Source organism: Podarcis bocagei (genome assembly GCF_964188305.1).
Source record: "Podarcis bocagei genome assembly, chromosome: 12".
NCBI lineage: Eukaryota > Metazoa > Chordata > Lepidosauria > Squamata > Lacertidae > Podarcis > Podarcis bocagei.
The window spans coordinates 59,261,224-59,806,777 of record NC_138137.1 but is presented as its reverse complement, the minus strand read 5'-3'; the positions used below and the strand labels follow the sequence as shown (position 1 = coordinate 59,806,777).

Here is a 545,554-nt window from a genome sequence, read left to right as displayed (position 1 = left end):
GGATACAGCCCCTTCTTCCAGTGACACAGCTACCAGGAAGGGGCGCTCTATGATCCTAGAGAGCTTGATTTTCCAAATAATTTGTTTTCAGAAAGACCTTCTATTTAGAAATAATTTAGAAAGGCATTTATTTCTTTAGAAAACAGAAGCTGGCTGGCTTAAGCCCTGCAGTTCTCTTCATGACTTCCATGGATGATCTCGGGGGAAACCTCACCGGCTTCATACGTCCCTGAAAGGCAAACAGCTGAGTGGGATGGCTACTATCTGACAGCATCCTCCCAGACGCCTCCACTGGCTTCTGCCCAGCAACTTTGTCCTTGGTGTGGACCATGTCAAATTCACCTCAAGAGAGGTGAATTGTCAACCAGCTTGCATCCACAAATATCAGCCGGTTTCAGCCTTGCGGCAGCCACTGTCACCTAAACACCTCCACTGGCTGCATCGGACAACTTCCCTCCTCACTTTGCCCTGTCAACTTCTATCAATGGGATTCCAATTGTAAGGCCTTGTAAGGGAGCAGGCCCTGCAGACCTCACCACAGCAGATGGTCAACTGGAGTGCCACACAGGAGCAGGAAGGTACCTGTTCAAGCCATGTAATGCAAAGCCATCACTCAATAAGGAGGTTCCTGATGTTTGTCTACCAGCGTCCAAATTCCTGCTGGTGTGTCAAGTACTAATCCATCCACTCTGCTGTTCTCTATCTGGCAACTTCTGGATTCTGCCTTCTCACTGTCTTCCGGACAAAAACAGGAGTTGACCATGCTGCTAGCTCCCAAGGTTTGCAGCAAACAGGGAATGTGCTATTCAAGGGTCAGTGTGAACCTTGGGAGAAGCCTCCTGCTCGCATAGAACACAACCAAAGCAATGACACTCATCACTAACTGACGTCTATAACTCCCTGTGATGTCACAAGTGGATACTGCCCCTTCTTCCTGTGACACGATGAAATAAACAAAAAAAAGGTTCTGTTAAGGGGTTCAGCTTCTTAAGGAACACTGGACCTTTGGAAAGAGCGCGTCTTGTAGGCTCAAGCCGGTCAGGAAATAAACAGAGACCAGACCAGGATATACGGAAAACAAAGATTCTCTTACAACACACGGCTACCAGGGAGGGGCGCCCTATGATCCTAGAGAGCTTGATTTCCCATATAATTTGTTTTCAGAAAGACCTTGTATTTAGAAATAATTTAGGAAAGGCATTTGTTTCTTTAGAAAACAGAAGCTGGCTGGCTTAAACCCTGCAGTTCTCTTCATGACTTCTATGGATGGTCTTGCGGAAAACCTCACCGGCTTCGGACGTCCCTGAAAGGCAAACAGCTGAGTGGGATGGCTACTATCTGACAGCATCCTCCCAGACACCTCGACTGGCTTCTGCCCAGCAACTTTGCCCTTGGCTTCAGCCTGCTAGCTTCTGTCAATGGGCTTCCAAAGGTGAATGTCAACCAGTTTGCATCCACAAATATCCATCTGCTTCAACCTTGTGGCATCCACTGTCGTCCAAATGATCCTGCAGATGATGAAGATGATGATGATGACTTTGAAAAATGGCAAATGTATGATGGGAAAGCACAGGCAAGTATTACTTTGGGAGTTGAGGCTTCACAGATCTCAATTATCCGGTTTCAAACAACAACCAAAACAATATAGAAAGACTTGCAGAATGTTTATCTTAGTGTGACCCCGGGCAGTAAAGTTTTACTGACTCACAAATTATACCAGCAACATTTAAAGCCAGGGGGTGTCTTTGCCCGACCACTTGCAGACACTTGGAGATCTTTTGGGGCATAGATTCAGCTTCACACCCATATCCCCAATATACATAATCCTGTCAAGCTTTGATGAAAATTGATCACCTCCTTGGCCCAGTCATTGATCACCTCCTTGGCCCAGTCAGCTCTTCCCTCCCTGCTGGTTTTATCAGCCAAGAGGGGCCAGGGTCCAGAGCGCAAGTGGCCGCCCTGACTGATCCAAGCACCTTGTCCACATCCTCAAGACTTAGTAACGGAAACTCTTCCAACACAACAGAACTAGACTGTGCTCTGGACACCCCATGAGATGCATCTGCTATAACAGCAGAGTCAAGGTCTTGGTGGATGCAAGCGATATTACTTGGAAAATCAGTACAACCCAGGTGGTTAAGACTCCATCTCCTCATAGTATTGCGAAAGAACGATGTCAAATCAACATTTGATGATCTACTACTGGTCCACAATAGAAAGTGTCCTTTCATACTGCATCACAGTGTGGGACGCTGGTTTGACATCATCTGATAGGAAGTGCCTACAGAGGGTGGTGAATACAGCACAAGATATTATGGGCTGTCCTGCAAGTCCACTGGATGACATCACGGAAGAATGTTGCCTCAGGAGAGTGAGGAAAATTCTCAGGGATGATTCACACCCTGGTTGGCACTTACTTGATCTCCTGCCCTCGGGCAGAAGATATAGAAGCACAGGGTGAAGAACAGCTATCTGTGGGCTGTTAGGCTGCTGAATGAAAAGATAACAACAAGGCAACTGACTTTCGGGTTTGGTGGGTGGGTGTCAGTAAACGAGGGGAATTAAGACTAAGAGAGCTGAGTGGGGGGTGCTTGTGTAATCTCACTGTACAGTATACAAGTTGTACAAGTGACAATAAAGTATTTCAATTTCAATGATCCTCAAAATGCTTTGCAAACAAGTCACAGTTGGTTCTATCACCTCCTTTGGGCCAGCCTGTAAAAGGCCCCATACAACCCAGAAAAGCTCTGCTGGATGACATAATGGGGATGCAATGGAGGCAGCAAAGTAGGCTTTCTATGCTGCCTTCGCTGCCACTGGGTAGGCTCGATAATGAGTCTTTACCAGTGTTCAGTTGCATTCATTCAGATCTTTCCTCCCCTTGCGTTCAAGCCGTCTCACAGCTTGTTTCCTCGTCTTAAGCTCTGGAGTATACCAGGGGGCCAATTGGGCTCCACAAGGGGGGAGAGGACACTCACAGGCAATCATATCAATAGCCCAAGCCATTCAGGTGTTCCAGAGGTCGGCCAGAGCTTTGACAAGGACCACCAGTCATATCAGCCAGAAAACCCCCCTGAGCCGTTTGGAACCCCACTGGATCCATCAATCTCCGAGGACGGACCTTCCTAATAGGTCCCCCGCCTCTGCGGAGGGGAAAAGGTGCTGACATCCTAAATCTCAACAGGAAGTGATCAGAACATGACAAGGGACTGATGTCAATGTCCCCCACCTTCAGATTACCCTCTTCCTGCTCAGCTGAGAAAACAAGGTCCAGAGTGTGGCCTGCCATGTGGTGCTGGGCCGATGACATGTTGGGACAGCCCCATGGTCTTCATGGCAGCCATGAAGTCCTGAGCCGCCCCAGAGCAAGATGCCTTGGCATGGATGTTGAAGTCTCCCAGATCCAGCAGTCTGGGAGTCTTCAACACCACCTCCGAGACCAGCTGTGTCATCTCAGGCAGGGAGACTGCTGGGCAGTAAACCAACAGAATCCCTAATCTGTCCCATTTGCCCAATGCGAGGAACACACACTCTAGATTCCCACCCTCAACTGGACCAAAAGCCTGGAGGTAGAGAGTCTCTATAGACCACAGTGAGACGTGGGTGGCGCTGTGGTCTAAACCACAGAGCCTAGGACTTGCCGATCAGAAGGTCGGCGGTTTGAATCCCCGCGACGGGGTGAGCTCCCGTTGCTCGGTCCCAGCTCCTGGCAACCTAGCAGTTTGAAAGCACGTCAAAGTGCAAGTAGATGAATAGGTACCACTCTGGCAGGAAGGTAAACGGCATTTCCGTGCACTGCTCTGGTTTGCCAGAAACGGCTTAGTCATGCTGGCCACATGACCCAGAAGCTGTATGCTGGCTCCCTCGGCCAATAAAGCGAGATGAGCGCCACAACCCCAGAGTCGGCCAAGACTGGACCTAATAGTCAGGGGTCCCTTTACCTTACTGTCACCCTCCATGTGCCTACCTGCCCCTCAAGTCTGGCCTGATGGTGCACTGAGTACCCAGGTGAGCACAGCTGGGTGAGACCACCTCCACCCTATTGACCAACCCAGGTCTGTGTGATACAAGCCAGACCAGTCTCCGCATCCATAATCAGGTAATGGATGAGGGAGATTTTATTCTGGGCCAACCTGGCATTCAAAAGCAGCAGTTGTGGATCCAAGGAATGGCTGATATGACAACCACAATTCCCCAGGTTGGAGGAGGGGCTGGCACACGGAACGGTCACTAACTGCCTGTGCCATGTGCCTCCTGCCCGGCCTGCCCCTCCTCCCACGCCATCCCTCCCCCCCCCCCGAACTACTGAAATTGGGCCATTGGCTGCTGTGAAATTTAAAATGCCGACTACGGAATTGGGCCGTACCAAGTAAAGAAATAAAATGAAATTACCAGGTGTCCATGGCAGTATTTCAAGTTGGGGAGGGGGCTGTTGGAATATTCTAGATTAGAATAAACCTGGCTTTGAACAGTTGCTAGGCAACAGAAAATTCCCCCAGTAACAGGGGTCCTTATAAGGGCATGTGATCAGTTGAGTCTGGGTCAGTTTAAATGAGCGTGTGAATAAGTCAGCATCAGGTCTCTGGCCGGATGGCTAAAAGGAGAAAGAGATTGTGTTTGTTTATTTGCTTTGGGGTTTTTTCCTTTATTAATGACCAGTGTAAAGTTTTGTAAATAATAAAGACTGAGAAACAGAACCAAATGGTGTTTATTCCTGCAATGGGAATTTCACTAAAGAGATAGCCGGAGTGCTGCTGCTGCTGTTGCTGCTGCTGATGTAAAGAAGTAAAAAATGCAGCAAAACTTTTCTGCAGAAACTGCCACAAAAAGAAAAGAAAACCCACGAGCAGATGATGCTTACGTATCAACAACATAGAGGGGGAAGGAGGCAAAAAGGAGCAGGAAATGCAAATGGTATCCTGGTACAGGGGGCTCCTTTCCGGATATGGCCACATCACCTTCTCTCCATCAAGTTAAGCGAGAAGCAGAATTCACAGTTCAAGGAAGCATCTCAATCGGTCAAATGCACTCAAACGGCGAGAGGACCAGAGAGAGAGAGTGGCCTGGCATGTAGCCCGCAGGCTACAGAATTCGCACTCCGGCCATAAAACAATTATAAAAAAGCAATGGTGCTGCCATCATCAGTTGTTGTTGGCATGCACCTGTCTAGAGAGACAAGGAAGTGGGCTTTGGGGTGAAGTTAAACCACTGGGTTAAAAGCACCGAAGGGACCTTCCCCAGGGCGCAAGCCTGTGTAGTGTGTCTGGAGGTGCTGGGCTGCCCAGATGACAAGACCCTCCTCTTGGCTTCGCTGGTGTGATCCCAAGGAAAGCAGAGCAAGACTTTTGGCACCAGCTTGGCTGTTGGAATTAATAATAATAACAACAATAATTTATTTGTATCCTGCCCATCTGGCTGGGTTTCCCCAGCCACTCTGGGCAGCTCCCAACAGAATATAAAAACATGATAAAACACCAAACATGAAAAACGTCCCTCAACAGGGTTGCCTTCAGATGTCTTCTAAAAGTCAGCTGGTTGTTTATTTCCTTGACATCTGGTGGGAGGGCGTTCCACAGGGCGGGCGCCACTACCGAGAAGGCCCTCTGCCTGGTTCCTTGTAGCTTTGCTTCTCGCAGTGAGGGAACCGCCAGAAGGCCCTCAGCGCTGGACCTCAGTGTCCGGGCAGAACGATGGGGGTGGAGACGCTCCTTCAGGTATACTGGACCTTTGCAAGGTGGCTTATAAGGTACCATCCAACCATCGTAGGGACTCCAGATTTATGTAGGGTCTACTCGTTAGCCTTTTCTTCTTTTCCTTTTCCTAGATGAGCCATTTCCCCAGGACTAGTCCCACCTGCCCCTCACTTCCCTCCACAATAAATGCAGAAACCGCCTTCTTGACTATTCAACCTACTGCTGGATGTAGTGATCAGGTGGGGTTGCTATGAGGAATTATAAAAAATATGGAGCAAGCCATTTGTGTCCACGATGAAAGAATTGCACTGACTGGGTTTGAGGCATTTTGATATGAGTTCTGATCAATCCACGCCTCTGCATCTGTCATATTTCTCTGCCTGACAGGCACGTATAAGCATTCTGAAACACAGGCCAGTTGCTTCATCAGGCGTCCTCAGTACATAAAGCTAATAGGTTTATGCCACAGGGTTCTGTCTTGGGCCCGGTCTTATTCAACATCTTTATCAACGACTTGGATGATGGACTCAAGGGCATCCTGATCAAATTTGCAGATGACACCAAACTTGGGCCCGGTCTTATTCAACATCTTTATCAACGACTTGGATGATGGACTCAAGGGCATCCTGATCAAATTTGCAGATGACACCAAACTGGGAGGGGTGGCTAACACCCCAGAGGACAGGATCACACTTCAAAACGACCTTGACAGATTAGAGAACTGGGCCAGAACAAACAAGATGAATTTTAACAGGGAGAAATGTAAAGTATTGCACTTGGGCAAAAAAAATGAGAGGCACAAATACAAGATGGGTGACACCTGGCTTGAGAGCAGTACATGTGAAAAGGATCTAGGAGTCTTGGTTGACCACAAACTTGACATGAGCCAACAGTGTGACGCAGCAGCTAAAAAAGCCGATGCAATTCTGGGCTGCATCAATAGGAGTATAGCATCTAGATCAAGGGAAGTAATAGTGCCACTGTATTCTGCTCTGGTCAGACCTCACCTGGAGTACTGTGTCCAGTTCTGGGCACCACAATTCAAGAAGGACACTGACAAACTGGAACATGTCCAGAGGAGGGCAACCAAAATGGTCAAAGGCCTGGGAACGATGCCTTATGAGGAACGGCTAAGGGAGCTGGGCATGTTTAGCCTGGAGAAGAGGAGGTTAAGGGGTGATATGATAGCCATGTTCAAATATAGAAAAGGATGTCACATAGAGGAGGGAGAAAGGTTGTTTTCTGCTGCTCCAGAGAAGCGGACACGGAGCAATGGATCCAAACTACAAGAAAGAAGATTCCACCTAAACATTAGGAAGAACTTCCTGACAGTAAGAGCTGTTTGACAGTGGAATTTGCTGCCAAGGAGTGTGGTGGAGTCTCCTGCTTTGGAGGTCTTTAAGCAGAGGCTTGACAACCATATGTCAGGAGTGCTCTGATGGTGTTTCCTGCTTGGCAGGGGGTTGGACTCGATGGCCCTTGTGGTCTCTTCCAACTCTATGATTCTATGATTCTAGGTTACTTTGATGTAGTTTGTTAATCTTGAGATAGATCTTAGGGCCAGGAAGAGAGTTCAGAGAGATGGCAAACACTACCCATCCTTCCTCTCATGTTTACTGCTTGTTTATGACCTTCGGGGTTGCTGAATGCATTCCTCCTTTTTAGTCCTGTTTTAATTACCCCAGAAGTATGCATGCTTAAATTAGCTTTTTGTAGTTTAACTCTGTCCCCACGTGGGGTTTTTGAAATGCTCAGAGGAAATATGATTGGTTCTTTTCAACACTGTGTAAAAAGTTCTTTTGTGAATAAAACGACCTGGGCCAGGGGGTGGAGAGGAATTATTATTATACGTACCCCTCCCAGAGTCTTGCTGGTCAAGCCTCATGTGTATTTTATTAATCAGAGTCCAATCCTTGCCTTGGGAACACTACACTGGTCTCATATGCTCATCCTGTCTTTGCACGCAGGGCAAGTCCCTAACTCACTGAGAGTTTGAGACCCATCAGCTCCCCTCGTTTGGTTTAGTCGGCCAGTTGTTCCTGGGATTGTGGCCGCTGTCACCTGTTAACAGCTTCTAGGAGCCACAGGTGAGAGCCCCAGGAGGAGCACAGCGGGTCCCCTGCCAGAGGCGTTTCCCCCTTCCCTAATACTCGGTGCACTCGAGTAGTCCCATAGCCTGGAACTGAAGAGGAGGTAAGTGACAGGCACAGGCACCCCCTGGACCAGGGGTCTGCAACCTTTAAGACAAAAAGAGCCACTTGGACCCGTTTCCGAAGGAAAAAAAACCTGGGAGCCGCAAAACCACTGTGACATTTAAAACAAATATATCTCCGGAGCTGCGATCTGACAGCGGGCGGGAAGGTGACGTCGGGACGGTGCGTGACTAATGCACGCACCGCCCCCATGCGACGTCACAGCCAGTACAGCGCCTGCTACAGTGGGGAGTGTCGGGGCGCACAATGCGCCTCCTCCCCTCGCTAGTATCCGCCCCGGAGCCGCGGCAAAGGTGTAAAAGAGCCACATGCGGCTCCGGAGCCGCGGGTTGCAGACCCCTGGGTTAGAGTGTTGGTAAGAAGCCAGGCAGCTGAGAGACTAGCTAAGGGCAGACTGGGCTTGGTGAGGCACTGTTTCCATCTCTCGAATGGACCAGTCTCCTCTGATTTCCAAACTGGTGCCCAAGTTGATTAGCAGCAATAAAAAGTCACACAGTATATGGGTGAGAGAATGCCTGTGCAATTCATGTCTAATTTCATTCATGCAACAGTGATAGACTCACATCCTCTGTGACTCTATTACATACTTTCCATTTAAGAATTCTGTTTAAGAATTCCTAAGCTTGGAGCTTCTATTATCACACCGTTACAGGATTGTGACTGTTGAAAGGCTTGTTTGCCTCTGTGGTATTTGACTACTTGTTGGTTCACGCACTTTTGATTGAATTGTACTATTTGTAACTCCATCATATATTTTCTGTTTAAGAATTGTAAAAAAATGTACATGCTACTAATATTCTTGTTAGCCACGTGTTGCCTGTCACTGTTTATGAAGTTTGTGTAATTTATAATCCTGTGGACTCCACTTTTTGGGGTTCCCCAGCACTCACCACCATGAACAACTAAACTTACCTTAAATATCACAATGGTGCGGCTATTGGGGAAAAATCCCTTACTATAGCTATACAGAACAATGGACCCCACACATATCCTAGTGAGTTAAAGTTACTTGAGCTTGTCCCAGAATTTTGCAGTTACTCTTTTATGTCTGTTCAACATAAATAATAAAATAAAATAAAATAAAATAAAATATTATTTATAACCGCCCATCTGGCTGGGTTTCCCCAGCCACTCTGGGCAGCTCCCAACAGAATATTAAAAATACGATAAAGCATCAAACATTAACAACTTCCCTAAACAGGGCTGCCTTCAAAGGCACTCCAAAATGAAAAAGTTACGCACTAGGTTGTTTTTTTGAATTTTTATTTTCATAATTCCAGCAACGTTTTAAACTCGTGTATCGGCTCCACAGCAAAGAGGTTACAGGAGATTCCTGGAGTGGGAATTAATCCCAAACCGGGGATAGGGGAACAGCGCCTTTAAGTCCACCCAGAATCTGGCAGAGAAGCTTCCTTCCAGCGCCAAAGCGGATGTCGAGATGGCCCCAGAAGGACTCTCAACCAACATCAACCAGCCCCACCCAAGGGATGGCTTGCTATATGAACTTTACGCTTCTCCAATGGGGAAGGAGCCCTCGACGCAGCTTTAAGGGCGGCAAAAGCAATGGTCCCAGAGTCAGTCCTGACCACAGGCCATGGGGACTGGGCTGATAGGAGCGGCAGGTCAACCTGCGGGGAAAGTAACTCGCAGGAAAGAATTTCAGCTGGTGGCAAATTCCCTCCTCTTCCATGTGAGCAGGATTCACAACTCCAAGGGGACAGGGGAAGACGCCACAGCCACAAACGGAGCTTAAGGAAGCGAGCCAAGTTCCTATTTATAAAAGGCAGGTGCATAAGGAAATCTTCCAGAGGTTGAATATCCCGCAATACGATGGGGACGACAGGAAGGGCTCAGCAGCCAACCTGTTTCAACCGAACTGCGGCAAAACAACTCCTTGGACCCCTGCTTTGGAAAGGCAGTAGCAACCGCGAGAGTCCTGTGGAAGGACAGAACCAGAACCTCTGAAGTCCGGGATGAAGCCCTACAGAGGGATCCAGAAAACTGGAGAGCGGGCAGCTTAAGGCTGGCACACATCGCAGATCCGCAGGGGATCACCTTTGTCAGAGCGGCTGCCCCTTTAAGGAGTCCCCGATCCACCTCTATGGGGCAGGGGGCAGCGGCAAGCACCTAATGAGGAGCTCTGGGGCCTTCAGTAGCCCAGAGGCAGCGGGCATGGAGGAAATGGGGTCGCTGGGGGGTTGAGGAGGCAAAGCGAGCCATCCGTTTTGGAGCCTCTTCCCTTGGCAGATGGTGGAAGAAGTGGCACTGCCAAGGTATTTCCTTGCCCCTGCCCTACACCCACTGTACTGGGTTCATGGCTGGACCCCACAAACCACCGGGCATTCAACGTGCCTCTCTAGGGGGCTTCAGCAGCTGTCTTTGAGGAGAGGACCCCAGAACTGGCCGCTGCAGACGTCATTGGAAAGGTCTTTTCCCCGTTTGGGGGTATTTTGCGGGGATTTGTGCCTGTGGCCCCCGGGGAGGGGAGAGGAGGCTGTGCCAAGGGCCAGACCTTCCACAGAGCTGGAGCTGCTGCTATCAAGAGGGGTTCATGTCTCAGCGCTGTTGCCTTCCCAGCCCCACTGATCCCTGGGCATTCAGCGCGTGCCACCCCCCTGCAGGACGGGCAGAAATCAGGCAGGTGTGTCCCTCAGGCGGACAGAGCCTGGGAGAAAAGAGAGAAGTTTACCAAAGGAAAAGGAACTGGGGCTTATTGAGGCTGCAGAAACGGAGAAGAACTGCAGGGGGAAAGTTAACAAGGCCCTCTCCGCCTGCATCCACGGGTGGCGTGTAGCCACAGCTGTGCCACACCGCAAAATCCTAGCTGGGCCCATCTTGGCCAGGGAGAGGGACCCCCTTCCTTCATAACTAGAGGTTTGGCCATCCCAGGAACGCTGCTCCACTTTCTGACCCATGTGAGGACTCAAAAGAGAGCGGTGCAGCAGGCCTGCAGTTTAGGCCCTGGGGATTACCGTATTTTTCGCTCTGTAAGACACACTTTTTCCCTCCTAAAAAGTAAGAGGAAATGTGTTTGCATCTTATGGAGTGAATGCAGGCTGCGCAGCGATCCCTCTTGCTGTTCTGGCTTCTGGGATTCAGAATATTTTTCCCCTTGTTTTCCTCCTCCAAAAACTAGGTGCGTCTTATGGTCTGGTGCGTCTTACAGAGCGAAAAATACAGTACGTCCTGGAGGTTTGCACGCAAAGGCAGGAAAACACACACACTCAACCTGAGTGACTATCCCCACCTTACTGGGCTCTGCGAGGCCTCGCAAAGGCTGTTGCGAGGTTCCCGGGAGGCGCAAGACTTAAACCCCAGCACAGAGAACCGGGCCAGGGAAACCCAGCAGGGAAAGCGCTTTCTCGTCCCGCTGCTACCTCGCTTGCCAGGCTCAGAGAAAGTCGCGCCAAATCTTAGGCGGCCCTTTCTGCTCGCTTCTCACCCCCAGCCTGGCTCTCCATTGGCCGGTCTGCCTTCCTGCCACCTGCACAAAGCAACAAGCAAAGTTGTGCGGGTCTTGGGGGAGAACGCCCCGTTTTCTCCCGAGAGAGGGGTCCCCGGCTGCCTTGCTGAGCTCAAAGGGTCTGCCCGGAGAACGCTCTCTGTGCCTGTTTGAGGGCCTCCCCCTCAACGACGGCGGGTCGAATTCTCCCGCCTCAGGCCCTCAAGTCCCCTGGGACTCGTCCGGCGGTGTTGCACCTCTTGCAGTGGAACAGGCGGGCCCCGCTGGGCATCAGGGTCCCTTTGTAGGACAGCCACGACCCGCAGGTGTGGCAGCGCCGGCTCTGCATGCGGCTGTGGTTTTCCAGGTGTTCCAGCAACAGCCCCTGGTGCACGAAAGTCCGGTCGCACTGCGGGCAGCGGAAAGGCCAGTCGTCCGAGTGCATCCGCCGGTGGGCGGCCAGGGCGGCTGGGTCAGTGAAGTAGACGCTGCACTCCAGGCAGGGGGCTGGCCGGCCGGGCGCTGGAGACTGCTGGTTCTGGTCAAAGGTGGGCGGGCCGGCCTTGCTGCAGACGGAGCAGGGCAGGGCCCAGTCGGCCGAGTGGACGCGCTCGTGGACGGCCAGCGACTTCTGGCTGGAGAAGCACAGGTTGCACTGGGCGCACGGGAACTGGGCGCCGGGCGCATGCGTCAGAAGGTGCTGCGAGAGCTGGCCCTGGAACGCAAAGCTGCGGTTGCAGCCCGTGCACTGGAACTTCCGCTTGCGGCTGTAGGGGTGGTCGGCGGAGGCCGTCCGTGGAGAGCCATCCGCGGCACACATCTCGCACTGGAAGAGGTTGCCTTCGACCGCTTTCTGCTCGAGGTCCTCCGTCGCGCTGGGTTGGGTGGCTGACTTCTTGTCGGTTTCCTCCTCCTCTTCTGCGGCCCTGCACGGCGTCCTGAGTCCAGCTGGGGCAAAAAGCAAACCATCTTTAGGAAAAGGGGGCTGGGCAGGGGCAAGGAAAAGTCTCCTGAGGCTCACAGGAAACTGTTAGATCGTTGGGTCCATCCTGCTCAGTATTGTCTACACTGGCAGGCAGCCGTTGGGGATTTCAGATGAGGACATTCCCAGCCCTATCTAGAGAGGTCACTGGGAGCCGAATCTGGGACCTCCTGCACGGCAAGCAGAGGCTCTACTGCTGAGCTCCCCTAAAAATAGAAGCAAGATTCTAGTCCTCAATATTCTAAATCCAGGGCTGATTGAACAAAGGAGTCAGAGTGTTGCTCCATGTAGCTCTGTATTGCCTACACTGACTGGCAGCAGCTCTCCAGGGTTCCCCCCACTTTGCCGACAGATGCGACTGCGGATTGAGCCCGGAACTTCCTCAAATGTTTTAATTTGTTTTTGCTAATAATCTTACTGACTTATTCTTTTTGCAGACCACTTTGAAGTTTCAACTTTTGAATGGAAGAGGTAAAGGTTTTGGATTATCACAAAAGATGTGGGAGGAAAGGATTAATAATAATAGGAGCCACAAAAGGGAGGATGGAAATCCAGGAGAGTCCTTGGAATCTTGCTTTTATTATTTATGTGTGATATATTCTCTGCAAAAATATTATTTGAAAAACAAAAAAAATATTTATTATATAAAAAAAGTTTTTACTTTTGAAAAGTTAAAGTAAGAATACAGTCATACCTTGGATTACAGACGCTTCGGGTTGCGCGATTTCGGGTTGTGCACCACGCCAAACCCAGAAGTACTGGAACAGGTTACTTCCGGGTTTCGGCAATTGTGCATGCACAGAAGCACTAAATCACACTTTGCACATGCGCAGAAGCGCCAAATCGCGACCCGTGTGTGTGCAGATGCGACGGTGCGGGTTGCGGACGTGCCTCCCACACGGATCACATTCGCAACCCGAGCATCCACTGTAAGACTAAAAACAGATTAAAACTACAAGGCACTTTCTAAACATCTGGGAAAGCTTTCCTAAGCAAGAAAGTTTTTAGCAGGTACCGAAAAGAGTATATAATGAAGGCTGATATCAATAAGCAAGGAGTTCCACAGTTTAGGTGCCGCTACATCGAAAGATTGAGTAAAGATCTTGCAGTTTGGCCTGGATGTGGGTCTGCCTGAAGAATGCTATGGATCTTTAGGTAGCCACAACATCTACCCAGCAGTCTATTCTATGCCAAAAACTAAAAGGCCTTCCTCCTCTTTGCAGGGGGTTGGACTAGATGACCCTCGGAACCCCTTCTGACTCAACGGATTCTATGATTTTATGATTCTTCCCAAGCCAGCCCTCACCTGCTGGAACCAAGACCTGCTGATCCTCAATGGGCTGTTCTTCTTCCTCTTCCTCCTCTTCTTCCTCCTCCTCCTCCTGTTTAATCCAGGCAGGAACAAGGGGCCCTGTGGATGAGAGAGAGGAGACCGAAACTGGTCATCATTCCCCAGCAATCTTTTACTGCCCCCCCCCCAAAGAACCCAACCGTCATTTTACTGCCGGGAAAAGGCTGACATGCAAAAAAGTCCAACGACAGCAGAGGCTGCGGACAAATGTCATCGCACACGGAGATGCTTTTTTGTTTATCAAATCACTTTGAAATATGTATATTGCTGCATCATTAAAAATATATTTCAAAGCGGCTTACGGAAACAAAAGCATAAGATCATGGGTAGGCAAACTAAGGCCCGGGGGCCAGATCCGGCCCAATCGCCTTCTACTGTAAATCCGGCCCACAGACAGTCCAGGAATCAGCATGTTTTTTACATGAGTAGAATGTGTCCTCTTATTTAAAATGCACCTCTGGGTTATTTGTGGGGCATAGGAATTTGTTCAATTTTTTTTCAAAATATAGTCTGGCCCCCCACAAGGTCTGACGGACAGTGGACTGGCCCCCTGCTGAAAAAATCTGCTGACCCCTGCATAAGACCATTTAAAAGCGGAGCCCAATTAACCGCGGTGGAAGGAGGTGTTCTTAACTGCCTGCCTAGGACTGGCGGAGTACGGTAGGCATTTAAAAATTGGGCACAGAAGGCGCCTGCTGAATCTCTAGTGGCAGGGAGTTCCGCAGGACCAGGCCGATGACGCTCAAGGCTCCGTTTTCTCATTGTCGTCAGACAAGCTTCACCAACCCGGAGAACAGTCAAGGGCACTGCTGGCCTGTTCTTGGTGCTCATCCCGGGGCCCCGATCCAAGAAGGGCTCCTGGTTCTGTGCCCAAGGGGACTCAACACTCACCGCTGCCAGGGCTCATGGGAGACGCAGGTTCTTCCTTGATGTGGATTTCCTCCTGCTCTTCCTTAATCTGCGGCCCCGTCTCGTCTTGAACAATCTGGAGTTCTTTGGGAAATAAAGAGGAAATTTCTGTATACTCCAAATGATTTTTTATGGGAATCAAACCTCAACCCCCCCTTTTTTTTTGCTATGGCATTTGGGGAACTTCTGACCCCAAGTGCTGCTAAGAAGCAGTGTCGATAAAAATCAATGATTGGAAAAAAATCCAAATTGGATTTTTAAAATAAAATGTTTTCAGAGGAAAGATCTTTCTAAAGAGAGGACTCACCCAAGTCGGGATCGATGGCGAGGTTCATTTCTTGACTCTCTTCTGGGACATCAAAGGGCCTCGCCTCCTCCTTGACCTCTTCCCCGTCCCAGGAAGAAGCGTCCGTTGCAGCAATCGGGGATCCTGAGCCCAGGGAATGAATGAATTTTATTATTACGGTCACAGACCAGTCGTCCGGGTCACTTACACTATCAGGAAAATCATAAAACACAACAGGGATACATTGAATTGCAATTGGGTAGAACAGAGACAATTCAGATTTAGCGGTAGTTAAAATATATATATATATTAAATGTTGAACACTACAATATAACCTAAAATTATCATTTAAAACCTTAATCATTTTGGTAGTACAGCTTGTTCCCTACGTTTTATGGCAGTCGCACAGAATTTGGCCACCCTTAGCGTGATTTCAGGATCCTTGTCCTCTACCAGGAGTTTTAGACATTGAAGTTTGGACCCATTTGGAGATTTCTGTATAACAGGAGTGATAAATGCCGAGCGTATATCCCCGTAGAAACGGCAGTGTAACAAGAATTTGGATGAGCCCAGGGGAAACGAGGCCACACATGACCTCTTGCTCTTCACTTAGCACATCTCCCATGCCCAAGAGCATCCCTGCGCAGACACTCGCTGCAGGCTCAGGAGGGCAAGACAACCAGAACCGCCACTCAGAGCGGCTGGGACTTGTGTCTGTGCTTGCTTTTTTCCTCCTCCAGACCGTTCCCTTTTCCCCGTGTGCCACGTCCCAATTCTGAGATTCCTTAACGGCAGTACAGTGGTACCTCAGTTTAAGAACAGCCTTGTTTACGAACTACTGGGTTTATGAACTCTGCAAAACCGGAAGTAGTGTCCTGGTGTGCGAACTTTCCCTCGGTTTCAGAACAGAAGCCAAACAGTGGAAGGGCACCGGCGGTGGGAGGCCTCGTTAGGGAAAGCGCGCCTCGGTTTAAGAACGGTTTCGGTTTAAGAACAGACTTCCGGAACGGATTAAGTTCGTAAACTGAGGTACCACTGTACATAAAAAAATATGATGAGTCTTCCTTACTGGATCAGACCCATCTAGGCAAACATCCTGCCATTCAGCTGCCCCAACGTGAAGCCCAAAGCAAGACCTGACATTTTATCACATGTGGTGGGAATGTAAGAAAGTAAAGAACTTCTGGGAAATGATATATAATGAGATGAAAAAGATGTTGAAATATACATTCTTAAAAAAACCAGAAGCATTTTTACTTGGTATTATAGGCCAAGACATTAATAGACAAGATGTCAAACTGTTCTTATATGCAACAACAGCGGCAAGAGTATTGTTAGCCCAGAAGTGGAAGCAAGAAGAAATTCCGACGAAAGAAGAATGGCAGACGAAATTAATGGGCTATGCAGAATTGGACAAAATGACAGGAAGGATTCAAAACCGCTGCGCTCCCGCTGTACTCCGGAGGCTTCAGGCAACTATCCTTGAAGCCAAGGAGCCTGCATTCGCTCCATAAGATGCACACACATTTCCCCTTAATTTTTGGAGGGGAAAATGTGTGTCTTATAGAACGAAAAATACGGTAGTTTGGATCGGGGGATGGTCTGCGCCTACAGATCTGTACACAGAATCTGGTGACCATCCGGGTCATCTTATGAGCTTTGCCTAACAGAAAAAGGTCGAATTTTTGCTTTTCCGGGAGGTCAGTGAGCCTCACCAGCAGGGGATCAATGGTCTCACTACGTACCTCTTCCTAAAAGGGACATCTAAAGAACAACTGCTCTGGGCTTCCTATCTCCCCCAATGAACAGGTGCAAAGTCTCTGAGCATATGGGACTTTTTAAAAGGCTCCTTCCAGGACCGGCGAGGGCAGAGCCGAGCTTCTGGCGAGTGTAAAGGCCCTTCTTGCATTTTTGGATATGAGAAAGAAGAGATTTGCTGCCGGTGCGGCGATATATCTCTCGATTTCTCCAATTTTATAGTGGGGGCACCTTGAGCAGTCCTGTTATCTCTCGGTGTCTGTGGTTCTTTGCCTGACCGTAGCTTCTGCCTGGCCCAACATCTTGCTCATGTGTTTTCATGTCCAAATAGTAACATTGCCGCCGGGAAAGTGGAGAGGGCCATTTAAGGGAGAAGGGGCCCCACCCACCTACCTGGTTCCACAGGTAGCTCCTCCGCCTCCGAGTCTCCTGGGTCTTCCACACGGGGTTCCTCCCCTCGCTCAATCTGGGACAGGATCCTGGGCTTGGAAATGGCATAGTCTGGCCACGGGAAAAGGAGAGGCAGTCAGTCTCATTCAGAACAGGGTGGTGGGGAATGCACAATGGGCAGAAATGCCAGGGGGGCACAAGGAAGAGGATGGAGGGGGGGAGAGAGAATGCACATTAATTGGAATATAGAAGCAGCCTGCCCAAAAGCAGGTGTGGCACAGATATATTTTAACATCCTTTATTGTTGAAAAGATCACCACGACTCCTGCACACTGGAGGAACTTAGCCCTTTCAGCATATACTAAAAGTTATGGCTCTCATGAACAAATCCAAATAAAATATACACACAATGACAGAAGGGATGTTATGTGATCTTCTAAACCGCGATTTGTTGGTTCTGGATGACACAAGCTGCGCTCAGTCAAAAAATGGAAGTCAAAACATTTGAAAGTGTGTGGCACAGATTTGATTTATTATATTCCTACGCCACTTTTAATTCAAACATCTACTTCCTTTTAAATGTTGGTTTGCTTTGTTCTTGTTCTTACTGTCTACTTTGCAGTTCCGTTCTGCATTTTCACAGCGTGAACCGAGACCTTCGGACGAAGGACGGTACACAAATTCGATAAATAACAATTGAAAAACAGCATTTGATTGACGTTGGAGTGAGACTGAGTTGAGAAATAAGACTAAGAGCACATTTTGATATAGGAATGTATTAGATAATATGTAAAGAAATATACTATAATAAGAGTACATTCATTTGTAAAAAAGGAATATACAACGGAAAAGACAGGAAGTCTAGTGTGTTGGTATGTATATGATTTTTGGGGGGGAAATTGTTTTTGTTCTTTCTTTCGTTTTGTTTCATTTTCTTTCTAGGTATATAGAATCTGTATATAATTTTTGTATACATGTTGGAAATTATATTATAGTAAGTCCTGTGATGTAGTATGACAATGTTTACCAATGTAATATAAGAATGTTAGCAAATAAATAAAATGCAAATTCAAAAAAGAAGAAGATAACAATTGAAAAATAGAATGGCCTTCAAAGCGGCTTACAAGCAACAGGCAGCAATAACGCAATCACACGTAACGGAACAGCACAAAGACGCCGTAAATCGTTTGGGAGATTTAAGAGAGAAAGAGAGGCACAGATCCCGCCTGGGGGTCAAAGCTCTTACCCAGCGAAACCAGCATCTCGTAGTTGCTCCTCATGACCCCTTTGTACAGCTCCTTCTGCCCCTCATCCAGGTTGGCCCACTCCTGAGCATCAAAATGGACCGAGATGTCTCCAAAGGTCACTGGCACCTGGGGTGGAAAGAGTCCCACACGTCAGAGCTCCCGCCTCCGTCCGTCACGTCCAGAGATCTTTCCCCCCCTGCCCACTTTTGATGTCTTATTCAACAAAATGCAGCTCAGGCCTAGGGGGTCTCAACAAATCCTCCCAAGAGGTCTTGCCCCAAGGAAGCAGCTGCGACAACTGAAAAATTCTTGCCCAGCTCCTTCCCCAGCAGCCGAAGGTTCAGTTGTCTTGGCGCTCTTTGCTCCACCCTCTTCAGACCTCTACTGCTTCTGGGAGACAGGAGAGAGGCAAGGTGGTCCCTGTCTTCTTCCACAGGCTGCCGACACGCAGCTTCCTATTTGGGGCTGACCTCTGCCACAGCCTCTTCCTGCTCACCAAACCTCACCAAACTCCCAACACTGCTCCCTCCTTTCCTCTGACCACTGGGCTCTGAGCCTTCATGCCCTGGGGGTTCCCTTGGGGATTCCCTGCGTCCAGCCAGGGCATGTCAGGTCAGGACTCTGCACCATTTCAAACAACACAGCGAGAATACCAAAAGCTAAAAACAAAGAAGGGATCATTGTTAAAAAGTAAATTAAACTCCGATAGGATGTTTGATAATCCATAACACAGATGGTAAATAAGGCCCGGCATAATAATAATAATAATAGTAACAATAATAATAGTAAATTTTATTTATACCCCGCCCTCCCTGGCCAGAGCCAGGCTCAGGGTGGCTAACACCAGTAAAATTACAGGAAAAACATAATAGGAAAAAGAAACCAATTTAAAATACAGGTTAAAATGCAATTTAAAATGCAGCCTCATTTTAAAAGTAGCCCATCGATCAAAACCATAAGGGGAGGGAAACAGAAGGGTCAGACAGAGTCCAAACCAAAGACCAGGCGGAACAGCTCTGTCTTGCAGGCCCTGCGGAAAGATGTCAAGTCCCGCAGGGCCCTAGTCTCTTGGGACAGAGCGTTCCACCAAGTCGGGGCCAGTACTGAAAAGGCCCTGGCGCTAGCTGAGAACAATCTAACCACCTTGCGACCTGGGACCTCCAAAATGTTGTCATTTGTGGACCTTAAGGTCCTCCACGGGGCAGACCAGGAGAGGCGGTCCTTTTCTTCCAAAGCAGACCGTTCCCAAAGGCCTCTCGGAATAAAGGTGCCTTCACTTGCAGGTGGAAGAACAAGGAGGGACTCCAGAGGTCATCTAGTCCAACCCCGCGCAAGGCAAGAATCACAGCTAAAGAAATCCTGACAAATGGCCAACCAATCTCTGCTTAAAAAAACCTTACGCTATGTTGGAGGCGATGACAGGAAACCGGGAATTATGTTCACGTGTGGTAGGGGTGTACAATTTTTCTGGCAAAGGGTGTTAAAGGAGATAACAGAAATCACTGGGTTAAAGCTGACCAAAAGTCCAGAGACGGCATTATTATCAATTTAAGACAGGGCGGAAGGTTCACAAGCTATGAAGGAATTGGAGGATGGATGGCAGCTAACGGATTGAGGTTGAATCCTGACAAAACAGAAGTACTGTACTTGGGGGACAGGGGGTGGGCTGGTGTGGAGGACTCCCTGGTCCTGAATGGGGTAACTGTGCCCCTGAAGGACCAGGTGCGCAGCCTGGGAGTCATTCTGGACTCACAGCTGTCCATGGAGGCGCAGGTCAGTTCTGTGTCCAGGGCAGCTGTCCACCACTCCATCTGGTACGCAGGATGAGACCCTACCTGCCTGCGGACTGTCTCGCCAGAGTGGTGCATGCTCTGGTTATCTCCCGCTTGGACTACTGCAATGCGCTCTATGTGGGGCTACCTTTGAAGGTGACTCAGAAACTGCAATTAATCCAGAATACGGAAGCCAGACTGGTGACTGGGAGCGGCTGCCGAGACCACATAACACCAGTCTTGAAAGACCCACATTGGCTCCCAGTACGTTTCCGAGCACAATTCAAAGTGTTGGTGCTGACCTTTAAAGCCCTAAACGGCCTCGGTCCAGTATACCTGAAGGAGCGTCTCCACCCCCATGATTCTGCCCGGACACTGAAGTCCAGCTCCAAGGGGCTTCTGGCAGTTCCCTCACTGCGAGAAGTGAGGTTACAGGGAACCACACAGAGGGCCTTCTCGGTGGTGGCACCTGCCCTGTGGAACGCCCTCCCACCAGATGTCAAGACAATAAACAACTATTTTACTTTTAAAAGACAACTGTTCCCTGTTCAGGGAAGTTTTAAATGTCTGATGCTGTATTGTTTTTAATACAGTTGGAAGCCGCCCAGAGTGGCTGGGGAAACCCAGCCAGATGGACGGGGTATAAATAATAATAATAATAATAATAATAATAATAATAATAATAATTCACAAATTTATTGACAGCTGCATGAGTTATGATAGCTAGGAAGTGGAAGCGGCAAGCAGAATATAAAATAAAAGAATGGTCTAAAGAGGTGTGGGATATAGCTATTAATGATACATTAACATATGCCTTTAAGGTAAGACTGGGAATACACAGGAGAAATGATTTTGGGGAGATATGGAGAATGTTTGTAGAATTTGAACTGTTAAAACAGAAAGGGGTCAAACCATCACAAGAGGTGTTGAAATTTTGGGAGGTTGGATAGTTACAATGGAATGGTCTCAGTGGTGGGGTGCACATTTTTATTCTTATTTATTTATGATTATTATTTTGTCCAAAAATAAGTGAGAATAAAACTTCCGTGAAGGACAGCCCACCACCTCCCGATGGGAGTCCATTCCTCTTCCCGTCAGAAAGTTCTTCTTGACGTTTATTTTGGAACCGCTAGGCCCTGCCTACCTCACAGGGCTGTTGTGAGGATAAGATGGGAATTGTCATGTAAGCCGCCTTGAACTCCGTGGAGAAAAGGCGGGATGCAAAAGTAATGAAGAAGAAGAAGAATCGCAGCGAAAGAAAGAGTCCCTGTATACAACTTGCACCTTAATATCAGCAAGACAAAGGAGATGGTGTTGGACTTTGGGAGGAAGAGAAGAGAACTAGCCCCGCTGTGTGGAGAGAGTCTCTTCCTTTAAATTCCTCAGAGTTTATCTCAGTGAAGACCTTAGTTGGAAAATCAATACAACCCAGGTGGTTAAGAAAGCCCAACAGAGACTCCATCTCCTCAGAGTCTTGCGGAAGAACGATGTCAATCAACATCTGATGATCTCCTTCTACTAGTCCACAACAGAAAGTGTCCTTTCCTACTGCATCACGGTGTGGGACGCTGGTTTGACATCAACTGATGGGAAGTGCCTACAGAGGGTGGGGAATACAGCACAAGATATTATGGGCTGTCCCGTGAATCCGCTGGATGAAATAGCGGAAAAACATTGCCTCAGGAGGGTGAGGAAAATTCTCAGGGATGATTATTCACACCCTGGCTGGCTCTTTCTTGATCTCCTGTCCTCGGGCAGAAGATATAGAAGCAGGATTAGTCGCACCAACAGGGTAAAGAACAGCTTCTATCCGTGGGCTGTTAGGCTGCTGAATGAAAAGAGAACAACAGGGCAACTGACTTTTGGGTTTGGTGGGTAAACGAGGGGAATTAAGACCAAGAGAGCTGAGTGGGGGGTGCTTGTGTAATCTCACCGTATACAAGTTGTACAAGTGACAATAAAGTATTTCAATAAAAACCTCCACGGAAGGAGCATTCAACACATATAGTTTGTATAATTTGCATATAATTTGTATACTGTACATATAATTTGTAGTGTAAATTAAGCCAGCCGGGGCAAGGTTACCTGAGGGATTTCTCCTTTAATGCCCGGAGGAAGCCTCAGGATCCAGAAGTTGCGGTTCTTCAGCAGGTTCTCCAAGTTGTCCAGCCTCCTCTGGAGTAGGCTGTTCTCCCGGATCAGGGTCCCGAGCGCGGACAGCTTGCTCTCCAGCTCCTGCCCCATCTCTGCCACCACCCTCTCGCAGACAACCCACTTCTCCTCCGCAGCCACCATCCTCCTCTCCAGGCCCTGAAGCCGGGCACCGTGAGAAGGAAGCGCCATGTCCGTGGCTTCCACGGCGGACCACGAAGACACCTCCGGGACGGGCACCTTCCCCTCCCCGTTAAACGTGGCCTTGCAGGGCACCGCAGGGCGTGACGGCCGCTGGCGGTCGGATTCTGAAACCTCGAACTCCATGGCTTGCTCTGCAAGGGTGGAGGAAATGGAATCAGGAAATTGTCGAGTCGGAAGGGACCGCCAAAGGTCATCCAGACCAACCCCGTGCGATTCAAGCGCTGGATGAGAATTGAGCCTCCAACACAATTAGAGAGCAGGAAAAGAGGCCGCTTACCGGAAGCTGTGAAATTTCACCGCTGGGGACAGCGTCCTGGGTAAGAGTCGCTTGCCAGGTTTTGATGCCCCTTATCGGAACCAAAACACCAAAGTTGGAGAGAGATGTGCGCCGCGTTGGGGATGCCCTTCACCCTAGGAAAGGGGGCCTTGGGGAAAAGTTGGCAAGCTGCCAAGAGGGAAGAAAGCCAAAAGCTTAGATGCCATCCTCCCTTAAGTCCCCTACCCAAAAGCAAAGGTGTACTCCCCCCCCTTTTCAAGCCAGAGTAGGGCTCCTGCAGCACCCCCAGAAACATCTTTCGAAAGCAGCAGTACCCTCAGCACCTTCGCTGCGCCTCCAAAATAATCAGCAGGAATCTTCCCTGCCTCTCTTCTGCTTTATCCGACCTAAGGCGTCCTCAAGGAACCCCCAAAGTGCTTTGCTGCACCCCAAGGCACCCTGAAATGCAGCTGCCTAGCTCTTCTACACACAAGGCACCCTGAAATACAGATGACCAGCCCTTCTGCACCCCAAGGCACCCTGAAATGCAGAAGATCGGCCCTTTTGCACCCCAAGGCACCATGATATGCAACTGCCTAGCCCTTCTGCACCCAAGGCACCCTGAAATACAGATGATCAGCCCTTCTGTACCCAAGGCACCCTGAAATGCAAATGACCAACCCTTCTGCACCCCAAGGCACCCTGAAATGCAGAAGATCAGCCCTTTTGCACCCCAAGGCACCATGAAATGCAACTGCCTAGCCCTTCTGCACCCAAGGCACCCTGAAATACAGATGATCAGCCCTTCTGTACCCAAGGCACCCTGAAATGCAAATGACCAACCCTTCTGCACCCCAAGGCACCCTGAAATGCAGAAGATCGGCCCTTTTGCACCCCAAGGCACCATGAAATGCAACTGCCTAGCCCTTCTGCACCCTGAAATGCGGCTGCCTAGCCCTTCTGCACCCAAGGCACCCTGAAATGAAACTGACCGCCCCCTCCGCGCTCACCCCCACCCCTTTGCAATACCCTCAGCCCGCCCAGCCGCTTCTCTCCCGCTTTTGTCTCCCGCGCACAGCCCCACACTTGCCTTGGGTCCGTGGGGCCGGCACTGCGCATGCTCGCGAAGACCAGGCCTGGGCGACGAAGAGCGACTCCGCACCGCCACCTGCAGGGCAGGAGGAGAAGCGCAGGGAGCCGGCCGCCGGAGGGCTACGCAAGCTCCCCGCTTCACCGGATTGGCGCACAGGGGGGAATAATTTGCATAGACACGCCCCCTTCCATGTACGGCGCGGAGATCCCTGCTCTACCGGGCGCCGTCGAACTACAACTCCCATCATCCCTTTCCATGGGGCGCGTTTGCTGGGGCTGATCGTTGCTTATCTATGGTTGCATTTATTTGTTGCAGACTTTTTATTTTATTTTATTTCATTTTTGGTTACATTTGCTGCAGACTTTTTATTTTATTTCATTTCATTTCATTTTTGGTTGCATTTGTTGCAGACTTTTTATTTTATTTTATTTTATTTCATTTCATTTTTGGTTGCATTTGTTGCAGACTTTTTATTTTATTTTATTTTATTTATGGTTGCACTTGTTGCAGACTTTTAGAAGACATCTGAAGGCAGCCCTGTTTAGGGAAGCTTTTAATGTTTAATAGACTATTGTATTTTAATATTCTGTTGGAAGCCACCCAGAGTGGCTGGGGAAACAAATTATTATTATTATTAGCCTCCGTGGTTTGTTGCCTTTAATGACATCTGACCAGCTTCAATGGTCAGAAACGACAAGTGGCAAGAGAAGTTGATGAACTATGTAGAACTGGCAAAAATGACAGACAGACTAAGAGAAAAAGACAACAGAGACTTCGAAAAAGATTGGGAACCATTCATATTATGTTTGCAGAAACAAAGAAAGTCAACAGACGTGATGGCAGGATTTAAATAGACATTCACATTATTAGCATTAGAAAATGTTTAGAAGATAGTGAAAGATGATGGTGTATTTACTGTTATTTTTAAGTCTTTAGGTTCGATGTTATGTTATTAATAACTTTTTACATGAAGAGATAGCAAAATGGGTGAAAAGAGAAACAAACCAGAAGCGGAAGTTGGGGGAAGCCTTGAAGGGGAGGGAGGGAGGAATATATAGTAAATGTTAAGAATTTGAGATGTATGTAATGAATGAAAAGGAAAAATGAATAAATTTAAAAAAAAGAAACGACAAGTGCAGTCTGGAAAGTCCTCAACCCCTTATGGGTTAGACAGGTGAATAATTTTGCTCAAAACACACCTCCCCCACTAATTATTACCTAATTGTGGCTTAAGACTCAGGCTTAACCCTCTCATGGTACCGTAGAGTTGAAAGGGATCCGAGGGTCATCTAGTCCAACCCGCTGCACTCACAGCTAAAGATCCCCTGACAGATGGCCATTCAACGTCTCTTAAACAGCCTCCACCGCTGTTATCGAGGGCCCACCGCTTTCTGAGCTGGTCTGTTGAACGGCTCTTGCAGCCAGAACGATCTTCCTCAAGCTGGGTCAAAATCTCCTTTCCTTATAATTGACTCTGCTGGTTCGGGTCCTTGCTCCATCTTCCACACAACAGCCCTAAAGATACCTGCAGATGCCTATCATGATGTCTCACCTGTCAGCCCTCCACTGGAGTCAAAAGATCTGTAACTCCATTCACACATTATTTTATTCAGTTGGTTAGAGTGTGGCGCTAATAATAATAATAATAATAATTTATTTGTACCCCGCCCATCTGGCTGGGTTTCCCCAGCCACTCTGGGCGGCTTCCAACAAAGATTAAAAACACATTAAAATGTCACACATTAAAAACTTCCCTGAACAGGGCTGCCTTCAGATGTCTTCCAAATGTCAGGTAGTTGTTTATGTCTTTGAAATCTGGTGGGAGGGTGTTCCACAGGGAGGGCGCCACCACCAAGAAGGCCCTCTGCCTGGTTCCCTGTAGCTTCACTTCTCGCAGGGAGGGAACTGCCAGAAAGCCCTCGGAGCTGGACCTCAGTGTCTGGGGGGCTGAACGATGGGGGTGGAGACGCTCCTTCAGGTCTACTGGGCCTTTGAGGCCATTTAGGGCTTTAAAGGTCAGCACCAACACTTTGAATTGTGCTCAGAAACATACTGGGAGCCAATGAAGGTCTTTCAAGACTGGTGTTATATGGTTTTGGCGGCCGCCCCCAGTCACCAGTCTAGCTGCCGCATTCTGGATAACTCTTCAGAAGTCAGGTTCAAGGTTCTTTGAGCAGATATGCTAAAACCAGAATATTTGGCGAGGTACGCAGCACATAACAGGATGGGGCAGCATACCCCCATTCTGCTACGCTCAATGAAATCCAAATATTTTTCAAGCAGATGTTGCAAACCAGCAAAGCACTGCCAAAGCCTGAGAGATCTGCCTGTCCAAAGTGGCTGCGCTCAACACATGAAGGGCGCATGGACGCAAAACTTGTCACTCCAGTGTGCCTGGCGACACCAAAAGACTTCTTTGTTTGGATCCCAAGGGCAAAAGTGAAAGGCCAAAATAATGAAAGGGGCTATTTGGGAGCTACTCAGTCCCTGATTTCTACCAGCCACAACCCCACATCCCCATCAAACGCATCTTCGGTGCCTTGCATGGTGCAAAGCCTGCTGATGGAAAGTTTTGAGAGGAGGGAGATTCATGCTCAGGTATCGGGTTCGAAACAGCACGGAATGTGGGCCCAAATGTCTTCGCCAACCTGGTACCCTCCGGCTGCTATGGACTGCAACTCCCAAGTTGGGGCAAATGTGAACTGTACTTCCATGCACCCGGAAAGTGCCACCGATTGGCCAAGGCTGTCTCTACCTATACAGAATGGAATTATTTCAGTGCTTCCTTGCAAGAGCGGGACGGACGGGGATGGACAGATTGTAAAAAGACAGAAAAGCAAAAGTTCTTTCTAATACCTTTAAAACAGGAAAATGTGGAACAGAGGAGGAGAGGAGAGAGAAAAACCACACGACGCTCCCGTTTGCATTTCCAGTGTGTATCTTTCCCCCCAGGTAAGCCTTTACAGCAGGATTACAAAATCAGGAAAAAATATATCTATCCAAAACCACAACACAGAATGTCCAGCTCCTAAAGGACAAAAGTTTGGGATTTTAAAGAAACAAAAATCTATTGATGCAGGAAAAGTATTTCAGAAAAGAATGGAAGTTCCACAGTCCCAACGGCCACGCGTTGTAGGTGGTGTCGTTATAGTCCCATTGGGTGAGGTTTCAGGCAAGGTGGGTGCCCCCACCTGGGTCCTATCCTTTCCAGACTCCCCAAATGCTTGGTTCCAACTCTGCAGCAAGGCATCAGCTGAATAAGAGCCCCGTGGCCCAGTCACATGGGGAACCTCTTGGACATCTGGAAAAGAGATGAAGGAGCTTCGCTTCACTGGGGTTGTGTGTGGCTTCAGAGGTCACCTGGCCATTCCAGCTGCGATTAAGAGCTTGAAACCACGAAGACGCTGGATAGGGCTCTTTTAAACGCAGCAAGACACAAACCGAGTCCTATTCTCCACTGTTCCAGGCTTACGTAACCAGGCTTACTTCTTCACCATTTTAATATTTTACACCAAATTTCCCCAGATCTAAATCCCCCTCCCTCTTTCGGACGACCACCCTAACCCTGAAAAGGCACCTGAGCTATATCAGGGCCTAGTCCAGGGTTTGCCAAACTTGGATCTCCAGCTGATTTTTTGGACTACAGTTCCCATCATCCCTGACCACTGGGGTCTTGCCAGTTACGGATGATGGGAGTTGTAGTCCAACAACAGCAATTGCCTTGGAAACAAAAGAAAAGATGGCGCTGGCGGCCACCTTTAAGACTTCTTAATACTTACATTCATGCTCAACCCCCTTCTAAGCACACGTTAGCACCACAACGACCAAAGTCCCCATCGGGGAAACGCCACCCTTATGTGATTTACCATTTACACTGAAGGCGCAGAGGAGCTGCTGTCCTACAAGGCGCTCGCCTTGCCATGGCAGCTCAGGCTCTGCAACGCACCCTCTGCCGCCAAGGCTCGCAGGGGAGAGCTGAGGTCCGGTGAGGGATCTCTCGAGCAAACTGGCGGCATTGAGGGCGCTGCTCCCCACGCCCCTTCTGAAGACGGGAGACCGGAAGATCGGCCCGGTGAACGGCGCAGGAGGTACATCAATGTTTTGAGAGGAGGGCGGTGGCGGCCGCCACCGAGCCGCCTCCTCCCGCAGCCTCCTCCGCCGCCGCCACCTGCGTCGGGGCGCAGCAGTGCAACAGCAGTCGCTGCTGGGAGGAGAAGGCCTTGGGGCACTGGCTGCAGCGGTAGGGCTTCTCTCCTGTGTGCGTGCGAATGTGCTTCTGCAGGTGGTGCTTCTGCATGAAGCCCTTCAGGCAGACGTGGCACTGGTGCGGCCTCTCGCGGGTGTGGGTGCGCTGGTGCTTGGCCAGGTGGTGGCGCCGGATGAAGTTCTTACCGCAGGCGGCGCAGCGGAAGGGGCGCTCCCCGGTGTGTGTGCGGTAGTGGTTGGTCAGCTTGCTCTTGTCCGTGAAGCTCTTCTCGCACGAGGGGCACTGGTAGGGCCGGGCGCCCGTGTGGCTCATCTGGTGGCGCAGGAGGTGGTCCGAGCGCCCGAAGCGGCGCGGGCAGAAGCGGCACGCCAGGCGGTCCTGCCCGCCCAGCTCGCCTCCGGCCTCCAGGTGGCTGCTCTGGTGGATGAGAAGGTTCACCTGCAACCGGAAGCGCTGCTGGCACCAGGGGCACGCCCAGCCCTTCTCCCCAGGTGGCGCAGGAAGAGGAGAAAGGGGCTTGGCACTCCCCGCCTCTCCCTGGCAGCCCAGCCCAGGCCTCGGGAGGCTCCCATCGCCCGAGGGCGACAGTGGGAGGCATCCCGGAGAGGGGGCGAGGCTGCAGCGACTGCGCCGGTGGTCCTCCAAGACCCCTGGGAAGCCGTAGCTCTTCCCGCAGTCTGGGCATGGGTGAGACTTGGCTTCGCCGCTGTGTTTCGGCCACTCGGCCAGGGCAAGTCCAACGGGGCTGAACCGCTTGTGCTCCCCCGGGAGGCTCCCCAGCCACACGGCTGGGCGATGAGGACCCTTCTCCCCGAAGGCGCTCTCCCCAGACGTCTCGGGCCCCCATGGCTCAGGGACTCGGGGATCTCGCTTGGCTTCAATCGGCGCCTTCTCCGTCGGGGGGTCTGCAAGGGAAGGGGAGAGTGGAAGACAAAAATGAAGACGTTGAAAATCTGGAATGCCTACGGAACGAAGATGTTGTTAGCCGCTCTGAGCCCAGCTTCGGCTGGGGAGGGCGGGATATAAATTATTTATTATTATTATTATTATTATTATTATTATTATTATTATTATTATTATTATTATTATTATTATGTACTCTCCTCCCAAGCCCATGTTCCCAGGGTGTTTGCGTCCCCATCTCAGTGACGTCTACGCTGGATTGGTCATGTATACAGAATGGAAGACAGCAGGACCCCCAAGGATGTTCTCCACAGGAAGCTGGCTTCCCACTAGCAGACCAAAGATGTCTGTATACACGACGTGAAGGCTGGCAACGTCAACCCTGCTGTGTGGGAATCCCTTGCAGACAACCCCAGTGCTTGGAGACAGATGGTCAGGTCGTGCATCCAGAGCAGTGACCAGAGGAGGAATGACCGCTGGGAGGAGCGCAGAGACAAAACCCTGGTGCAGCTGCAGCAGCACAACCGGACGCCTTCATCTGCCCCGGCTACAACAAAACATGTCTCTCCTGCATCGGTCTCTGCAGGCACGGCAGGTGCTGCTACCTTCCAACAGCTTGAGCTCACCCGCAAAGGAGCACTCCTCCACTGTCTCCCAAGACAGATAATAATAATAATAATAATAATAATAATAATAATAATAATAATAATAATATATAAATACATTTTATTTATACCCCGCCCTCCCCGGCCAAAGCTGGGCTCAGGGTGGCTAACACCAGTAAAATTACAGTAAAAACATAATGTGTGTGTGGGGGGGGGGGGGATGACCCAATTTAAAATACTGGTTAAAATGCAATTTAAAATGCAGCCTCATTTTAAAAGTAGCCCATAGATCAAGACCATAAGGGGAGGGAAACATAAGAGTCAGACCAAAGGCCAGGAAGAACAGCTCTGTCTTGCAGGCCCTGCGGAAAGATGTCAAGTCCCGCAGGGCCCTAGTCTCTTGGGACAGAGCGTTCCACCAAGTTGGGGCCAGTACTGAAAAGGACCTGGCCCTAGTTGAGACCACCTTGCGACTTGGGACCTCTCAGATGGATGCCAACCACCTCCAACTGCTCCAATCCACATGCAGCAGCCTTCCCCACAGCCTGGTAACCCCCACGCCCCAATGGGGGGGATATTGCCCATCCGATGCAGGATTCTATACCCTTGAGTGCTGGGGCTGATGTGAGTCCAAAACATTGGGACGGCTGTATAGGAAGGACTGCAGGGCACACTGTGTCCCCAAGGGGGCACCGTTTGGAGACTCTTCTTCAGACACACACCTCTCTCTGGCTATTAAGAACATAGGAAGAGCCGTGCAGGATCGGTCCAGTGCCCCATCTAGTCCAGCATCCTCTTCTCACACTGGCCAACCAGATGCCTATTATGGGAAACCTGTAAGCAGGATGTGAGCACACAAGCAGCCCTCTCTCCTCCTGTGGTTTCCAACAACCAGCATTCACAAGCATTGCTGCCTCGGACCATAGAGGCAGGGCAGAGCCATCGAGGCTATAAGCCATCGATAACCCTCTCCTCCTCCATGAATTCGTCCAATCCTCTACTAAAGCCATCTAGGCTAGTGGCCATCACTGCCTCCTGTGGGAGGGAGTCCCACAGATTAACTGCACTGCCTGAAGTAACGTATTTTCCGCTCCATAAGACTGTGCGTCTTATGGAGTGAATGCGTGGTCCCTGGAGCCGAATTGCCCAGGGGCAAAAAGCAGATTGTGCTTTTTTTTTAGAAAGAGGGAAGTGGGTGTTGAAACAAAGCCGCTGAGCAGCTGATTGGCAAGCGATCAGGGAGGGAGATAAGGGACTCTAGCGATGAAGGAGGCTGCCTGGGAGAGGGTAGGTGAAGACAGCAACCTTGCAAAAGGGGGAAACAGGAAGACTAAAGCAATAAGGAGAGAAATTAGAAGAAAAGGAGGAGCAAAAAACTGCTCCAGCTCAGGAAAAGACACTAAGGTAAACAAGAGGGAAGGGAGTGTTGAAAGGAAGCAGCTGATCGGTGGGATCGGGAGAGAGATAAGGGATGCTAGAGTTAAAGGAGGCTGCCAGGGGGGGGGGAGGTAAAAGCCCATGGATCCTCTGTATTTTTGCATTGGCTCACCCCAAATTCACCATCAGATCACATAGCATGTCCATGGCTAGAGCCTGCACCAAAAAAATCACGCATCCACTGTTTCGTGGGGCCGCAATGGCACAAAAGCGTGGTTGCAAAGCACGGTTCCACATGGATTCTCAAGATTTTTGAATTGGGCTACCCCAAACTCACTGCCAAATCACATATCATGTCTGTGATCACAGCATGAACCACAGAAATCATACATCCACTGTTCCGTTCAGTAGATATATTTTCTTGTTTTCCTCCTCTAAAAACTAGGTGCGTCTTATGGAGCGAATGCATCATCATCGTTTTATTATTATTTACACCCCACCCATCTGGCTGGCTTTCCCCAGCCACTTTAAGCAGCTTCCAGCAAAATATAAAAAATAATAAAATGCCAAACATTAAAAAAAACTTCCTGATACAGGGATGCCTTTATGCATGACTTCTTAGCAATTTATTCTGTTATATCCACAGCAAGCAGGGATTTGAGAACCTAGTCTTGCCCCATCCCAGCCCTAAAACCTGACATTTTGCCCCAGTGAAATCTGTGCCTGGCTAGCAAACAGAGACTAGGGTTGTATGGGGGAAAGTGCAAATGCTTCTGAATCAGAGCATCCCTAACCACTCAATTGCGGCACCAATTTGTAGGCTTCATTCCGACTGCAAAATGTGAGCCTCCAGAGAGCCCGTTGACACTGGTGAAGTTTTTCAATGCCATTTCCTCTATCATAAGGCGAGAATCTTGCTTCCCCCACCCTTCCTTCTCTTTCTTAAAAGTTTGACTTTTCCGGATGCTGACTTAGACCGCAGGAGACTGAGCACGAGACCTTCTACCTGCCAAGCAGGTGTCCCATCACTAAGCCAAGATCCTTTCCCCAACTTGCAACCCGTTTTTCAGATGCAGGATATTGAAACCTCCGGTGGCAGTGCAGACACTTTCCTTTCACTCCCCAAGCCTGACACACGGATGTGAAAAGGATCGAGGGGGTCTTAGGAGACCGCAAGTTTCACATGAGCCAGCAGTGTGATGCAGCAGCAAAAACAGCTAATGTTATTATTCTAAGCTGAATCAACAGAAGTCAGGTGTCTCGGCCAAGGGAAGTGATAACTGCTCTGTTGTGCCTGAACCAGACCAATCCTTGAGTTCTGTGTCCTGTTCTGGGTACCACAATTTAAGGATATTGATAATCTGGAGAGAAGGGTGACCAAAACAATAAAAGGGTCTGGAAACCAAGACTCATGAGTTGGGGGTGCAGAGCCTGGATAAGACAAGACTTGAGGTGTGACATGATAGACACCTTCAAGTAGTAGTAGTAGTAGTAGTAGTAATAATAATAATAATAATAATAATAATAATAATAATAATAATAATAATAATAATAATAATATTTATACCTCACCCATCTGGCTGAGTTTCCCCAGCCACTCTGGGCGTCTTCCAATTGAATGTTAAAAACAATACAGCATTAAATATTAAAAGCTTCCCTAAACAGGGCTGCCTTCAGATGTCTTCTAAATGTCAGGTAGTTGTTTATCTCTTTGACATCTGGTGGGAGGGTGTTCCACAGGGCGGGGGCCACCACAGAGAAGGCCCTCTGCCTGGTTCCCTGTAGCTTTATTTCTCGCAATGAGGGAACCACCAGAAGGCCCTCAAAGCTGGATCTCAGTGTCTGGGCTGAATGATGGGTATCAAATGGAAGTATCAAATGGAAGGTGTAGCAAGCTTGTTTTCTATTGCTCCAGAGGACAGGACCTGAATCAACAGATTCAAATGACAAGGAAGGATATTCCGACTCAACATTAGGAAGAACTTTTCTGGTGGCAAGAGCCGTTTGACAATAGAATGGACTCCCTCAGAAGGTGGTAGACTCTTCCTCTTTGGAGGTTTTGAAACAAGAGGCTGGGTGGCCATCTGTCAGATTCTTTAGCTGTGAATCCTGTACTGCAGGGAGCTGGGCAATATGACCCTCCTTGGGAGTTCTTTGAGAGAAGCTGAATCCCCCATTAACAAAAATTCCAGTGTCAAAATCTAGCAAGAACGGTTCCCTGCGCGGAGGAGTTCATGGTCTGATTTTCAAAGAAGAGCATTTCCCAATGCAAGATCAGAAATATCTGGAGAAACCTATGGAAATACTGCGCTGAGGAAAGGGCTGTCTGGGAGACAAGAGTGTCTTTAAGCCTTTCCTTCTGCCTTACCTTTTGACTGGAGAGGGCCTCGCCATGTTTAATTACAAAGAAAGATGCGTTTGCATGGTCTCGACTGATATTGGTTGTTAGCGATAGTAATTTCCCTTCTGTCTCAAGTTACAGAAGCCACTCTGGAGACAGCCTCTTAACGTTTCAGATTGAAGTAGACCGTCTGGATGTGAGCACAATCTGCACTGCAAAATATTCTCCAAGTCTGTTTTGATGCCATGCGAGTGACTTGCATACAAGACGTAACACAGGTACATTTCTTGGAAGACAACTTTCTGCTTGGAAACTGCTTTAAAGGTTTTCGAGAAAGTTTGCAAAATAATGATTTTAAAAGCTGCAATCATTAGGTGCAATTCCCAGTGCCTTAGGGGCCAGCAAGTGTGCCCTCCTTACTCTGATCCCACAGGCCTGAACATGTGTAAGGGGAGCCTGCTCTGGGGCGGGGGCTTCCCTCTCCCAGGGTTCCAGATGGTATGAGACCCCCAACATGGGTGGATGGTGGCAGGAGAAGTGAGGATCTCACAGAACAGATAGCAGTGCCAGGGAAGACGCCCTCACTCATTGCCGCTGTCACCCCACAATGTCACGAAACACAAGTGGTGCCCGTGTGTTTCCGTTTTCCCCAGGGGAAAAAAAAACATTCACTAACCAGAACGCTGAGCTAATTTCTTTTTCCACATTTCTAGTTTATTTTTTAAGTTTCCACAGACCAAAAGAAAGAAAGAAAAAAGAAAAATCCAGGGGGAAAGTATATAAAAGTGTTCAGTTCTGAGAAATCGGTGTTTACAGAAAAGGTGAACGGGTGCGCTGTCTCTGGGCCAACAGTCGTCCGTCTTGAGTTATTCTGAAGTGAAAATGTCCCTCTGGCAACCGGGGGGGGGCGGGGGGGAGGAGATAGTGGGAAGGGGCAGCTACAGTATGGTACACTCCGAACGAGACAGAAAAGACAATCCCAGAAGCATTTTTTTGTTACTACCAACGCCACTGTTTTTTCTTCTTCAGCAACTCTGAACAATCTCTAGTCACCCTTAAAATAAAAAGGTCCTATCGAGTACCCGAGAGTCTACAGGATCCTAAACTCCAGGCTAGGAGGGAGGTCGCGGAGAAGCCCCCTCGCAGCCCTGGGGGCCCAATTTCTGAGGTAACAGTCTTATTTCTCCACCCCTCCCCCCTGCCTCTCTCCCCCCCTCCCTGCAGAGCCGTAGCCCCGGCGCTGGCGGGAGGGGGCCGCTAGATGAAGATGGCGTCCAGCAGGGCCTCCCGGACGGCCGTCCCCATCAGCCGGTTCTGCTCCCGCAGGTGGATCTTCTGGTGTTGCAGCAAATGTTGCTTCTGGGTGAAGCTCTTCTCGCACTCGCCGCACCGGTAGGGCCTCTCCCCGGTGTGGATGCGCTGGTGCCGCACCAGATCCGAGGGGTGGCTGAAGTTCTTGCCGCAGTACAGGCAGGCCAGGGAGCTGCCGCTGCCCCGCCCCGAGTGCAGCCGCTGGTGGGTCACCAGGCTCTTCTTCTGCGAGAAGCTCTCGGGGCAGCGGCTGCACTTGTAGGGCCTCTCGCGCCCGTGGCCCTTCGGGTGCTGCCGGTAGGACGACTTGAGGTTGAAGGTCTTCACGCACTTGGCGCTGCCGTACGGCTTCTCCCCGGCCGGCACCCTGGGCAGGGCTTTCAGGTTGTGGCTCTGCTTGAAGGTCTCCTCGCAGGCCACCGACGTGTAGGCGCCGCCCCCGGTGTGGATGCGCTGGTGGAGGGTGAACTGCTGCTTGTAGGTGAAGCTCTTCTCGCACTGCGGCCGGTAGCCTCCGCCCGCCGCGTGGCTCTGCTGGTGGATCAGCAAGCTCTTGTGCAGCCGGAAGCTTTTCCCGCACTCGGGGCACACAAACAGTTTCTCCCCCGGCCTCTCGCGCTGGAAGCCCGCCATGGAGCTGTGGCTGCCGCCGCCAAAGCTGGCCTCTCCGGGAAGGGCCTCGTCCGCCTGGCTCTCCGGGTGCCTCCGCTGGTGCATCAGGGTGCTGTAGCGGCTCCCGAGGGAGGCAGCCCCTGGGTGGGGGCTGTGGAGGACGGCATCTTCGGTGCACTGCAGCCCCAAGCTCTCGCACAGCGCTTTCTGGGCCTGCAGGACCTCTGCTTTGAAGGCCAGCCCGTCATCTGGTGGGTTGAAAGAAAACAGCGTTGGTGCAATGCTTCTTCTCCAAAGCAGCAAACGCGCGCAACATCCGTTTCTTAAAAAGTGAGCCAGAAACCTACAACATTCTGCCCAGCTACCTTCTCCTGCCTGTTCAGAGGGAGGATGCTTAAAGAATCACAGCACCCTTCTGGTTCTGCAGAAGGACGGGGGCAGGACCCAGAGTGGCTCTGCAGGAACCCGCTTTGCTCAGTCGTCAGCGCACTCCTGCCTGACCACTGCACAAGGCGGCCGCGGCCAGCGTGGCCTCTCTGCCGCACCACGTCACGAGGACAGAGTCCCTTTTCCATCAGGCAATGTGTACAAAGAGCAACAAGGCAACTCTCTGGTTGGTGCAGCCTGACTGGGCATTTGCACACATTATTAAAAGTCTTATTGGCACTTACTTTAAACTAAGAAACCAGGTCTGTAAGCTGACAAGCCCCATTATGCCTTGCTCTCCATTCTCCCAAAAAACGTAAGAATCATAGAATTGCAGAGTTGGAAGAGACCCAAAGAGTTATCTAGTCTTACCCCCTGCAATGTTCATGAGCTGTTCTCCATTGCTCACGTCAACCCTGCCTGGGAAGTCCTCTCTGCTCTGGAGAGCCACAGAAGGCCTGCTCTCACCTGTACGCACTTTCAGCTCCAAGTCCCTGGACTCCTTTGTCTAGCAGGCTACAGACTACAGGGCTTGAGCTTATAAAATGTGCTTCTCTAGTGTGCACTCAAAAGGATCTTTCTGACCCTTGCTCAGTTTATGCATTGCAGGTGCTCAACCCCTGAAATTACTATATTCTTAAGTCAAAGGACAAGAAAGCACTTGCCTTCTCCCCCCCCCCCATACCCTAGAAGAAAGCCACATTCGGGGTACATTTATACAAGCGACTGACAGTTCGAAAGAGCAAAGGAAAGCATGGAAACGTGATCAGCGCTCGCCCCCGCCTAGCAGCAAACGGCCGCCAGGTGAGAGCAGGAGACAAGTCAGAAAGGGGGACAGGCAGTAGCTGTGTTCTTACATGAAGGGCTCGTGCTCATTCTCTCTCTTTCTCTCCCTCTTTCAGCGTCTCCTCTCAGCCTCGCCAGCCAGCCAGCTCTGCTCATCCTTCCAGCAGCCCATTTCTTTGTCCAGGTGGGCTCTAAACCAGCCTCTCCCCCTCTCCACGTTCAGAGCCTCAGTGCCCCTCCAAGTCTCCTTGCCATTCTCGGGTGAGGGGGGCAGGGGGGCACTCAAGGCCAGCGCCAGAATGACCCAGGGCTGGCAACGCGCGGGCTTGGATTGCCTCCACTACAAAAACGGCTCCTGAAAGCAGGTCTTGGCTCTCCTTCGTCCTTTGCTAGTCAAACAGGACAAGCGCATTTGCCCTCCTCAAGGCTGCTGGATCAGTAGACTGAAGGCAGCACACAGGTGGCCAAGATGAGACCATCCAAACCTTTCTGAGATGTTGCTGCTTTGTATTTTTCTTTTAATGGTACCGGCGCATTCTGGTTCTTTGTACTTTTATCGCTCTGTCATGGATGTAAGCTACCATGAGGGCCCAGAATACCACGAGGCAGGAGTTAGGCTTTAACAGGAGCAGACCATTTTGCTTGCACACCATACAAGAAGTGGTGGAGGGTGGGAGGCCACACGGGTGATGTGGAGAGGGCCAACATCACCGCTAGGAGGGGCGGTGGCTAAATATCACTGTGAATACTGCAAGTGTGATTTGTTGCATAAAAGAGAAGGTGGGGAGGAAGCACTCAGAATATTTTAGCCAGCAATACAGAAGACACAAGTTCATCCTGAACATTACAACAGAATTCACAGAAAGGGGGCTTGCTGGGTGGGTGGGAAACAGAAGGAGGAAGACTCTGTACTGGTGGGACGTGGCTCAGAGGTACAACCAATGGGCTGAAGAAGCAGAGAAACGTATAGAGTTTTCCTGTGCTACTCTCTTCCCTGGCCCTTAGCATGGTGTGTCTTACATCGTGGAATCACAGCAGTTGGAAGGGATGCCAAAGGTCATCTATCCCAACCCTTTGCAACACAGGAATCACAGCAAAGGAATCCCCGGCAAACGGCCACACAAACTCTGTCTAAAAACCTCCAAACAAGCAAAGTCCACCACCTTCCAAGGATGTCTGTCTCACTGCCGAGCAGCTCTTTAATATCAGAAAAGTCCTTTCTAATGTTTGGTTGGAATCTCCTTTGAATCCCCTGGTTTGCGTCCTCCCCTCCAGAGCAGCAGAAAACCTAGGCTGCCCCATCTTCAGTCTTATGTTAAGGTCGAGAGTAATTTGACTCAGGGGCTAGGAAGCTCCCCTTGCCTGGGAGGTGGGCCGTGAAGCAGCAGCAAGAATAAACGCTTTCTGTGAGGCCATAGGGCCATGGGAAGCTGCCCAACAGGACAGAGTTCTACCAAGAAGGCAGCTCCTCACACAGAGGTTGCAAACTTGATACCGAGGTGGGGAGAATAACACGAAACAGTAGGTGTAGCTCAGTGACATTTTCATCCTGCTTTACACAAAGAGACCCTTTTTACGCCATAAAAGATCATCACAAACAGAGCCTTGAAGCAGAAGGCCCTTTTCCCCAGTGGGCCAATGGTACCCAAACACCCCATAAAACACAGCCCCCTCAAGATACAAGAAGGGAGCACCAGAGGCACTTGGCTTGCTCCAGGTTCTGACTTCAACACCATGCACTGCAAATGCAGATTCGCTCAGCTGCAGCCATTTCGACACAGGGCCCACAGCCGCGGCACTAAATGGGCTGGGGAGAACAACATTCTGCTTGGACATGTTCCTCAGGCTCAAGTGTAGCAGCTGGAAGGGTTGGCAGCCTGATCCGCTCCAAACGCAAAGCGCCTCTGCAACGTCACCACCCCTCCTGCACCCAGGTGCGCCAGGTGCAACACTCACCAGCGCGAGGCTTGATGCGCAGCTCGCCTTCCTCCGTGCCCTCCGGGCCCTCGAGGTTCACCTCTTGCTCCCGCTTCCCTGGAGAGCCAAAGGAGGATCCGGCAGCCCCATAGTCTGTGCCAACGAAAAGAGCAGTTAGGAGAAAGCTCAACTTGGGGCAATTTAGTCTCTCTCCCCTCCCCCGACTCGCTTTAGGGCAGCAACATGGGCATCACCTGGCTGAGTCTCTGCAGGACTTCAGAAAGCACCTTGGCAGGATACAGGGTGCACAGATCCTGCCAGGGGGTTGGCACTGCCCTCCAACTGTGCGGTGGCATGAACAGGGCCCTTGGCAGACCAAAGGAAGGCATTTTTACCCCTCTGTTTTTTATTGTTATTAATTTATGAATTATGTGTGTCAAGGCAATTTGCAGGTGTGTGGTAATATAATAATAATAATAATAATAATAATAATAATAATAATAATAATAATAATAATAATAATAATAATTTACTATTTATACCCTGCCCATCTGGCTGGGTTTTCCCAGCCACTCTGGGCGGCTCCCAATCAAGTGTAAAAAACAGTACAGCGTTAAATATTAAAATATTAAAAACTTCCCTGAACAGGGCTGCCTTCAGATGTCTTTTAAAGATAGGATAGCTGCTTATTTCCTTCACATCTGAAGGGAGGGTGTTCCACAGGGTGGGCGCCACTACCGAGAAGGCCCTCTGCCTGGTTCCCTGTAACTTCACTTCTCATTGGGAGGGAACTGCCAGAAGGCCCCTGGTGTTGGACCTCTGTGTCTGGGCAGAATGATGGGGGTGAAGACGCTCCTTCAGATACACAGAACGGAGGCCATTTAAGGCCTTAAAGCACCAACACTTTGAATTGTACCCGGAAACGTACTGGGAGCCAATGCAGGTCTCTCAGGACCGGTGTTATATGGTCTCAGCGGCCACTCCCAGTCACCATAAAATAAGCTATAGTTTTAAAAGGAATACAACCCCCCCCCAAAAAAAAACCTATCCAATAGGGCTTTTCATTCAGCTGGAAAACTCTGTTGCCTCTTTATTCTGCAGAACCACATTGAAAGTCAATGTAGTAATGAACCTGTACTTTCAGGAGAGTGAGAAAAATTCTCAGGGATGATTCACACCCTGGCCGGCACTTTCTTGATCTCCTGCCCTCGAGCAGAAGATATAGAAGCAGGATTAGTCGCGCCAACAGGGTAAAGAATAGCTTCTATCCGTGGGCTGTTAGGCTGCTGAATGAAAAGATAACAACAGGGCAAATGACTTTTGGGTTTGGTGGGTAAACAAGGGGAATTAAGACCAAGAGAGCTGAGTGGGGGGTGCTCGTGTAATCTCACTGCATACAAGTTGTACAAGCAACAATAAAGTATTTCAATTCCATTTCCATTTCAACCTCAGAAGAGGCCTGCTGGGATAAAAGGGCGAACTTCCCGTCTAGCCCAGCATCCTGTTCTCACAGCGGCCTACCAGACACCCACCATGGGAAGCCAGCAAGCAGGAGCCAAGCACAAGAGCAGTGGCGTAGCATGGGTTGTCAGCACCCGGGGCAAGGCAAGTAATTTGCGCCCCCTAACCCATGGATTTGCGCCCCCTAACCCTAACCCCCAGGTGTTGCGCCCGGTGCGGCCGGCCCCCCCTGCACCCCCCACACTACGCCACTGCACAAGAGGCCTCTGCCCTCTTGCAGACGACAGCAACTGGTATGTGGCCTGTGGAGGCAGGGCAGGGCCGTCGGGGCTAGTAGTTCCTCCCCACGATGTTTCAGACCAACTATTCAAACCCTATTTTAAATTCCAGCTGAAAATATTTAGCATTCATGTTTGGGGGGGGGTGCGGAGGGGATGTTTTCTTAGACCCTGCTGCAAGAGCTGCGTCCCTCTAGGTTTTACTTTTCAACATTTTTTTCCATTGCAAAAACCGTGAGGAGAATCCAGTCAAGATTCTTTTCCCAGCGGATTTTGTATTTTCTGAAACCCTGAAATACTCTGGACAAAAGCGGCCTAACCTACAGGTTCCACTCACCAACACTGTGGTCGCTTGGAGCTGTCCTTCCTTCTGCTTTCTCCTGGTCTCCAATGACATGTGCATTTTCTCTCCCTTCCATTTGGCAGGCCAGGCCAGGCCTAAAAACCAAGGCTTCTGTTTCGGGAGACACGAACGAGAGGGTGTTTGTTCCGTCAGCCACTTTGGACCAGGCTGCAACTATTTGCTAAGCCTGTTTCAATTTAACTCGATCGCAAACCCCAAAGGAGCACAAAGAGGGCCTTCATTCCGCTCTGCTGTAACAGGAAGAATGCCCGATGCACAAGACTTCCCTGTCCTGGGCCACAGGTCTTGCGGCCCACACCACCAAGGTGAACCTCAGACATGGGAGGCCTGGTAGACCCCTCTTGAAGAGAGAGGAAAATCTCCTGCACATTTTGAAGTTAGTGGGTGGGAGGGGAGAATCCCAGTTGTAAGAAGAAGAAGAGTAGAAGAAGAAGAGTTTGGATTTGATATCCCACTTTATCACTATCCGAAGGAGTCTCAAAGCAGCTAACATTCTCCTTTCCCTTCCTCCCCCACAACAAACACTCTGTGAGGTGAGTGGGGCTGAGAGACTTCAAAGAAGTGTGACTGGCCCAAGGTCACCCAGCAGCTGCATGTGGAGGAGAAGAGACGCGAACCCGGTTCACCAGATTACAAGACTACCGCTCTTAATCACTACACCACACTGGCTCTCACTGGAGATGGAAGGGTCAGTTAAGACAGCCTCGTACATCCTATTCATCCACCCAAACCCTTCTGGGATTCCAGATGCTTACCTGGGCTGGGCTCTGAAGAAATCTCTTTCTCCTTAGGGACCTCCTCTTCCTCCACACAGGGACGTTCGCCTTGCTCAATCCGGGACAGAAGGTCAGGTTTTGCAATTGCATAGTCTGTTGGAAAAAGAGAAAACACAGAACACCCCTTCAGCCCACTTGCTGCACTGAACAGGATTAAGGGGGATGCTGGCAGCACTACCATACCCACTGAAAATTCACCGCAGGGGACACGCTAGATGACAGGTGCATCATAGAAGTTACATGAGCAGGTCCTGAGGTGCTTCAGAGCACAAAGGAAGGGCAAAGTGGTGAGGTGAGGAGAGACTGAGAATGTATCCCTGAACAGGCAGTAGTCCTGGAGGTCGTGGAGTTCAGCTACTTCCCCACAGTCTCACCCCTGCTTTGTATTGGCTGTTTCCAAGGTCCTGGACACTGCAGAGCATTCCAGCACAGTCCCCACACCATCACACAGCTTATCACGTGCAGAAAATCAAGCAGTGATCCCCAAACGTGGTTAACAGCAACTGTGTGTTTACACCAGCCCACCGTTCGGCCCATCTAGTCCAACAGCCCATCTAGTCCAACAGCCCATCTAGTCCAACATTCTGTTCTTACACTGGCCAATCGGATGCCTGTTGGAAACCCGAAAGCAGGACCTGTATGCAATTGCACTTTCCCCTTCTGCAGTTTTCAGCAACAGGGATTAATAATGTTATTATTTGCACCCCATGACGGAGTAGATGGCAAACACTTAGATAACAGATGAGATTGATATTTTAAAAAACCACTTGAGACAGCCTCATGACTTGCATCAGCCGCTAATAAAAAGAGCAATAACCAGTTCTTTACCCAGTGAGACCAACGACTCATAGTTGCTCTTCATCATGTTTTTGTAGAGGTCCTTCTGCCATTCATCCAGGTTCCCCCATTCCTGCTCTGAGAAGTAGACGGAGTTGTCCTCAAAGGTCACTGGCACCTGGAATCACAACAGTCGCAGACTTAGACCTTCTAGGGTGAGTGCCTGGCACTTACCTGGACCCCCTTTTCTCTCCAAATCCATCAGCTTCTGCAGGGCCAGAATATTACTACTCTGGTCTAGAGAAGCTGAAAGGGTGCACAGCTTATCGCTTCTCAGCAAGAAGACTCACCAGCTATTCCTATGCTCCCCTCCCCAACCAACATTTAGAGATTTGAAGAAAAAAACAGTATGAAGCGAACTCTTATTATTTATTTAACATACGTATAGAGTTCCCATGAAACGTCTCAAAGTGATTTCACAATACAATAACACCATATGCAATACATCTGCATGTATAAAAGCAATTTCAAATCCAATCCAGATACGGACAGATAAATATCTCCACCTAGAAACTTTGTTGAGTTTAGCTTTTAAGAAGCAATCTAGCAACTACCAGATTCAATGCAATAGCTCAATTTCCACTGCCTGTCTGTTACTCTGTAAAGCTCTGAGCAAAAAGGTGGCACTTCAATATATAATAATTTAAGTAGTGCCTAAGAACCTTTTACCGTCCGGCCCAAAGGTAGTGACAGAACTGATGGTAGCTCGCTGTGGCTTATTTGCAAATCATTTTGAGAATAAAATCACTTGCATCCGCTGGGACCCTGACTCCACTGTTACAGCAGATGAATCTCAAGAGTTACCCAGAGCACTGTCTAGTCCTATTATATTGGATGAGTTTCAGTTAGTAAGGCCCAAGGACGTGGGCAAAGTGCTCGGATCCGTCAGGGCGACCACCTGTGCTCTGGACCCTTGCCCCTCTTGGCTGAAGACTAGCAGGGAGGGACAGCTGACTGGGCCAGGGAGGTGATTAATGCAAGAGGGGGTAGTCCCTGCCTGCTTGAAGGAGGCACTGGCAAAACCACTCCTCATTTATGCTGATGACACAAAGCTCTACTCCTTTCCATCTGCAGGTGTGGCAGTCTTGCCTCAGTAACTAAATGGACGAGAGCCTACAAACTGAAGCTCAACCTAGATAAGACTGAAGCACTGTTGATGGGCGGTTCCCTAGACCGAATGGATGGGAGGTCACCTGCTCTTGATGGGGTTACACACCTTCTGAAGGAGCAGGTATGCAGCTTGGGGGTACTTCTGAATCCATTACTGTTGCTTGAGGCTCAGGTGGTCTCAGTGGCACAGAGCGCCATCAGCTGTACCTCAATATGAAAAGGTACAGCCTAACTTCTGTTGCCTATGCTCTGGTAGACTCTAGGATAGATTACTGCAACGCGTAATACATGGGGCTGCCTCTGAAGATGGTTCAGTTGGTACAAAATTCAGCAGCCAGGGCAAGATGGTGTGAGCATATAACACCGATCCTGAACCGACTGCACTGGCTACCAATTAGTTTCTGGGCCCAATTCAAAAGTGCTGGTCTTGACCTATAAAGCCTTAAGAAGCTGAGGACCACATTACCGCAAGTTCCGCCTCTCCCCATATGAACCTACCCAGACCATGAGCTCATTATCTGAGGCCCTTCTTCGTGTGCCTCCTCTGCAAGAGGTCTGGAAGGTGGCAACATAAGAGCGGGGCCTTTTCTGCAGTAGCTCCATTTGTGGAATGCCCTTCCTAGGCTCACCTGGCATCTTTGTCACATACATTTAGGTGTGAGGCAAAAACATTCCTCTTCTCCCAGGCCTTTGGATAATTAACCTATCTATGGTCTTTTAAACTGCGTGAGGGGTAACTGTTTTTGTTTGTTACTATGGTATGTATTTTTGTGCTTTTACGTTGTAAACTGCCCTGTGATCCTAAGATGAAGGGAAGTATAGAAGCTGAAGAAACAACAACAGGAGCCCCCCCCCCAAAAAAAAAGCCAAGGGGGAGCAGAGTTGAAAGCGTGTTTCACAGCTGACACATACAATGTTGCCTGGGTCTCTCTCTTGTCATCATGCCCTATGTAGTACACATGGAACCTAATTATCCTGAGTAGAACCTGAATTACCAGGCTGTACTTTTCAGGTGAAGTTTCTAGTCCTCATAGTTATGGACATTATGCTTGGTAATAATCATTGGCAAAAGGTTCAGGTCTTCACAGGGCAGGTATGTTATGACCTACCTGCTGACCCCACATTGCTCCCTGACAAACATTTCAAAGTTCTACACAAAACCAAATTCAAAGCACAACCTATAAGCAAATTTGCACCACTGATACCGAGAGAAGAAGCTGGGTTCTCTTGGGGTGATCAACCCAGAAGCATCCCGCCCAAAGCAGATCCCCTCCTGCCCAAATCCAAACCCTGATCCACCAGGCTTTCAAGAAGGGAAATGGAACATTTCCAGGAACAGCAACTATCTCCAGTCAGGGCAGTGATCCTATCTAATGAAGTATCATTGTTTCAGGTGGCAAACCATTGCCTGTACTGTAGTGGATGTCAGAGGAATGGCCGACCAGGAACATGAGGGCAATTCCATTCTGCATTCTGCCCAGAGCCACTGAAAGTTGTGCCCCCAGTGCAATTGAAGCAATAGAGCTTAAGACACCTCTTTGCTACCTCCTTTTAGAGATTTGGCTGGTTAGTCTTAATCAGTCTGTTAAGTCTTAATTGATGTGAAAGTCCGCTGGCAACTCAACTTCATCAGTGCCTCCAAACCCATCATTTCCCTCGAAAGGAAACTGCACTGTACTAACACATTTCCCATGCATAGGTATTTTTTCTTTTTTTTAACCATTGGTTTATATTTTAAAAATTTAAGATGTTGTTTTCGCAATATAAATGTAGGCGGAAGGCAATCTGAGTTTCCGGAGTATAAAAGGAGTATCTTTTATCTATCACACTGGACCAGTCCATAAGAGTCCGACGTGTGGGTGGTGGATTCCAAAGACCACCTTGTCTATTAGCTCATGGAATAAAACTATACCACTGAACTGCAAAGTCACCCTCACATTCAGGCAACCTTGAAGCTCAGATCTGTTTAGTTGGTTTCTCTGCCAAAGCATTTTGCCAAATGTAACAATACTATTCTTGTGCTGAACCTCCATCTTTACTTTTCCAATATTTTGCAATTACCTGTTTTGCAGCCACAAATAAAAAGGCAGCATATCTTTAAATGGCACCATCTCATTCTTTCCATCAAAAGTTATTAAGAATGCCCACGAAGGTCATTTGTCAACTTGTCAACTGCTTCAGCACGTTCCAAGAATACTTCAAACTCTTTTAATTTCCTTACAACCCCCATCACATATGGATACATGTACCTAGTCCTGAACAATCTTTCCGCCAACATTTGGATTGACGCTTCTGGGGTGCAAGGTACCAAGAATATTATGCATTTTTAGGCATTCTCATATATCTTTGCAGTCTTAAATAGCTTCTTGTTCCAAAGGGCTTTCCATTTTTTGCTGAGATAACCCTGCACCCAGATCTGTCTCCCAGATCCCCAAAGCTGGTTTCCACTTATATTCAGTATTGTATATATTGCAGCGATTAACCCCTTGCTTCATGAAGATTAAGGGTAAGATATTCATAAAGCTCATTTGACATTATAGCATCTTACTCTAGAAGTTTGGGTGGGAAGGGGGCATGTCCAGAGGCAGGCATCAGCCTTTTATCCTCTTTGGTGAGCTACTGCAGTTACTTAAGCACTCTCTATGCTATTTAACAGATCTCACAACAATTCTCTAGGGTACCTGAGAATCCCAACAGGCATAGCTGGACCACACTACTCTATTCGTCCGTGGAGGTTATGGGAAAAGGACAATAAGAAAATATGTGTCCATAATTTCCAGAGCTTGGGGAACGCACTAGCTGAACAGAAAACAAGTTTCTCCACTAGTTTAGAAGAGCAAATAAGGCATTTCTCAACTATTCCAATAATGTCAGGCAAACAGCATCTAAGCATGCAAGATGAGCTAAGGAAACACTCAAACTATGTTGGTGTCTCCCCCCCAAAAAAAAGCCCTCCACAAATCCTCCCACCTAACACTCAACAGTAATGGAGTTTTGCCTGAAGTTATCTAGAATAAGGTAAATTAAAAACAAGAACTCAAAACGGCAACCTAAAAAATAATGCAAGGATCGAAGCCGCAAAGTAGTGAGAATCAAGGCCTAGCAAACCTCAATGCTCTGCTGTCACACAAGGCAAGCCTTAAAAATAAATACAGACGTCTTACTAGCCTCCCTGTGGTGGGCATAACTATAAACTCGTGCAGATTTTGACACTGTTCGCTTCTTTACTGTGGACTGCATATTGGGGGCCATCCACAGAACCACACACTTCTCTTCTCTCGGGTGAGAATTCCTCCATCCTTTGACAGCCTTCAAACACAGTTCACCATCTCCACCAAAGCCAAGTATAGTTCTTATCTTAACCAAGTTTTCAAGACTTTGGGCTCATGAGCTAGTTGTTTGTGGCACACCGACAGCCTGAAAGACCTTTCTACTTAACAGAAGTTTTGCTGGCTGATGATCTGGAAGGCAGCCTTTAATAATAACACATCTCCACGTCTGCGGAACTTTTCACAATGCTGTAAAAGGGGGGAGATAGAGAGTGTGTTCCCCAAGTGTCCTTACCTTGGGGGTTTCCCCTTTGGAGCCTGGAGGGAGCCTCAGGATCCAGAAGTTCTGATTCTTCAGCAGGTTCTCCATGTTCTCCAGCCTCCTCTGCAGCAGCCCGTACTCCTGGATCAGCGTCCCCAGAGCCGTCAACTTGCACTCCATCTGGTTGCCAAAGTCCACCACGGCATTCTCACAGTCCACGTATTTCTTTTCGTTGGTCACCATCCGCCGCTCCAGGTTCAGCAGCCGTGTGGCGTGCGAATCCACCTTCCTCTCCACGGCTTGGATCGCAGCCACCACCGTCCACAGAGAGAGCTCGGCCATGTTCTGCTTGGCATCTCGGACAAAATTCTGTTCGGGCTGCGAAGGCACCGGCTGCCGGGGCTCCATGTTGAAACACTGAAGCTGGTTACAAAAGGAGAGAAGAACGATCAATATAGTCCATCTATTTTGGCTTGCTATCTGCTCCGCCCCAAAAGCACAAGCAAGTTAGAAATGCAGGAAACCGCATTATACAGCGTCAGCCCATATAGGTCCATCTAACTCAGGATCACCTTCAACAACCAGCGGAGTTTTAGGCAGCAGTCTCTCCTTGCCCTACCTGCAGGTGCTGAGGGTTGAACTGCAACCTTCTGCATGCAGATCAGATGCTTGGTCACTGAGATACAAGTTCCTGTGAGATACCAAATTATTATATCAATATTACAGGTTTTACATTTGAGTTTGTGCTTATAAGCCACCTCAAAAGTGCATCTTAGGGCTGCATTAATGCAGGTTTTGCCAAACTGGATGCTGACTGGGGCAGACAGGAGTTGTGGTCCAAAACATATGGAGGGCACCAGGTTGGCAAATGCTTCGTTTGTGGGATCCTTAGGACTGGTTCTCACATACACACTCACCGCCCTTAGTTTTCTATACACTACTAACTACATTTTACACCAGAATGCTTTTAGTGCCCACTAGGAATTTAGTTTGCATTCTAATTTTGTTTATTTATGTGCCGCTTTATCACAGTGGTTTACAATAGTAAAAAAAAAGGAATAAAACTATGCAAGAAAAGAATAAAATGTTAGGAAGTGAAAAACGGAAAAGTTAAAAGCAAAGATCAATAGCCCATTGCGGGGGATGTACTCCTATTTGCCTGCGTAGGCCTGGTGAAACAGAAAAGGTTCCAGCAGGCTTTAAAAACCTGGCACAGAAGGCGCCTGCTTTTTTAAAAGCCACCTGATCTAATTCTCACCTCTGAGACTAGCACACTGATGTAAAAGCTATTATCTTCTGGGTTTGCCCTTCTCCCAATTTTGCAATAGTCTTTAGCTCAAAAAAAATAACAACACCAAAATGCATTTTAAAAGTACTATTTTAAGGTAAAATGTTTAGAAATGCATGCAGAGAAATAAACTAAGTATTTAAAGATGAGCTTTTACATAGATTCTTAAAAACAAAACAAAAACCTGCAGATGGATGAAGTTTGAGAACCCCTGAGCTAGAGCAATGGCTCACCCAGTCTTGTACTGTCTATTCCACTGCTCTTCACCTGGTGTGTCTGGACACCGAAGCACGTAGCGTCCTGGCCTAAGAGGGATCTTACTAAAAACATCCCATTTTCCTTTGTTACTCTTGCTGTTCAGGGGTTTCGGTTCTTGAAAAGCAGGAATACAGAGAGGAAGAAAACAGAGAAGTAACCATGTGCATAGACAACAAAACTTGTTTACCTGGAATACTTGGTAAAAGAGATAATTTCAGTAGGTGCAGATTTCTTCCTTATTACATGACAGCTGCACCAGCCACAACTCTCTTTTCTATGCAACTTGGCTGCATCTGTGGAAGAGAAGAGACACCAAGGCCCGCTCCATCATTTCAGCTCAAGTCATTTGCCATCTCTCAACCCCATGCACATCCCTGCGGTGGCTATTCCATATGTGACTGTAGAAAATGTGTAACATTGCCTAAGGATTTGTAAGTGAATTAATTTTCCCCTCCTCCCCCAAATCCCATTTTTAATAGTATTTTGTCTATTAGGATGAATGTATTTGCTGTGAACTTTTTTTTTTTGGGGGGGGGGAGAACCATTAAGCATATTGGCAGAAAAGTGTTATATAAATTATTTTAAAGAATTCTAAGCCACTCTGCATTCACATGGATGGATCCCAAACTAATTCACTTAAATAAGTCAACAAGCAAGCAAATAAATAAATAACTACAAAATCCAGGTCTTGCTTTCCATCTGGTCAACCTAAAACAACTTTCCCCAACCTGGTGCCCTTGATATATTATGAACTAAAACTCTAATCAGCCCCAACCAGAATGTTCATATGTACTCTAAAATACTTCGGAGGGCACCAAGGTGAGGAAGGCTGTCCTGGGAGAAGACAAATTGTTCAAAGGGGATTCCATCTTGATGGTTATTTAAGGGTGGCTCCTTGGTACAGAAAAAAACTCTGTATTAGTGACAGTTTTCAAATTAAGAGGCTATTTATTCCCAGCCTTGAGATCCTGCCTCTGCATCAGAAACCCTGCACTAAGCCGCAGCCTGTCTCAAAAAGGGATGTTAGCTGCAACTCCTCAGGCCTGCACATCTGGGCAACGTGCACTTCCGCAAGAACGGTCCCAAGAGATGAGTCTCCCATCAAAGCAGAACACTGAGGACATAACCACCCTTTCCTTGTGTCCTTCAGAACCCCCATTATACAAAAAATAAGCACATCCTTCTGGACGTGGAAGCTGCATGGAGAAAGAATCCCTCCTCCACTGCAAACTCCCCCCCCCAAAAGCACACTGACCAAGAACCCCCCACCCCCTCTGTGCCCTGCAGAAACAAGCAGTATTTCTAAGCACACAGGGCAGCATTTCTCTCTCTCTCTCTCTCTCTCTCTCTCTCACATACACACACACACACACCAGGGATGCTCCTAACCAACCTTCCCCCCTCCCTTGCCAGGCAGAAGCAAGCAGTCATCCTACACACACACACACACACACACACACACAGAAACCCTCCAAGGCCAACAACACTAAGCTCTCTCTCTTTCTCATGCACGCACACACCCCACCCCCTTCCCTGCCTCCCCACCTCCCTCTCCCTGCAGAAACAGTCATCTTGTTGTAAGCTATTTTCTGGCTTACAACAATCTTGCACACTTACATTTACTTACACAAGCCAGTCCCTCTTAGGCCAACAGCACTAAGCTCCCTTTCTCTCTCTCTCTCTCTCTCTCTCTCTCTCTCTCTCTCCCTCTCTCCCTCCCTCCCTCTCTCATTCACCCCCACCCCCTCCCTGGCTCCCCACCTCCCTCTCCCTGCAGAAACAGTCATCTTGTTGTAAGCTATTTTCTGGCTTACAACAATCTTGCACACTTACATTTACTTACACACACACACACACAAGCCAGGCCCTCTTAGGCCAACAGCACTAAGCTCCCTTTCTCTCTCTCTCTCTCTCTCTCCCTCTCTCTCTCCCTCTCTCCCTCCCTCCCTCTCTCTTTCACCCCACCCCCTCCCTGGCTCCCCACCTCCCTCTCCCTGCACGAACAGTCATCTTGCACACACACACACACACACACACACTCTCTCTCTCTCTCTCTCTCCAAGGCCTACAACGTCGCTCCCTCTCTCTCTCTCCCTCCCTCCCCTCCCCCTGGATGCTCCCCTCCCCCCTCCGAGGAGCCCCGCCCCAGCTGACAGAAAAAACCAAGGCGGCGCTTCCATATCTCCCCTCGGGGGAAAAACACACACACACCACCAGCCTCCCTCCCCCCCCCCAATATTCACACCCAGCAACGCCCCCCCCCCACTCTGTCGAGGGGGCCCCTCCCCAGAAGGCCCCTTCAAGGGGCTGCCTTTCCCTTTCTCCCCTGGGGGGGAGACCAGCCCAGCCTCACCTCAGGCGGCGGCGGCGCCCCCTCCCTCGACGACACCCCCCCCCCGCCGGGGCCTTTTGTCTCCCCTCCCCCTCCCCAGGAGGAAAGGGGGCGGGGCAGCCGAGAGCGGCCCAATCAGGCTCCGTCTATCGCAAGGGGGGAGGGGAGGGCAAGACGAGGCGGCCTTCTGAGGGGACGCGCGGCGGGGCTGGGGGGGGGCTTCTGTCGGGGCGGGGGGGCGCAGTTGGAATGAGGGGGGTGAGGAAGAGACGGGGAGAGAGGAGGAGGAGGAGGTACCCACCAGAGCCGTCTCACTAACACGGCTGCCGCGCATGCGCGCTTCTGTTTTTAAAAAAGTGGGGAAACAGCAGCACGCATGCGCGCGGCGGCCAGGAGGAAGCGGAGGGGGGGGAAGGAGGAAAGAGATACCCGGTTTCCTGTGCGCTGGAGGCGCCGCAGCGCCACCTGCGGAGGGAGGAGTTCGTGGCAAGGGGGAGACAGTTCGCTTTCTGCTCTTCTGCTGACACAGATAGGTAGCCGTGTTGGTCTGCCATAGTCAAAATGAAATAAAATTCCTTCCAGTAGCACCTTAAAGACCAACTAAGTTAGTTCTTGGTATGAGCTCTCGTGTGCATGCACACTTCTTCAGATACACTGAAACAGAAGTTGCCAGACCCTTCTATATAGTGAGAAGGTGGGGAGGGGTGTTACTCAGAAGGGTGGTGGGAATGGGAGATTGGCAGGTAGCTGAGATGAGCCTGTTGATGACTCTTAACGACTCTAAAGGCTCATCTCAGCTATCTGCCAATCTCCCATTCCCACCACCCTTCTGAGTAATACCCCTCCCCACCTTCTCACTATATAGAAGGATCTGGCAACTTCTGTTTCAGTGTATCTGAAGAAGTGTGCATGCACACGAAAGCTCATACCAAGAACTAACTTAGTTGGTCTTTAAGGTGCTACTGGAAGGAATTTTTTTATTTTGCTCTTCTGCTGGTTGCTGTCCCCTGGAGCGGGTGCGATGAGAGGAAGGCCCTCCCCGCTGCTCTGGGAAGATGAAACATAAGCAGAGGCCAGCTGGATCATCTAGTTCTCACGCTGGCTAAATATCCCCAGGAACCAAAAACTCTAAATCAGTGTTTCCCCAACCTTGGGACTCCAGCTGTTTTTGGACTACAGTTCCCATCACCCCAGACTACTGGTCTTGCTAGCTAGGGATGATGGGAATGGTAGTCCAAAAACAGATGGAGTCCCAAGGTTGGGAAACTCTGCTCTAAATAGACTGCCTCTGGAACTGGAATCCATAAAAGCCTAAGAAGAGCCTAGAGACAGCACCATGCCAACAGCCTGGCCAGGCCAGCCCCCTGTTCTCACGGTGGCCAACCGGGTGCCCCTAAGGGAAACCAGCAAGCAGGATCCACGCCCAAGAGCCCACCCTCCCCCCTGTGGCTTCCAGCAGCTGAGATTCAGAAGCATTGTAGTAGTTATCAAGAGCCCTCTTCTCTTCCATGAGTTTTCCCAATCTGCTTTTAAAGCCATCCAAGTTGGTGGCCTCACTGCCTCCTGTGGGAAGGAGTTCCACAGATTAACTATGCACTGTGAAGTAAGACCTCCTTCCCAAAATGAGACTCCTGCAGCAGCAGAGGGGTTCTGGGTAGCTTTCTTGAGCCAGCTACCTGTCAACACAAGTCCCAGTGACCCTGCCCCACTGGCAGCCTCTGGCCTTGCACCGGGTGGCTTTGAAAGGGGTCTTCCCTGCCACATCTAGGTTGGTGGCCATTGCTGCCTCCTGTGTCACCCCCACTTGTGATTCCCGGCAGTTGGTATTCAGAGACATGCTGCCTCCGGCTGCAGAGGCAGAACATAAATCATTCACTGCTAAACCCTGGCCAAGAGAAGCTATACATCCTTGCTGTCTCCCATCAACACTCCAGAGGACTAAGGAACTGGAGTTAAGGAAGTATGAAGCCACCACGAAGCTCCTCACTCCTTTATTTCACCCTCAGGGGATCCAGGGAAGAACTGGTTGGCAACCTTTTCAGTATCTGGAACCTCATAGCACCACCATAGCAGTATATGCTGTCTTATAACATCCCAGTTTCTAGCCAACTTGATCACAAGTTTTAAAATGCCCCTCAATAAAGGCATATGGCCTACAGCTATGGGGCAGAATATTCAGTTTGCATTGCAAAAGCCCCAGGTTCAGTAAGAAGGGGACTCGGGGGGGGAGGTCTAGAAGGAGCCCTGAGATTTCCTGCAGTCAAAGCAGGCTAGGAGGACTCGCCATTTGACTCCGGGTGGCACTGTGGGTTAAACCACAGAGCCTAGGACTTGCCGATCAGAAGGTTGGCGGTTCGAATCCCCGCAACGGGGCGAGCTCCCGTTGCTTGGTCCCTGCTCCTGCCAACCTAGCAGTTCGAAAGCACGTCAAAGTACAAGTAGATAAATAGGTACCACTCTGGCGGGAAGGTAAATGGCGTTTCCGCGTGCTGCTCTGGTTCGCCAGAAGCGGCTTAGTCATGCTGGCCACATGACCCGGAAGCTATATGCCGGCTCCCTCGGCCAATAAAGCGAGATGAGCGCTGCAACCCGAGTCGGTCACGACTGGACCTAATGGTCAGGGGTCCCTTTACCTTTAAGGATGCTTCATATGTACCAGGGGGGAGAAAACCAATGGGGACTTCCTGAAATAACCACAAGCGGCTTCTTCACCCAGCATGTTTCTCCCCTCTCCTGAGTAATTACAAATCCAAACTTCTCTCCCATAGGGGAAACAAATAATATGTCAAATTCTGCCCAGTGTCCAAGAAGACCAAAACTTTGCAACAACAGTGCAAGGTACACACAAGGATGCCACCCCTTCTCCTCCAAATTGCACAACGCATCTTAAGGCAAATGTGGCTGGGGGTTCCTCCTGTCCCTGCTGAACAGGCTCCTTTGGGGCTTTCTCTCCTCGGGTCTAAACATGCCCATACACACACTCAGGACTAGCACCTTCTGTTCACCCGGGCTTTCCCGAAGATACAGCGTTCCCAGACACTCGTGAAACAAACCCAAAACCTGAAGGCATTTGCTTACCAAAGAAAAATCAGACTCCACATTTATTATAAAAAAAAGAGCAGAACAGGGCAGGGAAGGCAGAAGCAAGGCGGAGAGTTCAGGGCTGGCAGGTGGCGCGGTGCCAACACAGGTATGGTTAGTTTGGTTCTGAAACCCGTTATTTACTTGAAGGACGAGACCATGAGTCTGTGCTCCCAGGGCACGGGGCGGGGGAGAGGACAGAGGGGTGCGCTGGGAGGATTCTCCCCCCAACCCCCAGCTCCCCACCCCGTCAGTTCCCCGATCCCCGGGCTTTAGTGCGATGGGAGAGAGCAAGGGGGCGAAGCAGTCCTCATTCCCCCATGTGTGTCCGCAAGTGGTACTTGAGGGACTGCTTGTAGCGGAAGCACTTGGCGCACTCTGTGCAGGGGTAGGGCCTCTCGCCAGTGTGCGCCCGCTGGTGCTCCAGGAGGTGGTGCTTCTGGGTGAAGTTCTTCCCGCACTCGGTGCAGTGGTAGGGCCGCTCGCCGGTGTGGATGCGCTGGTGCTCCAGCAGGTGGTGCTTGCGGATGAAGCCCTTGCCGCACTCGCCGCAGGCGTGGGGCCGCTCCCGCGTGTGCACCCGGTAGTGGTTGGTCAGCTTGGACTTCTCGCTGAAGGTCTTGTCGCACTGGCTGCACTTGTAGGGCCGCTCGCCCGTGTGAGTCCGCTGGTGCCGCAGGAGGTGCGAGGGGCGGCTGAAGGCCTTGCCGCACTGCGGGCAGATGAAGGACAGCTCGTTCTTGCCGGCGTGCACCCGCTGGTGCATGGCCAGCGAGATCTGCAGCCGGAAGCTCTTGCGGCACTCGCCGCACGAGTACGGCCGCTCGCCCACGTGCGTGATCTGGTGCTTGCTCAGGCTCGACTTGTGGCTGAAGCTGCTCTCGCACTCGCCGCACTTGTAGGGCTTCCCCGGGGCTGGCGGGGGCCTGGGCTGCGGCTTGAGGCTGCGCTTGTCGGGGTAGGCCTGGCCCCGCCGGGGCGGGGGAGCCACCCCGCGCCGCGCGGTGTGCAGCCGTTGGTGCAGCAGGAACTGCTGCTTGATGCGGAAGCTGAGGTCGCAGGCGTGGCACTCGTAGGGGCCTTCCTTGAGGTGGTTGCGCTGGTGGATGATGTAGTTGATGCGCAGCATGAAGCTCTTGCCGCACTCCGGGCAGATGTACGGCCTCTCGCGCGTCCGGTTCCTCTGCTGGAGGGTGACCGGCCGCGACTCGACGCCACTGTCCCTTTCGCACAGAGGGGCGCAGATGCCCACCGTGGCCCTGGAGGGCTTCACCGCCCGCTTCTCTTCCCGCATCACTTCCACGTTGCAATTCAGCGAGCAGGGGGGCTCTGCTCTCGAGGAGAACAGCCCACGCGGCTCCAAGTTGACAGGGTCTTCTTCTTCTTCCTCCTCCTCCTCCTCTTCCTCTTCTTCCTCCTCCTCCTCCTCCTCCATTTTGATCACAATGCCGCCATCTTGGAGGGAAACAAAAGGAAAGGTCAGGGCGTCACTTGATCGGCAGGGGAAACATTTCAGGGTTAAAGTTTCTCCAGGATTTCCTGAAAATGGCCTGCCAGTTTGTTGACAATCATGAGTCCCTGCAACCCTCTCAATGCTAAAGAGTTGGAATTACTTTTCTTTTTTTAAAAAAATGGCAACTTTCGCAATCCACACAGACTACCCTAAGGAAGTCAGATTAGCCTCAACCAGAGCCAGGTCCTTTTCAGTGATGGCTCCGGCCTGGTGGAACGCTCTGTCTCATGAGACCAGGGCCCTGCAGGATCTGATTTCTTTCCGCAGGGCTTGTAAGACGGAGCTGTTCCACCTGGCCTTTGGTTTGGAATCAATTTGATTCCCCCCCTCTTCTTTTTTCCTTTCTCCTTCTGTGATGGAACTCCTATTTGGGGACTTCCCTGGTTTTTTTCTGGCCCATGTAGGACCAGTCTGGATAGTTAGCCTTGTTGAAGACTTGAAGTTTTCATCCCCAAAAAGTTTTAGATTTGCGTTTCCATTGAAATGAGGCTGTATTTTAATTTTTTTAATCTTGTTTTCAAGTTGTGCTTCAATCAATTTGCTTTTATATCGGGTGTTAGCCGCCCTGAGCCCGGTCTTGGCTGGGGAGGGCGGGGTATAAATAAAATTATTATTATTATTATTACCTTGATCAGAGTGGCTATATGGCTTTAGGGAATGGCTGAATTTGTTCTATCAGCAGGGCTGGAGTGAGGAGAGGAGAAGAGAGGTAACCACGCACCCCTCCGGGAACACCACTGATCAAGGGGGAGTGGTAGGGGGAAAGGAATTTTGCACTGCAAGATTGTGAGGTGCTGCTCTCCCCAGCCTCAGAGCTACCCTCAGTTCATACTCATGCACCAAGAGGTGGATGGCAAGAGCCAGAATATAAGCTGGGAAACCTTTATGCAAACCCCAGCTCAGCCCAAGACTCCCTTGATGGCTCCCTGGCCCACTTCACTCAGAGAATCAAAGGACGCCTGTGCTGCTCTACTGCCAGCAGCACAGATGGAAATACAGTCATACCTCGGGTTAAAGACGCTTCAAGCTGAGCATTTTCAGGTTGCGTTCTGCGGCGACACGGAAGTAACAGAACGGGTTACTTCCGGGTTTCGCTGACTGCGCATGTGAAGATGCTCAAAATGACGTCACACGCATGCACAGAAGCGGCAAATTGCAGCCCACGGATGCGCAGGTTGCGTTCTGCTCAGGATGAGAATGGGGCTCTGGAACGGATCCCGTTCGCATTGAGAGGTACCACTATATCTAAATGCTTGAAATCAGGCCAGGGTCTGACACCTGACTCATGGTGTGCACAGGTATGCATTAGAAAAACTGACACATCAACTGCATGCTGCCAGAGGGAGATTGGACCCATTGCTGTTCCGTGCAACCTGGCCAACAACTCGAAGACCCCCACAATCGCGTGCAAGAGAGAGAGACTTACTAGAGCGAAATAGTCCATTGGCTATGCTATTTGTCTTAAGGCTCCTTTGGAACACTGGGGCTGTTTGCAGTATTGATGGAACAACCATCAAGTTGTATTTGGTTAAGTTGATTGATTTCTCAGAAATTTAATAAACCTTGTTTTGCAAGCTCTTACCTGTGCATGTGCCGTGCTGGACAGTTACTCTCTTGATTTCCCCGAAGCCCATGTCGTAGTCGCCCACTTCCTCGAGGTTATTCCCTGCAAAGTTCCCCAGAGGTGTGGCTGCGCTGTAAGGACTTCTGCAGGGGGCTTCTTGATCCAGGCCCTGGAAATCCCCCTCTGAGCTCCCGGACATTTGGTGCGGCTCCAGGTCTTCCGGGCAGTCGTCGGAATGGGGCTCCTCTGTTTTGATCACCACCCTGATGCCAGCTGCGGGAGGAAGGATTCAGAAAGGAAGAGATTTTTTTAAAAAATTTTTTTACAAAAATGTAAAATTGCAGTAGGATCAGCGAAAGCCTGCAGCGACAACATAGCAAGGAAGGGCCTGGCAACGGCTCTTGCTGTTCTCAAGAAACCACCTTCAACCCCCAGCACCTGCATGTTCTGCGACTGGACTAGGATGCACCAGGAACGCAGCAACATCATTCCACGCAGACTCCAGACTAGGTAGCTTATTTATATATTTATCGCTTTTATATCCCACCTAGACAGCATCTTAAAAAGCAGAGACATCACCTTGTCAACAAAGGCCCGTATAGTTCAAGCTATGGTTTTCCCAGTAGTGATGTATGGAAGAGAGAGCTGGACCATAAAGAAGGCTGATCGCCGAAGAATGGATGCTTTTGAATTCTGGTGCTGGAGGAGACTCTTGAGAGTCCCATGGACTGCAAGAAGATCAGACCTCTCCATTCTGAAGGAAATCAGCCCTGAGTGCTCACTGGAAGGACAGATCCTGAAGCTGAGGCTCCAAGACTTTGGCCACCTCATGAGAAGAGAAGACTCCCTGGAAAAGACCCTGATGTTGGGAAAGATGGAGGGCGCAAGGAGAAGGGGATGACAGAGGACGAGATGGTTGTGCAGTGTTCTCGAAGCTAACAGCATGAGTTTGACCAAACTGCGGGAGGCAGTGGAAGACAGGAGTTCCTGGCGTGCTCTGGTCCAGGGCGTCACGAAGAGTCGGACACGACTAAACAACAACAAATATCCCACCCTTTTGCCGGGACTGCTGCAATGCCCTCTACATGGGGCTGCCCCTAAAGCTGCAGCTGGCACAAAGTGCAGGAGCTGTTGATATTTTCACCCCCTCGCATTGCAAGTATCTCCTGATCTGATGTTTTGAGAAAGGAGTGGGCGGAAACTGCTCTTCTCCTCTTCCACTCCTGACTGAATGCCTTACTCTGTTTGTAGAGAGAATCTTATCTATGTTGTGACTAGGTGGCTGAGTGGGAGATGTAACACTCATGCAAGCCAGTAGTTCGTTAGTTTGTAGTAGCTATTATAAATAAAAGGAGTTATGCTTCACGGCTAGCTTCCGCGTTATTTATATTCTGCATGAGTCTAGTGCTCACAATGCACAGTTGTGGGTCCAGAGCACTGGGACCTGTTTCCCAGGATTGCAAGGTCTCTAAAAGTGCTCCAGTTACCTAGCCCAGTCGGGGCAGAACCAGCTATTGAGCCCAGTCACTGCACATTGGTTGAAAGGCGTACGGACAGGTGCTAGGTTGCTCTTAGCATGCGAAACCTGCAAGCAGGATTTGAGCGCAACAACAGCACCTCTCCCCTCCTGTGGTTTCCAGCAGCTGGGATTCAAAAGCACCCCCGCCTCAAATTCTGGAGGCCCAGCACAGCCATCATGGCTACGATTTGCATAAAACGAGTTTTGTGACAGTGGGGTTTGTTTGTAAAAAGAAGAGAGAAATAAATACTGAAGCAGGACTAAACAGTTCTGTCTGAACTTAAAGCAGTGCCTTTTGCTGCAGGACACACACACACACACACCCCCACACACAGAGACAGACCTGCAGCACAAATCCTACAGACCCTTTGCTCACCTGCAGTAGGATCTGGAAGACTGCCTTGCTCTTCGGAGTCCTGCTCATCTCCAAGACACGAGTCGGTACCAGGCTCTGCCTGTGCCAAAACGCCCGGCTTAGAAATTGCATAGTCTGTTGGAGACAAAGAACAAGACGGTCACCTGTTTAGGAGACGGGTGAGAGGCAGTTAAGTCAGCATTTTAAATGACCATTTTACATGGTTTTATGTGTAAACCGCTTACAGATTTCTGTTGATTAAGCGGCAAATAAATTTTGACAAATAAATAAATGTATCTTGATTGCGTTGCGATTTTAAATTGTTGTAAGCCACCCCGAGTGGCGCATGGGCACTAGACGGGCAGGGGAGAAATTCTGCACATGAACAAACAAATAAATATAAACATAAAAATATTAATAAATTTTATTTATATCCCGCCCTCCCTGGCCAGAGCCGGGCTCAGAGCGGCCAACACCAATAAAATCACAGTAAAAAACATAATGTGGGGGGACCCAATTTAAAACACAGGTTAAAATGCAATTTAAAATGCAGCCTCATTTTAAAGTAGCTGATAAATCAAGACCATAAGGGGAGGGAAACATAAGGGTCAGGCTGAGTCCAAACCAAAGGCCAGGCGGAACAGCTCTGTCTTGCAGGCCCTGCGGAAAGATGTCAAGTCCCGCAGGGCCCTGGTCTCTTGGGACAGAGCATTCCACCAAGTCGGGGCCAGTGCTGAAAAGGCCCTGGCCCTAACCCTAACATGAGACAAAAGGAGAAGAAAGAGGTGAACTACTTTCATGAACAGGTCCAAAAACACCCAGCATCAAAGTGTTGCATGAACAGGCAGCCAATAGATTCAGGTAGGGAGCTGTGTTGGTCTGCCGTATTCGAAATAAATAAATAAAAACCTAGAAAAAGATTATTTAAAAAACTCTTCCCCAAAAAATCCTTTAAAAGAATCAAGTCCTTAAAAAAACTTTTCCGCCCTAAAAAAGTATTTAAAAGAATCCTTCCCAAAAAAATTTAAAAAAATGTCCAGTAGCACCTTAGAGACCAACTAAGTTTGTTCTGGGTATAAGCTTTTGTGTGCATGCACACTTCTTCAGATACTCTGAAACAGAAGTCACCAGACCCTTCTATATAGTGAGAGGGTGGGGAGGGGTATTTCTCAGAAGGGTAGTGGGAATGGGTGATTGGCTAATAGGTATGGTAAACCTGTTGACTACTGTTAACGAAAGGCATGAATCTTATCTTTCATTCCCCAACATCTACCCGTATTTTTCGCTCTATAAGACGCACCAAACCATAAGACGCACCTAGTTTTTGGAGCAGGAAAACAAGGAAAAAAATATTCTGAATCCCAGAAGCCAGAACAGCAAGAGGGATCGCTGTGCAGAGAAAGCAGCAATCCCTCTTGCTGTTCTGGCTTCTGGGATAGCAGCGCAGCCTGCATTCGCTCCGTAAGACGCACACACATTTCCCCTTACTTTTTAGGAGGGAAAAAGTGAGTCTTATAGAGCAAAAAATACGGTAATTTGATGCGAAGACACAGTTTCTGCCTGTAAATCATACTCTTTACATGAAGAGAGGGGTGTGGAGGTAGGGACATATTTTATTTTGTTGCCTCCTTTACATTTCATAGAATCACAGAATCATAGAATTTTAGAGTTGGAAGGCACCCCAAAGGTCATCTAGCCCAACCCACTGCTACGCAGGAATCACAGCTAACGCATCCCTGACAGATGGCCATGCAACCTCTGCTGAACAACCTCTAAGGCAGCGGTTCTCAAGCTGTGGGTCCCCAGATGTTGTTGGACTACAACTCCCATCATCCCAGAGCTCTGGCCTTGCTAGCTAGGGGTGATAGGAGTTGTAATTCAAAGGCTGCTCTAAGGAAGGAGAGTCCACAACCTCCCAAGGGAGACCGTTCCCCTGTCAAACAGCTCTTCCTCTTGGGGGAATTCATGGCATGTTCCAAAATGCAGGCTGCTTTTGCCAGGGACCCTTCTTTACTCTTTAGATCAAGGTGTGTATCTCGCACGAGTTGCTTCCTGCTTATAACTTCGCTGCCTGAGGCACAGTTGATATACCCTCTCGCTTTCAGTCCATGCAATAAACCCGATTTATTCCTCTTGTGCATGAACTTCCTGGGGCATAAGGTTAAGAGTAAACACATACAGTATTTGTAATGAACACGTGTTATAACTCTGGCCAAAGGTCTGAAACCTCTTGGCAATGTGTGTAGGGAGACACAGGAATGCTGGGTTCAGACACAAGCGTGTAACAACGTCAATCGCAATTCCAGGCTGGTTATCAACGTGACAAGATCAACCATGCAAATTCCGATTTGGAAGGTGGGGATGCCCATTCCCCAATCAATCAATCAATCAATCAAAGAATCAGCTGAACAAACAATGGTCCAGAGTGCCGGACGTAATGAGAGTGGAAATGGCTTCCAGCAGATTAAGCAAATGATCTGGCTTAAGTAGGGACGGCATAAGCAGAGTGCCCCATGATTATCTGGCCCCAGAGACAAATAGCTTGGCACTCAAATTCAGCCCTTCCCCGGAAGGATGCATGGAGTTCCCTGTCCAGGCCAGCTGGAGTCCACAACTGCCTTGCGCAACATTACCCAGAGAGATCAAGGATTCGTGGTTCCCCTTCATTAAGTTCTTGTACAGCTCCTTCTGCCACTCCTCCAGCTTCTCCCACTCCTTTTCGTTGAAATAGACGGACACGTCGTCAAACGTCACGGGCACCTGCAACCACAAGAGCTGTCAGTATTCTCCAAGCTTCTCATCCAACCAACATTTCACACCTGCTTTTGTAAGAGCAAGGATCCCAGCTGGAAACCACTGGGCCAAAATCAGTCACTGTAAGTTCTCTTATTGGAAACATTATGGAAAAGTACGCCAATCTTTTCCCCTTAACATCTGGTTCACAAAGGCCTTGCGTATCATAGTTTCAGATAAATTGACCCATTTGATATGTGTTTTGCAAGGCACTGCTAAGCCAATGGACTACGTGGTGGAGGTATATTAAAAAACAAATGCGTGGATTGCAGGTTCTCTCCAAATTTGCTTCTGTTTGGCACTGATCACATGTGACTAGTAGCTCTTCTCGCTTCTACAATTATTATTATTATTATTATTATTATTATTATTATTATTATTATTATATGTATATCCCGCCTTCCCCAGCCAAAGCCCGGCTCAGAGCGGCTAACAACAGTAAAATAATACAGCATTCTAAAATCAATTCATTATAAAATCAGTTCAAATCAAATTGATGGCAACCATTGGGCTCGAGTTCTGTGAAGAATTACCAAAGGAGGGGGTCAGGCTGTGCCTTGGCCAAAGGCCTGGTGGAACAGCTCTGTCTTGCAGGCCCTGCGGAAAGATGTCAAGTCCCGCATGGCCCTAGTCTCTTGGGACAGAGCGTTCCACCAGATCGGGGCCACGGCCGAAAAAGCCCTGGCTCTAGCTGAGGCCATCCTAACCTCTCTGTGGCCTGGGACCTCCAAGATGTTTTGGTTTGAAGACAGTTAATAATGTTTCCATTCTCTTGACTGATCTTGGATTGAACATTTTTATTTTCTAAACTAGTATCTAACCATGCATGTATATCTTTACCATGACTGTATGGTGAACTAACTACAATATCACCATGGTTGTCCTCCTAAGCATCAAATGAGTGAGCACACCCCCTAACTCTCCTGGTCCCCCACCTCCTAGCCCTTATTCAAAACATCCCCAACAGCTCAATCCTTTGCAGTAAGTTCCCATGAACTCAGTATCCCTTATTCCCAAGGAATGTGCCAGATGATGTCAACTGCAATTCCCATCTGCCCCAGCCAGCATAGGCAATAGCCGGGAATGATGGGAGTTGTAGTCCAACAGCGTCTCTGCCTTAGAAGAACTCTCCTCCCTCTGTCAGCTTTGCCACCAAACAAAAGACATAGATTAAGCAGAACCGATTTCACCGTCGCAAATTATTTCAAACTGCAGAAATTGGGCGTCTGAATTGTGCAGAAATCTAGACTCCATCTCTATGTAAATTATAGCTTCTTCTGGACAGCTGTCTCACTTCATCTTCTTTAAATAAAAAAGAAGAAATTTAGATTCCCTCTTCTGAGCTCTCTATTTCTGCAAACCTTTCCTCTCAGCGTGAGTTAACTAAATGCAACCAAGATGAAACAAAATAAAGCTCAAGAGTGTTTTTTTTAATCTTTCAATCTCAACACTGACTCGCCCTGCCCAGGGACATTAGACAGGGCCTTATTTTCCCAAGTCCCAGTTTTCCCTAGATCAGATCAAAGGTCCATCTACTCAAAGATCCTGTTTTCCAACCATAGTCAACCAAAGGAGGCCTGAAGGCAATAACTTGATCCTGCTGTTGCTCCCCACTAACTGGCACTCAGTGATAGACTGCTCTTGCACATGGAGGTTCCATAAAGCTTGCTTGACCATGCAGTCCTGCACATGCCTACTCAGAAGTTGGCTTCAATGAGTGCATATGATTGCAACCTCATAGACTTGTCAACCACCATGTATTTGTTTAATTTCCTTTTAAAGCTTCACAGCAATAATAATAATAATAATAATAATAATAATAATAATAATAATAATAGATTATTATTATTATTAATACCCTGCCCATCTGGCTGGGTTTCCCCAGCCACTCTGGGCAGCTCCCAACAGAATACTAAAAACACGATAAAACATCAAACATTAAAATCGTCCCTTGACAGGGCGGCCTTCAGATGTCTCCTAAAAGTCAGATAGTTGTTTATTTCCTTGACATCTGATGGGAGGGCGGGCACTACTACCGAGAAGGCCCTCTGCCTGGTTCCCTGTAACCTTACTTGTCACAATGAGGGAACCGCCAGAAGGCCCTCGGCGCTGGACCTCAGCGTACGGGCCGAACGATGGGGGTGGAGACGCTCCTTCAGATATACTGGACTGAGGCCGTTTAGGGCTTTAAAGGTCAGCACTAACACTTTGAATTGTGCCTGGAAACATACTGGGAGCCAATGTAGGTCTTTCAGGACCGGTGTTATGTGGTCTCAGTGGCCGCTCCCAGTCACCATTCTAGATTAGTAGTTTTCATGCTCAGGTTTTCATGCTCAGATCACGGATCTAGGTGGAAGATACAACATTATCCTGCAGCACCAATGAGGCCCTTACCTTGGGGGTTTCTCCCTTGGAGCCCGGGGGGAACCTGAGGATCCAGAAATTACGGTTCTTCAGGAGGTTCTCCATGTTCTCTAGCCTCCTTTGCAGCAGCCCGTACTCCTGGATCAGAGTCCCCAAAGCAGCCCACTTGCTCTCCAGTTGGTTCCCAATTTCCACAGCTGTTTTCTCGCAGTCTATTATCTTCTTCTCCGCCATCCCTGTCCTGCCCTCCAAATCCAGCAACCGCGTGGCGTGAGACTCCACCTTCTTCTCCATCGCTTGGAAGGACGCCACCAAGGTGAGAGAGATCTCGGCGGTCTGCGTTTCCCTTTCGAACATTTGGTCGGGGTCGGTGGGGAGCCGAGGAGGAAACCGTCGCCGAGGCTCCCGGTCCAGTTCTGATGCCTGGTTGAAGAAAAAGACAGGGGTTAGGGGAAACAGCCACAGCAACTGGTTTGCACGCAGGAGGTCCAAGGCTCAATTGCAGGCATCTCCAGCAAGGGCTGGCAAAAATCTCTCTCTGAAAACCTGGAGAGGCACTGACAGTGTAGAGCAGTGGTGGTAGACCTGTTGGTCTCTAAACATCGACTCCCAGCTCCCATCTGTTCCAGCAGCCAACATGACCAAGTCAGGGACGATGGGAGTTGTAGTCCCATGACATCTAGAGGCCCACAGGTCCCCCAAGACTGGTGAAGGTGCTAGTGAGCTGGATGGACCATCGGTCTGATCCAGGATAAGCAGCTTCCAGTGCTCACTGTCCTGCAATGAAAATATGAATGCACTGCTCCACACTTGAGAACATAAGAAGAGACTGCAGGATCAGGCCAATGGCTCTTATACCCAGCATCCTGTTCTCACAGTGGCCAGCCAGCAGGAGGGGAAGAGGACTCTCCCCTCCTGTGGTCTCCAGCCACAATAATTCGGGAGCATTGCTGTCTCTGCCTGTGGATGCAAAACACAGCCATTGTGGCTGGTAGCCGTTGACAGCTCTCTCCCCCTCCATGAATTTGTCTAATCCTCTTTGAAAGCCATCCATGTTGGTGGCCATTGCTGCCTCCTGTGGCATTGAGTTCCACAGTTTAACTATGCATTGCATGAAAGAGAACTTTCGTTTATCTATCCTAGATCTTCCAACATTCAGCTTCACTGGGATGCCCACAGGTACGAAGGAGAAAAACCTTTCTCCACCCACTTTCTAGATGCCATGCACCGTTTTATAAACTTCTCTCATGTTGCTTCTTACCTTTTCTCTAAACTAAAAAGTCCCAAACGCTGCAACCTTCCTCCACAGGGGAGTCATTCCATCCCCTTAGTCATTTTGGATACCCAACATTAACTCGGTGTGGATCATTGGGGTTTTTTTACTAGAATGTTTCTTACAACTATTTTTGTATCACCCAAGGAGCCTACCAAGGGCATAACATATTGCATATGATATGATTGTTGCTGGGCAGTTGTTGTTTCACAACTTTATTTGCAGCTCACTTTCTAAAGCAGTTAGATGTCCCTTTTTCCCATGTCCCTTTTTCTGTTGTTCGTCTGGCTTCTTCAGTGGCGAATGGGGCTGCGCTGCTAACCCCATTCACCTGGGAGGAAACCCTATTAAATTCAACGGACCTGAGTACAAATGAGTAGGCATTGTTAGGATGGATGCCTACTACCTCCACTGTGTCTGGAAACCCGTGTTAGAAACTCAGATATAGAAGCTAGTTGCCAAATTGCTCCTTAAACCAAGGTTACAGTCGCCAAAACGGAATGCCTAGTTGCCATTTGGGGCTCGAAAGTTGTATTTTTCAGTGTGACTTTTTGGTTCCCAAAATCCATTCCGATTGCGCCAACAAAATACAACGGATAGAATTCTACAGGATGTGTCGCTAGTGTGTGAAAACAGTCCAGATCCAAGGATCTCCAGGCAGGCACCTCCAGTTGGTGGTGATGTCAAGCGCCATATTGTCTCCCAGGCATCTCCACTTGGTTGCAAGCAGCCGATAGCCAGGTGCAAAATGCGCCTGGTGAATTTTGAACGCTGCTGAATACCACATGCTGGGAACTGAAAGTGCCATTGCACTGGGTTCCTGCCCCTGGGCTTCGCTTTGGACATTCAGGTTGGCCACTGCAAGGACAAGATACTGAGCTAGATGAACCCCCTTTGGCCTCATCCAGCAACTGGGCTTTTCTCAGCTTGTGCTGTAGGCCGATATTGCTGTTCTTGGCTTTGTGGCCTACCAAGCCCCAAAGGAGAGCACTGGCTATCCGTATTCCCTTGCACTGACTCATGGGAAGATAGGCAGCCTTGGAAAAGGGAAGTCTTAGCCAATGCTCTCTGCCCAGGAGGACAGAAATAATTGCTCATTGTCCTCATTTCCAGAGGAGCAGCCGTCAAATCCTCCTGACCTCACTTTTTATAATCCCACCACTACCACCAAGTATATATGTACTTGCAGGTCAGGATAAGACTTCAGACGAAGCAGACTCTGGTCCACAAAAGCTTATGCCATAATAAGTTTGAGGTGCCACTCTTAAAAGACTTTTTGTTGTTGTTGCAGCCCACATTTTCAGTGGGCTCTCTTGGGATGCTTGAAACTACAACTGGCTGGGGAGGGGGGATGTTCCAGCCCTGTGAGCCAGCAAGAAGAAACCTGTGATTCTCCAATGCTGCTGAACTTAAGCTTGTTTCGTTTCGCTGTGCCCAACCTTGGGGTTGCTTGACAATGAAGGTGACACTGTTTTAAACAAATGAATCCCTGTCATCCCTAATTGTTGGCCATTTGGATGGCTGATGGCATTTGGAAGATCCAAAAGCACCTGGAGGGCAAACGATTCCTCACCACCACCCTTGCCAAGGACGCTAATCCAAAAGAGCAAGTCCCACTGACGGCAATGAGGCTTACTTCAGGGGAGAAGCCTGAAAGACAGAGCAGTAAGAATGTGAACTGGGCGCTCCCAATTCAAGCCCCCACTCTCAATTTGCTAGGCAAGTAGCCACAACAAAACCAGATCACTGAGATAATGTGTTTGATGGAAAACCCGAGCGCAGCTGGTCAAGAGCAAACGGGGCACACCCAGGGATATATCCAGTGCTAAAAGGCCAGGGCAAACAGGTTTCATTCTCATTAGCAGCTCCCCTTGTTGGGTAAACATGCAAGCAATTGTGTGCGAATGTACAGGAGCTGTTATTTTAATGGGCTGGGGTTTTGTTTGAGGGGTCTTGTCGGGGGCAGTTGTTGCTGTTAATTTTTTATATCTTTATTTTGGCTCTTACGATTCATGTGGAAATTGTTCAGTTTGGTTGTGTGCTTCCTTATTGTTCATGGCTACTTTTGCTATGTCTGCAGTTACCAAAGGTTTTTTTTATGTTGCAAGCCGCCTTGAGCGTGGTTTTGTCTTTGGAAAGGTGGCGTCCAAATAGCATGATGGAATGATAATTTGGAATTTATTGGATCTGTGGGCTAACCAACAGGGAAGGCAAGTGCATTGCCCATAGACCTGAACACACACATTTGCAGCAACACCTGCCTATACGAGAGGAAGGGCGTAACTACACGAGGCAAGTGTTTTCAAAGCAGGTGCCCTCCAGCTGTTTTGGATGAAAACTCCCATCATCAGCTCTCCCGTATGATGCTGGGGCTGATGGACATTGTAGTCCCTAAACATCTAGAGAGCATCTGGTTGGGAAAGGCTAGCATAAAGATCACCTTGCACCATTAGCTCAAAGCTCCAGTTTGTCTAACATCCTGGCTGACAGCCAAATGCCCTTCAGTCCTCACACACAGGGCATGGCAACAGGGCATGGCCCTTCCCTGTTGTTATCCCCAGAATCTAGCAATCAGAGGTATACTGCCTCTGAGCTGTGAGGCTCCCTCAGAGTAGCATGGTCAGTAGAGCATGAGACTCTTAATCTCATGGGTCATGGGTTCAGTTCAAGCCCCCCATTGGGCAAAAGATTTCTGCACTGCAGGGAGCTGGACTAGATGACCCTCACGGTCCCTTCCAACTCTACAATTCTATGATTCCACTTGGCTCCTGTGCTTAGCCCAGAGGCAGGAGAGCTACAGCAGGAGTGTAGGCTACCTGGCTTGGCTCTGTTAAAAGAAAGATCTGGAAGAGAACTGAGCTAGCAAAATGCTCCCTGTCATCACAGGTGCCCACGCTGCTCATATTGATTGGTGTTTTAGAACTGATTTTGTGCATGCGAGTTATTCAATATTGATGGTTTTAGAATTTTCCATAGAGCTGCTTTTTGCAGAAAGGCAGCATACAAATAAATAAAAATGGTGCAACTTTGTGCATGTGTGTGTGTGTAATTCAACATCTCGCTGAACTTCTAACAGAAGCTAAAGCTCTAATGACACTCATCTAGACCTGATGTCTTCAGATCTAGAGGGCACCAGGTTGATGGGGGAAAGCCAATTTATGTTGGCATGGATGCTTCCAAAACCAGGACAGTTGAAATTTAAGCTTCGCTCCCCAAATTTGGAAGTAAGGATTGTGGGTCCTAGAAAAAAAATCCACAGAAACATATACCCTCAGTTACCACAAGTGACACATATGTATCTTAATATGCGCACAACTTGTATTTTAGAAGATACTCTGTATGTATCAAAGACAGGGTGGTTGTTTAAAATAAAATTAAAAACCCAGTAAGGAGTAAAAGAAAAAGTGCCCTGTTGTTCCCCAAGACATTCAATATCTGCAAAGCTAAGCGCAACCTTCTGCCTGGTGGGGCAGCCCCATTTGCACTACAGACATGAACCAGCTTAACCACCGGGAATCTCCAGCTGGGGAAAGGCCCTAATAACTGCCTGACAAATAACAAAACCGTGGCAGAAGCCAGCTTGAGTCAGTCTCTCTTCCTTCTACCTCCAGCCGGGCTTGTGGTTCTTCAGAGAGGCTTTAGGTTGCTGCAGTTCCCCCATCAACTCTCAAAACCCCACTTCCTGGCTAACACCTTAGCGCTTCCTGTGTGAGCCCTGCCCAGGGGAGCTCTAAATTAAGAAGCAGAATGTCTATGCACTCCTTTCGTAGGGCCGCAATCGTAATCCCACTTCACTGGGAGTGAGCTTTGCTGAACTCGGCAGGGCTTGCTTCTGAGTAGACTGCAGCCTTAGCCAATAACTTTATACTGAACAGGGGGAAATCCTATACCAGGAGCATCCTTGCCTCAGGTGCATCAGAAGACAGTCCCGTGGCCACGCCTCCTTCCTCATTACCATTTTTTTAGGAGGGGAGGCTATGCTGAGAGCTTGCCATGCATTTACAAGGCCCTGGCCATGGTACTGTTTTTAGGGTCAATTCTACCACAGGGCAAGCTGAACTCAACACACACACACAAACACACACACGCTTCCCAGTTGCTGCAGAATGGTCCCTGTACCCGGCCTTCACCTGAGATTTCAGACACAGTTTAAGAGCAAGACCCAGAAAACTGGAGATTGTTCAGAGGAGATCTAATCTTGAGATAACAAGGGCGGCTGCTGAGGAACCCCACCATTTTCTAATGGAATATCTCTCCCCACACAAAGAAGAAATGACATCCTGTTCTCCAAACTGGTCTATAGAACGAAGAGCAGGGAACCCCCTCGTTCCTGTCCAAAGACAGATCTGTTTTGGCTTCAGCTTAATATTAACAACAACATCCCATCTCTCTCTCTATCTCTCTCCCTGCACTCAAGGCTACTGACAGCTGGTTAGAAACACGCAGGACAGGAGACAGAATTGGTGTCTGTGTCAGGCTCCGGAAGAAAGAAATGAAAGGTTGAAAGAGATCAGGGGGTTTCTCACAGATGCCGGTGTGGACCAAGGCTTGAAATCAACGCCTTGGGTGAAATCTGTGTGAGCAAGGAGGGCCGGAGGATTAAACGCTTACGCTTTCTTCTTCTTCGCCCCTCTTCCTAAAAGATCAGCACCACCTGGCTGGAGAGGGGTATTCCCAACAGGAATGGGGGTTTAGGGATAAGGGAGAGCAGGCAGGAGAGCAGGGTTATGGGATGGGGGGGGGGGCTAGCCCTCTTTGGAAAGGCAAATGCCCCAAGCCCCAATGATGGCCGAAAACAAAGCCTGATGTAAACAAATCTCTCTTTCTTCCCTCCCTCCCCCCTCCTCCCCCCCTTCTCATTCTACTGCACAGGCCACAAATGACCAGCTGGCTGTGCCATTTGCATGGTAGCAATAAGGTTCAGGGAAGGAAGGCGGGGTGTAATCTGCCAAACTGTGGCAGGAGAAGCCCAGGGAAAATCGGAAAGTGGGGGGGGGGGGCAGAAAACACACGCAGAGAGAGGGAGCAACGCTTGTCCCCCCCCACCCCTTTTTGCATAGATTTCAAGAGCTACGACAGAGGAGGCAGCCTCCAAGGACTGCAGCAAGCAGCTGTCTGGGCCGGCTTTTGACAGGCCCACCGGGTGGGGGACCCCTCAAACTCAGCACCCCTCCAAAAGGCAGCTAACTGGGGAGGGGGAGGCACAAGCTATACCCCCACCCCCCAGAAAAAAACACATTTCCCTTCCCCCACCACCCCCACTGTACAGAGTTCACCCCTCTCCCTACCAAACGCAGCTTTCGTAAGACTCGCAGATGAAAGACCCCCCCAAAAAAGACACACATTTTCTTCCCTCCCCCCCCAGAGTATAGATTATCCCTCTCCCTACAAAAACGCAGCTTTCATAAGACTCGCAGATTAAGGACCCCAAAAAAGACACATATTTTCCTCTCCCCCCCAAAAAAGACACACAATTTCCTCTCTCCCAGATTAAGGACCCCCCCAAAAAAAGACACACATTTCCCTCTCTCCCCCCCCCCCAGAGTATAGATTATCCCTCTCCCCACAAAACGCAGCTTTCATAAGACTCGCAGATTAAGGAGCCCCCCCAAAAAGAAGACACACATTTTCCTCCCCCCCCAAAAGAAGACACACATTTTCCTCCCCCCCCAAAATACTGACATTTTCCTCTCCCCCCCCCCAGAGTATAGATGATCCCTTTCCCTACCAAACGCAGCTGCCCCCCCCAGGACCCCCGAAGCCAAGCGTGCGCATGTCCCCCTCCCCACCAACCCCCCTCCTCCTGGGAAGGGTCCCCCCCTCTGACACCCCCCTCCGGGCAGGACAGGGTTAACCCCCTCCCTCCCTCCCTCCCCCCCCCGCCTCACCTGTGCGGGCGGCGCCCCCCCCTCCATGGCCCTTTGTTGCCCCCCTCAGCCGGGGCTCGGCGCCGCAACGAGGTTCCAGCCGGGCGGGGCGGGCTGGCTGGCTGCTGGGTCCGCCCGCCGCCCGGCGGAGGAGGCGGAGGCGGAGGCCGGACGGAGCGAGGGGAGGCAGGAAGGAGGGAGGGAGGGAGGGAAGGAGGCGGCCGCCGCCGCCGAGCGCAGCTCCTCACGCAGCAGCCCCACAGGCTTGCCCAGCGCCGCTCTGCGCTAGGGGGCGCGCATGCGCGCACGGGAGGCGGCGCGCAGGCGCACCGGGGGAGGCGCGCTCCGAGGCGCGACGCCGTCGCTTGACGCGCTGCTGCTGCTGCTGCTGCTGCGTCTCCTGTCGCCGCCGGCGCCGCAAGGGGTAAAGAGGAGCACCCTGCGCCGCCAGCCAGCCGCGCCCGAGAACTTCCGGCTCCCGTTCGGCGCCCTCTGCGGGGGGGGGGCAAATAAACACACACACGAAATAAGGGGCGACGGCTTTATTTATTTATTTATTTGCTTGCCTGCTTTTATTAAACAGCTTGGAGGGTTATTTTCGCCTATGCCATGCGGATTTCATGAAATTAAATGAACGGAATGAATAGCCCCAGGAAGGTGCATCCAGCAAATCTAAGGCAGCCGTGCTGATTTTTTATTTTTTTATTTCTTGCAAGTGCTATTATTATTATTATTATTATTATTATTATTATTATTATTATTATTATTATTATTATTATTATTATCTCATTTACACCTGTCGGCTGCGTCCAGCAGATCTAAGGCGGCCGTGCTGATTTTTTATTATTATTTCTTGCACGTGCTTTATTATTATTATTATTATTATTATTATTATTATTATTATTATTATTATTATCATCTCATTTACACCTGTCAGCTGCGTCCAGCAGTTCTAAGGCGGCCGTGCTGATTTTTTATTATTATTTCTTGCACGTGCTTTATTATTATTATTATTATTATTAGTATTAGTATTATCTCATTTACACCTGTCGGCTGCGTCCAGCAGATCTAAGGCAGCCGTGCTGATATTTTTTTTTTATTTCTTGCACGTGCTTTATTATTATTATTATTATTATTATTATCTCATTTACCTGTCGGCTGCGTCCAGCAGATCTAAGGCGGCCGTGCTGATTTTTTTATTTCTTGCACGTGGTTGTTGTTGTTACAGTATTATTATTATTAGTTCATTTACATCCGTCGCCTGCGTCCAGCAGATCTAAGGCGGTTTTTCTGCCTTTTTAAATTTTTATGCATTTTTATGCCGCCAGCCGTACCAATTTTATTTATTTATTTCTTGCTTGCTGCGTTCATATCCCACCCTTCCTCTTCTCCTCCTCTTCGGCATCTTCATTTTACCCTCGCTAACAACCACCCTGTGAGGTAGGTTAAGGCTGAGAGAAGCCAGTGAGACTGCTCCCCCCCTCCCCGCAAGGCCACGCCCCCAGTGAGCCTAGTGCATGGGGTGGGATTCGAACCCGGGTCTCTCCCAAGCCCTAGTCCGACACTGACCATTGCACTACCTCTGGAGACTACTGCGAGTTTTGGGGAGGAGGAGGGGTTGCATGCATGCATGCCAGTGGGGCAGAGTGGTGAGAAGTGGGTTCAAATCCCACACTCAGCTCCCTGGGCTGGGGGGCCAGTCACTCACTGCCTTTCAGCCTGGCCCACCTCGCAGGGTTGGTGCGATGATAAAACAGGGAGGAGCAGGAGAACCACGTGAATCATCTTCAGCACCTTGGAAGAAAAAGTGGCATGTTGTTGTTGTTTAGTTGTTTAGTTGTGTCCGCCTCTTCATGACCCCCTGGACCAGAGCACACCAGGCACTCCTGTCTTCCACTGCCTCCCGCAGTTTGGTCAAACTCATACTGGTAGCTTCGAGAACACCATCCAACCATCTCATCCTCTGCCGTCCCCTTCTCCTTGTGCCCTCCATCTTTCCCAACATCAGGGTCTTTTCCAGGGAGTCTTCTCTTCTCCTGAGGTGGCCAAAGTATTGGAGCCTCAGCTTCAGGATCTGTCCTTCCATTGAGCACTCAGGGCTGATTTCCTTCAGAATGGAGAGGTTGGATCTTCTTGCAGTCCATGGGACTCTCAAGAGTCTCCTCCAGCACCAGAATTCAAAAGCATCCATTCTTCGGCGATCAGCCTTCTTGATGGTCCAGCTCTCACTTCCATACGTCACTACTGGGAAAACCATGGCTTTTACTGTACGGACCTTTGTTGGCAAGGTGATGTCTCTGCTTTTTAAGATGCTGTCTAGGTTTGCCATTGCCTTTCTCCCAAGAAGCAGGCGTCTTTTAATTTTGTGGCTGCTGTCTCCATCTGCAGTGATCATGGAGCCCAAGAAAGTAAAATCTCTCACTGCCTCCATTTCTTCCCTTCTATTTGCCAGGAGGTGATGGGACCAGTGGCCATGATCTTCGTTTTTTGATGTTGCGCTTCAGACCATATTTTGCGCTCTCCTCTTTCACCCTCATTAAAAGGTTCTTTAATTCCTCCTCACTTTTGCCATCAAGGTTGTGTCATCTGCATATCTGAGGTTGTTGATATTTCTTCTGGCAATCTTACAAATGTAATAAATAAAGGGAGCTACAGAGCTGCAGCCTTGGGGAAATTGTAGTTGCGTTTATTTATTTATATCATTAAGTGCACTGCAACATCTGTGTTCCAGGCTCCCTGAAGGCGCCTCCCATATGTTATGGAGCTACGGATGAAGGGTGGTATTCAGATATAATAATAATAATAATAATAATAATAATAATAATAATAATAATAATAATAAATTATACATATTTATTTGCCCCATGCAATCCCGGCTCCAGGTTCGGTTCCCCAAAGAAAAGGGACTCAAGCTGCTCGTCTCCGCCCCACTCCATCTATGGCTGCCCCCTCTTAAGTCTTGATTTACTTCATTTAGCCCCCACCCCATACACACACACTCAGGGTCAACTGAAAGCCGGAAGTGCAGCTTCTACCCCCGCAGAGTCCTTGACCCATCCTCTTGGTGCTGAGCGAATTTCCTCGTGACCAGAGTCGGCGGATTGCGCAAGGGAAGCCGGGCGGCTCTTTTCGGCGCAGCGACCCCTACAGGGTGGAGGGGGAACATGTCGCTGTTATTGTTCCAAGAAGCACAGAATGTGTAGGGACCTCGAGGGTCATCTAGTCCAACCCCCTGCAATGCGGGAATCCCAATGATAAAACCCTATACAGCTTAGGTCCAGGCTATCTGAAAGAACTCTCCTACAAACCTACCCAAGATCTGAAATCTCTGGGGAAGGCCCTTCTCTCCCTGGCTTCTCTGTGGTGGCTGCTCCAAGACAACTTTGGAACTCCCTGCCACAAGAAACCAGGCTGCCTTCCTCCATGTCCTTCCGACAACAGGCGAAGGCCTTATTCCAACAGGCTTTTAGGAACAGACTGTTTTCAAGGAAAAGGCATGCACTGCAATGTTTTTATTGTTGTTCATATATATCCCTTCCATATATATAGATCACTTCCAATTCTGCGATGGGGAAGGGCACTTGAGGGGTGAATCAGACTTTGGGTAGCTGATAACCACTGGACTGAAGTCATCCGTTCTGTGGGATTAATAATAATAGTAATAATTTATTATTTATACCGCACCCATCTGGCTGGGTCTCCCCAGCCACCCTGGGCGGCTTCCAACAAAATATTAAAATACAGTAATACATAAAAAGGGACGCGGGTGGCGCTGTGGGTAAAACCTCAGCACCTAGGACTTGCCGATCGCATGGTCGGCGGTTCGAATCCCCGCGGCGGGGTGCGCTCCCGTCGTTCAGTCCCAGCGCCTGCCAACCTAGCAGTTCGAAAGCACCTTCTGGTGCAAGTAGATAAATAGGTACCGCTTACCAGCGGGAAGGTAAACGGCGTTCCGTGTGCTGCGCTGGCTCGCCAGATGCAGCTTGTCACGCTGGCCACGTGACCCGGAAGTGTCTGCGGACAGCGCTGGCTCCCGGCCTCTAGAGTGAGATGAGCGCACAACCCTAGAGTCTGGCAAGACTGGCCCGAACGGGCAGGGGTACCTTTACCTTTAATGCATCAAACATTAAAAGCTTCCCTAAACAGGGCTGCCTTCAGATGTCTTCTAAAAGTCAGATAGTTGTTTATTTCCTTGACATCCGATGGGAGGGCGTTCCACAGGGTGGGTGCCACCACCGAGAAGCCCCTCTGCCTGGTTCCCTGTAACTTGGCTTCTCACAGGGAGGGAACCGGCAGAAGGCCCTCGGCGCTGGACCTCAGTGTCCGTGCAGAATGATGGGGGTGGAGACGCTCCTTCAGATATACTTCAGATATACTTAATGGAACTAAATAATTTTAATTAGATTTTGAAGCGATGCAGAGTTTTGCATGTGTTATTGTTTTCCCGAGTGAGTCGTGCAAACCAAGGGGAACCAAGGGGGCAGAGGGCCAAATAGTCTTGGAAATCACTTAAGAAATGGGGGGGGGTCCCTGATCAGCTCCTGAAACACCAGCAAGGGGGGTGGGCCGTATCCAGGCAGAGGCATCTCCCTGCCCTTGCCGGGGCCAGAAGGCCTTGTGGGTGGCGCTTGAGGCATCGTTCCCCCCCACTGAATCTCCTCCTCTTCCTGAACAAGGATGTCATTGAGTCAGCTGGAAAGTCCCTTGGATGAAGGCCGTTCTCACAAAAGAGCTGTTTATTCTGAGATGAGCTCAGCCGCCCACAACAAACGGGGTGACAAGTGTCTCAGATTCTGCAGGGCGTTAAGGAGAGAGCCCAAGGTCTCACTGAGGCGAAGCGAGCCGGATTCTGCATCAAAAAGAGCGGAGTTCGCCATTGCAGAGTTGGAAGGGACCCCCAAGTTCATCGAGTCCAGCCCGCTGCAAGGCAGCTAAATTATGCAGACAAACACACATGTATTAAGTCAGTCAAATAGCCATGTGCTAGGGACGCGGGTGGCGCTGTGGTCTAAACCACAGAGCCTAGGGCTTGCCAATCAGAAGGTTGGCCGTTCGAATCCCCGTGACGGGGTGAGCTCCCGTTGCTTGGTCCCTGCTCCTGCCAACCTAGCAGTTCAAAAGCACATCAAAGTGCAAGTAGATAAATAGGTACCACTCCGGCGGGAAGGTAAACGGCGTTTCCGTGCGCTGCTTTGGTTTGCCAGAAGTGGCTTTGTCATGCTGGCCACATGACCCGGAAGCTGTCTGCAGACAAATGCCAGCTCCCTCAGCCTATACAGCGAGATGAGCGCGCAACCCTAGAGTCGTCCACAACTGGACCTAATGGTCAGGGGTACCTTTGCCTTTAGGGGCTTCTGCCCCCTGCCCACCAACCCCACCAATCCCTTTGCCAACCCCCTTTCCCCCACACTTTATCCACTCCCTCAGCCATCCCCTCCCAGCTCGCCCAAACCTCCCCTCCTGCTCCCTTCACAGTTTTGCCCCGTTGCTCTCTGAAGTGGATCCCACCCTCCTTTAAACAGGTCACCTGGGCTGCCCGTACAACTTGCTCACTCGCCCACGCGCCTAGCTGCCATTCTGCTATGCTGGAGTTGGTGCTGCCACCTATTGGTGACTAGGGGAACTGCAGTGTGACAGCAGTCTTGTCATTTTGTTGTATGGTAAGATCTACAGTCACGAAGAGACGGACATGACTAAACGACTAAACAACAACAACCGTATTGGCCCGAATATAAGCCACACCTTTTTTCCAATTTCGGACCCTGAAAAGTTAAAGTGCAGTTTATATTCGCAACTTTTTACCATATGCTGCTGAAAACAGCTGGGGAGCTTATATTCGGGCCAATATGGTACTACCTAATTGGGTTTCTGAAGCCTTACTGCTAATAGCTTTGAAACTGGCTTATTGTTTTCGTATTTCATAAATCGCTTTTTAAAGTAATTTCTCAGTAACATGGGCAGCTGCCTGATATAGTCATACCTTGGGTTGAAGTAGCTTCAGGATAAGTATTTTTCGGTTGCGCGCTGCAGCGATCAGGAAGTAACGGAGCGTGTTACTTCCGGGTTTCGCCGCTCGCGCATGCGCAGACGGTCAAAATGACATCACGCGTGTGCGCAGAAGCGGCGAATCGCAACCCGCGCGCACACAGACGCGCGGGCGCGGGTTGCGTTTGCTCCTGGATGCGAATGGGGCTCCGGAACGGATCCCATTCGCATCCAGAGGTACCACTGTACAGGGTCAGACTACTGGTCCACACTGACCAACAGCAACAATCCAAGGATTGAGATGGGGTCCTTTGTAAATAAACCTGGCGAATCCACCGCAGACTCAACCGGGGACCTTCCACAACGAAAGCAGAAGCTCTACTGCTGAGCAACGACCTGTGTTACATTTTATTGTCTCAAGTTGCTAGCCATTATGAATTTAAAAATTAAATTAAAAGTGAGGCATTACCTCCACCCACCCACCCACCACAATGAAACAATCCTCCCTGGCAGATTCGTTAACTACGAACTGCTACAGAAGAGGGAGCAAGCTTGTCTTTCCTGCTCTGGAGGGTAGGACTCGAACCCATGGCTTCCCGTTTTTGCTGCGAAACAACCGCAAAACTTTTGAGGGGATCCCAGATTTTGGGGTTCGTCATTAACGAAGCTCTCCCCAGCCCCCTTTGCAGCTGCAGAGTTGGGAGAAAGATCAAGGATTCAGAGCCGAGGCCCACAAAACCTTTTTAGAAAAGGCACAGTGCTGAAGGCGCCAACCCTCTAAGGAATTGTTTTAAGCAAGACACCGAGACGGCCGTCAAGTGGGTTTGAGAACGACACTTTAACATCAAGACTTAGCAAATGAAACAAGGAGGACCAGTTTCGTTTTTTCGGCCTCGGCCAACGTCGAGAAAGTCGGCAGAAATCTCAATTTCCCCCCCTTTCGAAGAAACAAAATTGGTAACAGAACCCTCTCCGAGCCGCAGGCTTCGTTTTCCGTCTCCAGCTCTGGCAACCGCAACGGTTCAGTCCACAACTGCTTCCCCAGCCTGCATCCCACTAAGTCCCAGCACCGGGCGCCCTGGCAGTGCCCAAAGCGGGCATTTAAGGGGGGAACCGCTCCTGCCTGAGGCGAGGGGCACCGCCGGCCTCTGCCCGCATCTTCGCCCTGCCCCACTGGCTCCGGAGAGGCCTCTGTCTCGAAGGGCCGTCCAGCCAGGGATCTCCGCCTTCGTGGAGCCGCTGGTGCCCGACGAGGTGTTGCTTGCGGGTGAAGCTCTTCTGGCAAAGCGGGCACTGGTACGGCCGCTCGCCGGTGTGCAGCCGCCCGTGAGTGGCGAGGTGCTCCTTGCGGATGAAGGTCTTGCCGCACTCGCCGCAGGCGTACGGCCGCTCGCCTGTGTGGATCATCTGGTGGCGCAGGAAATTGGAGTGGTGGTTGAAGCTGCGCCCGCACTCGCCGCAGATATAGGAGCCCGCCTTCGCCGCCAGGCCTGCCGCGGCCGCCGCGTGGCTCCGCTGGTGCAGACGGAGATTTATCTTCAGGCGGAAGCTTCTGTTGCACTCGGAGCATGTGTGGGGCCGCTCGCCCGAGTGCCACAGCCGGTGCTTGCTGAGGCTTGCCTGGTGAGGGAAACAGCGCCCGCACTCGGGGCAAGGGTACGCCTCGCTCCCTGGGTGCAGGCTCGAGGCGGGGCTCCCTTCAGGGGAGGCTCGAGGGTGCGTCCGCTGGTGAAGGGCGCGCTGCTCCTCGTACAGGAAGCTCTTCCCGCAGTCGGCGCAGACGTACGGGGCCTCGCCGGGGAGGGCCCCCTCGGGCACGATGATGGTGGTGAAGTCCGCAAAGTCGCTCCCGCACGTGGCTGGCTCCTCCAGGCCGCCGCCGGAAGTCTGCCCGTCCACGCACGCCAGGCCCTCCTCGGGGAAGTGGAAGACAGCCTGGTCCAAGGCCTCTGGCAATGCGCTGTACTGCGCCGGGTCCCCGGGCCTCACCTCTGGCCTGGCAGGCACCTGGGCAAAGAGGGTGGCATCTGTGGGGAGAGGGAAAGTAGGTCAGAGGCGGAACGAGTTTGGAAAAACAAATTTTCCAGCTGTTACTAGGATGGTGATGACGGGGTGTGGGGTGAATTCATTTACCCCAACTTTGCAGCAACAAAAGAATGTAAGAACCTATGGCCTGCCTAGTCCAGCGTTCTGTTCTCGCAGTAGCCAACCAGATGCAAGCAGGATTCGAACACAAGACCCGTCTCATCCTGCGGTTTCCAGCCACTTGGATTCAGACGCAATGCCACCTCTGACTGTGGAGGCAGAGCAAAGTGATCCTGGCTAGTAGCCATCGATAGCATTCTATACAAGTTAATCAAAGCGGTTTCCCGCACTCCTTGGTCAATGTTTTTTGTCCAGGTCTTACATGGCTGCGGTCCATATTTTTAATTAGCATCTATTTGCTCCTGCCGCCTCTAGGCAGCTGATGCACTAAGCCTGCACAGGACGTTGATCAGCCACAGGGATATTTTGCCAAGAGGGGACAAGGTGGGTCTGGATTCCCCTCTTCAGAGGCACACTGGCCCCCATTGGGAACTCACCTGGGCTTTCATCCGGGGGTGCCCCGCTTTCTTCCGAATCCCACTCGCCCACTACCGAAGGAACAATTTCCCGCTGGACAAGAGAGACAGTGTCATTTCTGGGTGCAGGGAATTCTGCATGCGAAGAGGGGGAAAGGGCATTAATTGATTTCCCCATCCCCATACGTCGCGTTTTGTTTTGTTTTGTTTTGTTTTGTTTTGTTCAAAGCAACTTACAATATTTTAAACCAGGCTTCCTCGGCCCTCCAGATGTTTTGAGACTACAATTCCCATCATCCCTGACCACTGGTCCTGCTAGTTAGGGATCATGGGAGTTGTAGGCCAAAAACATCTGGAGGGCCGATTTGAGGAAGCCTGTATTAAACGAAAAACAAAAAGAGCCAACATTTTTTTTAAAAAAAATATAAACTAGAATTCTGCTTTAAAATAGATTAAACATCCCACACACAAAAAAAAGACAATAGATAATTGAAAGCCAATGACCTGATGAAAAAGGAATGTTTTTGCCTGGAGCCTAAAGATCTGTAATGATGGCGCTAGGCGACACTCCCTGGGAGAGCATTTCACAAATGGGGAGCTACCACTGAAAAGGCCCCGTTCTTGTTTTTCCACCCCGCAGACCTCTCATTGAGCTATCACAGGAAGTAGGGTCTCAGATGACAATGAACTTTATCCCAGGATAAATCTTCCTTGAAGCATGGGAAGTCCTATTAAAATTTGGCAGACTATTCAGATTACAGTGGTGCCTCGCAAGACGAAATTAATTCGTTCTGTGAGCTTTTTTTGCCTTGCGAATTTTTCATCTTGCGAAGCACGGTCAAGTCACAACTGCACCTCTTCAAGCGGTTTTAAGAAAAAGGAAACAAACTTGCAAGACGTTTTCATCTTGCGAAGCAAGCCCATAGGGAAATTCGTCTTGCGAAGCAACTCAAAAACCGAAAAACTCTTTCGTCTTGCGAGTTTTTCGTCTTCCGAGGCATTCGTCTTGCGAGGTACCACTGTATTTGATATGTATATGTATAATGTATATGTATATGTATAATCTGGAATAGCCAAATGCAATTCTGGTTTTAAACACAGTATAAGGAGTCTCTATAGGAGTACATTGTATTTTAAAATGGGGTTTCAGAGTTTTTAGGGGTTTTTGAATGTCTTATGTAGATTTTTCAATTTCATTGTTCTGTATGGGACAATGACAATAAAGATATCGTATCGTAATGTGATTTGATTGCATTGTTAAAGTGAAAAATTTAATAAAAACGATTAAAAAAACAACAACCCAAAAACAAAATCCAGTAGGAATACAAACATTCCAAGAAAGACACTATATTTTATCCAGAGCATAAAGGTAAAGGTAAAGGTAAAGGGACCCCTGGCCATTAGGTCCAGTCATGGCCAACTCGGGGGTTGTGACGCTCATCTCGCTTTACTGGCTGAGGGAGCCGCCGTACAGCTTCTGAGTCATGTGTCCAGCATGACTAAGGTGCTTCTGGCGAACCAGAGCAACGCACGGAAACTTCGTTTACCTTCCCGCTGGAGCGGTACCTATTTATCTACTTGCACTTTGACGTGCTTTCGAACTGCTAGGTTGGCAGGAGCAGGGACCGAGCAGCGGGAGCTCACCCCGTCGCGGGGATTCGAACCGCCGACCTTCTGATCGGCAAGTCCTAGGCTCTGTAGTTTAACCCACAGCACCACCCGCGTCCCTTAGAGCATATTGGTTTCTAATTCTTATTACCTCCAAAAGAAATTCTGCCACAGCCAGGGAAATATCATTTGTCTTATCTTCAAGAAGATAGTTGAGATAGGAAGCTCCAGAACCGCCAGGTAAATTGACCAATAAGGGTTTAATCAATTGGTTCTATGATTTCTCCCCCTTCCCAGCTCACGGAGGGAAGGAATCCCAACTCTCTTAACCCACCTGGGCCGATGCTCCTAGGAGCCTCTTCGTCCTCAGCTACCTGCTCCTGCCCACCTTCGATCCGGGTCAGCAGGTCAGGCTTGGCAATGGCGTAATCTGAGAAGAAGAAGAAGAGTTTGGATTTGATATCCCGCCTTTCACTCCCCTTCAGGAGTCTCAAAGCGGCTCACATTCTCCTTTCCCTTCCTCCCCCACAACAAACACTCTGTGAGGTGAGTGGGGCTGAGAGACTTCAGAGAAGTGTGACTGGCCCAAGGTCACCCAGCAGCTGCATGTGGAGGAGCAGGGAATCTAATCCGGTTCACCAGATTACGAGTCCACCACTCTTAATCACTACACCACACTGGCTCTTCCTCTCATACTGGAGGAAGGGAAGAAAGGCAAGACCAAAGAATTACCATATTTTTCGCTCCATAAGACGCACCTGACTATAAGATGCACCTAGTTTTTAGAGGAGGAAAGGGGGAAAGCCCTGTTTTTTGGGCGATCAGCTCACAGTTGCGCGACTTCTTTTGCAAAGGGGGGGGGGGAATCCTGTTTTTATGGGGTTCAACTCACAGTTCTGCAGCTTCTTTAGATAAGGAAACGGAGCCATTTCTAGTTTCCAGACAGATAATCTAACCAGCCAGTCACATGTCATTGGGGAAATAAACAGCCTCCGCCTGCAGAACATTCAACAATGGAGGCCTGGGCAAGGGAGCCAGCGACCGACCACACATTCACTCCATAAGACGCACAGACATTTCCCCTTACTTTTTAGGAGGAAAAAAGTGTGTCTTATGGAACGAAAAATACAGTACTTATCCCATGACGATCCTCAGAGAGAACCGGGCACCCTAAGGTTTCTAAGGGTTATGTATTCCTTCTCAAATCAAGATTCTAGCCCTCATGTTTACCGACAAAACCTGGCAGGATCCGGAGGATTTGCAGTGACCCAAGCAAGGGCTAGTGTTGGCTACCAGCTGTAATGGCTCCGCTCTGCTGCTGCAGTCTGTGGGAAACCCGCAAGCAGGATTCAAACACAAGACCTCTCTCACCTCCTGCGGTTCCCAGCAACTGATATTCAGGAGGATTTCTGCCTACAGCCGTGCAAGAAGAGCGTAGCCATCATGGATGGGAGCCATTGACAGCCTGCGCCGCCTCCGCGAATTTGTCAAATCCCAACTTTGGAAAAATATATATTAACAAAGCTGTATTCGACGGATGAAAGCACATGATGTTTGACATGGCTGAGAATAGTGGATCCAGGGACAAAGAATTATGAAGCGTTTAAATCGAGATGTGGAATATATGGAAACAACGAGGAGAAGCAGGACTATGATGTGGAGATATGCTTCAGAGATCCAGACCGTGGGGAGCTCTGAAAAATTAATAAATATAATTTGGACTATAATTTGGTCTTTTTTATTTTAGTTTTTTATTTTAATTGAAGTATTATGGTTGGATATATTCATTGGAATTTTTTTAATTGGAAAATCAATAAAAATTATTTTTAAAAAAGAGAACTTGTCAAATCCTCTTCTACAGCCCTCCCAAGTTGGTGGCCATCTCTGACTCCTGTGGCAGGGAGTTCCAAAGTTTAACTAGGTGCTGCGTGAAGAAGGAATTCTTCTTTTTTTCCTGCCCTGAATCTTACAACAACTGGCTTTGTTGTTTTAGGGTTCTCTTTACCCAGTGAGACCAGAGACTCGTAGTTCCCCTTCATGACGTTCTTGTAGAGTTCCCTCTGGTCTTCATCCAGGTTCCCCCATTCTTCCTCCGAGAAGCAGACAGAAACCTCGTCGAAGGTCACCGGCACCTGGGAGGGCATGTAAAACGAACGAATGAATAAATAAATAAATGGGGGCGTCTTCATTATACACCTTTAGGCGCCTGGCAAATACGTTCCTTTTTAACCAGGCCTTTGGTTGATCTGATGGACATTCTATGCCCTTTTAAAATGTGGGTTTTTTTGTGAGGGGGGGGGGACTATTGGGTTGTTGTTTTTATTTTTATTATGTATTTTGTGGTTTTATCTTGATTTTATTCTGTGAACCCCAGGTATAGGGCAGTATATAAATTTAAGAAATAAAACAAATGCTAACCAGGTAAGCCTCCCTGAGGAGAGCTGAGTTGTGAGTGCTCAGCGAAGATAAGAGTCCGGGAATCCAGCCATATTTACAAAGGATTTATTGCCTCTTTGAAGCTATTTACAGAGCAGTTCAAAAGTACAACTCAATCATGGTCGGATAGTTGTCCCGACTGTTTTGCTTTCGTTTTTGGCCAGCAGAGCCACCTCCAAAGCCCAGCCCCCCTCCTTCCTCTCTGACAAGAGGTACTTGGCCCCCGAAGTTCCTCCTCCCTCTCAGATTCACTCCCCTCTGACCCCCCATCTTCTCCTCTCTTGTCCGAAGACCAACAGCTGCTTATTAAAGGAACTTTCTCCCCACCCCCCCCCTTCTCTGGCTCCAGTTCCCTGACAAGAGCATTTTCCAAACAGGGAGCCACTGCAGAAAAGGCCCTGTTCTTGTGTTGCCCCCCTCTGGACCTCTCAGGGAGAGGGCCTCTGATGACAATCACAGGGTCCAGTTCAGTTCAAATGGAGCAGGTTCACTCGAACCACACTGGCTCTCTTGTGCTAACCCAATAAGGCAGTTTACTTGGGGAACTCCCCGCAGCAGGAAACACTGACGTCCAGCTCTGAGGGCCTTGTGGCGGTTCCCTCGCTGTGAGAAGCAAGGTTACAGGGAACCAGGCATAGGGCCTTCTCGGTAGTGGCGCCCGCCCTGTGGAACGCCCTCCCAGCAGATGTCAGAGAGAACAACAACTACCTGACTTTTAAAAGACATCTGAAGGCAGCCCTCTTTAGGGATGTTTTTAATATTTGATGTTTTATTCTGCTTTTAATCTGTTGGGAGCTGCCCAGAGTGGCTGGGTAAGCCCAGCAGAATAGGTGGGGTATTGTAATGTGTATGGGTTGCTCGTGCGTAAGTTGCCGCCTCTCCCGGCTTTGTTGCCTTGCTAAACCTTTCAGTCTGGACAGCCCTTCACTTCGTGGCTGCCTCAGTCACTAGCAGAATCCGTCAGTGGGCGTTTCTTAAATCTTTTCCAACATAAAAGTTGTTTGACACCCAGTCTCTTCCTACTCTCTCTGCGCGGAAGTCTTCTGTGCAGGGTGGGCGTGGGTAGCGGAGGACCCGTGCTCTCCCTGCTGGTGTCCGGTGAAGAGTCCTGGAGCCCTCTCTCCGATTCCCCCATCTGCCCCCCTTTATCCCTGGTGTTGCGCTGATTTGCTTCCCCATCTGCGGAGCTGCCTCTCTCCCTGCTGGGCCCTTCTCCAGCATCATTTGAGAGCCTTCCCTCCACCTCTAGCTCCGATGTCAGTTCCCTGACAGGTATAATAATAATAATAATAATAATAATAATAATAATAATAATAATTATTATTATTATTATTATTATTATTATTATTATTATTATTATCATCATCATCATCATCCCTGTAATAACCTGGCAATAACCACTGCAATCTTATTCCACCAGTGGACGCTCGGATTGCGAACGTGATCTGTGCAGGATGCACGTTCGCAACCCGCAGCTGCGCGTCTGAGCACGCTCGGGTTGCAATTTGGCGCTTCTGCGCATGCGCGACCGCCAAAACCCGGAAGTAACCCGTTCCGGTACTTCCAGGTTTCAGAGCGTCCGTAACCTGAAAAAACGCAACCTGAAGCGTCTGTAACCCGAGGTATGACTGTACAGTGGTACCTCGGGTTACATACTTAATTCATTCTGGAGGTCCATTCTTAACCTGAAACTGTTCTTAACCTGAAGCACCACTTTAGCTAATGGGGCCTCCTGCTGCTGCTGTGCCGCCAGAGCACGATTTCTGTTCTCATCCTGAAGCAAAGTTCTTAACGTGAGGTACTATTTCTGGGTTAGCGGAGTCTGTAACCTGAAGTGTATGTAACCCGAGGTACCACTGTATTCGGATGGGAGCCGCTCAGGGTGGCTGGGGAGACCCAGCCAGATGGGCGGGGTACAAATAATAAATTATTATTATTATATCAGCAGAAGCCTCTGGCTATACATAGCTCTTCCCCTGGATAAAGCTCTACCTCTGCGCGAACCCCCCCTGCTTACCTTGGGGGTTTCCCCCCTGGACCCTGGGGGCAGACGAAGGATCCAGAAGTTTCGGTTCTTGAGCAGGTTCTCCATGTTCTCCAGCCTCCTCTGGAGCTGCCCGTATTCCTGGATGAGGGTCCCCAGCGCATCCAGGTGGTGGCTGAACTCCGCCATGGCTTTCTCCGTCCCGGAGAGCTTCTTTTCGGCCAGACCCGCCCTCCGCTCCAGCGCCAGCAGCCGCCCAGCGTGGACGTCCACCTTCCTCTCCACCGCTTGCATGGCGGCCACCACCGTCCAGAGGGAGATCTCAGCGGCCGGCCTGCCGGCGGAATCGCCGCAGCTCCGCTTGGGGAGGAAGCAAGGGTGCACTGGGGTGGGCTGTAGGGGTCCCCTGCCCCACTCCAAGCCCTGCTGGCAAAGACAGGAAGGGAAGATACTCAGAGGCAGCAGCAGGATCATAGCTGTCAACCGTCCCTTATTTGGCGGGAAACTCCCTTATCCCAGCGCCGTTTCCCCCTGCTGTCCCAGATTTATGATTTCCCGGGTTTCATGCTCGCCCGGCTCGGGAGGGAAGCAACGGCTCGGGGTCTTCCGCCGCGAGACAGAGCGGGCGCACGGGCTGCTGCGTCTCCATCTCTCCCTTTCCCCCCACAGGGGCGTGTCGTGAGGAGACGGGTGGCGGCGGGCGGGCAGGCAGCCCCTCTCTTGCGAGACTTCCGCCGCGCTGCCAGGGGAAGCAGGAGGCGGCAGCGGTGGCGGTGGCTGAGGAGGCGGCCTGAGGGAGGAGGAAGAGGAGGGGATGGGGAGGGACGCAGAAGGGCGGTACTTCAGCGGCCACCGCGGCGCCACAACCGCCTCATGCTGGGCTCGCAGGCTGTGTGGGCGAGAGTCTGTCTCTCTCTCGGGCGGGGAAGGGCCGATGGAACTCCTCGCACCAGGACGACAGCAGCCCCAACGTCCTGCTTAGCATCCCCTCCAACCAGCGCAGCATCTTAATGTAGTGATTTCCCCCTCTGCATCCCTTTCATAACTCTGTTTTTAGAAATCATTTGTCCATCCATTGTTCAAATTTTTACTACAAGTTTTCTGTCAATCCTACCAATGTATGTAACTCTTTACAACAGCTTTTCAACTAAATTATAAACTTTTCCCATTCTTTATTAAAGAGGTCCTCTTCCTGGTTTCTAATTCTGCCTGTAAGCTTTGCCATCTTGACGTCGTTCATCAGTTTTGTCTGCCCCTCTTCTTTGGTTGGAGCTGTAGACCCTTAGGATCATCTAGCCCAACCCCCTGCAAAACACAGTCAGTCGCAGCAAAAGCAGCCTGGCTCCATCAGTGCCGGATTTCCGCTTAAGCTAAGCAAAATCCCTTATTTTGGCTTCTGATCCCTTATTTTCGAGGCTGCTGGTCCCTTATTTTCAAATCTGTAAGTTGACAGCTATGGACAGAATCAAACGACAGTTACGTAATGGAGGAAAAAACTGAATAATATTATAATTTCAGAATACCTAACTGTGAAGATACGTAGAATGAAAGGTCAGAGAGAAAGAGGAGGATTGGTTTGAGAAGATATTGACTAATTTGAGTAGGTTTGAAAAATTTGGGGCAATTAAAATGTTAAAAGTTATGAAGACTGGAAGAAAATTTAAGGAATATTTAGCCAAATATTATAATACAACCTAAGCTGAAATACTTGCAAGTACCAAACTGGCCTAGGATTAAAATATGTTGAATTGCATAATACTATGGACTGAGAAACTATGAAAAGGAAGGAAGATAGTAATTTGAATAAGTTAATTTTATTAGAAAGTGGATATTGGAAAATTGCTACAATGAGACTGAATGAAACTCTGTTAGGGAGGATTCGAGGAAGTCGCTTAACAATGGAAATCAAATTGGATTTTTAATAGTAAGATGTTTTATATGTTTGTTTCTTATTCTTTTTTAATATGCTTTTTATTTTTTGTGTGTTTGTCATAAATTTGGAAAATAAAAAAGGGAAAAAAATGTTAAAAGTTAAATAAACCTTGCGGAAGGAGGAGTGTTAAGGTATATAGAAGTGTACATATGGTTGATTTGAATATATTATTGAATATTATTGAGTATATATTATGTATATTATTGAATATTGTATACCCAATGTATCACTCGCCTGGGGGGTTTCACTGTTTGTGTTTTGGTGGTTGGTAAAAAATAACTTTTACACACACACACAAAACGACAGTTACGAAAAGGGCACCAAGGGTGTCAGAAGTGTTCTATATCTTCTTAACTTTCCCCTCTGTTTTAAATCTTTTTCTATTCCATTTTCTCTATCTCTTCCTTCCCTTTTTCCTCTCTCTTTTTCGCCTTTAAATTAATGCTTTATTTTGGACAAAAGAAAAGATGTTTGATAATAATCTTAGTATTTTTCTTTACAAACCCTAATTAAAAATATATATATATATTTTTTAAAAAAAGAAGAGTTCAGCCTTTTAAGAATTTGAATATCTGAAGGGCTGTCACGTGGAAGAAGGAGCAAGCTGGTTTTCTTCTGCTTTGTGTGGGGGACCTAGACCAGTGAAGCCAAATCCAAATCTTTAAGGTCCCACAAGGAACTGTGGAACTCCCTGCCCATTGAAATCAGGCTGGTGCCTTTTCAGCAGCTGTTTGGTCTAGGCAGGCCTATCCAGACATGTGCAATGTTGACAGTGCCTATAATCTACTTTTTAGCTTTTTGCTGATTTTCATTATCATTCGTTTGAATGTTTCAAATAGGTGTTTCTTAAAACTGTTATTCACTGAAATGTCAACGTTTTATTGTTTCTTTGAGCATTTTTGAGGTTTAAATCACCAATCAAGTGGTATATAAATCTTTAAATATAAAACAGCTGTTAGTTTTTGTTGCTACACATATGAATGAGAGCCCATTTCTAATTGCAGGAGAGGAGGCAAAAATTGTTCCCTTTTGAAAAGTGCATTTTCTCTGGCAATATAACCCTACGGAGCTACTCAGGAGCCACGTCCAAAGAGTTCAATGGGGCTTACTCCCAGGTAAGTATGTCTAAAGCATAGCAGATTAAGTGACCTCTAAATTATATTGTTGGTTGTATATATAGCAAAACCCAATGTTTGTACTGCATATTTTGGGTCCATGGACTGAAATAAAGCGTTCTCTCTGTGTGTGAAAGCCAGTGCAGTTCGGTGGTTGCAGTACTGTGCTATGACCTGCGAGACCAGGGTTCGAATCTCCCCTCAGCTATGACGCTGACCTTGGGCAAGCCTCTTGGGGAAGACTACCTCCCAGGATTGTTGTGAGGATAAACAACAATAATTATAATAATTATAATTATAATTATAATTTATTTATACATACATACATACCCCGCCCATCCAAACTGGGACCTTGGACGAATTGCCTTGGAAGACGTAAATGTAGAATTTGCACAATTTACAGCGCTTGAGTGTCTGCTCTTTCTGTGCCAAGGAGAAGGATGGGGAGAAAATGAGCCCCCCCCCCAGGAGCCCCCACTCGCAGCCCCTGCCCAGGAGCCGCCAGCAGCCACCCAAGTCACCAACCACCCGGCGCTTTGTGCATGCTCCGCAGAAAGTGGTAAGCAACCCCCAGCTTCTGGGAGCCCCTACACCAGGCACCCCCAAACTTGGCCCTCCAGCTGTTTTGGGACTACAACTCCCATCATCCCTAGCTAACCGGACCAGCGGTCAGGGATGATGGGAATTGTGGTCCCAAAAACAGCTGGAGGGCATAGCTGTCAACTTTTCCCCTTTTCTTGCGAGGAATCCTATTCGGAATAAGGGAATTTCCCTTGAAAAAAAGGGAAACGTTGACAGCTATGCTGGAGGGCAGAGTTTGGGGATGCCTGCCTTACACCAAGGAAACGGAGAGAGGGGTGGTGGGGCAACGCAGGGATGCAGGGAAGACCTCCTCTCCCGGATCGTTCCCCCAAAACGCGTGCGCCTCTGGGGTCGTGCAGAGCGCGCGCGCCCCTGCCCCATGCAATCCAGGAATGGAGGGCGGGGCGCGGGATTTCCCCGCAAACCTTGAGCCCCGGAGCCTTTTTTTCCCCCCTCTCCCCCACCCCAAAAAATCCCGCAATCCGTTTATTTGCAAGGGAAATTAACCCCTTCCTCCCCGCCCTACCTGCGCAGAAGGATCCCATTCAGCGGCCATCGCAAGCGGGCAGGTGGGCTGGATCCGTCCGGAGAAGCCGCCGGGAAGGAAGGAAGGAAGGAGGGAAGCCCCGGAATCAGAAGGCGGAGGAAGGCGGAGAGGGGTCCGCCGTCCGCTGGGGGCAGAAGGGAAGAGGAGGAGCCGCGCACCCGCAGCAAAGGCAGGCGGGATGAAGCCAGACGGCGCCCGGTCGCCTCCATCCATCCATCCATCCTCCTGCGGGAGGCAGCGCAGACGCAGTCCCCACCTGGGTCGGCGGGGGGGGGTCTCAGCCAGCCCAAGTGGCTCCAGGAGGCGGAAGCACTCTGCACATGCTCGGGAGGGGTGCGCCCTGGCTTTCTACCCGGACACTGAGGTTCCCCTCGGGACTGCCGCAGCTCCGCAGGCAGGAGCCGAAGGCGTAGACCAGCTCCCCCGGGCACAGGGCGGCTTGGGGGCAGCTCTGCTCTGTGCAGTTCCATGCCCCATTCACACAGACGCTGAAACACGGGTCAGGGGCAAGGATATGTGAGTGAACCAGTGGAGGCGGTGAAGGTCCTGCGTGAGTGTCTGGAGGCGGTTGGAGGATGGATGGCGGCTAACAGATTGAGGTTGAATCCTGACAAGACAGCAGTACTGGTTTTGGGGGACAGGAGGCGGGCAGGTGTGGAGGACTCCCTGGTCCTGAATGGAGTAACTGTGCCCCTGAAGGACCAGGTGCGCAGCCTGGGAGTCATTCTGGACTCACAGCTGTCCATGGAGGCGCAGGTCAATTCTGTGTCCAGGGCAGCTTTCTGCCAGCTCCATCTGGTACGCAGGATGAGACCCTCCCTGCCTGCAGACTGTCTCACCAGAGTGGTGCATCCAACAAAATATTAAAATACAGTAATGCATCAAACATTAAAAGCTTCCCTGAACAGGCCTGCCTTCAGATGTCTTCTAAAAGTCTGGTAGTTGTTATGGAAGAAATTTAAAACTTATCTCAAGAAATACTGTAAAATTAATGAAAGTTAAAATGTCGAGGTTTTAGGGGGGAAAAAGGGGTTTACAGCTGTAAAAGATTAAGTAAAAGAAAAGAATAAGGGAGAAATCAGATAAAACCAAGTGTTAGGATTTGCTGAAATAATTTTGGAAATTGGGATGCACAAAGGGGAGGTTTGGGGAAGTCGATGAAGTAAGGTTTATGAAAAAACGGATATGAAATTATACATGTTTGTTTGTTTGTTTGTTTGTATGTGTCTATAAAAATGTTTTGTAAAACCAATAAAATTTTTTATAAATAAATAAATAAATGAAAGTCTGGTAGTTGTTCTCTTTGACATCTGGTGGGAGGGCGTTCCACAGCCACCACCGAGAAGGCCCTCCGCCACCTTCCGAGGGAGTCTGCTCAACACCTCTTACCTTATCTTCCTAATGTCTGGTCACAATCTCCTTCCTTGTCACTTGAATCTGTTGGTTTGGGTCCTCTTTCTCTGGAGCAGCAGGAAGCAAGCTTGCTCCATCTTTCATGGGACAGGCCTTCAGGTATTTGGCTACCATGTCACCTCTCGGACTTCCTTTCTCCCGGCTGGACATACCCAAACTTGCAGCTTTGCTCCATGTCCAGAGGCGGGAAGAAAACCCACAGAAATCCTGCAAATGCTTACCTGCATCTTCTGATCCCCTTCCCTGCCAGGTTAGGACCGCCCCAAAGCTGAGCACACCCTATTCTTTGAGACAGATTCTGGTCAAGCCTGGTAAATGGTTCCAGGTGGGTCAGATCCTGCCTCATCAGTTCAGATTTGATGAGAACACGTGAAAATAGGGAAATGCCCCACTCCAAAGAGAAGGATTGCAGGGGAAACTTATTAAATGGAGAGCAGCTGGCAGCAAAGTTTGCACTTTATCCCCATAAGAGGGGGGGGGGGACTATTTCAGCAAATGCCAGTGGCTCCCAAAGTGGGTGGTACTGCTCCTTGGGGACTGGGATTATGTGGGGGGGGGGGACACTAAGAGACAGAGACGCACCAGAAGTTTAACTGACTAGCCGGCTTTGAAAAGCTGGCATCATTGCATCCAATTCATCGATTTTGTTGGCTTAATTAAACTATATAGTTGCCATTGAATGTGAAATTCTTACCGTTCTGAATTTTTTGCGTTATCTTCCTTAGTGGGTCGTGCAAACGGATATTCTGAATAATGCTTTTTATAGAGTGCCAGGCACAGGGGGTGAGTTCATCCAACCAAGGGGGCCGTGGCAATCTAGTGCCCTCCAGATGTTTAGGACTACACCTCCCATCAGCCCCAGGCAGAAGGTCCCGGACATGTCATGCTCTTCCAAGATGCATCTTCTTACATTCTTACTCTTTGTGTTACAAATACACTTTTGGGAGGCTGCTTGTCTCCCGCTGCTCACAAATGAAATCCTCCCTCCCCTAATAAGTCAAAGATGCTGCTTTAGTGTTGTTAACATTTTTGCAGGGGTTTTTTTTTTGGGGGGGGAGCCTTTTTGGCAGGAACTAAGGCTGGGCGATAGCGACGCAGGTGGCGCTGTGGGTTTGCTGGCAAAAATTATGAAACCGATATCATGATACGGTCTTCAAACTGGTTTTAGATGATATAGGTAAAAGGTAAAGGACCCCTGGATGGTTAAGTCCAGCCAAAGGCGCCTATGGGGTTGTGGCGCTCATCTCGCTTTCAGGCCAAGGGAGCCAGCGTTTGTCCACAAGCAGCTTTCTGGGTCATGTGGCCAGCAGGGCTAAACCGCTTCTGGCGCAACAGGATGCCATGACGCAAACCAGAGCGCACGAAAACACCATTTACCTTCCCGCCGCAGCGGTACCTATTTATCTACTTGCACTGGTGTGCTTTCAAACTGCTAGGTTGGCAGGAGCTGGGACAGAGCAACAGCAACGGGAGCTCACCCCGTTGCAGGGATTTGAACTGCCGACCTTCTGATCGGTTTAGACCACAGCCCAAGCTGTTTGCATCTGCATTCTTTTGAATTTGCATCATTGTATTTTGACGTTATCTGTTTATTCTTGGGAGCCTTTTTGGTTGAAAGGCGGGATATAAATAGAAGGGAACATAAGCTAACCTAACATTTCATGTATGATGGACTTCCACAGTGCTAGCGTGATGTTAAAGGGCACCCCAGTTACCTGGTACGAGACCAGCCTACTCTTATCTTGGCCTCTCGCATGCCAGGACCTCAGAATTAATGCTGTCTCTGCAGCCTCGCAGCCGGCACTTGGAACTGCCGACACTCTGAGGATAAAATTCACCTGCACCTGACCTGCTTTGGCAAGGCTTCATTTCCCGCAGCTACCCAGAGACGAGAGGGGCTTCGGAAGAGAGACACACTGTATTGACATATTTTGCAAAAGAAGGTGTTACAAAAAACCCCAAGAAAACGCAGCCACAGACAAAACACCCGACGTCACACAGAGGAATAGCTGGCTTGTTACAGTCACCTCAGCTGACATTTAGCTTAACGACACTGAAATTCATATATATATATATATGTATATATATAATTCAACCAATATTTACAAAGATGCCTTCTGTAAAAAATATAATAATAATAATAATAATAATAATAATAATAATAATAATAATAATAATAATAATAATATAACAGCAATATAACAGCAAGACAACAGGGGACAGCAGTTCTCCAGATACCTTTGGGGTGAGAGAGGAAGAACTAGGAGACAGTTATGGGACAGGCGGCAAGTCCTGCGGAAACTTCATACAGCAAAACAACAGTACATGAGCTCTTGGCGTTGGGTTATAACAACCAGAATCCTGAAGCTGCTCTTGGACTCGTACAAATAGCCTTGGAGTGTGACCGGATGCAGTTTGAGAAATTAAAACAAAGACAACCTCAAAAACCCACACACCTTTACTGACAACAATTAACTGGGAAAGGATGGTTTCGACTGGGCTCCACGAAGGTGCTTAACGGGCAGGGCGCCCAATGGGGAGTAGGTTGGGGGGCAGGCAGGAAGCTCGCCCCTAGACTATTTGATGAAGTGTGGCCTGGCCTCCGGCGGGTCCACCTTCCCGGTTCCGGAAGCTCATCGTGTGGTGTGTGTGTGCGAGAGAGGGAGGGAGGGAGGGAAGAAGAACACAAACATCAGCCTCAAGGAGGGCTCACACAGTGACGAGACGGAAGAATGTCTTTGAGATTCTGGGTCCCTGTGGGCAAGGAGGGAGCAGCAGTGAACACTCAGCTGCCTCATCTTCACAGGGAAAACCGCAGAGAGCCAGTTCTCCACAAACGGCGGCAGAGCGGCAGGAAAGACTGCCTAAGTGCCGTTATCTGTGGCCCACCCAGGCAGAAGCAGGGCTCGGAGTACGACGTCTCAGCCTCGCGCTCACCCCCGGCACAGCGCAGGAAGGGTAAGCGATGCTCTGATGGTCCACAAGAGGGAGCCCCTCTGCCACGTCCCAGCATGCCCTGGGACACTTGGGGGGCAAACCGGGAGGGAGGGGGGCAGCTGTTCTTCAGCATGCGGGGCACGGCCGGCGCCGGCCAGAAGCAGAGGGCTTTGGGGACGGGGCCGTCGCTAGGGTTGCTCTTGCTTCAAGGCCACCAGGCCGGCCTGCGCCCCCAGCCCCAGGTGGTGCGCCGCGGGGTTGCGGGTGTGGATTTTCTGGTGGCAGTTCAGGGACTCTTTGTAGCGGAAGTTCTTCCCGCAGGTGGCGCACTGGTAGGGCGTCTCCCCGGTGTGGACGCGCCAGTGCTTGAGGAGGTGGTCCCGGCGGATGAAGCTCTTCCCGCACTCTGTGCACTGATAGGGCCTCTCGCCCGTGTGGATGCGCTGGTGCCGGACGGCCTTGGAGAGGTCCCGGAAGTCCTTGCCGCAGTAGGTGCACGTCAGCGGCCCGTCGCCCTTCCCGGTGTGCAGCTTCTGGTGGAGAAGAAGGCTCACCTCCAGTTTGAAGCTCTCCTTGCACTGGGTGCAGGTGTAGGGGCGCTCCACCATGTGGTTCCCGGGGCGCTTCCCGGCGCTGGGCTTGAGGGCGGGGCTCCTCTGGGGCTCGGGGCGTTTCGGGGGCTTGGGGCGCGCCGGCGTCGGGGCCCTCTGGAGAGGTAAGGGGCTCGGCTTCAGCTTCAGGCCCCCTCCAGGGTCCATCGCCGGATAGCTCCCTCCTCCGTCGTGGGTCTTCTGGTGAGTGGTGAAGAGCTGCTTGTCCAGGAAGCCCTCCCCACACTCGCAGCAGATGTAGGGCCCAGTGTGGGCCTCGGCCTCCAGCGCAGAGGAGAGGTCCTCTTTCCTCGACTCAGCCACGCAGCGGGCCGACCGCCTCAGGCTGCTCCCCGGGGGCTTCCTTGCAGGCGCCACCGAAATGGGGTGGCTCTCGCAGAGCAGTTCCTCGCCCGGGCCCTGGAAGACTTCCGCCCACTTCCGGGGGAACATGCCGGGGAGCTCCAAGCTTTCGGGGTCTTCTTCCAGGAGCTGCGGAGTACCTGGCCAAACGGGGGAAAGAGGCAGGTTGGCGGCATATGAAATTAGACAGGGGTCCCCTTGGTTGAATCAACGAGCATAGGTAACATTAAAATCACAGATCATGCCCCAGTAGAAGTTGCCCTTAAAATGGGAGAAGGAACCCAAACCACCCCTTCATGATCCTTCAGTCCCATCCTAACCACAAATAAACAGATTAGAGAGAGTCTCACAAAAACTCTACAAAAATCTACTTCGAAGAAAATGATGCAGACAATCTAACCCCCCCCCTGTTATGGGACGCAATGAGAGCATCCCTTAAAAAACAAACCTCAAAAATTAGCAAAATGAAATCAGACAGACAACCACAATTTTGATATTTCATCTCCCACTGGAAATGTTTCTCATTCGTCAAGAGCTTTTAGAGGATTAATTTGATTTGGTTCTTGGACATTTCATCTGTCTGTATTTTTATCATTTTACAATTTAATGATGTTTCAAACTGCAAGGGAGGGTTGTTTTGTTTGTTATCATGTTGTGCAGTTTTGTGATTTATAGCGTAAACGACCTGTGATCTTAGATGAAGGGGGATATAATAATAATAATAAGGATAAGAATAAGAATAAGAATAATGGATAGTGCAGCACGAAGGTGCCAACTGTCAAGGGCACTTCCAAAGGAATGCACTTTGTCAGAGGGTTAACTCTTTATTGTCAAAGAAACCCACTCCTATGAGAAATGGCCAGTTCTCCATCAATCACCCCTTGCCTTGCCAACAACAACAACAAAATAAAATAATAATAATAATAATAATAATAATAATAATAATAATAATAATAATTATTATTATTATTATTATTATTATTATTATTATCATTTATTATTTATACCCTGCCCATATGGCTGAGTTTCCCCAACCACTCTGAGCGGCTCCCGATAGATTAAAAACAGCACAGACAGCTCCAAATATCTCAAGCACATAAGCCCAAGTCTCAAGAGCAGCCCCATTCCACCAGTCAAGAGTTCTGGGCTCTGCACCGCTCTCTCCTCCCCTGGCAATGTTCTCCTTCCCCTCCCAGCCTTGTGCAGGAGGGAGAGGATCCCCCCACTTAGGCCGCTCCAACTTACTCATGGCGGGATCCCCGGGGATTTCGCTCTCCTCCAAGTCGCCCATGCTTTTGACCAGGGACATTTCCTCCGGCTCCATCCAGGAGCTGTCGTTGAGGGCGGAAATCGGAGAGCCTGTTTCGGAGAGGAGGGAAGAAGGTACAGCAGCCATTCACCACCAGCGACACATTTAGGACAGGTCTGCAAAAGGCCACCTGAGCCAAGATGATGCAAGAACGAGCTACACTGTTCACCCCCTCCTCTAGCACTGATGTTCAGACTCCTCCTGTCTGCCTCCTTCATTGATTCTAGGGTTGTGTGTATTCAGCAAATCCATACAAGCACAGGACCATGTTGCTCTGAGCCTAGAATACCATCATTTGAGAATTTCCACTTTCTTTGGGACAGGGGAGCATGAGGAGGAAAACACCCAGAGAGTTCCTAGTCCTAATGGCTGTAAACAGTGACTTGAAAGTGTGTGGCCAGGAGGGCATTTGGTGTAAACTGCTCTTTTGGTAAAGGGACCCCTGACCATTAGGTCCAGTCGTGGCCGACTCTGGAGTTGTGATGCTCATCTCACTTTATTGGCCAGTACAGCTTCCGGCTCATGTGGCCAGCATGACTAAGCCGCTTCTGGCGAACCAGAACAGTGCACGGAAATGCTGTTTACCTTCCCACCGGAGCGGTACCTATTTATCTACTTGCACTTTGATGTGCTTTCGAACTGCTAGGTTGGCAGGAGCAGGGACAGAGCAATGGGAGCTCACCCTGTTGCAGGGATTCGAACCGCCGACCTTCTGATTGGCAAGTCCTAGGCTCTGTGGTTTAACCCCCAGCGCCACCCGCGTCCCCGCTCTTTTGGTAGTTTTAATATAATTTGGTATGTCTTCTGATTTGCAAGTAAACTGATACTTATTTCTTTACAGTTAGCTGATGAGAAGTAACGGGATATTCTTACGATACTTGGAACCAAAGGGTCTGTTGGTTGTGTGGGAGGGAGGGATTTAGTTTTTGTTCAGTTAGTTAGTTCATTTGTTAGAGTGGTCCTGTGTTTGGTTGCTGAAGGAGAAATATAACAGTGCAATGCAACTGTATAGACATACTTTATTCAACGGATGACTTCCTCTGCTTATGTATTTAATTTTTCTTTAAAACCAAATAAAAATTACTTCAAAAGAAAAGAAGAAAAGTGTGTGGCCAGTTTGTGGTGGAGTTATGAAAACAGGAGCGTGCCGTGAGGGCAAAGTAACACCTGCTTTATCCGTGCAACTGAGCTCGGTGGCAGAATTCAACTTCAGAATTCAAGGAACGTACCTCTTACAACAAACTTGCCAATAAAGTTCCGTATAGTAAAAGCTCTGGTTTTCCCAGTAGTGATGTATGGAAGTGAGAGCTGGACCATAAAGAAGGCTGATCGCCGAAGAATGGGTGCTTTTGAATTCTGGTGCTGGAGGAGACTCTTGAGAGTCCCATGGACTGCAAGAAGATCAAACCTCTCCATTCGGAAGGAAATCAGCCCTGAGTGCTCACTGGAAGGACAGATCCTGAAGCTGAGGCTCCAGTACTTTGGCCACCTCATGAGAAGAGAAGACTCCCTGGAAAAGACCCTGATGTTGGGAAAGATGGAGGGCACAAGGAGAAGGGGACAACAGATGACGAGATGGTGGGACAGTGTTCTTGAAGCTACCAGCATGAGTGTGACCAAACTGTGGGAGGCAGTGGAAGACAGGAGTGCCTGGCGTGCTCTGGTCCAGGGGGTCACGAAGAGGCGGACACGACTAAACGACTAAACAACAACAACTCTCACAAAGCCAACACCATGTGGGAAGAGCAACGGTTCTGAAGTTTCCTTGTCAAGGTTTTTGAAGCTTTTTGCTGTTTGCCTCAAGCTGTAAATTGTCCCCTTCAGCATCAGGGGTAGACCTGAGCTGCTCTCCCTGCACAACACAGAGGGGTGGGGTGGGGGTTGCCAACTCTGCGACTCACCCAGGGTGGTCTCCTTCAGGGCTTCTCTTTCCTCGACGTCCCCCCGACCAGTGACATCTGCTTGCTCGATCCGAGAGAGCAGCTCAGGTTTGGAGATGGCAGCGTCTGTGCGTGGCAGGGGGGGGGAAAACTTATTAGCAGCATCAAGCCTCTCATTTGCTCCAGAGCCCTCCTTTTATTTAAATTTCCCTTGGGAATGACGCAGGGGCAGGGCGGTGGTGCTCTGGGACTCCCATGAACATACTCAACGACTGGTATGTAGACTTGGAGGGAACCCTAAGGGTCATCTAGTCCACCCCACTATAATGTAGGAATCAAAGCTAAAGAATCCCCGACAGATGGCCATCCAACCTCAGTTTGGAAACCTGCAAGGATAGTCTGTTCCATTACAAAACAGCTCTTATCTTTGGAAAGTTCTTCCTAACGTTTGGCCATAATCTCCTTTCTTAGTTTTTTTAATCCATTGGTTCAGATCCTACCCCCTGGAGCAGCAGAAAACAAGCTGCGTCTTCCATGTGAAAGTCCTTCAGATATTTGGAGATGGCTCTCATGTCACTTCTCAGTCTCCTCTTACCCAGGCTAAACATATCAACTCCCTCAACTGCTCTTCACAAGGCTTGGTCTCCAGGTCGCCCTCCTCTGCACATGTTCCACTGACCATCCGACCTGAAGGAATTTCCTGGCAGGACAGACTAGCCAATGACCAGCTGAGCTCTGGGCATTCTCGTGCTGCACAGAGCTTGGCTCACCTGAAGACCTGATAAGGAACTCTTTGCTAGGTCCATATGATCCCTCAGCAGATCACCTGTTTGCCTGCAGAAGGTCCAACTTCTGGCATCTCCAGGTAGGACTTGAGAACAACTGTCTGAAACCCTGGAGAGCTACCACTAGCCAGAACGGGCAATACTGTGCAAGATGAACCCATGGCCTGAATCAGCATCTAGCAGCTTCCCATGTCTGGTACAAGTGATCTGCACCTGCATCACTCTGAAGCCTGGTCAGATGTTGGCTGAGAACTGATGCTGTGTCCACTTAGCAAGGCTCTGGGCCATGGTGGATGAAGGCTCAGGCACACAGAGAGCTCTGCCTGGCCACGCCATGTGGACCCTTCCTTACCCATAGAGACCACGGCCTTGTAGTTGCACTTCATGATGTGCCGGTAGAGGTCCTTCTGCCCTTCATCCAAGCTGCGCCACTCTTGCTCGGAGAAACTGCAGGAGGCTTCGTCAAACAGCAAAGGGACCTGCAACCGCATCAAAGAGAGGGAGAAGTCACTTCCTCTTAGGTAGAGCAGCTGCCTTGCATGCAAAAACGTCCCGGGTTCAGTCCTTGCCTGAAACCATAGAGAGCCACTGCCTGTCAGTGCAGACAGTACTGAACTAGATAGACCAACAGACTAACTTGGTATAAGGCAGTTTCCCATGTTTCTAATCCTCTGCCAGGTCCCCTGATGGAAACCTCAGAACCTGGTCATATATTTAGCTTCCTACCATTTTTACACATTTTATGGGCAACTGAAATTACAGATAACCTTTCCCCGACCACCGCTGATTCCTTCCTTCCTTCCTTCCTTCCTTCCTTCCTTCCTTCCTTCCTTCCTTCCTTCCTTCGTCTTCTTCCAAGTCAGCTAGTGTCAATTCTACCGACTTTTTGATGCCAATTGAAAACAGTTTCTTCTTCTTCTCAGAAGCTGTTACTTGTTTATTTGAGTTCAAACTTCTTGTGTTGCTGCTTTTACTGCCATTTTGCACCTGCAAGGAACTATGTTAACTCAGGAAGCGATACTGTAAGGAGAATCCCTATTTTAAAACAAAACAAAACCTTCAAACACCTGGCCCAGTACCCTGTGCTCACTTTGGCCAACTCTCTCTTCCTGTGGTTCCTAGCAACTGGTCTTCAGAAACGCTGCTGCCTCAAATTGTGGTGCTTCTTCCTCTATAAATCTGCCTTCCAAAGCCATCCAAGTTGGGGCCATCACTGCCTCCTACAGGAAGGAATCCCATAGTTTAAATATGTGCTGTGTGAATGACTTTCTTTTATCTGAATCTTCCCACATTCAGCTTCTGTAGTGATGTTGGGAAATCTTAGCAAGTTAAAACTTTGGCTCATGCCAAGGAAGAGCATTGTGGGAGAGCCAAACACTGGAGAATTCTGGGAATGTGTATCTGCTTCTTTAGTTGCAGACTTTCTGTCTCAAAGAATGTGAATAAGTTATCTTTTCCATCTGCAGGAAGGAGGTTCCTAGCTGATTTGTAGTCTTGACACCTGGCTATCTTAGATGCTGTTTCTATGTGCTGTCATCAAGCCAACTTGCAACTCAAAGAATCTGGTTTGGCTCTGGGAATGCTTCTAATCTTCAAGGCCTTTTGATAAACAGGATTCAGCTGTCGAGGCTCCTAAGAAGCCTGAGTTATTGTTCTTCTATCTAACCATTGGCAAATTGCTAATTAATCTAAAGAACTGATTGGCTTTTGAGTTTTGAATCCAAGTGGGTTCAAAGGGGATAAAACCTTAGGAAACCCACTTGCAATTCGCAGCCCATCTTGCCAAGCAGGCAGCCTGCCTCACCTAACCTACTTTGCCATGCTGAGACCACTGCCATGCAGAGAGGGCTTGCTGACTCAGTGTTTCACACTGTTCTGTTTCACACTTTCGTTTTCGTTGTGAGTATATTTGTAGCAAGTGATATTAAACAATGTTTTTATTTTTTTTGTTTGGGATTTGTAAGAGATGTGCCAACTTTTATGTTTGAATAATCTTTTTTTTAAATAAATCCTGGAAAAAGGACTTTCCCCTGTTTTTGTCTTTTGTGCCTTTCTGCTGGGGAAGCTAACCCAGTACCTGACCACTTAGTCGCCTGCCAGAGCCTGTTGGATTTCTGTCTGTGCCACAGTAAAGTGACAAGGGTGGGGCAGCCCGGTAACGCTGAAGAGTAATCTCCTTCCTTATGTTACTTTTTGGGGCTGTTCTGAGATAAGGAAGTGGCAGCATACTACTGTTTCTGGTTTTTTGTGTGTGTTCTGAAAAAGCTTCTGCGCACCCCTCTCTCTCTCAGCCGGGTCTTGCCGGACTTGGAGGGCAGGTGGGGGAGTGGGCGCGAATGCTACAGCTTCCTTGAATGCCCAAGAGAGTTCCGGTGTTAGGAGAGAGGAAGAAAACCCCACCCCATCCTACAAATAGCAAGGACTGCTAGAATACTGCCTGCAAAGCAGTAATTTGTGGGTATGAGAAATCTCTCTTACATGGCCAGGCACAGCCCCTAACCCTGCCCACCCTGCTTACCTTGGGGATTTCCCCCCTGGATCCTGGGGGCAGGCGGAGGATCCAGAAGTTTCGGTTCTTGAGCAGGTTCTCCATGTTCTCCAGCCTCCTCTGGAGCTGCCCGTACTCTTGAATGAGGGTCCCCAGGGCAGCCCACTTGCTCTCCAGCTGGTTCCCGAATTCGACGGCGGTCTTTTCGCAGCCGTCCAGCTTCGTCTCAGCCATCCCCATCCTCCCCTCCAGGCTCATGAGCTGCGCTGCGTAAGAGTCCACTTTGCTCTCCACCGCTTGGATTTCAGCCACAACCGTCAGGGAGAGCTCAGCCGCTTCGGGGAGCACGTCCCCCATGGGCGTTTGCTCAGGGGCGCTGAGGGGCTGGGCAGCAGCCATGGGCTGGGGCTCCACCTCCCACTGAAGATCCTATTAGAGAGGAGAGACATGCAAACAACATTACGTTCCTGGGTGGTCTGGAAGAGAGCAACGTTCTGCAGCCACTGTCTCTGGCCGTTCCTCTTGAGGAAGGCTCTCTAGGAACAGGTAAAGGGACCCCTGTCCGTTAGGTCCTGTTGTGAACGCCTCTGGGGTTGCAGTGATCATCTTGCTTTCTTGGCCGAGGGAGCCAGCGTACAGCTTCCAGATCATGTGGCCAGCATGACTGAGCCGCTTCTGGCGAACCAGAGCAGTGCACGGAAACGCTGTTTGCCTTCCAGCCGGAGCGGTACCTATTTATCTACTTGCACTGGCCTGCTTTCAAACTGCTAGGTGGGCAGGAGCAGGGACCGAGCAACGGGAGCTCACCCCGTCACGGGGATTCAAACCGCCGACCTTCCGATCAGCAAGCCCAAGAGGCTCTGTGGTTTAGACCACAGTGCCACCCGCGTCCCCTAGGAACAGTTAGCCAAAACTTAAAATGAAGGAGGAAGTAAGTTCTGTGTCAAAAAAAGGTCAGAAAGTGGACATATTTGCATATTCTGCATACTTCCACTCCTGCTGGACAATAAGGAGGGACCTGCTGGCCACTGACCGCCCACTTGAGTTCAGGAAGGCTTTCCCTGCCCACCTTTGGAATCTAATTGCCTTCAGTTCATCATCTTAATTTTATCCCAAAAGCATGAGGATTGTGAACTTGGGAGAATGAATTCTGCACCAGATGCCAAATAGTCAAAATGTCAGCAGTCACTGAGCAACAAAACAACCAATGAACTGTGTACTGCAGGCAGAGATCAATGGAGAGGGATCCTTATGGGAAAGAAACCATGGCTGCTATTACGTGGTCCGAGCAGTACACTCTGAGTTATACGGAAACAAGGTGGCTTACAAGTTTCAGGGCTGCTGACCACTGCTCCATCTCTAATAAATTCTTCACTCATCAGTTATGCTGCATTTCTCTGCTTAAACACCAGCCCTTCTCTAACCATGTGATATTCCAAACCATACAATATTAATAGTATTTACTTCTCCTTATCCTTAGCATTCGTATGATGCTTGGTTCAGGTTTACATGTGTCTTTTCTACAATCAGCACTTGCTTTTTGTGGGACTGGGACAGCTCTGGGTTTACACCAGAGGTGGGCCACTGGATCTGGCCAGATCCTTCCTCCTCGGATGGGACAACTTGGACAGGTGAGCAGGACAGACCACGGTTTAGGGGAAATGGCTTTGTAGACCAAAGCTTTCCCATCCCCGACTTAAGCCAATGACCCTGCCACTACTGTATCTAGTGGATCATTCAGGCACAAGTCCTTTCTATCAGCCATCAACCAGAATGCTTCATTAAGCTACCTATTGCAGCTCCAGGAGGAAACCTTTGAAGCTGCAGTGGGCCTGGAATAGCTCTGTGCACTGGAAAAGGCAGCATGAAAAGGACCAACAGCGCTGAGGTTCATCGTGGAGGAGAATACGAGACAGAACGTTCTGCATCCAGATGCAGTTCACCTCCTCAAGGAGTACAGAGAACATTTGCGGACATCTTGCTTCCAAGAGTACAAGGCAGAAGAAAGTTCAAAGGAAGGCAAAAGCAACAGAGATGAAGGGATGACTTCCATGTGCAAATTTTGCAAGACAAGGTGCCTCCCTTTAGAAAGACAACGGGCTTGCCGATCTGAAGGCTGGCAGTTCGAATCCCCGCGACGGGGTGAGCTCCCGTTGCTCGGTCCCTGCTCCTGCCAACCTAGCAGTTCAAAAGCAGGCCACCGCAAGTATATAAATAGTTACCGCTCCGGCACGAAGGTAAACGGCATTTCCATGCGCTGCTCTGGTTCACCAGAAGCAGGTTAGTCATGCTGGCCACATGACCCAGAAAAACTGTCTGCGAACAAACGCTGGCTCCCTCGGCCAGTACAGCGAGATGAGCGACGCAACCCCAGAGTTGTCCGCAACTGGACTTAACTTTCAGGGGTCCCTTTACCTTTAGCTTACAAGACTTTTATTGCAGCACCAATCACTTAGGACACAGCAGTTCAGCTTGTCGTGTGATAGCTGAATTTGCACATAAGTAGTTCATAAACCCTCTTCCAAAAGGGAGTGTAACAGAGTGCTCAGGCAATCTGTGGAACTCTACTGCAGGATGAGAGGTTTGCCAAGAGTATAAATGCAATTGTAAGTACAGACCCCTCTTTTTCCAAGAGCAGAACCCCAGCAGCTCCTTTGTATGAAGCTCTCCTGGAAAGCTGGGACAGGCCTTCAATGCCATTGCTTTAGGGGGAATCCCATCTAATGAAGGTGACTCACCGAGTCACAAGCTGACTTCAATTTTGGGCCAAGCCTTTGATGTCTCCTCTTCTGCCCCTGCCCCCATCCCCACGAATCCCCATGGTCCAATGAGGTATATTCAATTTACAAAGAAAGAGCACGTAGGGAGGATCAATTCACAGATATGGAAGATTAATGGTCCAGCCAGAATGAGTCATGCCTTACTTGTGTACAGACTAGACTTAGTGCCCTACAGGGTTTTGGGGGGGGGTTGGGGGGGCTAGCCTTTTCACTATCACTGGCCCACTGGCCATGTAGACTGGAGCTGGTGAGAATTGATAATTCAAAGCTTGAGGAAAGCTTGGCTTGGGTACTGCACTGCAGTCCAGGGTGCAGCAGCTCAGGGGTTGAATAGAAGAAGTCAACCACTTCACTGGTTCCCAGGCCCAATTTAAAGCACTGGTTTAGACCTTGAAAGTTCTTAACATGCCCAGGACATCTCAAGCACTGCCTGCTCCCACAGAGGCCTGCCACAGTGTCAGCTCCTCTTCTCAAAGTCTGAAGTACAGTGGGTGGGTAACACAAGATCTCTGCGGTGGCACTAAAAATGTGGCACTCTATCCCTAAAGATGTTTGCCTCCCTCCTTCCTTCTTGACCGCTAGAGGCGAGGCCAAGGTGGTCCTCAGAGGGCTTTGGGATGCTTTGCCAGTGTTGCATGATAAATGAAGGCTGCTTCCATTAAATCTATTATTCGCTGTACTTCTTTTACTGATTGATTGATTGATTGATTGATTGATTGATCTATAGCCCACCTTTTCCCCCCAAGAAGCTCAAGGTGGCATACACAGTTTTACCTACCCCCCCTCTATTTAATCCCCACAACAGCCCTGTGCGGTAGGTTAGGCTGAGGGGCAGGGACTGGCAGGGACTGGTCCCCAAGGTCACACCCAGTGAGCATCATGGTCAAGTGGGGATTCGAACCCTGGTCTCTTCCCAGGTCCTAGTTCGACACTTAAACCACGACACAACACTGGCTCTCTTAAGTTTGGATGGTTTATACATGATTTGTGGTGGGTTCTGTTGCTGTTGTTTATTTTGCAAGCTGCCTTGGAGACCTTAAATCAAAGGCAGGCAAAAAATGTTTTAGTAAAACAAGCAAAATAAGTAATCTGTATCAAAATACTGAGGGGTGTTCTCTTGCTTAAGAGCAAAGGAAGGGCCTTGTGGGACCACCTTGTCCCAGCAAGTGAGAAATGGCAAAGGAAAAAAGGAGGCCCCACCAATATCAGGAAGCGAGCAAGTCACTAAGGCAAGAGGGTCCATTGCACAAGCAATTCCCAAAATGTCTTTGGAAAATGAGCAGCATTTTGTTTTGTTTTTTTAAAGAAGGTTTATAAGAATTCTACAGGACAGTGTCCTCTCTGGGGGGATTACAAAATTAAAAATACAAATGCAGATTTCACAGCAAAGCAGCAATCACCACAAATATAAAAAGTATGTATGGTATTCAACCCAGCATAAAATAGTCAAACCATTTAAAACCAACAGATTCTAAAACAACAAAGACATAAAAATCATCCTAACTAGGAGCCAACCGGGTCCTCCAGGCTTTTTTTGAAGGGTATCTCTGACCATGCATCCATCCATCTTCTGTGGAAGGAGACCCATGGACTAGGGACCACCACCGATAAGGCCCAAGTTAGGGGCAGACAAGCAGGGCCTCCAAAGCTGATCTTGACATATGGGCTGGTTCACATGGGTGAAGATGGCTATGAATTTCTAGGATCAGAACACACACCTCCCCCCCAAAAAAAAATATTACGGGGGAGGACTTGACAGGCTTTCTTCCGTGATATTTTACAGTTTAGTCCATCTGAAAGATAGTATTCCCAGGCTTTGAGATCTTTGGGGGGAGGCCCTTTTCTCAGTACTGGAAAAGGGCCTTCTCAGTGGCTGCTCCCAGACTTTGGAACTCCCTTCCTAAAGAAGGAAGACTGGTTCCCTCCCTTCACCAGAGGGGGAACTGTTTTATTCCAACCGGCTTCTGGGAACTGTTGTTGTTTTTTTAAACAAGGAAATGGCTTTTAATAGCGCTGTTCTTTTTTATTATCTGGACTTTTATATATTGCTTTTCTATTACTTTTAAATTACAGTCATACCTTGGAAGTCAAACAGAATATGTTCCGGAAGTCTGTTCAACTTCCAAAACATTCAAAAACCAAAGCGCAGCTTCCGATTGGCTGCAGGAAGCTCCTGCAGAAAATCGGAAGCCGCAGAAGCCCCATCGGATGTTCAGCTTCCAAAAACAGTTCACAAACCAGAACAGTCACTTCCAGGTTTGCAGCATTCAGGAGCCAAAACGTTCGAGAACTAAGCTGTTCAAAAACCAAGAGACGACTGTATTATCTTTTATGTTTTTTTCCACTTTTTTAAAATTTCTGCGTTGTTCTGGTCTGGGGAAAAGGAAGGATATAAATAAATATAACAGCAACAACACTTTAAACAATGCAGTCCAAATCTCAGCTGCCAAAAAACCCTGTAATTAAGGACCATGAAACCATTTCCAGAGACCTTGACTGTGCGCAAGACTTGGGACTGAACCACCTGTTGAGACTTGCAGCACTATGCATCAGGCCTTTATGCTAGGAGCAAAGGAATGCATCAGTTATTCCTCGATGACAGCATCCAGGGCATGGATTGAAGGCACATGATGCAGCAACCTTGCAGATGCGAAGCAGAGGCAGCTCTAAGCACTGCCTGAATGGGAGATTATCTGGGAGCTCTCTTGTTATGCCACGATGAACTTGTGGAAGAAATATTAAGAATCAAAATATACCCCTTGTAACTCATTCATCTTCTTCCTTGGTTATTTCTTAACACGCTGCCATATATACTGTATTTTGCTTTGTACCAATACCTCTTTTTTGTACTGTTTCTTGTTGTTCTTAATTAAAAATAAAGAAAAAGAAGACGAAGCAAACACAATTCACCCCGATCCTTGCTGCACCTTGGTGAGAGCAACAGAAAGCATTTTTTCCCCTCCTGGGTCCATTCTACCCTCCAAAGCTCCATAACAAGGTCCAAGCTGAAAATTAACTAGCATCACAACTATCTGTCCTTAAAAACTGCCCCCCTCACTCTTTCCATGGGGAGGTCGGGGGCAGGCAGGCTGCATAATAAACACAGCACCCCTTCCATGCTAAATTGGGCTTCGTGCTCCTGCCTCTCTTTGCCCTGAAAGCCTCTCTACAAAAGGCAGCAAGAGCCCTATTTGCAGAGGCCAGAAACAATTCGGGGATGGGTTAACGCAGGGGAAGAGATGACAGCTACCTGATTTGCTTTCATTGATGGGAGGAATTAACTGCCTCAGCCCTAGGGATGCAAGACACACGGAGGAGTTTCTATCAGATCTGGGGCACCTGTTTTCTTAGGAGGAAGAGGAAAAGCTAGCCCCCTTTGCTGCTGTCCCCATCAACACCCCCTTGCCCAAAATAAACTACACATCCGTTTTGGGGCCTAATCCTTAGCTTCAGGAGGTAGTTGTAACATATATTTGTTTTCCTCCCTCTCCAGCATCATCATCTCCTGGCAGCGTTTGCTTCTCCCCTCTCAGATCCAGCCCCCCAAAATTAACCCCCATAAAAAACTCCCCCACATCCATTTTGGGGGCTGATCCATAGCTTCAGGAGGTAGTTTTGACATGTATTTGTTTCCCTCTCTCTCCAGCATCGCCACCATCTCCTGACAGCCTTTACTTCTCCCCTCTCAGATCCTCCCAAAATGAACCTCCCTTTAAAAAAAACCACTGCACCCCACAACTGTTTTGGAGCCTGATCTGCAGCTCTAGGGGGCGGTTTTGACATCTGTGTGTGTGCATCTCTGTCCCGGAGCCTCACCCTCATTTCTGGGCAGCCTTTGCCTCTTCCCTCCCAGATCATCAAAAAGATCAACCCCTCCCAAAAAAGCACCCCCCAAAAGAACACCCCTCCATCTCAGACCCGTTTTGGGGGCCTAAGCTGCAGGTCCAGGAGTTGATTCTGACATGTGGATGTTTTCATCTCTCTCCCTGAGCATCATCATCCTCTCCTGGCAGCCTTTGCCCCTTCCCCCCTCCCCCAAAAAGCACCCCCCCAAAAAAAACCCACCCCTCTATCTCGCACCCGTTTTGTGGGCCTAAGCTGCAGGTCCAGGACGTGCTTCTGACATGTGGATGTTTTCCTCTCTCTTCCAGAGCATCATCATCCTCTCCTGGCAGCCTTTGCCCCTTCCCCCCTCCCCAAAAAGCACCCCCAAAAAAACAACCCCTCCATCTCACACTCTTTTGTGGGCCTAAACTGCAGGTCCAGAAGGTGCTTCTGACATGTGGATGTTTTCATCTCTCTCCCTGAACGACATCATCATCTCCTGGCAGCCTTTGCCTCTTCCCTCCCTGATCACCCCCCAAAAAATCAACCCCCCCACCCTTTGGGGGGCCTGACCTGCATCTCCAGGAGGCGGTTTTTGACATGTACGTGTCTGATAAATTTTTATTGATATTATACATATGTACAAATAAACTTATACAAAATCCAATACTTAAATTGCACAAAATATATTCACTCCATGAGTCATAAATACATTCCTTCTACTCCTTTGGTAAGTATCAAATAGACTTTATATTCACGTATTTTATCTCTTTCACATAATAACCCATTACTGTTAGAGTTGTTTCCAGTCCCGCTAATGTTATTTAAAGTTTGGTTCTAATATATATATCCAATACTTAACCCAGTTGTCATGGAATTTCTGTTCATCTTGATCTCTTATTCTCGCAGTTATTCTAGCGAGCTCGGCATAGTTTATTAATTTAATCTGCCAATCGTATATATTGGGTATAACATCCATTTTCCAGATAAGGTACTATTTTTATATGCCACAACAGCCGCAAGAATCATGTTAGCACAAAACTGGAAGACATGTTCCATCCCCCCCTCCATCTTCAGCATCCTCAGCCCCTGACAGCACTTTGCCTCTTCCCCCCCCCCGCTCCCCACACCACAAAAAACACCCCCCTGGACCCACAACTGCAGCAGCCACAAGAGCCCCCCCCTCCAGCCAAGGGGGGGGGTCTCCAAAGGAAGGGGTCCCTCCGCAGCCCCCCCCACGGCATCCATCCCCTCCCCCTTCACCACCCATGACAACCTCCCTCAGCAGCAGACTCCATTTTGGGAGCCCCCCCCCCCCTTCATCTCCCCCCCCTCCGCCCAACCGTCACCTCTCCCCCCCCCCGTTCCAGGTCCCTCGCTCACCTGGGCGGGGCTCCACTCGGCCATGGCCCGGCGCTGTCGTCGCCGCTTCTGAGGGGCGAGGAGGGCCGGCGGGAGAGCGAGAGGGAGGAGCGGGGCGGGCAAGACGGACAGCGGCGCCGGGGAAGCTCCAGGAAGCGGAGCGAGCGCCGGGAGAGAGCGCCGCCCAGGGGCGGAGGAGGAGAAGGCAGGTGCCGCAGCGACACCTGGCGGCCGGAGGCCGTGGGCGACGCTGCGGGGAGGCAGGCGGGGGAAGAGCCGGGCGGGGGAGACCTGGTTGTTAATAATAATACATAATAATAATACATAATAATACATAATTTATTAATTTTACTGAGTACAAATTAGAAAAAAATACATACACAAAAAAAGGAAAATACATGTAACCAAGAGAAAATTAGAAAACATTTTACCTCTTCTCATATTTACAATTATTTACCCCTCTACAAAACAATATTCACAATAAAGAAAAGAAATGACAGGTAAAATATAAAAGAAAAGAACAAGAAGATGAAGAAAAGCAAGAAATAAGATCAAGAATGAGAATTTTAAAAGTAGATAAGTATTCACTATACACAGCCATTTCCAATCTATGTTTATGTTCAGTTATGTATTTTCACCATATCCTTATCTATCTTAATTAAAATATTTTTAAAAGACTCTGATCAAGGTAATAATAATAATAATAACTTTTATTTATACCCCGCCCTCCCCAGCCAAGACCCGGCTCAGGGCGGCTAACAACCAATAATAAAAACATGTTGATTAAAATACAATTTAAAAAGCAAGATTAAAATACAACATTAAAACATTAGGATGCAGCCTCTTCTCAGGAGGAGAAAGGAAAAAGGATAGAGGGGAAGGGGATCAAGTTGATTCTGAGCCAAAGGCCAGGCGGAACAACTCTGTCTTACAGGCCCTGCGGAAAGAAATCAGATCCTGCAGGGCCCTGGTCTCATGAGGCAGAGCGTTCCACCAGACCGGAGCCAGTGTTGAAAAGGCCCTGGCTCTGGTTGAGGCTAATCTGACTTTCTTAGGGCCCGGGACCTCTAGGGTGTTGCTATTTATGGACCTTAAGGTCCTCCGTGGGGCATACCGGGAGAGGCGGTACCGTAGCTACGAGGGTCCTAGGCCGTGAAGTTATTGTTACCACCATTAGAATAATATAGGATACAGTGCCGGATTCACGTATAAGCTAAACAAGCTATAGCTTAGGGCCCCACTCTTTTGGAGGCCAGCCCCAAAAATTTAAAGGGGAAAAAACCTGGATGTGTATTTCCAAAATATAAGATAAAAAGCAAATAAAATAAAAGCAACAGTGTTTTGTGTTGTGTAGGCTCCTGTGATGTAAGTCATGCTTGCCTGCTCCCTAAAATATCACCGGTTTGCTCCTTTCTATATATAGGGTGCCTACATTCTGCATGGACTGGTTGCAAGGCAACATGTGCAAATGGCTTTAGATCAGGCTTCCTCAAACTTATAGCACAGTACATTGATTATTGCTTTCATTTTATGGATCAATGGTCTCATTGGATAGTAACTTTCATGTTAAATTGCTGTTTTAGGGATTGTTTTGAAAAGTCTGGAAAGGATTAATCCATTTTGCATTACTTTCCAAGGGAAAGCGCACCTTGGTTTTGGAACACTTGGTTTTGAAACGGACTTCTGGTACGGATTAAGTTTGAGAACCAAGGTACAACTGTATTTGCTTTGCTAATCACCTTCCTTTTGTCCTCCATGATGGCTCTTATCCCAAGAGATTTTCTGAGCAGGAAAAGTTGTTTGGTTTGTATTTTGACACTGTTAAATTCAGCATCTGGCAGCCCAGATTAATACTCCAAACACTTGCTAAATCCAGGAATTATGTGCGTCTTGCACCCACAAACTCTGGCATTCTCTCTCTCTCTCTCTCTCACACACACACACACACACACACACACACACACTGTGATTGATACAATCTTGGTGGTTGAAACAATAAATAACAGTTAATAAATTAAGGGCTACCTAGAGCTTTTTAGAGTAGGTGAGAGGGATGTTTTACTACATTTCCTTCCCCTGGTTTTTATTTTTATTATTAATTAAATTAATTAAATTTCTTTAATTTGAACCCACAACCTTGAGACTAAGAGTCACATGGAGACTTTGAAAAGCTGGTATCACTGGATCAAGCTAAATGGTTTTAATTGGGTTTTGAATAAATGTGCAATTAATTGTCTGTGTTTTGAATTTCATCGTGCTGTTAGCTTCCTTAGCGTTCTAGATTAGCGTTATCTTCCTTAGCGGGCTGTGTAAACCACTATTACGAATGATGCATTTTTTTATATAGCATAGGGGGAAACTGGGTGTGAGTTTATGGAACCAAGGGGGCAGTAGCTGGAAAAAGTTTGGGAACCACTGGTGTAAATAAGGACGTGACTTAATATAAAGGAGCTTCCTGTGTCCCTATTTAAATTGGCTCATTATTCTCTATCATGAGGACTACAATCTTAAGGGGGGGGCAGGTAAGTGCCACAACAAACGCGTTTTATATGCAAAATGCCCCAGTAGCATCTTCAGATAGAGCTAGGAATGTTCCCGCAACCTGAAATCTCATAGAGCTGCTGTCATTCAGTGTTGACAATATACTGAGCTAGTGGTGATAACCTTGGTTCTAAAGTTCCTGACAGATTTCCTTTGTGCCCAGTCTCGGCCGCAGCAGCCCGTGAAAGAGGCAGGTGGGGCCGTGGAGTGGCCTCCCCTACATTTAAAGCCCTGGTTTTGAGAAATGCAAACAGGCTTGCTTTTGCAGCCCTAGCAATTTGCCTGTGGGGAGGAGCGATTCCCATCCTAGTCCTCTTCCAGCACCCTCCTGCCCCAGTCTGTGGGGATGCTGCGTCAGGAAAGGCTGTCTCACTCTTGCTGGGGATATGCTGTTGGTTTTTTCCAATGAACCATTGTTCTCTCTCTCCCTCTCTCTATCTCCTCTAGCTCAATTGCTGCCCATTGGAGGGATCCCTTGTCCAATCCAGGCCAAGAAGAAATCCTAAACAGAAAGGCACGGCACCAATTGGCGAGATGAACATAGAGCAGGCAGACAGGATGGGGCTGGCGGTGGGGAGATTTGCTGGATGGGAGAAGCTGAGCAAACAGGCCTCTACCCTCTCCTGCCCTGTGACTTTTTGGTGGAGTGGGAGCAGCCTTGCACTCGCCCCCCTCTCCGGGAGATGCTCGGACTCTGGTCCTTCCAGCATCCTCCATCCTCAGCCTTTCTCTCCTCCCTGCATCCTCTCTCGGTACCAGCATTAGTTCTGAAGCCTCTGGGTGCTGTGAGGATACTCAGAGCAGCAGTGGTGGGGGCTCCATCTCGGCTTGGCGAAGGATGGCTCAAAAAGACCAGGTTCCACTGGATACAGATTCAGGTAAGGATGGCTCTGAGGAAGTCTCAGAGAGCTGCATGCGGAGAGCTTGAGGGATTCATTTTAGATGCGGGGATTGGGGACTTTTAGTCCTGGAAGCTGTTTTCACAGCTGCAGCAAAAAAGAGAAAAGGGAGAGAGTAGAGTACCCTTGTAGAGAGTGATTTCCACTCACCTACTTGGAAGCAACAACGCGGTGGACACATGCATGGGGTTGAGGAGTGAGTTTCTGGGTGGTTCCTCAGGAGGAGGAGGAGGAGGAGGAGGAGGAGGAGGAGGAGGAGGAGGAGGAGAAGGATTCTTTCAATGCACCTCACCACAAAAAAAGTTCTGTGCAAATGAAAATTGCTTTTGCCCTTTCCCATTAGCCACGAATTGGAGTGGGGGAATCTGCAACTTTGCACGACAGCATTTATGCTGCCTTGCAAATGGGCGAAGATGTTTGCTAGCCCTGTCACTCAGCTATGCAGCATGCAACCTCGACTTAGGGTCCTGGTGGAAGAAGGGAACAGGCAGGGAACACCAAATTCCACCAGAGTAAAGGTAAAGGGACCCCTGACCACTAGGTCCAGTTGTGGCCGACTCTGGTGTTGCAGCGCTCATCTCGCTTTACTGGCCAAGGGAGCCGGCGTACAGCTTCCAGGTCATGTGGCCAGCATGACTAAGCCGCTTCTGGCGAACCAGAGCAGTGTACAGAAACGCCATTTACCTTCCCGCCAGAGTGGTACCTATTTATCTACTTGCACTTTGACGTGCTTTCGAACTGCTAGGTTGGCAGGAGCAGGGACCAAGCAACGGGAGCTCACCCCGTCACGGGGATTCGAACCGCCAACCTTCTGATCGGCAAATCCTAGGCTCTGTGGTTTAACCCACAGCGCCCCCCGCATCCCTTCTACCAGAGTAGGGCTGGCTTAAAGGTTCAAATGTGGGTCCAGCAAGGCATACTCTCTCATACCTGCCAGGCTCCCGTCATGCAAACAGAGCCTCCACTGGCATCTGCCCTGCACCTTCTAAAATATCTCCATGCCTACAAGCCAGGAAGTCTCTGTTTTGCCTCCACAGTTGGATACAGCAATGCTTCTGAATACCAGTCTCTGGAAACTGCAAAAGGGGAAAGTTGTTATTGTAATCGAATCCTGCTTGGGGGTTCCTCATACTGGGCATCTGGTTAAGCACTGTGAGAACATGATTCTGGACTAGGTGGGCTATTGGCCTGATCTTGCAGACTCTCCTTGTATTCTTGTCCTTCTTCTCAAGAGGGGATTCTTCACAGGGGAATTTAGTGTGACCACAAAGCTGTTCAGTGCTCACCTTGTTTTGCAGCATCCCAATGATGCCCTTCTTATCCAAGTCCCACCCCACACTTTCCCCCATTTAAGCAGGATTTTGCCTATCTGCAGATACAGTGGAGGCTCGGGTTGTGAACGTGATCCGTGCGGGATGCACGTTCACAACCCGCAGCAGTGCACCTGCACACTCGCGGGTTGCAATTTGGCGCTTCTGCACATGCGCAGAGCATGATTTAGCACTTTTGCGCATGCGTGACCACTGAAACAAGGAAGTAACCCATTCCGGTACTTCCAGGTTTCGGCGGTCCGCAACCCGAAAAAATGCAACCTGAAGTGTCTGTAACCCGAGGTATGACTGTAATCTGAAAAGCAGAAATAATACGAGTCCTCTGTCTGAAAGACTTCAGGATGTTGACTTCAGGGCTCTTCTTAGCAGTGCCCAGTCTGACCCAAGGACCCCCATGCTAGTTAGGCCTGATGAGAGTTGTAGTCCCAAACATATGGAGGTCACCTGGTGAAGGGTGGTCTGTTAGATAGAAGAACATATAGAAGTCCATTACACTTCCTTTGGTCACTCAGTTAACCTTCTCTGCATTTTTTCCTTTCCAGGATTGGACCAGCATCTAAAAAGAGTGAAGGAGGAAGAGGAACCGGAGATGTATCGAAAGAGGCAGGAGGTCTTGCCTCCTGCCAATGCCTCACCTGAAAAAGGTGGAGAGAATGGACTCAGTCCTCCTGCACTCGGGCAAAACCACTTGGACCCAGGGCAGCCTGACTCCAGAGCAGGCAGTGAGGAGGGTCTGGTGATGGACCACAGAGTGGGATGTGGTCCCAGTGCGCCTGCCTTTGGGATCTGCAGAGCTCCGATGGGAGAGATGCCCCACTGGTGCTTGGAATGTGGGAAGAACTTTGCCCAAAAGGCAGAGTTAGAAAAGCACGGTCTGAACCACACCGGGCAATGCTCATACATCTGCGGGGACTGCGGAAGGAGCTTGATGGAGCATGTTGCTCTTGCCACTGGTCAGGGAGCCTGCCTGGCAGGGAATGCCAGCAACCACACCAGCTGCAGGAAGAGGGTTTCACCTCTGTCGAGCGAGACTGTCGTGCAGAGGAAAGAGCGGAAGGAGCTCTCCCTGCAAGAGAAGGTCCGGGTGCTGGAGATGCTGGAAGGGCCCAAGGTCTCCCAGAGCGAACTGGCCAAGAGGTTTGGGGTCTCCCAGCCCCAGATCTGCCGCATCATCAAGAACAAAGAGCGCATCCTGGCCGAGTGGTGCAAGAACGGCAACCCAGGGCGCAAGCGCAAGCTAGAGGAGAAGACCATGGCTGGTGAGGTGGCCCTTCTACAGTGGTTTGAGCACAGGTGTGTGTCCAGCACCCCCGCCAATGGGATGCATTTGCAAGAGAAGGCTGGAGATCTCTCCAAGATGTTCAGGAGGAAGCCAGAGCTGGAGGCAGGCCTGGGCTGGTTGCATGGTTTCAAAGCCAGGCAGAAAGCGGCGCATGGAAGACCTCCGGAGGAGAAAGAGAACAGTGAGGAACTGGAGGATGAGGGCTGGGAAAACAACGTCCTGCCCTACATCCTAAACAAATACGACCCCCGTGACATCTACGCCTGCGGGGAGGCTGGCATCCTGTTTCGAGCTACCCCAGAAGGCCTAGCTTGGGACAGCGGAGAGGGAGCCAAGGACCAGCTCACTGTCTTGCTCTGCACCAATCTGGATGCTTCAGACAAGAGGGACGCCTTGATCGTCGGCAAGGCACGAAGGCCATTTGGCTTCCAAGGGGTTGACAGGGAGGACCTGCTGCCTGTCACCTACAGAGCTGATAGCAAGGCATGGATGACAGCGGCCATCTTCACTGAGTGGCTCCAGAAATTCAACGAGGACATGAAACGAACAGAGAGGAGCGTGGTGCTGTTTTTGGTCCCCTGTGCGGCGCATCCTGACACTGAGCTCTCTCATACCAAGATGGTTTTCATGCCTCCTGGCTCTTCCCGGATCCATCCTCTTGAGCATGGGCTGTTCCAAAACTTCAAATGCCACTACCGGAGGAGGATGCTTCTTCGCCTCCTTGCTGTGCTCGACAGCAGATCCCCCGTTCCTGCAAGCGAACTCTCAAAGCACCTGACTCTTTTGGACGCTGTTCATATGATAGTCCAAGCCTGGTTAGATGTCTGTCCACAGACCATCACAAGCTGTTTCCAAGCTGCGGGCTTTGGCTTGGCTCTCCGCATCCCAGCTCCTCCCATGGACGTGGTCCAAGCCCTGGGGTTCAAGGACCGGCAACAATTTGAACAGTTTGTGTTGGTTGATGAGGAGCTGGAGTGTTTTGGAGACCAGGAGGGTGCTGAAATGCTCCAAGGGGTTCAAGAACCAGCCTGTGCAGCTGCAGAGGAAGAGAAGGCAGAGAACTTGCCCTGCCCTTCCAAGGCAGAAGTCATGGAGAGCCTGGCCACACTGAGGCGCTATTTTGAGTGCCACTCGGTATCCTCAACCGTCTTCCAGACCTTCTACAAGCTGGAGGATGTGGTTCATGGAATGTCTCTGGCTAATATGCAAGTATTAAGGGCAAAAGAATTGAACAAAGAAGGACTCTGAGCCTTAAAAAATCATCATCACCTGTACAACAGCCTTTGCCAAGTTTGTGCCCTCCATGATGTTTTGGACTACAACTCCCATCAGCCCCTGCCAACATGGCAGGGATGGGGGGAAGTTGCTGCAGGGTGATCAGGTGGGCCTGGGCTTAGGAAGTAATGCTGGGAATGGTCTTTGGAAATCCCTTCCCCTAAAATAGCATAAAAGTGAAAATTAGTGCATTGCTTGCATGGCTGTGAATTTCTTCCAAGATATCCAGGATGGGAAATGTCTGGGGCTCTGGAACAGGTTATCTCTGTCCCCAATCCAATTGACCGTATTTTTCGCTCTATAACACGCACCCGACCATAACACGCACTTAGTTTTTAGAGGAGGAAAATCCGTAGGCATGCCACCCGTAGGCATTCCCTCCATAACACGCACAGACATTCCCCCTTACTTTTTAGGAGGAAAAAAGTGAGTGTTATGGTGCAAAAAAATGCGGTAATTAACCTTTAAAGCGCTGAAAGGCTCTTTAATTATTCCTAAAAAGTGGTCACTCTTCTAACTGAGCCAGTTCACTGACCTGGTTTTGGAAGATTTATTCATTCAGTTCATTACCAAAATTTTTATACTGCTAGATTCCGGTAAAATCTATAGACACTTTCCAAGAACTATCCTTTTATTACCAATTAAAAACATTAAAATTAAGAGTAAAAGGAAATGAAAGCATGGCAACATCCAAGATGTCTTCCACACCATCGTGGTAAGAGCCTTTGGTCCTCCTGGTGTTGTTGGGCTTCATGATCCCTCATCATCATGCCAGTTGGGGCCAATGGGACCCTGGAGCCCCACATCTGGAGGGCAGCAGGCTCCGCCTCCCTGTGCTAAACCTTGTGATGTAGGAATACAACCTGTCTTTTAAAAGGGCTGGAAGAGATGCTCACTGACTTTTTTGTCAACAGTTTGAAAATATATAATAAAAAAGATACTGTGGCTGGGCTTAGAGTCTGTGCATTATGTCATTAGAAAGAATCCAGCAGTTTTATGTCACCACGGACAGCTCCTGTCCTGTATATTCATCGCATTATTCTGAATGGTTCAGCCCAAGTTATTGCATCTGAGTAATGGTGGCACCTTTAAGAGAGACTTCCTCAATTAAACTCAGCTGAGAAAGCCCAGCTCCTCCCATCAATTCATCCAGCAACTACTATTTCTTTTCAGAAGCTTCTCTCCATCATTGGTGGTTTCAGAACTGCGTGTGTATCTCCTTTCCCTGAACCTTAGGTTATAATAAACTATTATTTTAAACAGAAATCCAGTTGAACCCTTTTGGCATATAAATAAGAGTAAACAAGTAAGAGTGCACGCAGTTTAGCCTGTGGATGAGTGCAGTTGCCAGGCAGGCAGGTCCTCAAGGCTCAAGATCTGAGTTCAAGTGCTACCTTTGTCACATAATTCCTCATGTGGTCTTTGAGCTTTCTGTCTTGTGTGTGGGAAAAAAGACCACTCTGCTCTGCCTTGGTCACACCCCACCTGGAGACCTGTGCCAAGTTCTGGGCACTACAGTTTAAGGAGCATATTGACAAGCTGGAAGGTGTGCAACTAAGATGATGAAGGGTCTTGCAACCAGGCCTTATGAGGAACAGTTGAAGGAGTTGCGGATGTTTAGCCTGGAGAAGAGCAGACTGAGAGGTGTTATGTAAGCCACCTTAAAAATCTGAAGGGCTGTCACATGGAATAATAATAATAATAATAATAATAATAATAATAATAATAATAATAATAATAATAATTTATACCCCGCTCATCTGGCTGGGTTTCTCCAGCCACCCTGGGTGGCTTCCAACAAAGTATTAAAATACAGTGGTCTGTTAAACATTAAAAGCATCCCTAAACAGGGCTGCCTTCAGATGTCTTCTAAAAGTCTTGTAGTTGTTGTTCTCTTTGACATCTGGTGGGAGGGCCACAGGGTGGATGCCACTACCGAGAAGGCCCTCTGCCTGGTTCCCGGTAACTTGGCTTCTCGCAGTGAGGGAACCGCCAGAAGGCCCTCGGTGCTGGACCTCAGTGTCCGGGCAGAACGATGGGGGTGGAGATGCTCCTTCAGGTATACTGGACCGAGGCCGTTTAGGGCTTGAAAGGTCAGCACCAACACTTTGAATTGTGCTTGGAAACGTACTGGGAGCCAATGTAGATCTTTCTCAAGACTGGTTTTATGTTGTCTCGGAGGCCTCTCCCAATCACCAGTCTAGCTGCCACATTCTGGATTAGTTGTAGTTTCCAACATGGAAGATGGAGCAAGCTTGTTTTCTGCTGTTCCAGAAGGTAGGACCCAAACTGATGTATTAAAATGACAAGAAAGAAGATTCTATCTGTACGTTCAGAATAACTTTCCGACAGTGAGAGCCACTCAGCGGTGAAATTGACTACCTCAGAAGATGGCGGGACTCTCCTCCACTGGAGGTTTTTAAACAGAGTTTGGAGGGCCACCTGTCAGGGATTATCTAGCTGTGACACAGACACTGCAGGGGGTTGGACTAGATGACCCCCTGGGTCCTTTCCAACTCTACAATTCTATGAATCTATGACCATCCATAATAAAAATGGTTTTAAGTGTGATACAGGCAACTATTCACAGAGTAAGCTTTATAATAAATAGGTAAGATGGATGATGGAGAAATTTGCCTAGCAGAACTTGGGCAGAATTAATTTGAATACTTTTGCAAGAAGAAAGTACTGTGCGACTAAGGGAGACCTTCTGTAACCCCAACTTTGTTAAGAAGTTCATCGTTTCATTTACTGCTTTATTAGAATAGATTAAGAGACTTGTAATAACTAATAGTTCATACTTCAGTTCTCTTGACCACTGATGTGGATAATAAGGAAGAATCCCAAACTGTTCCTCTCCAGATGACTTCAGCTGGGCTGGTGCTGCTCTGACAATTGCTATTTCATTCACATAAGTGGGAGACAGTGGGAAGGGGTGGTCACAGGAGGCAGAGATTGCAAGGTGTGGTCCTGCAGATATCCTCCCACCGATGGGATTTGTACTAAAAACAGCTGGAAGGCTCCAGATTGGTCCGAAATAAGCAGTATTGTCAACCAGAACCAAAGCAGCCTTTTAAGTGCACTTGAGAAAAGGAATTATCATCCTCCCCTTGCTACCATGTGTGTTCCGTGTACAACAAATTGAAATGGTGGTTCCCCATTAAAGTGGGGATTAATTCACCCTGCTAAATTAAGAAGGCAAAAGCACACAGAAATTAGTAATTCACAAAAATTACCATCCTGTTTTATACATATCTATGCAAGGTCACTTGGGGGATACAGATGATCACATCTAAATAAAAAAATCAACCCAAAACCCCCAAAACAGGCTATAATCCCATAGAAACACAAAGTCCCCATAGAACTCAGTGGGTTTTGCCTCCGTATAAACATGCACAGGATTTCACTGCGAACCCTTTTGATTTGCAAAAATGTCAGCCCACAGCAAGTATTGTAGACAGCTTTGTGCAAACTTGGGTTTAATTTGTGTCCAGCAATCTTGCCAATTCCAACCCAATAATTCTTTGGATAACACAGACCACAGCCAGCTCAGATATTTGATCACAACTCCACAGCAAAGCAGCTGCAGGATGGGTTTTATAGAATCGCAGATTAAAAATCCAGGAACGTCCCTCTTTGACAAGCATGCAAATGATCAACTCCCAAATGGAACTTTAAAAGCTAATCAACTACAGTGTCTTTTTTAAAAAGAGAGGGGTTTTTTTTAGCTATCAAACAACCTATTTAACTACTGTACTGGAATTTTAAGAACGTTAGGAGAGTGTACGATGTTGAAAACCAGATATTTCCCAACCCTAATCACTGCCGAACCACTGCATTTCAAAGGACCTGTGTTCTCCTCCCATCAATTTTCAGTCCTGATCTGTGGCAATGTTTTGGTCTTAAAATGAAAAAGGAGAGCAAGGCTGTCCAGTGTCGACTGGCAATGCACCAGAGACATGTCTCCCTTTCATTGGTTGTCTCCTTCTTGCCCTTTTCTTTCAAGGAGCCTCTTTGCCACTTCATTCTGTTTGCTACCTATTCACTTGTATAGCATTCCTGTGGTGGCTCTTAATCAATCAGTTCCTGTCCCCCTGCAAGGGAGCAGCGGTTTAGTTACCGGTTCTCTATTTTGCAGCCAGAGCAATTATTCGTTAATGCTTTCAATGTTATTTGTTTAAAATAATGAAGTAAAACATACATTAATAAGCAACTGCTGTGCCTGAAAAGAGGAAAGCGGTAATTTAAGCCCATACTCATCCTACCTCACAAAGCAGGGTTAGAGAATGGTGCTGAGAACACCAAGGTCGCAGGTTCGATCCCCAAATGGGACAGCTGCTTATGCCTGCATTGCAGGGGGTTGGACTACATGATCCTCAGGGTCCCTTCAACTCTAAAATTCTGTAATTCAGGCAGCCTTGTAAATAAGCCTACACAAGCTAGTAGCCTGATTACCACTTGGGTGAGCAGCTCAGTTGGATGTAAAGTCCTTCAGCAACCTGCCACATTTCTGTGCTGTCCCTCATTCACCAGCCTGGCTGCACATTAAGTCGTGATCCCATGCACTCACCTAGAGGCAACTCTCACAGGCGAGGGCTTAAATATAACACTGAATTGAGGACTTGCTTCCGAGGAAACATTATTTAGGCAGTTGCCCGTGGGAGCTGGCATTGCCAAATTTCTCAAGGAGAATACACTGCTATGCTAAAGTGTTGGGCGGGTTCACCCGCCTTAATTCCACATCCTGCTGATTCAGCAGTCCTAAAGGGCTCTGTCGTGGAAGCAACCTTTATCACCGGGGTGCCAACTTGAATAACATATGGGGGGCAGGTAACCCCCGCCCCACATAACCAATCACATGATGCAGCACACACACACCATTTGAATGCCAATATTCATCAACTTTGTGGGGGCTGGGGCCCTGCAAATATTGTATTGGGGGACGCAAAGGGACCTTGGTCCCTAGGAGTTGGGTCCTCTGCTCCTCTGCCTGTCCCTTGCAGCTGGCAGTGAGCGGCATACTGCTTCTGAATGATGGGGAAGGGTCATAGCTCAGTGACAGCATGTCTCAGGGTCATTTTCTGACTGAGAATGCACCCTGCTTGAAACCCTGGTGCACCGCTGGCAGACAATATTGAGTCAGACGGTCTGACTCTGTATACAACAGCTTCCTTTACTCCTACTGAGCTCCCAACCTTAGCTATAGAATCTACCCAATAAGCTTTTGGGAGATCCATCTTAAAGCACCATTTTGCCTAGTGACTGTAGCCACATCCTAAGGGAGTGAATTCCTGTTCCTACTGCCAGCTGCATGGACAAATCCAACTCTGACAGGTTCAGCAGGAGAGTTTTACCTCTCTCTCTCTCTCTCTCTCTCTCTCTCTCTCTCTCTCTGTCCTGGGCACTTTCCCATGTAGGACAGCTACCCAGAAGCCTTTGCAACAAGGACTAAAGGAATGCTGCATACTGTCTCACTAGATCCAGAGCTCCAAAGAGTTCAAAGTTATTGCAGTTCCTTTGAATCCACGGGATAAGGAATCGAAGCAATCCCTTCGCTGAGGACAACTGATATAGGCTTGCAAGTTACACAGAAATCTTCCATGGACTAGACACTCAAAATAAGGGGATGAGGGTGGAAGATAAGAAATATAACTGCTTTTGTTGCAGGACCTATTTCAGCTCAAGCTAGCAACATACTTTGCCCCCTTGTTCTCCACCTCCCCCAACCTCATCGTATGGGCCAGAGGAAGATTTCTGTGCAGCTTCCACATGCTAGTTGCTCCAAAGAAAGCCTTTGCTCACAAAGGCACCCTTAAAATGCACCACCAGGTTTCCTTCCAACGCAAACAGGTTTCCCTCATGTGTGGCTCCTCCGGTGCATGGTGAGGTATTTTGCCTGGGTGAACTTCCTGCCGCAATCGGAGCATGCAAAGGCCCTCTTCCCAGTTGCCGGGCCAGGCTGGGGCGCAGAGGGAGGCTTCTTGCTCACGCCCGTCCCTCTGCCAACGGACTTAAACTCCGGCAGGGTCTTTGGGGGCTGAACGGGAAGAGGAGGGCCTTCCCCAGGGCTGGCTCCGCTTGGAAGGAGTCCAAATTTTGCCAGCTTCTCCTCGTGCGTCCTCAGGTGGGTCTGCATGATCTCCTCGTCCCGGAAGCGCTTCTCACACCTGGGGCAGGGGTAGGGCTTCTCCTTCACCTCGCGGGCTCTCTTGAGGGCCAGCGCCTTGGCGTCGCCCGCCTGCAGGAGGTGCTGCTCCCCGCGGTGGACCCTCTGGTGGCTCTTAAGGTGCTGCAGCTGGCTGCATGTCTTGCCGCACAGCAGGCAGCGGTAGGGGCGCTCGCCGGTGTGCATCCGGTTGTGGATGGTCAGGGTGGCCTGGTTGCGGAAGGTCTTCCCGCACTCCGCGCAGGCGTAGGGCCGCTCCCCGGTGTGCACCCGGAGGTGGCTGATGAGCGGCTGCTTCTGCGAGTAGCGCTTCCCGCACGTGGTGCACGAGAAGGGCTTCTCGCCCGTGTGGACGCGCTGGTGGCTCTCCACGTGGTGCTTCTGGCTGAAGCGCTTCCCGCACTGCTGGCAGGAGAAGGGCCGCTCCCCCACGTGCACTTTCATGTGGGCCACCAGGATCTGCTTGAGCCGGAAGCTGCGCCCGCACTCGGGGCAGGAGAAGGGCCGCTCGCTCGAGTGGGTCCCGTGGTGCTTGCGCAAGTCCTGCTTCTTGTTGAAGCTCTTTCCGCACTGGGCGCAGGTGTGGGGCTTCCTGGGGCCCAGGGTGGCCCCAAGCTGGCGCAAGAGCTGGAGCTTGGCCGTCAGGCACTTCCGCGCCTTGGGGCCGGCGTCGCCGGCCGCGGGGTCCTCCTTCTTGCGCAGGTGGGTCTTGATGTGCCGTTTCAGGTCCCCCCGTGAAGGGAAGCCCTTGGGGCACAGGTGGCACTTGAAGGGCCGCTCCCCGGTGTGTGTCCGGATGTGGATGACCATCGCCACGTTGCTCAGGAAGCTCTTGCCACACTCGGGGCACTCAGGGGGCTTTGTCTTCAGCGTCGACTTTGGGGGACCCTCGTCCTGTGCGCTCGCCGCTCGGGTCACCGGCTTCTCCATTCTGGATAGGTGGACCACCTTCTTCCTCTTGCGCCGCCGGACACGGACTGCCCCTCTGCCTTCGTCCTCGTCTTCCATCCTGATCCCATCTCCTGCGGGGAAGAAAGGGAAAGGGAGAGTCTTGCCATCACTGACTCGGGGAGAAACCCCACGTTCAGTCCCTGAGAAGAACTTCATTTGATCTTACGGGTCCTTGCCATGGGATCACATTCACCCAGTGTTATACCAGCTGCACTGGCTCCTGGTGGAGTACAGGATCAGGTTCAAGGTGCTGGTTTTAACCTTTAAAGCCCTATACCGCCTAGGACCCTCGTATCTACGAGACCGCCTCTCCTGGTATGTCCTATGGAGGACTTTACGGTCTTCAAACAAAAACATCTTGGAGGTCCCGGGCCACAGGGAGGTTAGGCTGGCCTCAACCAGAGCCAGGGCTTTTTCGGCCGTGGCCCCGAGCTGGTGGAACGCTCTGTCCCAAGAGATTAGGGCCCTGCGGGACTTGACATCTTTCCGCAAGACAGAGCTGTTCTGCCTGGCCTTTGGTCAAGGCACAGTCTGACCCCCTCCTTTGGTAATCCTCACAGAACTCTAGCCCAATGGTTGACATTAATTTGATTTTGAATTGATTTTAGAATGAATGGATTTTAGAGTGCTGTGTCACTTTTATTGTTGTTAACCGCTCTGAGCCCAGCTTCGGCTGGAGAGGGCGGGATATAAATAAATTATTATTATTATTATTATTATTATTATTATTATTATTATTATTATTACTTCCGCATTATGAAAAAAGCTTTAATAAAATCATGTTTTTAAAAAAGAATCGGCTACTGGAACAGAAAACGCCCTGGTGGCTTTCCCCACTGGAAGCGATAGCTCTGGAAAAAAACCTAAATATGAGAAGTAATTGGGCAACACATAGGGAGCTGTTAACTGAAGTACAACATCAGGTGAAATTGAAAGATTTTGAAGAGATAAGGGATTAACTGACTGGCTACAGTTTCACCATCTAAATGATATATTTAAGATAGATAGGTTTCAGCTATAAGACCTCAAGATTTGAAAAAGGCTTGTTAGAAAATATAAAATTACTGTCAAAAATGTACAGATTACTTTTGGAATGGCATACAAAAGATGAACAGGTTAAATCTGTAATGATACACTGGGCGAGGGGTTGGGGGCATAATATTCAGCTTTCAGACTGGGAAAGGTTATGGGAAATTGATTTGAAATTTTCGGCATGTTGTGGTGGCACCCGCCCTGCGGAGATAAGTGACTATTCAACCTTTAGAAGTAATCTGGAGGCAGCCCTGTGTATGTTTTTATTTACGCTGGAAGCCTCCCAGATGGGCAGGGTACAAATAAGTATATTACTATCATTATCGCTAGGATGACTAGACTTGTTTCTCCTCTCCCTGGGCCAGGAGCCATTTTGGCCTCCTTGCCTCTGGTCAGCTTGGCAGACCCCATTTTTCCTCTGTGAGGGGAAAAAAATTAAAATCCTCCCTCGGTGCCACAGCCTTCGTGGCTTCTCTCTGGCCTTCAGGTTATCTGTATCTCCCTCAGGGACTTAAGGGGTGAGGAATCTAAGGGGATCTGGGATCCTTCCTGTGGAGAAGTTTCTCCTCAGAATTGGCAGGGATGTGGGCAAAATGGGAGACATCGGAGCGGTCCTCTAGCTGAGGCGTTTTCCCGCCTTTTTCCCTTCCGGGGAGCGTTTCCACGGCAACAGCCTCCAGGAGGCCAAATAAATGTAGAATGCCTAATTCCCTCAGGAGATTTTTCCCCCCATGAGAATTTGAAGTTACTTAAAGCATATTCTTTAAGAGAATATGAAAAAAAGGCTTACAAATGGGTAAAAGCTTAATGGCAAGGATTTGCTGAACAAATAAATTTAAGTGGAATACAAAAAAGGGAGGTATGAGGAGGTCCGGGGAAATAAGCTTAAGGAAAATAAGAAACGGAAAATTAAGGTGTTTCTTAACTGTTTTTATTTTGTATTTTTCTTTTTCTTTTTTCTATTTTTATTGTAATAGGTTAAAAAAATCTTTAAAAATATCTTTTTAAAAAAAGAGAGAGAATTTGAAGTTACTTCATTTCATAAAAATTTATATACGCTGGATCGTAAGAAGGAAAAAAAGCCCCAAAGCTTTTTACACAAAAGGAAGGGTGGTAGCTGGAGGCATTTGGACACGAGTTTCGGTTCGAAATAATCCGAAATAGATGGAATTGCCTCGTGAGTCTGGGAGGAGTTTGGGGGTCTGCCTCCAGGATGGATCGGGATGAGTCTACTACGTGAAACTGCAGGATAACTTTGAGGTAAAAACACTGATCTTTGTACTTATGGTTATGTCCGTATCCCAAGTTTCCCTCAGGATGACAAACATGGCCGCCTCATGGCGAGGGCAGCCCTGCGAGGTAGGCCAGGAGGAGAGACGGGGACCGGCTCAATTCCAGCGCTAGGGAGCTGGAGGAGGGGATTTGAACCCGGGTCCCCATCCTGGTTCACATCCCGAGATGCTGCCGGTCAGAGTCTGTGTTATCTGTGAGGCCAGCGCCATGTAGGCCTGATCGCAACACCAGTAGGGACCAGTTATTGGGGGGGCAAGGAAAGGCCTCTTTGCAAGGACCCCCATGCCCCCCCAAAACCCCCCACTCACCCAGCCAGGGGCTCCGGGGTCTCTTCCATTTGGGGGTCTCCAGGGGCTCCTCCATGCAAGGCTCCTCTTCGCGCTCGATTTTGCAGATGATCTCGGGTTTGGCGGACGGGTGCCCTGTCGCGGGAGCAGAGGACAGCATCTTTATTTCCCCTTCATTTCTTTATGCAGATAAATTTTTATTAGTAATTATACATGTTATACATAAATACAAATAAACGTATACAAAATTCAATACTTAAGTTGCACAAAATCTAATCAATCCGTAAGTCAAGAATACATTCATTTTAGGCTCTGCCGAGCCTTGGACTTCCTTCTACTCCTTCGGTAATTATCAAATAAACTTTATACTCACGTATTTTATTTCTTTCACATACTAGCCATTTACTGTTAGAGTTGTTTCCAATCCCGCTAGTGTCATTTAAGATTTAATTCCAATATATGTCCAATACTTAACCCAATTGTCATGTAGTTTCTGTTCATCTTGGTCTCTTATTCTCACAGTTAATCTAGCGAGCTCGGCATAATTTGTTAATTTAATCTGCCAGTCGTATATATTGGGAGTCGTATATATTTCCCCTTCATTTCTTGCAAGGATATTGCATCCTTTTCTCCAGGTGGCGCACCTGGCCCCCCTTGCTCCCCACAACAAGAAGCCTGCAAGGTACGCCAGGCTGAGAGGTGGCAAATGGCCCAAGGCCGCCTGGCGAGCGTTGCGGCCGAGTCGTGCTTCGAACCCAGGTCTCCCAGGTCGCAGACCAACACTCTTTTTTTAAAAAAAATTTAGTTTTATTTGCATTTCCAAAAACAGAAACAGAGAGCATATTTAGCCCCCATCCCACTTACAACTTCATACCAAATACAGAATATCTGCATATACCATATGACTTCCCTTCCACACTTTTCCTGGTTCCTTTTGCTTTTCTACTACTCTGCATAATCCACATCCTTTTCATCATCCAATTTGTCATCTATTAAATACTCTATTTCAACTCTGCTGGATTTACACGAGACCTGCTAAGCTATGTCTTACACATGAATAAGACTGTGGTGTCTTTATTCTTTTAGAAGGGATTCAAGGGGTCTTACCAGGAAAATATTCGAACACAATGAGGACAAGCCAGATTGAATTGTGCATTGTCTTAAGAAACTCACACGAGTTTGCAACTAGTTTTCTGCTGTGTAAAGGGGAATGCACTCTGCTAAGTAAAGAAACTTGCTAACGCAAGTTAGGAAGGATATTAACAAACAATATATCCTCTCCTGCCACCCTGAACATTCCCACAAATCATACTAGCAACCTAGGGTTATAAATAAGAGCATCCCTCTAGCATTCCTTTCTAGGTACCAGGTTGCTTATCGGTTCTTGTATACCATGCCAGGATACCTACAGAAGGCTATCCAGCAGCCTCCTCCTGGATGGACTGTCAAGTGAGGGAACCAGCTGTATCCGCAACATCTGGGGACATGTTTAGGGGAAACCTTACCTGGGAGGCAAAGGTTAAAATCCCCACTCAGCCAAGAAGCTCACAGGGTGACCTAGGACCAGTCACTGCCTCTCAGCCTAACCTACCTCTCAGCATTATTGTGGAAATTAAAGGAGGAGGGGGAGAACGACATACGCCACCTTGAGCAACTTGGGAGGTAAAAAGCAGGATATAAATGCAATGAACTAAAATGGCAAATGGGGAGGGTTGCTGCTGTTGCAATCTGGTCCTGCATGCAGGCTTCCCACTCAGGCATCTGGCTCAGCCACCATGAGAATCTGATAGCAGACAAGATGTGCTCTCTTTGGCCTCATCTGGCAGCCATCTGATGCTCTTATGCAGGAACCAAGTTGGTGAAACGCTGGTCTAAAGTCAAACAAAAAGTTTCGGACTGGTGCTTGGTCTACAGTTTGCAGATTGCAAAATCTTACATCAGCCCCCACGTCAGTTCAACAAAGAGATCCTGTCCCCACAGCAAACCCTGCAAAGCCAGAATCATTTATCTGCTGTCTCCAGGCTCTCAGGAACATCAAAGGACACCCAAGCAGGGAATGAGAGAGATCCTTACCCAGTGAGGTGACCGCTTCATAGTTGTCCACCATCACGGCCCGGTAGAGGTCCTTCTGCCATTCTGCTAGCTCTGCCCACTCCGCCGAGGAGAAATAGACGGCCACGTCTTCAAACATCACCTGCGGCAACGAGAAAGGGAACCTGGGATGGAGTTCTGGACAGTTCCCGCTGCTAGTGGGTGTGATGGTGACAGCCCTCACAGGCCTCATCCTGCCTCGCAGGGGATTGGGCTGGATGACTCTTGGGGTCCCTTCCAAGTCTGCAATTCTATGATTCTAGCTCTTATGAATTGAGGGCTCTCTCTGTGTTTGCTGGGAAGGGCCAGTCAAGAGAGGAGCATGGTAGATGGATGGGCTGGAAAGAAGGAAAGGCATCCATAGACAAAACAGAGCCACAGAGTATGGCCGGAGGTGCACATTTTGACTGTGGGGGTTGGATGAAATGAGCCTTGGGATCCCTTCCAGCTCTACACATCTGTGAGCTGCTCCTATTAGGCAGCAGACCCTCCCTTGCAGCCTTACACCTTCTTTCCCAGAAAGCACTTGCAATTCAAACGTGTAACTGGTTAAGAGCTCAGAACTATTAACTCCACCCTAGAACAAAACATAGCTTGCAGTCAGCCTAAGCATCCAACTGCACAAGAAACCAAATCCTTAAAAACCTGATTCTCGGTTGTCAAGAAGTCCTGATGGTTTGATGGTTTCCATTGTTTTCCATTTGCTTATTTATTTGATTACTGCCCTCCATCTGAAATGTAAAGTATTGCACTTGGGCAAAAAAAATGAGAGGCACAAATACAAGATGGGTGACACCTGGCTTGAGAGCAGTACATGTGAAAAGGATCTAGGAGTCTTGGTTGACCACAAACTTGACATGAGCCAACAGTGTGACGCGGCAGCTAAAAAAGCCAATGCAATTCTGGGCTGCATCAATAGGAGTATAGCATCTAGATCAAGGGGAGTAATAGTGCCACTGTATTCTGCTCTGGTCAGACCTCACCTGGAGTACTGTGTCCAGTTCTGGGCACCACAATTCAAGAAGGACACTGACAAACTGGAACGTGTCCAGAGGAGGGCAACCAAAATGGTCAAAGGCCTGGAAACGATGCCTTATGAGGAACGGCTAAGGGAGCTGGGCATGTTTAGCCTGGAGAAGAGGAGGTCAAGGGGTGATATGATAGCCATGTTCAAATATATAAAAGGATGTCACATAGAGGAGGGAGAAAGGTTGTTTTCTGCTGCTCCAGAGAAGCGGACACGGAGCAATGGATCCAAACTACAAGAAAGAAGATTCCACCTAAACATTAGGAAGAACTTCCTGACAGTAAGAGCTGTTTGACAGTGGAATTTGCTGCCAAGGAGTGTGGTGGAGTCTCCTTTTTTGGAGGTCTTTAAGCAGAGGCTTGACAGCCATATCTCAGGAGTGCTCTGATGGTGTTTCCTGCTTGGCAGGGGGTTGGACTCGATGGCCCTTGTGGTCTCTTCCAACTCTATGATTCTATGAAGAGAACAGGTCAGTTCACAATACTAAAATACAAAATAAGGAATCCCCCTCCTAATTTGTTGTCAAATTATATATCCAATTGCCTTTCCATTTTTTAAAAAACCCTTCCTTTCAAATAGCAGAACTAAAGGATGGAGACATTGGCAATGCTTCATGAGGTGCCACGGATGATATTGGAAGCAGAATCCCAGTCAAGTATTTCTATCCTCCCACAGCTCCAGCAAAGGGTCCACGAAACCTTCTTCCATGTTTCCGACACTGATCTGATCAACAGTATACCTTCCAAATTTAAAGGTATTAGGTGCCACCAAGAGAGAAACTGCTTTACTTCAAGTCAGCAGAGGTGGAATATTATCTACCAAGGAAAGGATGGAGCTCTCTCCATAATCTCTACTCCAATCTCATGCGCGCACAAAACCTTCTGTAATTAAAGTCCTCCATTTTCTCCAGCGGACATATTACGGTCGACTTTTAAAAGCGGAGTTTGGTGCTACTTTAACCATTCAGGAAGGGCTTCCAGATTTATAGGCTCTCCCCGGGGGTATTACTGCTGCAATTGTTGAATATCCAGCAAACACTTCGACTGCAACCATTTATAAAAGGGGGGAGCTCTCCCACTCCCCTCCCGCCGGATATATGATCACATATTCTCAATAAGCTGTGCTTTTCGCCAGATGGCATAATTACCTAGTTCCCCATTCCAATTTAATTGCTCAGGGTGGCTTAGACGATTGTCAGGAGGTTGCAGGACTTTGTTTTAATCTATATCTGTCCCAGATTTTTATAGCTGGATGATGGGGTGTCATTGTCCCAGACTGCCTTTATTATTAGTCCAAGGCATTATTAGAAAAGACATAACGGCAATGCAAAATTTCTCTGTTCAAGCTGCAGTTAATAATAATAATAATAATAATAATTAAAAAAAAAACCACCTGTGTGCTATCTGGGTGTCAAAAGGCATTATATAACTGTTTCCATATGCAAACTCATTCTATTTGCATGATCGATAATGGCAATGCACTAGGGTGCTCAGATCTCCCAACCCACCAGTATTGTTCTAGAAGCCCCAATTCCTGTCTGCTTCCATATACCGTATTTTTCGCCCTATAGGACGCACCGTCCCATAAGACGCACCTAGTTTTTTTGGGGGGGAAATAAAGGGGAAAAAAATATTTCCCCCCCAGGCGCGGGTCTGGGGCAGCCCAAGCTTCCCCCGACCCCAGCCCCCAAAACAGGCAGCTCTCTGCAAGCCGTGGGAGCCCAGTGGTTGCTCCCGCTGCTTGAGGAGAGATCCGCGAAGCCTGGACGCGCTGAGATCAGCGCGCACAGGCTTCGGGATGCCGGCAACTCTCCCCAAGCAGCGGGAACGTTCCCGCTGCTTGGGGAGAGATCCGCGAAGCCTGGACGCGCTGAGATCAGCGCGCGCAGGCTTAGGGATGCCGGCAACTCTCCCCAAGCAGCGGGAACATTCCCGTTGCTTGGGGAGAGATCCGCGAAGCCTGGACGCGCTGAGATCAGCGTGCGCAGGCTTCGGGATGCCGGCAACTCTCCTCAAGCAGCGGGAACGTTCCCGCTGCTTGAGGAGAGGTCCGCGAAGCCTGGAGAGCGAGAGGGATCGGTGCGCAACTACCGCTCTCGCTCTCCAGGCTTCAGCGAAAGCCTGCATTCGCCCCATAGGACGCACCCACATTTCCCCTTCATTTTTGGAGGGGAAAAAGTGTGTCTTATAGGGCGAAAAATACGGTAGTCCTCCCCTATTGAACACTGATCCAGTCTGGTGTAGTAGTAAAGAGAGTGTCGGGCTGGGACCTGGGTTCAAATCCCCATTTAGCCATGAAGCTCACTGGGTGACCTTGGGCCAGCCACTCACACACAACCTAACCTACCTCTCAGCGTTGTTGTGGGGATATGTTGTAAAGCATATATGTTGTGGGTTCGAGCCCCAGGATGAGCAAGAGATTCTTGCACTGCAGGGGGTAGGACTAGATGACCACCGTGGTCCCTTCCAAGTCTGCTCTTCTAGGATTCTATAGGGAGGCGGAAGAACCATGTAAACTACCTTGAGCTCCTGGGAGGAAAAGGTGAGATATAAATGCAAAGGCTGGCGTAACACATGAGGATGCAGAATGGTGCCTCAAGCAAGTGAAGGGAGGGGGTGTATTTATATAAGGATTCCCATGGGGGGTGGGGACGATGACAAAACCTGCACATCCCTGCAGCAACCATCACACCAGAGACAATATTCTTGCCCTGGTCTCCTACTTTCCTATCTGCAAGGTGGTTTATTTTTTAAAATATATATTTTTTTAAAAATAAATTTATTATATTTTATTTAATATAATTATTACAAAATACTGCAAATACATACATTTTCCAGATAAGCACACATACATAAAAAGAACAAAAAAGAAAAAAGGGAGAAAAGAAAAAATAAGAAGAAAAACTGGAAGAATTTCTTCCAAATTTATTCTACAAATATCTCAATAATAAAATTTCATTGATTGACTTCCATCGCTTACACTGCACTCCCTATATACATTTTAAGCAAATCTGTATCTGTTATTCCCTATTTTTCCCTATACAATCTCATACATATATTCTAATCAAACAAAGTGGAAAAGAAAATTTTATGGACAAAATAAATATATATTTTTTTAATGTGGAAGAGAACATAAAAAATCCCCTCTCGGAATCGGTAGAACTATGGAAGCCACGGTGCTCTTGCGCTTGAACTCTGCTTGCTCACTTCCACAGGCATCTCATCTTGTGTTCTTGAAATACTAGAACTCAACAAGGCCATCCAAGGGAGCGTCAGGACAGAAAAGGAAAGAGGGCTTCTCCATGCACCTGCCTGGGGCCAGGTAGCAATGCTAGTTGTGGGAAACCACAGGGGGACAGACGGCTCTTGTCCTCCGGTCCTACTGGGCCTTCTGTTTGGCCGCTGCAAGAACAGGATGCTGGACTAGAGATGTGCGACTGGCCTCATACAGCAGAAGAAGAAGAGGAAGAAGAGTTTGGATTTCATATCCTGCTTTATCACTACCCTAAGGAGTCTCAAAGCGGCTAACAATCTCCTTTCCCTTCCTCCCCCACAACAAACACTCTGTGAGGTGAGTGGGGCTGAGAAACTTCAAAGAAGTGTGACTAGCCCAAGGTCACCCAGCAGCTGCATGTGGAGGAGCGGAGACGCGAACCCGGTTCACCAGATTACGAGACTACGGCTCTTAACCCCTACACCACACTGGCTCACCTGTGTTGAATTCTGGTGCTGGAGGAGACTCTTGAGAGTCCCATGGACTGCAAGAAGATCAAACCTCTCCATTCTGAAGGAAATCAGCCCTGAGTGCTCACTGGAAGGAGAGATCCTGAAGCTGAGGCTCCAATACTTTGGCCACCTCATGAGAAGAGTAGACTCCCTGGAAAAGACCCTGATGTTGGGAAAGATGGAGGGCACAAGGAGAAGGGGACGACAGAGGACGAGATGGTGGGACAGTGTTCTCAAAGCTACCAGCATGAGTTTGACCAAACTGCGGGAGGCAGTGGAAGACAGAAGTGCCTGGAATGCTCTGGTCCAGGGGTCACGAAGAGGCGGACACGACTAAACAACAACATGTTCTCATGTAAATGAGACCCTCCCTGCCTGAGACCCTGGAGAGCTGCTGCCAGTCAGGGAACACTGTGCTAGATGGTTCTATAGTCTGATGAGACACAGCTTCCTGTGTTACTCAACAGCTTGCCGCCTTCCTCCAATCAGCTGCTTCCATTTTAGGGGCAGAGGATCCACTCAAAGCAACAACAGCACTGGTGAAGATGGGGAAGTGTGCCTCTTTCCCACAGCTTGAGGGGCCAGCGCTCATCTAGAATGAAGTTGCCCGGTCATCGGGGGCAGGTGCTGAATGGCATCTCTCTCATCAGGGACCCCACACCGAAACGCAACCCGCCTCAGGGCAGCGTGTGATCTGAACCGCAGATTGTGGGTTTGCTTGGGCAAAGTCTTAGATGCACTTTCTTACATTGGTCTGAGCAGCAGCTGGGTAGGCTAGGAAGGTGCCTCAAAAATTAAGAAGGGCTTCCTGCTTCAGGATCACCCACTGAAGTTTGTGTGTTTGTTTTTATTTTATTTTTAATGTATTTTTATTAAAGATTTTATTGATTCACAAAAGTATGTGCAATGTCTCTCTCTCGTATTTTTCCCCCCGTGTAACTTTTTTTTTTACAAATCGGTTTCATTTGTTGAGACATTAGGAAGAAAAGGGGTAAAGGGTGGGGAGATGAGTGGGGGTGGGGTCAGGTAGTGATGTTTCTATTATACGTATACTAGGCTGTGGTTATTCATTTGTGGTTGGCTGTGGTGGTCTTTGTTTTCATGTGTGAGTGGGGTGGGTGGGTGTCTTGGATCAGGTTCGCCATATTGATTCGTATGGTGTGTTTGCTTTTATAAATGTTTTTATTACATTTTTTGAAAGAACAATTAACAATCTCAGCAAAACATAACATGAAGGTCAAGAACGGTCCCAGTGAGTTCCAGGGGAGCATTTAGGTACATAGCACAGTAGACTGTAACATTTTCACTCTCGTAAGTCTCTCCAAAGATGTCACAGAATCATTGAATTGTAGAGTTCGAAGGGACCCCAGGGGTCATCTAGTCCAACCCTCTGCAAATCAGAAATCACAGCTAAGGAATCCACAACAGATGGTAACCTAACCTATGTTTCAAAACCTTCAATGAAGTCCGTTCCACTGTTGAACAGCTCTTGTTGTCAGAAAGTTATTCCTGATATATTAGTTGGACTCTCTTTTCTTGTAACTGAAAGGCATTGGTTGGAGTTCTAACCTCCTGAGCAGGAGAAAACAAGCTTGTTCCCTCTGCCATGGGACAGCCCTTCAGATATTTAAAGATGCCTACCATCATGTCTCATAAGGCTTGGTTTCAATCATCTTTGAGATGCTTTATCATCTTACTAACATAGCGATATGATAATAATGTTCTTATTTCTTATCTTACCTTCTGTTCTCCAGTACCTCTAATGTGACCCACATTAACATTTTTGTTCAGGCCTAAACTCTGTTCTCAGGGATGCGGGTGACGCTGTGGATTAAACCACAGAGCCTAGGACTTGCTGATCAGAAAGTTGGCGGTTTGAATCCCCGTGACGGGGTGAGCTCCCGTTGCTCGGTCCCTGTTTCTGCCAACCTAGCAGTTCGAAGGCACACCAGTGCAAGTAGATAAATAGGTACCACTGTGGCAGGAAGGTAAACGGTGTTTCTGTGCGCTGCTCTGGTTCACCAGAAGCGGCTTAGTCATGCTGCCCACATGACCCGGAAGCTGTCTGTGGACAAACGCCAGCTCCCTTGGCCAATAAAGCGAGATGAGCGCCACAACCCCAGAGTTGGTCACGACTGGACCTAATGGTCAGGGGTCCCTTTACCCTTTACCTTTAACTCTGCTCTCACTTCTTCATTACCCGTTTCCTTACTGGCATTTAAAATGGCTACATTGCTCAAGCATAGGTAAACCCTCCGTCAAAGAAAACTCTCTTGGGAGCCAAAGGGAAGGAACATGGTGCTCTCCCACCTGGTGTCAGGCTGCCATGGCAAGCCAGTCGTCCTCAGCCAGACTAACTCAACATCAGATCTGCTCTTGATATATGGATAATTATTATGTATGTATATCATCACTGTCCCCAACCATCCTGTAGCAGCGAGTTCCAAGGGGCAAATGTGCAAGATGCTCGACATCAGCTTGCCACTCCCCATTTTTCACCATCCTCTCTGTTACATCTTTCTCCCCATCCCAGCACACAAATAAATAATATTTTGGCCAACTTTCTACCTTTAAACACACCTGATGAAACTTTTTTATTCTTCCAGGCCCATGCAGGCAATTAAGAATACGTATCATCGTAATAGTTAACTGATGCCTGATTTTCACTATTATACCGTTTCTTTGCACGTACTACTGTGAACCACTTTGATTTTATTTTAATGAAATAGCAGCATACAACTATTTTAATAAATAAACAAACCTACTGCCCTCCAGATGCTTTGGACTACAACTCCCATCAGCCCCCAGCCAGCACAGGCGGCGCCCCCCCATCAGCTACCAGGGATCAGCAAACTTTTTCAGCAGGGGGCCTGTCCACTATCCCTCAGACCTTGTGGGGATAAAATAATAATAATAATAAAATCCTTCCTGTAGCACCTTAAAGACCAACTAAGTTAGTTCTTGGTATGAGCTTTCGTGTGCATGCACACTTCTTCAGATACACTGAAACAGAAGTTGCCAGATCCTTCTATATAGTGAGAATGTGGGGAGGGGTATTACTCAGAAGGGGGGTGGGAATGGGAGATTGGCAGATAGCTGAGATGAGCCTGTTGACGACTCTTAACGACTGCAATAGGTCTTACAGGAAAAGGCAAGGGGTGAGAAGGTGAAAAATGGCTTAGTCATGTATAATGAGATAAGAATCCAATGTCTTTGTTCAAACCAGGTCTCTCCATGGTTTTAAGTTTGGTAATGAGTTGCAATTCAGCAGCTTCTCTTTCCAGTCTATTTCTGAAATTCCTTTGTAGTAAAACAGCTACTTTGAGATCTTGTATAGGATGTTCTGGGAGATTGAAGTGTTCTCCCTTGTGGGGGGCAATGAACAAATTCCTGTGCCCCACAAATAACCCAGAGGTGCATTTTAAATAAAAGGGCACATTCTATTCATGTAAAAACACGCTGATTCCCGGACCGTCTGCGGTCTGGATTTAGAAGGCGATTGGGCCGGATCCGGCCCCCGGGCCTTAGTTTGCCTACCCATGAGCAGGGGCATCATGTGGGCAGGGGCTGATGGGATTTGTAGTCCAAAACATCTGGAGAAGGAAAGCACCAGGCTAATAGAAAGCTAGACCAACCCATTCCAGAAGCCAGACATGTCTTTGGGGGCGAGCTATCCATCATATTCCAGCCCTGATTTAAACCGCAGCTGGTCCCCCAAAATACCCTCCTCGCTGCCCTCCTGAATAGTCTCACTGAAAATGCGGGATCCCAAAGATCCCTCGCCTCCCTCTGGACCCACCTTCGCGGAGCAGGTGTGTGGACGGGGGGGCGGGGAATAACCTACCATTCCCAGTTCATCAAAAAGACGACTCCCCATTAAAAGCCTCTCTTTATTGCTATTCAGTGGGTTGTTATCTCGTTGAGCTTTAGGGTTGGGGGCGCAGAGGGACCCTTTCCTGCCTCCCAAGCCCACGGGGAAAGAGGGGGGCACTCTGCACGTGCTCAGAGGCGCCCTCGCTGCAGCGCCAGGGCTCTGATCCGTTCCAAGCGGGTGGAGTTTGAGACTCTTCTCTCTCCCCGCAGAAAGGGGAGAGTAAAGGCGAGCGCCGCCCCCTCCCCGGGAAAGACATCTCCAGCTGTGGCTGCTGCTGCAAGGCCTGGCATCTGCCCCCTTACCTGTGCATGAGCCCCCGAGGCCATGGCGGGGCGCAGGACAAAGGCAGAATGCAGATTGCAGCAGCAGGAGGCGCCCCGGACGCCTCCGCCGCGGCTGCTTCTTGCTAGGCGGATTAAAGGCGCCCCGGACGCCTGTCCAGACCAGAGCAGGCGATGCGGGATGCTGCAATCTCCAGGAGGAGGAGGAGGAGGAGGAGGAGGAAGAGCAGTTCTCGGCCTTCCAGCCTCGCCTCCCGGAGCATCCTGGGAAATGGAGTCCGGCCTGGGGAGCGGGTCCTGGGAAAAGGCAACGCTGAGAAAGCGTGGTCTCTTCTTTTCTGGAAGGGGTTTGTCAGAGGCTCTCAGTCCCTTTCCTCTCCCATTGCAGCAGCTGTGAAAGGACTCGGGACATCGGAGTCAGGAAGCTGCTTAACACTAAGTCTGGCTCCAGCAAGGTCCACCAAGCTCACTACTGCCTGCACCATAGCTGTCAACTTTCAGATTTGAAAATAAGGGATCAGCAGCCTCACCTGTCCTGGGGACAGTCTACGGGATATCTAACAATACGGGATAGCAGCGGGAAACGGCACTGGAATAAGGGAATTTCCCACAAAAAAAGGGAAGGTTGACAGCTATGGCCTGCACAGGCAGGCAGCAGCAGTGGCTCTCCAGGGTTTCAGGCAGGAAGCCTCTCCCAGATCTACCTGGGATTAAAACCTGGGACTTTCTGGGTGTCAAGCAGCTGCGGCCCTGTGCATCTAGGAAGCTGCCTTGTTTAATTTATAAATTTATTGCATTTATATGCCAGCTTTTCCTCCAGGGAGCTCAAGGCAGCATGTATATGGTTTCCCCTCCTCATTTAATCCTCACAGCTACCCTGTGAGGTAAGGTTAGGTTGAGAAGAAACGACTGGCAGTGAGCTTCAGGCCCGACTGCGCATTTGATCCCTGGTCTCCCAGGTCCTAGTCCGACACTCTAGCCACTGCACAACATTGCCTCTTATACCAAGTCAGACCACTGGCCCATCAAGCTCAGTATTGACTACACTGGCTGGCAGCGGCTGTCCAGGATTTCAGGCAGAGGGGTCTCCTTGACCTAGGTGGAGATGCCATCGGGTCTTGAACCAGGGACCTTCTGCCATGCTCCTTAGGGTGCATGTTTTCTTGAAGGCATTACTCCCAGTTTACGGCTGCTGTGAATGGGCAGCGGGTTTATCTCAAGGTTTCCTCTGAGTTAGGGTATGTGTGTCACACCTTTTACAACAGCCTTCCAGATATTTGAGACTCTGACCCATCAGCCCCAGCTAGCATGGATTTGGGGTTCCACAGGATTCAATTTGCTCCCCCATACTGAGTTAACTTCTGCACAAAAGCTCTGAGTTTGGGAGCATGTTGTCATCAGCATGCAGATGATGCGCAACTCTGCTTCTCCAGCACAGCTCCAGCAGGTGTGGCGCTGGATCGGTGCCTGGCCTCTGTAATTGACTGGATGAGGGCCAGTAAACTGAACCTCAAGCCGGATAAGGCTGAGACGCTCTTCCTGGGAAGGTGCTTAGCCCAGATGAGCGGAATACATCTTGTTCTGGATGATGGGATTACTCTCCGCTGGAAGGAGGAGCAAGTGAGCAGGCTGGGGGTATTCTTGGGTCCAACATTGTCATTGCAGCGCAAGTTGCACCACAGAACTCGAGAAGTGCCAGCTGGATCAGGCCAGTCGTCTGTCTAGTGCAGTATCCTATTCTTACAGTAGCCAACCAGATGCCCATTTTGGAAAACCAGCAATCAGGATTTGAGCAACAACTCTGCCCTCCTCCTGCAGTTTCTAGCAACTGGTATTATGTATTGCCCAACTTTGGAAAGAAAAAATAATTCCACCTTTAAGAGTGGGCACAGAAGACATGCTAACTTGGTAACTAGTGCAATTTCCTGCATCAGGGTTGTAGCAAAAATAACCAACAAGATGACAGATTTGCAGAAAGATAGCCATTGTGCCCCATGAATCAGATCTGGCTGCCTCCCCCTCTGCCATTCCGATTTGGAATGGCTTTTATAAAAAGGTGTGTCTGGCTTTGAAGTCTTTTCGGTGCCAATTTATCACAAAGCAGTGCACAAGGCAGAAGCGTCACAAGCAAAACAATCCTTTTGCTGCAGCAAACTTGCTGGCAACGATGGGTCCTTCTTGTAAGGGTCCGAGACAGGCATGGAGACCCCATGCGTGGCCTTATAGATCTTTGCTGGATTCTGAACTCCCAGAATCTCTGGCTACTGGCCAGGCTGGCTGGAGCTGATGGGAGTTGGAGTCTGACAACATCTGGAGGGCAAGAGGCTCTCCAGTTGAGCAGGAGAAAGGCAACCACTAGCCACCATTCCATATAGCTCAGTTGGTTAGAGCATGGTGCTGAGAACACCAAGGTTGCAGGTTCAATCCCCGTCTGGGATGGCTGCATATTCCTGCATCTCAGGGGGTTGGACTAGATGATCCTCAGAGTCCCTTCCAACTTGTAAGATTCTGTGATTTTTACTTTGCATTGAGCAATCAAGGTGAGGGTGGGGCAGAGACAGTCTGGGTAGAAGACCCTAGGCCCAGGGGGAGATCTGTTTCTGAACTGGGCCAAGACCAGTTTTCCTGGCCCGCTGTGTTCACAAGTGGGCGTTGCAGCGGCTCAAAGTGTGTTCCTTGTCCAAGGGCAGCCAGAGGCACAGCTGGCATCATGGACATGGAACCACAGAACTGTAGATTTGGAAGGGTCTCCAAGGGCCATCTAGTCCAACCCTCTGCAAGGCAGGAACCACAGCTAAAGGGATTCCCAGCCTGGGGACCGTGACACCCCATAAAATCATGCCCCCACACTTCCATTTTGGAAGACAGAATGGAAGCCGAAAGGTTGGGAAACTGAAAGCACTCATGAGCACCTCACAGAAACCCAAGCCCCCAAAAACTGTTGCTCAATTGACAAGGGGAAGAGGATGGGGTTTCTACCTAAAGGGAAAAGTGGGGGATGCACACATTCATTCACCCTGCCAGTCAACAAAAAGAGTCAAGGCAGTGGCTGTTTTTATCCCTGTTTTTATTTTATTTAGACGAGGTTGTAAAAAGGTCCAATACCATGTTTAATAGCCACTGAACTTCCCCAACATCTGGCACAGACCAGCTCAGAGCCATTTCTTCCCCGCTTTTGGGGTCTCCCCTCCCATAGAAAGGGAACCCAACACATCCGCCTTTCCTCTCCTCTAAGAAAAAGCAAAACATTCCCACTGGTCAAGAGGCAAGACCGTGCGTCATGGAGGGGAGATGTCAAGGTGGTCCAAGGTGGGGTGGAAGACAGGTACAGACCCCAGGACACAATGTAGCTCAAACTTGCTAGAAGCTCCCTTTTCCAAACTGGGTGTGGCTGCTTCTGCTGTGCTCAAAGCTGGGCATCCCTCTCGCAGCCTGGGTCTTTGAAGACTATAGTACACTTGCTGTGGTGGGGTACCAGGTTTAGCATGCTCCCTTCAAAGAGAGAAATGTTCATCTGTCTGAAGTTGAGCAACTGATCCATCAAGCTGGCAAGGAGCAGTACAGAAACAGGGAGAAGCTCTCTCTTCTCCACCCCCCACCCCACCCTGCCCAGCAGTTTGCCTTGCTCCTTCAGGTCATCCCTGCAGGAGATATTGGGCAGGACTATCAACCCGATTGATCTTGAGAGTGCCTCTGGGCTAGCCTTCCTAGGCCACATTTGCCCTCTGCTTGGCATACATTTAAAACATAAGGGGTGTGGACTGAGACACCGGGTGAGCCCAATAGCTGCAAGCAGGGGGAGACTCAGAACAGAAGATCAGGGAAGAATTGGGAGCTCATGCCATGTGACTGTGGTTGTTGCTGACCGCTGAAGAGGTCAGGAAAGGAGAAGAGCTCCTATTGACAGACTGGTCCCAGCCACCCCATAGCTGGAGAGACAACAGCTCTCCATTTTCAGTAAGCCAATGTTGCCAGAGCTTGAGGCTTCCCTTGGTGTACCACGAGCGGGCGAGCAGTGGCTTCAAGACCCCGCTATACGGTAGCCCAAGATCTCCTCCCAGGAACGAAGCAGCCCCTGACACCTAAGCAAAGCCACATTCCACCAGCAGCTCCAGGAAGGAGAGGACAAGAGGCAACAAGGCCGCCCCCCCCCAGTCAGCCAGCAGAAAGTGGGGTTACCTCTGCACCGAAACCGGTTCACCTAGAGCAAAAGGGATTTTCCATTTCATTTCAAAAAGTGCATGAGAAAAGTTTCCCAAGTGCGACACGCCATCGCCCCATCCTGGAGCGACCGCTCATCCTCTGGCTGGCAAGGGGAACAGGATGGGGTGTTTCTGTCCCCCTGTTCTAAGTGTAACATCAACTCCTGCACACTTGAGGAGTGTCTACGTGAGCTCGCTTTCTCACACCTTCAAAACCTGGAGACGCATGAAGATGCTGTTCCTCCATGCAAGAAATCCATCCTTCTATGTGGGACCGCCCCCACTACGGGGGCAGAACACACAAGACCAGGAAGAGTGAGGGGCCGCCATCCGCCGCACTGTCCTTCGGGGCCTCGGGACTTGCAGACTGGCATCCTCGCTGGCAGGCAAACAGCTGGTGTGCTTTCTCCCCAACCGCCGTGGGCTGCCAGAGGCTGCAGCGGATGAGCAGGCGCTAGGAATCCTCCAGGACGGAGAGAGATGTCACAAGGGATAAATAGAACTTTATTTAAATAAACATTTGTCAACATCTTTTTACAAATTACAAGTCCCCGTGTCCAGATCCTTGGGCCGCTGCCGGGAGATCTAAGCTCCAAAGCTGCCGGGAGGCCCTTTGAGAAGGTCCACTAGGATGTCCAGGAGCTGGCTGTGCTGGTGGTGCAGGTCCCCGGGGATGGCGGCCATCTCGTAGCAAAGGCACACCTCCACCATCTTGGAGAGGGCCACGCGGAAGTCACGCAGGAGCCGGATAGTGTAGGAGTCGCCCTCCAGCACCAGGAGGTCGCTGTCAACGAGGGAGACGGTCGCTCGCCAGCCGTCATCTGGGGGCAGGGAAGAAGGGAGAGGAGCTTAGATGGGGGGAGTCCAAGGGAGACTCCTGGGCCAGCAGTAGGTGGTGGCTGCTGCAGGGAAGGGAGTCTGCTTGAACCATCAGTGCACCAGCGCTCCCATCTGCCTTGCACCACCCTTCTGCCTGGGAGTCCCAGGCAAGGAGGAGCTGCTGTTTAAGTACTTATCCTTGCACTCTCATCACAATTATCTTCATCATTTATTAGTTGTACTCCACCCATCCGACTGGGTTGCCCCAGCCACTCTGGGTAGCTTCCAACAGATTAAAAGTTTCCTGATACAGGGCTGCCTTCAGATAAAATAAATAGCCAGGTGCGTAACCTCCAAGTCCAGAGACTGCACCTCTGCAAGACTGTGGAGTAATAGGAATAAAGGCTGTTGTTTTAGTTTGCCTGTGAACTTTTAAATAGCATCAGATTAGCCGGTATTAGGAGAGAGAAGGTTGCCTTCGATGGGATGCCTGCCTTGTTCTACATATGGTAATGCTGGAAGGAATTAAATATCACCTTTACCTACCAAATGATTCGTGATCCCTAAACTGCCTCCCAAAATGGGGCGCCCTGTGCGTTTTGTTGTACAATTCCCAGCAGCCCCTCCCACCATAACCACATAGTCTCTGAAGATCCTACCAGGACACTGCAGAAGAGCATGTTAGACCTTCATAACGTCGAAACAGCAATCTGCCATATACTGAGTCAGACCAATGACCCAGCCAGCTCAATATTGTCTATGCTGGCTGGCAACAACAGCTCGCCAGGGTTTCAGGCAGGAGACATTTCCATCTTTACCTGCAGATGTTGCCAGGGAATGAACCTTCTGCATGCAAGGCAGACACTCTCCCGCTGAGCTACAGCCCTTCGCTTAAACCAACTGCTGTTGATCCCTGAAGCAGCAGCAAAAGCGGAAACTGGAGGTTGTGAGAACGCGGAACTCACCCCGCACATGGATGTCCGTATCCGTCATGAGCAGCACGGCCAGGGGGTGCACCTGTGAGGAGTCACGCACAAACACCCCGCCGTTGGACTTGACCGCCATGAAGTACGTCAGCCAGCGGCTGTAGAGCTTGGAGGTCTCCCTGTGGTAAAGAGGAAGGGGCTGTCTCACACCTGGCCTGCTGCCACTGCCCTCCCTCCATCCCTCCCCACCAGGTCATAAGCACCCGCCGGCCTGGGCGGCACCCGGCCCACTTGCCTGTTGATCGTTGACTTGTGCAGGAGGACGGTCCCAGCCTTGGTCCGGTACGTGTAGCTGTTGGGCTTGAACTTGCCCTGCCTGGTCACTTTGCCTTGCCTGACCTGGGAAGAGGAGTGGGCAAAAAAGAGGGATGGATTAGCAAGACAAGCCTGGCTAAGAGTCGATTGCTGGGTTGGCAAGAGGAATGATTTGACACTGCTGCTTATTACGTACTGCTCATTATGTTTTACGTACATAACAGTGTTCAAAGCCCTGAATGACTCAGGCCCCAAATACCCGAAAGACCACCTGCTTCCCTACGGATGCTCTTGGGTGCTGAGATCGATAGAGGAGGCCCTGTTGGTAGTTCCAGTTCCTCCGTCTCAGTGGCTCGAAGGGGTGGCGGCCCCATAGCCCCCTCGCTCACAGAGATGTGTCTGGTACCTTCGTTACACAGCTTCCAGCGAATGCTTTCGAAGCTTGAGGTGTACGTTTTTAGGATCCATGTTATTTTTTATGGTCGCAAGTTGTTTTAAATTGTGCATAATAAAGATGGTGGTCATTTTGTGCAGGGGTTTTGTTCCCGGCCTCTGCATGCTTCAGGAGTGCGCGCATAACCCCCCCCCCCCCGTTCTGCCTTGTCTGCTGCTCCAAAACCCAGAGAAACTTGAGAGAATCCATCAAAATTCTCACCCAAGGAAAGGGAACCCTTCCCCACTGTTGTTTCACCCGCAGAGAGTATGGAAGGGGAAGTGGGCCTCTTACCTGGATGAGATTGGGGTAAAGCCCAGCCATCAGGACGCCCTTCACCAGCTCCTCCTCCTCACTGTATTGGTTGCACACAGACGAGGGCAAGAGGCAGTCTGAGGGGGTTGGCACCAGGTAGGCCTCGTAGAGGTTCTCCGAGAACTGCTTCACCAGGCCTGTGGGGGGCAGAGGCAAAGCTCAGCGTCAGGCTCCACATAACTGTGCAGGAGAGAGCTGTCAATGGCTCCTAGCCAGGATGCCTCGGCTCTGCCTCCAGGGAAAGGCAGCAATGCCTCTGAATACCAGTTGCTGGAAACCACAGGAAGAAAGAGGGCTCTTGTGACTGAAACCTGCTTGCAAAGGTTTCGCAGAGGTGTCTGCTTGGCCACCGTGAGAAGAGGATGCTAGACTAGATGGGTTATTGGCCTGATCTAGCAGGCTCTCCTTATGTTCTTAGAGTGCCGGGTACAAATTCAGCCTGGGCTTCCCTCTTGGTCTTCTCTGTCCACGTTGGCAGAAGGGGATTTGGAAGGGAGCTGCAACAAGATTCTTAACAGGGCAGTATAGTCATACCTCGGGTTACAGACGCTTCAGGTCGCGCATTTTCGGGTTACAGGCGCACCGAAACCCAGAAGTACCAGAATGGGTTACTTCCAGGTTTCAGCACTTTGTGCATGCGCACAACGCTGTGGGTTGTGAACATGCCTCCCGCACGGATCACATTTGCAACCCGAGCGTCCACTGTACTGGCAAAAAGAGAAATCTGGGGTCTGTGGCTTTCTTCCCTTCCACATACAGAGCCCTGTTAAATATTCCATTCTGGCTCCAGAACAACGACCCTGGTCTCCACCTTCAGAAGCAGGCAGAATTTCTCTAGGTTCAGGCTCCTTGATAACAACGGGGATCCATGCCAGGAGAACAAAGTCCGTGAGAAGCCAGGGCTGATGCTTAACCTGAGTAAAGCTTGAATGGGGAGCCTGTGGGTCTCTCCAGACGCTGCTGGACTCCAACCCCCATCAGCCCCAGCGAGTGTTAGCCAATGGCTAGGAATGATGGGAGCTGTATTCAAGAAACTTCCAGCAGCCCCAACATCTCCACTCTGAAAAGAGTGTGTGCCAGGCTGTTGAATTGACTAATACTGAGCTAGACGGAGCAATGATTCTGACTTGGTACAAGGCAGCTTCCTGTATCCCTGGGCACGGCCTGTTCTGCTTACCATTGATGAATCGCAGGCTGGGCGCATACAGCAGGTAATCCTGCAGGTAGTTGTCGCGAGCTCGGCTATCCCTGCGCCGGAGGATGTCCTCCCAGCCGGCCACTGCCCGCACAAAAGCCAGGTGGTCGCTGCCGCTCTCTCGGCTCAGGATGGCCTTGGCCTAGGAAACATGGAACAATGGGGTGTTCATGTGCACCTTTGATTCTTCCGCCTCCCCACACAAGCACTGACAACACTGGCTCCTCACCTTGTCCACCTCAGTGCGGTTCTGCAAGCTGCTGCTGAAGGGGTCCCTCGTGAGGCAGGAGACAATGACCAGGAGCGGCTGGATGCAGCGGAAGATGGAAGCAAGCACGATGGCCTTAGCCAGACGGGGATCGGTGGAGATCTGAGCCAGGCGCTTGCCCAGAGTGGTCAAGGCCTCCCTGTGGTCCAGCACACCTGAAAGGGGGGCAGCAGAGGAGCGCTTGGAAGGGCTGGCTAGGAGAGGGGAGGGCGCTGCTTTCTGTGTTGGCTTGGCAACCTCAGTGGTCCCAAGATGACAACAGCAGCAGCAGACCCAGCAGTACGTGGAAAGACTGCAGTCAAGCATGAACTATAGGTTCAATCCCTGGCATGATAGAGCTGGGAACATCTCCTGTCTGAAACTCTGGAATGCCAATAAGCTTGGTCTATAAAAGCCGCTTCCTGTGTTCCTACCAGCAACCCACTTCCCGGCCAGCCTCCCCGGATACTCACCAATCTCTTGCAAAAGGATGACTGCTTCATCCACAGCTTTGATGTCAGGGCTGTCCAGGGCTTTGGAGAGGAACTCAACAGCCTGCAGTCAAAAGCAACACAGAGTATACAGTATGAAGACCAGCTGAGTGGAAAGGGGCACTGGACTGGACTGGGGAAGGGGGCTCTTGACACCCTACAGGTCTGTTCCAGTTCTGAACATTCCTCCAAGGACAGCAAGAAGGTCAAGCAGATAAGAGCTATGTTCAAAGCCTCTCTGGGTTCTCAGTGCTTCGGCCTGCCCAGCATTCGCCAAGGTGATGTTGATGACTCCAAATCTTATACAGTAGTGCCCCGCAAGACGAATGCCTCGCAAGACAAAAAACTCGCTAGACGAAAGGTTTTTTCGTCCGCGATTTGCCTCGCAAGACGAATTTCCCTATGGGCTTGCTTCGCAAGACGAAAACGTCTTGCGACTTTGTTAAGCCGTTTAAACCGTGCTTCGCAAGACGAAAAATTCGCTAGACGGCAAAAATTGCGGAACGAATTAATTTCGTCTTGCGAGGCACCACTGTACAGTAAATGCCTCTGTGATTCTTGGGCTGATGGGAGCTGCAATCCGAAAACAGCTGAAGGGCACTAGGTTGGCAAAAGCTGGGTTGCACAAACGGCTGGCTTGATTGCTCAGCAATGCCTTGTGGCTACAGCCTTAAAACTCAGAACCAGAAAATCAACCCAGCCTTGGTTCTGTGTCCGCAGCTTACAAATCCTGTAGATGGCTAAAATTCTCAATAAGGGAAAAACATGGCCAGCCTGCAGTCAAAACCCCACACTACAACTGGGACCATCTAGGGCAGGGGGAGGGAGATGAGAAGAAAAGAAAAAGAGGGGGAGACCAGGACCCAGGAGACATAAATATGCTAACTCTTCTTCTTGACCCTGGTTTTGTTTTTTTTAACCAAGTGCAATGCGCTCTTTGTCAACCTGGACCCATCTAGTCCAGCATCCTGGTCTCCCTAGCAGAACAGATGCCTGTTGTAAGTCTAGAAGCAGGACATAGGTGCAAGAGCCCTCTCTCTGCTTGTGGTTTCCAGCAACTGGAATTCAAAAGCATTGCTGCCTCCAGCTGTGGAGGAAGAGCAGAGACATCCTGGCTAGGAACCATCCACAGCCATCTCTCCTCCTCCAGGAATTTGCCTAATCCTGTTTTAAAGCCGCCCCAAGATGATGGCAATCTCTGCTTCTTGTGGCAGCGAGTTCCACAGTCTGAGTATTAAGCAACTCCAACAGTGGAAAACCCTGCTCAGACAAAGGCTACGGGCCTTTTGGGACATGTTTTTCAGGCACCACGTAAGCTTAGCTCTGTCTGCTCATTAGAATAAGCCCAGGAAAGGGGAGCCTGCCCTGAAGAGGATCTTTGGAGGCTCTGTAGCTGGGAGGGCCTCTCCTTACCGTTTTCTCGGGCATGTGGATCTTGGCCTGGACCACCAGGTTCTCGAGGGGCGTGCGGAGGATCTCAGGCACTTGGAAGGTGGGCATCCTGTCCAGGCGGCTGCGCGGGAAGAGATGGTAGGCAAAGCCCGACTGGCAGCGCCCAGCACGCCCTCGCCTCTGGATGACGTTGGACTTGGACACCCAGACGGTCTCCAGGCACGAGACCTGGGGGGAGAGGTGTGTCACCATCCCATACCCTGAGGCCCGCGCTCCCCACGCCAGATCAAACTCGCTTCTGAGCTTGTCACAGCCTCACCCAAGACAACCGCGGCCCAGACAAACCTTGGTCTTGAGATCGTAGCGCTCCTCCTTGTGAGTCCCGCTGTCCACAACGTGCACGATGTCGTTGATGGTGATGGAGGTCTCAGCAATGTTGGTGGCCAGGACGATCTTGCGCACGCCGGGAGGGGGGCGTGGGAAGATGCTCTGCTGGTCCATCATTGGGATGTTGGAATGAACTGGCGAGGGTGGGGAGAAACAACACCTGTGAGCACCTGTCCCCCGTTCCCTCCAACAGGAGCATCACAGCAATCTAGGCCGGGGTCGTCTGCTTGATGTCCTGTAGCTGTTGGACTACAACTCCCAGCAGCCATCCTGGTTGGGTGCTAAAGGATGATGGGAGCTGTAGTTCAACCACATCCAGAGGGCACCATGGCAGCTACCCCTGCTCTAGGCTTTCTGCAGCGGACAGCCACCACCTCCCACAAACCCCACAGTGAGGCGAGAAACAGAGCAATGCCCCCCTCTCACCTGGTAAGACAAGGTAACGGCTATTATGAGCTCCAAGGCTCTCCAGGAGCCGCTGCTGAACTCCTTTGATCTCCTGCCAGCCGGGGAGGAAACAGAGGATCCCACCTGCAACCAACAGAGACTGAGAGTCACACATGACCGTGAAGTTATCTGCACCCTACCTTTCCACCTGGTAGCTCAGGGTGGCATGGAGGGAGGGAACTGTCGAACTGTCTCACTTGCAGCAAAAGCATGCCAGACCCTCTGATCCACCAGGGCAGAGAGGGAGGGCGCAAGGTAGATGGCCACCACTTACCTGGCTCTCCGTGGGCATCAATCTGCAGAATGAGGTCAGTGATCAGCTCAAGGTCAAGGACGCACTCCTCGTCTGATTGCTGAGGGATAAAAAGAGGCACAGTGAATATCTGCCAGGAGGTGCTGCAGAGAGACAGTGAGAGCACAAAGCCAAGTGTGCCCAGGTGCAGGAGAACTCCAGGCACTCCTCAAAGCAAGCAGCTGCATGGAAACAACTGTCAGGGGAACACCTGGTGATGCCTTATGTTGGTGCAGACCACCGGGGGCCATGGAAATCCCAACACCACCAGCCAGTGCAGACCTATGATGTTGGGGCCAGTGGGAACTGTAGTCCTAGATACCTGGTGGGTGCCAGGTCATCAGTGAAGGCTGTTCCAGAAATAAAAGCACAGTGAGTGGGACTGTGGGATAGCCTCATATGGTATCAATGAACATGGCTCCCCTTGCAGGGGGAAACTGGGGAATGCAGTCCTGCATTTGAAGAAGGCCTCTGCATACAACCCAATGTGCATTTTCAACCACACCTTGTTGAAACACCACCTAGCAGGGCTGGGTCCAGGTTTTGGGGGGGTGGGCAGGCGGGCTTCTGCAAGGCTTTATGTGTCTCCCTCCTTTCTCTGCTGCCCACTCACTTAGGAAACTGTGTCAATACCAAGTTGGACCATTAGTCCACTTAGCTCAGTATTGCCTACACTGACTGGAAGCAGCTCTCCAGAGTTTCAGGCAAGCCTGTCTCCAAATCCTGCCGGGAATTAAACCTGAGACCTTCTGCCTGCAAAACAGATGCTCTAGCGTGGGGCTAAAGCCTTTTTGCATACTAGAAACAGGGAGCTCTGCCTGATGACAAGTCAAACAACAGGTTCACCCAGTGTGGAACTGCCTACACTGATTGGCAGCAGCTCTCCGGGTTTCAGGCAGGACTGGACATGCCATTGGGGACTGAAGCTGGGACCTTCTGCATGCAAAGCACACGTCACTGAGCTTTCCCAAACGGACCACAACCTCTCCCTGTTGGGGAACAAGGGGGTGAAGGAATGCTCCTCAGGTACTGACACACAATTATCAAAACACCGCAACGGCGACACAGGCAGAAGCAAGGGCACTCAAAAGGGTGCAGCTACACCCTTTGCCAACCTGGTACCCTCCAGCTAGTCCATCAGTCCCCAGCGCTGCAGAGGACCTCGTAACGATGCACAGAGCGCATGCGCACGTGTGACACAGCACTGCCTGCCACGTTGGGGGGGGGGGAGTGTGCGTGTGCTTGGCTCACCTTGATCTCGTAGTGCCGGTGCCTGTGTCGCCCCAGCATGGCCATGATCTCCTCCAGGTAGTACTCCTTGACAGGATACATGAAGCCCGGCACCTTGACCACGGGGCAGTCCCCAAAGTACTGCGAGAAGCGCTGGTTGTCCCCCGTGGCGCTCATCAGCACCAGCCGGAGGCCGGGGTTCTGCTTCTGGACGCCCTTGAGCAGGATGAGCAGGAAGTCGGTGTTGACGTCGCGCTCATGCACCTCGTCCACCACGATGTGGCTGACGCCCTCCAGGCGGGGGTTGCCCTGAAGCTTCCGCAGCAGGATGCCCACGGTGCAGAAGAGCAGCGCTCCACCCCGGGCCGGCGGCTTGCTCTCCAGCCGCACCTGGTAGCCCACGTTCTTCCGCATGCTGGAGCCCAGCTCCTGCGCCACGCGCTGCGCCACCGAAATGGCGCTGATTCGCCGGGGCTGCGTGATGACCATGTTGCACTGGGCGCCGCGCCCGTCCAGGATGTAGTGCTCCAGCATCAGCTGGGGGATGCGGGTGGTCTTCCCGCACCCCGTGTCCCCGGCAATCACCACCACCGGGTTCTGCTCTATGGCCGAGAGGATGGCTTCCCGGTGCGAGTCCACGGGCAGAGGCTGGGTCTCCTGCCAGGAGCTGCCCCTCCGCTTCCAGAGAGCCAGGAGATTCTGGCTGTGGCGAACTTCCTCCGACTCTGACATGGGGATGTAACTCTTGCCTGTGATGGCGTCGCTGAGGGTGCCCGACTCCTTGCTCAAGTTCATCATGTCGTCAGCCAGGCGCGGCCTGGATTCCTGGGTGTCCACTGGATACTGAGAAGGAGGAGAGAAAAAGTGGCCTTTTCTTCAGCGTTAGGCCTTTGTTGCCTACTTCGGCGAGCCAAATGACAGCTGCGATGACAGCAACTGCTTAAGCATTATGGCTCTCGGCTATGGAGGAAGCCCTAGGCTTCCTAGGGAGAAACCGTGGTGGATTAATAACAGGCAGGAGTATTGGGGTGGGGGGAGGAGAGGGGGAAAGCCCCTTGGGAAGGGAGCAGTTTGCCTTGCCCTCTGACTGCTGCAGAACCCGTGCGAGGGTGAAGTCTGCTTCCAAGTTCACGTTATTAAATATACCAAGACAAAAGCACACCAAGAACTCAGGCCAATGTAAGTTTCAACAGTGGGAGTGGTTCCTACTCACAAATCAGCAGTCAGTAGTAACAAAAAACTAATCCATTCAAAAGTATGTATTCTGACAAGGATTCCCAACTCAAATAGAGATTACAAACTCTAACAGAGATTACAAACTCAAACTCATAAAAATATGTATAACATGATAATTTGTTACAGAATTAAAGGTAAGAGTTTATGAGCAGAGATAAGTTCATATTAGTGCATAGTTAGATTCGTCATGGAGTTTGTAATATTTATTTGAGTTTGTAATCCTTGTCAGAATACATACTTTTGAATGGATTAGTTTTTTTTACTATTGACTACTGATTTGCAAGTAGGGACCACTCCCATGATTGAAAGTTACATTGGCCTGACATCTTAGTGTGCTTTTGTCTTGCTTCCAAGTTCAGTCTACTCCATTGTTAACCAAAGTAAAACTACCGTCCCGACCAAAGAACTGAATTTCAGTGCTGGGTTGGCTACGAAATTACTCAAGGGCCTCAGGCTGCCTGCTCTTAAAATTTGGTTCTTTGGAATGTTAGTCATCTACTTGGCAAGGTTATCTCAAGAAGGATAAGATCTGTACAGCAAAGCAGATGCAGAAACCAATGAGGATGCTTAAGAGGCAGCTCTGAGTGGGGAAAAATATCCTCCAGGTGGAGAAAGCTGGAACAGCAGAAATCTGGAGTTCAGCTACAGTCACGGGAAAAAGAAAGTGCACCCTCTTTTAATTCTGTGGTTTTGCATATGGAGACATAGTAACAACCATCTGTTCCTTTGCAGGTCTTAAAATAGGTAAATACAACCTCAGATGAACAACAACACATGGTGTATTGCAGCGTCTCATTATTTATTTAACAGAAATAAAGCCAAAATGGAAAAGCCGTGTGTGAAAAACCAAGTACACCTTACGATTCCAGCTTTTAAAAGTTTAAAAAGTAGTAGGAGCCCCAACATATAACTGAAGAGAGCTCTGACAAGCGCGTCTTACCTCGGCGCCATCTTTAACATCTTTATCATGATACGGTGTAATATGTCATATGTTGTTGCTCATCTGAGGTTGTAGTCACCTAATTTTAAGACCTATTAAGGAACAAATTATTGCAAAGAGGGTGCACTTTCTTTTCCCTATGACTGTAAATCCATAGAAATGTGAAACTAGCTTTCCTTGCACCTCCAAGCCTCCACAATGCTCACAATGTTTTTAAACAGGCCCCTGGTCCATGAGCCCCACAGCCCTTCCTCAGCCCAGGGTCCTGGGGGAAGCTGTTCTCCTATCCCAAGTCCCAAACTGACCTTTTATCTCACTCCTCAAAATTGCGCTCTTAGGAAACATCTCCCAATACGTTCACCCCAAGCAGCTAGATCGCTTTCAAACATTCCATGACATCACAGCCACTCAGCCAATGATGTGGGGAGAGGGAAGGAGGAGAACATACAGGTAACAAGTAGCCAAGGCAAGAGTTCTTCAGCTGCTTCTGCCAGTTGGAGACAGGAGTTCCACGTTCTGCGGCTCCCAGTTCCCCACAACTGGTTCTAGTTGGGAACCCAAGCTCCAGCCCACTTTCTTTGAAATAAGGGAAGGCTTACATGGTTCAGGTAGTTCTCGATCTTGCGCAGCGTGGCCTCGGGGACCTTGATGTGGCAGGGCTTCCGCTGGTTCTCGCCCAGCTCCCGGAGGGAAGTCATGTTGTACATGGCGTGGCTCAGGGGGTTGTTGTTCTTGTCCACCAGGCCCAGGCTCTGGAAGGGAGGAAGGAGGGTGCGTCAACCTAGGCCAGGGGTCTGCAACCCGCGGCTCCGGAGCCGCATGTGGCTCTTTTACACCTTTGTTGCGGCTCCGGGGCGGATACTAGCGAGGGGAGGAGGCGCATTGTGCGCCCCGACACTCCCCACTGTGGCGGGCGCTGTACTGGCTGTGATGTCGCATGGGGGTGGTGCGTGCGTTAGTCACGCACCGTCCCGATGTCACCTTCCTGCCCGCCCGCCCGCTACATTGTAAGGGGCACGTACGCTGGTCACTGCATTGAAAGGGGGCATGTACGCTGGTCACTGTTTTGAAGGGGAGTGAAGAACACACAAACAAAAAAAGGTAACTGAGTGTATCTGAAGAAGTGTGCATGCACATGAAAGCTCATACCAAGAACTAACTTAGTTGGTCTTTAAGGTGCTACTGGAAGGAATTTTTTTATTTTGTTAATTTAATGTTTATTTCTATGAGGAGGAGTAATTCTGAGGGGTTAAACAAAGAAATAATAAAAAAGTGACAAAAAAGTTATTTTTATAATGACTAGCTTTGCGGCTCCCAGTTTTTTTTTCTTCGGAAACGGGTCCAAGTGGCTCTTTTTGTCTTAAAGGTTGCAGACCTCTGGCCTAGGAGGGTCTCCAAGTGGGGGAAGAGACTCGTCTGGGCAGGGAGACTGGGAAAAAGGCCGCCTCGGGGACAGGAATCCTTGGTCTGGAAAGGAGACTGGCTGGCAGGGGTCATTTGTGGCCCAGCGCCTTCAGTGGGAAGCACTAGGGGAGGAACATCATCATGGAAGGTGTTTCCAGCTAGTCCCCCCCCCCCCGTCCTGCACTTAAAAGGCTTTTAAGAAGCTGCTGCTGGACAGGGGTTGTGAGAATCATCATGGGAGGGGTGCTTCTACGACCAAGGTGGAACAGCTAAGCTCTCTTGTTATTTTGGCTACTGTCGGGAAGTGTAATGCATTCTTGTCATATTTATAGTACAGTGGTACCTTGGGTTAAGAACTTAATTCGTTCCGGAGGTCTGTTCTTAACCTGAAACTGTTTTTAACCTGAAGCACCACTTTAGCTAATGGGGCCTCCCATTTCTGCCACTGTGCAATTTCTGTTCTCATCCTGAAGCAAAGTTCTTAGCCCAAGGTACTATTTCTAGGTTAGCGGAGTCTGTAACCTGAAGCATCTGTAACTCGAGATACCACTGTACTGAAATGTTGTGTTGTGTTTTTTGGTTTTTTTGGGGGGTTATTTGCTATTTGGCGCTGTCTTACCACGAAATTGTTTTTGCACCGTTTGATTTTGAAACGCTTTGATTCCAGTTTTCTTGGTTGTCAGTCACTTTGGGCAGGTTCTTTTTGTGGAAGAGCGGCGTACAAATAAAATAACAAAGGAATGAGTGGAGCCCCAAGTCTCACCTTCAGCTTCTGGCAGGCCAGAGCAGCCGCTTTGTTCTCTGCCTCCACCTTGCGACGCCCCTTGGCGGCAAAGGTCATGGGGCAGGGCCACCGCAGGGTCAGCTTGCAGATCTTGGTCTTGGTGCCCACCGTCCGGAACTGCATGTACTCCTGTGCGAGGCAAAAGAGAAGGGGTCAGCGGGAGTTGCCCCCACTACCTCCCAATGTGTGCTGCCTTCTTTTCTCCAACTCACAGAGAAGCAGAGACCACTCAGCTGCTCCCAAAGGACATTGGAAGAGGCTAACCTTTAACAGTCATGGCTGTTAAGGCGGCACTACAGCAACCCCCCCCCACTAGCTGCCTAAAGGACTAGGAAGTGCCAGACTGAGGTCTGCTGCTGCTGCATATTCTTTCCGTATTGTGTCATTATCAATTAAGATCGTTAGCTTCTTCACACAAACGTCTCAAAGGAGACTTACAAAATACAGCACGATCGCATCTTACGCACATTTAACTTGTAGAGTTTCAACTATGTGCAATTGAAAGGAAGGCTGGTTTGAAATTGCACAAGTTAAATCCAAGCAAAATGGAGAGCTTAAAAGTTAACTGCACACTGGATCCGCTTAGGGGTACCTGGTGTGCAAAGTTCTTTTAATCTCTCTCCTTGGGGGGGGGGGGCAGAGAGAGCCCAGATCAGGAAGGGTGCCAACTCTGGGATGTTCATGTTGAGATTTCATGGCGGCATCTAAGTTCCCACGAGATCTCGTGCAAACATCCCCCAGGCTTCCAGGCTTTGTGTACATGTGGAACCCTTGGAAGCAAACCCCAATGTAACATGCAATCACACTTACTGCACAGAACAATTTAAAAGCAAAGCACAATTGGAGGCAATAAAGAGCGAAACATCCAGGTAATGGCAGCATCATGTAAGCACCCTGGTTCTGAAGGGGAGAGGTGACAACTATGGAACATCCTGAAAACGACTTTTCCAGGTTTTGCTGATCTGGTTCCCTTTTGGACTCCGGCTCCCATCAGCCAGCCTGGCAGGAGCATGGCTGTGGTGGCTGCAGCTGATGGAAGCTGCTGTCCAAAACTGCTGGAGGGCACCAGGTTGGCAAAGGCTGGACTATTCAGTAGCGAGCCAAGACAGAGATAGGGGGAAGCTCGCTTGGAGGACTTTCCTTAGGGGCAGAAATTAGCTGGGAACTCTACAGATTCTGCTTTTTTCCTGCAGTTTATGTGGCTTGGCTCACTGGCTAAAGTCACCTGGGGGCTGCTTTAAGAAGAGCCACTCCAAAGAAACCTGCCACCCTCCTTCCTATGTGTCGTTGGCCGACGTGACCCTCTCCAACTCACCTTGACTGTGGACGAAGAAGTGGCAATCTGGATCACCTGGGCCAGGAGGTTCTTGGGCAGAGGAAACTGGGTCAGAGCCCGGAGGGCTGTGTTGTCATCCGTCATCTCGAGAGAGAAGCCGTCCCTGCAGCAGGAGAGGGAAGAGAAGGCGGCTGCTAGGTCCTCTCGTTCTAAAGGTTGCCATGGGGCCTCCATCAGCTGGCATCCGTCTTGCCTTCAGAGCTACACCTGCCCACCCACTAAAGAGCGGCTGGGAGATACAGGATTTATGCAACGGTGCATCAAATAGATTATTCCCCCGTTTTATTATGAACTGCCAAGTATGGCTTGGAGTATTTGTTCAGGACACTAATACGGGGGGAAGTAGAATTTGAGGGGGGCTAGAAGCCACAAAAAAAGGGTGCCCTCTCCCTGACCATGGACAGCCACACTTGGACACGCCACTTCCAAGGCAGAAACGTGTCTTCCTGGCTTTCCGTTTTCTTTACACAGCTACCAGGAAAAGACCTCCGTTCCTTCCCCACTAGCCTCTAAGAAACGTAAAACAGGAGAGCTGACGTTCCTAACAGATGGAGACACGTTTGAGCCGGATTGGTGAACTAGAAGGTGCTTCTTGCTCCCAAAGGCAATGCTGTTCTGTGCTCTGGAAATTGTTTGCATCACACTGGCTCCAGAACCCCTGTGGCATTCCAGAACGTGGCCAGGATCAGCCAGCTCCTCCCTCCCTCCCTCCACACACCACACCCGAGCAGGAAGGGGAAGGAGGAGGCTGCATTTGCAGGCAGGAGAAGCACAGCTCAGACCAGCAGGTGAGGCACGCAGGAAGGGGGCGGTAAACTGACTGCTCCTCATGTCACCTGAGGATTAGGCACACACATGTAAAACGAATACACTATGGACTGGTGGAACTACAGAGCTGCAACGGTTGCTGATTTGCTACCAGCTCAGGTTCAAAGTGCTACACTTAGCATATAAAGCCCTTAACAACCGTGGGACCAGTTCATCTCCTGAGATCGTCTTCCTGCTGTGATTGGCAGAACTGGCACTACTACAGATGCCGTAAAATGCCCATTCCGCATCTGCAAGAACTCGATCTTTTAGTATAGCGGCACCCGCACTTTGGAACTCCCTGCCTATTGATACCAGGCAGGCTCCTTCACTGTACTTTTTTCGGCACCTACTAAAAACTCCTGTTTAGGCAGGCCTACCCAGATATTCGGAAAAGTGATGCGAGCATTAACCTGTTTTTAATCTACTGCTATTTTAACTTTTCCGAAGTCCTAAATTATTGCTGTTAATTTTACTTCTTGGTAATTTTATTCTATCTTTCTTTTTGTAAACTAGTTTGAGCCCTACCCCCACCCCCAAAAAATCTGGCAGTGTGTAAATACAGCTAAGAAAGGGCCTGGAGGATTTCCCAGACCCAACGCTGTCTCCAGGGCCATGCCAGCACACAAAGGCGCGACCCCGTGCTGATGCCATGTGTGCATGAAAGGCCCATGCCCTTCAGGTTCTCCTACCTCATGTCTCTGGGTGGGGTGCGGGCCCCTGGATGCGCCATGGACAAGTAATCGGAGACGTCGATGGTGTCTTCCTCCAGCTCCCCTTCCTCCAGCTCCCCCTCTTCCAGCTCCCCTTCTTCCAGCTCCTCCTTCCGGATGGGTTTGGGGAGCCTGTTGTGCTCCAGGGACTGGATGGGCTCGCTAGGCTCCATCCTCCTCCAGCAGGTCGAGAGGTCGGCCAGAGACGGCCCGGACTTGGAGCGCCACCGGCTGCCCTCTGAGTACCACCGCTCATCGGGGCAGCCCAGCTGCTCAGCAAGGATGCGGTACTTTGCGGCATCAAAGAGCTCGTTTCGGGGACCCAGCAGACCCCAGCCCTGTGCAGAGGAAAGGAAAGGCGGTCAAGGTGGCTGGAAGGGGGGAAGAAAAGGGTGTTTTAAACCACTCAAAAGCTGCATCAGAAAGAAGCCGGACTTCTTAGTTCAGCTAGCCCAGGACTGCCCCAATGACCGGCAACTGCAGTCATCGCCACTTGCAAGCTGGTTCTTTCACCTGCCAATGTCAGGGAGAGCAACGAAGGACCGAATTGGGGGTCTATGGTTGCATGGTCTGGATGCAATGTCTCAGATTTCAGCAAGGACAAGGAGAAGGGGAGTAAGATGGCTGACTAGCAGAGCCTTCTGCAAACTGGGATACTGCAGTTCTTTCAGGCTGCAATCACCATCAGGTGCAGTCAGGGCGGCCATGGGACGCTTGGGCTAATGGGAGCTGCGGTCCAAAACACCTGGAAGGTACCAGGTTAAGGTGGCTGGTCTGGACCCAGAGCATGGCAGAGGAGCATTTCAGGCTCTGGAGCAGGAAGGGAAGGTGGGCAAGAGAGGAGCGGTGGAAAGCACAGTTTCAAAGGCACATTGTTTTGTACAGATACATGGATTCACGATAAGGGACGCGGGTGGCGCTGTGGGTTAAACCACAGAGCCTAGGACCTACCAATCAGAAGGTCGGCGGTTCGAATCCCTGCAACGGGGTGAGCTCCCGTTGCTCGGTCCCTGCTCCTGCCAACCTAACAGTTCTAAAGCACGTCAAAGTGCAAGTAGATAAATAGGTACCGCTCCAGCGGGAAGGTAAACGGCGTTTCCGTGCGCTGCTCTGGTTTGCCAGAAGCGGCTTAGTCATGCTGGCCACATGACCCGGAAGCTGTACGCCGGCTCCCTCGGCCAGTAAAGCGAGATGAGCGCCGCAACCCCAGAGTCGGTCACAACTGGACCTAACGGTCAGGGGTCCCTTTACCTTTTTATGGATTCAAGATGACATAGGTAAAAACAGCAATGTTCAGGAGCATTTGAGGAAATAAACTTTTTATGTCCATATCAATAACTTCATTTTAAAACCACTCCCCTTTACAAAAAAGGCACCTGTTTCTTGCTCACCGTGGTTTTAGCATCCCATTGCTGACATTTCCTTCTGATGCTGCAGCCTTCGCCAACCTGGTGCCAGCGATATGTTTTGGACCACAACCCACCCATTGAAATACCCGGAAGGCACCAGGTTAGTGAAGGCTGCCATAGTGCAACAATGCACATCTGTGAGCTGGCTGTTTGGTTGTAATCATACACATTCATTCATTCATTTAATGCACATTTTTACACGCAGACCACCAGAAGTAGGATACTGTGCAGGATTTGCAAACAGCACAGAAATTTGTAGGCGCGATGGCAGTCCATAGGACGGGGTGGGGAGAGGCAGAGGAGAAAGCTGGAGACACCTGGGATGAGAATTAATATCCTATATCCCTTTTAAATGTATTTGTGGGGACGGGGGTATTGTTTTGTTGGTTTTAGTTCTCACTTTTATAACGTATATTGAATTTTTATGTCATGAACCTCCCTGAGATCTGCAGATGAAGGGTGTAATAATAATAATAATAATAATAATAATAATAATAATAATAATAATAGAGATTTGTGCCTTTGACACGCATGACCAGCATGGAAGCTTGACTTAGTTTTTGACAGCAACTGTCACTCACTGAATGTGATTTGAAGCACTGGTGGGGAAACAAGACTTCCCTTCCGCCTTCCTCTAATGTAACTTGGGAGTGGGGTGTCAAACAGACCAGCACCTCTTCCACTTCTGGCTTGCTGAACCCCCAAAGTTTGGGACGGCTACCATTACAGGAACGCAAATCCAAAACTGCCTACTGCAACTCACCTCTCAAAAGTCCATTTAATCCTACAGCACCGCCCACTGCCTGGCTCTGGATATGGAAGGCCCAAAATGGCAGAAAAAGTTCAGGGAACCCCCTGCAGCCGGAGGGCAAGTCTTCCTAGAGGTCTTTGGAATCATACTAGGTGTCTGTGTATATATAAGGATGTTGCTGGTAAAATGAAAGCAAGAATTGGCCACAGGGTGAGGCCTGAGTGTGTGAGAGGATGCTCTTTGACAGGGGCAGGAAAGGAAGGATGCCCCCCCTTACAACACCCCCCCCCCCGTTCACCTTGAAGAGCTGGCAAGCAGCGGCTGCAGCCTGCCGCTCAGCGTCGATCTTTTTGGTCCCGTAGCCTTCCACTTCCACGTTCTTTGGCCACTTGATGAGCAGAGTGACTTTCTGCAGGACAAAGAAGGCAAGAGGTCAGGCATACGGCCCATATATGCCGCTTCTGAGCATCCTGTGCCTTCTTAACAGAGCACAGCAGTCCGCACAGCAAGCACCAGCTCTCCTCACATGCACTTCACCTTAAGAGACATTTTCACAGCACTGTAGAGTTGTGAAGGGCCATGGCACTCATCCGATTCAGCCTCCTGTTACCATGTGTGTACCTGGGCTTACCTGTGCACTCATGTATGTTCATATACACACTGCTGAGGGGTTTAGGATCCTTTGCTAGAGTTATGATGTGTGCTTGTTATGGAAGTGTGTTAACCCGTAATCTTAGGCCCACAAGAAGCTCTCACACAAAGGAAAGCTAGGAGCTAAATGGCACCTCAAACCGAAATTATGGGCGCAATAATGGAATGTCTAGGTGCGCTTTTTAAATAACAAGAATACCAAGCTGAAAATGAATGAGCTAAAATATTATGTTCACATGGTCTAGTCCTTCCCCTGCCCACCTCCCTAATATTCTTAAGAGGGTCTCTTCTCAAGTCTTCAGAAGGTAGCTGGAAGTGGGGAGGCAGAAAAAGGTCCTCCTTTCCTTCCACTCTGCAGTTTTAATCTGAAATCTTAGGCACAGTACTCCGCCCAGAGCTCAGAAACTGCTCACGCCAATGACATTCCATTGCAAAATGCACCTAGAAAAATGGGAGTTTCGAACACCGGGCAAGAACTTGCTTCCCTGCCACTTCCATCCATTGCTTTAGGTGCTGCAGACAGTTTACCTTTTTCCGTGGCCCATTGGTGTGGATATACACCAGCTTGTCTCTTGCATGGGAAATGCCAAGAGCTCTTCCAATGACGCTGTTGAGCAAATTTTTAGGCTGGGGAAATTCCTTCAGTAAATCTCTTGAATCTGAAAGAAAATTGTGGGATGGGAGAATTAACTTCCTGTCAAACTGAGAACTCTACACAAGACAAATGAATCATGCAATGCATCTGTCATCCATGTGAGGTCAGCAATGTCCAATGTTGCAGACGGCAGACTCAGTGTCTTATCAAAACTCCCAGGGCTACCTGCTCTTGGGGGCTGATTTACACAAACCACTGGTGCACAGTGAGCTTTTGATGTGTGGTGAAGGTGCATTGCATCAACTGGCCCTCTGCTTTGAGAACTCCACATGCTCAAACCACCTTGCACAAGCGTTTAGCTAGCTCAGATGTTTGAGCTGAAGACAGCAAAAACATCTTTAAAGTGTTCATACAATAAGAGCTCAATAGAAACCATATCTAGATAACAGAGATCAATCCTACACACACACACACACACACACACACACACAGAGTGAGGGTATGGCAGCAGCTAGACTTGCCAACGAAGGAGAAGTGAAAGTGAAATTGACTCACCTCCTTGCATTGTCCTATCTAAGAGGAAAGCAAGAAGGAAAAGATCCAGAACAAAAAAAGGTTTGAGAAGGTGGAGCTTAAACAGATGGATATACCCCTATGGTACCTTCAGCGCCAACCCCATAAACTCCCAGAAAACAGAAGCTTATGGGTTTTCTTTTTAAAAAAATAAAATAAAATATGGTACCTTGACAAAGAGCAGAGAGTTCCCACTAAGAATTCCGCAATGGGGCCATTCATTTCAGGACATTTCCCAACTTGGAAGTTCTCAATAGAAAACCAATTTAGGTTTAAATACAAGAACAACCTTCAAAATCCACAGCTGGGACCAACAAAGGTGTGTTCTCCAGAAGCCTTCATCAGGCACAATGTTGTACAAAGCAGGTGGTGAGGGGAACAAGGATAAAAAGTACAATATATATATAGATTGACGGCATAGCCAAGAGGTCAGTTTGTAGATCAGGATGGGGAACTGCATCCACCCTGGCAAGGCACCCAGCAGCCCATCACCTGGCGGTAGAACATGTCAGAAAAAGTGACGCCACAATTATTAGTTGCTCCCCATCTCTGAGAACTCAAAAGTCTGGCTTGTAATCAGCCTACAATCACCAGCTTGGATAAGAGTTTACAGACTGGCCTCCATCTAATGTTAGTACAGTAGTTTTTTTAAAAAAATGTTTCCTCCTCCCCCTAATTCCTGCTTGCTCGAAAAAAAGTTTTGGGGAACTCCAGAGCTTGCCACAATTCTGTGGCATTTTGATTGATCATAATTAATATTCTGCACCACTGTGGACTTTGGAGTTTCCCCTTATGGACCAACACAATCACAGAGATCACCACCACACGCCCAACATTTTTTATATTTGAAAATGCACTTTGTGCTTTAAGTGGTGTGCTGTAGTGGCAGAGAATCTCATCTTACTCATGCCACCGACTCATCCTTTTTATTAAGAGAAAAGGTGGGCTGGTAAAGACCTGCTAAACCAATATTTGCAAGGATTTTGCACTAAACAACAGCATCAGATTTACTCAAAGCAGCAGAGCGAATTAAACAGTAGCACAGATCCCACTGCTTCGACCCTGGCCTTCCAGGAGGTTACTTGGCATTGAAAACCAGTTCTGGAGCTCAGAGGCCCCAGTAAAAGACAGTACCGGCTGAAAGTCTGCTCACCTTCCTGATCCTCCTCGCCCCCCTAAAGTCCAAGAGTGCTTCCTGCTTATGGGATGTTCTTTTAAGCCACACCCATGTGGGGGGAGCCCTCTAGAACAGAATGCGAGTGAAATCACCCTGTAGGGTGGGCCTAACACCTAGGGAAGCCCCTTGCTTCCTTTAGGCCAGGGGACAGCAAACTTTTTCAGCAAGGGGCCGGTCCACTGTCCCTCAAACCTTGTGAGGGGCTGGACTATATTTTGAAAAAATAAAATAAAAAATGAACGAATTCCTATGCCCCACAAATAACCCAGAGATGCATTTTAAATCAAAGGACACATTCTACTCATGTAAAAACACGCTGATTCCCTGACTGTCCGCGGACGGATTGAGAAGGCGAATGGGCTGCATCCGGCCCCCGGGCCTTAGTTTGCCTACCCATGCTTAGGAAGCCGAAGCGAAGCCCCCCCCCGCCACCTTAAGGTTCATTTCTCGCTTGCCGGGGGAAGGGGGGGGGGGATGCGAGCACGTGCGGCGCGTGACCTTGACCGCCTCCAGCTCCGTTAGAAGCGCGCCGCACCGTCTCCAAGTGCGGGCGCGCGGGCGGGAGAGGCGCCCTCAAAGGGCCGGGGAGGAAGGCCATCAGGAGCACCGGCGCGGGGGTCTCATGCCCCTCGCCCATAGCCCCCCACCCCGCTTCCATGAGGCCGGGTATTGAGGGGAGAGTCTCCCTCCGCCCGCTGCCCTGCCCCACCGCCGCCACCCGGCCTAAGGCGAGCCAGCAACCGGCGGCGCCGGCTCACCTTGGCGGCCCATGTCGCCGTCGGCGCCTCCGTCGTCGTCGTCCTCCGCCTGCTCCGCGCCGGCCGCGCGCTCGCACAGGCCCCTCCGCAACGAGCGACGCAGCGTGGGCTGCGCTCGCCACAGCGGCCCGGCGGCGCCGTCGAGCAGCATCTGCAGGAGCCGGCTGGACGCCGCCATCTTGGAAGGAGGCACGCTCGCACGCCGGCCGCGACGCAGGAGCGGGGCGCACGCGCACCAAGCCCAGAGGGGCGCTTCCGCCTTCCGCGGCGCGCCCCCTGGAGGGCGCCGGAGTGAAGCGCAGGGAGGTCACAAAGGCAGGCAGGCAGGCGGACTCAACCCAGCAGCAGGACCCCAGGCCCTGACCCTCCTCTCCGGAGCCAGGGGAAAGGTGCTTGCTGCTCCCTCGGATTTAGGCAAAGAGCTGAGGAGCGGCTTTGGTGGGCCCAGCAAGCCTCACCTCTGCCTTCACCCCTCTCTCCCGGCTTATTGGTGGGTGTCCTCATCATAGTAAAGGTAAAGGGACCCCTGACCATTAGGTCCAGTCGTGGCCGACTCTGGGGTTGCGGCGCTTATCTCGCTTTATTGGCCGAGGGAGCCGGCGTACAGCTTCCGGGTCATGTGGCCAGCAGGACTAAGCAGCTTCTGGCGAACCAGAGCAGCACACGGAAACGCCGTTTACCTTCCCGCTGGAGTGGTACCTATTTATCTACTTGCACTTTCGAACTGCTAGGTTGGCAGGAGCAGGGACTGAGCAATGGGAGCTCACCCCGTCGCAGGGATTCGAACCACCGACCTTCTGATCGGCAAGCCCTAGGCTCTGTGGTTTAACCCACAGCGCCACTCGTGTCCCTGTCCTCATCATAATGGGCTGCAGTACCTGCAGTCTAAAAGGTGAAGCCCCCTAATTTTCCAGGCCTGTAGGATCTTAAAACACCCGTTATGCTATTGAAATGACAATGTAAGTGTTGCTCCGAAGGGAACTGGAAGCCTCATGGCTTTCTCTCAAAAACTGCACAGATCACAACCACTTTAGATAGCCAGGGCTTTCAAAAAGACAAAAGAAACAAAGGTTGTCAAGAGCAGAGGTACAAGAATTCAGATGGCTGCCGCTCTGCTGGCATGGTTGGGTCCGCAGGAAGAGCTTGAATGTGGGTCAACAGTTCTGTGAACAAATGGCCTCTGCCAAAGTCTGCCTGTTTTCTTGATGTATTGTCTGTCCGCAGCGCTGCTGCCTTGTAAGCAAGGCAGCACGGAGCAAATGATGCTGGGGCTTGCTAAACAGCCCAGGAAAACTCAGAATGCTACAGCTTTGCTTCAAGAAGCAAGGTGGTACTGATCCAGTGGGAATTGTCCTTGGTCCAGAATGCTTTGTTACTAGAGCAAAAGTTCACTGGATTGGCTCAAAAGACAAAAAACTGGTTTAAAATAAAGAGCCAGTGCTTTGCAAAAAAATTATAAACATGGGTACACAAGCAGCTCTTCCAAGCAGGGAGACATGAAGAGACCGTGGCCCAGTTGAACTTACCTGCTGTGTGCCTATTCAACCCGTAATGAAGACAACTCTCCCCCATTAGGAAGTTAGCTTGAACAATGTGTCTCATGACACACAGTAACTCCCATCATATCCAAGGGTAATTTAAAAACACGTAAGAATGGGGGCTTCTCAATCTTAACATGGCCTCAATGCTCTGTTCTGCTCTTTGTCAAGCTGATGACTAAGTTCATATAATAATGCCAACATATGGAAATCAAGTCCCACCTGCAGAAGCCTGCAGACAGAGAGAAGCCGACAACTGCTTACTGACACTGGGCAAGGATTGGAGGGCAGGGTCATGACCACACTCTTGACCTGGTGGGTGCAAGGCTATGCTGAAGTCTGTTCCTTTGTAGTCACACAAGCTGAAGTAAGGTATCACATCAAAGTGCACAGCACAAGACCACAATGCTATGCGTAACACACATGAAGGGAGAACCAACACCGAGTTTTGTTGAGATACACAAGTGGGAGTCTGGAAAAGTAGCATGGGGGAGCAGTCACAAGGAATTCCAGTGCTTTAGGGTAGTCACAAGGTGGCTTGTTATGCAGCCAGACACCTTTCTCCTCACTGCACAGGAATGGAAAGGAGGGGACAGACCTAGGGATTACCCAGGGAGGGGGCGCTAGCAGGCGGCGGGGGTGTCAGTGACAACCAGACTTTGAAAAGCTGGTATCACTGGATCAAGTGCATCAATTTTGTTAAATTAATTAAATAGCTTTAATTGGATTTCAAATAAATGTGGTTGGGGGAACAGGTTAACGCTGCCAGCAGGGGCGTCTTACCCACAGAGGCTAGTGGCGCCAAATTCTGGAGGGCGTCAGGGAAGAGCCGGAGGCTGGACGTGGCGTCTCCAGGCATCAGCTTGCCACCTTCACCTGCCTCCACATGCCACGCCCGGAGGCTCCCATTTGCCATGGCTACCGTGGCACGAAGCGGCCAGCTGAGTTGGGAGGTGCCGCGTCCAGCCTCTGCCTCTTCCCTGCTGGAGGAGGCCACCAGCACTGCCCGCCTCCTCCAGCCCCGCCGGCAGCGCCGTCTTCCCTCAAAAGTCAATAACTCTGGGAAACGGCGGGGTGCCGGATATACTTAAGACAGCCCTGGCTGCCAGGAATGTGAGCACTGGCCTTAGCCAACCAGGTTTGTACAAAAGATCTGGTAGACAACTGCCATTGGCCCCGGTCAGCAAGGCCATACAATGACGGGGCTGATGCAAAATGTCTGGTAGGCACCAGGTTGGCAAATGCTGGCAGAAGCGCTGCTGGTGCATGAAAACCAATGCTTCCCTTGTGCAGGTGCAAGGGGTATGGTCCAGTTTGGCCACTGCTGGGTGGACTAGCTGTGCAGCTGAAATGGCACCTGTGTTTCTGCTCTCATTACTGTTTTCAGGTGACATGGACAGTTTATACCTTAGTGCTCCTAGTAACAAATGAAAGGGGAACTTCTCTGCTTATCCCAGACACCATAAAAAGGTACTTTGGTGGCAGCGTGTGGTGGCACACACACTAGCAAACGAAGCCCTTTTCCCCAGCCTAACAACTGAAGGAAAGGCTAAAGGAGTGAGAGAGCTTCCCAAAGCAGGTGATTACTAGGGGCAGGGGAAGAGATGGTGGGTCTATCCCCGAGGGATTATGTAAGGAGGGCAACTGCGTCTGTGGAAGGAGACTGAGCAAAGAGTGAGGCTAAAGAAATATGGCATATGAGGGAGAGAAGTTGGAGGGAGCAGGCTGTGGACATGGAATGGATCAGCTGTCAGGGTTGGAAGGATGGACCAGTAGGATTCCTCCCTCTCCACAGTATTTCTAGAGAAAGGAACCAGGTATGTAAAACACAGCAGTGAAAAGAATAGCAGCTGCAAACCCATCTTTGACAGGAAGAGGAAAGAGCTAGAGCACAGTAACAGAGAGCTGAAGGAGAAAGGTGAGATGATGGACAACCATCTACACGAGTCTGGCTAGTGGTTTGTCACGGACAGCTATACAAAAGCTTGCAGCTCTGAGCACGCAACGTGTAGGAAAGATGCCAAAAATTAAACGGTCTCCTTATTTGAAGTCACAAAACTTTTTATTAAGCAACATAAAAGCATTTTAACAGCATTTAATTTCTACATTTTGTCCTGCAGCCTGCCAGGTCAGGCTAAAGGCATAACTTGCCACTCTCGTCTCAAAAGAACCAGCCATGGTTGAGCCTTTCTGATGCAGACAGGAAGGTAATTTTGCTGTGTTCCTCTCCCATCACAGGACCACCATGGAGTCCATGACAAACCACTAGCCTTGTTCTGAGGACTCCTGCCCTGCTTGGGGTCTCTTTTTCAAGTTCTGCAGTTGATTCGGCCACTGCCAATGTCATCATCGTGCCAACTCACCTGACAAGTGAGCCAAGTGTGCGTTTAGGAAAAGAATCCTTGAATGCATTGCTCTTGGTGATGAAAATTTGCAGGGTCTTTATGCCAAAGGGCTTCAAAGGTGATAATAGTACTTCACCGGGCGGACACAGTAATCATCTCTCTTTCAGCCAATCCCAGGAATTCTTTATTCCTGCGTGAGCACCTCGTTTTAAAATCAACGGCCAGGAGCTCAGAAAGAACAACAAGGATGGCGGATGGCTGGAGCAACTAGCGTGGAAAACTAGTAATGAGCTAAATGGAGAGTTTGGTTAGGGAAAAGAGGAAAGAGACAACATGATAGAAGATGAGAACATGTTGTACAGATGTTGTCAACACCAAGGACAGCAGTCTCACTAAGGTGGTGCAAAGCAGCACAACTAAGAAAAAGGGATATATGAGGTTTAAAAAGGGGGAACGTTCCTATTTCAAATTGGATTGGGGGTTGGGGAACACCAAAGCCTAATCTAATGTGGATAACCAATGTAAAGGCTAGATTGGACAGAAAACTGGATTTGCAGGGTATGTGAGTTCTATATAAGCCATGACAGTTGAATGCCACCCACATCATCGCAGAGAGGGAAAGGGCCACTATCAAATTAACTACTGGAGATCTGCAAAAATGTGAATTGTTGAATGTGTGTCATTATTAGCTTGAGGCCAATTACATGCTCATGGGCAGCTTCAGTAACAGTAACAAATGTTTTGGTTGTGCCTGGTTGAAATGAGCTTTGATGTAACACCTGCAAAACGCACCTGGGATCATGGACCAATTCATAGCCAAAGGCATGAGATGATTTTCAGCTCAACAATGACCCACAACTTCTTTATCGTTTTCTAGGTAGTACATCTGACTACGTCCTAGCCAATGCTGTAAGCCAAAGATGAGGAACCTAAAGCTCTTCAGATGTTGCTGGATTCAGACTCCCACCATCGCTGACCATTCGCCATGCTGGCTTCTGGAAGTTGTAGTTCAACAATAGCTGGAGGGCACCAGACTCCCCATCCCTGTCAGAAACTCGGCGTGAGGACCTGAAGCCAGTGTGAATAGAAAGGGACTGGAAATTTCATTCACTGCCACAGGGGGAAGCTCAAGTCTCACAAAGGTCTGGTGTGACTGAGAAGAGAACCAGTTCTAGAGCTTTTCCCCCTAGTCATCAAAAATCGTGATTCCCTCATGCCATGACCCACCCTATGTCCGGCCAGCTACCTTCTTACCTCTTCTACATGAATTCAGGGAGAACATCGCTGGCAGAGCAAAATGGTCCAGTTCCTGGAAAAACAAGAGGGAGAAGAGATAGGAGAGATGAAATGTATCAAGGAGAGTCTAACCAATTTTAAGCAAAATAAAAAAATTCGTTCCAGTAGCACCTTAGAGACCAACTAAGTACAGTGGTACCTCGGGTTACATGCGCTTCAGGTTACAGACTCTGCTAACCCAGAAATAGTACCTTGGGTTAAGAACTTTGCTTCAGGATGAGAACAGAAATTGTACTCCGGCAGCGCAGCAGAAGTGGAAGGCCCCATTAGCTAACGTGGTACTTCAGGTTAAGAACAGTTTCAGGTTAAGAACAGACCTCAGGAGCGAATTAAGTACTTAACCTGAGGTACCACTGTATCTGAAGAAGTGTGCCATGCACACAAAAGCTCATACCAATAACAAACTTAGTTGGTATTTTGTTTCAACTGCGGCAGACCAACAGCTACCTACCTGTAACTAAAATTTTAAGCAACTGTCCAACCAGAACTTGTATGTAAATATTGTGTTTCTGAGGGAGATAGGAAGCCAAATGCCTCATTATCACATGTAGTCAGGCTTATTGGCTGGGTTTGTCAGCTTCCTTTCAACGACCTTCTGGGAGGAGGTTTTTCTATGAAACCAGTCTTTTCAAAATCGCAGGAGCCCAAGGACGCCATCTCAGCACATACATCTCAATTCCTAGTGGACTTCCCTCTCCTCATTACAGAGATCCTTTAAAGAGGGAGGTGATGGGGATTGATGCTGGGATTTTTTTTCTTATGTCCAACTACTCAGCCATGCCCCATCCCAAGTGCAAAGCTCCACATAAAAAAAATATGTTTAACTTGGTGACACATTTCCCTTTTAGAACTTTAACTAGAAGCAGCAGTGCTTATTGTGTTTGGTAACCCCATCCCCCATTTATACCCATGAAAATCCCTCCCAAGTTCCTAGTTGGTGCTAAAGAAAACATTGGGGGAAAGAGCAGTATCTCAGTGTAAGGAAAGTGTTAAACCCGCCTCCCCACTTTGCTGTGGTTCTGACCCCATCCCAGCTGCTATTTACAGTTTGAAAAGCCAGGCAGCACAGTTTGGTCCTAACCAGTAGTGCTGATTATCAGGATGAAAGAAGATTCAGTATAACCAAAGGGATTGAAAAATCCTCATGATATTCCCAAGAGACATTCTTAATTATTCAAAGACTTTATGAGCTGCAGGGATCGCAACTGACCTGAAAAAAGCCAGGCTGCCCTGACTGCTCCTCTACTTTTAACTGCAGCTTTACTTTTAGGAAACCAGCAGATGAAGCCTTTTAAGACATACCAAGATTAAAAAACAGTGCCACCTGAAAACAGGGGGGGGGGGGGGGTTGCCAGCATGGTGCCTACCAGACGTTTGCTGGACTACAACTCCCATCATCCCTCACCACTAGCCATGCTGTCTGGGGCTGATCTTCATCATCAACTCACTATTAAAGGCCCAGAGCAGAGGCTGATAAATAAGCCAGCATCCTTACTGGCTGTTCTCCATAACTAAAGACAGGCATGGCAATTTGGGACTTTGGTTGGGAGGATCAGAAGGACGTGGGCAAGTTTGGGCAACATTTAGTCCATTCAGTTTTTTCTCATAGTGCCCAAGGAAGGCTGACCGCATGGAGGTCCACTGAGGGTTCCCACATACAACAGTCAAATAAAAGATATGTTTTCCAGGATCATCACAGTATCAGTGGAGGCAAAGGATGTACCAGTCCCAGTGACATTTAGGAGTTTTGGCAGGTGAGAGCCGCCATGCAGGCATAAAAACCCTGTACCCACTGAAATGCCCTCTTCTATGTCACCCTTTTGTCATTGCAAACCCATCCAAGAGCCGATGCAGAATCAAGCCCACACATTCCCAGGACATGCTGGGCACTTAAAAACAACTGTTGTTCAAGAGCCATGCAGTGAAGAACATTGTGCCAGCTGTCTCACAGTTTCCCCATCATAGCTACTCCAAGTTTAGTATGCGATTACTACTTTTTTTTTAATACATAGAGAGCGAACACCCCCAAAAAGGCATAAAACAGAGACTAGTGCTAATAACTGTGGATTAGGGGCTGATGGTGGTGTCCAAGTTCAAATCCTTGCCAAACCTAGAGCATGGTGGAGATTTGGGCAAGTCACTACACATCTCAGCCTAGCCTACTTCAAAGTTATTCTGAAGACACTTGTTTAGGCTGGGATGTTTGGCACACAATGCCAGAGTTAGGTTTTCTCCATTGATTCAATCAATCAAGAAGCGAGCTCTGCCAATGAATATTCTTTACAGCTATTAATCCCAGTCTGCCTCTCCCAGTCCATGTCCCATTCATTCCTAGTTCGTTTGTTACAACAGAAGAAGTGTAGGCTAGCTAATGCTGCCAACCTGAACTTGCCTGCAACTGATGTTCCAAGAACAAGAACTGCTTCTCAGCTCCCTTTGCCAATGTGGTGCCCTCCAGACATTCTGGACTACAACTCCCGTCAGCACCAGCTAGCCATTAAAACCAGCTTGACCTTTGCAAGCTTTTATTCCAGTGTTAAAATAAGGCTGGAACCCCAGGAATCTAATTTCATCCCAATTCCATGCAACTTCACTCCCATCCTCTTCCCCTATAATGACGCCTACTTGTGATCTGATGCACTACCTCCTGTTACCTATCTACCTGTTCCTCTTACACCCAGAGGAATTGTGTCTACAAGTAACACTGAGACTCATGAGCATCTGGACGCACCTGGCTGGGTACTGCCTTAAGCAGAATTCTGCTCCAGAAGGCCGTACCCAGTATCCAGAAAATCTTACGCTCCCAACAACCCACTGAAATCCATGCAGCTGCCAAACTAACTTTTGCCAAACTACCACCCTCCCTTCCTGCCACCAGAACCATGGCTTTCCCCACCTCTGGTGCTGTTAAATCAGATCTGAAGACATCCCTTTGTCACCCTCAGCATCAGGACCACCAACCCTACTCTTCACTCTTTCGATTCTGCACAGCTTTCCAACATCACCTCGCCTCCATCACTAGCCAAGCCACCGTCTCCAGACCCTGGGTCCAATTCTTAGGATTACCTCCGTCGCCATGCCAGACTCGCCAACATCCCTTCGCCAGACACACCTACAGCGCTCCCATCCCGAGGGCCCCTCTCCCCAGACCAAGCCCCCCAGACCTCCTCCAATCCATCCGGAGCCTGGCCACCTCTTCCAAGCCTGGCATCCCAGACCAGGAGGAGCAGGGCTAAGCGGCTGCCTCGCCGCCTGGCCTACCTCACGGGGTGGTCGTTGCGAGGAGGAAAAACGGAGAAAGCGCCACCTTGCAAGCAAACGTCAAGTCGTCCCATTGCAGGACCAGACACCTGTCACTGCCCCCCACCCCCCCAAAAAAAACCACCCGCGGATTCTCTTTCTCTCATCCCCCCCCAAAGAAGCATCTCTTCTCCACGCCCACCCCGCCATTCACCGCCAAGACCTCGGTCCCCCACGGCCTGCTCCCCCCCCCGCCCCATCCAACCCCTCCCCCCTAATTCGCCCCTTGCCCCCCTCACAGCCCCCCTCTCCTCTGCGCACCCCCTCCTCCCATTTACCCCCCTCACGGCAGCTGCGTCCGCCTCTCCCTCCCTGACGAGCGGCGGCGGCGGCGCCCGCTCCCTCCCTTCCCTCTTCGCCGCCGCCGCCGCCTATTCTCCTTCTTTCTCCCTCCTCCCTCACGGGCCACCGACCTCCTTCGCGCCGCTGCTCTTCGCCGCTCTGGCCGAGGGGCGGGCGAGGAGGAGGAGGAGCGCGAGGCCGCGGCGGCTGCGCGGAACGGGCGGGCGGGCGAGCGGGAGCGGGCGAAGGCGGCGAGTGGGTGGGTCGCTGGTTTCCTTCACTGGCCGGCCGGCTCGCTCTTTTCCCTCTCAGGGCGCCGGGACTACGGCTCCCGGCGGGCCCCGCGCGGAGGCGCCGATGCGGCTTCCGGTCCCTGAGCGGAAGCGGAGGAGGAAGGAAGGAAGCGCAGCCGGGGCTTTAGGCGGGGAGGGGCGGGGCGAGAGGAGGGCGCTCGCGTCTCTCCAAGGCAACGGAGCACGCCAATGGGAGGCGGCGGGGGGCGGGGCTTGGAGGGGAAAGGCGGAAGGTGACGGGCAGGCCCGGAGAGAGAGGAGGAGGAGGAGGAGGAGGAGGAGGAGGAGGCCGGTGCCGCCTCCGGGCCTCTGCCGGTGAGTGAGTGAGTGAGGCGCCCCTTCTCCTTCCCCCGGGACTCGCCTCCCCTCAGTCCCCCCCCCCCGCCTACAAGTGTCTGGGCTTCACCTGCCGGGCTGCCGCCTGCTTCTCTTTCCCTTTTCCCTTTTCCCTTCTTCCTTATTTATTTATTTCGCTTTGCATCCCCCCCTTCCCCAAGGAGCGCGAGGCGGCGTGCGTGGGTTTGCCCCTCTCCCCTACCTCTTTTTTTAAATAATAATAATAATAATAATAATAATAATAATAATAATAATTAATAATAATTAATAATAATATATTATTTATAGCCCCCAACTGGCTGGGCTTCCCCAGCCATTCTGGGCGGCTTCCAAAATATATTAAAATACAGCAAACATTAAAAGCTTCCCTAAACAGGGCTGCCTTCTAAAAGTCTGGTAGTAATAAAATAAAATAAAAGTCTGGTAGTAATAGCCCTCACAACAACAGCAACAGCCACCCTGTGGGGTAGGCTGAGGTGGAGAGAAGGTCGCACGTAAGGGCCGAGCGGGGTGTTGAAGGTCCCTCAGCAGTGGCAGGCAGAAATTTAGCAGGTCGATCGGCTCTAATCTGTTTTCGTATTTTAACTTTTTTTTACGTTTCAAAATAAAGCTGCAAACCCCCCCCCCCGTTTTTATTGTTTTATGTCTGCATAAACCACTTTGAGCTGTAGTAATTTTTTTATACAGTCAAGTGGCATATGAATTGTATCAAACAAACAAACAAAATCCCCTTATTGGCATGAAGATAAGCAGTAACATTTAACGCTCCAACATTGTTACAGCCAGTTCAGGTGTATGTTGGAAGGTTCAGGAAACATAAAAGTAAGTACTGTACGCAGTGCTGAGTTAAACTCTGGAACTCGCTCGTATTGAAATGTTTGCTGTGCATCCTTCTTTCTTTGAGCTCAGGATTTTCCATGGCTTTAATTAAATTATGGTCCTTACAACTTTCTTTTTATATTTATTGGTCCTGAGAAAAATTATGGTTCTGTGCATTTCTTTCAAACCCTGGAATCACTTTCCCCCCAGATTAAACATGCACCTGAAGTTGGAGGAGCTTGTTTTGATGACCTCATCCTGGATTGCAGTGCAGTGCCGCAATTCTTCCAGACCTTCAGAAATGGACGGGTCAGAAAGGGGAGTAACATGACGGTAAGAATCCTTAAGAATATTAAGCCTCTCACAGGAATGCCTTCTACGTCACACGCTACGGTTTATTTCTATAGAACTTTTTGGCCCAAAGCCCCCCAATGAGGTGAACAACATTGTACAGTGGTACCTTGGTTTACGAACTTAATCCGTTTCAGCAGTCCATTCTTAAACCAAAGCGTTCTTAAACCAAGGCGTGCTTTCCTATACCAGCGGGGGACTCAATTTACAAATGGAACACACTCGACAGGAAGCGGAACATACATGTTCTGCTTCCAAGGCAAAGTTCACAAACACCTACTTCGAGTTTTGCAGTTTCCAGTTTTAATCCAAGTTGTTCAAAAACTAAACTGTTCTTAAACCAAGGTACCACTGTAATACAAAGCAAAGTTAAAATAAAAATACAAGAAACATGGTAAATCAATACTATAAAGTGACACAATCACTAAATACCCATCAGCCACATCATGAGCTGTATTGAGCTGTATTGACCTGCATTCATGCCTTTTCTGTGGACACAGCTTCCCAGCATTCCCCTTCTCACTTAGAAGCCACCTTAATTCACATTTCCACCCTCATCCTGGCCAAGTTCTAATATGTCAACTATTATCAAAGCCTATCCTCAATCAGTTGCCCACGGGAAGTGCCCTCCCTCTTGTCACATCCCGAAGGAGAGACCCAAAGGCAGGATACCCTTTTCCTTCACTCCCTTTGGAGCTACCCATCCATTATAGGTAAAGGTAAAGGGACCCCTGACCATTAGGTCCATTCGTGGCCGACTCTGGGGTTGCGGCACTCATCTCACTTTACTGGCCGAGGGAGCTGGCGTACAGCTTCTGGGTCATCTGGCCAGCATGACTAAGCTGCTTCTGGCAAACTAGAGCAGTGCACGGAAACGCCGTTTACCTTCCCGCCGGATTGGTACCTATTTATCTACTTGCACTTTGATGTGCTTTCAAACTGCTAGGTTGGCAGGAGCAGGGACAGAGCAATGGGAGCTCACCCCGTCGTGGGGATTCAAACCGCTGACCTTCTGATCGGCAAGTCCTAGGCTCTGTGGTTTAACTCACAGCACCACCCGTGTCCCGCCCATCCATTATAAATCATACCAAAATAATGTATTCGAGCTGCAACATACGTCCAGAATGAACAGACAGACACTGCAAAGGAGTAGTAGAGAGCTAAATCTACTGCCCCATGGTGGTTCTTCACTTTATCTTTTTATTACTGCTGCTTCTGTTTTCAATCATACAGCAGTTTCTGAGTGTTAGTGCTGTACTGGAGCAGGAAGAGGCATAGTTCCTGCTGGGAGTGAACTGTGGTGCTGTGCAGGCAGGGCAAAATTACTCAGCTGCCTTCCCAATGCTGAGCATCACTTTCAGTGATTGAGAAGCCCAGGAAGCTCAGTGTGGGGTGAGTGTGTTGGTGGCGGCACAGGCCAATCTGATGTGCCTGCCATTGCGCCTGCACTGTGCTGCGCTCTCCTCCCCACCTCTCAGGAACTTGCTGCAATGCCCATAGGCAGCTGAGTAATTTTGCCCGCTACCAGACCCTGCCCAGAGGTCTCCCTAACGGTCTTGGCATGTATTCGTACAGCCCACCACTATGCATGTTTACTCAGAAATCCAAGTTCAAGGGAAGTTAGTGCCAAGTAAGCAGGTTTCAGAGTTTGGGCAAATTCGTAAGGGAGGATGCAGTTCTTCAGATAGCCTGGGATGAGCAAATTGGAGCTTTAGGTTGTAGACATAGTAATGGCCAACACTCTGCTGCAATTTGAACACCTCTTCTGTGAGTGTTTTGTTGTGGATTTCAGTTCCTGCTTACTGTATATCTGTTACAATGAGGGGTGTGTGAAGAGGAGTGTGGCAAAACAGCAAGACTTGGTTAAATAAGAAACATGCAAACTCCACTCAGTGCTAATGAACATTCTTCATTTTTAACTTCATCTGCATTGAGTGAAGTTTGCAGGAATCTTAATTTGAAACAGGTTCTCTTATTTTAAAAAGATACAGCAACCAAACAAACTAAAATACAATCTAAAATTAACAATAATGGGAACAAAACAATAATGGGAACAAAATTATATACGCCAGCAAACTGCAGCAACATAGGAACATACTGTCTTGAGGCCTCCACCAGAAATGCCTGCCAGAATATAACTTGCAATAATATACTTAAAAGTGAGGAAAGAAGGGCCAGATGAAGCACTCTTGGGAGCCACATTCTTATTTTTCTGCCACATTTCAGCATTTTTGAAAAGTGATGCATACTATTACAAGCTAAATGAGTGCAGGCAATGTACCATGCTTATTATATACTTCGTGCTGAGTATTAGTTGCTGCTTTGCTGTGCATAGTTAATACATGCTAATCGGTAGCATTTAAATTGTTTTCGGAATTTGTAGAAATGCGACTTAGCTTAATCTTGTACCTTTCCCTTGCTGTTCCTCTCCATTCTGTCCTCACAACAACACTCCCGAGAAAGGTTAGGCTGAGACACGGTGAAGGGTCCAAGCTCATTTAGTGAGCTTCATAGCTGCGGATAGATTTGAACTCTGGTCTTCAAGGGCCTAGACTACCACACTGTGCCAGAGGAGCTCTTAGTGCTTGGAAAACCTTTAAATTTTGTGGTATATTAAAGGCTAAGGCTGCAGTTCTAACCACTTTTTGCAGGGAGTAAGATTCACGGAATTCAACTGAACTTTCCTCCAAGTAACAGTGCTTAAGATCACATTGTAATGTTTTTATTTTTTATGAGCACGAGGTTTGTATATTGCCCTTCATACAGATATATGCTATTGCAGTGATTCCAAAACTCTGAGTTCAATTTGGTTAGTATAGAGGGAGCCTGACAAATGTGGTTTCTCGTGAATACAGACAAGCACTTGGCTTGAGTATGTATATGAAAAATTGTATACTATATTCTTTAACTTCTAACCTTGCTTCTTTTCCCCTCCTGGAAATATAAAAGTTGTTTCAGCTTGTCCCTGTAACCTGAGAGATGAGGATAGGGTACCTGCCATTAACCTCATTTGCTAATGTGTTGACATTAGTCTAAAGACTGAGAAAGCAAAGCCTCTGAATGCTGTGGTCAACGGTTGGCAGCTTCTTGGGTCTGTGTAACACCCTGCCATTTAAAAAGCAGTAGAAGGTTGTCCAGGCACTGGGGCTTTTTGAAAAAGGGGTAAGATGCCCACAAGTAAAGCAAGTATTCAGTGGTAAAATTAATTTATTTTCAGGAATAACTCTCCCCATTCTACTGTGTATTCTATAAAAAGGTTAGCTTGCTTAAAGCTTGAATGTTTGGGTTGGTTTCCTGGCTTTGATATGCCTGTCCTCTTTATGCTGGGATAGTTCAGTCTGTAGCGCCTGAGACTCATTTTCCGGGTCTTGGGTTGGAGTCCTGAATTGGGCAAAAGATTTCTGCATTGCAGGTAGTTGGGTTACATTACCATAGTGGATAAAGTATGAATTCTATGATTCTAATATGTCTTGTTTGATTGGTTAAAATATTGATAAGGTCCCCCTTTGACCTGCAGAGCCATTTTTCATTTTACTGGCAGATGCATAATAGAAATTCAGGAGAAAATGCTTCTGGGGTAAGGCTCCACCTGCTGAATCCCTGCCTGTTGTGCGCATCTGGGAGACGCTGGAGCTGCGTGTTTTGTTAAGCTGCAGTTTGAAACCAGGCGCGCCTGGAACTAGAAAACATGCTCGTGAGAATGCAGCCCAGGACGCGTAGTAACAGCATTGACGGCTCCTGCGTTGATTTGTAACTGTGGCGGCTACTGCGCAGGCGCCCGCGGGAAACGCTTGGGTTAAGGCTGGGCGCGCATGGCCCCGGTTGTGCGCATGCGTCTCCCCCGAGCTTCCCTCCCACCTCCTGCTGCCTCGGAAGAGAGAATATGGGAGGGTCGCGCGTTGGCGCATGAGCAGCAGCGACGCCCAGTGCTCACGTGGTAACAAGATGGCGAGTAGTGGCGGGGGGGGGAAAGAGGCTGCGGGGCGCAGGCGCAGACGGCGGCGACCGCCCTCTATCGGCTGCGGCGGCCGCGCTCTGTCAGCAACTCGAGTGTTTGGCGCGCGCGCGCGCTCGAGAGAGAGGAGAGAGGCTTGCTGCGACGGCCCGCTCCTACGCGCATGCGTGCGCCGCGGCTGAGGCGCGGGCTGGGAGGGAAATATCTGGGCCGGGCGCGCGCGCGCCGTCTCGGGCGAGCTCGTATTGTCCCGGCCGGGAGTCCATGGAGAGTCCCGGACCGCCCTGAGGCGCTGAGGAGGCGGCGGCTGCTGCTGAGGCGGAGCGGCCTGCCCCAAGGCGACGGCTCCCTTCATGGCGACGGCGGCGGCGGCTGCTGCGACCGGGCCCGCCATGGCGGCGGCGGCTGCGCCTGAGGCGAGCGGCCCGCCGTGGCGGCCGCAGAGTCGCCGGCAGCGCCAGGCGGAAGCGCGGGCCCGGCAGGCCTCTCTGTGGGGCCGGGCGCGGAGCCTGTGCCGCCGCCTGCGGGCGCTGCAGGCCCGGCAGGTGGAGCGGCACGTCCGGCAGCAGCTGGCCGGGCTGGCGCGGAGCGTGGCCGGGCGGACGGGCTCCGAGGCGCCTTCTCCGCCGCCTCCTCCGCCCGCGCTGGGCCCGGAGCTGCGGCAGCTGGCCGCCTCCGCCACCGCCCGCCTCCGCGCCGCCCAGCGCGCCTGCGACTCGGACGCCACCGACAGCGCCAGCGCCTGCTCGGCCTCGTCCGCTTCCTCGGGGTCGTCGTCGTCCTCGGCCTCCTCCTGCTCCTCGGCCTCGGACAGCGAGAGCGCCGAGCCGCCGCCGCCCACGGAGCGCCCCGCCAACGTGGGGTGAGTTGCCCGGGGAGGCGGGAGGGGAGGCGGCCTCCGCCTTGGAGGAAGCAGAAGGCGCCCGCTTCAACTTCCTCGTTTCCCAAGGGGGCTTCCTCCTCACAGCAACCCCGTGAGGTAGGCCGCCCTTCTTCCCGTTGCCCAGATGGGGAGCCCGAGCAGCTCCCTTTGGGGCTGCGCCTAGTTTGTTCCTCGCGCCCGAAGTCTCTGGCCAAGGGCTGAGGCAACTCTTGCGCAACGCCTCCCTCTTTCCCTGCATTTCTGGCCAGTTGTGGGAGATGTCGTGGCCATATGGTGTGTGGATCGCGGGTTGAAGGCGCCATGTGCTTGGGATGCTACCGCAGTAAGTAGTGGTTTCCACGTGGACAGGAGGGGTAGGAGTCGAACTCAGGCCACCCCGGGAATGTTTAAAGGCGGCACAGGGCTGTATACCACTTAACATATCAGACAAGGATGGGGAAGGCCCTGGTTCAAATTCCCCCTCAGATGTGAAGTTAACTGGGTAACCATGGGTGAGTCATGCCTGAGCTAAAGAAGCAGGGTTGTTGTGTGGATAAAATGGAGCAACGAAATGCCATGCCTTGAGCTACTTGGTGTAAGGGGCAGGGTAAGAAAAAAGAAAGAAAGAAAGAAAGAATCTGTTGGCTCAGTGGCAGCTTTGACCTGTATGCAGGTAAGGAACTTAGAGCTGGTCCTTAATTACGATCACTCCTTTTGTGGCTGAGTGTCAAGTTGCTTTGGTAATGTCTGTAGGAGACTTCTTTGTAAAAAAAATATTATTTTTTTTTGTTATTGTCTGTACTGTGCTTTCCTTCCCGAATGCTGCTTGAGTGACTAACAAGAAAAACAGTTAAAATGCTAGAAACAAAAGCTGGTGGGGAAAAACAACAACTGAGCAAGATGATAAGATTGATATAGACAATTATGTGGGCCAAGCAAATGATGCAGTTATTTCCAATGCCAACTGAATCGTTTGATTTGAGAGACAAGGCAACATTGGCATGAGAAATAGTGCAATAGTCACATGGCACTTGCTGTTGTTTCTTAGGGTTGGGAAGCAGTTCCCCCATGGTGAAAAGGTCTAAGTCATCCTTGCAGCAAGCTTTGCGAAAGAGTATTGGTTCTGTTTGTTCTTTGGAAACAATGAAACTGAAGCTGGAAGACAATATGCTGAATGTCGCTATAGACTAGTTTATACAACCGGTGGTAATATACATTATCTGAGATTATTATCCAGAATTCATAGCTTCAGCCTTCAGAGAACAAGATTTGGGGGATGGTTACATAGGAAACCTCTGCCTTCACAGTCAGGGTGTCTGCAGTTACAGATAGGTAGCCATGTTGGTCTGCCATAGTCAAAATAAAAAAATTCCTTCCAGTAGCACCTTAAAGACCAACTAAGTTAGTTCTTGGTATGAGCTTTCGTGTGCATGCACACTTCTTCAGATACACTGAAACAGAAGTTGCCAGATCCTTCTATATAGTGAGAAGGTGGGGAGGGGTATTACTCAGAAGGGTGGTGGGAATGGGAGATTGGCAGATAGCTGAGATGAGCCTGTTGACGACTCTTAACGACTGTAATAGGTCTTACAGGAAAAGGCAAGGGGTGAGAAGGTGAGAAATGGCTTAGTCATGTATAATGAGATAAGAATCCAATGTCTCTGTTCAGACCAGGTCTCTCCATGGTTTTAAGTTTGGTAATGAGTTGCAATTCAGCAGCTTCTCTTTCCAGTCTATTTCTGAAATTCCTTTGTAGTAAAACAGCTACTTTGAGATCTTGTATAGAATGTCCTACTTTGAGATCTTGTATAATAATAATAATAATAATAATAATTTTTTATTTATACCCCGCCCTCCCCAGCCAAGGCCGGGCTCAGAGCGGCTTACAAGCAATAATAAAAACAAGATGAGTGATTACAACTTAAAAACAAAAATAAAATACAACATTAAAATAATGGAACATTAAAATATTAAAATGGAGCCTCATTGCAGGAGAAGGAAAAGAAAAAAGAAAAAGGGGGCGGAGGGAATCAAATTGGCTCCAATCCAAAGGCCAGGCGGAACAACTCTGTCTTACAGGCCCTGCGGAAAGAGATCAGATCCTGCAGGGCCCTGGTCTCATGAGACAAAGCGTTCCACCAAGTTGGGGCCAGTGCTGAAAAGGCCCTGGCTCTGGTTGAAGCCAATCTAACTTCCTTAGGGCCTGGGACCACTAGGGTGTTGTTATTTATGGACCTTGAGGCTCTCCGTGGGGCATACCAGGCGAGGCGGTCCCGTAGGTACGAGGGTCCTAGGCCGTGAAGGGCTTTAAAGGTCAAAAGCAGCACCTTAAATCTGACCCTGTACTCCACCGGGAGCCAGTGCAGCTTGAAAAGCACTGGATGAATATGCTCCCATGGCAGAGACCCTGTGAGGAGCCTCGCTGCAGCATTCTGTACCCGCTGGAGTTTCTGGGACAGCTTCAAGGGCAGCCCCGCGTAGAGCGAGTTACAGTAGTCAAGCCTGGAGATGACTGTCGCATGGATCACTGTGGCCAGGTCGGGGCGGGAAAGGTAAGGGACCCCTGACCGTTGGGTCCAGTCGCGGATGACTCTGGGGTTGCGGCGCTCATCTCGCTTTAATGACCGAGGGAGCTGGTGTACAGCTTCTGGGTCATGTGGCCAGCATGACTAAGCTTCTGGCGAACCAGAGCAGCACACGGAAACACTGTTTACCTTCCTGCCGGAGCGGTACCTATTTATCTACTTGCACTTTGACGTGCTTTCGAACTGCTAGGTTGGCAGGAGCTGGTACCAGCAGCGGGCGGGGATTCAAACAGCCGACCTTTTGATTGGCAAGCCCCAGGCTCTGTGGTTAGACCACAGCGCCACCAGCGTCTCTTAGTGAGCAGGTTAGTTTCTCACAAAAAATAACACCAATCCCTGCACATTTTGCACCATATCTCAGGTTTTTTAAAAAGTGAAATATTGGCATTACGGTTCTTAATCTCCTCTTTCCCCTTCCCTGCCCCAATGGAAGCAGGAACAATATTTTCTGGGTATTTCAGATAAAATTCCTTTGTTCACATTCTTGAAGGAATTGGAAAACTCTTTGCATGGAACCTTGCCTGCCTCAGTTTTTTGAAGTTTTTCAAGAAAGTTGGTCCTTCTTGTTCAAGTGCCTGGGGCCACTAACACTTGTGGCTAATAAATAAACAACAAGCACCATAAAATAAAATAAAATAAGCACAGCTGCAGTTATCAATCCAGTACGAATTATGGGCAGGAAAAAGCCAGATTTTCATTTATCATTTGAAGCTATAGACACTACCAGGTGGGCCTGCCTTGAGAGGACATTCCACAGTGTTGACTTAGCATCACAACTGGAAAGGCTCTTTCACATATGAGTGTCTGGGATGCTGATGACCAGAGTTTACAGGATAACATGTGTGAGAGAAGGTGGTCTTTTTGTTTCTTAGTCCCCAGTGTGTTGAGGATTTAAAAAGTCTTCCCATGGCAGCAGAAGTACGGACTGGCAGTAGCTCAGTGGTAGACCATCTTCTTTGCTCAGTATAGGCAATGTTGAACTAGATCGGCCAGTGGTCTGACTCTGTATAAGCCAAGCTTCTGTGTTGCATAAGAACCTAAGAACCCTGCTGGATCCGAACAAAGCCCCATCTAGCCCAACATCCTGTTCTCAGAGGCTTGTGGGAAGCCAGCAAGCAGTGCATGAACACATAGCACTCTCCCCACTTGTGATTTCCAGCAACTGGTATTCAGAGGCATATAGTTTCCAATACCAGAGGTAATATACAGCCATAATGGCTGGCAGCCAATGATAGCCTGTGAATTTGTGCAAACCTCTCTTAAACCCATCCAAATTGGTGGCAATTGCAACATCGTGTGGTAGCGAATTCCATACTTACCTGTGTGCTGTGTTAAGAGTTTTCTAGTTAATTATTGGTTTTATTATAGTGCATTGTGCAGAGAATCTTGGTTATGGGTGATTCAGAAATAAAGAATACAAGCAATTTAAATAGATTATCTACTTTTTTTTTAGCTTATTGTAAATCAAGCAGAATTTGAGTTACTGACTGACCAAGTCCAATGAGCAACTTGCTTGTAGTGTTCTATATCAGTTGAAGCTTCAGAACACCTTTAAGGCTAGCATCATGAAGAGTGCATTATAATAATTAGGTAACTAGAGTACATAGAAAAGGTGTAGTTAGTGAGCCCACTGGAAGATTCCAATCCTTTCCTTGCATGTTCCTTGAATTGAAAGAGAGGAAATCCAATAGCACGCAGTTTACTAAGAGTTCTTTCCTCTTGTCATTGCAGCAGGCACTAAACTGATCAGGCACTAAACAAGTTAATGATAGTTTGCATGATCAATAACCCCTCAAGACAAAGTCAATCAGTATAATGAATAACACTCCCTTGGTAGCACTGATAGTAGTTGATTAGAATCAGGTTCTCCCAGGTATGAATTCTACTTTCTTTCCATTTGTTTATTAAGTTTGCTCTGTACTGATGATGATCTGATTGTCCTGAAGTCTTTGCACAGGACAGAGATGGGTTTTCAAATGCCACAGCTTCAGAAAGTAACCCTACTTTTTGGCATACTTTAGGGTTTTGTGTGTGTAGCTGTAGTGTGACACATTAATCTGGCAGGTGTCTGTTCTAGAGGAAAGAAAGGGAATCTGTGGCATCCTCTCTCTTTTGTGAGAACCTTAATCATCTATACCTGAGCAGCATGCACATGTGAGAGACTCAAAATCATACAACTAAGCAAAAATAAGTCTTCTTGGAAAAGGTTGATGATCCAAAAGTGGTGGAAAAACCTTGTGTTTGGCCAAGTGATTTGAGTTTGATGTATCCTGATGGCAAGTAATGTGTAGTGTACGCATACTGAGTTTGAACCTGGAATACCTTGGTTGTATTGACTACATTGTTAACTCGGAATTTAATGTCTCATAAGGCTCCTGTGTTGATTTAAAAACCCCAAGAAACTGAAACAGCCTCTGTGTTTGTGTGTCGTGTAACTATTAGCAATTATTAATCGGTTGATGTTTTGGCTGAAGAAGATAGATAAATTTGAGGAAGTAGTTCCTGCTTTTGCCTCTTTAATTGCACAAAGCACCTTTCTGTTAAACGTCTTATTTGGGATAAGTGGCTTGGACTCATGTATAGAACCATTTGCCACTCATAGAATCATAGAATCATAGAGTTGGAAGAGACCACAAGGGCCATCGAGTCCAACCCCCTGCCAAGCAGGAAAGTCCATCAGAGCACTCCTGACATATGGTTGTCAAGCCTCTGCTTAAAGACCTCCAAAAAAGGAGACTCCACCACACTCCTTGGCAGCAAATTCCACTGTCAAACAGCTCTTACTGTCAGGAAGTTCTTCCTAATGTTTAGGTGGAATCTTCTTTCTTGTCGTTTGGATCCATTGCTCCGTGTCCGCTTCTCTGGAGCAGCAGAAAACAACCTTTCTCCCTCCTCTATGTGACATCCTTTTATATATTTGAACATGGCTATCATATCACCCCTTAACCTCCTCTTCTCCAGGCTAAACATGCCCAGCTCCCTTAGCCGTTCCTCATAAGGCATCGTTTCCAGGCCTTTGACCATTTTGGTTGCCCTCCTCTGGACACGTTCCAGTTTGTCAGTGTCCGCCTTGAACTGTGGTGCCCAAAACTGGACACAGTACTCCAGGTGAGGTCTGACCAGAGCAGAATACAGTGGCACTATTACTTCCCTTGATCTAGATGCTATACTCCTATTGATGCAGCCCAGAATTGCATTGGCTTTTTTAGCTGCCGCGTCACACTGCTTGGCTCATGTCAAGTTTGTGGTCAACCAAGACTCCTAGATCCTTTTCACATGTACTGCTCTCAAGCCAGGTGTCCCCCATCTTGTATTTGTGCCTCTCATTTTTTTTGCTCAAGTGCAATACTTTACATTTCTCCCTGTTAAAATTCATCTTGTTTGTTTTGGCCCAGTTCTCTAATCTGTCAAGGTTGTTTTGAAGTGTGATCCTGTTCTCTGGGGTGTTAGCCACCCCTCCCAGTTTGGTGTCATCTGCCAATTTGATCAGGATGCCCTTGAGTCCATCATCCAAGTCGTTGATAAAGATGTTGAATAAGACCAGGCCCAAGACAGAACCCTGTGGCACCCCACTAGTCACTCTTCTCCAGGATGAAGAGGAACCATTGATGAGCACCCTTTGGGTTCGGTCAGTCAGCCAGTTACAAATCCACTGAGTGGTAGCATAGTCAAGACCGCATTTTACCAGCTTCTTTACAAGAATATCATGGGGCACCTTGTCAAATGCCTTGCTGAAATCAAGGTAGGCTACATCCACTGCGTTCCCTTCATCTACCAGGCTTGTAATTCTGTCAAAAAACGAGATCAGGTTAGTCTGACATGACTTATTTTTCAGAAATCCATGCTGACTATTGGTGATCACAGCATTCCTTTCTAGGTGCTCACAGACTGTTTGCTTAATGATCTGCTCCAGAATCTTCCCTGGTATTGATGTCAGACTGACTGGGCGGTAATTATTTGGGTCCTCTCTTTTCCCCTTTTTGAAAATAGGGACAACATTTGCCCTCCTCCAGTCTGCCGGGACTTCGCCTGTTCTCCAGGAATTCTCAAAGATGACTGCCAGTGGTTCTGAGATCACATCTGCCAGTTCTTTTAATACTCTTGGATGCAGTTCATCTGGCCCTGGAGACTTGAATACATCTAAACTAGCCAAGTATTCTTGTACTATCTCCTTAGTTATTCTGGGTTGTGTTTCCTTTGCTGAATCATTTGCTTCAAATTCTTCAGGTCGGGCATTGTTTTCTTTATCGGAGAAGACTGAGGCAAAGAAGGCATTGAGGAGTTCAGCCCTTTCTGTGTCCCCTGTTTGCATTTCACCATCTTCTCCTCTGAGTGACCCCACTGTTTCTTTGTTCTTCCTTTTGCTACGAACATACCCATAAAAGCCTTTTTTGTTGCTTTTAACCTCTCTAGCAAGCCTGAGTTCATTCTGTGCTTTAGCTTTTCTGACTTTGTGTCTACACGTGCTGGCTATTTGTTTGAATTCCTCTTTGGTGGTTTCCCCCCTTTTCCATTTTTTGTACACATCCTTTTTGAATCTTAACTCAGTTAAAAGTTCTTTAGATAGCCACCCTGGCTTCTTTAGGCACCTTCCATGTTTCCTTCTCATTGGTATTGCCTGACGTTGTGCTTTTACTATCTCCCTCTTAACAAACTCCCAGCCATCATGAACTCCCTTTCCTTTTAGTATTACTGTCCATGGGATCTCACCCAGCACTTCCCTAAGTTTTATGAAGTCGGCTTTCTTAAAGTCAAGAAATTGAGTCCTAGTATGCTTGGCTGATCCTTTCCGCTGTATAGTAAACTTCAGAAGAGCATGATCACTCGTGCCTAATGATCCTTCCACTTCTACCCCACTAACCAGGTCATCAACATTGGTTAGGACCAGATCTAAAATGGCTGTTCCTCTTGTTGCTTCTCCCACTTTCTGGACAATGAAGTTGTCTGCAAGGCCAGTGAGGAATCTGTTTGACCTTATGCTCTTGGCTGAGTTTGACATCCAACAAATATCCGGGTAATTGAAGTCCCCCATTACTACTATCTCCCTTCCTTTTGCACTCAGGGGCACAGTAGCTCAGTATTCTGAATACAAGCCTGACCTGATTAATTTCAGTCTGAAATGGCAAGCTTCATATCTCAGTGGTACAGCACATTTTCTTTGCCTACAATAGGTCCCAGATTCAGTCCCCAGCATCTCCAGGGAGGGCTGGGAAAGGTTCATTTCTGAAAGCCTGAAGAGCTACTGTCAATCAGTGTAGACAGTCCTGAGCTACATAGACCAATATGGTGTGACATGGGAGTTTCCTTTGTTCTGCTGCACATTATCTCTTGAATGATATTAAGCTGAGCTTGACTATTAGTTTCATTTTAGTAAGCTGGAAGTTAGCCTTGAAGCAAATTATGTTGTCTGGATCTATCTAGTTCTTAATTTATATAGCATCCAGTACAACAGTTGGTGCTTTATAAATAAAGGTCTTGAAAAAATAATCTGTATAGCATACAGAAGTTACTTGCAGCTAAGTTACCATCCACCTTACTATTATGTTCCAGTTTGTTGTGGTTCTCAGAGCTTGCTTCTGTACAGTAAAAGTGTGTTTCTTTGGAGTAATGGCATTAAACTCTTCTACAGCAAGTTACATTTCTCGATATCTTTTCAGAGCAGCTAGAGAATATTATTGTTTCAGGTTATATATTCTGCAGTCATTCACTGCTTCTAACCTAAAATCATATTCCTTTGTATGTAGCAGGATATGTTCTTAGTGGTTATGTCTGCACATTGCATTCATGTTTAGCTATGGTTGAGCATGAATGAGTAGTGTGCTTGTTGCCTGCTTCGTTCCTCCCCCACTGCTATCATCTGAATTGGGCTTGTGGTTTGTGGGAAGCAAAGAATGAAGCTTGGCTGCCGATCATGGTTTGGAGAGAAACAAACCATGAGCCTCTGTTTGGATAACAGAATAAGCAAACACTTGTGGTTTAGAGATATGAAGATGCAGGAAAAACCTTTCCATCCCCTCCTCCCAGGCCTTCACATCTCTAAGTTGGTTGCTCTTGGTGTATCCAGGAGTGGAGGAGGTACAAAGTGGGCGCACAAAGAAGGGCCTCAGGATGATTGCAGGGTCCAAGTTGGATTAAGTGCGTAATATTTGCAAACATAAGGTGACTAACATAAGCAAACCATAGCCATGTATCCTGAGGAACAGACCCTTTACCAGCTGCAGTGGTTAGCAGTTGGCTTCCGGTGTCAATTCAAGATGCTGTTTTTGAGCTTTTAAAGTTCTAGAGATCTGAGACCAGAGGAATCATTTAGGAATGACTAATGAGCCTCCCCAGAAACTTACTTTCAAGAGTTGCTCTGCTGCCTCCCCCTATCCCCAGGAATCTGAACCAAGTGGGCACCAGAGAGTGGGCTGTTTTATTTTTGGCACCCAGAAGTAAGTTAGGCTGTACTGTTGCTCAGTTTTAGGTGAGAAGTGAAACTTGCATTTCAGCAGACTCTTTCAGGATATAGCTTTTAAGGATGTATCACTGCTTCAAAACTCTTTTTGCTTTTTCTTTATTTGTAAGCCACTTTGATTGAAATTTAGAAAGGTAGAATAGAAATTCCATTATTTAAAGTAAGCCACTGTGTGCAGATGTAAAAAGAAATGCAGATAAGTCAACAAGAGAGTTAGATGACAAAGGACAAATGTGTCATAAGCTTAAGGAGCCAAAAATGTAGAAAAGGCAACCCATGTATTACAGTTAGGATACAGTCCAAATCTTAAGCCGTCAGTCTAGGAAGTTGCAAAGCAGCTAGAATTCCAAATCACATTTCTGGCTTGCTCCATTTAAGGGTTTATTTATTTGCTGTTTACCAATTTAGAAGATGCTGTAATCTGAATTGAGTTTTTCATGTCCTCGTGGAAGTCTGTTGTATCACTTGGAGTGAGTCATTACAGAAAGTGAAAAGGTTTGTTTGTCTTAACCTGTATTTAGTGTCACAGTTCACAGAAGACTGTTTTCTAGGAACATTTCTGGCAACTGGATGCCTGCACAGGAAAAAAATACATTGGGTTACAAAACAGAATAATGATTTGTGTATTGCCAATCCCATTTTTAATTTGAGTTTAATTTAATTTTTTCTTTTAGATCTCATTCTGGATATACTAGCTTTGTTTCATAATTTTTCTTGACTAGTTTTAAACTAATGTAGGAAGTAAAATTATGTTCAGGACAGGTTAGTGAGAGGCTGACAATACTGGAGGATGCTGTTCACTTCCAGCCATAATTGCTGCTAGTCAGGTGAGTGAAATTCTGCATGATAGATAGGCTCTGATAAATGATCCCAGTCTACAGACAAATGGATGGGAAGAAAGGAGGAAAAAAGGAAATGCTGGCACCAGTTCTTAAAATTACAGTTCAACCACCTAGGATGGAAACCATTAAGGGAATCTGAACGAGGTGACGGATGTGGGACAAGCAGAGCCAAAAGGCACCCAGCAGAGCTAATAGAATAGCTGATGAAACTACATGGAATGCTTTCATATTTAGTAACTAGAGAGTTGAGGTTGTTGAGCAGAAGGGAAGTATACTATGTCCTTCGCCAGAAGATGAAATGACCATTGAGAAGATCTCCACAAGTCAGCCTGGTCCCATTCATTAGTCAGAGAACAAGCAATTCCAGAGAGCTGCTTCAGTATTTGGGGTGGGCAGATAAATTATGTTTTGAAATAGAAATGTGGTGAGTAAGAAGCTGGGGTGGGTGCCTTCCTCTGCTTGCTTTGGGTGGTAATATCCAGTAAGTGACCTTCAGTTGATTGAATGCATCCTTCACTGGAATGGGGAGAGAGGCTGTTTTCAGCCATTCCCCTTTTCCTGTAGCTTCCATGCAAGTCACCTCTTGAGGGTTAGGCTTCCTCTTGAAACACCAGAAATAAATTGTCTCATCTGAGAAGTGATAATGAAATGGCATTTTGCTATCCTTGTCAATAAGCACCCCCGATACTATCCAGCAGTTACTACTACTTCTTTGGCGATCATTCGTAGCCGAGTAAGATTGTCTTTCATGAACACAGTCTTAATGTTGTGTCTGTAAGTGGCTGTTGAGGCCAATTCTGGATCCACACGTCCATCCACAGTGAGGACATAGGTTTCTGGGTGCGAGTTGATCAATATGAGGATTTGCCAAACATGGCTTCCTCTTAGCTCGTTTCTGCCTCTTGTCCTAAGTTCATGCTTCTTCAAAGTCCATGACGCCTTTGGTAGAGGCTTTTCTCCAATTGGAGCGCTCATAGGCCGGTGTTTCCCAGTTATCCATGCTTATACTGCATTTTTAAAAGATTTGCCTTGAGAGCGTCTTTAAACCTCTTTTGTTGTCCACCAGTATTTCACTTTCCATTTTTAAGTTCGGAATAGAGTAGTTGCTTTGGAAGACGATAATCAGGCATCCGCACAACATGACCAGTCCAACGAAGTTGATGTTGAAGAATCATTGCTTTGAGACTGGTGATCTTCGCTTCTTCCAGTATGCTGACATTAGTTCGCCTGTCTTCCCAAGTGATACACACATTTTTTCTGAGACACCATTGATGGAATCTTCTGAGGAGTTGAAGTTTTTAAGTGGTCCATGTTTCACAAGCGTACAGTAAAGTTAGTGGTGCAGTAGCTTTGTAAACCAGCATTTTGGATGATGTCCATTTTGTGGATGTCTTGATCCTCAAACACTCCTGTGCTTCAATTGGGAGAAAACTGCACTTGCAGAGCTCAAACGGTGCAGGATTTCCACATCTACAGCCCTTGTGGAGGGATAACTGCCCAGGTAGGAAAAGTGATCAACACTGTCCAACATCACATCGTTAAGTTGGATTTGTGGTGCTGCAGAGGGGGTTGTTTTGTGCTTGTTGGTGCAGCAAGTTATATTGAGGAATAGACCAAGCTTTTCTATAAGCTTCTGTGAAGGTATTTAGGATGGTTTGGAGGTCATCCTGTGAGTGTGCGCACACTACATTGTCATCAGCATTTTGCAGCTCTATGACGGAAGTTATGGTAGCCTTACTCTTTGCTTTCTATTGTTTACTAGCCTGGTCTTCACTCTGAAGAGAAACGGGGAGAAGAGCGACTTCTTTTTATGAGCAAAAAGCAGATGACTTAAAAACGAAAGTTTGCTGCTGCTTTCTTTTTTAATATAGCAGAGAAGTGGCCTCCCCCACAGATACCAGAGTTAGTGACCTTAGGCATTTGTTGCTTGGGGTTGGGTGGGAGGATTGTGTGTAAAACTGCCTAAATTCAGCCTGTGCAATGATGATGTTAGGAAAATATATCTTCCTGTGTCAAAGAGACAGGATCCCAGGGTTTACTAGGAACAGATGAACCATTCCGCGCCCCCCCCCCCATGGGGATTTCTGTTTTCGTTTATGCGGTTCGTTAACCTTAGTTTAATTTTCAGGCACAGTGCATTGGCTTTCATTTGCTCCTCTGAAGGTTCAGAATTCTCCTTATCTACATCTTATCTGGCTGATTAGAAGGTTTCAGTTGTGGATTAATGGTGTGGGAACGATGTCCTAGTTTGAGTTCTTTATATAATGAAATGTGGAAGAGAGTTACAGGTGAAAGGAGATGATGACCTTTTATTTTGTTGAGTGTGTTTGAAATGTTTATCCATCTGACTGGAAAACTCTCTTCGGTTTACCAGAATAATAAAGACAGGCACGTAGGAGATCACTTTACTGCAGTAGTTAGGTCATTGGCCCAACTAGCTCAAAATTGTCTGCCTTGGGGGTAGGGGCACCATTTCAGTCTGAGGGCTCCATTCTCTCATGGGCAACCTTCCAGAGGCTGTGCACTTGTGGAGAGCAGGGTGAGAGGTTAAAGTGAGTGGAACAATGGGTGTAGCTTTTTCCTTGGCTGAGGTAGGCAACATTGGAGCCATGCAAAAGTCAAGAGGCTTCTGTGTGCACAGAAAATTGCTTTCTTGGGAAAGCAAGAGGTATTTTCATAGCAATCAGGAAGGGTGCAGAGCAGATCCAGTCAGGGGTTGTAACCTGAGAGGGTCCCAAGAGACCGGTTTGGAGACCTGTAATTTGAGCCTGCAGTTTCCCACTCCTACTCTGACTGGCAGAGGCTGCCCAAGTTTTCAGACTGGTTTTTCACATTCCTACTGGAGAGATGCTGCAGAATGAATGAACTAAAGACTGTCTGAATGCAAAACATGACTGAACTATGGTCCTTCCCTAATATATTTGCTTGATTCAGGTATTATATTGTTAAGAATATAATACCTTGTTTGTCCTTGAAGGTTTTCACGGAGCATGCTTTCTAGTACAAAGGTTTGGGGTGTGCCGGTAGTTTGCCAAATTGTATTAGTTTCCATTACAGTAAACTTACAGTTCAGAAGGTGCTATCCAATGCGCTTCTGGCACAATAAACCAGTTAGTCTCTAAGGTGTTACTAGGCTATTTACCATTCAGATGTGTTCTATTTCGAGATTGAATAATAGTGATTCATATTTTGGAGTAGGACTGGGCAGAAAATAGATTGAGATCTAGTAGATCTTGGGGCAATTTGCAACGTTTTAGCAACAGCAGCTGCTGAGAGGCTTAGAAAAATATAAATTAGCCTTCTTTGAATAAAGCAAGCATGGAGGAAAAGCAAGCATTAATATTTGTGTGAATCTTTGTCCAAGGCTTCTGAGCCCAGTTCTGACATTTAAAACAAATTGTTGAGCTTAGTCTGTTCCTTATTTCTGAGTTTACAGAAGCCCCCCTCCCAGGACTTGATGTTCTGGTTTCAGTTGATGAACCACAAAAGTTCTAGACAAAAAACAAACAAAAACAAAGTACATCCATCAAGTCTGAAGTTGGCTCGCCCCGACTTCAGGCTTGATGGATTTAGAAAAACATTTTCATACCTGGGAAATCAAAGTTGGCACAAAGAAATACAGTATATAATTTAAATAGCACAGTCCTTGTCGTTTCTACTCATAAGTAAGCACAGCTGAAATCAGTGGGACTTACTTTCTGTTGTATGTGTAGGATTCCAGCCTAAATGTCAGTGACAGGGAGGAAAAAGATGAAAGACCACCAGATTGCAGCCATGGGGGACAGGCACAGCAGTAGTATTAAATGTGTCTTGTCTGAGCGCCTATTGCATCTCTGTATCAAATGTAGTTGGGAAAAGTGATTATTGTTCCAAATTTCAGCACAAGCTCATTTGATGAGTGTGAAGTGGTTAACTCAGAAATGTCTCCTTGTGCCATTTACAGATGGATGGAATTCTGTGGATACACATTTTCTGATTTACTGGTGCCATTTTTTAGCATGTGTTCTTCTGATTATTCCTTCTCAAATTCTGTTCACATTTGCTTATGTGAGCATGGTTTGAATCAGTAATATTGCATAATGCAGCAACTTCTTGTACTGTTTGTTCCTACACGGTTATCTAAGACTTTGAAATCATATATATGAATACTATGATAGTCACCAACGTGGAAGCGAGTCTGCTTCTTTGAGTTAGCTAGGTCTTACTGTTTTAAGTACGGGTGCTGTTGAGGCACATTCTTGCTCACGAAGCTGTAGTTATTCAGGCTGTGTTGACTGCGCTTTTGCTTGATCACCAGTATTGTAGTATCGTTCTGTGTCTTTTGCAGACCTAGTTGATTTAGCACTCGCAAATAAAATGAAGACCTGGCTTAGCTCAGCTCCAGTAACCTAGAGGTCATTCCAGGGCCATGGAAATCAAATGTTAATAGACTGAAAGAGCTGTCTGCCATATAAGTATAATACTAACTCATAAAAGGAGCAGATGCATAGATTAGATGGCTTTAGGACACCCACAAAATGTGCATGTTGTGCTTATTCTAATTCTCCCTTCTGTTGATGGTTCTGTTTTATGAGCTGTGCTGAAGAGCCTTCTTGGATTATGGTGAAGTTTTTGATAAATTGTATTCCAAGATGCTAGGTCATTTACAGTATCATGAGGGGAGGAAATGCAGTATGTCCAAAACAATTGCATTGCCCCTGCTCCTCAAAATACTTTCTCCAGCCAGGTTGACATGAGAGATGTGCTCCCTCCATACCTTTTTCAATGGACAGTCAAATAGTTACCAACCATGAATTTCTTAACAGCAGTAATACATCATTATGTTAAATTGACATGTCATCTTCAAGAAGACTTGAAATGCAGTCCCTCTCATTAAAAGGTAAAGGGACCCCTGACCGTTAAGTCGAGTCGCGGACAACTCTGGGGTTGCCATGCTCATCTCGCTTTACTGGCTGAGGGAGCCGGCGTTTGTCCGCAGACAGTTTATCCGGGTCATGTGGCCAGCATGACTAAGCCTCTTCTGGCAAACCAGAGCAGCGCATGGAAACACTGTTTACCTTCCCGCTAGAGCGGTAGCTATTTATCTACTTGCACTTTGACGTGCTTTCGAACTGCTAGGTTGGCAGGAGCTGGGACTGAGCGATGGGAGCTCACCCTGTCACGGGGATTCGAAAAGAAGCTTGCTATTGTTCCAGAAGTCTGGAATCCTCAGGCAGAGGGTGCCCAGCGCTAAGTGAAAATTATCCTCATGTGGGTTCTGCCAGCTGTCAGGATAGAGTGTCACATCTTGCCCCTGCTTTTTCTATCTGACAACCGAGTTAATGCAGTTAAATCTGGACTACCATTTAATATATGCATTCTTGACTTTTTGCAATTCTTTACGATATTTGACCCATGGTAAAGGCATAGCGAGACAGCTATCAATGTAGCATTTTAACACAGCAAAGTGTTGTTCTAATAGCAATTGCATATCTGAAAAGCACTAACAGTTTTATAATTAACACCTACATAGGATAAAACAGTTACTCATCTTAAGAAGATAGTGATGATGCAAGTGGTGTGATATTCTTACATTTTGACACCATTAGCGTACACAGCGTTTCAGAGGAGCAAAAATAATAATTATATGAGTAGTTTTGCAGCTTGCTTGATAGATAGCCAGAAAGTCATGTATTTTGTGGCCCCAAGAAAATAATGCTCACACCCTTTCATAGATGGTTGGCATGGTTATAGTTACTTTCATGTGGTATAGTCATTGGTTCAGGGCCATTGAGTATGGTAACATGCAAGAGAGGAGATACGATATAACTTGATCCCCCAATGAAGGAAGCTTGGATACAACCACATTTAAAATTTCTTGGCTGTTTAATTTTTTGAGGTCACTTCTTGACCAAAGCAAGCTATGGACTGATTCTCAACCATTTCTCTCTCTCCCCCCCCTCCCCCCCCGGGTTTGGTATGTGTTATTTTGATTTAAAAGTCTGTAGTCTAGTGAACAATTTTGGCTAAGTAATGTTGCTTTTTTACTTGTTTGCAATTCCAAAGAAGGCTTGAAAAGCCTGGGTCTCGCTTTTTATTCCTTGTTGCTACGTTAAGTTGGAGGTGGGTCTAAGTGCTTTGTAGCTAGATACCCCATATTCTGCCTTTACTGTTCAAAGAAAAAGACATCTAGGTGCCTTTTATAATTTACTTATTATAGGAGCAAGCTGACAGAAATATTTGGGTCGCTTCTGCATGCTAGATCAGAAAGAGCCTCCATCTGGTTCAACATTCTGCTTCCAACAGTGGCAAACTAGATGCGTACAGGCAGTGGCACAAAGGCAGTAACTCTCTGTTATGTCACCAGCGTTTGCCATTCATTAACATAACAGCATCTGAAAATGGAGGTTCTGTTTAGCTTTAATAGTAGCCCTAAATAGACCCTTAAGAAAAAGAGTCCTGCTGGATCAGAGTTTACTTCCCACAGTGGCTAACTAGAGGTTTAGGAAATTCACAGAAGGCAGATCTAAGATGGTGAGCGTGACCACATTCTATAGTAATGAACACCATAGTTTTGTTATGGAAATGACATGGGGGGAGCACATTTTTAAAGTTATTTCAGTGCTACAAATATTATGCCTGAATGTATCCTTTTGACTTGACAGCTCAGGGAAGATACTTAGCTTTATAAATTTATAGAAAATCCATACTTTAACCAACTCTCCTCATTCCAACGCCATTTTAACCATTAAAGAAAGGTGAATTTGGGCTCCACCTCCTCCAATGAACCAAGAAGCAGGAAGTCACGTAGGCAGCAGGAACAGGGCATGCTGCCATAATTCCACAAGTGTGATAGCACATACATGGCACCCCACCCATGGAGTGACCACAGGGTACATAGACGTCCACAGAAGCATTTTAGCAAGTCAGGTGTTCTGAAAGCCCATCTCCAGACAAGTCCTGAGGGCAAGGATATGTAAAGAGTTTTATTGTTCTTTCGGTGATGGGTACTTAAGAGATGTTGGGAAAGGTGTCTGATAAAGTAACCTAATGTTGAACTTCTGTAACCCTTGTATACCCCTCCCATTTGTGACATGCTAGTGATGTAGTGATGATGTATCAATGATGGCTCTCGAAGTGTATTCTGGGGGAAAGAGGGAAGTTTTAAAAGAGGATGTCACCCCATGCTGGGGGTTCTTACTCCTGTGGGGACCTGTTGTGCAACAATAAAGATCATGGTCTACTGACTGATGTTTTGCTCCAAATTACTTGGCTGGAACTTCCGTCTTTTACTGGCCACATAGACCCGCGGGGGACTTGCACCCCGATGAGCTGGGCTGTTGAGTAGTCTCTCACCCTGGAATTTTTTTTCTTTAACAGTCTTAATAGCTAGAATTTGGCATCAGTGATTCCATAGGTTGTTGTACTAACAACATGCAAATGCTTGTTTTTCAGACGACGCCTAGCAGAGCGCCAGTGGGCAATGGAAAGAGCGGCCATTATATGTCGATGGACATGGCTGCAGGCTCAGGTTTCTGACTTGGAATATCGTATAAGGCAGCAGACTGATGTTTACAAGCAGCTCCGTGCCAATAAGGTAGGCCAGCTTTCTTCTTTTGAGAAGTATCCCTTTCATTCTCTAACCTCTTATTCAGGAACTATACCAAGGTTTGGATCACAGTTTATTTTGGGAGTTCAGGAGCAGGTTGACTATGATGCAGTTAATGCACACTGTAAGGTAAGGCCCTCACTGTGGTATAATTAGAGCTGCAAGTGGCAGCTTAGCTTCATGGCTAGCCGTTATTATTTTTTAGTCTGTTGTGAGGTCCAATTCCACCTCAGTTCCTCCTGCAACTGCATGATTTTAAAGCAATCAGAATTATGTTAATAACATGTCAGCTGCAACTGGGCACATGGACTATTTCTACACTGGTGCTGAAGTGGACAACACGGGACATTTAGAAAGCTGTCTGAGCCCCGGTGAAACAAACAGTGGTGGTTATCTGGGTCAGTCTGCTTCTGTCTGGGACCTGATTAAGGGCATTTACTGGCTGCAGCTCTGTTTGCGCTAACAGGCAAAGCTACAGGAAGTTTATCTAAAAGCAGATATCCTGCATGCCCCCTACTGCTACCAAACATTTTTGCTTATGGAAGATTTAGGGAGGCAGGAAGGGAAAGATCTTGAGTGAATAAAAATCTGCCAGTTGTGCAATCCTTCATGTGCATGGCTTAGCAAAATATTAGGGGCACTGCAGCCAAACAGCTTTGCAAGTCCCAGCCCCATTTTTCCTATCTTTGATAAATAATAAACAAATATAAAGTAATTCAGTAGTAGTAGTAGTAGTAATAGTAGTAGTAATAGTAACAATAAGAATTTATATGCCACTGGGTTTCCTAAAAAAAAGTAAAAGAACAAAATACAACATCACACACTAAAAACCTCCCTGAACAGGGCTGCCATTCAGATGTCTTAAAAATCACACATGTGAATAATATCCATTTTTATTCTTTAGGGCCCTGTTGTCTTGGGTGATCTCCAGCATGAGGATGTGATGAGACAACAGAGTCGCCTAGGTTCTGCAGCTGCGGTGAACTCCAGGAAAAATAAAATACTGCCGCCACCCTCCTCCCACCTGAAGGTGCCTACTGGGGACAGGCAATGTGACTTGTCTCCCTGTATCCCTTCCTACCTCCTGCAGAATGCAGAGAAACAGGTCAGTGTATAAACTGTGGCAGTAGGCTCCTTTTGTGCAAAGATATTGCTTAACAATGTGTGTTCCAGTCTTTAAAATCTGCATTGCCTTGGATTGAGGCTTGAAATAACTCATGTGCTTGATTGATGGGTGTCTAGAAATGTAATGCGGTTTTTTTAAAAAATCCTGTAGATGTACAGGGTGAGTATAAGTGACTAAATTGGTGCTGGTTTCTAATGAAAGCAGGATTTGGATTTCCACCCCACACCTGCATTAGAAAAATTGTTAAAAAGTCTTGGTGGATACTGTATTCACAAACAACTTCTCTTCATTCATCTGGCCTTCCTTTTACCAGATATTATGTCCCAGATAAAACAGAAATGGAATCTTAAGTTTTATTTGTGATATAGTCCCCTGGGAGTGTTCTTGAAAGGGCTTACATGGGTGAGGCTCCTGGGAAATTTTGCTCTTGACCTTGGAGGAGGCAGATTTAAATTTGTGTTCTTGGTGGAGGGGCTGCATAGAGTGGGGGTCTGCTTCTCTTGCTAAATACAATAAAAAGGATATAATTATAAAAGAGTTCTGGACAAACAGTGATAGATTTCATCTTAAGAGGCTTTTCCCCAATGGCATCTTTTAAACAGATTTTATACCTTTACAAAGTGTGTAAAGCCTGCTGCTTTTGTAATAATATGGTGACTACTTTTTAAAAGCAGTGAAACGAAGGCTGAGAAACTTGTCCCAGGACAACTCATAAATAGGAGACTGAACTGGGGTTTGAACTAAGAAGTAACAGTTTTCCTTACACTGTTCTTTCCATACTGTATTAGCTTTCTGGGGAATGGTAGCTATTCTCTTATAGCTCCTGAGCACATGATATCCAGAGTGTACCTCATTTCTTCTGAGACATCTTTTGATAGTCACTGATTTTCACCCTGTACTCTGATTTTCACCATGTGCTCATTTTTCATTTGGATTTCTCAGCTGCAGTGCCTGATGGCTTTAGGGATCCTGGTAATTCTGTTTCTCTAATAGCCTTTATTGCTCTTGCCCTGCAAACTTCCAGTTCTTTCTCATTTATCCTGCCATATCTTGCACAGAGACCTAGAATTCTTTATGCTTGATGGCTTTTCTCAAAACAAAAAAATGTATTTCTCCTTTCAAGTTATCTTGTTACTGATTATCAACCAGGAGTTGAGAAAGGTAGCTTTATTTGTCATTTCAGGTGGTAGGTCTAGTAATGAATTCCTGTTCACAAGTTAAGACAGAATGAATTGATCCTGGTATCTGAGCAATTGGGAGTAAAATGCTTGATTTGCACAGCCCTCTGTAAACCTAGTTGTCTGTAGTGAGATCTTCTTCTGAGCTCATACTGCTAGGTGAAATAGTGAAAGTTCTTCCATAGTTTTGTGGAAGCTGTTCGCATGACTGAAACATGTCTTCATGCATTGGCAGTGGCTGTCGTGGTGGTTTGCTTCTGGAAGAACAAGTCTTGTCAAGAAATGGGTATGAATACTCCAAGAAGAAATAAAGAGGGCTTCTGCTCCATTTCTCATGGGAAAAGTGGTTCAGGAGTAGTGGGGGACTGTCACACTGATGCTGAGACCTTATGTTGAATTGAGGCTCACGCAGATGATTCCTTGAAGTGATCCAAATTCCTGGCTGGCTGTTAACAAATTCTTCCAGTGATGAGGAATCTCCGTGGATTTCCCAGAGCGGATCTTCTAATCTTAATTTCACTGATATGTTGATAAGTGTATTCTAAAGAGCCATTCTTTGGGGCCTCTTTGAACTTAACATGCTGTTCCCACAGGGCAGAGCGAGGGTTTTTATTGTTCAGGCTTTGTATACAGTATGCTTTTGCTACTCAGTGTTGTGTGTTTGGGCTTTGGAGTCTCCTCTCCTGATGGGGTGGGAGGGTAGACTGAAGGATGTGTGTCAACCCCGGGAAACAGATGCTGGAAATCCTGTCCTGGCTGATTTGCTGGTATTTGAACTGTCGCCACACTCTTTCCCTTTTCTCTTCCTCCCTCTGTCCCTTCCATTTGCTCCTGAATTCATGTTTTTCTCTGCAAAATTTTAGACCAATCCTGTGCATGCCTACTTAGAAGTAAGTTCTGTTATTTCAGCTTGGCTTACTTGCAAATATGGTTGCCTAAAATGTAAAAACAGATAAACAACACTCAGGATGCCACATTCAGGGGTGCAGCAAATGCCTGGAGGCCTAGAAACACATGGCCCTGATTACAGCTTTCCTGTAAATAGTCACTGAGGTTTTTGTGTTTCCTGTTAAGTGGCTGTTAGTTCGTCTTCCCTACAGCAAGACCTCTTTTCTTAAATGCTAAAATGGATAACTAAGCTTCCTGTTAGTGAGTAGCTTAGCTGCCTTCTTAAGTGAAGGTAGCAAATCTGAAGTTGGGACTACCTGATGTTGAAAGTGACCTGATTTTAAATATTCTTTGAGATAAATTTTCTGACAGCTTTTGGCATGACATTTATGGCAGGTATGTGGGGTTTGTTGTGTGTTTCAGCGTCTCATTCTCAAAGAGCTTATGAAGTAGTATGTTGGAAATTACCAAGTATGTTAAGCACCATAACCATGAGAGCTGAAATCTCGAGAAGTTTCTTAAAATGTTATGTGTCATTCCTGCATCATAGGATTGTAGCTGTAGAGGATAATTGGATTACTTCCCTCTTTACTGGCATTTTTTGTTGACATCTAATCATTAATGAGAGGAAGGAAATGCTCAAATCTTATTTTTAGTTTGTGGATGAAATTTAAAAGCAGCTTTTATTGTTTAAATTGGAGCCTGAGTGTGTATTCATGGATCTTTCGAATGCAGACATGGAAAGAGGCACAAATGGTTCTGGATTAACCCTACTGAGATGGCAAACTACTTTGCACTTTGTTAAATTGCTGCTTTTGCTTTGTTTTCCCCCTCTTCCTGCTTCCAGAGCACAAAACAAATGAGTCTTCTGATTCATTCTGTCACAAGACTTACTTGAGTTTGAGATTTCATTTTTCTCTTGCAGAATTCTCGCCTTGCGCAGTCTTTAAGAAACCTTGTGTGTCAAAGTCCCTCCTGTACACCCATCAATGGGTCTCCAGAGCCCCCCAAAGCCTGCACATCACCCCATCAAGTCAACGGAATAAGTAACTGGTTAGTCCTACTTTTCTTTCAGGTTGATCAGTGTGATGTTCTGGAATTTGTCTTGCTGAGTAAACATTGTGTTCTACACTGGCTCTGATTAAAAGAGAGAAAATTAATTTGGTGTTTTTGAGGAAAAAAAGAATTCTGTATGGATTACCATAATTTTAAATGTCCTTGGACCAAAATAGAATACATTGTTTAGCGAAGCTTGTTGTAAAATGCATTCAGGTCGCTTGTCTGTGGCTCCATATGTGCTGGTGTGGGAAGCAAAGGCTTTCTGTGTCTCTTCCTTCTGTACAATTTCAGTTTTGAATGTAGTCACAGGAGAACTTTTGGTTGGGGAAAGATGCCTCAATCAGTAGTCAACAAATCCTCTTGCATAGCTGTTTCCAGGTTCCATATACAGAAATACCTCCGCGAACATCTGCCCTGTCGACTGTGTTATAATCCATTTCGGCGTACATCTGCAGCAAACCCAGAAGTACCGGAACGGGTTACTTCTGGGTTTGCAACATGCGCAGAAGCGCAGACCACTCTGCGCGTGTGCGCAGAGTGGCACTTTGTCAAGTTTACCCCTGCGTTGCCATTTTTATTCATCACAATAGAACAAGATTGAAATTATACTTTTTTTACCACAATATAGTAAATGCAAGCTATTGGCATCTACAGAAGCCAGCATATGGAGGTCAGTCTTTAGGAATTTTAATTCTTGCTGTTCTGTCATAGCAGAGAACGGCATTAAATTGATCGTAGGAAAAATAGGTGTTTATTTTCAGGCCTTAGTCTGAGTCTCCTGTATTACCCCACATGACCAGTTCCCTGGCCTGTATCTACATGTTTTCTTTAGCAAATACCTGCAAGGCAGGAGTGCGTTACTCCTCTGAGAGTCCCCTGGGTGCAATGCCTATGGCAGTGTTTCCCAAACGTTTTTGGGCAACGGCACACCTGTTAGCAGGAAAAAAATCTCGCGGCACACCACCATTAAAGCCCCGCCCCGTGACGTCAGCGCGCAGCGTCACGCCGGGAGGGACGCACAAAAGCGAAAGTTTTTTCCCTCCCCCTTGCCGGGGTGGGAGGAGGCAGCAGAGCGAGGGCAGCTGAGGCGGCGGCGGCTGTTGTGGTGGTGGCGGCGATAGCGGGCGGAGGAGGGGGCGGCGGCGGGAGTTGCTGCTGCTGTTGTTGCTGCTGCTGCCCGGACATGCCGGCCTCCTCCTCCTCCGCTGTCTCGCGATCCTCCCTATTGCGCGCGCTGCCCCGCCGCTCGGCACCACCACCCCGGAGCCGCCCCCGGCTCGACGCGGATCCTCGCCGCCGCCGCCGCCTCTCACCGCCCGACTCGCCCGCCTTCCTCCCACGGCACACCAGCCGATGTCTCACGGCACACTAGTGTGCCGCGGAACACCGGTTGGGAAACACTGGCCTATGGTTCACATGCAAAGAGTAGTAGTGGCTCCTTGCAAGAGAACGTCTTGCTGTCCTTAATTGGGTTGAATCAAACCAACTCATTACACAAGCAGATATACTTCCATTCGTGCAGCCGATCTCCCCCTCCACACTGCCCCCAATAGGCTCCAGAGTAGGACCGGGCAATATATCAATAGATTGTTTTATACCACTAGCGAGAGCAAATCAGGATAACCATTTTTTAAAAAAATTACCTGGCAATATATCGTGAATCGGGTGTGTGCTTGTGTAGGATAGTCAAATAGCACAATATTGCAAAAACTGGGAAGCTGATTGTTGTAAACAAAAATCTGCCCTTTTCCCTTATGGGGTATCTAAGAGCCCATATATACCGTATTTTTCGGACTATTGGACGCACCGGTCCATAGGACGCACCTAGATTTGGGGGGGGAAATAAAGGGGAAAAAAATTTATCCCCCCCCCCCCCCGCCAGGCGCGGGGCTGGGGCGGGGAAGCCCGAGCTTCCCCCTCCCCCAGAACGGGACTCAGAGCCATGCCGAAGCTGCGTGCAGCTTTGGCATCGCTCTGGGAGCTTGCGGGGCTGGGGGAGGAGGAAGCCTTCCGCCAGCCTCCAAACCAAGTCGGGGGACAGCGGGAATGGCGCGCTGCGCCTCTCCCGCTGTCCCCCGAGTTTGCGGGGCTGGCGACGGGGAGGAGCAGGCTTCTCCCCCCGCCAGCCTTCTAACCAAGTTGGGGGACAGCGGGAAGGGCGCGCTGCGCCTCTCCCGCTGTCCCCCGAGCTTGTGGGGCTGGCGGTGGGGCTCTCCTGAAGCCTGGAGGTTGTGGGGCTGGTGGGGGGGAAGAAGCAGGCTTGCTTCTCCCACCCCCAGCCTCCAGATCAGGTCGCGGAATAGCGGGATGGCGGAGCGCTGCCATCCCGCGATTCCCCGACCTGATCTGGAGGTTGTGGGGATGGTGGGGGGGAGAAGCAGGCTTGCTTCTCCCACCCCCAGCCTCCAGATCAGGTCGCGGAATAGCGGGATGGCGGAGCGCTGCCATCCCGCGATTCCCCGACCTGATCTGGAGGTTGTGGGGATGGTGGGGGGGAGAAGCAGGCTTGCTTCTCCCACCCCCAGCCTCCAGATCAGGTCGTGGAATAGCGGGATGGCGGAGCGCTGCCATCCCGCGATTCCCCGACCTGATCTGGAGGTTGTGGGGATGGTGGGGGGGAGAAGCAGGCTTGCTTCTCCCACCCCCAGCCTCCAGATCAGGTCGTGGAATAGCGGGATGGCGGCGCTTCGCCATCCCGCTATTCCCCGACCTGATCTGGAGGTTGTGGGGATGGTGGGGGGGGGGGAGAAGCAGGCTTGCTTCTCCCACCCCCAGCCTCCAGATCAGGTCGGGGAATAGCGGGATGGCGGCGCTTCGCCATCCCCCTATCCCCCGAGCTTGTGGGGCTGGGGGGGGGGAGAAGCAGGCTTGCTTCTCCCCCCGCTAGCCTCCAGATCAGGTCGGGGAATAGCGGGGTGGCGGCTCTGCACCTCCCCGCTGTCCCTAGCTTTTGGGTGCAGGCTGCTGCCCGCAAGCCTTGCGAGCCCGCGGGACATCCCGCCGGGCTTGCAAGACTTGGGATAGCTTCCTGAAGCCTGGAGAGCAAGAGGGGTCGGTGCGCACGGAGCCCTCTCGCTCTCCAGGCTTCAGCAAAAGCCTGCATTCGCACCATAGGACGCACACACATTTCCCCTTCATTTTTGGAGGGGAAAAAGTGCGTCCTATAGTGCGAAAAATACGGTAGTTCTTACATAGGTTCCCTATTGGTAGGAGAAAATAACAGAGGCCAACCAGAGAATATTGAGAAGCAAAGCAGCTAGTAAGCCTGATCTTTCTTGATCTGTTGCAACAGGGTGCTCCCCTCACACGCAGGAGAAGGAGGAGGACCCAGAACCTAGGTGTGTCCGCCCTTATATAGACATTTTAAATTGCCCGCCCTGGAGTCCACCACCCCCAGAAGCATCATACATACATCACAGAAGGGGTGTAGTTCAAGACCACCCCCAGACCCATCATACCTACATCACGGAGGGGTGGTCTACAGCAGAAATCTGAGTGAGTTGTTTATCTCCTGTCTGGCAGGTTACCTGTTAATGGTTACTTGATTGGATACCCTGGGGAGCCTGGCCAGTCTTTTGTAATGATAAATACTTAGTTCCTGAGCCAGGTCACAGGCTCACCTTATTCATACACAGACATACCCTTAAGACAGGATTTGTAAATGAAAAGACAATGGGGAGGCTTTTCCATTTTCCTTTGACCTTGCAGAGAAAACATTTGGTCAGTTTGGGAATCAAAAATGGTTTCAGGTCGGTCTTCCCTTGCTGATCTATGTACGTGCTTGGTTGGTACATTTATGGATATTTATTATACATCTAAGACCTTTAAATTCTTATCACACGATGCTTCTTCCTCTCCTGTGCAGCTGTTGCAATTGCCAAGTACCTTAGCTGCTCTTCCTTCCCTCCTGTAGCGGCAGTGGCAGGCTGAGGCAAAAATCGCTCTTTGAGAAATCCTGTGTGCACTGCAGGGTAACTCTCTGCCGCAGCTCTCCGTCTGCCTTGCCTGCCTCCTCAGCGGCCGGCAAAAACCATCCTTGGAGATATCTGTGTGTGCATGTGTGCAGCCTAACTCTGCCCAAGGGCTCTGTCTCCTGAGCAGGCGGAGGCTCGGGAACCTCCCTCCCTCAGAGATGCCAGGCTCTTCCTGAAAGGCTTCTGGAATCTGGAGCCCCTTTTCTCCTCCTGTTCTCAGTGAAAATATAAACTGGGGTAATGGGGAAAAGGAAAAGGAAGCATAAGAGTGGCTTCCCTCTTTCTCCTGCTGTGCTTGTTTATTGCAGTTAGGTGTGATTGTCTGTACCTCACTCTCTCCCCACTGCTGTGTTTGTGTGCATGTGGGTTTTGTTTTTGTGAAAAAGCAGAACACTTTTTTAAAAAAATTAACCCAGCCACTTTCTGCAGGCGCCAGGACTTACTCTAAAGTAGCTCCCCAACACCATCCTCTCTCTGCTTCCCCTGTCCCAAGCAAGCTTCCTCCTTTCCCCTGCTGTGCTTGTTGATTGTGGGTGTGCGTCTGTCTGTCTGTCTGTCTGTCTGTCTCTCTCTCTCTCTCTCTCTCTCTCTCTCTCTCTCTCTCTGTGTGTGTGTGTGTGTGTGTGTGTGTGTCTCCCTCCCCATTCCTGTGTTTGTGTGCGGTGCATTTTGTTTTTAAATTAACCCAGCCTCTCTTTGCTGGCAGGCGGCAGCTCCTCTTCTAGAGTACAGTGGTGCCTTGGGTTACATATACTTCAGGTTACATACGCTTCAGGTTACAGACTCTGCTAACACAGAAATAGTACCTTGGGTTAAGAACTTTGCTTCAGGATGAGAACAGAAATTGTGCAGCTATGGCGCAGCGGCAGCAGCAGGAGGCTCCATTAGCTAAAGTGGTGCTTCAGGTTAAGAACAGTTTCAGGTTAAGAACGGACCTCCGGAACGAATTAAGTACCACTGTAGTTTCCTTCCCTTCCACCATCTCCCTTGTCCCAAGAAAACTGCAAAGAAACATACGCCATTGAAGCTCTGGCCACTTCCCTCTTTTCCCCATCTGCATGTGCTTCTTAGTGGGTGTGGGTGTGCGTGGGCAAATGTCTGTGTGCCTCCCTCATTATTCTCCTCCAGACCCTCTCCCTACCCTAGAACTCTTATCAATTCTCCCCTTGCCCCATTGCTTTCTCACACATGTTGTTACAGTGGTGCCCCGCAAGACAAATGCCTCGCAAGACTGAAAACGCGCTGGATGAAAGAGTTTTCTGTTTTGGAGGTGCTTCGCAAAACAAATTTCCTATGGGCTTGCTTCGCTTGCGAGTTCCTGCTGGGTTTTTTTCCTCCCCCCTCCCCTTTCTAAGCAGCTAAGCCGCTTATCAGCTGATCCGATCAGCAGATAAGACGCTAAAAGCCACTAATAGCGCTAATCCGCTAATCCTTCAATGGGTTTGCTTCGCAAGACGAAAAAACCGCTAGACGAAGAGAATCACAAAACAGATTCTTTTCGTCTTGTGAGGCACCACTGTATTAATGACAAATTAATGTATTAACATGAATATATTCTCCAGAAATCTGTAATGTTATAGTTCAAGCATGCTATCGAGTAAATTTTCATATAATTACATGCATCAAATTTTCCTTGCAAAATATTTATGTTTGCTTAATAATTTTAAATTCTGTAAATTTTTATCCATTGTTTCTGTTTTGGCCTGGTTTATAAAAGAAATGCAAATTCTAACTTTCAAAAACATTTTTTTTAAGGAAACATTCTCTCACCTTACCTTTGATATCTGTGCTACTGAATTACTTCTACAGCTTCAATTTTAGAGAAAATGTGCTATTTTAAACATTATCAGTACAATACTACTATAACATAACAGTTTTAACAATACAATTGTACCTTGGGTTTCGAACAGCTTAGTTCACAATCAACTTGGAACTCGAACACCACAAACTCAGTAGGTGTTCCGGTTTGCGAACTTTGCTTTGGAAGCTGAACATCCGGTGCGACTTCCGCAGATTCCAATTAGCTGCAGGATGCTCCTGTAGCCAATCGGAAGCCACGCCTTGGTTTCCGAACGTTTCGGAAGTCGAACAGACTTCTGGATTGCATTCTGTTTGAAAACCAAGGTACGGCTCTATGTTAAATAATGGCAAGTAAAAATTTATCAGTTTTAGAGTTAGACCCCTAAGCAGTAGCAGTTGCCAGGGCATTACCACATTCACCTCTACATTATTCCAGCCTTATTTCAGACATCGTGATATATTGAAATATCACGATGTTTAGCTGGTGGTAATGTGGAAAAAAATCCATTGTGCTTGTGGAAGACGCTTGCGCAATGGCTTAGTTGGATCCAACCCATTGTTCCCCAGTGCCAGAGTAGTGGCTTTGTGTTTGCACTGGACCTCGTTCAGACTTGCAATTCAGACTTGTTGCATGCTTGGAATCTGAAGAATCACTTCAACTCTCTTTCCGTATTTTTGTTACGGTTCATCTTACCTTGGGCATCATTTTATTCTTTCTTGTTGATTTTGGAACTTTCAAAATTTCGTAGAAAGGATTCTTTCTTAGTTCTCTCCAACCCTCCCTGCCCCACTCTAGCATTGCTGAATATTTGAGGCTGACCTGAAGTCAAGGAATTACAGTGGTACCTTGGTTTGCATATGTCTTGGTTTGCATACGTTTTGGATTACAAACACGTCAAACCCGGAAGTGTGTGTCCCAGTTTGCAACCTTTTTTTTTTATTATTACAACCCATTTTTATTTTTATTTTTTTGATTATGAACTGATTTTTTGGGAAGGCCCCATTGGCAAAAGCGTACCTTGGGTTACAACCTGTTTTGGTTTACAAACAGACCTCCAGAACATATTATAGTTATAAACCAAGGTACCACTGTACAGAGCAATGGTCTAAGTTTCATGTTGTGGCAATGTATACTGGAAACTTTATTGGATGCAAAAATCGCAACCCTTCCTACTTTGCTCGCATCACATTTAGAATGCTCTGAAGTGATGGGGACTGTTAATGTAATGAGATAAAAGACGTTCCTGTACTCCGTAATGGTATCCTACTTGCGTGGCTCCCCTTGGGACATCTGGCTGGTCTTTGGGGGTTATCTTGCTTTCACTAATCATAAGTAAAACTAATTCAAGTTTGTCCAGGTTCAGATGTCAAAACAAGATGTAAACAAACGTTTCCAAGCTCCTCATGGTTGTGTTGGGGGTAGTGCACAAGTCCAAGGTTTGCTGCAGCTCATCCTACTGCTAACCCTTGAAAATGAAGCCATTTGCTGCATTCAGCTACTTGGAATGCACCCTAGTGAGCCTGACTCACGCCCCCCTCTATGCATGAGGGGAAGAGATTTAAAGCTCCTATTCTGAACAAGCTGCAATTTCCTGTCATATTAAAGCGTTTGCCTAGCATCCATTTTAATGCCATTTTGGCGCCAGACAAAAGCATTCTTCTTCTTTCAGCTTTTTAATTACTTTTAAAGTTTCAAATTGAATTTAAAATGATGTCATCTGTTCTAGCTCATTTTCAAATTCTTATGGTGATTGTGTTTTGCTTATACAGGTGGATTTTTAAATTTGGTATAACAGCTTTTGTTGCTGTTTGGCTTGTTCGTTTATTAATAATTGGTATCTGGATGTGTTTCACTTCTTTTAATTTGTTTTATTATATGTTGCCTAGAGGCTTTGGCGTGTGGTGACTGATAAATATATCTTCCATGTGCAGGAAACCATGGCTTGTAAAAACTGAAATGAATAAGCCATTATGTCCAACCAGGATGTGAGCCTGATGTGAGATCCTTGTTCGTTTATAGAGGGTTTTATCCAACAGTGTTCCTGTACAAGCAGTTTGCACAAGCAAAGTAGACTTTTACTCATGCAGCAGGACTGCATCTTGACTCTCCTCCCCCCTGCAGTTGCCACCCCCCAGCTCCAAAAGCTGCTCCAGAGATTTGGGGGATCCTCTGCAGTAGATGTGGAGAATGCACAGGAAGTAGCAGGGGAGAGGAGGCAGAAGCCTAATTGCACAAGACTGTGTAAGTTTTCTGCCTGTGGTTTGTACAAACTACTTTCTGAACTATATTCAGAAACCTTTAAATATCCTCTTCTTGCGTGCAAAGGAGGGGCGAGGGGAATGCGTGAGCCTGAGGCATGTCACAGCGCTTTACAATGAGCCATAGTTGTCAAAGATTTAGAGTGACTTGCCTAAGAGATTACAAATCTTTACATGTTGGCTGTTGCTTGGGCATTGTGATCAGTATCTTTTAATGTCTGTTGGCAGCAGATAACTCATGAAATGAATGGAATGCTAAGTGGCCGGACTCCAGATTCTTGGCCTGCTCCATCCCATTCAGTTGGACCCATGCCTCTGTTCCTCCTTGCTATCCCATGGACACTGATCCAGCAGGGCTCTTCTTGGTTCCTTAGGTGCTGTGCGAGGGGTCTCTCTGGCTGATGCTATGAACATGGAGTAGCAAATGCTTAGAGGATGCTTCACTGCAGCACCTGACACAAGCCGCCTTAGTTGGTTGGGTGCACTTTGGTAATGTTCTGGACACAACTTGGGAAGCCTAGTTATCTCAACAAATGTCTAGAAAAGCCTTCCCCAACCCCCAGTTGTTATTGCACTCTAGACAAACCTGAGTCCAAGCTAGTAAGGGCCAGTAGTGAGGAATGATGACAACAATGGTCAAATGAAGATATGTAGAAATCTAGGTTGGCGAAGGTTGGTTGAATAAGGTGTTTAAAAAACAAACAAACAAAAAACCACCCCACAATAAACAGCATCTTGAAACAGCCATCACTAGCGTCAGCATGTGCCTTTACCAGGTTTGACTAAAACTGCAAGGTGTGAAACCTCTGAATCTTCATTTTTGTGCCACGTGTTTTGGTAAGCAAAAGCCTACTTTGTCTTGCTTTGTTTTGAGTACCGTCTGTTTGCTGGCAGAAAAGATCAGAACACCTGGGCATATAAAATCATCAACATTGCTTCCTCCTGAATGTTGGCTGTATGTGTTGTAACAGTTCTCCCTCCAGTTCTGTGGCTCCCTGTCCAAGGTGGGACAATGATTCCCTCCCAGGAGAAGGATTGCTTCTGTTTTGATGGGACCACTTTGCCTTAAATCGTTAAGCACGATTGGACCCTGTATGGCAGGCTATAAAACAAAATAAACACAACTGTGTTTTGCCTGTCTTCTTAAGGTTTTGATTTTGAAGATGTTTAATGTTGATGAAAAAGGTTTAATCCCTGCTTGGGTTGCTCTCCTTGCCAGACTATTTCTTTGTGGCATTCAAGGGTGTGGGTGCGTGTCAGCAAAACAATGTCCATAGCCCTTAATGGCGCCTCTTTTTTCGGTTTAGATCAGGCACGTCCAACAGGTAGATCGTGATCTAATGGTAGATCATTGGACATCTCTGGGTAGATCACTGGCTCCCCCCAAAGCAGCTGAACAACATTGCATTTTTCCCTGTACCCCAAAGAAAGGTGGCCTTCCTCCCCCCCCCCAAAAAAAGCTCAACAACTTTGACCTAATCACTGCCAGTTTTTAACTCTGTGAGTAGATTGCAGTCTCTTTGGAGTTGGCCACCCCTGGTTTAGATTATAAAAACATAATTGCTCACAAATATTTGGTAAAGATTAATCCTTTAATTACAAGAGGAAGGAGAGTGTTTTTCTTTCCCTCTCACTCTGTCTGCCTGGAGCTCTCGCTTCCCCTGCTCTGCTCCCACTGCTGCATTGTGTTAAATGGGCGGGCCAAGAGTAGTTGGAAATGGGCTGCATGTATGTCACTACCCTGGAACCGGGTTTGGATTTGATATCCCGCTTTATCACTACCCGAAGGAGTCTCAAAGCGGCTAACATTCTCCTTTCCCTTCCTCCCCCACAACAAACACTCTGTGAGGTGAGTGGGGCTGAGAGACTTCAGAGAAGTGTGACTGGCCCAAGGTCACCCAGCAGCTGCATGTGGAGGAGCGGAGACGCGAACCCGGTTCCCCAGATTACGAGACTACCACTCTTAACCACTACACCACACTGGCTCTCTCTCTCACTGGGTTTGTGGTGGTTGGGTCTCCCACGCCCCAGGGTTGGAATGCGTAGTTGTCTGTGACTGCTATGTAGAAGGGAAACAGTTGTTTTTAAAACATGAAAGGAGTTTGGGTTTTCCCCTTTTCCTTTTCTCCCTCCCTCCTCCCTCACAGTTGCAGAAGCCAACATGGTGAAGTTTGAGATGCCCCACCCCCCAAACTGGACATTTGCTAGCTTAGGACTCTGGGCTGTGTATATGCGTTCAGTCACCCAAACCTCTTCCCCATGACTTGCAAACTTCACAGTGGTATGAAAAGCCTCTTGGGCCTTTTGTCCTAAGTGACAGTGGATTCAGGTTGTTTGTAGAACAGGAATGTGTTTAAATGTACTGAAGCATGCTGGGTTTTGCTTATTCCTCTTAATATCTCTTAAGGCAATAGTATGGATGGGTGGAATATTTCCCAGAAAACTCTTGAGAAACACAAAGCTCATATTTTTCAACCTGTTTGCTTTTCTTAAAATGCATTGGATTGGATCCAAACGTGTCTTTCTGCTAGCCAAGTGCTTCTTTAGCTCGCAGAAGAGCATGAGAGAAATGACCCTAAACCCAGAGAGGTTGCTCCATTTGCACAACCTCTTACTTAAGACTTTGCAGAAACCATTTTTTGAGACTTTCCTTAAGGCCCACTAGAGTGTATTCACCCTGTTTTTGTTAGTTGCTATTGCTCTGTAATTCAACTTCCTGATACACTGTAGTTCTGCACTGTGAAAAATGTCCTCTGTTGCTGGCATGTGAGTTCACAGAGCAGAGGTAATCCATTTTCCCTTCCACTCATGGTTCTGTGGATCCATACTATTGGATTGCAGCCAAAGATTGCCTGAGCAAAAGGCTGCTCACTCAGCAAATTTGTTCCACTCCCCTTTATATCCTTTTGAAGCATCATTCCTGAACAGTGTGGGCTGTTTCCTTCTCCTACTTTACAATTATACACTTACCGTCTTCAGGCAGGTCTCTTGGCACTGGAGAGGCAGATCAAGAGAAGAGTGATGGGACTCAAGTTTTACAAGCCACTTTCTGGATCCATCCTATTGTTTCATAACATTACTAAATTATGTAAATTGGTGTAACACTGGTCAGATTGAGCTGTTTCAGATGACTATTCCTAGGAAGCATGCACACATATCTAAATTTTTATGCTTGATTTTGGGAGTGTGCTAAAATTAATGTTAACAGTTTTAAGAGCCTTCAACCCACCCCCTTTAAAACTTCAAAAATTAGGGAAGTGTCTACTATTATCATGCCTTAAAATGTTTAGTTATTCCAGTAAAAATCATTTCCAGAGCTTTATTTTTTTTTAAATATAACCTTGAAAACACATTCATTCTTTTTTAGTATCCTGCCTTGCTTCCATCATGGAACCAAAGGCAGTGTACATGTTCCCAGGGAGTCTCCCATTCAAACAGTGACCAGATCCACGCCTGTTTAGCTTCAGCAAGGTGGCCTCAAACCCATACCATGCAACCAGGAACATATTTTGCTGACCCCCCCCCCCCAATCAGTTTTCTGGCTCTTGGAATTTTTTTGGAGAGATTTCTATAGCTTGTTAAATTAATGTGCTGTGCTTGTATAGTTTCGTTTACTGCATGCATGTCAAACAAGTCATGCTAAATCAGATTCCATTTGATAAAGGGTTTTGAGAAGTTTTCTGGAAAGCCTACATCACTCTTTGAAGGGCGTTTATAATTGTCCTGCTAGCCCTCTGAAGTTCTATGCTGTCACTTTTGTTTTTTGGTAATTGTAAAGCAAAGCTGGTGCAAATAGCCAGCATGGTTAACCCTATTTCCTAGCTCTTGCTGACTCTGAGTGGAACAGTATAATCAATGTTAGTATTTTTATTTTTTTAAGCCTTGCCAGAAGTGAAACTATATACGGTCTGCTTTTCTTTACTTGCCAACAGTCTGTTTACAACCCAGCCCCCCAAAAGCAACACAGTTGTATGTTTATGTATACTTGCAACTCATGATAATACTTTACACATCTGATGAAGTGGACTAAAGACTGTGAAAGCTGATGCTGTAAAAATTTAAGCGTTTGGAAACCTCTCATACTATTTGCGTGGGGGGGGGGAGAAATAATGACATTTGGATTTGAGAATTGAAGTTAATGGCTTAGGGAATAATGCTTATATATAGCTTCTTACCTTTTCTCTTTTTTTTCTTTCTCTCACGTTCTCTCTTTAAATTCCTTTTCTATTCCTTTTTATTTTTCTTTCTCTTCACTTTACCTCTTTTAGTTTGGACAAAAAAAGATATTTGGCAGTAATTTTAGTAGTTTTCGTTATAAACTCTAATAAAATTCATTTTTTAAAAAGTAAATGTTACTCTTTAAGGTGCTACAAGGCTCTGTGTTGCTTTCGGTAGGTCAAATGTGACGTAATAGGATAATCTGCCCAAAGTACAGTATTGAATCTTATGGCTCCCCCTTTCAGAAGAATTTTCAGTGTGTGTATCTCTCCCTTTTGACTGCAGTTTCAACACATGCTCCACCAGCAATTCCCAAGATGATGTGGATGCCAACAGGATTCTCAAGAAACCGAAGCAACTCAACAACAGCCTGCCTGCTACACTGTCTTCCCTTGACAACAGCTGTGTTGCTGCTAGAATCCGTCCAATTTGCAGATACAGGAAGCGCAGGCTGGTGAGAGTCAGTGCAGTCTCGCACCTTAGCAGAAAGGTAGGTGCGATGTTTCACCTCTGCAGCTGTTGTTGAAGAACGTTCTGGTAATGTTTGTCTCAATTCCATCCTTTAAGGAGAGACAGGCAGGACACAATTTTGTCTGGTGGCAGCAATTAAATTGTGGTAGTCTTGTTACCTTGGGAGTTCTGGACTGTAGGTATTCCAGACAGAATTGCTTGAGATGTCTGATCTAAAATATGGCATTCCCTCCTAAGAACCTGCCTGGCTTTTGAGATCTTATGGGGGAGGCACTTCTCTTGGTCCCGCCACCCTCACAAGCACGCTTTGTGGTGATGCAGGAAAGGGTTTTTTTCGTGGCTGCTCCCCAACTCTGGAACTCCCTTCCTGAAGAAGCTAGATTGGCTGCCTCCTTGTTGCCCCTCTGCCAGGAGGTGAAGACCTACTTGTTCCAACAGACTTTTGGGGATTGACTGCTTTTAATGAAACGGCCGGTGCGGTGCTGTTTTTATTGTGATTATCTGTATGTTTACTATATGTATGTAGTTTTAGTTCTGTTAATGTTTAATTGTTTTTAAATTATTGTTTTTAATGCTACATTTTAAACAATTCTTGCATTCATCTGTAAGCTGCCTTGAGTCCCGTCAGGGGAAAAGGCTGAGTATAAATATATAATAATAAGTCTGATGGGCTAGTACTACTGCTGCTACTACTTTAATAGTAGTGGTAGAGGCAATGTTAGTTAGATGAGCACCTGAAAGATTCTGGCACTATTATTCCACCTTGACTCATGTAAAGTATGCTAACAAGAGAAAATTGGCTATCCACTGGGATAGCTCACCTAGTTACTTAAGGCAGTTGATTTTAGTAGGTCTGGCTATCATCCTAAGCTTTGTCACTGAGCAGGGATTTGAACCTGGAGTCCCCCAGTTGTAGTCATTCTAGTATAGCTAAATGCTCTGCTAAAAAACGGGTTCAGCAGTATGAAGAGAGCCATGGGAACAGGTAATATATCACACATTTATTTATTTTTAGCTCACTGTTTGTATTCAATCATGACAGCAAGTAGAAATGGAATGTTTGCAAAGGGAAGAGCCAGGATTCTGAACAGGAAGAGATTGGAAAGGAAGTGACAGTTGTACTCTTAGGCCCCACCAGTACTGCTGAGTTTTGGCACTTCTTGCTTGCCTTTGTTCTCTGTTGTGTTTCTGCTTTTTGATGTGTTAGGCCTTTGGGTTACTTAGTTTGCAGTCATCTTTAACCTGTGTCTGAAACAGAGAGTGGTCGATTTAGCCATTCCAGATAAATAACTTTTGTTGATCTCCTTTGTGTTCCAGCCACAGAAACCTCTCAGTATGAAGTGTAACTGTGAACGACCCAATTCCTGCATCTTGTGTGACTGTAAGGCCTCTGTCCAGACCATAGACCCAGAGACAATGTCTTTAGAGGAGCGGGTAGCTCTGCTGGACTCAGGCTTCCATCCCATTCTGTCATTTTCCCATGGTGAGTAAAATGATAAACAGCCTCTTCATGTGGAATGAAGAACCTGCCTGTTTAGGAGGCTTTCCTTCATTCTACTAGCATGAGCTGAGTCTTTGCCATCATATCTCAGTGGAGGTATTGGCACTGCTTTCTTCTGCCACATTTGTAGAGGCTGAATTTCTATAATGTAGAACAGAGTTTCATTTTATTTTGCTTGATATTTCCATGGAGGACAGCTTCTCTAAAGAATTAACACACCGCCTTTTAAAGGGATTTAAGAGAATCATGTACAAAGATTACTAGAAAGCAAAAGTTGGGAAATCTGCTAAAGCAATAAAAGCAGTGTGCTGCCATTATTTTGTAAGTACCAGAGGTGGTGTTTTTGCAAGATGACCAGTGGCACTGAGTTTATTTCAGTGATTCTTTAGTCACATTTCTTTGTATAAATTCTGGTGTGTTATATTGTGATTCTTTCATTGGTAAAAGTATCACTCAAACATTTCCCTCCCTATCATTCGTTTCAGACATGGGTGGCTAACTTGTGGCCTTTCAAATTTTGTTGCTGCTTGTTAATTATTCATTAATTTATATAATGTCCAGCTGCTATTGGACCGTTGGACATGGGGGCTGGGGCTGATGGGATTTGGAATCCCAACAGCATCTAGAGGCCACAGGTTAGCCACCCCTGGTTTAAAGTGAGCCAGACCTTGCTGATAAAAGCCAAATCTGTGAAGATCCACACTTAACCTTGCTGACCGTAGTTTACTGAGCGTGCAGGATTCCTGTGCTATGACATATGACAAGCCTTAGTCATCTACTTTTTGTTAATATCGAAATGGATTGTGTTTATCTAGGGCTGGGCGATACCTGTTTTTCAACATTGCGATATATCACCAGCTAAACATCGTGATAAAACGATATATCACAATGTCTGAAATAAGGGTGGAGCTATGTAGAAGGATTGGCTGGCTTCACAGTTTTTCCACTGTTGTGATTTTTGCAAAGCACACATACACACACACAGAGAGAATTCACAGCATTTCCAGGTCAAAAATTATTAAACAGATCCCACAATATAGACTTGAATCTGGTTTTGGACAATACATCAATATATTGCCCAGCCATGTCAGTATGGTTTGGGAGTCAAATGTAATTTAGGAAAGCCATATAAGTTAAATACCAAATGGACGGTATTGAGCTTGGCACCAGTTGCAAGTACAAAGACAATAAATCATGCCTTCACTGAGATCTTTCCCTTTTTAAGTAAGATAATATAGTTGCACACAAAGCATCAGGGTCAAAAATACCCCACAATGCAAAGTACATAAACCTACAAGAACAGTATGTGAAATCTAACCGATCCCATCTTTTTTAAAAAACCTGAAGCAAAATATTGTACCATTAATATGCATGTACTATAATTATCGGAAGTATTCAGTGCAATTATCATGATTTGTGAATTATTTGTAACAATCACAGGATATAAATTTGAATAACGAATAATAACAAGTGTGGGTTAACTTGTTTTCTTCTGCTAATAGGCAACCCTCTTCATTTACACTTTGAAGCCTTGCTGAGAGAGGACCACAGGTTGAGTCATAAACTCAAGACTCTCAAGATACCCCAGTGGGGTTTGAAAGACCTTACCAACAACATTTGTTCATCATCTCTCTCTGCATCTGGTAAATTATATGCAATATAAGAGAAGCATTATTTTAGCTCTTGGTCCGAGTTCCCATTAAAGGTGCCACATTCTGTCTGAGGAAAAAAAATCATCTACTGTATGGGCAGAATCAAACCAAAGGATCATCAGGTCCATTTGTTTCCAAGAGTGGCCACTGACAGGAGCCTGAAAGAGGTGGATATAGCATGTTGTTTGTCCCCAGTATCTGAAACCAGGGGTTTATTGACTCTGTCCAGGGGAGTTCTGCTTATATCTATCAGTAGCTATTGGTCGTGATAGCAGTCCTCCATGAACTTGCCCGATGGTTTTTAAAAGCATCTAAGTGGTCAGCTTCTCATGTATCGGAGAATCTCCTAAGTTCATTATTCATTATCTAAATGGAGTTTTTCCTTTCCCCTCTCCTAAAATGATTGTGTTAATTTTATTGGATGAACACAAGTTTGTTTGTTTTTTTAACAGTAGGGTTGTTGGTGGTTTAGGTAGGACATGTACAAAATGGGGGCACCGGGAGCAATATTTTAGGGTAACATATATATTGATACACTTGCGGTTCACTCCCACTTGATGTTGCTCCTCCAGTCAAGCTACATTAAAACAATAACAGGTAAACTATTTCCAGAAAGTACAGCAGAAAAAATGAACTCCCATCTACCTTGTGGTTAAGCAGAAGTTGCGGAGTTAGTATATCCTCTTAATTTCCTGTTTTCATTACCAGGTCCTCTGCTGAAAGGATCGGCCAGTCGCAGCTTCTTTGTTCCTAGCCCTCAGACCTACAAACCTAGTTCTTTACATCATGTGCCATCTCTGTGCTTTGAAAATACACCTGCCCCTCACTCCAACCAAGTCCCTGGCAATTCCATGACTGCTAGCAGCTCGACGTTGGTGAGTTGGAACATAGTCCCTTTGGCAAACAGAAATGCAAAGAGGAAATAAAGAATTAGTGTTGCTGGGTGACTTCGCTTTAAACTTAAGCCTCTTTCATCTTTCCCCTGAGCGAGGCGTGTTTGGGAGTGCAAAACGTTTTTTAAATGATGCACTGTTCTCTTAACCTTGAATTGTCTCCTAACTCATTTGCTATGCTGTTTCAAGCATATCTCCTGGTGGCTTTTTTCGTTTTCTTTTAGGAATATTATTGGTTAGATATGCAGACTACTACACTAAAAAGAACAAAAAAACATTGCTGGCTTTTTTCAAAAGAAAAAGGAAGCCTTGAAGGTTGAATAAAATGTACCACGGAAATAGAGGCAAAAGACTATCTACTTATCCCCTTTTTCATTTTTGTTTTGGGCAGAACATTCCTGTGTCCTTTAGCTTCTTGTCTTGGGTGTTTTTCTATATACTACTTCACCCTTTTTCATCCTGAGGTTGTTTGCTCTCTTTGTATTTTAAAAAGCCTTAAGCTGTATTTCAGATGGCTTCTGTGTTTATCAATAAACAGCCCGACTGTGATTATATGGTTACCTCTTGCCCTGTTGGAAGGACCTCAGTAACCATATCTCAAGCTAATAGTGTTGTATTCCATGGTGGCTGAAATGCCTTTGGAGTTTTGCCTGGAAAACTTCATCCCCTAACCCAGGCTTCCTCAACCTCGGCCCTCCAGATGTTTTGAGACTACAGTTCCCATCATCCCTGACCACTGGTCCTGCTAGCTAGGGATCATGGGAGTTGTAGGCGAAAAACATCTGGAGGGTCGAGGTTGAGGAAGCCTGCCCTAGCCCCACCCTGTCAAGATACTTTCCCCATCCCATTCTGTGCTCTGTAGCACATTCAGTGTTAGGTGGCTGCTCATTATTCATATTTTAAGATGTGTCCATTTTTTAAGATCTTTCCATTGGCATGCTCAAAGCAGCTAAGAGCAACTGCTGCACAGAGCAGTTGCAGCAAATCAATGCAAAAATGTGGCACACCTAAGAGTCCTTTTATTCAGGCAAGATTGATTCTGCATGGAGCATTGGGCCAATAATAGGAGCTGCTGTTGTAGGCATATCAGTGCTGACCTAGAGCTCAGATTTGTTGCAGCTGCTTAGGTCACACCAGCACAGTTTCACAACACACCGGTAATGTACTGGGGCAGAGAGATGTTGAAACAGCTGCTAGACTCTATATTTGCCTGTGTGGACATTTAGACACCATTGGTTAACCAGCTGTGGGGTGCTTGTACTTGATGTGTTGGGAGGAAATGCGAATGACAGTACAGTGGTGCCTCGCAAGACGAAAAGAATCCGTTCCGCGAGTCTCTTCGTCTTGCGGTTTTTTTGTCTTGCGAAGCAAGCCCATTAGCGGATTAGCGCTATTAGTGGCTTAGCGGGCTTAGCGGATCAGCTGATAAGCAGTTTAGCGGCTTAGTGGATCAGCTGATAAGCGGCTTAGCGGCTTGGGAAAAGGGGGGGGAGGAAAAAAACCCCCGCAGGAACTCGCAAGACATTTTCGTCTTGCGAAGCAAGCCCATAGGAAATTCGTTTTGCGAAGCACCTCCAAAACGGAAAACCCTTTCGTCTAGCGGGTTTTCCGTCTTGCGGGGCACCACTGTACTATGTTTTTGTATTCTTTTCTGATGATCCTTGTTTGGTTTCAGCAGCCTGCCAAGAAGAAGAAGGTGGAATGTTCCTATGACATCAACAATATAGTGATCCCCATGTCAATGGCTGCAGCTACACGGGTGGAGAAACTACAGTATAAAGAGATTTTGACACCAAGGTGGGTTCACCTGGAGGCTCTTCAGATTTAAACAACAGCTGGAGATTGTTGATTTAGACATAAGAGCATTGTTTTTCATATTTTTTGCAAGAAATCCTGTTGTCCTTTTGTAAGAGTAAACGTACAGCACGCCATGCCAAATGGCGTTTTGCTAGTCAAGGAGAGGGCTGAGTTAACAACAACTCCTCCTGAAGTTGTCACATCAACACGCTCCTTTCTAAAGTGCCCTGAGGCACGGTGGCACTTTCCTAACTGTACCTCCTGGTGAAGCGTTAGCTGTATTTCCAAGTGTGGAGGAACTTAAAATACCATGAACTGGCCAAACACTCAGTGGCTGAATTGTGTATTACAGCAGGACCGGGGTGCCCTGGAATCCTAACTCCCATTATCTGCAGCCAGTGTAGCCAGTTGGCAGGGATGATGGGAATTGTAGTCCAGAAATATCCATCTAGAGCTTCACAGGTTGCTCGTACCTGACCCTAAAGCACATCTTCATCCACTGCCAACACACTTGTTTCCTTTTAAAGTTATTTTGCAGCTGTGGAGCAGTTTTCTAGCCCTCATGGCTCTTGAGGAACATTGGGTGCAAGCAATGTATGTTTGCTTCCACAGGATGGAGGGTTAGAAACTTGCTTTTAAACACACACACGAGCGCATGCACGCACGACCTTTTTCTGCCATATAGCACACAAGGCAGTTCCCCCAATAATTATATAGCCCCCCCCCATAAATCCATTTGTGCTACACAGTCAATAGCAGTGGTAAGGTTGAGGGGGATTGAGTTCTGTACTGTACAGTCGTACCTTGATTCTTGAACGCCTTGGTACTCTTAGGTTTTGGCTCCTGAACTCCAAAAACCCAGAAGTCCGCTTGAGTGCAGGAAGCTCCTGCATCCAATTGGAAGCCGCACCTTGGTTTTCAAATGGTTTCAGGAGTTGAACAGACTCCCAGAACGGATGAAGTTTGAGAACCAAGGTTCCACTGTACATCAATGTATGTTTTAAGAGTGGAATTGAAGAATCCCTGTAGCCATGAATAAGGGATGGGTTTATTTCCTGGTGCCAGAGGATGGTGTGTGCATTTACTCTGCTTCTGTGCATCCCACCTTGTCGTCATCCCCCGCCCTATTTCAGCAGTAGATATTTAGCAGGTCCACTTGCTTATGAGAAAGGTGAAACCTCCATGGTTTTTAGGACTCGCACAAGTGAGCACTAGAACTAACTAGGCATAGCCTGTTTTGACACCTCCTTTGGCGATTTTTTGGAGAAGGTATTTGACTTCAGAATGTGGCATTGCCTCAGTGTCTACTGGTGAGGAAGCAGCAGCACCATAGCAAGCCAAGCCCTGGAGTACACTTTTGGTTGATGCAGTTGTTTGCAATATGTGCGGAAATTACCCTAACCCTGAGTCATTTTCTTCCTCCAGCTGGAGAATGGTGGATCTCAAAGAGCTCAAGACCTCAGGAGAAGTAGATTCAGAGGTGAGGAGGAACAGATCTGGTCATTATCTCATGCCTCAAGCAGTGCATCTGTCTAACTAGGCTTGCACGGACCAGGGCTTCTCTTGTCTTGTATTTACTGTGTAGAGCTTCACTTTACATAGAATTGACTCCCTTAGGTGACAGACCACCATTCTTACCTTGCTTATCCTGCCAGCAGTCAGTACATTCATTTTGTGTCTTGAACCAATCAGTCATCAAAGCAAACACATACTCCTTTTGGTTTGTTCTCATTCAAGACCTCAAGACTGAATAACACTGCCATGGAGGAGCGTAAAACCTATTTTGTGTGAGAAAATGTTATCTCCATTATTGTGTATCAAAAAGGTTTGCATACACATGTTCCATAAATTTAGTTATTAAGGTGCAGAATTGGTTCCGTTTTTGGACAAAATTAATGTGCTTTATTTGGTAGCCACGTTTACCAAAACAGTCCTATCTACTTGTGTACACCTGTGATGTTCTAGCAACTGTGGAAAGGGGGAAACTGTACTGTTATTAAACTCTTGCACTGCTGGGCCTGTACAGATTATGTGGTTATTTTTCCTGTGTATCTTGGGTGGGTGGACAGTATCGATTTAGAAACAGCTTTGATTCTCTTGAATGTGTCAAAAATAACTTTCTTTTGTCCTAGCTGGAAGATATTTCTGATGAGACATATCTGAACCATCACCAAAAATATGAAGAGCTGGAAAGAGCCCGCTGGGATTCCTGGGCAGGAAGCATTTCCCACAGGCGAGGGAACAGGTATCCTAACATTTGCTGCTATCTGTGTGTTATGGAGTAGTTCTCTTCCCAAGTCAGATTATATTCAAAACTTTGTTTCCTGCATAACTTGTGAGCAAAGCATTAATGAAGAAGTCAGTACAGTGAACTGTGGTTGGGTGGATTAGGAGTTTTACATTGAGCCTTAGTAGACAAGATTTAAGTTTCTCCTTAGCTAGGAAATAATTTGATAGCTTTGGGTCCGTTCACCCCCCCCCCCCCACATATCCCGCCTAACTGTTGACAGGTTTGAAATAACGAATGAATAAGCTTTTGTTAAGGGTGCTCCAAAAGTATGCAAGCGGGCTTGGAAGCAGCTGTGGAATTTCCCTTATAATAGAGATTTATCATATTTTGAGCCTCTGTGTTTTCAGAAATTAATGGAGTAAGAGCAGGTAGGAAGAGAATTGGCTTCCATGAAGATTTGGAAGCATCTTAACAGCATAACAGGATGATTGAAATCACACACACCCCTCTGTCTGTAGGAATAACTTACCATTGGATCTCGTTTTAATTTCAGAGCCTTAGTATCCGGTGCTGCCGCAAACTCTGAGGACTAGAATTATTGCAGTATGTGGCAGCTAAGATCTCTGTATTAAGCCACATTCCCTTGCTTAAACCAGGCAGAATCTCTCCAGTAGTTTAGCCTCATTGTCAAATCCATGAGTAGAATTATTGCCAGAGTGAGAGTGCTGGCTGTAAATATGTCAGTGAAAAGTCAAGTAGACTCTCTTCTCCCACCCCGCCTGCTCCTGTTGTTTTTAAAGAGTGTGCAGTATGGGTGAAGAGTTCATTTTGAAATTCTGCATGATACCTTGGCTATAGACCTCTCTGCTTCTGAGCTTGCACTTCTTTGAGTCTTACAGTTCTCACATGTAACAGTTGTCCTCACAGTGTGGCTTCACATTGGCAGCGTGATTGTTTTTTTGTGGCGTGTTTTTCTTTTAGGAGCTCTAACAGAGCAGATGGCCGATGGATTCCTCAGCCGGGCTCTCCGGATGCCACGTCACATAATCTTAACCATCTCCAGTATGCAAATTCTCCCATGGGGTCTCTCAGCCCAGAACTGTCCAATGTTCTGCAGCCCCTTCTCATAAAGGGCAGGGGCAGAAACAGTCTGTCCTTTAGTGAAGACACAAGTTTCTCCTTCTCAGAAATGGACGAAGATACTCAGGTGAGGACCTGTGTTTCTACTTGGAGAGCTCGTATGCAGCCTGTTTACTTGGCAAACCATTCATATTCGAAGCTTTTCTGTCATCTTCATTGCCCACCATGGTCGCTCATTCAGAGTATAAAATGATGTCACCATCTTGGATTTGCCATGAAAGACAAGAGAATACAATTGAAGAATTGCTCACAAGCATTTCTGGGGCTGAAGGGGATGCAAATAAACCTTCTATATTTGGACTTTGAATGTATCATTGCAGTGGATTGTTTGCATTTGTGTGCTGTGGGTGGGTGGGAACAGAAGTTAAACCTTGTAACATTACTTCCAAAAAGGTGTCACAATAATTGGGTTGTTATGCCAAGCCATAGTTTTTACCTCTGAACCTATATTGGTTCATAAACCATGGTTTGTAAAGGCAGCCAAACAAGAGTATTGAAACTAGTTTGCAAACTATGTTGTCTTTGATCTTACCGCAGTTAAGGAGGCACAGCTAAGACAGTTGAGGCACCTAGTGTGTCTATCTGTGCCCCACTGAAATAGGAGCAAGCCAATGAAGCTGAATGCTAAGCAGATGAAGAATAAAAGCTGACGTGGATCTCTAAAGCACAGTTTGCTTAAATGCTTATTCTATAGTGTGGCCTTTTAATTGTGCTTAGCATATGTGAGCTGAGCACCTTGACATCTTGTTGCCAGTGACTTAAAACAGCTTCTCATTCTGTGGAAGGCATCATATTTATCAAGATAAAGAAAGTGGCATATAGAAACTAGACCTATGAATAAGGGTTGAGAGGATGATTACTGTTGATTTTGTTGTTCCTTCAAGTGAAAAGCTTCTTTGTTTTTTAATCTCATCCAAGCAAGATGGAAGCATGCATAATCTCTCTCTTTCTCGCGCCTCCTCCTCAAATGACAATAATATATTCCATTCAGTTAACGCTGCTGCTCTTTCTCTCTGTCGTAGAATGTCCAGCCGTGGGAGCCCCGCACATTCCCCCTTTCCGACACAGAGTATAAGGCGCTTCAGGACCCACCGTGCGAAGCTCCTGGCAAGCAGACAAGTACCATTCAGCAGTGGAACTCTAGGAGCAATCAGGGCTTGAGGACTAACAATATAAATTCCAGCGCTTCTAATCCCAGGGAGCCATTTGTATCCAGTTGGCAGGTGCAACCAGGCGTCAGCAAGCAGCAAGACGAGTTTGCAGGCCAGCCCTGCGTCCCGCCAGTGCTCATCAACAACAGATGAGCGTTTGGGCCCCATGATAACCCGTGGAAGAGTTGCACCCATACTCTATAGATTGGTATCACAGAGCTTGGCTGACGAGTTGGCCTGGCAAGGCAGTGGCGGCAGAGAGCACTGCTGTACCTGGAGCAGAGGTCCAGCTGTGAACTTGGAGCTCCTGCTCCCCTAGATCAGTAAGGGCTGGACAGGCAGCAGCAGCAGAGGCAAGGTGCTGGGCCTCCCTAGTGTGGTAAGAGGGGGGGGGGAGGCATCCAGGAAAGCCCAGTTGCAGGTTGTTTCTGGGCAGAAGAACTCTTGCGCCTCGCTGGCAAGGTTAGGTGCTGGTGCCACAAGTGCAGCAGCCCAAGGTGTAACCCAAAAAGGGAGCAGCAAAGAGGATGGAAGACACAGCAAAAGAAGGGGGAGGCTGAGCTGTTTCAATTTGGATGTCTGTTACTCAGGCAACACTTCTTTGAAAGGGTGCCAGTCAGTTGAATATGTAGTCCTCATGAGGTTTTTATGCCACTTTTGGGGGCAGGAGTAAAGTATCGATTGTGGAAACTCACTCGCACAGATCACAGGCTTTGTCCCGGTGCCGCAGGTGGCATCAAGGGATATAACCAAGGGGTAGTTGGTGTGTGTGTGTGTGTGAGCGCTGAATAAATGCCTGTAGGGGAGGACAGATGCTTCCCCTACGAATTTTTCATAATGGTTTTTAATTTTTAAATGTAGTTCTGAAATCACTGATTCTCTAACATGCAAATCATGTTTTCTTGGCCTTGCAGAAATGCTATTGTTGCTAATAATAAACAATAAATCATGATAAAGCTTGTTTGTTTTTTTTACATTTCCTTCAGAGAAACTGTAAATCTTGTTCATTGTTTGGGATGTTCTAATTTATCTCCCTGCACATGAAATAAAACGTGACAGGTTGGATGTCTTGGGTGGCCGTTTTGTTGTTGTTGTCCTCCTGATTAAGGATCTGGTCGTTAAAAAATGGGATTGAACTTCATAATATTTTAATCACCCAGATAGTTTGATTTACCTTTTGAAATCCGTTCTCTGATGGAATAGGTGTGTGTCTTTAAATAAAGCTGGCGAGGATTCAGTTTCGCCTCCAGTAGAAAGGGATTTCCATTCTACTCAATAACCTACAATCCGTTTTCTTGAATTCCATGGCATTTCACTTGTGACGCTTCATCAGGATTAGCTAAGTGAACTTGCTACTGAAAGGTTTGCCTAGAGGAGGCAGCATTCAAGGAGACAGTGCAGGGTGGTTGTCAAAGTTAGAGCAACTTCAACTTCAAGGAGTTTGGTAATGTCTCACTTCTCTAAGGTTTTTTGTTGTTGTTTTTTACAACATCCAAATCCACCCAATCATACTTGCCCCCCCCAAAAAAAAAAGTTTGGATCTAGCGAAGCTACTGCCAGCACTGTCTAGTAGGCACACACTTTGTGTCGTTCTGTATGTAGACTCCCTTCTGTCATTTTGGCATTTTCATATTTGAACTCTGTTTATAACTTGAGTCATGAAAGGCTTATGTGCCAGGAATGACTTCACAGCATGTTGTGCAAAAATCCTGTGAAAACAGGAGAAAAAATAAAGCTAGTGGCTCTTACAAACACAGCAGCAAAGTCTTTTTCCTTTGCATAAACTCGCATTTGTTTTTTGGGTCATCTTGCCTTGGGTTGAGCACAGCTGAGAAAAGTCAACGAGCATAAATGTTTCATGCAAAGGTTTTCAAGAGTTCTGGTGAGAACCTCTCCAGGTCTTGTGAAAAGCAAACAATGAGAATAACAAAGAAAAGGTAGCCTAGCAGGTAGAACTTCCTCTTGTCCTAGCCGTGGAGTTGCATAATTTACTGGAAAAAGCAGGTGTGGAACGCACCCCATGTAAACACCATTTCACAGAAGTAAATATTTTAAAACTCCTCATACCAGGTGAGACACACACATTGGTGTGGAAAGGACACAGATGATAACAGGCATTATTATTACATTTATTTATATTCTGCCCCCCCCCAAAAAAAACCCTAAGGACTCAAGGCAGCTTGCAGATAAAAATATAAAAACACAGATAAACTAGAAAATCTAAAAACGGAAACAGAGTATCAATAGAAAGTTAAGGTGAATTTTAATCTTTTGTATGTTTTAAAATATTACAATTTTTATTGATTTTTATTGTTTTATCTTCTTTTAAACCACTTTGAGGATTTCTTTTTACAGGCAAGACATACTTTTATGAAATAAACAGTAATTAAAGACCAATAGAATTAAAGTCACATGTACAGATACTAACAATAAAAACTTCACAGCACTAGCGCTTTTCCTTTAAAACAGCCAGTTCCTAAAGCCCTGTTGGAATGAAAAGGTCTTTGCATGCCAGAGGGAGCCAGTCTTAACTTCTCTAGGAAGGGACTTGCAGGCCCTCTTCCCATGTCACCTGTTTGTGATGGTGGTTGAACTGAGAGAAGCCTCACTCACCAAAGATCTCTGGGCCCCTGGACAGGTTTGTACGGGAGAATACGGTCTTTGACATAGCTTGGGCCTAAGCCCTGTAGGGTTTTATCTGTTATAACCAGCACTGAGTTGTGCTCTGAAACAGACTGCTAGCCAGTCTGCTCCCTAAAACCAGCCCCATTCCAGAGTCCGGCTGCAGCTCTTTGAGCCAGTTGGAAGTTTCTGAGCACTTTCCAAAGGCAGCCTTGAACAGAGCCTGTCTTACCCAGCCCTGCTGCATTTTTAATCTTCCTTGCAACTCTTGCGTATTTAAAAGCATTTCACCCCGCTCTGCAGCCAAAAGAAAGCCCCTGTCAGGTGTGCGTGCAGGAGCCAGGCACTGTGACCAATAGGACTTTGCAGGACTGGGGCCTTCCTACGTTTGTTCTGAAGAGGCAAGGCACGGCCACACAGGTGAGGCCGCTTGGTAACTCACAGCACCTGGTGGCAAGAGCCGGGAAGGGATATAAAGTCAGCATTACCCTTCGGCTCTTTTCCACAGCAACACGTTCCCTGCCTTGCTGCGTTTGACTCCTTGCTTCTTGATCCTCGGATCCCTGACCTCGTGACTCCTTGCTTTTTGATTCTCGGACCCCTGACTTCGTGACTTCTTGCTCCTTGATCCTCGGACCCCTGACTTCGTGACTCCTTGCTTCCTGACCCTCGGACCCTTGGCTTCTTGACTCCTGGCTCTCTGACCCTTGGACTCTTGGTTTTCTGACTCCTGGTTTCCTGCTCCCATCCCGCCATCTTGCCCTCCCCCCCCCCATCCCTACATCCCCAGCCGGGACTTCGATTGCCCATGTACCATGACAGTCCCCAAAGCAGTTTGCAAATACCAGAGATTTCCTTCACCCAGGAAGTGGGACGTAAGAACCTGCTGGATCGGGTCAGGGCTCTCTTGGTCAGCATCCTGTTCTCACAGTGGCTAAACAGAAGCTTGTGAGAAACCTGCAAGCAGAACTTCAGCATGAGCACACACTCCCCACACTCTGGTTTCCAGCAACCGGGATTTGAAAACATTAGTGCCTCCGGCTGGAAGCAGAAGTGAACTCAAGACACCTTCCAGAGTTCTTGCAGTGAACTGGAATGGAAATGCTAGAGGGTGAGCCCAAAGCTGCAGGTTTTTCAGTGGAAGAAGCCCTGCAACTCCATCTCCCTCTTACACGCTGATGGAATGGCTGCTGTTTCCTTTCCTGTTCATCAGCCCACATTTCTTGTTTCAGCCCTGCCTCCTTAGCACGCCCAGGTTAGTCCGTGGTGCGGAGGCAACTGCAAGAACTTGGAAGTCACCCTTAACTACAAAGGCGGTAGTTTTCCTGTGTTTTCCCTTTTCAAAGCTAATTCCTGGTGGTCTCTTATTAATCAAGTAGTGATAACGTCTCCCCTATAACACTTAAGTTCTGTACACAAGCAGAATTGGCTCAGAAGGGAGTCTGGCAGATGAGGTCTTCAATAGAATTGTTCTGTCTTAAACAAAGATTCAGGTCGGTAGCCGTGTTGGTCTGATGCAGTCAAAATAAATAAAAAAATTGTCCAGTAGCACCTGAGAGACCAACTAAGTTTGTTCTGGGTATAAGCTTTCGTGGTATCTGAAGAAGTGTGCATGCACATGAAAGCTTATACCCAGAACAAACTTAGTTGGACTCTTAAGGTACTGGACATAGTAAAAGATCCATCGCATCCTGGTCACTGTCTCTTCGAGCTCTTGCCGTCGGGACGGAGATACAGGACGATGAAGAGAAGAACGAGTCGTCTTAAGAACAGTTTCTTCTCCAGAGCGATCTCGGCCCTGAATGGGAAGCCTGGACTTTGAAAGTCATCTAATCTTCCTTGCTGTGTTAGACTGTATTGTTTTAATTAGTGTTTTTATAGTTGTTTTGATTTTGTGTGGAGTGCCCTACCTGGGTGGATGGAGCAGCCAAGTAATTTCGTTGTCCCCGAGAGGGGGCAATGACAATAAAGATATTATTATTATTATTATTTTATTTTATTTTGTCTTAAAAATTAGGAGCATAAAAGCTGTGTATCCAGCTTCGTCTCCACTGACTGACAGCAACTCTGGCATTTCTGAGGTGGGTGCTATTTCCCAGCCCTGTGCTTGGGATTGAACCTGGGACTTTATCCACACAAAGCGGTACCACTGAGCTGTGGCTTAGCTTCAAGAGCTTCTAACATTTCGCTCTAGGCTTCTCAGTGCCATAGGAAACTCCTTTTTAGGAGTCTGACCTTTGAACCACCCAGTTCTGTGTTGTCTGTGACTGCCAGCAGCTCTCCAGGGGACACTCCCAGTCCTGTCAGAAAATGCTATTAATGATTGAATTGGGTCCTTTACCACTGAGTTACCCCCCCCCCCTATTATTTTGTATCTTTCCAGCATTTGTACCCTGCTGTCAGCCAAAAGGGCTACACTCAATGAAAACGTAGTCTCTGTCCGTGGGCTTATGATCTAAGAAAACACATCACATAAAAGGCAAGGAACAAGGAAGGCCGGGGATGACGACCCTCCAGGCACCCATTTCTTCTTTTTTTAAAAAAAATCTTTATTAGTTTTCCAGACTTCATACTTCAAATACATATTATATTACATTATACATTTAGTTTACTCCTATGAGCTGACTTCCCTCCTTCCTTCTTGACTTCTTTATGTCGCTTCTAATTTTTTCGCAGTCTTTCTGCATTCTATATATTCTGCTTATGCATTTGTCCATAGATTGTAAATAAATAAGCCCTTCTATATAATATACAGTTCTTGTTGTCTATCTATATATTATTTGCAGCTACCATTGGTCACTTTAATTACATTGTACTTATTATTATTATTCCAATGAAAGTATTTATATTACACATTATGAGGTTTATTTCGATTCTACTGGTTTCTCTGTTTCACACAAATCTTTTTGAAAGGATTCATCGCCCTGTTGTCGGATTTTCCCAGGCCCCCGTTTCTCGCGAGTTGTTCCTGTATTGACCAGCTGGCAGCTCAGGGGCAGGAGACGCCTGATGGAGCCGGGCTTTTGGCAAAGCTGATGGAGCGAGCCTTCTGCAGCCTCTCTCTCCTGATGTTGTTCTTGCTCCTTCTGCATAATGCAGAATTGCACGCTCAATTAACTCCATATTCAACTAGGCGCAACAGATCCGAATAATTGCTGGGGATCCCTGGCGCCAAACCCTGCTGCTGCTGCTGCTTCCTTCCTGCCAGGCTCGGGCTGCTTCTTTTCCAGGGCTGGGGGATCGGCTTTCCCTGCCAGTGAGGCTTTGCCCGCCTGCTGCTCCAGCTCCCGCCACGCTGCTCCGCCCGGCAGCGACCAGAACAAGGGCCGCTCAGCGCGCAGGCGCACAGCTTTTCCCGGCACGCCTGCGCAGAGAGGGGGTGGGAAAAGCGCTCCAGCCTCGCCCATGCGCACATCCTCCAGGAGGCGTGGCCCGCCCCCACCTGGCGCCTGCGCGGAGAGGGCGTCGCAAGGGGGGCGGCCGTATCAACGGCCCTTGGTGCGCATGCGCCCGGCCAGCACTCCCGCCTCCTGAGCCAGCGCGAGGAGCCGGCGTCCCGCGCGCACGCGGGCGGGCGGGGAAGGCGCCGCGTGAGGCAAGAGCGAGGGGGAGGCTGGTCCGCTGCGCGTGCGCGCGGGAGAGTGGCGGCGGTGTGGCAGCCGCCGCCGCGGCGTCCCGCGGGCTCTGCGCATGCGCGGGGCCAAGAGAGTGGGAGGCGTCGGGCCCCGGCGGCGGAGGAGGCGCGGAAGGCCGGGAAGGACAATGGCGGCGGCGGCGGCGGCCGCCTCAGCAGCAGCCGTGCCTGCAGGCGGCGGCGGCGGCGGCGTCCTGGGGTCTGCGGCGGCGGCGGGGGGCGCGCCCGGCTCGGGGGTCTCCTCCGCCGCCCCGTTGTCGGCGTCGCGGCGCAAGGACGGCGGCCCCTCGGGGAAGTTCTGGGAGAGCCCCGACACCGTCTCTCAGCTGGACGCCGCGCGGGCCTGGCTCGGCAAGCACTGCAAGAAGGTGAGGAGGACCAGGCCCCGGCGGCAGCGGCGTCGCCTGAGGAGAAAGAGGCCTCGCCTTCTTCCCCTCAGGGGGCCTCGCCGCCTCCCCTCCCTCTTTCTCCTCACGGGCCCCTTTCCTTCCCTCGGCGAGGGAGGGCGGGAGGGCGGGGCCTCAGGGGGAAGCCGCCCCCTCCCATCCCTGGCACCGGACCCTCTGCCCGAGGGAGCCTCCCTCTCGCGGGGCTGGCGGAGAGGGGGGCATGACAAAGGGAGGCGACAAAACAAACCCCAAGATGGGAGGTGATCTGGCGCGGGGGGGGTGTCCTTTGAAGTGCTGCAGAAATCAGCGGGGTTTACTCCCGAGTAAGGATGTGCAGAATGAGGAGGAGGGAAGCCGGGTGGGGACTCAAAGGGGGCCAGGTGTAGGCGAGGGAATGAAGAGCGACACTGGGATGTGAGGGATGGGCGTCCTCTCTGGAGGGTTGTTTCCCATTATAAAGAGTATTTGAGGGGTGGATCAACAGGACTTCAGCCAGCCGACTTCCTTTGGGACTAATGGGTTGCATGTAAACACGCTTGTGCAGGTTGCATTTTGCAATAAGCAGGTGCTGAATTGTTGGCAGGCGGAAGGGTGACCCTTTTCGGGTCATGTGGTTTGTGTTTATCTTGTGAATGTAGATGTTTACATACAGAATAAGTATTGGAGGGGAGGAGGGTCATTGGTTTGTTCTTGTTTTCATTATATATTTTGTATTTTTTTATCTTGTGTTTTTATGCTGTGAGCTTCCCTGAGACCTGCAAATGAAGGGTGGCGCGCAAATTCAATAAATGAATAAATAGAAGGGGTGTGTGTGGCTTAAGAGAGAAAGGAACTGAATGGAGTGTAATCCTGAGAATAGTTGGGGGCAGGGACCTAGACTCCTTGTCTCCTGAGAATGGTAGTTTAAAAGGGGAGTGGCTTGTGCAAATTGGTTCAGACTTGGTCAGGGTGTCCTGTTACCTACCTGGGTTTAGGGGAAAGAGGATAGCCTTTTCCAGCTGAATGGGAGCTCTTGTGTGAAGCGAAGGGGGCGGGCTCTGTGCGGAAGAGGCAAGGTCTTTGCTTTCCCTGGGAAGAGCTAACAAAGGGCCAGCTGCCTCTTCACCCTGCAGTTGTGGGGCTTGTTATGTTAAAGCTGTTCCTGCTTCAAATATCAGGTTGCTGTTACTCTTTATTTTCAGCTTTTCTGCAGGGTGGGCTATAAGAGATCAGAGGGATAATGTGTGGTGGAACAAAACGGGGGAGGAAGGAGGTTGTCCATTTGTAAAGGTCCCTGGGGCACATGCTCAGTGTGGTCTTTTGTCCTAAGAGGACTTGCGGGCCTAGATGTGTGAGCTGACAGGGTCATCAGTTTCATTTAAGTCTAGCTGAAGCTGTACAGTATTTGCGTTAATTTCTGAGGTGGTGATGAAACCGTGAAGTGTGTCCAAGGTCCTCTGTGTGTAGCCAAGCAATTACGTACCATGTGGAACTTTAAATATGGGCTTGTTTCCCCTTTTTACGAGATGTCTTGGCATAGTAAAAGGGATAATGTTCATAGCAGCATATAATCTCTGAGACAGTTAAAACATTATTAACATAGCAGTAAAAAGCATTATTGAAGTCTCAGAGGTTAGCGAATGAAACTGTTGGAAGTGTTCTTTAAAAGCATGAATGTAATAGATGAGGAAATAATTACAACCAATGCAGGAACCCAGGGCATAGATACAGAATTAAAACTACATTTACGTGTTTCCCTAGACCCAGAGATATGTGATGGCTTTGTTATTCCCTTTTTGAGGATGGAGCTTGGGAGGATGGTTGCCATCCAGCTCCATGCGTGGCTGGAAGAATCAGATTACCTGGACCCATTTCACTCTTGTTTCAGGCCTAGTTTTGCCATTGAAGAAGCCTTGGTTGATGACCTGTGTTGGGAGAGGATTGACCCTCTTGGTTTTTCTCTCAGTGGCTTTTGATACTGTTCTCCATGGTATTCATCTGGAGGGCACTGCTGGCTGTGTGTTGAAGGCAGAGTGATATGGTGGTTCTGTTCTGTCTTATCCGTACGGCAGTTTCCAGAGAGTGGCAGTGGGGGACTGTTGTGTGAGCCCATAGCAAGCCGGCTATGTGATTCTGGGGCTCCTTCCTGACCCCCATGCCTTTTAACATCTGTATGAGTGGTTATCAGGGTAGGGTTGGAACAGAGTCTTTAGTATGCGGTTGACACCCAGCTCCTGTTTCTCTCTTAATCAGTTAAGGCTGTATAACTGCTCGATCGGTGCTTTGAGGTAGAAATGCTTTAGTTGGGGGCCAGAAAACTGAAGTTAAACCCAATAAAACAGGTGCAGTGTCTTTGTAGCTCTTATGTCCAGGAATTGGGTAAGAGGCATGGAGTTGCAATCCCCTTGAAGTGGCCAGGTGCATACCTTGGGAGTAGTCCCAGATCTCTCTTTTTGTGGAAGCCAAAGTAGCATCAGTGGTATTTCTAACATCTACTGGTTCACCAACTACGGCCATTCCTGGTTCGGTATAGCCTGGCTGCAGTAGTCCTCACCCCCTCATTACAAGCGGACTGATGCTGTATAAGAATGAAAAGGTAGTGCTCTGGAGAACTCTGCTGGAGTAACTGTGCTGTAACTGTGGTGTCTACCTTTGTCCAAATCTGAGCCCCTTTATTCCTAAAGGACAGCACAACTTAGAGGAGGCTGCTAAAGATTTCAGAACAGTGCTTCGTGGGCCAAATGTCAAAAGGGCATTCATCACTCAGAAAAGCTCTGCTCAATGGCTGTTTGCAAACTCAGCAATGACAGAGAAGCAAGCTTTCTTTGTTGCTATCACTGCCACATGGTTAGTGTAGTAGTGCATTCTCACCCATGTTCATTTAGAGTCGAAGGTTGATGCCACCTGTGCTCTTGCTGTCAGTTCTGCTGCTTCAGTGTACACATGTCATTAGAGTACCAAGACAGCCCCATGGTTGACATGGATGCTGTGAAGTCCCAAGACAGCCACCCAGCTCCTGTCATCAGAAAGATGGCAGTCTCTTTCACCTTCCCTGTCTTCGACACTTAACTCCCCTGGTCCACCTCTAACAAAACACCAGGCAGCAGATAACATTCAAGTGAATAACAGTGTTGTAAAGTAAATAATTAATGCCAGGGGATACCAGACTAGGAGATGCTTGCAGTATAAAAATACCAGGGACAAATCACACCCCAGCTTTTACCTGGGATCAAAGAGGCTCTCAGAATCACTGAGAACTACCAAGTGCTTTGCCTCTGAAGTGCTGCACAGTGTCAGGTGCGATACACTTCCCCATCTCTTGCCAAAGGGCTCAGGCAGCCTTGCCAATAAGCCCACAGAAATTACTAACCTGCAGTTTTATTTTTTCTCATAAAGTGGTTGGCAGAGGCTGAACTCTTTTTATGAAGGAAAAGGGAGACTAGTAAGACTGACTTTGCTTCTGTGCAGAGTGCAGAGGAGGGAATTTCCCTTTGTTCCTAGCTCAGAAATTCAGGGAGATACCAGAGAGATTCAGTGAAGGTGGCGCTTGGCTTCCTTCATGCCCATGTGATATAAATACAACACTTCTTTGTCTCCAGCAGATGGCAGCCCAGTGCCCACTCACCTGTGTGTGATTATTCCACATCACCTGTGATAATGCAAGACTAGATATGTGGGGAGGGTTAAGGCTTAGTGGGGACCATAAGCAATGCCTACCTAGACCAAACTTTCAACTTTCTGTGAAGTACCATTTCTTTTACACATCTATCAGTGCACATGGTAGTTTACAGCATAAGTGAAAAAACTGGGTTGCTGTGCAAAGGAAGTGACTGCTTTGAAATTTGACAGTCAAGATGACAGAGGAAAGGGATGTGAGCGGCAATGGAAGTTCAGGATACTGGTGAACAAATGTCAATACACAGACCTTGTTCCAATTGGGTATGAAGACGGGGTGTCAGGCAAAGGCTCCACGGAAAGGATTTTGAAGATCACTTTAATTTGTGAAATGTTCATACCAATGTGCGTTTCTCTTACTGGTGCAAGCTCATGCATTTGAACAGTGGACAAAAATGTGAACGTAATCTTGGGTGGTAAATGGTTATCAGCTTTGTCCACTGTTAGACGTTGTTTATAAGAAGTGCATGCAATATAAATAGGGTGCCCTTTAATGCCTGAGAGACTGGGACACGGGTGGCGCTATGGGTTAAACCACAGAGCCTAGGACTTGCCAATCAGAAGGTCGGCGGTTCGAATCCCCACGAAGGAGTGAGCTCCCCTTGCTCTCTCCCTGCTCCTGCAAACCCAGCAATTCAAAAGCACACCAAAAAGTGCAAGTAGATAAATAGATACCGCTCTGGCGGGAAGGTAAACAGTGTTTCCGTGCGCTGCTCTGGTTCGCCAGAAGCTGCTTATTCATGCTGGGCACATGACCTGGAAACTGTACGCCGGCTCCCTCGGCCAGTAAAGTGAGATGAGCGCCGCAACCCCAGAGTCGGTCACAACTAGACCTAATGGTCAGGGGTCCCTTTACCTTTACTAATGCCTGAGAGATGCCCAGAGTGGCTGGGGCAACCCACTCAGATGAGTGGGGTACAAATAATTTATTATTATTATTATTAGTAGTAGTATTAGCAGCAATAGTAGTAGTATACTGTAGTGTTGAACACAGGAGTAGTACTGGCCTTGCCAGTGATGGTTTGCATTTAATGTATTGAAAACTAATAGCAGCTTATATGAACTTGGCAAATTTAAATCTAATGACAGCTCCTCTTTGACTGACTAGCTACTAACTTGTGTTGCAGAATAACTGCTAAAAGTCAGGATTAAAAAGTCACCAACATGGCAGAAATGAACCTTGAATTAAACTGATAAGAACAGATACTACACTTGATCTTAGCCAAAAGGCCGAGAAGCGAAGTGAATTTGTGGCGTTAAAGTTGCTATAGCTTGTGAGTGACTTTCCAGATGAGTGAAAAGACAAAGATTGATTTGGGAAATGTTTGCTTTTCAGTATGTTCAAGCAGATGCTCCTACCAATAAAACACTGGCTGGCCTTGTGGTGCAGCTGCTGCAGTTTCAGGAAGATGCCTTCGGAAAACATGTTGCCAATCCTGCCTTTACAAAGTTTCCTGTGAGTATTTAAAATGCTCTTGTAATGTTTCTTCAGCTGTTGTGTTTGCTATAGACTTCAAAGTAAATAGGTCTACAGCTGCCTTCTGAAAAAGCTGGGAGTGGGAGGCTGTATTTGAACCCAGAAGCAAAAGGATTCTTCCTGTTTCACTTGGTGTCAGAAACACAAGTTGACAAATTTAGCCTTCACTCTTCGTAATTCTTGTGCTGTTATATCTGCTAACAACCCTGCAGGGTTCAATATACTAATAATACTGTAGGATTAAATCAGAGCTGGGCTTTGTTTTGAGACTTTAATACATAAGTAGATGGAACCCAAATATGTGCTTGGTCCAAGCCGTTTAGGATTTCATAGGTAATTGCCATCATCTTGAGTTGCGATTACTTTTGTGAACTTCAAGATGGCAAACTCAGTGATGGCATGCATTTCAATTTTTGTCTTTATGATTTAAATTAAATAGATCAGTCTTGATTACTCCTACTTATGTAGTGCTTGTTGGCAACAGTACTGGAGCAACTTGAGAGATCATGTATTTTATTGTAGAATATTTCACTACACCCCTGAGAAGAGGAATAGCTAGGATAGTCACACACATAGGACTGACTAGACCTCAAAGGGTCCTGATTTGGTGCTGAGTAATTCTCTAGGACCCTGACTTTGTTTGGGTTCATATTATTTGCTTCTACTTGGTTGCACCAATTAATTAGGAGGGTAGGGGTGAGATAACTGTTCACATACACTCTGGGAGTTGTTTCTGTGCAACACATGGCCTGTCAATTTTTGCACTACAGTTTTGCAATGCTGCAGTGTACTGTTTAATATTTTAGATTTTAAGGACAGTATGCAGGACCCAAATGAAACTTGAAATCTCTAACATTGTGGTGTGGGTGGGAGATACAGGAGACCAGTGAGGTGTGTGTACTTTGAGTTTCAGCCTGCCAATACTTTGCTCAAATAATGTGATTCCCCCCCCAACTGGTTCCTTGGGAGGCTTGTACTGTTTAATATTCCGCTGCTTCACTGCTTGCTTCTGCTTTTGTTACTGTGAGTATGAATGTCACCTTGATATTTTCTCTGTTTTAGGCAAAGTGCTTCATGGACTTCAAAGCTGGAGGAACACTATGTCACATTCTTGGTGCTGCATATAAGTACAAAAATGAGCAAGGATGGTGAGTCTTTTTCTTTTCATCTTTTCCACAGAATTCCCAAGTCCTGCTCAAGAGTATGCGCTTAGTTTTAGGTGGACAGATGAAAATGATTTTATTTCAAAGAACTTGAATTTAAATCAGGGTTTTCATTGAAAAATTACCCTTTTTATTCTTTCCTGTATGTTGTTATTTTGTAATATAGTGGGTTGGGTCCATAGATAAGCATGGCAAAGTTGACTTTCTAATAATAATAATATTAATAAAAATAATTTATTTGTACCCCGCCCATCTGGCTGGGTTTCCCCAGCCACTCTGGGCGGCTTCCAACAAAGATTAAAAATACATTAAAATGTCACACATTAAAAACTTCCCTGAACAGGGCTGCCTTCAGATGTCTTCTAAATGTCAGGTAGTTTTTCTCTTTGACATCTGGTGGGAGGGCGTTCCACAGGGCAGGCGCCACCAACGAGAAGGCCCTCTGCCTGGTTCCTTGTAACTTGGCTTCTCGCAGTGAGGAAACTGCCAGAAGGCCCTCGGCGCTGGACCTCAGTGTCCGGGCAGAAAGATGGAGGTGGAGACGCTCCTTCAGGTATACTGGACTGAGGCCTAACACACACACACACAGAGAGAGAGAGAGAGAGGGAGAGAGAGAGGTTCTATAGATTCTGTGGGGTCAGGTAGTCTGGCATGTCCAGGGGGCAGGGTGTGTGTGAATCATGTTGTAGCAACTTCCGGAGGCAGAGGAAAGTTTGCTTCCTCTGTCTAGCTTCATGCTTATCTGTGGATCCTATCCGGTGATTTTATATGCCATTAGAGAACTTCTGAAGCAGAGTGGCATAACATTTTTAAAATAGTCGCTTGTTTTTCCTTTGACCGCTCAAATTTCCTTTCAGACCTTGTTAGTGTTTCAGATTCTGGCATTCACTTCATGATGAGTGAGGATAAAGGAACAAACAGATGCCAGGAGCAAACAGGGCAAGAGCATTAGATCTCATTCTTCCCGGTAATTTTGAAAATAATCTAGCTGGCTGCTATCCTTAAACAAAACACTGGATTAGTTTTTGGATTGAGCCAGTGATGCAACTCTTGATATTTTCAAGGCTTGGAGAAGAGAAGAGGAGGAAAGAAAACAGTTTAGTCCATACACTTGTATGCATACATGATTCTCCTGTTGCACATAGGGTCTGTGGTGAAGATAATGGACTGCTGGAATTCCATTATAGGGCTGCTTATTTTCCTTTTGATGCATAGCATTTTTCTGGGGTATCTCCCTTCCTCCAAATCATAGATAATTGGGGTTGTTCTCACTGCCTTTATTTTTTGTCTGGCCTCGTCTTCCTTTCGCTTGCTCCACCCCATTAAGTTGCGGTTCCTTGGAGTGCCCTAAGTCTAAAGGCTCCCTAGGAAATGTTTCTGTATGTATGGACAAAACTTCTGATGGAATTGATGGGAAAAGGTGTTTCCTTATCACATGCACAGGACCATCAAAGACTCTTTACTATAATTATCAGATGCTGTCTTGAATTATCCCAAACATGTCTAGAGGTTTTTATCTATTCTAAGTACTATATAAATGTTTTTTGTTGCAGGCGCCGATTTGATTTGCAGAACCCTTCCCGAATGGATCGAAACGTCGAAATGTTTATGAATATTGAAAAAACATTGGTGCAGGCAAGAATTCTGTTGATGAATTTATGGTCTTCTGTGTGAAAAATTATTTTCTAGCTTTAAGGCTTGCTGTAAATGTGGTCACAGGCCCACCTGTGAACGTATGTAAAAATTGCATTTGTAGCTTGCTAGCATATTGTCCCATTAAAAATATAGATTAGCAGGAGGATAAGGGGATAAATATGTATGTACCAGTAGTTAAGAATTCAGGAAAGGAAGCAATTATTTTAATTTCTAAAGCAGGATTATCACTTATAGAACAATTAATTGGCACAAAGTTCTTCAGTCTTGCCTACCTTCACAATAACTCTGTGAGGCAGATCAGTCATGTTTGGGATACTGCAGCAGAGCAAGCATGATTTTCCTGGAGCCATATGGCAGAGGTTCCCATGCTAGTGCACTTGATTATGCTTGCAAAATTCAGTTCTTAATTTAGTAAACAATTTATGTACTGCTTGGTTATAACAAAACCCTACACAAATGAACCTCAAAATAATAAGTTACATTTCAAACTGTCCTGCAAAGGAGGCATGGACAAAGAAAACCACAAATGGTGATCCTATAGCTCACTTTCTCTTCAGCTGTTGATACTTCACCAGCAAACCTGCTGGGCTCTGATGATCAATCATGTGCTGGCATGTCACCCGCACAAACTTAGCTTAAGAACTGAGAGCAGTATTCTGTTCAACTCACCACTTTGCGTGTATACCTGAGATTTAGCTGTCTTTGAGTTCACCTTGACAGACTTCTGCAATGTGAAAATTTCCATCTCTACCAGCAGAAGTTAGCCTTATAAAAGATACTGGCTGGGATCCATAGAGATCATCATCATCTATTATTATTATTATTATTATTATTATTATTATTATTACTATTATTACTATTATTACTATTATTATTTTATTATTACTATTACTATTACTATTACTATTATTATTATTATTATTATTATTATTATTATTATTATTATTATTATTTATATTCTGCCCATCTGACTGAGTTGCCCCAGCCACTCTGGATTCCCTTATGATAAAGCACATCTAGTGGGATGTTTACTTGGCACAGCCAGTGGCGTAGCGTGGGTTGTCAGCACCCGGGGCAAGGCAAGTAATTTGCGCCCCCTAACCCGTGGATTTGTGCCCCCTAACCCGTGGATTTGCGCCCCCTAACCCCCAGATGTTGCGCCCGGTGCGGCCGGCCCCCCCCTGCACCCCCCACGCTACGCCACTGGGCACAGCAGATCCCCATTCCTTATGAGAGACTGCTTTGAAAAGTCCCTCAGTTTCATACATGGTTTGACACATGATGCAGGAGGCTGCTGCTGCTGCTGCAGACATAGGAAATCCAAACCAACACGGCAGATACTGTTGCTTTCCTGGTTGTGGGAATAATGAGATATTAATTGTGATGGACCGAGCCCTAGTGTGGAATAAACTAGCCCTGGTACATGTTAATGCTCTTGATCCTTGATTCTTTTTGTTTCTCAGTGGAACTCTTGGCTGCTTATAGTGTCTCTGTGCACTGAGCGACAGCCGAATACTAGCACAGTGTGGGGAAAGTAAATGGAGAAGTTTTCCTCCTCCTTGTGGTACTGGAACCAAATGAGGTTCTCCAGTGAATCTGGGCAGAGATTCAGGACATACAAACAGGAAGTATTTATTCAGATAGTGCACGCAGGTGTGTGTCCCCCAAACTTAAGATGGAGATTATATTCCAGAACCCGTATGCATAAGAAAAATTGCATAAGTGGAGAGCACCCTTTAAACGCCCTCTCTGTCACACTGTCTCCAATCCAGACAAAGAATACTGTATACAAAAATATTCACAACTAGAATGGGAGCTCTGGGGTCGGCTGGAGGATGTGCGGGAAACAGCTACTTCTGCTACCGCTTTTACTGGCTGTTAGGCACAGAGGCTGAGCAGCCTAAGCAAAGCCCGGCTGCACCTCTTTGGGGCTTCCTTTGCCCTCACAGATCTTCGGGCTCCAGGGAGGGTGCCATTTCCAGGTTGTGTGTAATGGATTACCATACCATAGTTGTGCCGGTAATCTCTATTACTGGTTTTTGTTTTTAATAAAATGGTCTTTCCTTTATTTTCTCTTCCAGAATAACTGTCTGAGCAGACCAACCATCTACCTCGTACCAGAAATTGAACTGAAGTTAGCTAATAAGCTAAAGGACATTGTCAAACGTCACCAGGTATCAGGGACATCAAACATTTAGCATGTCAAATGTTGATCTGTTTAGCATACAGTGGTACCTCTCAAGACGAATGCCTCGCAAGACGAAAAACGCGCAAGACGAAAGAGTTTTCCGTTTTTTGAGTCGTTCCGCAAGACGAATTTCCCTATGGGCTTGCTTCGCAAGACGAAACGTCTTGCGAGTTCTTGCGAGTTTGTTTCCTTTTTCTTAAAGCCGCTAATAGCCGTGCTTCGCAAGGCGAAAAAACCGCAAGACGAAGAGACTCGCGGAACGGATTAATTTCGTCTTGCGAGGCACCGCTGTAATTGCAAAGGGACTCAGCACATAGGGACATAATTATTTCAGACTCCTATCTCAGGGCTGGAGAACTACTGGCCCTCCAGATGTTGGTGGACTTCCAACACAAATCAACCCCAGACAGCATGACCAATGGCCAAGGATTATGGGAGTTGTAGTTCAGCAACATTCTATTTGCTACAATCTTGGTGTGAAGTGCCTATTAGTAATATCTTCATTATTTGCTACCTTTCAACCTGGGGTCCACATTGCTCTGGACTGTAGAGTGGGAGCTGCTTTCCTCATAAGCCCTTCCTCTCTGAGAGAACAGCTAGGGAAGAACTTCAACTGCAGTGGCTGTCTTGTCTTCTCTTCTCCACAGCTGAAAAGGGGCTCCTGGGGACGTTTGTCCACTGGCCTCATAACCTGGAACAAGCACTGGTCAGCTTCTTGTCGTAATGGCAAGATTCACTCCTTGACTTAATGACACCAGGGATTAGCTGTGTGAATTGGAAGAGGCTTTTTCCTCCCTCTTCTCCTCCACTCCACAAGGAAATGAGGGGAACATGCCAGCAGTCTTTAGTTTTCCTATTGGAAATTAACTTCTCACCCAAATAGTTGAAGGGAAACCTTAGAATACATACATAGGTACATACATATGTAATTTCATTTGTATGCCACCCTTCCACAGTTCAGACCATCCTTAAGGCTGCTTACAACATGAAAAAACGTGTAATTGCAATGTAACAGGAGAAGTCCTAAACAGTCTTCCTTTGGCAATCCCTCGTAGCCGAGTAAGATTGTCTTCCATAAACACGGTTTTAACAATGAGTCCGTAAGTGACTGTGGAGGCCAATTCTGGATCCACACGTCCTTCCACAGTGGGGACATTGGTTCCGGGTGGGAGTTGATCACTGTGTGGATTTGCCAAGCGTGCCTTCCTCTTGGCACGTTTCTCCCTTTCGTCCTGAGTTCGAGTGTCTTCAAAGCCCATGACACCTTTGGTAAAGGCTGTTCTCCAATTGGAGCGCTCATAGGCCAGTGTTTCCCAGTTATCAGTGTTTATACTACATTCTTTAAAGATTTGCCTTGAGAGAGTCTTTAAACCTCTTTTGTTGATCACCAGCATTTCACTTTCCATTTTTAAGTTGGGAATAGAGTAGTTGCTTTGGAAGTCGATCATCAGGCATCCTAAACAATAAATGGAACATTAAAAAATACACACCCAAGCAGAACAATTCCCACAAAAACCATTAAGATCTAAAATAAAAATGCATAACAGCAGCAGCATCCCTCTTCCCCCAAAATCCTTACACAGTACACTAGACCAAGAATCTGTTCAGCAGCCTCAGCTTGTGTAGCTGGGGTCAGTCAGAGTCCCGCCCTCCCAAGCCAGGTGGGAAAAGGCCTGCAAGGCAGGGAGCAGGTCTTCTAGGACTCACAGCCAAAATGGTCTCTAAGAATAGACTTAAGTGTATTGTGCTTCTCGCTAAAAGCAGCTTAGTGTTTATATAGCTTGTGAAATCAGCAGTGGATTACAGCGTATTAATGTTAAGTTGTCTTAACATTAAGGGCAGGTGGCAGCATGTCCACTTAATCTAAAATTATGGCATTCACTAAAGTGGGCCCTGGCAGGTGGAAAATATGCTCTTAAATTTTATTAAATATAAGAAACAGCTTATTGATTAAGTATAGAAAGAACATCATGCAAGACATCAGGTTTCCACATCGCTCAAAACAATGTCAGGTCAAGTTGATTTAAATGATACTAACATAATGCAGTTGGTTTATTATATATTGATGACATGATATAATATTTATAAAAGCCCGCTGAAAAAGAACGCACCAGACAGGAGTCTTTTGTTTCCTTTGTTAGCTGGAGGGGATAGCAACTTAGAAAAAAAACCCCACAAGTAATGAAAACATTTGCCTATAGCTTTTAAAACAAATCTGCATTTAAAAGTGGTAGGAAATCTGAATTGCAAATGATGATGCTTACAAAACAATTTATGTATAAACTAGTGTATAAGAAATCTAATGTGCAGATTCACGGTGGGATCAGTGCTGGGTGATGCTCGTAGTTTATTTGAATTAATAGATGACTCTCCTGTATCTCGAAAGAAAGAGGAAGCAGTTTAGACTACTTCATTTGCACTAATGGCTGGATTTTTTCAGGGCTTTTCCTTGGTAAGAAACCAAAATGGGTGTGCTCTTACTATACCCAGTTGAGGAAATGGGGCCTATAGATCACTACTCCGATGCCATCTAGTGTCATGTTGTATCCAGGCTCCAAATATGGCATGTTGCTGGGAAAGGAAGGTGATTCTTTATGCATTTATTCCTTTACATATTTCTGATGCAATACCTGTTTCTGTTCTGTCCTAGGGCACAGTCACAGATGAGAAGTCTAAAGCCACCCACCATATTTATCCTGTTCCTACCTCATTGGATGAAGGTAAAATACATTCATTCATCCATTCATTCATTTCTTACTACTTAACCTCAAGGGTCTTTGGACCAAAAGCTGATATAGAAGTATTCTAAGTAAATGAAATATTTTGTACCAATCCCATCAGTTTTGTGATAAAAAAAGATTAAAATAAATACTAAGGAGGTGTTCTGGAGAGTGGAAAGCATCAATTTATTCATTATACAAAGTCAAATGAGATGTGTCTGAAACCTATTGGGTAGTTTGATCAACATAACTTTTTTCATTCAGTTTACAGACCTTGGAATGGGGGAAATGGTTTTTGAGCATTACCTGGGATATCACAGGGAAATATCTTAATAGGTTTCAGGGTACTGAGGTTTGTATATAACTTCATTTATGCTGTCAGTGCCCACAAAGCAAATGCATACAGGTGGATAATACAATACCCTGCCCCACATGGGGTAGGGTATTTTAATTTTGACAGTGGAGGAGATTATCTTGGTGTAGAGAAATGTCAAAGGTAAGCAGCATGAATCTAAGCAAATGTGATTAGATGTACTTAGGCTTTGTTTCAATTTAGGATGAGAAGGTGTGGGGTCTCACAGTAAAGATGGGTTTTCCAGGAACAGTTTGGTGCACATTACTGATCTGAGAGGGACGCGGGTGGCACTGTGTGTTAAATCACAGAGCCTAGGGCTTCCCGATCAGAAGGTCGGAGGTTCGAATCCCCGCAACGGGGTGAGCTCCCGTTGCTCGGTCCCAGCTCCTGCCAACCTAGCAGTTCGAGAGCACGTCAAAGTGCAGCATTGCGGGTTGTGTTGTACAAACTCAGATTGTGGTTTGTTTGTTTGCTTGTTTGAGCAAACCATGAATGGTAAGGTATCTAAAGCAAGTCTACTAAGAGCAAGCCATGTCTGCAATTCCCAGACATCAGAAGCACCAGTGAAGAGCACCATGTCTGTCCATAGTCTATCCATGGATAGCTCAGTTGGTTAGAGTGTGGTGCTAATGTCACCAAGGTTGCAGGTTGGATCCCTGGATTGGACAGCTGGATATTTCTGCACAGTAGGGGGTTGGACTTAGATGATCCTCAGGGCCCCTTCCAACTCTTATAATTCTATGACAATGGGGTTATTCTAACCACCACCACTCCCAATCCCCTGAACTGATCCCAGTCTGTTTCGGAGCAACACTAGATGGCAGCATTCATCTGTGTGGAGCGCACAGTGGCTTCATCATCCGTTCTGTGTGTGTTTTGCATTCTAGTGGTGTCTGTTGAATTTTCCTGTGTGCTTAATTCATTGTGATGTGTTTTCTGTTTCGTTGTATTGAATCTGAGATTGTTTAAAGGGAGTAGCGAATCATTTTTATTTAGCTGTTGGGAAAAAATGAGAAAAATTCAGGTGCTACCCTAAAGTAGCCTCTTGTGCTAGTAGCCTTTTGTTCTGGTCCATCCATCTTTTCCTTCTGCATAAGCGCAAAGCAGAGCTGCTGTAATGGCATCATGAAAAAAGCATGTATGAACATGTGCCTGCTTGTTTGCACTGTTGTCCTTATGTGGGTCGCTGAGTATTTTTGACTGAACGTATTTGCATTGGAAGGGAAGAGGTTCTTTTCTCTCTTCATCCCACTCAGCGTGGAAAAGGGAAACTTGCTCTTCTCCTAGATCCAGCTTTTGGATATGCTTGGTTGATCTGGGCAGTGTTCTCTGTATTGATGTATTTTTCCCCATTGCTGTCAACATTTTTTTTCCTAGTCATCTTTTTTTGGGGGACGACGACGACCCTCTTCTTAAAATAATAGAATTGTAGAGTTGGAAGGGATCGCAAGGGTCATCTAGTCCAAACCCCTGCAATGCAGGAATCTTTTGCACAACGTGGAGCTCAAACCCAAGACCCTGAGATTTAAGAGTGTCATGCTCCACCAATTGAGCTGCCCTAATCCTTAATCAATCAATCAGTTTATTACAGTCATAGACCAGCAGTGGCTAAAAATCCAGTACTTATAATAACAATATACAATAATTATAAAAACAAGCCAGAATAAAAACAGGGAGGCAAGAATCGCTAATCAACTGAGCAGGCGTCAGCAAACTTTTTCAGCAGGGGGCCGGTCCAGTGTCCCTCAGACCTTGAGGGGGGCCGGACTATATTTTTTTTGGGGGGGGGGAAATGAACGAATTCATATGCCCCACAAATAACCCAGAGATGCATTTTAAATAAAAGCACACATTCTACTCATGTAAAAACATGCTAATTTCTGGACCATCCACGGGCCAGATTTAGAAAGCGATTGGGCCGGATTCGGCCCCCGCGGGGGCCTTAGTTTGCCTACCCATGAACTAGAGTTTTGGCTCTAAAACGAAAACAATCCAATTGAACACTGGCGAAGGAGAGTCATGCGTCTGACACCACCTTTCTGACACTTTCTTAAAATGAGTGAAGAATGTAAGAATAATCTACTGGATCAGGCCCAGTAGCCCCTCTCCAGTATCCTGTTCTCACAGTGGCCAACTAGATGCCTGTTGTGGGAAACAAGAAATGCAGGACTGGAGCGCAACAACCCTCTTTCCACTTGCGCTGCCCAAAAGCTGGCATTCAGAGGAGCACTGCCTCTGACAGTGTTGGGGGAACATCTTCATTCTGGCTAGTAGCCATTGACAGAGTCGCTCCACATGGATTGGTCTATCCACATGGATTGGTCTAACCCTCTGTTGAAGCCATTCAAGTTGGTGGCATCCAACTACTGCTTGTGGGAGGGAATAGAATAGATTTGCATGCCAAATCTGTGCTACCGTGCGGTGTTTGTAAAAGAGCTTATATTTTTCTAAGTCTTTTAGCAGGGGAGCTTCTCGGGTGGTGCAGCCTCCCGTCTCTCCGGCAGCGGTCTAGACTCCTGTGAGATCTTCTCGGCCTTGAAATTCTGCCGTGTCAGCCCGCTCCGCCCTCAGGGGAGGATAGGATTTCTCACTTCAAAAATAGCGTTTCCTCTTTCTGGGAATGAAGTAGCACTTGAAAGCTGTGCTCCGCTTCCTTTATCTGGAAGAAAGCACGATCCTTTTGAGCTGGGCTGAGTGCAGATTACAAAAAAGAAAGAAAAGGGGGGGATGGTAGGAATAGTGTTTGGCAGGATGTTCAGAGGTCATAATGAAGGGAGCAGAAGCTGCTCTGTGTGCGAATGCTGCTTTTGCCCTGCTTTTCGGCCTGAGAAAGTCCGGGGTGGGGGGCGGGAGGGGACAAGAGAGGGAGGAATTATGCCAAGAATTGTGTTACATTTTTGGAAGCTGGCTGCATGCAGCGACTGTCTTTCCCCCCCTCTCTCTGAACTCTCCATGACCTGTCACTCAGCCCCCAGCCAGCCTGCTCCTCAGCATCTCTGCTTCCCCACAGCATCCCGTCCTCTGCCACGCGTTGGTTGCAAGATTGTCGTCACAATAGCATTGGCCAAGTAAAGCTGTGCACGTTCAGTTTCCTCCATTTGCATGAAATAGGTTTGAGCTACAAGATGCTGACATATTATGGTTAAAGGCAGGTTTAAGAATCGTCCGCGAAATGTGTGATTATCACTGAGTCGCGACATTTAAATGCTATACTCAAGACAATCTGCCAAATACAAAGCTGCACAGAGGAACAATACAGTGGTACCTCGGGTTACATACGCTTCAGGTTACAGACTCCGCTAACCCAGAAATAGTTCTTCAGGTTAAGAACTTTGCTTCAGGATGAGAACAGAAATCGTGCTCCGGTGGTGCGGCAGCAGGAGGAGGCCCCATTAGCTAAAGTGGTGCTTCAGGTTAAGAACAGTTTCAGGTTAAGTACGGACCTCCGGAACGAATTAAGTACTTAACCCGAGGTACTCAATATCCACAGGGTCTCATTTACTAATGTTAAACTCCCGTGACCTTGAAATGATGGAGCAAATTTATTTATTTACATTTTATGTCCCTTCAAGAACCTCACATCGGCTAACATTGTGAAAACTCCGTAGAACAACCAGAATAAAACGTTTCTCAAGTGCAATTAAAAGCTAGTTAGTAACTTGCTGAGCAGGTTTTCTAGACGAAGGAGTGGGGGGTGTGTGAAGTGTTAAGATGCACCATTAGTAGCAACCCTCATCACTGCAAAAGCAACATGTATACAGTCTCCAACTTCTAGAAATTTTAATGGGAAATAGATAGGGCTTAGATTTAATAGTTTCACTGGAATAATGAAATCTACAGGGACCTTTTGAGGACCAAAGCCTTTGCTCCAATTGTGCACAAGGCTGCAATAAGAATAAAGTGGCCATTGCCAACCCAGTGCCCTCCGGGTGTTTTGGACTACAACTCCTCGTAACGTTCAGTTTACTTCATAGATAATAAAGGATGGGGAATAGTCAGTTCTAAGTTTCCTCTGTAAACCTTTTTCAAAATAGTTTGCTTCCCTTTTTCTTTTCTTTTTTACACACACAGTTCAATTTGATGTTGTTTTCCATATTTATAATCCAATTTCTTCCATCCTTGCTTGTACAAATATAATCTGAACTAACATTCAGAGGAGGGTTGCCGAATCTTAAATGTAGAGAAGAAAACTTTAAATAAAGAAATCATAGTTTCCCCTCCCCCCCAACCGTCTTTTGCACGAAATAAAGTCTTATCTCAAGTTCAAACCTTAAAGTCCTTGCAGTTGGTTTTGTTCCGCAGTTTGTGATCTCATCTCTTCTAGCATGCACCTGTACTTTAGTCCAATTACGCTCTAATTAACAGGAGAATCTCTGCTTCTTAACGGCGGCGTTGGAGGTGAGGTTCTTTTGCACTCAGCGCCTCACTGACCCCTGCATTTCATGTACCAAGATGGACTGCGCGTGAAGCCCATTCTCCCCATCCCTTGGGGGAATTTCCAGAATGATTTACCCTCTTTTCTTGTTTTTCCATCGCCTATGCTCTCCCGCGGTTGTGGGGGCTGCCTCCATTAAGGCAGACCAGAACCGAAAGCCTCTAAGCCCTCCTTTGGATGCCCCTGCCAATTGTGGTGCAGTGGGTGCAGCTAGAGAAGACCTTTTCAGGGATGGCACCCTGGTTATGGAATTCCCTGCCCAGAGAGACTTGCCTGGTTAGGGCATCTGGTTAGGGCATTTTCATCTTTTAGTGATTTCCTTTATATGCGTTTGGAGTTTTAAGAAGTGGGAAATTTTTGGTGTGAACTTTGCTATATGGATGTCATCATCTGTTCCTGTTTTACACTTTATTGTTTACAGGCAAACACTGCTGTTTGGCAGTGTATAAATGTTGGGGAATACAGTGGTACCTCTGGATACGAACGCTTCTGGTTGCGCATGCGTCGGGTTATGAGCTGCACTAACCCGGAAGTAGTTGCTCCGGGATGCGAACTTTGCTCCGGGATGCGGGTGGGTGCGCACGCGTGCGCACAGCGAGAGACTCCTTTCGATAATGGCGCCTCATGTTAACAACAGTTTCAGGATAAGAAGGGACCTCCGTAACGAATCAAGTTCGTAACCAGAGGTTCCACTGTAATCACTAAATGTCCCTCCTATTCTGTTCTGTACTACTGCTTTTCTCCTTACTCCACGCTGACAAAGCTCTTACCCAGATACTGAGAACTGAGCCAATCTTTGCTTCCTAGTTGTGAGCCCTTTGTAGATGGACATTCCATTAAGAAAATGAATCTCCAACCCAGCCTCTTGTGAACTCTTCCCTTTGGGATGACAGAAGTGAATGTTTTCAAGCTTGTGAAACTAGAATGGTGTTAAAGCTGGATCACTTTCTGCCCCTAATGGCATTTTATTTTTCCCTTTTGCAGAAGAGTGGCTAAGACCTGTAATGAAGAAAGACAAGCAACTTCTTGTGCATTGGGGCTATTACCCAGACAGGTAATGACAAGGGCTGAAGTGCTAGCACCCATTTTTCAAAAATATCGTCCCTTGCTTATCTGGTGGGAAGGATACATTTAAAATTCAAGGTGGCTGCCTGCACGGATGTTTGTCCAAGAGCACTGCTGCTGTGACCCCTATAAAAGACAATCCATCATTAGATACATGAAATATCCTCACCTTGATAATACAGAAATGGTTCAGAAGTAACACCAAACCATGGCTTTCCCTAACCGTAGGGTAGACCCCAAACCATATTTTCCCTTCCAAATAGACAAGCAAACTCCAGTTTGTGTGGTTTCCTTTCCCCTTACCTCCCTTGATAATTCACAGATGCTCTCCCAAACAGCAGCCCCTCAGTGCAGTCATAACAAACTGCCATTTTCCTAAACCATCCTATGCAGGCTGTCTTCAGACTGTGGTTCAGATCCTGTTTTGATGGCTGTTTGCAAGCCATAGTTTTGTCCCCCGTGATTGTTGGTTCAGGCAGTACAACAAACCACATGTGATGTTTTGACATTATGTCTGCACCATCTTCTGCTGAGAGAAGAAGATACGGTGATCTTGAGAAACACTAACCCACACCAAAAATCCATAATATATTCCTTCCTCGTAACTGGCTGGAAACTGCCATCTGTTACACTGTCCACATCCTTTCATAAACACACATTATGTTGTTTTGGGTCAACTGTTGCAGCCTTAGCCTTGCAATTGCTTTGTTTTTATCATGTTTTTATTAATAGTTTTTAGGAAACGTTGAATTGTGTTGTGCTGTTTTTCTTTTAATCGGATTAGATTATATTAAGTGGCATAATTCTTGTAGAAATAAATAAATGCTGGGCTCTTTAAGGTGTTGAGCAGCTGTTCCATTGAAATGGTAGCTGAGGGCTCCTTTTGCTCATCTGCTGTGTCTACTGCCTTGCCCAAAGATATGTTTTGCCACCAGATCTGCTATTTCATTACACTTATTTCAACACATTTTCCCAGCTTCAGCATACCATGTCTTTTAAAAGGCTTTCTTTCTTTCTTTTACAATGAGTGTGATGCAAAATCACTGGATGCTTTTATTATGGCAGTGCTACCATAATGAAACTACCTGAGGGATGGGTTCACATTGTTGCCTTTGATTTTCCTTTATAGCTATGACACTTGGGTTCATGCTACTGATATAGATGCCGAAATCGAAGACCCTCCAATTCCAGAGAAGCCGTGGAAGGTGAGTGTGTGCTCTTCCCGAAATTGCGCTGACGTAATTTCACAGCCTTCCGTTCCCAGAGGGAAATAATGGTATTTGAAAGAATGCAGCGTGTTGTTTCACACATGCAGAGTACGAAAGAGGGCAAGCAGTAAGCCTAGAATAGCAATAGACAAAGCACTTGTCTTACTAAACCAAAATAATTCTTCCCATGGTAGCAGGAAAAGCTCCCTTTATTTATTTACTTAATAAGGTGTTCCTTTAAAACATAAACACTTCAAGTGGTGTACAAATACTACAGTGGTACCTCGGGTTACATACGCTTCAGGTTACAGACTCTGCTAACCCAGAAATAGTGCTTCAGGTTAAGAACTTTGCTTCAGGATAAGAACAGAAATTGTGCTCTGGCGGCGCGGCAGCAGCAGGAGGCCCCATTAGCTAAAGTGGTGCTTCAGGCTAAGAACAGTTTCAGGTTAAGAACGGACCTCTGGAACGAATTAAGTACTTAACCCGAGGTACCACTGTATTAAAAAAAACCCAAAACCAATATTTTAAGACTACCGTATTTTTTGCTCTATGACACGCACCCGACCATAACACGCGCGTAGTTTTTAGAGGAGGAAAACAAGAAAAAAAAATTCTAAACGAAACAGTGGATGTATGATTTTTGTGGTTCATGCTGTGGCCACAGACATGTGATCTGACAGTGAGTTTGGAGTAGCCCAATGCAAAAATCCTGAGGAGTCATGTGGATCCATGCTTTGTAACCACGTTTTTGCACCACTGCGGCCCCAGGCAACAGTGGGTGCGTGATTTTTTTGGTGCAAGATGCAGCCATGGACATGCTGTGTGATCTGATGGTGAATTTGGGGTGACCCAGTGCAAAAATCCTGAGGATCCATGTGGATCCGTGCTTTGTAACCACGTTTTAAGTGGGGAGGGAAGGAAAAGTGCTCAAGGGACAAGGAGCACGCATGGGGTGTGTGGAGAAGGATGCTGCTAATAATGCTATTTAGCGAGCTGAGTGGGGAGGAGAGAGGGACAGAGAGCCTGCTTGCTTTAAAGGAGCCAACAGGACAGGAGCCGCTTACAATCGTGTAAGCGGCTCCTCTCCTCTCCCGCTTTGCTCCTTTAAAGCAAGCGGGCTCTCTGTCCCTCTCCTCCCCATTCAGCGGCTCTTCTCCCGCTTTGCTGTTTCAAAGCGAGCCACAGAGGAGAGAAGGATCCTCTGCTCACGACTGCAGCAGATCCCCCCCGCCACCCGCAGGCATTCGCTCCATAACACGCACAGACATTTCCCCTTACTTTCTAGGAGGAAAAAGGTGAGTGTTATGGTGCAAAAAATACGGTACATTATAAAATAATAAAAACACATGTAAATTGCTTTGAGGTGTTTTTATTTTTTTACAATTAAGCTGTATGTAAATTTCATGAAATAAATATATTGAAACTGCAGAAAGAAACTGTTTAGAATTGAGCTCTTCAATGCTGCAAATGGTTTAAAAATTTAATGATAATTTATATATTTAAGCAATGCAGTGGGTGGCTCTCATCTCTCCTGGCAGAAATAAGCCCCCCAAGTAAGGCAGGAGGGGTTTGCCTGGACTTCAGCTCCTAGCACAGGTTATTCCATTACCACAGCACAGGAATGGTCCTTCGTAAACTATTTCATTAACCGGATTAAATGTTTGTTATTGTATTGTAAGGGCCTTTTGTTTTTAAGGACCAATGTATCATTAAAAAGCCCTAGTGCTGGAAATGAGAACTTGTTAGGGCAAAGGAGGTCTGTTTGATTAAAGGCTTGGAGTTCATGCTAATGATGACAAGGTTCGTAATTTCTGGAGTCTGTTGAACTTAGAGGCAGTACAACACTGGCAGCCTTATTTCTGCTTTCAGAATGATTAGAGGCCTGTGTGCAGTAGTTGTGAGTGGAGGCTGTTTTCATTCGTTGAGAGAGAAAAATAAGGAAATTGTTTCAATAGAACTGCTTCTTTTCAGATAATTGCTGTACTTGTGTGACAACATGAAACATTATTCCCGGATTCATTAATTCATTTTCCTGCAGTCAGCAGAATAATAGTATTACGTGATGAGAATTAAGGTGAAGGAACAGAGGAGAGCTGTGTCAGTGGGCTGGAAAGACTGGGCTCAGGACTCTAGTGCCACATAAGATGCTCCTGAACTCTAATCTTGTTGAAACAAAAGCAAAAGAACCCGTTTTAAATTTCAGCTTTTTAAAGTTTTGGGCTGGCAAATTGTACAGAGGTGGGTGCTGTTTCCACTTGCCTTTTGTTGAACCCTCTCTGGCTATGAACTGAATATGCTGGGCTGTTTTGGTCTACATCCCTCTTGAGCCCCAGCCAGCACAGCCACCCAAAATATCTGGAGGGCACCAGGTTGGCGAAGGCCAAGCTAAATCTCATGAACACGCCCTGTATACTGGGAATGGCTAACTTTTTGGACTCCAGATTTTGCTGGGCTCCAACTTCCACCATGGGAATGTTTCTCAGCTCTGCTACTGGAGATTATTCCAACGGTTGCTTTTGCAGACTCAGTTTAAGACCTACATGAATAGCATGCGTCTGTAACCCCTGGAAGGCAACTGTACATTGTTGGAAACCACCCAGAATTGCTGGGGCAACTCATTCAAAAGGGCAGCATATAAGCAATAAAATTATTGTCATTATTTTCGTTTCTTTTTTGCAGTTTTTCATTCTTGGTGGTTTTTGTGTTGCAGTGCTTTTTGTGATCTGTTTTGTGTTCTGTTCCTGTGTACTACTTGGGTGTTCTCTGAATGCAGAGCAGTTTACAAATTCTGACAAATAAAAATTAATGTGGAAGTAAGGAGTTCTGGCTTTCTTGCTTGCTGCAGTTGTTCACACAGTGGATTGCAATAATTTTTGTAACGTGTTTTCAAAATGAGAGGAGACTGTCTGAAATGCACTCTGTGCCTGTGTGTTGTCGCACTTGCTTTTGTAGGTTCATGCTAAGTGGATTTTGGACACAGATGTATTCAATGAATGGATGAATGAAGAAGATTATGAAGTAGATGAGAACAAGAAGTTGGTCAGCTTTCGCCAGCGTATCTATATGAAAAATGAAGAAGTAAGATTACCTATTTCATATGATGGATGTAATGTACAATAACTGCATTAGTTGGGTGTTCTTTCATTTTACTCAGTGCTGCTATACCTAAGCTGATTGTCTGGTTCTCGAAGAAATGCCAGTATTCCTCTTGAAATAAGTGTGGGACTTAGCTCTATGACTCAAATTTTCCTTGAAATGGCAAGTGAACAAGCTTGCCTGGGAAGAGCCAGGGACCAGTTCTGTTGACCTTCCACAGGCCCATCTATTTCCCATCTTCTGGTCTGCGGGAGCCAAGAGGGGTTTTTAGACCTGTTAACTTTGCTTGAATCCCTTTGACTCGTTCTTTCCATGGGGTGTGTATGTGTGTGATGTGTCAGTTTTTACATGCAGGAGTTCATATATTGAAGATTTAGCCTACCTTCTTTCTTTAAGTGAATTTTTGCAGTGCATCTTTGAAGGGCTGGGTAGTACCCTTAAGTAGTTGGCAGCCTCTCCCTGAAATCTTACTAAGCAAAAACTGACAGTGCTAGGTCCTGGTAGGTAGCAGAGTGCATCTTAGTTCTGGACAGGTTATGCCTATCGCTGATGACCTTTCCCCCCCTCGTGACAGCCAGTCCATAGCCCTGAACGGAGGGATAGGAAGGCAGCCACAGGTGCCAGAAAACGGCGGCACTCCCCGTCACCGCCACCTCCTCCCACCCCAGCAGAATCGAGGAAGAAAGCTGGAAAGAAGGGGTGAGTAGTCTGCAGCTCCTGCAGTTTACAATAATTTATTTCTGAAATATTTGAGGGCGAGAGAGATGAGCCAGCAGCTCGGCTCAACTCCACATTTACAGCGGCCTGCTAAGATGCCATCTCCTTGAGTCCATGAATGTTTAATGCCGCACATTGAGCTTCATTCCTTGATCATCCAAGGGGAATGTACCTCCTGCCAGTAGAAGAAAACTTGACGCAGTCATTACTTCCAATCTAATGAGCACCTCACAGTTGACATGCGGAGACCATTAATAAGCAAATTTACTTCTCAATATGGCAAAGTCTGTCCTGATGTAACTCTGTTCTTTAATACAGTTGTCGGTGCAGTAGTTGAACGTAAAAAACGACAACTGTTTTCTTCCTTGTATGAGCCTAAGCTATTGCACACATTATTCATATTTGAAATTTATGTGTGACTTTTCTGCCATACACCCCTCAAAGTAGCTTAAATTAAAACAATTGAACAGCATCATAGTGTATATAATTTTTTAAAAGGAAGCATTATTGATTTGGATAACAGCTTCCTCCAGAAATGAATTCCTGAAATTCTGAAAGCCGGGCTCTTCACTAAAGATCCAGTCTAGTGAATTAATCTTCGCTTGTTCATGGTGGGTTGAAGCAGAGTCCTTATTCTGTCCTGATTTCCTGTACTATGTGTACACACACAAAATGGACCGTGCCTTAGACTGAGCCCCTGCTAAGCATGACCATCTCCTTAATAGAGCCCCACACTTCCTTTTCAGTGACCTTGTATCAGGAATAGCTGGATTCAGACAGACTCTCTTGGGCCTTCAAACCACGTCTCTGTTATACACACCAGATATGGCACTTAAGATTATATTATGAATGATTAATGGTCTGTTCTGGACTGACGACATTAAAAAGGCTCAAATGTGGCTCAGTGGGTGGGCAGAGAAGCTTGAAGAAAGGAGGCCATAATTGTCTACCCCTCCTTTTCTTAGTACAATAAGACTTACCCCCAGTTCCATATCTCCTAAAACCCTATGCCACAAATGGAGAAGAATGCATTTGCCTGCAGTCACTGATTTCTGCCAGGCGTATCTATCTAGTCCCAGAGAGTCACACCGCTACAAAATGATCACTGTTAGCTTCAGAATATTAATTAGAAATTCGTTGGAGTTGGAAGGTACTCCTAAGGTACCAGGTATAGGTAAAGGGACCCCTGACCATTAGGTCCAGTCGTAACTGACTCTGGGGCTGTGGCGCTCATCTGGCTTTATTGGCAGAGGGAGCCGGTGTACAGCTTCTGGGTCATGTGGCCAGCACGACTAAGCCGCTTCTGGCGAACCAGAGCAGCGCACGGAAACGCCGTTTACCTTCCCGCCGGAGGGGTACCTATTTATCTACTTGCACTCTGACATGCTTTCGAACTGCTAGGTTGGCAAGAGCTGGGAACGAACAACGGGAGCTCACCCCGTTGCAGGGATTCGAACCACCGATCTTCTGATCGGCAAGCCGTAGGCTCTGTGGTTTAGACCACAGCGCCACCTGCGTCCCAAGGTACCCAGTACCTTAGTCCAACCCCCTGCTAAGCAGGATTCTCAAGTAAAGCATCCATGACAGATGGCCGTCCAGCCAGAAATATTGTGGTTTCTATTCACCTAGTGAATAGCACTGCCCAGAAGTTTCTTACAGGTACATTGGCTTTGCCCAAACTTTTGAGATGCAGTATCACAGTAGTACAGAATGTAGCTGATGCAGCCGTATGTTAGGAAGCCATTAGGTGACTTGTTGTTTGTGCTTAATTTGTCACAGGCAAGCAAGCCTATATGGGAAAAGGCGAGGGCAAAAGGAAGAAGACGAGCAAGAAGATCTTACCAAGGACATGGAGGATCCAACCCCTGTGCCTAACATAGAAGAAGTGGTACTTCCTAAAAATGGTACAGTGTTCCAGATACTTGCCCCATGACTGAGCTGTCTCCGTACCATGGCTTTTGCCATGTCTTGTTTGTTGATGCTGATGATGGGTAATCTTGATGGAACGGAACTGGACTTTTTGCATAAAACCTGAGTCTGAGTGACTGCTCTTGCAGAGCACAACACATTCTTGCCATGCGTGCAGAGATCTCTCTCCATCACAGTGTTAAAAACAGATATTAAAGCTAGGAGCTAAATGGCACCTTAAATCAAGGCTATGAGTGCAACAATGGAATGTCTAGGTGCACTTTTTATAACAAGAATACAAAGCTGAAAATGAATGAATATTATGTTCATTTTTCACATGGTCTAGTCCTTCCCCTGCCCACCCCCCTAATATTCTTAAGAGGGTCTCTTCTCCAGTCTTCAGAGGGTAGCTGGAAGTGGGGAGGCAGAAAAAGGTCCTCCTTTCCTTCCACTCTGCAGTTTTAATCTGAAATCTTAGGTGCAGTACTGCGCCCAGGGCTCAGAAACTGCTCGCGCTAATGAAATTTCCCTGTCACAAACTGCGCCTAAAACAGTGGGAGTTTCGAACACTGCTCCAATGGCGCACACATCAGGCTTACTCACAGAGAGAAGCTCTTTGCACCTCTCCTGCATTCAAAGCAAAAGGGAGAGAGTGTGCGTCCAATCCGGAACTCAGTGTAATGTGAGCATGATTTAGGAATTTCCTGTTTTCTTAGGGTGTTCTGCCCCAAGAATTAAAGGCCAATCTTTGCTTCCCTTTGTGAAAACAATTGTTCGTGTTAAAAGTCTTAAGGCGACATGTTCAAGCCCCTGCTGGAGTTGACCTGCAAAAGAGGTTGCTCTACCTTCAGTGCTTCCATTCTTTCGTCTCTCCTTCCTCCCGAAGCAAGCCAGACATTCTTCTCCTATCCAGAACTTCCTCCTTCTTCCTTCTAAAACTGCCTCTTTTGTCTGTGTTTGCAGACCGTAATTGGCTCACAGTTATGTGATCAGCTCCACTACCCAGATATCTTTTCCCTCCCTCCCAATGGATAAATCCCCAGCTGCCAACATAAATGTTTGTTTTCCCCTGAATATATTGTGGAAGTGCATTTGGTTTCCGTTGCTTCGGAGCATCGGAAATATCTAGTCTGTATTTTGATCTTGAATAAACCCCTTCAGAGCTGGCTTTGTGTACATTTTTAGCTGTTGGAAAGAGGAGCGTGTTTTCTCAGCAAAATGCGTGCTTAAAAGATATACTGCCATAATACTCTGCTGATCTGGAGCTGGAGCTGCCTGATCGGTTATTGGAAGGCTCCGTTCCTTATCTACTATCATCATGTTTAGCACAAGATGTAGACAAGGCACCAGAGGCTGCACTAGACAGATGACTGTCAGAAACATGAGAAGCAATGGGCAAAAAGTAACATTTTCAGCACTGGGCAAGAGAGTAATTTCCAGAATGTGTAGGAATAATAGCTCGCCGCAGTTACTCACAAAGGACCCTTGCGAGAACGCAAATCAGTTTTGCCTGCAGGCTGACAGTAGTGCCCTCTTGGGCTTGCAGCAGGCGTGGTGCCCGTCATCCTCTTCTGAACTGTGGTGGACAGATCAGCAAAGTAAACAGTTAAATGTAGCAAGCTGTGAATGCACAAATCCTGCACCCATGTTTATTGGCCAGTCTTCTCCTTGGTCTCCTGCAGAGCTGGAACAAGGAAGTGGCTTCTGTTCCTCCCCCCCCCCCCCCAATCACTACTGTGTTTTATTCTAACACCTCGGCTGTGCACTTGCAGGTCTCCCACTTGACAGGCCTTGAGCATGAAATTTTAGAAGTGTTTCATTAGGCTGGCAAAGGAGCGGCAAGGCACAAAGGCAGTGCTGATGTCTACAGTGCAGCTTACTTACTCCCCATTGCGTGGGCACTTCAGTCTCAAGCCACAAAACAATGAAGGTCTATTGGTGAAGCAAAGGTCTTTCTCCCAGTTTTGTCTTGGAAGTCCTACACCATTAGGTGGATAATTATCATTGGCTACTCATCATGGTGGCTTATGTATATGCAGATTTTAATCTGTTTTTAGTTTATTGTTATTTTAACTTTTTGAAAATCTAATTATTAATAAGAATTCTTATAGATAATTGTATTGCTTTATCTTTTTCGTAAACCACTTTGTGAGTTTTTCTAATAATCAAGCAGTGTATCAGTTTTATGAAATACCGTATTTATTGCACCATAACACTCACTTTTTTCCTCCTAGAAAGTAAGGGGAAATGTCTGTGCGTGTTATGGAGCGAATGCCTGCGGGTGGGGGGGGGATCTGCTGCAGTCGTGAGCAGAGGATCCATGGTTCCCCTTCCTTCCTTCCTCCGTGGTTACAAAGCATGGATCCACATGGATCCTCAGGATTTTTGCATTGGGCTACTCCAAACTCACTGTCAGATACATGTCTGTGGCCACAGCATGAACCACAAAAATCATATATCCACTATTTTGTTTAGAATATTTTTTTTCTTGTTTTCCTCCTCTAAAAACTACATGCGTGTTATGGTCTGGTGCGTGTTATAGAGCGAAAAATACGGTAAGTAACTTCTAGCTGTACTGTGGGAATCAGAGGTGGAGAGAGTGCTGTTGCTCTCAGGTCCTGCATGCGATGGTCTGCTTGGCCATTGTGAGAACACAATGCTGAACTAGATGGTTCTTTGGCCAGGTCCAGCAACTAGCCCCTTCTTTTGGTTCTTTTTATTGGGCAAAGATTTTCAGTGGTCTCTGTCTTAAAAACCTGGGAAAGTAAGACTCAACTGTAATGTTCCAGGCAAGAACCTGATTTTCAAAATAACTACTTATAGCAAGTCTGAATAGAAAGGCTTGATGGTTCTTCCATCAAGTATTGCAGTAGGAGGACAGCATCCTTCAAAATTTCTGTTTGTAGAGTAGCAAGTCAGTCAGCTGGGCTTTGACCAGGAGGCCTTGGTCATCTGGCCTCAACTTATATGCAGCCAGTCCTAGTCTTTGCTCATTGAGTGTTTTTTTATGAGAAACAGAAACATAACTGGATGATCCTAATGAACCGCTCACTGCCTTTCATCCTAACCTTGCCCAGCCTAACCTTGAGTTCTTTATTTATCAAGTCTAATTCACCAACAAATGCAAAGGAAGATTGTTAGCTTGGGATGGGGGCTCATTGTGTGCAAAGCCAGATAATGAGAAAATGTGGTTCATAACCATATGATTGATGGTGGGGAGAGTGAAAAGGTGGCCAGGCTACCTTTGCATAATGTAACAACCCATGCAGTGTTACTGCAGAGAAGGCACAGCCTGACGTTCTCAATCTTGTTTATTTTTTGCAGTAAATCCAAAGAAAGATAGTGAAAACACTCCTGTGAAAGGAGGAACAGTAGCAGACCTTGGTAAGTTCTTTGCTTGGTTTTTTTTAATGATGGATTTTCCCCTCTTCTCTGAGGCTGGCAACTATATTTGCTTTGTAACTCAGCCCGTTCCAGGGGTGTGTGTAAGAGCAATTTTCTGTATTCTTACTCTCTGGAGGGCTCTCATTCTAAAGGAGGATGCAGAGGGGAGAAGCCTCCAAAAGGCTGCCAGACGATTATTATTTTTAAAACTGCCCCAGGCATTTAAAATTATCTCTGTAGGTAGGGGAAGGGTGATTCTTCACTAAAATAGCTGACAGTGCCATGGCAAGTCTTTTTATATCCTGCCCTACTAAAACAATGTTCAGGGAAGCTCACATTTCTTCGAGACAATGCCACTAGTGTTAACTGAACCTTCACAATTTTTCTGACAGTTACAAATCACAGCCTCACAAATGAAACTGGCTATTTGTTAAATTCGTTTGAAACAGTGTGAGTCCCAAAAATGTTTGTAATTTTGTGGGTTAAAAATAAAATAAGGTCTTAGATTATTTTCCATAAATATCTGCAGGTGGAAGCATGCTTTTCCAAGCAGGGTAGTGATAGATTTGTAGATGTAACTGGCGAAAAGCTTTTATGGCTACCCAGCTTGTCTTACCTTTAGATGGGAAGGAACCCCAAGTAGGGGCCTCTCATTAAGGGGTCTTAATGGGCAGATGGTCTCATATGGAGTGAGACATGGTGGATCAAGGCCAAGTAGGGCTTTATAGGCCAGGAGTTCAACAGCCTCTGACTTGCTTTTTTACGTCACTGATTATTTATATTATGCTTTCCAACCAAGAGGGGCTCCCAAGGTGGTTCTCAGGAAAAAACAGATACATAGAAATACAAAAATGCAAATACAAATGATACCAATTCAATATATTCCAACAGTGTTTTAAAACAATGCACATCTGTGTTCCTACCAAAAAGGCATTCACAACAAAAATGTTAAGGGAAATCAAGGATACGTAAGCAGCATCCTTACCTTATTAAGGTCAGGGGAATGGAGCAAGGCAGGTGCCCAGTGATGGTCCCAGCAGACACTCCCCTGGGCATCCCTCCTCTCTTCCCCACTGAGCCTTACAGTGTGCAGGAGAAGGGCCACTCCCAGCTAAAGCAGGAACAGGCATGATGGTGGTGAGTTGGCCCCCTGAGTCCCATGCCACAGGCCCCTTTCTGGTCTAGGAAAAAGGTGGGATATAAATAAATGCAGGAGAATAATTATTATTATTATTATTATTATTATTATTATTATTATTATTATTATTACCTTGCCCATATGGCTGGGCTTCCCCAGCCACTCTGGGTGGCTTCCAACAAAATATTAAAAATACAGTAATGCATCAAACATTAAAAGCCTCCCTAAACAGGGCTGCCTTCAGATGTCTTCTAAAAATCTGGTAGTTGTTGTTCTCTTTGACACCTGATGGGAGGGCGTTCCACAGGGCGGGTGCCACTACCGAGAAGGCCCTCTGCCTGGTTCCCTGTAACTTGGCTTCTCGCAGTGAGGGAACCGCCAGAAGGCCCTTGGAGATGGACCTCAGTGTCCGGGTAGAACGATGGGGGTGGAGACACTCCTTCAGATAATAATAATACAAGGCTGCTGCTTAAGCGAGTACCCATTTACTGCCCTTATGGAATACACCCGTGCTCCTTTTCTTTCTTCTGTGACAGGCTCAATGTTTGCCAAGTCACATGACTTCTCTAGCAATGGCTTGTGCATATTTTTCTTCTCTTGTTCTTGCTTCAGTTATTGCCCCATTGAGGCGCAATGGTGGTAAAGCAGCCTTCCTTGTCCAGGCGCCCCCCCCCCAAGGGTTTCAGACTGCAACTCCCAGCAGCCTTAGCCAACGTGGCTGTGGGGTGCTGGGGCTGATGGGAGTTGTAGTCCAAAACATCTGGATGGCACGAAGTGTAAAGGCTCGTTAGTTGTACCGTTGTGTTTATTTCTCTCTGCTCATTTATTTTGCAGATGAGCAGGATGAGGAGACGGTCGCCACGGGAGGAAAGGTAAACTGCTACCTCTTCGTTTAGAGAAGAATGAGTAAAAATGAACTAAAGTGCAGCTTTAACTGATGTCACTGTGATGTCAGGTGGGTAACCCTGCCTGCCTGTCAAATTGGGCCCTCCAGAAGTTTCAAGATTTGGCCTTGTGGCCAGAAAACTTTTCCCACCGCTGCCCCCTGACATCACTATGGCCTTTTGAACTTTTTTTGTGTGGTCTGCACAGCCAATAGCTGACCTCCCAAACAACTCTATATCTTTCCTCCCGCAGGAAGACGAAGATCCCAACAAAGGTGACCAGAGCCGCTCGATAGATACCGGAGAAGACAATGTCACGGAACAGACAAATCACATCATTATCCCCAGCTATGCATCCTGGTTTGACTATAACTGGTAGGTTCTAGGGTGCGCGGAGCCAGGGAATTGTCACAGGTCCAGAGTCTGCTCTGTGTGACAGCCACTTGCATGTTAGCCTGCCCTCATGTTCCTGTGATGTATTTCACAGCAGTAAAAACTACCTCAATCTGAAAGTTGCAGCCTTTGACACTAACCTTCCTTTCCACTCTACATCACATATTTTCATTTTGTAGTTATCTCAGCTAAACTGGCCTCTATGCACCATTTGTTGCAAACCGTTCTGGATGCTAGATAACTTGGCCCAGGTATAACCCAGGAAATCGTGTGGTCAGTTAAAACTAACCTTGCCTTCTGCCTCAGCATGGTGGGCCATGACCAGTTTAAGCCTGTAGACTGGCTGTTAGCAGCTTCCTGCCTGGAAGGGCTGTTAAATAAGTGAAACAAACCTCTTTGTAGAGCTCGGCACTACAGATGTTCAAACCAGGTTGGATAGATGTTGTGCTTGGGTTGCAAGATGAGCTGTTTCTGTTCCCTTTGAATGGATTCTGAAGTGCAGGAATAAAGAATGGGGTGCACCCATCCGCTTCTTCTCCCTAAATGAAGGCAGCATGTCCTAAATGTGTGCGTTGAGGTAGCTTTCTCAGCCAGAACAGTAGATAATAATAATAATAATTTATTATTTATACCCCGCCCATCTGGCTGAGTTTCCCCAGCCACTCTGGGCGGCTCCCAATCAGTGTTAAAAACAGTACAGCGTTACATATTAAAAAATTCCCTGAACAGGGCTGCCTTAAGATGTCTTCTGAATGTCAGGTAATTATTTATCTCTTTGACATCTGATGGGAGGGCGTTCCACAGGGCGGGCGCCACTACCGAGAAGGCCCTCTGTCTGGTTCCCTGTAGCCTCACTTCTCGCAATGAGGGAACCGCCAGAAGGCCCTCGGCGCTGGATCTCAGTGTCCGGGCTGAACAATGGGGGTGGAGACGCTCCTTCTGGTATACAGGACCGAGGCCGTTTAGGGCTTTAAAGGTCAGCACCAACACTTTGAATCGTGCTCGGAAACGTACTGGGAGCCAATGCAGATCTCTCAGAACCGGTGTTATATGGTCTCGGCGGCCGCTCCCAGTCACCAGTCTAGCTGCCGCATTCTGGATTAATTGCAGTTTCCAGGTCACCTTCAAAGGTAGCCCCACGTAGAGCGCGTTGCAGTAGTCCAAGCGTGAGATAACTAGAGCATGCACCACTCTGGCGAGACAGTTCGCGAGGGAGGTAGGGTCTTAGCCTGCGTACCAGATGGAGCTGGCAGACAGCTGCCCTGGACACAGAGTTAACCTGCGCCTCCATGGACAGCTGTGAGTCCAAAATGACTCCCAGGCTGCGCACCTGGTCCTTCAGGGGCACAGTTACCCCATTCAAGACCAGGGAATCCCCCACACCAACCCGCTCCCTGTCCCCCCAAAACAGTACTTCTGTCTTGTCAGGATTCAACCTCAATCTGTTAGCCGCCATCCATCCTCCAACTGCCTCCAGCCACTCACACAGGACCTTCACCGCCTTCACTGGTTCTGATTTGAAAGAGAGGTAGAGCTGGGTGTCATCTGCATACTGATGAGCACCCAGCCCAAACCTCCTGATGATCTCTCCCAGCGGCTTCATATAGATATTAAAAAGCATGGGGGAGAGGACAGAACCCTGAGGCACCCCACAAGTGAGAGCCCAGGGGTCTGAACACTCATCCCCCACCACCACTTTCTGAACACGGCCCAGGAGGAAGGAGCGGAACCACTGTATGACAGTGCCCCCAGCTCCCAGCCTCTCTAGACGGTCCAGAACGATGTTATGGTCGATGGTGTCAAAGGCCGCTGAGAGATCCAGCAGAACTAGGAAACAGCTCTCACCTTTGTCCCTAGCCCGCCGGAGATCATCAACCAGCGCGACCAAGGCAGTTTCAGTCCCATGGTGAGGCCTGAATCCCGATTGGAAGGAATCCAAATGGTCCGTTTCCTCCAGGCGTGCTTGGAGTTGTTCAGCAACCACCCGCTCAATCACCTTGCCCAAGAATGGCAGATTTGAGACTGGGCGATAGTTGGCCAAATTGGCTGGGTCTAAAGATGTTTTTTTAAGAAGCGGTTTAATGACCGCTTCTTTCAGCGAGTCTGGGAAGGCTCCCTCACAGAGGGAAGCATTCACCACCCTGCAGAGCCCATCGCCCAGCCCTTCCCGGCTCGCTTTTATCAGCCAGGATGGGCAAGGATCAAGGAGACAGGTGGTCGGTTTCACTTGTCCAAGCAGCCTGTCCACATCCTCGGAGGTAACAGATTGGAATTGATCCAATGTAACAGGACCAGACAGAACTCCAGCACTCTCCCGCCCTGGCCCTGCTCCCATGGTGGAGTCTACCTCCTTCTGAATCTGAGCGATTTTATCTGCAAAAAAACTTTGCAAAAGCATTGCAGGAGATCTTGGGGTCCCTACCAGGCCCCGGTGGTACAGGTGGTTCCGATAGATTGCGAACCACCTGAAAAAGTCTCCTGCTGCTGTTTTCTGCAGATGCAATGGAGGCAGCGAAGAAGGCCCTCTTCGCCGTCGCCATTGCCACTTGGTAGGCTCGATGTTGAGCTCTAACCCGTGTCCGGTCTGATTCAGAATGAGTTTTCCGCCACCGGCGCTCTAGCCGTCTCAACGATTGTTTCATCACCCTCAGCTCCGGGGAAAACCACGGGGCTGTCCAGGCTCCATGCAATCGGAGAGGGCGCTTCGGAGCCAGACAGTCAATAGCCCTGGTTAACTCCACATTCCAGCGTGCCACCAGGGAATCAGCTGAAAGGCCATCAACTTGGGATAAAGCATCCCCTACCACTCTCTGGAAGCCAATTGGATCCATTAAGTGGCGGGGGCGGACCATCCGAATCGGTCCCACCTCCCTGCAGAGGGGAAGGGTTGCGGAGAAGTCCAGTTGCACCAGGAAGTGATCTGACCATGGCACTTCTTTTGTTTCACCTTTACTTAATGTCAGATCACCCATGTCAACAGAGGTGAACATCAGGTCTAAGGCATGTCCGCAACTATGAGTTGGGCCAAACTTATTCAGGGACAGCCCCATGGAGGCTATGCTTTCCACGAAGTCCCGAGAGGCCCCTTGTAAGGTCGTGTCGGCATGGATGTTAAAATCCCCCAGGACAACCAAGCTAGGTGTCTCCAGGAGCATATCCGCCACGACCTGAAGCAGGTCAGGCAGGGAATCCTTGGTGCAGCGGGGAGGTCGGTACACCAGTAGGAATCCTGTACTGCCCCTATTGCCCAACTTCCAGAACATGCACTCGGAAAACTGGGTCTTCCCAATAGGACGCCTGGTGCAGACTAATGACTTCCTAAAAATCACTGCAACCCCCCCTCCCCGCCCACATGACCTGGGTTGCTGTGCGTAAGAGAAACCTGGTGGGCAAGCAGCGGCAAGGACAGGCCCATCTGCTTCATCCAACCAGGTCTCTGTCACACATGCCAGGTCAAATCCTCCATCCACAATCAGGTCGTGGATGGCATTGGTTTTATTCATCATTGACCTGGCATTGCACAGCAACACTTTCAGGTCATGTGGGTTTCCCTTGCTGATTACTGTATCCTTCCGGTCAGGACCAGACCTGGAGGCAGGGATAGTCCTCAAACAACGACTAAACCTGCCTCCTCGGTAATGACATGGTCTGGTCTTAGCATAACTCTTCCTCCTGCCCGTGATCACTGAGATCGAGTGTCCCAATACATCCCGCCCTGTGGAACCTGCCCCACCCAATCTATTGGCTGAGGCCCATATCGCTGATGAATATGTAATAGGTGTCAGGCCCTGAGAGTTTTATGCATCGCTGCTGTGCTACTCGTACAATGGAGCTTCCTCCCCCTCGCTCCACTCCCCTGCAGCCTCCCTACACACCCTCAAAATCTGCTCCAGAAGATTGTTGACCCTCAGAGCTAATGTGGGGTGGGACGGGCTTGGGGAAAGGAAAGGAAGTGAAAGTCCCATTGTGTAAGTTGAACACCACTCGGGTAGCGTTCGATAAAATGCTAAATCTTCTGCATTATGGCTTATCGTAGACTTCACTTAATTTTGTACACATGTAGGCTTTCTGAATGTCAGAGTTAGACCTTCACTGCCCATTGAAGTGATTATTATTATTATCATTATATTTTTATTTATTTGTACCCCTCAAGGCAGCTTTTACACATAAAAATAAGAACCAAATTATTCCCAATTCCTTTAAAGAAAACTGAGTGGCACACTGAATCCCCCCCCCCTAATTTTTTGTCCCACATTTTTTCTCTTCCTTGCTGCTGTGGGACCCGTCTTCCTCATGCAGTTGTAGATATGAATAAAATCATGTCTGATTCTTCCGGCCCTGAAGTGCCTTGCTCTGACGTATGTGGACGCAGCTTGTCTAATGGCTGTCTGGGGAAAGTGTTTTCGTATCCAAAGCATGCCCAGGCACTTCTAACTAGGCTAGACACTACCCTCTAAACGGAATGCAAATTGGCCTGGTATAATTGCCGTTCCGAGACTTGCGTCATTTGGTTGCCAAAAAGGAGGAGGTATTTTTACATCCATGTCCGCCTGTTTCCCTTCATTTCCGTGGTGAATCTTTCAAACGTTAAATCTTGTGTTTCAACCAAGTCAGGCACAACATGCCAGAGATAACATTCCTCCAGAAGCATAGGATGTGTAGGTATTCTTCGCCATTTGTCCTGTTAATTCAATTAATAATTTCCATATACAGCTCTTAGTGCTAGAGAAGAAGGGTGTTTCTTTAATTCAAAGCAAATTTTGAGTCACTTTTCCTCCTAAAGCCTCCAGTGCACTGTATCAATTTAAACATGAGGCAATAACATTTGTAATAAAAACCTGGGTACCATAAATAAAAGGGATGCGGGTGGCGCTGTGGGTTAAACCACAGAGCCTAGGACTTGCCGATCAGAAGGCCAGCGGTTCGAATCCCCGCGACGGGGTGAACTCCCGTTGCTCGGTCTCTGCTCCTGCCAACCTAGCAGTTCGAAAGCACTCAAAGTGCAAGTAGATAAATAGGTACCGCTCCGGCGGGAAGGTAAACGGTGTTTCCGTGCGCTGCTCTGGTTCGCCAGAAGCAGCTTAGTCCTGCTGGCCACATGACCCGGAAGCTGTACGCTGACTCCCTCGGCCAATAAAGCGAGATGAGCGCCGCAACCCCAGAGTTGGCCACGACTGGACCTAATGGTCAGGGGTCCCTTTACCTTTACCATCAATAAAATTAACACAGCGCCAGCATCAGTAGAGGATGCTCAGGTCTATTACCTTCATGTCCTGCTGTTGGGCTTCCGCTGAGAATGTGTTTTGCCACCGTGGGAAACTGGATGCCGGGTCTGATCCAGCAGGGCCTGCTTTTCTGTTCCTGTGTGTTAAAAGTCAGTGGCCCAAGCACTCTTGGGGGAGAAGGTCCTAACACTCAGCTCTGGCCTAAATCCCGAGAAACGCCTTCTATATATGCAGCTCTGTTATGGGAGAGGGGGCAGTTGAGGACAATTAAAGTAAATGCATTTGAAGACCTTCAAGTCAGGAACTTCTGTTAATGGCAGTCTCTCTTGGAGGCTATTAAAGCAATTTGTGGAAAAAAATTCACATTACCCAATTATTTTCGACCTAATCTTTCAATAAATGAACTGGCCTTTCGATCGTTCTCTCAAATAGAAAATCCATTTCATAATTCAATTGATGGTAAAGGGATTATATCCAGAACACTGCACATTGTGGTGTGTTGCAGATGAAGAGTGCTCTCTATATGTTAAAGGAATTGGAAGCAGAGCTGAAACCTCAAGATCCATATATGTTGAGTTGGTGTGTTTTGGGTTGTTGTTTTTAAAAAAGAAACTCTTGTTTTCTTTATTTCTTAGCATTGACATGGCTGTTTGCTACAGCCCATAATGTGTAAAGCAAGCACTTCTCTTTACTGTGGACATTGTGACTGTCCTACACCTCTAAGACTGTAACATATTGAAGTCGATAGTAATGCTATAATAGAAAATCTGAAAGCTATGGGTTCCTGCAGTTGTGACCAATACTACACTTCGTTCCAAACTTACTTTCCTGCAAATGTAGATTCAGAATGTTATTCCCTCCTCCTTTGGTATTAGTGATCTGAAGACTCTTAAGGTTAAATAACTGTTTCTTAAACCTATATTTATAGAAAAGGTCTTGTCTTGGATAGATGTCATGCTCTTAGCCGTGGTTGCTTAGTTTGTAGTGTGTGATCAGAGTGTTGAGTGAATCTGGGCATGTTCTACAGTGACCACATTCCGCTTTTCCTCCTGACACAGTATTCATGTAATCGAGCGCCGTGCTCTTCCAGAATTCTTCAATGGGAAAAACAAATCTAAGACCCCAGAAATGTAAGTAAAAGCAGAACAATGTAAGCGTGTATTGTGTCCCCCTTTCTGCTTATAACAGGTACAACGGGTTATACCCAGGGCCATTACAGCCAGGTGCGCAGATGTAACAATTTTTGACCTCTTGCAATGGGGCTTTTGACTTGCTCTTCAGCTTGGCAGTTCCCTGACACCATAAGCGGCTTTTCCTGCATGCATGCCTGTCTGAGACAGCAGAAGGAATCCATCTTGGATCTTTCCATGTGCTGTGGACACTGCATTTAGAAGCAACTCACTCAGAGGCAAGTAAGTTTTTTGAGGCCTGAGTGCAGTCTGCATCCAGCATAATGTAAGGACATGGAAGTAAATACAAAGTTAGTGTTGGAAAGACGGGTTTGGAGAAACGTGGAGTTTGTGTCAATTTCATAAGGATTTCATGCCATGCTGAAATTCTACGTGTTTTGGGCCGTATCCAGTACTGCAGCTCTGCTGGTCCAACAGACCTCCATGAGACAAGGGGGGGGGGGCATCTGCCCCTGTCCTCTACTTTGGATGATCATTACGGGTTTTGGGGTTTTTTTATACCTGCAAACTGTCTCCTCTTCTGTCCTGTGTAACAGAGCTATGGACATTCCTTATTGTGCACCAAGCAGTCTTCCTCAATGTTTCTGTGTTCCCAAGGGTTCACTTCCAAATGAGAAGGATGGGAGGGATTGTGACGATGAACACTTTTATTGTGTAAATAATCTTGTCTTGTCTTTTCCTCTTTCTATTTTTTTTATACTTCGTATCTTTGCTATTTCTTAATTTTTTTCCCTTTTCCTCTTTTTTGTTCCTTTGGAAATTTTCTATTCTCTACATAATTTTCTTTTTCTTCATATGTCAAGATATAGCATATAATGTTTGTATAGATATGTAAATTTTTAATCAATAAATAATAAAAAAAACGTTCACTTCCAAAGCCTGATTCCCTCCCCCTCTCTCCCCCCCCCCAAAAAAAACAATAGTTGCATGGCTTTGGGTTCTTGTGCCTGGCCTGGCCCCTCCGGGCGGGGAGGTTGGAGCTCCAAATAAAAGATATTTTGCCAGAGGCTGTAGGTTCTGAGATGCTGTATAAATCCGGTGATGCAGGAGAAAGAGGCCTTCCTCCCTGGGAGCCAGTGCTGAGAGGTTTTGCTGCCAGGCATCTGGCTTACATCCAAGAGAGCAGTATTAACCTGCACTTTTTTAGGGATGGAGGCACCAGGGAAAGTGCTAAAGAGACACAGCTCACCTGGGCTCTACTTTGCATTGGTTTATTTTTCCTGCACAAAAATGAAGTCTTTAGAAGATGAATCATTAAGCGGGCCAACAAGATAAAGGGAAAATGTATTTCCCTTACATAATGGAAATAGCTGTTGGATAATATTTTCTTGCTTTCTGCCTCCTGAGCTCCGTAGTTTCTATCCTGTATCCCTCTTCTTAATGTTTGCTGTTCTCTCTCTCCAATTTTCCTTTTCTTTTCTGCTTTTTGTTCTCGCCTCCACCCCCCACCCCCCGGTTTCACCATGAAAGAGTGCGGAAGGAAGCAGGCTGGTGTCCCAGTTGGTCTTCCTCAGCTGCTCTTCCATCTGTGAAACCCTCTCAGGCTTACTGAATAAGGGAAGTGGCCTTGGAATAGCTGGCACCTTCCTGCCCCAGAGGCGACCTCCTTGGTGCCCCTCTGTAAGGCTCCACTGAACTGAAACTCAAAACTTCTTCTGATGCCTGGGTTGTAACTAAAGGGATGTGTCCTATTAGTAAACCGAGGACACCCAAGTAGATGAGACACGGCATAAAAGCTGCACACTGAAGCCCTCATTTCCCTTTTTGTTTTGCTTCAGTCCCTAGTCAAAGCAGGCCTTGGTTTTGAACATAACAGGAATTGGTTTTGTTTTGTTTGAAATAGGTCAGCATGTCTGTTCAATTCAGGAAAGGAGATGGAAGGTGTTTGTTTTGCTTCTCAATAGACCTGTCCTCAGACAGGTTGTTAATGATCAACCACATAGTTAAATTGTCAATATTACCTGAAAAACCGCCTCCTTCCCTGTAGTAGTTTCTTCACCCTCAGAAGTTCAGGGGGCAGGAGGGTTGGCAGCAGCCTGGGAGGGCCTTCTCTATGGTGGCCCCTAAGTTATGGAACTCCACCACCACAGAGGCATCTGTTCACCCTGGCTTTTGACACTTGAGGTGCATATTTTTAGGGACCACCTTATCTTTGTGACTGTAAGATGCTTTAAATTGTTTTTAGTATTTCGTCGTAACCTGCCCTAGTACCTTAGGGTGAAGGGCAAGTAATCCAGCATCTTAATAGCCTTCTCTGTTAAAGAGACCCTGACATTCTCAAGTGACGCACAGTTGGAAGGTGTATCCATATTATGTCTGTGGATTTCTTTCCAGATATTTGGCTTACCGCAATTTCATGATTGATACGTATCGCTTAAACCCTCAAGAGTACTTGACTAGCACTGCCTGCAGAAGGAACTTGACTGGAGATGTTTGTGCAGTAATGCGGTAAGTCTTGCTCTACTTGGCTGCAGGTGGAACAGGAAATTTAACTCATCAAAGTGTTGTTGTTTTTTAATCATCCCTTTCAAGCTAAAAATCCCATTGTTCAAAACTTCAGGGTTGGGGAAATATTGAGGGATGAGCACATTAATGCTTGAAAGACGAAGAACATGTACTCTATGCCCAAATACAGCCATGCTTTTTCTTACCTGCTGCTTTTTCTGTCAGCTGGCCTGGAGAGTATCCATGCGCAGAGTGTTGCTAAGGCAGTGTGGGAAATGGAAGGAAGAAGCTACTCTTGTTTATATCCTATGCTGCCTTTTTCTTTCTTTTTTACAAGGTGCTCCAGGCACCATCCCCATCTCTGTGGTCTCGGTTAAAAAACCCCTGATAGCCTAATATAGATTCATTAGAGACTGGTTGGAAAGGTGTAGAGATCACATGATGTGATCAAGCCACTCATTCCCAGCCATGATGTCAGTTCTGAGTACTTATTGGGGTGTCAGTCAAGCATTTGGGAAAGAACTTCCTCAATATGTGCTGTGTTTTCTGGTATTCTTTCCACAATCTCCTGTCAGCCATCTCAGAAGCCTGTGATTACACATTATTATTATTATTATTATTATTATTATTATTATTATTATTATTGGCCTGCAGAAGGGTTGCATTTTATGAAATGCCAGATTTACTCTTATCAAATGCTCATTTAATAATTTTGCTTTATTCGGGGGGTTTATTTTATTTTAAATGTTTATAATGGCTCACAAAAATCAAAATCAGAATTTAAACAGTGCCAAAAGAGCATATAACCAGACCAACGTAATAAAGCGCAAAGCCACAAAAAAACCAGTGTTGGGTAAGCCGGTCGACAGAGCGAGAGTAAAATTCAGTTCAAACCAATTGCCTGGCACAATAACTGCTTCTTAATTTGCCTAAAGGCAAGTGAAGAGGGTTTTTCTCACCCTTCAGCAGATGGGGAGCCTGCCCTGGGGTAAAATGAGAGAGCTGAATCAAGTAATGGGCTTTGTGTGCCATGGAGGGGGCAGAGGGGTGTGTGTGTGTGTGTGTGTGTGTGTGTGTGTGTGTGTACGCATGCATGCAGCATTCTGGTAAGTTATTCCCAAGCCGAACTGAAATGAGCTGAACAAGAGTAAAAGGAAAAGATGGGTGTGGAGCTATTGTAAGATGCTTCAGGGCTGGTCTTGAAGTTAAGTCCTTCTGTTCTAAAATGTTCCCTCTTTCTGACCCACTGCCTTTCCCATTCTGATAACTTTTCCTTCATTCAGTCTTTCGCTCTTGTAACGTTACCTCCTAGGGTACATGCCTTTTTGGAACAGTGGGGGCTTATTAATTACCAAGTGGATCCAGAGAGCCGACCCATGGCCATGGGGCCTCCTCCCACCCCACACTTCAACGTGCTTGCTGACACTCCCTCGGGACTCATGCCTCTTCACCTTCGGACACCTCAGGTAAAGATCCATTGCCATCTTGGAACGCCTTTGCCCCCTACGAATTGTAGCAGGGCCAGCTGCCTCCTTCCTGGTGTTACTCGGGAATTCTAAGCGACCAAAAAAAACCAGTGCAGTTTTGGAAGGTTCAGTCCGCCACCTTGTTCAAAATGGTGGCCACTGGTATCCAAACATAGAGGAAAACCTGTTGCACTTGGGGGCCATCATGCAAAATTTGGTCACAATATCATTAAGAGGGGCCCAAATGCGTAGCAAGCAAAAAGCTTTCCAAAATAGTTGATACCATCCAGACGCCGAGGGGGAAATGCTAAGAACTTTTATATAATTCTGTTTCACCCCTGATTTTTAGTGCCTTAGAGAGTTGTCCCTTTAAAACAAAACAACAACAAAAAACTATTTGCAAACACTAGCAGAGATTCACGGTTGCCATGTGGTCCTGGAGCTTCAAATGGTTCATAGAAGGGATACTATAGCTGTTTTTCTTAATCTGACGGATTGTGAGAAATTCTCCTCTCAAGCATTCTTAAGTAGCAGTGGTAGTAGTAGTAGTATCTACTATAAACAGCACGCTTTCAACATTCCACTTGCACTTCCCCAGTAACATAGGCTGATTAATATGACTGTTCTGATGCTTTCGTATCCTCCCTCCTGCTCTCATCCTTTTTACATTTCTTTACCCAGATCCCAGCTGCTCAGCAGATGTTGAATTTCCCCGAGAAAAACAAGGATAAACCTACTGACCTGCAGAACTTTGGGCTTCGTACAGACATATACTCAAAGAAAACATTGGCAAAGGCAAGGCACTAGATATTCTCTCTTCTTTCCAGACCCCTGTCTGCCCCCTTTGTGTTATATAATAATAATAATAATAATAATAATAATAATAATAATAATAATAATAATAATAATAATTTGTTATTTATACCCTGCCCATCTGGCTGGGTTTCCCCAGCCACTCTGGACGGCTTCCAACCGAATATTAAAAACAATACAGCGTCAGACATTAAGAACTTGCAGAGATTACGTTTTCTGTTTCTTGGGCACCCCATCAGCAACTAAGTAGTCAAGGCTATGTAAGGCAGCATGCCTCTGAATGCCGGTTCCTGGGGGTCATTCATGGGCTCTTGCACTCATCTGCTACTTGTGGGGTTCCTGGAGGCACCTGAATGTTGGGAGATTCAAGTCAGACGTACTTCTTCACAGAGCACATGTTCCAACTATGGGATTTGCTACCAAAAGATGTAGTAATGACCACCAACTTAGACCAGTATCGGAGGCAGTATGCATCTGTATTCCAGCAGCTGCAGAACAATGCTGTTTCACTTGAGTCCTCCTTGAGGGATCCTCATTAGGACATCTGGCCAGCCACTGAGAAGGAGGTGCCGGGCTAGATGGGCCTTTGCCTGGTCCAGCAGGGACGTTCTTACAATGCAGGAATTTCCTTAGAATCATAGAGTTGGAAGAGACCACAAGGGCCATCGAGTCCAACCCCCTGCCAAGCAGGAAACACCATCAGAGCACTCCTGACATATGGTTGTCAAGCCTCTGCTTAAAGACCTCCAAAGAAGGAGACTCCACCACACTCCTTGGCAGCAAATTCCACTGTTGAACAGCTCTTACTGTCAGCAAGTTCTTCCTAATGTTTAGGTGGAATCTTCTTTCTTGTAGTTTGGATCCATTGCTCCGTGTCCGCTTCTCTGGAGCAGCAGAAAACAACCTTTCTCCCTCCTCTATGTGACATCCTTTTATATATTTGAACATGGCTATCATATCACCCCTTAACCTCCTCTTCTCCAGGCTAAACATGCCCAGCTCCCTTAGCCGTTCCTCATAAGGCATCGTTTCCAGGCCTTTGACCATTTTGGTTGCCCTCCTCTGGACACGTTCCAGTTTCTCAGTGTCCTTCTTGAACTGTGGTGCCCAGAACTGGACACAGTTGCCCTCTGTTTATGATAGCTCAACAGAAATACATGGCTGTCATTAAATATTCAGACTTGTGTCCCTTTGATGTTTGTGTCCTATACACAGAACATCCACATAGTCAGATCTTTATAAATGCTGTATGTTTGTTTCAGAACAGCTGTCTCTCTCTCTTTCTCTCTCACACACCCCTATTGATCCTTTTTTTTTTTTTTGGATTTTTTAGCAACCAGAATTGATGCTAATTTTAAGGCTGGCGTGATATTTTCCTACAATGCTAAATATTTATGAGCACCTGTAGAGAATTCTGGGAGATTTAATGGACATTCTAAGCATTGCTTTTGATTGCCATATTTGGAGATATTTGGGAAGAGGAAAACAAGCAGATGTTGGGACAAGGCACGTTAGCCTTCCCCTGTACTGGGGCGCATTTATTTAGCTGAGCTTGTCTCAGTCACGAACACAGTCTTTGCTGGTGTGTTGCATTTATTAAGATTTGATGCAGGTTGTGCATTCCTGTTATCTCTTAGTTGCAGAGAGTTGGGATGATAGTAGGCTAATCTACTCTTGGTATTTGAATTAGCAGCCATATCCTAGTATCAGTGCAGGGTGTTGTATAGGAACCATCTTGCCTTCTTTCCTGCTCTGCAATCCTCCCCCCCCCCCCCGGACTATTCTTTGTAGGATGTTGCTAAAAGGAGAGCTCTTCCACTTTACCTCACTTGTTCGAACATTGTCTTAAAGGGAAAGTGCCTGCATGCAGCGCTTCTTCTGTTACACAGATCCGTAACCTTAGAAATAGTTAACCCTCTATTCTGCTCAGATTTCCTACTGAGAAAGTGTTGATTGCTTCGGGGATTCTTGCCTCAACTGCTGAGTCAAGCTGCCCCAAGGAGCAGCAGTCATCTTTCTCAGTAGTGGCGCCTGCCCTGTGGAACGCCCTCCCCTCAGATGTCAAACAGATAAACAACTATTTGACTTTTAGAAGACATCTGAAGGCAGCCCTATATAGGGAAGTTTTTAAAGTTTGGTGTTTTATTGTGTGTGTGTGTGGTGTTGGTGGTGGTGGTGTTGTTGTTTAGTCGTGTCCGACTCTTAGTGACCCCATGGACCAGAGCATGCCAGGCACTCCTGTCTTCCACTGCCTCCTGCAGTTTGGTCAAACTCAGGATGGTAGCTTCGAGAACACTATCCAACCATCTCGTCCTCTGTTGTCCCCTTCTCCTTCTGCCCTCCATCTTTCCCAACATCAGGGTCTTTTCCAGGGAGTCTTCTCTTCTCATGAGGTGGCCAAAGTCTTGGAGCCTCCGCTTCAAGATCTGTCCTTCCAGTGAGCACTCAGGGCTGATTTCCTTCAGAATGGAGAGGTTTGATCTTCTTGCAGTCCATGGGACTCTCAAGAGTCTCCTCCAGCACCATAATTCAAAAGCATCCATTCTTCAGCTATCAGCCTTCTTTATGGTCCAGCTCTCACTTCCATACAACACTACTGGGAAAACCATAGCTTTAACTATACGGAACTTTATTAGCAAGTTTGCTGTAAGAGTTACGTTCCTTGAATTCTGAAGTTGAATTCTGCCACCGAGCAGATTGATTGATTGCTGGAAGCCCCCCAGAGTGCCTGATGGGTGCCATACAAATAATGAAATGATGATGTTGCAGATGATGCAACTTTGCAAGAGTTTATCAGGTTCTCCTTTGACATGGCATGTGCCACTAGGGCTTTTCTGTGTTTAGGGAGGGCCCTTCCAACAAGTACCACATCTGTGATGGAACAAATTGCCAATCCCACCTCTTGACAATGATAGCCATACTCACCTGTGCACTGGGTACATGAGTGAACTGTTTCCCTCCTCCTTCATACAGAGCAAAAGTGCTAACGCTGGGCGAGAATGGACAGAACAAGAGACCCTGCTGCTACTTGAGGTAAGAAATTTTGAGTGGGGGAAGATTGGGGAATTGTGATGGTGGAGATGCAGAGAAAAGGAGGCTGCTGAGTGACATTTGAAGTGGTACCTAGTTTCTGACTTACATTGAGTTAATATGTTTCTGGGTGACTTCTTGTATAGAACAAGATTGTTGAGTAGAAAGCAGAGCCTTTTCGGCAGTGGCTCCCCATTTGTGAAATGCTTTCCCCCAGGGAGGTTCGCCTGGCACCTTCATTATATATTTTTAGGCACCAGGCAAAAATGTTCCTCTTCAACCAAGCGTTTGGCTGATTAATATCCTACAGACTTTTACGTGTGCCTGTGGGAAGTTATTGTTTTGTGGTTTTGGTTTAATTATTGTGTTTTATCTTGTATTTTATTCCAAACTGCCCTGAGATCTGTTGATAAAGGGTGGTACATAAATTTAATAAATTATAATAGTATAATAATAAGCAGTAAGTAAAACATGAGTCCTTGGTTGTCAGCTGTATGGCTATAGAATTGTTGATGGTGTTTTGTTGCAAAGCTGTGGATGAACCTGAAAGGAGTCAATGCAAGAATCATACAAAAATAGAATTGTAGATTTGGAAAGAACCCAGGGTCATTAGTCTAACCCCTCTGCATGGCAGCTTTACCATCTGAAAGCTCTTCTGATACTTAGTTGGAATCTCCCTTTTTGTAAGTTCAATTCATTGGTTTGAGTCCTACCCTTGGGAGCAGTAGAAAACAAGTTTGCTTCATCATCCATGTGATAGCCCTTTAGATATTTGAAGGTAGCTATCGTATCTCCTCTCAGCCTCCCCTTCTCCAGGCTTAAACATACCCACCTCCCTAAACCGTTCCTCATAAGGCTTGGTTTCCAGATGCGATGAGGCCTTTGTAATCTTGCTGTACAGAGCCTTAGGTTGTGTCTCAAAGCTGCTTACATGCATATTGGAATTTGTTTAATATTATCTATCGGCAGTTCTTCATTGCAAAGGCTGCTGAGTGATGTACAGTTTATATGAAGAAACTGTAATGAAATCTCTATATAAAACGTTAAAAGTGCAAAAGGGTAGCACTCATAAAATCCAGCAGAGCTATAAAAATGAAAATAAAACATGCTCTAAAATATGCTGCAGTGGCTAGACAGCAGAAAAAGACCCTCTTCCTTGTGCTGAAGAGGCTTCAAAAATGGCATCAGGTGAGCTGCTCTGGGGTAGGTGTTACTAATGCAAGGCACCACGATGGAAAAAAATCTTCTTCCTAGGCATCCACCACCTCGCTTTAGGTGATGGGAGGCCCTGGAGGAGAGCCTCTGACGAGCAAATGGTTCAGGCAGCCTCCAGTAGGAAAAGGCCGTCCTCCATTGGCCCTCAGGCACAACAGGCAGTCATCGTTCCCCTCTACATGAGTGAACCTGCTTGGGCTTTTGTGTTCACTCCCCCCCCCCCGCCGCCGCCACCCCAAATCTTCCACATCTCAGGGGAGATTAGAGGATTCTGCTTCAGATTTTAAACTAGCCACAGTTCCCTATGTTTTGATCCTTATTTGTTCTCACCTTAATTTAAACAAAGCATGGGTTTCCCAAGTTTGGATGTCAAGATATATGTACTATAAACATAATTTTTATAAAAGAGGATTAGAAAAATTTACGCAGGAGAGTTCTGCTGATGGCTCCTAGCTGTAATGCACAAGCTCAAAGCTCACCGCGGTTCATTCACATAGCAGGAAACCATGGTTTTCTGTCAATGGTGAACTGAACCTAGTATTCTGTTCCTACCCAGGCCGTCCACTCCATCATTAGGCGTTGGAACAGCAACAGCAACAGCAACAGCAACAAAACCTTGCACACTGCCTGCTCTAGTCTGAAAATAAGAATTTTGTTGAGTGTCTTGATACTTTGCTTGGGAGGTCTCAATGGTATTTCCAGTCGATATTTTCTCCATATCACCCGCTTTCCCCTGTTGACGTTAATTGTAGCCTTGCTTCTGTCTCGCTTTTTGAAAAACAGAGCTTAATAGCATTTTGAGTTTGGGGGAGCAAAGCAGAAAAAGAAAAAGGCATGTATCTTACTTGTATTCCCCAAGCACTCGTGGAGAAGCATCAGACTGAGCTACTGCTAGGTCAACCGGCATTAAGTAAAAAGGCACAGGATGAGGCATGGATAAAAAGTGAGGCAGGAAATACTTGGCAGCGAGCGAAGAGGCAGGGCTGAGCCGGAAGCTCTTGCAAAGGGTTGCTCTAGTCATGTGATGTTCTAGTCTGTTAGGTGTGTTCATTGGCTGTTGTGGGGTGGGGGCTCGCCTTGCATGTTTGCAGCACCCGCCCCCGGCAAGAGCTCACGCATGCATCCTGCCTGGCGTCACTGTCACCTTCTTAGGGGGGGCAAGTTCTTCTAGGCCATGTGTGCAGTATTACGACCCTTGCAGATTTTTCATTGTACAGCACTGAGTTTGTAGTAAACACCAGCTGTGCTGTTTCTCCGAGCAGGCCTAATTTCCCCCTGTGTTGCTCCAACACGGAGGCTTTCAAGATCTGTACTCGCATATGTCGTGGCTTAATATAAATGTGGAAGTGCTGGCTGACTTTGGTGTCTGAGCAAGCCAGAAGCCCTCTTGCCAGACGAGAGGGAAACGGTAGCCGCTGGTTTCTGACAGCGCAGGCGGCTTCCTGCTTGGCGGCAAAGCATGCCTTGTGCTTCCTTGAGTAAAACAACTTGTCTAATCGGCAAGAGCGAGCAGGTCTGGTCTTTCTCTGCCTAGCCCACGTTGGGATTGCAATAGTTCTGGCAGGCCAAGCAAATCTCCTTCAGTTTCAGGAAAGCAGCCAGGATAGACTTTCTCCTCTTGCTTAGGAAACCACCCCAGCCTTTCCTGATGAGGAGTTTAGTGGCATAACTTGAACCTGAGTGGAGTAGGGAGCGAACACACAACCACCTGAGCAACTGAACAGTCATCATCTGGCCCATTGCCATCTCCACATGCCACCTGTTCCCTCATGGTAAGGTAGCTAGGTAAAGCTTCCCCAATGGGATCCGTTCCGGAGCCCCGTTCGCATCCTGAGCAGAACGCAACCCCCGTCTGTGCGTGCGTGGGTTGCGATTCTCTGCGCATGTGCGTGACGTCATTTTGAGCTTATACGTGAGCAGCGAAACCTGGAAGTAACCCATTCCGTTACTTCTGGGTCACCGTGGGACGCAACCTGAAAAGATTTAACACGAAGCTACTTTAACCCGAGGTATGACTGTACTAGCAAAAGGGGGAGGCAGGTTCAGTCTTATAAATGGTGCGCTCATTGTCTCTCCCTGATTTCTTTTATACGTAGCGGGAACACTGTCATTGGATGGGGCAGCACAACAGAATTGTGCTTCCATACAGAGGTCCATTTTATATGAAAACATCTATGTTACTTCAGGGTGATGAGTTTGACACTGCATTGCTTATCAACACTGGGATGCGGTGTATAAAATAATGTCATTTAATGCACCTTACGGTGTCTGATTGTGTAAAGCAGTCGTGTTGATAAGGTTATTTGCAGCGGCAGCATATCTTACACTTTCATTGCCGTTAATAGTGCGAATAGCCTGGAACAGCGATTTCCAGAAAGATACAGTAATGTGGTTTATTTGCAGCCCAGAGGTGTCAGTTGATCTTATACTTCCATATTTGAAAGGAGGTGACAATGATATCAGTGGCGCTTGGGTAAAACTGAACTGTTGCTATGCAAGACTGCAAGAAAGCTTCTGAGCAGCTAATTCATAGGAGGACCATCTTGTTAATTCATTTTTGACAGGGAGAGAGCCCAGCGTCTGTACTATAATTTAGCTCTCTAGACACAACTGCTTTTTCCCCCTTTCTCTCACACTTTTTAACATCCAGATAAAGCAGCGAAGCGGATATCAGTTTGTGTTTCAACCTCCAATAGATGAAGCACGTCCTTTATAAATTCTTAGAGTGCCTTTGAGGAAGTGCACATGTCACAAGCTTCAAAAAAATAAATATCCAAGTTGTCCCTTGCCTGCCGGCCCTGTATCTCTTTGGTGCGGAGTCGGTTTTTCTCCTCCCTGCAGGTTAATCACTGTCAGATAAATGAAGTTGTGTTACATATATGTTAAATTCCACAGAACACAAAAGGAAACGTTATTGGCTTTCTTCTAAGCAGTAAGACAGATGAAACAAGCAGAAATCAAGGTTGCCATGGGGGGGAAACATTTATGTGCCCGGTTAGAATTAGTGCAGCACAGAGTGGAATCCAGGTGGGGCAGATTCTTGGAAGCCCCCTACTCAGTTTGTGACCGCTCCAGCATCCTTTGCCTTTCAGGCTCTCCTGGTTACTGACTAAACCCAAGAACATGTTGTATCTGTAGTTGTTAAAAACATAGAAAATGTGATTTGGCACAGAAGCCAGTTCTTTCCCAGCTGCTTCTCCTAGTCCCTGACTCTTTGCATTTACAGTGTCAGTTGTTTTTTTGCTCCATTCACACATTTCTTCCTTCTTAGAGCTGCTTCGCACATTGTGTAGTGTAGGTGTAAAACATAATGGCAACAAACATGTTCTCTAACGTTTGTATCCTGCGGGTGTATTAGTGAAGAAATTGGGATTGGCTGCAGCGGCTGACTAAGTGTACATTTTGCTACCACATGTTATAAAAGCATTCGCTGCCCCGGCCTTTCCAGAAGAGAACACCAAATTCCCAATGCAGCAAATAAATCTCACAGGAACTCATGCCAGTAACATACAGCACACAGATATATGCCTTATTTGTTCCTGTTGCGAAACCCGGGTGTCTTTATTATGTACTAGTCCCTGGAACTTGAATTGCGTCTTGTAATAGCAGTACAAGTCTGGCTGTTTCTGTGTGGAATGAGCAAGGTGACATTGGATTTTGTAGAACAGTTGACACGATGGCTGATGTAGGAAAGCTCAGCTAATCAAATTGTCAGCAGCTGCTTTCATATAAATTTTTCGGTTGTTATTCTCCATATGGGAGAGAAGACTTGGAGGTCATGTTTCTCTCCAGAGAAAGAGAACCCGTTGAAGTCCTTTTTTATTTTTATTTCTACCCTCCAGTACATTTGACAGGTATGCTGCCTTTCCTTTTTTAAAAAATTGTAATCATTTTGTGCAATATTTTCGTAAAAATCAAAGTGTTTGCACTACACTATTCTCCTTGGTACCCTCCCTCACCTTAAGAACAATCAGTTCACTTTTCTTTTCCCTTTTCAACATGCTCTAGAAACAGATCTGTTGCATTTCAGATGGGAAGTAGAAACAGGATATCTCTGTCTTCCAATTCTGCCCTCCTCCAGATACTTATATTAAATTCCACAACTTATTCTAGATGCCATAGTTCCAAAATTTGGAGAAAGCACAAGATGGAAGAGATAATTCGGCCACAACAAAGCTTAGAAGCCAGCAAATAAAGGGAACAAACTGAAAGTTTACGCCTTCAGCTGATGGTTTACATCAGAGTGGAGTCATGTCAGGGTGGGGTGGGGACAATTTAAATGAGCCAATATGAATCAACCCAAGAGAAGGCACTACAGGAAGGAAGGACACAAAGAATATGTCAATAATAATAATAATCTTGGCAAGAGATGATGCTATAGCATGGACTAGTAGATTAGAGGTAATTGTAAACCAGGTTGGAGATGGGTCAAGAGAGATGGAAGGCAGAAACGATGCAGAGGTCTGAGTTGCTCAAAGGAAGAGAGATGGCAGGTGAGACTTGCAATGCATTTGAAAGGTGATAGGAAAGATTATAGTAGAGAAATTGGTGAAAAGACCACTGAGGCTAAGGTCAAGGGGCAGATTGTGGGTCTGGAGGTGGCCAGGGAAGGAGAAGAGTGTTTGGAGTCCGATTAGCAACAGCCATGATGATGGATACCACTTGGTCTCATTCTAGAGAAGGTAAAGCCACATGCTGGTTGCCAGTGTGTTTTGAAGTAGCAACTCTCAGATCCAAAGCTGAAATGCTAGGCGAGTGTAGGCCTTGCTGAATTTTGTTTCTGTGTTCAGGGAAATATATGTGTGGGGAACCTGAATCGAAGATAATAATGCAGCAGAAGTTTTAGGCATGTTTCTGAGGTCGGAGGATCTAAATGACAGTGCTTGGCTACCTTCTCTTCATGTTTCAGAGTCAATGTTGTGGAAGGAAGGGGTGGTAAAAGATCCCCAAGAGTCGCTGCTGCTTGGACATTTTTAGCCACTAGGAGAGTTCAGAAGTAGCAGTGATGGCCCAGCGGTACCAAAGACTGGAGGATGGTACTTTAGGGCAAGCTTACACCATAAATGCACGTCTCCAATGTTCTGGCCTTTCTCTGATTGCTTGCTATGCTGAAAGAAGGCTCCCATTTATCTCATACAATAGAAGGATCCTGCTGTCAAACAAGTTGCAGAATGTCTGTTGTTTTGGTCCATTGTAATCACTTTTGACACTTGCTTTGCAGGTCTGGTAGCTCGCCTTTTCTGAAATAAACATTCTCAGAATTTCTCAGCTCTTCAAATTTGTTCTTTTTACACGCATTTGCTATTATTTACCTTCATTGAAAGACGTTCACAAAAATCTATCAATTTTTTTTTTTAAGAGTGGTCACATGTAGCCAAACCTCCCCACAGCTTACTAACACCTGCTTCTAATCTCAACAGGACCACAAATTGTTTCTATTATCTGAACAAATGTTCAGTTCCTGCTGTTCTCATGGTATATTGTTTCATTTACCAAATTTGTGAACCAACTACTTTTGCATTGCGTCTCTTTAAAAGTTGATTTCCCCCCTTTGTTTTTTAAGGCGTTGGAGATGTACAAAGATGACTGGAATAAAGTTTCTGAGCATGTCGGAAGCCGCACTCAGGACGAGTGCATCCTCCATTTCCTGAGGCTTCCAATTGAGGATCCTTACTTGGAGAACTCCGATGCCTCGCTGGGCCCTTTGGCTTACCAGCCTGTGCCTTTCAGCCAGTCTGGAAACCCTGTGATGAGCACCGTGGCTTTTCTGGCATCTGTCGTGGATCCCCGGGTGGCGTCTGCTGCCGCTAAAGCAGCTTTAGGTATGGAGTCACCTTCCCTCCCCACCCCCTTTCCAGTTCAATCTTGTCTGAGAAGGTCTTAATTTCATGCTTGGTGCTGACTTAGCCTTAAAGAAAATCCTCCACTGTCTCCTTGGTTGATCTGTCGTAAATTCACCAAAACTACTTAAGGACTGCCTGGAAAGATGCTGGTATTTAGAAGGGTGGGGTTTTTTTGGGGGGGGGGGGACGACGACATTCTGCACACAGACTGGCATACCTGCCCAGAGAAGCAAATTGAAGCCTGCTTTCATCTTTTCTGCAGTCTGCCGCCTGCTGTCACTTACCTTTAATTGGTTAATGTTAGTAAAGCACCGCCTAAGCCAAGTGGTACCTAAACGCCAAGCATTAATTTGTCGTTTGTGTAGCTCAACGCATAACTTCAAAAGGGCCTTGCTAACCTATTACGGATGCTTCAGGTTCTGCTGTCTGCTCCCATCCTTGATTTCATCTTCATGCAGCTCTTCCCGAGATGCTGTTCAAGATGCTCTCAATATTTCTGAACAAAACAGCCCTTGTATTATTAATTGCCACACAATGGCAATATGTGCATTAGAGTTTAGTGTGTGAGAGTAATGCGTTTTTAAAATAACTTGGAAATTGCCTTATCCATTCTGCAGGCAGCTTCCCCAAAAGGCTTCTCTGCATGTCATCTTCCCTGATCAGTCAATTCAAAGTGCTGGTGCTAAAATTACCTTCCTTTATATGTCTCTTTTTCATGGCTCCTCTCTCAAGGCTGGTGCTGCTTTGTGCTTTGAGCTTTTGGGCCATTAATTTTGGGGTCCTCTTGTCTGCCTTGCCCGAGTCTCTTGCCACATCTCCCTTTGTTCTGGTATTCATTGGCCTGTCCTGCTGTCAGCTCCCTTTGTCCCCTTCTCCCACTCCGCTCTTAGCTTTGTGACTCACAGCTCCCTTGCTAAATGTCCAATAAACAGGAGTAACTACAATAGTGTAAAATGTGCAATCAGATCATCCAGCAGGGTCATCTTAAAGAAGCCTTTCTCAAACTGTGGGTCCTCAGATGTTGTTGAACTACAACTCCCATCACCCCTATCTAGCAATGCCAGAGCTCAAGTATGATGGGAGTTGTAGTCCAACAACATCTGGGGACCCACAGGTTGAGAACCGCTGTCTTAAAGAGTTACCTGTTCTATTGGTACATGACTTTGAAACTCCTCCTGCCTAAAAACAAACTTCTAAGCTTTGTCCTTTTTACTTTGTTTACAGAGGAATTTTCCAGGGTCCGAGAGGAAGTCCCACTGGAACTGGTTGAGGCCCATGTCAAGAAGGTGCAGGAGGCAGCCAGAGTCTCTGGAAAAGTGGATCCCACTTACGGACTAGAGAGCAGCTGCATTGCCGGAACGGCTCCAGATGAGCCAGAGAAACTTGGTATGTCCTTAGGGGCTGCCGTCTGGTGCTCCTGTCCATCATGCTTGTCTCTGATTTGTGTTTATGTCAACCAAAGGGAATAATAACTAAGGGAAAAGCTATAGTAGAACATGACTTGCTTTATTTTGGGGTGAGGTGGGGAGCAGGCAGAATTAGAGATTGGGTTGTTCACATAAGCCACCATATTTTTGGCCATTGAGCGATGAAGAGAACCAATATGTAATTGTGACTCTGAGAGTCACATGACAGCTCGTACTCTGTAATCATTATTGCCTGCATCGTTCATGAACTCAAGAAAAATGAAATGTTTGATCTTGACCGGGGGAGTTGGAATTGTGCCTGATACAATGGTTGAGAATCTGTGGGGTGTCAAAAGTGTGTCAAAAGTGCCAGAAGCTTTGGACTACCTTATTTATTTCCCAGAAATTCGTTTACAATATGAGACGTTTGGTTTTATGCTTGGAGATTGAACATTATTCTCCCCATTTGGAATAATGATTGAAATGCCACACCAGCATAGATCAGTATGTGGCAGGCGCAAGTTCAGGAAACAGCAAATTAGGGGGTCATCTTGATAATTCCTACATTTAAGCAGATTGTACAACACAATGGAAAGCAGTCCTTGAGTGAGAGATATTGCTTCTGGTGTGAGACTTGAGAGTAATTAGGGCATGGTTCCTTCCATTTTCTGCATACACAATAAAGCAGAATTTTACAGCTTTGTCAAAATATAATTACTGAGCACCATGGTGAATACATCCTTTGATTCAGCCTCCTGCTAAGACCAAAATGCCACAGTGCTTAGTCTGCAGCACACTGTTATGTTTGTAGCTTACGTTACCTACTTTTAACGTTTCTGCAGGCAGTGCCAGTCAAGGTACAGAGGAGCACGCAGTTTGGCTGATGGACGTTCGGTTACCTTGTGCCCTCCTGAACGATAGTGTCTCACCAGTTTTGTCTATTGAAACTAATTTTCCTAGACTCCTCCTCTTCTCTTCCTCCTATACCCATCAACCTTCAGCACCCACACAGTATACAGTAATCTTCCTTCCCACAATCACATATGATAACAGCAACAGTACCACACGTTGCCCCAGTCTCTGAGAACAGGGAATTTCACTCAAGCTGCAGTAATGTCAAGCACTGACACTTCAATCTCAAGGCTCCACACCCTTGTGAACATCTCAGTAACTGTCCTTATGCTCTGTTTCCCTTCTGTGTCCTTTCCATCTGCCTTATAGGTTTCAGGTAAACACCTGAGGTTGTGATTAGCTTCATGGCTGTCTAGCTAACACTGTGCTCCAGCAGATCTGGAACTTCCTCCCAGAGAACCAGACCAGGGCGAGGTGTGTTTTTTTTCTGGCTCTGCTGAGTTCTGTGCTTTTAAGTGGAGATGATGATAATATTATTATTGATAATAATAATTTATTGCTTGTACCCAGCCCATATGACTGGGTTGTCCCAGCCACTCTGGGCAGCTTCCAACAAAACATAAAAGAGCACACAATACAGCAGACATTCAAAGCTTCCCGATACAAGGCTGCCTTCAGATGTCTATGGAAGGTTGTATAATTGGTTATCTCTTACAGGCGGCCATCCTCCAACTCATCAGGGGCAACTATGAATGTGGCAGGGCGAGTGTCCTCACCCCCACTGTGTTCTCCACGTGATTAACATCAGATGGAGGAACAGGCGCCTGAATAGGGCTCTTTAGCATTGAGTGCTGAATATTTATTTTTTGAAATATTTAGAGACCCCGCTTCCATTAAAAATACACTAAAAGGGTGTACAGCATGCAAAATTACAGCAAGGACAGCAGAAACATAAGTAAGAAGCCACGTGTTTTCCCTTTCGCTCGCTAGCGGCAGATAATAGAATTTGAAGCCTTTCCTTGGCCCAGAGAATAAAACGTGAGATGCAGATTATTTCTGAATGAGAGAAATGAACTGGATTTTTGCAGTTAATGTTAGCCAGTTAATGTGATTTGTATTGATCTGTGACTAATGGAATAAATTAGGGCAGGAGCAGATGGCTCTCTGTGGGGGAGTGGCTTGGCAAAATTGAATTGGGTCACTCGACGGGCTGCAGCGCCTCGGCTCTCAAACAGCTTTTCACCAGAGGGTGCAAGGCGAAGAAGCCCTCCGCCAAGCCTGCGCTTGCTGCATGGTATATGCCTGCCGAAAATACTGTTTATATATTTGGGCAGCTAAAACCAGAAGGGTTGGATTTAAAACATTATTGCTCTAGAGTGCTAAAAATGTTTCATTGGGGGGGAAGGGTGATCCCTCAGTAGTAATTACTGTAGCTGAGCCGTAAAACTGCAGCATGAGCAACTGCGTTGGCAGTGTTAGCTGGTAGTCCCAGCGCCCATCCCTGAATCATTTAGCAGAGCCATGATGGGCGGCGTAGACCGCGGGTCATGCCACACATTTACATGTAACAAGTGAGTATGTAACACACACCCGCGGCAAATGTGCAGGTAGCTGAGAAAATGCCACTGCATAAGGCATGAAGAAACCCTAAGGTTAAGCGAAATATTTTGCCATTCCCATGTCTTCGTGTTGAAAGAGTGGAGAAATCCTCACTCGCATTGTTCACTGGTTCTTAGGACTTACTAGAGGCTTCAAATGCAGCACACAGGGTTGCGCGCTGCCGCCGCCACCCTGGAAAAACGCCCTGGGATGGCTGCAAATTTCCCAGTCTCCAGAGCATTCCCTGGTGGCTCACTCTGGCTGTAAATCTTCTTCAGTACAGAATAGCTGGTAATAAGCGACCCTTCTCTCCTGAAAAGAACACGCCAGTCTTCTGGTACAGTGGTACCTCGGGTTTCATACGCTTCAGGTTACATACGCTTCAGGTTACAGACTCCGCTAACCCAGAAATAGTGCTTCAGGTTAAGAACTTTGCTTCAGGATGAGAACAGAAATCGTGCTCCGGCAGCAGCAAGAGGCCCCATTAGCTAAAGTGGTGCTTCAGGTTAAGAACAGTTTCAGGTTAAGAACGGACCTCCGGAACGAATTAAGTACTTAACCCGAGGTACCATTCTATATCATAGCAGAAGAAAGACTCAATCGCAGTTCTGAAACTACTTTATTTACAGTCTGATATACAGAGACTCCATCAGTACGTCTGTGCTCTCTGAACACCCGTACAGAACTGCGACACACACAGAAGTGAAACCAACTTCCAAAAGTACTTAGAAGGAAGAGATAATACAGACGTCCTTTCTCACGCTCTCTCAGACACTCACATGATGTACACAAATCATAGTACCACTCGCTGGAGCAGCTCGGATAGATAAAAATCATAACAGTTACCCCAGCAGGCTGCCGCCTGACTCCTTCTTATGTAGACACGGTCAAGGTGGGCTGGGGAGAGGCACATGGAAACCCTCTGGTGCTGTCTTGATCAAGGGCATCTCGGTCATGCCTGCCCCCAACCCTTTCAGATTTTAGTGCATCTGTTGGGGCCCCCGAACATTCGATGCAGTAACAAGTGTGCCTTTTGGAAGGGCCTGGCCTCCTCAGAAGCTCTAGCCTTCTTGGTATTGGCCCCGGCCCTGTGGAATGCCCTCCCACCAGATGTCAAAGAGAATAACTACCAGACTTTTAGAAGGCATCTGAAGGCAGCCCTGTTTTGGGAAGCTTTTAACATTTGATCCATTACTGTATTTTAATATTTGGTTGGAAGCCGTCCAGAGTGGCTGGGGAAGCCCAGCCAGATGGGCGGGGTATAAATATTATTATTATTATTATTATTATTATTATTATTATTATTATTATTATTACTAGTGCTACTTAATTTTAGGCACTCAAAAGCAATTTTTGCCAAGCGAATAAGAATATGCAAAATGTACAGTTGCATGGGCCACTTGCCTTTTGTGTAAATATTAAAGCCCTGAGATGTTTGCTTTTAGCAAAAGCGGCAAGTGGAGCTGGTAGCTGAGAAACGCCGGGGTTTCTCCCCCTGCAAGATTTGAAGGTTTTTGCTTTCTAGCTTGGGAAGGAACACAAGAAACCTTGGGAAGAAACCATAGGAGGGAAGAGGGCTGTTCTTTGCTCAGATCCTGCTTTTGGTTTTCCCATCCAGTTGGCCACTGATGCTGGATTTGATGGACCACTGGCCTGATTCTGCAGGCTCCTCTTATTTTATTTTTGTTTTTAAGTTGTAATCACTCATCTTGTTTTTATTATTGCTTGTAAGCCGCTCTGAGCCCGGCCTTGGCTGGGGAGGGCGGGGTATAAATAAAAAATTATTATTATTATTATTATTATTATTATTATTATTATTATTATTATTATTATGTCCTTACAGTCCATCTAGTCTATTATTAAAATAGAAAAATTCCTTCCAGTAGCACCTTAAAGAACAACTAAGTTAGTTCTTGGTATGAGCTTTCATGTGCATGCACAATTCTTCAGATACACTGAAACAGAAGTTGCCAGTTGTGTATCTGAAGAAGTATGCATGCACACAAAAGCTCATACCAAGAACTAACTTAGTTGGTCTTTAAGGTGCTACTGGAAGGAATTTTTCTATTTTGACTATGGCAGACCAACACGGCTACCTATCTGTAACTAATCCATTATTGTCCACTCTGAGTCCCCAGCCAGCTGGCTCTCTTCAGGGTCTCAGGCAGAGGGAAGGGTCTTTCCCATCACCTGTTCCCTGTCCCTTTTACCTAGAGATGCTGGGTATTGCACCTGGAGATTCTCGTGTTCAAAACGTGTGCTCTAACCCTAAGCTATGCTCTCTCCTCTGTTGTTGTTTTTAACACAGGCCATATATTGTATAACCTGGGCTTCAAACATTCAGATTTTTCACATTCGTTCTGAGTCATTTATGCAAATTCACACTTTCTTTGCACAGTGGTGGTTTTGTCTGGCCAGGTGAGTAGGACAAGGAACTGTGCCTTAAATCACTCAGGTCTTGGCCCCTTCCCATTGCCCCAAGTGCCCAGCTGTCCTTTAGCATCAAACCCTGCTCATGTGTGTTCCAGACTAACGGAAAGAATATGTATATTGGATGTGGTTTGTCCATGAAGTCATGAGCAGAAATAGTTAGCATTTTTTGTGATCTTTGCAGGGACAGGTGAAAGAGAGGAGAATCTCACGTTGGGAGGCTCTCGGGTGATAACTTTGCTTGCATGGGGCAGGTTATAATTTGATACATCTAGGACAGATAAAATATAAAAGTACAGTGGAATAATAAATAAATAAATAAATAAAATAAAATAAAATAAAATAAAATAAAATAAAATAATATACCCTGCCCATCTGGCTGGGTTTTCCCAGCCACTCTGGGCGGCTTCCAGCAAAGTATTAAAATATAATGGTCTGTTAAACATTAAAAGCTTCCCTAAACAGGGCTGCCTTCAGATGTCTTCTAAAAGTCTGGTGGTAGTTGTTCTCTTTGACATCTGGTGGGAGGGCATTCCACAGGGTGGGTGCCACCACCAAGAAGGCCCTCTGCCTGGTTCCCTATAACTTGGCTTCTTGCAGGGAGGGAACCTCCAGAAGGCCCTCGGTGCTGGACCTCAGTGTCCAGGCAGAATGACGGGTACCTTGGTACTCGAACGGTTTGGCTCCCGAACAAATCGGCTCCCAAACCCGGAAGTAAGTGTTCCAGTTAGCGAACTTTTTTCGGAAGCCTAACATCCGACACAGCTTCCGCTTGAGTGGAGGAAGCTACTGCAGCCAACCAGAAGCCGTGTCTTGGTTTTCGAGCAGTTTCTGGAGTCGAACAGACTCCCAGAACGGATTAAGTTCGAGAACCCAAGGTACCACTGTACTCAAGCAGTGCATAATCACTGTGGAACTCGCTCTCCCAGGAGGCAGTCATGGCTGTCAACTCTGGGATGGCTTTGAAAGAGGATTAAACAAATTCATGGAGGAGGAGGAGGAGGAGGAAAGGGTTATCATTGGCTATTAGCCAGGATGGCTATCTTCTACCTCCACATCTGGAGGCAGCAATGCTTCTGAATACCAGCTGCTGGTAACCGCAGAATGAGAGTGGGTTTTCATGCTCAGGTTCTGCTCCCTGGTTGGCTCGTACGAGAACAGGATTCTGGACTAGATGGGGCTAATCTAGTAGACTCTTCATCTACAGTCAGACCTCATGTTACATTTGCTTCAGGTTGAGCGGCTTCAGGTTTCCCGCGGCAACCCGGAAGTACCGGAAAGGGATACTTCCGGGTTTCGCAGACATGCAAAATGACGTCACACACATGCACAGAAGCGGCGAATTGCAACCCATGCAGACGTGGGTTGCGTTTTGCTCATGTTGCGAACAGGCCTCCAGAACAGATCCTGTTCGCAACCAGAGGTACCACTGTATTCTTATGATAAACATGGCTGTACACATTGGCCTTTCCAACCATTTTTTGAAATGGATTTTTTTTTTTAATGAGCCTTTTCAGGTTTGATTTTGTCTCTTCCTCACTCCCTCTGTTTTATTTAGTGAGTGTGTCCATGCAGAGCCACAAAACCTTTTATTTTCTTCCTTTCCTTGCAGCTTAGCTTGTTCTGTCCTGGAAGACTAGACGCTAATCCATTTTTTCCCCTGGATGCGGAGCTCCCAGTGCCTGTTCAATATCTGAGGCTTTCAATGAGCTTCCAGCTTTCTATTAGGGAGGGAAATGAATAGCCTGCAAATTTGTTTCCATGGAGCATGGCAGGCTTGAACTGCAGTGGATGCATCTCCACATCTGCTCACGTCGGATGTTTTCCGTTGCTGAAAACCTCACTTCAGGGCCTCTTCTGTGCACACATCCTCCCAAGTTGTTCAAGGCAACATATGAGGGGATTTGTGGTTTTTTATTTGTGCGGCAACCCTGTTCGGCTAAGTAGAATATTTGGAGCCAGCTGCACTGCCAAGCACCCCTAGGCAGTGGCCTCTCCTGCTGTAAAGGCAGCTAGTTGAATCACATAATCTTAGAGTTGGAAGGGACCCAGTGGTCATCTAGTCCAACCCCCTGCAAAGCTCCTCTTCCTTCCTGCATGTCGCCATCATGTTTTCATTTGCATGCCACTTTCTCATGGTAGGTGCATTCTCAAAGTGGCTCACAACATGCAGAATAAATGAAAACCACATTTCACGATAATGCAAACAGAGCACAATTTAAGCAAAACAGTCGCACTAATCCAAATAAAAAAATTCCTTCCTGTAGCACCTTAAAGACCAACTAAGTTAGTTCTTGGTATAAGCTTTCGTGTGCATGCACACTTCTTCAGATACACTGAAACAGAAGTTGCCAGATCCTTCTATATATTGAGAAGGTGGGGAGGGGTATTACTCAGAAGGGTGGTGGGAATCGGAGATTGGCAGATAGCTGAGATGAGCCTGTTGACGACTCTTAACGACTGCAATATCTGCCAATCTCCCATTCCCACCACCCTTCTGAGTAATACCCCTCCCCACCTTCTCAATATATAGAAGGATCTGGCAACTTCTGTTTCAGTGTATCTGAAAAAGTGTGCATGCACACGAAAGCTTATACCAAGAACTAACTTAGTTGGTCTTTAAGGTGCTACAGGAAGGAATTTTTTTATTTGGACTATGGCAGACCAACACGGCTACCCATCTGTAACCAGTCGCACTAATGTAAATAGGGCAGACAAAGACCTCGTGTTAGTAGACACCGAAAAATGCCTAAAATTCGATCTTTATCCAGAAGGCAGGGAGTGCTTGAGACTGATGAGAGTTTAGCGGAGAGTCAGTCAGCACCGAGAGAGCCTCAGGAAGGGCTTTGCAGAAAAGCGCAGCACTCAAAAGTTGAGAGCGAATTGCCTCAGCAAACAGGAGATGTATTTGATCAGAGTGTCGTCGCGCTCCAGTGTGGGTTGTCCTGTCTTGGCATGTGGTTTTGTGCAAGAGGATTTAGTAGCCACTGAGTGAGTGAGCAGTTGCCACCTGGGGGAAGAGGGGAAGCAAACTGCAGACGATTGTGAAGGCGTGCCAGCTGGCTGGAGCAACTGTGGAAATAAGGATATAAAGGGAGACTTTTTAAGAACTTGAAAAGGCATAGAGGCCCCAGTGAAATGGCAGTGGGCAAGTTTGCACAGGCGCTTCATATTCTGTTACAAGCATAATATGAAACCTCCTTGTGAACACAGTGGGACGAGCAAAGGGAAGCTTTGCTAAAATACCCACTAACAAGTCTTTGCCTTGGGACGGTCTTCTAATTGATCGCTGTGAGAGTTTTATATATCTAATTAACTTGTTTTACAGGCTGTGTGGAGGTGTTGAGTGGCAATTACTTAGGACTGTTTACCCTGCGCCAAGACATTCAATCCTGGGCCCATAAATTATGGCAATTAAGAAAATGTGCATAAACACACTTAATTTCCTTAATCTATTCTCAATGCCAGAGTTTGGGTTTCTGCATCCAACAGAAGCCGGAACCTGATGCTTTGGAAGAATAATTACGGGTCCCTGTAGCTTACCCCAGGCTTCCAGGAATCGGATGTTTAGGAACACATGTTTTAGGAACTGTTGCAAGATCGTATCGCCGTGTTCCACACGTTATTTCCGTGCCTAAATGATAATTGGAGCAATCCGCCAGAAATGTCAGCACCCATGCTTGCCATTGATCTAGAGGAGCTTATGGAGAATTAACCCACCGTAGGGAAGAGTTAATTTTCAGAGAGCCACATACATGCGAGTGGCTGGCTTGTGAGAGCAGGATCCGTGTCACAGCATCTCTCTAGAGTAGGGATGGGCAGTCCTTTTCCTGTTGTTTGGGGGCGGAGCCAGAGGCGAAAGTGTTCTGGATCAGGTAACCTGGAATAAAGGCTTTGCTGCTTCTGTTTTCATTGTGTCTGCCTTAGCTTAGATTTCCCACTCCTGTGCAGATCTGCTCAGAAGTAAGCCCCTCTAGGTTTGATGGTCGTTACTCTCAAATGGAGTTTAAAAAAAAAAAAATCAGTGGAACCAGTCAATCTGCAAGTGAAAGTAATCTCTATACATACATATACATATGTAGCACAAGCCTACCAGCGTATTCTCAGACCGGTGGTGGGCAGAGGAGCATTGATTCCTGGGCCGGGATGACTCGTAATGCTGATCTGATTTGAAAGTTTGATTACCCATGGCCAGCAGGGATTGAGCTGCGATCGCCTTGCTCAATGTGATGATGCTTTGTGAAAGTGCTCCGAAAAACAAAACAAGAGACTTCCATTAGTCCTCTGATGGGTTATCAATAACTGTTCCTGCTGCCACACGGTCAGCTTTGTATTAAGTGTTAATTATTCTGCCTTACAGATGGAGCTGAAGAAGAGAAAATGGAGACAGAGACAGATGGACCACAGGCAGAAAAAGTTAAGGTCTGACTGCTTCAAATGCCATTTTTTAAAATTGTGCAGTGCTTCAAGCATTTCATATGAATTATTACTATTAATAATAATAATACAGAAGCCTCTGAATGAAAATAAAGCCCCACTTTCACAAGCTCAGAAAGAGTTTGTTTTCACCTATTTTAAGAAAACATCTTGTTTTCTACCTAAATTAAAATTATGTATTTATTAATTTATGTCCTGCTTAATGCAAAAATCGGCTTCTATTTTTATTTGTTTCATAAAGTTTATACATCATTTTTTAAAAAAATCTCTAAGCTGTTTTCAGGTATAAAAACCAATTGCACAAGCATTAAAATATAAACATATGTAATAAAACAATCCCTTTAAAACATATTGCTAAATTAAAGCAGGAGACTTGAGTAGGAAGATTTGAGGGATGCGAAAGTAAACGCAGGATTCTTTTGTTTACATCTGCTACAGAGCAGACAGGTGCCTATGCATATTGAGCTAAATCAGCCTTCATCAACCTGGTGCCGTGCAGATGTTTTGGACTACAACTCCCATCAGCCCCGGTCAGCCTGCACTCTAGTTGGGACTGATGGAAATTATAGTACAAAACCTCTGGGGAGCACCAGATTGGCAAAGGCTGGGTTAAACCATGCAAAAGCAGTCAATGAAATCCACCAGTTTGGACTTCCAGTATGGGATTTGTTTCATTGGATGTTGTTTTTCCCACTATGCTCTTTTGTTGTTAGAAGGGAATATTTGGAGTCAGTTTTAGGTCCAGTATGCTGTGGGTTAAACCACAGAGCCTAGGGCTTGCCGATCAGAAGGTCGGTGGTTTGAATCCCTGTGACAGGGTGAGCTCTCATTGCTCAGTCCCTGCTCCTGCCCACCTAGCAGTTCAAAAGCACGTCAAAGTGCAAGTAGATAAATAGGTGGGAAGGTAAACGGTGTTTCTGTGCGCTGCTCTGGTTCGCCAGAAGCGGCTTAGTCATGTTGGCCACATGACCTGGAAGCTGTACGCTGGCGCCCTCGGCCAATAAGATGAGCAAGATGAGCGCCGCAACCCCAGGGTCGGCCACAACTGGATCTAATGGTCAGGGGTCCCTTTACTTTTTAACACACAGAGAAACTGAAGCCAAGAGTATTCACTGAAGACTCTAAGCTGGCTTTTCTAGTTTGGAGCTTTGGAATCAGTCAAGAGTATTTCTAAATAAGGAAACAATTGCCTTCTAATTTATTTATTTATTTATTTTTGTATGACATCCCTTGCTATTTCTATTTTTAAAGTGAACACTTGGTGTTCCTAATGCACCGATGTTCTTCAGGAAAGCTATCCTTTATTTTCATGGCCTGCTGTGTCTCTACTTCTGCAGTTATTTGTTTCCTGCTCAGTAACTACGGTTGTCAAGAGGAATACCCCCCCCCAAAGGAAACCTTAAAATTTCGTTTCCCTGAGCTGTTTAATTACAGTACGCCTCCCCCACTTTTCATATGCTCTAGATTGAAAACAAAGGGGACCATGAACTTGGAGATGGAAACAAGGCACAGGAAGGAGACGAGGAGAAAAACGCAGAAAAGGAGCAGGATGGCGACGTCTCCCAGGACTCCAAGCCAGGTAGGAAGCTTCGGCTTCGCTCTCCCAGCTGCGCAGAGGCTTTAAAGTGCTTTCCCTGTAGTTCCAGGCATGTCTCATAAAATAAGCTGTAACGAAGGCATTATTCCCCATAGCATAAGTTGCCAACATGGCACCCACAAGGGCTTTCCCTTTGCTCCCTACCCGCCGCCAGTGAAATTAAGGCTTGAAAAGGCTTTCTGTTATAGCCAGTAAAAAGTGGAGGCTTAACTCTCCCCTCCAGGGCTGTAACAAACGAATCCTGAAAACAGCCTGTTTCTGAACTTAAGTTAGGCTTGGGAAAGAATTCCTATTGCAGTTTGGAAGCTCCTTCCAATTCAGGGGTGATTTCTAGGGCAGAAGAGGGGGGAATTGCAGGTGGAGGGGAAAGGATTACATCTTCCGTCCTCAGCGCACGCGGACACCCACCCACACACACCCACACACACACCCATTTTGCAGCTGATAGAAAGCTTCTTCAAGTCTAATTATTGCAGAGGTGATACAACTGGGGAGGCAACAGTTAGCGCCTCCGTGACCGCTTCCTCTGAAATTAGCTTGGGAAGAAATCTATTGGCTTTAATGGAACCCATTTTTCAAGACTAATCATTGTGTGTGTGTGTATTAGCAGGGGGGTACCATCCTGGAGTTTAGAGCTGGGAAGGGAAGGTTATCTCTAGCTGCCTCAGCTTCCCTCCCCAGGAAAATACCCCGATTAGTTTAGAAGAAAAGCAAAAATATTTTTTTCCCAGCCTAGTAGCTGCCAGGGGAGAGAAGTGAGAGTGGTTGCAGTGCACAAGTGATTACGGCTGTGGCCTGTGCTCACATGGAGGTCCCCACATTTTCTCCAGTTTGCGAATGTGCCCGTGGGCGAATAAACATTGACAACCCTTACTCCACCGTAACATGTCTGCTTTGGATAGAATGCAGTAGTCCATATTCAGGCTTTATCTCACAAGCCTGGCTCAGGCGCTAAATCTTGATTTGAAATCCTTTCATGCTTCAGGCAGGAATTCTTTTCATCTTGGTTGTACACTTTGGGTAACCAATGCTGAGCTGAAGCAGCCCTGCCCTAATATGAATTGAGTGCGTTATTTCCTCTTGCTAAGCCATTGGTTCAGCCTTAATCGGAAAGAATAGGTGGGCAGGCTGTGCCCACTCTTTAAGTATCTTGCCGTCTTCTCTGCCTTTCAATTGACAGAAACTCAATAATTTAAATCACGAAAACATTTATGTCCTTTAGAACAATTGAGTCTGCTTTTTTGAAATTTAAATAGTTGGGTCGGGGGATAGGTTTTTAATAATTTCTCTTACCTTTAGTGTTAATTTGCATAGTCAAATGATTATTTTGCAAATCGTGGGTGGGCTAGTATATCCAGTGAGCTGGTTCTGGGTGCTGTTAGGAAGCTGTCTCACTGCAGCAGTCCCTTGACTTTAAACTTGAAAGCCAATATTTCTCTTTCTCAAATGGAAGGGGACATTCTCAATGGCTGCACTGAGCACACCACATCCTTCTTGGGGCGGGCCAAGCCAGAGGTGTCTTATTTTCTCGGCTGTTCTAAGGAGGGCACCCGAGACGACAGTTGATCCCAACAAGTGGTTTATTTCCGAGAGTGAAGCTGAAAGTACTTCATGGTCTTATTTTATGCTAGAAGTTTGAGCGCTGCACAAATAATCAGGAGCGAGATGGTGGCATCAGCTGCGCTAAAGGGATGTGCAGGACTAACTAGGGAGTGTTTTCGTTTAGATGAGAAGGAAGCAGACGAGAACAAGGAGAACCTTGATGTGTGCAAAGACAAGGAGGGCGACGCTGGGAAGAAGAGAGTGGAGCACGAAATCTCCGAAGGGAACGTGGCAACGGCTGCAGCTGCTGCCCTCGCCTCGGCTGCCACCAAAGCCAAGGTTTGTCGGGCACAGATTTCCACTGCATCTGGTTTCCGGTGCTGTTCAGGGAACGCTTTTAAAATGACCCCATTGTTTGCAAAGGCACCAATAGAGCTTGTTTCTGCTTCTCATGCCTTTTAAAAATGCACTTTCTGTGCTCCTCGGCTTCAGCTGTATGAATGTTATCATTAAATGAAATTTGTTTCCCTGTGAATGGGTTTGAGGCTGCCATTGTGGGCTTACTAAAAGGCGCAGTGAGAGAGCCTATCCAGAAAGTTTGTCAGCTTCTTTTTCAGCTTTTGATGGGCTATTTCTTTTGGTGGTGAGAAGATTCAAGACCTCAGCCAGGCATTCCTTTCCTCATAAGCCCATTACCGATTCCTTGGGAGGTTAGCACATTTGAAAACAGAACTTAGAAAGTGTGGCTGAAGGAAGCCCTTGTGTGGAACTTACAGAACCGGAGGAGGAATTTCCTCATTTTTCTGGCCTTCGGCACTTGGCGCAAAATAGATGTTTTCCTCCTGCTCTGTTCTCAGTTTTCCGGTTTCCAGGCTAGTGCACAGAGACCCTCTTTAGCAAGGTTCTCCCCTGTGATTCCCCCTGCCTGCTTCTTTAAAAAGAAGAGTTGTGCCTTATTTGTCTATCACTTCCATCTTGAACAGTGATATCTTCACAGAATGGTAGTATGACGCGTCTCTTGTTAAAGAATGAAACGGAAAGAGATATACCCAACGAATGGAGAAATCAATGGCGAAATAGCATGATCAAGAAATTTGGGGCCGTCATACGTCTTAGTGGGGGTCCTTCCCCTTCAAGCACAGATACTCCCACAGCCTGACTTCTCCCATCTCCGAGTGCTTGAGACTTACAGCCTGAGCAGAGGGCTCTTGTATAACATACGTTGCCGCAAGTGTCCTGTCCATCACAAACTGATGGGTGTCATTAAGGCAAGCAATACAAATCCGAATAAGGATGGATATTCTGCAAACAGGAAGGGTGGCTTTTCTGCCTTAGCTAAGCCAAGCCTCCTTTTCTTTAAGGCGTGAGTAGAGAAAAGGTGTCTGGCTAATTTGGGAAGGGCCTGTAGCTCAGTGGTAGAAGATCTGATTTGCGTGCAGAATGTCCAAGGTTCAGTCCTTGGCGTTTTTAAGTGAGGCTTAGAGAGTTGCAACGAGTCAGTGCAGTCAGTTTGAATTCCATGGAGACATAGGCACCCTGCGCTCCTAAAAGAGGCAGTCATTACTGGCAGTTCGGTGCTTTCCAAAGCTGGATCGTGGGGCAACTGTGTTCTGCTTTTCTCTTCCATGTGGAGAGGATGTTGGTGTGCTCAGATCCTCCTGGTCGGCTTCTTACAGGTACCAGTCACAGTGTGAGCAGGATGCTAAACTAGATTGGCCATTGGCCTGATCCAGTAGGCTCTTAGTAGATGAACCAATCACCCTCCTGGTTTGCATGAAACATCTGGGAATTGTTGCGACCTGTTAGCCAGCCATGTTTGTGTCTTGGGTATGACTCAGTCCCGTGTATCAAAATGCACTCTTAGTAGTGCCAGATCAGCTTGACAGATGTTCCAGAGGTTCCCAGGATCGTAACTTCAGTGTCAAAGCCCATCTTGGAGTAAATGAAGTTATTAGCGTATTTTTCGCCCTATAGGACGCACTTTTTCCCCTCCAAAAATGAAGGGGAAATCTGGGTGCGTCCTGTGGGGCGAATGCAGGCTTTCGCTGAAGCTTGGAGAGCGAGAGGGGTCGGTGCGCACCAACCCCTCTTGCTCTCCAGGCTTCAGGAAGACATCCGCAGCCCGGCGCGAGGGACGCCCTGAAGCAGAGCGCTCCTCGCACCGGGCAGACACCCGCAGCATGGGGAGCCTTGCAGGAGTTCCCCGCAGGGCTGTCTAGGCTGCGGATAGCAGCCTGCCGCCTGGCACGACGGGCACCCTGAAGCAGAGCGCCCCTCGCACCGGGCAGACATCGGCCAGCCCCACAAGCTCGGGGGACAGCAGGGAGGCGCAGCGCCACCATCCTGCTGTTCCCCGACCTGGTTTTGGGGGGGAAATAAAGGGGGGGAATTCCCTTTATTCCCCCCCCCCCAAAAAAAACTAGGTGCATCCTATGGGACGGAGCATCCTATGGGACGAAAAATGCGGTACATTGGTGGAAATTTTAACATACTACTTTGTTATAGGTTGCTATAATGAGCTCCTACGTAAAATAGTTGTACAGTTTCAATTTCAGTCATCTGCGGATTAGTACTCCATGCGAGCAGCAGAGGAGGATACATCAGGGGCTACTTTGGCTCTCTGATAAATCTTGGCATTAAACAGATTCCCAAGCAAATACAGTAAATAGCATAAAATTAAGCTACCATTGAACCTTCAGACCTCATGCAGTCTCAGTGTAGCCTTATTGGAGTTCACTGATTGGGTCTGCGTTGCTCCGGGACAGGAGGAAGGAAGTCAAATGACACCGAGTTGGTTCAAAGAAAGAGTTTATTCTGCTCTCCGGATAGCAGAAGGCACTTGCGTGATTAGTCCACAGCAAGTCCAAAGAAATGACAGGTTTCATGCAGTTTATATATCCTCCAGGCACCCTCTCACTCCTCCCCTAGGAGCCCAACCACGTCGGTGTACGTACACAGGTTGACATCACATATGTTCCTGCTCTGGTACTCTCAACCATAAAAGGATCTTCCTTCCTATACTTCTGACTATAAAAGGATATTCCTGTTCCTACTCCTATCTTGGAGCAAGAGGTCACTACTTCCGAGAACATGCTCTGGCGTTAGTCCCAGACTTGGGTCTCTGTGTCATTTGTGGTCAGGACATTAGATATGTCTGTGTCTGTTCTACTGGGAAAGTCAAGGCTAGTCTTGCCGTCAAACTGATAAGGGAGAGAGCTGTGTTCTTGATTTGCATTTGCTCAACGGCTAAAGTTTATGCATTTTAGCTAAGGAGAAATGGGGATTTTGGTGCAGTTTAAAAATGCCTGTACAGTCAGTTTTGGGTTTGGGAAACCCATTCCTTCATCAGCACCAGCTAGTTCACATTTTCAAAGGACTTTGACACCGTATGTTTGATAAGGCCCCTGAAATCTTAGAGGGAAATGAACTGTTACCAGGTTAGAAGTCAGAAAATGCTTTGTACAAATGAAAAATCGGGGGGGGGGGTGCTATTGTTTCTCCTGCACGTAGGTAAGGTGCGTGTGTTTGTGTTTTTCCTCCCAGCATCTAGCTGCTGTTGAGGAAAGGAAGATCAAGTCCTTGGTCGCTCTCCTGGTGGAAACACAGATGAAGAAACTGGAGATCAAACTCCGTCATTTTGAGGAGCTGGAAACAATCATGGACAGAGAGAAAGAGGCGGTAAGACTGGTTGAGGAGGGGCATGTTTATTTTTTATATGGTGCCCCCTGAAAGCTCAGCGGCGTTGGTACTCTGGGGGCTGTGTCAGTTTAAGCTTTTCATCAGCATTGAAATGTTGCCTCTCTCCTGTGCATTGATGATGCCTCCTTGCTTTTGGATAACACACATCTGTACAGATCTACTCTTCATATGGTTTTGAAAGTTTCATTGCATATGCATTTATGGGCTGATTACTTATCTCAGTTCTGCAACTCTGTGGACTTGGTTTTTTCCTGTCCGATGCAAGAAAAATTGGAGAACGGTTTGGGGCACTGAGTATCTGAGGATAGTTCCTTCAAAATGGAGTGTGCTAATTTGACAGGTTCTGAACACCCAGAATTCATTTGGTTTGCCTCTTGTCACTGTCCCTTGGATCATTTGGATCAAAAGTAGCTTCGTGTGTGTTGGGATATATCATTAGCAGTTTCTTCCACCACCCTTCACAGGACCCTCAAATGCCAGCCTAATTATTATTTTTATATATATATAAATTTTTATTAAGTTTTCCTTTTGCAAATACTTCTTACAACCATGATTACAGATTAACAATTTTTGAACTTCCACCAGCACCTCCCTCAATCATCCCATTTTTCTTATCTTCCCACTTTTTCTATGTAGTATTGCCGATTTAATATTAACATTCCAACTCTAATTCTTTCTTGCAATATACCTTATATTATCACAAAGTCTCTTTAAAACCCACTAGCGTTATTTGTTCATCACATATAGTTTTCAGATATTCCGTAAACTTTCCCCAGTCCTCGATGAATTTGTGATCTTTCTGGTATCTAATTTTTCCAGTCATTTTATCCAATTTTGCATAGTCCATAAGTTTCATCCTCCACTCGTTCAAGGTCGGTAATTCCTCTTGTTTCCACTTTTGGGCCATTAATGTTCTTGCCGCTGTTACTGCATACTGAAAAAGTTTATAATCACATCTTTTTATCTCTCTTCCTGTTATTCCTAACAAAAAGGCTTCTGGTTTTTTAACAAACGTATATTTAAACATCTTTTTCAATTCATTATATATCATTTCCCAGAAACCCTTTACCTTCTTACATTCTCACCACATATGAAAAAAAGAACCTTTTTCTTTGCATTTCCAACACTTACTACATGTTTTATACATTTTTGCTAATTTTACGGGTGTAATGTACCATCTGTATACCATTTTCATAGTATTCTCCTTTAACGCCGTACATGCAGTAAATTTCATTCCCTTTAGAAGTTGCAGGAGCGGTGTCTAGGATTGGACCTTGGTGAGACTGCAAAAGGGTGTAACTTGGGGCAACTGCTAGGTTGATGCTAATGGATGGAGTCCTTGGGCACCTCCATGGGCTCTTCTTACATCCGGCAGCTGTCTTGGACACCACCTCTGCATTGCAATAAAAGTTAGAGAGGAAGCCTATAACCAGTTAAATTGAAACATCGTGCAATAAAGCACCACCCACCTAGGAGTTTAGCCCAGGTTTCAAAATCCAGGTCAATTGCAGTGTTTTGATTTGCTTCAAGAAGAAGTCAGAAGATGGACTGCTCTTTCCCTCTGTATGGGCAGAGCAGACCCACAGAGCAGGGGGTTGGACTAGATGACCCTTGGTGTACCTTCGAACTCTGCGATTCTGTGGCATTCTCTTCAGCTCGGTTTCTGTGACGGCATTTGCGAACCTGGTGCCCCTTAGATGTTGGACTATGGCTCCCATCAACCCCAAATGACTGTGCTGGGTAACCCCTGTCGATTCTGTGTAGGGCTTGTTCTTTTTCTCATCACACAACCCCCTACACTTGCATCTTGTTTCTTCCTGATCAAGGGGTCTGGAGGCCAAGTGAATTGGGGCCTTGGGTTTCATGCAAGGGAAGGAATAGGCAAGGAGGAGCTTGTGTCCTCTTAGGGACACCCCCCTCCGTGTTGAGAGGATGTTGGCATTAATAGGTCCGCCAGGTAATTCTGCTTGACTGCTTGCCTGGATGAGGACAGCTTGTTCCCCCGGTTTGGCACTGAATGGGGAGGTTAAGAACTTAAGAAGAGCCCAGAATCCTGTTCTCACAGTGACTAACTAGGTGCCTGTGGGAAACCTGCAAGCGGGCTTGAAGCACGGTAATCATTCTGGACCAAAAACCAGCAACTGTCTGCCCCACCCCCTCTCATGACATCCTGAGCTTCTCCCGCTTGTCATCTTGTCCTCGACTGGGAAAATTAGCAGTGAGTGCGGCAGCTGTCTGTCAGAGAGCAGGGAGAATTATTTTCCACGATTGGAACGCTTAAAGGATATGTGTTGTCCAGATTCTGATGCATAATAACTTCTATGTTCTTCTGCCCTCTTCCTTCAGCTTTCCCCCTCCTTTAGGGCCACACTCAACTACCTAGCAGGTGTGGTGGTTGTGGTTTTTAACAGCTTAGATAGCCAGCATGAGGGGGTCCCAAGCCAGGTTAGGATGGTGGGCTGTGGGGGAGTCTTTAACACATTCCCCCTGATGCCATGATGCTGATCAGAATTTGTCTATACTGACTGGCAGTGGCTCTCCCCGATTCCTGGCAGCACATCAGCCTTACCTGGAGATGTGGGGGTTTGAGTCTGGGTCCTTCGGCATGCAAAAACAGGTTCTCTGCCACTGCATTTTCCTGCTGGCATTTATCACCTGACGTGCCAGATTGCCAAGACAGGCTGCATCTTTCTGGCTCAGCCCCGTGTCAGGAGGTGTGTTGTATCTTCCACTCCCCAACACCAAAAAATAAAAATCTGTATCTTCAGCTCTTTTGCTGAGCATCTCTGCCTTGCTCCTCCCCACCAGCTCACAGACCCTGCTGCTGATTGGCAGATAAGGAAGAGCTGTTGCTAAGGGGGAGATTCTCCCTGGGTTCCCATATCTTTAAGGAAAATCCTCTGTTGCATCAGCCGTTCTCACTCCATCTTCAGGCATCTGATATTCTGTCTCTTTCCAAGCAGACTTTCTCATTTGTAAATTTCCTTCCAAAAAGCTCCCAGCGATTAAAAAAAATGCAGCTTTTAGTCTTTTCCTGTGGGTCAGTTGCCCAAAACCTCTCATAGCACAATAAAGGCTGTTTCCTTGTCGTTTCGAAGTGGGGAGCAGAGGAGGGGAGTCAACAGGTTTGTGCATAATATGATCTAATTTGTAAACCGAAGCCGTTTTAGGGCTGTCAGCCCAAATTGTATTCTGAGTCAAGAGCACTTGTTAATCCAGAAATTGTGACAGAGTGTATTACGATGTACAGTTGACAGTGACATGTGGGGGGTGGGGTTCTTCTTTCCTGATTCCTGGAGCAGCATTTTCACTTGTGTGCCTGGTGCCAAGATAAAAATTTTCCACTTGCAAGATACCATTTTAAACAATGAAGTTACAACTTGGGTAAAGCCACCCAGCGAATATGATCCGAGACCGAATTCCAGTGCACACTGCGCAGCAGAATCCCCCTGGCTGTTATCTGAGAGGCTGCACAACAGGCTGAAACTGCCCTGCCTCCCTCCCACCATTTGGAGATGCAGAGTGTGTGAGCTGAATTCAGGACCTCGTGCAGAATTTTACAACCTCAGATCCTGCTCTATTTCCTATTTTCATTAAGTTTCAGAAAAGCCCGGGTTGTATCTGTCTTCCCACATGACTCTCTCTTTTTCTGGACCCCTGCCTCCTTCCTTTCATTGGTCATACCTTCCCAAAGTAATAATACTCAATATTTTTTTGGGGGGGAAAACAGCAGTTGTATAAACCAAACAGATGCAGGCGTTTGTGCTTTCCGTTTGGCATTTGCATGCGAATATCTAGTTGCCACATCTGGGTATCTATGCCTTGGCATGTAGCATTTGTGGCTTCTGCTGCAGCCTTGGTTAGGCAGCCTGATTCTTGTCATATAAAGCCCGCTTCAAGGCAACCTTTCCCAATTACAGATCCTGAAAGCCTTGCTCACTGTCAGCCCTCGCTGGCCCAATTGGATTGCTCCCTTTGATTACTGTCACTACTGTGAGCAGAATCTCTGCTCCTGCCCAGCTTTTGCCGTCATGCGCTGAGTGCCGTGCAGAGCTTGATCTCGGTGTGATTTCTGTCTCGTCGTTTTCTGCGTGACCTCGAAAACTGGAAACCAAAGGCTAGTGTGCTGAGATGAATTTGCAGTTAAAATGTCAATATGAGGAGGGTCCTGTCTTGGTGCTATCTTCCCAAGAAGGTCGACAAGTCAGTTCTTGACTAAACAGCTGGTGGTGGACAACCTCCAGTCTGTGGGGCTATGTGGACCCACCAGACCTCCCCTTTTGATCCATGGTGCTGTCATGGCCAAGGAAGCCTTACCTGCCTACACCTGTCACCATCAATGGCAAAGGCAGGACTTGGACAGGAAGGACTTTGCAGGCACTACAGATCAGCTGGTTGTTTGTGCCTGCAAAGCTCTTTGCGCATTGCCTGGGCGGTGCTGTGCGCGCTCCTTTGCCCTGGAAGCTTGGTTTCAAACTGCAGGCAAAGGCAGGTCACCCAGAATCATTTGCACCAGGTAATTTACTTGTAGGTGGCCCCTGAGGTGTGGGGATGTGGGCAAGTTTCCTGCCTCTGACCGAGAGGCGTTCAGGGCTTTGGGGCTGAAAGGCTGCTCTGCCTCTGCTATGTCTACATAGAATAGTGCTGTGTTCTGTGTTGCCTCTCAGACTTTAGCAAACCAACTTCTTCTTAGCCTCCTTCCTGCTGGCCACCAGTCACTTCATCTCTTCTACTTTCCAAGCCTCTCCTATTGTCTCCTCCATTCAACTCCTGCGGCATAAAAGTTATGTTCTTATCTGCTGCATTTTTATCCCACCTTTCCCTCCAAGGAGCTCCAGGTGGTGGACATAGTTCCCCGCCCCCTCATTTAATCCCCACAACAATCCCGTGAGGTTGGTTAGGCTAAGAGGCAGTGACTGGCCCAAGCTTCATGGCTGAGTGGGGTTTTGAAACCCTGACACTCTACTCCCAACACTCTTATCCGCTGTGAAACACTGGCTTGCTAAAATTCTCTCTCTCAAAATTCTGTTGAAGAGCTTAACTCACACGTTTCGTGCAGCACCTTGAATACGCTGCCCACTAAACGCATGCATGCATCTGTGGCAATTGCAGTTTCTTCCTCCCCGCACCCCTCGCCCGCCACAGAGATTGCACATGGCAAAACTGCTTGGAGAATGTAGCTTTCATCTGCACTGGTAGAGGTATTGCCCAATTGTACCCTTTTGGGGTTGTCCCCCCATATGAACCCACATGGCTGCATTTGCTTTTTGTATAACCCTTAAAGAGCTGCTGCATGTTTCTAGCTAGCTATTTGCCCCACTAGGGAAGAATGAGGTGGCCAATTTTGGCAGTGCTGTAGCTCCAAAGAGCCGCGGTTGGAAGGAGAGGCGCGTGTGTGTGTGTGTGTGTGTGTGTGTGTGTTTCCATCGCAGAGAGCTGCCACAACAATGCTGCTTTATTAAGCCTTCCTCTCGGAGCAGTTTCAGCTGTGAAATTGCCCCCCAGCTATTGAATCGTGTGTTTTTTTTCTACCCACGCACCATTATTATCACTGGTGAATCCTTGGAAATATGTGTCTTGTTTATCCAAGGAGAAAGGAAGGCATATTAGCACAAATAAAATGCACCGTAGTTGTTGCTTGCTGCAGAGGCCACCCCACCACCCCAGGTACTGGAATGCAGCTGTGAGCTCTCTCCCAAAAGGATGGAGCCCTGCGTGGTTGAGATGGGCTTTAGCCACATGGTGCAGTGAGAACATGGGAGTGCAAGGGAAATGCGTCAGGCAAGTTATCCTGTTCCAATCCTCGATATGGATTGAAATCCAGGGTGCTTCCTATTTTGGGGCCGGCACCTGCCAGCCGGACACGGCACAATGGGCCCCCGCTTCTCACAAATGACTACCTGGTGGGCAGCATTACTGTTTCTTTATACTTAATGTTCTGACTGCCCTGTTTCAAAAAGACTGTTTCAGAGCAGGACAGGGGGCAGAAAAGGGCAAGCAAAATGGTCAGGGGTTTGGAGATCATCTTCTCTATCAAGGCTAATGTGTTGAGGGCTTTTTAGTCGAGGGGCGGCGGGGGGGGGGGGGGGAGAGAGAGAGAGAGATCGCCAATGGGGAATGTTATAAAACTTGTGAGAGGTATGGAAGAAGCAGATAGTTTTTTCTCCCCTTTTCTATAATACTTGCATTTGGACACATCCAATGAAATTGGCAGCAGATTCAGGATGGAATAAGTAGCGTTTTATAGTGTTTAAATATTTTATATGAAATGTTTTAATTCGTAAAGCATTTGTAGATTACCTTTCATATTAAATAGCTCTTGTTGACACCTGTCTGTCTCAAGAGATAACTTAGTACGCCTCCAGCGCTGAAGGTCAAGCTGCTGGAGAATAACAGCGCTCGCTGTGGGTGCAGAGACTGGTAACTCATAACTGCTACCTCCCACATTGGGTTTTTGCTGCCTTAGCAGCACCGAAGCGACTTCTCCGGGGCGCAGGCTTGGGCAGTGTGTCTGGAGGTCCTGGGCTGCCTAGACAACAAGACCCACCCACCCCAGCCCAGCCCCACGGATGCAGTCCAAAAGAAAGCAGAGCAAGACCTTTGGCAATGCTGTTTACAGCATAAAATGAGTTGGATAGCTCAGTTGGTTAGTGTGGTGATGACTACACCAAGGTTGCAGGTTCAATCCCCATAAGGGATAGCTGCATATTCCTGCATTTCGGGGCGTTGGACTAGATTATCCTCAGGATCCCTTCGAACTCTAAAATTCTATTTGATAAAGCTTTTACGACACAATAAAAAAAAGAAAATTGAAGTTCTAATTGCACAGTTTACAGAATATACCCCCTCAGGGTGAGGTGATGGCTTTAAAAGGGCATTAGTCCAGAAATGGGGATGGTGGCGCTCAAGGTCTAGTTGAGCCTCGGCGGTGTCATTTTCCGTAATGGATGTGTTGGTTTAGTTCAGGAGGTTGTGGCCAGGAAAGGTTTGGGTGCCACTGCTTTAACCAAATACAGTGGTACCTTGGGTTAAGTATTTAATTCGTTCCAGAGGTCCGTTCTTAACCTGAAACTGTTCTTAACCTGAAGCACCACTTTAGCTAATGGGGCCTCCTCCTGCTGCCGCACCACTGGAGCACGATTTCTGTTCTCATCCTGAAGCAAGGTTCTTAACCTGAAGCACTATTTCTGTGTTAGTGGAGTCTGTAACCTGAAGCATATGTAACCCGAGGTGCCACTGTATCAAGGAATGCTGTACTGTACAGACTTGTATGCAGAAGGAAAAGCACAAAGGGTTTTTTTTATAGCTTGGCTTTCAGTCAATACACAGCTGTGAATCTCTCCCTTTCCCCCATCAGCTGGAGCAGCAGAGGCAACAGCTGCTGACGGAGCGCCAGAACTTCCACATGGAGCAGCTGAAGTACGCGGAGCTCCGCGCCCGCCAGCAAATGGAGCAGCAGCAGCAGCACAGCCAGAACGTCCAGCAGTCCCACCAGCATTCCAGCGGCCCTGGCATGAACCCTCTGGGGACACCCAGCCACCCGGGCTTGTTGTCTCACCAGCAGCCACCTCCGTATCCCATGATGCACCACCAGATGCCCCCTCCTCACCCACCGCAGCCAGGTAAGGGCTGGGAAACACACACACCCCTTTGTGCTTTTGGTGGAAGTTTGGAAACGGGCCTGAGGCTGGACTGTGGAGATGTGCCGGGTCCAGCAGGTAAGTATGCTTATTACGACTGCAGCGTTTCTGCAGACTCCTTCCCCCAGAAATTCATAGCTTTGTGGCAAAAAATGGGCACAAAGAAATAGCTGAGAGGGAGCAATGTGCCTGCACGCTTGGGACGCATCCATGTGTAGAAGTGTCGGGTTTTGCTTTTAGTTTGAAAGCTAGGTTTTCTCAAGAAGCCGAGTAATGGGCCCAGAATACATTGTTTGCTCTGCAAGGGGCACACATCACTCAGAGCCCTGGGTTTTGGAGCGTTGGGAAACATCAGGCCACTTTATGATGTACAGGTCCTGCAATTCTGGATCTTAAGTGCCTCTCGTGCCATTTCCCCACACTTCATTATCGAAAAAGGGTTATTCCGATCTGGATAACTGTGAGAGAGACTGAGAGAGCACCTTTCCTCATAGCTGGCTTTGCGCACTACCGTTTTGTGCAATTTCATCATGACCGCTTTTCATCTCCTCGTTTTATATCTTCCATTTCCTGGCCTTTTGTAAGAGCCCCACTTGAGCACGCTTCTCCACACCTGTCAATCCATCAGCACTCTGGAGGCCGATGAATGAAAGAGGGCAAGCCTTCCATCAGATTACAGTGCCCTGGAAGGGGGGGGGGCAGTGCCATTCTAAGCAGGGGCTGCTTGTTCTGTTTGCTTAGCTGCCCCACACCAGACATGGCGTGATACACATGTGCTAGCACCAGTGCCTCACGACGCCCTGTGGAAAGTACTCGAGGGAGGCTTCTTCAAATCCAAACCCTATCTTAAAATACTGAACCCAAGGCATCACCTCGTGATGAACCTTTTCCCATAACCTCTCAGGAGAGGATTAAACAGCACATAACCTCCTGAAAGTAACTTAAGACAAGCAGCTCTAATGTGCCAATTGTGTGTGCGCCAACAACTGCTCTGAGAAGCCAAAAGCATCTAAAGGAGTGTAGTTCATTCTGCCTTCAGTTTCTGGAGTGCAGTCTCTCTCTCTCTCTCTCTCTCTCCTCACCACTACTGTTGCCTTGATAAAATACTTAGTGGATCAGTGTTATTGATAGTTAGCATGTTCATCTAAATCAGGGTTTCCCAAACTTTGGTCTCCAGGACTACAAGTTCTGTCATCCCTAGTTAGCAAGACCCATAGTCAGGGATGATGGGAATTGTAGTTCAAAAAAAGCTGGAGATCTGAGTTTGGGAAACCCTGATCTAAATTATTGTTTGCGGGTGTGCGGGGCTTGGACTAGACCCTTGGGATCTCTTCCAGCTCTACAGTTCTGCGTAACGGATGCCTGGGCTTCTTCGCCCTGAACGTAGGCATGCTCTTCTAGAAGAAGTTGCAAACCTCAAGATCCTAAAGCAGTTTGTTCTCCGGGAAGAAACATGAACAGATCCATGAGTAGGGAAGGCAGGAGTAGATTTTATAGTAGTTTGAAGTATGGGATCAGGAAAACGGTGGTCGCTTGGAGTGCTGTGCAGTGAAATAGTTAAAATGGGAAGAGGAAGCATCAAAGAACACCATGGCAAGGCTGTTCCGATGGGGCGACAACAGATGGGGAGGTGCAAGCAGAAGAGGCAAATTGTCAGGTACACGATTCTTTCTGGGTAAACTGTTATATGTTGTTAGAAATCCAGACCTGTCCATTCTCATCAGTGGCGCTGTGCTTGTAGGCCTGCGGTGCCAGAAAACATGAGCAATTGAAGCCGGATGGATTTATTTTGCTCAACCTCTTTTGCTCCAGTACCCCAGAAGTCTGTGCCTCTTATCAAATGCGAGTCCTCTAGCAAAACTAATTAAAACCTGAAATGAAGGCATGGTTGGGAAAATGACCTGTTAACAGCCTTCTTCCCCTGAATGACTGGCACAGACTTCATGGTAGACTGTGGTTGTCCAAATGAGTGGCAGGGATGAGCATCTTCCTCACAGCAATGTCAGAGGAATGAGCAACAAAGGTTGCCCCATTGTGGGGGGGCTTCAGCGCTCTTTGCTGTATAGGAAGGATGCAGGAAACTTCCCTCCATTGGGCAAGCCTGCAGTGACCTCCAGTTTAACCTGGAGCCCCCTAGTTTAGAGTACAACTTGCGTCATCCTTGACCCTTCCCCAGGCAGGCTGGAGCTGATGGGAATTGTAGTCCAAAATAACTGGAGGACAAAAGATTGGGGCAGCTGATTTTAATTCCACCCCGTACAAAATGCTTGCACAATGGATGAGAGTTCAGAGAAAGCACAAGTGTTCTCCTCAACTGCACAAACCATCACAATCTTCCCCATGAAGAGAAGAAAATCATGTCGCAAGCACCTTATTAGATCTGGCGTGGCCAACCTATTTTATTATATTATAGTATCTTTTTATCATATTCGACTTATTATTTTATGTTATGCTCAAGGGCCACATTCACTCTTGGCCAGTCCTCTGCAGGCTGCCTATCAATAGAGGGTTTGGCCAGAAAACCCACCCCCACACGGTCACATTCAGGCTCTTTCTGGTGGTACACATCAGTTGTACACACTCTGCAAATCCCAGCACTGTGTCTCCTTTATTTATTATTATGTTCATTGCCACTGCCAAAATCAGTAAGCCCTTGGGAGATTAAAAAAGTGTGTGTGCGTGTGTCAGATCAGACTTCTGAACAGGCAGTTAAGTCACCCTGTGTTAGACATTATTTGAAGCTGTCAAAGGCAGGCAGCACCACAGTCCTTTGTTTTCCTTCTGTAAACTTGTCTGGGCTTATTGTTGTTGTTGTCTGGGCTTGTTGTTGTTGTTGTTGTTGTTTATTATCTGGTTCTACCTTCCCCACCCCTCTGCCCAGTTGTACAACTCCGCCATGTACAACTGCATATATGTGACCAGCCAGCAGAGATGTCTGTCCTAGCCTCAAACATGTTAGACCACGATATCTGAGTAGAATCTCACCACCTCTGCTGCCCTAGAGGCACTGTAACTAGCCAGTGTTGGAAACCAAATACCCAAGGTTAGGCCGGTGCCCTGCTCCGGCAGGGCTGCTCCGGGACTCATACTTTTGTCAGTGACCAAATGCGCTTGTAACACATGGTTTATTGTGACACAGCAAGTTTTGAATCTGTCTGCTAAACCGTGGTTCCCTGCACGACACACGGTAGGCCTCCAGTACAACCATGGATTAAGGAGACCACCCTGAACACCTGTGAATTGTACTGGAGTCCTCTCACACCTCTCCCAGAAGAAGCATTACGGGAAGTCACAGTAGGGGAGAGGTTTATCAGAGGCATCTGGGTGGCCACTGTGAGAACAGGATGCTAGACTAGGTCAGCCATTGACCTCATCCAGCAGGTGGTTCTTACTCAGTACAGGCAATGACCATTTTATGTGCGTTTGGTATGTGTAACGACACGCGTGTGCATTGCTGTGAACCCAGAAGTGACTAGGAAAAGGGCGAAAACAGTCCCGAAAGAGCGCAGAAAAGGTGAAAACTGCACGGAAACGACACCTAGCAATCCCATGAGCCTTTGCAGGTGCAATGCCAGGAGCCCTTGCACTGGCAATCGAGGCCTGTGGAGAGTTTTGAAGGTCTTTGCAGGCTTTTTCAGTGGTGTTCCCAATACACACAATTTCACTTAAAACAAGTGGTGCCTCAGAACGCAACCCTCGCGTAAAATGGTTGTTGCCTGTATCTGGTGTGTTCTGTTCCTTCCGCACTCTGATCAGCTGGTCCTCAGACTCCCACCTTGTTCTCCTGCTGTGTCTCCGCCTGCAGTTCCCTTGACCTCCAGCTCACCAGGTGTGCGCTCCGTGCCCCAGGTAGTCTGTGCAGGGTGAGCTTGTGTGTCACCTGTTCATCTGCAAAGGGAAAGCTGCAGCTTGCACTTGCTTGCCTGCCTGCCTGCCTGTTGGATTTCTGCAAGAGTGATCCTGGCAGCGTGGAGGGATAGGCAGGCTTGCGAAGCCTCTGCAACCATCCCCAAACGACTTCTCTGTGAAAGGAAGAGGAGGAGGAGGCCCCAAGGCAGAAAGCACACACACAGCTTGACCGCCTTCCTCGGCTCTGTCACAGTGGCCTGGGAAAGGTTGCGCGCCTCTTACCCCCACCCCCGGCAACCATTCCCTGGCAGGCTTGCCTTTGCCCCCTGGTGACACGTAAAAAAGCAGAACCGCTAATCCGGCAGAGCATGCAGGGAAGCGTGGGGCTCGGAGTCTCTTGCTGAAGTGACAGGCAGGTCTAGAGAAAAGATAAGGGGCTCGTAAAATTCTTACTGGCGAAGAAGAAAGGGGGTGGGTGGATAGCTATGGTTTACAGTCAGGGCATTTTGTTTAAAACGTTTCTACGTCGTCCTTCGTCTCACCGGATGAAGAACAGGCATTTGGCGGGGGTGGGATCCTTCGTATGAATCAGAAATTGAGAGGTAGCAAAATTCGTAAGGCAGGTGGAGGCAACACAGCTGCTTGCAGCACCTTAACCTAGCGCTGAAAAGTAGCGCCCACAAATTGAGACCTCCAGGGCTGGCTGAGCTGCTCCTCCCGTGCCCTTGTGACTTTTCTTACGGTTCATGTAATCCCTTTCAAATCCAGACCTCGTTATTCTGTTGGGTAGCTTCTGGTTCAAAGCTTGTTCCCTGGAGAGAAACTAGTCTACGTGCCGTTGGACTTAAGCTGAACCATCCTTTGCAGAGAGTCGGGATGCTACAGCCTGAATATTCAGTGCCACCCCTTCAGGCTGCCCAGTGCCCAGGGTGGTTTCCATGAGCTCGGCCCTAGCAGTCGCTACATAGCCCGGCTGGATTTGAAACCTGGCTAGGCAAAAAGACTGCCTGTGCTGGAACTGGCAGGAAAGGGAGTCAGGCAGGGGTTGCTGCCTCCTGCGGATGCCAGAGAATGATTTAACTACATTGAGCTGTGCAGGCCTTTTATGCCTGCAGAAAACACTTGAGCGAGTTTCATTGCTTGGTGCCTCCTGACAGAGATATTTTATTTAGGAGCCATAAATATTTGAAGGTAGCCAGTTCAGTCCTGGCGTGCCACTTAGTTTGCTTTATGTCTGGGCAGTGTTGGCCTTGAAAAACTACGTTGCCCGCTGCTTGATGTGTTCGGAAGAAGCTCCCTGGACACTTGCTTGGTGTCCAAATTGGTCTTAACCCAGAAAATAACCCTCTCGGTGCATTAGGCTGGTGTTTTTTGGGGGGCTGCCGTCTCTCCAACCGGCGCAGAGTGAATTATCACGCTGGAAAGAAGGGAATGGAAATGTTCGCGGCGGGCGGAGTGGGGAGCTGGAGAGTTGATACTAAATTAGCTACCGTGCTTAATTATTCAGTGCCTGGCTTTGCGATTCCTTGGGTCTCCTGGGGAAGACATGTGGCAGGAAGGGCAGATTCCAGCGCTTGCCTAGTGGTATTAAGACTCGCAGTCCAGCTTTATGGAACCCATTCATAATTTTTCGGGTGTGTGTGTAAGCACGCTTAATGGCACTGCGTTGCCCCACAGAAGGGACTCTGGTTTCCATCCTCTCCCGGCTAGATATATCCTGCACACTGTAGAGAGTTTCTCTTGCATTCAGCTGGTTTAATAACAAATGCATTTATTGCATTTATATCCCACCTTCTAAGGAGCTGAAGGTGGTGTGCATACTTCTTCTCCCCCATTTTATCCTAACAAGAGCCCTGTGATGTGCGTTAGGCCGAGAGACGGTGACTGGCCCAAGGTCAAACCCAGTGAGCTTCTTGGCTGAGTGGGCAGAATTTTGAATCCTGGTGCTCTAACCATTAAACCGCACTGTCACTCTTATTTTTCTTAAGTGGCAGTCAGGCAACACGGCCACTACTTCCTGCTCAACCTTAGAGTGTCATCCGTTTTGGGGGTGGGATGGGGTTGGCAGCTCTCAACCTGCAAGTGCGTCTCTATAAGTGATAACCCCTTAGCCTTCCTCCTCACCCAAAAAACCCCCGTAATGTGGGGTTGGGGGCTTACCTTAGAAGGGGGAGTTGTCAGGGCTAGCAAAAGAACACGATGTGGCATATTTTGAGCTCCCAGGAAAAGCCCTTAGTGCTCTGGCTTAATATAAATTCATCCTAATGTTAACGGAGAAATCTGAGGGCTCCCTTGGACAAAAAAACAAGGACAAGCCAGGAATACCAGAGCAAAACAGCAGCCAGTGGGCTTGGTCTTTATTGAAGACGGTCGCGACAGGACTCCCACCTGCCACAAGGTGGAACAAGATGGAAGCCCCGGACAAAAGAGCCCCCAAACTTTTATTAGCTGCTAATCCCCATGTTACAGCCCCCAAACTACATCACTAACACATCATGGTTACATCAGGAAAGGGGAGGTCTGGTGGCAGTAATCTGAGCATCCTGGACCCTGCCCCATGGTTCCCCTTGCCCTCCACCAAACACCCATCAAGTGTAACAAAGGAGATCTTTACATTTCCCTGTTTCCCAGCCAAGTTCATCACACCCTTTTGTCTTCATCTGGGTTTGTTATGGCTACCTGTCTGGCGCTCAGGTATCAGGATGCCAGGAATTATCACTCAGGCAGAGGGGCTGCTGAGGAGCTGAGCTCACATGTCTATATTAATTTCTGAAGTTTTCCCAGTGAGCCAGTGATACATCCATCAGTGAATTCTTACATTTGGTATCGTGCAGCAAAGGCCTTTTGAACAGATAGGAAGAAACTGTGATGGGGTGTTTGTGGGGACAAATCACAAAAGTCACAAAAGCGGTTGTGCTGGTTTTAGTAGTGGGCTGCATGTGCATGATATCTGCTGGAGGGGCAACCCCCAACCTATACATAAATTCCTGCAACACTGACAAGCTTTTTTTAAAAATAAAATGTAAGCTGAGAAGGCGGCACAGAAATGTTTGGAATAAATGAATTCCATCCCATGCCTCCCCTTAGCCAGGACTAGAGAGCCCGAAAGCCTGATGCTAGACTCTCCACTTAACAAAATGTGATCGGTCGCCATTAACAGAGGAGGGGCAGTCGATAAATGTGTCAGGACAGCCCCCGGGGGCCTGTCCAGGCTCAAGCTTTCCCGCACAGCCCAAAGCACACGCCTGTGTCATGCAACATATGTGAGCCTGATGCCACACAGCGTGACTTTGCCGGCCAAGGGAGGAGGAGGAGGAGGAGACCTAAACGTGAAACAGGCTTTTTCAGTAGGCTTCCTCTCACAGTAGTGAATCTACCTTCACTCCTAAACATCTGCCTCCCCCCTCCCCCTTTAAGCTTTTCCCTTTCCTTATGTAGGTCACACTTCACTGTCTTTCACTCCCCCCGCCATTGCCTCTGAGTTTCAAGCCGTATTTTCCTCTTCCTCCCAAAGAGCAGCATTTTGTGTTGTGCATTCCTCCCACCCCCCCTTTTCCTGCTGACCGGAATGCCCAAAATGCTTAATCCACTTTTGAGTCAGGCTCCCCCACCCCACCCTGGATGGTCTCAGCTACGTTATTTGTCAGCCTGAAAGCTGCCGCGATCAGAGAGTCGCCCGCAAGCATCTCTTGCCTTAACAGATCACCGCGTCTCCGCTGCAAGAATAATGTTAGTGGGAAGCCATTTTCTTGGGAAATACAACACAGGCTTAGAAACAGGCAGGCAGAAAGCGGGTGCAGTTGAAGGTGGAAGCGCAGAGGGCTTCCCTCCCCCCTCAGCTGATCTTGGGGCAGGGCAGGGCACCCCCAAGTGTTTTACTAACATCCCTCCCACCGAAATTTCTCCTGGGGGAGGAGGAGAGGGCAGAACAAATACCTTTTAAATGGCTCATCCAGACCCTTCACAGCACTAGTGATCCTTACAACATTCTTGTCAGGTAGGGCCATGATTATTATCCCATTCTCCCACCCTCACCATTGAAGCACTCACTCTGAAAATGCCTCACGAGAAATGCTAATAACATTCACCAAGAAAGCGGAGCCCAAACAGCTGTTGCAAATCCAAAGCCTATATCTAAATATTATCCAAGAACTAACTTGATGATAAAAAAAATTCCTTCCTGTAGCACCTTAAAGTCCAACTAAGTTAGTTCTTGGTATGAGCTTTCGTGTGCATGCACACTTCTTCAGAGTGTATCTGAAGAAGTGTGCATGCACACGAAAGCTTATACCAAGAACTAACTTAGTTGGTCTTTAAGGTGCTACAGGAAGGAATTTTTTTTATTTTGACTATGGCAGACCAACACGGCTACCTATCTGTAACTTGATGATGATGATTTTGTATTTGAAGGTAGCTATTTCAGAATAAGGTTAATAGTACTCAGTGGTCTAGCATCTGCCAAGTTAATAAAAACCTTGGCTTACTATGCTACATTACCTGGAGAAAATACAGTGGTACCTCAGGTTAAGTACTTAATTCGTTCCGGAGGTCCGTTCTTAACCTGAAACTGTTCTTAACCTGAAGCTCCATTTTAGCTAATGGGACCCTCCTGCTGCTGCCGCGCCGCCGGAGCACGATTTCTGTTCTCATCCTGAAGCAAAGTTCTTTACCTGAAGCACTATTTCTGGATTAGCGGAGTCTGTAACCTGAAGCGTCTGTAACCTGAGGTACCACTGTATATAAGCTTGGCAGAAGAAGAACTCAGTCCAGTTGGATGATGGGGTCTTTGGGAAGAGGATTCAGTAATTCAGACCTGAAACATTTCTAACTTCTGAGGAGAAAAGGACAATTGAGGATGAACTAGACTTGTGCACTGAAACATTTTGGAATTTGCCTGGAATAGCTATTGGAGGCAGAAGGCCACAAACTTAGCCAGGTGTGGGGTTTACATGTCCAGATGTGCCTCGCGGGATACAGCCAGGACCCAAGTCAAGCTGCCAGCCCAGAATCTCGAGTCCCGACAGCTCATTTCAAACGGTCAGACCCTGCACTAGATGAATAAATATGGGGAAAGCCAAATGCCACTCAGAGAAGGATCCGAAATATTTTCCTAGAAGCTTGAATTTGTTTTATCCTGGATTGTTTTATTTGATGGGTGTATTGCCAACAGCTTTGAGATTTTTTAAAAATATAAAGCGGTATAGAAATGAAATGAATAACAATAATACATTCCACTGGTTGGCGTGGAATGGTGGCCATTCTGTTTTGGCGACCATAACCTAGGTTTAAGGTGCCATTTGGCAACTGGCTTATTTTTTTGAGTTTCTAATGCGGGTTGGGGTACCTGTGCAGCCCTCTTCCCCAAAAGCCCAGCTTAGTGTGAGCTGGATTAAGTCGATTCTTTCCACCTGTCGTCGTCGTCCTCCCCCTACCCTTTTTTAATTACTTACATTAGTGCCTTGATTCTGCTGAAGAAATCTCAGGCTTAACAGGCCTGTGCAAATCTAACCAGGGCAGATGGGGAAACATTTTGTTGCTGAAGAAACTCAATTGCCAGTGCTCCCTGTTTATATGGATGCGGTTGGGTTTCAAGGAATAGACTTGACCATTCTGGTGGCTGCGGCTATTTATGTACTGTAGGGAAAGAGAAGGAGGATGAAAGTGGCGAGCGAAGGGAAACGTGAGCCTTTCAAGAGCGCAATGCCTCTTTCAGCCTGAAGATCAGAATCTGAGCGATCAGAGGCAGGGCTCCATGAAGACCGCGGGATTATTGACCTTCCTTCCATTATTTCCTCACGGTAATTCCCAGATGAGCAGAGCGACGAACTTGCTGTCTTCAGCTCTGAAAAAGCCCTCTGGTCCAAGCAGTCCCTCTGTCGGCTTCCATCTAATTCTGTGGTCGCCAAACTGCCATGTAGTCCCGCCACAACGCTCCTCATGCGCTCTAGGAAGAGAGGGCTGGAGTGAGCCCACCATTGCTTTTTCTCTTTGCCTGCAGCAGAACTTAGCTTGTGATAGCCTCAGTTCTAGAGCAAGTAGGTGAAATTTCACAGAGGCTAAGCAGTCATTTTTAGCCCGTTAAGGGCAGGCTATGATCAGCATCTATACCTGGGGACAAGTCTCTCCACCTGGATTTCCTTCATCAAACAGCTCCCGCGTAATGGAAGGGACCCCCCATGGTCATCTAGTCCAACCCCTGCAATGTAGGAATCTCAGTAGAGCATCCACGGCCGATGGCTATCCAACCTCTGCCTATAAACCTCCAATGAAGGAGTGAAAGATAGGGGCAAATGTCTGTTGCTAACCCCTGATCTTAATGTCTGCATGTTTTGCCCCAGTTGGTCTGAGTTTTGATTGGGGGAGGTTGCTATTCGCCTGTGACAGGCTGCAAACTTGGCTGTGCCCTCACTGTGAGAAGTGAAGCGACAGGGAACCAGGCAGAGGGCTTTTTCCATATTGGTGCCCTCCCCATGGATTGCCTTCCCATCATATGTCAGAGAGAGAACCAATTACAGTGGTACCTCGGGTTACAGATGCTTCAGGTTACATACGCTTCAGGTTACAGACTCCGCTAACCCAGAAATAGTACCTCGGGTTAAGAACTTTGCTTCAGGATGAGAACAGAAATCGTGCTCTGGCGGCACAGCAGCAGAAGGAGGCCCCATTAGCTAAAGTGGTGCTTCAGGTTAAGAACAGTTTCAGGTTAAGAACGGACCCCCTGAACGAATTAAGTACTTAACCCGAGGTACCACTGTATGTGACTTCCCAAAGACCTCTGAAGGCAGTCCTGTTTTTCATGCTTGTTGTTTCGCTGTGTTTTTATATTATGTTGGAAGCCTCCCAGAGTGGCTGGGACAACCCAGTCAGATGGGTGGGGTATAAATAATAAATTTTTATTATTCTTACTGGTCTCTGTTCCTCAGATCTCATGAAAGAGGGAACTGGAGGCAGGCAGGCAGAAGCCAGAATCAGCAGCAGTAAAACTTCACTCTTTGCTCCCATTGTGAGGAGGGGAGTGAGCCAAGCTGGGTAACTTCCAGCTGAACATGCAGGGAGAGGGAGTTCCCTCCAAATCTTCTGCGGTGTTGTCCCATGCTCTGCTCTGCTTTCACCTGGTCAGGTGCTCTGGAGCATCGAAGGGAGACCCCAGCAGCAAAAGCCTTGTGGGCAGTCCCTGTTTCTCCTTTGGAAGGGGGAGCAAGTCTCCTCAGGCCGATGACTAGAGGAGCTTTTGCATGGGGAGAGCTTCTGGTGGGTTGCTGCTGCTGCTGCTCTTTAAGGGAATGGCAGAAATGCCATAGCTGCGTGTGGAGAGTGTGCTCGCCGGAGGCTATGTGCACATCCATGTGTGCATGGATGGGTTTTGCAGTCTCTCCTCTCTGGTTGGAAGATTCTTCTGAGAACCCTTTGCCCAGGCAGGGTTTGGAGGTTTTTTCCATCTGTTCTGCTGCAGTAATGCCAGAGTTTTTTGCTCATATGTTTGGCTGTCTCAAGACTGAAGAGCTTGAACAGTTCTGGTTTCTGAACCCTGTTACTGGAGGGGAGAGAGAGGAAGGGGATTCAATAAAGATTATAGATATATTCTACCACCCAGGAACCTGTGTGGTGTCTTTGAATAAATCATGCACATAGGAGACTCCAGCATAAACGTTGTATGTCGTGGTTGCCAGCCTGAAGGTGTTAGCGGAATCCCAGTTTCCTTTTACAGTGGTACCTCAGATTAACACCTACTATAACACGCACATAGTTTTTAGAGGAGGAAAACAAGAAAAAAAATATTCTAAACGAAACAGTGGATGTATGATATTTGTGGTTCATGCTGTGGCCACAGACGTGTGATCTGACGGTGAGTTTGGGGTAGCCCAACGCAAAAATCCTGAGGATCCATGTGGATCCGTGCTTTGTAACCACGTTTTAAGTGGGGAGGGAAGGAAAAGCACTCAAGGGACATGGAACATGCATGGGGTGGGTGGAGAAGGATGCTGTTAATAATGCAGAAGAGGGGTATAAGAGGAGAAGGCTCCTCTCCTCTCCCGGCTAGCTGAAAAACTTTGCTGCTATTTAGCCAGCTGAGGGGGGAGGAGAGAGGGAGAGAGAGCCTGCTTGCTTTAAAGGAGCCAACCGGACAGCAGCCGCTTACACTCGTGTAAGCAGCTCCTCTCCTCTCCCGGTTTGCTCCTTTAAAGCAAGCAGGCTCTCTGTCCCTCTCTCCCCCCCACTCAGTGGCTCTTCTCCCGCTTTGCTGTTTCACGCAGGAGGAAAGGAAGGGGAACCATGGATCCTCTGCTTACGACTGCAGCAGATTCCCCCCGTCATCCGTAGGCATTCGCTCCATAACACGCACAGACATTTCCCCTTACTTTCTAGGAGGAAAAAAGTGAGTGTTACGGTGCAAAAAATACGGTACTTAATTCATTCCGGAGGTCCGTTCTTAACCTGAAACTGTTCTTAACCTGAAGCACCACTTTAGCTAATGGGGCCTCCTGCTGCCGCTGCACCGCCGGAGCACGATTTCTGTTCTCACCCTGAAGCAAAGTTCTTAACCCGAGGTAATATTTCTGGGTTAGCAGAGTCTGTAACCTGAAGCGTCTGTAACCCGAGGTACCACTGTACAAGGAATTGCAGAGGACTGAGTTCGCTTTACTCTCTTGAACCACAAGGCCTGCTAGGATTTGGAGGGCTTTGGTGGTGGGGAAATTGGTTTCAGGGGTACAGGCAGAAGAAAGGCAGCTTAAAAAAAGAGAGAGAAAGCGCTTCTTTTGCTAATGATTGGGGAGATAACTCCCAAATGGAGAAGCTGCCATAAGTTTCAGCTCACCTTTGCTAAATATCAAAAGGTGCAGCCAGTGAGGTTTCTTAGTAGCATTGCATTGCAAATGCCTTATCACTGTGACACCTTCAGTAGAAACTCCCAGTAGATCACCAGGCAAGGGGCAGCCAATTCTCTCTCCTTTCTGCTGCTGCTCTCCCTGCTTGCTACACACACACACACACACACACACACACACACACACAGGGCCCATTCTCACAAGGTTTGTGCTCTTGTTCCTCCCATCCACTGTCATTACTCCAGTCTTTTGCAACAAAATCGTCCTAAAACTGGAACCGTGTCTACAGAGCAATTTATGTCCCTCAGGAAGGATTTGGGTTCCATTGGTGTGGAGTTTATGGAGAGCTAGTCTTGGGTGCTGGACAGAAGGGTGGACTTGTGACCAAAAGTTGATAGGATAGGCTGGTACTTTGGAAGTGTGCCAGGCCAGCACAGCACAAAGATCTTAAGGTCTAAGGAAGATCGAGAGCTCGGCTGGAGTTCATCAGTTCCAGGCTGGGAATCCTTTATTCATCTGGTCCTGAACTGGCCCATGGGCCCTCTATTTCGGGCACTCTTACCTGCAGGGAGGTGTTGAGTTTTCTGGATCCAGAGCAGTTGAATGTGATCTCTGCCTAACTTGCAATCGAGGTACCAGACATGAGGGTTTCTTCCTGTAAAAAGAAACCGCTAGCATTTGTGTGTCTGGAAAGGAGTTTTTTTAATGAAGAAAAAAAAGTAGTTCTTGATGCTAACAAGATGCTAATAAATCTGTCGCAGTAACAGGCTGTAAGTGGGTGTTAAGAGTGGCAGTCAATAACTTGGCACATAGCAGCCTTCACCTTATCTGCTGAGCTAGGAATTTCCTTGGCCTCAGTTCCCACCACTGCTGTGTAACACATTTTTAATGGGCTTTCTTGGCTGGAGAGGCCAAAGTGCTGGTGTGTGTGTGTGTGTGTGTGTGTGTGTGTGTGTTGTGCCCCTGTGAGGAAGTGCAGCAATTGCGCTCCCCTCTCCTCCCTCAGTTTCCTGGAGACAGCCAGGATAAGGACCCTCCTTAATCCAAGTTTAAATTTATGAACAGCTGCAGCCCATCATTGCTCACCAACTTCCACCCCACACACGAAATGAGAAATAATTTGGCTGTGTGGCCCTTGCTCTCTCACAAGACGGCTTCATCCGTGAGTCCCCTCGCTGAGCAGCAGCTGCCGCAAGGAAAAGGCCACTTCACTTCTTGCTGTCTCTAAAAAGTAAATTCGTTGTTTGTGAGAGATAATGCAGAACGGTCCCCCGCAGCCACGGGTTGGGGCTGGTAATACTGTTCCCAAAAAGAACCCACCCATTCTCCACTCTAGGATTGCCACACTCTTTCTCCCAAACGCTCCTTGAGTCCTGCTGCTTCTGTGAAGTGTCGTTCCTAAGAGAGGCAAAGTCTCCATACCAGTAAACTGGGAATTGGCCCAATTCAACTCCTCCATCTCTCCCCACACCCCCTTCTCTTGCCTCCATCTGGTGATTCAACTGCAAGCTGTCTTGAGGCGAGGGACTTTTTATTTTTCCTTTTTCTTTTTTGCACTCCTCTTTTCGGCTTTTTGCCCAGAAGCCTTCCCTGCTGCCCTAAATGGAACTGCCGGGGCTGGAGCCACTAAACATTCCTGTATACCTGAAGGAGCGTCTCCACCCCCATCGTTCAGCCCAGACACTGAGGTCCAGCTCCAAGGGCCTTCTGGCGGTTCCCTCCCTGCGAGAAGTGAGGTTACAGGGAACTAGACAGAGGGCCTTCTCGGTGGTGGCACCTGCCCTGTGGAACGCCCTCCCTTCAGATGTGAAGGAAATAAGCAGCTATCTTATCTTTAAAAGACATCTGAAGGCAGCCCAGTTTAGGGAAGTTTTTAATATTTAATGCTGTATTGTTTTTAACACTCGATTGGGAGCCGCCCAGAGTGGCTGGGGAAACTCGGCCAGATGGGCGGGGTATAAATAAGTTGTTGTTGTTATTGTACCTGACTTGTTTGCTCTCTCAGGGCCGCTCTCTTGACCGAACTACAGGCGTTGGTTGGCACTTTGGGCAGCTGGTGTCCCTGCCCTCAGGGATGAGGTTTGCCAGAGTGGACTGGAGGGCATTCAGGTGACAAGGCGATGCCTCCCATGGGCTGGAAAAGCCAAGGGTCTTCCCAAGCTTTTAAGGAGCCACCGATCCTCCAGATCTTCCCTGCCTCTGGTCAGGATAGCACGGTGGCCTTCTTCCTCTGTCATAATTGTTTAATTGGTGGTGAAAGACTTGGGAAGACTCTGCCTCCTCAGTCCAGAGGGAGGGACCATCCCATCAGCTGAATGTCCCCTGGTCCACTCTTCAAACAGAATTATAGAATTGCAGAGCTGGAAGGGACCCCGAGGGTCATCCAGTCCAACCCCCTGCAATGCAGGAAGCTGAAGCACCCATGGCAGGTGGCCATCCAGCCTCTGCTTGGATGGATGGCGGCTAACAGATTGAGGTTGAATCCTGACAAGACAGAAGTACTGGTTTTGGGGGACAGGAGGCTGGCGGCTGTGGGGGATTCCCTGGTCCTGAATGGAGTAACTGTGTCCCTGAAGGACCAGGTGCGCTGCCTGGGAGTCATTCTGGGCTCACAGCTGTCCATGGAGGCGCAGGTCAATTCTGTGACCAGGGCAGCTGTTTATCAGCTCCATCTGGTATGCAGGATGAGACCCTGCCTGCCTGCGGACTGTCTCGCCAGAGTGGTGCATGCTCTAGTTATCTCCCGCTTGGACTACTGCAATGCGCTCTGCGTGGGGCTACCTTTGAAGGTGACCTGGAAACTACAACTATCTGACTTTTAGAAGACATCTGAAGGCAGCCCTGTTTAGGGAAGTGTTTGATGTTTTATTCTGGTTTTTAATCTGTTGGAAGCCACCCAGAGTGGCTGGGGAAACTCAGCTGGATGGGTGGGGTATAAATAATAAATTGTTGTTGTTGTTAAAAACCTCCAAGGAACAAGAAGTTCACAATAAGAACCAACTTCAATTACCTCTGCCATCTTCAGCACCAGGATGCGAGCAGAAGGGGGTGGCTGTCGAGAGGCTTGTGGGTGGGACTGGGGGGAAATTACTGAGCAATCCCAGCCTGTCTGCCTGCAAGAGTGATTGCTGACCGTCAGTGCATGTGGGTGGGCCGTAGAATCTTTTTTTAAAAAATAATATTTATTGATAATTTCAAAATTGCAAGAAAAATAAAAAATAACAAACAACACTACAATACAAAAAAAGAAAAAAGAAAAAGAAGACAATAAAAAAGAGAAAAGCACAAAATGTAAAAACCCAATATAACAATACAGCAATAAAAAAGTAAAAAAGAAGAAAAAAGAGGGGGGGGGGGACACAAATCCCAAATTGCATACCCATAATTTCCATTTGCTTGTTTCATTGACCTCCTCTCACCTCCGTTTTTGTATTCTAGTTTAGTAATTATTTCAGCAAATTCTTTCCATCTTTCTCAATTTTTGTTATAAAATTTGTCTTAACAATTTGTCCTAATAATTAGCTCAACAAATCCTTACCATCTTTCCCCATATTCTATTATTCAGATTAGCTTTATTTATCCTTATCTTACCCCTAAGTGCCTTAAAACTTAAGTCTTAAATTTCAAATATTCATAACTCCTAATATCATTTCTGCTAGAGTCGTATAGTTTCATTCCCACATTTCCCCTAATATTCATTAGCTGATTCTAAAATAAAAAAGTTTCCATTATAAATTCTCTTCCAATCATCATCCAGCGTCTCTTCTTCCTAGTCTCGGGTCATGTCAGTCCTTGTTGTCCTTATTGTCCATTCCGTCTAGTCCATCAACCTGGAAGCCTTATGTCCGAGGCCCTTAAATCTCTTCCATGTCCCTTCTGCAATTCTTCTTCATCTTGTTTGTGTTCGCCCTTTTCCTTGTCTCTTGTTGGTCTCTGTCTTAGTTTCTTTCCTTTCTCATTGGGGAGTAGGTCTCTGGGGGATTCCAACCCAGAATTGTCTCCATCACCCTTCATCCAGCTCACCCATTCCCCACGGTGGTGGGCCGTAGAATCTTAACTCATTTTTGGTAGGAAAAGTAATTTACTTTTGGAGTCGTGGGGTGCCGGGATTTCACCTCCTGGATCGTGCTGCAGCCAGCATCATCTGGCCTCCCCAAAGCTCAAGGTGGGGTCAGTGAATTTACAGTTTGTTTGGGTTTTCTTCCCCCCCCTTTCTGTTTGTGTTTGCCAAGCTGTTTCAAAGATCCCCGTGAGGTGCTTGCGACATGCCTAGGTGTCCAGAGCTGTGTCGTGGCTGCTTTTCTTCACCACCACTGAATGCCCACCCCCATTAAGCACCATCCTTCCCTCCCACAGCTCAGATCCTGGGGCAAGGCTCCATGATCCCCGGGCAGCCCTTGCCAGGCCGGGCAATGCCAAGCGGATCGGCCAGCGCTCACCAAGCCAGCAGCAGCAGCAGCGCTCCCCCGTCTGGTGCGGCAGGAAATATCGTGGGAGCCCGGGGGACCCTGGCTTCTCCGAACGGCTTGTGTAAGTAGAACAGGTCGCCTGTGTTTCCCCACTGCATCCCCCTTCCCACTCCCCAACCCCAGCTCCCAGACTGCCACAGAATCACAGAGTTGGAACCGGCCTCCTAGGCTCATGTAGACCAAGCGCCTGCAATGCCGGGATTTTCCTGCCCCATTTGCGGCTCCTCTGCACCATCACTGGTCTGCCCATACAGATAGCAAGAGCAGTCCGTCTTCTGACTACTTCGTCATTGTGGTTGAATGATATTTGTAGACACAGGCAGTTCTCCTTCACCTCACTCTAGTCCTATGACACCAAGGGTCTCTTCCCCCAACACCACCCAGCCCACCACCCTCAGAACTCTTCCTGCTTTTGCTGGGTCAGGCCAATCCATCGTTCTGCCCGGACACTGAGGTCCAGCTCCGAGGGCCTTCTGGCGGGTCCCTCCCTGCGAGAAGCCAAGTTACCGGGAACCAGGCAGAGGGCCTTCTCGGTGGCGGCGCCTGCCCTGTGGAACGCCCTCCCACCAGATGTCAAAGAGAACAACAACTACCAGACTTTTAGAGAGCATCTGAAGGCAGCCCTGTTTAGAGAAGCTTTTAATGTTTGATGCATTACAGTATTTTAATATTCTGTTGGAAGCTGCCCAGAGTGGCTGGGGAAGCCCAGCCAGAAGGGCAGGGTATAAATAATAAATTATTATTATTATTATTATTATTATTATTATTATTATGCCTGATCTGGTGCTCCACAGGACCAGAGAGGAAGTTCATAGAATTGCAGTGTTGGGAGGGATCCCGAGGGTCATCTATCCCAACCCCCTGCAATCCAGGATCATAGGTCACTGGTTCACTTGGTGAGAGGGTCAGTGGGTCAGCCTTGGAGGGGCAGTCTCCTCTAGAGGAGATTTATCAGGGCACAGCAACCTCCTTGGCCGATGCAGCCATTGGACAAAAGGGGTCTCTGATTTCCTAAAGTGGAAGACTGCAAGCCAAAGGATGTTCCTGAGAGGACACCCCAGCTATAAAGACTCTCCTCTGGACACCGGGAGTGGGGGGTGGGAGAGGAATTCCCCCAATTCTTAATTTGATAGACGGGTCAGATGTTCACGTTGAAAAACCCAGCAAGTGATCTCCCAATTCTGGTCCAGGAGAGTGTCACTGTAAGACAGGGAGGTGGTCAGCGCCATCTCCCAACCAGAGGGTGGTGCTATCCTGGAGCTGAAAGCACTGCCATTTGGACTCCTGGAAGGGCAAGGCAGTTTTAGGGAGTGAGGAATGTCCCTGCCAAGCTTTTAATTCTCGGTTTCACACCCATTCCTCTGCAGATCCGCAGCAGCAACAGCAGCCGCCGCAGCCACAGCCGCAGCCTCCAGTTGACGGGGCGACCCCACCTCCTGCGGGAGCAGCAACAGCCTCCGCAGCTCCCTGATCGGTCCGGCAACAAGGCGTCTCTCAAGCTGTGACAGTAGCAACCAAAAACACCATTCCTCAGTTTCCTGCTCCTTCCTTCCCTGGCCTCTGCCCCTGCCCCCTATGCGCCCACACCCAGACCTGTTCCCCCACGTAGTTTTGGTGACGGTTTGTGCCTTCCTTTTCTGCCAGGAACACAGCCAGAGCCGACAGTGCTCCAACTTGTTACTTCGCATGTTGAGCCTCTGGGTCCTCTTTACCTCCCCAGGTAGGAGATGCAGCGTAACCAGAAGCCCGTTGGGTCCCTTCATTGTGGGAGGCGAGGCGTCGCGTTGCCGCCCCTCCTCAGTCACAAGAGTAGAAGCGTTTTGCGGCCAGGGCGGTGGGGAAAGCAGCCTGCCTCTCCCCTTGGCCTCGGCTTCTCGGTTCACGCTGACCACAGGCGCGGCAGGTGGGCAATTATTCAGGAAGCTTGTCGAGCCCTGGGGATTGCCTGGCGATATTATTAAAAGGAAATATCGATCTCTCCCGAGAAGAGCCGGGAGCCAGATCAATTGGCGGGGTGCTCTCTGCAGCGATGTTCGCTTTTCCCACTCCAGCCTTTCAGCGCAAGGGGAGTGGGGTCGATGTATCCCATTCTCCCTCCCTCTCGTTTCATATCAAACAGGTCACCACAGTAGCGGAGGGAGGGGGGGGTAAATAAAGCCTGCTTCCTTTCCCTCCCCTGTATCCTTGGAGCATATATCGTGGTGTTCCTCTTTCAAAACGAGCAAGCAATCAAACTCCCGCAGATAGCAAAGCGCAAGTTTACAGGATTGTGCTGGAGCAGCCGGGGTGTGGGGGTGTGCTTCCCCCAACTACTAGCCGTGGGGTGGGCTGAGGGGAGCAGATTAAGGAAACACGTTTCCTTACTGGAATGGTCCGAATAGGAGCTCTGAAACATCACTGACATCTTCCTTACTTGCAAGCACACGTAGGTACAGTGCACACTCCCTGCTTCCTTATCTTCCAGCTCTTTGCTGGGAACACTTGAACCCCGGGGGGCTGCGCAGGGAGCAAGGGAATCTGTCCGCCTACAACCACAATTGGGGGCAGCTGTGCTCTCTGGATGTTGCTGGAATTGAAACTCCATCACCCTTGACCGTGGCGGCGTCAGCTGATGGGAGTTGTAGTCCCAGCATCATATAGAAGGCTGCAGGTGAGCTCGCCCTCAACCTACAACTTGGGCTGCTCCGTATCCTGCTCCTTGCCCAGATTGTGGGCGTTGCGTCCCTATCCCGTTGCCAGTCTTTCTTCCTCTTGTTCCTGCAACTTGCAAAGGAGTGTAAATGAGCAACTTTGGCTTTGATTGAGAACAATGCCAGGGAAGTGGGTGGTCTTGCAGCCCACTGGGCTGGGGAGGGGCCATTCCAGGGGGGGCAGTGCACCAGTTTTCCAAGTTAGGCCTCACTGCTCCTGTACGGTTAGTGCCCCTCCTAATACCACCGTACACAAATATGGGTTGCCAGTAGAGGTTGGTCTGATTCCAGCTCTTTGGCCACAGAAGCAACGCTTGCCCCTTCCTTCCTCACCCTGCTGCCTGGAAGCTCTGGGCTCTGGGGATGAGGAGAACAACAACTTAGTTTTGGCCATCCGGACTCCTGCTCTCAACCCTCTCACTTAGGACACCTAGGGGATAACGCCATCCCCTTCTCAGGAAAAGAAAAGCCCCTGCCTTCTGGCTGAAGCTCTTCCTCTGCGTCCCCCCCAAAACACCCCCCCCCCTCAGAAAGGCAAGTACTTCCCACGTCTCCCCCGCTGCTGTGTTTCCCTCCCCCTTTGGACCCCATTGTCTTCGGAGCAGCGTGGAATCGAGATTCCAAACATGGTCCTCTTTAGACTAATAACCTCAGGTTGTTTTTAGCGAGATCCACTTCAAATGTCAAGGTTCTAGATGGAGAAACTTGTCTTCTTCTTTTTCTACTCTACTGTTGACTTGTGTCCTGCAGCATAATATGAATTGTTAACACGACGGTGTTTCTGTACACAAGTGGGTGGGTTGTGGGTGGGAGTGATGACCTTTCATTTGTTGGGTTTGTTCCTTCCCCCCTTCTAGTCTGGCCCTGTATGTGGGGAGTGGGAGTGGGGAGACCTTCGTTTCTTGCAACTCAGCCACTTAAATTTTGTGAAATAAAAATGCAGGTTTTTTTTAAAAACAAAACACATCTGTGCTCCGTGTGTTCATTAGCCAGAACCAAGCTCAGAAGTGGTTTGGTTTGGATTCTTGCTATGGGTTTGAATGAAAGACTGCCCTCCATCCAAATGCTGTCTGGGATGAATGGACAGAAGGTGCCGTCCACCTCGCTCCTTGACCCTGGCTCCTTGGTTACACAGGCAAAAACATTCCTCTTCTGCCCTCGGCTAATTAAACAATCGATGGGCCTTTTAAACTAGAGGGGTGTATAGCTTTGGTTTGTTACTATGTCTTTGTGTTTGTTTATTGCAGACCGCCCCATGATCCTTGGATGAAGGGCGCTTTAGAAATTTAATAAATATAAAAATAAATAGAATCGTCCAGGAGAACATTGAACTGGGAAGTTGCTCCCCTTTACCCATCTGCCCTTCCCATCAGGCGTCGTTAATGACATGCACAGTGCATTTTAATAGATAGAAAGTTGCAGGGGCAAGATGGTGGGAAAAGCATTGTCATGTGATGTAAGTGCTAGATGATAGTCTCTTGGCCAGGGGCTGATGAGGATGGAAGCGAACAAGGCGGCTCTTTGGTGTCCAGCTCTTCTGCTGCAGACCATGATGTGATTTGAGACGCAGCACTGGGTGAGGAGGGGTGACGTTTGGAGAGGAAGTGGTTGGGTAATACAAGGGCCCAGGGCAAACGAGAGCCTCCAACTCGCTTCTACAAATGGTTGCTATAAATAGGGCAGCTGTTCAGAAGGATGTGCAGAGAGAGAAAGGGAAGTAGCATCACGCTTAAAAGAGCCCAGTCTCTAACTCCACTTGGAACTCCGTTTGGCCTCGTTCATTAAGATGCTGAGCACCTCGGCTCTCGGACGGAACTAATCCTTTGCCTTGAAAGAGTTGAGTCCCGGTGGCTGGGACAATGCGCTGTTGAGCAAGAGGGCGGGAGGGAGGGGAAGCAGCAAGTGGGGGCCCCATCTGATCTGGTATTCATGGGAGCGAGGCAGCCTCTTGGCTCTCCCCTTCCAGATCAGCCCTTGCCCAGCTCTCTAGGAAGAGCGCTGCCCATTGTGCCTCTGCCATCTTCCTCCTCTGCTTTTCAAGGGCTCAGCAAAGTGCCTTCGCCGGAGGCCTCATGAGTTTGGCCACAGGGTGCCCATCCCTACGTTACACCTTTACCAGAGTTGGGGCAAACCAAACCAAAGACCTGATGTCGTGGACTGGCAGAGGAACGGTGGGAGGAACCAGCTGGGGAATCCCCAAGAGAAGAAGGCACAGAGCTAGGGGATTTGTGGGAGGAGGAGGATGAGTGGTCAAAGGGAGAAGACTGGGAAGAGGTGGTGTCAGAAGCTGAAGAGGCAACAGGGCTTAGTGGGTGGGGAGAGTCTGTGGAAGAGAGAAGTCCAGAATCTGATGCAGATTCTGAGACGGGACACCAAGAGGCAGAGATGAGTCAGACTGGTTAAGAGGCATGGGGTGTCTTCCCCTCCTGCTGTGACAAGCTCCTCTCCCCACATCTCCCAGGACCAGGAGAGGGCTGAAACGGGCGGACTAGTGACAGGCTGCACACAGGTGCAGTCTCAGATTGCCTGGAAAAATCCCTGGAGCAGATGGGACTTAAGACAGTTGTCGGAAGGCAGGGGCTTTCAGTCTCACAACTGATTCACGGGACAAGACCTAACGGGGATGAGCTGCTGCACTCATTAGGCCTGACACTCAGCCAAGTCTGTGAAGATTGTGATTTTACTAATAAAGAGTTGACTCCAACTTTGAATGGTGTGCTGGCTCACTCTTTGACACCCATCAAAACCATAACCAGCTTGTGGACTTCTGGGAGACAGCTGAGAAATGAGAGCGCTGGCCTGGATGTTGCTTTGATCCACTTCAGCAAAGCAATTCCTGAGCTATTAAGACATCTGGGATCTGTTGATTCCCTGGGCGGTTAGGTGCCCTGGGAGCCTAGTTTGCTGCCCCCTGGCTACTCGTCCATCTTGCCCCATATCAACCCCTCTGACCATCAGTGGCTCTCCTGGTACAGGAGAGGGTCTTCCTCACCCCCTGCTGTTTACCTGACCCTTTTAATGGGAGATTCTGTTAGGGACTGAGCCTGGGACCTTCTGCATGCCCAGCAGGTGTCCCTGAGCTGTGGGCCCTCTCTGCAAACACCAGGAGCAATTTAAAGGAAGAGAGTGGCAAAGGAAGATTTGTTCCCCTTGCCACCTGAGTAAATGCTGAAAAATAGTGTTACGCTGCAATTCTGGTGTTCGGAAGAAATTGGGATGTTTCCGTAAATGTTTCCAGGATTGGCCTGCTTTCTTTCCTTAGCCTGCTTGGTTCGTAGAACTGTCAAGGACCCCCAAAGGTCATCAAGCCTAACCCAATGCAATGCAGGAATCACAGCTAAATAATCCCTGGCAGACAGCCACCCCCCATCAAATGATGGAGAGTCCATCACCTCCCGAGGAAGTCTGTCCTGCTGTTGAACAGCTCTTACCGTCAGAAAGATCCATCTTTGGTTGCCCTCTGCGCATGTTCTAGAGGAGATCCTGGTTCTTGAGTGCTGCAGCCAAGGTGGTTGGCACCTTGTGGAGAGAGTTCACAGCTGGAAGCAGTAGCCGGAAATCAAGAGTGCTGCCTCCGCCGCAGGGCTAGTGTTTCAATGAGCTCGTTAATTATCAAGGAGGATCCGTTCTGGCGGGTCTCCAGAGGGCTTCCCGAGGCCTTGCCTTCCAAGCGAAGAAGAGAGAGTGCAGTCGAGCCAGAGATGAGGCTTTAGCACACAGGTAAGAGCATGGATCCAGCCCAATCACCTTCTTAATCCGGCCCGTGGACGGTCTGGGAATCAGTGTGTTTTTACATGAGTAGAATGTGTCCTTTTATTTAAAATGCATCTCTGGGTTATTTGTGGGGCATAGGAATTCGTTCATTTCCCCCCCTTCAAAATATAGTCCAGCCCCCCACAAGGTCTGAGGGACAGTGGACCGGCCCCCTGCTGAAAAAGTTTGCTGACCCCTGGGCTAGACGTGGGAGGCACATTCGCACTGCGCTGCGTCTGCACACACGCAGATCGCGATTTGGTGCTTCTGTGCATGCACAAAGCACGATTTAGTGCTTCTGCGCATGTGCAAGCACCGAAACCCAGAAGTAACCCCTTCCGGTACTTCCGGCGCGTCCGTAACCCAAAAACACGCAACCTGAAAGTATGACTGTATGACTGTCCATCCCCCTCAAGGTCTGAGGTACAGTGGACCGGCCCCCTGCTGAAAAAGTTTGCTGACCCCTGGGTGAGAGGCTAGCCTGAAGCACTCGGGAGCCAGAGGCAACATGGTAAAAATGCCTCCTGCCCACCTCAGACCCTGCTGGATCTTAGACCAGCTGGGAACGGAAACTCTTCTATCTTAGGGCACCCTTGCCTTGCGCAGCTCACTACTCTGAATAGAACATGTGAAGACCCTGCTGGATCAGGCCCGTGGCCTATCTGGTACAGCATCCTGTTCCCACAGTGGCCAACCAGTTTCCCATTATGGGAAACTCGCTTAAGGCTTGCGGTCGGTCTGTCCTCCTGGTCCCTCCATACCAGCAGTCTCCCTTCCCTATAAAGTGGTATCTTGGTTGTCGAACTTAATCCGTTCTGGGAGTCCGTTCAACTCCTGGAACTGTTCAAAAACCAAGGCACGGCTTCCGATTGGCTGCGGGAGCTTCCTGCACACGTTGGACGTTCAGCTTCCGAAAAACTTTCGCAAACCGGAACACACCTGGGTTTGAGCCGATTTGTTCAGGAGCCAAGCCAATTGAGAACCAAGGTACCACTGTATGAGCTTTAACCCTTCTCCTTGGCTCAACTCCCAATGAATTTCAGATCAATGTTCACCCTGGCTGGAGGGCATGGGGGAAAGCAGCAAAAGCCCACATGGATGTTGTTGGCTGAGCAGCAGGCCCTGGCGAGGGGAGGACGGGAGGGAAGCAGCTGCCCCAGATTCATGGGAAATAATAATTCTGACCCTGTTTTCTGTATTGGGCAGAAAACACAGCGAAGAGTTGCTCATGTAGCTAGCAGAAGCTTGGCAGGAGAGGTTTCTTGAAGCTGGCGCATGTGTCGTGGGCACTTGCCTGTGCCCCATATGCCCCCAGAGCAAAGGCTGGTCCGTTGTGCAGCGTCTAGACCATGGGTAGGCAAACTAAGGCCCAGGGACTGGATCCGGCCGAATCGCCTTCTAAATCCGGCCCGCAGACAGTCCAGCAATCTGCGTGTTTTTACATGAGCAGAATGTGTCCTTTTATTTAAAATGCATCTCTGGGTTATTTGTGGGGCATAGGAATTCATTCATTTCCTCCCCCAAAATATAGTCCGGCCCCCACAAGGTCTGAGGGACAGTGGACCGGCCCCCTGCTGAAAAAGCTTGCTGACCCCTGGTCTAGATGCAAATGGAAAGGAGATTTGGAAGGGAAGACGTTGCAATACATCCTGCACATAACATGGTATTTGATGTGTGTGTGACTGTCAGAAGTGGATGCACCTAGAAAATGCTCTGGGCAACAATGCCTCTCCAAAAAATTAAAAGTCGGATACAAGGAAGTCCTTCACAGAGGTGGGCTTATTTCTCGCGCTTGATCTGGAGAGGTGTGTGTACGGTGCTGTGGGTTAAACCACAGAGCCTAGGACTTGCCGATCTGAAGGTCGGCGGTTCGAATCCCCGCAACGGGGTGAGCTCCTGTTGCTCAGTCCCTGCTCCTGCCAACCTAGCAGTAACCCCTTCCCCTTGCACGTCAAAGTGTAAGTAGATAAATAGGTACCACTCCGCCGGGAAGGTAAACGGCGTTTCCGTGCGCTGCTCTGGTTTGCCAGAAGCGGCTTAGTCATGCTGGCCACATGACCCGGAAGCTGTACACCGGCTCCCTCGGCCAATAAAGTGAGATGAGCGCCGCAACCCCAGAGTCGGTCACGACTGGACCTAATGGTCAGGGGTCCCTTTACCTTTACCTTTTACAACTAGTTTCCACAGTCGGAGGCAGCAACACTAATGAATACCACTTGCTGGCAAGCACAGGAGGGGAGAGGAGAGGGCTGCTTGATTGTTTCCAGCAAGCCTCTGGCGGGCCACTGGACTAGAGGAGCCGTTGGCCTGACCCTGCAAGTTTCTTCTTACATACTTACCCCACTGGCCTTCCTCCATGCATCCCTCCACCCCTTGCAGCAAAGCAAGACCCTCTCCTCTCCTCCTGCTCCTGAGGGCAGGACCTGAACCCAAGGCTTCAAGTCACAAGAAAGGAGATTCCCTTGACGAAACCTCAGGAAGAACTTTGTCATGGTAGGAGCGGTTTGACAGCGGAACGCCCTCCTTGTGGACTCTTAACTTCCTTGAAGGTTTTCAAGCAGAGGTTGGGTGGCCACCTGTCACGGATGCTTTAACTGAGATTCCTGCATTGCCCGGGGTCAGACTAGATGACCCCTGGGGGTATTTTGCAATTCTACGGTTCCGTGCTTCCAAATTGCTGGAAACCCCAGATGGGGAGCTGCTCTTGTGTTCGAATCCTGCTGCTCGGCTTCCCGCAGGACGGCGCCAGGGACCAGATAGGCCAGGGGCCTGATCCGCCGTGGGCTCCTCTCCCGTTCTCATTCCATTTCTTCCCAATTTCCTGCATTGCACGGGGCTGCAACTACTAGATAACTGGGGGTCCCTTTCCACCTCTCCACGGTCCTCCCTCTGGCCGCCCCCTCTCCGGGGTTTTGCGCCCCCCTTTCGCACCCACCCCCCTCCAACGCTTCCAGCCTCCGTCTTCCCCAAATGCCTTCCCTATATCCCACCCCAGCTCTAAACCGTGCCCAGGGGCGCGCATGCATTGCAGCAGCGCCCGGCGCGTCCTGCAACTGCAAGAGCGCAACGGCTGCAACTGGGCAGGGGGGCTGCTGCGCGCGCCCGCGCCTCCGCGCCCATGTGCATGTGTGTGTGAGTCTGTGTGTGTCTGTCTCCCCCCCCCCCCTCTCCCGCGGGCACCGTAATCCTCCTTGCAGAAGCGCCTCCTCCTTCCTCCTCTCTCCTCCTCCTGCTCCGCGGCTCCTGGCGCTGCGCGCGGCGAGGCGGGGCCGGCGCTTCTGCTGCTGCCGCTGGAGCTGGGGCTGGAGGCGGCGGCGGCGGCGGCCGGGGGACGATGGGGCAGCGGCGGCGGCATCCTCCTCCTCCTCCTCCTCGGGCCGGCTGGGCGGCGGCGGCGGCGTCTGGGCGCTGATCTCGGGGGGCGCGGCTGGGCGCGCCATGCGGCGGGGCGTCCGCCGGCGCTGAGCGGCAGCCGGAGCAGCGCGCGGAGCCTCCTGCCGAGGGCGGGACGCGGCCGAGGGTGCACGGAGCATGGGGCGCGCCTGGCTCGCCTTCGCCGCCGCCGGCCTGATGGCGCTGGCGGGCCTCCTCGCGGGTAGGTGGGGGCGAGGGGAATTGGGGGGTGGGATGGAGACGCCAACACACACACACACACACACCCATCCCCAGATTCCACCCTTTTCCTCTACCTGGATATTTTCTGGGTTGCAAATATTTGGGGGGTCTATTTTTGGGTGGGGGGTGGAATTTGCAACGGGGGAACCGCCCCCCCAACCCAGACAGTCTGGTCTCTCCCCCACCCCCGACCACTCCCCTCGCGCAAAAAATAAGGAGGGCGCATTATTATTATTTTTTGGCAATGGTTAAGAAAACTGGGGGAGCCTTTTCAAGAAGTGGGGTGGGGGACTGTTAGGGCTGGGGGGGTGCAAAATGGCCACATTGGGGTGGGAAGAGAAGACCCTCCCCCCCAAAAAAATGATTCCCACCCCTCCTTTTTCTCCTCTCCCCCTCCCACCCCTCATTTTGGAGGATGCTTTCGGGGATGTCTGTTGAGTGATTTGGTGGCGGCGTTAGTTGCAATGCAAGACACGTGTTACAAAATCCACACACTCTCCTCGCCCTGCTTCCCCTCCCCTGCAAATGTATTTTGGGGTGTGTGTGTCCGTATCCCCCCCCCCCCAGAAAAGGAGGCTGTGGCAAATGGAGAGCTGGAGGGCAGGGGGAGGGGCGGGCGGCGGCAGCGGCGGGAGATCGCAGCGAAATGCGGAATCGCACCGGATCACGTCCTGGTGATTCCGTTGCAGACGAGTCAGGGGTGGTGGTGGTGCAACATCGAAGACCCCCTGTGCCTTTCTTGGCTGCACCCCCCCCCCAAAAAAAAATCTGTCGAAGATCGAATGAATGCAAAAAGAGAGTCCCTTTATTTCTTAAAAAATGCGGGTCTTGCTTGATGGTGGAAGAGATCTGAATAGTCCCCCGCTGACCGTGTCCTGTCGTAAATAAACCCCAGACGCTTGGAAGGGAGTGAGAATTATCCTGCCTGCTGCTGCCAGGTTCGGATGTGTAAATCTATGGATTTTCAGGTCAGAAGGCCACAAACCCCAGTGACTCAGTCAGACCTTCCTTCCAGGGGGGGGGGGGGATGCAAAATGAATTGTTTCCCCTGCAAGACAGCTCAGCTGCCTGGCAGGATCAGACCAGGAGGTCCACCTGTTCTAGGATCTGGTGATGACCAGTCAGACAGGTGCTGACTTGAGGTGTGTGTGCGCGCGTCTGTGTGTAGGCATGGAGGTGATGTCCACCCTTTTGGGATCTCTCCATCCCTCTTCTCCAGCTGGTTTTGCCTGCAGTCCTCTTCTTCAGTCACACCCCCAGTCCTGGATGCTCAAAAACCAGACACCCTCCTTCCTGTATTTATTTTTCCCCTGGTTTGAGGAGGGGTGTTTCCTACCTCTAGAACCCCTTATTTCTGTTTTGCAGTGGCTTCTCTTCCATTCCGCCCTCCTTTTTCTGTTCGCTTTTGTCTTAAGCCTCGGAAAAAACCCCGAGATCTTTCTCAGGGAAGCCAAAATTAGAACACTGGGTGGGTGGGTGGGGGGTCTTGTCAGAGGGAGCCCACCCTTTGCCCATGGATGGAAGGAAGGATTTCTCCCGAAGGTTGATCAGGCTGCCTTCCTTCCTTCCTTGGGGGAGAGGTCCACCGATTTGGTAAATAAACCCCGAGGCGACTGTTAGCGCCAAAGACATTTCCCATATTTACACCCCTCTCCTCGCTACAACCAGCCAGCTTCTTCTCTCCCCCCCCCCACCTTCCAAGTGATTAATTCTGCTCTACTACACTGGGAAAGAGGGGGAAGGAGAAAAGCTGAATCAGGCAACCAGAATGTGTGGGAATGAGCCGTGAGCCGAGACCGCTGCTATTTTTGACTCCGCGGCAAGGAGGAACACGCATATATATATATATATAATAGGGAAAGTACCATTCGATGCGCTGGAATTGTCCATAGGAGGTTCTGGGGTTTGGAAAAGCAGAGGGGTCTGAGAAGCTGAATGTTGGAAGATTCAGGGCGGATGAAATAAAGTCCTTCTTCACGCAGCGCTGAGTTGATCTGTGGAACTCCCTTCCACAAGAGGCACTGGTGGCCAAACTAGGTGACTTTGAGATAGGACTGGGCAGATTCGTGGAGGAGAGAGCCATCAAGGGCTAACAGCCCACAATGGCTGTGCTCTTGCGCCCGGGTCGTGCTTGCGGGTTTTGCATTGAGACAACTGCCCTGCTCTGCCCTGATGCAGTTTATAGCTCAGTTGTCAGAGCATGACGGACACTAGATGACACACGAGGTCCCTTCTGACTTTTCTATGATTCTATGTATCAGGTTATGAGGACAGGAAGCTGGCTGGGCCTGATCCTGCAGGGCTCTTTTTCGGTTCTTATTTTGGGGAGGGAGCTAAGCAACACCTCCGTGTGCACGGGGAGGAGCGCCTCTCCCGCTTGCATTCTTCCCCACTCACAAGCCCTTCTGCCTTTCTTGCCTGCAGCCTCTGAGCAACCTGCAAGATCCCCCAACGCCACTGACGTCCGAGGAGCCCCCTGGCAAAGCAGGCCGGCCGCTGTGAGCAGAGCGCCGTCTCCGAGGAAGGAGAATCCCTCGCCACCGAGACCCAGCGCCTGGCGAGGAGGGAACGCCTCTACCCCCAAAGCCTCGCAGGCAGCGGGAGCGAAGGAATCTCAGCTCAAACCACCTGCCGTTCTCCCAGGCGGCGATGGAGGAGACGCCGTCGCTTCTGACATCCCAGCTGCTGGCAGCCCCCAAGGGGCAAGCGTCACAGTGAGGTACTTTTCTGGAGAGATGGAGGAGGAGAAAAACGTCTCGGGCCTCTGTCTGGGCTGCCCCGGAGGGACTCTCAGCCAGGCTTTTTTGGGGGGACGCGAGGGCAAGGGCCCCCTCGAAGCATTGTCGGGCGGAACCGGATTTGCCCAGCCGGCGCAGGGGCAGGAGGGGGCCTGGAAGTTACTTGACGGGAAGGACGGGGCAGCGGGGAGCCCCCACGCCACCCCAGAAAGCCAAGAGGAAGCCGGTAGCGGGGACCAGCCCGCCAAGGCCTCCCCGGATCAAGGGGAGTTGGCAGAACGGACCACGACCCCCAAGTTTGCGCCAGAGGCCAGCTCTCCCGCAGGCCTGGGCCACAGTTCGGCCGAGACGGACCTCCTCCTCGACACGTTTGGGGTGGCAGTGCTGGCGTCTCCCACGAGGACCAACGTCCCGGCCCCCAAAGAGGGTGGGGCGGTCCCAGAGCAAGACTCCGCCCAGAAGGAGGAGCCTCTGGAGCTGTGGGTGGAGTCTTCCAGCAGCTCACCGGCCGAGGGCGCGCAAGGCCGCACCGACCGGAGCTGGCCGGGCGCCGAGACCCCGCGGACGGCCGTCACGCCTCCGGTCAAGGCCTCCCCGAAGCCGTCGCAGGACCCTTTGGCCTCCGAGATCATCGACATCGATTACTATGACCTGTTTGACGGGGAGCGGCTTGGAGGGGCCGGCCTGGACTCCACCAAGCGGAAACCGGTGGATGACAAAGGGATGTCGTGGTCCCTACACGACCTCTACGATGACTTCACGCCCTTCGACGAGTCCGATTTCTACCCCACTACTTCCTTCTACACCGACGGGGATGAGGAAGACCTGGACGAGCCGGAGGAAGAGGAGGAGGAGGAAGACGGCGGAGGAGGGCTGGCCAGGGATCTGGAGGATGAAAACGGCTTTAGGGTCCCCACGCCGGCTACACCCAAGATCCACACCGCCATCCAAGAAGCGGAGCCCACCAGCCGCCACTACGTCGTCCCACCTCTGCAGACTTTTGTCATCACGGGGGGCGGCGGCAGGGCCACCCCCAGACCCCGTCCGGCAGAAGTTGGCCGGGACCTCAGCCTATTGGGCGTCGTGGAGAACAGCACCGAATGCCGTAGTGGTTTTGTCCGGCACAACAACTCCTGCAAATCCATGTGCGACACCTTCCCCAGTTACTGCCACAACGGGGGCCAGTGCTACCTGGTGGAGAACCTGGGGGCCTTCTGCAGGTGAGGCGCTACCTGGAAGTGGGCGGGGCTTCCCTGGCAGGTGAGGTGGGAGTAGCAGAGGCAGCTGTGGCTGCGCTGCAGGGGGCACCACAACTGGGACGGTGAAGGGAGCATGAAAGGCAAGGGGGGATTTTAGCGACACCCGGGGTGCTGCTGAAATTTAAGTCTCCTTCCACTGTGAGTAGAAGCCTTAAAAGGTCTGGGATGAGGCATGCTCAGCTTGGTTTTGGAGCATAGATTCCTCCTCCACCCAAAACTGGCTTCAGCTTGGTCTCCACATGTGACAGGGCGAGGGGTTTGAATTCCCAGCTGGTCAGAGTGGATGGAACCAGTTCATAGTTCAAATGGGTGAGTTCCGTTAACTCAACGCCCCCCTGTGTGAAAACACACAAAGCTCCCCTTCAAGTAAGAAGACCAGTGCATCAGGCGCAACGGTTTTAGCCTAGACCGCTCCCTGTTGAGCTAGTTTTCTAACTGCAGGGAGTTTGGGCTTTATTTATTTATTTCATCAGATTTGTATGCTGCCTGGTTGTAAGAAAGCAAAAGCCTCAAGAAAGATGAAGGGATAAAATTATCCATAAGGAAAAATGGCCGCAATAATTGAAAGTAGCAATGGACCAAAAACAGATGAAAAGTTGCACCGCCTTTCTAAACATCTGAGTGGACCTGTCTAAACTAGGATGTTTCTAACATGTGCGGAAAAGAGTCCAGCGAAGGTGCTGGATAGGGAGTTCCAAAGTTTCGTCTTTGTTTAGAATGCTCACGATCCTTTTTATGGCTCTAGCAACCACTCCGGTTGTACCAGGAACCTCGAGGCTCCGTATTTTGGATGACAACTGTGCCAGAGGGGCAAGTGGCCTGCTTTATGGCATAATGAACCAAATACCCAACGTGGCAAGATTGATGTGCAAGTCATGTGCTGCCTTGCAAGGTTCCCAACTAGGAGAGCATGGGGGGTGTCTTAGAGCAGGCAGGTAGGGGAGCGGAGGAGAAGGATTGGCTCAGCCTTCATCGCAGCAGAGACCGCACGCCTTGCACTCTTTCTCCATAGAATGGGAGGTAATGATAATAATAATAATTATTATTTTTATTTATGCCCCGCCCTCCCCAGCCAAGGCCGGGCTCAGGGTGGCTAACAAGCAATAATAAAAATAAGTTGAATGAATACAACTTAAAAACAAGATTAAAATACAACAATTAAAATATTGGAACATTAAAATATTAAAATGCAGCCTCATCACAGGAGGAGAAAGGAAAAAGAAAGAGGGGGAGGGAATCAAATTGGCTCCAAGCCAAAGGCCAGGCGGAACAACTCTGTCTTACAGGCCCTGAGGAAAGAAATCAGATCCTGCAGGGCCCTGGTCTCATGAGGCAGAGTGTTCCACCAGGCCGGAGCCAGCACTGAAAAGGCCCTGACTCTGGTTGAAGCCAATCTAACTTCCTTAGGGCCCGGGGCCTCTAGGGTGTTGCTGTTTATGGACCCTTAAGGTCCTCCATGGGGCATACTGGGAAAGGCGGTCCCGTAGGTACGAGGGTCCTAGGCCGTGAAGGGCTTGAAAGGTCAAAACCAGCACCTTAAATCTGACCCTGTACTCCACCGGGAGCCAGTTCGCCACTTAATGTGGAAGAAAAGGGGCGCATCCCTCTTGGCATGCGGGCTAAATCTGGGAGATCTCATCCGGCACCCCCAGGTGGGAACCCACTCCTGTTTGCTGACCCCATATCCTGAGTTATCTGAGAATTATAGAGTGGGAAGGGAGCTCCAAAGGTCATCTGTTCCAACCCCTTGCAATGCAGTAATGTGGGGTTTGGGGTCATACTGGACTGTGATGGAGCTTTAGGGAACGGTCTCATCGACCTGAAGCAGGAATGGGGCACCTGTGGCCCTCCAGACGTTATTGGACTACACCGCCCATCATCCTGACTGCAGTTTGCCCATCGGTGACAGACACAGACAGTACAGTGGTACTCCTGTTGCGGACGGGATCCGTTCCAGAGCTCTGGTCGGATCCTGAGTTTTCCACAACCAGAGGTGCCTGTTTTGCGCATGCACGCGGTACACTTTTGCACATGCATGAGCGGCGAAACCCGGAAAAATATATCCGGGTTTGCTGCTTTTGCAACCCGAAGTTTAGTAACGTAAGCCAAGGTTCTACTGTACAGTGGTACCTCGGGTTACATACGCTTCAGGTTACAGACTCCGCTAACCCAGAAATAGTACCTCGGTTAAGAACTTTGCTTCAGGATGAGAACAGAAATCATGATCCGGCGGCGTGGCAGCAGCAGGAGGCCCCATTAGCTAAAGTGGTGCTTCAGGTTAAGAACAGTTTCAGGTTAAGAACGGACCTCCAGAACGAATTAAGTACTTAACCCGAGGTACCACTGTATTTTCAAGAACTGCAACGAAGTGTTGCAGCGTGGAGTTCCCCCATCAACCACGGGTTCTTGCTGGATATCCCATGCCATTCCCTCTTCCTGCCCCTGAACTCCTGTTTTTCCATTTCACGCCCTCCCCCCTTGCATTTCCTATTTTTATTTATTGCATTTTATATTCCACCTTTTTCTCTGAGTAGCTCACGGTGGCATCTGTGGTTTCCCCCCTTCCTCCTCGTTCAATGCCCCCCCACAATAACCCTGCGAGGCAGGGACTGGCCCCCAAGGTCACACACCGAGTCGGGATTTGAACCCTGGGTGCGCAGGACGATGCTCTTTGGTCTCCGAAAGGTGTGCCCTGAGCGCTTTGCTTCTGACGCCCGTTACGACGACCCTGGGAGGTAGGTGCGATGCTGTCTCAGCCCCGTGCCCTCTGCCCGACCCAAGGTTGCGAGAGGCAGCCCGAAGGCGTCTCGGCGGCTGCCTGCTGAGCGGAGAAGGGGGAGGGATTTCCCGGGTGCTCCCTGCCCCCACAGCACCCTGCCTGCTCAGCCGAGCCGGAATTAGGTCAGAGCCACGCTGAGGGGATGCTCTCCCTGAGTCACTAATCAGCTCTGACAGACAGCGGTGGCGGGAAGAAGGCGCGCTGTATCCAGAGGGGCGAGTCACGGGGCGCCCTGGGAGCAGAGCTTGGCTAGGGGTCCTCTGCGGGAGACGCACCCCTTTTGCAATCCGGCAAAAATCCTGAAGCGCAAATGGGAGGCGAGTTCCGATTCTGCCTCACTCCTCATTGGTGTGCCACAGGGGAAGGGTTGCTGGTTCAGTGGCTGTGGTGTGTGCTGTGCATTCATAAAGTCGTACAATTGTCTGGTTTTGGAGGGGCCAAGGGGGGTCATCTAGTCCAACCCCAGCAATACCGGAGTCGCAGGTTGCTAAGGCTGATACACCCACCTGTGGGTTCCCTGTGTTTTTCTTGGTCCTTCTGGGCTGATGGGATGAGCATTTCCAGCTTAATCCTTTTCCCCAGCAAGCCTTGGATGCCGTTGCAAAATCTGCATGTATTGCATGATAGTGTTTTATTCTGCATTGTGGGGGGTTTTTTAAACTTTGTTTTTGCACTGCATTTTGTAAAATTATCATTAGCCATGCTGGGAGTGTGAAGCATGAGAAATAAAGAAGTCGGTGGTGGGCAGGTTTCAGCCCTCTGGGTGTTGCAGAACTACAAATCCCATCATCCATTGGCCATGGGGCCGATGGGAGTTGTAGTTCGGCGATATCTGGAGGGCCGAGGCTGTCTCCCTGCCCTCATTCTTATTCCGTTAAGAGGCCTGGACACACACATGGTAGCAGGGTGGATTTGATTTAAATCAAATCACGATTTAAATCACTGGTCAGTAAGACTTGATTTAAATCTCTTTTTTTACAGAAGGACTCATTCTTGCTGGTATAATCTTAATATTTACAGCCAGATGAAGGTTTCATTTCTAGAATAATAATTTTTCAGAATAGTTTATATCAAAAATTACTGATTTGGTTACACTATTAGAAATAAACAGATAATTATGAAATCAGTGTGAGGTTTAATAGCTGTTTATATTTGGACAACTTTTCTGCTGTACTTTACTGGAAGAAGAAAAATAATCATTTCCTTGATAACAATTTAAACCATTTATTTAACTAAAACAATAACATTACAGCATATGTAGCCATGTTTGTTAACTGATGTGGTTAAACGATTTATTTTTTTTAATTCAGACTGAGTTTTAGCACACGTGAAAAACTTAAAACAAATCCTTATTTCCTGATGAATAGCCTTTGGACTACGATGTAACTTAAATAGAAAACTATATTTAGAAAGATTTTTCCTCCAAAAGCATTTTATTTTAAAAATCCAATAATTTTTTTAAAAAAAATCCGATTTGAATTTAGAAAATCATATTATTTTTTTTAAAAAAAACAATCATTGATTTTTATCCACCCGGCATGATAGTCTAGCAAAGCGTTCCCCAACCAGGTGCATGATGGGAGTTGTAGTCCAAAACGACACCAGCTTGGGGGAAGCTAGGGTCCTCTGTGTGGTGCAGCAGCTGAGGCCGCCCTAACATTATTGCGCAAGGCGCTGTACTTGGGGGCTTCGCTTTCTCTTGATCCACAGCTGCAAGTTAGCGCAGAATGCTGCAGCCCGATTGCTGACAGGAGTGAGGCCTTGCCAGCCTATCCCACCTGGGCTCAGATACCTGCCCTGGGTTCCAGCTTGTTACCGGGCAAGGTTCAGGGTGCTACTATCAGTATATAAAGCCCTGAACAATTTGGGACCAGTTTACCCGCAAGATTGCCTCACCCCACATGAACCGGCTTCAATTGCTGGAACTGGCAGGTGGCGAATAAGTCCCATTCAATATTTGTAAGAGCTCAATATTTGAGTGTGGCGGCACTTAGACGAACTCCCTGCCTGTTGATATTAAGCGAGCACCTGCACTGTGGATTCTTCTGCGCCTGATAAAAACATTCAGAGGTTTAGAAAGCTGGTGCAAGCCTCAATTGTAATTTTAACTTTCCGACGTCTGAAATTACCATTCCTAATTTTGCTTAGTACAGTGGACACTCGGGTTGTGAACGTGATCCGTGCGGGAGGCACGTTCGCAACCTGCAGTGGCGCATCTGCGGGATGCAATTTGGTACCTCTACGCATGCGCAAAGCTCTATTCAGCGCTTCTGCGCATGTGCGACCGCCAAAACCGGGAAGTAACCCGTTCCGGTACTTCTGGGTTTCAGCGCATCTGTAACTCGAAAAAAACGCCACCTGAAGCATCTGTAACCCGAGGTATGATGTAGTTTTCTTATGGTTCTATCCCTTTTGTCAACCTCTTTCAAGGATTTTATTTTTGCATTTGAGCGGCGTATAAATTTGACAAAACAAGCAAATAGGTTGCTGCTGCAATGTGGGGCTGGTTCGCATACTGAGCCTAGCCCCACATTGGTGACCTGTTTGTGCCACTAAGCTGAGCTAGGCATAGCTTTCGAACCCAGTGTTGGCACCAAGTAATCCAGAATGCGGCAGCCAGACTGGTGACTGGGGGCGGCCGCCGAGACCACATAACACTGATCTTGAAAGACCTACATTGGCTCCCAGTACGTTTCCGAGCACAATTCAAAGTGTTGGTGCTGACCTTGAAAGCCCTAGTTGTAGTTTCCGGGTCACCTTCAAAGGTAGCCCCACATAGAGTGCATTGCAGTAGTCCAAGCGAGAGATAACCAGAGCATGCACCACTCTGGCGAGACAGTCCAGATATTATTATTATTATTATTATTATTATTATTATTATTATTATTATTATTATTACCAGATATTAGTAGTAGTAGTAGTAGTAGTGGGATTGATGCCTTTCCCAGGCTCCCCCTTTGCTGACCAGACCTCGCTTTGCCTCTCGCCCCGCAGGTGCAACACCCAGGACTACATCTGGCACAAAGGCATCCGCTGCGAGTCCATCATCACCGACTTCCAGGTGATGTGCATCGCCGTGGGCTCTGCCGCCCTGGTGGTCCTCCTCCTCTTCATGATGACTGTCTTCTTCGCCAAGAAACTCTACCTGCTCAAAACCGAAAACAGCAAATTGCGCAAGACCAAGTGAGTGGCGGCGGGGCGGGGCTGGGCAGGTTTTTTGGTGGGTGGGTGTCAATGTCATGGGTGGGTTGGACGCAGAGGAATAGGGGGAGGAACCAGCTGGGGAACACCCCCCAGGGAAGAGGCACAGAGCCCGGGGAAGGGTGGTGGAACGACGAAGAGGGAGAGGAGGTGTCAGAATCTGAAGAGGTGACAGGGTTTAGTGAGCGGGGAGAGTCTGTGGCAGAGAGAAGTCCAGAATTGGAGGCTGAGGCAGGAGAGGAGGGGGGCCAAGAGGCAGAGATGGGTCTGGCTGGGGAAGAAGCTACTCCTGCTGCTGTGACAAGCTCTCCTCCTGCCTTGTCTCCCAGAACCAAGAGAGGCATGAACAGGGCGGAGGAGAGTTTGGCCTCATGCAGGCGCAGTCTCAAATCGCTTGGGAAATCCCCGGAGAGGAGGTCGGGACTCGGCAACTGATTTTCACAGAGGAAGGCTCCTGGGAATGAGCTGCTTTGCTCAGCCAAGTTGGTTTTTTGCTAATGAAGAGCTAACTCCATCTTTAAATGGTGCGATCGCTGACTGGCAAGGAAGAGTAGGGAGAGGGACGTTCCTGGAAAAGGTTTCATCTTCGTCCTTTTATTGCAGAGGTGCCGGATGTGTGTGTGTTTTGGCTTTTTAGTCCTGAGGGCTACACTCATCTCTGGACCACCTTGCAAGAGCCGCATGCTTGCAGTGGGCGGGGCCTGGGGCAAAAGTGGGCGGAGCAACACATGTTTCTCATCATGGAGGAGAGGGCTACTGAGGGCTCTTAGCCAGGATAGCTATGCTCTGCATCTGTGGTTAGAGACAGCAATTTAAAGCCCTAAACAGCCTCGGTCCTGTATACCTGAAGGAGAGTCTCCACCCTCATTGTTCAGCCCAGACCCTGAGGTCCAGCTCCGAGGGCCTTCTGGCAGTTCCCTCCCTGCGAGAAGTGAGGTTACAGGGAACCAGGCAGAGGGCCTTCTCGGTGGTGGCGCCCGCCCTGTGGAACGCCCTCCCTTCAGATGTGAAGGAAATAAGCAGCTATCTTCTTTTTAAAAGACATCTGAAGGCAGCCCTGTTTAGGGAACTTTTTAATATTTAATGCTGTATTGTTTTTAACACTCGATTGGAAGCCGCCCAGAGTGGCTGGGGAGACTCAGCCAGATGGGCAGGGTATAAATAATAAATTATTATTATTATTATTATTATTATTATTATTATTATTATTATTATTATTATTATTATTATTATCTGGATTCCAGTTGCTCTTGCGCTCAGATCCCGCTTGCAGGTTTCCCATGTGGTTGGCCACAGTGAGGACAGAATGGTGGACTGGGTGCACCCCCTTTGGCCTGATCCTGCCATCAATGGCAGGCTTTGTGGGATCCCTGCTCCCGTCCCCATCCTGTGATTTATGGGGCGGGAGTTTTCCGGCTGGGAGAAACGCCAAGTGTTGTGTGTGCCCGGGATGGAGCGCCTGTCAGTTCGCCTCTTCCTCAGGGCTGTAAATTTCCTGGGTGACATCAGAGAAAGAGGTGAAACAGAGTGGAAGGGGAGGGGGGAGACCATTCTGAAAAATGCACACAGCGGCATTTTTCATAACTGCCCCCCCCTTTATATATAAAAAAGAATTTATCAGAATAGCAGTTTGCATGACCCACTAAGGAAGATAATACGACATAGATAAAATTCGAAACAGCAGCCATTAATTGCACATTCACTGAAAACCCAATTAAAACTATTTAGTTTAATTACTCCGCCAAGCCTGGTGAACCTGATCTGTGATGCCAGCTTCTCAAAGTCCTCTAGCAAGAGTACTAGATGCCACATTTAGTAACGTCTTCACTGCTCAGTAAATTCCCAGCGTGACGGATGGGCTTGATGCAGCGAGTCCAGTTTCCCAATGTCTTGTTTATTATTATTATTATTTCTTGGATTTATATACCGCCCTGTACCCAGAGGTCTCAAGGCGGTTCCCATAAAAGGATCACAGAATATAAAATTAAAATAAAAGCAATAACCCAATTATAAAGTAAAGGTAAAGGGACCCCTGACCATTAGGTCCAGTCGTGACCGACTCTGGGGTTGTGGCGCTCATCTCGCTTTATTGGCTGGGGGAGCCGGCGTACAGCTTCCGGGTCATGTGGCCAGCATGACTAAGCCACTTCTGGCGAACCAGAGCAGCACACGGAAACGCCGTTTACCTTCCCGCTGGAGCAGTACCTATTTATCTACTTGCACTTTGACGTGCTTTTGAACTGCTAGGTTGGCAGGAGCAGGGACCGAACAACAGGAGCTCACCCCGTCGCGGGGATTCGAACCGCCGACCTTCTGATCAGCAAGTCCTAGGCTTGACCCACAGCGCCACCCACGTCCCTATAACTCAATTATACCCCCCCAACACACAAAAGAGCCACATTTTAAAAGGGAATGGGATGTTGATCAGGCCACCCAAAGGCCTGGTTAAAAAGGAACGTTTTTGCCTGGCACCTAAAGGTGTGTAATGAAGGTGCCAGGTGAACTTCTTTGGGGAGAGCATCCCACAGTCGGGGAGCCACTGCGGAGAAGTTAGCAAGACTCTTCAATCCCCACTTCAAGCACCCACCTCTTGCCCCCTTGCCTCTTAGGGAATCCCCCAGGGAATCTCATTGTCCTCCAGGGGGTGGTACTTCACTGGGCTACCCACTTCATGCAGTTGTGGGGCAGAATCCTTTCTGGGCTGGACTGCTTTTGCCTGCAGGTGAGGGAACTGTCAGAACATAAACCTACAAGCTGGCGCCGCAGGCGGGAGAGACACCTGTGACTCTTTGCCAACCAGGCTCATCTCTGTCTCTTGGCCTCCCTCCTTTCTTGCTTCTGCCTCTGAGTCTGGACTCTTCTCTGCCACTGACTCTCCCCGCTCACTAAACCCTGTCGCCTCTTCAGATTCCAACACCTCCTCTTCCCAGTCCTCCCCTTCTGACCACTCATCGTTGTCCCACCAGCAATCCCCTGGCTCTGAGTCTTCTTCCCTTGGGGGTTCTCCAACTGGTGCCTCCCCTCCCTCCTCTGCGCCCAGCCAGTCCCGAACCCAAGAGCCCCCTCCCCTCCTGTGGTTTCCAGCAACTCGAATTCAGAAGCTTTGCTGCCTCCGAACGTGGAAGCAGAGCCCAGCCTCCATCGCCAATAGCCTTTTCCTCCACCGCGAATTTGCCCAATCCTCTTTTTAAGCCATCTGGGTTAGGTGGCCATCCCTGCCTCCTGTGGCAGTGAGTTCCATAGGTTAACCGTGGGCTTGCGTGCAGCAGAACTTCCTTCCATCCACCCTGAAATAATTATTTATACCCCGCCCTTTCTGGTTCAGAAAACCAGGCTCAGGGTGGCTATCAACAAATTTAAAACACTTAATTGATGCAACAAAAACAGCATAAAATACAGTATAAAATGTGAATAACAACAAATAAATCAAAATCAATTTAGGGGGGAAATTCATCCAATAAACATTAGATGATCACCAGGGCTAGCTGGCTAAGTTAGTCCTATTTGGGCCAGCGAGGAGACCAGGGGAAAATTAGCTGTGGGATCCCAGAGCGGGTAATCTTCATAAAAAGGGGAGGGGGAGGGAAGGAAGGGGAATAAAAGATCAGGCTAAATTCGAATTGAAAGCCAGGCGGAATAGCTCTGTCTTACAGGCCCTGCGGAAGGAAGTTAAATCCTGCAGGGCCCTGGTCTCATGGGACAGAGCATTCCACCAGGTTGGAGCCACCACTGAGAAGGCCCTGGCCCTGGTGGAGGATAGTCTGACTTCCTTAGGGCCCGGGACCTCTAAACAATGATTATTCATGGACCTTAAGGAAATCTTCCAGCCCTCGGCCTCATTGGATGCCCACGAGTTGTAGCCTGTCCCAGGTCTCTGTTCTTCTTCTTCATGCTCAACGTTGAGCTAAGGAAAGCTGGAAACTCTGCTGCCTGCCGGTCGGTTGGGGCTGCAAGCGCAGGCCTGCTCACCCTGCATAACCCCACTTAGCATCTGGAGGATGGGAAGGAGGGAGAGCTCCTGCGCTGCTTCTCCGCTAAGGTTACTGCTTTGTATCCCAGCTCCTGGCTCTCCTCTCTTTCCCCTCCTGGGTCTGAGCAGGCCAGCTCCCTAATGAGCGGTTAATTGCTGTTTTGCAAAAGTGCCATCAGTAATTACCAAGGAGTGCTTTGCACTGTCTGGCAAGACCTGTGGGGGTGGGGTGGGGGCCATGGGAGGGGGAGAGCAAAGGTAGTTGCCAGCAGCTTCTGGGCACTGAATCCACTTTGAGCTCTTCCCTTACTCCTTCAGTAGAACAACTCCAAAATACGGGGCTTTTTTGCATGTCACGGGCATCGCCGTTTTTCGCCAAGGCAACGCCATTTGTGGTTATTGCCGCTGGGAATGACCGCATCCCAGGCACCGGGAAACAAAAGTCTCCCGGTGGTATCCTGTTGGGAAGGTGCAAAATGATAGAGTGGGTTTGCATCAAACAAAAAAACTGGCCCCCTCTCTCTCCCCCTCTCTGAGAATCCCAGCTGACCTCTCACTTCTGGCTGCGATGAGCCATTTTTCAAAGCTCCCTGTCGTGGCAGAATCTAATAATCGCCACCCAAGTCTTTCAGACCCAATGCGCTTTCTGTAGCAGTGGCTATGCAGATGCCTCCCTCTTGAGGGAGGCTGGCCCCCTCCGCTTTGCGCTCAGCGCCTGGCAACCAGAGATAGACTCTTCCTGGATATGGAAGTTCTGCTTAGCTACTTAGCACAAAGGCCGTTTGCATGCCGCGATTTTGTAGGAGGTCCAAAAACCCAGGGTGCGATATCTTCCACACAAAAATGCAAAATTTTGAGGGTGCCTCTACGTGAATCTTGCTTTAGAAGCTGGTTTCTAGCCATTGTGGACCCAATTCAATGGACTACTGCAATGTGCTCTACGTGGGGCTGCCTTTGAAGGTGACCTGGAAACTGCAATTAATCCAGAATGCGGCAGCTAGACTGGTGACTGGGAGTGGCTGCCGAGACCACATAACACCGGTCCTGAGAGATCTGCATTGGCTCCCAGTAAGTTTCCGAGCACAATTCAAAGTGTTGGTGCTGACCTTGAAAGCCCTAAACGGCCTCAAAGGCCCAGTAGACCTGAAGGAGCGTCTCCACCCCCATCGTCCAGCCCAGACACTGAGGTCCAGCTCCAAGGGCCTTCTGGCGGTTCACTCATTGCGAGAAGCGAAGTTACAGGGAACCAAGCAGAGGGCCTTCTCGGTAGTGACCCCCAACCTGTGGAACACCCTCCCTTCAGATGTGAAGGAAATAAGCAGCTATCTTTAAAAGACATTTGAAGGCAGCCCTGTTTAGGGAAGTTTATAGAAACTTTATAGAATTCCTTCAAATCATAAAAAGTTCATCTTTTCCAATCATCTTTATTCTCAAAGTCTCTGTACATTGTACGGTGGAAGACAAGCTTTGTGTATTTAACAATGAATGAAAGATTTTGAATGAATGTATATAAATGAAAATATCAAATGCTGTGGAACAGTGTTCATGTAATAATGTAGTCGCAGCATTTGATATTTTCATTTACATACATTCATTCGAGATAAGGTGGGTTTATGAAGCAATTCTATATCCACCCACCACGCTGATGAAGAATTCTACGAAACAGTAGTCAATATCCGGAATCACTGTTCAGTGTTAGACATCGTTGTTGAATACACAATGCTTCACAGCTTGTCTTCCACCGTACAAAGTCTGGTACCTCGCTTCATTTAAAGATTTCCAGAGACTTTGAGACTAAAGATTTCATTTCGAACTTTTTCTGATTTGAAGGAATTCTATAAAGATTGTTTATTACGTATGTTTATGGTCATCGTGTTGCCTAGACATTGCTCTGGAACGGGACGCTCCTTCATAGCTGTCAACGTTTCCCTTTTTTTTAAAAAGGGAAATTCCCTTATTCGAATAGGATTCCTTGCGAGAAAAGGGGAAAAGTTGACAGCTATTCGCCCCTTCTCTCTAGGGCCTTGACATCCACGCTGGGTTTCTGTGTTGTGTGATTCAGCTGGGTCCCGTCCAGGCAGGGCGGGGGTCTCCAGTGCTTAATATGTGCAGAGATGGGTCCCTGGCGTCTTAGCAACAACACATTGGTTGGGGGGGGGAGGAAGGACGGAGCCTGGGAACTGCCCCCACCCCTCTTCCCGAGCGCCCCTTTCTGCCAGAGGTCATGGGAGCGCCTTGCATTCCTATGCGCTGCTCTTTCTTTTGCAAATGAGCTTGGTTCCCCCCCCTTAAAAAAAAAACCAAAACTGCCTGAGTGCGCAGCCACAATGCCCCCCCTTTCTTCCCTCCAGCTCCCTTAAAGAGCTTTGTGGGGGGGGGGCGGGCACTGAGCAGCTGGCGCTCTGCATGGGGGCGCCTGAGCTTGGCAACAGCAGATGGCCGTATTGTCCATCGGGTGGGGAGGGGGATGGCTTTGTATGGCGGGGGTGGGGGTCTTCGAAGGGAAAGATTCCCTCCATCGGCATCTTGGGGGAGGCCAGAGGTCATCTGAGAGCGGGGGGGGGGCAGCGTTGGCGAGAAGCAACACAATTCCCTTTGGGGAGATACGCAGCGTGGCGCAAAAAGGCGGTGGATCGCGTCTTCCCGCCACCAAGCGCACCGCGCCCCCCTTGCGAATGAGGCCGTGGAATCATAAAATGGTTGAATTGCAAAGGGACCCTGAGAGGGCATCTAGTCCAACCCCCCCTGAAATGCAGGAACCGCAGCACTTTTGTTCCACCATTGGAATGTGGCCCCCAGAAGGTTATATGGGAGAGAATGTGGCCCTTGAGCTTTCCACAGTTGTTGATTGGCATGTGTTTCTCACTTTCCTGTATAACTTAGCTTAGATAATTTATTCCGGCCGGAGACCAGCTTATAAAACACACTTGAGGGTACAGTCACAGAAGGAAAACAAACAATTAAAACCATGTACAACAATAAATTTAAAATTTATAAATGCGATTAGCGTATAGACACTTTCAGATAAACTACCGCAGAGAGATGACCCAGAGTCACCCATGGAACTGAGTTTGGGGATTTTCTTAACGAACTCGTTTGGGTCGGGGGATGGTCTGCGCCTACAGATCTGTACACAGAATCTGGCGACCATCTGGGTCTTACGATGTATATTTTCTACTGCACAACTTTATGTTTTTTTGTTGCAATTTTTAAAATTGTTTTTTAATTGTTTTGATTTGCTTTAATTGTTGCTGTGATTTTTTAAAAACGAATCGGCAATCGATCAATTCATTATCGAAGAGGGTTTTCTGCCCCCCGTGTTATTGTCATAAGAAATGATGAGCAATATGTCATAATTAATATTATTCCAGCTCCACAATAAGAAAAATAAAAAGATGGATGGTCACAGGGATGCCACAACATTGTCGGTCCCTTCTGACTCTGTGGATTCTGTGAATGTTAATCATTTTAAGCAAAAATGAGGCAAAAATCAGTCAGGAGGTTTAGGCAGGAAACTTTCCTCCTGGGAGGTTCTCCTCTGCAAGCGCAAATTTGGCCAGAGATTGCTGCGTGAAAGGCACTCTGCAACTGCTCAGAGGCAACCTCTTCCCAGCGCTTCACCTGTTCTGGTGGTGAACCATTGCTCTGCAAAGTGAGTGTGGGTGACCTCTGGTTTTTCCCATGGAAAAAGTTGTGGAACGAACGGCTAGATTGCTTCATTTTAGGAGAAGGCTTTTTTGGGGGGGGGGTAGGGGAGTACAGCTGGGTGTGCAAAAGAGAGAGTGGTTGCAGGAGCTGCCCTCTGTTTGTGCAACTCTATGCCATTCACTTCCACGTATAATAATTATTATAATAATTTATTATTTATAACCCGCCCATCTGGCTGGGTTTCCCCAGCCACTCTGGACGGCTTCCAACTGAATATTAAAAACAGTACAGCATCAGACATTAAAAACTTCCCTAAACAGGGCTGCCTTCAGTTGTCTTTTAAAAGTAAAATATTTATTGCCTTGACATCTGCTGGGAAGGTGTTCCACAGGGCGGGCGCCACCACCGAGAAGGCCCTCTGCCTGGTTTCCTGTAACCTCGCTTCTCGCAGCGAGGGAACCGCCAGAAGGCCCTCGGCGCTGGACCTCAGTGTCCGGGGTGGACGATGGGGGTGGAGACGCTCCTTCAGGTATACGGAATTGAGGCCATTTAGGGCTTTCAGGGTCAGCACCAACACTTTGAATTGTGCTCGGAAACATACTGGGAGCCGTAACTGTGTTTGAACAGCGTAGCAGGCACTCAAAGTTCCCTGGAAATATTGCCTTTCAAATCTGCGATGACTCTTTCTGACCTCCGGATTCTCTCCTTTCTTTCCTCTCTCTGCTTCTTGTTTGTTTCCCCTCTTCTCCTCCTCCTCCCCGCCGCCGGCAGATACCGAACCCCCTCTGAGCTCCACAACGACAACTTCTCGCTGTCCACAATTGCGGAGGGCTCGCACCCAAATGTAAGGAAATTTTGTGACACCCCCTCCAACCTCTCCCCTCATGCTCGTGCATTGGCTTACTATGATAACATTATCTGTCAGGTAACTCGTCTTCTTCACGTCTCCCCCCCTTGCTGCATGCTTCCTGCCCCCCACCCTCGTCTCCCGCCCCACTGCCTGCCCCAGAGCACGCTCAGACCAACACCAGCGAGAGAAATTGCCGGTGCCTGCAATGGGGGAATAGTCGGGGGGGGGGTCTGGCTGCCCCCAACCAGAGATAACTCCAAAACAGCCCCACTGGCTTTGGCCAGAGGCCCACCTAAACTGGTACCCTGTTTTCCCAGGGTCAGAACACCCCACAGAACCTAGGGATGAAGATAGACTGCCCCTGCAGCTGGAGGTTCCATACGAATGTCGGAAGAGCTAGTGGCTCAGTACAGGTGAAACTCGAAAAATTAGAATATCGTGGAAAAGTTCCTTGATTTCCGTAATTCAACTTAAAAGGTGAAACTAATATATGATATCGACTCATGACATGCAAAGCGAGATCTGCTTCTACTTCTCAGAGGTCCAAATCTTGCTCGATTTGCAATCCTTGTTTTGCTGATTTCCTTGAATATTCTAATTTCTGAGATGGTTAATTTGGGGTTTTCATAAACTGTGCGTTATCGCAACGATAACAAATCAAGGCTTGACATATCTCGCTTTGCATGTCACGAGTCTATCTCATATATCACTTTCACCTTTCAAGTTGAATTGTGGAAATCAAGGAACTTTTCCATGATATTCAAATTTTTCGAGTTTCACCTGTAGGTTCCTCCAGGAAACACCCTGGCAGGAACCCCGTAAGTTCCTAAGAAGTGGCCAGTTATCCCAGCGGCACGGTGGGACTCGCACAAGGCAGGGACCTGAGTTCGATACTTGCACACTCCTCCCTTGTGAATCCAGACAGCTGGATGTGTTTGAAAGCATCCTTTTTCTGTGGATTTATCTAGTCTCCGTTGGTGGGTGTCACTGTCTCCTGCGGAAGGGAGTTCCCTAGTTTAATGGCACACTGCGTGTGAAAATTCTGCCCTTTCCAACACTCAGCTTCCTTGAATGCCCACATTCTTCCATTATGAGAGAGGGACGGGGAAAAATTATTCCTCCTCTATGCACACTGTATAAATTTCTGCCACATCCTCCGTTATACTTGCCTTTCCCCTTCCAAGCTGAAAATGCAACCTTTCCCCTCGTAGGGAGTTGCTGCAACCCGCTGACCATTTTCTGCATATTATATCCTTTTAAAGGGACGCGGGTGGCGCTGTGGGTTAAACCAATGAGCCTAGGACTTGCCAATCAGAAGGTTGGCGGTTCAAATCCCCATGACGGGGTGAGCTCCCGTTGCTCGGTCCCTGCTCCTGCCAACCTAGCAGTTCGAAAGCACGTCAAGTGCAAGTAGATAAATAGGTACCACTCTGGCAGGAAGGTAAATGGCGTTTCCGTGCGCTGCTCTGGTTCGCCAGTAGCGGCTTAGTCATGCTGGCCACATGACCCGGAAGCTGTACGCCAGCTCCCTCGGCCAGTAAAGCAAGATGAGTGCTGCAACCCCAGAGTCATCCGCGACTGGACCTAACAGTCAGGGGTCCCTTTACCTTTACCTTTACCTTTATATCCTTTTAAAAAGGGCAGCTCTCTGCCCCCCTCTAGTGGTGGGGCCGATTCATGCAGGAGTTGTTCCGCTGTTCCCCCACATGGCTGCGTTTCTCTGCACCCCTCTGTTCATCTGGTGCACGGAGCCTGCGTCCCTGCGTACCCTCTTTTCCAGGGCCTTTGGGAAAGTCAACCACATTTGCATAAAATGCACTTTTATCCAGATTTTTAAAAAGACAAGTCTACAAATTAATGTTGCAATTCTATATGCCTTTACCTGAAAGTCAGCCAGTCAGAAAAATGACCACCAAACATGCATCGCTGGATGTCCAGTAGCTTTGGGGCAGCCGCGTAGAATTGAAATATCGTAAGGGACCCTCAGCGGTCATCTAGTCCAGCCCCGCTGCAGAGGAGGAATCGCGGCCAAATATTTCGAGAAGCAGGAAACGATGAAGGTCTTGTGCCTTTCAGCAAATGAACTGTTTGGCCTGGTGATGCACATGATTAGCGATTGGGGGCGGTGTTGTCGAATGTGGCCCCCAAAATCTCTCGTTCCGGCCCTTGGGACTGTCAAGCCTGCTGTTGCTTGCCTGAGCGATGCTTCCCCAATGAATGTGCTCCCTGCCCCTCCTTCCCTTCCATGTTTCTGCCCCCCCCCGCCTCCCTTGTGTCCATCCTCACGGGGGCTTGGACCCTGCTTGTCTGCGTGCCGACAACCACATGCCCACACCCACGTCTGGCCACGGGGGTCTCGGGGTGGGGGCACGAGGCTGCTATGCGCTTGCTGCTTCCTCTCTCCAGTGCTGCCTGTGGGGGGCGGTTGGGGGGGGAGATGGGGACGCCACAGAGCATGTGCAGAGAGCATCAGGGACGCTATGGAGGTGTCAACAGACAGACCTCAGCTGGGGGTTTCAGGGTATTTATTTCATTATTTTTGTGTGCTTATTTATTGTAGGCATTTAATATTCCGCCCTTCATTAAAAAGCACACACACAGACACACACACAAATCTCTGAGGACTTTTCAATCCAGATAGATAGATAGAGAGACAGACAGACAGATATAGATAGATGATAGATGGATGGATAGATAGATAGATAGATGATACATAGAGATAGATAGATAGACAGACAGACAGACAGACAGACAGACAGACATAGATAGATGGTAGATATAGATAGATAGACAGACAGATATATATGTGTGGATGGATGGATAGATGGATGGATAGACAGACAGATAGATACTGTTTTTAACACTTGATTGGGAGCTGTCCAGAGTGGCTGGGGAAACTCAGCCAGATGGACGGGGTATAAATAATTTTTTTTAATTATTATTATTATTATTATTATTATTATTATTGACAGACAGATAGACAGACAGATATAGATAGATGATAGATATAGATAGACAGACAGACAGACAGATATACTGTAAATAGATAGATGATAGATATAGATAGATAGACAGAAACACAGACATATATATATGGAGAGAGAGAGAGAGAGAGAGAAATTAATTCCACAATCCTATGTGCATTTGCCAGGGAGTTGCTGCTGTCTCACGTAGCAGGAGGTCCCAATCCATGATCCACCAGCTTTCTTATATATATATATATTGGGCTTTTTAATTGTATTTCGGTTTGAATCCTGTGGTATTCAAACTGCGCTACAATAAAAACGCAGCATATACGAAATGTCGTCTGCATGGACTTTCACACGCAGTGCGCCATTAAACCAGGGAACTCCCTTCCGCAGGAGGCAGCAATGCCCGCCAACCTGAACAGTGCGCTTCTGTGCATGCGCGTGTGGCGAAACACAGAAGTATATCCTTCCGGGGTTGCCGCATTCTCAACCCGGAAGTTACGTTCCGAGAGTCCACTGTATTAATATATATACTGCTTATCTGCCAAGCTGGCTCCCGAAGGGATTTTAAAACTATGAAATCCGTCACAAAATCCAAACAGAATTAAAACGTCCAGGAACAATGCCGTTGGAGAATTAAAGCATCCTTATTTAAAATGCGGGACGCGGGTGGTGCTGTGGGTTAAACCACAGAGCCTAGGGCTTGCCGATCAGAAGGTCGGAGGTTCGAATCCCCGCGACGGGGTGAGCTCCCGTTGCTCGGTCCCTGCTCCTGCCAACCTAGCAGTTCGAAAGCATGCCAAAGTGCAAGTAGATAAATAGGTACCACTCCGGTGGGAAGGTAAACGGCGTTTCCGTGCGCTGCTCTGGTTCACCAGAAGTGGCTTAGTCCTGCTGGCCACATGACCCGGAAGCTGTACGCCGGCTCCCTCGGCCAATAAAGCGAGATGAGCGCTGCAACCCCAGAGTCAGTCACGACTGGACCTAATGGTCAGGGGTCCCTTTACTTTTACCTTTATTTAAAATGCACAGTAACCCAGGTTAAAAAAAAATAAAATGTATTTGAGACCAGCACCCTGGTACTCTAAACTATCCTGGAGTTAATTGCCAGAATCCTGATGCTGTCCTCAGAAGTGTAGCTGATACCACGTTGTTATGTTTGCTTTTTACTACATTTCTATAGTCGCCCCACGTAACCGGAGTCCTCTGACTGGATCAGGGAGGAGAAAACCCAGAAACCTTAAACCGCAGTTTGAGACAAGGGAAAACCGTTGCAATTTAACAAAAGAACTTGAAACTTAAAACCTAAGGCTTAAAATTTGATTTAAAACTGGGAGGAGTGGCAGTTGAATTGGTTAAAAAGGCACGGACCGGCAGAAAGATCTTCGCTCAGCGCATTCCAGATTAGGGTGTCTGGAAAACCTCTCTGTGTGGAGATCTGTTCCATAGCCATGAGCACAGTCAGGCCATTGGTCCAGCTAGCTACTTCCCACACTGACTGGCAGCTGTCGTCCATCAACTCAGAAGGGCAGCTTTCCCAGCCCTAACTGGAGGTGCCTTTTGGGACTAAACCTTGGATTCAAAGGAGGTGCTCTCCCAGTGAGCTAGGGTGAGGCATTTCCAAAGTAAAGGAAGGATTGAACTCTGATTAATAAGAATACACACAGAGGCTTGAACCAGCAAGACTCTGGGAAGGGTGCGTATAATAATCTCTCCCTCCACCCCCTGGCTCAGGTCGTTTTATTCACAAAAGAGCTTTTTACAGAGTGTTTGTAAGAACCAATCAGATTTCTTCTAAGCATTTCAACAAACCCCACGTGGGGCTAAGATTAACGTATCAGAAAAGCTACATCAAAGAAACTGCCCACTGTCTTTGATGACCCAGGGTGCCTGCCTGGCGAAGCAACTGGCAGTGTACATGACTGGTCAAGCAAGAGAAATGGAACAGGGATGCAGAGGTGTGGATTGATCAGAAATCCTATCAAAATAGTTTAAACCCAGTCAATGCAATGCTTTCATTGCTGACACAGATGGCTTACTCTATATTTGTTATAATTCCTCATGGCAATCCCACCTGATCACTACACTAGGGCCCGGCTCCAAAAACAAGATTCTAGCCCTCATGGAGGTCTGGTTTGAATGAGAACCCCAAAAGCTGCCTTATTACCCAGTCGGGGCATGGATCCATCCAATTCATTATTGTCTGCGCTGATTGACTCTCCAGGATCAGGGGCACTTGCTGAATCCCTGGGGATTAAGCCCAGGGGGCTGGAATGGATGACCTCACGGGTCCCTCCCAGCTCTACAGTTGTACGATTCAGGAGCTTGTGGTTTTTTACCTCGAAGCATAGGATTCAGCCAGCTAGCGGCCTTTGCGCCAGGATCCGACCCCAAGCTTCCCCCATCCGTGCTAGGCCTTCCTAGTTGAGATCTCTGTTGCCATTGCCGCTTCCAGCACTGACTCCCTTTTCTCTCTCTCACGCTTCCTTGCTCCCTCCCTTCCCGACCGCCCCCCCACAATTTAGGACGACCCCAATGCCCCCCACAAGCTTCAAGACCCCTTGAAGTCCTGCCTGAAAGACGAGGAGTCCTTCAACATCCAGAACTCCATGTCGCCCAAACTGGACAACGGCAAAGGGGAGCCGGACGACTCGGAGGTGAATTGCTTGCAGAACAACCTGACATGAGAGCCCAGAAGAAGAGAAAGAAAGGAGAGAGAGAAAGAAAGAGAGAAAGAGAGAAAGAGAGAGGAAATGAGGAGGGAGGGGGGAAACGGAAATAAGGCGGAATAAAACATTTAAGAGGACGAGGGTTGCCCCCTCTTTGTACAAAGCTCATTTCTCGTAATCATTCATTCTCTTTGCTTTCCCCTTCCCCAACGACTTCATAGCATGCTTTGATGTGTTTTTGTACAGCGGGAAAAACAAGGGTAATAATAAAGAATACACAAGAAGACGAAACTCTTCCTCTATCAAGTGTGTCCCCCCCCCATGAATTGTGTGTGTTGGGTTGTGTGTTCCGTTGCCGTCTGTATAATGCCTGGGTTAGCCTCACTCCTGACCTCTTTCCCCCCCCTTCCCCTCCGTCCTTCCCAAATCTCCCCCCTCACTGCTGTGATTTCTAAACCTTTGCTGTGACTCGACTGACTTTTTTTTGTATTTTACCCAGCCTTTTTTGGAGAAACGAGTTTGAAAATGTGAAAAAAATTAAAAGACCTTGAAATAATAATAATAATAATAATTAAAAAATACAAAAATACATTTTTTTAAAGTTAAGCTGCTGCCGTGCGTCTCTTCCTGCGTGTGGGGGTGTGATGGGGGGAGGTCAGGATTTGGAGGGGCAGCCGCTTTGGAAACGGCCAGGCACAATTCCTACATTAAAGGGGGTTGGTTTGGATGACCTTTGGAGGTCCCTTCCAACTCCCAGGATTTGGGGAGGCGAGAAAGGCAGTCGCTAACTGCGACAGGTGACCTTCAAATGCTGAGATGTGGGGAAAAGGGGGTGTGGGCACCAGGATCACAGGTGAAGATGCTCAGGTTGAGGAAACGATTTTGGAAATGTTATAGGGTCCGAAGGAAAGAACGCAATAGCCCCCCACATGTCACCGGGCCATTGCTTAGTCAACAGTTGCAGCCGTTGAGCAATACAGTAATAATAATAATAATAATAATAATAATAATAATAATAATAATAATAATAACAACAATAACTTTATTATTTATACCCTGCCCATCTGGCTGGGTTTCCCCAGCCACTCTGGGTGGCTTCCAGCTGAATATTAAAAACAATACAGCATCAGACATTAAAAATTCCCCTAAACAGGGCTGCCTTCAGTCGTCTTTTAAAAGTAAAATAGTTGTTTATTGCCTTGACATCTGGTGGGAGGGCGTTCCACAGGGCGGGTGCCACTACCGAGAAGGCCCTCTGCCTGATTCCCTGTAACTTCACTTCTCGCAGGGAGGGAACTGCCAGAAGCCCCTCGGAGCTGGACCTCAGTGTCTGGGCAGAACGATGGGGGTGGAGACGCTTCTTCAGGTATACTGGACCGAGGCCGTTTAGGGCTTTAAAGGTCAGCATCAACACTTTGAATTGTGCTTGGAAATGTACTGGGAGCCAATGAAGGTCTTTCAGGACCGGTGTAGCTACCTCACCTCCAAAAGGATATTGTAGAGTTGGGAAAGGTTCATGAAAACACAAACAAAATGATCGAGGGGATGGAGCGAATCCCCTATGAAGAATGGTTGCAGCGTTCAGGACTTTTTAATTTAGAGAAACGGCAAGGAAGAGGTGACAGGATAGAAGTTTATAAAATTATGCCTGGCATGGAGAAATGTTTTTCTCCCCCTCTGATAACACCATTGAAGCGTTGGAAGACTGTGGACAAAGCCCTTCTTCACTCAGTGCATTCTTTAAAAAAGTTAATGCTATTCTAGGACAGATGTCTAGTGTCCAGATCAAGGGAAGTTATAGTCCCGCTCTATTCTGCCTTGGTCAGACCACACCTGGAATACGGTGCCCAGTTCTGGGCATCACAATTTTAAAAGGATGTTGACAAGCTGGAAGGTGGGCAGAGGAGGGAGACCAAGATGGTGAAGGGTCTGGAAACCAAGCCTGATGAGGAACGGTTGAAGGAGCTGGGCATGTTTAGCCTGGAAAAGAGGAGCCTGAGAGGAGATATGATTGCTGTCTTCAAATATCTCAAGGGCTGTCACACAGAGGATGGATTCAAGTTACAAGAAAAGAGATCCCAACTAAACACCAGGCAGACCTTTCTGACAGTAAGAGCTGTTCGACAGTGGAAAGGACTCCCTTTGGAGGTTGTGGAAAGGTTCCCTTCCTTGGAGGTTTCTAAGCAAAGGCTGGATGGTCGCCTGTCATGGATGCTTTAGCTGAGATTCCCGCATTGCAAGGGGTTGGACTGGATGACCCCAGGGGTTCCCTTCCAAGTCTACGATTCTCTGTTTCTCGCATTGATCCCTTTCAGGTTCATCCACAGCTTTGCAGCAGAACGCTCCAGACAATTGCTGACAACCAAGCACTCCAGTTTTCCTTACTGCTTAATAAGCATCTGGCAAGGAATAATTTTGGCTATACTCTTCATTTGAGCTTTTTAAGCAAAGGTTGGATGGCCAGCTGTCATGTCTAATAAACGAAAATGTGCCCTTAGCAGGGGGAAATAGGTCAGTATTGTCTGCACTGGTCGGCAGCTTTCCTGCAGAGGGCATTCCCAGCCCTGCTTGGAAGTTCTGAGTTTGAACCCGGGACCTTTTGCATGCAGGAAGTTGTGGACTTTCCTTCCTTGGAGGTTTCTGAGCAGAGGCTGGATGGCCATCTGTCATGGATGCTTGAGCTGAGATTCCTGGGTTGGTCTGGATGACCCTTAGGAACCCATTCCCATTCCAGAATTATTTGTTTCTATGAGTCTATAAAACTGTGGAGCAGCAATGGCCAACCTTGGTGGCTTCAAAAGAGGATTGGACAAATTCACAGAGGAGAGGGCTTTTGATGGCTAACTCTCCAGGATAGCTCTGCTTCTGAATGCCAGCTGTTGAAAACCATTAGAGTGGAGATGGATGTTGTGCTGGGCTCCTGCGTGTGGGCTTGTCGGCCACTGTGAGAACAGGATTCTGGACTAGATGGGCCACTGGCCTGATCCTGCAGGCTTTTACTGAAATACTGAAATACTTTATTGTCACTTGTACAACTGGTATACAGTGAGATTACACGAGCACCCGCCACTCGGCTCTCTTAGTCTTAATTCTCCTCGTTTACTGACGCACACCCACCAAACCCGAAAGTCAGTTGCCCTGTTGTTATCTTTTCATTCAGCAGCCTAACAGCCCATGGATAGAAGCCGTTCTTTACCCTGTTGGTGTGACTAATCCTGCTTCTCTATCTTCTGCCCGAGGGCAGGAGATCAAGAAAGTGCTGGCCAAGTTGTGAATCATCCCTGATAATTTTCCTCACTCTCCTGAGGCAACCTTCTTCTGCGATTTCATCCAGCAGATTCACGGGACAGCCCATAATATCTTGTGCTGTATTCACCACCCTTTGTAGGCACTTCCTATCAGTTGATGTCAAACCAGCGTCCCACACCGTGATGCAGTATGAAAGGACACTTTCTCTTGTGGACCGGTAGAAGGAGATCATCAAATGTTGATTGACATCGTTCTTCCGCAATACTCTGAGGAGATGGAGTCTCTGTTAGGCTTTCATAACCACCTGGGTTGTATTTATTTTCCAAGTAAGGTCTTCACTGAGATAAACTTCTAGGAATTGAAAGTTTCAAATTTAAGAATTTAAAATTTAAATATCTTCTTATGTTGCTCTGATTTCACTGGGGCATGTAGGTGGGACTGGTTTTCTCTGAATCAAGATCCCAAGTGTAGTCCAGTCACAAACTGCTTCCACCTCCAAACTGATGCGTAGCAGCGGGCATGAGGAGTTAAGATGCCCAGTTTCTTGCTTCATCATCTTCATCAACAACAACAATAATAATAATTTATTATTTGTACCCAGCCCATCTGGCTGGGTTTCCCCAGCCACTCTGGGTGGCTTCCAACAAAGACCAAAAATACACTAAAATGTCATGCATTTTCTAATGTGCATCATTGTCATGTATGGGAATGGCTGGGGTCTCTCTGTGAGTATTCCAGCGATTGCACCTTCCAAACCCACCCTGTTAGTTTTCAGAAACTGCTTCTCTTGTTTTGAAACAAAACAAAACACCCTCAAGTTTCTAGCCCTCAAGGGCAGATCCAGCTGCACCTGCTGAAATCTCAGGAGTGAGAAAAGTTCCGTTGTCAGTGGAGTGGGAGGTAAATGGCGCTTCTTCAGTTTCCAGCCTAACTCTCCCCTTCTTCGTTTTCCTAGCAAAATATATTTTGCAAGGCAGCATGAAGTGCTTATGCAAATTGGCACGATTTGCATAACACAGACAGGACCGCCTCCCTCTGCTTTCCCAGTAAATACTTGTTTTGCTTGCTGTGTTATTCCCCCCCCCCCCGGAAGAAAAAAAACCAAGTATATGCAGGCCTGGCGGTGGACGTGGAGTTCGTGTACTGAAAAACAGCATTGTAAGTTCGAAAAATGGCATCACTTGCCAGCCTGCTTTGACTTAGCAGGGGGTAATAGGTCAGTATTGTCTGCACTGGTCGGCAGCTTTCCTGCAGAGGGCATTCCCAGCCCTGCTTGGAAGTTCTGAGTTTGAACCCAGGACCTTTTGCATGCAGGTAGTGTAGGGACGCGTGTGGCGCTGTGGGTTAAACCACAGAGCCTAGGGCTTGCCGATCAGAAGGTTGGCGGTTCAAATCCCTGCGACGGGGTGATCTCCCATTACTTTGTCCCAGCTCCTGCCAACCTAGCAGTTCAAAAGCATGTCAAAGTGCAAGTAGATAAATAGGTACCTCTCCAGTGGGAAGGTGAACGGCGTTTCCGTGCGCTGCTCTGGTTCGGCTTAGTCATGCTGGCCACATGACCCGGAAGCTGTACGCCGGCTCCCTCGGCCAAGAAAGCGAGATGAGTGCCACAACCCCAGAGTAGGCCACGACTGGACCTAATGATCAGGGAAAGCAATGACAAACCTAGACAGCATCTTAAGAAGCAGAGTCATCACTTTGCCAACAAAGGTCTGTATAGTTAGAGCTGTGGTTTACCCAGTAGTGATGTATGGAAGTGAGAGCTGGACCATAAAGAAGTCTGATCGCTAAAGAATTGATACTTTTGAATTGTGGTGCTGGAGGAGACTCTTGAGAGTCCCATGGACTGCAAGAAGATCAAATGTATCCATTCTGAAGGAAATCAGCCCTGAGTGCTCACTGGAAGGACAGATCCTGAAGCTGAGACTCGAATACTTTGGCCCCCTCATGAGAAGAGAAGACTCCCTGGAAAAGACCCTGATGTTGGGGAAGATGGAGGGCACAAGGAGAAGGGGACGACAGAGGACGCGATGGTTGGATGGTGTTCTCGAAGGTACCAGCATGAGTTTGACCAAACTGCGGGGGGCAGTGGAGGACAGGAGTGCCAGGCGTGCTCTGGTCCAGGGGGTCATGAAGAGTCGGACATGACTAAATGACTAAACAACAACAACATCTTTACCTTTACCTTTTAGTGTAGGGAACTAACCCTGAGTCACGGGTGGGGGACGTGCGGCCTTCTAAATGTTGCTCGGCTCCATCTCCCATGAGCGCCCAGCAAGCATTGCCGGTGGTCAGCGTGATGGGAATTGTAGTTCTGCGTTACCTGAAGGACCCAGACTTTCCCCACTCCTGGCCTGAGAGAGGCGTGCTAGAATCAGGACCCTGGACAGCTCCCTCCCACTGCAGCTATAGCAGAGGACCTTGCATTTATTTACTCTGAAATAACCTCCTAACAGGCTTTGTCCCTGCTGCAAAGTCGTCAGCTGCAGAGGAAAAATAGATGTGGAATTTTCTCACAGGAGCGATCCAGGTTTGTAGATAGCATCGCCACAGCGCTAAGAAGATAATCTCTTTTTGCAAAGCTGGAGGAAGGGGCGTTTTGCGCTCCTCACCCAGAGTGCGATGGCAGCTTCACCCACCGCTCCCAAATGCCACCATGCCAGAGTCCCTCTGCTTCCAGCGCTTGGCTGCACCTTGTTCCTCCCTTGGCATGCTGGCCGCTGGCAGCAGGAGGACAGTGGTTTCACCTGCAATATACCGCTGAGTGAAGCCGCCATCACGGTCCGCCTCTTCTACAGGTCCTTGGCGATATATGATATATGAATATATCACCCAGGCCTACTCATGGTTAGGAGCCATTGATAGCCTTCTCGTCTATGAATGTGTCTATAATTATCTTTTAAAGCCATCCAGGTTGCTGTCTCCTGTGGAAAGGAGTTCCACAGTTTAATTGTGCTCGGCGTTAAAGAAGCGCTTTTTTTTATCCATCCCAAATCTTCCAATGTTCAGCTTCCTTGACTATTCATGAGTTCTAGTGTTATCAGAGAGTGAGAGAGACCTCATCCACTTTCTCCCATAGAATACAATAGAATTTATTATTTATACCCTGCCCATCTGGCTGGGTTTCCCCAGCCACTCTGGGCGGCTTCCAGCAGAGTATTAAAATACAGTAATGCATCAAACATTAAAAGCTTCCCTAAACAGGGCTGCCTTCAGATGTCTTCTAAAAGTCTGGTAGTTGTTTATCTCTTTGACATCTGATGGGAGGGTGTTCCACAGGGCAGGTGCCACCACCGAGAAGGCCCTCTGCCTGGTTCCCTGTAACTTGGCTTCTCGCAGCGAGGGAACCGCCAGAAGGCCGTCAGCGCTGGACCTCAGTGTCCAGGCAGAACAATGGGGGTGGAGACGCTCCTTCAGATATACTGGACCGAGGCCGTTTAGAGCTTTAAAGGTCAGCACCAACACTTTGAATTGTGCTCGGAAACATACTGGAAGCCAATGTAGGTCTTTCAAGACTGGTGTTATGTGGTCTTGGCAGCCGCTCCCAGTCACCAGTCTAGCTGCTGCATTCTGGATTAGTTGTAGTTTCCGGGTCGCCTTCAAAGGTAGCCCCACACAGAGCGCATTGCAGTAGTCCAAGCGGGAGATAACCAGAGCATGCACCAGTCTGCGGGCAGGCAGGGTCTCATCCTGCATACCAGATGGAGCTGGTAGACAGCCACCCTGGACACAGAATTGATCTGCACCTCCATCATTTATAAGCTTCTCCCTTTTTACTCACCTGTCCTCTAAACTGAAAAGTCCTGAATGCGGCAACCATTCTTTGTTCGTTGAGGAGTCGCTCCATCCCTTTTATCATTTTGGTGGCTCTTTCCTGAACCTTAGCCTTTCCGGACCTTCTCCCTCGTCCAAGCCAATAGGCAGCCATTCTTGGCGGCTGAAGCCCTATTCCTCCATCTCCCCAGTTACTTAGAAACGGGGGCCTGACCCCAGCCCCTCGTAAAGGGATTCCCCTTTTGCTGACCCTGCTCTGGAGAGCCCATTATTGGAAGAATCAATCTTAGCAGCCAGAGAAACGGATGAGCAGCAATATTGGGCAGGGAGGAAGACAGATTGAATGTAGGGCACAGGATTTAGCTACAGGGTGGGCTTCTCCTCAAGTAACCCCTAGGATAGCAGCATTTGGAAGAATAACGGACAAGCAAAGGTTCCTTCATATTCTTGGCTGGGTACAGACCCTACAGGTGTCCCAGCCACTCTGGGTTGCTCCCAACAGAATTAATTATAATAATTAAAAAGCGATAAAACATCAGACGTTAAAAATTTCCCTAAACAGGGCTGCCTTCAGATGTCTTCTAAAAGTAAGATAGTTGTTTATTTCCTTGACATCCGATGGGAGGGCATTCCACAGGGCGGGTGCCACCACCGAGAAGGCCCTCTGCCTGGTTCCCTGTAATCTTGCAGGGAGGGAACCGCCAGAAGGCCCTCGGCGCTGGACCTCAATGTTCGGGCTGAATGATGGGGGTGGAGACGCTCCTTCAGGTATACTGGGCCGAGGCTGTTTAGGGCATGGGTAGGCAAACTAAGGCCCAGGGGCCGGATCCAGCCCAATCGCCTTCTAAATCTGGCCCCGGACGGTCTGGGAATCAGTGTGTTTTTACATGAGTAGAATGTATGCTTTTATTTAAAATGCATCTCTGGGTTATTTGTGGGGCATAGGAATTCACTCATTCCCCCCCCCCAAAAAAATATAGTCTGGCCCCCCATGAGGTCTGAGGGACAATGGACCGGCCCCCTGCTGAAAAAGTTTGCTGACCTCTGGTTTAGGGCTTTCAAGGTCAGCACCAACACTTTGAATTGTGTTCGGAAATGTCCTGGGAGCCAATGTGGGTCTTTCAAGACCGGTGTTATGTGGTCTCGGCAGCCGCTCCCAATCACCAGTCTAGCTGCCGCATTCTGGATTAATTGTAGTTTCTGGGTCCCCACATAGAGTGCATAGCAGTAGTCCAAGCAGGTGATAACCAGAGCATGCACCACTCTGGCGAGACAGTATGATTTCATCCTGGAATGTCTCGCTTTTCCTTAAAGGTAAAAGTAAAGGTAAAGGGACCCCTGACCATTAGGTCCAGTCATGGCCAACTCTGGGGTTGTGGTGCTCATCTCACTTTATTGGCCGAGGGAGCCGGCATACAGCTTCCGAGTCATGTGGCCAGCATGACTAAGCCGCTTCTGGCAAACCAGAGCAGCGCACGGAAATGCCGTTTACCTTCCTGCCAGAGTGGTACCTATTTATCTACTTGCACTTTGACGTGCTTTCAAACAGCTAGGTTGGCAGGAGCAGGGACCGAGCTCACCCCTTCGCAGGGATTTGAACCACCAGCCTTCTGATTGGCAAGTCCTAGGCGCTGTGGTTTAACCCTCAGCACCACCCATGTCCCAACCGCTTTTCCTTAGGACGTCCCTATTTTCAACGGAGAAATCTTGGAGGGTTTGGGCTTGAAAGCTGCCCTCTATTCCTTCCTCCTGACAAAAGAGGAGGCCTCTTTTGGGGCTGCCTTTTCTGGGGGCTTCGGCCGCCACCTTCCAGGCTTTTGTGAAGCGTCCAAGGGAGAGAAAGAGCTTTTCGCAACAGTTGCTGCCGCCCTTTGAGCTTCCAGACAGCTTGACCCATTTCTTTGCTGCTCCTTCGTCTGGCTGCGGTTTTGTCGCTTCTGGGAATCTGGATCAGGTTACTGGACCAAAGACTTGACTATCCCAGGGCCCCCCACCGAGAGATATCCTTTGTGCAGTGCGTTCGGGATGATTTTTGCTCAGAATAGCATCCAGGTGCTTAGACAAGACCCCACTTTCAATACTGTAATAATAATAATAATAGTAATAATAATAAAATTTTATTTATATCCTGCCCTCCCCAGCTGAAGCCAGGCTCAGAGCAGCTAACAACAATAGAAGTAACACAGTTTACATAAAATCACAATCAATTAATTGAAATTGATTTTGATGATGATGATTATTAATTGCATTTACACCCCATCATTTTTCTCCATGGAGTTCCAGGTGGGGGACGTGATTCTCCTGCATCTCATATAATATCCACAACGACCTTGCAACTACCTGTTGGAGATGCAATAGGAACAATGCTTCTCTAAAACATATGGGTGTTTTTTCCCATTGTCCTTCACTGAAAGATTTTTGGCAGAAGGTGACTGAAACCATCAACAGTACTGTATGGAATAATCTGACATTTGCAGTGCAAAATATCCTTTTGAATTATATACCCAGCACATGGAACCTTACAGAAGGACAATGTGAGTGGACTTACCATGGCAGAAAAGACTGAAACTGATGAATTGGAAAAATAAAAATGAGGCTCCCTTCTACAATTGGATTGGAGACCTATGCAAACTCACAACATATGAACAACTTGCATGTAATTGCAGACTTGCCATGAACAAATTCAATATTTGGAATCCATTCTTATAATTACTGTAATAGGATAAGACAATAACAACCTTGTAAAATATACAGTTTTGGATTTTACCCAACCCCCCCCCCCCCGCTTTATTTTCCTTTCTACATAGGTTCTGTTTCTGTTTTTCTTTCTCTCTCTTTATTTACAAGAAGAAAAACGGTTTGGCTAAGAGGCAGCACCTGCCCCCGGAGGTCACCCAGTGCGCTTCATGTTGTTGTTGTTTAATTGTTTAGTCGTGTCCGCCTCTTCGTGACCCCCTGGACCAGAGCACGCCAGGCACTCCTGTCTTCCACTGCCTCCTGCAGTTTGGTCAAACTCATGCTGGCAGCTTCGAGAACACTGTCCAACCATCTCGTCCTCTGTCGTCCCCTTCTCCTTGTGCCCTCCATCTTTCCCAACATCAGGGTCTTTTCCAGGGAGTCTTCTCTTCTCATGAGGTGGCCAAAGCCTTGGAGCCTCAGGTTCAGGATCTGTCCTTCCAGTGAGCACTCAGGGCTGATTTCCTTCCGAATGGAGAGGTTTGATCTTCTTGCAGTCCATGGGACTCTCAAGAGTCTCCTCCAGCACCAGAATTCAAAAGCATCACTTCTTGATGGTCCAGCTCTCACTTGCATATATCACTACTGGGGAAAACCATAGCTTTAACTATACGGACCTTTGTGGGAAGGTCCATGCTTCATGTACGACTGGGGATTTGAACCCTGCCCTCCCAGGTCCTAGTCCAGTACTCAAACCACTACACCACACTGCCTCCCCAAACCTTAAGCAGTGCTTTCCTTGAAGTTCCATTGTACATAACAGAATTTGAATACCATTGTCCTGAAATATGAGAGAGAGTTTTTAATTTTTATCAAAGTTTAATAGTTATGTAATGATTGATTTGTCTGTGTTTTTAGCGGTTCTTATTTTTATCTGTAAGATACCTTGAGTTCCTGTCGGGGGGAAAAGGCAAGGTATAAATAATAATAAGGAGGAGGAGGAGGAGCTCAGCGGGAAGAGCAAGAGACAACAAATCTACATGGTATCTACATGGTGCTTAGAGAATAACTTACACCTAAATATTAGAAAGACAAAGGAGATGGTGTTGGACTTTTGGAGGAAGAGAGGGGAACTAGCCCCTTTGTATATATGGCAGCGTTGTGTAGAGAGAGTCTCTTCCTTTAAATTCCTGGGAGTTTACCTTAGTGAAGACCTCACTTGGAAAAACAGTATAACTCCGGTGGTTAGGAAGGCCCAACAGAGACCCCATTTCCTCAGGGTCTCGCGAAAGAACAATGTTAAACAATTGATGACCCCCTTCTACCGGTCCACAATAGAAAGTGTCCTCTCGTATTGTATCACAGTGTCATAGGCGCCGACTCCATGGGGCTTGAGGGGGCCCGAGCCCCCTCAAAAATTCGTTTGGGGGGGCTCAGCCCCCCCAATATTCTCGGGCGGCGGTGGGCGCGTCCGCGGCTTTTATAGGGCGCCCGGCGCGCACCAGCTCGATAACGGGCACCGGCGCGGCGGGGGGCGCCGGGCCGGGGGAGGGGGGCGGCCGGCCTGTCTCCTTGGCAACCCCATTGAGCAGCGCCGGCTCCCCCGGGAGGGCCATCCCCCCGCGCCGCCGATCGCCAACACCGCCGACGCTGTGGCTGCCCGAGCCCGAGCCCGACCCGGAGCCCGACCCGAAGCCCGAGCCTGAGCCCGAGCCCAAGCCCGTCAGTCAGGAAGGAAGGAGAAATGGGGAGGGAGACGAGGGAGGAAAATTGCGCGCAGGGTGAAGAAAGGAGAAGGGCGAACGAGACGAGCTTCCAACCCAAAAAAGGGCTGGAAGACTGGGAGGATGCAGGATCGGGAAAGAAAGCGACGCCTTCCCCGCCCGCGACGTCGCCCGCTTGTCATTGGCAGCGCAGCGGGCGCCCAGAGGGGCTGGGCACCGGCGCAGGGCCGCTCCGCAGCCGCGGAGGACAGCTGCGCGGCTAGCAAGGTGTGCCGCGTAGAGCGCGGCCCTTGTGTGGCCCGGTGGCCAGGCAAGCTCGGGCGGGGACCCCCATGCGAATCTAAGATGGGAGAAGAGGGCAGAGCAAAGGGGGTCCCTTCCCCAACCTCCGGCTTTGAGACTTCCTTGCGCCCCAGAAAAGCGAAAGGATTTTCTCTCTTTTTTATATATATAAATATTTTATTAAGTTTTCAAATACAAAGTTAGAAACATACACTGAAGAAAAAAGTAAAAGAACAAGAAAAAGAAAAAAAGAAAAAGAAGAAAAGAAAACCAACCATTCAACACATTTTTTATATAACTAACTGGACTTCCTCGCATCTCCCTTACCCTGCATTCTTTATAATAAAGATATCAGCAAATTATTACCTTGTTTCGTACCTTATTTTGTACTTTTCAAATACTATACCTCTAAATTTAACATACTTTTCATCAGTTACTTATATCTTAAATTAAACATAGTATTACCTTAGATTTTGACCTTTTCTTACTTAAAATATAATTTCCTGTTTCCCAAATCTAATTGCTGAAGCTATAGTTTCCGAATCGTGTAAATTTTTAACATTCATACAACTTATATTGTTTTTGTAAATAGTCCTTAAATTTTTTCCAGTCCTCTTCCGTTGTTTCTTCTCCCAAATCTCGGATTCTGCCAGTCATTTCAGCCAGTTCCATGTAGTCCATCAATTGCGTCTGCCACTCTTCCAGTGTGGGCAAATCTTGTGTCTTCCAATATTTTGCGATAAGTATTCTTGCTGCTGTAGTTGCATACATAAAGAAAGTTCTATCCTTCTTTAACACTTTCTGGCCAACAATGCCCAAGAGGAAGGCCTCTGGTTTCTTGGGAAAGGTATACTTAAATACCTTTTTTAACTCATTATAGATCATTTCCCAGAAGGTCTTCACTTTTGGACAAGTCCACCAGAGGTGAAAGAATGTCCCTTCAGCCTCCTTACATTTCCAACATTTATTATCAGACAGGTGATATATTTTTGCAAGCTTGACTGGGGTCATGTACCACCTATAAATCATTTTCATAATATTTTCCTTCAAGGCATTACATGCCGTGAATTTCATTCCGGTGGTCCATAACCTTTCCCAGTCCTCAAACATGATGTTATACCCAATATCCTGAGCCCATTTTATCATGGCTGATTTGACTGTCTCATCCTGAGTGATTTTCTCTTCAACCTGCCCTCCATCCTCTTGCAGAAAACTCTTTGCCTGCCCTGCCCGTATCTCGTTTTTGCTTTTTAATTCCCCACACGCACCCTTCGGACTTCGTGGCAATCGGGCGCGCGGGTGCGTTTCCTAAGAGAGTGAGGACCCCCGCCTCCTCCCCACCTGCTCCCTCGCCAGCCAGCCAGCCGCGCGCCCTAGCCGGAGAGCCCCGGCCGTCCCCGTCGCGCAATCGGCTGGATCTCCCTTCAGCAGGCCGTGCTCACAACTCGGCCCAGGGACCCCCAGCAGCGGATCTCCGGCTCAGCTGAAGAATCCGGCAACAAGCCCCCTCCTCCCCAATCGCTCCGCCGAAATACGCTCCAAAACCCCCCAGATAGGCCGCCGGCCGCCAAGTCTAGTGGCGCCCTGAGCGAGGGTCTCTCCCCAACACCGCCACCTCGAACTGCGTTCTCCCGGCTACCCGAGCGAACCAGCGGCAGGACCCCGGTATGGGCCCCCCCAATATTTTTTATAAGTCGGCGCCCCTGCACAGTGTGGTACGTTGGCTTGACAGCCACGGACAGAAAGTCTTTACAGAGGATGGTGAACACAGCGCATGATATCATGGACTGTCCCTTGAGTCCGCTAGATGACATCGCAAGGGATCGTTGCCTTAGGAGAGCGAGAAAAATTCGCAGGGATGATTCACACCCCAGCCAGCACATATAGAAGTGGGTCCTATTATTAATCGTTTCCTCCTGCATCTTTTATAATAATCCAAATCTTTTACATCTCCATTATATCCACCATTAAACTACAAGTGTTATTCCAGTCCTACTAATGATTTTAACAGTTTACAATGGTTTTAAAGATAAATAATGAACCTCCCCCATTCTTTATTAAAATTTTGTTTTTCCTGATTTCTGATTCTTCTGGTCATTTTTGCAGTTTCGGCATAACCCATCAACTTAATCTGCCATTGTTTTAATTCCACTAGAGTTTAACTACTTTTAAAACAATTACCTTTTATAGGCTGTTTATCTTTTTGAATTTTATTTTGTCTATGCCGCCTGGAGTCCTGGTCTGGGGGGGGGGAAAGCAACATATAAACAACAACAACAACAACAACAACAACAACAACAACTTATGGATGCATAACTGTCATCGTTTTCCTTTTTTTAAGGGACATTCCCTTATTCCGAATAGGATTCATCGCAAGAAAAGGGAAAAGTTGACAGCTATGTATGGATGGTTGTGCACATAGGTAAAGCTAAAAGGACCCCTGACCATTAGGTCCAGTCGCAGACGACTCTGGGGTTGCGGCACTCATCTCGCTTTACTGGCCAAGGGAGCCGGCATACAGCTTCCGGGTCATGTGGCCAGCATGACTAAGCCGCTTCTGGCGAACCAGAGCAGCGCACGGAAAGGCCGTTTACCTTCCCGCCGGAGTGTACCTATTTATCTACTTGCACTTTGACGTGCTTTCAGACTGCTAGGTTGGCAGGAGCAGGGACCGAGCAACGGGATCTCACCCCGTTGCGGGGATTTGAACCGCCGACCTTCCAATCGGCAAGTCCTAGGCCCTGTGGTTTAACCCACAGCACCACCCGCGTCCCATGGTTTGGCATATAGGACTCTGCAGTTGATATCCCAAAGACTTGGCATTGCAGAAGCAAAGCTGCAGCCTCGTAAAATTAGCCCCGTGTGTTGGAGGCCCACTGTATTTTGGAGAGCCCAGGGCACGAATGGGATGCGGGTGCCCCTGTGGTGGGGGGCTTGCCAGGACAGACCACGGTGCCCCCCTCTCTGCGCTCCCAGACCATTTGCACTCATCCGTTCCTGCTTTGCATCCAATGAATGGACTTGCCACTCAGCACCGGGGAGGCCTGCATTGTAATCAGAAAGTTTAATCACTTTTAAATGGCGAGGCTATTAAATTTCAATGCTTGGTTAGTTGGCCAAGGAAAGGGAGTCATGTCTGGGGTTTTGTGTGTGAGTGAGAGAGAGAGAGAGAGAGAAGCTGGCAGAAGAATGAAGGATGCAGAAACTTAACTCTGTTTGCTTTTTCTCTCTTTCGGACCCATAGCAGGATCAAAGGGGCCTTTATCACCGCTCCCTTTGAGAGATATAGCTGCAGCAGCAGCAAATCTCCTTTTTCTTGCATTTGAATTAATTTTATAATGAATGATTTTAGAGTGTTGTGTTGTGTTGTACTGTTGTACTGTTTTATTGTTGTTAGCCGCCCTGGGCCCGGCTTCGGCTGGGGAGGGCGGGATATAAATAAAATGTATTATTATATTATTATGATTATCAAAAAATGCAATAAGGGCTTTTACACTCCCCAGAAGCTCGGCTCTGCCCTCGCCAGTCTTGGAAGGATCCTTTAAAAAAGTCCCATATGACCAGAGAATTTGCGCCTGTCCATTGGGGGATATAGTTTAGTTTAATTTAGTTTAGTCATTTAGTCATGTCCACCTCTTCATGACCCCCTGGACCAGAGCACGCCAGGCACTCCTGTCTTCCACTGCCTCCCGCAGTTTGGTCAAACTCATGCTGGCAGCTTCGAGAACACTGTCCAACCATCTCGTCCTCTGTCGTCCCCTTCTGCTTGTGCCCTCCATCTTTCCCAGCATCAGGGTCTTTTCCAGGGAGTCTTCTCTTCTCATGAGGTGGCCAAAGTCTTGGAGCCTCAGCTTCAGGATCTGTCCTTCCAGTGAGCACTCAGGGCTGATTTCCTTCAGAATGGATTGGTTTGATCTTCTTGCAGTCCATGGGACTCTCAAGAGTCTCCTCTAGCACCAGAATTCAAAAGCATCCATTCTTTGGCGATCAGCTTTCTTTATGGTCCAGCTCTCACTTCCATACATCACTACTGGGAAAACCATGGCTTTAACTATATGGACCTTTGCTGGCAAGGTGATGCCCCAAACCTAGACAGCATCTTAAAAAGCAGAGACATTGGGGGATATAGGAAGCCCTGAACACGTATTTTTCAGATGTCCCTTTTACGATGAGGCATGTAGAGAAACCATTGATCCCCTGCTGGTGAGGCTTGCTGACCTCCCAGTAAAGCAAAAATTCGATCTTCTCCTGGTAGGCAAAGACCACAAGACGACCCGGATTGTCGTCGCCAGATTCAAACTAGACTGGATTGGGGGATGATCTGCGCACAGATCTGTAGGCGCAGATCATCCCCCGATCCAGTCTAGTTTGTTAATAAAATTCCCAAACCCGGATCCACGGGCGACTTTTGGTTCATTTCTCTAAGGTAGTCTATTTTAAAGTTTTTTAAAAAAATGATATTTATTAAGTTTTCAAAGGAAAAAAGTTACATAAATAAAAAAATTAGACAAAAAGACAACAATAAAAAGAAAAGAAAAAAGAAAAAAAGAAAAATACAAAATACAGAAAAAAGATAAAAAAACATTTAAAAAAGAAGAAAAAACACATCAATCTTTCCATATCATATATTCATATACTTGCTTCCCTGACCTCCTCACACCTCCCTTTTTTGTATTCCAGTTCAGTTAGTTAATTCAGCAGTTTCTTTCCCTCTTTATTTTTGTCTTAATCCTTTAACTTAATATAATATAACTTTGAGTTCTCACCTATTATTAATCCATTTTTCATACACCTTTAAAACATTGCTGCTTAAACCACTTAACTTCATTCTGACTTAATATGTAATAATTGTATATTCTCATCTGTTAACAGTCCATTTTTACATACTCCTTATAACATTGCTGCTTAAACCACTTAACTTCATTCTGACATCATTCTAACATTCATTAATTTTGCAATATTTCTGTAAATAGTCTTTAAATTTCTTCCAATCTTCTTCCACCGACTCTTCTCCCTGGTCTCGGATTCTGCCAGTCATTTCCACCAGTTCCGTGTAGTCCATCACCTTCATCTGCCATTCTTCCAGAGTGGGTAGATCTTGTGTCTTCCAATACTTTGCAATAAGTATTCTTGCTGCTGTTGTGGTGTACATACACCCCCAAGACACATCATACCTACACCACAGAAAGGGCAGTCTACAGCTGAAATCTGAGTGTGTTGTTTATCTCCTGTCTGGCAGGTTACTTGTTAATGCTTACTTGATTGGATACCTTGGGGAGCCTGGCCAGTCTTTTGTAATGATACTTAGTTCCTGAGGCAGGCCACAGGCTCACCCTACTCATACACAGACATACCCTTAAGACAGGATTTGTGAAGGAAAAGACAATGGGGAGCCCCACCCCAACCCCGTAGAGAAAAAAATCGAAAATGGTTTCAGAGCGGTCCTCCTGTACTGCTCCAGACATGTGGTCCACACATCTATGTATGTGCTTGGATGGTACATTTACGAACATTTATTATATCTATATCTGGGGACGCGGGTGGCGCTGTGGGTTAAACCACAGAGCCTAGGGCTTGCCGATCAGGAGGTCAGTGGTTCGAATCCCCGCAACGGGGTGAGCTCCCATTGCTCGGCCCCAGCTCCTGCCAACCTAGCAGTTCAAAAGCACATCAAAGTGCAAGTAGATGAATAGGTACCACTCCGGCAGGAAGGTAAACGGCATTTCCGTGCGCTGCTCTGGTTCGCCAGAAGCTGCTTCGTCATGCTGGCCACATGACCCAGAAGCTGGACGCCGGCTCCCTCGGCCAATAAAGTGAGATGAGCGCCACAACCCCAGTCGTCCACGACTGGACCTAATGGTCAGGGGTCCCTTTACCTATATATCTCTATATCTATCTATCTATCTATCTATCTATCTATCTATCTATCTATCTATCATTCCTGTTCTTCCCGTTTATTCTGGCTTCTGAAAGAATCTGCTTCCCTGTGATGCCCCCTGGTGGAACGCAGACACACTGACCGTCTTTCCGGATCAGATCAAAGTCTACCGTAATGTTTTACACCGGGCAGCAGTCGGACTCTTTGTCCATCTACCCCAGTATCGCCAACTCTGACCAACAGCTTTTTTCCAGTCTCTCAGGCACAGAGAGGATGTTCCTCCCAACACCTTGTGCCTGAGATTCTTTGTACTTGGAGATGTCAGACATGCGCCTTTCTTGATAGCTCAGTCGGTAGAGCACAACACTCTTCATCTCAGGGTTGTGGGTTCGAGCCCAAAGTTGGGCAAAGAGATTCCTGCATTGCAGGGGGTTGGACTGGATAATAATAATAATAATAATAATAATAATAATAATAATAATAATAATTTATTTATACCTTGCCCTCCCCGGCCAGTGCGGGGCTCAGGGCGGCTAACACCAATAAAATTTCAGTAAAAACATAGAATCATAGAATCATAGAGTTGGAAGAGACCACAAGGGCCACCGAGTCCAACCCCCTGCCAAGCAGGAAACACCATCAGAGCACTCCTGACATATGGTTGTCAAGCCTCTGCTTAAAGACCTCCAAAGTAGGAGACTCCACCACACTCCTTGGCAGCAAATTCCACTGTCAAACAGCTCTTACTGTCAGGAAGTTCTTCCTAATGTTTAGGTGGAATCTTCTTTCCTGTAGTTTGGATCCATTGCTCCGTGTCCGCTTCTCTAGAGCAGCAGAAAACAACCTTTCTCCCTCCTCTATGTGACATCCTTTTATATATTTGAACATGGCTATCATATCACCCCTTAACCTCCTCTTCTCCAGGCTAAACATGCCCAGCTCCCTTAGCCGTTCCTCATAAGGCATCGTTTCCAGGCCTTTGACCATTTTGGTTGCCCTCCTCTGGACACATTCCAGTTTGTCAGTGTCCTTCTTGAATTGTGGTGCCCTTTAAATTGTCCACCCTGGAATTCAAGACCACCCCCAGAAACATCATACGTACATCAGAGAAGGGGTGTAGCCCAAGGCACCCCCCCCCCCGATACATCATACCTACACCACAGAAAAGACGGTCTAAAACAGAATTCTGAGTGCGTTGTTTTTCTCCTGTCTGGCAGGTTATGTTAATGCTCACTTGGTCCAGCTCTCACTTCCATACATCACTAAATTTCCCCACAGGTAAAGGTAAAGGGGCCCCTGACCATTAGGTCCAGTCGTGGCCGACTCTGGGGTTGTGGCACTCATCTCACTTTATTGGCCAAGGGAGCCGGCGTACAGCTTCTGGATCATGTGGCCAGCATGACTAAGCCGCTTCTGGCGAACCAGAGCAGTGCACGGAAACGCTGTTGACCTTCCTGCCAGAGTGGTACCTATTTATCTACTTGCACTTTGACGTGCTTTCGAACTGCAAGTTGGCAGGAGCAGGGACCGAGCAACGGGAGCTCACCCCGTCACGGGGATTCGAACCGCCGACCTTCTGATCGGCAAGTCCTAGGCTTAACCCACAGCGCCACCCATGTCCCTTACAGTATTTCCCCATACAGTACTGCAAAAAACATGCATCTATCATCGCCTTCTAACAGCTCATAGGGAAGACCACCTGCAAATATCTAGGCATTGCAGCGGGTTGGGCTAGATGACCCCTGGGGGTCTCTTCCAACGCTGTGATTCTATCCATGACAATTCTTTTATCTACCATCATTCAGCTGTCAGCGTTGCGAGTGGATTAATTCCCTGCCCGCCCGCTCCATTCTGCGACCTCGCGCCCGCCCGCGCCGCTTTCAAGCGGACTGCAGAGGGCGGCGGCAGCGAGAGCGGAGCCGAGACCCAGGGGCGCATGCGCAACGCGCCTCTTTTGACAAGTTGACGGCAGAGGGCGACGGAGGCCGACGAGCGCATGCGTACTGCGGCGGCCCTGCAGGCCTCGCGAAGCAGCGGCGCCTCTTTCGACCCTCGGCGGACGCCGTACTGAAGAGAGAGCGCGAGAAAGAGAGCGACGCGATGTTCGCACAGCTGAACGAGCTGCTCGGAGCCTCCGTCGAGAAGCCGGAGCAGGTGAGGGGCCGCCGCCTGGAAGTCTCCGGCCTCCGTGGAGCGGAGGGCTGGTGGGTTGTGTGGGGCTCCGGCTCCCAGGATGCAACGCGCGTACATGGTGTGGGAGCGAAGCATGCTGGGATTTGTAGTCATTCCCCCTCTTGGCCTTCCAGGCCTTTCCCCCCCCCTAAAGTGAAGCCTCTTTCTGGAGACCTCTAGGTGCTTTGACTTCTAATGTATCTATCGCTTTTTTTTAAATAATATTTTATTAGGTTTTGACAATAAAAGAGTTTTTTTTAAAAAAAAAGAATAAGAAAGACAAAAAGATGCAAAGTTATAAAATACAAAAGTACAGACATTAAACATAAAAAAGAAAAGAAAAAACATATAAAAAAATTCCCTCTTTCTTAATTTCTCCTCTTTGGTTAACTTATTTTCCTGACTCCCTCACGTCTCCCATTTTTGTATCCCTTTTGAAAGTTGGTTCAGCAAATTCATGTCCTGTTAGTCTATCTATTATTTAGTCCAATCTTACATTTTACCTTGTTGCTAAAACCCCTGCAATTCATTTCAATGTCCTCAACATTCAAAAATTTTACAGTATTTCTGCAAATACATTTTAAATTTCCTCCAATCTTTTTCCACCGACTCTTCTCCCTGGTCTCGGATTCTGCCAGTCATTTCCGCCATCTCCATATAGTCTATTAGTTGCATCTGCCATTCTTCCAAGGTGGGTAGGTCTTGTGTCTTCCAATACTTTGCAAGAAGTATTCATGCTGCTGTTGTAGCATACATAAAGAAAGTTCTGTCCTTCTTTAACACCGATTGGCCAACTATGCCCAGGAGAAAGGCCTCTGGTTTCTTCGGGAAAGTATATTTAAATACCTTTTTCAATTCATTATATATCATTTCCCAGAAAGCCTTGATCCTTGGGCACGTCCACCAAAGGTGAAAAAAAGTACCTTCAACTTCTTTACATTTCCAACATTTGTTATTGGGCAAATGATATATTTTTGCAAGCTTGACTGGAGTCATGTACATCATTTTCATAATATTCTCTCTTAGGGAATTACATGCCGTAAATTTAATCCCGGTGGTCCACAACTTCTCCCAGTCAGCAAACATAATATTATGTCCTATATCTTGTGCCCATTTTATCATTACAGATTTTACCGTTTCTTCCTCAGTGTTCCATTTCAACAGCAGATTATACATTCTTGAAAGTATCTTAGCATTGGGTTCTAACAGTTCTGTTTCTAACTTTGATTTTTCCACCTGAAAACCAATTTTTTTATCCATATTGTAAACCTCTCTTATTTGGAAATAGTGTAACCAGTCTCGCACCTTCTCTTTAAGTTTGTCATAACTCTGCAATTTCAATTTGTCCTATCGCTTTTCTATATTACTGTGCACAAGGTGGATTACAAGATAAAGGAACAGCAAAATAAGAGAGCAGTCTTCCCACACCTTATAGCAATCTGATTAAATACAAAAAAGTCATCATAAAAACAAAACTTTGAAATAGGTGACATATCAAATAAGGTAACATTGAATAATGCCTTTGAATAGAATAGTACACTACAAAACCAACTCCCAGAATATCAGCAAATAATGATTAAAGAGAAATTCACAATTATAATCATTACTAAAGTATAATCAAGAAAAATAATGGCAAGTCACAATGCATAAAATACCACAATACATACAAAACCATGTAACAGGGTCGAATTAGGAACAGAGGCACGCAATATAAAATTATTATTTTTCATCCCTGATTTCTATCTATTCTTGTTAATATTGGTTAAATTTGTATACTGCATTGATACAGTGGTGCCTCGCAAGACGAAATTAATTCGTTCCGCAAGTCTCTTCGTCTTGCGAGTTTTTCGTCTTGCGATGCACGGTTTCCCATAGGAATGCATTGAAAATCAATTAATGCGTTCCTAGGGAAACCGCCTTCAGACCAGGTCCGGGGACAGTCTGTCCCCGGACCTCTTCTGAAGGCTGGGGGGGGGGACACAAGGGCTTTTCTTCCCACCCCCAGCATTTTAAAAAACCCCAGGACAGCGGAGGACTTCTCCGCTGTCCGGGCGATCTTAAAATGCTGGCGGGCGGCATTTTAAAATCGCCCCGGGACAGCGGAGGACTTCTCCACTGTCCGGGGCGATTTAAAAGCCCCTGGGAAGGCAGGCAGGGGGGACAAAGACTTTTGCCCCCCGCCAGCCTTCAGAAGAGGTCCTGGACCTCTTCTGAAGGCGGGCGGGGGGCGAAAGTCTTTGCTCCCCCCCTGCCTTCAAAAGCCCTCCGGGACAGGCAGGCAGGGGGGAGCAAAGACTTTCGCCCCCCGCCCGCCTTCAGAAGGTGTTCCCTCCCCCCCGCCCGGCTTCGGAGGAGCCTTCCGAAGCCCGCGGTGGGTGGAGGTGTTCCCGCCCCACCCCCGGCTTCGGAGGAGCCTTCCGAAGCCCGGCGGCGGCGGGAGGTGTCCCCGCCCCGCCGCCCGGCTTCGGAGGAGGTCCGAGGACAGTGGGGAAGACGTGCTGCGCTTCCCCACTGTCCCTGAGATTTCCCTATGGGCTGTCGTCTTGCGAAGCAAGCCCATAGGGAAATTCGTTTTGTGAATCGCCTCCAAAACGGAAAACCCTTTCGTCTAGCGGGTTTTCCGTCTTGCGAGGCGTTCGTCTTGCGGGGTACCACTGTATTAACATTATTATTACTACTATTATTATATATTTATTTCTTCTTCGACTTTTTGCCATGATAGGGACTCAAGGTGGCTTATGGATAAAAAACAGCCAGAAACACAGAGAAAAATAACCATTAAAAACAATTAAACATTGATGTAGTTAGAACTACAGTGGTACCTCGGGTTACATACGCTTCAGGTTACATACGCATCAGGTTACAGACTCCTCTAACCCAGAAATATTACCTCGGGTTAAGAACTTTGCTTCAGGATGAGAACAGAAATCGTGTTCCGGTGGCGCGGTAGCAGCAGGAGGCCCCATTAGCTAAAGTGGTGCTTCAGGTTAAGAACACTTTCAGATTAAGAACAGATCTCTGGAACTAATTAAGTACTTAACCCGAGGTACCACTGTATATATATCTACATATATACACACACCCATATTTTTTCCCTCCAAGAAGCTCAAGGTGGTATAGGCAGTTCTCTCCCCACCCTTATTTAATCTCCGCCGTGACCCAGTGAGGTCATAATTCTTGGTTTCCAGACCCATAGTCATCTTGATCGTCGTCCTCTGCACATGTTCCAGCATGTCAATATTCTTTTGAAATTGGGGAGCCCAGAACTGGATACAGGACTCCAAGTGGTGTCCAGCCAAGGCAGAATAGAGCGATACTGTTATTTCCCTTGTTCTGAACTCTAGACCTCTGTTGATGCAGCCTAGAATTGCTTTTTTTGCTGCTGCATCACACTGTTGACTCATGTGATCATTTCATTTTTATACTCTCCCTATTTTTTTGTTTTCCAGGGCAAGCTGACCTTGCTGTGTTCTGACAAGACAGATGCCAGCTTCTTGCTTCACCATTTCCTTTCCTTTTATTTGAAAGGTATGCAGCAAAATCAATCTGGTGATTTAAAAAAAACACAAACCACCCCATATTTCTTACATAAAACCAAACATTGGCAAAATGGGATGCAAACGTCTTTAGAAGAACCGTAGCATGTGTGTATGTGATCTGTACACCTGTTTGAGGGGGAGAATTCTGGAATGTGTTCATTTATTTATTTATGTAAATGGGGGAATAAAACCGTCAACAAGATAGACCTGTGAATGTAAAAATTAAATGAAAATAAACACAAAGCAGAGCAGTGGCAGTGGCCTGGAGGATTCAGAAGAGTGGATGAAATCTCTGCAGTCAGCCTGTTTATATTCTGTGCTGGAAGGACTGAATATATATATATATATATATATATATATACACACACACACACACACACATACACACACACACAAATACAGTGGTGCCTCGCAAGACGAAAAGAATCCGTTCTGTGAATCTCTTCGTCTAGCGGTTTTTTCGTCTTGCGAAGCAAGCCCATTGAAGGATTAGCGGATTAGTGCTATTAGCGGCTTTTAGCAGCTTTTAGCGGCTTATCTGCTGATCGGAGCGGCTTAGAAAGGGGGGGGGAGGAAAAAAAACCAGCAGGAACTCACAAGACATTGTCGTCTTGCGAAGCAAGCCCATAGGAGATTCGTTTTGCGAAGCACCTCCAAAACGGAAAACTCTTTCGTCTAGCGAGTTTTCCATCTTGCGAGGCATTCGTCTTGCGGGGCACCACTGTATATCAAGTCTTTTCCTTCTGCCAGAAAGCTGCGCAGTTCGTGTGAGAAGCACCTCCTAGCAAATGCAGTGCTCCATCTGAGAAGGCTGTGTCACTAGTTGGGACCCACCTGTCAGGGAAGAGTTAGAGTTAGAAGATTCCAGTTTCTCAGAGGGAGAAAGCATTCCCCAAGGGGGGGAGGAGAGCAGTGAATTGAAGAGAAGAGAGCAACAGGGAGGGACTTCAGAATCCTTAACAGCCAAATGAAGCCTCGCGTGTGCCCACTGCCACGTATAGATGACCTCTTAGAAAGAGTAAGGTCAGCCAAAGTCTTTACCAAGCTTGATCTACGAGGAGCATATAATCTGATAAGGGTCAGAGAAGGGGATGAGTGGAAAACCAGTTTTTGTACTAAGTATGGTGCATTTGAATTCTTGGTAATGCCTTTTGGCTTACAAAATGGCTCAGGGGTATTTCAAACCTTCATCAATCACGTCTTAGCAGGTATACTGGATCAGTTCTGTGTCTCTTATTTAGATGACCTCTTAATATATAGTGAAAGTATGGAGGAACACGTAAAACATGTCACGCAGGTGTTAGAGAGATTGAGGACCAACAGGTTATATGTGAAGTTAGAGAAGTGTAAGTTCCACACACAAAAGGTGTGGAATATTGCATTTCCCACAAAGGGGTGCACATGGACCCCAGTAAAGTTCAGGCAGTGGTGGAATGGGAGGCACCTAAAACTAAGAAAGATCTACAGAGGTTTTTAGGATTTGCTAATTTCTATCGTAAATTCATAGGTAATTACTCCAAAATCACAACACCACTGACTGATTGTCTAAGAGGCAAGTGGCCATTCAGATGGTCTGAGGAAGCACAGAAGGCCTTTGATAAATTAAAGGCGGTGTTTGCTTCAGAAAAATATCTTATGCACCTAGATCCAAGTAAACGTATGAAGGTAGAAACTGATGCCTCTGATAGAGCTATTGGGGCCATTCTGCTGCAACAGGACAAGGAAGGGGACTGGAGACCCTGTGCATTCTACTCTAGAAAATTAAATCAATCAGAACAAAACTACACCATATTTGATAAGGAACTTTTAGCTGTGCATGCTGCCTTTAAAGTGTGGAGGCATTTTTTGGAAGGGGCGTCACATCAGGTGGTGGTACAAACAGATCATAAGAATTTAGAGTATTGGAGAACTGCTAGACAGCTAAACCAAAGGCAAATTAGGTGGGCGGAGTTTTTTGCTGGGTTTAATTTTAGGATTGAGTACATACCTGGGCATCAAAATGTTCGTGCAGACGCGCTATCGCGCAAACCTGAGTATATGGAAGGGGAAGCACCTCCCAAGTTGCGAGAAATGCTGAGATCGGATCAGTGGGGGTGTGCAGCCGTAGTAGTGGACGGCAGGGAATTCCAGCAATTGACAGTAACAGATGAGTTTGCACAAAAGAAAATGGAGGAACTGAGAAAAGGTAGAGGGGAAGAGGAAGGTTTCAAGGAAAAAGGTGGATTGTTGTACAGGAGAGGGATGCTGTATGTACCTGCAGGTGAATTAAGAGGTAAAGTGTTGAGGCAACATCATGATAACCCGACTGCAGGACATTTTGGTAGAGAAAAAACCCTGTATCAGATAACACGGCAGTTCTGGTGGCCAAAGTTGAGGGAGGAGGTAACGCAATATGTAAGAGGTTGTGAAGTATGTCAACGAGCTAAGGCACCTAGAGCAGCTCCCGCAGGGTTGTTGCAACCTATGCCCCCGCCGGGAAGGCCTTGGGATATGGTGTCTATGGATTTTATAACGGATCTACCATCATCGCATAGGCAAACAGTGATCTTTGTGGTGGTTGACATGCTAACCAAGATGGCGCATTTCATACCATGTGCCAAAATTCCGACCGCGCAGGAAACTGCAAAGATGTTTTTAGATAATATTTTTAGGTTGCATGGTATGCCATCACAAATCATTTCAGATAGAGGGGCCCAATTTACATCACAATTTTGGAGAAGGTTAATGCAGTTACTAGATGTGGAGCTAAGCCTCACGTCGGCGAGACACCCGCAAACCAATGGGGAAGCTGAAAGAACGAATGCAACACTACAACAATATCTGAGGTGTTATGCTGGTTGTCAGCAAAGCGGGTGGTTAGAGAAGTTGAGTCTAGCAGAGTTTGCGTATAATAATGCACTGCATGTGTCTACGGGCAGAGCCCCATTTGTGGCAAACTATGGCTTGCACCCAAGGGCATTCCCAGGTCAAGAGGAGCAGTTAGCAGTACCAGCAGCAGAACAAATGATAGAAGAGTTGAGGTGCATTCATGAGATATTAAAAGAGGATTTGGAAGAAGCTAAAGAGGCTTACAAGAGAGCTGCAGACAAGCACCGGCGCGTTGGGGAAGAAATCCAAGTAGGGAGCTGGGTATGGCTGTCTACCAAGGGACTACCAATACGAGGGAGGTGTAAAAAGCTAGAACCAAGGAGATTGGGACCTTTCCAAGTAAAGGCTCAAATTAACCCAGTTGCTTTCAAGCTTCATTTACCTGAAAATATGAGAATACACCCTGTATTTCATAGATCTTTATTGTCAGTGTTTGTACCAGCGCATAAGTATCAAATTTCAAGGGAACCACCTCCTTTTCCCACCATGATGGGGGAAGAGGAGGCTGAAGTGGAAGAGATATTAGACTCGAGAATAAGTAGGAGGAAATTACAGTATTTGGTTGCATGGAAAGGGTTAGATGAGTGTGAGAACTCATGGGAACCAGCAGAAAAAATTAACGTTCTGGAATTGCAGAGAGAATTTCATAGAAAATATCCCCACAAGCCAAAACCCCATAACTGGCATATTCAAGAAAATTTTGAAGAGACAGATAGCGAGGAAGAGGAGTTCATAGGGTTCGGTCCTTCAGAAACAGAGGAGAGCGAGGAGGAGGAAGGGGGGCTTAGGGGAGGGGGTGATGTCAGGGAAGAGTTAGAGTTAGGAGATTCCAGTTTCCCAGAGGGAGAAAGCATTCCCCAAGGGGGGGAGGAGAGCAGTGAATTGAAGAGAAGAGAGCAACAGGGAGGGACCGGCTGTTCCCAGGAAAGGCAAGGGTTAAGTTCTAGCTCAGATTCGGAGGAGGGGAGATACAGGCCAGCTCTGGCCAGGAGGTTAGAAAAAAGAGCGGGAAAGCGAAGGGAAGGGCGCCTTCGCCATTTTGAGAGTGGCTGGTCATGGAGAAGCAGAGCTCAGAAGGTATCTGAAAGAAGTGACTCTGAGGAATAATATTTAAGAACAGTTTATAAGATTGTTTTGTTAATACACAATAAAAAGTTATAAAAGAACAAGAAGCGTTTGTGTGGTGAACTGAAGAGGACAACGACCAGTCCTGACACCACCTAACTTCAGATAGAATCATCACAGAATTGTCAAGTTGGAAGGGACCCCGGGGGTCATCTAGTCCAACCCCCTGCAATGTAGGAACCCACAACTAGAGAATCCCTGACAGATGGCCATCCAACATCTGCTTCAAGACCTCCAGCGAAGGAGAGTCCTTTGCCTTCCTTCCACTGTCCATTTGGGCAAGTAAAGTAAAAAGACGCAATGAATCGGCAGTGAATCTGGTTTGGTCATTTCCCAGCAGGATGGGAAAGCCTTGAAAGGTGATGACAAAAATGACAATGGGAAAGGGCATTTTCAGAGCAACAGTTTGTTTCCTGCCGTTTTTTGTGTTGTAATCGCCTTGATGGTGGGAACATCGTAACAGCAAAACACCTTGTGTCCTTTTTTGTCTTTCCAGCTGGCTGCAAAGTTTGTTTCGTAGGCCTTCTGCAGTCCTTCAGCCACTACAACATAGTGGCCCAAAAACTGGTAAGCCAGGCTGATTTTATTGTGTTAATTAAAACATCTCAGTTCTGCCTTTCCATTTCTGGCAGCAACAGATCTCACCTTGAAAGGTGGGGGAAGACAGAGACAGGCCTCCAGGGGTGATCTACTTGGCGGTTGGATCAGGCTGAGGGGGGCCAAAAGGGAAAATGTTAAGGGAAACACAACAGCTCTCCTGCTCACAATTACCAGCCATATACAGAATTAAAATTAATACCAAGGCTGCTTCATCATCAGCATCTTAATCCAGCGGCTCTCAAACTTTTGCAGGCTGCTAACCCCTTGGTTCCATAAACTCATCCCCAGGGCCCCCTACCCTATAAAATAGCAGTTTACACAACCCACTAAGGACGATAACAGCACAATTAAGTTCAGCAAATAGGATTGCATGAAAAGCATTTTCATGCATTCTGACTAACAGAAACATAAGGGGCTTTATAGCACAATGTATTTCTGTGCAGCTGCTTAACAAACACACACAAGCCTTCAACTACCACAGATGTACAGTTAAAGATTTAGGAGAAAATCAATAGCTGTTACCCATAATAGGCTATCTTGTGACAACTCAGAATCGTTGCAAATGGATGTGACCTAAGGAAATAGCGATAAGAGCAGCGGAACTTGAAATGCAGAGTGTGGAAGGTGTTTTGTTTAAGGCTTTAAGCTGGTCAATCATAGAAAAGTGATCAATGCGCTTGGAGAAGACCACCTCCAGCCCCCCCCCTTGCCTCTTAAAGGTAAAGGGACCCCTGACCATTAGGTCCAGTTGTGGCCGACTCTGGGGTTGTGGCACTCACCTCGCTTTATTGGCCGAGGGATCCGGCGTACAGCTTCTGGGTCATGTGGCCAGCATGACTAAGCCGCTTCTGGCAAACCAGAGCAGCACACGGAAACGCCGTTTACCTTCCCGCTGGAGCGGTACCTATTTATCTACTTGGACTTTGACGTGCTTTCGAACTGCTAGGTTGGCAGGAGCAGGGACTGAGCAACGGGAGCTCACCCCGTTGCGGGGATTCGAACCGCCGACCTTCTGATCGGCAAGTCCTAGGCTCTGTGGTTTAACCCACAGCGCCACCCACGTCCCCCCTTGCCTCTTAGCACACCCTTAAGTAATCCCCCTGCTCCCTGCAGGGCAGGTACCACCCACTTTGGGAAGCAGTCAGCTAGAGCATTGCTCAGTCGTGTCTCCAACTAAGCACCATCTATGAAGACGCTTCTTATCAGGAAGGACTATTTCCTTCATTTTGGTATAATTTATGACCAAATAAATTAAGTACATAAGAAAGAGCCTGGCGACTGGTGCAGAGGTTTCTCACAATCGAGGGTGATTGTGTGTGTGCTGTCTCTCCCAAGGATTTCCATAGCTGTCTGCGTTGATAAACAATGCAAAGGATTTGAAACTGGGTTGTGAGGGACTCCTGGGCCAGCTTCCACGTGGAACGGGAGATGATGAATGTTCCTGCTTGTTGCTTCTGGCAGGCAGGCCGCCCTAGCCAAAAACCTGCAGGAGAGATGTTCAAATGTGCCTGGTGTCCGTTTGCAAAATTGCAATGCTTGCATTTCTCCACCTGCAAATATTGCTTTTCAGGGAGTCAGCTTGGCTGCGGCCAAAGAACGAGGCCAGCTTGTGTTCTTGGAAGGGCTGAAAACGTCAAACGACATATTGTTTGGCCAGCAGCAGCAAGAACAGACGGGTGAAGCCAGCCCTTTCCAGTTCCTCAGGTAACTTGCATCGCTGCCCTAACCAGATCTACTCAGAAGTAAGTCCGACTGAAGTAGGGTTAGGATTGCAGCCTAACTCCTTAAAAAAAGGAGTGGAAATGTTTTGATGAATATATGTCAAAATATTGCTCAAAAAAAGATACAGTGGTGCCCCGCAAGACGAATGCCTTGCAAGACGGAAAACTCGCTAGACGAAAGAGTTTTCCGTTTTGGAGGTGCTTCGCAAAACGAATTTCCTATGGGCTTGCTTCGCAAGACGACAATGTCTTGCGAGTTCCTGCTGGTTTTTTTCCCTTCCCCCCTTTTTTCTAAGCCGCTAAGCCACTTATCAGCTGATCCGATCAGCAGATAAGCCGCTAAAAGCAGCTAATAGCGCTAATCCGCTAATCCGTCAATCCGTCAATGGGCTTGCTTCGCAAGACGAAAAAAACGCTAGACGAAGAGAATCACAGAACGGATTCTTTTCGTCTTGCGAGGCACCACTGTAATGCTAATATGCCTAGATTAAAACGCGAAGTACTGGATGGAAGAAAAATTAGTAAGGAAAGATAATAAGAACATATAGATGATTTGAGAAGACTGTAGAACGCAAAGATTATTGTAAATTTTATAATGCCAAGTCAAGTAACCTTTATTGGAATCACATAAGAACATTCAGAATACATTCAGAATGGATAGGCCAGTGCGATCTGTTGCCACCCCAACGGCACAGTCACCCGCCAAAGGGCAGAAGAGGCGAGCAGTCCACCTCATCTCTGTGGGTTTCCAGCAAGGGCAGGATCCTGTAGCATACTTTGGCGACAAAAAATCAGATAGAGGAACTTGGCTACTGTCTTGGTGAGCTCCTGGTCTCTCTCTTGTAATAAGAAGTGCATGACCTCCGTCTCTGGTTTCCATGTTGGAATGCATAGATGGTCTAAAAATTGTTGGCAGAGATCATCATACACATTACATTTAAGGGCCGTGTAAGCTGGAGTTTCCACCAGGTGGGCATCGCATGGGCAGAGCCTATCTCCTTCTGCCAAACCCGCAAACCTACCGCAAAGGAGGTTAGAAGGATTAGAATTGAACCTAGCCAGTGAAAAAGCCCTTCTTTCTTGCGGATTAAACAAAAATTGTAAATAATTGAGATTAAATTCCTGCGCCCAAGAGAGTTGAAAATAAAGAGGGGAGCATGTTTTTTTCGCAGCTGAGATTAGTTCCTGGCGATCTATGTCCCACAGCCTAGTTTTTAACATGGTCTCGGCGACTGGGAAAGCCACAACGCCCAGGAGATCCTCTGAAAGCCCAAATTGCCGTATCTTTGGGCAAAACAGTTGTAGCCCTGGGGAAGGGAAGGAGTCAGGCAGAACTTCGCTGAATAAGGTATCTTTGCTAAAAAATTGTATAATGTGGAGGAAATCAAGTGGGGGGGGGAGGGAAGTGGGAGGAAGGAGAAAAGAATAATATGATGGATTGAGGAAATATAAATGTAAATGTATGGGGGGATGGGGAGGAAATGTGTTGGCTTTGGTACATTTGTATTGTAATGTAATATGTGAAAACCAATAAATAATTGTTGCCAAAGAAAAGGAAAAAACCCCGGATTGCAGCCTAAGCCTTTGATAGTATATTTCATTGAGTGGGGAGAAGTTGTTTCCTGGCACCTGTTACATAGGTATGTGTTTGGAGGTAATGTCTCTTGCTTGCGGTGGGATGTTGTGGATGTTGTGGGTGTGATCTTCCAGGGACTTAGACCTCTCCTCTCCTCCGTCTGTCCCTGGCAGTGGTGACGGCTCAAACCTGAAAGCCCTTTATGAGTTTGTCTGCAGCGCCTTGAGTCCTGTCGCTGGCGGAGACTCGTGGAAATGCCCTGTTCTGCTCGTGGACAACCTTGGCATCTTGCTGGGCCTGGGTGTGAGACTGACGGACATTCTCGACTTCATCCATTACTGCAGAGTCACGGTGAACGCTCAGCTTAAGGTACCATGATTGCTGCGCAGGTTGCTTTCTCTTTTGACAGCTGCCTGCCCTGAAACGAGTGGCCGTTGTCACTCCAGCGTAGGCAGGGCTTGGAAGGAAATCCTGTTCCTTTTACAGCCCTTTCTTGGGCTTTCAAGAACTGTTTCCAAAGGGCTTAATGCAGGCACCACCAAGCCCTTTCGCATGTTCTCCTTGTGTGCAACCACGTACATGGGCGGCGCCAGGAAGTAGATGAATGCAGTGGTACCTCGGTTTAAGGACAGTCCTGTTGACGAACTATTCCGTTTACGAACTCCGCAAAACCGGAAATAGTGTCCCAGTTTTGGGGACGCGGGTGGCTCTGTAGTCTAAACCACTGAGCCTCTTGGGCTTGCCAATCAGAAGGTTGGCAGTTCGAATCCCCGTGATGGGATGAGTTTCCGTTGCTCAGTCCCTGCTCCTGCCAACTAAGCAGTTTGAAAGCACGCCAGTGCAAGTAGATTAACAGGTACGGCTGTGGCGGGAAGGTAAACGGCATCTCCATGCGCTCTTTTGGTTTTGTTGTTCCTTTGCGCCAGAAGCGGCTTAGCCATGCTGGCTACATGACCCAGAAAAACCGTCTGCAGACAAACGCCGGCTCCCTTGGCCTATAGAGTGAGATGAGCGCGCAACCCCAGAGTCGTCTGTGACTGGACTTACCTATCAGGGGTCCTTTACCTTTACCTTTTTTTTTTGAGAACTTTACCTTGGTCTAAGAACACAATCTGAACGGTGGAAGGGCACTGGCGGCGGCAAGCCTCATTAGGGAACGCGCGCCTCAGTTTAAGAAGGGTTTTGGTTTAAGAACAGACTTCCGGAACGGATTAAGTTCGTAAACTGAGGTACCACTATAAATAATTTCATTCATACCCAGGAATGGTGGGAGAGAGCTGGAGAGCCTTCGTGACTCACGAGGAGACCCTCTCCGGAGCCTGAAGAGGACGTATATTTAGCTTTTTAAAATTTTACCTGTGTTGTTTTAATTTGCAGGAGGCCCCATTAGCTAAAGTGGTACCTCAGGTTAAGAACAGTTTCAGGTTAAGAACGGACCTCCAGAACGAATTAAGTTCTTAACCCGAGGTACCACTGTAACTGCCTTGAGTCCTGGTCTGGGGGGGGGGAAGGTGGGGTATATATAAATAGAATAGTAATCTGCCTCTTAGCTTCAAAAATTCAAAATTCAGCTTGGTGCAGATACTACATAGTTAGGAGACTGGGGGCGGGTGTCTTATCTGCGCCTCCTGATCTAAAATTGGAGCTGAAACTGTTGTGGTGCTTCCTGGCTCTCAGGGGAACTTGGTTGTGATGCTGCACAGCAGCGCCGACTCGGAGGATGAGGAGAACGAGCTGCTTGTGAAGGCTGTCCGTCACCAGAGCAATCGGATCCTGTGGGCAGAAGGACTGGCGACTGGCTACTGCAAGGATGTTCATGGGCAGGTGAGTGTGTTGAAGCAAATCTGAAGGTGAAAGTGTCAGTATCTCAGCTCGCAGTCAGAGGTAACTGGCCTCCCCCTCCAGGCAATCGGCTGAGATACTTGTTGACCTTCCTGTCTGCGTCTCCCGGCAGGGCACAGGCAAGGCCATAAATCGGCGATCCTCCTCAAACGTGAGAAGAACACACCCTCCTCCTTCTCCCTCCCTGCATTCCCCCAGGGAGGGGAAATGAGACAGACAGGAGTCTATTTACATGTTTTATTCCTGTCATTCAGCAGTACAGACAAACGTGTCTGTACCCTCCAGACTCCAGCAGAAGAGTCACAACTCCGCCCCTGTACTTCCAGTACAGGTCAGATGACACTCTGAGCTAACATCCGGTGCTCAGTACAGAGAATAGACTCCCCCTTTTTCCCAACAGTACAGTTCCAGACAACAACATCCTGTTTTGCATTCCAGCCACCTGCAGCTGGCTTTTGCATTGCTGCTTTTATCCAACAGAAAGGCCTGCAAACACCACCTTCATCGTCAAGATAACCTCACGATTAATTGGTAGTTGTTGCAGCAATGAGCTCATCTATGTTTTGGTTCACTTCTGGTTGCCGATTTGCTACCAGGAGAAGTTCCAGGTGTTACTATTAGTGTAAAAGGTAAAGGGACCCGTGGCCATTAGGTCCAGAGATATGTCAAGCCTTTATTTGTTATAATTGTGATGATCATGGCATGGTACAGCTGATGAAAACCCCAGATTAACAATCTCATAAAATTAGAATATTGTGAAAAGGTGCAGTAGCTATTCAATCCATAACACCTGGAGTGGGTTCCTGAGCCTTGAAATGGTCTCTCAGTCTGGTTCAGAAGGAAGCACAATCATGGGGAAGGCTGCTGACCTGACAGTTGTACAGAAAGCCATCATTAAGTTTTCATTTGGGTTTTCGTCAGCTGTATGCCATGATCATCGCAATGATAACAAATAAAGGCTTGACATATCTCGCTTTGCGTGTCATGAGTCTATCTCATATATTAGTTTCATCTTTTATGTTGAATTACTGAAATAAATGAACTTTTCCATGATATTCTAATTTTTGGAGTTTCACCTGTAAGTTTAGTGATCTAGCAGAACACATTTTTTAATATATAAAAAAGCAATAAATAAATGCTCTCTCTCCCCCCCCCCCCAATTTTCCCTTTCGTTGCTCCAGTTATCGATCATCCAGCGGAGCTCGTGGGAGAGGAAAGCGGAGCGGGACCTCCTGCGCATTTACCAGTACAAGATCCAGGACAGGAATGTCGTGTTTTTTGCTCGCGGGATGTCGGCGGCTGTGCTGTGACTTTCTGAGGGTTGGGGGAAGCTTGGTTCAGGGGCGATGGAGAAGGAGTGGCTCTGTCCTCAGGAAGATCTCGAGGCATCGAGAGAGGGACAGAAGGAGTCTCCCATGCAGAGGTGGCTTTTGCAGTGACGTTTCAGTCACTGTGGTGTTCTGTTGGGGTTTGATCCGGGGCAGAACAGGGCAGTGGCTTCCCACCACCACTACAGTCCTCTGTCTGATCTTGAATTTGTTCTGAACTGCTCTGCGGACAATGTCGAAAACAAGGAAAAGACTGTAACCAGTAGTTTGGGGCCTGTCACTAAAAAAAACTCCAGCCAGCCTTGGTGTTGTGCCAGGTGGTCTCGGGAGGTTCGCCGGTTCTTGAGCGGGTGTCAAAAGACAGCAAGGCAGGTCAGGAGGTCGAGGCGACTGAAAACGCTCCGTGTTCAGTTGTGTACAGGTGCTGTGCCCATCTTCGCAGGCTGTCAGGTTGCCCAAGATACCAACACAACCCAGCCTTCAAGTATGCTACGGACGGACGGCAGGAAATGACTTGCGTGCAGATGAGATAACTCAGGGAAGTGAGCCAAGCCGCACAGTCTGATTAAAGGGGCACCAAAATACCCCTTGTAGTTAAGGCAGGGAGCTCAAAGTGACTTTCTGCAAGGATCACCATCAATTTCCCCATGGGTAACGTGGTCATGCGACCAAGTCACTGTAGTCTGACCTGTACATCAGAAGTCAGGGGAAACAGAAGTTTGGGAAAAACAGCCTTGCAAGCCACATTAGGAGCCTTGCAGGGGCCCAATGTGGGCCCCAGACTGGCGGTTCCCAACCCCTGGCTTAAGAAAGACAGGACCGGCACAACAAGGGACACCTCTGCTCATCCCAGGCACTCCATTCTCCTCACCTGGATTCGGGCCTGAAAGCATGGGGAATCTCTGACATTGCCCAACATCGTTTCTGGTTGCGGGGCGCATCTGTTAAGGCTTCCACCTTAACCCAGCGGAATTGTGAGACAGCCTTAACCTCTGGCCTTAAACCAGCAGGGTTTTTGACAGCTGAATAAACACACAATTCAAAACCAGTTGCAGATTTCGTGCTTGTTTGAGCCAAACCTGTTCTATTTAGTTTGGATTTACAATGCAGCCTTGCAAACCTCTGTTGGGATGCCGCTGTCCACTGCTGTCGTAACCGCTCTCTTCTCCTTAATTTCCCTATTTATAGGGACAGGGCTTAATGACGATCTCCAGTCAGCAGTGACCTTTTCTCCAAGAATCCATCTCAAAAGACAGGAAGGTGGAGACATCCCTGCCCTGACTATTAATCATTGGTGGCAGATTGCTGTGTTTCCTTCGGCGAGGAGCGTTAAGTTAAATATCTCTGCCAAGCGGAGCAAATAGGGTAGTCCCAGATCTCCTTAATGTGCCTGTCTTCTGGGTCCTGGGAGGCAGAGAGTGCAAGCTGAAGAGCCGGGCAGCGATGGAAGACAGGCTCCCCACCGATTAAAAAATACTGATAAGTGGGCTCTGGTTCTGCTGAAGCAGGAGCAGGGGGCCATTTGAAGGCTGAGGACGACATTCCCTTGTGAGCCGTTTTCTGGGGGCCATAATCCACTGGTGAGCAGGATCAGAGGCAAAGTGGATTGAGCCAATGGGTGTGACTGTTGCCTTTGCAAAGGAGGCTCCATTCCAGCTGTGTAAAGCCAGCTGCCAGAGGTAGAGAGAGAGAGAGAGAGAGAGAGAGAGAGAGAGGGAGAGAGAATAAGAGGTAAGAGTCACACTCCATTCAAGCAAGAGGCATTGTATTGCAGGGGGTTGGACTAGATGACTCTTGGTATCCCTTCCTTTTTTAATATGCTTTTTATTAGGTTTTCATTTCATACACACAAACAAAATACACTGATATTTCATATCCTTTTACAGCTATCTTTCTTTTGGCCTCGGTCCAGTAGACCTGAAGGAGCGTCTCCACCCCCATTGTTCTGCCCGGACACTGAGGTCCAGCTCTGAGGGCCTTCTGGCGGTTCCCTCGCTGCGAGAAGCCAAGTTACAGGGAACCAGGCAGAGGGCCTTCTCGGTGGTGGCGCCCGCCCTGTGGAACGCTTTCCCACCAGATGTCAAAGCGAAAAATAACTACCAAACTTTTAGAAGACATCTGAAGGCAGCCCTGTTTAGGGAAGCTTTTAATGTTTAATAGGTTATTGTATTTTGGTGTTTTGTTGGAGGCCGCCCAGAGTGGCTGGGGAGGCCCAGCCGGATGGGCGGGGTATAAATAATAAATTATTATCATTATTATTATTATTATTTCCGCTCTACCGAGCATTGACTTCCCTCCCTCCCTTCAGCAGGTTTTCTACTTCCAGTCTCTAATCCACAGTTCCTTGGTAATATCTAGTCCATGTCATAAGATTTATTTCAGCCCTGCTAACATCTTCAGTTTTCTACAGTTTTCACTTATATACTCCATAAATTTACTCCATTATTTTTGAAACTTTGTTTCCTCCTGATTGCGGATCCTTCTAGGTCAGCTTTGCTAATTCCGCATATTCGACCATCTCCGTCTGCCACTCCTTCACGGTTGGTAATTCCTGTGTTTTCCATTTTGGGGCTATCAAGATTCTAGCAGCAGTCGTGGCATACATGAATAATCTTTGGTCAAGACCCTTGGTATCCCTTCCAACTCTACAATTTTATGGTTATCACCATAAAGGTAAAGGGACCCCTGACCATTAGGTCCAGTCGTGGCCGACTCTGGGGTTGCGGCGCTCATCTCGCTTTATTGGCCGAGGGAGCCGGCATACAGCTTCCGGGTCATGTGGCCAGCCTGATTAAGCCGCTTCTGGCGAACCAGAGCAGCGCACGGAAACGCCGTTTACCTTCCTGCCGGAGCAGTACCTATTTATCTACTTGCACTTTGACGTGCTTTCGAACTGCGAGGTTGGCAGGAGCAGGGACCGAGCAACGGGAGCTCACCCCGTTGCGGGGATTCGAACCGCCGACCTTCTGATCGGCAAGTCCTAGGCTCTGTGGTTTAACCCACAGCGCCACCCGCGTCCCAACGGTTATCACCATACAGAAGCACTAGAGGACTCGAAGCAGGACCAGTGAGGGGTCTCGCTTGGGGATGTGGAGCCCAGATTGAGAGTCTCCCAAGGGCCAAGTACAGAGTTTCTCCCGGGCTGTGTCCAGAAAGAGGTGTTGGGGGTGAGTGTTCAGACCCCTAGGCGCTCATTTGTGGGTGCCTCAGGGCTCTGTCCTCTCCCCCAAGCTTTTTAGCATATTCATGAAGCTGCTGGGAGAGATCATCAGGGGCTTTAGGCTGGGTGCCCGCCAATATGCAGATGATACCCAGCTCTACCTCTCCTTCAAATCAGAACCAGTGAGGGCAGTGAAGGTCCTGTGTGAGTGTCTGGATACAGTTGGTGGCTGGATTGAGGTTTAATCCTGACAAAGACAGTGTTGGTGCTGACCTTTCAAGCCCTAAACAGCCTTGGCCCAGTGTACCTGATGGAGTGTCTCCATCCCCATTGTTCTGCCCGAACACTGAGGTCTTCTTCTGAGAGCCTCCTGAAAGCTCCCTCCCTGTGAAAAGTGAAGCTGCAGGGAACCAGATATAGGGCCTTCTTGGTAGTGGCGCCCGCCCTGTGGAAGGCCCTCCCATCAGATGTCAAGGAAATAAACAACTATCTGACTTTTAGAAGACATCTGAAGCCAGCCTTGTTTGGGGAAATTTTTAAGGACTGATGTTTTTATTATGTTTTTAGATATGTTGTAAGCCACCCAGAGTTGCTGGAGAAACACAGCCAGATGGGCAGGGTATAAATATTATTATTCCATAATTTGACACCTGGTGTTGACATTCTGTCTCTGACCTGCTGCAGGAAAGGAAACATGGGCGCTCTGTATATTGACAGCTGTGATTGATGACCTCCCACATCTTCAGTAATGAAGTGTGGGAAGACAGGAATGATGTGTACACTCATAGTTGCTACAGGGCTCCAACCCCACCTGTTATTGTTAGACAGCTAAACCTAGGAGAAGCTGGGTGTGAAGTGTATGACGTAACTATGGGACCGCTTCTCCTGGTATGCCCCGCGGAGGACCTTAAGGTCCACAAATGACAACACTTTGGAGGTCCCAAGCCGCAAGTTGATTGGTCTCAACTAGGGCCAGGGCCTTTTCAGTACTGGCCCTGACTTGGTGGAACGCTCTGTCACAAGAGACCAGGGCTCTGCAGGACTTGAAATCTTTCCGCAGGGCCTGCAAGACAGAGCTGTTCCGCCTGGCCTTTGGTTTGGACTCGGTCTGACCCTTATGTTTTCCCTCCCCTTTTGGATTTGATCCATGGGCTACTTTTAAAATGAGGCTGCATTTTAAATTGCATATTAACCTGTATTTTAAATTGTTTGGATGGCTTTAAAAGAGGGAAAAAAATTATGGAGAAGAGGGCCATTAGTGGCTGTGCTTTGCCCTGCCTAGAACTAGGGTTGAGGTTTCAGAGAAAGGATCATTCCAGATAGAAGAAATTCTTTACGACAAATTGGAATCTGTTGATTCACCATACTTTTTTTCTCCCAGTCATTATTATTTTTGATATATAACATGCCTCACCTGTGAAGGCTTAAATTTATCTAATTCTGTAAAAAAAAAGAAAAAAGGCAGTGATATGAATTGGTGGAAGGAAGAGGCAGTTTGGCGTTGCCTGGGCCGCACCATTATTATGACTCAGAAAAGAAAATTGTTTTATAATTATGGTAGAGTTGAAACAGGGATGGAGAGATTAGATTTGTTTTCTCTTCCCTAAAGAGGCTTAATGCATTGCTGGCCTTGTGCAACCTGCAACCTCAGGCTCTATTGGTACGTGAACAGCAGCAGATTCTGCTTAAAGCAAAACCCAGAAGCTTTTCTTTGCACAGAATGCTGGCAGCCAACAATTAAGGCAAGAGCAGACTGCACTCAGTTAAAAGTATATTTTAAAAATTGTTACTATGCCTACTGCTCCCTTTCCCTTATGGGATATCCAAGAGCCCATATGCCCATATAGAGTCCTTACGTAGGTTCCCTATTGATAGGAGAAGATAACAGAGGCCAACCAGAGAATATTGAGAAGCAAAGCAGCTAGTAAGCCTGATCTTTATTGATCTGTTGCAACAGGGTGCTCCCCTCGCACACAGGAGAAGGAGGAGGACCCAGAACAAAGGTGTGCAAGCCCTTATATAGACATTTTAAATTGCCCGCCCTGGAGTCCACCACCCCCAGAAGCATCATACATACATCACAGAAGGGGCGTAGCTCAAGACCCCCTCCCCCAGACACATCATACCTACATCACGGAAGGGCGGTGTAATGAGTATGGGTTGCTCGTGCGTAAGTTGCCGCCTCTCCTGGCTATGTTGCCTGGTTAAACCTTTCTGTCTGGACAGCCCTTCACTTCGTGCCTGCCTCAGTCGCTAGCAGAATCCGTCAGTGGGCGTTTCTTAAACCTTTTCCAACGTAAAAGTTGTTTGACGCCAAGTCTCCTCCTACTCTCCCTGCGCGGAAGTCTTCTGCGCAGGGAGGGCGTGGGTAGCGGAGGACCCGTGCTCTCCCCGCTGGTGTCCGGTGAAGAGTCCTGGAGCCCTCTCGCCGATTCCCCCATCTGCCCCCCTTTATTCCTGGTGTTGTGCTGATTTGCTTCCCCATCTGTTGAGCTGCCGCTCTCCCTGCTGGGTCCTTCTCCAGCATCATTTGAGAGCCTTCCCTCCGCCTCTAGCTCCGATGTCAGTTCCCTGACAGGCGGTCTACAGCAGAAATCTGAGGGCGTTGTTTTTCTCCTGTCTGGCAGGTTACCTAATAACAGTCACTTGACTGGATGCCCTGGGGAGCCTGGCCAGTCTTTTGTAATGACAAATACTTAGTTCCTGAGCCAGGTCACAGGCTCACACCCTATTCATACACAGACATACCCTTAAGACAGGATTTGTGAAGGAAAAGACAATGGGGAGGCTTTTCCATTTTCCTTTGACCTTGCAGAGAAAACATCTGGTCAGTTTGGGAATCAAAATGGTTTCAGGTCGGTATTCCTGTGCTGATCTATATACATGCTTGGTTGGTACACTTAAGAACATTTAATTTATATCTAAGACCTCAAAATTCCTATCACACTATCAGTAGGAGAAAATAACAGAGGCCAACCAGGGAATATTGAGAAGCAAAGCAGCTAGGAAGCCTGATCTTTATTAAACTGTCGGAACAGGGTCCTCACCACACGCAGGAGGGAGAAGGAAACCAGAACATTGGTGTGCAAGCTCTTATATAGACTTTTGAAATTGCCCACCCTGGAGCCCAAGACCACCCAACTAAAACATCATACATACATCACAGAAGGAGGCAGTCAACAGCAGAGGAGGCGGTCTACAGCAGAAATCCTGTTTGCCAGGGTACCTGATAATGGTCACTGATTGTATTACTTGAGCAGTCTGGCCATTCTTTGGTGATGGTAAATACTCAGTTCCTGAATCCAGGTCACAGGCTCACCCTATTCATATACAGATACCCCATTAAGACAGGATTTGTGAGCAAAGAGGCAATGGGGAGGTTTTCCAATTTCCTTCCTCCTTGCAGAGAAATATTTGAGGTCAATTTGGGAGAGTCGCATGGCTTCGGGATTATTTTCCTGTACTGTTTCAGACATGTGGTTTATATATTTATGTATGTGTTTGCCTGGTACATTTATTTTATATCTTAGACCTTACAATTCTCCTAACACCTACTGAGCATTTTCTTGCACTGTGTTATATGGAATTGGGTCATAACCAACTCTGGAAAGCAGCCTATCAAGATGTTTTAGACATTATTCTTTTCCAAATCTGAGCTCTGCTTTGATATTGAGTACGTGTCAACTAAGGGATTGACTCTTCTGGATAGACTCTAGAAGGGACCTGCAACTAATTAGAACACCCAATTCCCCCTTGGTAGCCATCCTTGAAAGCAGTACATTTTAGAGTGGGTTATCTTATCAAATTGACCAGTTTCCTTAAGAAATGCCTTTATTGAACTGCGCTTCCAAGTGATGCCCACTGCAGTCTTGGGTGGCTGCTACAACAAGCTCCCACATGCAGATAAGATGGAAGGCATCACTCATCTGTTAGCTTGCCCCTTATACTGTACATCACACACACAAGCAAGCAGGCACAACCTTGCATAATTTTCTCTCTCTCTTTTGAGTGACAATAGTAGTCGTAACACACAGAGTGGCAGTTTATTCACTGGCTTAACAAAAAAATCTGGAGAAAGGATTGAAGATGAAATCACTGTAAGCTGTTGTGACGATTCAGAGGTTTAATCTGAAATCAAGCTGGATTTGTGTTTGCTGGTGTCTCTGGTACATTCTCTTACATCATGGATGTTGGCAAACTGGATTTTTAAAAGTGAAAAAAATATATTCCTGTTTAATATTTAATATTCATGTTCCTGTTTAAAGCTGCCTTATATTTGGAATCATGAGGACTGGAATCCTAGGTGCTTTCTTTTTTATATTAAAAAAAATAAGATTATATTCAGAACCGTGAAGATTAGAATCTTGCTTTGCTTTAAAGGAAGTGACCGTAGCTAAGTGGTAGAGCACCTGCTTAGAGCTGTGCCTGAAATACCGGGGAGCAGCTGCCAGTCAGTGCAGACAACACTGAACTGGATGGACCAATGGGGGTGGCGAGGGAAAGCGTGTTCCTTCCTGGCGCATGCGCGTAGCGACCAGGGTGACGCTCATCCTCCGCGTCGCCCTAGGACGGTGACGTGAGGGAAAGGAAGGCGTGGCTTAGCCGGGGGGGGGGTGGAGGAGCCGAAGAGGAAGAGGGGCGGGGCAGCGGCGCATGCGCGTCGTGGTCAGAGTGATGCTCGGCGTCGTGACGTCATTTCTCATCCAGGGAGGGGGGTAGGCCAGTTATATACATCGAGGGGTGGGCGTGGCTTAGCAGAGAGAAGGGGCGGAGCGCGCGCAGGTGCGGGCGCATGCGCTCTGGCGCTGGCGAGGCCTGAGGCGGGGAAAGAGGCGGAGCGGCGGCTGAGGCGGCAGCGCGCGAGAGGAGAGCGAGCGGAGACGCCGGCGCCAGAGAGAGAGAGAGAGAGAGAGAGGGGAGGAAGCCGGCCCTCTTTAAGCTTCCGCTTCCCCGCCGCTCAGGTGAGGTGACGGCCTTCCTCTCGGTGGCGACGCCGCTGAGGGAAGGGGCGAGGGTTTGAGGGGCGCCAGTAGGCCGCGAGGGGGAGGGGGAGGGCGCGGCTTGAGGGGAGAGGTTAAGCATGGACTAAGGTGAGCCCTGCGGCTGGATCAGGCCCGAGGGTGCCCCACCCCGCCCAGCCCAGCTATCCTGTTCCCGCAGTGGCCGAGCGGGGGAAACCCGCCACAGCGCTTTCCCACAGAATGGGAAAGGGGTCCCGAGGGTCATCTAGTCCAACCCCCTTGCAAGGCAGGGATAGATACAGTACAGTGGTACCTCGGGTTAAGTACTTAATTCGTACTGGAGATCTGTTCTTAACCTGAAACTGTTCTTAACCTGAAGCACCACTTTAGCTAATGGGGCCTCCAGCTGCCGCCAAAGCACGATTTCTATTCTCATCCTGAAGGAAAGGTCTTAACCTGAAGCACTATTTCTGGGTTGGCGGAGTCTGCAACCTGAAGCGTCTGTAACCTGAAGCATATGTAACCTGAGGTACCACTGTAGATAGATAAACTTTATTCGCATTAGCCAACGGCCATAGCAACATAAAACAAGCAATACAATTAAAAAGACAGCAGTGGGTAAAAAGGACAATAAAATGATCAAGATTATCGTTCAGATAGTGGCCCTTAATCCCATTGCACCCTCGATAAACCTAAGAAGGCAGGGATATGCAGGTGGCCTGTATGGGAGCGTTGAACCGCCAAACTTTCTCCCCTCCTGTGATTCCTCCACAGCTGCCTCTAGCACAGCCTCCGCCATGGCCTTTGATAGCCCTCCATGAACCATCCTTTAAAAAGCCATTCAAGTTGTTGACCATTGCCCCTTCCTGTGGAAGGGAGTTCCAGAGTTTAACTGCGCACTTCCAAGTCTTTTATCTGGCCTTCCTCTTCCAACCTTCAGCTTTCTACAGGAGTGTTACGGGAGACGGAGAAAAACTTCTCTCTACCCACTCTCTGCATGCAATGCATAGTTTTATAAATGATCATGTCGCCTTTTACTTAGGCGGCTTCTAGGGTCAGGCTGAGGAGGAGGTTATATTATATGAACCAGTCTCATTTTTTAAATCCCGCCCTCCTTAAGAGTTGAGGGCACTTGTGCGTAGTATGTGGTCTGTCCATTAAATAAAAATATTTACAACAACCCTGTTAGGTAGGTGACATGGCAGGATGTTCCCTCTTCACTTCTCTCCCCACCAATAAATATCACTAATAAATAGTTATACCCTTATACGCCACCTACCAAGTGAGGTCCGTTGCAATACAGTGGTACCTTGGGTTACATACGCTTCAGGTTACAAACTCTGCTAAGCCAGAAATAGTACCTCGGGTTAAGAACTTTGCTTCAGGATGAGAACAGAAATCGTGTGGTGGCGGCGCAACAGCAGCGGGAGGCCTCATTAGCTAAAGTGGTGCTTCAGGTTAAGAATAGTTTCAGGTTAAGAACAGACCTCCAGAACGAATTAAGTACATAACCAGAGGTACCACTGTATATGGTAACAAAAGTTGATGTGGCACCTTGAAGATTAACGCATTTTATGGTGCCATAAGCTTTCTGCTGAATCCACATAAGTGCCAACCTTTTTAAGACAGTGCATGACTTTTTGTTTTTATTGCCACAGATTAACCTAGCTAACCCTTCAAAGTATGCTATCACAAATCCCTGTAGCTGAAAACTAGCGTGTCAGGGAGAAAGGCAGTGGTCTTAACTTTCTCTCCATTAGGCAACGATTTATTTAGCTTGCTCTGTGCATGGGTGTGGAGGAGTATTTGAATATCAAGACTTACAGCCCAAACACATGTCGACCGCATAAGAACAAGGCCTCAGGTAACTCAATATGGGGCAAAAACTAGTATAGTCTTCAGTGTGCTCTAGAGATGTAGGAAGGGACATAGTAGGGCTGTCTGTACTTACTTTGAGGAAGCTCTGTTGGGCCTTACTTCTCAACAATCGTGCATAGGTTTGACATTGGGGGTAGGGATGAGAAAAGTATAGAATGGAGGGAACTTTCTAGGTTGGAGGGGCAGAGTGAGCATGGAATGTCATGTTGCTTCTGGCTGGAGGAGAAAGAGGACTCGGCTTTACACACACAAGCTTGCCAGGCTATTCTTCTTTTTCAATGGATGATAATATTTTTTCTGTGGGTTTTTTTTTTTGCTCCTCTTCCTCTTAAAGGAGCCCAGAGAAGTGTGTAGCAGAGTAAAAAATACAATTGTTAACACCTAAAACATCTAAAAAGTACAAAACTAAAACAGTATAGCACCAGTACAGTACTGTCAAGACTGCTAGATTCACATCAGATTTATTTCCGCAAATCCTGAGAAAGCAGGCATGACATCTAAAAATAAGCAATGGGTTTGAGTCTGGATTCCCTACTCACACCAACACTTATTATAGCATTTTCAAGTGTTAATGCTTGCAACAGACCTGTAAAGTATGTTAGTATTATTATTATCTCCCATTACTGTGGAGGGATTGAGGCTGAGGGACAGTTGCTTGCCTAAAGCCACCAAGGGTGTTCATGGCAGAGGCAAGCTTTGAACCACAGACATCTTTATTCATAGCTCAGGTTGCTGCTCACTATGCTAAGACGCTTTTCCCTTCAAAGAGATGCTGTGTCTGTTAACAGTGAACAGCTTATTTCATGATGCTAACAGGAAATGGCTTACTTCATGAAGCAAGTGGTTGCATTAGCAATGCCCTATACCTCTACTCTTGAGTCATTACTTTCACCGTCACATTTTCCTAGTGTGTGTTCAAATACATTCCCTGCAACCCTGTGAGTCAGTGAGGGAGAAACTTGGCTTTCAGGAGTTTCGGTGTGATTAAGAAAAAAAGTGTACAGGTCTACATGATAGACTTCTTCGCAGTTGTGAAAGCAAATAAGTGGGAGTTTTGGTAATCAGTTACAGTGGTACCTTGGGTTACACACACTTCAGGTTACAGACTCCGCTAACCCAGAAATAGTACCTCGGGTTAAGAACTTTGCTTCAGGATGAGAACAGAAATCGCACAGCAGCGGCGCACCAGCAGCAGGAGGCCCCATTAGCTAAAGTGGTGCTTCAGGTTAAGAACGGACCTCCAGAACGAATTAAGTTCTTAACGCGAGGTACCACTGTATTATGTTCACCTTTATGTGCCTTCTTATGTAGCCAGGTTTTAGCTGAGTCTAGTCTCTTAATGTGATGTCTAGGTGGTTGTTTTTAAACGTGTAACTTTTATTTTTTATGAATTGTTGGTCAGCAATCTAGGGATTTTCTTTTAAAGAGAGGCAGAATAGAAATCTTAAAATTATATATGTTATATTTAAAAGTAATGAAACAATGTAGTGTCTGTGTCAAGACCTAGTTGATGACTTAATTATATTATCCATTAAATAACATGCAAATGTTCCCTTTTGAAATAAACTTCACATCATGTTGCCTTGAGGGCAGCCAGAGTGATAACATTTCTCCTTGTAAAAAATGGATCTGGGTTGATGCAGTATGAAATCTTCCTGAGGAGAAAGAATGTAGGTCTCAGCTGGTTTGGTTTATGGACAGGAAGTAAGGTTTTAAAAAGGGTGTGTTTTTTTTGGTGGGGGGGGGGGAATGTGCACCAGTGTTGTGTAGTATAAGATCATCCTGCTTTGCAGCTGGTAAGCAGGATTATCTGATCCTGCACAGTGCTCCTCCTTCACAAGTGGGAAGCTGATCATGAAGGAGCAGCAACCAGCACTTCACAGGATTGGATCCTCCTGCTTAACAGTCCTGATCCTGTGCAGTGCTGCAGGAAAGCCTCTTGTAAAGCAGTGCCCACGCACTACAGGCTTGATGCTGTTTTACGGAGGCATTGCTCCCGCATGGCAGGGGTGTTGAACAGGGTGGAGAGCTAAGGCACTGAGCCTACCTTCTCCCAGGAAGACAGCCAGGTAGGGCTCAGTCTGGCTCTTCTTCCTGCCAGATGTCCCATCCCCTGACAGCCAGGGATCGCTCTGGGCCCATCCAACCTGACTCACAGCAATCCTTGGTTGTGTGTGGTGGACTCATCCTTGACCCTCTGAATATTCCTGATTTGGCTCAGCGCAGAAACACCAATAATATACTATAGTCATGAAGCAGTGGTGACAGTTGTTTTGCGGAACATGAAAGGGAAAACTACGTTGCTTGGGTACATGGCAAAGCAGTAAAAGCGTGGAAGGGGACCGTGCTATGTGTAGAAGAAGAAGAGTTTGGATTTGATATCCTGCTTTATCACTACCCGAAGGAGTCTCAAAGCGGCTAACAATCTCCTTTCCCTTCCTCCCTCACAACAAACACTGTGAGGTGAGTGGGGCTGAGAGACTTCAAAGAAGTGTGACTGGCCCAAGGTCACCCAGCAGCTGCATGTGGAGGAGCGGAGACGCGAACTCGGTTCCCCAGATTACGAGTCTATCGCTCTTAACCACTACACCAGACTGGATCTACACGTCTAGTGTCAGTTCTGTAGCTTGCACAGTATGTTGCATGCAGGCGATCCTGATTGTAGTATGCATTGCAAGCTGGTTTTGAACTGGGCAGTTATGGAAAAGCCAGCGGCATTCTCACAATTGCTGCAGTGGCCTTTCCCACAGAAAGTGCTGTTGGCCATATCTGTGATTGCTTTGTTTGCATACTACAGACGTGTAGCACTAAGGACTCCCATAGGAAATAATGCATTGCATGAAGCAGGTAAGCAAATGGAAATAGAGACATTCTTTGGGAGTTCACAAAAGGAAATTCCCCTTGTTTTCTACCATAATTTCTTTTGTTAGCTCAGGACAGAAAACTACATTATCCTCAAGGCTCTTTTCTAGTGGAATTTACAACTGTTTTTTTGTTTTTGTTTTTTTAAAACCAAGCATAATATGGATTGTTAATCACTAACCTACATTTCCATTGCTGCTATTCAGGGTGGCAGTTCACCAGGGATCACCAGCCTTCTTGGGCCTGAGGGCACATTTGCAAGCCAATTAAACTGTTGTGGGCACCACAACCAAGCGCACACACACACTGCAACCTGTTATATTGGTTGCATAGGAATGCTTCTCTCAAGGTGTTGTGGGGCCGGAACCCTGTGGGCTTTAAAACGGCCTCTATGGGAAACACAGATGCCACGCTGGCAACCTTCGCAGTGCATATTAAATGTGTGTTCTGACCTGCATTTAAATATTTATGATCTTTCTATTCTACTCCCCTTAAAGGACAATACAGTGGTACCCCGCAAGACGAATGCCTCGCAAGACGGAAAACCCGCAAGACGAAAGGGTTTTCTGTTTTGGAGGCGCTTCGCAAGACGAATTTCCCTATGGGCTTGCATCGCAAGACGAAAGCCCATAGGGAAATGCTGGCGGTCAGGAGCAAAGACTTTCGCCCACAGCCGGCCTTCAGAAGAGGACCTCTTCTGAAGGCCGGCGGGGGGCAAAAGTCTTTGTCCCCCCCCCCCGCCTGCCTCCCCCCCGCCTGCCCCGGGCGATCTTAAAATGCTGGCGGGCGGGAGCGAAGCGTTCGCTGCCGACCCCCAGCATTTTAAAATCTCCCCGTGTCCTGGGAAGATTTTAAAATGCTGGGGGTCGGGAGCGAAGCGTTCGCTGCCGACCCCCAGCATTTTAAAATCTCCCCGTGTCCTGGGAAGATTTTAAAATGCTGGGGGTCGGGAGCGAAGCGCTGCAGACCCCCAGCATTTTAAAATCTCCCCGTGTCCTGGGAAGATTTTAAAATGCTGGGGGTCGGGAGCGAAGCGCTGCAGACCCCCAGCATTTTAAAATCTCCCCGTGTCCTGGGAAGATTTTAAAATGCTGGGGGTCGGGAGCGAAGCGCTGCCGACCCCCAGCATTTTAAAACCTCCCCAGGACACGGGGAGATTTTAAAATGCTGGGGGTCGGCAGCGCTTCGCTCCCGACCCCCAGCATTTTAAAACGCTGTTCCGAAGTGGGGAGTGGGGGCGGGGACACCTGCCCCCGCCGCCCCACTTCGGAAAGCTGTTCCGAAGTGGGGCGGGGGGGCGGGGACACCTGGCCCCGCCGCCCCACTTCGGAAAGCTCTTCCGAAGTGGGGAGGGGGGGCAGGAACACCTGGCCCCGCCGCCCCACTTCGGAAAGCTGTTCCGAAGTGGGGCGGGGGGGCGGGGACACCTGGCCCCGCCGCCCCACTTCGGAAAGCTCTTCCGAAGTGGGGAGGGGGGGCGGGAACACCTGGCCCCGCCGCCCCACTTCGGAAAGCTGTTCCGAAGTGGGGCGGGGGGCGGGGACACCTGGCCCCGCCGCCCCACTTCGGAAAGCTCTTCCGAAGTGGGGAGGGGGGCGGGGACACCTGGCCCCGCCGCCCCACTTCGGAAAGCTCTTCCGAAGTGGGGAGGGGGGCGGGGACACCTGGCCCCGCCGCCCCACTTCGGAAAGCTGTTCCGAAGTGGGGCGGGGGGGCGGGGACACCTGGCCCCGCCGCCCCACTTCGGAAAGCTCTTCCGAAGTGGGGAGGGGGGGCGGGAACACCTGGCCCCGCCGCCCCACTTCGGAAAGCTGTTCCGAAGTGGGGCGGGGGGGCGGGGACACCTGGCCCCGCCGCCCCACTTCGGAAAGCTCTTCCGAAGTGGGGAGGGGGGCGGGAACACCTGGCCCCGCCGCCCCACTTCGGAAAGCTCTTCCGAAGTGGGGAGGGGGGGCGGGAACACCTGGCCCCGCCGCCCCACTTCGGAAAGCTCTTCCGAAGTGGGGCGGGGGGGCGGGGACACCTGGCCCCGCCGCCCCACTTCGGAAAGCTCTTCCGAAGTGGGGAGGGGGGGCGGGAACACCTGGCCCCGCCGCCCCACTTCGGAAAGCTCTTCCGAAGTGGGGAGGGGGGCGGGAACACCTGGCCCCGCCGCCCCACTTCGGAAAGCTGTTCCGAAGTGGGGCGGGGGGGGCGGGGACACCTTCTGAAGGCGGGCAGGGGGCGAAAGTCTTTGTCCCCCCTGCCTGCCTTCCCAGGGGCTTTTAAATCGCCCCGGACAGCGGAGAAGTCCTCCGCTGTCCGGAGCGATTTTAAAATGCCGCCCGCCAGCATTTTAAGATAGCCCCGCACAGCGGAGAAGTCCTCTGCTGTCCCAGGGTTTTTTAAAATGCTGGGGGTGGGAAGAAAAGCCCTTGTCCCCCCCCCCCAGCCTTCAGAAGAGGTCCGGGGACAGACTGTCCCCGGACCTGGTCTGAAGTCGGTTTCCCTAGGAACGCATTAATTGATTTTCAATGCATTCCTATGGGAAACCGTGCATCGCAAGACGAAAAAACCGCAAGACGAAGAGAATTGCGGAACCAATTAATTTCGTCTTGCGAGGCACCACTGTACTATGTGTGGGGTTTTGGGGTGTGTTTTTTTGAAAAATAGTGATTAGCCATAATTTCATATGGAAGAGACATGGTGCCAGGCTGGGAAAATGTGGGATAAAAATCAAACCCTTGCTGTGACTCTGCACGATGTCTCAGTCTCTGAGAAATCAGTATTTTGGTATGGCAGAACCTACCTGTGCTTTGGAACTGCCTATTAACAGGCAGGCACCCTTGCTAAACTGTTTTATATCCTTGCTAAAACATATTTATTCTAGTAAGTCTGCCCATACATATAACATACTTATGTATATTTGGTTTAAAAACGTTGCTGATTTTATATGTATATTATTGATTATTATTTCTTGTGCACTGCCCTGTATATATATTTGTACATTTTTTGTGGTGGTGGGCCTTTCTTTAGCTAGGGTGGTCCTGGCAATGTAAGGTACTGTAATGTGTATGGGTTGTTCGTGCGTAAGTTGCCGCCTCTCCAGGCTTTGTTGCCTTGCTAAACCTTTCAGTCTGGGCAGCACTTCACTTTGTGGCTGCCTCAGTCGCTAGCAGAATCCGTCAGTGGGCGTTTCTTAAATCTTTTCCAACATAAAAGTTGTTTGACACCCAGTCTCCTCCTACTCTCTCTGCGCGGAAGTCTTCTGCGCAGGGTGGGCATGGGCAGCGGAGGACCCGTGCTCTCCCCGCTGGTGTCCGGTGAGGAGTCCTGGAGCCCTCTCGCCGATTCCCCCATCAGCCCCTCTATATCCCTGGTGTTGCGCTGATTTGCTTCCCCATCTGTGGAGCTGCCTCTCTCCCTGCTGGGCCCTTCTCCAGCATCATTTGAGAGCCTTCCCTCCGCCTCTAGCTCCGATGTCAGTTCCCTGACAGGTACTTATTTATTTATTTAAAAAATTATATACCACTTGATTGCAGAAGAAACCTCAAAGCGGTTTACAAGAAAAAAAATTTATGAGTATAATTTTACAACCATAATTTAAAACATACAGAAAATTAAAACCACAATAGAATAAGCTATGACAATTTAAAACTCAATCAAACTTTCTAATCTGAGAAGGGTTGTCTAAATAAAAATGTTCATCAGGCACCGAAAAGAATACAGGGAAGGAATGTATGCACATCCAAGCATTTGGGCTATTTATTGGATACATTGTTAACTTCATTCAGAGTTCATTATAAGGTTGATAAGTTTACTAGATGCTAGGTTTCTCTCAACACCTTACATAGTGAGTCTTTTATTATTGTTGTTATAGATTTATATATACACCCTGCCTTTTTCCCTGACGAGACTCAAGATAAAAACAAGAACCGCTAAAAAAAAAAAAAGTTTCTCCTCTGAGGATTTGTGAGTGAAATCCTTTGTATGAAGTCATTGGGTTGGGTCCAGAGATCAGTGAGTGGAAAGGAAAAAATGCTAATCCAGGACTTGAAAAGTAAGATATTCTGGAGTTTGAGAGCACTTCCATATGTGTAGAGTTTGCAATCATGGACAGGCAAGTCACGACATAGCTGTAAGAAGTTACTAGCAGATAAAATTAAAAAAATCTTGCGCAAATTTGTGTCCCTGCCATGCTTAACTAAAATATTGAGTTGTCAGTAAAATGACATCTCCATCTTCCTCGCTGCCGAGCTCTGTTTGATTAGGCCAAAGCTATAGGAAATGCGTTCACAACTGTGAACTGTGCTGTGATGCCATCTCTGACAATTAGCCTGTTGTGTTGCTTTCTTAGATTTCTGCCTCTAACAAAAGCACAGCTAAAAGGCAGTAAGATTAATTTATGTGTCGTTCCATGCCGTATTCACAATAGGAAGCGCTGTGGTTGAGTGAGAACATTCATGTTGTGCATCTTAAGGCTTGAGGGATGGAAGGAAGTGGTCCTGTTCATCTAAGAATCTAAGAGTTGGAAGGGATCCTGTATCTGATCACTCACTTGCTTTTATTTTTTTCCTGTCACCTGATCACTTTCCTTATTTTCTTTTTCCTCCCCACTTTATCTCCACTTTATCTCCACATCATTTCTGCCCTCCCTGATCCCTGATACTACTAATACCCTGATAGTATCCCTGATACTACTAATCTTTTCTTCATCTCATGAACATCCTCTCTGTCTCTTGCCTCAACTTGCCTTCGCTTGGCCCAGCCCTTGAGTTCTTGTTCTTTGCTCTCTCTCAGGTCCTTGCTTGTCATCTCTGGAATTTAACTCTCATTTCATATTTTGCATAGTACTAATTTGCACAGATTCCAAAAACTTCACTATTCTAATGCCCCTGTTGTATGTAGGTCCCTAGTTCTGAGCATTCTCTCAACAAAAGGCCAGTTCTTGCACCATTTAATTTTAATTGGGATCAAATACCATAAGGTTAACACTTAAAACCCTTTTTCTTTATATTTGCACAAAGTGAAATGGTTCTATTTGCAGCTAGCATCCATGCATTAATGAACTTATGAAATGGAAATAAAACACCACATTGTACTGAAGTTTCTGTTCTAGCATCCCTCCCCGCAAAAGTCTCATACATTATGTTATCTTGTTGTGGGATAATATCTGCTATAATTGCAATACCAGTCCACTGAGGCTTCTCAAAGCAAGCATTTGGATGAGGTTACTGGCCTAATAATTTGTAACCATAATGTTCCTGATGCTTTCTAACTATGATAGAGAGGTCTTTGGTAGTAATAGCAGTAGCCTTTCCAGTTGCAGCAACTGAAAATTTTAAATGCTCAGTTCAATCAGCAGCGAAACTATGATTCAGGAAGCTTAACAGTGGTTGATGTGAATCTGAATTGACACGCCATGGTTTGCAATTCTCCAGCAAATGGAAACTGGAAAGTACATTGTGCTGTTCAATGTTAAACTGTGTTCTAAGACATCCTTTTGGTTTGTGCAGAGTAACTCGTCCTTGTCTTTTGCTTGGCCCTCATCTGCACCCCAGAAAACCCCAGAAACCTTCATGGTGTGATGAAGTTCTGTGGTAGATATTGAGGGAGTTAAAATGTTAACAGGGAAAGGGATCCTTGATGTAGCTTAAAACGATTGCTTTTTAAGACATCTGCCATTTTGCATTTCTCAGTTCATACAGGTATCAACCATCAGTTCATGAAAGGATGAGAGATATTTTTAAGCAAGTCAAAATTAAAGACACTGTCCTTTTACAGTTTCCTAATTTGGAGTGTGGTAGTGCTTTGGGAATATTTGCAATTGTTGTTCAGCAGACACCTTTGGCACATGTTCTGTGAAACTTAGTGCTAGAGAAACCATGACTTGTGAGAACGGCTCTGCAAGATCCGTTTTGGTGCTGGATGGTAGTTCTGACTCACAAATTAAAACACAGCCTCAAACTTGCAGTAGAACAAAATGTATTGAAATAATTATAGAAAATTAATGAGAACGTGTTATAATCCATGGATTTGCCTTAAGTCTTTTAATTGTTAGGAAACTATTTCCACCTACTATGGAATTGTAGTACTGATTGGATAAAATGCTTAAACTGCTGATTCCAATTTTTGTTGTTGCAATACTGCAATTCTTTTGGGAAGGAGTCTTTCTCTTCCATTAGAGAGATGATTCTGAAACCTGTTTCTTCTCTCCACCACACATTTTATCTTCTAGAACTGAAGTTGTAATTTGAGGCGTTAGTTACATCATCTTTGTAGGTGAACTCCCTAGCTACTTCTGCTGCTGCTATATGAATAAACAAAGAGAGGTTCATGAGTAGTTCAGTTGTTGAGAACTTTTCATTTGCCTTGTTCGTTTTGTTTACTGTTATGGCCAAGATTGTATTGCTATTGGTTCACTGCTGTTTTTCAAAGCCCAAAGCAGCTCCATCATCTTACTTGGTTAATGATGGAAGAATGCAAAGTAGCTCTGAACCTGCTAGCAAAACCTACATTAAAAAGGATAGCGCAGATGAGCTTCTGTGTTACTGCTTCTTTTCTCCCAATCAGCAATAACAGGTTAGAATCTACTTTCCCGTGTGTGTTCCTGCTTTATTACAAGGGAGCAAGTGAGTTTATTGCTGAGAACCATAGAATTTTTATTTAGTTCAATATTTCCTTCCTCTCCCCTCTGTCCTCAGTATTCTAATCTAAGGGTGTCACTAGATAGAACAGAACACATACTACAGAGAACAAGCCACAGTTCTGAGAGGTCTTGAAGTTCAAATTCTTGAACTGGTCAGCCAGGATTTTCAAACATTGTCCAGCTTCCAGTGACAAGTGCTTCAGTTATAACCATAGGAAGGGCTCTGTTCTCTCTTTGCTTTTGTGTGCACCTATATATTGCAAGGGCACAGTTCTTCCCATGAGAACGAAAAAGGAGAACAGTGGTGTATTGGTCTTACTGAGTTCACTCTGTTACCATACTCACAAAGTGGGGTCATTGTTCAGTTCACAGTCTTGGTTTTCAAAACCGAACTTTTTCTCTAGGAAACTGACTTGCGCAGCAATTTTCAAATGGAGCTAACCTCAAGCTGAGAACTCATGAAAATGCCCCAACGATTGCTGAAGGAATTAGGGCAGCTAAGATTTACTAGTTCTTCAGTCATCTTTTTATTGTTAGTGTAGAGACATCTTTTGAGTTTGAAGAGGGGCGGTTGTGACAGGTGTTGCTTCATGGATTTATTTTGGTAAGCCATAGAGGTAAGTGGGCAACAGTGAACTTTATATGGTGACTGTTTCAATGATATAGAGATTAACTGCTCCAAGTTAATCCCTAGGATTAATCCCAAGGAGTGAGAATAAGGTGATGATGGCTGGCTAAGTAAGGTGAGAAGTGTTTGTGCGGAGGTTTTGATTCTGATGTACCGAATGCATGCCTGGAGTATGTAGGAGATTGCTGGTGTCTGCTTAACTGATGTAGTGAAAATCCTATTTCAAAGTACAACTCTTTTGCCTTTCTATGCTATGATGATCTTGGGGATGGTTATTTAATGGGCAGGGTTATCTGTGACAACTCTCCTGCAAGAAAAGTTACAAAGTTTGTGGCCGTTTAGTTTTGGGAAAAGCATAATAAGGGAGGACATGATAAGAGGTGCATAAAATTATATAGTGTTGAGAAAGTAGATAGAGACATTTCACACCCACCTTCCCACCCCCCACACCATAATACTGTACTAGACTCTGGGACCATCCCAGTGAAACTGAAAGGGTCAGGATAGACAAAAAGTATTTCTTTGCGCAGTGCATAGGAATTTGTTACCCCAAGACGCCCCTGTATGGTCTGAAAGGGATTTAGACAAATTCAGAGTGAAAGGGTAAGGTTACCAGGAATTATATGCTACCCTCTTTACCCTTTGCCTAGTACCTGTGTTTATAGAAATAAGTGTTTTATTTTGTGTGAAATTTCACATGATATTGACAAACATCAGGGGTCTCTCTTCCTGCCTGTTATATGATGCAGACATTGTGAAATTGTATTGCCAGAGAGAGTAGCCTGGAGTCTCCTTTCTCTCTTCCTTGTTTTTCTCCTTTAACTCTCCTCAGATCGCTTTTGATAACTTCAAGCCAAATACTTCTCCATTCTCGTATTTCACTTAACTTGATGACAATTTAAAGGAATAAACCAGCTGCTTTCTTGTTTTGCCCTTTTCCCAAGTGAGTGAAGCAAATTAGCAAATTACACCTTTGCAGCTTCAATGCTACAATTTTGTTTTCAAACATTGAGATGAAATATTCAGATAAGCACCAGCAAAGTACAGTGGTACCCCGCAAGACGAACGCCTCAGAAGACAAAAAACTCGCTAGACGAAGGAGTTTTTCGTTTTCTTAGCCGCTTCGCAAGACGCATTTCCCTATGGGCTTGCTTCGCAAAACGAAGCTTGCCCTGCAAGCTCCGGGGATAGCGGGGAAGCACAGTGCGTCTTCCCCGCTGTCCCCGGACCTCTTTTGAAGCAAGGGACGGCGGGGAGAAGATCGCTTCTCCCCGTTGCCAGCCCCGCAATCTCCAGGGACAGAGGGGAAGGCGCGCGCGCCTTCCCCTCTCTCCCTGGACCCCTTTTGAACCAAGGGGCGGCAACGGGGAGAAGCGATTCTCCCCGCTGCCCCTTCCCTTGCTTTAAAACAGGTCCGGGGACAGAGGGGAAGGCGCACGCGCCTTCCCCTCTGTCCCCGGAGATTGCGGGGCAGGCAACGGGGAGAAGCAATCTTCTCCCCGCTGCCCCTTGCTTTAAACAGGTCCGGGGACAGAGGGGAAGGCGCGCGGCGCATCGCCTCTGTCCCCGGACGGTCTCCATAGGAACGCATTGATTGATTTTCAATGCATTCCTATGGGAAACCGTGCTTCGCAAGACGAAAAACTCGCAAGAAGAAAAAACTTGCGGAACGAATTAATTTCGTCTTGCGAGGCACCACTGTACTGAACTCATCTAGAGCTACTGTCTCTAGCAACATAACGAAAAGCTAAAGTTCTCGGGAGGAAGGGTGGGATCTAAATTTAATAAAATTCAGGAACGCTATGGATTGCCTTCAGCAATTTTTGTTGACAGGGTAGACTTCTCAGTATTGAAATTGGATGACTTAATTGTAACAGATGTGCCATTGCTCCACTCTGCGAGCACTCTGGCACATTGGCACATCTGTTACAATTTGCTCCACTCTGTTACATTGCTCCACTCTGCGAGTGGCCCAATGGCACATCTGTTACAATTAAGTCATCCAATTTCAATACTGAGAAGTCTACCCTGTCAACAAAAATGGGCCACTCTAGCAGGAAGAAGCGGGGAACCCCATGGCACTGAAGCAAGCAAGCAAGCAGGGAGAGAGAGGGCATAGTGGGGGGAAGCCAGGTCTTGGCATAAGGGTATCACTGCAAAGAGGAGGAAGAGGAAGAACAACGACAGGGCGGCTGGGGGGGGGCTCTCCATTGCCCAGGCACCCAGGGATGGTGGGGGCAGCCTGGCTGCCAGCCTATGGATGGGAGACGTGAGTAAGGGAAGGGTGAATGGGCTGCGGTAGAGGAATTGGCAAGCAAGAACATTTGCCAAGTGAGATCATGTACAGTTGATATTTGAACTTGGGTATCCTCTTTATCCATCTCCCTTATTAGACCATATTTGTTTACCTGAGCATGGTAGCAAGGTAAATAAGTCACAAAAGATAGTAGCCTGCTAAGAATTCAGTAGCCTGCTAGTCTGCTAAGAATTCAGTAGCCTGCGTTTCCACATTAGCTATGATGAATAAGCCTCTTCTCTGCAGTCAGCAAGGATGCACAGGCAAGTAAAAAACGATTACTTTCTGTCAAGCTGACTTCATGTGAAAAGGATCTAGGAGTCTTGGTTGACCACAAACTTGACATGAGCCAACAGTGTGACGCGGCAGCTAAAAAAGCCAATGCAATTCTGGGCTGCATCAATAGGAGTATAGCATCTAGATCAAGGGAAGTAATAGTGCCACTGTATTCTGCTCTGGTCAGACCTCACCTGGAGTACTGTGTCCAGTTCTGGGCACCACAGTTCAAGAAGGACACTGACAAACTGGAACGTGTCCAGAGGAGGGCAACCAAAATGGTCAAAGGCCTGGAAATGATGCCTTATGAGGAACGGCTAAGGGAGCTGGGCATGTTTAGCCTGGAGAAGAGGAGGTTCAGGGGTGATATGATAGCCATGTTCAAATATAGAAAAGGATGTCACATAGAGGAGGGAGAAAGGTTGTTTTCTGCTGCTCCAGAGAAGCGGACACGGAGCAATGGATCCAAACTACAAGAAAGAAGATTCCACCTAAACATTAGGAAGAACTTCCTGACAGTAAGAGCTGTTCGACAGTGGAATTTGCTGCCAAGGAGTGTGGTGGAGTCTCCTGCTTTGGAGGTCTTTAAGCAGAGGCTTGACAACCATATGTCAGGAGTGCTCTGATGGTGTTTCCTGCTTGGCAGGGGGTTGGACTCGATGGCCCTTGTGGTCTCTTCCAACTCTATGATTCTATGATTCTATGGTGGAGGAAGGACAGAGTGATTTGTCTCCACTCTGTCAGCTCCATGCAAGTTGTGGTGGAAGAGACTTTTTTCCTTTAACTAGCACAGAAGCGAAGTGAGCTTTCAGAGGACAGTCGGAATGATCTTTCCCTTCCCCACCAGCTCAATCCCCTGTATGGAATTCCTGGTCGCCTATGGCTCACCAACAGGTGAGTTGTTGAATTCAAGGCTGAGGTGACTTACTTCATGTGGAATCACCAGTGCTTTGCTTTTAAGGATTATTATGGGGCAGCAGGCAGGTGGCTAGCAAGCAAGCAACAAAATGGAAAATGAGGTTTAGTGTAAATAAGGGGCTAGTCAGCCATAATGCTAAACCATGGTTTAGCATTACAAGCTTCTGACTGGCGCACACTCTTCAACTTTCTTCAACCATAAAGTTGGCTCTTGCAAGCCATAGTTTTTCAGACCATGCAGAAATTTGGTGCCAGACCACAAGCATGACAACTTCAACTGTATTTAGGATTGGTTAGGGGTATTCTACTTTCACCTGCCATTTCCCCATTGATAGAGTGGTTCATAGCCTAACTATATAGTGCTATAATAATAATAATAATAATAATAATAATAATAATAATAATAATAATAATAATAATAAAAAATACCCACCTCAGGTCCCTTGAGGCACCCAAAGGCCAAATTTAATAGACTTCCAAAGGGCCCGAGCCAAGGGTGCAGCCAATGAGAACAACTGTTTTTATTACCTTGCTTTGTTTGTATATGATGTGTGAAAGCCACTTATCGACTAGCTGCTGTTCACTGGCCATTTAGCTTGCAGGGAGCTATTGGCTGCATTTTAGCTGTGATCTGAAGCTTCCTTACTTGGGAGAAGACCTCCTGAGCTCAAAGGGACTTCTTATTCATTGTGTGTAAGAGCGGGCATTGTTTTGCATCCTGTCTTAGGTGGTGTTCTGCCCCTTTATTCTAAGGGTGGAGTGTGCAGAAGGCAGATCTGCATGACTTTCGCTAGATACGACAAAGTTCTCAAATGCCCACTCATTTTTCAGTAGGGACAGTTAAAAGGCTCCCGTCTTCCCAAATCAGTCTGCTGAAATGAAGTAAGCATGGGGAAAGTGCTGTGAGCTCGGTTCTGGGATTGAAAACAAATTCCTGGGCTGAGGATGTGCTCAGAAGCATCCTGTGAATTGTCTAACTTTGGTTGGTGGACCTTGGGATTCCAGTGACAAGTGGATCTCACAAGCCTGAATTTCACCCAGCTGTATTCTCAGGCCTCCTGTATTATATAGCCTGTTCTCTTCTCCCAGGCTTTTAATCCCATCTGTCTTTACAGTCAGTCAGTATTTTTCGCAGAAAATGTAACAACATTTGCTTAGGAATTATAGGTTTGCTTGGTGGTATTGGAGTAATGTTATGAGATACTCACTGGTCTCCATAGCTTGTTGGTTGGCATCTTGTCTTGGGAGACAATGGAGGAGTGTGCCTTTGGGGGTGAAGAGACTGATATGGGAGAGACATGTTTAGTTGCAGGTGGGGCAGAGGAAGGTGTCAGGTTGTGCTGACGCAGGCGTACCATGGCATTTCTGCGCTCCTCCCAGCGGTCATTCCTCCTCTAGTCACTGCTATGGATACAGGACCTGACTGATTATCTCCAGGCACTGTGGTTGTCTGAAAGGGATTTCTACATGGCACAGTTGATGTTGTCAGCCTTCATGTAATGTTTGGTGACCCCTTTGTAACACAGAGTTGGTCTGCCAGTGGGCCTGGTGCCTGAGGCCAGCTCCTGGTAGAACACGTCTTCCAGGATCCTGCCATTTCCCATTCTGTGGACACCAGCAAGCTGACATAGATGTCACTAAGACAGGAATGCGAACGTGCTGGAAATGTGGACTTGGGAGAGCGCATCTCTATTTGAGACGCTGTCCTGCCATGTGAAGCCTCAAATCTGTCTAACACAGCGCATGTGGAAGGCTTTGATCCTGGCAGGTTGCCCATAAAGCAGTGAGCTCAACACACAAGCATGTTAGACCTTCATCTTGGTATTGATCATTATCATCGCATTCACCCTTTTGGAGACGCAAGCTCTCAGTTTTTGTCATCTTGGGAGTAGCAATTGCTGTTTGATAACAGGGGGAACAAGTAGTACTCTTGATGAGATCTATAATCAAGGCTGTTTCAGCACTAAGCACCAAATCACACTATTGTGTTGTTGCATCATTGGCTGGTTTGGTTTCAGTTCTTCTGCTGGGTAATCCTTTGGTAAGCTGTTAAGACGCTGAGCCTTTTAAGACCCAGGTAGAAGGCCACACATGTAATATCCTTGACAATACCTTGTCTAAACATGGCCTAGTAGAAACTGGAAAAATCAACACCTTCATTACCCATGTCCCAAAAACCTCAAATTGACCTCTTGATCCCTGACCTTGTCCATGTTTATTCTAAAAATAAAAATAATTCTAAAATAAAAGCTGCTTTCTTCTGAGTCAGGCCGTTGACATGCCCAGGGTCATTGGTTCTGAGTGGGAGCATCTCTGTGGGGTCCCAGGCAGAGGAATATGTTTCCCAGAATACTTTAAACTTGAGTTTCTGGGAATCAAGGCCTGGGGCATCTTACCGCTGACGAATGGCTTCCTCACCAGCTGGCCTTCAGAGGTACCCAAGGCTCCGCTGCGAATATTACCTAAAGTTCTCTGGCTTCATCCAGCTCTACATGTCTGTACAACTTGTTACTTTCAGGGTCTTTCAGATCTACACAACAAACATAGGAACAGCAAATGTGTTGACAAATAAGGGGGTGCTTCGTTTCTGAATTCTCTTTCTGGTGCATTTCACAACCTTGTTATATGACAGGGGTGTTACCATGTTTGTGTGATGTTGCTTCACGCGGAATTACCCAACACCCTATCAGAATATGATGGTGGAAATAAAGGAACATAATAATAATAATAATAATAATAATAATAATAATAATAATAATAATAATTTATTATTTATACCCCGCCCATCTGGCTGGGTTTCCCCAGCCACTCTGGGCAGCTTCCAACCGAATGTTAAAAACAATACAGCAGCAGACATTAAAAACTTCCCTAAACAGTGCCGCCTTCCGTTGTCTTTTAAAAGTTGTTGTTTTGACATCTGCTGGAAGGGCGTTCCACAGGGCAGGCACCACTACCGAGAAGGCCCTCTGCCTGATTCCCTGTAACCTCACTTCTCGCAGCGAGGGAACTGCCAGAAGGCCCTCAGCGCTGGACCTCAGTGTCCGGGCTGGATGATGGGGGTGGAGATGCTCCTTCAGGTATACAGGACCGAGGCCATTTAGGGCTTTAAGGGACAGCACCAACACTTTGAATTGTGCTCGGAAATGTACTGTAGCATGCTATGGTTTTTTGTTTTTGTTTGAAAGTGGGAAATATACGTTTCCTCCCACCTGTGTTTGACTTGGCAGTCATGCACATAGCAAAGCACAAATAATTTCAACTATAGCTGTTCTGCCAAACTGTTGTCTCTGTCATCTCTCATACAGCTCGGCTGTATGAGAGATTCATAGATTTCATAGCTTGGTTTCATAGATAATCAGCATGTGTTGTGAAGGAGAGTATGTGGATGATGCCATCTGCTTCCTGGTCTTTGCTACCTGCTATCTTAATCAGTTACTGGCAGTGAGCCACCGAGCAGTGTGCTTCCGATGTTGGCACCCAAGGGGTCTCCTCCTGGAATCCTTGGCATTCTCTTCAAGGCTTTGTCTTTGTCTCCTTTGTCTTTGCTTTTCCTCCTCTTTCTGGTTGGTATTTCAATGCCATTTCTGTTACAATTGGTGGCAAATACACTGCATTCAAGGCTGAAGACTATGATGATCACAAGAGTCAGATGGCACAGCTATTTTCTGAGATTGAGCTTATGGGAAAGTTCAGTGTTTCAACTGACCTGCTTAGCAATCAAGGGTTAGTTTCTCCATGTTGCCTTTGCTGATGTCAGGTGAACTAGACCAGCCCAGGTAATGCCTTGCCTCCTCCCGGGTTTGTTGGCAGCCCAATCGAACAGGCAGACATAGCTCCTCCAAAGCTGTTGTTGCTGTTAGACCTGCCACACACACCAAAGGTCCCAGGATCACTTACAGAAATCATGTGTTTTCCCATATCGGGAATCATAAATCCAGAAGGCCACTGAGGAAAAAATGGAAAATAATTCTGAGAAGGGCTGTAAGAGAGATCTGGAAGAGAAATCAAGGAAAGAAAGGTTGCAAAATCAGAATAAGTTTAGAAAACTTGATAAATCCAGGTATCTTATGTGTGGTTTGAGTCCTGTGTCTGAGCACCACTGTCTGTTGTAAGCCACTGGAGCTTGTACCTACAATGTAGTATACAGATGTTTGATTCATGTGCCATTTTCTGTGAATGAGAGGGTTTTGCCAAGACATAAAAGGTTTTTATGTCAGGCATGAGAGTTCCCTGCAGAAGTGCTCTTTGTCTGCAGTCTTGTGTGCACATTTCTTTGCGCATGTGTCTCACTGAACAGAGTGGGCCTTCCTTCTGAGTAAACATGCACAGGATGGCACTGTTAATGTGGGAAAGGAATCTCTCTACCCCTTGGCGACAGTTTGCCCGTTGCACTGACCAGCTGCTGCCTTCTCTTCTCTCCCTTCCAGAATTCTGTTTTGCATGCCGTGCCTTTTCTGAAGTGCCACCCATGGTGGACTCTGATGAAACTGCCCTAATACATTCCGGGATGGCAGTTAGCTGATGGACAGCTGAGAATGACCTTGACTGACAGACTGCGGGAGAAGATATCACGGGCGTTCTACAACCACGGGCTGCTGTGCGCTTCCTGCCCCATCCCTATCATCCTTTTCACCGGCCTCTGTGTCCTGGCCTGCTGGTAAAGTCTCTCTTCCGCAGTATCCATCGTGTGTGTGCCTTGTCTTCAAGTGGACCACGTGGTTGTGCATTTTCATTTCAAAAACGCTGTGAAAGTATTGAGGAGAGGCCAAAGGGCCCAGGAGGAAACAGTTGTGTTTCTGCAAAGAACACCCAGACGGGGCAAGTTTAGATACCTTTGACTAAATGCACCAATACAGTGGTACCTCAGGTTACATACGCTTCAGGTTACATATGCTTCAGGTTACAGACTCCACTAACCCAGAAATATTACCTTGGGTTAAGAACTTTGCTTCAGGATAAGAACAGAAATCGTGCAGTGGCTGTGGGAGGCCCCATTAGCTAAAGTGGTGCTTCAGGTTGAGAACAGTTTCAGGTTAAGAACAGACCTCCAGAACGAATTAAGTATTTAACCCGAGGTACCACTGTACTTGTGGTTTGGGCTAGCAGATCTTTTGAGAGGTGCCAAATTGCAGTACCGGGCTAAAATGTCTGACATGAAAGGGCTATTCTTTCATCGCTGTGTAGGCTTGGCTGCTTAGCAAGGCTCTGAAGCTGTGTGGGATCTACTCCCGTTTCCATTAACTTTCAGAGAGGAAGAAATATTTTATTCTGTCCAAACTTTTTCCTGCTCCCTTTGTCTCCTTTAGTCCTGGAGTGCCTTTGCAATGCCGGACTAGGTAGTCATGTGGCTGGCAGTGTTATAGCAACGGTGTCTTGCTGCTATGAAACATTTGGCATGAGTGTAAGAAGGTATTGGTCACTAATAAACAGAATTGTGACCTTGCCATAGGACTTGGCAGCAAGAGAAAACATCATGTTCTCTTTCATATGGAAAACCGCTGTAAGAGAAGAGACACAGAAGAGATGCAGCCAGAATTAATTTTCTTTTAACAGAAAGTCTGTTTTCTCAAACTGGTTAAAATTTCGGCCATAGCTACTTCTGCTGTTGCAGTCTGAAGGAATTATTTGAGGGGAAGGAATTTGAGGGTGGGTGGGGAGTGTGTTCCCAGAGTTCTCAGAGTCTGTATTCCCTGTATTTTAAATCATACAGAGCAATACTGTGTTCTGTTTAGAAAAGGCCTTGGCAATTTTCGCTAGTTCACAGTTGAAGGAAATGTTGGAAGTGCAGAAGTAGCTGAAGGTCAGAGGAAAATTTTGTAACTGTGAGAGTTGTGTGACAATGGGACGTGGCTGCCTTGAAGTGGAATCGGTTTGCTTTGAGGCCTCAGCAATGTTCTTGCCTGCAAAAGCTCATGCTGCTTTTAAAAAATGTGCAGGTCTTTTAAAGCACCACATGCCTTCTGCGCATGACTTCTCTTCTGGCATTTGTCATGGATGTTCAGTTTCAGGGTGGGAGAAAGGACTTAAAGTCTTTGCCCTTTTTTTTATTTCATTGCTTGGGCTTGCCTAAAATTGTTTCGCTGCCTGTTTTCTGCCTTGCAGCTACCCACTGCTGAAACTCCCATTGCCCGGCACTGGACCTGTTGAATACACCACCCCTGTGAAGGACTACGCGCAGCCTCCAGCCTACCCCACCCACCAGCAAGGAGAGCCGAACGAGAGGCCTGACTGGGTACTGTTACTATTGCTACTACCACAGTGTGTGCAACGAGCACACATGAATGGAGAGGAGAAGCCTGGTAGCATTTGGGGTGGCGTTGCTCAGAGAAAACACAGGCAGAGAAAACGCAGCCACCGTTTTTATATTTTTATCAGTATTGCCTTTCATTAACTTTCATATTCCCAAGGCCCAGAATAGCTCTGAAGCATGTGCTCTTGCATTGGGCTTCTGTTCCACCCTTGTAGCAAAAGAGCTGCAGCACGAAGAGGCTTGGATACAGTTAGCTAAACAAATGGCACACAGGGAAAGGAGCTGGTTGAAGAGTACTTTGCTGCAACTTTGGTTTGTTTTTTTTAATGATATTTATTAATATTTCACAAACAATAAAAACAAATTCCAACAAATTCCAACATTCAAACTACAAAAGCAAAACAAATAAAAAATACACAGTAGAGAAACAGTTGATAAAGAATAAAGAATAAGAACAAAGAGAAAAGCCAAAAATCAAAACTGAAAAATAGATTAATATTTTCAAATCTTACATTTTCTTCACTAGTTTCTTGACCTCCTCACACCTCCCATTTTGTATTCCAGTTCAAATATTAAATTCAGCAAATCCTTACCCTCTAACATTCCTCCTTACTCCATATGTTAACCTATTATTATAAATATCCATTTCCAATTATCAATCCCTATTTACATTTTCTTAAGCATCTCTTTACCAGTACCACTTATTTTCACTCAAATGTCATATCAACATTTCTTAATTTTACAGTGCTTCTGCAAGTAATCTTTAAACTTCTTCCAATCGTCCTCCACCGACTCTTCTCCCTGGTCACGGATTCTGCCAGTCATCTCTGCCAATTCCATGTAGTCCATGACCTTCATCTGCCGTACTTTGCAGCAACTTTGGTCTCCTGTCATAAAGTTGTCTCATCTCATTTTCTCCCTCCCAGTACACAGGCGCTCCTGTAGCCTACATTCAGCAGGTCTTGGTGAAAGCCACTGTCTCTCCATGGCCCAAGACATTCCTGGCTGTTGATGTGTTTCGGTCCCCGCTCTCCCGTGTCTTCCAGCTGGTGGAGGAAATCAGAAACCATGCCCTGCAAGACGGGTAGGTGGACCTCAATTATTCGTTTGTTTGTTAATAATAAAAATAATAAAAAAAATATTTATACCCCACCCTCCCCAGCCAAGGCTGGGCTCCGGGCGGCTAACAACCAATAATAAAAACAAGTTGAATGAATACAACTTAAAAACAAGATTAAAATACAACATTAAAATATTAAAATGCAGCCTCATCACAGGAGGAGAAAGGAAAAAAGAAAGAGGGGGAGGGAATCAAATTGGCTCCAAGCCAAAGGCCAGGTGGAACAACTCTGTCTTACAGGCCATGCGGAAAGAAATCAGATCCTGCAGGGCCCTGGTCTCATGAGGCAGAGCGTTCCACCAGGCCGGGGCCAGTGTTGAAAAGGCCCTGGCTCTGGTTGAGGCTAATCTGACTTCCTTAGGGCCCGGGACCTCTAGGGTGTTGCTATTTATGGACCTTTAAGGTATTAAGTTTATATGCCACCCTTATCTGAGGATCACAGAGTGGTTTACAGTATAAGAACACAAAAATATATAAAATAATAAACAATACCTCCCCTCTCCCCATTTAAAAGGCCATAATTAGCCAAAGGCGGGGGAGAAGAAGTATGTTTTTGCCTAGCGCCTAAATGTGAGGATGGTCTAGCTAACTGCTCCCTTCTGTTTTTCTTGACATTCATTATGTTGTGTACAGCCAGCTACCTATAGGCAATGTTGGATGTGCTTAATATGTGAGGAGCTTCCTCATGCTGGTAGAACATATAATATCGGATCCAGAATTGGACAGCCTGAGACTTGTTGATTTCCTGGCTTTTCAGAGAGATCGCTTGACTTTTGTATTTGTGGAGAGCGTCTCTTGTTCAGAGGAGGGTCAGAGGCGTTACTCCCTTGGCCTGGCTCCCTTTCCCAGGCTGTTAATCTGATGCCAACAGATCCCCCATCTCTTCAAAATACTGTTGTGAGAGCTTGAACTGTAAATTATATAAACTAAACCTAGGCTTCAGGATCTGCTACAGAACCCAAGTTGTTTGCCAGATAAAAATTGTTGACTGTGGCACCCTTAAAATATTCGTGTCAGAGGGTCTAGCTTATATCTAAGCTGGATGCAATGAGTGTGAGCCACTTTGTATTTCTATAGGAAGAATGCACATTAGCACGATTGCAGGAAAGCAGTACAGGAGCTCTTGATCACGTTATTTGGTGTGTGCTGGCGCAGGGAGCCAGCATTCCTACCGTGGACAAAGTATCTTTATCTTGTGAACCGCAGTGAGACCTTCAGATGAAGGGCAGTAGATAAGTGTAATAAATAATAGTAGTAGTAGTAGTAATAATAATAATAATAATAATAATAATAATAAGCAATAAATATGAACGTTCTTTGACTCAGAGCTCCAAGAGCCTTGATTCTGTTTGCACCTTCTGTTCCTGACTATGTCTGCGGTATGTGGAGATATTTGGAACCATGTATCTCAGCTTCTGTATGGTCAGTCCACATATCCTGTATTTGCGCTGGATGCAAAACTTGGATTTGGATTGCTGATTCCTTCTCCTTGTTTTGGGTAGACCTACCTGCTTTTGAAGCTGTTAACTGACCATGAGTCCCTTGGTGGCAGTTCTGCTTGTCTGCAGAGCAGAGTTGCAAGGAACAGGAACAGTGAGAGATGGAAGAGGTGGAGAACCTCAAATATAAGGGCTGGGAGCTTGAGGACAATGTAGATAGTACAGTGGTAACTCAGGTTACGTACGCTTCAGGTTACAGACTCCGCTAACCCAGAAATAGTACCTCGGGTTAAGAACTTTGCTTCAGGATGAGAACAGAAATCGTGCTCTGGCGGCACAGCAGCAGCAAGAGGCCCCATTAGCTAAAGTGGTGCTTCAGGTTAAGAACAGTTTCAGTTAAGAACGGACCTCCGGAACGAATTAAGTACCGTATTTTTTGCTCTATAAGACTCACTTTTTCCCTCCTGAAAAGTAAGGGGAAATGTGTGTGCGTCTTATGGAGTGAAGGCAGACTGCGCAGCTATCCCAGAAGCCAGAACAGCAAGAGGGATTGCTGCTTTCGCTGCACAGCGATCCCTCTTGCTGTTCTGGCTTCTGAGATTCAGAATATTTTTTTTCTTGTTTTCCTCCTCCAAAAACTAGGTGCGTCTTGTTGTCTGGTGCGTCTTATAGAGCGAAAAATATGGTACTTAACCCGAGGTACCACTGTAATGCAGAAGTGATGGTGACATGGTAACAGCAGGAGAAGAGGAAAAATGACTTTGGCTAAGGTGTTTTGGAATGACCATAGAAAGGGAATATATCTGAAAGGAAAACCACCAGAGCCCAGACCATAATTTTTAACAGTAGAGCATATGAATATAAAATAACCATAGGCATAAGAGAGCTCACAGGCAATTTGCCACTTCAGAGAACTGATGGATACTTGCAAAAATGAATTTGATATCTGTGGCCACTTTCTGAATCACTGGGATGAATAATCAGTGGAATTGCAGTGTCCCTTTCTGCTTTGACTATTTGCGGATACTCTTGATCTGCTGCAACTCTTGGCTTTTCTCTCCCCCCCCCCCCTTCAGCTCCAGAATCAAAAGCCTGGAAGAAATCTGCCTTCAGGTAACAGATCTCCTTCCCAATTTAAAGAAGCTTCGAGGCTTGCTTCCTGAACATGGCTGCCTGCTGCTGTCCCCAGGAAACTTCTGGCAGAATGACCAGGAACTCTTCAGTGCTGACCCGGATGTTATCAGAACGATCCACCAGCATGAACCAAAGACATTACAGACATCGGCTACCCCCAAAGGTATGAGATCTTGCATGAGAAGAGATTAGTAGGGGAGTTACTTGTGGAACATCCAGTGGGCCCGACTCGTGTCTCCCCTGACAACCAGCTTAGCAATGCTACATGTGGTGGTCCTGTGAAAAGGTGAAGGGTTTTGGGGAAATGATAGAATAATAAATTGAAAAGGATGTTTAAACTGACAATCCCTCAAAAAGCCAAAGCCTTTTCACTCGGAATAATGTGACAACAGGCAGTTGGAACTTAATATGCACAGAAGTGGAATGAAGGATCACCGACGTGAGGGATCCGGGCTGAGAGCTGATAGATTGATGGATACTCTTTGGGGATCGAAACCGGGAAAGGGGGGGCGAGAGTTTTGGAACCCAAAGGGTGTATAATTATATGTTGTTTTTTGTTATTTTGTTTTGTAAATAATATAAAAATTGGGAAATTTGTGGAAGGGAAATTGGGTCGACCTTAGAAAAGTATGTAAAGGATGTGTATTTTGATTTAATTGAGGTTTATAAGTTAAATTTGGTTAATTAAGAAGAATTAAGTAAAATATTAATAAGGTAAAAGTTGGAGATAAGAACTTGCTGAGTGAACTATTGGAGTTGGGATGCAGGAAGGGGAGGTGTGGGGAAGTCAGGGAAAGTGGTTAAGAAATTAGGGATTTGAAATTACATGTGTTTGTTTTTGTGTTTGTCTGTGTTGTGTATTGTCTGTGTTTGTGTAAATTGTGAAAACCCAATAAAATTTTTTATTAAAAAAAAAGGAATGAAGGATCACCAATCAGCTTCTAAAACTGATGGACTATGCTGAAATGGCGAAATTGTTAAATTAAGAGGACATAATGATGAAACGTTTAAGGAGGAACGGAGATCATGGATGGGTTACAAGTCAAACTATCACCCATACATGAAGTCGCAGGCAGGATTCGAAGTATAAACAGTGGATTATTGAAAGAACCAGTGGTTTGGTGTTTAGGCAGCAAAAACATATGTAATACAGTGGAACCTCTACTCACGTACGGAATCCGTTCCAAAGGTCCGTTCATGAGTCAATCCGGGTCACTGGTAGAAGCGCAGTTCTGTGCGTGCGCATATGGCGGCAGCGCCGTTCTGCGCATGTGCAGATGGCAGAAGCTGCTTCTGTGTGTGCGTGAATCACAGCAAACCCGTTATTTACTTCCGGGTTGGCCGCGGTCACGAGTCAAATTGTTCACGAGTAGGGGCGGTGGTAAGTCAAGGTTCTAATGTATAGGACAACGAATAAAAAGGAGTTTAAAAAACCCCAGAAGAGATGGGGTGGGAAGTCAAGAAGAAAATATGTTTTTAAAAAACTGCTTTGAAATATCTTTGGAGAATTAATGGGGGAAAAAACTACGTGGAAAACAACAACAACAACAATGCCATAGTGAAATGGAATTGGTTTGCCCTCACCTTTCTTACATAATGGTATCTAGCTTGTCCTTGATCAGGTGTTGGGAGGCTGGCCTGAATATTGGAGAACAGCTGTTCTGCCATGTCAGAGCCAGGAAGAGAGTTTTGACATCAACTAAAAGGAGAGCATTTTGGGATCTGACCAAAAGCTGATCCACAGTAGCCAACCAGATGCCCATGGAAAGATGATCAGCAGGACATGCGGGCAGCCACCCTCCCCTGTTGCTGTTATTCCCCAGCAGCTGGTATTCAAAGACATGATGCCTCTGACCCTGGAGGTAGCATGATACAAATCTTTTAAGTTGTCTGTCATAAGGAACATGCTACAGTTCCTAGCTTGTTTTAATTGCCCTTTTTGTACTTAAAAAGATACAAATCTTTTAAGTTGTCTGTCATAAGGAACATGCTACAGTTCCTAGCTTGTTTTAATTGCCCTTTTTTGTACTTAAAAAGATACAAATCTTTTAAGTTGTCTGTCGTAAGGAACATGCTACAGTTCCTAGCTTGTTTTAATTGCCCTTTTTTGTACTTAAAAAGATACAAATCTTTTAAGTTGTCTGTCGTAAGGAACATGCCACAGTTCCTAGCTTGTTTTAATTGCCCTTTTTTGTACTTAAAAAGATACAAATCTTTTCACTTGTCTGTCATAAGGAACATGCTACAGTTCCTAGCTTGATTTAATTGCCCTTTTTGATGCCTTTCCCAGCTCTGTTGTATTGTTTCTTTTTGGGGATGTGGCAACCGGAGCAGTGTGTGATAGTCATCATTAAGCTTGGGGAGCCTCATTTGCTTCCCGGTTGTGCGACTTTGAAACCTCATGCGTCCCTCTTCTTTCCTCAGACCTGCTGTTCGGAGTCCCAGGGAAGTACAGCGGGGTGAACCTATATAACCGGAAGCGAGTGGTGACCTACACCATTACCCTGGGTCTTCAGCGCTATGATTCCAGGTATTTTGCGATTTCCTCCAGAAGATGATGAAACAGTCGCCTACAGCTTTGGAAAATGCTTCTCCCTTATTCCATGTGTTTTTCATACTCCAGGACTGTATTTCGTTTTCTCAAGGCTGCCTTTAGCATGTTTTCCTAATAGGGATTGTTAAATCCATGTCGTTTTCTCCCCTGAATGATCGCATGTCAAAATGTCACGTTAACATCTCTTTTGTACGCTCCATACACTGGCAAAGCCTTTATGCAAAACCTTCCTTTGCCTATGGAAATACTGAGGCACAATTGAGAACCAGTGGATTAGAATACAGTGGTGCCTCGCAAGACGAAAAGAATCCGTTCTGTGATTCTCTTCGTCTAGCGGTTTTTTTCGTCTTGCGAAGCAAGCCCATTGAAGGATTAGCAGATTAGCGCTATTAGCAGCTTTTAGAGGCTTTTAGCGGCTTATCTGCTGATCGGATCAGCTGATAAGCGGCTTAGCGGCTTAGAAAAAGGGGGGGAAGGGGGGAAAAAACCAACAGGAACTCGCAAGACATTGTCGTCTTGCGAAGCAAGCCCATAGGAGATTCGTTTTGCGAAGCACCTCCAAAACGGAAAACTCTTTCGTCTAGCGAGTTTTCCATCTTGCGAGGCATTCGTCTTGCGGGGTACCACTGTATTAGCCGTGGTTGTGAAACACCGAGCCTGTTACGGCTGCTACACAGGTTACAAAAATAGGGCAGCTTTGCTATGTGCCCTGTAACTTATGTGAAAGTTGGTTTTTCTCTTTTAAGACAAGGAGCCCTGCATGCATGTGCTTTGTAGGAGCTGTGAGTTGCCCTTGTGCTTTCCACGGCAGGTTCCTTGCCAGCCTCCGCTCCCGCCTCAAGGCGCTGCACCCCAGCCCCAACTGCACCCTGCGGGAAGAGCACATCACCCACGTCCACTTCAAGGAGGAGATCGGCATCGCTGAACTCATTCCCCTGGTGACCACCTACATCATCCTGTTTGCCTACATCTACTTCTCTACCCGTAAGTGCGAAGGGCAGATTAGGGCATTGCGGGGAGGGGGACTCAAGGGACCATGTGTGCTGCCCCCCACCCCTGGTTTGAACGCAGCAATAGAGAGGTGCAGAGCCTTTAGAGTTGTGTCTCTGAGCAGACTGACTTTGCTGGGGGGAAAGGGTAATAAATGCAGCACCCTTTATTTAATATCCAGAGCAGTACAGTGGTACCTCGGGTTACATACGCTTCAGGTTACTTACGCTTCAGGCTACAGACTCCGCTAACCCAGAAATAGTACCTCGGGTTAAGAACTTTGCTTCAGGATGAGAACAGCAATCAGGCTCCGGCGGCAGCGGGAGGCCCCATTAGCTCAAGTGGTGCTTCAGGTTAAGAACAGTTTCAGGTTAAGAACGGACCTCCGGAACAAATTAAGTACGTAACCAGAGGTACCACTGTACTTGGTATTGTGTGTGAGAGACGCTTTCTGGAACCTTAAGAAAAAGAAACACTGTTTTGGGATAGATGGCATTTCTTGTTGTCCCATCCTTCAAGTTGCTACTTTTGCACGCCCTGGTGCGAACCTCATTTTAGAGCGATGGACTGTGTTGTGCGTTGAGAGAGACATGCAGACCCGCTTGCGCATTTGCACATCAATCTGTGGATGGCACCTTTTCTGCCTTTCCCATGGTCTGGTTAGCGAATGCGTGTGTCCTGCCTCCACGGCTTTGTTCCTGTGTCTTACTTTCATCCGATGGTTCTGGAGGCTTTGCTTTCTCTCCCTCAGGGAAGATTGACATGGTGAAATCAAAATGGGGCTTGGCTCTGGCTGCGGTTGTGACGGTCCTGAGTTCTCTGCTCATGTCGGTTGGATTGTGCACACTCTTCGGCCTGACACCTACGCTCAATGGAGGGTAAGCATCTAAATTAATCTGACGGGCAGAAGCTGGTTAATATGGTTGCAAAAGAGCTTCTGCTCTCCTTTAGTTCCTCCCTATAGCTGCTGTATTAATGACCTCCTTTCCAAACAATGTCTCATGCCTGCCTGAGCAAACTGTATTATCCTTCTGCTGAGATGAGCTCCGTTAGGTGGATACCTAAAAATGCACAATATGAGTACAACAAATTCATTTGCAAACACCTTCATCTACACCAAACATGAATCAGAACTGGGATTTTACCTGTGTCTTTCTGGCAGGTGAATTGGCTCAGAGGTGGACACATTATTACAGTGGTGCCTCGCAAGACGAAATTAATTCGTTCCGCAAGTCTCTTCGTCTTGCGGTTTTTTCGTCTTGCGATGCACGGTTTCCCATAGGAATGCATTGAAAATCAATTAATGCGTTCCTAGGGAAACCGCCTTCAGACCAGGTCCGGGGACAGTCTGTCCCCGGACCTCTTCTGAAGGTTGGGGGGGGGGACAAGGGCTTTTCTTCCCACCCCCAGCATTTTAAAAAACCCCGGGACAGCGGAGGACTTCTCCGCTGTCCGGGCAATCTTAAAATGCTGGCGGGCGGCATTTTAAAATCGCCCGGGACAGCGGAGGACTTCTCCGCTGTCCGGGGCGATTTAAAAGCCCCTGGGAAGGCAGGCAGGGGGGACAAAGACTTTCGCCCCCCGCCCGCCTTCAGAAGGTGTTCCCGACCCCCCGCCCGGCTTCGCAGCAGCGCTCCGGAGCCCGGCGGCTGGGGGAGGTGTTCCCGCCCCCCCCCCGCCCGGCTTCGGAGCACCGGGAGAAGCGATCTCCCCGCAGCCGCTTGCTTCAAAAGAGGTGCGGGACCTCTTTTGAAGCAAGCGGCTGCGGAGATAAGCGATCTCCCCGCAGCCGCTTGCTTCAAAAGAGGTCCGGGGGCAGCGGGAAGCGCTTCCCGCTGTCCCCGGACCTCTTTTGAAGCAAGGGGCGGTGGGGAGAAGCGATCTCCCCGCCGCCCCTTGCTTCAAAAGAGAAGACCCGCTGTCCCCGGGGCAAGCTTTGTTTTGCGAAGCAAGCCCATAGGGAAATTCGTCTTGCGAGGCAACTCGAAAACGAAAAAACCTTTCGTTTTGCGAGTTTTTCGTCTCGCGAGGCCTTCGTCTTGCGGGGTACCACTGTACAACAAACACACCCCAATGCCTACCAGATTAATATTAAGAGACAGGTCATAAATTGATAGAAACACCTGTTCTAACCTGACATTTTTGCTAGAAAATGTCCCAATAGAAACCAGTAGCTCCACTGGCTCTCGCCAAAACAACAGTAATCTTTGGAAGCCACAGAATAACCTCTTGTAACAAGGTAGCTCTCCGGTATAAATCCAGATGTTTTAAACCTTGTGTGCTTGACAAAAATTGCATCCTGTATAAATATTTCCCTACAGGCCAGAGCTAGCTTTTATGCAGACACAGGACTACCAGATCTTGTAGATCATGGAACTTTAATATCAAATACAATATATTACCAGGGGTATAATTCCTTCAGCAATTACACCTGCAAACTGTTGAATGTGGATTCTGTACCAAGAAGCCCATTTAATAACTTCTTCAGTCTCCCATGTTTTAGCATTTGAAATGTTCTAGCCTCCATGGAGCAGTTTTGTAGAGCAATTTTCTAGCTCCCGTGGCTGGGGTGATTAGCTTAATCATGCATCACAACGTTAGAAAGCAGCAGAAATCATTGCATCAAGTTTAACAGATTCTGCCCCATGGATTTGCTATTTATCACACAAAGCTAAGAGTTGACCCCCACCCACACGCCCAAGAATTAGGGACCAGTATTTGTCTTGGGGGGCCTTGAGATGCACTCCGTCTTTCCTTTCCCCCTGCCTGCCCTTTGTCAGAGTCTTGCATCATCTTCCCACGCAAACACAGAAGAGCATTACCACATCTCTCCCCGTGACCTTCCCCTTGTAGCACCACAACACCCCTGTCTCTGATAGGAGAGCCAGGCTTTCCTCAACTGGACAGTCACTTTGGATCCATGCCAAGTTGATCTGAGAGCCCAGCTGCCTTGTTTGCTCTTCTCGTTGCTTGTGGGGGAATGGTAAATGCTGGCATCTGAAGTATGTTTTGTCAAATGTGTTCATAGTAAATAGTATTGCCTGCCTTCCTAAAGATATTTATTTTCCAGTAGCTCCTATTTTCCAATAGCCCCCCTAACTGTTTAGAAAACATCTGAAGGCAGCCCTGTTTAGGGAAGCTTTTAATGTTTGATGGACTACTCTATTTTAATATTTTTTTGTTTCACTGCTAGGCCGTATTGCTGCGATAAAAATGAATGTATTGCCTAGAATGTTGTTTTTGTTTCAAACATTGCAAATTGTGGACAAAATGGACTGTTTCAAGAAGTGGCAGAGAGATATTTCTAGATTTGTCTGGCAGGGCAAGAAGCCTAGAATAAAATTTAAAATACTAACAGATGCAAAGGAAAGAGGTGGATTTGTCCTGCCAGACTTGAAACTTTACTATGAATCAGCAGCTTTTTGCTGGTTGAAAGAATGGCTGCTTCTTGAAAACGCAGACATTTTGGATTTAGAAGGTTTAGAATGAGATGGTTGGATGGTGTTCTTGAAGCTACCAGCATGAGTTTGATCAAACTGCGGGAGGCAGTGGAGGACAGAAGTGCCTGGCGTGCTCTGGTCCATGGGGTCACGAAGAGTCGGACACGACTAAACAACAACAACAACGTATTTGGATGGCATGCATATTTGTGGTATGATAAGGTCAAAGCGCATAAAGCATTTAAAAACCATATTGTCAGGAAAGCACTGTTTAATGTCTGGATAAGATATAAGGACTTATTGGAAAATAAAACTCCAAGGTGGAAGCGAAAGCTCAGAAAAAAACTCAATATGGAGGTCAAATGGCCGAAATATTGGGAAATTTTGGAACAAGATGGAGATAGGTTGAAATTGCAGAGTTTTGAAAAACTAAAAAACAAAGTGCGAGACTGGCTTCATTATTATCAGATAATGGAGGCATACAATTTGGACAAGAAAATCGGCTTCCAGGTGGAAAAATCAAAATTAGAAACAGAAATGTTAGAACCCAAAACTAAGATTTTGTCAAAGATGTATAACCTGCTGTTGAAATGGAAAACTCAGGATGAAACGGTGAAATCTGCTATGATTAAATGGGCACAAGATGTTGGACATAACATAATGATGGCTGACTGGGAACAGTTATGGACCACAGGTATGAAGTTTACGGCATGTAATGCCTTAAGAGAGAATATTATGAAAATGATATACAGGTGGTACATGACCCCAGTCAAGCTTGCAAAAATCTACCATTTGCCCGATAATAAATGTTGGAAATGTAAGGAAACTGAAGGTACATTCTTTCACCTATGGTGGAGGTGCCCAAGGATTAAGGCTTTCTGGGAGATGATTTATAATGAATTAAAAAAGGTATTTAAATATACCTTCTTGAAGAAACCAGAGGCCTTTCTTCTGGGTATAGTCGGCCAATCGGTGTTAAAGAAGGACAGAACTTTCTTTATGTATGCTACAACAGCAGCAAGAATACTTATTGCAAAGTATTGGAAGACACAAGATCTACCCACTTTGGAAGAATGGCAGATGAAACTGATGGATTATATGGAATTGGCGGAAATGACTGGCAGAATCTGGGACCAGGGAGAAGAGTCGGTGGAAGAAGATTGGAAGAAATTTAAAGACTATTTACAGAAATATTGTAAAATTAATGAATGTTAGAATGATGTTGGATTGAAGTTAAGGGGTTTCTAGCTGTAATGGTATAAAAGAATATGAAAAAAATTGGATTCTTAACAGGTAAATTTAGGTTACAATATGTCAAGATTAAAGATCAGGATAAAATAAGGAGGGAAAGGAATTGCTGAACTAATAAATTGAACTGGAATACAAAAAGGGGAGGTATGAGGAGGTCCTGGAAACAAGTAAATGAAAGATAAGTGATGAAAAGATCGAATTGTTTTTAACTATTTTTATTTTGTATTTTTTCTTTTCTCTTTTTCATTTTGTAACATTGTAAAAACCTTAATAAATATTTATATAAAAAAAATATTTTAATTTTTTTTGGAAGTCGCCCAGGATGGCTGGGGAAACCCAGCCAGATGGGTGGGGTATAAATAATAAATTATTATTATTATTATTATTATTATTATTATTATTATTATTATTACACAATATTTTAAAGGATTGTTTGATCTCATTTCTATACTGCCTATCTCCCCCACCCCACCCCAGAGCTCAAGGTGATTCCCCCACTTCTCATTTAATCCCCACTACAACCCTGTGAGGTAGGTTAGGCTGAGAGATAATGACCTGCCCAAGGCCACCCAGCAGCTGCATGTGGAGGAGCAGGGAATCGAACCCGGTTCACCAGATTACGAGCCCACCCAGTGAGCTTCAGCCATTCTCTTCTGAGAATGAAACTTGCTCCGGTTACTTAGACCAGACAATTTCACTTTCTATATGTTGCCCTCCGTTTTTCCTCTAGGGAGATTTTCCCATACCTGGTGGTAGTGATTGGCCTAGAGAATGTGCTGGTCCTCACGAAATCTGTCGTTTCCACGCCCGTCGACCTGGAGGTGAAGTTGAGGATTGCTCAAGGTACGTGGAGCGAAGCCGGCAAGTTCTGCCAGACCATTGGCCCATCTCTGGTCTGGTTTTTTTTTTTGGGGGGGGGAGACTTGATATCCCACCTTTCACTCCCCTTAAGGCGTCTCAAAGCAGCTAACCATCTCCTTTCCCTTCCTCCCCCACAACAAACACTCTGTGAGGTGAGTGAGGCTGAGAGACTTCAGAGAAGTGTGACTGGCCCAAGGTCACCCAGCAGCTGCATGTGGAGGAGCGGGGAAGCGAACCCAGTTCACCAGATTACGAGCCCACCGCTCTTGAACCACTACACCATGCTGGCTCCCAATCTGTTCTAATTGGCAGTGGCTTGACAAGGTCTTTCCCACACCTGGCACCTGAGATCAGTGCTTGGTGATCTTCTGCATGCAAAGTAATCACTCTGTTGCTGAGCTGTGATCTTTCCTCTGTGGCAATCCATGCCCCAGCAGTCACTCTGGGTCTTAGATGTGTCGAAGGCACGGGGGAGTATATTGGCGTGGGTCAGAGCAGCCTGGGGGACAGGCCCAATGACAGACTGAAGCCTGTTGCTCAGTTGACACCAGATTAAACACACCGAGATTACTGCATGGCACTCATTAGGAAATACGGGAGGAACCTAGCAATCCTACTTTGCAATCCAGTCTCAATAGGCATAGCTAGGGAACACATCTTAAAAAGCAGAGACATCACCTTGCCAACAAAGGTCTGTATAGTAAAAGCCATGGTTTTCCCAGTAGTGATGCACAGAAGTGAGAGCTGGACCATAAAGAAGGCTGATCGCCAAAGAATGGATGCTTTTGAATTCTGGCGCTGGAGGAGACTCTGGAGAGTCCCATGGACTGCAAGAAGATCAAACCTCTCCATTCTGAAGGAAATCAGCCCTGAGTGCTCACTGGAAGGACAGATCCTGAAGCTGAGGCTCCAGGACTTTGGCCACCTCATGAGAAGAGAAGACTCCCCGGAAAAGACCCTGATGTTGGGAAAGATGGAGGGCCCAAGGAGAAGGGGACGACAGAGGACAAGATGGTTGGACAGTGTTCTCAAAGCTACGGACATGAGTTTGACCAAACTGCGGGAGGCAGTGGAAGACAGAAGTGCCTGGCGTGCTCTGGTCCATGGGGTCACAAAGAGTCGGACACGACTAAACGACTAAAGAACAACCCCATTAGACCCCATTAGAAAGCAAGCAGTTTGATATCTTTGTCGTGTGTGTAGAGGTTGATTTAAGCTTTTTTTAATAACGTGTGTACTAAGAAGAACCCGCTGCATCAGGCCAAGGTAGTAAATTGTCCCTTCACTTTCAGTGAAGGTAGCAATTTGCACAAACCGAGTAAGGAAGTGTTCCTCCTCTCATTGAATTTTTAGCAGCATACTTGACCCAGGAGCACCAAAATGTCTCAAAAGTAGCAAAGCCAGTTGCGTTCTCCAGCCACTTCTCCAGTTTCCCCTTATGTGTCTAGTATGCTGGCTGGCTCCTGGCAACAGGGGCATGAAACTGAAGTGTGAAGTTATCTGTCCCTCCAGAAGAGCACTTTGAACTTTGGGAGTTCAGCAACCCGTTGATTTTTGCTTGTTGTGTTTGACTTTTGTTCTGTTAATAATTTTTGCCTTTTAAAGAAGGGGCGGGGAGTCTCTGTCCTGCGGACCAATACCAGGCCTCCCCATTTGGCTTCTGAGGCAGTTTCCCAAACTATGTTCACCTGTCTCCATGTGTGATGTCTGCTGTGGAGCGCTTGAGAGAGACAGCTGCCTCTCCTGCAAAAAGCAGCTGTTGCGCAGGGGGTTCAGTCCTTCTTGGTGACTGTCTCCCCCCAGATCAGCAGGACCACACGCCTGCCACGCACATGACGTTACATTAGATGATTGGCAAGTGGGTGGTCCCACACAGCTACCAAAGTTGGACCAAATGACCGGGGGGAGATAAAAGACCTGGCCCTCCAGGCCAACAAGGCTCCCCTCTGTCATAAATCAATGCCGCTGCCCTCTTAAAATGTTTTTGTCGCTGCAGGTCAAGCAGGCCCCCAGCCTCCAGTCACCCACCTTAACCTTACGTCTGCATGTGTCCCCTTTCCCTAGGTTTGAGCAATGAGAGTTGGTCAATTATGAAGAACATGGCTACAGAGCTGGGGATCATTCTGATTGGCTACTTCACCTTCGTCCCAGCTATCCAGGTACTTGGTGGGTTCTTGTGGGTCAGAAGCCCTTGGATTCTTGGGGGGGGGGTTGGCTTAGCCTGGCAATTACCCACCACCTGCAGAGCATCCTTGGAAATAATAGTAATAATAATAATAATAATAATAATAATAATAATAATAATAATAATAATAATAACAACAACAACAACAACAATAATAATTTATTTATACCCCGTCCATCTGGCTGGGCTTTCCCAGTCACTCTGGATAGCTTTCAACAAAATATTAAAATACAGTAATGCATCAAACATTAAAATCTTCCCTAAATAGGGCTGCCTTCAGATGTCTTCTAAAAGTCTGGTAGTTGTTCTCTATGACATCTGGTGGGAGGGCGTTCCGCAGGGCGGGTGCTACTACCGAGAAGGGCTTGTGGTCCTGCCCTTCTTCTCAGACCTCCTGTGTTGCCATCCCATGTTAGTCCACAGCGTCTTGTGCCATCTGCCAACCCTCTTCCTGCAGTTCACAGTTGCCAAAATTTTCAGTCAGTTCAATCTACCAGCTCATCATATGTCACCGTGTTTTCATCTGGCAACAGTCAGTTGTGTTTCTGTAGCCCTGAGACACTTCCCTAGTGGGGGTCCCCCTTGAAGACCGCCTTGATGCTACAAGGCTAGATTGGGCTTGGCTGTTGGGGGCGCCTCAGCCATCCATGTTGCCATCTTGCTACCTTCTGGATCAGTGGTTCTCAACCTGTTGTGGGACTACACTCCCATCATCCCTGAGCTCTGGCCTTGCTAGTTAGGGGTGATGGGAGTTGTAGTTCAACAACATTTGGGGACCCACAGGTTGAGAAAGGCTGTTCTAGATGCAGTTCAGATGGGGGGGGGGAGTGTGGCGTTTCATTCATTCATATGCCACTTTCCCTCCCAAAAAATCATGCTCAAAGCAGCTTACAACAAAGAAAACGGGAACGCGTTTCAAAACCAAACAGTGCAAAAGCAATTTCATAGCAACAGACCAAAGTGACACAATAGCAAATGTAGTAACATGCAAAAAACAAAACAAAAACCACGTTTCCGTACTATAAATATAACAAGGTTACATAAACAACAGCCAGCATCCCATAACAAAACATAACAAGGGAGTTCTCCTTGGTCCCAGAAACACCCCCTCCCATAACGTTGCTCACAGTCTCCTGCAGCAGCTTCTTGCAGGGCTTCCAAGGTCAAGGGGTGGGATAGCTTCAAACACCCCTCCCATAATGTAACTCACATTTTACCTTGAAAGCCGCTCAGTGTGTTGAGACTTGCATATGTCTTAGGGAATGCTTTCCGTCACTACCATTGTGAGGCCCGCAATCTGTTGAAGGCAGCTTCATAATAGTCCACTCCCTGAACTGGGTCTGTTCCTGGCGGGACTTCCTCTTGGAAGCCTGCCGTGGCCTGAAAGCGTTGCTTGTCTCTGTTCCCTTCTCCACAGTTCATAGATTAAATATGGTTAAGATCCTTTTGATGGGATAGAAAGTGTATTTTGAGCTGATAGGCAGAACCTTTATGCCTCCTGTGCTGTAGCAGCAGAATGGCGGCAGATTCTGGTGGCTGAAATCCAAACCTTCCAGCCCTGATTTCGTGCATCTTTGCAATAATGGTGCCTAGAACAGGTCTGCTTGTCTGCCCCTTATCTGTGGCCCTGAACGTGAAGGACACATAAGAGATAATGCTCAGCATGCTTGTCACAGAGTCCAAGGAATCCTGGCACTAGGGAGCCAAGCTGACGCAGGCTTCACGCACTTTTGACCCTCGCCCTGTTCACTTGAGGTCTGGTGCTGCACTCTTTGGCTAAGGACATGTACAGTGGTGCCCCGCAAGACGAATGCCTCGCAAGACGGAAAACTCGCTAGACGAAAGAGTTTTCCGTTTTGGAGGTGCTTCGCAAAACGAATCTCCTATGGGCTTGCTTCGCAAGACGAAAATGTCTTGCGAGTTCCTGTGGGTTCCCCCCCCCTTTTTCTAAGCCGCTAAACCGCTTATCAGCTGATCCAATAAGCCGATAAGCTGCTAAAAGCGCTAATAGTGCTAATCCGTCAATGGGCTTGCTTCGCAAGACGAAAAAACCGCTAGACGAAGAGAATCACAGAACGGATTTTTTTCGTCTTGCGAGGCACCACTGTACTTCATTACCCCCTGGGTTTAGCCTACTCAGTCTGGGTGCTCCTCTTGCTCTCCGGAGGTAGAATTGGTCCCTCAAATAGGTGACTCGTTGTGTCGAGAGATGTGGGAACGCACATGTTCACACATACCCTTACCTCCTCCCTGCTCCCTGCACTGGGCAGTACAGATGCTGAAACAGATCCTAAATATACCTTCCCAAAAAATACATTTTTGCTGGGGTTGATGGGGGAAGAAATTGTGAAAGTGGACCAAAGACTATTTTTGTATGCCACAGTTGCGGCAAGAACTTTATTAGCCCCAAAGTGGAAATTACAGGAAATACCAACGATTGCGGAGTGGCAGACGAAAATGATGGGCTATGTAGAACTGGCAAAACTGACTTGCAGAATCAGGAACCAGGAGGAGTCAAAATTCCAGAGTGACTGGAGTAAATTTATCGATTACGTTAATAATCATTGCGAAAGTTTGAAGACACTACTAGCAGGACTGAAATGATTCCTACGACGTGGACTTTATAGTTATAAATGCAAGATACAGATTTGTAATAGAAAGCTTGCGCTCGGCAGAGTGCGGAAAGATTGGATTGGTGATGTAAAGTGAAATTATTGTTTGATGAGAAAATGAATAAAAATTATATTTATAAAGAAGATCCTGGAACTGCTGCTCCTGTTGCTGAGTGAGAACTGCTGAGGCATGTCTGGCATAACCAACTCCCAGCTTCACACTGTTTCTTGCTGCACAAAGATCTGCATTTGCTGCCTGCTCTGGGGTGACTCTCCCTGCTGGGAGCTTAGTACAGCAGCTAACAAACACCCCCCTCTCTCGTGCCTTGCAGGAATTCTGCCTTTTTGCTGTGGTTGGCTTGGTGTCCGACTTCTTCCTCCAGATGCTCTTCTTCACCACCGTCCTGTCCATTGACATCCGCCGCATGGAGGTAAAAGAAGGCAGTAATAATAATTATTATTTATCACTTGTACCCTGCCCATCTGAGAGGGTTGCCCCAGCCGCTCTGGGTGGCTTCCAACAAAATATTAAACACACACACAATACATCAGACATTAAAAGCCTTCTGATACTGGGCTGCCTTCAGATGTCTAACGGAAGGTCGTCTAACATAATTGTTTATTACCGTATTTTTTGCTCTATAACATGCACCAGACCATTACACGCACCTAGTTTTTAGAGGAGAAAAACAAAAAAAAAATTCTAAACGAAATAGTGGATATATGATTTTTGTGGTTCATGCTGTGGCCACAGACATGTGATCTGACAGTGAGTTTGGAGTAGCCCAATGCAAAAATCCTGAGGATCCATGTGGATCCATGCTTTGTAACCACGCAGGAGGGAAGGAAGGGGAACCATGGATCCTCTGCTCACGACTGCAGCAGATCCCCACCACCACCCGCAGGCATTCGCTCCATAACACGCACAGACATTTCCCCTTACTTTCTAGGAGGAAAAGAGTGAGTGTTATGGTGCAAAAAATACGGTACTTGCAGTGGTTCCGAGAGGGGGCCGTGGGATTCTCTAGAGGGGGTGCTGGAAGTATAAATGACTATCCGACCATCACTGAATCAGGTTTATCAATACCGTCAAATGAATTGAACTAGGTAATTATAATTGGATTTTGGATAAATGTGCAAATAATTGCCACTGTTTTGAATTTTGTTGTGTTGTTATCTTCCTTGGTTGGTTGTGCAAAATGTTCTGAAATGCTTTTTACAGGGAAGGGGAGGGGGCACAGGGGATGAGTTTACGGAATCAAAAGGGGGGTGCGCTAACCCTTCTGTGCTTGGCTGGGTGTCTTATGAGCTGAGAGAAGCAGGGATTACAAGATCAGGCACTTCTGAATACAGAGGTTCAAGTCAGCTGTACGTGGATGACTTAAACTGGCACCTGTCATTGGAGGCAATTCGCTGAACACAGATTCGGGGCACAGATTTGGGATTCTGTGTGCCACAGTGTGAGACGCCGATGGCCAGCTTCTCTGGCAACCCTGTGTTTCAGGCCACGTACCTACGGGGCCGCCTCCCCTGGTATGCCCCGCAGAGGACCTTAAGGTCCACAAATAACAACACTTTGGAGGTCCCGAGCCTCAAGGAGGTTAGATTGGTTTCAACTAGGGCCAGGGCCTTTTCAGCACTGGCCCCGACATGGTGGAACACTCTGTCCCAAGAGACTAGGGCCCTGCGGGACTTGACATCTTTCTGCAGGGCCTGCAAGACAGAGCTGTTCTGCCTGGCCTTTGGTTTGGACTCGGTCTGACCCTTATGTTTCCCTCCCCTTATGGTCTTGATTTATCAGCTACTTTAAAATGAGGCTGCATTTTAAATTGCATTTTAACCTGTATTTTAAATTGGTCCCTCCTCCCTTTTTCCCCTATTATGTTTTTACTGTGATTTTATTGGTGTTAGCCGCTCTGAGCCCGGCTCTGGCCGGGGAGGGTGGGGTATAAATAATATTTATTATTATTATTATCATTATGGTTAAGTTTGCTGCTGTCTTTCTGTTTCTGACCCCACCACTTTCCCTCTCTTGGCAGCTTGCAGATCTGAACAGGCGCCTCCCGGCCGAAGCTTGCATGCCCTCCTCCACCAAGCCGGCGAGCCGCTCCCAGCGGTATGAGCGGCAGCCCGCCATGCGGCCTGCCACCCCGCACACCATCACCCTGCAGCCCTCCTCCTTCAGGAACCTGCGCCTGCCCAAGCGCCTGCGGGTGATCTACTTCTTCGCCAGGACCCGGCTGGCACAGAGACTCATTATGGTAGGCCCTCCGCCGGAGCAGCTGTGCGGGCCGTGCTGCAGGATGTGGGATGCTTCCAGTGGGAGGAACAGGCAGGGCTGTTGTCAGCTGGGGAGTGGAGCAGAAAAGGCCTGCTGGGCTGAGGGCAGGGCTGGGAGGCGGAGCGCAAAGAGGCAGCAAGAGCCAAGGCTGTAGCTGGCTAGCATGGCTGGCTCCTACCCATCATCTGCCTGGGTTGGTGTCTTTGGGTGCTGGAACAGTGGCATGAGCCAGAGGGTGGAGAGATGACAGGAGGCCTCGTCCCCCCCCCCCCCGTCTCTGAAATCATGGTGACCTCACTGCTGCTTCTTTTAACCTCCTTCCGTCCGGCCTGTAAGACAGAGCTGTTCCGCCTGGCCTTTAATTTGAATTCAGCCTGATCTTTTATTTCCCTTCTCTTCCCTCCATCTCCACTTTTTATGAAGATTACCCACTCTGGGATCTCACAGCTAATTCTCCCCTGGTCTCCTCGCTGGCCCAAGTAGGACCAATTCAGCTAGCTAGCCCTGGGGATTATCTAATTGATTTTTGAATTTTATTGTTATTCATGTTTTTATGCTGTATTTTATGCTGCTTTTATAATTAAGTGTTTTAAAGTGTTTTAAATTTGTTGTTAGCCGCCCTGAGCCTGGTTTTTGAACCGGGAAGGGCAGGGTATAAATAAATTATTATTATTATTATTATTATTATTATTATTATTATTAGGGCTAAAATTTACAGAAATTGTAAATCCATTTATGCCTTAAAAGTGGCATATGAATGTTATATATTAGCAGTACTTGAGGTAGCCTAGTCAGCTGGGAGGATGGATGTTGGTGCACTTGCCCAGGCCATGCCTAAGGACTGGGGTTTTGGAGGGGCAGATAATCTATCAGTAGTATTTTTATGCCACTTAATATGCAAGATCCCTAAGTGGTTTATGTAAAACACAGTAAGCTTTTTTAAAATAAAGTATATTAATGTTTAAAACCAAAAATACAAAGAACGACATCAGAAAATGCAGAGAAGCCATCAACAAAACATTCAGTTAAATATCAATAAATACTCAGCATGGCAGTGTGATAAATCTTGTGGGATAGATGAGTTCTTAGGCAGTGTTTAGAGTTGGCCGCTGTTTCTGGCTCATGAACAGCACACAGAAGGGTGTTTGACCATTGGTCATGTCAACTGGGTCCAAAAGTAGCTGGAGTGTCGGACTTCCGGAGGCGGCGCGCTCAGCAATGGCGGTCCTCTTCAGTTGCTGAAGAGGGGCTCCGCGGAAAAGGGTCGTGCGCTGCGGCACAGCGACGACCCATGAAGAAAAACCACTGGTAGAGTGAGCCAGTGGCCGTGGGATTCGGCGGGCACCAGGAGCGACCTCCGAAACGCAGAAGGGACCCCGTAAGGGGTTTCGGAACGTGGAGGGGGTAGCGGTGCTGTGGATCCATCGCTCTTTCCGCGGAAGTGAAGCCGCGCGGCTGCTGCTGATCAGCGCTGACCTTTCTTCCTTCAACAATCGAACTGAAACAACTTACTCGTGAGTAGGAAATTTGAAGCTTTGTACGAACTAAATTTGGAGAAATTTGGCTGAAAGCGGGAGACGCTAAAAAGGAAGTCAGTCTCCCGGCTCTGTTTAAAGTATTGAGCAAAGCCCCTTTAAAGCTGAAGCGCTGAAAGGAATCTTAAAAGAGTTGGAATCTATCTGCAAATTCGACCTTGATTAATTAAAAGTTAAAGAAAGGACATAACAGTTTTATAAGTGACAAATTTATGTTCTTCTCTCTTTTACCTTGTGGATTACAAATTTTTGAAACCCCGTTCTCGGTCTGACTGGATACAAGTAACATCGGTCTGCAGTAACTGCAGACAAAGTTAGAAGTAACATTGGGCTACTTTGTAACCGGGAAAAGGAACTGTTGCAAGCACCTTGGTAAAGAACTTTTATTCTCTGCAGTTTAAACTTAAGGAGAGGGGTTCCCCCCCTTGTTTTGGATAATATTTTTCTTTTGTGTGTAAAGGGAACTTTTGGTGGAAATTTCCTATCCTTCTCCCTAATTTTCAGGGAGCTCCCCCTGCTGGATTGTGGATTTAATAGTATCTGAGAACTGCTACTAGTCTTGGAATTTTCCTGCCTGGATGTTTATTTTTTCTGGAATTAATTTTCCCATGGGATTTACAATTTGACCTTGATACTGGGACAGCTGTGGAATGAGTGGCACAGCAAAAACAAGGGCTGCAGAAAGAAAAAAAGCAAAACAAACTGAACTTTTGCAATTAACTCTGCCTGTGCAGCCACGCAGATCATCTGTCCCAATTGTGACAGGCCTGCAGGAAGGACAAGCTATACAGCCTACTCTTGGAGAGATGGCTGCTGGAGGGATAGACTCTGTATCTAAAGAAATATTGGAGCAGTTGGCAGCACTGAACAAGAAAGCGGATGAACAAGCACTTAGGTTTGATGAACAAGCTGCTAAACTTGACCAGGTAACAGCCTCAATTAACAAATTGACAGACCAAGTTTCTAAAAACTCTCAGGCCATAGATAATATTGAAAAGACTGCAACAGAAAATCGGAAACTGGCACAGGAAGCAAATACAAAAGCAGACGAAAATAAAAAGAGGATAGAGGAATTAAGAGGCGAAGTCAGACCACTGAGTAGACAGGTGACTGAACAACAAGTGTACCTGTCCCTTGCAGAGCTGAAAAATAGGGAAAATAACCTCAGAATTAGAAACATTCCAGAATCAGAAAAGGAGGATTTGATTGGATTTTTGACAATAGAATTATCCAAATTCTGGGGTGTGGCAGAGGAAAAAGACTTTAAAATTGTCACCGCTTTCAGACTAGGAAGAGTGGCTAAGAAGGATAAACCAAGAGATTGCCTGATCATTTTCAGATCTAGGCAAGAAAAAGAAACCATACTCGGCTTGCATTTTAAAAATCCATTGGTGATCCAGGGAAAAAAGGCAGAAATTTTTAGAGATATACCAAAACAACTTCTGGACTTAAGAGCCACATATAAAGACCTAGCAAGCTTACTGAGAAACAACACAATCCCATACAGGTGGGAATTCCCTCAAGGATTATCTTTTACCTTGAAAGGGGTGAGGGTAAGAATCAGAACAGCAGAGGAGCAAGAAAAGTTCCTAAACGACCACGGGGAAGACCTTCGGAAAGGAATAGCAGGTGCTTGGCCACCTCCTCCGCCTGGATTGAATCCGGTTCCACCTCCAGACAAAAACGAAAAAGGAGACACCCCAGCAGGTAAATAATTAGTCCAAGATGTCTCTACAGCTTCTCAGCTGGAACATTAATGGCGCAAATTCTCCCGAAAGAAGGAAAAAGATTTTTCATATCTTGAGAAAAGAACAATTAGACATTATTTGCCTTCAAGAAACGCATGTGACTAGGCTCCATAGGAGAGTATTAATTAACAAGAGACTAGGCCAAGAATTTATCTCATCAGATAAGGTAAAAAAAAGAGGAGTAGTGATTTATGTAAAGGAGGCCCTAGCACCAAAATTGATCTTTAAAGATGAACAAGGAAGAATTTTGGCAATTGAAATTCAAGCACAAGGAGAGAAATTTTTGATTGTAGGAATTTATGCACCAAACGATGGGAAATCGGAATTTTATAAGAAGCTACATGAGACAATGTTGGACTATATTGATTATACTAACATCATCCTGATGGGTGATATGAATGGAGTTGTCTCCACACATATGGATAAGTCTCAAAATCAGAACTTGACCAAAGATGGCAGACTCCCAAAGACCTTTTTTGAACTTACAGACAATATGGACTTGATTGACATCTGGAGAACAAAGAACCCTCTAGGTAAAGAGGGAACTTTTTTCTCTGAGGCCCATCTTTCGTGGACAAGAATCGACCAGATTTGGACATCTAGAGGACTGGCACCTAAGACAAAAAAAGTCGAGATCTGCCCTAAAACTTGCTCCGACCACAACGCCTTGAAAATAGATTTAAGACTGGCACCAGCTGGATCCTTCAGATGGAGAATGAATGACTATTTGTTTAGAGATCAGGAGATTGTGAAGAAGGCCCAAAAAACGCTGAAAGATTACTTCGAAATAAATTTGAATACTTTGGTGGAAAAGAAAACAATCTGGGACGCAAGTAAAGCTGTGATGAGAGGATTTCTGATACAGCAGAACTCTATCAAGAAAAAACTCTGGAATGGTAAAAAGGATAAGATCTTGGAGAAGATAAGAGATGGCGAGAAAAAGTTGAGACTAAACCCAAAATCAAAAGAAGTTTTAAGAGAAATAAAATTCCATCAAGTACAATATGCAAAATTGATAAATCAAGAAGTTGAATGGAAAATTAAACAAATGAAACAAAGATCATTCGAATCGGCAAATAAATGTGGGAAGCTGCTGGCATGGCAGCTGAAAAAGAGACAAAAGTTGAACTTTGTTACCAATCTAGAGGTTGAGGGAGAATGTATTCAGAAACCAGAAGATATTAGAAAGTGCTTCCAGAGATATTTTAGAAAATTGTTTACTCAAGGACCCCAAGTGGAGACTGAGATAGATAATTTTCTAGGAAGTTATGGCCTCCAAAAATTAACACAAGACAAGCAAACAGCCCTGAATTACAAAATAACACAACAGGAGATTGAAAGTGCCATTCAGAACATGCAATTAGGCAAATCTCCAGGTCCAGATGGGCTTACCTCCAAATACTACAAGACATTGAAGGAATATTTGGTTCAGCCATTAATGGAGGTATGTAACCAAATTATGGAAGGAAAGGGGGCACCCGAATCGTGGAAAGAGGCATTCATCACCTTGATTCCTAAATTGGAATCTGAAAAGACTCAACTCAGGAATTATCGCCCTATCTCACTCCTAAATGTGGATTACAAAATTTTTACTAACATTTTGGCAAACAGATTGAAAAAAGTCTTGAATGAAGTAATTCATAAAGACCAAGCAGGCTTTCTCCCTGGCAGGCATATGTCTGACAACACTAGGAATATCATTGATGTTTTGGAGTTATTACAGACAAATCTGAACACGAAGGCAGCTTTGATATTTATAGATGCCGAGAAAGCCTTTGATAACATATCTTGGAAATTTATGAAGAAAAATTTGGAAGGGATGGGAGTGGGAAGGGCGTTTCAAAATGGTATTGAAGCAATCTATTCAGAGCAAAAAGCTAAATTGATAGTAAACAATGTGGTGACTGAGGAATTTAAAATTGAAAAAGGGACACGACAGGGGTGCCCCTTATCACCCTTGTTATTTATTTCTGTCCTGGAGGTGTTGCTGAATATGATTAGGAAGGACCAGCGGGTGGAAGGAATACAGGTCGGGGAAAAACAATACAAATTGAAGGCCTTTGCAGATGACCTGGTTTTGACATTACAGGAGCCAGAAGCTAGTACAAAAAGAGCCTTAGAACTAATTTCTGAATTTGGTCGGGTGGCGGGATTTAAGCTGAACAAACAAAAAACCAAGGTTTTGGCTAAAAACCTGACACCTTCAGAAATAGATGGGTTTCAGAAGGAAACAGAATTAAATGTTGTTTCAAAAGTGAAATACCTGGGGGTTAACCTGACTGGGAGAAATTTGAATTTGTTTAAAGATAATTATGAAAAACGTTGGTCGGAAATCAAAAAGGATTTAGAAACATGGTCGAGACTGAGACTTACCTTGTCGGGCAGAATAGCTGCAGTCAAAATGAATGTATTGCCAAGAATGTTGTTTCTGTTTCAAACCCTTCAGATCGTGGACAGAGTGGAATGTTTTGGAAAGTGGCAGAGGGACATTGCGAAGTTTGTCTGGCAGGGCAAAAAGCCCCGAATAAAATTTAAAATATTAACAGATGCAAAGGAAAGAGGGGGGTTTGCCCTGCCGGACCTAAGACTGTACTATGAAGCTGCATCCCTCTGCTGGTTGAAAGATTGGTTTTTGTTAGAAAACACTGATGTCCTAGATCTGGAAGGGCATAGCAATGCTTTTGGATGGCATGCATATCTCTGGTACGACAAGGCAAAGTCTCATAAACTGTTTAAAAACCATATTGTCAGGAAAGCTCTACTTATTGTCTGGACTAAATACAAAGACTTATTCGAAAGTAAGACTCCGAGGTGGTTATCACCGGTAGAGGCTAAGGCCGTAAAATTTCGTAATATGGAGACTGGCTGGTTGAAATATTGTGAGATAATTGAAAGAGATGGTGACACTTGGAGGTTGCAGAGTTTTGAAAAACTGAAAGGAAAGGTGCGAGATTGGTTTCATTATGCCCAAATTTTAGAGACTTTTAAAAAAGACAAAAAAATTGGTTTCCAGGTGGAAAAATCAAAATTAGAGACAGAATTACTTGAACCTAAGACGAAAGTGCTTTCAAGAATGTATAATTTGCTGCTTAAGTGGAACACCCAAGATGAGATAGTTAAATCAGCTATGATAAAATGGGCACAAGACATCGGGTACAACATTATGTCTGAAGACTGGGAAAGGTTATGGACCACCGGTATGAAATTTACGGCATGTACTGCCTTAAAGGAAAACATCATGAAAATGGTATACAGGTGGTACATGACCCCAGTCAAACTTGCAAAGATATATCATTTGTCTGACAATAAATGTTGGAAATGTAAGGAAGCTGAGGGAACCTTTTTTCACCTCTGGTGGGCATGCCCGAGGGTGAAGGCCTTCTGGGAAATGATCTATAACGAGTTGAAAAAGGTGTTTAAATACACCTTTCACAAGAAACCAGAGGCCTTCCTCCTGGGCATTGTGGGCCAGAGAGTGTTAAAAAAAGATAGAACGTTCTTTCTATATGCAACCACAGCAGCAAGAATTCTTATAGCTAAACACTGGAAAGCACAGGAGTTACCCACGCTGGAAGAATGGCATTTGCAGCTGATGGACTATATGGAATTAGCTGAAATGACAGCCAGAATCCGAGACCTGGGAGAAGACGCCGTGGAAGAGGACTGGAAAAAATTTAAGGACTATTTACAAAAATATTATAAGCTATATGAATGCTGAGAATTTGCTAAATGTTCTGGAAAAACATGCTTCAGTATTGAATTTGGTAAATGTTGAAAATTAAGTTAAGATTTCGAAATGTATAAATTGTGGACTATATAACTAAATGAAAACACAAAAACATATGAAATAAGGTATTAATTTGCTGTTTATTTTTATTGTAAAGAAAACAGGGGATGGGGGACGTGAGGAAGTCTGATCGATCATGAAAATGGATGTGAAAAATGTGAATCTTTTCTTTTTCTTCTTTTATAACTTCTTTTCTTTTCTGTAAAACTGCTTTTGATGTGCTATGGATGATATATCTTTCTTTTACCCTGGAAAAAAGCAATAAAACTTTATTAAAAAAAAAAAAAAACAAAAGTAGCTGGAGTGTCTTGGGTTCCCCATCTGTATGGAGAACTACACCTCTTCAGTTTCCCTTACGCTGCTTCTGGCTCTTCCATCAACAGACAGTCAGAGCTGTTGGACAGTGGAATTTGCTGCCAAGGAGTGTGGTGGAGTCTCCTTCTTTGGAGGTCTTTAAGCAGAGGCTTGACAACCATATGTCAGGAGTGCTCTGATGGTGTTTCCTGCTTGGCAGGGGGTTGGACTCGATGGCCCTTTTGGTCTCTTCCAACTCTATGATTCTATGATTCTATTCTATGACGGGTGCAGGGAAGTGAAACAAATTGGGGAGTGGCCTCAATCCAGAAGAGGGTTGTGGATTTCTGAGGTCCACAAAGGCTCCTTTGCTTAGAACACATGGATTTTTGGTTCTGGGAGACTTTTGTGTCAGGGAAAGCAGGGTTCTGTGAGAGCCAGTGTGGTGTAGTGCTTAAGAGTAGTGGACTTGTAATCTGGTGAACCGGGTTCGCTTCCCCGCTCCTCCACATGCAGCTGCTGGGTGACCTTGGGCTAGTCACACTTCTTTGAAGTCTCTCAGCCCCACTCACCTCACAGAGTGGGGGAGGAAGGGAAAGGAGAATGTTAGCCGCTTTGAGACTCCTTTGGGTAGTGATAAAGTGGGATATCAAATCCAAACTCTTCTTCTTCTGCAGACGGGGACCATGGTGTGGATTGGCATCTTGTTTTACACTGACCCGGCCGGCCTCCGCCCTTACCTGGCTTCTCAAGTCACGGAGCAGAGCCCTCTGGGTGAGGCAGGGCTGCCCGCCATGCCGGTTCCTGGAGAGGTCCTTCCCACCGGCGACGCCAAGCTGTCCCTCTCTGTCTTCGCTTCGGACCCCGTCCAGCAGCTGTCCGAGAACCAGACGCTGGATTCGCTGAGCAGGCAAGAATCGAGCCACCGTGCCAAGGCTGAAGAGCAGGAGAGCCGGGGGAGCAGCGGGCAGCCGGATCTGGGCCCCAAGGCGGAAGTGACATGGGGAGTGGAAGATGAGGAGATCTGGAGGAAGCTCTCCTTCCGGCACTGGCCTTCTCTGTTCAGCTACTACAACATTACGCTGGCCAAACGGTGAGTGGCCAGAAGACAGCCCTGATGTTTCTGCCAGGGCAGAAAGCTCACAAAGTCTCTCTGCTGCATCTGTGGACTACGTTGGTTAAGCACAGGGAGGGAATGTCAGTGGCCAGAGTCTTCCCTGTATGTCAGGAGGCTTGTGTACTTGGATATTGGCCTCCAAAGTTGGTGTGGCGTCTTCTGGCCCCTTGAGCTCTGGGTGTACGGCTGGCTTCTTCCTGTTAAAACTGTGGCATTCCCAAAGCAAAGGAAGGATTGGACTCTGATTAATAGATTGACCAGCAAGACTCTGGGAGAGGTGCCAATAATAATTCCTGTCCACCCCTCGGCCCAGGTCGTTTTATTCACAAGATAACTTTTTACACAGTGTTCGTAAGAACCAATCAGATTTCCTCTGAGCATTTCAAAAAACCCCACCTGGGGACAAAGCTAGATCAGAAGAAATTCTTTTAACTACTAAGAAACTATTTCCTACTTGAGCATGCATAGTAGTCCAGAGTAAATAAAATAGGAAGCAATGCTTTTAGGAAAACCCGGAAGTCATAAACAGCAGTAAATAGTATTTACCATCTCCCTGTGAACTCTCTTCCTCGCCCTTAGATCTATCTAAAGATCAAAGTAACCTACTATCTTAATGTACTGAGGATGCCTGATGAAGCAACTGGCCTGTGTTTCAGAATGCTTGTGCCTGTCAGGCAGAGAAATAGGACAGAGATGCAGAGGCATGGATTGATCAGAAATCATATCAAAATGGCTCAAACCCAGTCAATGCAATGCTTTCATCGCAGACACAAATGGCTTGCTCCATATTTTTTATAATTCCTCATAGCAATCCCACCTGATCACTACAAAAACTGGAACTCATTCCAACAGGAGGCAGTGATGGCCACCAGCTTGGCTTTGAAAGAGGATCGGACAAATTTATGGAGGAAGAGGGGGCTGTTGACGGCTACTAGCCGTGATGGAGCCTACGGTCTGCCTCCGCAGTTAGAGGCAGCAATGATTCCGAATGCCAAGACTCTTGTGCTCAAATCCTGTTTGTGGGTGTTCCACAGCCATCTGGTTGGCTGCTGTGAGAACAAGATGCAGAACTAGATTGGCCATTGTCCGGACCCAGCAGGATCCTCTTATGTTCTTTGCTCTTGTATCCTCTGATAACACGGGGTGTGCTCTTCTTTCCCCTCCAGCCATGCTCTTTGGAATTACTTCATTTCTTTTGTTTACTTGCGCACTGCTTCCTCGTCCGTGTTCTCAAAGTAGCAGTAGTATTTTATGGAAAAAAACAGAACTCAACAACAAGGGGTGGAGGTAAAAGCATTGACACCTGGGAGAGAATTAGCAAAGATTCAGAAAGAACAGCAGGTGCAGTGGAACCTCAGTTGTTGAACATTTCAGAAGCCAAACGCCAAAAACCCGGAAGTGAATGCTTCGGTTTTCAAACGCGACTCAGAAGTCAAATGGTTTCTGAAGCATGTTTCTCATTTTTCCCCATTTACTTTGCCAACAGGCCTTTGATCCTTGGTTTTGAAACATTTTGGAAGTCAAACAGTTTTCCGGAATGGATTACGTTCGAAAACTGAGGTTCCACTGCAGTGAAAAACGATCCTGTTAAGGCTCATGTGCTCCAGGATAGGGCAGCCTGTGCCTGCCACCTTCTGAAGGAAGAGAGGGAAATGGGCAGGCAAAGCTCGCTGGGCCAGGAACTCTTACTAATGGAGGCACCCTCAGTGCCATATCCCAGTTTTGTTTTTGATAATCTACCAAAAAAAATGTAGCTAGAAGCTGCCTTCTGGCTTATTCACACAGTACTGGACATTGCATCGAGCTAAGAAACGCAGGCAGCGAAAAAGCCATGAACTGAGTGAACGGTGTCCCCTGAGAAGGCCTTTCTGCCTCTTGTCCCTGCTTTTTCTACGTTGGCCGGTCAGTCCTGTCATTATCGCTTCTCTTACTGCTCTTGCAGGTACATCAGCATCCTTCCAGTGATCCCAGTCACTCTGTACCTGAACCCGCAGGAGGCCTTGGAGGCACGCCATCCTCACGAGGCAAATCGATACTACCCATTCTTCTCCCCGAGCAGCGAGAAGTCGGAGCAGGTGGCGGAAGGTGTGCCCAAAGTGCAAGGGCACCAAGACGTCACGCTGTACAAGTAAGAGAGCTGATCGTGGGGGGGGGGGGAGATGCTGCCAAAGTGAGGGGTGGGGAGGGAAGAGGGAGAGCTGAGGGGGGCCAGTAAGACACCCGCTGGTTTGTAAGCCTTTGCTGGGCATGGCATGCCACTCTCCTGCTTTAGAGTGGCTGGTTTCTCAGTATCTTGCAGAACACAAACTATCCTGTTTCCCTGAAAGTAAGACATCCTCCGAAAATAAGACCTACTTCCAGTTTTGCCTCTCGCTGTAATATAAGGCATCCCCCCCGAAAACAAGGCCTCCCCCGATAATAAGGCCTCCCCCGAACATAAGGCCCCCGAAGCTACCGTAAGGCGTCTGACTCCTCTGGACCGTAGCGGCGGGCGCTGCCGCGCAGCTCACTGATTGGCTGCAGCACAGCTGGAGCTCTTCAGGCAGTGCGAGGTCTCTTTAAATCAGAGAGCCCGCGCCACTGCCAGGACAAGCCGCCTGCTGCTCTCTCTGCCCGGACAGAGTCTGGCTGACTCACAATTAGACAATAAATGTGTGCCGTATTCTTCTTCATGGAAAAATAAGACATCCCCTGAAAATAAGACCTAGCACATCTTTGGAAGCAAAACTTAATATAAGACACTGTCTTATTTTCGGGGAAACAGGGTAGTGAGTTGGGTGAAAGATCTGCTTTTATCCCACACAATTTATCTGAGATGTGCGTGCACCTTAAAATTACTATAACAGAGCATAGCCCTGTGTTCTCTCTCAGCTGCAGTGGCTCAAGTGCTAGATGACCCTGCTGTAGCCATTGGCACCTGTTTGGATCTGTTGTATTCTTTTCCTTTATTTATAGAAATATTTTATGCCATGTCATAAAAAGATATATCAAAGCAGTTTGCTGCCATAAAACCATGCAATAAAGAAGTTAAAAGCAGACATCAACTACCCCTTGTGGAAGGGTGCATTCTTAATTGCCTGCAAAGGCCTGGCAGAATAGAAAAGCTTTAAGCAAATTATTGGAAGTTGGCACAGAAGGCTCCTGCTGAATCTCTAGTGGCAGGGAGTTCCACAGGACTGGTCCAGTGACACTGTAGACTTGGTTCCTTGTTGTCCAGTGAGCCTCACCAACTCGGGGAACAACCAGCCGTGCTCCTGCAGATGGTCTCAGTGTACTTGAAATGATGGGATTGGAGCCAAAGGTATTTGTGACTGGCTGACCTCTCCATTTTCCACAAACCACCTCAGGGTCGCTGCTTTGGGACTGGCGTCTGGCATCCTCTTGGTCCTCCTGCTCTTCTGCCTGTACAAAATCCTGTGTCCCAAAAACTATGGGCAGAACGGGCTCTCCCACAGCCGGCGTAGAAGAGGAGACCTCCCATGCGATGACTATGGCTACTCTCCGCCGGAGACAGAGATCATCCCTCTGGTTCTCAGGGGCCACCTGATGGTAAGAAGCAAGACCTTGATGTAGCGAATGCGTCTCACCCTCAGCTTCTCCACCCTGACAATAGCAGAGGCGAAACCACGTAGAGGAAGCACATCCAAACATCATGCTGTTGCAGAATTTTTAAAGGCTGTGTTTTTTGACAGCTCGATGCTGGGTGGGGTCACAGAAGGGGATGCCGTGGGGGCAAGAAACGCTAACAAGGGGGGGGGGCAAGGAACTGTGGGGCACAAAGCACCCTTTCCCAGTTGCCTGGCCACTGGGAATCTTTCCCAAAAGACCTAGTCTTTGCCAGTCAGTGCCCATCAGCTTTCAGAGAGAGAGACAGAGCTGTTGCCTTCCTTCCCAGAGATCCCGGGTTTGCCACTATTGAAAGGATAGGAAAGAGGATTGATGGATGAAGAGATAGCATGGGGGGGGGGGAGAATTTTTCTATATGCAAGTACAGCTGCCAGAATAGTGATTGCTGTTAGGTGGAAGTCACAAACGATACCCGCAAAGGAGGAATGGGTTTGTAAACCAAATGAATATTTAATTTTGGCAAAATTAACCGCTATAATAAGAAATCGGTCAAATCAAAAATTTTAAAAAAAGGAGTGGAAATGTTTTGATGAATATATGGCAAAATACTGCCCAAAAAAAGATACGCTGACATGCCTAGATTAAAAGAAGTACTGGATGGAAGAAAAATTAGTATTAGATAATAAGAACATATAGATGATTTGAGAAGACTGTAGAACGCAAAGATTATTGTAAATTGCGTAATGTGGAGGAAATGGAGTGTCGGCAGAGGGAAGCGTGAGGAAGGAGAAAAGAATAACGTGATGGATTGAGGAAATATAAATGTAAATGTATGGGGGGGTGGGGAGGAAATGGTGTTGGCGTTGGTACATCTGTATTGTAATATAATATGTGAAAACCAATAAAAAAGAAAAGAAAAGGGGGGAAGGATAGGAAAGAGGGTGCCAAACTGGGTGGATTCGTTCTGGTCTGATCCAGCAGCCAGACTTTTAAGGAGGCAATCCGGGAGGCATAAACTGAAGTCCCCTTGTCCTCAGGGCACGATCCTTCCTGCATTGCATCAGTTGTTCAGCATTTGACCTGTTTTATTTTTTATTTATTTATTGCAGGACATTGAGTGCCTGGCTAGTGATGGGATGCTGCTTGTGAGCTGCTGCTTGGTGGGCCAGATCCGCGTGTGGGACGCTCAGACGGGCGACTGCCTCACTGTCATCCCGAAGCAAGGGTAGGTTTGGCTTCCTGCTGCCGACCGGCCGTTCAGGCTGATGGGCTACTAGCTTCAATGGCTCCTCATGGAAATGTGTGCAAGTCCTTGCTTGGTTGTCGATTGCTGGCTATAGATGATGCCCCAGTTTAAAAGGCAATAGATTGCTTAGGTAAAGGTAAAGGGACCCCTGACCATTATGTCCAGTTGTGGCCGACTCTGGGGTTGCGGCGCTCATCTCGCTTTACTGGCCGAGGGAGCCGGCGTAGAGCTTCCGGGTCATGTGGCCAGCATGACTAAGCCGCTTCTGGCGAACCAGAGCAGCGCACGGAAATGCCGTTTACCTTCCCGCCCGAGCAGTACCTATTTATCTACTTGCACTTGGATGTGCTTTCTGCTAGGTTGGCAGGAGCAGGGACCGAGCAACGGGAGCTCACCCCGTCGCGGGGATTCGAACCGCCGACCTTCTGACTGGCAAACCATAGGCTCTAGGGTTTAAACCGCAGCGCCACCCGCATCCCTAGATTATTTACTTAGCCATTTATTTGCCATGTCCCTATTGGAGTTGCCGGTCCAGCATGCTCCAGCCCTTATTGCGGACCTGGGTTCAAATCCACGTGCAGTCTAAATCTCTGGGTTTCCCTGCTCTCGGTCTCAGTTTCACAAAGGGTAGATATCAATAATCTACTGATGAGTGTGTCGTCTACCAGAACATGTCCAGAAACGCTTATGCAAAAGGGCTGCCTGACATCCCTTGAGAAAACGTTGCCAGTGGTCTCTGAAGGAAAATTCTACTTCTGGCTGAAGTTGCTTAGTGGTACAAGGTGTGTTGCATCAGCTTCAATGGGTGTTCGAGCTACACCCCAAACGCCTGTTCTCTGGTAGTCTCTAGGTTAGACTTCTGCAATGTGTTATATGTGGGGCTGCCTTTGAAGATGGTTTGGAAGCTGCAGCAGCCAGGTGGCAAGATGCTCGGACCACAAAACAACAATCCTGGGCTGATTCCACTGAGCGCCAGTTGATTTCTGGGCCCAATTCAAAGTCCTGGCTATGACCTAGAAAGTCTCTATACAGTCATACCTCGGGTTGAACGTGCTTCAGGCTGAGCGCTTTCGGGTTGCGCTCCACGGCAACCCGGAAGTAACGGAGCGTGTTACTTCCGGGTTTCACCACTCACGCATGCACAGATGCTCAAAACGTCACGTGCATGCGCAGAAGCGGCAAAACACAACCCGCGCACGCACAGACGTACCATCGCGTCTTACGCTCCATTCAGGATGCGAACAGGGATCAGGAATGGATCCCATTTGAATCCCGAGGTACCACTGTAATCTCTGGTTTTTTGCACACCCGGTCACAAACTTGCAGAAGAAATGAGCTGCTGGAGTGGCTTAGGGTGGGGGTCTTCTTAGTTCCAAGGTGGCCATATCCCTCTCTGTGCTCTGCTTGACCCCTCACCCCATGTCCTCCTCTTCTTGGCTGCCTTCCAGGCTGCGTCGAGAGAACAGCGGCATCTTCGATTACCAAGACTGCTGGGACCCCAACCGCCTCGATAGCAAGAGTGGGCTAGATGACGGCTCTGATGGCAGCTGCCGCCGCCCCTTCAAGAGGGCCCGGAGCCCCCCGCAGCCCCTCCTGTTCAGCGACCAGCCCGACCTCACCTCCCTCATTGACACCAACTTCTCTGAGCAAGCCAAGGCCGCAACTGCCCCAGAGCCCCGCCACCGGGCCACCTGCGGCCAGCAGGAGTCTGGCTACGACTTCAGCAGCCTGGTGGAGAAGGTCTGCGAGGAACAGAACCCCTCCAACTGTGTGAACTTCTTGGGCTTCTCTGCCCCCTACGGACAGGTGGCCTTCAGCCCCCAGGCTGGCAGTGGGTCCAGATCCCCAGGGTGCGGGGGCGAGGAAGGGGACTGCGTAGCCCGCAGGAGCAGCCTTGGGGATGAGCCCAATGCTGGGCTGGAGAAGATGCCTCCCCTTCCCTCTTTGGGCGGTGACTTTGAAAGCTCCATCTGGAGCCTGGAGCTGCAAGGGAACCTCATTGTGGCCGGCCGGAGCAACGGGAGGCTGGAGGTAAGGAAGGAGGCCGGGTCTTGTTGGCCTTGGGCTTTTTGAGGCCTGGGGGAAGCAGAGCCTTCCATAGCTGTGCTTGTTCGGCTGCAGAGTCTTCCCCCCCCCCCCAAGCCCGGAAAGGAAGAACTCCTTTAGGTTTTGATCGCAAAGGACGTCAAGGGAGGCATCAGCTCTCTGCCCTGAGGCTGTTGCACACAAAGCCATGTGCACACGCACACACACCAAGCCCATGACAGCTCAGCCCTGCTCGGGAGCTTTTGGCCCCTGGGCCCGATCAGGCCCACCAGGGATCCTTATTTGGCCCTCCCGCCTCTCCGCCACCTCCTGTTGGCTGTGGGATTGTAAGCCCACGGGGCCAAACGGAAAAGAATCAGAACTGTAATCTAAGTGCACTCCAGCACCTTCCTTTCCAGTTGCAAGTGTAGTTCAGTGCTTTTAGAATTTGTACCTTAAAGCCCACTGATTAAAGAAGGAATTGAGAGCGCAGTCTAAAGGCTCCCATTTCTTATTGCTTCCATGCTATCTAGCAGTGTTAGAAACTCAGCTATATAAGCTAGGCACCGAATGGTTCCTTAAACCAAGGTTACAGTCGCCAAAATGGAATGCGTAGTTGCCATTTTGGGGCAGGACAGCTCTAAAGCCTTATTTATCAGTCATGAGCTACGTTAAGAATTAGAGAACTTAAAGGCATCTTCACTTGGTCACCAGTGGCCAATATTCATGTACAAATGTGCCTAATTTCGAACACTGCTTTCAAGCAGTGGCTGCAATCCCTTGGCATCAGGTGATTGAGAAGTGGATGTTCCTGGGGTCCACGGCGGGGAGGGGGCCGTTGTAGCTCTGGCCTGCCAACCAGATCCAGTTCCCATCTCTGTCTCAGAAGGTGCCACGGCCCAATCTGTCTTGAGCAAGGGCAAGGGGAAATGGGAAGCCAATGAGCCAGAGGCCAACTCATGTAACACGCATCCTCACCTGGCATGGAATTGTCACTCTGTTTTCCTTACATCCCCAAATACCCCTAGTTCTGCAGAATGCCTTCTAGTAGTACGGTCATATCTTGGGTTACAGGTTGTTTTTTTCCAGGTTGCGGACCGCAGAAACCCAGAAGTACTGGAACGGGTTACTTCTGGGTTTCAGCGGTTGCGCATGCGCAGAAGCGCTAAATTGCACTTTGTGCATGCGCAGAAGCGCCAAATCGCAACCTGCGCAGATGTGGGTTGCGAATGCTGCGGATTGCAAACGTGCATCCCGCACGGATCACATTCGCAACCCAAGCATCCACTGTATATGCCAAGAGGTTCCCCCAAGAGCATCTATCCGCACCCAGCCTGCATGCTGTCTCCAGACTCTGATGTGGGCAGGGGATGAGAAGCAACTGAAACATAACCAAGTTTCTCCCCCCCCCCCATTTCTTTATATGCTTGCTGTCCGGACTGGTGGGAGTTGTATCCCAAAACATCTCTCTCTCTCTGCCTCTTGTCTTGCAGGTGTGGGATGCCATTGAGGGCACTCTGCATTGCAGTAACGAAGATGGCCAGTCAGGCATCACTGCCCTTGTCTTCCTGAACAGCAGGTAAGCAGCCCGACTCCTCCATGCCCAGAGCATCTCTCAGTAGCTGATGGTTAGTCCTGTCTGGCTGATGGACCAGCTAGATTTAGGAGTCTGCCTTGACCCCCTGCTGCTGCTCCACCATGCCTGCCTTTCCCAAGTGATCGCAACTTCTCGCCTCTCCTGACTGCAGGAATATTGCTCAGGTCTCAGGAGGGTGAGTCTTTCGGCCTGCCTTCACCCAGGAGGAGCTCCTCCTTGCAGTCAGCCCTCAAGCAGAGTCTCCAGCCCTCCCTTGGCTTTCCACAAGGCATGTGATGATCCTTGGGTCTCCTGTGTAGACTCTCCCCTCTCCCCACCCTTTGCCAGCCAGTCCATGCAGCTTTGATTGCCTTTCTTGTGTGACTTCCAGGGCAGCTCCTCAGTCCCAGAGCTGTGCACTCATTTCCTTATGCCCCCCCCAATAACCTCTGCACAAGGCCCACAGGGGCAAGAGAGAGCCAGTGTGGTGTAGTGGTTAAGAGCGGTGGACTTGTAATCTGGTGAACTGGGTTTGCTCCTCCACGTACCGCTGCTGGGTGACCTTGGGCTAGTCACACTTCTCTGAAGTTTCTCAGCCTCACTCACCTCAAAGAGTGTTTGTTGTGGGTTAGGAAGGGAAAGGAGATTGTTAGCTGCTTTGAGACTCCTTAGGTAAAGGACCCCTGACTGTTAGGTCCAGTCGTGGACGACTCTGGGGTTGCAGTGCTCATCTCGCTTTACAGGCCAAGGGAGCTGGCGTTTGTCTGCAGACAGTTTTTCCGGGTCATGTGGCCAGCATGACTAAGCCACTTCTGGTGAAACCAGAGCGGCGCACGGAAACGCCGTTTTCCTTCCCGCCAGAGCGGTACCTATTTATCTACTTGCACTTTGATGTGCTTTCAAACTGCTAGGTTGGCAGCAGCAGGGACCGAGCAACGGGAGCTCACCCCATTGTCGAGACTCCTTAGGGGAGTGATAAAACGGGATATCAAATCCAAACTTCTCCTCCTTCTTCTCTCCTGTCTCAGGCCACAGGGACAAATGTTGGCTGGGCTTGTGTGAAGAGGGAATGCTCATGTTTCTTTTTCCTGTACCCCTTGGATAGGATTGTTGCTGCTAGGCTGAATGGCTCCCTGGATTTCTATTCCTTGAGGACGCACACCTCTTTGGATCACTCCCAGCTCAGAGGTGAGTGTTGCTCTCCCCACATATCCCAGGTGGAAGCAGAAGTTTCTTGGTCTGCTGTGGTCACTGCCCCTCCAGCTTCAGGCTGCTCTCTGCTCTGCTTTCCTCTGGATCTGCCCAGGATCCAGTAGTAGAAGAGCTGGCAGATAATTCCTCCCCCAGCAGCAGGTCCTGGCTAGCTTCCTGCACCTATGGCTTCCATGCGCTTAATAATAATAATAATAATAATAATAATAATAATTAATTTACTATTTATACCCCGCCCATCTGGCTGAGCCTCCCCAGCCACCCTGCGCGGCCTCCAAAAGAGTATTAAAATACTGTGATACATCAAACATTAAAAGCTTCCCTAAACAGGGCTGCCTTCAGATGTCTTCTAAAAGTCTGGTAGTTGTTGTTCTCTCTGACATCTGGTGGGAGGGCGTTCCACAGGGAGGGGGCCACTACCAAGAAGGCCCTCTACCTGGTTCCCTGTAACTTGGCTTCTTGCAGGGAGGGAACCACCAGAAGGCCCTCAGCGCTGGACCTCAGTGTCCGGGCAGAACGATGGGGGTGGAGACGCTCCTTCAGGTCTACTGGGCCGAGGCTGTTTAGGGCTTTAAAGGTCAGCACCAACACTTTGAATTGTGCTCGGAAACATACTGGGAGCCAATGTAGGTCTTTCAAGACCGGTGTTATATGGTCTCGGTGGCCGCTCCCAGTCATCAGTCTAGCTGCCGCATTCTGGATTAGTTGTAGTTTCCGGGTCACCTTCAAAGGTAGCCCCACGTAGAGCGCATTGCAGTAGTCCAAGCCAGAGATAACTAGAGCATGCACCACTCTGGCAAGACAGTCTGCGGGCAGGGAGGGTCTCATCCTGCGTACCAGATGCAGCTAATAAAGAGCAGCCCTGGACAGTGGCCCATCTAGCAGAGCATCCCATTCTCACAGTGGCCACCAGGTCCCTGTGGGAAACCTGCAAGCAGGATCTGAGAACGAAGCCCCCTCCCCCCCCAAAGCATTGCCCCACCCCCCTGTGGAGACACAGCAGAGCCATCCTTGATAGCCTCCTCCTCTTCCATGAATTTGTCAAATCCTCTTTCGAAGCCGTCTGGGTTGGCAGCCATCCCTGCTGCCTTTGGGAGCGAGGTCCATAGCTTATCTGTGTGCTGCGTGAGGAGGGACTTTCTTTCCCCCGTCCCCTGAGCAGGAAGAGGCCTGACCAAACCATCTTTCCCCCAGGAACACCCAGCAGGAGCAGCCTCCCATCCTCTCCCATGTACAGCAGCAACGATGTCATCACGTGTCAGCTGACCCACACGGTGACTTGCGCTCACCAGAAGCCCATTACAGCCCTGAAGGCTGCAGCAGGGCGTCTGGTCACAGGGAGCCAGGATCATACGCTAAGGGTGAGTAACTGGGGGCTGGCAAACGTGCTGTGGGGTGGCGTTGGCTGCAGAACCTCTTTGTTCCGGCTTCTCTTTCACGTTGCCCATGCCTTGCCTGCGGCCTGGCAGCCATTCCTTGACTTATTGGTGGTGCCAGCCAGGGATGGAGCCTTCAAGGGGCAGGCTGAGGATTGTGGCTCAAGAGAAGGTGCCTTTATGTAGGGCCAACGAGGCTGGCCAAGATGGAGCTCGCCCGTGTTGTTTTGTGAGCGCTCTCCCACTTCCCGGAGGAAGCTTCTGAGGGCAGACTGGAGGAGAACAAGCTACAGTGGTGCCCCGCAAGACGAATGCCTCACAAGACGGAAAACTCGCTAGACGAAAGAGTTTTCCGTTTTGGAGGTGCTTCGCAAAACGAATCTCCTATGGGCTTGCTTCGCAAGACGACAATGTCTTGCGAGTTCCTGCTGGGTTTTTTTCCTCCTCCCCCCCTTTTCTAAGCCGCTAAGCCGCTTATCAGCTGATCCGATCAGCAGATAATCCACTAAAAGCCGCTAATAGCGCTAATCCGTCAATGGGCTTGCTTCGCAAGACGAAAAAACCGCTAGACGAAGAGAATCACAGAACGGATTCTTTTCGTCTTGCGAGGCACTACTGTACCGTATTTTTTGCTCCATAAGACACACCTGACCATAAGACGCACCTAGTTTTTAGAGGGGGAATGCAAGAAAAAAATATTATTTAAAGGGAGCGCTGAGCCGAGCCTGTATGCATCCCAGGCTCTGCTCAGTGCTCCCTTTCACGAGCCGCGTGAAGCGTGTGTGTGTTGCTTGCAGGCTTTTCCCGAGGAGGGAGAAGGGCAGCCCGTCAGTGACTCGGGGAAAAGCCCCCAAGAGCCGCACACACGCTCCACGCGGCTCTTTAAAAGGAGCGCGGCTCTTGGGGGCTTTTCTGGGAGGTGGGGGAAGGGACTGGGGGGCTAAGCCAGAAGCTAGAACAACGAGAGGGCCATAAACAGCCTCGGCCAAATTCTAAGCATACGCCTCCTTAGGAACGCAAGTCACTTTTTTCTTGCAGTCCATATGCAATACACATTACATTAGAGGAGGATAAAGCATTTGAGTGTCTCCCTCTCTCCTTCTCCCCAAGCTGCAATCACAGGATCTGGTGCCCAGGGTCAGAAGCTGGAGACTCTCAGGTTGCTTTAAAAAAACTAACAGCAAGTCGCTAGTCCTCAGGGCTGGGCTTAAAAGAATATAAAAGCACAGGGAACATCTGTGGAATCTGAGTGCAATCCATTGTGGGGGGGATCACCCTCAACATGACCCCAACAAAGTTGCCCCTAAAACCTGAGGAAGTCTGTTTAAATCAGAGAAAGACCTACATTGGCTCTCAGTAAGTTTCTGACCACAATTCAAAGTGTTGGTGCTGACCTTTAAAGTCCTAAACGGCCTCAAAGGCCCAGTATACCTGAAGGAGCGTCTCCACCCCCATCGTTCTGCCCAGACGCTGAGGTCCAGCTCCGAGGGCCTTCTGGCGGTTCCCTCCTTGCGAGAAGCAAAGCTATAGGCAACCAGGCAGAGGGCCTTCTTGGTAGTGGCGCCCGCCCTGTGGAACGCCCTCCCATCAGATGTCAAAGAAAGGTGGTTTGAGAGGTGGCAGGTGGTACATGTTTCTTTCCTCCAGCCCTGCAATAGGCAGCAGCTGGACGTGCCCAGGAGCAAGCAAGGAGGGAGAGGATGTACCAGTCTTGTCTGGCCCGAGACCAGCAGTGCTTGAGACCACAACGTCCAACAGCTTTTGTGGCTGTTCATGCCAGGCTTGGCCCAAAGGAAGGGCAGGCATATGGTCTGTCAGCCCCTGTGTGTGTCTTCTGCCCCTTGAGCAGCTCCCCTTACAGGTCTCTGTCTGCACAGGCCAGGGAAGAGTAAAGTGTGTGTGAGAGAGTCAGAGAGGTGCTCTTCTTGCACAGGTCCCTCTTGCACTGCTGGTGACACTTCTTCTTCCCCATTCAGGTGTACCGCCTGGAAGATTCCTGCTGCCTCTTCACGCTGCAGGGCCACTCGGGAGCCATTACAGCCGTCTACGTTGACCAGGTAGGAGGGAACTCAAGAGAAGAGCAGGGAGAAGGGCACAGGTGGAGGAAGGCAGGGGGAACAGGCAAAATAAGGCCAGCCAGCTCACCAGTTTTATTTATCATTATTTATTAAATTTCTAAACCAGCCTCCATCCAAGGGCCACTGAACAGTTTACGATATAAAAACACAAGAATGCATAGCATGGTAACAAACAAAGACAACCCCCTCCCAGTTTAAAAGGCAATAGATTGTTTACTTAACCAAAGGCCTGGGAGAATAGGAATGTTTTTGCCTAGCACTTAAAGATATGTAATGCTTTCAGTGTTTCCTTCAAAACCATGAGGACTAGGATTTTTTTGAGAGTGAGCAGTGAAGAACAGTGAGTTTGGACATGCCCAGTACACCTTTTCAGTCTCTATAGAATGAGAATAGCCATGCAGTTTTGACAGCCTCCCCTGATAAACCTCTGGATTGGGCCTTGCAGGTTCACTCAATCTTTATCTTCCTATTAAATTTTAATTTTAAACAGATCTTCATATTTGCTGAGCATCAATAAAGGTGCCTTTTTGAGGTTATGGGGCACAATTTGGGATTTAAACCACACAAGGAACGGTCACTCTCTGTCCTGTTCATCGGTTTGGACATCTGGAGTATGATTTTTCCATATGGCACCAGAGCCAAAATGGCTTCTGAGAATAAATGAATTCATGGAAGCTCCAGCTTTGCCTGGATTCCAGTTGAACACACTTAACTGGAGGTTCCTCTTAGCAATAAGGCCACAGTACAAATGGCCTTGATTTCACGCTAAGATGTAAAATATTTCAATCTCCCATTTGGATTGCCCCACCTGTAAGACCTGGCACCACAATGGCATTGCATGTTAGGATCGTCCTACTCTTGTATAGGTGGAGACACATGCCCGACTGGCATTTTCTCTTCCTCCTGGTCGATCGTTCGGGAGCTTCAAAAGCTTTCTCCAGCCCTAACATCACAGCGACTGATACCAAGAAGCACCAGCACATTTACGATCCTGCAGAGTATTTGCAGTTTGTGTAACAGATCTTAGTAGCACAGCATTTTGGCTAATCTACTTTATTTACATACAATACACTTGGAGCATTCTGCTTTAGCTCCTTCCTCTTTCTCATCAGACAACAAAGAGAAAAAGAAACAAAGGACAATAGTCCCACTTCATGGAACACAGTAACATAAACATCCTGTCTCCCTCACTTCCCACACTGAGGAATGAAAACATACACCATCTCATGACTGCAAACACGAAGCAAGAATCCTAACATTGCATTCCCCAATTGACAGGCTATTCCTGCTCATGCTTGGAATGGAGAGGGGAGCTTTGGTGGAGGGTTTGGGTAGCGCTGTGGGTTAAACCACAGAGCCTAGGACTTGCCGATCAGAAGGGCGGCAGCTTGAATCCCCGCGACGGGGTGAGCTCCTGTTGTTCAGTCCCAGTTCCTGCCAACCTAGCAGTTCGAAAGCACGTCAAAGTCCAGGTAGATAAATTAGGTACCACTCCGGTGGGAAGGTAAACGGCGTTTCTGTGCGCTGCTCTGGTTTGCCAGAAGCGGCTTAGTCATTCTGGCCACATGACCCGGAAGCTGTACGCCGGCTCCCTCGGCCAGTAAAGTGAGATGAGCGCCGCAACCCCAGAGTCGGTCACGACTGGACCTAATGGTCAGGGGTCCCTTTACCTTTACTTGTGAGGGCAAATGCCTTTAAGGGTGCACCTCTGCCCATCTTCTGCGAGGCAAGGCTTCCTTCTGCACAGCTTGGGCCCCATCTGCTTTTGCTCATCTTCATCCAGCAGACTTGTTAGAAGCTTTCAGCCTTAGTTCTCCAGCCTAGCCCTCACCTAGGGGTGGAGGCCTGAGGAAGAAGAACTTGGGGTGACCCTAGTGACTTGGCCCTTGTTGCCTTTCAGACGATGGTGCTAGCCAGCGGGGGCCAGGATGGGGCCATCTGCCTCTGGGATGTGCTGACGGGCAGCAGGGTGAGCCACATGTTTGCCCACCGTGGGGATGTCACCTCCTTGACTTGCACTACCTCCTGCGTCATCAGCAGCGGCCTGGACGACGTCATCAGCATCTGGGACCGAAGCTCTGGGATCAAGCACTATTCCATTCAGCAGGTGTGCAGCTGGGGGACCCTTCCTCAGATAAGGCTTTTTTTTAAATCTCTCTGCCGGCTGTGGTGGCAATTAGGCTGCGCTGCTTGGATGAGGCAGCGAGATCCAGTCGCACTCCTGTTGTCCTGGCAACCTCCCAACCACTCTAGTAACGCGCTGAATGTGGGGCTGCCTTTGAAGATGGCGCAGAAGCTTCCATTAGTCGAGGGAGAGCTTTAAGGGCTCTGCGATGGGGGTTCTGCCTGTTGCCAATTTGTTTCTGACCTAGATTCAAGGCACAGGGCCTTTTAAAGACTTTGTATGGCCCAGATCACCCAGAGATTTGGAGTCTGTCGAGTAATCAGTGCGCTGGTGGCGCACAATTCTGTTCTCCTTTCTTTGTTTCTCCACAAATCTGGGGTGCTGTTTGTTCTATAATAGGCTGGATGAGAACCATTAATAATAATAGTAAATTTTATTTATACCCCACCCTCCCCAGCCAAGACCGGGCTCAGGGCGGCTAACAACCAATAATAAAAATAAGTTGATTGAAATACAACTTAAAAACCAGGTAAAAATACAACATTAAAACATTAAAATGCAGCCTCATCACAGGAGAAAGGAAAAAAAGAAAGAGGGGGAGGGAATCAAGTTGATTCCAAGCCAAAGGCCAGGTGGAACAACTCTGTCTTACAGGCCCTGCAGAAAGAAATCAGATCCCGCAGGGCCCTGGTCTCATGAGGCAGAGAGTTCCACCCGGCCGGAGCCAGTGTTGAAAAGGCCCTGGCTCTGGTTGAGGCTAATCTGACTTCCTTAGGGCCCGGGACCTCTAGGGTGTCGCTCTTTATGGACCTTAAGATATTGAAGCTGAAACAAGGCACTGCTCGTGGTTGTGTCCCTAGACTGGCTTCCCCCAAAGCATGAGGTGAGCAGTGTGGGGCACTTCTGGGTCCGCTTCTGTCGCTCGAAACACAAGTGGCCTCAGCTGCTCAAAATTCTTCCATCCGTTTCAGCCCGTGGCTCAGCTGCAACCCTGTGTGGGCAGGGATAACTTGGCTCCAGTTGTCTAGGCTGCGTTACCATCCAGGTTAGATTGCTGCAATACATGGGGGGCTGCCTTTTGAAGACAGTTCCAAAACTTACAGCTACGGCAGGATTCAGCAGCCAGGCTTTTAACTGAGACCAGAAGGTCTGAACATATTGCACCAGTTCTGGCCTGACTACACTGGCTGTGGAGTAGTACGTGAGTTCAGGTCCAAGTTCTGGTTTTGACCTTTAAAGCCCCGTGTGGCACATGACCACAATATCTCAAGGACCACCTCTCCCTGCATGAAGCACCCCAGACCCTGCTGGTCTTCATCAGGGGCCCTTCTGTGGGTGCCCCACCCGAGTGGGATGCAGAGAGTGGCCTTTTCAGTGGTGGCCTCCTGTCAGTGGAATGCCTGTCAGTCTTTAGGCCCCAGGCAAAGGCCTTTCGGTTTACCCAGGTCATTGGGAAAGCTGCCTCCTGCAGAGGTGCTCATCTTTTAGTTGCACGAGCCCTTTGTGTATTTAATGTTGTTCATTGTATGACATTTTTCTGTTCTTTCAAGTCTGAAAAATGTAGTCGTAATAGATCCAGGTTAACGGAAGGAGAGTTGTGTTCCCTCCCTTTATATTTGTGCCTGTTCACTGAAGTTTGCCAGTGAGACCTGCTTGCAGGTTCCCCTTTGCCAGATTATCCGCAGTGGCTGCTAGGGCTCTTTCAGGATCAGCCCTGCAATTGTGGACTCTACACTAGACATACCCAGCTCTCCTTAGGATTAGTTTAGACCAGGCTTCCTCAACCTCGGCCCTCCAGATGTTTTGAGAATACAATTCCCAGCATCCCTGACCACTAGTCCTGCTAGCTAGGGATGATGGGGCTTGTAGTCCCAAAACATCTGGAGGGCACTGATTGAGGAAGCCTGGTTTGTTGTTGTTTAGTCATTTAGTCGTGGCCGACTCTTCGTAACCCCATGGACCAGAGCGCGCCAGGCACTCCTGTCTTCCACTGCCTCCCGCAGTTTGGTCAAACTCATGTTGGTAGCTTCGAGAAAGCCTGGTTAAGACCTTTTTAAAGCAGTCTTTTAATCTTCAGGCATGCCCATGGATGTGACAGAAAGTCAAATTAATGAGTGTTACAATTTAGAACACGGGTGGCGCTGTGGTCTAAACCACTGAGGCTTGCCGAGTGGAAGGTTGGCGGTTTGAATCCCCGCGACGGGGTGAGCTCCCGTTTTTCGGTCCCAGCTCCTGCCCACCTAGCAGTTCGAAAGCACGTCAAAGTGCAGGTAGATAAATAGGTACCGCTCAGGTGGGAAGGTAAACGCCGTTTCCGTGCGCTGCTTGGTTTCGCCAGAAGCGGCTTAGTCATGCTGGCCACATGACCCAGAAAAACTGTGGACAAACGCTGGCTCCCTTGGCCAGTAAAGGGAGATGAGCGCCGCAACCCCAGAGTTGTCCGCAACTGGACTTAACTGTCAGGGGTCCTTTACCTTTTTTACAATTTTGAACGAAACACATTTTGATTGCCATTTTAAAGTCTTGGTGGCTTTCTGTTTTGGAATGTATCTAAATTGAAAAAACAGCTGTAGTGTTACTACTTTATTTCTCCTTTGATTTTTCTCTCAGTTGTTTTTTAGGTCTGGCTCCTGGTTTTCAAAGAGAGCCGAGTGCCATAGTGATGCCTAGGGAAGGAAGAGAGGGCTGTCATTGGCTCCTAGCCACGATGACTTTGTTTCCACACTTGGAGACATCAGTGCTTCTGAATATTAGTTGCTGGAAACCACAGAAGGGGAGAAATGCCTTTGTGCTGGGGCCCTGCTTCCTGGTTTCACAGAATCAGCTAGTTGCCCACTGCGAGAACAGGATACCGGATGGCCATTGGCCTGATCCAGGAAGCTCTTATGAATTACACCTTGGGTGGCTGGAACGTGCGTTCTGACACCAGCAGTTGCCTGTAATCCGCACCTCTGGTGCTGTGGACACACATGGCAAAGAGCCCCACGTATCTCATGACAGGCTCTGTTCAGCTCCACCTCCCCTTCTCACCCTCTTTCCGTTTGCTCTCTGCACAGGATATGGGATGCGGGGCCAGCCTGGGAGTGATCTCTGACAACCTGCTGGTGACCGGAGGCCAGGGCTGCGTTTCTTTCTGGGACATCGGCTACGGAGACCTGCTGCAGACAGTCTACCTGGGCAAGAGCAATGAATCGCAGCCCGCCCGGCAAATCCTGGTCCTGGAAAACGCGGCCATCGTCTGTAACTTTGGCAGCGAACTCAGCCTGGTCTACGTCCCGTCAGTGCTGGAGAAGCGAGACTGAAGCAAGATCTTGCGGACAGGCCAGAAAGGACCCCCTCAACCTTCTGATTTTCTAACTAGGAGGGGCAGGGATCAGGGCAGTCTCTTGGGGAGCAGAGAGAGCCGCTGCCTCTCCCCATCTTCCAGCAGTTCCTTTTTCTTTCCCCAGTCTGGATTTTAACGGGGTGGAAGAGAAGGGGTCTGAGATCCGCAGGGGTTGAGCAAGGGGGTGGTTTTCTCCGTGCTCACAATAAGCCAAGAAGAACCCAGCACCGGAGGACTGTGGAGGTAGAATACCCTGCTGTGGTTGGGTGTGAGCAAGCACTGAGAGATTGTGGGCTGAGGGAAAGACCCTCCGTCAAAGCCCTGCCTCCCACTTGCAATCTATAAAAGGGAGGTGTGTGTGTGAGGACGGGGCTGCATCCCCAATAAGTCTTTTGCTCTGGCTGCAGTGCCCAACTCCTCCCTCGAAGGCCTGTCGCTGCAGGAGCTCTTTGCACATGCCCGTGAGAGCTCCTGCTGGGCAGGATGTGTTTGTGTGTGGCCTGCTGAGGCGCAGCGATAGCGAGGAACAGCTGCTCCAATGCTGTTGCTCCACACACACCCTCCTCCTCCTTCCTGAGCTCCATCCTTCCTCTCTCCTCTGGCAGGCACTGCTTCTGTCCCACACTTTGAAGGAGAAAAAACTGGGCTGGCAGCTGTGGTGGGACTCCTACGCCTGGGCAGGTGGAGGTGGGTGGGTAGGATTTTTAGCTGTTTTCCTAGAGGGAAAGAGAGCTGGCACACCGAGAGCCTGTGAGGTCTCTCCAGCTGCAGTAGCCCTGGGATAGCTGTCCTACCGATGCCACAGTTCTCGTGGCAGCCTCCTCCTCCTCCGGCCTGCTAGGGGAAAGGGTAGGCATACTGCGCTACCTGCCATATTTATTGATGTGCTGTACATAGTTATTTATTCTGGCATGCAAGCGTGAGGGGAGTGGGGAAGCTTGAACTCCCAGGAGCGGAAGGCCTCTGCACCACCTGCTCACGTACCCTCCCTCTGCATCAGCCTGGATCGGGCCAGTGAAGGGGCTGCAGGCGGCTGTTCTGCAACGGCTAGAGCTAGCTTTGTACTGTGGAGAGAAAGTGGGGGGCAGGCAGGGGCCTGGCTTCTGTGCCCAACACTGAGGTGGGGCATCTCCACCCCTCTCTCGTGTCCCAGCCTGCCAGAATAGCCCTGCTTTTTACACACCTCCAAGAGGGAGATAGATGAACGGTTTGCCAGAGCAGCAAAGGCTGAAGCTTCAGGGCCAGTGGCAGACCTTGGGAGTCTCAAATTTCAGTGGTGCCCTTTGCAGCGCCAAAATTCAGAACGCCCTCGCCTTCCATTCTGCGTAATAGTTGCGGCACCCCCCAAGGCTGTTCGCGCTCCCCTAAATGCACAGCAGAGTGTGCGACTTTTATTTTTGGGTGCGCTGGGCTGCAGCTCTGGGAGGAAAGAAAGCAAATGAGCAAGGGAAGGAACAGAGGTAGCGGAGACACAGAGAAATCGAGGAAGAGCTGCTGGAACAAGCAACGCTTTTGAAACGGTAATACCATTAATTGACTGTCTAGTTCACGGTGTTTTTACTTTAGCATCTCCTGCCGTAGGAGCCCTGTGCACTGTATGCTACTCAAGGGAGCTGGGGGGGAATTAACCTGCTGTATTCTGTTTGTCCCACTGCCCCAAGCTTGGCAGGGGCAAGAGACTACTTTGCAACGCTGGCCAGTGGAGGCCCATTCAGGGCCTCAAAGCACCCCCCCACGCACTCTTGCGCCTGCTGCTTCCTCTTGGGTCGTTGTCCGTGTCCACACCATGCCTCAGGTGGCCTTAGCTCTGCTGTGCCCTTTGGACTGTACAGCAGCAGCTGCTTTTGTACCAGATTGTGTTTTATAATGTGTACAGAGACAGACACATTAAACAGAACTAACTTAATGCCTCCTGTGTGTTTTGCGGAGTAGCAGGGAAAGGTAATCTACCCCAATCAAGACGACTACTGGACATAGTAGCTTGTTTTGTGTGTTTTTCCCCCAAATCATTGTCGTTTGCACTGAACACAGACTGTCTGCAAAACAAAGTGGTTGGGGGAGCTGCTACTACCCCCCCCCCTGTGAAGAACACACTACCCTCACCCCACAAAACTCACTTGCACTGCAGCAGAACACCATTCACACGAAGACCCCCGACTAAGCACTTTAAAGAAGTTGGCATGATCTATTGAGCAAACGGTTCTCTTTGTGTAGCTCACTTTAATGCAAACCTTATAAAAAGCAAGTGGTATACCTTGCATACAATTTTTGTGGGCAACTTAGTTTTTCTAAAAAACCCAAACCAAAATAGATACGAGAGAAAAGGCATTGCTTTCTATTGCATGCTGCTAACGTATTTTAAGGCCCAGCAGCTGCTAAACTCCCACCCCCAAAATTCCCAATCATAAAACACTTCTGCAAATTAATTATCTTAGCGCCAAAAAGTTACACAACTCATTTTGCTGTATTTGGATACTTGCAGACTGAAATGCAGCCCCCTCCGCCGCTTTTGACAAAAATCTAACAGTGGACCCATCTGCAATGCTCCCGTTTATTTATTTTAGTAGCAAAGAGCTGAAAAAAGTTGGTTCTAAATTACAGAGTAAGTCGAAACATGACGACAATGTTACATTTGTACAAAGCAAAAAACAACCCAGAAACCCACCCAGACCTGGCCCTTCTCCCACCTTAACCCTCCTGCCTTCCTGAAGATGCTCCTTTAAACCGAGGGAGCTGATGGAAAGAGCAAATGCTTAGGGGGGAAATGGACATTTAAGCATTCCCCTTCATTTAATGATCTGCCTTCATCCGGCCACAGTTGGGCGGCATTGTTAAGGAAGCACACCCCTGCAAGGACCCAAGTTGGCTCAGTTAACGCACAGTCCTCCTTTACTGCCCATAGTGCTGCAGCGTTACTCCTTATGTTTGATGCCAACACCTGTCTTTTGGGCACAGCGCTTGCCCCTTTGTAAAAGACCGTCAGGCACACTGATGATGATCTAAATTAACCACATAAAGGGACTTCTGCGTTTTTGGGTGAACTATTTGGAACAGCTCAGTCTTGTCAATCACCACTCCAAGGCTGCTGGGTGACTTGACACGGCCTCTGAGCTAAGACGGGGATCCCTCGCTGGAATGTAAGGGCAACAAAATGCAACCGGTCTGGCCAAACAAGAAATGGAAGGTGGAGCCGGCAAGACATGGGAGCAGCTCTGGAGGCTGCTGCGAAAGCACGTCTCCTGCACCTTCACCTAGCAGCTAAAAAGACGCTCCACGCACCTTTCATGCAAGCCGATCAGACGTAGCTGCTTGGTCCCAAATGGGCTCTCGCCAGCTCAAAGGGGGTTGGTTGGGTCTTGAATACCCCATTCAGAGTGGAAGTCAGTAGACTCCAGGAGCAAAAGGGTCTTGCCAGAGGCAGTTTAAGGAGCAGAGGAGGACGTAGGAGCCCTGAAGTGCTACATCTCAAAGTCTTGGGAACACCAAGGGTGGCAGCAAGGGGGGTGGGAGTCAAAGCCCTTTAGCTGACAATGCCGGGAATTATTCCCCCAAGACAGGGTTACCTTGGCTGTGTTTCAAAACCTTCCTCTGGTCGGGAAAATCACTTCGGGGGGCTTCTCCAGCTGGGTAACCACTTATGTCCGCAGTGAAAATCAAACCACACGTCCCGCTCCATCCAAACCGCCTCCCGTGATTCCTGCCCCTCCAAAGGCCAACTTACAGAGTCCTTCCTTCCCATGGCACTTGGAGGCAGGCACAAAGTGGGAGAAAGCAACAACTGGCTCAGAAAAATCCTCCTGCACGCCTCCAGCCGTTCAGACACAGCCGGTGGGAAACTGAAGTGGCGGGAGAGGGGGGGAAAGGATGCGAGTTGAGTGGGCACTGCGTGGCTCCTGGCGCAGCAGAGGCTTCCTGGCTGTGGCCAGTCTCGAGCTGGAAAAGCTGCATGCTGAGGAGAGTGCGAACCAGCCACCCTTCCTCCCTCGCCCTCCCAAGTTCCTAGTCCTCAAAATGCATCGGTGGTGGCGTTAGCAGCAGCAGCAGTCTCGGGTCGGTGTGACACCCTCCTTCCTCTCATGTCTTGTTGAGTGTCCACAGCGGGTCAAGCATGCTGAGGGGGTCGTCGCTGGGGCGGGTGCCGCGCAGGCCTTCCCCGTTCTGGGGCTGGAGGAAGCTCTGCTTGCTGACCTTGTGCCTGCCTTTGAGGCTGCTGTCCAGCGTGAAGGCCTCGGGGGTCAGCGAGGCCAGGAGCTCCAGGGACGAGGAGGACGGGGCCGCGGCTGGAGCGGCAGAGGGCTCTGCGCCAGGAGGCGCCGGCGGGACTTCGCTCTCTTCCTGACTCTCCTCTTCCAGGTGGTTGCTGTTCTCGGCTGCGCAGCACCCAGCAGCCTCGGGCGCCGCTGGGGCAGGGGTGGCTGGCGGGGAGAGCGAGGGGGCCGGCTCTGTGCTGGTAACGGGACAGCCGAGATCTGCAAAGGCAGGGGGCGCTGGGACGGCCAAGGACAGGGGCTCCGGCTGCTGCCCGTTGGCGGACGAGGGCTCTGCCCCTCCCAAGGGAGGCCGGATGCTGAGCTTGGCGATGGTGGCCTGGATGGAGCTGATGGGCATGTCGGCACCCAGGACCAGATCCTGGGGGTCCTGGGGGATATAGGGCTAGAGGGAAAGGAAGAGCAGCTTAGAGGGCGCAGCAAGTGTCCCTTGACAAGGCCCTGTGGGATGGGGGTGATCTTTACGCCTTTATATCTGTTGGGAGATGCCCAGAGCATACACTTCCCTTTTTAAAATGGAAATTCCCTTATTCCGAATTGGATTCCTCGCAAGAAAAGGGGAAAGTTGACAGCTATGGCCCAGAGTGGTTGGGGCAACGCAGTCAGAGGGGTGGGAGTGCAACTAATAAAATTATTATTAATCACCTCTCTTTCACCCTAAGGTCCCAGGGCATGTTAGGGCGACTTAAAATACAGTAGGATACAACACTGATTTTACTTGCACGATAGCAGCTTCATGCAGATCGTCAGTAAATAATATTACTATTTATTAAATTTGTATGCCACCCTACATCTGTAGATCTTAGGGCAGTTCACAATATAAAAATAACAATAAAAACCCCCACAAAATGCATAATAAAAATATGATCAGAACAAACCCAAAATCTCTCTCCTGGAGCACATTTTAAAAAGGCATTGTATATCAACTGGCCAAATGCTTTATTGGGGAGGAAATAAATGGGGAGAGAGGGACAGCCTTGCTTAACTGAGCTCTGGAGGAGCTTGAAAGGAGGACTCCAGAGCCTGGAAGCTCTGCGAAGGGTATTCTCACTGCAGAAAGTGCTTTTAAGCTGTGAGGGTTTGATTAGCTGCTTGTGCGTGAAAACGTGCTCCCTCAGAGTTTGTGCGCCCCCACAAACCTCCGTGTGTGACGGAGCTCCTCAGACATGTCTGCTCTAGTCACTAGTAGAGTCCGACAGTGGCTGTCTGCGGAAGCGTTTCCAACAAAGAAGTTCCTTAACGGAAACGCGTCTCCTGGACTCACGGCGTGACAGTTTCCTGCGAGGTATGGGTCTCCCTATGGGAGACTCCGATACCTCCCCACTGTTTTCGCTGGAAGCCTCCCTGAGCCCTCCCTCCTGCTCGCATTCCCTCAGAGACCCACTCCTCCCCCTGCTGGTCCCTGCTTCAGCAGTTGAGTCTCTTTCATCCTGCCTGAGTCCCTCCACCACCTGATGCTCTGATGGCAGTTCCCTGACATCCACCTCCCCTCCAGGGCCCCCCTCACCCCCTCCCAATTCCTCCCCCCTGGGAGGTGAAGGGCTAAAACCCCGAAACGAATCTTCCTCATCTTCTGACGTCTCGAACAATTCTCTCCATCGATCGTCGTCCTGGCCAGCTGAATCCTCCTCCTCTTCAGAATCTGGGAACCCCTCCAACTCCTCTTCCTCGTCGGTGGTGGCAAAGTATTCCCTTCGGAACCTCGCTACAGGCTGAGGTTTACGTGGGAACCTCTGATGAAAAGTCTCTATTAAAACCTCGTCATTGACATCCTCTGCCCTAACCCAGGTGTTTTCCGACTCCGGTTCCCCTTCCCACATTACCAAATACTCTACTTGATCTCCCTTCCACCTGGAATCGAGGATCTCCGCTACATGGTAGCTGTGTTCCTTCTCCTCCATTGCTGGTCCCCTAGTGACCCTCCCCTCACTGTCTCCTCTATACGGTGACAGCAACGACCTGTGAAAAACTGGGTGCAGCTTCATGTGGTTCGGTAACCGGAGCCTGAAAGCCACTGGATTGACCTGCTGTATGACTTCAAACGGACCCAGCCTTTTGGGTCTTAATTTCTTACAACCTCCTTTGAATGGCAACCCTTGGGTTGACAGCCACACCTGGTCCCCCACCCTGATGCTTTCACCTTCCCTTCTGTTTTTGTCTGCTTGCCTCTTATATTCCTCCTTAGCCCTGTTTAAGTTGAGTTGGAGCTGGCGATGGATCGCTTCCATTTCTTCCACGAACTGTTCTGCAGCTGGAACGCTCCAGTTCTCCCCCTCCCCCCCTGGGAAGGCTCTGGGATGGCACCCGTGATTAGCCAAAAAGGGGCTCATCCCCGTGGACACGTTCTCTGCATTGTTGTAGGCAAATTCTGCCAACGCCAGCTTCTCCACCCAATCATTCTCTCTGTCATTAACATAACACCTCAAATATTGTTGGAGAACCCCATTTGCTCTTTCCGCCTGCCCGTTGGTTTCTGGATGACGGGCCGTTGAGAAATTAACCTCAACATGCAGTAAGCTCATGAACTTCCTCCAGAACCTGGAAGTAAATTGTTTCCCTCGGTCTGAAACCACCCTCAAGGGGGCGCCATGCAACCTAAACACATTCTCTACAAACAATTTGGCGGTTTCTTCTGCTGTAACCGCATGTGAGCAGGCTATGAAGTGGGCCATTTTAGTTAACAGGTCTACTACAACCATGATGGCTGTTTTCCCTCTAGACCTTGGCAGATCAGTCATGAAATCTATTGCCACTGCTTCCCACGGTCTCTCAGGTGTGGGCAGTGGTTCTAATAAACCAGCCGGCGCCTGCCTCTCCCCCTTGGCTCTTTGGCATTGTTCACACCCTCTCACATACTCCCGCACATCTTCCCTGACCTTGGGCCACCAAAATTCCCTGGTAACCAGCCACATGGTTTTGTGTTGCCCAAAGTGCCCTGCTGTGGGGCTATCGTGCAGCTGCTTGAGTACTTTCTCCCTCAATTCCCCTTCAGGTATATATAACGCTCCCTTATAATACAATGCCCCATTTCTCTCCTCAAAACCACCGGGTTTGTCTTCCTCCCCTCTGAGATCCCTGAGTTTCCCCTGGGCGTATGCATCCTGCACCGTACCCTCTACCAATTCCCTTTGCCCCACCAAAGTCGCCCCACACACCCAGCGGTCCTCTGGAATGATATGGGTTTCTTCGGGTGCTCCCTCCCCCTCCAAATATTCAGGCTTGCGTGAGAGAGCGTCCGCCCTAACATTCTCTGGGCCTGGCACATAACAAATCTCAAAGTTAAATTTGGAGAACTCTTGGGCCCATCTCAACTGCCTTTGGTTGAGCACTCGCGCCGTTCTCCAGTACTCTAGATTTTTATGGTCCGTGCACACTTGCACTTTATGTTGTGCACCAACTAGCAGATGCCTCCATCTCCGGAACGCCTCATGAATAGCAAGCAGTTCTCGGTCGTACACCGTGTAGTTCCTCTCGGATTTGTTCAGCTTCCGCGAGAAGAAGGCACACGGACGCCACTCCGACTCCTCCTTCCCCGGCTGCAGAAGAAGCACCGCCCCTATGGCTCTGTCAGATGCGTCTGTTTCAACCCTTAGCTTCTTTCGTAAATCCACATGCAGAAGTTGTTCTTCAGAGGCGAAGGCCCTTTTCAGTTCCTCAAACGCTCGCCCCGCCTCCGCCGTCCATACAAACTTCTTCTTACTGCTGAGACAGTCAGTGATGGGCGCCGTCAGATGGGCGAAGTTGCGGATGAACTTACGATAAAAGTTTCCAAACCCTAGGAACCTCTGCACATCCTTCTTGGTTTTGGGTGTTTTCCATTCCAGCACTGCCTGTACCTTGCCGGGATCCATGGCCAATCCCTTGTCTGACAGGCGGTACCCCAGGAATTCCACCTCCTTGGTATGGAACCGACACTTCTCCAGTTTGACCCACAGCCTGTTGGCTTGCAGTCTGCTCAACACTTCTCTGACGTCTCTTACATGTTGCTCCTCATTCTCAGAATACACCAACACATCATCTAGAAAGGCAACGCAATTCTTGTAGAGCAAAGGGCCCAGCACGTGGTTCATAAAAGATTGAAAACACGCGGAGCCTGCTTGTAATCCAAATGGCATAACGAGGTATTCAAACGCCCCCAAAGGGGTAAACATGGTGGTTTTCCATTCATCCCCTTTCCTTATGCGTATCAGGTTGTACGCCCCCCTTAGATCCAGCTTTGTGAAAATCTTTCCCTTCCTCACCATGGTCAAAATATCATCAATTCTGGGCATAGGGAACGCCACCGGTTCAGTCACTGCATTCAGCCGCCTAAAATCACATACAAGTCTCGGCTTGTCCGCATTTTTTTTGTCCACAAAGAACACTGGGCTCCCCCCTGCTGCTTTGGACTCTCTGATGAAGCCTCTCTTCAGGTTCTTGTCAATGAACCCTCGCAACTCCTGCATTTCCCTGTCTGACATGGCATACAACTTGCCCACGGGAAGCTGTGCTCCAGGGAGTAAATTGATCTGACAATCAAAGGGTCTATGAGGTGGTAGTTGGTCAGCTTCCTTCTCGCTGAACACGTCGCTGAGATCTGCATACTGTGGTGGTACCTTCACCTTTCCCATTACTTCAGTCCCTGCTAGGGTGGCTTGGGCCCCTACTGAACCCTTCTCCCCTTTGCAGTGTTCTAGGCAATGTGCTGAACCAAAGGACACCACTCTTTGATGCCAGCCAACCAGCGGATCATGTAGAGCTAGCCAGCTCATTCCCAAAATAATGGGAGCGCCTCCCAGGGTGGCCACATTAAACGCTATCAGTTCTGTGTGCCTTGCCACCCTCATTATCATTGGGACAGTCTGCAAGCGGACTCCTCCTCCCAACAACTCCCTGCCATCAATCGTGGTCACCTGCAGGGGGTTGCTTAAAGGGATGGTCTGTATCTGGTGTTCAGCAACAAACTCCTTGCTCATAAAATTGCAGGAGCTGCCTGAGTCCAATAGCGCCTTTATTTTTAGGGGGTGCCCATTCTGCAGCTCTAGCGACACTTCAATCACTAGAGCAGGTCGAGGAGCTTCTGGCACGGGCACTTTCACTGCTCTTTGGCCTGGCTGCAGTGCCCCAATTGTGGCAACCAGGCGTTGGCTTTTACCTGCTCCGCTCCCCCTTCTTCTCCCCCCTCAACAGCTCCCACCATCCCTTGCCATTCCTTCCTCTGGGGGCAGACTCTGGCAAAGTGGCCTGGCTGTTGGCAGAGATAGCATTTCCGGGGGCCCTTTCCCTCCTTCTTAGCTCCCTCGCTGGTTTTTGAAAATGCGCGCGCGCGCGCTGTTCCGATTTCCATCGGCTCTGCCGGCGGGAAAGCTGGCTCAGGAATGTCTGGAATGCGGAACTCCTTCCAACGTTCCCCTCTCCCTTCCCGCCTCTCCAAGGCTCTTGCCTCCTGCCGCGCTCCTATGGTCAGCGCAGATTTGGTCAGCTGATCCATAGACTCCGCCCTGGGGCTCCGTGCCAGCTCGTCTTTCACCCCCGAAGAAAGACCTTCTTCAAATAGCATTTGAACGGGTGCCGCCGATAAATCCCAACTCAGTCTGTGAATCAGCATGGTAAACTCAGTCCAATATTCACGGACAGATCGACTCCCCTGCTTACAAGCCATTAGCTGTCTGCGCACCACCCCTTCCTCAATATCGCTGGAAAACATGATATCCATTGCACGAAAGAACTTCATTGTGTCCTTTAGTATGTCATTGTGCGTTGCCATTAGGGGTCGCACCCAGTCTCTAGCCCCTTTCTCAAGATGCCCAATTACAAAAGCAACTCGCGATTCCTCATCAGGGAACTCATCGAACTGCACATTAAGGGCATATTGCATCTCTGTCCTAAAAGCATGGTAGTCCTTGGGGTCCCCCCCAAATTTCTGCACCAATCCTGGTACCTTTCTGGGGAATTGAGTGGCTCTCCCCTTCTTGTCTGCATCCTGAGCCCTTCTCTCCTCCAGCCTCGCCGTCTGCAGGGCCAGTTGAACCTCCAACGCTCGGTATCTATCTTCCAAGCTTGGACCAGCTCCAGCCCCTGCTCCTCCGGTTCCGGTTGGTTCGCTCATGATGCCTTCTCTTGCACAGGCAGCGTACAAAGACTGTCGGACTGCTGTGAGGGTTTGATTAGCTGCTTGTGCGTGAAAACGTGCTCCCTCAGAGTTTGTGCGCCCCCACAAACCTCCGTGTGTGACGGAGCTCCTCAGACATGTCTGCTCTAGTCACTAGTAGAGTCCGACAGTGGCTGTCTGCGGAAGCGTTTCCAACAAAGAAGTTCCTTAACGGAAACGCGTCTCCTGGACTCACGGCGTGACAGTTTCCTGCGAGGTATGGGTCTCCCTATGGGAGACTCCGATACCTCCCCACTGTTTTCGCTGGAAGCCTCCCTGAGCCCTCCCTCCTGCTCGCATTCCCTCAGAGACCCACTCCTCCCCCTGCTGGTCCCTGCTTCAGCAGTTGAGTCTCTTTCATCCTGCCTGAGTCCCTCCACCACCTGATGCTCTGATGGCAGTTCCCTGACATAAGCTCTCAGACTTTGCGAGTTTGCCTTTATGCACAACTTCTGGGCACGTAGTCTTCACACAAGTTGCATTCACACCGTACATTAAAAACGCACAAAATATAAAGTAACAAAAGTGAATGCAATGACTGGTGACTGGGGGCGGCCGCCGAGACCACATAACACCGGTCTTGAAAGACCTACATTGGCTCCCAGGACGTTTCCAAGCACAATGCAAAGTGTTGGAGCTGACCTTGAAAGCCCTAAACGGCCTCGGTCATGTCTCCACCCCCATCGTTCTGCCCGGACAGTGAGGTCCAGCTCCGAGGGCCTTCTGGCGGTTCCCTCATTACGAGAAGCCAAGTTACAAGGAACCAGTCTGAGGGCCTTCTCGGTGGTGGCGCCCGCCCTCTCATCAGATGTCAAAGAGAAAAACAACTACCTGACATTTAGAAGACACCTGAAGGCAGCCCTGTTCACGGAAGTTAATGTGTGTCATTTTAATGTATTCTTAATCTTTGTTGGAAGCCGCCCAGAGTGGCTGGGGAAACCCAGCCAGATGGGCGGGGTACAAATAATAAATTATTACTATTACTACTGCTACTACTATATTATTATTATTATTATTATTATTATTATTATTATTATTATTATTATTATTATTATTATTATTATTATTATTATTTCCAGTCTGTCTTCCAAAAAGAGATGGGATTTCTTGTGCCATGGGATGCATTTGATAAGACAGCCTCTCCTACTATTTAAAATTTCTAACCATTGACCAAACGTGGGCTTTCAAAACGGCGGGGACGGCTGCTGCTGCACCCCCTTGCCAGAATTAATCCAGCCAAGCCCAAGCGAGATTTTTCTGAGAGAGAGCACTATGCCCGAGTCATCCCAGATACAGGAGAGGCAGCTGCGAGGGCACAGGAGCAAAGAAAAGACGCTCTGCACATGGCCAGAAACCTTCTCTTTTAACGCTCTCCTATGACCTTTCGCCACCCCACTCCTGTTTCTGTGCAAGCGGAAGGACTCTCCACCCACGCCTGCCCTCGGATGCACCCTACCTTCTGGGCAGCGCTGCTGGCAGGCTTGCTGGCGGAGGGCGCCGTGACCCCGTGTCTCTGCAGCACCTGCTTGGCATGCTTCAGGAGAGACTCGTAGCAGAACTTGAGGTGGAGCTGGAAGAGGAGGAGCAGCCAGGATTGAGGGCCAGACATTTCACCTCAATGCATTTAGATCCCGCCTTTTTCTCAAGGCGGCTTACGGCATTCGGGAAAAGCCTCATTGCAAAGGGTTGGGCTGGATGACCCTCAGGGTCCCTGGTCCCATGCTACAGTTCCCCGATTCCATGAGAAACATCATTGTAAAATGCAAAACCCAGTTAAAAAGTGTGGTTTACAGCACAATCAAACACATTCAGAGCCAGCAATTGAGAGACCAGTTGCAGGCCAGTTGTCCGCATGGTCTGTGCTTGTTCTTGAAGGTCTGTCTAAATAGGGAGGTCTTAAACCTACTGGGATGCGGGTGGCGCTGTGGGTTAAACCACAGAGCCTAGGACTTGCTGATTAGAAGGTCGGTGGTTCGAATCCCCGTGACGGGGTGAGCTCCCGTTGCTCGGTCCCTGCTGCTGCCAACCTAGCAGTTTGAAAGCGCATCAAAGTGCAAGTAGATAAATAGGTACTGCTCTGGCGGGAAGGTAAACAGCATTTCTGTGCACTGCTCTGGTTTGCCAGAAGCGGCTTAGTCATGCTGGCCACATGACCCAGAAGCTGTATGCCGGCTCCCTCGGCCAATAAAGCGAGACGAGCGCCGCAACCCCAGAGTCGTCTGTGACTGTACCTAATGGTCAGGGGTCCCTTAACCTTTACCTTTAAAGGTAAAGGTACCCCTGCCTGTACGGGCCAGTCTTGACAGACTCTAGGGTTGTGCGCTCATCTCACTCTAGAGGCCGGGAGCCGGCGCCATCCGCAGACACTTCCGGGTCACGTGGCCAGTGTGACATCGCTGCTCTGACGAGCCAGCACCAGCGCAGCACACGGAACGCCGTTTACCTTCCTGCTTTAAAGCGGTACCTATTTATCTACTTGCACTTAGGGGTGCTTTCGAACTGCTAGGTGGGCAGGAGCTGGGACCGTAGACGGGAGCTCACCCTGCCGCGGAGATTCGAACCGCCGACCATGCGATCGGCAAGCCCTAGGCGCTGAGGATTTACCCACAGCGCCACCCGCGTCCCCTAACCTTTACCTTTACAGCACAATAAAACACATTCAGAGCCAGCAATTGAGAGACCAATTGCAGGCCAGTTGTCAACATGATCAGCACTTGTTTTTTAAAGGTCTGTCTAAATAGGGAGGTCTTAAACCTACTTGGGGAAAAGATCACAAGGAGGGAGCCAGTCAGACCTCTCTTGGGAGGGAATTGCCAATATGGGAACGGCCACAGGAAAGGCTCCCTCTCGTCTTACCAAGCAACTGGGCCTCAAATGTTGATGCGACCTGGACAAGGCTCACACCCAAGGGTCTTAGCACCCAGCCAAGATCTTTTAGGTGACCCAAGGCTCATGGGCGTCACCCACGGCAGCTCCACTCGCACCCCACGCCCCGTACCTTCTCCTGCAGCATGTGCTTCCTCTGCTGGCGGATCTTCTTCACCAGCTGGGGCAAGTCCGGGATGCTGTTGCCGGCCTCCACTTCCTGCATGGCGGCGTACAAGAGGCAGAAGGCGCCGGTGCGGCCCACGCCAGAGCTGTGGGGGATGCAGAAGGTGAACAAGATGCAGAAGAGGAACAGAAGAGGAACAAGTCCAGCAACAGGCACAGACCCAAGTTTGAGAAACGATGGGCTTTCTCCATGCAGGGCATAATTTTTACGAATGTCTTGCTGTGTTGCCTCTTTCTTGCCTTTCTTCTAGAACAGCCTTTCTCAACCATGTTGTTGAACTACAACTCCCATCACCCCTAGCTAGCAAGGCCAGGGATGATGGGAGTTGTAGTCCAACAACATCTGGGGACCCACAGGTTGAGAACCGCTGCTCTGGAAAGTCCCAAGTGCTGCAATTGTTCCTCTGTTCCCTTGATCATTTTGCTCACCCTTTTCTGAAACCTTTTCCAACCCTACAATTTCCTTTTTGATACAGTGGTACCTCGGGTTACAGACGCTTCAGGTTACATACGCTTCAGGTTACAGACTCTGCTAACGCAGAAATAGTGCTTCAGGTTAAGAACTGCTTCAGGATGAGAACAGAAATCGTGCTCTGGCGGCGTGGCAGCAGCAGGAGGCCCCATTAGCTAAAGTGGTGCTTCAGGTTAAGAAAAGTTTCAGGTTAAGAACGCACCTCCGGAACGAATTAAGTACTTAACCTGAGGTACCACTGTGCTGGACGTGGGTGGCGCTATGGGTTAAACCACAGAACCTAGGACTTGCCGATCAGAAGGTCGGTGGTTCGAATCCCCACGACGGGGTGAGCTCCTGTTGCTCAGTCCCTGCTCCTGCCCACCTAGCATTTCGAAAGCACGTCAAAGTGCAAGTAGATAAATAGGTACTGCTCTGGCGGGAAGGTGAACGGCGTTTCCGTGCGCTGCTCTGGTTCGCCAGAAGCGGCTTCGTCATGCTGGCCACATGACCCGGAAGCTGTACACCGGCTCCCTCAGCCAATAAAGCGAGATGAGCGCCACAACCCCAGAGTCGTCCACGACTGGATCTAATGGTCAGGGGTCCCTTTACCTTTACCTTACTGCTTTTTCAGGCACTCCAGCTACAATTATCAGGTGGCAGGCACAGGCAACAATACACGGCCACTTGCAACGAAGCCATCGTGGCAGAGGGGCCCCATAGCTGCCACTTTTGGGCTCGACGGGTTATTGGTCTGACGCACTGCGAGGCTCCGAGTCTGCTTTCCAAGTCTGGCTGTTACTGACCTGCAATGGACGACGATGGGGGTGTGGAGCGGCCGCTGGTGGAGGTAATGGCTGTGCACCTCCTGAATGAAGCGAAGAAGGTCCCCTTTGCTGTCCGGGAGGCCACTGAAGGAAGGGGAAGGAGGGAGAGAGAGAAAAATGAAGCAAGCATCTTTGCAAACAGGATTTTGCTGCAGCTTGCCAGCTTCACTGCTACCCTCCCGGATGATCCCTGTTCCTATAGTTCAGTCTTTCTCAAACTTGGGTCCCCGGCTGTCATTTGCAGGAGCCAGCCAGCAGTAAATCATGCCTTGCAAGTTGGAGTTAACGCCTTATTAGCAAAAAACAGGACCTGCACAGGAGGGATGGGTGCACAGAAGGGACGCGGGTGGCGCACGGAAAGTGGGTGGCACTGTGGTCTAAACCACAGAGCCTAGGGCTTCCCAATCAGAAGGTTGGCAGTTTGAATCCCCACAACGGGGTGAGCTCCTGTTGCTCGGTCCCTGCTCCCGCCAACCTAGCAGTTCAAAAGCATGTTAACGTGCAAGTAGATAAATAGGTACTGCTCTGGCGGGAAGGTAAACGGCGTTTCCGTGCGCTGCTCTGGTTTGCCAGAAGCGGCTTAGTCATGCTGGCCACATGACCCGGAAGCTGTACGCAGGCTCCCTCGGCCAGTAAAGCAAGATGAGCACCGCAACCCCAGAGTCGGTCACGACTGGACCTAATGGTCAGCGGTCCCTTTATCTTTACCTAGCAAAAACAGGACCTGCACAGGAGCACCAGGGCTAATGAGTAAATGGAAAGCTGAAACAATCCCAAGGATGATTGGATATGCAAAATGAGTGAATATATACAGTTGGCAAAACAAACAGCAGGCATAAGATTACAGGTCAAATCAAAAATTAAAACTAGAATGGCAATGCTTCAAAGAATACATGGAAAAACACTGTTAAAAAAAGTGTGTTGCTATGCATAGATTAAGGTTGTAGAGTATACGAGAGGGAGATATTTGGAATTGGATATAAGATATCCAATTCCAATGGATATATTAGGAATGCAATCCTAATATTTAATATATTTAATATAACTCATAAAGCAGTGGTTCTCAACCTTGGGTCCCCAGATGTTGTTGGACTACAACTCCCATCATCCCTAGCTCACAGGACCAGTGGTCAGGAATCGAGACGTGGTGGAGGAGAGTCATGGGTGGGGGGGGGTGTACTTATGTACTGTCAAATATTTCTGTGTATTTCTGATTTACATCTGTTTATTGCTGGTTTTCTGTTCCTTTTTTTCTTTGTATTATCTAATAAACAGAAAAGACAAGACCATCTCCGGTAGGTGTGGCCCCCATGAAGCAGTTGCGGAGGTAGAAAATCCCCACCGCAACATAGCTGCCGAAATCTCCTGCTCTCCAGGGCTGTTCCCAAGCAATCTGAGACTATGCCTGGCCTTTGCTCCTCCCACTTCATGCCGCCCCTAGTCCTGGGAGACAAGCAGGGAAGGGGAGCTTGTCCCAGCAGAAGTGGGAGACACCCGTGACTCTCCACCAGCCTGACTCATTTCTGCCTCTCTCTTCCCACCCTCCTGCTTCAGCTTCGGCCTCCAATTCTGGACTTCTCTCTATCACAGACTCTCCCTGCTCACTGTGCCCTGTTACCTCTTCAGCTTTTGACACGGACCACTCATTGTCGTCCCGCCACCGCTCCCTAGGCTCTGAGCCTCCCCAGCTGGTTCCTCCCACCATCCCCCTGTGTCCAACCAGTCTGTGACATTGCTGGACTACAACTCCCATCATCCCTGGCCCTGCTAGCTAGGGATGATGGGAGTTGTAGTCCCAACGACAGCTGGCGACCCAAGTTTGAGAAGCACAGCTCTGGCTGGGCCAGGCAAGCGAGGCACAGCCAGGCCCACCCCTCATCCTCAGCCTCTCCCCACCGCCCTCCTTGCATGGGACAAAATTCACATACAGCTCCGGCCAGGAGGAGAACTGGAGGTGGATAACGGTGCGCTTCAAGCTCTGGTCTCGGAACTGCAGCGTGATCATGCGTTCCACGTGGGTCGGGGTGGCCTTCACACTGGTGAGGACCAGGGTGAGGAGGCCGTGGACCATGGGCTGGCCCCGCTCCGTGGGGAAGTAGCGGACCACCTTTTGCTGCAGGAGAGAAAGAGAAACGGGGGGATGTCAGGAGGAGAAAAGGAGGGCCATGGCAGAGGACCTCCAGTGCCACCATTTTGGCCTTGCCCCCCCCCCAATGGTTAGAAGGCAGCAGGGGAAGTCTGAGATACTGGCATCAGTTAGAGAAAACAGCTGCCATCAGTTAGAGAAAACAACTTCGGCTCCCCAAACTTTTTGGTTCTTGGTTCCGTGAACTCGTCAGCCTGCCCTCCTCTATGAAAAACATAGTTCAGAATAGCGGTTTTGCCCGACCCCGCTAAGGAAGATAACACAATTCAAAAAAGTAAAAATGAAACGCACATCTATTCAAAATCCAATTAAAACCTGAATGAACTTGATACTGGGATAGCAGCTGTTCCAAGGTCATTTACTGGGGGTAATCTCCCCACCGGCCGTGCTCTAGGATCCTGCTGTTGAGGTTATGGGGAAGCCACATTTATTTCATTTATTAAATTTGTATACCCCCCTACACCTGCGGATCTCTAGGCGGCTCACAACCCAAAACGACAATGTATTTACATTCGATGAACTACAGTTAAGCAAAAAGCCGAACCGTCTCAAATTCTTCCAGCTGTGTGTGTGCCTCAGGGCCAACTGTGGTTAATTTACATCAGGCACCCCCAAACTCGGCCCTCCAGATGTTTTGGGGCTACAACTCCCATCATCCCTAGCTAACAGGACCAGTGGTCAGGGATGATGGGAACTGTAGTCCCAAAACAGTTGGAGGGCTGAGTTCGGAAATGCCTAATTTATATCATAATAAACTATGGCTTAGGACGCGGGTGGCGCTGTGGGTTAAACCACAGAGCCTAGAACTTGCTGATCAGAAGGTCAGCGGTTCGAATCCCCGTGATGGGGTGAGCTCCCGTTGCTCAGTCCCTGCTCCTGCCAACCTAGCAGTTCGAAATCACACCAGTGCGAGTAGATAAATAGGTACGGCTCCAGCGGGAAGGTAAACGGCGTTTCCGTGCGCTGCTCTGGTTCACCAGAAGTGGCTTCGTCATGCTGGCCACATGACCTGGAAGCTGTACGCCGGCTCCCTCGGCCAGTAAAGCAAGCGGAGCGCTGCAACCCTAGAGTCGGCCACAACTGGACATAATGGTCAGGAGCCCCTTTACCTTTAAACTATGGCTTAGCACGATGCAAACACCTGTGGCATTCTATTTAGGGATTTAACAGTTTATGCCCATAAGGCTTTGATGATGAAGCCTAAGCTGGTTGGCAAATTCTAAGCATACGCCTCCTTAGGAACGCAAGTCACTTTTTTCTTGCAGTCCATATGCAATACACATTACATTAGAGGAGGATAAAGCATTTGAGTGTCTTCCTCTCTCCTTCTCCCCAAGCTGCAATCACAGGATCTGGTGCCCAGGGTCAGAAGCCGGAGACTCTCAGGTTGCTTTAAAAAAACAAACTAACAGCAAGTCGCAGGTCCTCAGGGCTGGGCTTAAAAGAATATAAAAGCACAGGGAACATCTGTGGAATCTGAGTGCAATCCATTGTGGGGGGGATCACCCTCAACATGACCCCAACAAAGTTGCCCCTAAAACCTGAGGAAGTCTGTTTAAATCAGAGAAAGACCTACATTGGCTCTCAGTAAGTTTCTGAGCACAATTCAAAGTGTTGGTGCTGACCTTTCAAGCCCTAAACGGCCTCAAAGGCCCAGTATACCTGAAGGAGCGTCTCCACCCCCATCGTTCTACCCGGACACTGAGGTCCAGCGCCGAGGGCCTTCTGGCGGTTCCCTCGTTGCGAGAAGCCAAGTTACAGGGAACCAGGCAGAGGGCCTTCTCGGTAGTGGCACCCACCCTGTGGAACTCCCTCCCACCAGATGTCAAAGAGAAGAACAACTACCAGACTTTTAGAAGACATCTGAAGGCAGCCCTGTTTAGGGAAGCTTTTAACGTTTAACAGACTACTGTATTTTAGTGCTTTGTTGGAGGCCGCCCAGAGTAGCTGGGGAGGCCCAGCCAGATGGGCAGGGTATAAATAATAAATTATTATTATTATTATTATTACTACTACTACTACTACTTTTTATTATTAAATAAAATTTATTAGTATTTCCCACACATGAAAAATATCAAAAAATAACAACACACAAAAACCAACATTCGAAAAACTAAAAAAGCAACAACTAAACAGCAACAAATCCATATCTTACAAGTTAATAATATAAACACTAAAAACAACAATAAAATCTTGACTTCAACTAATCCCATGGCACCTCATTTATCTCTCATTGTGTCTTCCTGTTTTTCTTATCATCTCTATCCTAACATCTAGATATAAATCCCTCTTTCTTATCCTTTCACTTCACAAGGTTATTCCAGCCAGATTTCTGTCCTTGAACCTTGGCTTTTTATCTTATTTTGTCTGTCAATTTGGCTAATTCTATTATTAGTATTAGTATTATTATTATTATCAAAGTACACTCGACTTGTGACAAATCCTTGCTCCTTACTTTCTCAATCTCCTGGTCAGAAACCAGCATGACGACGACAGACACCTTCTGCTCGTAAATCATGAGCCAGAAGTCGGAGGCGGTGCCCACCAGGGGGGCCTGGGTGGCGATGATGGCGGGGCAGTAGGAGGAGAGGTCTTCGACGCGGCTGGCGTTGATGTAGTCGTCCTTGCCCGACTGCAGGACAATGCGGTTCTTGTCGTAGGGCATGATGTCCTGGTGGCGGTTCTTCATGGAGTAGCAGCGGGCAATGGCGATGGACAGCTGGCGGGCGTCTTTCTCCTGGGCGTCCTGCAGCTCCTTCCAGATGCCGTCCAGTTCGCTGGCACTCCCCGAGGAAGGGGCCGGCTTCTCCAGGCTGCCCACCACGTCCTGGAAGCGCTCCAGCTCCGACAGGAGCCGCCGGATGTGCTCAGGCTTCTCGTAGGGGTCCTTCTCGATCAGCTGCACGGCTTTCGGCTTCAGCCCGTCCTTGGCATCAGCCTTGGTGGGCTGCAGGAGGGGCTGCCCCACCGAGGCCTTGGCGCCCCCGTGCTGGCTCTCGGGGCTGGAGGACAGGAGGTCGTCGGTGGACGAATTCTGCCGGGGGAAGCGGGAGGCATCGGAGGGGCCCTGCGCTAGTGGGGCGGCCCCGCCGGGCGCCAGAGAGGAGGGGGGCAGCTGCGGGAGAGGCCCCGAGGGGGGCAGGAGAGAGGGAGCTGGCAGGGTCAGGGAAGGCTGCGGCGAGGGCGCCGGCGAGGGCAAAGCAGCGCCCGGCACCACTGCTGCGCCGGGCATCTGTGCCAGGGCAGGGCTGGGTGCGGGGGGGACGTGGTGAGGGAGGGCCTGGCTGACGGGCTGGGGCTGCCCTCCCAGGGGCATAGGGGCCCCTGGAGGGATCTGGGGGGTCCCAGGGCCCAGGGGCGTCGGGCCGGCGCCAAAGGCAACCTGGGCCGGCGATCCAGGGGGCAAGGGCTGGATGGAAGCGAGCGACGGGCGAAGGGGAATCTGCTGCTGCTGTTGCTGCCCGGGCCCCATCATGCCCATGGAAATGTTGGGGGTGTGCGACACGGCCGTGGGGTAGGTCAGGGAGTGGGGAGGCAGGGCGTGGCCCCGAGGCAGCTTGTCGTGGGCCGGCCCAAGCTGGTAGTGTTGGGCTCCCAGTTGGACGGGGTGGCACTGTCCGAGGGCGGCTTGCGGAGCGCAGACCTGAGCCGGAAAGGGATGCTGGAAGGGCGGCGGCTGCTGCTGGGGCATTTGGGCCTGGGCCAGGAACTGGGGTGTGTACTGCTGAGGGGGCGGGCCGAGGGGCTGGGGGCGGGCCTGCCGGTCCATCGGGGGCTGGAGGGGTCCGTGGGGGGAGAAGGCCTGCGGAGGTTGAGCAGAGGAGTAAGGCGGCAGGACCTGCTGCATGAAAGGCTGCGGGTAGGGGAAGTGAGTGTTGGGGGTCCCTTGAGGTCCTGCGAAGCCACCCTGGGCAGCAGGAGGAGGCCCTGCCCATTGGGGGAGCGGCCCGGCCATGCCCCTGGGGGCCGTGCAGCTCGAGATGGGGGCCTGGATGCTGTCAACGGTGGTGGTGGCTGGCCGGACCCCCGGCGGAAAGCTGCCGGCGCCGTACTGGTGTGGGGAGGGCGCGGGAGGCCTAACTGCCAGAGGGGTGGAGTGGCTGGCCGGGAAGGCCCCGCTGTTGGGGGCCAGCTGCCCCATGCCGTAAACCATGCCCCCTGGGGGAGCGGAGACGGGCATGGGGAGGTGCTGCGGGGAGGTGTGCTGAGGGGGCAGAGCGTAGGCGGGCTGCACAGCTGGGCCCCGCATGACACTGGCGCTGGGTGGGTAGGCGCCTGAGGAGGGGGCAGAGCTCATCGGTGGTGGGGCTGCCTGGGGGGCAGAAGGCGGCATCTGGTGGGAGCCCAGCGGGTAAGGGGCTTGCGCGGAGCCGGCCGGGACTCTGGGCGGTGGGTAGTGCCTGTGGGGGGCACCTCGCCCCGCCGGGCTGAAGGGAAGCCTGGCCTGGCCCGGCTGGGGGGCAGAGAAGGCTTCCTGGCCAGGGGCCGCTCGCAGGCCGGCGTGGGGGAAGGCGGGGTCCAGACCCAGGGCGGCCAAGGCGTCCGGCGGCAGCTGCGCCAGGTGAGCCCCCAGGACTTCAGGGGGCAGGCTGCGGAGCTCCTCTGGGAGGTCGGCCAGGGAGAGGGAGCCGAGGGGCAGGGGGTCGGGCAGCTCGAGGTCAGAGGTCTTCTTCTGGAGCGCCGGCTTGGGGGTGGTGGGCCTGGCAGGAGGTCTCTTCTTCAGTTCCCTGCCAAGACAAGGCCACAGAGAAGCCGTGTGAGATGGGCACCCACTCCCAGCACCCCCTTGCCCCCAGAGGGTCCCTGAACAGGGACTACTGTAATTCGCTCTACACAAGGCTGCCCTCGAAACTGTCTCACAAACTCCAGTGGGTGCAGAATGCCATGTTGAGGCTCCTCACAGGGTCCCTGTCATGGGAGCATATTCAGCCAGTGCTTTTCCAGTTGCACTGGCTCCCGGTGGAGTATCGGGTCAGGTTCAAGGTGCTGGTCTTGACCTTTAAAGTCCTTAGGGCCCTTGTATTTACGGGACCGCCTCTCCTGGTCTGCCCCGCAGAGGACCCTAAGGTCCATGAATAATGATAGCTTAAAGGTCCCGGGCCCTAAGGAAGTCAGACTATCCTCTACCAGGGCCAGGACCTTTTCAGTGATGGCTCCGACCTGGTGAGATGCTCTGTCCCATGAGACCAGGGCCCTGCAGGATTTAACCTCCTTCCGTTGGGCCTGTAAGACAGAGCTATTCCACCTGGCCTTTAATTTGAATTCAGCCTGATCTTTTATTTCCCTTCTCTTCCCTCCCCCTTCCCTTTTATGAAGATCACCCGCTCTGAGACCCCACAGCTAATTCTCCCCTGACCTCCTCGCTGGCCCAAGTAGGACCAATTCAGCCAGCTAGCCCTGGGGATTATCTGTTTGACTTTTGACTTTAATTGTTATTCATGTTTTTATACTGTATTTTATGCTGCTTTTATAATTATGTATTTTAAAGTGTTTTAAATTTGTTAGCCACCCTGAGCCCGGTTTTTGAACTGGGAAGGGCGGGGTATAAATAAATATTTATTATTATTATTAAAACCCCAGGTGTCTGTATATATTTTTAAAAAAACCTGGTGTTCCGATCATCACCTAAACCAGCCTTTCTCAATCTTGTGACCCTGGATAGTGTTGGAATACAATTCCCACCATCCCGGATTACCCTTGTTTTAACGTCACATTTTACAGTTAAACTTTGGAACTCCCTGCCACAGGATGGCCACCAACCTGGATGGCTTTAAAAGAAGGAGGGACAAATTCGCAGAGGAGAAGACCAACAATGGCTACTAGCCAGGATGTCTCTGCCTCCACACCCACCCACTTGCACCCGGAGCCAAGCCACCTTACCTCTCCAGGAGCTGCTGCCTGAGCACCTCGGCTCCCTTGCAGGCAGTGCGGGATTTCTCCAGCAGTTTGGCCACTTTGCTCTCCAAGTCGGCGTAGAAATCCTTCCCTTCCTGGGATTTCTTCATCAGGTCCTCGTAAGCCTCATAGGAAGCCACCAGTGTCTGCAAAGAGGTGTTCCACCTGGGGGGACGGCAGGAAAAGAAAGGTTAGGATGAGGAAGAGGGGCGTTTGCAGGACCACCCAGAAAGAAGAAGAAGAAGAAGAAGAGGAGGAGGAGGAGGAGTTTGGATTTGATATCCCGCCTTTCACTCCCCTTCAGGAGTCTCAAAGCGGCTAACATTCTCCTTTCCCTTCCTCCCCCAGAACAAACACTCTGTGAGGTGAGTGGGGCTGAGAGACTTCAGAGAAGTGTGACTGGCCCAAGGTCACCCAGCAGCTGCATGTGGAGGAGAAGAGACGCGAACCCGGTTCCCCAGATTACAAGTCCACCGCTCTTAACCACTACACCACACTGGCTCTCAGAAAGCGCGCAGAGCCAGGAAAGGCATTCACACATGCCTGGGCACAAGGGCTGAGCCGTACCAATCGACAAGTGTACACCCCTTTGCGCATGTGCGCACACACTCGCTTCTCAAGACAGGAGCCCAAGCACTGTGAAATTTAATCCGCCATTCTCGTTGCACCAATAATCTCTGGCTGCTGCCTCCCTGCTGGCATCTAGCTGGCAGAACATCAAACTTTTGCCAGGCTGCCAAGCCTCCCACCAACCACTCCTCAGGTTTTGGACACCAGAAATCCAAAAAACGGCTTCTCTTCCTCCCCCCGGCCACTCACTTGTGTTCCACCTCTGCCAGGACCTTGCGCACGGCCGCATACTTGACGTTGGCGTCCGTCAGGGCTTTGAGGATGTTCTCCTGGGCGGTCAAGTTCTGTTCTAAGTAGACCTTGATCTGGTCATATTTCTTCAGCTGCTCCTCGAAGAGTTTCTGGAGAGAGACGGAGGAGAAGTCAAGGCAAAGCTACAATAGGCTGGGGAGGAGGGAGAAGGGGATTCTGGGAATTGGTTGACGCAGGGAGAGGAGGCCGGTGGGGTGTGTGAAATGCACACCAGAGCATCTTTTAGGCCTTTGGGTTATCGGAGGTGCGGAGAAAGGGCCACAGCTCAGTGGAAGAGGGTCTGCCTGGCCAGCAGGTGGTCCTGGGTTCAAGCCCAAAGGGCAACTCCAGGTAAGGCTGGGAGAAAACCCTGCCTGAATTCCTAGAGTGCCTGCAGGGTTCCTAGAGAAATTCAACACCCTCTTCAGATTAGACTTTCATTTTGATGGGTGCAGAAAAGGTACTGTGGTACATCGGCTTACATACGCTTCAGGTTACACACTCCACTAACCCAGAAATAGTACTTCAGGTTAAGAACTTTGCTTCAGGATGAGAACAGAAATCATGCTCCGGCGGCACGGAGGCCCCATTAGCTAAAGTGGTGCTTCAGGTTAAGAACAGTTTCAGGTTAAGAACGGACCTCCGGAACGAATTACCGTATTTTTTGCACCATAACACTCACTTTTTTCCTCCTAGAAAGTAAGGGGAAATGTCTGTGCGTGTTATGGAGCGAATGCCTGTGGGTGGCGGGGGGGATCTGCTGCAGTCGCGAGCAGAGGATCCATAGTTCCCCTTCCTTCCCTCCTCCGTGGTTACAAAGCATGGATCCACATGGATCCTCAGGATTTTTGCATTGGGCTACTCCAAACTCACTGTCATATCACATGTCTGTGGCCACGGCATGAACCACAAAAATCATATATCTACTATTTCATTTAGAATAATTTTTTTCTTGTTTTCCTCCTCTAAAAACTACGTGCGTGTTATGGTCTGGTGCGTGTTATAGAGCAGTGTTTCCCAACCTTTTTTGGGCAAAGGCACACTTGTTTCATGAAAAAAATCTCAAGGCACACCACCATTACAGCCCCGTGACGTCAGCGCGCAGCGTCACGCCGGGAGGGACATGAATTGCTAGCAAATTACATAATCACCTCCTTGAGGGCTGGCTCATCTTCTCCGAAGGCAGAACCCCATTAATTAACAGGACAGACTCACACCATAGCCAAGACGAGGGAGGAAAACCTCAGTCATGCACAGTCATGCACATGTGGGGGCTAAATGAGGACGAAGACCGGGCAGAGAGCAGGGTTCAAATCACCCCACCTGGCCAGGACAATCCCTGGGTGCTCCCTTGGGCCACTCGCCTGACCCACCTCGCAGGGCTGTTGTTGCGAGGATAACACGGGGAGAACCACGCACGCCCCCGGGAGCTCCTTGGAGGAGAAAGCGGGCGATGAATGCAATGCACGAAATATATGAGAGGCGACCAGGTTTTGCAGGTGAGGGGCCCCCGCCAGCCTCCGCTTCCAACACCCGGCGCAACGACGCCGAAGTTTCCCCCCAGGCTCGGCTCGGGGAGCAGCGCTGCTCCCCCCCGCTCCCCTTCGCCCTCCCGGCACTCTCTGCCGCCCACTGGGGACCCCCCTCACCTGCCAAGTCCGGAGCGCCGGTGGAAGTTGCATGCATGCATGCAGGGCGCCGCGTTGCCATTGCATTGCACTGCACTCCATGCAACGCCTGCACGCATGCATTGCCTTGCACGCCCGCCAAGGGGTCTCCCCGCGGTCCGATGCGTCCCCTCCGGCGCGGATGCAGCATTGCAAAAATAAAAAAACCCCGACGCAGCCCTACCTGGGGGGCAGCCTCCGCCTCCGCCGCTCCGCCTCCGCGGGGATCCCCGGGCTCCATCCTGCCGCCCGATCTCCGCGGGGGCGCAGGCAGGCTGCGCGGGGTCTGCGCGGAAGAGCCCCTGCCCGCCCGGCCGCCGCCGCTGCGCTCATTCCATGGCCGGGAGAAGAGCGCTTCAAACAAAACGCCCGGCCCGCCAGGCCACGCTAGGAAACATAGTTTGCGCACCCCGCGCGGGCGCGGAGCCCAAGGGCAAGGGGACTACGGATCCCGGCAGCCCCCGCGCCGGGGACGGAGGGGGAGAGGCCGGGTGCAGGGATGGAGGGACGGGTGGGCGAGCGAGTGAGTGAGTGGCAGCCGCCAAGCCTTGGCCGAGAGCCAGGAAGGGCCTCCCCGGAGGAGGAGGAGGGAGGCGCAGAGCGGGAGGGAGGGAGGGAACCCCAGGGGTCATCTAGTGACGGCGCCCCAATCGAAAATTTGACTTTTTTTTAAAAAAAAATATTTCGAATTTTTTAATTTTTCCCGCGGCACACCAGGCAACATCTCGCGGCACACTAGTGTGCCGCGGAACAGTGGTTGGGAAACACTGTTATAGAGCGAAAAATACGGTAAGTTCTTAACCTGAGGTACCACTGTACCACAATCAAACAAGCCCTCAAACGTTGCCTTAGCTGCCTCCCCAGTTGATCTCTCTACTGAGACAAGAGAGAGAAGTGCCAGGGCTTTGTATAAACTGGAGATGGATCTGTGAGAAAGACAGGGAAGAGGGAATTCGGAGAGGGGCCTATCCCTTCGCCAGAAAGGTTACTCCTGCTGCATTTCGCTACTCTGAACATAACAGAGGCTTCCGGATCAGGCCAGTGGCCCACCAGATATCTTTTCTAGTAAACGTGAGCCCCACAGCCCTCTCTCCCCTCCTGTGGTTTCCAGCAAGGAACGCTCAGTCTCAGGAGACCAGCGCCCTGCGGGATCTGATTTCTTTCCACAGGGCCTGTAAGACAGGGTTGTTCCGCCTGGCCTTTGGCTTGGAATCAACTTGATTCCCTCTTTCCTTTTCCCTTTCTCCTTCTGTGATGGAACTCCTATTTGGGGACTTCCCTGGCTTGTTTCTGGCCCATGTCGGACCAGTCTGGATAGTTGGCCTTGGCGAAGATTTGACGTTTTCATCCCCCAAAAGTTTTTGATTTGAGTTTCTACTGAAATGAGGCTGCATTTTAATGTTGTATTTTAATCTTGTTTTTAAGTTGTGTCTTAATCAATTGTTTTTATACCTGGTGTTAGCCGCCCTGAGCCTGGTCTTGGCTGGGGAGAGTGGGGTATAAATAAAATGTATTATTATTATTATTATTATTATTATTATTATTATTATTATTATTATTATTTTGACCATAGAGGCAGAGAACAGCCGACAACAGCCAACAGCCCTCTCCTTTGCGATTTTGACTAATCCTCTTTGAACGTCATGCGGTTCGTGGCCACAACTACATAACTTGCCCGTCTATTTTCCAGGGGCCTTGGTCCAGTATACCTGAAGGAGCGTCTCCACCCCCATCGTTCTACCCAGACACTGAGGTCCAGCGCTGAGGGCCTTCTGGCGGTTCCCTTGCTGTGAGAAGCCAAGTTACAGGGAACCAGGCAGAGGGCCTTCTCGGTGGTGGCCCCCGCCCTGTGGAACGCCCTCCCAGCAGATGTCAAAGAGAAAAACAACTACCAGACTTTTAGAAGACATCTGAAGGCAGCCCTGTTTAGGGAAGCTTTTAATGTTTGATGTATCACAGTATTTTAATATTTTGTTGGAAGCCGCCCAGAGTGGCTGGGGAAACCCAGCCAGATGGGCGGGGTATAAATAATAAATTATTATTATTATTATTATTATTCGCTTTCCCATCAGCTTCAGGAGGAACTGGGTGGCAATGGTGGTGCAGAACGGCCAACCGGACACCCTGCCTCCCTCCCTCCCAGCTGCCCACCTTCATCTCAGACCGGTCCGTCGTCACCAGCGAGGTGGTGATGTCGTCCTTCTGGATCATCTCGCGCAGCTGCTGCTCCAGGGAGACCCGCTGATCCTTCATCTCCTGCACTTTGGACAGGATCCGCTTCAAGGTCTGCATTGCCTGCTGGTCGTCTGGGGAGGAAAGAGGCAGAAAGGGGCTGATGGGATTTGTAGTCCAAAAGACATCTCCAGGGCAGCAGGTTGGCAAAGACCGTTTTTTTTGTTTTGGATTTTTTTTAAGGTGCAGGATTTCAATTACTGCACCAGGATTAATTCTGCCATCTACCTAGATTCCACAAAGTGGACCTGTTCCCATACTCTGGCCTGCATTTTTAAAAACAGACGTGAATGATTCCTTCTACCGAAAGGGTGACCCCGCAGTCCAATGGCCAACAACCGGTGAGCTGGGAGCCACAATTGGGTGACAACCTGATTTCAGGTGTGTGACAACAGCAGGGTAAAGAGAGAGAGATTTGAAACAGCTGAAGGAAACTGCGCTAGAAATCAGTCTCTGCAGATCCTGAAACATCACCCCAAGCTGCCATGAAGCTCACCGCTTGACCCTGTAGACCTGAAGGAGCGTCTCCACCCCCATCGTCCAGCCCAGACACTGAGGTCCAGCTCCAAGGGCCTTCTGGAGGTTCCCTCCCTGTGAGAAGTGAAGCTACAGGGAACCAGGTAGAGGGCCTTCTTGGTAGTGACGCCCGCCCTGTGGAATGCCCTCCCACCAGATGTCAAGGAGATAAACAACTATTTGACATTTAGAAGACATCTGAAGCCCTGTATTGGGAGTTTTTGAATGCCTGATATTTTTGAATATCTGATGGCATCAAATCAATATTATTATTATAAGGGTGGTTGTGAGAATAATATGGAGAATCGTGCACAGAGCCTTGAAGTCCTTGGAGGAAAGACAGGACATATATGTAATAATGGTCTTTATATAGGTAAAGGTAAAGGACCCCTGGATGGTTAAGTCCAGTCAAAGGAGACTCTGGGGTTGCAGCGCTCATCTTGCTTTTAGGCCAAGGGAGCCGGCGTTTGTCTGCAGACAGCTTTCCAGCTCATGTGGCCAGCAGGACTAAACCGCTTCTGGCGCAACAGAAAACTGTGACGGAAACCAGAGCACATGGAAACGCTGTTTACCCTCCCGCCACATTGGTACTTATTTATCTACTTGCACCGGCATGCTTTTGAACTGCTAGGTTGGCAGGAGCAGGGACCGAGCAACGGGAGCTCACCCCGTCGCGGGGATTTAACCGCCGACCTTCCAACCGGCGATCCCAAGAGTCTCAGTGGTTTAGACCACAGCGCCACCCGCATCCCTGGTCTTTACATAGCTCTGCTTGGCAGGGGAGGAGAATGCAGCGGGGGGGGGGTTCCCCCATATTTCAGAGCGTGTAGAATCACAGAATTGTAGAGTCGGGACCCCCAAGGGTCATCCAGACCGACCCCCTGCAATGCAGGAATCGCAGCTGTCAGGGGTTTAGGTGCAGAGGCACGGGCAAGGGAGGAAACAGAGAGCGAAGGGGAGGAGACAGAGGAAAGGATGAGTGATGACGACGACCCGAGATCTCCCAGTCTTTCCAGTGAATCAGAGGATTCACAGAAAGGAGCACCAGTGGCCAGGGCAAGGGGGGAGTCTAGGGAGGCACCCCAGGAAGATAGAGCCAGAGGAGACTCAGGGGGGAGCAGCTGGAAATCGGGACCAGCGTCACCGCCAGGAAGCAGGGAAGAGGAAAGGAGCCAGGAGGGAAGAGCTGGCAGCTCACCACAGGAGGGAGGGCAGGAGTCAGGAGTGGCCACACCTCCATCGGGGAGCGAAGAAACGGTTAAGAGGAAAGTGGAAGGTTGGGCGCGCGCGCCAAGTTCAAATGCAGAGGAAGGCGGCGCAGTGAGCAGCCCCGAAAGGGAACCGGGTCCTAAAGCCCGGCGCAAGGAGGCAGAAGGGTCTGGGTCAGCGTCAGAAGAATCCCGGAAGGAAGAAGCCCCGGGGGGTAGAGGGACCCAGAGGAGGACAGTCAGGAGGAAAAGGTGGAGCAAGGCTAGGATATTAAGTTGGTGCGCACGGGGCGGAGACTCAGACGGAGCCTCGCCGATCTAGCTAGTAGACGTAGAGTTGCAGACAGCAGCGTGAGAATGGAAACTGTAATTCAATAAAGACTTTTACTTAATGACCGCTGGCTAGCGTGATCCTCTGTGAGCTAGGATCTTGAAGCAGCTCTGACAGTAGGCTCCGTCTCCACATTGTGGGCATCTGCAGCCTCGAGGAGGGGAGAGAAACAGGCGCCCACTAGCGAGCTCACGAACGGCAGGAGACATGACGGCTGAGCAGCAGATAGAGGACCTCAGAAAAGCAGTGGCACAACTGAACGCCGAGGTTCTCGCATCCAGGAAGAGAGAGGACGAGGCAGCTGCCGCCTGCAGGGATCTCCAGGTCAGGTTAGACGTACTGGCAAAGCAACCACCCCGGCAGGAGGGAATTGGGTTGGCGAGACGGACAGGCGGGCTGCTCTCTCACTTCGATGGGAACCTGCAACAGTATCCCAACTTTAGAGCCGACGTACTGTGCGCACTGCAACTGTTGCATAAAGATTTTAGAGATGAACAGGAGAGAGTGGGGTTCATCATGTCCCATCTGCATGGGGAGGCGAAAGCATGGTTGCGCAATTTATGGAGAGATAACGATCCGGCGCTCCAGAATGCGGATGCCTTTATTAAAGCGATGGATGGGTGTTTCTTATCAAGTATTGACATTGATCTTGCACGGAAGGAGGTGCATGGGCTGAGACAAGGGAGGGCCAGCGTCAGACAGTATCATGCACGCTTTTTCGCCTTGGTCAGCGCCCTGGAATGGGACAGAGATTCGGCTCCTGTAAGAGACCTCTTTTGGGAGGGACTGCACAACTCGATTAAAGATGAGATAGCGAGGGGGGAGAGACCCCGAACCACCCAGGAGGTCGTTCAGAGGGCACTGGCTGTGGGGGTGAGGCTGGAAGGACGTCCGTGGAGCAAGGACGAAGGACGTGGAGGGCGCGAACCAGCCGGGGGCCCCTCCTTCTTTCCCAGAGAAGCAGCGCGAGCGCAATCCACGCCTCCGCCAGGAGGAGGAGCCGAACCTATGGAGGTTGGAGGTGCAAGGGCTCAGTCAGCAACCAGAGCCCTAGCACCGGCAGCAGTGAAGGCGAAGCCTCCTAGAGGGACCAGGAAGTGTTACGTCTGTGAGCAGCCAGGGCATATGGCGAAAGAGTGTCCCCAGAGGCCCCACAAGCTTACTGCAGCCTCAGCAATGGTGACTGCAGCAACGCAGCAGGGAGGACCACAGCAGGGAAACGACGATGTCTGGCTGGAGGAAGAGGCACTGGGGCCCAGCCAGACGTGTTAGTGACGCAGTCCCCAGAAATTTTACAGCCAGTGAACCCCCTCCCGCCCAAACCAGTGGTGAGGCTCACAGCATCTCTCCAGCTGCCCAATGGAATCACCATGGACGTGCCAATCACCATCGACTCCGGCAGCAACGCGGACTTTATAGGGCAGGAATTTGTCGACAGGCATGCTGTGCAGTTGCTACCGGCCACACTGCCCCTGCAGGTTGTCACGGTGGATGGCAGGGAGCTGCTAGGGGGGCAAGTGGTGAAGCAGACGCCACCAATGGTGATGCGACTTGGGAATCACAGGGAAGTCATCAGCTTCAACGTCACTCAACTGTCTGACACGCCCATTGTATTGGGTATGAGTTGGCTGGACAAGCACAGCCCAACGATGGCTTGGTTCCAGAGGCAGCTGGTCTTCGGCTCTTCCTTTTGTGCTGAACACTGCATCGTACCCAGGCAGGAAGGAGAGGAAGAGGAATCACAGCTGCTGCTAGGCACGCTGCAAGCGATTCCCCACAAGTACGCAGAATTTCTGGAAGTTTTCTGCGAGAAGGAGGCGGACAGGCTACCCCCTCACAGACCATATGACTGCAAAATTGACCTGCTGCCGGGGGCGGCGCTGCCTAAAGGGAAGCTGTATTCCATGTCTGAGGACGAACTGCAGGAACTCAAAGACTTCATCGATCATAATTTGGAGCGCGGTTTCATCCGGGAGTCTAAGGCAGTGGGGGGCAGTCCTGTATTCTTTGTTAAGAAGCGAGACACGCCCCAAAAAAGACTCGTAGTGGATTACAGGATTTTGAACAGTGTGACCAAGCCGTCGGACTTCCCCATGCCCCGCATCGACGACCTCCTGGCGAAGGTACGGAAGGGAAAGGTGTTCACCAAGTTGGACCTGCGGGGGGCGTACAACCTCATTCGCATGCGGGAAGGTGATGAGTGGAAGACAGCCATGTTCACGCCACTGGGTACCTACGAATACAGAGTTATGCCTTTTGGACTGCAAAATGGCGCTCACGTTTTTCAAGCATTTATGCATCACGTGTTGGCGGGACTTCTCTACAAGACGTGCGTCTGTTTCTTGGATGACATCCTGATCTTTTCGGAGTCGCAGCAAGAACATGACAAGCACGTCAAGGAAGTGCTGGGCAGGCTAAAGCAACACAGGCTCTACGCCAAGCTGGAGAAGTGCCAATTTGACGTGCCGGAGGTGGATTTTCTGGGCTACAAGCTGTCTGCCAAGGGGCTCGCCATGGACAGCGCCAAGGTTCGAGCGGTGTTGGATTGGAAGAGCCCACGCAACCGGAAGGAGGTCCAACGGTTTGTCGGCTTTGCGAACTTCTATCGCAAGTTTATCAAGGGCTTCGCGATGCAGACGGCGGCCATCACTGACACGCTTAGCTCCAAGAAGAAGAAGTTCATCTGGACAGAGCAGGCGGAGCAGTCCTTTCAGGCCCTCAAGCGTCTCTTCGCGTCGGAAGAGCAGCTGCTTCATGTCAACCCCAGCATGCCGATGAGGGTGGAGACAGACGCTTCGGACAGAGCAGTGGGGGCGGTCCTGCTGCAGAAGGACCCGCAGGGCGTGTGGCGGCCGGGAGCGTTTTACTCCAGGAAGCTCAGCAAGTCCGAGCAGAACTACACCATATGGGACAGGGAGTTGCTGGCCATTCATGCAGCGTTCAAGGCGTGGAGGCACTTTCTGATCGGCGCCAAGCACACGGTGCAGGTTTGCACGGACCACAAGAATCTGGAACACTGGCGCACGGCACAGTTCCTGAACCAGAGGCAGATACGTTGGGCTGAGTTCTTTGCGGACTTCGACTTCCGAATAGAGTATGTCCCGGGGGACACCAACATCATGGCAGACGCTCTCTCCCGCAAGCCACAGTATCTGGAGGACGCAACACCAGCGGCCGCCATGCACATCTTTGCACCGACAGTGTGGGCGTGCGCCGCGGCGACCGTGGACCTAGAGGCGGTGCGGCGAGCGTTGCAGGGGGACTCCTTCGCACAAACGAAGATGGCAGAGGTGCGAGGGGGCAAGGCAGCGGCCGACGGTTTCCAGCTACGAGATGGCTTGCTCATCCGTAAAGGGGCCATCTACGTGCCGGGTGACGAACTTCGAGCCAAGGTGCTACAGCAGCTGCACGACGCACCCACGGCCGGGCACTTTGGCAAGGAGAAGACGGTGGAATTAGTAGCCAGGGATTTCTGGTGGCCTGGAATGAGAGGGGAGGTCGCAGACTACGTAGCGAGGTGTGACACCTGCCAGAGGGCAAAGCCGGTGCACAAACCGCCGGCTGGACTGTTGGAGCCGCTGCAAACTCCGGTCGAACCTTGGGAAAGGGTGGCTCTGGACTTTGTCACGGATCTGCCCAGCTCAAGGGGCAAGACGGCAGTGTTGGTGGTGGTGGACCTGTTCTCCAAGATGGCGCATTTCATTCCGTGTGCTAAGGTGGCCACGGCGGAGCAAACCGCCAAACTGTTCATAGACCACGTGTTCAAGGTTCACGGTCTGCCACGGTCTATTCTGTCCGACCGCGGGCGGCAGTTCATCTCGAACTTCTGGCAGAAGCTGATGGGCTTCCTAAACGTCAAGATCAATCTGGCGTCGGCGAGACACCCGCAGACCAACGGGCAAGCGGAGCGAGCCAATGCCATCAGGCAGCAGTACCTGAGATGTTATGCAAACCAACAGCCTGCGACGTGGGTGGATTACCTGCCGCTTGCAGAGTTTGCCTACAACAACACGAAGCACGTATCCACGGGCGTCACGCCGTTCTTCGCCAACAACGGGCGGCACCCTAGAACCTTTCCGGGACTGGAATGCAGGGGAGAAGGGGAGCCGCAGTCAGCAGATGCGTTCGCGTCGGAGCTGCAGGAAGTCCACGATCAGCTGCGGCGCCACCTGGAGCTGGCTAAACACGCATACAAGGTACAAGCGGACAAACACAGAAGGGTTGGCGAAGAGCTCCACGTGGGAGACTGGGTCTGGTTAGCAGCCCACGCAGTGCCGGCCAGGTCGTTGGCCAAGAAGAAACTAGGGCATAAACAACTGGGGCCCTACCAAGTCGAAGAGCAGGTCAACCCGGTGGCTTTCAGGCTGGCGCTTCCGGAGGGTTCCAGAATGCATCCGGTGTTCCACAGATCGGTGCTCACTCCCTACAAGGCACCGCACAGGTTCCAGGAACCCGGAACGGCGCCGAGTCCGCTCAGAGAAGGAACGGGGCACGCGGGAGTGGCACAGGAGGAGCGCATCAACGAAGTCACGGAGATTTTGGACTCCAGATGGGGGGAAGAGGGAGTAGAATACTTTCTCGCCAGGGAGGGCACCCCGGCCAGTGCGAACGGCTGGGTGCCGGGCTACGCTTTAGACGAACCTCTGCTCAAAGACGAGTTTCATGCCCTCTTCCCACATAGACCTATGCCAGCAGACTTTTTCGACGACTGGCTTTTCACGCCCACGCTTTCGGACAGCACGTTCAGGGGGTTCGACTCGGACGAGGAACCAACACGAGACGTCCGTTCCCCGGAGGGGTCACCCTCGGGATCTGTCTCAGAACCCTCGTATTGGTGGGACGATAGGCCGGAGGAGCAGTTCCGCAGGAAGTGGCTGGACTGTTCCGGCCGAGCAACGCCGCCTGGAGGAAGTGCGGGAGAGACGGACATGGACATTTTCGGGGACGACCCTGGTTTCGAGCACGGCGGCACAGAGATGGAAGAGGAGGTGACTGTCGTCAACGAGAGCAGAGAGGAAGACCTGGAAGAGTTCCGCTGGAGGCCTGCCACGGGAAGCGACCGATATCCGACGTTCGTCCCTTTGCAACAGCAGCCCCCAGCTCCAGCACCGGAAGGAGGGGAGGGGGGACTGGGGGGCTTCGAGGGGGGGATGGATGTCAGGGGTTTAGGTGCAGAGGCACGGGCAAGGGAGGAAACAGAGAGCGAAGGGGAGGAGACAGAGGAAAGGATGAGTGATGACGACGACCCGAGATCTCCCAGTCTTTCCAGTGAATCAGAGGATTCACAGAAAGGAGCACCAGTGGCCAGGGCAAGGGGGGAGTCTAGGGAGGCACCCCAGGAAGATAGAGCCAGAGGAGACTCAGGGGGGAGCAGCTGGAAATCGGGACCAGCGTCACCGCCAGGAAGCAGGGAAGAGGAAAGGAGCCAGGAGGGAAGAGCTGGCAGCTCACCACAGGAGGGAGGGCAGGAGTCAGGAGTGGCCACACCTCCATCGGGGAGCGAAGAAACGGTTAAGAGGAAAGTGGAAGGTTGGGCGCGCGCGCCAAGTTCAAATGCAGAGGAAGGCGGCGCAGTGAGCAGCCCCGAAAGGGAACCGGGTCCTAAAGCCCGGCGCAAGGAGGCAGAAGGGTCTGGGTCAGCGTCAGAAGAATCCCGGAAGGAAGAAGCCCCGGGGGGTAGAGGGACCCAGAGGAGGACAGTCAGGAGGAAAAGGTGGAGCAAGGCTAGGATATTAAGTTGGTGCGCACGGGGCGGAGACTCAGACGGAGCCTCGCCGATCTAGCTAGTAGACGTAGAGTTGCAGACAGCAGCGTGAGAATGGAAACTGTAATTCAATAAAGACTTTTACTTAATGACCGCTGGCTAGCGTGATCCTCTGTGAGCTAGGATCTTGAAGCAGCTCTGACAGCAGCTAAAGAATCCATGATTCACGGCGCCTGTGGGCTCAACCGGCAGGAAGCCGTAACAGAGAAGAGACGGCGGCAACCACCTTCCTTGTTCTCCTCACCTTCCGTCAGGCTGGGGGTGGGCAAGGCGGCCCTCACTTGCTCCAGGGGGCCGCTGAGCAGCCGCAGGTTGCTGATGTGCAGGTTCATAGCCTTGTGGAGCTCCGTGTTGGTGAAGCTGGCCTTCTCGTGCACCTCCATGTACTTGGCCCATTCCTTGGCTACTTCCGCCAGCCCGGAGGAGGGCGGGGTGGGAGGGGAGCCCTGCTGCGGGGGCAGCTTTCCCCCCAGCGCCTCTCGCAGCTTCTGCTCCTGGGCTTCGTCCTCGTCCAGAAGGTCCTTGATCTCCTTCAGAGACGCTTCGACGTCCGTGAAAACGCCAGAGAGCGCTGGAGGGGAGAAGGGAGAAGAGGGAGAGATTTTGTTTTTTTTATATATAAAAATTTTTATTGGTTTTTCACACTTTATATAACAATACAAAAACAATACTCAACACAAACAAACACATAAACAAACATGTATAATTTCAAATCCTTTTTTCTTAAACCTTACTTCCCCGACTTCCCCATACCTCCCCTTTCTGCATCCCAATTTAAATTTATTTCAGCAAACCCTCCCCCTTAAGTTTATCTAATTTTCCCTTGTTCTTTTCTTTTACTTAATCTTTTACAGCTATAATCCCCTTTTTTCTATAACCTCAACATTTTAGCACTCATTAATTTTACAGTCTTTTTTGAGATAAATTTTAAATTTCTTCCAATCTTCTTCCGCCATCTCTTTTCCCTGGTCTCGGATTCTGCCAGTCATTTCAGCCAGTCCAAGAGGGAGAGATTTTGAGATTTCACACCATTGGCGGGGCTGCCCATCCGTCCAAATCCCTTGCGCCTTTGCAAGTCTCCCCGCGCTCCAAACTTTTAAGCCCCTGATGTCGGAGGCTTAAAGGGGGAACAGGACCTTTTCCAAGTCTCCCAATGCTTCCATATATATATATATATATATATATATATATATATATATATATATATATATATATATATATAATATTTGTATTAAGAATTTCAGCATAACCATTTATCAAAGACATATCATCCTCATTTCCCACCCCCTCTATTTTTCCCTCCACCCTCCCCAAGAAAAGTCCACCTTCCCACCCCGGCCCGGAATTCCCTCAGCTCCTCTCTCTGGTTTTTCAGCACATGCTATTCTCTGCATATTGACAAAAGAACTGTGGGCAAGGGAAATTGATGGACTATATGGAGCTGGCGAAACTGACACACAAACACTGTGATAAGGACAACTGTGACTTTAAAGAAGAATGGGAACCTTTTACAAAGTACTTAAAAGAAACAACAAAATGAACTGGGCTCCTTGGCAGGTTTTGAAGAAACAAACACAAATTTATTACAGTGGTACCTCAGGTTACAGACGCTTCAGGTTACAGACTCCGCTAACCCAGAAATAGTGCTTCAGGTTAAGAACTTTGCTTCAGGATGAGAACAGAAATCGTGCTCCGGAGGCGCGGCAGCAGCAGGAGGCCCCATTAGCTAAAGTAGTGCTTCAGGTTAAGAACAGCTTCAGGTTAAGTACGGACCTCTGGAACGAATTAAGTTCTTAACCCGAGGTACCACTGTATTGGTAACATATAGACAGGTAATTTAAGGATCCCAATGCTTCCTTCTTAAGCCTACAAGACAGGGGACTTAAAGGAAAAGAAACATGGAGGAGAAGAGAAGAACAGCCTATTGGATGAGGCCAGTGGACCATCTACTCCAGCATTCTGTTCTCACAGGGGCCAACAAGATGCCTGTGGGAAACCAGCAAGCAGGATTCGAACACAGGAGCCCTCTCCCCTCCTGCAGTTTCCAGGAACTGGCATTCGGAAGCATTGCTGTCGGGGCAGAGCAAAGCCTAGTAGCTAATGATAGCCCTATACTCCATGAATTTGCCTCATCCTCTTTTAAAGACATCTAGAATGGTGGCCGTCGCTGTCTCATGTGGCAGGGGGTTCCACAGTTTAACTGTGCTTCTGTTTGAAGAATTCCTTTCTTTTATCTGTCCCTAATCTTCCAACATTCAGCTTCACTGAACATCTACGAGTTTTAGTGTAGTGTAGAGAGGGAGATAAAACTTTTATCCATCCCCTTTCTCCATGCCATGTCTGATTTCATAAACCGCTATCGAGCCACCTCTCACCTTTCCTCCAAACTAAAAAGGGGAGTTGCTGAATCCCCTTGATTGTTTTAGCAGCCCTTTTCCAACTTCTCCTCCGGAGGCTCAAGAAGGAAGCTCAGGAGCCTTTGCAAAGGCCTCTTTGAAATAGCTCACTCCTGCCTGTGAGCTGCTTCAAAGGGCGCTTTTGCGCAGAAGAAGAAGAGGAGTTTGGATTTGATATCCCGCTTTATCACTACCCGAAGGAGTCTCAAAGCGGCTAACATTCTCCTTTCTCTTCCTCGCCCACAACAAGCACTCTGTGAGGTGAGTGGGGCTGAGAGACTTCAGAGAAGCGTGACTAGCCCAAGGTCATCCAGCAGCTGCATGTGGAGGAGCGGAGACGCAAACCCGGTTCCCCGGATTACGAGTCTATCGCTCTTAACCACTACACTACACTGGCTTGCACAGCTGTGATCGCTGCTCAGTGGAATAGGTAAAGGTAAAGGGACCCCTGACCATTAGGTCCAGCTGTGGCCAACTCTGGGGTTGCGGCGCTCATCTCGCTTTATTGGCCAAGGGAGCCGGCGTACGGCTTCCGGGTCATGTGGCCAGCATGACTAAACCGCTTCTGGTGAACCAGAGCAGCACATGGAAACACCGTTTACCTTCCCACCGGAGCGGTACCTATTTATCTACTTGCACTTTGACGTGCTTACAAACTGCTAGGTTGGCAGGAGCAGGGACCGAGCAACGGGAGCTCACCCCATCGCAGGGATTTGAACCGCCGACCTTCTGATTGGCAAGTCCTAGGCTCTGTGGTTTAACTCACAGTGCCCCCCACGCCCCACTCAGTGGAACAGCAAGGATTAAATCCTGCTGCCTTGGCTGTGCAATCTTGCAAACCAGGATTAAAATCCTGTCCTCCACCCATCGGCTGACATCGCCAAAGACATCAGCTGATAGGCATGGTTTGGGGGAAATGGTCTTGCAGGCCAAGACTGGCCCGGAGGCTGCAGGTTCCCAACCCCAGTTTATAACATTGTTGTACTACGTGTTCCAACACAAAAGCTTACAGTCAATTACTATAGAAGTTTAAACAAGCAGCTAGTCCCTCAGCAACTCCATCACAAGTTCTCCACTGAAAAAATCTGAGTGGTCTCTTCCTTGCACGGACATACACACCTCATTCCCAGTCCCATAAACCTACCCTGCATGGACTGAACAAGGTTTTTCACGGTCTCTGGGCGCACGCTGAGCGCTGCGCATTTCTCCATCAAGACGGGCGGGATGTGGTTGTACATGTCCAGGTTGTCGACGGTCTCGGGGTCCAGCTGCAACGAGTCCATGAATTGTCTACAAAGAGAGAAACAAGATTTGGGCTCCACTTTTGAATATGGAGGTCTGGTTGGAAGAAACATAGACCTTATTGGGACAGAGCTTCTCCGAGACTTGATGTCTAATATAAAGGACTAGCAAAAAAACCGGCAGAGAGGGACTGAGAGAGATTTGAGGGCCTCGGACGTGAGATCTCCAGACTGATAGTTGACAGATTGAGGGACAATTTTTGGGGATCGAAACCGGGAAAGGGGGGGTGAGAGTTTTGGAATCCAAAGCGTGTATAAATTATATGTTGTCTCTCTGTTATTTTGTTTTGTAATTAATATAAAAATTGGGAAATTTGTGGAAGGGAATTTGGGTCGACTTTAGAAAAGGGTGTAAAGAATGAGTATTGTTGTTTAAATTGAGGTCTATAAGTTAAAATTGGTTAATTAAGATCAATAATAATAAGGTAAAAGTAGGGACAAGAACTTGCTGAGCTAACTATTGGAATTGGAATACAAGAAGGGGAGGTGTGGGGAAGTCAGGGAAAGATGCTAAGAAAATAAGGATCCGAAATTATACTTGTTATTTGTGTTGTGTTTGTTTGTGTTTTTGTGTTTGTTTAAAAATTTGTGAAACTTTAATAAAAATGTATTAAAAAAAACAACAAAGAGAGAAGCGTGACAGGAGGGGTCACACGGCAGAGTTTGGATTATCCCATACCTAGGCGGAGCCTCAGAAGGACTGGAAATCAACAGGCATCCCCAAACTCGGCCCTCCAGATGTTTTAGGACTACAACTCCCATCATCCCTAGCTAACACGATCAGTGGTCAGGGATGATGGGAACTGTAGTCCCAAAACATCTGGAGTTTGGGGGTGCCTGCTATAACACAAACTGGTTTTTAAAAGCCTTATTTATAGCCACATCGGAGAAACTGACCCAGGAACTTTGCGTTCTCAGAGGGGAAATTCCAGCAAATTCCAAATATGACATCTTCTGGCGCCGTTTTGATTACCATATTGGCCTGAATATAAGAAACTCCAGCGGGTGCAGAATGCCGCGGCAAGACTCCTTATGGGGTCCTCACTGCGGGATCACATTCACCCGGCGCTATACCAGCTGCACTGGCTCCCGGTGGAGTACAGGATCAGGTTCAAGGTGCTGGTTTTAACCTTTAAAGCCCTACACAGCCTAGGACCCTCGTACCTACGGGACCACCTCTCGTGATAGGTCCTGCGGAGGACCTTACGGTCTTCAAACAAAAACATCTTGGAGGTCCCGGGCCACAGGGAGGTTAGGCTGGCCTCAACCAGAGCCAGGGCTTTTTCGGCCGTGGCCCCAATCTGGTGGAACGCTCTGTCACAAGAGACTAGGGCCCTGCGGGACTTGACATCATTCCGCAGGGCCTGCAAGACAGAGCTGTTCTGCCTGGCCTTTGGTCAAGGCACAGTCTGACCCCCTCCTTTGGTAATCCTCACAGAACTCTAGCCCAATGGCTGCCATGAATTTGATTTTGAATTGATTTTAAAATGAATTGATTTTAGAATGTTGTGTTACTTTTATTGTTAGCTGCTCTGAGCCCGGCTTCGGCTGGGGAGGGCGGGATATAAATAAAAATGTACTAGGATGATGATGATGATGCGGCGAGACCACCCCTGTGACCCATGAGCAAAGAGGCAGCCCCCCTCACCCCACCCTCCACGGTGGCTTCCCCCAGTCCCAACTTCAGGGTCCCAGATCCCGAGAGCCTTAAATACGTACTCCAGGACTTCGTTTTTGGCGTCGATCTTGGCCATCACTTCTCTCAGCAGCTTGGCCTTCTCTTCGCTGTAAGGGAAACACAGAGGCTTATTCTATATAGCAATATCTCCATCAACATCCACCTTGTCTAGCGTCCATTCTGGCGAACGTCCGTGGTAAACCCAGAAGTACCAGAACGGGTTATTTCCGGGTTTGCCGCTCACGCATGTGCAGAAGAACAAACCGCTTTGCCCTGTGTCCTTTTCGGCTAGAGGCCGGGGCTCCGGAACGGATCCTGGCCGCAAAACGAGGAACAACTATATTTTAGGTCCGCAAGCGGCATGTATTCCATCAGCTTAAGTTGCCATTCTTCTTTGGTTGGGAGGGACCTCACTCTTTTTCCATTTTTGGGCTAACAAAACACAGGCCGCAGTAGTGGCACACATAAATAACCTTTTTTGACACCTGGAGATTTCTGTCTGAATTATCCCCAACGAAAAGGACTCTGGTTGTTTTGGTTTTTTTTGGAAAGTACTTTTAAACATTTTTTCCCAATTCATTGTAAATTATTTCCCAATGCTATTTTACCTTTTAACAGGTCCACAACATACGATAGAACGTACCTTCATCTTCACTGCATCTCCAGCACTTGTAGAATATGAGAACAAGAACATATCGTATTTTTCGCTCTATCAGACGCGCTTGATCATAAGACGCACCAAGTTTTAGAGGAGGAGAACAAGAAAAAAAATGTTCTCTCCCTCTCTGCGCAGCACCCCTTCAGCGAAGCGGCAGGAGAAGCGGAGCCCCTTCCATTTCTCCTCCCGCTTTGCTGAAGGGGCGCTGCGCAGAGAGGGAAAGCTGCGCAGCGCCTCTCCAGGGAAGCGTAGTGAAGCCAGGAGAGCAAGAGGGCACCGATCCCTCTTGCTCTCCTGGCTTCTGGGATAGCTGCGCAGCCTGCATTTGCTCCATAAGACGCACACACAGTTCCCCTTACTTTTTAGGAGGGGAAAAGTGCGTCTTATAGAGCGAAAAATACGGTACGTTTAAAGAAGACTGGGAAATGCTTATTGAATATATGGGGGGAAATTGCGTGCACTTGAAAAAGTCAGCAGCATTAAGATAAATCCAACTGTGTAAATAAGTTTTGATGGGTGTAATGATGGAATACTGAATGGTTTAGTTGATGTAAAATATGCAGGGATTTATGTGATGCAAAATGAACCATGGAAAGAGAAGAAGGGAAGTCATTGGTATTTTAAGGTTGTTTAAATGAATATTCTAAAATGTAAAACAGAAAATTTAATAAAAATCATAGGGAAAAAGAGAAATACAGAGGCTTAGAAGCAGTCGAATGGGCAGCATATTTATTATTATTAATATGATTATTCAAAGGGGGGGAATTCTACAGGGTAGCGCAACTGAATTAAAGGTCTAGTTCCTACACTGTGATGAACAACCCTCCAGTTGATGTCTAAAGGAGTTCCTCGCCTACAGACTGCAGTGATCGACTGGGGGTGTAAGGAGCGAGACAATCTCTCATGCCCTATCATGGCCCATATCAACTCTCTCTTATAGATAATAATTTTCATTGTTTTCAATTTTACATTTCAAAAAAACAACATTTTACAAACTTTTAAATATCCGATGACTTCCCTTCTTCTCCTTCCACGGTTCATTTTACATCACACATTCCTGTGTATTTTACTATAACCATTCAAATCAGTTTTCTGCTTTAACATCCATCAAAAATCATTTGTTGAATTTATCTTAATGCTGCCAGAGTTTTCAGCTGTATGTACTCAATAAACGTTTTCCTTCTTTAAATATACGTTCTTCTTGCTCTCTTATTCTGTGTGGTAAATTTGCAAGTTCTGCATATTCTGTCAACTTAAATTGCCATTCTTCTTCAGTTGGGACCTCGCTCACTTTCCATTTTGGGGCTAAAAAAACATGGGCCTCACTTGTTGCATAGATAAATAATCTTTTCTGACACCTAGGAATTTCTGTCTGGCTTATTCCCAATAAAAAGGGCTCTGGGGTTTATTTGTTTTTTAAAGTAATTTTGAACTTTTTTTTCAGTTCATTATAAATCATTTCCCAATACACTTTTAACTTTTTGCATGTCCGCCACGTATGAAAAAAAGATTCCCTCTGCTTTTTTTACACTTCCAACACATATCTGATTCTGTTTTATATATCTTAGCCAACCTAGTTAATTACCATCTATGGATCCTTTTCAAATAATTCTCTTTCAATGAATAAAATGCAGTAAATTTCAGGTCGCTTTTCCGAAGTTTCTCCCGGAAGTTAAAATCTAGGCACATGTCAACTCTTGGCCCGCAATACTCCAACCCTCTTCCTGTTTAGGGAGGTTCTTAATTTTTGCTGTTTTATCGTGTTTTTAATATTCTGTTGGGAGCCACCTAGAGTGGCTGGGGAAACCCAGCCAAAGGGGCAGGGTATAAATAATAAATTCTTCTTCTTCGTATAAATAATAAACTCTTCTCCTTCTTCTCCTTGCCTTGTTATCAAGCCTCCCATCTCGACCCTTTAATCCCCACCTGTTTTGCTGCAGCCCCCCCCCCCCATGGAACTGGCAGGCCAAACAGTCTCCCAGAATGCAAAGCAGCTGCTCACCTGTAGAGCGAGGAGGCCTCATGGGCAGCCATTGGAACCAGCTTGGCAAAAATGTCAGGGCCTGTGACAGCCGGGTCTGTGGGGTTGACAGGAAGGGCTTTCACAAGAGGTGCACCTGCAGATGAAGTAATATTGGGTTAATAAAGAATTTGAGGACAGAGAGTTGATTCCTAAAAAAGGGAAAGGCAAAGGTCCAGTCAAAGGCGCCCATGGGCTTGCGGCGCTCATCTCGCTTTCAGGCCAAGGGAGCCGGTGTTTGTCCGCAAACAGTTTTCCGAGTCATGTGGCCAGCAGGACTAAACTGCTTCTGGCGCACCAGAACACCGTGATAGAAACCAGAGCGCACGGAAATGCTGTTTATCTTCCCACTGGAGTAGTATCTATTTATCTACTTGCACTGGTGTGCTTTTGAACTGCTAGGTTGGCAGAAGCTGGGACAGAGCAACGGGAGCTCACTCTGTCATGGGGGTTCAAACCGCTGACCTCCCGATCAGCAAGCCCAAGAGGCTCAGTGGTTTAGACCATGGCACCACCCGCGTCCCTAGAGGTGATACCTAGGCCCGGTTCACCAGATTACGAGTCTACTGCTCTTAACCACTACACCACACTGGCTCTCAAGGAGGGAGGGAACATGCCAGTCGTGCATGTGTCTCTGCCAGGGTCCTACTTGAGTGTAGGCTGAACTCCTGACCGCTGGAGGTCCCATCCAACTTTACAATTTTGTGAAAACAGAGTGTTTTGACTTTACCTTTCACCGACTGCAAGGTATCCAGAGCAGGGACAGCCTCGTGGTAGATGAAGTCGTTGTCCTTTTTGGCAGAGTTGTACCTGCAAAGCGACAACAGGCTTGAAGGGGGTTGCTGCTGGGGGCGGGGCTCTTTGGGGGCAGATGCCCAGGAAGAAATATCACATATTTTCACTCCAAGTACAGTTCCAAGAAAGAAACCAATATCATAGTTGTACATTTTCAAAGGGTGTTATGTTTAGGGATGCCCCACACCCAAAGTCAGAGGAACTACAGACAGCGGGACTTGGGGGGGGGGGGTCCAGAAATGTGGGGAATACTAGGTAAAAGCCAAACTTGGAAAGAGGGAAGGAGGTGAGGATGTTCTGGTCAGTATCTCCTTACTTCCAAAGCCAAAAGTGAAAATTTGCAAATCTGTGTGCATTTCTTTCTTTTTCAATTGAAACTTTCCCAACATAGAATACGATTAAAAAAAAAAGAATCTGAATAAAAATGGAAAAAGTAAATAAAAAAAGAGGAAGAAAATAATGCAAAGCCCTCTATCAGAGGGAGATCTCAATTAACCCTTGTCTCGCATAAAAAGGGGATGGACGCTCCCAGCTCTCACCTGGGAGCAACTCGTTCTTCTCCCATGCGCGCGTTTCTTGAATTCATTATGTAGAGTAACTTAGGAATCCAAACGCATGGTCCACAAATGACAACACTTTGGAGGTCCCAAGTCGCAAGGTGGTTAGATTAGTCTCAACTAGGGCCAGGGCCTTTTCAGTACTGGCCTCAAGTTGGTGGAACGCTCTGTCACAAGAGACTAGGGCCCTGCGGGACTTGACATCTTTCCGCAGGGCCTGCAAGACGGAGCTGTTCCGCCTGGCCTTTGGTTTGGACTCAGTCTGACCCTCATGTTTCCCTCCCCTTACGGTCTTGATTTATCGGCTACTTTTAAAATGAGGCTGCATTTTAAATTGCATTTTAACCTGTATTTTATTTTATTTTTATTTCCCCCCTATTATGTTTTTACTTTGATTCTATTGGTGTTAGCTTCCCTGAGCCCAGCTCTGGCCAGGGGAGGGCAGGGTATAAATAAATTATTATTATTATTATTATTATTATTATTATTATTATTATGCGTTGGTTTTTTTAAAGGGTTTTCTAGTCCTCATGGTTTCACAGAATCACAAAAATACAGAAGGAATGACTGGAAGAGCAGATCTGAACAAAGCAAAGGTCTACGGGTGAGACCATCAGACCCGTCAACATCTGACTTCTGACTGGCAGTGGCTCTCCCAATTTCCAGACAGGAGTGCGCGCGCTCTCTCTCTCTCAGCACCAGGCAGGTTCTCTTGGTGCAGAGCAGAGATTAGGGAAGGGAACTGGTGTGACAGGGACCCAGGCCCAGGCATACAAAGAGTTAACAGGCAGCAGCGACTCACTTTCCTCCAATGACATCCATGGTGAACCTCAAGGCTTCCTGTACCGTCTCAGGCTGACCCTGCAAGAAGAAATGTCAGGTTCAAAACATATCCATAATAAGCAGGTGGTCCTCAGGCAGAGATGGCAGGGGGCAGGATAAGGGTACACCAACAATTCCCAAAGTAGGCAGTAGCAGCCACTGGGGGGATTCTCTAGGTAAATGTAAAGGGACCCCTGACCATTAGGTCCAGTCGGGACCGACTCTGGGGTTGCGGCGCTCATCTCACTTTATTGGCCGAGGGAGCCGGTGTACAGCTTCCGGGTCACATGGCCAGCATGACTAAGCCGCTTCTGGCAAACCAGAGCAGCGCACGGAAACACCGTTTACCTTCCCGCTGGAGCAGTACCTATTTATCTACTTGCACTTTGACGTGCTTTCGAACTGCTAGGTTGGCAGGAGCAGGGACCGAGCAATGGGAGCTCACCCCGTCGCGGGGATTCGAACCGCCGACCTTCTGATCGGCAAGCCCTAGGCTCAGTGGTTTAACCCACAGCACCACCCGTGTCCCTTGGGGGGATTCTCTAGGGCAGGGGTCTGCAACCCGCGGCTCCGGAGCCGCATGTGGCTCTTTTACACCTTTGCCGCGGCTCCGGGGCGGATACTAGCGAGGGGAGGAGGCGCATTGTGCACCCCGACACTCCCCACTGTGGCGGGCGCTGTACTGGCTGTGACGTCGCATGGGGGCGGTGCGTGCGCTAGTCCCGCACCGTCCCGGCGCCACCTTCCTGGTTTTGCGGCTCCCAGTTGTTTTTTCTTCGGAAACGGGTCCAAGTGGCTCTTTTTGTCTTAAAGGTTGCAGACCCATGCTCTAGGGGAAGCTAAGAGGCAAGGGGGCAGCGGGGAGGGGGCGCAGCCATCAACAGCCCTCTCCTCCATCAGTTGGTCCAATCCTGTTTTAAAGCCATCCAAGTTGGGGGCCATCACTGCCTCCAGAGTTTAACTAAATAACTTTTAAAGCCACTTTCGGGAAGGGGGTAGGAAGAAAGGTGTACCTTGGCCAGTTTGATGGCTTCATTGAGCTTATCCAGAGCACTCTGGAAGTAGATGACCTGCAAAGGAGGAAGAGATTCAGACAACCAAAGTCCACTGTCAAACTGGCTATGCTTTCTATTAAAAGTAAGAAAACTGAGCCTTTCTCTCACACACGTTGTAAGAATTTTAAGGTCTCAGACTTAGAATAAATATTCATAAATGCACGCATATCTAAATATATGAACAGCATGTGCGAAATAGTATGGGAGAGCAATCCCGAAGCCATTTTGACTCTCCCAATGACCTCAAATAGTCCACTGCAGTAAGGGGAGGCAAATGGGGAAACCCTTCCCACTGCCTTTTTGCTTGCAAATCCTGTCTTAAGGACGTATTTGTGTATGAATATGCTAGACTGCCCGGGTAACGCAACCAGTGACCATTATCAGTATCCTGGAAGACAGGATTTCTGCTGGAGACCACCTCCCTTCTGTGATGTATGTATGATGTTTCAGGGGGCTGGTCTTGGGCTACAGGGTGGGCAATTTCAAAGGTCTATATAGGGGCTTATGCACCACTGTTCAAGGTTTTCCTCCCTCCTGCGTGTGATGAGTGGGGACCCTGTTGCAACAGTTCCTTGAATAAAGATCAGGCTTACTAGCCACTTTGCTTCTCAATAGACTCTGGTTGGCCCCTGTTACTTTCTCCTACCAATAGGGAACCCACTTAAGAAGAAGAAGAAGAAGAAGAAGAAGAAGAAGAAGAAGAAGAGTTTGGATTTGATATCCCGCTTTATCACTACCCTAAGGAGTCTCAAAGCGGCTCACAATCTCCTTTCCCTTCCTCCCCCACAACAAACACTCTGTGAGGTGAGTGGGGCTGAGAGACTTCAGAGAAGTGTGACTAGCCCAAGGTCACCCAGCAGCTGCATGTGGAGGAGCGGGGAAGCGAACCCGGTTCACCAGATTACGAGTCCACTGCTCTTAACCACTACACCGCACTGGCTCTTGACTTGATATGGGCTCTGGAATTCCCCATAAGGCAGTCTTTCTTATAACACACACAAATTCCCTGCAGGTAGAGAACTTGCACGCAGGGAGTGCCATAACAGAGGGTCATCTCATCACAAGAAGCCCCACTTGCAGCCTGAAGTCCATTTGCAGGGCTTCCGCCACACCTGCCATGTGTGAGGACTAGGGCCTTAGGTAGTCACAGACGTGGCGAGGGAACAGAAGAAACTCCTTCTGGACTCATCCTGGTAAGGGCTTCAAAGGGAGGTGCCCGGGAGAGAAGCTTTGGCTTCCTCGCTCTCCCCTCTGTCTCCTCCCCTTGGCTCCTGGAGCCCATCTAAACCCATCTCACAAAAACAGCTGTCTTTCAGTTATTGTAACATCAACAGTACAAGGGCAAGGCTGAAGGTTTCGCTGTTTGGGGCAAGAGTACTGTTAGCCCAAAAACAGAAGTGAGAAGAAATTCTGACAATTCTGATGAAAGAAGAATGGCAGACGAAATTAATGGACTATGCAGAATTGGACAAAATGACAGGAAGGATTCGAAACCTGCGGGACCAGAGATTTACAGAAGATTGGAAGAAGTATATGAATTATTTGAAGAGCAGCTGCAATCGACAAATTACACTAGTAGGACTACAAGAAGTTTTGTAAGGAGAAACATGAAGTGTTATAAAGTAGAAAACGGTAGAAATATTGGTTACGAGTTTGAAATGTAATAGGGAAAATAAGAAATGCATACTAAGAGATTCAATTGGGAAATTTCCAGACAGGACTGATGGAAGTCAAAAAAATTGAATAAGATGTAATAGTATGTTTAATTACTGTTGAAAATGGTATGTTAAAACACACACACACACACAGTGGTACCTCAGGTTAAGTACTTAATTCGTTCTGGAGTCCGTTCTTAACCTGAAACTGTTCTTAACCTCAAGCACCACTTTAGTTAATGGGGCCTCCTGCTGCCGCCACGCCGCTGGAGGATGATTTCTGTTCTCATCCTGAAGTAAAGTTCTTAACCCAAGGTAATATTTCTGGGTTAGCGGAGTCTGTAACCTGAAGCGTCTGTAACCTGAAACGTATGTAACCCGAGATACCACTGTGTGTGTGTGTGTGTGTGTGTGTGTGTGTGCGTGTGTGTGTGTATCTATATCTATATCCATACAGTGGTACCCCGCAAGACAAATGCCTCGCAAGACGAAAAACTCGCTAGACGAAAGGGTTTTTCGGTTTTGCGTTGCTTCGCTAGACAAATTTCCCTATGGGCTTGCTTTGCAAGACGAAAACGTCTTGCGCTTTTTTTTTAAAGCCGCTTGAAGAGGCGCAGTTGCGACGGACCGTGTTTCGCAAGACGAAAAACATCGCAAGATGAAAAGACTCGCGGAACGAATTCTTTTCGTCTTGCGAGGCACCACTGTATCTATATATATGCCTGTATTACAAGGTTCAGCACCACGGACAGCGGAAAACCTTGCCCAAGCCTCTCTACCCCTCACCTATTGCAGAATCACGGAATTGTAGAGTCGGAAGCCACCCCAAAGGACATCTAGTCCAACCCCTTGCAATGCAGGGACACAGCTTAAAATCACTGACAGACGGCCAGAGAACCTCTGTTTAAAGACCTCCAAAGAAGGAGAGCCCACCACTTTCCGAGGGAGCCTGTCAAACGGCTCCTGCTGTCAATTCTTCCTAATATTGAGTCCGGATCTCCTTCCTCATCATTTGAAACGGCTGGTTCCGGTCCCACTCTCTGGAGAAGCGGGAAACAAGCCTGCTCCATCGCCCACGTGACAGCCCTTCAGGTATTTGAAGTTGGCTATCTTTTCGCCTCTCATCAACCAGGAGATTGACCGCGGCAAGCAGTCTGTGAGTTCTCCACCCACCCCAGAACTTTGGAAGCAAACAGGCTTACCCTCTCGCCGTACTTCTGCTGCTCCTCCGCCTGCTTACCCATGTGCAACTGAAAGACAGAGAAGAATCACGGTTCTTGTAGCAGCGAGCCAGACACAGCACCCCTGGGTTGGCCCCAGGCACCACCTCACAATCTGGCATCGCCTCCATCCGTCCCACAAACCCTCATCCCTCGCGCAGGAAGCTGAAATCAAAACCTCAACCCACACGCAAAACCCCATAGACAGAAGGGGCTGGGAGGAACAGACAGGCGAGTTCTTCCCATAAAGCCTCATTCCAGTGCTCCCATCCCGGTGAGGGTTGAGACGACAGAGCCAATAAGAGCCTTCAGGTTCCAACACAAACCAAAGGATAATAATAATAATAAATAAATTATTTGTACCCCGCGCATCTGGCTGGGCTTTTCCAGCCACTCTGGGCGGCTTCCAACAAAATATTAAAATACAATAATCTATTAAACATTAAAAGCTTCCCTAAACAGGGCTGCCTTCAGATGTCTTCTAAAAGTCTGGTAGTTGTTTTTCTCTTTGACATCTGGTGGGAGGGTGTTTCACAGGGCAGGCACCACTACCGAGAAGGCCCTCTGCCTGGTTCCCTGTAACTTGGCTTCTTGCAGTGAGGGAACCGCCAGAAGGCCCTCGGAGCTGGACCTCAGTGTCCGGGCAGAACAATAGGGGTGGAGACACTCCTTCAGGTATACTGGGCCGAGGCCGTTTAGGGCTTTAAAGGTCAGCATCAACACTGAATTGTGCCCGGAAACGTACTGGGAGCCAATGTAGGTCTTTCAAGACCGGTGTTATGTGGTCTTGGCGACCGCTCCCAGTCACCAGTTTAGCTGCCACATTCTGGATTAGTTGTAGTTTCCGGGTCACCTTCAAAGGTAGCCCCACATAGAGCGCATTGCAGTAGTCCAAGCGAGAGATAACCAGAGCATGCACCACTCTGGCGAAGCAGTCCACAGGCAGATAGGGTATGTTTATTTTCCACCTCTCCATTTTGAATCTCTGGCCCCATATCTGCACAAACGCATTAATTACAGTAGTGCCCCGCAAGACGAATGCCTCGCAAGACAAAAAACTCGCTAGACGAAAGGTTTTTTTGTCCGCGATTTGCCTCGCAAGACGAATTCCCCTATGGGCTTGCTTCGCAAAACGAAAACGTCTCGCGACATTGTTTCCTTTGTGTAAAAACCGTTAAAACCAAGGGTGCTTAGCTTGAGCAGCTGCAGTTGCGACTTGGCTTCGAGGAGCAACTGTTAGCACGTGGTTTGGTAGCCTTTTATCAGACTTTGCTCACTTTTGAAGATTTTCCAAAACTTTTCCAGAACTTTTCCAGAACTTCTCTTTCATCCATTTGGTAAGTTAAACTTTTAAAACTTTTTGGGGGGGTTTTGGATTTTGGGTTGGGGTGTTTGGGATTCAAGGACTTGGTGTTGGGAAGGGGTTTGCGATAATCTGGGGGCTTGTGGGCCTTTTTGGGGAATTTTTATGATTTTCTGTGACCATTGTGCCAGGTTGCTTATTTTTGAAAATTTTTCTGAGTTTGAATTTCTGAGTGCTGGCTGGCTAGGGGAACAGTGGGGGAGGTTTCTGCAGAAATCTGGGACCATGTGGGGGTTTTTTTGGAATTTTTATGATTTTCTGTGACCATTGGGCATGGCTGTTTTTTTTTGAAAATTTTTCTGAGTTTGAATTTCTGAGTGCTGGCTGGCTGGGGGAACAGTGGGGGAGGTTTCTGCAGAAATCTGGGGGCTTGTGGGTTTTTTTTGGGATTTTTTATGATTTTCTGTGACCATTGGGCATGGCTGTTTTTTTTCAAATTTTTTTTTCTGAGTTTGAATTTCTGAGTGCTGGCTGGCTGGGGGAACAGTGGGGGAGGTTTCTGCAGAAATCTGGGACCATGTGGGGGTTTTTTTGGAATTTTTATGATTTTCTGTGACCATTGGGCATGGCTGTTTTTTTTTGAAAATTTTTCTGAGTTTGAATTTCTGAGTGCTGGCTGGCTGGGGGAACAGTGGGGGAGGTTTCTGCAGAAATCTGGGGGCTTGTGGGTTTTTTTTGGGATTTTTTATGATTTTCTGTGACCATTGGGCATGGCTGTTTTTTTTCAAATTTTTTTTTCTGAGTTTGAATTTCTGAGTGCTGGCTGGCTGGGGGAACAGTGGGGGAGGTTTCTGCAGAAATCTGGGACCATGTGGGGGTTTTTTGGGATTTTTTATGATTTTCTGTGACCATTGGGCATGGCTGTTTTTTTTTGAAAATTTTTCTGAGTTTGAATTTCTGAGTGCTGGCTGGCTGGGGGAACAGTGGGGGAGGTTTCTGCAGAAATCTGGGGGCTTGTGGGGGTTTTTTTGGAATTTTTATGATTTTCTGTGACCACTAGGCATGGCTGTTTTTTTTTGAAATTTTGTTGTTATTTTTTGAATTTTTTTTTGTCTGGGTGGGGAAGCAGTTGGGGAGGGGTTTGCAGCAGTAGGGGAGGGGCTGGGGGAGCAGTTGAGGAGGGGTTTGCAATTTCTGTGTTATGGGTGGGTTGGTGCGTGTCTGTGGGAGCAGTTGAGGTTTTTGAAGACATTGGTGATTTTTGAAGCTTTTCCTAAACTTTTTTTACAGCCATTTGAGGTTCCTGAGGACTTCGGTGGTTGATTGCTGAAGCTTTTCCAGAACTTCTCTTTCATCCATTTGGTAAGCTCAACTTTTAAAACTTTTTTGGGGGTTTTTGGGATTTTTGATTTGGGGTTGGGGTGCTTGGGATTCAAGGCCTTGGTTCTGGGTTTTAATTTCTGTGTGGTGGGTGGCTGGGTGCTTTTGTATTTTTTGGGTTTGAAGCACATCACTGATTTTTTTTCCTGTTTCTTAGTTTACGAAGGTGGGACCTGTGCTGCCATGGGACCCAAGAAGACTGCTCCTGCGGTGGCCGGCGAGAGGAAGAAGGAGAAGGTGACGCTGGAGATGAAGAAGGACATCATTCGGAAGCACGACGGCGGAATGCGTGTGACGGACATCGCCAGGGAGTACGGCAGGAACCCATCGACCATCGGGACCATCCTGAAGATGAGGGAGAAGATCATGGCGACTGATGCAGCCAAGGGAGTCACCAGGATCGTGAGGAACCGCCCAGCTGTCCTGGAGGAGGTCGAGAAGTTGCTGCTCATCTGGATAGAAGAGAAGCAGCGTGCAGGGGACACAGTGTCTGAGGCCGTCATTTGTGAGAAGGCCAAGGCCTTGCATGCTGACCTCATCCGGGATCAGCCAGGAACCTCAGCCGAGCCAGAAGTCTTCAAGGCTAGCAGAGGTTGGTTTGACCGGTTCAAGACGAGATCTGGCATCCACAGCGTGGTCAGGCATGGAGAGGCTGCCAGTTCTGATGTTCCTGCGGCTGAAGACTTTGCAGCGGAGTTCCTGGAGCTTGTGAAGACGGAGGGCTACGTTCCGCAGCAGGTCTTCAACTGCGACGAGACCGGGCTGTTTTGGAAGAGGATGCCCAAAAGGACTTTCATCACTCAGGAGGAGTCCAGGCTGCCTGGCCACAAGCCCATGAAGGACCGTCTGACCCTGCTCTTCTGTGCCAACGCCAGCGGCGACCTGAAGATCAAGCCCCTGCTGGTGTACCACTCGGAGAACCCACGGGCCTTCAAGAGACACAAGATCGACAAGGAGCGGCTGAGTGTCATGTGGCGATCCAACAGCAAGGCTTGGGTCACACGTGTGCTGTTTGTGGACTGGGTCAATCTTGCTTTTGGCCCTGCTGTCAAGCAGTACCTGCTGGACAACGACCTGCCGCTGAAGGCTTTGCTTCTGATGGACAATGCTCCTGCCCATCCTAAAGGCCTTGAGGTGGACTTGTTGGAGGAGTTCAGCTTCATCAACATCATGTTCCTGCCGCCTAACACCACGCCACTGCTCCAGCCGATGGATCAGCAGGTCATCGCCAATTTCAAAAAACTCTACACCAAGGAGCTTTTCAGGCGATGCTTCGAGGTGACTGACTGCACCACCATCACCCTGCGGGAATTCTGGAAGGACCACTTCGACATTGCCACCTGCTTGAAGATGGTCAACACGGCCTGGAAAGGGATCAGCCAGAGAAATTTGAATTGCGCTTGGCGCAACCTGTGGCCGGACTGTGTGGCACCAAGTGACTCTGATGCACCAGAGTCAACAGTGGTGCAGGACATTGTTGCCTTGGGGAGGACCATGGGCCTGGAGGTCACGGAGGAGGACATCTGCGAGCTGGTAGAGGGGCACGACGACGAGCTGACCACCCAGGAGCTGGTTGAACTGCAGGCAGAGGCTGCGCAGGAGCAGGCCTCACTGGAAGAGGAGGAAGCAACTGGGGAACGGCTGTCCTCCGAAAGACTGAGGGACATTTGCCAGAGGTGGAAGGAGGTGCAGACTTTTGCAGATCTACACCACCATGAGAAGCACGTGGCACATGACGCTGGGAACTTTTATGATACGAGGGTCATGTCGTATTTCAGGGAGCTGCTGAAAAGGCGGATGAAGCAGCAGACAATGGACAGGTTCTTGACCAAGAAGCAAAGAGTGGAAGAGGAGCCTTCTTCAAGTGCTCCCCCAGAGTCTTAGAAAATGTCTGTATACTGTACTTTGTTGATTTTTAAATGTATTTCTGTCATGTTTATAAAGTTAATTTATTTTCCCTTCAATTTTTGAACTGCTCTTTACAGTATGTGTGACTTTAAAGAGCAGTTAATAAACTGTTGTTGTACCAAATTTGGCTTTGTTTGGACTTTTTTTGACCATAGGAACGCATTAATTGATTTTCAATGCATTCCTATGGGATTTCGTGCTTCGCAAGACGAAAAATTCGCTAGACGACAAAAATTGCGGAACGAATTAATTTCGTCTTGCGGGGCACCACTGTAATTACCTTCGCTAGGTTCATAGCAGGGGCAATCAGAATAAGGGCCACTAACTGACGGCTGATTCAGGACTTTGAATTGTGCTCTTATATCAAACTTCCTTTTCTGCGTATACTGTAATGTTTTGCTGTTGCTATAGCCATTGGCTAATGCGAATAAAGTTTTATCTTATCTTATCTAACCAAGGGACGCGGGTGGCGCTGTGGGTTAAACCACAGAGCCTAGGACTTGCCGGTCAGAAGGTCGGCGGTTCAAATCCCTGCAACGGGGTGAGCTCCCGTTGCTCGGTCCCTGCTCCTGCCAACCCAGCAGCTCGAAATCACACCAGTGCAAGTAGATAAATAGGTACCACTCCGGCGGGAAGGTAAACGGCGTTTCCGTGCGCTGCTCTGTTTGGCAGAAGCGGCTTAGTCATGCTGGCTACGTGACCCGGAAGCTGTACGCTGGCTCCCTCGGCCAGTAAAGCGAGATGAGCACCTTAACCCCAGAGTCAGCCACAACTGGACCTAACGGTCAGGGGTCCCTTTACCTTTACCTAACCAAAGGACGAAGTGTGGGGAGGTCATGTTGGGTGAAGCCCAGCTCACCGGAGCAGGGTCCCCCCAGGATACTCACATGGGCCACGGCAGCGAAATAGTAGATCTTCATCTGCACCAGCTTCTTCCAGTCCTTCTGAATCTTCCCCAGCAGGGAGGCTGTTTCAGAGTTCTCCAAAGCTCGACACGCTTCTTTGTAGTAATCCACCACCTTGGGAAGGGAATTTGGGGAGGGTAGGAAAGGTTCTGAGTGATTGCTGCTTTAGACGCTGACAAATTTTCCCCACTGCAGGAGCCGAACTGACGGATGCGTACCACGAGAAAGGAGAACCCACCTGAACATTGGAATAACTTTCTAAAGGTAAGTGGACTCTCTTTCACTGGAGGTTTTAATGCAGAATTTGGATGGCTATCTGTCAGGGATTCTTGAGCTGTGAGCTGGGATTCATGCATTGCAAGGGGTTGGGCTAGATGGCCTTTGGGGGTCTCGTCTGATTCTACAGCTCCATCGGGGAGGGCATGTGGGACAGGCCTGTCAAGCAAACCTAACTGCACAACAAAAAATGCACCTGGCTGCTTTAGAGGAAGGCCCTAACCTGCCCCAGGCTCTGGGGGAGGGCACTGTTCAGGCACTGGTCACCCAAGTTCAAGGCTCCCCAAACTGCTCACCTGGGCACTGATCCTGGCCACAAGGAAGCTCTTCCGGTTGTCCAGCATTGACTTCTCCAGAAGGCACTCCTGGGCCTGGCCCTTTAGACATGCAGGCGACGAAGAAATAAATAAGAAGAATAAGAATAAATTTTTATTTATACACTGCCCTTCCCGGTTCAGAAAACCGGGCTCAGGGAGGTTAACAACAAATTTAAAACACTTAATTGATGCAACCAAAAACATCATAAAATACGGTATAAGACGTGAATAACAATAAATTCAGAATTCAAAAATAAATTTAGGGGGGAAATCCATCCAATAAACATTAGATGATCACCAGGGCTAGCTGGCTAAATTAGTCCTATCTGGGCCAGCGAGGAGACCAGGGGAGAATTAGCTGTGGGGTCTCAGAGCAGGTAATCTTCATAAAAAGGGGAGGGGGAGGGAAGGTAGGGGAATAAAAGATCAGGCTAACTTCAAATTGAAAGCCAGGTGGAATGTCTTACAGGCCCTGCGGAAGGAAGTTAAATCCTGCAGGGCCCTGGTCTCATGGGACAGAGCATTCCACCAGGTCGGAGCCATCACTGAGAAGGCCCTGGCCCTGGCGGAGGATAATCTGACTTCCTTAGGGCCAGGGACCTCTAAACTATGGTTATTCATGGACCTTAAGGTCCTCTGCGGGGCATACAAAATGCTTTCAGTTACAGTGTTCTATAGCCTTGGACGCAAGGCTGCAGGTAACCTCAAGAGAGCGGTCCACTGCAGCTACTGTCGCATGAGCAGAGATCACCTAGGAAGCACGTTTTAAAATCGGCCAGCCCGTTTAGAACAATGAGTCGCTCTGACCTGCCCTCTGCCTTGGAAATACAGGGAAGAGAGAGCTGTCTGTGGCCAGTAGCCACGATGGCTCGGCTCTACACTCCAGAAACTGGAGGCAGTAAGTGCTTCTGGGTACCAGTTAGTGGAAGCCACAGGAGGGGAGAAGGAGGGTCTTGTGTTCGAATCCTGCTTGCTGGTTTCCTATTAGGGCTTCTGGTTGGCCACTGCAAGTGGACAAGTTGGCCCTTTGACTCCCCTTCCATTCTCAGCACCTTCACCAAGGGGCAGACCAGGCCAGAGGAACTTCCCCTCGCCGCCCCCCCAGCTCTTACCAGCATGAGGTTGATATTGAGGTTAAGGATCTGATGGCTCATGTCTACGCTGTAGGAATGAGGGAAGTGGTCCCGGAGGTAAGCGAACGCCCCCGCTGCACACTGGAAATGGGTACAGGAGACCTTCATGCCCTGCAAGACAGAATGGGGTTTTTTTGGGGGGGGGGGAAGAGAGTTGCATTTTCAACAAGCCCAGCTAGAAGACCCCCAAGGAAGATCAGCCCAAAGGCACACAGACTGAATTTCTCTCTCTCAATATATATATATATATATACCGTTTGCTTGTAGAAAATCAAAGCGGTTTACAAAAAAGGCACAACAACAAAGAAGGCAAAATAATAAATTACCGTACATAAATAAGCAAATAAATGCACTGCCACATGCAGCGGGCTCATAGGAAGCAACCTTGCTGACGATGGTGAGACTTTTAATTAAGCTCTTTAAAAAACTGGATATTTTTTTTAAAGCCCCAAAATACTAATTGGAGGTGCCTTTGATGCTATTAGCCTGGCGAGGAGGGGAACTGAAAGCGCAAAGCCTTACCTCCTCAGATACTCTTTTGTCCATTGCTCCGAGCATGGAATGCAATGCGCCTGGAGGAGGAGAGAGGGAAAGGGTGAGTGGCGGCATCGTCCAATAGGCAGCGGCTCCCCAGGCCGTCTCCCCCTGCCTACTACTACAGAGTATTTTATTATTATTTTATTATTCATTTGCACAGCCGAAAAGCCGTAACAGAGCAAGATACATCCAACAGAATAAAAACACTTTGCCCTGTTAACATGGTTATTGAAACTAGGCATTCTGCCCAATAAAAATTTGTTTCCCTGAAGAATTTAACTCAGTGTTCCTCCTCAAAACTGTGGTCCGAAAGGCGAAAGAGGCTATCTTTCCAGTAATGTCAGGGAACCTGTCCCCCAAGTACACAGTTGCTCTGACGGTTGAGAGATTTACCGTATTTTTTGCTCTATAAGACTCACTTTTTCCCTCCTAAAAAGTAAGGGGAAATGTGTGTGCGTCTTATGGAGCGAATGCAGGCTGCACAGCTATCCCAGAAGCCAGAACAGCAAGAGGGATTGCTGCTTTCACTGCGCAGCGATCCCTCTTGCTGTTCTGGCTTCTGAGATTCAGAATATTTTTTTCCTTGTTTTCCTCCTCCAAAAACTAGGTGCATTTTGTGGTCTGGTGCCTCTTATAGAGTGAAAAATACAGTAAATCTTGGAACGAGGCTGCTCTCAAGCCCTTGCAGTCTGGGCCAAGGAGCTGGGAATAGAGATGCCCCTTTTCAGAACAGACTCCTTGGCCGATCATCCCCTTCAGGCAGACATGGCAAGAGGCAGCTGCTTCTTGTACCCTCCTCCCACCAGGCTATTCCCACTGCAGGGGATGAGCGAGATGACATGCCCACGATCTGCCGCAGCCAGGAAGAACAGGGCCTCTATTGTCTCCCAGAGCTACACAAAAAGCTCTCTACAACCCAGCTCAGACCTTTCCCAGAAAGAACGTGGCAAGGCCAGACAAGCACACAGGTGTCCAGAAGGCTGTTTCTAAATATTTTGGTCCTCTCCCCACCCCGTTCGATGAGAGTCTCAAAGTATCGCCACTTACATTTCTAACCTGCCCAGTCCTGGAAGGTTCAGTGCGGGCAACAAGACAAAACACAGAAACATGCAAAGATACTCAATGAAGCAGAGTTTGCCGACCTCTTACCTGTTGGGATACTGCCAGGAAGTCGGGGGCATCAGGCAGGCCCCCAGCTGGCTCCAGCCACCGGCCGGCAGCCGGTCTCTCTTGGAGCAGCATCAAACAGCGACACGAGCCTCAGATAAGTTTAGAGACTTGTGTATGCTCTGTCAGCACTGTGTGTAAATCACCTCACAGCAGAAGAGGCAGACAGAGAGATGCGCAAGCATAATGTACAGCATTTTATTCAGCATAGTTCCGGAACAAAGGAAAACATGTCTGCTTCCCTTCGTCTCCAGCAAAAGAGCAGTAACACAAAAGCTATATACAAACGGAAGTTCCCAGCAAGTGCTGGAAGTAAACAGGCATGTGGCACGCAACAGCCTGTTCCCTTTTAAGGTGGAACGGAACTATATCCTAACAGCGCCCTCCAGATCTTATGGACCACGACTTCCAAGGATGGTTGGGGCTGAGGGGAGCTGCGGTCGAAAACGTCTGGAAGGCACCAGGTTGGCAAAAGGCTGCTTTGAAGTCTCCTTGGTTGCAGACGGGCCGGCGCAAAGCAGCCAATCTTCCAGGAGGCAATGCAACGTGGACCGTCAGAGCAGGAGGCTCAGGCAGCAGGAAAGCACTGGTGTATCTGTGGGTTCTGAAGGTCATGGTTTTTTTAGCCTGCGCTACTCTTCACCCAGGTGAGGATTTTGTGTGAGGTGAGGAATGTCAGAATTGCACAGAAATCCAAAGCAAATCAGAAACAATCGCTGTATTAGACCGCACAATGTGGCTTCTTAGAGCAGAGCAACATTCACATCCCAAAAAAACCATCCTTATATTGTAACTTGCCTTAGCAGTCAACCAAAGACTGTGGTCATCACCCTGATTTCAGTGCTTCCAAAGCTTAGCACAAGGTCAGAAATGAGCCCATCTTTCATTTGGGGCTGGGACAGGTGGCCGCCTGGATCAAATATTTGCTAACCACTGGCAAGTGGTCTTCTGAGAAACACAGAAGCGTGCACCGATTCTGAGCTATGGTAAGCCACGTTCTGCAGCCGGAGGAGCTGCTCTCTGGCCTGCACAAATAGTGTAAATTAAACACAGAGCGTTCCCCTCCAACCACTGGAAATGCCCTTAATATTCTCAGCTTCCACCCTACGCCGCTCACACTTTTTGAACCAGTCTCTGCAGACAAAAGGACACAGCGCTCAACCACAATTCCCGTGCTAGTCGCACAAAACCTAGCACAGATACTGCAGCATGGGGAGGGGGGCTGACGTGCTCCAGAGGTCCAGCGCTCCTAAGAGAAATGTGCAGCCAAGCACCCATAAATCCACTTACCAAAGGGTAAGTACGCATTCCAGCTCACTGGCAAGGGGGGGCACCCCAACACCCTCCCACTTTCACTGCTGTTAGGAGAGTAAGTCAGAGCAAACTTTGCCTTTCTCCCAAGCCCTCTCCACGTGCCAGAGGATTCGGGGAATGACAAGGGAAGCCAGAGGCAGTGACAAAAAGAGGCTCGCTACTAGCTCCTGCCTCTCTTTGAGAGTAATTTCATTAAAGCGGCCATCACTAGACCCGTAACAGCTGTGCTAGCTAGGGCTCATGGGTGTTGTAGTCCAAAACATCTGGAAGGCACCTTCTTGGGGGAAGGCTGAGGCAGAGAACGCAGAAGCAGCCTAGACTCGTGGATGCAAAGGCAGACACGGCTGTCGCCACATCAGCCAAGAAAGACTTGCCGATTATTTGCCAGCAAAACATCCTTGGCTGCTGCTGCGAATATACTTTTTGCTGGAATGATCCTTTAGTCATTCCTGTTAGGCTACTGATGTTCCGTTCCACCTTAAAAGGAACAGACATGATTGTTGTATGTCGCATGACTGTTTACTCTCCAGCACAGCTTGCTGGGAACTTCCGTTTGTGTACAGCTTTTGCTTATGCTTCCTGCTCTTGGACATGAAAGAGAGCAGACATGTTTTCTTTGTCCTGAACTATGCTGAATAAACTGCTTGCAAATATGCTTTACATATGCCTCTGTCCGCCACTTCTGTTGCTTGTTATTCACTCTGCTGGTTAAGGTGTGCTCAAGCTGTGAGTCACTGTTTGATGCTGTTCCAAAGGACCAGAGTTCGTCTGGGCTGGAACCAGCTGGGGGCCTTAGAAATGCCCCCGTTCCCTTGGACACATCCCAACAATTCCTCCCCGAAGCCCCTTTCGCCTCCTGGGAACAGAGATGCAGCCGCAGGTCCAGCTGGCCGAACGGCCCTTACCCAGATTATACAGGATGCAGGCCTGCTCATATTTGATGTCCTCGTGCGTCACCGTCTTGCCGGAGAAGATCTCGGTCCTGCAAACAGAGGGGGCCATTGCGGGGGCTGAGCGGAACGTGTCCCAATGCACGGGCCTTTTCCCAGCAGAGCGCCCAGTTGGGGCACTGAACAGGTGCCCAGAGGCCCAGTCCAACAAAACACTCTCCTGCTTGGGGTGTCGGCTGGAGTCGGCAGTGCTTCTGAACACCAGTTCCAGGAAGCCACAGGAGAGGAGAGTGGATTTTGTGCTTTGGTACCGCATGTGAGTTTTCCACAGGCATCTAGTTGGCCGCTGTGAGGAGAGGATGCAGAACTGGACTGATGGAGCATGACTCATAAAAGGGCCACATCTCCTGCGTGAACACAACTCAGAGCTGCTGTGCTTGCCAGCTACCCGGAGGAGGTATAAGAAAATATGCTGCTTCGTCTCCCAGCCACCACCGATTCCCATTTCTGCTAAAAGCATCCCCACTTCCCAAATCTCTGCAGTTGATCCCTATCACTTCTCAAATCTCCTTCAAGCTCCTAGCCCGGCCAGAGGCTGGTTTCCCCACTCCTGTCTTTAAGACTGCTACCTTGCTAACTTATTCTTTTCAACAGCCTCCACATCTCTAGCCATTCACTCATCCTTCCCCCTTCTGAAATCCCAGTTCTCCTGCAAACTCTTTCATGAATCTCAACAGGCTGATTTCCCCCAAGCTGTCTGTCGCCAAACAAGGTCACAGCTTGAGAAGAACCCTGCTGGATCAGGCGATTGGCCCCTCTATGATATGACAATCTTTATTGTCATTGTCCCATACAGAACAACGAAACTGAAAAAATCTACATCAGACATTCAAAAACCAACACGCCTGCTATCCCAGTCTGGTTAACCCTCTAAAAATTCTGATACCCCATAATTAAATACAATATACTCCCACAGAGACTACCTTACACTGCTTTTAAAACCAAAATCACATTTGGATAGAAACTGTTTCTCAAGCAGCTAGTCCTAGTCTTTATAACCCTGTACCTTCTTTCCAGAAGGCAGAAGCTGAAAGGGATCATTTCTGGGGTGCGCACTATCCTGCGCTATCTCTGCAGCTTTCTTATGGCACCTGGAAGCATAGATTTGATCCAAGGTGGGAAGAGTGCACCCAATTATTCTCTCTGCAGTCTTTACAACCCTGGACAGCATTGTTTTTCCCCTGGCCGTGCAGCTCCCAAACCACACACACAGACCATAAGTTAATACACTCTCCACAGTACTATGGTCAGATGCCATCAAGAGGTCCTTTGAGGGATTGTTTTTCCAGAGGATTCTCAGAAAATATAACCTCTGCTGTGCTCTCTTCATCAGGTCTTTGCTGTTTTCTCCCCAGGTAAGGTCATCTCTCAGCTCCATTCCCAGAAATCGAAACACCGAGACCTGTTCCACGCACTTCCCCTCAATAATGAGTCCAGCATCCTCGTCTCACAGTGCCCAATCAGATGCCTGTGAGTAACCCGCAAGCAGGATTCGAACACAAGAGCAACTCTCCGCTTCTGCGGTTTCCAGAAATTGGAACCAAGGAGAATTACTGCCTCTAACCACAGAGGTGGGGTATAACCAACAAGTCCTCCATTTCTGCTATTGCTTCATTACTCTGCACCCACCCACTCTCTTTTGTTCCCCCCTTCCAAAATAGAAAGAAATACCCAGTGGAGAGAATGTGTTACATTTCAGGGAGCGCCCAAGTTGCACACAAGTGGTTCTCAAACTTGGGTCTCCGGCTGTTGTTGTGGACTACAACTCCCATCATCCCTAGCCAGCAGGACCAGTGGTCAGGGAAGATGGGAGTTGCAGTCCCAACAGCAGCTGGAAACCCAGGTTTGAGAAACACTGCGGTAGAGGGTCCCCTCCATGGTCCATGCGCAGAGCGGGAGAAGCCCCAACCCCACTTGTTCCAGTTTTGGCGTAGCCTCAAAGCCAGCTCTGCTGAGCGGCAAGGCTCAGCTCCTCAGCCATTGCCTCTCCCCCCTGCAACTGACTCACCAGGTAATGGGGACGGCTGCCTCATGCTCTGCTCCCATCGGGATGCGGCTCTGCAGGTAGTGCAGCTGCCCAAAGTACTTGCGCAGGATGCTGCAGCCTTCGAAGTCCCTGGGCACGTTGACGGCGTTCTGGGAGGGGAGAGGAAAGGGACAGGAGTCAGGTTAATAATAAAAATAATAATAATTTATTATTTGTACCCCGCCCATCTGGCTGGGTTTCCACAGAAACCAAAAATACACTAAAATATCACACATTAAAAACTTCCCTGAACAGGGCTGCCTTAAGATGTCTTCTGAATGTCAGGTAGTTGTTTATCGCTTTGACATCTGATGGGAGGGCGTTCCACAGGGCGGGCGCCACTACCGAGAAGGCCCTATGCCTGGTTCCCTGTAGCTTTGCTTCTCGCAATGAGGGAACCGCCAGAAGGCCCTCGGGAGATGGACCCGTGTCCGGGCAGAACGGTGGGGGTGGAGACGCTCCTTCAGGTACATTGGACCGAGGGCTTTAAAGGTCAGCACCAACACTTTGAATTGTGCTCGGAAAGGTTGAGGGCTCCGGACAGCAGGCTGTGCTGAGGTCACAAGATAACTGCCGATAGTGACCACTATCACTTCAGGAAGCATAATCACATTTCAAAAATAAAAACCACGCGCACACAGTGCAAAGCTCTGCCTGGGAAGCACAACCCTGATGGGATAGTCCTATTGTATGAGCACCCCAGTGGCTAAAAATTTCCTATGCTAAACGCCTTCAAACTGATCTCACCTCAAGGCAGCTTCAGGGGCCAGATAGCTTTGACTCCTGCATTGCAGGAGTGTGGATTAAATAACAGCAACAATAATGTAGTATTACTATATAATAAGTATATAAAATATAATAATAATATAATATTATTAACCCCACCTAATGGCTCAGTCCCAGCTCCTGCCAACCTAGCAGTTTAAAAGCACTTCAAAGTGCAAGTAGATAAATAGGTACTGCTCCGGCAGAAAGGTAAACGGCGTTTCCATGTGCCAGTGTGGTTTCACCAGAAGCGGCTTAGTCATGCTGGCCACACGACCCAGAAAAACAGTCTTTGGACAAACGTCGGCTCCCTCGGCCAGTAAAGTGAGATGAGCATCGCAACCCGAGTCATTCGCAGCTGGACTTAACTGTCAGGGGTCCTTTACCTTTGCTTTTATAATAATAATAATTTTATTATTTATATTGTGCCCATCTGACTGGGTTGCCCCAGCCGCTCTGGGTGGCTTCCAATGTAATAAAAACTCAGCAAACATCAACCTTTAAAAACTTCCCTCATCAGGGCTGCCTTCAGATGTCTTCTAAAAGTCATAGAGTTGTTTATTTCCTTGACATCTGGTGGGAGGGCATTCCACAGGGCGGGTGCCACCACCGAGAAGGCCCTCTGCCTGGTTCCCTGTAACTTGGCTTCTCGCAGTGAGGGAACCGCCAGAAGGCCCTCGGAGCTGGACCTCAGTGTCTGGGCTGAACGATGGGGGTGGAGACGCTCCTTCAGGTCTACAGGGCCTTTGAGGCTGTTTAGGGCTTTCAAGGTCAGCACCAACACTTTGAACTGTGCCTGGAAATATACCGGGAGCTCATGAGGTCCTTCTTCATGTGACATGCGGAGGAGAGCAACATGAGAACAGGGCCTTTTCTGTGGTGGCTCCCTGCTTGTGGAAAGCATTCCCCAGGGAGCTTCCCCTGGCACCATCATTACATATCTTTAGGCACTAAGGATAAACATTTCTTTTTCTCCAGGCCTTCAGCTTTTAACTATCTGTGGCCTCTTTGAGAGGGTGGGATGTTCTAATCCAGCCTTTTAAAAACAAGACTGCCTTTTGGAGTTTTCTTTGTCCTGTGGGTTTTTTTTTGTTGTTTATTGTGAATTGTTCTGTGTTACCTTGGTAGAAAAGTGGCTAATAAATTCAATAAATAACACCAACTCAGAAGAAAAGTGGCATGTAAGTATTTTAAAAGAAATGAAGATTTTAAAGCAAGACTGCCTCCGCAATCCACTTCTCTCTGCCTCAGTTTCCCCTCTTACGGACTCCTGAAGGTCCTGGTGGGCGGCACTGCATCATGTGAACCAAGTAAACCCGCGTCACCATCACCGAGAGGAAGAGGAGGGTTGGAGGAGAACCACGTATGTCCTCACCTGCCTCAGCTGCTCCAGCTTCTTCAACTCTTCGTTGTAGTTCTCTGGATTTTCACCATAGTTCTTCAGGACAAACTAGCATGTGGGGGAGGGAAGGAAATGCATCCATTTATTCATTGAACATATAATATAATAATAATAATTAAATAATAAACTTTTATTTATATCCCACCCTCCCCAGCCAAAGTCGAGCAATAAAATAAAAGGAACACAGCATTCTAAAATCAATTCAAAATTAAATTAATGACAACCATTGGGCTAGAGTTCTGTGAGGATTACCAAAGGAGGGGGTCAGAATGTGCCTTGGCCAAAGTCCTACTGGAACAGCTCCGTCTTGCAGGCCCTGCGGAAAGATGGCAAGTCCCGCAGGGCCCTAGTCTCTTGGGACAGAGTGTTCCACCAGATCGGGGCCACAGCTGAAAAAGCCCTGGCTCTGGTTGAGGCCAGCCTAACCTCCCTGTGGCCTGGGACCTCCAAGTTGTTTTTGTTTGAAGACCGTAAGGTCCTCCGTGGGACATACCAGGAGAGGTGGTCCTGTAGGTACGAGGGTCCTAGGCCATATAGGGCTATAAAGGTCAAAACCTTGAACCTGATCCTGTACTCCACCAGGAGCCAGTGCAGCTGGTAGTGCACCGGGTGAATGTGATCTCTAACCCTTTATATAAAATTAATACCAACAACGTTCATTAAAATTTTCTAAAGCAAAATTTTCTGAAAGCAAGATTAACGAACAGAAAACAACCGCATATTAGAAACACAACCAAGCAGTGCACACAAAGCAAAAATCTGGCATTTGAAGATTGGAGTACAGGAAACAGCTGGGTAAGTTTGAGAGGTGTTTCAAGCTCCCCACAGCCACCTGAGGTCGAGGGTACTGAAGCACCCAAGGGTGATGAGGGTATTCCAGAGGTGCCATCACCAAGAAGGCCCTGCCTCTCCTTTATCACCAGGTGACTCTCCTGAACCCAGGCCTGGAGCACCTCAAGATAATCAGCCGCGTTCAAGACAGGGCTACCATATGTCTAGAATTTGCCAGACATAGCAGCGACTTGGCCATCGTAAACAGCGTCTGGGTGGAAAATTGCTAAAATGTCCAGGAAAAAACCGGACGTATGGTAACCTATTTCAGAAGTGTAGATTTTGGCAAATTTCCTTAAAAATAGGGCAAAACTTCCTCTCTCTTTTTGGAGATTTTGCTCAACAACTTTGCTCCCCCCCCAAAAAAAAAAGCTCAACAGCTTTTTTGTCCTGATTTTCACTTTTTGAAATATGGCAACCCTAGTTCAAGAGTGTCTGCAGCTGACCTGCCACTATCCATCACTTTGCTGAAAAGGCGTCTTGGACAGTGATGGTACTTGTCAAACAAAGTGGTGGCCTGTCTGACCCCCAACTGGAAGAGAGGTCCACAGGATGAGACCCACAATACAGAACATAGCATGGCTCCTGGTGGATATGAGCCAAAAGGGTGAGCAAGTTTTCCAGCTTTCTTTTCTCACAGGACTCCAACAGAAGAGAGCCCTCGGTCCCCACTTATAACCAGCTTCCCTCCACAGAAAGCCGCTGTGGTGTGGTGGTTAAAGAATCGGGCTAGGGCATGGGTAGGCAAACCTAGGAAGTGAGAGCTGGACCATAAAGAAAGCTGATCGCTGAAGAATTGATGCTTTTGAATTCTGGTGCTGGAGGAGACTCTTGAGAGTCCCATGGACTGCAAGAAGATCAAACCTCTCCATTCGGAAGGAAATCAGCCCTGAGTGCTCACTGGAAGGACAGATCCTGAAGCTGAGGCTCCAAGACTTTGGCCACCTCACGAGAAGAGAAGACTCCCTGGAAAAGACCCTGATGTTGGGAAAGATGGAGGGCACAAGGAGAAGGGGACAACAGAGGACAGTGTTCTCGAAGCTACAAACATGAGTCTGAACAAACTGCGGGAGGCAGTGGAAGACAGGAGTGCCTGGCGTGCTCTGGTCCATGGGGTCACGAAGAGTCGGACATACATGACTAAATGACTAAACAACAACAACAGAATGTGTCCTTTTATTTAAAATGCATCTCTGGGTTATTTGTGGGGCACAGGAATTCATTCATTCATTATTATTATTTTTTCCAAAATATAGCCCGGCCCCCTACAAGGTCTGAGGGACAGTGGACCGGCCCCCTGCTGATAAAGTTTGCTGACCCCTGGGCTAGGGACTGGGAGACTGGGGTTCAAATGCCCATGTGAAGTGCCCTAAAATACATACTGGACTTGTTTCGATTAATGTCTGCAGGGGACTTTGTGGATATTTAAGTTATAATTAGAAAAATCCTAATAACTATTCGTAAAGGACACAGTTTATAAGAATTAAAAAGGAGGCCAGATACAGGATAAAGGAAGTCTTTTTATTTGGTTGTTTGTGTTGTTGTATGTTATGTTCACTGTGTGTTATGTTCATGTTTAATGTGTATTGGGGGTGGGGGTTGTGTTATGTTGTAAATTAAATTCCAATAAAATCAATCAATCAATCAAATCCCCATGTGACGCTCACTGGGTGTGTCCTTGGGCCAGTCACTCATCCTCAGCGTAGCCTACCTCACAAGGTTGTTGTGGTGATAAACTGAGATAGGGGGGAGAAATATGTGTGCCACTTAGAACTCCTTGCAGAAAAGGTGAGATACAAATGTAAAATGAATAAAATCCAATCTACAGCTCTTGTCCTCATACACATTTATCGTCCTCATAAGCTTCCCAGAGACCGTTCCCTGCTCTGTCAACACCAGATCCCAACAGGTCAGGCCACATTCTTTGCTTCCGGGAACAGGTGTACTGCAGTCCAGAAAAGAGGCCTCATCGTGTTGGAAAGCAAAGAGCCAACTCAGGCGTCCAGGGAAGCTGCCTGCCTTATGCAGGGCCTTTGATTTGCAATGAACTTCATCCTGACCGCCACTGAGTAAAACAAATCCCTCTTACACCCTTTTCGCAGCTGGGAAAATCAAGGCCGGAACAAAGCACTGTGATCCACAGCCAAGGGAGATTTACATGTGGATATAATATAAATATAAATAGTTGGATTATACAAACATCCTGGTCTCACAGACGCCAGCCAGGAGACCACTCTCCCCTTTCAAGTACAAAGCAGGTAGCCATGTTGGTCTGCCATAGTCAAAATAAAAAAATTCCTTCCAGTAGCACCTTAGAGACCAACTAGGTTTGTTATTAAATGAGTTGCAGGTGGCGCTGTGGGTTAAACCACTGAGTCTTGGGCTCACTGATCGGAAGGTCGGCGTTTGGAATCCCCGCGACGGGGTGAGCTCCCGTTGCTTGGTCCCTGCTCCTGCCAACCTAGCAGTTCAAAAGCACGTCCAAGTAGATAAATAGGTACCTATCTGGCGGGAAGGTAAACAGCATTTCTGTGCGCTGCTCTGGTTCGCCAGAAGCGGCTTAGTCATGCTGGCCACATGACCCAGAAGCTGTTCGCCAGCTCCCTCGGCCAGTAAAGCGAGATGAGCGGCGCAACCCCAGAGTCGGCCACGACTGGACCTAATGGTCAGGGATCCCTTTACCTTTAAGTTTGTTATTGGTATGAGCTTTCCCACCACCCTTCTGAGTAATACCCCTCCCCACCATCTCACTATATATAAGGGTCTGGTGACATCTGTTTCAGTGTATGCACATGCACACGAAAGCTCATACCAGTAACAAACTTAGTTGGTCTCTAAGGTGCTACTGGAAGGATTTTTTAAATTTTGTTTTAAGTACAGTGGTACCTCGGGTTACAGACGCTTCAAGTTACAGACTCCGCTAAGCCAGAAATAGTACCTCGGGTTAAGAGCTTTGCTTCAGGATGAGAACAGAAACCGTGCTCCCGCAGCACGGCAGCAGCAGGAGGCCCCATTAGCTAAAGTGGTGCTTCAGGTTAAGAACAGTTTCAAGTTAAGAACGAACCTCCAGAACGAATTAAGTTCTTAACCCGAGGTACCACTGTACAAAGCATTTTCCTGGCTCAGAGACTTTGCACCCTGTGTGATCTCTGCCTCCTATGTGCATGCATGCACACACAGTCATTTCCTTAGTGAGAAACAGGAATCGCAGGACCAGCCATCAGCAGACTATGACTCAGCCCCTTTCCTTCTGAGCAGAAGCGACAACACAGGCAGAACCAGGCAAGATGGCCCATCAGAGATGCCAGGGGAATTTTACTGCTTGAAGCTGTTTCTCAATTATCGCTTTTATTACAGTACAACTTCTGGGGACTCTGAGTTAGGAGCTTTCCAAGGATAGGAAAGCAGAATAAACACATGAGAAAGGAATACCGTATTTTTCGCTCTATAAGACGCACCAGACCATAAGACGAACTTAGTTTTTGGAGGAGGAAAACAAGAAAAAAAAAATATTCTGAATCTCAGAAGCCAGAACAGCAAGAGGGGTCTCTGCGCAGCGAAAGCAGCGATCCCTCTTGCTGTTCTGGCTCCTGGGATAGCTGCGCAGCCTGCATTCGCTCCATAAGACGCACACACATTTCCCCTTGCTTTTTAGGAGGGAAATAGTGAGTCTTATAGAGCAAAAAATACGGTAGATTACCAAGAACACTCCTGATGTAATACAGTGAAGGTAACGTAACTTTTGGGTTGCGAACGCTGCAAACCCGGAAGTATATACTTATGGGTTTCGTTGCGCTTGCTTGCGCCACGGTAGGTGTGGGTCCCTCTCCCATAGCATGGATATAAGAAGAGCAACCAAGCAGCTCCAAAAGGCATTGCAGTTGGAGATGCCGAAAAGCAAAAGTGGGAAACCCTATCAAATAAGACTCTGACTTGAGAGCAGGTAAGAACAACAGGAAGGAATTAATTGGGTATTTTGCTTGAACTTCCTTGTCCCATAGGATCCCCAACATTTCCCAATTACTGGTGCCAACTACTGGTGCCATTACAGGAAGGTGACTGTTATTTGAATGGCTTTGGAAGGCACCACATAGAATAGAATCATAGAATCATAGAGTTGGAAGAGACCACAAGGGCCATCGAGTCCAACCCCCTGCCAATCTCTTAACTGCTTCAGCTTTTCCCAAAGAATCTTGGGGTTACTATCAGACTGAAGCCCATTTTCCAAAAAGAAGAGCAATGTTCATTTCATAGCATTTATATGCCACCTGACTGTAGAAAACCTCAAAGTGGTCCTTGATGCCAGTATCCTTAATAATGGCAAGCAGAAAGTGCTCTCGCTCCGTCTCCTATTTGTATGACTTTTGCCTGGCTACGTCACCCTCCATTTTATTTTACTATATTGATGGCCCGAAATCCTATTTGCTCAACAGTTGGTGGCTGACTAGCCGTCAAGCCTATTATTATTATTTTATTAAATTTGTATACCGCCCTATAACCTCAGGTTATTACAAATAATACACGGCTCATTTTTGATCTTGAAGTCAGCAGTACATCATCATCCAGAGACTTGAGACATTTTGAAGAACACTTGCCAAGAGTCACTCTGTCAGAACCTAAGGCACCCATTGTGGGTTTCTTTTTAAAATTCTCTTCTCCAAGCACAAGGTGCTGCTTCCATGGCACAAGAGCAGGCACCCCCAAACTCGGCCCTCCAGATGTTTTGCAACTACAATTCCCATCATCCCTGACCACTGGTCCTGTTAGCTAGGGATCATGGGAGTTGTAGTGCCAAAACATCTGGAGGGCCGAGTTTGGGGATGCCTGCGCAAGAGAGTTCATCCATTTAATGAACTTCTGTTCCCTAGGACTACAACTCCCATCGGCCCCAGCAGGCATAACTGTAGTCCCAAAAAAATGGAAGGCAGTAGAAGCTGAGGCTCCAAGACTTTGGCCACCTCATGAGAAGAGAAGACTCCCTGGAAAAGACCCTGATGCTGGGAAAGATGGAGGGCACAAGGAGAAGGGGACGCCAGAGGACGAGATGGTGGGACAGTGTTCTCGAAGCTACCAGCATGAGTTTGACCAAACTGCGGGAGGCAGTGGAAGACAGGGGGGCCTGGCGTGCTCTGGTCCAGGGGGTCACGAAGAGGCGGACATGACTAAACGCCTAAACAACAAAGGTCAGGGAAGGCTGGCCCAGGGGCTACGTGCATCAGGCCACTGCCAACTTGAAGAGGCTACAACGGGCACAAGATTATTAATTGGATGTGGCAAGGAAAGTGTATGTGACAGAGCAACTGAATATAATTTGGATCTAGGCAGATATGGAGACAAAGAGAATGGCAGGCACAAAGTGTGCCAAGTCATTCATTGGGGGCAGAAGAGCAGCCCAATTAAAGAGACTGAGTCAGGAGTTCAGAAGATGTGCCTGGAGATTCTTTGTCGAGACTAACGGCCCTAAATACACCCACATTTTCTCCCACACTCTCACGTCATCACCCGTCACGCCTCGCAACCTTCCTTCCTATCCTGATGAGCCTTCCCCTTTGTTTTTTTTTTAAATTTTTTGTTGGAGGCTGCCCAGAGTTGGAAACCCAGCCAGATGGGCGGGGCACAAATAAATTATTATTTTATCTTTGTTTGTTTAGTCGTTTAGTGGTGTCCGCCTCTTCGTGACCCCCTGGACCAGAGCACGCCAGGCACTCCTGTCTTCCACTGCCTCCCGCAGTTTGGTCAGACTCATTTTCATAGCTTCAAGAACACTGTCCCACCACCTCGTCCTCTGTCGTCCCTTCTCCTTGTGCCCTCCATCTTTCCCAACATCAGGGTCATAAGAGGAACATAAGAGCCCCCCGGAAAATAGACGGGCAAGTTATGTAGTTGTGGCCACGAACAGCATGACGTTCAAAGAGGATTAGTCAAGATCACAAAGGAGAGGGCTGTTGGCTGTTGTCAGTTGTTCTCTGCCTCCATGGTCGTCATGTTGTTTAGTCGTGTTCGACTCTTCGTGACCCCCTGGACCAGAGCAAGCCAGGCACTCCTGTCTTCCACTGCCTCCCGCAGTTTGGTCAAACACATGCTGGTAGCTTCGAGAACACTGTCCAACCATCTCGTCGTCTGTCATCCCCTTCTCCTTGTGCCCTCCATCTTTCCCAACATCAGGGTCTTTTCCAGGGAGTCTTCTCTTCTCATGAGGGGGCCAAAGTCTTGGAGCCTCAGCTTCACGATCTGTCCCTCGAGTGAGCACTCAGGGCTGATTTCCTTAAGAATGGATACATTTGATCTTCTTGCAGTCCATGGGACTCTCAAGAGTCTCCTCCAGCACCAGAATTCAAAAGCATCCATTCTTCAGCAATCAGCCTTCTTTATGGTCCAGCTCTCACTTCCATACATCACTACTGGGAAAACCATAGCTTTAACTATACGGACCTTTGTTGGCAAGGTGATGTCTCTGCTTTTTAAGATGCTGTCTAGGTTTGCCATCGCCTTTCTCCCAAGGAGCAGGCGTCTTTTAATTTCGTGACTGCTGTCTCCATCTGCAGTGACTTATTATTATTATTCCCCTCTCACCAAACTGCACTTCAAGGCCTTCTCCCAATTTCTTGACCTTGATTTCTCAAGAACGCTCTTCACTGATCAACCATCACATCAAGGGAGCACACTCAGTTCCTTCATTTAGGTCAGAAACCCCTTCGCTCAGCGAATCTCAGGTTTTGAGATTGCACTCCTCAACATTCTGCTCCCCAAATCATTGCCAACCGCCTGCTCCACAACATCACGCAGAGAGGTCCCCATACGCAAGCAATAAACAAACAAACAACAACAATAACAATAAGCCCCAGCTTCTTATGCCTAGGGCTCCACATCAAGAAAATACTCAGCCTCCTCCCCAGAACCATACCTTAGCACTTGAGGGCTATGTTTTTTTTTTTAAAAAAAGATTTTTTATTTGCTTTTTTTCCAAAGTCAGAATACATCGTCAATAATACAGCAAAAGCGATTTTACAGAAAGAAAAAAGAAAGTTAAATACAAGAAAATTCACTTTTCCAAATCTTTTTTCATGATCAACTGGACTTCCCCACATCTACCATCCCCTGTTTTCTTTACAATAAAAAATGAACAGCAAATTGATACCTTGTTTCATGTGTTTTTGTACTTTCATCTAATTATATACTCTATAATTTAAGCTTTTCCCAGTCATAACTTAATTTCCATCATTTTCAAATCTCAATGCTGAAGCATGTTTTTCCAAAACTTAGCAAATTTCTCAACATTCATATAACTTATAATGTTTTTGTAGATAGTCCTTAAATTTTTCCCAATCCTCTTCCACTGCCTCTTCTCCCAGGTCTCGAATTCTGCCAGTCATTTCGGCTAGTTCCATGTAGTCCATCAGTTGCATATGCCACTCTTCCAGCGTGGGTAGCCTGCCCCCCCCCTTGAGGGCTATGTTTTTAAGACCCACCAAATAACTGGGAGTTGTTCTGAACCTTCCCCCCCCCCCTTTTGGTGCTGTGTTGCTAACCCACGATGGGACCTTCGGCTTGAAGGCTTCTCAAAGGGTGTGGCCAAGGGCAGGAAGATCCAAGGCCAATCCAGGAAACTGTTAAAACACTGCACTGCAGTACGGTATAATATATAATCACATCTCAAGAGTGATAATTTTACTTTGGGAAAGATTTGTGCTGCTTGTGCATTGCTTTATGCTTCCTGGATGTCCCGGGATCATATTCATGTAGTTGTGTTCTGTGTTATAAATCAAGCACCGCTCAGAGTTGCTACCCCCAACCCCCACCCCCCGTTTTCCAATGTGTTCCTTAGCTATAATAAAAAACAACTGGCAAACAAAATTGTTGGTTCGAAAGTGTGGCCCCAGAGCAGGGGGAAAGGTTTGAGAACCACTAGGCATTATTATTACTATTTTTACTATGCCTGCCCCTACCTCGTACCCCCTAGGCCTCTGCCTCTTCCCCACCCCGCCCCCACAAGGCTAATAATAATAATAATAATAATAATACCGCCTGCCCCTCCCCCTTAGGCCTCTGCCCCTCCCTCACTGGGATAGTAGTAGTAATAATAATAATAATAATAATATTAATAATACCGCCTGCCCCTCCCCCTTAGGCCTCCCCCCTCCCTTTCCCCAATAGGCTATTAGTAGCAATAATAATAATAATAATACCAATAATACCGCCTGCCCCTCCCGCTTATGCCTCTGCCCCTCCCTCACTGGGATAGTAGTAATAATAATAATAATAATAATAATAATAATAATAATAATACCGCCTGCCCCTCTCCCTTAGGCCTCTGCCCCTACCTCACTGGGATAATAGTAGTAGTAATAATAATAATATTAATAATACCGCCTGCCCCTCCCCCTCCCTTTCGCCAATAGGCTATTAATAGCAATAATAATAATAATAATAATACCGCCTGCACCTCCCCCTTAGGCCTCTGCCCCTCCCTCACTGGGATAGTAGTAGTAGTAGTAGTAGTAGTAATAATAATAATAATAATAATAATAATAATACCGCCTGCCCCTCCCCCTTAGGCCTCTGCCCCTCCCTCACTGGGATAGTAGTAGTAATAATAATAATAATAATATTAATAATACCGCCTGCCCCTCCCCCTTAGGCCTCCCCCTCCCTTTCCCCAATAGGCTATTAGTAGCAATAATAATAATAATAATACCAATAATACCGCCTGCCCCTCCCGCTTATGCCTCTGCCCCTCCCTCACTGGGATAGTAGTAGTAGTAGTAATAATAATAATAATAATAATAATAATAATAATAATAATACCGCCTATAATAATAATAATAATAATAATAATACCGCCTGCCCCTCTCCCTTAGGCCTCTGCCCCTACCTCACTGGGATAATAGTAGTAGTAATAATAATAATATTAATAATACCGCCTGCCCCTCCCCCTTAGGCCTCTCCCCCTCCCTTTCGCCAATAGGCTATTAATAGCAATAATAATAATAATAATAATACCGCCTGCACCTCCCCCTTAGGCCTCTGCCCCTCCCTCACTGGGATAGTAGTAGTAGTAGTAGTAGTAGTAGTAATAATAATAATAATAATAATAATAATACCGCCTGCCCCTCCCCCTTAGGCCTCTCCCCCTCCCCTCCCCTCCCCCACTAGGCTGATAGTAATAATACTACTGCAATAGTGCCCCCTGCCCCGCGCGCCTCCCACCTTCTTGACGGCCTGCTGGAAGCCGAACTCTCCCGCCTCCTTGAGGTCCAGCCAGATCATGGGCATGCGGGGCACGGCCTCCATCCCGCCGGCCTCGCCTCCCGGCCCCGACGCGGCGCAGCACCAGCCGGGCCCCTGCCAGGAGGCCCGAGCCCAGCCCAGCCCGACAAGCAGGAGCAGGAGCAGGAGAAGAAGGAAGAGGACGCGGCGGCGGCGGCGGCTCCTCCGGCCCGGCCCGACTTCCGGCGCCCAGCCCACTCCCCGCCGGAAGCCGCGGCGCCTGACGGGAAGCGGAGTTCCCACTCCCGGGGACGCCGCCAAGAGACGCTCGGGGGACTACAACTCCCAGAAGCCCCGGCAGCCGGCCACGCTTGCTCGGGCCTGATGGGA

At 48.1% G+C, this 545,554-nt stretch overlaps 15 protein-coding genes and 2 long non-coding RNA genes across 26 annotated transcripts; 9 read left to right on the top strand and 8 right to left on the bottom strand.

The window, feature by feature from the left end:
- The first annotated feature begins 5,448 nt into the window (after positions 1 to 5,448).
- LOC308569810 lies at positions 5,449 to 26,643 on the top strand. The gene is made up of 2 exons (XR_014000876.1): positions 5,449 to 5,714; positions 25,726 to 26,643. It is a non-coding gene; the product is annotated as an uncharacterized lncRNA (long non-coding RNA).
- On the bottom strand, positions 11,019 to 23,883 carry LOC308569598 (uncharacterized protein). The gene is made up of 9 exons (XM_081163718.1): positions 23,684 to 23,883; positions 22,676 to 22,843; positions 22,129 to 22,529; positions 18,271 to 18,397; positions 17,028 to 17,135; positions 14,898 to 15,020; positions 14,573 to 14,674; positions 13,637 to 13,741; positions 11,019 to 12,296 (listed from the first exon to the last, which is right to left on the bottom strand). Exons 3-9 carry the CDS (start codon positions 22,519 to 22,521, stop codon positions 11,563 to 11,565), a joined length of 1,692 nt encoding a protein of 563 aa, XP_081019844.1. The 5' UTR covers positions 22,522 to 22,529; positions 22,676 to 22,843; positions 23,684 to 23,883; the 3' UTR covers positions 11,019 to 11,562.
- A 24-nt stretch (positions 26,644 to 26,667) lies between the features above and the next one.
- LOC308569579 (zinc finger protein 783-like) lies at positions 26,668 to 50,841 on the bottom strand. 3 transcript variants are annotated; one of them, XM_081163680.1, is made up of 9 exons: positions 50,769 to 50,841; positions 48,323 to 48,428; positions 47,209 to 47,280; positions 46,623 to 47,012; positions 41,940 to 42,066; positions 41,091 to 41,204; positions 40,309 to 40,425; positions 38,272 to 38,385; positions 26,668 to 28,859 (listed from the first exon to the last, which is right to left on the bottom strand). In XM_081163680.1, exons 4-9 carry the CDS (start codon positions 46,995 to 46,997, stop codon positions 27,841 to 27,843), a joined length of 1,866 nt encoding a protein of 621 aa, XP_081019806.1. In that variant the 5' UTR covers positions 46,998 to 47,012; positions 47,209 to 47,280; positions 48,323 to 48,428; positions 50,769 to 50,841; the 3' UTR covers positions 26,668 to 27,840. The 3 variants fall into 3 exon arrangements, with proteins under 3 accessions (XP_081019806.1, XP_081019805.1, XP_081019807.1); XM_081163679.1 differs by lacking the exon at positions 47,209 to 47,280; XM_081163681.1 differs by lacking the exons at positions 26,668 to 28,859; positions 47,209 to 47,280 and adding an exon at positions 33,870 to 35,351 and having other exon boundaries at positions 50,769 to 50,839.
- Positions 50,842 to 53,555: 2,714 nt separating this feature from the next.
- LOC308569561 (zinc finger protein 777-like) lies at positions 53,556 to 70,987 on the bottom strand. The gene is made up of 6 exons (XM_081163632.1): positions 70,818 to 70,987; positions 63,687 to 64,079; positions 61,133 to 61,259; positions 58,521 to 58,634; positions 56,644 to 56,898; positions 53,556 to 55,003 (listed from the first exon to the last, which is right to left on the bottom strand). Exons 1-6 carry the CDS (start codon positions 70,842 to 70,844, stop codon positions 53,859 to 53,861), a joined length of 2,061 nt encoding a protein of 686 aa, XP_081019758.1. The 5' UTR covers positions 70,845 to 70,987; the 3' UTR covers positions 53,556 to 53,858.
- A 6,613-nt stretch (positions 70,988 to 77,600) lies between these two features.
- On the bottom strand, positions 77,601 to 90,321 carry LOC308569572 (zinc finger protein 783-like). Of its 2 annotated transcripts, none has more exons than XM_081163667.1 (6): positions 89,527 to 90,321; positions 85,404 to 85,796; positions 82,956 to 83,082; positions 81,285 to 81,380; positions 79,364 to 79,477; positions 77,601 to 78,808 (listed from the first exon to the last, which is right to left on the bottom strand). In XM_081163667.1, exons 1-6 carry the CDS (start codon positions 89,758 to 89,760, stop codon positions 77,883 to 77,885), a joined length of 1,890 nt encoding a protein of 629 aa, XP_081019793.1. In that variant the 5' UTR covers positions 89,761 to 90,321; the 3' UTR covers positions 77,601 to 77,882. The 2 variants fall into 2 exon arrangements, with proteins under 2 accessions (XP_081019793.1, XP_081019794.1); XM_081163668.1 differs by having other exon boundaries at positions 85,404 to 85,793; positions 89,527 to 90,320.
- A 2,538-nt stretch (positions 90,322 to 92,859) lies between these two features.
- Positions 92,860 to 109,436, bottom strand: LOC308569599 (zinc finger protein 783-like). The gene is made up of 6 exons (XM_081163719.1): positions 109,301 to 109,436; positions 101,343 to 101,741; positions 99,177 to 99,303; positions 98,061 to 98,165; positions 96,096 to 96,209; positions 92,860 to 94,990 (listed from the first exon to the last, which is right to left on the bottom strand). The coding sequence occupies exons 1-6, from the start codon at positions 109,322 to 109,324 to the stop codon at positions 94,086 to 94,088; spliced, it is 1,674 nt and encodes a 557-aa protein (XP_081019845.1). The 5' UTR covers positions 109,325 to 109,436; the 3' UTR covers positions 92,860 to 94,085.
- Positions 109,437 to 109,756: 320 nt separating this feature from the next.
- LOC308569824 (tigger transposable element-derived protein 3-like) lies at positions 109,757 to 116,862 on the top strand. 2 transcript variants are annotated; one of them, XM_081163994.1, is made up of 3 exons: positions 109,757 to 110,990; positions 112,268 to 112,698; positions 114,593 to 116,862. In XM_081163994.1, the coding sequence occupies exons 2-3, from the start codon at positions 112,659 to 112,661 to the stop codon at positions 116,578 to 116,580; spliced, it is 2,028 nt and encodes a 675-aa protein (XP_081020120.1). In that variant the 5' UTR covers positions 109,757 to 110,990; positions 112,268 to 112,658; the 3' UTR covers positions 116,581 to 116,862. The 2 variants fall into 2 exon arrangements, with proteins under 2 accessions (XP_081020120.1, XP_081020119.1); XM_081163993.1 differs by lacking the exon at positions 109,757 to 110,990 and having other exon boundaries at positions 111,231 to 112,698.
- A 2,480-nt stretch (positions 116,863 to 119,342) lies between these two features.
- LOC308569612 (uncharacterized protein) lies at positions 119,343 to 137,562 on the bottom strand. The gene is made up of 4 exons (XM_081163747.1): positions 137,356 to 137,562; positions 128,410 to 128,530; positions 126,358 to 126,471; positions 119,343 to 123,795 (listed from the first exon to the last, which is right to left on the bottom strand). Exons 1-4 carry the CDS (start codon positions 137,377 to 137,379, stop codon positions 122,465 to 122,467), a joined length of 1,590 nt encoding a protein of 529 aa, XP_081019873.1. The 5' UTR covers positions 137,380 to 137,562; the 3' UTR covers positions 119,343 to 122,464.
- A 4,457-nt stretch (positions 137,563 to 142,019) lies between these two features.
- On the bottom strand, positions 142,020 to 172,116 carry DHX30 (DExH-box helicase 30). 4 transcript variants are annotated; one of them, XM_081163500.1, is made up of 21 exons: positions 172,052 to 172,080; positions 168,297 to 168,351; positions 161,207 to 161,224; positions 160,585 to 160,715; positions 159,704 to 159,814; positions 157,225 to 157,583; positions 155,705 to 155,828; positions 154,369 to 154,518; positions 152,801 to 152,953; positions 150,047 to 150,868; positions 148,778 to 148,856; positions 148,483 to 148,587; positions 148,015 to 148,190; positions 147,691 to 147,897; positions 146,260 to 146,341; positions 145,769 to 145,962; positions 145,522 to 145,681; positions 144,324 to 144,481; positions 143,573 to 143,680; positions 143,321 to 143,456; positions 142,020 to 142,357 (listed from the first exon to the last, which is right to left on the bottom strand). In XM_081163500.1, exons 2-21 carry the CDS (start codon positions 168,322 to 168,324, stop codon positions 142,122 to 142,124), a joined length of 3,537 nt encoding a protein of 1,178 aa, XP_081019626.1. In that variant the 5' UTR covers positions 168,325 to 168,351; positions 172,052 to 172,080; the 3' UTR covers positions 142,020 to 142,121. The 4 variants fall into 4 exon arrangements, with proteins under 4 accessions (XP_081019626.1, XP_081019625.1, XP_081019623.1 ...); XM_081163499.1 differs by lacking the exon at positions 161,207 to 161,224 and having other exon boundaries at positions 172,052 to 172,116; XM_081163497.1 differs by lacking the exons at positions 168,297 to 168,351; positions 172,052 to 172,080 and adding an exon at positions 163,160 to 163,349.
- On the top strand, positions 155,824 to 168,445 carry LOC308569741. Its single transcript, XR_014000782.1, has 2 exons — positions 155,824 to 156,513; positions 167,920 to 168,445. It is a non-coding gene; the product is annotated as an uncharacterized lncRNA (long non-coding RNA).
- A 5,732-nt stretch (positions 172,117 to 177,848) lies between the features above and the next one.
- Positions 177,849 to 224,301, top strand: LOC308569535 (KAT8 regulatory NSL complex subunit 1-like). 2 transcript variants are annotated; one of them, XM_081163571.1, is made up of 13 exons: positions 177,849 to 178,536; positions 195,855 to 195,996; positions 196,913 to 197,113; positions 200,126 to 200,253; positions 212,796 to 213,000; positions 214,299 to 214,464; positions 215,985 to 216,125; positions 216,843 to 217,009; positions 218,703 to 218,824; positions 220,250 to 220,304; positions 220,957 to 221,069; positions 222,036 to 222,261; positions 223,217 to 224,301. In XM_081163571.1, the coding sequence occupies exons 1-13, from the start codon at positions 178,028 to 178,030 to the stop codon at positions 223,496 to 223,498; spliced, it is 2,457 nt and encodes an 818-aa protein (XP_081019697.1). In that variant the 5' UTR covers positions 177,849 to 178,027; the 3' UTR covers positions 223,499 to 224,301. The 2 variants fall into 2 exon arrangements, with proteins under 2 accessions (XP_081019697.1, XP_081019698.1); XM_081163572.1 differs by having other exon boundaries at positions 177,850 to 178,536; positions 218,706 to 218,824.
- Positions 224,302 to 229,603: 5,302 nt separating this feature from the next.
- Positions 229,604 to 328,661, top strand: SMARCC1 (SWI/SNF related BAF chromatin remodeling complex subunit C1). Its single transcript, XM_081163504.1, has 28 exons — positions 229,604 to 229,969; positions 234,981 to 235,100; positions 236,184 to 236,269; positions 237,838 to 237,919; positions 240,022 to 240,114; positions 242,779 to 242,848; positions 248,623 to 248,692; positions 249,833 to 249,908; positions 252,867 to 252,992; positions 253,585 to 253,709; positions 255,507 to 255,631; positions 258,960 to 259,019; positions 260,992 to 261,029; positions 261,295 to 261,416; positions 267,718 to 267,789; positions 270,184 to 270,297; positions 271,607 to 271,760; positions 272,442 to 272,555; positions 275,547 to 275,606; positions 282,382 to 282,640; positions 283,886 to 284,047; positions 293,309 to 293,370; positions 294,850 to 294,964; positions 296,709 to 296,863; positions 300,068 to 300,202; positions 307,581 to 307,845; positions 324,897 to 325,070; positions 326,377 to 328,661. The coding sequence occupies exons 1-28, from the start codon at positions 229,658 to 229,660 to the stop codon at positions 326,478 to 326,480; spliced, it is 3,450 nt and encodes a 1,149-aa protein (XP_081019630.1). The 5' UTR covers positions 229,604 to 229,657; the 3' UTR covers positions 326,481 to 328,661.
- A 6,238-nt stretch (positions 328,662 to 334,899) lies between these two features.
- Positions 334,900 to 359,230, top strand: CSPG5 (chondroitin sulfate proteoglycan 5). Of its 2 annotated transcripts, none has more exons than XM_081163626.1 (5): positions 334,900 to 335,047; positions 337,492 to 339,025; positions 344,838 to 345,026; positions 353,434 to 353,587; positions 359,007 to 359,230. In XM_081163626.1, exons 1-5 carry the CDS (start codon positions 334,984 to 334,986, stop codon positions 359,166 to 359,168), a joined length of 2,103 nt encoding a protein of 700 aa, XP_081019752.1. In that variant the 5' UTR covers positions 334,900 to 334,983; the 3' UTR covers positions 359,169 to 359,230. The 2 variants fall into 2 exon arrangements, with proteins under 2 accessions (XP_081019752.1, XP_081019753.1); XM_081163627.1 differs by having other exon boundaries at positions 334,901 to 335,047; positions 353,434 to 353,506.
- A 19,514-nt stretch (positions 359,231 to 378,744) lies between these two features.
- Positions 378,745 to 394,552, top strand: ELP6 (elongator acetyltransferase complex subunit 6). Its single transcript, XM_081163928.1, has 7 exons — positions 378,745 to 378,887; positions 382,355 to 382,433; positions 386,934 to 387,004; positions 388,608 to 388,741; positions 390,508 to 390,703; positions 392,012 to 392,158; positions 393,358 to 394,552. The coding sequence occupies exons 1-7, from the start codon at positions 378,834 to 378,836 to the stop codon at positions 393,484 to 393,486; spliced, it is 810 nt and encodes a 269-aa protein (XP_081020054.1). The 5' UTR covers positions 378,745 to 378,833; the 3' UTR covers positions 393,487 to 394,552.
- Positions 394,553 to 401,472: 6,920 nt separating this feature from the next.
- Positions 401,473 to 472,145, top strand: SCAP (SREBF chaperone). Its single transcript, XM_081163482.1, has 23 exons — positions 401,473 to 401,625; positions 421,539 to 421,768; positions 423,214 to 423,343; positions 424,288 to 424,445; positions 426,997 to 427,217; positions 429,479 to 429,584; positions 430,420 to 430,592; positions 431,350 to 431,476; positions 436,020 to 436,132; positions 438,215 to 438,309; positions 441,280 to 441,378; positions 442,987 to 443,208; positions 451,270 to 451,685; positions 453,652 to 453,837; positions 455,057 to 455,258; positions 456,386 to 456,501; positions 457,971 to 458,553; positions 460,041 to 460,126; positions 461,229 to 461,311; positions 462,530 to 462,696; positions 464,688 to 464,768; positions 466,690 to 466,896; positions 469,971 to 472,145. Exons 2-23 carry the CDS (start codon positions 421,647 to 421,649, stop codon positions 470,214 to 470,216), a joined length of 3,939 nt encoding a protein of 1,312 aa, XP_081019608.1. The 5' UTR covers positions 401,473 to 401,625; positions 421,539 to 421,646; the 3' UTR covers positions 470,217 to 472,145.
- A 294-nt stretch (positions 472,146 to 472,439) lies between these two features.
- PTPN23 (protein tyrosine phosphatase non-receptor type 23) lies at positions 472,440 to 545,339 on the bottom strand. Its single transcript, XM_081163459.1, has 25 exons — positions 545,165 to 545,339; positions 535,100 to 535,174; positions 532,942 to 533,069; positions 530,889 to 530,965; positions 527,488 to 527,537; positions 526,945 to 527,076; positions 525,812 to 525,892; positions 525,222 to 525,353; positions 519,726 to 519,773; positions 516,827 to 516,883; positions 515,794 to 515,852; positions 514,370 to 514,449; positions 513,622 to 513,736; positions 511,003 to 511,068; positions 509,127 to 509,272; positions 505,831 to 506,157; positions 497,687 to 497,841; positions 493,827 to 493,978; positions 492,993 to 493,172; positions 489,568 to 491,839; positions 486,895 to 487,079; positions 484,946 to 485,050; positions 483,636 to 483,774; positions 482,094 to 482,207; positions 472,440 to 474,892 (listed from the first exon to the last, which is right to left on the bottom strand). Exons 1-25 carry the CDS (start codon positions 545,246 to 545,248, stop codon positions 474,314 to 474,316), a joined length of 5,538 nt encoding a protein of 1,845 aa, XP_081019585.1. The 5' UTR covers positions 545,249 to 545,339; the 3' UTR covers positions 472,440 to 474,313.
- LOC308569595 (tigger transposable element-derived protein 1-like) lies at positions 522,204 to 525,082 on the top strand. The gene is made up of 2 exons (XM_081163713.1): positions 522,204 to 522,408; positions 522,593 to 525,082. The coding sequence occupies exon 2, from the start codon at positions 522,610 to 522,612 to the stop codon at positions 524,308 to 524,310; it is 1,701 nt and encodes a 566-aa protein (XP_081019839.1). The 5' UTR covers positions 522,204 to 522,408; positions 522,593 to 522,609; the 3' UTR covers positions 524,311 to 525,082.
- Positions 545,340 to 545,554: the final 215 nt, after the last annotated feature.

Excerpts from the sequence above, each read along its gene's own strand:
- LOC308569824 (XM_081163994.1), top strand. The coding sequence starts at position 112,659 with ATGGCTCAAAAAGACCAGGTTCCACTGGATACAGATTCAG. Across the intron at positions 112,699-114,592 it reads TCCACTGGATACAGATTCAG|GATTGGACCAGCATCTAAAA; the intron begins GTAAGGATGGCT and ends TTTCCTTTCCAG.
- LOC308569572 (XM_081163667.1), bottom strand. The coding sequence starts at position 89,760 with ATGGATGGAGGCGACCGGGCGCCGTCTGGCTTCATCCCGCCTGCCTTT. Across the intron at positions 81,381-82,955 it reads CGAGTCTCTGGTCTCACTGG|ATTACGCCATTGCCAAGCCT; the intron begins GTAAAGAGAACC and ends TCTTCTTCTCAG. Across the intron at positions 79,478-81,284 it reads TCCTAGGAGCATCGGCCCAG|AATTCCCTGCACCCAGAAAT; the intron begins GTGGGTTAAGAG and ends CTTCGCATGCAG.
- SMARCC1 (XM_081163504.1), top strand. The coding sequence starts at position 229,658 with ATGCGCGGGGCCAAGAGAGTGGGAGGCGTCGGGCCCCGGCGGCGGAGG. Across the intron at positions 249,909-252,866 it reads TTCCAGAGAAGCCGTGGAAG|GTTCATGCTAAGTGGATTTT; the intron begins GTGAGTGTGTGC and ends TTGCTTTTGTAG. Across the intron at positions 255,632-258,959 it reads AGTGGTACTTCCTAAAAATG|TAAATCCAAAGAAAGATAGT; the intron begins GTACAGTGTTCC and ends TATTTTTTGCAG.
- PTPN23 (XM_081163459.1), bottom strand. The coding sequence starts at position 545,248 with ATGGAGGCCGTGCCCCGCATGCCCATGATCTGGCTGGACCTCAAGGAG. Across the intron at positions 527,538-530,888 it reads CTGCATCCTGTATAATCTGG|GCGCATTGCATTCCATGCTC; the intron begins GTAAGGGCCGTT and ends CTCCTCCTCCAG. Across the intron at positions 474,893-482,093 it reads CCAGCAGCGCTGCCCAGAAG|CCCTATATCCCCCAGGACCC; the intron begins GTAGGGTGCATC and ends CTTTCCCTCTAG.
- SCAP (XM_081163482.1), top strand. The coding sequence starts at position 421,647 with ATGACCTTGACTGACAGACTGCGGGAGAAGATATCACGGGCGTTCTAC. Across the intron at positions 429,585-430,419 it reads CTTCAGCGCTATGATTCCAG|GTTCCTTGCCAGCCTCCGCT; the intron begins GTATTTTGCGAT and ends TTTCCACGGCAG. Across the intron at positions 456,502-457,970 it reads ACTGTCATCCCGAAGCAAGG|GCTGCGTCGAGAGAACAGCG; the intron begins GTAGGTTTGGCT and ends GCTGCCTTCCAG.
- LOC308569598 (XM_081163718.1), bottom strand. The coding sequence starts at position 22,521 with ATGGAGTTCGAGGTTTCAGAATCCGACCGCCAGCGGCCGTCACGCCCT. Across the intron at positions 13,742-14,572 it reads TCCCATGAGCCCTGGCAGCG|GGCCCCTTGTTCCTGCCTGG; the intron begins GTGAGTGTTGAG and ends TCTCATCCACAG. Across the intron at positions 12,297-13,636 it reads GCAGGTCTTGGTTCCAGCAG|CTGGACTCAGGACGCCGTGC; the intron begins GTGAGGGCTGGC and ends TTTTTGCCCCAG.
- DHX30 (XM_081163497.1), bottom strand. The coding sequence starts at position 163,337 with ATGGCGGCGTCCAGCCGGCTCCTGCAGATGCTGCTCGACGGCGCCGCC. Across the intron at positions 154,519-155,704 it reads CTTCTTCGTCCACAGTCAAG|GAGTACATGCAGTTCCGGAC; the intron begins GTGAGTTGGAGA and ends TGCCTCGCACAG. Across the intron at positions 150,869-152,800 it reads TCGAGAACTACCTGAACCAT|TATCCAGTGGACACCCAGGA; the intron begins GTAAGCCTTCCC and ends CCTCCTTCTCAG.
- LOC308569599 (XM_081163719.1), bottom strand. The coding sequence starts at position 109,324 with ATGGCCGAGTGGAGCCCCGCCCAG. Across the intron at positions 101,742-109,300 it reads CCGAGTGGAGCCCCGCCCAG|GATCTTCAGTGGGAGGTGGA; the intron begins GTGAGCGAGGGA and ends CCTCTCTAATAG. Across the intron at positions 96,210-98,060 it reads CCTGAAGGAGACCACCCTGG|GCTCTCCGATTTCCGCCCTC; the intron begins GTGAGTCGCAGA and ends TCTCCGAAACAG.
- LOC308569595 (XM_081163713.1), top strand. The coding sequence starts at position 522,610 with ATGGGACCCAAGAAGACTGCTCCTGCGGTGGCCGGCGAGAGGAAGAAG.
- CSPG5 (XM_081163626.1), top strand. The coding sequence starts at position 334,984 with ATGGGGCGCGCCTGGCTCGCCTTCGCCGCCGCCGGCCTGATGGCGCTG. Across the intron at positions 339,026-344,837 it reads AACCTGGGGGCCTTCTGCAG|GTGCAACACCCAGGACTACA; the intron begins GTGAGGCGCTAC and ends CTCGCCCCGCAG. Across the intron at positions 345,027-353,433 it reads AGCAAATTGCGCAAGACCAA|ATACCGAACCCCCTCTGAGC; the intron begins GTGAGTGGCGGC and ends CGCCGCCGGCAG.
- ELP6 (XM_081163928.1), top strand. The coding sequence starts at position 378,834 with ATGTTCGCACAGCTGAACGAGCTGCTCGGAGCCTCCGTCGAGAAGCCG. Across the intron at positions 382,434-386,933 it reads CCTTTCCTTTTATTTGAAAG|CTGGCTGCAAAGTTTGTTTC; the intron begins GTATGCAGCAAA and ends TTGTCTTTCCAG. Across the intron at positions 387,005-388,607 it reads ACATAGTGGCCCAAAAACTG|GGAGTCAGCTTGGCTGCGGC; the intron begins GTAAGCCAGGCT and ends ATTGCTTTTCAG.
- LOC308569612 (XM_081163747.1), bottom strand. The coding sequence starts at position 137,379 with ATGGCCTCGGGGGCTCATGCACAG. Across the intron at positions 128,531-137,355 it reads CCTCGGGGGCTCATGCACAG|GTGATGTTTGAAGACGTGGC; the intron begins GTAAGGGGGCAG and ends TCGTTGCCGCAG. Across the intron at positions 126,472-128,409 it reads TGAAGCGGTCACCTCACTGG|GGCACCCGTCCGCCAAACCC; the intron begins GTAAGGATCTCT and ends CTCCCGCGACAG.
- LOC308569535 (XM_081163571.1), top strand. The coding sequence starts at position 178,028 with ATGGCGACGGCGGCGGCGGCTGCTGCGACCGGGCCCGCCATGGCGGCG. Across the intron at positions 217,010-218,702 it reads CTGCTAGCAGCTCGACGTTG|CAGCCTGCCAAGAAGAAGAA; the intron begins GTGAGTTGGAAC and ends GTTTGGTTTCAG. Across the intron at positions 221,070-222,035 it reads TCCCACAGGCGAGGGAACAG|GAGCTCTAACAGAGCAGATG; the intron begins GTATCCTAACAT and ends TTTTTCTTTTAG.
- LOC308569579 (XM_081163680.1), bottom strand. The coding sequence starts at position 46,997 with ATGGAGCCCCGGCAGCCGGTGCCTTCGCAGCCCGAACAGAATTTTGTC. Across the intron at positions 40,426-41,090 it reads TTCTTCAGAGCCCAGCCCAG|AAGCCTTGGTTTTTAGGCCT; the intron begins GTAAGCATCTGG and ends CTCCCGAAACAG. Across the intron at positions 28,860-38,271 it reads GCGCATCAAGCCTCGCGCTG|ACCCCCCGACGGAGAAGGCG; the intron begins GTGAGTGTTGCA and ends CTTCCCTTGCAG.
- LOC308569561 (XM_081163632.1), bottom strand. The coding sequence starts at position 70,844 with ATGGAGGGGGGGGCGCCGCCCGCACAG. Across the intron at positions 56,899-58,520 it reads TCTTCCAGATCCTACTGCAG|CTGGCATCAGGGTGGTGATC; the intron begins GTGAGCAAAGGG and ends TTCCTCCCGCAG. Across the intron at positions 55,004-56,643 it reads CCAGCACGGCACATGCACAG|ATGGCGGCATTGTGATCAAA; the intron begins GTAAGAGCTTGC and ends TTTCCCTCCAAG.